The sequence below is a fragment of the Chionomys nivalis genome, chromosome 10 (genome assembly GCF_950005125.1).
Source record: "Chionomys nivalis chromosome 10, mChiNiv1.1, whole genome shotgun sequence".
NCBI lineage: Eukaryota > Metazoa > Chordata > Mammalia > Rodentia > Cricetidae > Chionomys > Chionomys nivalis.
Genome location: NC_080095.1, coordinates 40,164,379 through 40,676,180, shown reverse-complemented (window position 1 = coordinate 40,676,180; position 511,802 = coordinate 40,164,379). Strand labels below are relative to the sequence as shown.

Below are 511,802 nucleotides of genomic sequence, written 5' to 3'. Positions count from 1 at the left end.
TAAAAACCGCAAGGCTGATAAAGTAAATACTAAACCCTGCGCTATTTTAAGCTATCACGTTTCTGATAGTTTGTCACAGTCACTACTGTAGAGTGTGTAGTGCAGGGACATTGATTTTCTCAATGTGACGTTTTCTGGAAAAGGCTTGTACCGTGCATATCAAAAGCCCTTGTTTTCAGGTTAGAACCTGAACAGGAAGCTCTGGGAGGAACAGGTAGAACCCCAGGAAGCCGGGTCATCGGGAGATTTCCAGAGCACCAAGCTGTTAGAAACTCGGTGGCATCAATCCCAAACCACATGAAACGATATTGAAAGTGCAATCGGGACGCAGTCTTCTGGATTTGGCGTGAGCTTCAGGCATCACACGCTATGTCTTCAAGTTTTTCTCAGACTTATTGCTTGTTGTGGATATCAACTATCCCACAAAGACCCATATGTTGAAAGTTTGGTCCCCTGCTCCTATCACTGGGAGACAGTAGAACATTCAGAGATGGGTCTAGATGGAAGGAAGTGGTGTCACTGGAAGCAGGGCTTGGGACACTAGCCACTTCCCGTCTCTCTCCTTGCTCCCGCCGGCCATCATCTTTAGATCCGTGGTTCCACCATGATGGACTGTGCTACCAAAGGCCCAAAGCAACAGGGCTACAGAAGCAGGTACTGAGATCTCTGAAACCGCCAAAATAAAACCTTTCCTTCTTTAAGTCGGTTATCTCAGATGTTTTGACATGATAGAAAGCTGACTAGCATTCATCCGGCAAGCCACAATGTGGAGGCCAAGTACAAGAGCAGTCAATAGGCCTAAGCCAGCAGGATCAACATTCTGTGAGGTTTCTGTGTATTCAGCAACCCCAGGACTCCAGAGAGGCGGCACAACCACGCAGGCTCCATCATTGCGTCTTTCCTTTTCTCAATGAATGGAAAACACAGAGTCAAGAGTCAAGGCATCATGCACAGCATTCCTGGGATCCAGGCTGCCCGGCAATGCGTGATTCTCCTACAGTCGTGCCACTCTCTTCTTCCTGGTTGAGACGGGTGAGTGTTTGCTGGCTGGCCCAGCTCAAAGGTCAGCGCTCATTGCACTGCGGGAAGGAAGTGTTTTCCTAAGTATCCTCCATAAATGCTGGTTGTGGGACATCAACTTTAGCATAATATGGGAGGCGCCTTCTGGGTTCACTGCCAAGAGGGCTGGGCATCTGGAGGTTACGTTAGGGCCTATAGCTTCCTCAGAAAAGAAAGCCTCCTTCCCTGTATATGGTTATATCTGGGTTCCAGCAAGGAACCAGGTCTCTCTAAGCAACTTTTGTGGGGGTGGACCTTTGTGAACAAAATTTCATCGGAGTAGCTTCTAAGAACCATGTGTGGAAACTATAGCTGGAATTCCTGGACAAAGCATAGCTCTACACACCTCCTAATTTATCCCTTCCTACTTCCCAATTCAAATTGAGTTCCCCAGAAGTCAGTGAGGGTCGCATTGTATGACCAGATCTATCTATCTATCTATCTATCTATCTATCTATCTATCTATCTATCTATCTATCTATATCTATATATCACTGCCATGTAGAACATCCTGTCACCTCCACAGGAGGATCGGTAGTCACAATTTTTTTTTTTTTTTGGTTTTTCGAGACAGGGTTTCTCTGTGGTTTTGGAGCCTGTCCTGGAACTAGCTCTGTAGATCAGGCTGGTCTCGAACTCACAGAGATCCGCCTGCCTCTGCCTCCCAAGTGCTGGGATTAAAGGCGTGCGCCACCATCGCCCGGCTTCCACAGGAGGATCGGGATCCCCCATTGCCCCTTTTAGAATCTTAAAAGTTATTTTACTTGAATGGCCTTTGTTCTGTAATGTTGGGCTCTGCCTGCCTTCCTGACACATTTTTTGCCCTTTGCACCCAGTTGAAGGGTGTGGTCACTGACTCATCTTCCAGGACTTAAGGCGGCCTGAGTCCAGTCAATGAGTTACCTCCCACCTGATGTGGTGGCAAAGGGCCTCAGGCTGTTGGGAATCTCTCTGTGAACCAAACCCCAGGTTGTGCTTTGATGCTAGCAGTGTCTTACAGCTATCTCCTCTTCCAGACAGAGGAACATGGCAGCCAAGGTCCTGGAGCCTGGGTCTCAGTTATAGTTATAAAACATCTGCTTTAGAAATGTACACCAATTGGACCTGGAGAGATGGCTCAGCAGTTAAGAGAACTCGTTATCATTGCAGAGGACCCAGGTTCTGTTCCCAGTGCCCGCATGGTGACACACAGCCATCTGTAACTCCAGTTTTAGGGGATCTGATGCCCTCTTCTGACCTCTGCTGCCATCAGGCACACATGAATGCACAGACACACATGCAGTCAAAACATTTGACCAATTTTAAAATCATTTTAATCAATATCAATTTTAAAAATCTTTTTATAAAGAAAGCAGAAAAACATAGTCCATGTTTCAAATAAAGCCCTATGGTCATCTCAACTTGACTTCAGATGGCAGACAAGATCATGTCAGGAATCTTTTCTCTTGCATCCTGGTGACTGGCAAGCCTTGCCATATTTACCTTAGATGTTGATGGAGGTGATGCAAGAGATGAGTTGCACATCCTACAATCAACTGCAATGTGGCAATCACGGATCTTCCCAGCATGCGCGATTTCCAGAAATCAGCTAGCATTTGGAAAGCTACAGTCTTCTCCCATCTGTAGAATTATGGGCTTCTGGGGATTTTTCTTAAAAACACACAAAGCAATGACGTAAAAAATTGTCTAAAGCCAGTGGATACAGTGATCTCAGGGGTTATGGACATTAAATTAAAGTGAGACAAATGTCAAAATCCCTAAACAAGCCTCCAGTTGCTCTTCCCATAAGTGAAACCAATACAAAGCAATATGGGAAGAGGAGAGCAGTCAACATGGGCACCTGCACCCTCTCCTCCATCCCTTGCCCTAGGATGCAGCAGAGGGCTATAGGCTATTTCCCCATGCATACCTAACACTTGCATGCTTGCAAGGCTGGAAAGTAGAGTCAAGGGTTGCCCTTGATTCCAGATTATGTTTTATATAACTCTTTTTTTTTTTTTTTTTTTTTTTTTTTTTGGTTTTTCAAGACAGGGTTTCTCTGTGGCTTTGGAGCCTGTCCTGGAACTAGCTCTTGTAGACCAGGCTGGCCTCGAACTCACAGAGATCCGCCTGCCTCTGCCTCCCGAGTGCTGGGATTAAAGGCTTGCGCCACCACCGCCCGGCAACTCTTTTTTCCAGAGCAAAGTGCAGCCTGCTTAACTGTCCATCACTTAGGATTCCTACTCTCTAAACTTAGGATGTCACCCTGGTGGTGTGCCTTAGTAGGCCATCTTTGCTTCGTGAATCAGGGAACGAGAACAAAGAACTGTCAGTAGTCTAACTAACTACTGCCATAAGGAAAGGTGCTTGTTGGTTGGTTGGTTGGTTGGTTGGTTGGTTGGTTGGTTGGTTGGTTGGTTGGTGTGGCTTGGTTTTTGAGACTGGTTTTCTCTATGTAACCCTGGCTGTTTTGGAACCCACTCTGTAGAGCAGGCTGGCCTCAAACTAACAGAGATCCTCCTGCCTCTGCCTCCCAAGTGCTGGGACTTAAGAACATGCACCACCACTGCCTGTCAAGATGTTCATTTTTTATGTCCCCAGAAGTCCTGCATCCATGAGACTGGCAGGCCCATTTGCTAGCTTACAAGAAGGACAGAACTCTCAGCTCTCCACAGGTGTTGACAACCTCTCCCCCCTTTCTCATATAACATACCCCCCTAGTCCACCGGCTAATTCCCCTCCTACTCATGATCCCGAAAGCCACATTAGCAGTCTGGGCCAAGGGGAAAATGTTCATTCAGAACTGATGACAGATCAAATTAAAGAGCAAGACTGAAAGTAGGGCAGGACCTGGCGGCGGGCTGAGAGATCCGGAAGCTCGCTTTCAGTGCAGACGAGCAGAGGATCACGGTAATTCTGGGCAGCTAGCAGCTGTATTGTCAGCTGCGGGGTCCAGTCAACGAGACGTCTAGATTGGCTATGAAGTAAGTTGTATTTGACACATGATCTACATTTCTCTTTTGACGGGCAGTTCTCAGCATGCTCCAGGGAACAACCACACTGGTTTTCATTTCATGCCTGCAGAGAGGAATGAGTGGGATTAGGCTGTTTCCAAGGTATCCTCTCGCTGTGAAGTTCCTGTTCATACATTTGCAACAAGGCTGCGTGGCATACGCATTAGGCACTTGACCTAATTTAAGATAATGATTGCAGAGACGGCTATGATACAGAGGAGGGAAAAAAAAAAAAAACATTATTAGAAATGAAGACGCCTGAGCGCTGAGCCCATTTGCCACTCCTGGTGACATCGTAGACTAAGTCACCTTACTCAACCTGGAGGATTCAAGGATTGCATGTAAACATAAAATAACCCAGATGCCTTGGGGATATGGCTTTACTGTACATCATGAGGAAGTCATTCTCCTTGGATTTCTCGAATGCTGCCACAGAGGAGTCTCCCAGTCTAGTTCTGCGCATCTTCCAAAAGCCTTTGACACCTGCCTGCCCCCTTTTATTTTTTGTGAAAAAAAGAGCGAAGTCTCAATTTCATATGAACCAAGGGAAACATTGGCCAGAATATATTTTAATAATATCGCCCATCTCTTGTTGTTTCATTTACTTTTGTTTTGCTTTCTATAGATGGCAGACGACACAAGTTTTCCATTCATGAAGATAATACAAGCTTTTCTTTAAAAGCAAGTTAATTATGAAAACTCCTTAAAATGATTAGAAAATGGCTCCAATCTGTGGATAAAAAATTGTTTACCCCAAGTCAGAATTTTACTGTGTAACCCTGGCTGTCCTGGAACTCACTCTGTAAACCAGGCTGGCCTCAAAGTCACAAAGATCTGCCTGCTTCTACCTCCCAAGTGCTGGGATTAAAGGTGTGTTGCCACCACTGCCTGGCTGGGTAAGAAAACAGTTTAATGGTATACTCTCCCACACCCAGACAAGTCTCGCTATTAGCCCTAGCTGTCTTGGAACTCACTATGTAGACCAGCTGTTCTCTGCCTACTCGGTGCTTGGACTAAAGGCACTTACCACAACACCTGACTTCCTCTCTGATTTGAATGATTCAGTTTATATTGGGTGAACTGGATAGCATGTGAATTATATTTCAATAAAGATGCTTAAAGTAAATTAGGGTGTGAGTATCTGGGTCATGAGAGAGCATTTACCTGCCATAAATAAGACCTTGGGTTCAATCCTAGCACTAAAATTCATGAATTATAAAGTGTAAATTATCTTCTGTTGGGCTTTTTCTTCTAATATGGGCTCCCAAGACTGGGAAGACAGCTCGGCTCATAAAGGCACTTGCTGTCCTTCCAGAGGATGGGAGTTCAGTGCTCAGCACCCACGTCTGAAACTCCAGCTCCAGGGTATCTGACACCCTCTTCTCCACTCAAGGGAGCATGTGCTCACATATTGATACACACACAATTAAAAATAAATCTCTACTATCAGCTTCCTGTTTAGATTTTGGCCGATTGTCTGGCACTGAACCAGTGCTGACCCTTGACCCCTAGAGACTTGGAGGGGTGTCTTAGGCCCCACAGTTCTTCTAAGATGGTTAATCCCCTGCAGCAGACTACTTTTCCCTTGTGCTACTGCCAGCCCCAATCCAAGCCACCACCTCTGTTGACTGAATGGCCATGAGAGGCTTTTTGGTATCCAAGGACAGCAGGAAGTCCTTGTCCGAGTCTGGGGAAGTTTTCAGAAGTGAAGTCTGATCGTGGAACCTTCCTGACTATGCTGTTGCATTCTCCACCCTCACCCCGCCCAACTCTGAATAAAGTATTGGCCTCTTAGCCTGGATTTGAGGTATCTGTGACAGAGACCTAATGGGCCATCCAGCCTCTCCTCCGCCAAGCCTTTTCTTCCTCTAAGACAGTGATGTGACATGATTTACAGTCACCGAAGGCTGCTAAGGGTGTGCTTGAGACATCATTGGCTCTCACTAACTAGTAGTCAATGAACCTGCCTCTTCCCTCACCTTTGTTCCCTTGTCCTGGAATGTGTTTTTCTCTCTGTTGTGTGACAAACATTTCTTAGACACAACAATCATGTCTACTCACCTCAGGTGGGGAACCCATGACGGACCAAAGTACGGGTACTACCAAAGTCCAATTTGGTGAACCAATGAGTTTTAGTAGGCTTTCTTACAGGGGCAGAAATGACTCAAAGACAGATATGTCACCAAGGCACACCCCAGCATGGTGACAGCTCACAAAGCTGGGACCCTGGAGCACTCTGCACATAGCCTGCAGGCAGCTCAGCAGGTTGGAGTGTCCTTCCCGGTGCCTCAGTTGATCTAAACCTCTTCCAGGCAACTGGTGTGGTCTCAACCATCTTTGCAGCTCAGTTTTTGTGAGTCTTCTTGGCAGCTACACACTTCTGAGAGGCATCTTTGCAGCCTGGCTCTAATTAATGAATCAGAGGAGTTAATGAATCTGGTCAGATTCAGGGACTTCCTGAGGCTATCTTGTTTACCTTCCTGTTCAAGGAGTTTTCCTGCAGGATCAAATGTTTCAATCTCAGAAGAAGCCGTTATGCAACACTCCCCCTTTATTCTCCTGTTTCTGACAGATTCTTTTGAACTCTGTCCTGTGTTGCCTCTTCATGAAGGACTCCCTTGCCTCCTATGTCAGGTGAAACTCCATATTCTCAGCTTTCCTCTGTCATGAGCCTGAACTGTGGCAGGGCAGTTGCAAGCACAGGATTCTACAGCCAAACTACCTGAATTTTGATTTGGATTTCTTTGGGTTTCTTGTGTGTGTGTGTGTGTGTGTGTGTGTGTGTGTGTGTAAATGTTTTGCCCATATGTATATATGTGCACCGTGTGTATGCCTGGTGCTCTCCAAAGTTAGAAGAGGGCATAGGATCCCCTGGAAATAGAGTTACAGACAGTTGTGAGCCACTATGTCGGTGCTTGGAATTGAACCCAGGTCTTTTCTTTAAGAGCAGCAAGTCCTCTTAACTGCTAAGTCAGCTCTCCAGACAAAAACTACCTAGGTTTAAATGCTAGGTATGCCTCTTGCCTCAGCTGTGTGACCTTAAGCATGTCACTTTATGTCACTGGGCTTCCATTTCCTCCTATGTAAGGAGGAGATAATGATGATACCGTGACGATTACAAGCACCCCAAACAATGTCTGCTCCATGTCTTCAAGCACAGAGTCTGGCATATTGTGAGCACTTAATAAATGTTAGTTGTTATTATTAGACCATGGGTCATTATCTTCTGCAAATACCAGGTCCCTCCGTCTTCCTTGAGGGCAGGGAGTATGTTTCATTCACCATCGAATCCCTGAGAACCTCGCATGTCTCCCAACACCCGTGTTGTTGAATACAGATCTTAGAATGGGGGCTGGGAAGGTGTCTAATTTAGCACAGCTGTCTGGGGGCTGATCCTGGATTCTCAAGACCATTTCTCTCACTTTAGCCTAAGGAGGCCACACTCCAAATCTCTGTGCTGGCATTCAGCTTTCAGATCTGAATATCCAGTCTCAGTACAAGACAGGAATGCCCCCAGATGGTGCGCAAGGAAAACCTCTGCCACACAGTTCATTACCCATATCCTCAGCTCCTCCACCACCCTCTGCTCTAGTTAGTCACGATGAGGTGTGGACCACACCCAAAAGGAACAGGTCACGCATTGCCGCCTCAACAAGGTTTGCTGGGCCAGGTGCCGCTGGGTGCTGAGGAGGCCAGGGAGGGAAGGTTTGGAACCCTGGTACCAGAGAGTTTCCTGTGGAGTAGCAGGGTCAGTTCACATCTGTGTGGCTAGGCCGATAGACAGGCCTAGGTGCACACGGAAGGCAGGATCTGACTGGGAACCAGGATAGGAAGTCAAAGACTAAGGCAAGAGGTGAGCAATACAGACAGGAGGCCAAAGGGGCTGGCAAAGGTCAGAGTCCAGCTGGTGGCAGCTGCCAGCCCGGGGCCCAGCAGACAGAGGCCAGGGTGGGGGCTGTTGTCCTGGCTCGCCATTCTTTCTTTCTCTCTCTAGATAAGAGATAAAAGACAGAGAGGAGGCTGCTCTGGACTCCCCACCCAGCTGGTGAATAGGAAGGCAGGGGCAGCAGTCACCACAGGCCAGCCAAAGGGCTCCTGTCTGGACCTGCCTCGGCAAGGTGGCGCTGGCTGCTGGGTGGACGGCCTGCTTCCTGGCAACCAGCAACAGGGCAATGGTGGACACCGAGGACAACGTGGAGCACTGGGGCACAAGGCCTAGAATTGGCTACTAAACCCGTCCGGTAGCTTCGTATTCCCCTCGTCCTCTGTGCTTAACTCCCCATTAAAAACAAAACAAAAATGAAGCATTGGGATAATTGGGATAATGCCCAGTGCTTGCAAACTTATATATATATATATAAAATGAAAAATATGGCATGGGCATCATGAAATTTCAAAAAAAAAGAAAGCTGGGTGGTGGTGGCACACATTTTTAATCCCAGCACTTGAGAGGCAGAGGCAAGTGGATCTCTGTGAATCTGAGGCCAGCCTGGTCTACAAAGAGAGTTCCAGGATAGCCAGGGCTATACAGAGAAACCCTGTCTCAAAAGAACAAACAAAAAACAAAGAATAAAAGCAAAGCAGGGCTAGGTGTGGTGAGTGACCTTAGTCACAGCACCCACACTTGGGAGGCAGAGGCAGGGAACCTCTGTGGGTTTGAAGCCAGCCTGATCTACACAGCGAGTTCTAGAATGTTCACTGGAATATCTACTGCTGTCCTGTGTAGAAGGACAGCATCTTTCCACGCGCAGAGTCCCAGCCTCCATGCACAGTGCCAGCCTGACTCCAGCCAGCACAGAAGCCAGCTGGTGCGGGAGCTTCTTAAGAAAAGCAAAGCAAAGCCGGGCAGTGGTGGCGCACGCCTTTAATCCCAGCACTCGGGAGGCAGAGGCAGGCGGATCTCTGTGAGTTCGAGACCAGCCTGGTCTACAAGAGCTAGTTCCAGGACAGGCTCCAAAGCTACAGAGAAACCCTGACTTGAAAAACCAAAAACCAAAAACCAAAAAAAAAAAAAAAAAAAAAAGAAAGAAAGAAAGAAAAGCAAAACAAAAGACAACAGCAAAACCAACACTAGAACAAAATAAATGAATAAAAGCAGGGGCCACCTAAACAGTAGGGCAGCCCTTCTCAATAGTGTGCTTCCTGTAAGAACGTCGTATCACTGATCTAGCGGTGATGTTGACATGCGTGGGCAAAGTTTGAGAGCAGGATGACAGGTGACATTTGTCACTCTTTGGCCACTTACCTGTGGGATCCTTCTCAAATTCCACGGAAGAATCCATTTAAGGAGTAACGGCAAACGTTAACCAGCACTCCCATCCCCCACCCCAGCAATTTCATTTCTGCACTCAGTCACCCAGGTGTACTGCCCTGGGACTCCGAATCAGGAGGCCACAACAATCACAGAGCCCAGTGGACACAGGGCTGTGTCAGCCTTGTCCAGATCCCAGAGGAACAGCGACTAGGTCACCGTTCAGGCCCTGCCCTTGGGTTTACTGCAGCTTGTCAGGTCTCTGGAGAGCTTAGATAGCACTGCTTTGACCTCATTCCCACTTATGCCCTGGCCCTGGCCCTGCAGCCTTCCTCGAGCTCCTTTCCATAACCTCTCTTTAAAAAGAACTTGGATCAGCCCGTTGCTGCTGCATGTTCAAGTCAGAGCTCTGCGCAATCTGTGTCAGTCTCTGAATACGAATGGCTCTGAGGAGATTCTGATCTGGATGTCTGTGCTCCGTGATAGAAACCACTGCATAGTTCTCACTGTAGACCAGGCCTGGTTCTCACCCTTGTCATAGGGTAGCTGAAGTCTTTCAAGGTAGATCCATCAGTACCAATCTCCTTTTATAACTGAGATGCAGAGGAGTGAGTGGCTGGCCCATGGTCGAGGGCCTACATCAAGGTAGTCCCACTCTAAGATTGGTGTTCATTTTTTGGGAAGGGAGTGTTTGAGATAGGGTGTTTCTGTGTAGCCCTGGCTGTCCTGGAACTTGCTTTGTAGACCAGGCTGGCCTCAAACTCAGAGATCCACCTGCCTCTGCCTCCGGAGTGCTGGGATTAAAGGTATGCGTCACCACCACCTGGCTAGATTTGTGTTCTTATTTCCTGTTAATGGTTGTTCCCCTATCACACACGCACACACACACACACACTTCCCTACGTCATATATCTATCATTTTGCATTGCTAGGTATTATACCCAGAGCTTCATACATGCTACTTGAGGGCATCCCTAACCCTCTGCTGTCTCTTTTGAGGTTAAAATCCTCTCAAATCAAGCTGGAAACTAAAGAAAAGTAGTGATTTTTTTTTTTATTTTAAAGTTGAATGAGTAACTGTCAAAATATCCACCAACTGCATTTCACCATCATCATAAACACAAGATCGGGCACCAGCATCTAAACCAAGTCCTAAGGAACAAGACAGCTCCTCGTTCAGCTCCTCATTCTTCCTGTCTTCTCACTGCAGTGGCCCGCCTGCTGGATGGAGTTTTCCGGGAATGAAATCAGAAAACTGAGCAACCCACAGCTCTGATCTTCAGAAGGGACGTGTCCAGACAGACCCGCACAGCCCTGCAGCATGCCCTTGACACACCCACTGGGGCCAGACCAAGCTGGCGATGCCACAGAAGCTTGTGGCTCGTGTGAAAGTCTGTACAAAACTTAGCCTAGAAGGGAAAAAAAGGCAGCAAGATGGTTCAGCAGGAAAGGTGTCTGCCGCCCAAAGGTGCAAGCTTGGCGGCATGAGCTCACTCCCTGGAGCCCGCGGAGAGGGAGAGGTGAGAGGAAAGAACAGGCTCTACAAAGTTGACCTCTGACCTCCACCCTTTCCCCCGTCACACACATAATAATTAAACTAAAATTTTAAAAGATAGTTAAGAAGCAAAAAACTACACTGATAGAGATTTGTGAAAGAACACAGAAGTCAATGACAAGAGGCCCAACAGCTGAGGCGGGGACAGGTTCAGCAAAAAAATAATAAAATAAAATGATTTTGGATATAACTCTTAAGTATTAAAAAACACCCCTGAGTCTGTACTTATATAAATATGTGATGGTATTTATTTATGTTCAGTGCTGAGGACTGGACCCAGACCCTTACTAAGCAAAGCACTCTACCACTGAGTCACACCCCCAGCCCATGTACTCACATGAAGGTTTTTATTTAATAAAAGGTTCATTTTGGCTTTTAGTTGGGGGAGTTTGCCTATGAGTAACGTGACTGTGGCGGCCACTGGCATCGGAGGCCCCGGAGTCAAAGCTGCAGGCCGCTGGGAGTCACCCGATGTGGGTGCTGAGAAGAGAACTCGGTCTTTCGCAAGAGAAGTACCCTCTTTTAACCACTAAACCCCTTCTCCTGCTCATATAAAGGTTTGAAAGAATGAAAACAAACAGTTCCTGATCAAGGTCAGCATCGACAAACGTAAATCATGTTGACATTATTATCTTTGATATGAGGTCATGACCCCAAATCCCAAAACTCAAGTCTACCTCATGAGGAAAACAAAACAACAAAAACAGGGCTGGAGAGATGGCTCAGCGGTTCAGAGCATCGCCTGCTCTTCCAGAGGTCCTGAGTTCAATTCCCAGCAACCACATGGTGGCTCACAACCATCTGTAATTAGGTCTGGTGCCCTCTTCTGGCCTTCAGGCATACACACAGAAAGAATATTGTATACATAATAAATAAATAAATATTTAAAAAAAAAAAAAAAAACAGTAGTCAGGTCCCATTAGAAAGCCATCCTGTAGGATAACCCACCAAAGTCGGGCCGCGGTGGCTCACACCTTTAATCCCAGTACTTGGGAGGCACAGGTAGGCAGTCTCTGTGGGTTCGAGGCCAGTCTGGTCCACAAGGCAGTTCCAGGACAGGCACCAAAACCACATAGAGAAACCCTGTCTCAAACCCCAACCACGCCAAAAGATATCCCACCATATTTCCCAAGCCTACAAAGCCATCAAAAGCAAAAGCCTAGGAAACTGTCACAGCCAAGAGGATCATGGAGAACAGGACATCTAATATAAGGCAGCACTGTAAACGAGATTCTGGAACCAAAACAAAGCCATTGGTTAAACATTAAGGAAACTGAAACACCTGTTAATAATCTGTCTGTAAATGCTGGTCCATCCGTCAGGACAGATGTGCCATTCCTGTGTAAGGAGAAAGAAAGATCTGGAAAGGGAGAGGGTGAGAAGAGAACCCTAAACCAGCTGTTGAATTTCTTTGTGTATCTAATCCTTTTTTCTCAAAAAAAAAAAAGAAAACTAATAAAGATAATGCAATTCAAAGAACTGACTTGCCTAACGATACAGTGTAAGCCACTAAGATATCAGCACATTAAAGTAAGTATTTAATTTATTTATAGTGTTAAGGACTAAACACGTGGGGATAGGTAACTTGCTGTATAACCCCTGCTAGTCTGAACTCCTGGGCTCAAGCCATGCCATCTGAGCCTAAGATTGCAGCTGTGTACGACCACAATTATTATTATTATTATTATTATTATTATTATTATTATTATTAATTTTGGGTTTTTTTCGAGACAGGGTTTCTCTGTAGCTTTGGTGCCTGTCCTGGAACTAGCTCTTGTAGACCAGGCTGGCCTCGAACTCACAGAGATCCGCCTGCCTCTGCCTCCCGAGTGCTGGGATTAAAAGCGTGCGCCACCACTGCCTGGCTTTTTTTTGGGGGGGGGGGGCGGATTTTTCGACACAGGGTTTCTCCATAGCTTTTGGTTCCTGTCCTGGAACTAGCTCCTGTAGACCAGGCTGGCCTCGAACTCACAGAGATCCGCCTGCCTCCCACCACAATTATTAAACTAAATATTTTTAAAATGTTCCTTTTGAAATAGTTAAATATGCTGGACGGTGGTGGCACACACCTTTAATCCCAGCACTCAGGAAGCAGAGGTGGGTGAAACTTTGAGTTTGAGGCCAGCCTGGTCTACAGAGTGAGTTCCAGGACAGCCAGGACTATACAGAGAAATCCTGCCTTGAAAAACAGAGAGAGAGAGAGAGAGAGAGAGAGAGAGAGAGAGAGAGAGAGAGAGAGAGAGAGAGAATGAAAGAAAGAGGAAAGAAAAAAGAAAGAGTGAAATACACTTTTATGAAATTCTAATCTCACTGACATTCCCCTGCCCCGCCACCCCAGAGTTCCTGAACACAGTTTGATATTCATTGAGCAGCCTTGATTGGAGAAAAATCAAAGACAGCGTCCTTAATCTCTGCCCCTAAAACTCTCTGGATCTGTGAGATGGAGGGAAAAGTACATACTTTCAGGCAAAGCTCTTAAAATCAACTCGGTAACTTCTCCTCCCCTCCACCACCGCCACCCTAGAGACTCTGGGAACAACTGTTGGAGGCCGGGGCAGCAGTTGTCTCTGTCTCGGATCTGCCTGTCAGATCCAGGACTCCCCAGCAGTGGGGAGGACAGCAGGCTGGCATTAAGTGGGATCAGATGGTTGGGACATGTCCTCTCGATGCTCAGCTGTACTGTCCAGCCTGCCAAGATGCGGACATTTTCAACATTTGAGGTCCAACCAAAAGAGACAAGTAATGATTTTAAATCCCTTGCTGAGACACATGGCTAATACTGAAGTAGCCAGCGGAGAGTGCCGCTTAAATCCAGTGGGGGGCAGCAAGGAGCCCACACGTGCCGCCATCATGGGGGTCAACGTGTGTCCCATTTTCTTGCTTTTGGAAATGCCAGGTGCTTATCTGGGATGAGGATAGAGGGCAAGGCCTGTGAGTAGTTCTGTACCCCAGTCTTTCTTCCTGGTTGAAATGGAAAGGCTGTGTCCTTAAGACCCTGTTTCAGAGGCTTAGGCAGCTCTTCACCATCCTGCAGGTTTTCGGTACGTCTTGTGTGGATTCTGTCATATTTCCAGAGCCGCTTCTCAGCCCAGTCACCAGCACCCCATGACACAGGGCAGCTCCAAAAGTTACTTTCCCGGGTCCCACGTTATTTTTCTGTTCCTGGTTCCAATAATCTCCCCTCCCTGGTTCTCTTCTTCACATCCTGCTCATTTACCTGACCCTACTACTCTCCTAAAGTCTCCACTGCCAAGGCTACTAGAATCTTCTAGCTGCTCAGTCCAATAGGTCCATCTGTCTTCTCACCAAACTTAACCCTCAGTACCACAGAGCGGACTGTATTCTCTCTCTCCCTCTCTCTGTGTGTATATCTCTCTGTCTCTCTCTCTCTCTCTTTCCCTCCCTCCCTCTCTCCCCCTCTCTCTCTGTATATCTCTCTATCTCTCTGTCTCTGTCCTGGTCTCTAACTTTGTCTCTCTATCTCTCCCTGCTCTTTTCTTTCTTGTTTTTAATAATGACCTTCTCTCCTGGTCCCCCTCACCCCCACCACATATCTCTTTCTGATCATCTTCTGGGTCTCCTGAGCAGGGTCCTTGATTTATCAAAGCTATCCATGTTGGGGTACCTAAAGCCTTAGTCCTAAAATAGCATCTAATCTTTGGGGTTCCCAGATAAAGCCCAGAATGTCCAGTTAAATTTGAATGTTAAATAAGTATCACATTTTTAGTGTAAGTATGGTTCAAATATTCTGAGATAGACTAAATAAGTATTCAACACTCATTTCAAATTCAAATCTAAGTGGGAATCCTAGATTTCGATTTACTAATTCAGATAACTCCAGACAGTTAAAACTCCAAATAGTTTGTTCTAAAAAGTCTGACCTAAATCTGCTAAAGCTCCTAAAGTGAACCAAACATGGTACATAGAGGACCACATGGAATGACGCCATGTGAACGGATCAGGTACCTAGAGGACCACGTGAAGTGACGCCGTGACGGATCAGGTACATAGAGGACCACGTGGAATGACACCATGTCAACTGATCAAGTACATAGAGGACCACGTGGAATGATGCTGTGTCAATGGATCAAGTACATAGAGGATCACGTGAAATGATGCTGTGTCAATGGGTCAGGTACATAGAGGACCATGTGGAATGACACCATGTCAACTGATCAAGTACATAGAGGACCATGTGGAATGACGCCGTTTCAATAGATCAAGTATATGCAGGACTAAGTGGAATGACGGGTCAGGAACATAGAGGGTCACATGAAATGACATCGTGTCAACGGATCAGTAGTATTCAGACTAGGGAAAGCTTTGACACCCACCTTTCTCAACAAGTAGTAAATTATATGTTTTCTGTTTTCAATGGCCCCCACAATACTACAGACAGAGTGAAATAAAAGAGATGTTTGTTTATGGTTCTGGTCCAAGATTCAGGAGCACATCTGGAAATGGCTGCCTTAGCGTAGTCTCAGCATCACACAAGAGACAGGGTGTGTGTGCATGTGTGGTGTATGTGTGTGTGTGTATGTGTGTGGGGGAGTATGTATGGTTCATACATGGTGTGTGTGTATGTGTGTGTGTGTGTGGTCACTATGAAAGTCAGCCTGGCTTTTGACTTCTGAGGTACATGGGACTCTAGTCCCAGGCTTCTTCATGCCTCCTGCCCTACACTGTACAGGACAGCAATTCCAAAGCACTGAGCTCTCTACAGACAGTCCTGAGAGAGTCTTCTCTCAGTAGGCCACGTGAGGAGGAGAGAAGCTGACCAGCTACAGGGCGAGATGAGAGCAGAGCTGAGTGACATCAACTGCCATAGTAAAGGGTTCTTCGGAAGAGGAGAAGAAATACTTCAGAAGGCAAGTTTCGGGGTGTCTTAGCTGGGGTTTTTATGCTGTGAGGAAACGCCATGACCAAAAGCAACCTGGGAGGAAAGGGTTTGTTTTGCTTATACTTCATCACAGCCCATCCTCAAGGAAGTCAGGACAGGATCCTGGAGGCAGGAGCTGACGCAGAGGCCCGAAGGGAGCTGCCATTATTTATTCAGGCTGCTTTCTTTTCTTTTTTTTTAAAAATATTTATTTATTTATTATGTATACAATATTCTGTCTGTGTGTCTGCAGGCCAGAAGAGGGCACCAGACCTCTTTACAGATGGTTGTGAGTCACCATGTGGTTGCCGGGAATTGAACTCAGGACCTTTGGAGGACCTTTGGAAGAGCAGGCAATGCTCTTAACCACTGAGCCATCTCTCCAGCCCCCTCAGGCTGCTTTCTTATAGAACCCAGTACCACCAGCCCAGGGATGACATCACCCACAATGGGCTGGGCCCTCCCCATCAATCACTAAATAAGAAGAGGCTCTATGTGGCTGGGAGATGGTTCAGTGGTTAAGAGCACTGGCTGTTCTTCCGCGGTACTGAATTCAATTCCCAGCACCCACATGATGGCTCACAACCGTCTATAATGAGATCTGGCGCCCTCTTTTGTCGTGCAGGTGTTCATGCAGGCAGAACACTGTGTACTTAACAAATAAAATCTTTAAAAAAATAAAAGAAGAACATGCTTCCTACAGTGATCTTATAGAGGCACCTTCTTAGCTGAATTTCCCCCTTCAAAACCACTCTAGCTTGTATCAAGTTGACATAAAACTACTAAGAGGGACAGCGATTGGTATGCAATGCCTTTTCTTGCTCAGAATGCTCTCAAGCAAGCAGACCTGGATGCTGGGATCGATCTCCAAGATATCCCGGGGTGGCAAGCATACTTCAGGTCATGCTCCCACCACAGATTCTTTTCATCTCTGTCACCTTACCATGAACCCACAGGGCAGCGCTTCTCACCCTACCCAACCCTGTGACCTTTTAAAACAATTCCTCATGGTGTGATGACCCCTGAACAACAAAATTATTTTGTTGCTACTTCATAACTGCAATTTCACTACAGTTATGAATCATAATGTAAATATTGGATATGCAAAATATTTAATATGGGATCCCCAAAGGGGCGTAAGACCCGCTGCCGTAGGTTAATGATCGTGGTTCCGGCTAGAGATTTCGCACGGCCTATTAAAGTGCCTGTAACTAGCTGGGCGGTGTTGGCGCACGCCTTTAATCAAAACACGCGGGAGGCAGAGGCAGGCGGATCTCTGTGAGTTCGAGGCCAGCCTGGTCTACAAGAGCTAGTTCCAGGACAGGCACCAAAGCTACAGAGAAACCCTGTCTCGAAAAACCAAAAAAAAAAAAAAAAAAGTGCCTGTAACTACCGGGCAGTGGTGGCGTATTAAATAACTACCGGGCAGTGGTGGCGCGCATGCCTTTAATTCCAACACTCGGGAAGCAGAGGCAAGAGGATTTCTGTGAGTTCAAGGCCAGCCTGGTCTACAGAGAGAGTTCCAGGACAGCCTACACAGATAAACCCTTTCTCAAAAAAACAAAAATAAAAGCGAACAACAACAACAAAAGTGCCTGTAACTTCAAGGATGCACCTGGGGAACAAGTAAGTGGTTGAGTGAATGAGTGGATGGGGCAGCCCTGGTCCTTTGCAGAGATGGTGGGTCCTCTGACACAGCAAATGCAGTTATAAAATGTGTGTGGCACACATTCAGGTGCATGCACACGTGTGTGCGCGCACACACACACACACACACACACACAAAACCCACAACACTGATTTTAGCCTTTGCCAATTTCGCCTATAGGGACGGAAGCCTTCAGACCTAGAACCAAGTTCCCCGAGGCAGCAGCACCAGATTCACTTTCTCAGGTGTAGAGACACTCACTTCCCCCTGTGGAAGAAGCCTGGGCCACTTCCTGTTTTCACTTGCAGCTCTACTCTGTGTAGCGTGTCTGGTGGTGTGCTACAGAAGCTGCCATAAGGCTCACATCTCAGGAAGCAGATCACCTTGGGGGAGACCCTGAAGTCAGGGACAAGAGTGAGGGTGGCCGGGAGCTCTCCAGGGAGGACTGGTTATTTGGGAAGGTCTGGATTCTGTGCCGTTCACGCCAGACAAAGGAGAATGGCGCTGTTGTCCGCAGGGTGTTCTTCTAGAGACGCATAGAAGGAAGGAGATGCAACCGTGAGACCACCGGGCTCAGTGTGGAGGGCATCCTTGGACCACCATGACGCAGAGTGGGTTAGCTCTTCGTGTCTGACATACTGCTATCAGGGTCCCTTCAAAGCCTCACTCATTGGCGTTGACATATCTCATTTGACCTCTTATTGAAATATGTTAGGGACAGGGGAGTGAGAACAAAAATAAAGACTTAATCCCCGCCCGCCTAACCATATATCTTATTCCCCAAACATGGCTCTGATGGTTACTGGATGGTCTAAAAATCATGCTTCTACAGAAACTACAGGTGTGGGGAGGGCAGGGCCCACTGATACACAGCAGATGTGCTGTACCGGGTGTTGAATGGATAAATGAATGAGGGCTGTCACACATATGGGAATGTAAATTCTGTAATGTCTATTAGACTATAGGAATTGGGCTAGTGAGATGGCTCGGCAATTAAAGGCACTCATTGGCAGTTTGATGTCCAAAGTCACATGGCGGCAAGCGGGAACAGACTTAGGAAAGTTGTCCTCTGCGTGTGCTGTGACAGCCATGTACCCACACACATATGTACCCATAAAACAAATAAATAAAAATGCAATTTAAAAAACCCACAGAAGGGCTGGAGAGATGGCTCAGAGGTTAAGAGCACTGACTGTTCTTCCAGAGGTCCTGAGTTCAATTCCCAGCAACCACATGGTGGCTCACAGCCATCTACAATAAGATCTGGCGCCCTCTTCTGGCATGCAAGCATACATGGAAGGAATGTTGTATACATAATAAATAAATCTTTAAAAAAAAAAAAACCCACAGAAACAAAAAGGAGCTCAGTTGTTTCATGCAGGACTAGAAAATGACGTTTCCAATTCAGGGGTTCAGAGCCTCTTTCATATGTCGGAGTCCTTGGGGCAGAGGCTTCGGACTCCACCAGAACAGCCCTGGAGATCCAAGAAATTTGAAAGTCACTTTTTGTTTGTTTATTCGCTTGCATGCTTGCTTACTTGCTTGTTTGCTTGGTCTCTGTATGTAGACCTGGGTGTCCTGGAACTCTCCATGTAGACCAGGCTGGCCTCAAACTCACAGAGATCTGCCTGCCTCTGTCTTCCGGATCCTGGGATTAAAGACGTGCATCATTTTTAATGGAAACAAATGGGGACTTTTCAAATTCAGACTGGAGACGGCATTTCTGTGCAGCAGAGGAAGCTGCAGTACTGGAGGCCGACTCCTTGTTCCGGCTGCAATTCTCTGCAGTTTCACAAACTGGTTAGCACAGCAATGCTACATTTCTTTCACAGTTAGAAGCTAGACATCCGAAACTCGGATGTAGGCATGGCTATCCTCCAAATCCAGTGTAGGCAAGGCCATGTTCCCTCTGCTAGGGACACAGGAGCCCTCCATCCCCCTGCCTTCTCTCCGGTGGTTTGCCTGGGCTTGGGACTGCAGCTCTCTGGTCTCAGCCTCCATTGTCATGTGTGTCTCTCTTCACGTGGTCATATTCCTGTCACTAATGCCACGTTGAATTAAGGATCCCTCTATTCTGATATGACCTCATCTTAATTACTTTGGCAAAGATTGCTTCTAAATAAGGTTACGGTCTAAGGTGATGGGTGTGAGACTTCAACGTATCTCTTTGGGGGTTGGAAAGAGGTGTTACAGTGCAATGACTATATTAAGATTAAAACAGAATTCAGAGCCAGGTGTGGTGGTGCACACCTTTAATCCCAGCACTCAGGAGGCAGAGACAGGTGGATCTCTGAGTTTGAGGCCAGCCTCATCTACAGATGGAGTTCCAAGACAGTCAGGCCTACACACACACACACACACAGAGAGAGAGAGAGAGAGAGAGAGAGAGAGAGAGAGAGAGAGAGAGAGAGAGAGAACAACAAAGGACTCAGAACTGGGTATAGTGGCCCTTGCCTTTAACCCCAGCCCTCAGGAGGCAGAAGAGGCACACATCATCTCTGTGAATTTGAGGCCAACTTGATTTGCACAGAAAATTCCAAGGCAACTAAGGCTATTGAGAGAACCTATCTCAAATAAAATAAAAAAAGGATTCTGTTTACCAGCTGACTCGCAGAATGAGATTGCTATGTGTTGGGTTGCTGCCTCTTGCCTAAGTCTAGGGTCCGGTCTCCTCTGGACCTACCTTCACCTCAGCACCGGTCTTACAGAGACACTTCCTGCCTGTCTTTCTTTTTTCTTTTCTTTTGTTTTTCGAGACAGGGTTTCTCTGTAGCTTTGGAGCCAGTCCTGGAACTAGCTCTTGTAGACCAGGCTGGCCTCGAACTCACAGAGATCCGCCTGCCTCTGCCTGCCGAATGCTGTCTGTCTTTCTTACCAGGTTGCAAGTACAGCCTCGTCCTCTCTTTTTTCATGTCTGGGCCTAATAGAGCAGACACAAGCTTCCTGAGTAAACTGAGTGTCACAAACCACTATGGAAACGGCATTTGTCGTCCCCCGGAAGCCACTGTTGGTGCCTGGTATAGTGCCACACCCCAATACACCGAGAAAGCTAAGGCCAGCCTGGTCTACATAACAAGTTCTACGTCAGCCTGAGCTTTGTAGTGAGATTCTGTCTTTAAAAAATGGGTGTGTGAGGGGAGAGGAGTACTGGTCATGGTACTTCACACCTTTAATCCCAGAACTTGGAAGCCAGAAGCAGGTGCATTTCTGTGAGTCTGAGGCCAGCCTGGTCTACATAGCGAACTCCAAGACAGCCAGGGCTATATATGAGACCTTGTCACCACACACACACACACACATACACACACACATACACACACACACAAGGGTGGGGGTGACAAAAGGAAGAGAATATGAAACTGGGAATGGAACAAGGGAGGGAGGGGAGAGGGAGGAGGGTAACACCATGCTTTCATTTTGGGGCTCTTAAGAGCTCTCCCTGCTCACACTTGGCTGTAGAGAGATCATAAAAGTCACCACTCCCCCCAAAAAACGTTCGAAGCCTTTTTTTTTTTTTTTTAAAGATTTTATTTATTTATTATCTATACAACATTCTTCCTCCATGTATGCCTGCAGGCCAGAAGAGGGCACCAGATCTCATTACAGATGGTTGTGAGCCACCATGTGGTTGCTGGAAATAGAACTCAGGTCCTCTGGAAGAACAGTCAATGCTCTTAACCACTGAGCCACCTCTCCAGCCCCAAGTTCGAAGCCCTTTAACTCAGGAAATCTGTCAACTCCCACCTTCCTGCGCAGCCCTTTTGCTTAATCTTGGTTGCCTCAGTTTCCTGGGTTCCCCTTACCAAGATGTCCCCAGCGAGCAGCGACACCTTCCTGGGTGTTATTTAAACCCCTTGATTGCCCCTTCTTCCTCCCTTGGAACTTGGTCACCTAACCGTGGCTGATCACCCCACCCAGGAAAATGCTCAGGGCATTTGATCTCCCTTCATTCATGTATTTATTTTAGTCTTTCCTGATTTATTTATTTGATTTTGAGGTACAGTCCACATCAGGTAAAACTGATCCTTTTAAAACAGTGGGTTTTTTTTCTTATACAATGGCTTTAGAGCACCAGCAGGCTTGGGGCTGGGGAGGCGGCTCGGTGGGTAAGAGCACTGGCTGCTCTTTCAGAAGACCTGGCTTGGATTCTCAGCACCCGTATGGTGGTTTCCACTCTTCTATAACTCCAGTCCCGGGAGTTACAGACACCTGCCTTCTTTTTTTTTTTTTTTTTTCAGTTTTTCGAGACAGGGTTTCTCTGTGGCTTTGGAGCCTGTCCTGGAACTAGCTCTTGTAGACCAGGCTGATCTCGAACTCACAGAGATTCACCTGCCTCTGCCTCCCAAGTGCTGGGATTAAAGGCGTGCGCCACCACCGCCCGGCTGACACCTGCCTTCTTCTGAGCTCTGGGGAGGGTTTGCACATTTGAGTGTGGGAGCCGGCAGAAGTTAGCAGTCTCGGAGCTGGATTCACAGGCGCTATAAGCTGCCTGACGGGTACTGGGAATCGAACTCTTTAATTCTGAAAATTTTAAATTTACATTCATTCATTTATTTTGTGGCAAAGGGGTACAAAAGTACCACAGTGTATGTGTGTGTATGCGTACGTGCATGCATGCGTGAGTATGTGAGTGCGTATGTGTGTGTGCACATGCGTACATGCATGTGTGAGTATGTACGTGTGTATGTGTGTGCCTGTGCATACATGTGTGCATGTGTGTAGGTCAGAGGACAGCTTGCATTACTTCTCTTCTATGATGTGGGTCCTAGGTATGGAGCTTAGGTCCTCAGCCTTGGTAACAAGCTGAACCATCCCATCCTACCTTTCATTTTTAATTTTGTTGGTGCTGGGCATTAAGCCTAGGGGCTTGCATTCGCTAAGTAAGTGTTGTACCAGGGAGTTACTTTCCCCGGCCCCAAGAGCTGTTCATGCTATTTGTGAAAGACATTCACACAGTCAACAACCTTTGACATCGGTCCTGTCAAAATCAAACACCCAAGCAATAAAATGCACTTCCCCGGCTCCAGCCAGGCTGTGCTGAAACCAAAGACGGGAGGTGCTGCAGGCATTGCCTTTGGAGGTGGTGTGAAGCCTGCCGGTTTCCTCTGACCTCAGTCCTGAGGAAGAAGGAACACAAATGCAGAACCCTCTGCGGGAGGCCCTGCTGCTTGGCAGCTGCACCTCCCCACAGCCTGCCCGCTCTTCTGCGTCTCTGGCCGTCTTCTGTGGTTTTGGTTATTCAGTTCTGCTTCGTCTGACACGATGTTTGAGTCCACCTTTGTAAGTCAACGGCGACATTAGTGTTGGTTTCCGAAGGTCCTGGTTTTGCACGGGGCTACTCTTCAGAGTCCCAACTCTGCATTTATTTGAACCCTTCCCAAAACAGTCAACAAGCTCAGCAGTCAAACTTTTTCTTTTTTTGCATGATTAAGTTTTCTGGGATTTAAATTGAGCACACCCGGAAGAATGGGGCCAAAGAAAGATAATTTAAATTTAATATATCTTTGCAAATAAAGTCATCAGTAATTTTTTTTTAAATGAATCCTTAGGGGCTGGAGAGATGGCTCAGAGGTTAAGAGCATTGCCTGCTCTTCCAAAAGGTTCTGAGTTCAATTCCCAGCAACCACATGGTGGCTCACAACCATCTGCAATGGGGTCTTCTGCCCTCCTCTGGCCTGAAGGCATACACACAGACAGAATATTGTATACATAATAAATAAATAAATAAATATTTTTTAAAAATGAATCTTTAATGTGTCACCCAGGATAGCCTCAAGCATCATTCTTGAACCTGCTGGGATTATGGGCCAGCATTGTGTGCTTCTTGAACCAAACCACCTAACAACGTTGTTAACAAGGGCTAAATTTATAGATTTATTCAATGAGATCATCTATCTCCCTGGGAGAAATGATCTAAAATCTAGCTATCCAAGTCTTCCTCACTTTCTAGCCAATCACGATGAGTACAACTCAAGGTCAGCTCAGTCATTCTTCTGAAAGATTTTTCTTTTCTTTTTCCCTCCCTCCCCTCCCCCATGGAGATGAGGCTGAACTGTCTAGCCCAGACTGGTCTTGAGTTCACTCCACCTGGGTCATATCTGCCTCCCTCAGCCTCCCAGTGCTAGGATTACAGCTGTATACTCCATGCCTGGCCACATTAGTGTTTTCTTAAGGGAATAACACTATTTTTTTCCCCACTGTATGCTTTTAAAAAAAATTGCAGTGAGCATATTATCCTTCAGCGACAAGAAAGTAAGCTAATTCCTCACTTCTTTACTGTGAGTTCAAATGCATGGCAAGCATTTTATAACAGCCAAAAGCACATACTTAAATCTACAGAACAGCTTAGAAAATAAACAGCCCCTAAATGGTGAAGAAGCCGGCAAGTGGTTCAGCCCTAAAATTTCAGGTCAAGGGGCGCCTTGCCAGAGTGAATCATTCATGTTACCTCTGCCCCCTTCTGGAAAACTGGAGAAACTGCAGGCTCTGGCCACGCCGTTCTTCAAGGGTAGGTACCCTGGAGAGATGGTATTTGAGAAGTCAGCGACGACGTCGTTACTAAAAACCGTTCACGCCGCGGAGCAACTAACCCGTTCCCTACCCACTTTTTTTCTTCCTTCTCCTTTTTAAAAATATTCTTTATTTATAATGTTTATTTTTTACTTATTTTTATTTTATGTGCATTGGTGTTTTGCCTGCATATACGTCTGTTTGAGGGTGTTGGATCCTGGAGTTACAGACAGTTGTGAGCTGCCATGTGGGTGCTGGGAATTGACCCCAGGTTCCCTGAAAAAGCAGTCAGTGCTCTTAACCACTGAGTCATCTCTCCAGCCCCTCCCTACCCGCTTTCTAAACACACGTTTTCATATAAAATACGTAGAAAACACAGACTCTTTTATTGCTCTCCTCACATTTCTACATTGTAGTGATTGGCAAGTACTGCTTTTTTTTTTCTAATTGAAAACCTCATAAGACCCCATGAATGGCCTCTTTATACTTGGGGGTCTTTTGTCATTTTTTGCCCGTTTATTTTTTTGTCGTTTACATTTCAAAACAACCTCCTAATTTCCAATGAACAAAACCTCGGGTTTCATTGTCCCTCATGTCATTGCACCTTGTTCACGTCCACCCCGTGACCTGCTCACGTCTCCTGCCACTGGTTCCCGTCCTCTGCCTTCATATCTTACATACACATTCCTTTGTAATATTTTAGATCTATTTTGTGTGTACGAGTGTTTGCAGGCATGTATGTCTATGCACCATGTGCGTGCCTGGTACCCGCGAAGATTGGAAGGTGTCAGAACTGTAGTGACAGACAGTTGTGGGCTGCCATATGGGTGCTGGGAATTGAACCCAGGTCCTCTGAAAGAGCAACCAGTGCTCTTAACCACTGAGCCATCTTCCCAGCTCCCTTACACATTCTTTTTTTTTTTTTTTGGTTTTCCGAGACAGGGTTTCTCTGTGGCTTTGGAGCCTGTCCTGGAACTAGCTCTGTAGACCAGGCTGGTCTCGAACTCACAGAGATCCGCCTGCCTCTGCCTCCCAAGTGCTGGGATTAAAGGCGTGCGCCACCATCGCCCAGCTCCCTTACACATTCTTAAAACTGCAAAACACAAGCCAATCATATTAACAAATTTCTATTTTTTTTTTAAGTGTGGATGGGGTGTGTGTAAATCCAGATGTCAGAGGCAGCCTGGCACAGCTGGCTTTCTCCTTCTGGCTTTATGGGAGGTCTGCAGATAGAACTCCAGCCGATAAGAACTGAGACATCCCAGCCGGTATTCACTTTGTGTGTGGGAATGCCAAGGCACATCACGGAGGCAGAAGACAGTTGTGGGAGTTGGTTCTCTCCTTCTCCCATGCGGGTCCTAGGGATCGAGCTTAGCGGTCAGGCCTGGCAGCAAGCACTTAGCCATGGAACCATCCCACTGGCTCCTTCGTGCTTTCAAAAAGTGTCTGACACAGCACGGTAGAAACGGGACATAATGAACCATTTCCTCCTTGTTGAACCTGTACACTGCTTCTGGATTCCAGCTATTCCAGAAGGCTGTGTTGATGCCCTCGTAGACATACTTTACTATGAAGTCAGTTATAATATTTATTTTATCATTTTTACATTTTATACATTAAAAGGCTTTTCCTCAAGTCAGATGTAGTGACGTGACGCGTTCCTTGAAAGGAGGAAGCAGGAGGATCAGGAGTTCAAGGCCATCTTCAACCACGTACCAAAAAGCTTATCAGCTAGCTGAGACCACAGCCAGAGATGGTCTGTGTAAGGCTGTGGCAGAGGCCGGTTTCTGTACCCACCTTTTTATAGTAGGGGCACCAAGCATAGGTCTGAACAAAGGAATTTTTACATCTCAAGGTAAAACTCAGATACAGATCGCCCTACTTTACAATCTCCATTAACAGAGGTTTTTTTGTTGTTGTTTTTTTTTGTTAAACTAGGGTTTGTACTTAATCTATTGTCTTCCCTGGCACTTCCAGGCGGTGTTTACTGAAGCTGTGCTCTCCCCTTTGGTGCTGCCCATTTCATATAGCAGGGATAATGCACAACCCAGAGGTCATGGATCTATTTCCTAAAAGTTGACTCAGCTCATATCCGTAGGCTAGCTCTCAGTTTGCAGAGAGATGCTTTGGCCTTGTTAATAGAGCTATGGGTTGTAAAGAGGAGTAACCACTGTTAATAGTTAATCCTTAAGCTGCTGAGAAAGCTGCTGACATTCTGTTTTCTTTTTTTTTTAAATATTTATTTATTTATTATGTATACAATATTCTGTCTGTGTGTATGTATGCAGGCCAGAAGAGGGCACCAGACCTCATTACAGATGGTTGTGAGCCACCATGTGGTTGCTGGGAATTGAACTCAGGACCTTTGGAAGAGCGGGCAATGCTCTTAACCACTGAGCCATCTCTCCAGCCCTGACATTCTGTTTTCATTCTCCCAGGCTTAAAACTTTATATTTCTTTATTTCTACATTTTATTTCTGGAACCTACATTTTTATATTCTTATTCTCAGATTCTTCACTACCAACTCTTGAGTTTGACCCCAAGGACCTACGTGGTGGAAGGAGAGAGGTGATTCCTGTAAATTGTCCACAAATAAATAAATAGATATAGAAATAAATATAATTTTAAAAAATTGTCTTTGTTGCTGTTGTTTTCTGTTTTGTTTTCTTTGTCTTTTAAAAAATTTTTCGAGGCAGATTTACACAAATAAATATATTAATAAATATAATTAAAAATCTTCTTTGTTGTTGTTGGGTTTTTTATTTGTTTGGTTTTGGTGGGGTTTTTTTGTTTGTTTGTTTTGGTTGTTGTTTTTTAGTTTTTCAAGACAGGGTTTCTCTGTGTAGCTTTGGATTCTGTCCTGGCCTCGAACTCACAGAGATCTTCCTGCCTCTGCCTCCATAGTGCTGGGATTAACAGCATGCATACCACCGCTTGGCATTGTTGTTGATTTTGAGACAGGGTTTCTCTGTGTAGCCCTGGCTGTCCTGGAACTTACTCTGTAGACCAGGCTGGCCTTGAACTCAGCGATCCACCTGCCTCTGCTTCCCAAGTACTGGAATTAAAGGTATGAGCCATAACACCCAGCCAAAACATTTATTTTATTATGTTTAATTTTGTGTATGTGTACTTTATGGATGGGTACGTGTACATAATGTAGGCACTGGTGGAGGCCAGAAGCCTTGGATCCCCCTGGAGCTGAGTTTTAGGTGGCTGTGAGCCACTTTCTGTGGGTGCTGAGAACAGAGCGTAGATCCTGCAGGAGCAGTATACACTCTTAATCACAGAGCCATCTCTCCAGTCTCTCTTGCTATCTTGACTCTGTCAGTTTTTGAGAAGTTCTGCTGGGGGAAAAAAATCCTAATTTCTGGGCTGAGGATGGCATCCCTGGTCCTTATCCCAAGTACCACATACACACGCACACGCACACACACACACACACATTGTGTGGGAGGAGGGCAGAGTGATACAGGGAAGGAATAAGAAGCAACAAAGACTGTGTCCTGGCAATGGTTGTCACTGTGGACAAGTAGCTAGATCTCCTTGGAGATGTTTTGAAGAACTGCGTAGAAACCACCTAGAACTTTCTGGTCAACACATAGGAGAGCAGGTCATTTATCCAGCAGCCTTGTTCTCCATTGGCACCCTCCCACTACTCTGCCTTCCAACCTCCCCTTTCTTCTTAAAAAAGATTCTCCAAAAGCATCAGTAAGTCCTACCCCAGTCGTTAGCCTAGCCATCGGGTCGGTCGTCTTTCTGTCAATGACAAAATGCCCAAGATAACTCACTTTGGTTTATGGCTACAGAGGCCCCAGGCTGTGACTGGGCAGGCTTATTGCTGTTAGGTCTCTGATGGGAGTGCTGATGGTCATGGTGGGGAACACATGATAAGTCTGGGAAGCCAAAAAGTAACTCCCACAATTCCCTTCAAGGCCCTATGCCAGTGACCTAGAGACCTGTCAAAAGGCCGCCTAAAGTTTCACTGCCTCTCAGTACCATCAATCTGGAGACCAAGCCTTTAATGTGTGGGCCTTGGGAAAACCTTCAGCAGTCAGTCTACAGCATCTGGACTCCGGAAGTGCCCATGCTCAGTTTCAAGTAAAAATAAAAAAGTAAAAGCATGTCTAATGACATTCCAGCACGTACTGAGTGGCAAGGATGGTACAAAATGGGACACAGCCGTTCCTCGTTTTAGTTCTGAAACCAAGTGCTATCACTGAGTCGATTTTACAGAAAGAAGCTGGAGTGTGTGTGTGTGTGTGTGTGTGTGTGTGTGTGTGTGTGTGACAGAATGTGTCATGTGACTGATACAGGTGGGGCTCGCGAGGCAGTGCCTGTCCTGCAAGGGCTTTTTTGTTTTTCCAACTGTTTCATTTCTGTGATAAAATACTTACCAAGAAGCAATGTAAAGGAGGAAGGGTTTATTCGGATGTAATAGCTGGAGGAACCGGAGCCCACCATGACGGGGAAGGCAATGGGGCGGTAAGAGGGAAGGCAGTCACATTGTATTGTCAGTCTGGAAGTGGGGCCTTGTGGTCAAACCTCAAGACTCACCCCCAGACAGTCACTTCCTCCAGCCAGGCCCTGCCTCCCAAAGGTTCCACAGAGTCCCAGTCTGTCAACACCAGCTGGGGACTAACTGTGGAGGACGTGGCCTATTCAAGCCACACGGCAGCACTCCAGCAACTCCATTGGCTGCTACCTGACCCTTGAAGAGGGGACCTCACTCCTTAGGCCGAGTTTGTGACCTTTCAAAGAGAACACAGCCCTTGGCTGACGTGTTGTTTACACGCTTTTGTTTTGTTTTCTTGGTTTGTCTTACCATTATAAGATGTTTTTATTGTCCCCAGCCAGGGTCAGCTTTGGAATCTCTCCCCGAATCAGCCTCCAAATACTTAATCCTACAATTAGCAATCAGTCTACTTGATCTCCTCTCATGTTAAATGGAACAGGATACATATTAATCCTCTTGACCACTTATCCCTTAGCATGGGTGAACTCATGGTCCTCTCCAGAGAGCTAGTTTTGAAAGAGGAGACACAGAAGAAGCATGCATGCACTAAGCCTGGATTAGAGCGAAGTCACACTAGGTCATCGGCCCAGAAAAGAGCACATGTGTCCCGAGACTTATTTGCAAGAATGTTCTTGGCAGCATGCTCATCATGGACTTGAACTAGAAACAATTCTAGTATCAAGGATGGAGTGGAAAAATACACGGTAGGGCTTTCGTCTGTGGAATACAATACAACAGTGAAAATAAATGTGTCACTGTTAGAGCCAGCAAGTCGTTTCAATCTCACAGACACAAAGTTAGTAGAAAAAATCGTGCAGATACTAAATAATGTATATAGTGAGAATTTTTTGTTTTTTTTTTGTTGTTGTTGTTTTTATTTGTTTTGGTTTTTTTTTGTTGTTGTTGTTGTTTTTGTTTTTTGTGTCTCCCTCCCCAGACAGCGTTTCTCTGTAGCTTTGGTTCCTGTCCTGGAACTAGCTCTTGTAGACCAGGCTGGTCTCAAACTCACAGAGATCCACCTGCCTCTGCCTCCTGAGTGTTGGGATTAAAGGCATGCACCACCACCACCCAACTGTTTTTTGTTGTTGTTGTTGTTTCTTTTTTTTTTTTTTTTTTGGTTTTTCGAGACAGGGTTTCTCTGTGGTTTTGGAGCCTGTCCTGGAACTAGCTCTTATAGACCAGGCTGGTCTCGAACTCACAGAGATCCGCCTGCCTCTGCCTCCCGAGTGCTGGGATTAAAGGCGTGCGCCACCATCGCCCGGCTGTTGTTTCTTGAGATAGGGTTTTCCTGAAGTTTTTTTGGTGCCTGTCCTGGAACTTGCTCTGTTAAAGCAAGTACTGGGGTGAGGGACCTTTCTTTCTGCTGTCTGAAGATCTGACCACTGAAGCTGATGAAACATAGAGTATAGAATAAACAGATTGACAGGGGAAAATGCACACACATTTATTTATTGTGTGCATGGACAGATCAGGGGGATGAAACTGAGCACCCAGTATCCCAGTGGGATTCAGCTTCCATTCTCCCCTCGTGGGAGAGGGGAGTGAGCAGTGCTGGTGGTTTCTGAGAAAGAACGAATTATACCTAGGGGTCTAGACAACAGCCTAAGAACAGGTGCCTCTGGACTCTGGGTCCCTGTCAAGTGCAAGCTCCTTTCCCAAGAGCGAATCTTGCTATTTGGTGAAATTACAGAGAGGGCTCAGGACAACTGTGCTTTTTCTAAAAGACTCCCCTAAGTCAGAGAAAGAGAGGTGAGAGATAGGGGTCAGGAGAATGTGAGAGGCATTGAGTTCTGAGACCATTTTAAAGTTTGTATGTTTTCTCCTCAGATTTGAATATCTTTTGAAATATGACATCAAAATTTATTTATTTTTCTTTCTTTCTTTTTTATTTTTTGCGGTTTTCAGGACAGGGTTTTTCTGTGTAGCTCTGGCTGTCCTGGAATTTGTCCTGTAGACCAGGCTGGCCTTGACTTGAGAGATATCTGCCTGCCTCTGCCTCCCAAGTGCTGGAACTAAAGTCATGCACCACCACTGCCATTTTGATGTGCACTGTGACATCAAAATTTCTACTACATGTGAAAAAAAATGTTTCTGCCTCTTTGATACCACTGTGGGATTGTTACTAACAGGCCCCCAGACCTCAGAACAACTGATTCCATGATGGCCGTATCATTCAGGCCGTAAAACTCAGCATGTAGACAACACCACCTGCCAAAATGAAAACAAAGACGTAATCCACCCAAGTCCATAGTTCTGGGAAAGGCTCTAAATGTTCTAGCCTGGCTTTTTGGCTTCTGTAGTTCCACTTCTGACTAACTGTTCCTGCTAACTGAGGTGTGTCAACCCAGGATATGATTTAGTGTTTAAAAGCTCTCCCTGAGAAAGGCTTGGAGCTACACTGGGGTCCCGGACACACTAGTGCACGCATGTGGAGATAAGAGACAACTTTGGGGTCAACTCCCTCCTTTCATCGTGTCGGTTCTGGGGGTGGAGTTCAGGCCTGGTGGCAGGTGTCTCTCCTAAGTGGCTTCTCCAGTTCTGACCCTGCTTTTTGAGAGAGCATCTCTCATTGGCACGGAGCCCACCAGCTAAGCTGACTGGCCAGCAAGCCCTACCTCCCCAGCAGGATCACACAGGTGTCCATGATGTCTGACTTTTTAACTTGAATTCTAGGAATTAAATTTAAGTCCTTGGGTACGGAGCAGGCACCTTGTAAGACAGCCATCTTCAAAGTCTTCATTACTTTGAACCCGTCCTCACTTAAGTTCTCAGGACACTGGCAGAATGAAGTCACGTCCTTTTTCAGAATCTAAGATGAATGGCCCCTAGCCCAGCTCCCAAGAGAGTTTTTGTCACTCTGAAAATGTCTGATCTGGGCTTCCAGCATCCATGTTTCTCCCCAAAGTCTGGTCTTCTAAACTCTCCTGAGTGGACAGTCTAGTTCTGCTCACAGCATCCAACAGTTCCCATAGTCCCCTAGCAAAACGGAGGCCGTGAACCGCACCATGAGTCTTAGAGCAGCAACTGTTCAGTAGCTTCCTCTCAGCCCCACTTCCCTGTGTTGGTTCCTTTGTTGTCGTTGTGCCCAAATACACGACAAAAAGCAACTTAAAGGGCAGAGGGTCTGTCCTGGCTTATCTTCTGAGAGGATACAGGCCATCACGAGGAAAGACTGGTCACACTGCATCCAGGGTCAGAAAGCAGGCAAAGATTAACCTACTTTTTTTATATCATTTTGTTGTTTGTTTTTTTTAAAAGATTTATTTACTTTTTATGTACACAGTATTCAGCCTCCTTGTATGGCTGCAGTCCAGAAGAGGGCACCAGATCCCGTATGGTTGCTGGGAATTGAACTCAGGACCTACTGAAAGAGCAGTCAGTGCTCTTAACCTCTGAGCCATCTCTCCAGCCCTTGTATTTTTTTTTTTTTTTTTTTAAGAAAGGGGTTCACTATGTCACCCTGGCTAGCCCGGGACCTGTTATATATACAGCAGGCTGCCTACAAACTCACAGAGATCCACCGTCTTCGGTCTCCTGAGTGCTGGGATTAAGGGTGTATGGCTATTTCTTTAATCTTAAAACATTTTTGTGTGTGTATGTGTGTGTGTGTGTGTGTGTGTGTGTGTGTTGAATCCAGAACCTGGCACATACATCTCCTACCCTGAGCTTTGTTTTTGTTTTGTTTTTTTAATTTCAAAGTACTCAATATGCCAAAGTACCAGACTTAGGGTATCCTTTTCTAAACCCCAAACGCACACCGTTGTGTGAGAACAACGGCATATGCTGCAAGCAGCCTGCTTTTATTTCCCTCTTCTCTCCCCAGTTAGCGGAGGCGCTCTGGCATTCCTTCAGCCGCATCGACTTTTACTTCACGCGTTGACTCCAGAAAGAACAAGATGGCAAAGGGGCTAGAGGTCAGCCAACTTGAGAAGCCCTGTTTTTACTAGGCTGGATTTTAAGTCTGGACAGCGATCATGATGCGACATAAGAAGAGTGAACACAGCCGTGCCAGGGCAGAGAGAGAAGCAGGGGCCGGTCACACCACCTCCCGCTTGAGAGACCAACATGAAGACTGTCCTAATGGGCTGGAAGGCCTATAGCAGTCCCTCTTAAAGTACCTCCCTCGGTGTGGGACGGGCAGCTGAGCTGAAGATGTGTTCTTCGGCCTCTCTCTGAGAGGACACCTGATTCCTGGGAGAAAGCCGATTTGTTCAATCCATTTCCACCTGTGACAGGGACAAAAGCTTTTGGAATAAATTAGTCAGTCTTCCATTCCCAATCCAATCCCTTCCCCAACTTCTTGAGGAAACTCTTGGTCTGTGAGATGCCACCAGGAGTGAGCCAGAGTAGGGGCAGGGTGGGGACAGTAGTGTACCAAGAGCCCGCAGGGGGTGGAGACTGAAGCTCCGCAGACAGATGTAAGCAAAGCCTTGTGGGTGAAACTACGGGGCCAGAGAACTTTCCGTAGCTTCTTTCCCAGTTGACTCAGTTGAAGAAAAGCCTAGCTGCTTGCAAGACTGCTGGAGACAGGGCCGTGCTGCTTTTGATCACGATACAATAGCCCAGATCTTACGGAAGGAAATGGGGGCTCAGAAGTATTTGGGTCATATTCATGGGCCTCTCTTTATCTTCATCAGCAGCATCTGATACGTAAACATTTGTTCTTCGGGGATGACTGTACGGGACGTACTATTACTGAAGGGGTGGGGGTGTAGCTCAAGGGTGAAGCACTTGCCCCGAATGTGCGAGGAACTGGGACCCATCCCCACCACCAGAAAAGCAGAAATTGAAAGCCTCGAATCCGGGAGACCCCCTCAGGACTTTCTAGCAAACACTGCCAGACGCCTGCTCTGTTCTAGGGCTTACAGCTGCGTGTAGGAGTATTGTCCCTTCCCCCAGATGATGTAACCTAAGGATGTGAGTGCAAGGTCTTCCTTCAGGAAGGACCCTAGCAAGCCTCAGGGGGAGCCTGAGGAATGCAGGTACAGAAGCTGGTCACACCAAAAGAGGGGCGGGGTGGGGGGCACGGAGCAGCAACAAATGTGAGGCCTGCAGGGCAGTCCAGCTGCTGCTTCATGCTGCCTCTCAACATCACTCAGGACCTTCCTGTAGGCAAGCCTCACTCTTGGCGCACTTGTGTGTGCATGTGTGTGTGTGTCTGGTGTGTGTGTCTCTGTGTGTGCGTGTGTGTGTGTGTGTGTGTGTATGTGTCTGTATGTGTGTCTGTGTGGCAGGTGGTGGATGTGTTCAGGGAGATATAGTTCCAATGAAGCCAGATGAAGACAATTGTTCTCTGAACCTCAGAGAGTAAGCTCTGAGCCCACAGTCAGGACTGTTTTCCATACCAGGGACTGCTGCCAGGCCGATAGAGTACTTAACCAGCCATTCTTGGTGCTTCCTACCTGGGAATCTTGGAATCAGGCAAAGATTCCATGATCTTCCTGAGTCCAAGCTGGAGATGTCCTTCTGACACCAATGCTGTTACTGTGATCACGCTGTGACTGCTCAGAAGCTCAGTTCTGGGGACATCTTTGTTCCGGCCTGGAAACCAAGACTGGATGCCATTCTAACTTAACTCCCTTGAGCCCCTTCCCTTTCTGTTCCTTGATCTATATCCTCCCAGGACTTGGTTAATAAGAACCAAAAAGACATTTTGCCTTTCACAACCCTTCTCTAGGGCAATAAAACATAAACCTCCTGCTTGATGGGAAATATAAAATGTTGGCTAGAGGGCCATAAATTAATCATTCGAGTTCCATCCAGGCACCCTGCCTGCAGTGGCTCCTTCCTTTGTCTCATGGGGACCCTAAGTGGTAACAGCAGCTGGGGCTGAAGGACAGCCTCCACCTCAGCTGCCACCTCTCTCTCTCTCTCTCTCTCTCTCTCTCTCTCTCTCTCTCTCTCTCTCTCGGCTTTTCCCTGTTGCACTGAGTCAATGGGCTGGGGAGGATCTGACAATATCAGTGTGAAGCCTCTGTTGCTAGGAGACCCCTTGAGAAAACGATGCTTCTGATTGCACACAGCAATATTGCAGGTGTCCTGAGCCTGGAACGCTTTCCTTCCTCCCTCTGGGACCACATCATCAGAACTGCCAATAAGTCTGCTTAATAGCGCGCGCACGCGTGCGCACACACACACACACACACACATACACTTTCCACCTCTAACAATAACAATACAGCCCCTCAGCCACAAGCTCTAGTAAGAAATATCTGAGCAGCAAAGCCTACTTGGAGATTACAAATAACAGAGGTGATGGGATGTGGGAAACATCACCTCTAGATATGGTCCCTTGGAAGGCCACTGTCCCTGTCCCTCACCTTCCATCCCTAGAGTAGCCTGTAAGATGACTGGCTTCCTTTCCACCCTGCACCCCTCCCCCAGAAGGTTTGCATGTGCTCTCTCTTTCCCTTGTCTCTGAAGACAGAAATACAAGAAAAAACCTGAACAAGTGAACCGTTTGTTGCCCAGTTTGCTATCAAAGATTACTACCTCCCTGGGGGGCTGGAGAGATGGCTCAGTGGTTAAGAGCACTGACTGCTCTTTCAGAGAAACCGGGTTCAATCCCCAATACCCACATGGCAGCTCACAACTGTCTGTAACTCCAGTTCCAAGGGATCCAACACCCTTAGACAGGCAAAACCAATGAACATGAAATAAAAATAAATAAATCATTAAAAAAAATCACCTCCCTGTGTCCTCTAATTATAATCCTGCACAGCTGTCCATAAAAAGTCTCTCAGACGGGTGTGGTGGGTGGCACACGCCTTTAATCCCAGCACAGAGGCAGAGGCAGGCAGATATCTGGATTTGAGGCCAGCAGTCTGTAGATCAAGTTCCAGGACATACAGGGCTACACAGAGAGATCCTGTCTTGAAAAAACAATAGGTAGATAGACAGACAGACAGGTAGATAAATAATAGCTGATATATATCCTTCTGTATATGTGTTGCTTTTATTGGTTGATGAATAACTTGTTTTAGCCAATGGCTTAGCAGAGTAAAGCCAGGCAGAAAATCCAAACAGAGATACAGAGAGTAGGCAGAGTCAAGCAGATGCCATGTAGCTGCCAAAGGAGAAAAATGCCAAAACATGACCGGTAAACCACAGCCTCATGGTGATACACAGGTTAATAGAAATGGGTTAATTTAAGATGTAAGAGCTAGCTAGGAATGTGCCTGAGCCATTGGCCAAACGATAATGTAGTTTCTGTGTGATTATTCGGGTCTGGGCAGCCAGAAACAAAAGCACAGTCCATTTTACAAATAACCTTTCTTGAGTTGGTTGCCCACTTGCTTCCACACCTAATGACCTGAGTTTAATCCCTGGAACCACATGATAGGAGGAGAGAACTGATTCATACAAGTTGTTCTGTGACTTCCACACATGTGCTATGCGTGGCATGTGTGTCTACACACCCAAAAATACAATAAGCAAATACAATTATTTTTATTTTACTCAAAAAACATAGGACTTAGAAAAATCAAGCAGGTACTGACCTGGAACTTCCTCCTTCCTGACTAACTTCATAGTCCTGGAAGATGCTACGCAGGTTGGTGGGGGAGAAAAGTCTTCAACAGTCTGACCCAGCTATGAATCCTGCAAGCTATAATTACAGTCATATGCAAGATATGCCCACTGGTAGAGCTGGGCAGTGGTGGCGCATGCCTTTAATCCCAGCACTCGGGAGGCAGAGGCAGGCGGATCTCTCTGAGTTCAAGGCCAACCTGGTCTACAAGATCTAGTTCCAGGACAGGCTCAAAAGCTACAGAGAAACCCTGTCTTGAAAAACTAAAAAAAAAAAAAAAAATCCCCACTGGTGCAATAGCAACATGAAGATGATAGAGATAACCAACTGCTTTTTTTTCTTTGTTTTTTCGAGACAGGGTTTCTCTGTGTAGCCCCAGCTGTCCTGGAACTCTCTCTGTAGACCAGGCTGGGCTCAGACTCACAGAGATCTGCCTGCCTTTGGCTCCTGAGTGCTGGGATTAAAGGCATGCACCACCACGCCACCACCACCCAGCACCAACTGCTTTCTGATTGGTCTTCAGGCCTGAGGGAGGGAAGCTGTGTCTGGTACTGTAAATCTGTCCAACAGCCTAAGGCTGGAAAGCTCATAGGGTCTCAGGGAGAACCAACTGCTACTGTTCTGATAGACAGACAGAGCACCAAACTGTAGTCTAAACATGATCTCCAGGCCCGTAGATTAGTGCAGCTCTCAGTGCCATCAGAGAAGCATCTTGGTGTAATGGACAGAGGTTAATACAGAGACACCTGGTCAGAGTGCAGAGAACAAGTGTTTGCGGAGTTCTCAGTCGTCAATGCAATATTTATATCACATCTCTCCCCACAAAGCTCAGAAATCATTGCAGAGGGGGAAGAACTTAAAGGTTGAGGAGGGCTGGGGCAAAAGAGTGTCCTCTGGACTAGACAGGATTATTAGACTCATTGAACTTGCAGCAGCTATGGCTGCTTTCCCACGACCGAGCCAGTAAACTCTCCAGCGTGGGTGACAGAGGGGCATATGGGGCCCCACCCCCAGCTGAAGAGATATTGAGAGCTGATGGTTGCTAGGGGAGGGGAGTCAATTATTCTCTAAGAGTGTGATCCCAGCTGGGCGATGGTGGCACACACCTTTAATCACATACCTGTAAGATGTCCTTGTTGACAGCAGTTGTGTCCAAGGGGATGTCCACAGAGGATAACACTGTGGACACGGGATGATTGGAGCTATACACTTTCACAAAGGACTTGATCTTTGATAGCCTGGCGATTTTCTTCTTGCCCGTGGCAGCTGCCACTCTTCAGGAATAGCGGTCCATTTCAGCGACCAGGCCATGACTGTAAGGGTGGTCTGAGATGCCATCACCAATGCTCTTCCTGATGTCAGCACTGCATCCAGTCCGTGTAGCACCCACCAGGACCAGCAGCACTTTCCCAGGCTCCATGGACTTGTCCATCTGGACAGCAAGCAGCTGGCCCCCAGCAGAAAGGCAGAATAAAAACTCTTAGAAACCTACTCAGCACAGGAGGCTCCAGCACACACAGAAAGCAAAGCAAAACAATAAAACGCTCACATCTGTATTCATGCACTGGTCCTCTTTGGTTATGTATCTGTCATTTGGTTTTTCTTCCACAGCATTCAAGAAGTGGCTTCTTGGCAATCCTGTTTCTGAACATAGAGGCTTCAGCGAAAGTTCTTCCTGAGAGTAACCTTCAATCACTGCCAAGGACTTTTGCGCAGGTTGTATTTTAGACGTCGTTCTGGCCATCTTTTTCTGTTTGCTCCATCCCTGTGCTGAATAGTTCTGTCTGCTTGACACAAGTTAAAGTCATCAGGGAAGAAGGAATCTTAAGTCAAGAAAATGACTCTATAGAGTTTAGCCTATGGGCAAGTCTGCAGGGCATTTTCTTTTCTTTCTTTTAAAGATTTATTTATTGTATATACAGTATTCTGCCTGCAGGCATGCCCGCAGGCCAGAAGATGGCACCAGATCTCATTACAGATGGTTGGGAGCCATCATGTGGTTGCTGAGAATTGAACTCAGGACCTTTGGAAGAGCAGGCAGTGCTCTCAACCACTGAGCCATCTCTCCAGCCCTGCAGGGCATTTTCTTGGTTAATGATTGATATGGGAGGGCCCAGCTCCTTGTAGGTGGTGAATTCCTGAACAGGAGGTCCTGGGTGTTCTAAGAAAACAAGCTAAGCAAGTCAAGAGGAGCAAGCCAGGAAGCAGCACCCCTCCATGGCCCCTGCATCACTTCCCACCTCCAGGTTCCTGCACTGACATCCTTGAATGATGGACTACAAGCCATGAAACAAACTCTTTCTTTTCAAAGTTACTTATGGATATGGTTTTGTGGTGTTTTACCACAGCAAAAGAAACCCTAAGATGCTGGGCAGTGGTGGCGCACTCTTTTAATCCCAGCACTCGGGAGGCAGAGGCAGGTGGATCTCTGTGAGTTTTAGGTCAGCCTGGTCTACAGAGCGAGTTCCAGGACAGTCAATGACACACAGAAACATCCTGTCTCAAGAAAACAAAAAACAAAACAAAAACCAAAAACCAGTGAATAACAACTAAACCCCAAAACAAAAAACCAAACAAGTCTTGTTTTGCAAATAAGTGCAAAAGTTCCTCCGAAATTAGTCACAGAGGCCAGACATGTGAGGCTTATGTAATTATCTTCAGCTACAGAAGAAGCAGGAGTCTGGGGCTTCTGGGAGGTGCTGGAGAGAAATTTTGGGAAGCAGCAGGAGAAAATGAACGGCGAGCAAAGGTCACACACTTCATGCCTGCGTAAGGCTCTCAGGTGAAGATGCTGCCTCCGAGTAACTCTCTGTGTTGTGCAGATACCTTAGCTCATAGGAGGTCCATTTCCTCCAGAAAAGGAAAGCAATCCAGTGAGTTAAGCGGGAGGTAATGAGCTTTTCCTAAATTGACTGGTTGGTTCTCAGTTTTCTTGAGCTCAAAATAATCAATATTCCAAAGTAGTTTATTTGTGGGTGGCATATTCTGAATCCCTTCTGGAGCATTTCCTGATTCAGTCATTTTTCCTTGTAAGCAATTATGGGCACCATTCTGAGGAGATATTTAAGTGATAATTTGGGTAGAATCTTCAACTATTTTTAGATATTTTCTTGTTTTCACTATTTTATGTGTATGGGTATTCTGCCTGCTCGTATGATTGTGTACCACGTGAGTGCCTTGTGCCCACAGAGGACAGAAGATGGCATTGGGTTACCTAGAACTGGAGTTACAGACTGTTGTGCGCTGCCATGTGGGTGCTAGGAATCAAACCCAGGCCATGTTTAGGAGCAGCCAGTACTATTAACTGCTGAGCCTCTCGTCAGTCCCAATCTTCGACTGTCTTTGTACCTATGTGTAATCTCTACATCTTTTGTAAAACTATCTCTTGTTGTAATAAACACTGAAACAGAATGTGACATTGTTTTTCGCTCTTCATAAAGTTAAGTATCATTATACATTGTTAAGTCAATTATTTATTAGTTGGTTATTATAAATTCTATAGCATATGGTAAGTCAAAAAATGATTTGCTAATCAGGTTGATTTTAGTTTTTCAAAAAAAATTTGTTGTGTGTTGGTGAATACCTTTAAATTCAGCACTCAGGAGGCAGAGGCAGGTAGATCTCTGTGAGTTCGAGGCCAGCCTAGTTTACATTTTGAATTCCAGCCCAGCCAGACTACGTAGAGAGACTGTCTCCAAAAACAAACAAAAATGATCTGCCTGTTTTTTTAAGGTTTTACTTATTGTTATTATTATTATTATTATTATTATTATTATTAATGTCTCTATGTGCCTGCTTGAGTTTATATGTATATGTATCACGTGTGTTCAGGTGGCCCATTGAGGCTAGATGGTGTTGGATCCCTGGAACTGGGGTTACAGGTGTTTGTGAGCCACCTAGTGTAGGTGCTGGGAACTGAATTCCAGACCCCTGCAAGAAAAGTAAGTGCTCTTTGACCGTTGAGTCATCTCTCCTGCTGCCAAAACTTCACTTTTGAAAGATAAATATCTATGTTTGCACTCTCCCACTGCATATTGAGTTTATTTGGGTTTTATTTTAGAATGGGATTTTGGTTTGTTGCCCTGGCTAGTTCTGGACTTCTGGGCTCAGGTGAGCCTCTTGCCTTAGCCCTCCCAGGAAGTGGGACGGTAGGTAGGTAGGTAGGTAGGTAGGTAGGTAGGTAGGTAGGTAGGTGCTGGTGAGTTCCCCAGAGGGACTAACTTTTCATTACCTAAGCACAGCTGAGTAGACATTGAACATCTTGTGTAACTCAGTCTCTGGTTTCCTCCCGTTCCTGGAGATCATGCTGGTTCAGAGCTCCAAACCCCTAATCACATGGTTGGTAAGGACAACCAGCTCCCCATGGAGAGAGCCCTCATTGTTTTAGCATAAACTCAGGGCTGATTCAAGGGACTAATGACTGCTAATGCCTAGTATCCCCTGCATTCAGGAAGCCGAGGCAGAAGGATCTTTAGGTCAAGGCCAGCTTGGGTTACATAGCTAGACCTTGTCTTACACATATCTCCAGATCGTAATAGCAACAAGAGTAGCAACAAAGATAGCTCCTTTATTGGGAAAGTACAGAGGTTTGTGTGCTTCCTCCTAGAAATCAGATACAAATTCACAATCCTCCTGCCTCAGACACCTGCTATTAGGATTTTACAGGCACCTTATACCCATCCCAATTTCATTATATATACTTTGTTTTCCTTTTTTTTTTCTTTTTTTCTTTTTGGTTTTGTTTTTCTGAAACAGAGTTTCTCTATAGTTTTGGAGCCTGTCCTGTAGTCCTGTAGATCAGGGCTGGCCTCAAATTCACAGAGATCCACCTGCCTCTTATCTCCCGAGTGCGGGGGTTAAAGGTGTGTGCCAACACTGCCCGACTTATTTATGTTTTTTTTGAGACAGGGATTCTCTGTGTAGCCCTGGCTGTCCTGGAACTCGCTCTGTAGACCAGGCTGACCTCGGACTCACAAAGATCCTCCTGCCTCTGCACCACACATTCATTCATTTACTGCAGTATAAAGTTTTATGATTCTTTTACGGTAGATATAGTAGCAAAAATAAAGTATAACCAAAAAAGTAGAAAAACATAATAAGTAAACATGGTAAAATATAATAGTTTTTGAAAAGTAAAATATAATAACTTGAAAGAGTTCTGCAAAATATTTCCTGGCAGAGATGGTGACTGTCTTGGGAATGCACTCTGAAGTACACAGCAGGCAGTTTTTCTCTGTTGTGACGATGACCTGAGATTAAGAGTTTAAGGGAGTAGACTGGTTTAGGCTCAGGTAGTCAGTTTTAGTGGCAGGTGCCTTCATCCATCGAGTCCAAATTCCTTGTTTCGAAGTTTATTTCAGTTTCCAGAACACATTCTGGTTTTTTTTTTTTTTTTTTTTTTTATCTCCAGACTTGCATACGCAATTTTCTCATAGTCTAGGTCAGCTTTTCTTGTTTTTCAGACAGGTTCTCACTGTAGCCTACAATGACTAGAATTCATTGTGTAGACCAGGTTGACCTCAAACTAGCAGCTGTCCTTGATACCCAGCTTTAGCCAACACCCATCTGCAACCCGTTCCTCCTGCTTTCTGTAACTGCTAATCCAATTTGGCCTAATGTCTTTCCTATTTAGTCTGACACCATTTCCTCTGAGAGCTCTTTGTGTCCTCATATCCTCTCTTCCGTCAGTGCTGCCTTGTCAGGGTCAGCTCTCTTCTGACGTGTTCCCATAATACCCTGTGCATGGTAGTGAGCTGCTGAGCTATGGTTATTTCATATTCTGAAAGTATTCCTAAAATACTTTAATTGCTAAAACTATCTTAGGTCAATTGGTCTCTGGTCACTTAGACCAGCCATAAATTCCTAAAGAAGGCCAGAGCCAGAGACCTCTGCAGGTCTGGGCCCAAGCCAGGAACCTCTGCATGTGCAGGCCCAGGCCAGGGACATCTACAGAAATAGGCCTGAGGCAGCAACCTCTGTCAGAGCAGGCCTGAGGGAGCAAACTCCACAGGAGCAGGTCCAAGGGAGTAATTGCTGTGGGAGTAGGCTGAACAATAGACCTCTCCAGGTCCAGGAGAGAGTTTGGGACCTCCGAAGGAGCAGGTCTTAACCAGAGTCCACTGTGGGACCAGGCCCAAGCCAGGGACATCTGTGGGAACAGGCCTGAGCCAGCTACCTCAGCTGGAGCAGGCCCTAGGAGTGAACTCCACAGGAGCAGGCTTGACACAGTGATCCCCACTGGAGAACCAGATTTAATCAATATTTAGCTTCAAACCCAGCCTTACACAAAGTACTAGAAGGAAAACACCAACCCAAGGAAGTTGGCTACACCAACAAAAACACAGACAATTGATGATCGCATTACAGAAAATCCCGAAGAAGGGAAAAACACACACAATGACATCATCACAATAAAAACTAAAATAATAGGAGCTGCAATCACTGATCATTAATATCCCTTAATATAAATGGATTCAGCTCACCTATAAAAAGACGCAGGCTGCCGGGCGGTGGTGGCGCACGCCTTTAATCCCAGCACTCGGGAGGCAGAGGCAGGCGGATCTCTGTGAGTTCGAGACCAGCCTGGTCTACAAGAGCTAGTTCCAGGACAGGCTCCAAAACCACAGAGAAACCCTGTCTCGAAAAACCAAAAAAAAAAAAAAAAAAAAAAAAAAAAAAAAAAGACGCAGGCTAACAGATTGGATATGAAAACAGAATCCATCCTTCTGTTGCATACAAGAAACACACCTCAATCTCAAAGACAGACTTCACCTCAGTGTAAAGGGTTGGGAAAAAAAAAAAAACTTTTCAATCAAATGGACCTAAGACAAGCTGGTACAGCTATCCTAATATCTAACAAAATTAACTTCAAACTAAAATCAATCAAAAGAGACAAAAAAAGACATCTCATATTAGTCACAGGAAAAATCAATCAAGAGGAAATCTCAATACTGAACACCTATGCCCTGAATACAAGGGCACCCTCATATGTTAAAGAAACACTTCTAAAACTTAAATCACACATTAATTCACACACACTAATAGTGGGAGACTTCTCACCATTGGACAGGTCTGTCAGACAGAAAATGAACAGAGAAATAAGGGAACTAACAGATGTTATGACTCAGATGGACTTAGCAGACATCTATAGAATATTCCATCCAAACATAAAAGAATATACCTTCTTCTCAGCACCTCATGGAACCGTCTCTAAAACTGACCACATAATCAGTAACAAAGCAAACCTCAACAGATACAAAAAATTAGAATAACTCCATATATCTTATCGGATCATTGTGGCTTAAAATTAGAATTCAAAAGAAACACTAATTCCAGAAAGCCCACAAACACATGGAAACTAAATAATGTTCACCTGAAGCATCAATGGGTCAAGGAAGAAATTAAAGACTTCCTAAAATTCAATGAAAATGACCACACAACATACCCAAATTTATGAAAACAATGAGAAAAGTTCATTGTTACAGGGAGGGGGCTGCTTGTTCTTCCCGGCCACCCAACTAGCTTACACCTGAAATAATCATACAGAAACTGTATTAATTAAATTACTGCTTGGCTCATTAGCTCTAACTTCTTATTGGCTAACTCTTACATATTAATTTAACCCATCTCCATTAATCTGCGTATGGCCACGAGGTCGTGGCCTACCAGCAAAGTTTCAGCATATCTATCTCTAGTGGCAGATCCATGGCGTCTCTCTCTGACTCTGCCTTCTTCCTCCCAGAATTCTGTTTAGTTTACTTCACCTAGCTCTGTTCCCCTACAGCTCTGTATAGCCCTCCTTTACACAGATGATAAATGGGCCGAGAAAGAAATCAGAGAAACATTACCCTTCACAATAGCCACAAATAGCATAAAATATCTCGGAGTAACTCTAACCAAACAAGTGGAAGACCTGTAAGACCAGAACGTTAAATCTTTGAAGAAAGAAATTGAAGAAGACACCAGAAAATGGAAAGATCTCCCATGCTCTTGGTTAGATAGAATTAACATAGTTAAAATGACAATCTTATCAAAAGCAATCTACAGATTCAATGCAATACTCAATGCAAAACTCTACTACAGAGCTACAGTACTGAAAACAGCCTGGTATTGGCATAAAAACAGACAGGTGGACCAATGGAACTGAATCGAAGACCCAGATATTAATCCACACACTTACAAACACCTGATTTTTGACAAAGAAGCAAAAAATATCAAATGGAAAAAAAGAAAGCATGTTCAACAAATGGTGCTGGCATAACTGGATATCAACATGTAGAAGAATGAAAATAGATCCATATCTACCACCATGCACAAAACTCAAGTTCAAATGGATCAAAGACCTCAACATAAAGACAACCTCATAGAAAAGAAAGTGGGAAGTACACTTGAACACACTGGCACAGAAGACCACTTCCTAAATATAGCCCCAGTAGCACAGATACTGAGAGAAACAATGAATAAATAGGACCTTCTGAAACTGAAAAGCTTCTGTAAAGCAAAGGACGTGGTCAAAAAGACAAAACGACAGCCTACAGAATGGGAAAAGATCTTCACTAACCCCACATCAGACAGAGGTCTGATCTCTAAAATATACAAAGAACTCAAGAAATTGGTCATGAAAAGAACAAATAATTCGATTTAAAAATGGGGTAAAGACCTAAACAGAGAAGTCTCAACAGAGGAATCTAAAATGGCTGAAAGAAACTTAATGAAATGCTCAATATCCTTAGCCATCAGAAAAATGCAAATCAAAACAACTCTGAGATTTTATCTTATACTTGTAAGAGTGGCCAAGATCAAAAACACTGATAACAACTTAAGCTGGAGATGATATTGGGTAAAGGGAACACTTCTGCATTGCTGGTGGGAATGCAAGCTGGTACAACCCCTTTGGATGTCAGTGTGGCGATTTCTCAGAAAATTAGGAAACAACCTTCCTCAAGACCCAGCAATACCACTTTTGGGTATATATCCAAAGGATGCTCAACCTTGCCACAAGGGCATGTGCTCAACTATGTTCATAGCAGCACTCTTTGTCATAGCCAGAACCTGAAAACAACCTAAATGCCCCTTGACTGAAGAAGGGATAAGGAAAATGTGGTATATTTACACAATGGAGTACTACACAACAGAAAATAATAATGACGTCTTGAGATTTGCAGGCAAATGGATGGATCTAGAAAACATCATATTGAGTGAGGTAACCCAGACCCAGAAAGACAAATATTATGTGTGCTCACTCATAAGTGGCTTTTAGACATAAAGCAAAGAAAAACCAGCCTACAATTCACAATCCCAGAGAACATAGACAACAATGAGGACCCTAAGAGAGACATATGTAGGGGCTGGAGAGATGGCTCAGAGGTTAAGAGCACTGACTGCTCTTCCAAAGATCCTGAGTTCAATTCCCGGCAACCACATGGTGGCTCACAACCATCTGTAACGAGGTCTGGTGCCCTCTTCTGACCTGCAGGCATACACACAGACAGAATATTGTATACATAATAAATAAATTTTAAAAAAGAATGCCTTTATTAAAAAAAAAGAGAGAGAGACATATGTATACCTAATCTACATGGGAAGAATAAAAAGACAAGATCTCCTGAGTAAATTGGGAGCATGGGGACCATGGGAGAGGGTTGAAGGGGAGGGGAGAGGAAAGGAGGGGAACAGAGAAAAATGCATAGCTCAACAAAATCAATAAAAATTTCCTAAACAATGTGTCCCTGACCTAAAAGTTCTGAGAGCCACCTGACCACTACTTACCTGTTGTCTCTTTGCTTTTGTAAACAAGGCTTGCTTACGGCAGATGCCCTAAGTAACTTTTCTGTATATGCCTCAATTGCAGTTTTTGCCTTTTTAAAACAAGAACAAGGGCTGGAGAGATGGCTCAGTGGTTAAGAGCACTGGATGCTCTTCTAGAGGTCGTGAGTTCAATTCCCAGCAACCACATGGTGGCTCACAACCACCTGTAATGAGCCCTCTTCTAGCACGTGGGCATACATGGAGGCAGAGTGTTGTATACACAATAAATAAATAAAAAAAAATAAATAAAAACAAGAACAAGGGGGCTGGAGAGACGGCTCAGAGGTTAAGAGCACTGACTGCTCTTCTAGAGGTCCTGAGTTCAATTCCCAGCAACCACATGGTGGCTCACAACCATCTGTAATGAGGTCTGGTGCCCTCTTCTGGCCTGAAGGCATACACGCAGGCAGAACCCGGTATACATAATTAATAAATAAGACTTAAAAAAAAAAGGAACAAGAACAAGAGTAGGATGGAGGACAGGTTGGGGGGGGGGGTCGGGAGAAGGGGAAGGAGGGAGAACTGGGGTTGGTATGGTTGTGAGACACCATGTGGGTGTCGGGAACCAAACCTGGGTCCTCTGCAAGAGTAGCCAGTATACCAGGCAGTGGCGGTGCTTGTCTTTAATCCCAGCAATCGGGAGGCAAAGGCAGGAGGATCTCTCTGAGCTCGAGACCAGCCTGGTCTACAGAGATAGTTCTAGGAGAAACCCTGCCTTGAAAACCCTAAAAAATAAAAAGAAAGAAAGAAAAGAGCAGCCAGTACTCTTAATTATTGAGCCATTTCCCAGCCCCTGTAATCTGCCTTTTCTATTCAACGTTATGCTTTGATATTTTAGATCTGGTGTCATGTTTATTACTAAACAACGGTGAATGAGTAGGAGGTGGGTTGAGGGGCAGAGAGCTTGCCTAGCATGTGCAAGGCCCTAGGTTCATCCCTAGCACCAGGAGGGTGGAAAGAAAGATGACTCAGAATAGTGAATAAGCTCTTTGTTTGCCTTTCTGTGCTGCTGTAATGGTGCACATGAACGTCCTGGCTGATGCTGTCATACTCTCAAGAGCATGAGCAATGCCAAGTAGAAAGGCAAATGTCAGACTTACTGGACCGCGCTCCAAAGTCACATCAGACACTGTGATGATGAGGTACAGTCACGCTGGTGGATCTGAGATCATCGATGCTCACAGAGTTGGGGAAATTGCAGTGAACCTTGCAGCAATGCTAAATAAATGTGGAGTGATTCAGCCCAGATTTAATGCACAGCTCAAACCCTTGGGAAAACGGCAGGAAAAAAAATCCATTCTCATCCATCAATTTGGCTGCATTGGATTGATAACCTCAGCTGACATTATGAAGCACAAAGAAGGGAGACACCAGGGAGGAATCCTGGGATTCATTGTTTAGGAATATAAAATAAACATTCAGATAAACCTCTTCCGTGTAAAGGAAGGGAAGAGGGAAGAGGAGGTAGAGGGGAAGAAAAGAAAGGAGGGATAAGCGTTTGGTTGACAATAAAAATAGGGATCAGTTATATGAGTATGGTCCATTATTAATTATTATAAAAGTCCCAGTTGTCTATCCATAGAAACCACACACACAGTCAAGCTCAGAGGTGATCAACACGTGACGGCAAATTTAATACTTTAGAAAAAACTTCTAAGAAAGGCAATTTTATTTAAGTAAATAGAAGGATCATTTGTGACAATCTACAAAAATGAAGTCATCACCTGTCTTGGGAGTTTAAGGCTAGTCTAAAAGACATTGAGAGTTCCAGGCCAGCCAAGGTGACAGCGATACACTGTCAAACAAGACAAAACAACAGCAACAACAACAACAACAAAAAACCCAACAAACAAACTATCAAAACGTAGGATCTCATTATGTAATCCGGGCTACCCTCAAACTCATATTCTCTTGCCTTAGCCTCCCAAGTGCTTAAGATTATAGGTGAGGCAGAAAAGCATAAGTTTAGCTCTCTGGAACTGTGCTTGGTTGGATTATATACAACATACGTGGCAACCTAGCTCCTTTACCTGCACATACTATACACACACACACACACACACACACACACACACACAAAGTGCATGTCCCTCTCTGAACAATGCACCTAGAATCTCACACCTACCCGAATTAGACTACAGTCTTCCTGACAATAGTCAGCTTCTTTGTCCCTGATGACAACTGTTTCTATTCAGATATATTCCCAGCATATCCTGGTACATGGTATATGTCAGGGGAGTGGTCTAACCTGATCTGGTTTGGGATACACATTCAAGACAAAACTATATCCTCATGTGAACTTTTAGGGAAAATATTCTATTCAATATCTTAAATCTGCATAAAATCTGATGCATTATGGCTAAGGCCATGCACAGTAGAAAAATTATTTTAAGATCTATATACTCTATCAATCAAAACAGAGAACCACACTCACTATACCCATTAGAAACTAAACTCGCCTTCTCTTGGCCTTTATAAAAGGATGCCCTTGAGCATCTGCTGCCCCTTGTGGTGCTTCCTGGTCTTCTTTATTCTGTTGCTTTAGATAAATTTCCCATGCTACTTGGCAATCTGTGTGGGGTTTATTTCAGTTCCTTGAATGAGAGTCCAAGAAACTGGAAACACCCCGCGCTGCCCAGCCTGAGCCACCACATCCAACTTCTCTTTTCCCTTCTTTTCTGTAATGTTGGGGTTGAATTAAGAGACATTTTCTCATTTTTTAAAAAATTTTCTTTTGCAGACATTCTCTTGGGATATACTTTTGTTTGTTTGTTTGTTTTAAGACAGATTCTCATTGTATCACCTTGACTGAACTGGAACTCACTATATAAGCCAGGTTGGCCTCGAGCTCATAGAGATTCATCTGCCTCTACCTCTCAGCAAAATGTGTGCACCATTAAACCCAGCTTGGGTACATCCCGAAATCTCAACTTTTTCTCTAGATTATTTGAGATCCAAAAATAAATGCATTAATCTTGTGATTATGGCTAACTGAAGAGATCAGCAAGTCCAAGCCCTTAAAAAATCAAAACTAGGGGCTGGAGATATGGCTCAGCGGTTAAGAACACTGACTGTTCTTCCCAGAGATCCTGAGTTCAATTCCCAGCAACCACATGGTGGCTCACAACCATCTGTAATGAGATCTGGTGCCCTCTTCTGGGGTGCAGGTATGCACACAGGCTTCTGAACACTGTATACATAATAAATAAATAAATCTTTAAAAAAATCAAAACTATAAAGATGTACAAGTTTCTCCTGAACAGTAATCTGTGCTCTGAAAATGGACCACAGGCATGAATGATCTGAGAAGGCTTTATGCCTGAAAAACTGCTGGACTCCTGGTAAGAATCTGAGAGTGTGAGATGTTCTGGCCTGGGTCTATTTCCATCCTACTTCCCCACAGCTCAGTGTGTAAAGGTTCTGCCAGGGTAGGGCATGCCTAGCATAGGTAACTTGCTGGGCAGTGGTGGCATATGCCTTTAACCCCAGGACTCGGAAAGCAGAGGTAAGTGAATTTCTGAGTTCGAGGTTAGCCTGGTCTACACAATGAGTTCTGGGACAGCCAGGGCTTATAGGCAGCTCTTCTGCAGTTGAAGGAAGTACAACATAGAAGTAAGGGCAATGTCCATACTCGGTAACTGTCAGCCAAAGTGATGTCTCTCAGGCAGGCCAGCAAAAAGGAGGTCAAGGTGCTGGATCTACTGCCCTGAGGCTACAGTGGTAGTAGATCTGCACGCTGCTGAGGGTGCATGCCTGTAAACAAAGCCCAAGCTCTGTTGACACTGGACTACACCTATATGATATTGATCCTAAAAGGTTTTTATTTGAGGTCCAATTTAAGAAATTAAGTGGGGGAAATGGAACATCAAACATTATAAAATTCCTTTAATGTCAGAAGAAAGACTGGCAAAGTAGTTCAGACACAGAGGACATGCGTGGCGCGTGCAATGACTTGGTTCAGTCCTCAGCACACAGGGGTGCTCACACAAGACAGAGGCATCCATCTTGCCCTGTTCTCCCTTCCTCCACCCCCTCCCACTTGATGTGGGGAAACAGCAGGTACAGGCATGGTTTTAGTCAGGGGCTGGCTTGCTCGTGAGCCTAACAGAGTCTTATGGAGAAGGTGCATGTGGAGCTGAGAGAGGATGCTTGTCTCCAGGAAACTGGACCTTCAGTTAATCTAACAGGTCCTGAATAGAAGGCCAGGGAAGAAAGCCTGGGACCAAATCTTTCTGTGTCTTTTCACGAGACCACAGCCTAGTTGGCAGTTTGACTGCAGAGACCTTTAATGGGGGTATCCAGCTAACAGTGAGCCTGGATTCCTGACTCAATTCTGAGTAATAAAAGTTGATTTTTTTTTTTTTGAGATAGGGTTTGGTGTGGGAAGTCCTTCTGTATATGTGTTGCTTTTATTGGTTAATGAATAAAGAAGCTGTGTTGGCCTGTGATAGGACAGAGTAGAGATAAGCAGGGTGTGTGGGGGGGAATAAACTGAATGCTGGGAGAAAGAAGGCAGAGTCGAGAGACACCATGGATCTGCCAGAGAGGAGAGATGCGAGCTGCCAGCTAGAACCTTGCCAGTAGGCCACAAGCCTCATGGCCTCATATATATAAATGAAAATAGGTTAAGTTTTTTTTTTTTTTTTTTTTTTTTGGTTTTTTGATACAGGGTTTCTCTGTGGCTTTGGTTCCTGTCCTGGAACTAGCTCTTGTAGACCAGGCTAGCCTTGAACTCACAGAGATCCGCCTGCCTCTGCCTCCCAAGTACTGGGATTAAAGGTGTGCGCCTCCACTGCCCAGCATATACTTTTATAATAATAATTTATGATAATGTATAAAGCAAATCCATGCAGACAAAAAGGAGATTGGTGGTTGCCAGGAGCTGGAAAAGGTACTTGTTAATAGAGAGTGATAAAAAAATATTATATGATCAGAAAATGTGGATAGTGACACACATTTTGGATATTCTAAAAACTGCTAGATTGTATAATAAGCAAAATTTGGTTTTTTGATTTGCTTTATTTTTCGAGACAGGGTTTCTCTGTGTTGCTTTGGAGCCTTCCTGGATCTCGTTCCATAGATCAGGCTGGCCTCATAGAGATCACTGATCGCCTGCCTCTGCCTCCCAAGTGCTAGGATTAAAGGTGTGTGCTACCATTGCCTGGTTTAGAATTTGTGCTGGAGAGATGCTCAGCAGTAAAAAGCACCTGTTACTCTTGTAGAGGACCTGGGTTTGTTTCCCAGCACCCACATGACAATTGATAATCATTCAGAACTCTATTTTCAGGGAATCCAATGCCCTCTTCTGACATCCAAGGGCATTATGTATGCATTTGGTGTACATACATACAAGCAAGCAAGACATTCAAACATATAAAATAATGTTAGATTTTGATATGTGAATCGATGTGGAATGCCCTTCTGTATATGTGTTGCTTTTATTGGTTGATGAATAAAGCTGTTTTGGCCAATGGCTTAGCAGAGTAAAGTCAGGCAGGAAATCTGAACAGAGATATAGAGAGAGAGCAGGTGGAGTCAGGGAGATGCCATATAGTTGGCAAAGGGGACAGATGCTGGAACTTTACCCGGGCACAGCCTCATAATCATACAAATGTGTTAATTTAAGATGTAAGAGCTAGCTAGGAATATGCATAAGGAGTGTTGTAATTAATATATTTTCCATGTGATTATTTGGGCCTGGGCAGCTGAGAAATGAATGAGCAGTCTCAGTCTACAGTGAATTACATGTCCATTAAAAAAATTAAACATATTATTTTAGTATTCTCTATTCTTAGGGACAGGGTTTCATTTGACAGCTCCCAATTGTCTCAAACTTGCAATCGTCCTGCTTCGGCTTCCAGAAGGTGAGGGCTACAGTGTGTGCCACCGTGCTTAGCTTTCTAGCACACGCACACACACATGCACACACGTATTTCCCCCCTTCTCCTACTTGTCTTTTTTCTTTTGGCGTGGGCACATATGTGTGTTGGTGGCCCAAGGTTGATGCTAGAAATTGTCCTAAAATGCCTTTTAACCTGACTCATTGAGAAAGGGTCTCTCAATCAAACTTAAAAGTTTTCATAGCCACTTTGCTCTGGGGATCCTCTGTCTTTGCCTGCTGGGCCTCCCTGGCATTTCTGTGAGTTCTGGGGATCTGAACGCTGGCCCTTACAGTTACATGCAAAGTACTTTAAGCACTGGACCATTTCTTACCAGCTAGAAGCATATGATTTTTGGACAAGATCTTACGAATATTCTACAACTGACATCTATCAAGCACCTTCTAGACCAGGACTAAACAAAAGGTGCTGGGAGACTGAGATAAGCAAAGCCAGCACAGGCGGATCTCTGTGAGTTCGAGGCCAGCCTGGTCTACAAGAGCTAGTTCCAGGACAGGCTCCAAAACCACAGAGAAACCTGTCTCGAAAAACCAAAAAAAAAAAAAAAAAAAAAAAAAAAAGCCAGCAACAACATAGACCTTCACTGTATTAGAGACCGAGGGAGAGGCAGGTGTGATTGCTTTAGAACATATGTTTGGATTCACATTTGTGTCATTATGAACAATTACCACTTTCCATGAAAGTATATTTATTTAGCATGAAATTATGTCTGATGCATGGAACGCCATGTATTAAGCAGGTTAGGCACACTTGGTTCTTCCTTCGGGTAATTTGCAATCTAAAGGAGATGACTACACAGGAAGTCAAATGAAGTCATTTTAATTTAGTGAATATATAAACACATCAGATTAAATGTTTATGTTTATTAGTAATGTTTGAGGGACACAGTACACACCATAGTTGTTTTTCAGTAGGTTGAGTGAGAAATGCTGATGCCTCCTTTAGCCTGGAAAACGTTTATCTCTGGAACTGGTTAAATGAAGAGAGAGGCAGCACAAAGATCCACGGAGGAGGAAGAAAGGGAATTCCCAACTTTCAGCAAATGTAGAGAAAAGAATTAGGTATTTGGTCTCCTTCAGGAACTTGTTCCTCCACTTTTTAGTTACTTGGTGCTTAACTGATACCCTCCATTTCCGCATTAATAAAATGGGCATGACAGGAACCCAGTTACAATGAAAGTAAAATCAAAGCCAGTGGTGGTGGCTCACACCTTTAATCTCAGCTTTCAGGAGGAAGAGGCAGGGGGATCTCTATGTATTTGAGGCCAGCCTGGTTTATACAATGAGTTCCAGGACAGCCGGGTCTATATAGGGCATCCTGATGCAAAACAAAACAAGCACAAAAATTAAATCTGGTGATGGAGGAGTTACTTTCATTTAATAAAGAAACTGCCTTGGCCCATTTATAGGCCAGCCCTTAGGTGGGTGGAGTAAACAGAGAGAATGCTGGGAGAAAGAAGCCGAGTGAGGAGTCGCCATGATTCTCCCACTCCAGACAGACGCAGGTTAAAATCTTTCCTGGTAAGCCAGCTCGTGGTACTACACAAAATATTAAAAATGGGTTAGATCAATAAGTAAAAACTAGCCAATAAGAGGCTAAAACTAATGGGCCAGACAGTGATCAAAAAAAATACAGTTTCCGTGTAATTATTTCAGGGCATAAGCTAGTCATGCGGGCGGCCGGGTGCCGGGGACGCAGCCCTGCCGCTCCAATTACAACAATCTGGTAAAGAAAAAAGTCATTTAACACATTGTATAATTCACTAAGCATCACACAGATGAAAGCAATCCTTGGTGTTAAGAGACAGGAAGACAGCAAGTGAAAACACACCTGCAGTCCTCCGTTCACCTTTGGAACTTAGGGGACCTGAACTCACTTGAGGGAGAAAGGCGGCCTTCACATGCAGACAGCCCCACCCACGTTTCTTCTCCTGGAGTTTTAGACATAAGCGATAGACTGCCTCTGTTCTCTCCCATCGGTTTTAGTCTATCGGAGCATCTCCCTTTCCTCCGGTTCGCTCATCTGACCACCAAGAGAGCAGCAGTTCCTGCCGGAAGACGTTTTCACAGTGATAACATCCTCCTAGCCCTTTCCTGAGGTTTTTCAAACGAGATGAAAATGTTAGGATGCGCTGCTACCAGGGGCTCTAGTTCGTTTGGTAGCTGCCTAGTTGCTGTCGGCACTCATTTTTCAGCTACTCTTTTTTCCTGTTTTGGTTTTTTTTTTTGTTTTTTGTTTTTTTGTTTTGTTTTTCGAGACAGACTTCTCTGTGTAGCCTTGGCTTTTCTGGAACTCTCTCTGTAGACCAGACTGGCCTCAAGCTCACAGAGATACACCTGCCTTTACTTCCCGAGTGCTGGGATTAAAGGTGTTTGCTACAACTGCCAGGCTTCAGCTACTCTATACCAGAGTTAGTGCTGCGCCATTAGCTCTTGCGGGGATACCGTGTTAACAGCGATTCCTACTGCCACCTCATTCAGAATGGTCTGCTAGGGTCTGCAGCTCCTGGAGATCGGAAGTTATCCTAGAAACAAGCCTTGCTCAAGTCAGCCCAGTTTATGAAGAGGAGCTTAATGATTACACTAAGAAATCAATATACATTCTGTAAACCATTTTTAAGAAATCTGGAGTGGAGGGAGGGAAAGAAAGAGAGGAAGGGAGGGAGGGAGAGAGAATGTGTGTGTGTGTGTGTGTGTGTGTGTGTGTGTGTGTGTGTAAAGACTAAAGGTCTCTGGGCAGCACTGTCCTTAACTGGCTTAAAGGTAGATGATCCAACCACATTCTCTAGGGACTAATCCAATATTTCTCAACCTTATGACTACTTTGGGGTTCAACAACCCTAAGAGTCGCCTAAGACCATCGGAAAACACAGATATTTACACTACAATTCATAACAGTAGTGAAATTACAGTTATGAAGTATCAACGAAATAATTGTATGGTTAGGGGTCCCCACAACATGAGGAACTGCATGAAAGGGTCGCAGCATTAGGAAGGGTGAGAACCACTGCTCCAGTCCTGTAGGCCTCAGTTTCCCCACCCACACAACAAGGGTTAGGCGTGATGGCAGCTGCCTCACTGTAAGTTCCCAACCTAAGACTCAGCGAGTCCACGAGTAAAATTCCTTCTAGAGGCTGGGGCTGTGAGTGTCAGCGCGCCTGTCTAGGAGGTGCCGGGACGTGGGTTCCCGTCCGGGGGAGCCGAGGGGAACACCTGTGACATCGCAGGTCAAGGTCCAGAGCGGCCGCGGAACACACCAGCTATTCCTTCCACCTCTCCCCGACCCTGGGGACCCGGGATTCCGTCTAAACTCCAGGTCCCGCCCCGGGAGGGAGCGCGGAGCCAGTTTAGCCCTGCGCTTGCGTAGGGTGGTTCTAGGGCAAGGGTCGTCCCGCCAGCGGGCGCCTTGCTGGTCACCAAATCTCGCGAGATCTCAAGCGGACAGTCGTGCAGGGGGGGTCACTGCATCCGGACGCCCCGCCGGAAGCCGGATGAAACCCGCAGAGGAGGAGAAAGCTCCGATCCGGGGGTGACCTACGGGCGTCCTCACCGAGCTCCTGGCGACACCGGCGGTATAGCCTGGGACACTAGACTAGGGAATGCCCGATAAGCAGATGTTTAAGAGTTGTCAGGGTTGGGCATGATGGTCTGAGGCGCCTCAGATTTGAGCATCTATTGAGCACCTACTGTGTGCATAGGGATATACTTAAATCGTGTCAAAAGCTCTTGGTGCTGAGGACCTAGGCAGTCGGCTTGAAATTCTGGTCAGTTTCTGTGAAAGTGGTTGGTAGTAGGAGCTACAGAGGAAGGTTGGGTTTTCGAGGGAAGGAAGAACCATGTAGGAATCTAACATGGTGGCAGAGAGGGCAGAGGAAAGGCCCGCCGAATCCTCTGGGGCAGAATGGTCGGACAAGATACGGCTGAACCCATGGCGTCTTTTATTAAAAGGTGTCGGGCCTGGATTCGATTCCGCAGCATCGCGTTAGGACGCTCATGTTGTGAAATGGTGTGTTAGAATGGGTTCAGGTGTGAGTGCCAAGTTGTACGACCTTGGACAGGTCATTCAGCCCCCCCTTATAACTTCTGAGGAGACATTTTTAACTTCATCTAGGTGGTGTTTGAGGAGGAAGTTGAATTTAAGCAAACTAATAATTTTTTTTCTGCTGGGGATTGAATCCAGGACCCCCCCACCCATGCATGCTAAACGTTTTGTTTTGTTTTGTTTTTACTACTGGACTGTATCTCCAGTTTGTTTTTCATTTTTATTTTGAGACAGGTTCTCACGAATCTGCTCAGACTGGCCTTGAACTTGCCATCCCAGTTCTGCCCAATAACCTGGATTACAAATGTACACTATACTATATCATGCCTAGGGGAAGCAAAACTTACTCACACAGTCTTTGGGCACCTGAAAACATTAGGAACTAAACCAAAAGGTCCCACCTGGCTAGAAACATAACATGTTCTCTGCTCAGTGAGCTTTTCCTTACATGGGCACTCAAGAATTTTTTTTTTTTCTACGACTAAGCAGATCTTTCGGTGGTATTATTGTAGAACAGTAACACCAGTTACAAACCCACTTAATTTAACAGGCAAATGGGATTGCTGAGGCTTCTCCCCACCCACCTCCACCGGCTCTGCCATGACTCTTCCCCCACTGCCCTTCAGATCTTGAATTTGGCCTGTCGTATTCTAGGTGGAAGTTTTGTGAGTAAATCGAGGTTTCTTGTGTGATTTGAGTGTATTGACTGTTACGCTGTCGAGAGTTTGGCTGTTCTTCACTAATCAATTATATTTGGTGGGTGAAGATTTCTGATTTAAAACAGAAGGACCCGCAGTGGCCCCTGTCGTGATGTTGAGCCGTGTTTAGGCAGGCCTGTCATATCATAGTCTTTGAATGCTTTGCGTGTGTTCGGGTAGACTTCACCACTGAGCTACACGTGTAGCCAAGCCATAGATTTTTCTTTTGTAGATAGGATCTCTCCTGTAATCTAGGTGGCCTTCAACTTGAGATCCTCAGGCCTCAGCCTCTGGAGTCCTGGTATTGCAGGCATATAGTATCCTGCTAGCTACAGTGTGCTGTTTTTTTGAGACAAAGTCTCTTGTAGCCCAGGCTGGCCTCGAATTTTGTTTTGTAGCTGAGGCTGACTTTGAACTCAGTTCCCTGGCCTCTACCTTCTCGGGATTACAAGTGGTAGGCATCACTGTTGGCTCTATTATTTTAGGGAAATAAAACAAGGCTGAAAGTAAACAAATACAAAACTTCACTGTCTGACGGTTAACACTGATCGTCGGGATCAGAACCACTGAGGAGACAAGCTTCAGGGCACACCTGCGAGGACTTAGCTTGACTTTAGGTTAATTGAGGGAGGTCGACTCACCCTCAGATTGGCACTGTTTCCTCTGGTTGGATCCTGGATTGAATAAAAAGAACAGAGCTAGTTGGACACCAGCATTCACTGTCTCTGGTTCTTGGGGTGTCTTGTGACCCTGCCTCCATCCCCTGCTGTGACGTCTCCACAATGGACTGCACCCTTGAACCGTGAGCCAGAACAAACCTGTTTTCCCTGAAGTTGCCTCTGTCAGGGTATTTCCTCACAGCCACAGGAAAAGAGACTGAGGCAATTGGAACTGCTCCTTAGAAAATTCAGCCATCACAGTACAATTAATAACCACAGGACAGTCTGACCAACTGTATCGGAATAAACTTGCTTTTTAATTTTTATGTGACTTCTATACATGGCAGTTCCATAGGAAATGTGTCCTGCAGGATGTGATGAAATGTACTTGTAGTAGCAGCCAGTTAAGAGAACGAGGCCGGGGAAGCCCTGAACTCCAACTCGGGAATGTGAACACCCAGCAGCCCCATCTCAAAAAGAAAAGTCTCCCACGGACTAAATGACATGGTGAAAATAGATAGACAGCACCGCATAGATTCCTGTCCCAGCACTTGGGAGGAGAGGCAGGTGGATCTCTGTGAGTTCGAGGACAGGCTCCAAAGTTACAGAGAAACCCTGTCTCAAAAAACAAAACAAAACAACAAAAGATTCCTGCCCCCCCCCCCAAAAGAATCTGGCCTCCTGCATGCCAGCATCGGGGGGTGGGGTGAAGAAAGAGAAATTGAATCTCATTATCCTCTAAATCTACCTATCACTCTCAAATAGGAGAAGAAGGTAGAAGAAAAAGTCACAGTGAGGAACAGTCAGGACATTACAGACAAAAGTGATGAAACAAAGCAACGGCATGAAATAGAAAGGAAGGAGAGCCCCGAATGCAGTGTGTGAACCTGAGTCCTGATGCTGGCCATCAGCTGCCAGTGTCTGGGCTGTTTGAGCACTGGATGGTAGGGGCAGAGGCTGCCTGTGCTGCTGATTCTGTCACTAATGGCACAGTATGTTGTACAGAAACTTAACTGAAGGATTTTTGGGTGAAACAGGATGATAATGGGATTTGCTTTAAGGGAAAGCCGGAAAGTATTTTATTCTGATAAAGAGTATCCCAAAGGAAGAATAAGTTTGAGATCAGCTAGCCATTTCTGCCATCACTAGTGAGATTATCAGTATGTACATTAGAGAGTTTAAAGGAGTAGGATGTGTTTCTGCATTCATCCTCCGACCTTACTGAATGTTACCAACACCAGACATTTAGTTTTTTCCCTTTGGGTCCTAGGTTTCAAGCCTAGGACCTCATACATGCCAGGCAAGTGCTCTACCACTAAGCTGTATCTCCAGTCCTAAACATGTCATTTTTTACATGTGTTATGAGTGTTTGCCACATGCATGTGCATCAAGTGCATGTCTAGTTCCCAAGGAGCCAGAAGAGGGTACTGGGTGCTCTAAAACTGGAGTTAGAAATAGTTGTGAGGGACCCATGTCCTGTGCAAGAGCAGCAAGTGCTCTTTACAGCCGAGCCATTTCTCCAGTCCTCACACTCTGGCGGAAGAAGAGAACTGACTCTTGCAGATGGTCATTAACCACCACATACATGTACGCCACAGTATATGTGAACCACCATGTGTACACCACAGTATACGTGCCCCACCACATGTGTACACCACAGTCTACGTGAACCACCACTACATGTACACCACAGTATACGTGAACCACCATGTGTACACCACAGTGTACATGCCCCACCCCCACCAAAACAAGAATGTAAAACACAACAAAATAAGCTCAAACCCCTGAGAAAAAGAAAGCTTGTTAGTAATTCAGTCACTGAGAAGGTGGATCTCTGGGGCACCCTGGCATACACACTCAGAACACAAACACAAAAGAACCTTTGAAAAATTGGTTGTATTACAGTTGAAGAGAGTTTCGTTGTTTTTGGCTTTTTGAGACAGAGTTTCTCTGTGTAGCCTTGGCTGTCTTGTCTACAGAACTCACTCTGTAGACCAGGCTGGTCTTGAATCCAGAGATTCACCTGCCTCTGCCTCCCGAGTACTGGGATTAAAGTTGTGCACCATCATGTCCAGCTAAACAGTTTAAATTTTTTTTTAATATTTATTTATTTATTCATTTATTTATTTATTTATTTATTTATTATGTATACAATATTCTGTCTGTGTGTATGTCTGAAGGCCAGAAGAGGGCACCAGACCTCATTACAGATGGTTGTGAGCCACCATGTGGTTGCTGGGAATTGAACTCAGGACCTTTGGAAGAGCAGGCAATGCTCTTAACCTCTGAGCCATCTCTCCAGCCCAACAGTTTAAATTTTTTAAAATTTATTTTGTGTGGATGTCACGGCACACGTGAAGATCAAAGGGTAACTTCTGGAAGTCGTGTGGGTCCTGGAGATAAACTCAGGTCAGTAAGCTTGGCATCAGGAGCCTTTACCGGTACATGGAGGCATCTTGCTGGCCAAGCGGTTAAGTTTTTAGTCTGTTTTCTGATATTTGGGATCCCATTCTGGTTGTACATGTTGTACAAGTGCTTTACTGCTGAGTTGTTTTTCCAGTCCTCCTGATTCTGGAGGAACGTGAGTTGGGGTTGTTGTTGTATGTTTGTTTTTAATCAAGCCTTAGTAGAATGCTTAATCCTGACGGTGTGAAGACAAATGTCTCAGAATTATCCATGACACAGGATGAACTTGATCCTATTAGCTAAGAATTCTAATTGGACTTAGTTACTATTTTCTCCATATGTTTACATTAGGAAGCAAACTGACAGGAGAGTATTATATGGTTTTTTAGATTCTGCTCTTTTTAGTTCATGGGTGTTGGTTTTGCCTTTGTGTGTGTCTGTACACACATGCATGTAATGCCTGAGAGAAAAGAGGGTGACAGATCCCCAGCACTGGAGCTGTGAGCTGCCCTGTGGGTGCTGGAGACTGAGAGCAGCCAATGCTCTTAACCACTGAGCAATCTCTCTAGCTCTTTTTAGATTCTAAATGTGACTTTTTCTCTCCGTTCAGAAGCACAAATGGAGTTTTAAATTTTTCTTTCCTTGGTTTTCTGAGACAGGGTTTCTCTGTGTAACAGCCCTAGCTATCCTGCAACATGCTTTATGGACTAGGCTGACTTTGAACTCAAGAGTTTAAAATTTTTTTAATTAAATACTTCATATCTTTCTAACGATTTTTTTTTATAATTACAGGATTCATTTCCTACAGAAGTCTTGTGAGGCTCCTGCACAGATAGAGCGATGATTGTACAGAGAGTAGTATTGAACTCCCGACCTGGTATGTATCGTCTGTGACAAATGAGCAGTCCTGGTCTCTGTAATCATTCCTGGAAATAGAAGAATAAAAATTGACATGATATCCATGTGGTAAACTAAGGTAGTAAAGTAAATTAAGATTAGTAAATTTCAGATCTTTAAGTTTGAGGTTAGAGTGAGTTTCAGGACAGCCAGTGCTACACAGAGAAACCCTATCTCAAATAAATAAATAAAAAAGAAAAGAAAGGAAAAGACTAGTAAATGTGTTAGATACAACCTTTTAGACAATGTCATATTCAGTTTTCAGATGTCAACTTTTCTCCTTTTTTAAATACTTATTTAACTTTATTTTATATGCATTTGGTATGAATTTGTCAGATTCCCTGGAACTGGAGTCACAGACAGTGGTCAGCTGCCATATGGGTGCTGGGAATTGAACCTGGGTCCTCTGGAAGAGGAGTCAGCACTCTCAATCTCTGAGCCATCTCTCCAGTCCCAGATGTTAACTTTTCAAGGCCATTTGAATCATGGAAAGTTATATTGAAAGTGTCTAATTTTGGATTTTTCCTTGTGGTTGGTGTGACTGATTATTTACATCGGCTTTTCTGTTTTACGTGACATACACCATCTTCTGTCAATGCTGACATCTCCCTGGGTCATAGGAACTTAGGTGTGGCAGTAATCCAAGTGTGGGCTCACTGTTTTGTGGTCCTGTCTTGTTGCCTGCTCACCATGTTTTCTGCCCTCGGTTTTAGTGTAGTGAATAGTTAGACCTTTACATTGGATCCCACCTTGGAAATCTGATGGTTCTTGAAAAGAAGTTTGCTCTTGTTAAACATAATTCAAGATGAATACACTTCGGTGATGTTAGTGTCTGCTTAAACATTTTATTTATTTGTTTGTTTGGTTTGGTTTGGTTTGGTTTGGTTGGTTAGTGTTTTGAGACAGGGCTTCTCTGTGTAACAGCCCTGGCTGTCTTGGAACTCACTCTGTAGACCAGGCTGGCTTTGAACTCACAGGATTCACCTGCCTCTGCCTCCTGAATGCTGGGATTAAAGGTGTGCGCCACCACTGCCTGACTTTAAGCATTTTTCTTATACCTCAAGTTTTCTAGTTACCTATCTTTAAGATTTTAAAAGCAAAATAGTAAATGTTCATGTAAACCGTTTGTCTTAAAATGAAGATGGAAAGATTACCTAACTTTTTTGGCTTTTCTATTACTTTATAAATTTTTAACTCCATAATTAAAAGTTGAGTTCAATTTTTTTGAGGATTTGGGCCGGGCGGTGGTGGCACATGCCTTTAATCCCAGCACTCGGGAGGCAGAGACAGGCGGATCTTTGTGAGTTCGAGGCCAGCCTGGTCTGTAAGAGCTAGTTCCAGGACAGGGTCCGTAGCTACAGAGAAACCCTGTCTCGAAAAACCAAAAAAAAACAAAAAAAAAAAAAAAAACAATTTTTTTGAGGATTTATTTTTTTTTATGTATGGTTTTGCTCCCATGTGTATCTATGCACCCTGTGCATGCAGTGCCCATGGAGGCCAGAAGAGGGCATTGGATACCCTGGAACTGGAGGTCCAGATGCGTGTTAGCAACTGTGTGGGTATTGGGAATCAGACCCCAGACCTCTGGAAGATCAGCAGATGCTCTTAACCACTGAGCCATCTCTCCAGTCATCCTGTGTCCCACCCTTAGCTCCCAGCGTTCTGTCCTCACTTCCTCCCAATTTTTAAAGAGAAGGTCTCATTGTGTAGCCCTGGATGGCCTGGAACTCACCAGGCTGGCCTCAGATTCAGAATCCACAGCCTCTGCCTTCTGAGTGCTGAGATTAAAAGTGTGCACCACCACCCAGCTACACAAGAGAGTGGGATTTTTCATTTTCAGAGTCTTCCTACTTTGAAACAGTGTGTTATATACCTATAATCATTTTTAAAAAACAAAATTAGTTTACAAGAGTTTTTTTGAACTTAAATTCAAGAGTGATGGGAACTATTTGAAAATTTATGCTGAGTTACCCTTGTTTGAATTAGAAGGGAGCACTTTAAATCCTAGCGTAACTTTAGAAAATGTTATGAGAAAGTAACTTTTCCTAGGCATGGTGCTGTCCACCTTTAGTCCCAGCATGGGATGCAGAGGCAAGTAGATCTCTCTGAGTTGGAGAACTCAGCCAAGGCTACATAGTGAGACTATGGGGGGGGGGCAATGTTTTAACTTCATATTTTTGCTTGAAAATCTAGGGAAAAATGGAAATCCAGTGGCAGAGAACTTCAGGATGGAAGAAGTCAGTTTAGCAGATAATATCAGTGAAGGACAAGTTCAGGTCAGAACTCTCTACCTCTCTGTGGATCCTTACATGGTAAGAAGCGGGGTGTCGTAATTGATGAAAATAATTCTGCTCTTATGTTTTAGTGATGTTGCATCAGAATTTTATTGTGCTTATTTGAGAAATGATGTCTTTTTTCCTCCTGGTCTCTTGAAACAGGGTTTCTCAGTGTAGTCCTCTAGTTCTCTTGAACTCAAGAGATCCACCTGCTTCTGCCTCCCAAGTGTTGGGATTAAAGACGTGTGCCACCATGCCCATCTTAACACTCACTAACACTTATAGACATAATACTTGGCGTGAAGAAGTATCTCATTGTGGGTTGTTTTCCATTTTTCTTAGTGATTAATTCTGAGCATATTTCCATGTAATTATTGGCCACTTGTATGTCTTTGAAGAAATATCTACCTAGAGTACACTTATAGACATGATACTTGGCGTGAAGAAGTATCTCATTGTGGGTTGTTTTCCATTTTTCTTAGTGATTAATTCTGAGCATATTTCCATGTAATTATTGGCCACTTGTATGTCTTTGAAGAAATATCTACCTAGAGTACACGAACATCTTAAACTTGAATTATTTGAGGCTGAAGAGATGGTTCAGAGCAATTACTGTTCTCACAGAGGACCCAGGTTCTATTCCCAGTACCCACATGGTATCTCACAGCTGTCTGTAACTTTAATTATAGGGGTCTAAGTCCCTCTTCTGAACTTTTCGGGCATCAGATATATACTTGGTGCAGGAAAAGCATTAATTCATATTAAAAAATAACAATAAATTTGATTTAAAAAACGGAAAAATGTCTCATTTCATGAAAAATTTTAAAAAATTATCTGTATTATTGAGTTATAGTCTTTGTTTTCTAGATATAAACCCTGGTACCCCATACTGTTCTGTAAGATATATCTCCTAGCCAGGACAAAGAAACCCTGTTCTGAAAAACAAATAAAAAATAATTATCTCCTGTTTTATGGATTCTATTGCAACGACAATATACTTCTTCTATGTTGTTCATTTTGATAAAGTCCAGTTTACTACTTTTTCTTTTTGTCATACGTTTGATCTCATATTTAAGGCTTTGCTTCACCCAACACTAAGAAGATTTAACCCTAACTTTTCTTTTAAGAGGTTTACAGTTTTAGCTGTAAAATTATATGTGTGGCCCATTTTGAGTTAAAATTTGTATGTGTTATGAGAAAGAGGTCTGTATTATAGTTCTCTGAGGAGACAGAAACTGTGGGAGACAGATGCAGTTATAGAGGCATAGAGAGAGGAGAGGGGATTTGTTAAGCAATTAGCAAACACAATTATGGAGACTGAAAAGTCCATTAGAAAACCAGGGAGGCCTTGGCTCAGCCAAGTCTGAAGGAGACTTGAGAACCAGGGAAACATAATGAAAGCCTTACTCCGAGGCCAACGGCCTGTCCATTGGAAATGTGAGTCCCAGAGACCAAAGGCCAAAGGTCTAAGGGCAGAGGAAAGACGTCCACTCCAGAGAAGGAGCGGATCCTTCCATATTCCAGGTGGTCTTGTTTCTTTCACGCAGCCCCTGACACCTGACTAGATGGTGCCTTGTGGGCAGATATGGTCCACTGAGCCCACCAGTTCATATGTAGAGGCCTCAGAAAACACCCTTACAGATATCAGATATGCTCAGAGACATCGCTTAAGTAAGTCAAGTAAGCATCTCAGTCTAGTAAGACAGACATCTAAAATCACTTCTCTTTCTTCCCCTTTCTTCCTTCTTTTCTTTTTTGTAGTATTGGGAGTGAGCCTATGCCTTTGATGTTAGGCAAGCATACTGAACTACAACCCCACTGACACCCCAGAAGAATGAATCATCACAGGGTTCAGCTTCAGTCTTCTGGTGGATACACAGTTATGTAGCATGAACAATAAAAACCCAGAGACAGATATTGGGGTTCAACCTGAAGATCAGAAAGTCAACACAGCCAAGCCACTAGAGAGCTCTTACCGCTATGAAACCCTCAGACTGAAAGAGTTCCTGTCTCATCCTGCCTTATATTCCTCTCTAGTGCTGGGATTAAAGGTGTGAGCCACTACCGCCTGCCCTCCATGGTTGACTAGTTGTGGCTGCTGGGATTGAAGGTGTGGCCACCACTACCTAGCCTGTATTGCTGACTAGTCCGGCTGCTTTGCACTGATCTTCAGGCAGCCTTTATTTATTAAAACACAAATAATAAACTGGGTGGTGGTGGCGCACACCTTTAATCCCAGCACTCGGGAGGCAGAGGCAGGTGGATCTCTGTGAGTTCGAGGCCAGCCTGGTCTACAAGAGCTAGTTCCAGGACAGGAACCAAAAAGCTACGGAGAAACCCTGTCTCGAAAAATCAAAAAACAAAAAAACAAATAATATCACACTATACAGCTGTGTAGGTGCCACTTGTTGAAAAGACTGCACTTTGCTCCTGATACCTTTGTCGAAAATCTGCTGTGAGCTGGGGGGGGTCTCACACGTGCACCCCAGCACTGGGAAAGCTGACTGTGAGCTGGGGGGGGGTCTCACACGTGCACCCCAGCCCTGGGAAGGCTGAGGCAGGAAGGTCACTGCAAGTTTGATGCTAGCCTGAATTACAGTGAGACTAAAAAATAAATAAATTGTAATCAGTTGACCATTAGAGCATTTACTTCTAGATTCAAACCTTATTCCATTAATATGTGTGTTTATTCAAATGTGCCTTGTTACCTTGATTATTATGACTGTAGTGAGTTGGAAAGTAGCAAGCATGAATCTTCCAATTTTGTTTTTGTTTGTTTTTGTTGTAGTTGAAAGGTTGGTTTGTTTGGTACTTTTTTGTCAGTTGGTTTTTGTTGTTGTTGGTTTGGTTTTTCGAGACAGGATTTACTCTTTAGCTCTGGCTGTCCTGGAACTCACTTTGTCGACCAGGCTGACCTCGAACTCACAGTTTCCACCTGCCTCTGCCTCCTGAGTGCTGGGACTAAAGGCGTGTGCCACCACTGCCCGGCTTAAAATGTTTTATTATATTGTGTGTGTGTGAGTGAGTTGGCCAGAGGACAACTTGAAAAAGTCTGTTCTCTCCTTTTACCATTTGAGTCCTGGGGACCAGTGTTAGGTTGCTAGACTTGGTAGCAAGCACCTTCACCTGCTGAGCCATCCCACCAGCCTTATAAAATAAATGGGTCATCTCTCCTTCCATCTTTGAGTCTGTAAACAATCTGTATTAATTATACCCACTGAACCGTCTCTCCAGGCCTACCCTATGTGCTGTTTACATGTGGAGACCAGAGCACAGCTGTGCAGCCAGTTCTCTCCTCCCACCTTCATGTGGGTTCAGGGATCAAACTCGGGGTGACTGGCTGATAAGCAAGCCTCCAGGATCTGCTTGGCTCCACCCCTAGGCCCCCCCCACAAGTGCTGAGGTTGCAGATACACACTTTAATCTTTAAAACTTCCAAAAGGAAAAGATGGGCCCTAGGTGGTTTCCTTAAAGAAGTCCACTCATTTTTTTTTTTTTTTTTTTTTTTTTTTTGGTTTTTCGAGACAGGGTTTCTCTGTGGTTTTGGAGCCTGTCCTGGAACTAGCTCTTGTAGACCAGGCTGGTCTCGAACTCACAGAGATCCGCCTGCCTTGCCTCCCAAGTGCTGGGATTAAAGGCGTGCGCCACCACCGCCCGGCTGAATTCCACTCATTTTTAAATTTTTTTTCTTTTTTTAATTTTTATTTATTTATTATGTATACAACAGTCTCTCTCCATATATACCCACATGCCAGAGGAGGGCGCCAGATCTCATTACAGATGGTTGTGAGCCATCATGTGGTTGCTGGGAATTGAACTCAGGACCTCTGGAAGAGCAGCCAGTGCTCTTAACCTCTGAGCCATCTTTCCAGCCCCAGAATTCCACTCATTTTTAAAATTTTAAAGATGACATAAATTTATGAGTTTGTGTTTTTGTGCATCCTTGCATGTGCACATGCATGACTACCAGGGCTCACAGGTGGAGGATAGAGGACACTGCGACTTGGTTCTTTCCTCCTTCCATCACGTGGGTTCTGGAGACTGCACTCAGGTTGTTAGACAGGCTTGGTGACAAGTGCCTTTACCTGCTAACTGTCTCAAAGGTCTTACTGATGTGCCTTTTTTATGCCAGTACCACACTGTTTTGATTACCATACTCTAATTTAGAACAGATCTAAATTTATTTATTTTCAGTTGTGCTTCTTTACTGGTAAGAGCTAGGTACATGGTTTCCCCAATTTTTGCAGAGTAAAAAAAGGGGGGGAATAGCGCAAGAGAGACTTACCTGCTTTTCTTTCACTGGGTAAATTGAGCATCCCTTAATGAAGGCCTTCTTCTCCCCAGCGCTGTAAGATGAACGAGGACACCGGCACTGATTACTTAGCGCCCTGGCAGCTGTCTCAGGTGGTTGACGGTGGAGGTATTGGAGTTGTAGAAGAGAGCAAGCACATACATTTGGCTAAAGGCGATTTTGTGACTTCTTTTTATTGGCCCTGGCAAACCAAAGCCATTCTAGACGGGAATGGCCTTGAAAAGGTGACATATAATATAAAACTTTCTGAGTTTTCTTCCTTTATTCTGATGTCTACATTCATATTACTTTGTGAGGGAGGGACTTACATTGGATTAGGTCCCCAACTCTCTGACCTCACTTAGTATCACCTTAAAGGTCTTGATGCAGTATACTTACAGGGAGGGGCATAGAGATCTGACAGAGGGAGTTGGGTGTGGACACTAGTCATTCTTTAGCTCTGACTTCTTGGCTTAAAATTGATTTCAGTATTGCTTAACATGGACTTTTTTGGGGGGGGGTTTCGAGATAGGGTTTCTCTGCTTTGAAGCCTGTCCTGTAGACCATGCTGGCCTCAAACTCACAGAGATCCACCTGCTTCTGCCTCCCAAGTGCTGGGATTGAAGGTGTGCGTCACCACCGCCCGGCTGAAATGTGCATCTTCTATTTTAGGTAGACCCACAACTTGTGGGTGGACATCTTTCATATTTTCTTGGAGCTATAGGTATGCCTGGTCTGACTTCCTTGATTGGGGTGCAGGAGAAAGGTCACATATCTGCTGGATCCAATCAGACAATGGTTGTCAGTGGAGCAGCGGGTGCCTGTGGATCTTTGGCTGGGCAGGTAAAGTCTCCAAAAATTACTTGACTTTTCTAAAATAGAAGGCATAAGCAGATCACAGAATCCATGTGTACAATTTAGAATATAAAACTGAGGGCTGGCGGGTGGAGGGGAGAGGAAGGGAGGGGAGCAGAGAAAAATGTAGAGCTCAATAAAAATAAAAAAAAAAACCAAAACAACTGAGGGCTGATGACATAGATCAACTGGTAGAGCGCTTGCCTACCGTGCTTGTAGCTCTGGGTTTGATCACTAGCACCACATAAAACAGGTGTGGTGACACCTGTAATCTCAGCACTCACAAAGCAGAGGAAGAAGATCAGAAGTTCAAGGCTATCATCTGTTACTTAGTGAGTTCAAGCCCAGCCTGGACTACATAAAAGTTTGTCACAAAAAGTAACTAACTTTAGAGTTAGCCATTTTAAGTTCCCATGATATGGCAAATAACCTCATACCTACGCACATGCAAGCAACACTGATTAAACTTAATTAAAGACTGAAAGTGGGAGGGGCCTGTTACCATGGAGGAGGAATTCAGAGGAACAGGAAAGGTGAGAGAGGGAATGTGGCCACTGTAACCAAGCTATAGGATACACATATATGAACTTGTCAAGGCTAAAAAGGATCTTAACTAAAAAGATTTGTTATTTTTGTTTGGTGTGTTTGTGTGAGCACATGCATGTATGTTCGAGTGTCATATCCCTTGGGACTAGAGTTACAAGTGGTTGTGAGCCTCCCGATATTGCTGTTTCAAACCAAACCTAGGTCTTCTATAAGAGTAGTAAGTGCTCTTAGCCACTGAGCCTCTCTCCAGACTTCTTCTTTAAATTTTTTATTATGTCATTATTTTGCACATTGTTGGCAGAAATGGTATTATTACCTGTTTAGATTCTGTTAATAACAATATGAAAAAAACAGGTTTTTGTGTCTCTTTCTCTGTTAAATAAAATAGATGTGGCAAATGTTAGAGTAGTTCTGTCATCTATATAGGGATGGAAATCATAGAGATCTGTCTATAATTCCTTGAAATAAAAGACAAGCAGGGAATAGAGAGATGGCCCAGTGACCAAGAGTACTCACTGTACTTGCAGAAAACCCAGGTCAGTTCTCAGCACCAGAGTGGCTTAGAACTCTCTAACTGCAGGTCAGTGCTGCTTTCTGGCTTATTAGACACTAGACATGCACATAATACACATACATACATGCAGCAAAAACACACAGATAAATACATCTTCACAAAATATGATGAAGAGGGGGTGCTGGGTTGTATGTAGTTCAGTGCTTTGAGCCCTTGCTAAGCATGCATGAAGCTCTATGTTCAGTTGCCTGCACCAAACAACGATATAAAATCAAACTCCTGTTTTAGAGAAATTAATAAGAATTCTTCATCCTCAAAAAGGTTATTTATTAATGTATATTTTGAAATGGAGTCACTTGTCTCCCTGGCTGACCTCAAGCTTACTATGTAGCTTAGACCAGCTTTGAATTCCTATTCCTCCTACCTCCACCTTCCAAGTGCTGATACTGCAGAAAGCTATTGAATTGTAGGCATGTAATAAATGTTTTGAAAGAACTGTATAAAGTTCAATGTTTTGTAAATAGCAGCAATATTAGTTAGTCATCTCTTTGCTGTGATAAAATGCCTGCCCAGGATGGAGGGTTTTATTTGGTGCACAATTCCAGGGTGCACAATTCCAGGCTCTGGGTCATGTTGCATCAGCACTCAAGACACAGAAAGCAGCAAATGCTTGCACACAGCTTGCTCTCTCCTGTGTATTCAGTGAGGTACCCATACATTCGGTGGGTCTTCCCTTTTCAGTTAACCTAATCTGGATTAGTCTTCATAGATGTGCCTAGAGGTCTGCTTTCGTGATGGTGATTCTAGATGTCAAGATGACAGTCGAGATCAGCCATCACAGTAGCTGTGGTGGTTTGAATGAGAAATGCCCCCTTGAACTCTTGTCACCCAGTTGGTGGTGCTGTCTGGGGAGGGTGCAGCCTTGCTGGAGGAAGTATGTCTGTCACTAGGGATGGGCTTTGAGCGTTCAAGGCCTCATCCTACTTCTAGTCTGCACTTTCTTCTTCCTGCTTGTGGCTGAAGATGTGATCTGTTTCCTGCTTCTGCCACCATACCCGTGGCTTGCTGCCTTGCTTCCCTTGGGAAATGTAAACCCAAATAATCTCTCTCTCTTTACTCTCTTTAGTTGCTTTTGGTTATGGTGTTTTATCAAAGCAATAGAAAGTAACTGATACAGTAGCTTATTTATAGTATGGGAAACAATGTATTTTAGCTATTGTTTGTGTTCTCCACAGCCCTGAAAATCATTGAATTTTAAGAGTGATAGCTTGGAGCTGGGCGGTGGTGGCGCATGCCTTTAATCCCAGCACTTGGGAGGCAGAGGCAGGCGGATCTCTGTGAGTTCGATGCCAGCCTGGTCTACAAAGGAAGTTCCAGGACAGGCTCCAAAACCACAGAGAAACCCTGTCTCAAAAAACCAAAAAAAAAAAAAAAAAAAAAAAAAAAAAAAAAAAAAAAAGAGTGATAGCTTGGGTCTGATTTCTTATTTTAAAAATTACATTATTCTGACCTGACAGTGTCACTGAAAAAAAAAATTACGTTAAAGTTGTAAGTTTTAAACTACATTTTGTTTGTTTGTTTGCTTTTAAGGATCACATTATCTGTTCTCAATCTCTTTGGTTTTATTTTTTTTCTCTTTTCATTTCATTCTTTTTTTTGAGTCATAATCTCTTTATGTAGCCTTGGCTATTATGGAATTTGCTATATATAACAGGCTGGCCTTGAATTCATAGAGACTACTTGCCTCTGCTTCTCGAGTCCTGGGATCTAAGGCGTGTGCCACCACATTTTAAATGTTTAGTCTAAAGCACTGTAATCAAACCTAAATTGTGATGAGTGCTGCCTTAGGGTGAATCTGGATGTGATGGAACATCACGACCAAAAGTCACTCGGGGAGGAAAGGTCTATTCTTATACTTCCAGGGAACAGTTCATCAGAGACAGGAGCTGAGGACTGCTATTGACTGTCTGCCTTTTTAATCAGCTCCACCAGCCCAGGGGTAGCACCACCCACAATGGACTGGGCCCTCCCACTTCAAACACTAAAGAAATGCCACTACTAAGGCTCGCCTACAGTCAGATTTTATGGAGGCATTTTCTCAGTTGAAGTTCCCGCCTCTCAGATGATGCTAGCTTGTTTCAAGTTGACATGAAAATTAGCCGGGGCAAATATTTTCTTGTACTTGCAATATCTTGTGTTCTTTGACATTTTTATGTTTGTGTGAATATAAAGTCATTTAATTTTCAAACACTTCCTCCCTAGATTGGCCACCTGCTTGGCTGTTCCAGAGTGGTGGGAATTTGTGGAACGCATGAGAAATGCCTCTTTTTGACTTCAGAACTGGGGTTTGATGCTGCAATTAACTATAAAGAAGGGAATGTGGCGGCACGGCTCCAAGAATCATGCCCAACTGGAGTGGATGTCTACTTTGACAATGTTGGTGGTGACATCAGTGATACGGTGATAAGTCAGGTGATTTGCTGGTTTCATTCCGTTACAAATCTGATACTATATTTTATTCATTGTGATATTTTTGCTTGATACTGAGGGAGGCTATAAAAGTGTAGTGTTCATTTTGACAAATTCCATGATTATTGTGTTTAAGTTATACAGAAGATCTTGATACTTGCTTTCATTTTATTGCACATTTGTGTTCTGAATTTCAGTTCCTGCCTTGTGATATATTTTCACCTTCAGTTTACTTTTGTGAAAAATTAAGAGTTACACTTCTGGAATACTGAGATTCTGTCCTGTATCTCACCAACCACCAATCACCTAACAGCCATAACCCCTGAGTTGAGTAGGGAGATGGTTTTCATAGATTGTCGATGTTATATATTTTTATTGACAATGTGGTAAAATATCAACAGTTGATAATAAAAATAGATCTTGACTATATGTAAAATTACTTGCAGTTGAGATTATATTATTTAAATCTAAAGAAATACATGATCGGGCTGGAGAGATGGTTCAGTGGTTAAGAGTGTGTACTGGTCTTGCAGAGGACCTGAGTTTGAATCTGTGTGAGCATCCATGTCAGGCAGCTCAAACCACCTGTATCTCAAGCTCCAAGGAGAGCTGGCCCCTCTGGCCTCATCAGGGACCTGCACTTATGCGGATGTGTCAGTTGTGGGTGTCCACCAGAGAAGACTACTTGGGCATGGGTTTAAGCCAATAGAAAGTCTTTATTAGACGGCCAGTGTTTGGGTCCCAGTGTAGCCCCAAGCCTTTCTGGGGGTGAGCTTTTAAGCACAAAAACCATATCCTGGGTTGACATACTACAGGTAACAAGAACAGTTAGTCAGAAGCAGAACTACAGAAGCCAAAAAGCAAGGTTAATACATTTAGACTTTCCCAGAACTATGGACTTTGATGGATTGGGCTTTTGTTTTGGCAGGCGGGGCTGTCAAAGTGCTGAGTTTAACAGCCTGAATGTTACTTCCACCATGGAGTCAGCTGTGGTAAAATCTCAGGACCTGCTAAGGTCTGGGGACCTGTTACAATACTTATACATATTTACAAACCCACACATATACATATAAAAAATAAGCTTTAAAAAAATATACATACTAGCCAGGCAGTGGTGGCACACACCTATAATCCAAGCACTCGATAGACAGAGGCAGATGAATCTCTGTGAGTTCGAGGCCAGCCTGATCTACAAGAGCTAGTTTTTACAGGATAGGCACCAAAGCTGCAGAGAAACCCTGTCTCGAAAAACCAAAACCAACCAAACAAATAAATAAATGAACATAGTACAAAAAAGCAGCAAGGTCACTGGCAACTAATGTAATTCTTTTGGTGATGAGCAAACCTTTATTCTACATTCCTTCAGAGTGGACTTAATTAAATCTGTAGGGGCTAGAGAGATGGCTCAGCACTTGGAGTCCTTACAGCTCTTGTGGGTGACTGAGTTTGGAACCTGGCACCTACATCAAGCAGCTGAAAACCATCTGTAACTCCAGATCTAGGGAGATGGAAGGCCCTCTCCTGGCCTCCACAGGCACCTGCATGCATGTGGTGAACATAAAATTTATGGAGGCATGTGCATGCACATACACAATAAATAAAAAGTACTTCTACATAGGTAAATCTCCAAATAAATGAAACTAATTGAAAAAAGTTTAAGTGTGGTGGTTAAATAGCTTTCATTGATGTAGTCCTAAATCCACCAATAGGAAGGTGGCTGGGGATGTAACTGCCAGTGTTTCTCTGTGCAGATGAATCAGAACAGCCACATCATCCTGTGTGGTCAAATCTCTCAGTACAATAAGGATGTGCCTTACCCTCCTCCACTGTCCCCTGCTGCAGAAGCAATCCAGAAGGAAAGAAACATCACAAGGTGTGTGCGCGACCTTTCCCTTACTACCCTGTCACAGGGCTGGGGCTGTGGAGCTGAATTTCATAGGTGGGAAATGTATTCGTTTATAGTTTTTTTTCTTATTAAATATAATTGAAAATTCTTTTATTTTTATTATTATTTTTTGTTGTTGTTGTTTTTTGTTTCGTTTTTGATTTTCGAGACAGGGTTTCACAGCCCTAGTTGTCCTGGAACTCACTCTGTAGATCAGGCTGACCTCAAAGTCACAGAGATCTGCCTGCCTCTGCCTCCCAAGTGCTGGGATTAAAGGCATGCGCCACCACCGCCTGACTGAAAAGTATGTATTTAAAGAGGTTCAATAATTAAATTTTGGTTAACTGTTTCTCAGAAAATAGATACTTGGCTTTGATTGGATGAGATCATGTGAGGCTAGGAAGGAATGTTATCTATAAATGAAAAATCACAATGCTGTTGCCAGGGTTACAGATGATAAGCAGATATAAACAAAGTTTGGTGTACTTACTTATCCCTTCACTACACCTAAAGCTGAATCTGACCGGACTCAGCATGACTATCGGCTAATTTAAAGACAAACAGGGATTACCAATTTGAAAGATTTGATTGTGTTCATTTGTTTGTTTTTTGTTTGTTTCTCTGTTTAACAGCCCTGACTATTCTAGAACACTCTTTATAGACCAGACTGGCCTTGAACTCACAGAGATCTGCCTGCCTCTGCCTCCCACTAAAGGCCTATGCCACTGCCACCACTGCCCTCAGGTTCTCACTCCTGAAATATTCTCTAATCATTATTCTTTCATTCTCTGTTTACAGAGAGAGATTTACCGTGCTAAACTATAAAGATAAGTTTCAGCCTGGACTTCTCCAGTTGAGTCAGTGGTTTAAAGAAGGAAAGCTAAAGGTAAACCCTTTTTTGTTTTTTGAAACCAGGTCTCCTGTGGCCCAGGCTGGGTCTGAACTTGACAATTACCTTGAGCCCTTAATCCCCTATCTCTCTGCCTCATTGGTGCTAGAATTCTAGGCATGCTCTACCGTGCCCAGTTTATGTGGTGCTGGGCTTGAACCCAAACCTAACCAAGTACTCTACCAACTGAGTCACATCCCCAGTCCAAATTTCTTTTTTTTTTTTTTTTCTTGGTTTTTCGAGACAGGGTTTCTCTGTAGCTTTGGTGCCTGTCCTGGAACTAGCTCTTGTAGACCAGGCTGGCCTCGAACTCCCAGAGATCTGCCTGCCTCTGCCTCCCGAGTGCTGGGATTAAAGGCGTGCACCACCACCACCCGGCCCCAGTCCAAATTTCTATTAACTATAAAAGTATATTTCTGCTGCCACTTGGCATACTTTTTTTTTGAATTTACTATAGCGAACATTGGTTTCATTACAAAAGATTCCTACAAAAGATTGGCTAGAGAATTGGCTCAGTGGTTAAGAGCACATTGCTCCTGCAGAGAACCCAAATTTGTTTTCCGACTTGTATGTCAGGCTGCTCATGATTGACTGCAACTGCAGCTCCGGGGCTCTGTGGGCTAGCCTCTGAACCACCTAGTAACTGTGCTCACACGCACATACTGCAGAGACACACACGCAGACACACAGTTTAAAAAGTTAATCTCTGAATAAAATTTCCTCCCAGATGACCATAATCTTCTGATTGAGAAACCTTTTCATTAGCTTTATGCAATATTTTGTTAAGCTCAGGGCTGTAGAGCTGCTGTGATTAAGAACACTTGCTCCTTTTGCAGAGTGTTGCGGCTCTACCTCGTCCCGCAAGGATGACACGCGACACACAGGAGCTCTTCCTGCTGCAGTTTTATTCAGGACCTTGTTCTCTTTCTCTCTCTCCTCTCCCTCTCTCCTCTTCTCTGGGCAAACCTCTCCCAGCCCTTAAGTAGGCATGGGCTACCAATCCCGGATTGCCAGGTGGGCACTGCTCATAGGTCCACGCATATGCAAGCAGCTGACGACCATTGCGCGATAATAGCATAAGTCAGGTCTTAGCCATTATCGCCATCAGGTGTGGCTTCACGCAGCTCGCTACAGCAGAGGACCTGATTTGGCTCTCAGCACTGACATGGCTGCTACAGTTGTCCATAACTCCAGTTCCAGGGGATCCAGTAACCTCTTCTGGCCTCCCAGGGCACACAGTGGTGCATACATGTACATACATCTATGCATGCAGGCAAAACACAGATAAACAATTACTAAGCTTTATTCTCCATAGATTAGTTACAAAGTCAATAGGTATGTCTCCTGAGATCTAAATTAGTAATGTTCATTAACTTAACAAGTATTTGTGGAACTGTCCTTAGGAATTCTTATTTCTTTTTTTTTTTTTTTTTTTTTTTTGGTTTTGGTTTTTCGAGACAGGGTTTCTCTGTGGTTTTGGAGCCTGTCCTGGAACTAGCTCTTGTAGACCAGGCTGGTCTTGAACTCACAGAGATCCGCCTGCCTCTGCCTCCCAAGTGCTGGGATTAAAGGCGTGCGCCAGCACCGCCCGGCTTTCTTATTTATTTCTTTTTTCATGCTATTTCTGGATGTTCTGTCTACAGAAATTTTTGTATAGCACTTGCTTGCCCTGGTTCTCACAGAGGACTGAAGAGAGTGTCAGATATCCTGGAACTGGAGTTACAAGTGGTTGTGAGCTGCCATCTGGGTGCTGGGAATTGAACCTGGGTCCTCTGAAAGGGCAGCCAGTGCTCTTAACTGATGAGCCATCTCTCTAGTCCCAGAAATTGTGCTCTCTTAAAAGTCACATAAGCACATACCAGAATGCTCTGTGGATATTTTTTTAATGAGAATTGGTTAAATTTTATGTAACTAGAATGAGTTAATACTACATTTTAGAAAGTACAGAAAGCAGCTGTAAACTCAGTAGTACAATTACGTTACTTCAGCTTAATATAACCTATTTCCTTATAATTTTTATAGATTTAAGTAAATATCCTTTTAATATTCATTTCCTTTATGGTTATTCTGATTTTAGTTGTTGGGCAAAATTAGAAGTTTTTTGTTTTATTTTGAAGACAGTTCTCTGTGTCACTTTAGCTGTCCTGGAATTCACTCTGTAGACCAGGCTGGTCTTGAACTCAGAGAGATCCACCTGCTTCTGCTACCTGCCCAAGGACCGGGATTAAGAGCATGTGCCACCACCCCGTGAAATTAGAAATTATTTATCTGGTATCCAGATAAGATGTTCTTGAAACCTGAAAATGATAGGCAAACTTGTATATGTGTATATACACTTAGATAATTTTTTTCCTAGAGGGTGTATGTGGACTGAGGGTGTAACTTGGCAGAGTGTTTGCTTAGCCTGCATGAAGACTAGTCCACCCCAGGAGGGGGAAAACAAAACAAAACTGGGTGTAGTAGCAAGGCCTGTCATCCCAGTACTTGGAGGGTGAGGGCAGGAGAGGGTCATAAATTCAAAATCATTTTCAGCTAAATTGCCTGTATAGTTTAAGATTAGTGTGGAGCAGCAATGAGATGGTTCGGTGAATATGGACACTTGCTGCCTAGTCGATGAACTGAGTTTGATGCGCAGAACCCATGTGGTAGAAAAGTAGAAAGAACTGAGCTGGGCATGGTAGTTTATACCTTTAAACCCATTAGTAGGCTAGCCTTGTCTACAGAATGAGTACCAGTTGTCCTCTGACTTCCACATGCATGCTACAACATGTGCATTCACTCACAAAACAAATAAATGTATAATTTTTTAAAGCAATCAGACAACAGGAATATAGGATTAGGATTTTACTGAAAAATGGTGCTACCCATTTTTCTACTGTATGCAAAATCCTAAATTGCATTGTTTCCTTTTATGGAAACCACTGACTCTAAATCTAACTATTTTTGATTACAGATCAAAGAGACTGTGATAAATGGATTGGAAAACATGGGAGGTAAGATGAGTGAAGATTTCTTCTACATATGTGCTCAATGCATGTATTGATTTTTCTTTTAATACTACTTTCAGGTATTTTTTTTCTTTTTATGTTCTAGAGAATGAACCTATGGCCTCTTTCATGCTAAACACACTTTACCACTGTGCTAAACCCTAGCTCCCCACCCCTTTTCTTCTCTGTGGAGACACTGCAGAGCTGCGTTAACAGAAAGACTGTGCTTTTGTTTTTGTTTATGCGGTGATGGAACCTTGTGCATAGCCAAGGCTGAGCTACTGTCTTCTTTCCTTGGCTTTGTTTTGTTTCTCTTTTTTTACAGGGAGAATGGGGATGGAGCAGAGCTTTTCTGAGTCTTGGGTCTTTTGTAGCCCTGGTTGGCTTTGAATTTGATAGGTGGCTGAGGCTGACCTTAAATTCCTGACCTCCCAAGTGTTGGAATTACAAGAATTTGCCACCACACTCATTTATTGCTGAGGCTGAGGATACAGGCTAGTTGGTAGAGAGCTTATCTACCATAAATGATATACAAATCATGCATATTAGCAACTGCTATAACCCCAGAACTCAGATGGTAGAGGCAATACAATCAACTTAAGGGCCTTCTCAGCTAATGAGACTGTTTCAAATATAAATTAAAATAAAAATAAATAAAATAAACTGGGTGGCGGTGGTGGCGCACGCCTTTAATCCCAGCACTCAGGAGGCAGAGGCAGGTGGATCTCTGTGAGTTCGAGGCTAGCCTGGTCTACAAGAGCTAGTGCCAGGACAGGTGCCAAAGCTACACAGAGAAACCCTGTCTTGAGAAACAAAAAACACACCAAAATAAAAAAAAAAAAAAAACCCACAAAAATTATGAAGAGATAACTCATTGGTTAAAAGCATTTGCTGCTCTTTCAGAGGATCGGCGTTCAGATCCTGACACCTACATGGCAGTTCATAACCAGTTCTAGGTGATCCAGAGCCCTCTTTGGGTCTCTATTGGCACCACACACATGTTGTACAATTACATACGTGCAGGCAAAACACTCATACAAATAAAATAAGTCTCTTGTGTGTGTGTCTTGCCTGCATGCATGTTTGTACACCAAATGCATGCCTGGTGTTCATAGGGATATGCGAGCCACCACATGAGTGCTGGGAACTGAGCCTGTTTCCTCTGCAAGAGCAACAAGACTCTTAGCCACTAAGCTGTTTCCCCAGCCCCAGATTTATTTATATATATACTTGGGCCAGTGTTTCTATGTGTTCTGTTCTGGAACTCACCCTGCAGACCACGCTACCTCCAAACTCACAGAGATCCGCCTGCTTCTGCCTCCTGAGTGCTGGGAATAAAGGCGTGCACCACCACCACCTGACCCAGTGATTTTTCTTTTTAGATTTATTTTTTTGCCAGGGTAGTGGTGGCATGTACCTTTAATTTCGGCATTCAGGAGGCAGAGGCAGTGGATCTCTGTGAGGTCGAGGCCATCTGATCTACAGAGAGAAACCCTGTCTCAAAACAACAAAAAAAAACCCAAATAAACAAAAGGCAGAAAAATCACTGAAGAAATTATTCAAACTAATTTTATGTGTTAGACCTCTAACAAACATATAGGAACATTTCTCTTTTCAGATGACCTATTCTTTTTTTTCAGTTGCGTTCCAGTCCATGATGACCGGAGGCAACATCGGGAAGCAGATCGTCTGCATTTCAGAAGATTTTTCTCTGTAGTCTGCGTATCTTCATCAAGGAAGTCCTACATTTCCTACTGTGCACAAAGATTCTTAAGACACATTTAAAAAATAATCTTACAGCCGGGCGGTGGTGGCGCACGCCTTTAATCCCAGCACTCGGGAGGCAGAGGCAGGCGGATCTCTGTGAGTTCGAGACCAGCCTGGTCTACAAGAGCTAGTTCCAGGACAGGCTCCAAAACCACAGAGAAACCCTGTCTCGAAAAACCAAAAAAAAAAAAAAATCTTACAGTACAGAATTAAGTGTAATTGTAATATTTTTTAGTTACATAACCTTATTTTCAATATCATATATTAACTATATATCTAACATGTGATTGTTAACCATAATACAATGGTTCTCAACCTGTGGGTTGTGACCCCCTTTGGAGTCACTACCAGATATCCTGCATAACGGATATTTACATTACAATTCATAACAGTAGCAAAATTAGTTATGAAGTTGCAATGAAATAATTTTATGGTTGTGGTCCTGTGTTAAGGTGAGGAACTGTGTTAAAGGTCGCAGCATCAGGAAGGGTGAGAAGCACTGCCACAATAGATTTGGTATCATCTGTTTTTCTCTATTTTATTTTCGAGACAGGGTCTCAAATACGAAGTCCACACTGGCCTCGTACTTGTGATTCTTGTGGCCTGTCTCCTGAGTGCTGGGATCACAGGCATGTACCACTATACCTGACTTATTTTCCTTGTAATAATAATTATTTTGGAGGTGGGTCTGTTAGTGTAGCTCAGGCTGGACTGATTCCTCAGGTTCCCGGCTGCTAATTATCTCTGGGGTTCCAGGCACGTGTTACTCACTATACTCGGCTGATTTTGTTAAAACTCATGTTACATATATTTGTATCAAATATTTAAAAACTCCTGGATAGTTAATACAACTGTTAATTGATCATATGTAGACATATCTTTAAGTTATTTTAAAAACTAAGTGAAAACTCTAATTCTAAGTCAGAAGCGGTTAACATCTGTTGAACTGGGGAAATTTTTAACATCATTCTTAAAGTGAGAGTATTAGGATTGCGACGGGCTTTCCATATGTCACATGGAAGAGAGACTTAAAGCCTATGTACCTATGTGTCTTGTCTGTCTATACACCACATGCATGCCTGATGCCTGCAGAGGCAAATAGGGCACTGGATCCCTTGGCCCTGGAGAGAGTTTTGAGCCACCATGTAGGTGCTGGGTTCTTGAATGCAGGTCCTCTGGTAGAGCAGCTGCTGAGCTATCTCTCCAGCCTGCCCAAAGAGAGGCTTTTAATGGTAAGCACGGAGGGTTGGGGGCAGCATTGGGAGTATCAGACTGAGGAACAGTTTAGGGGCTGGAGCGGTATGAAAAGATGAACAACGTCATCTGGGTTGGCGAGACGCTCAACAGATCACATTTACACCCAGCAGGCTTGTGTTCTCCCAAATTACTGACTACGTAGCAAGCCTAACAAAAGCTTGTGTTAACTTTAGGAATATTTTTGAGACAGTCTGTAATGTAGCTTGCTATGTGTAATTCAGGCTGCCCTGGAATTTACAGATCTCTAGCTGCCTGTCGACCTCTGGAGTGCTAGTGTTAAAGGCCTGTACTTTGGGAAACTTTGGAGGGCAAGTAGATATAAACATCACTTGGAATTTTATTGATTAAAGTGGGTAGGGGGAGTGATCAGGGCAGAACACTGTTCAGTATTCTGGGGGCCTTAATTCCCAGTAGCAACCCCCACTCCCAACTCGCCCCAAGTAAAAAAGCTTAAGAAAATGGTGGCGATGGTGGCGCACGCCTTTAATCCCAGCACTCGGGGGGCAGAGGCAGGTGGATCTCTGTGAGTTCGAGACCAGCCCGGTCAACAGAGTAGTTCCAGGACAGGCTCCAAAAGCTACAGAGAAACCCTGTCTCAAAAAACCAAAAAAAAAAAAAAAAAAAAAAAAAAAAGAAAAAGAAAAAGAAAAAAAGAAAAGAAAACAAAAGCTTCAGAAAATGATAGGACAAAGTAAACTAACCAATGGTTGTAGACATGAATATTCCACATATATTGATGTTTTTATTAATTGTAACTCAACTTTTAGAAAAGTAAAATTGAAATTGAAGATGTTTTCTAAGTGTGATTTAAGACACTTTTTTACACAGCCAATGTATTTTATAGGTGACACTTGTAATAAATATATTCAAACTGTATTAGTAATCACTCAATCCAGTTTTGCATTGGTCTAATCTTGTTTTATATACTTGCTCTAGACCAGTTTCTTTCTGGAGGATTCTTCATTCTTCATATATTGGTAATTCCCAAATCTACTTTGTTTTTTTGTTTTGTTTGGGGTTGGGTTTTTTGGGATAGGGTTTCTCTGTGTAATAGCCCTAGCTGTCCTGGAACTAGCTTTTGTAGACCAGGCTGGCCTCAGACTCAGAGATCTTCTTGCCTGCCTCTGCTGGGAATAAAGGTGGGTGCCACCACCACTCGGTTTGTTTTTTAATTCTTACTTAAACTTTAGGACTTTAGCTCCTAGTAAACATTTCCTTGCCATCCCAAGGTTTCTTTTCAGATGCTATGTAGCTCAGTTGTCCTTGTCACAGCAATCCTCAACTGGGTTTACAGCCATGCTTCCCAGTGTCCAGCATGGAACTGTGTACCAAGGAATTATTTCCACCCGGATGGCCTGGAATGTTTTGTTTTGTACTCAGTCTACTAATCCCTAGCTTGTTTAGGCTCTTAGTTTATCTCTAAACATGAAAATAAACGCCTTAAGAGAACATTAATTCTAATTTATCCCCCTTTAGTCCCCCACTCTTGCGAACCACATCATGTTTTTTTCTTGTTATTTTGGTTTTGACAGAGTCTCACTGTATAGCCCTAGGTGGCCTGGAACTCCGAGTGCTGGGAGCGCTGGGATTGATTACAGGACTGTGCTACCATGCCAGGTCTTTACATTTCACATAGTCAGTCAAACTCAAAAGTTCCATCAAGTACTATTATTCACCATGGAACTCAGGTATTTTAGCCCTCAGTCAGGACAGCCAAGATTAAACGTTCCCAAAGCTGTCTATGTGCCTAAATTCATACCCAGTCCAATGGACACTGCAGGGCTTGACTGTGCAGGTCCCTCCTTGGGTCCTCTTCATGGAGAGTTTTGGTGTTTCTCGCTGTCATAACTCCGCAGCTGCAGGGAAAGCTGCACAGCCACCTAGCGGGAAGGCGGTGACGTCACGGCTAGAAGGCACTGACCTGGTTTCAGACTTCGGGACCCGGGAGTCCTGGAGGGCAGGGGGCGGGGTGCTGCGGTTCCACTGGCCGGAGCCCAGTGTGGCTCTGAGGGGACGGGGAGGTCGGCCCAAGCAGCTGCCCGAGGGTTAGCACCTCGACCCGAGTAACACCCGCGGGGCGGAGAAGAAAGCCAGTGGGTGTGCTGGTGGGGGGGTGGCCAAACTTCCTGTCCCGCTCTGGAGCTGCTTCCGGCGGGAGCCGGAAGACGCCGTGTGTGGACGGAATTCGGGACTGACTGCCGGACGGCCAGCTGCCCTGGACTGGAAGGTGAGCCCCGGGCTGGGGCTGGCCACAGCGCTTAGCTAGGTGGTCCCGGAGAGAAAGGAACCCACGGCCGGGTTTGGGGGTCTGCAGCCGAGTTCGCCCCTAAGGGTACAAGGAAGCCCCCCCACACACTTTAGCTTCTCCCCCCGGCGTCTGGCGGGCTGAGAGCGACCGGTCCGACACCCCGCGGCTTCGGCCCTACGCCTCCCAGGATCTGGGGCGCGCTGTCTTGGCTCCTCGGCTTGTTTTTGCGGACAAGTGCTTGGAAACCAATTGCACCCAAAAACCCGGAGTCAGCGAGTCCCCTGGGCGGAGGCGCCGGACTGCACCCGCAGCCGGGCCTGTCCGCGGACCTTCGGGCCTTCCTTGCACCGAGGCCTTTGTGCTGGAGGGAAGGCTGGCCAGCGGTGCCCGGCCGGCGTTTCACCCAGAGTGACCGCTTCCTTTTCCGGCGTCCCCTCACTCCCTGGGTCTGGAAGGGGGACGCCTGAGGACCAGGGCTGGACCTCTGGCGTCTCCTCTACCTGACGCTTCAGGCCCGTGTGTGGGCAGCGAGTGCTGGTAGCCAGGCTGTGTTTTGCTCATTGAATTTCGTCCTGTGAAGTTTCTCAGAAGAAGATCCAATTAGTTTATTAAACTTTATCCCCTTTGCGCATGAGGCTCTGAAATGTACTTAGGTACCATTTGGGAGTTAAATATTGAGATGGGATTCAGAGTTCATACTTTTACGTTGGCACAGGGGCCAGTGTAAAATATGCAAAGAGAAGAAAAAATATTTTGAAGACGGACAATTCTTGGTGTTTGGCCCCGAGAAATTACACTTTATGTTATCGTAGTGTATAGCAGAATACAGGGCAACCGAGCATCAGAAGATTTTTATTTAAGTTTAGGTTTTTATTTAAGCCTTGACCTCGTAGGTGTCAAATTTGGGGAAAATTTTGCAATTTCTAGTTTTTTTGAAGGGGGAGTGTATTGTGAAGAGGTTTGACCATTATTCTGCAACACTAAACTTTGAGTATGAGGGATGACAAACATTCTTGTATTTTGGAAAAAATGAGTGTTTGGGTAAAAGATAGATTGCAAAGAGTATTTTATTATATTTTTGGATTTTTGAGACAGGGTTTCTCAATCGTAACCCTGATTCTCTTGGAACTTGCTCTGTAGACCAGCCAAGCCTCAAATGCACAGAGGTCGCCTACCCCTGCTGGGATTAAAGGTGTGTGCCACCTCTGCCCTGAGGAAAGGGAAACTTTTAAAGGCAAGGTGACCATTAGAATTAGAAGCCTATATTAATAGTGTAGTTGAAAGATACCGAGAAATCTAAACAGTATCACAGAAGGAGTAAATGATTTGGGAAATTCATTAATGGCTGGGATTATTTAAATATGAAGAATGAGAGAGGCTGCTAGATAGAATTTGCAGCCAAGTGGGAAGAAGATTGGGCAATAGATAAAAGGGTTAATTCAAGATGAACAGGTTTGGTAGGGAGGTGATACTCTGGGTTTGGATGTGGTTTGGTTTGAAACGCTGATGGATATATATGTGGAATTACTCAGCAAGTAACTGATAGTGAAGGTTTGGAAGTCAGAAGAAAAGTCCAGAGTAGAGGGGCAGGGAATTGGGTGTCATTTGTCATGTTTCCTATCCTCGGAATGTTTAGCCGTTGCTTCTTATGTGCTCACAGGGAAACTTGTATGAGGTCTTTCAAACGCCTAGTGATGAGTACTTTAGAAGTGGCTGGTGACTTCAGGGTTTCTTTTGGGAAAATGTAAAATTAGCCAAGCATGGTGGTACACACCTTTAATCTCAGTACTGGGAGATGTAAGCAGATGGGACCAGAAGTTGAAGGCCAGCCTCAGAAATAGAGAGTTCCAGAACAGCCAGGGCTATGCAAGAGCTTGTCTGAACCCCCCCCCCCAAAAAAAAACCACACTCCCACAAACAAAACTGATTGTGTATGTGATTGCACAACTATGGGTATACTAAAGACAGTTGAATTGTACTTTTCAAAGTGGGTGAGAGTGGGATCTGCAAAGTTCAGAGCAGCAGTTAGGAGCACTGTTGCTCTGTGGAGGGCCTGGATCTAGTTAGTTCCCAATACCCCGCATGGCGATTCACAACCGAGCACCCAGCACCCTCTGCCTCCACGGGTACTACATATGTATGGTGTGCAGACAACATGTGGGCAAACACCCATGCACAATAAATAAAAACTAAAAATCTTATAAAATGGGTAACATATATGTTGACTGAAAGTTTGTAACAAGGGCTCACTGTGTGTGTAGCCTTGCCTTGCCCAGAACTCACTGTGTAGACCAGGCTGGCCTCAGACTCCTAGAGATATGCTTTTCTTTGCTTCCAGAGTGCTGAATTAAAGTGTGTGCCACTGTGTCCGGCCCCAAACTTGTCTTTTGGAAAGATTTGCATTGCAAGAAAAAGTTTCCATTGCAGCTTTTGAAGTGGTTAACTAGGTGATGGACTTGGAACTAGCAGCAGGCCTAGCTTACGCGTTTGCCCTCGTACTGCTGGCCAGTTAGGTGCTTAGTAAGGTCTGTGTTAATGCGGTCCACATGGAACACTTGATGAACTGCTGTGCTCTTGAGCGGACTGTTTTCTTTTCATTCTGAGATATGATCTTGCTGTGTAGCCGAAAGCTCCGTAGTCTCTTGCTTCAGTTTCCCCATTGCTGAGATTACAGATGCCTGCCTCCACCCCTCGCTCTTGCAAAGATTCCTGGGGCTTCAGCCTTTTCTAATGTATTCTACTTTATTTGTTCATTAAGTGCCTATACAAGCCAGAAATTTTAGCACCAGGATTGTATGACTGTATTCAGTTACAATATGCATATTGCAGTTGTTCCAGAACAGCCTTACTTGTTTTCAAAGACTAATAAAACAAAAACAAAACACTAAAGACACAGTAGGTAACCCCTAAGGGTGTGTGATGTCTTAGTGATTCTGCAAGTCAAGAATCTCAAAGTTGGATGCACTTTAGTAATAATCTGGACAAACATCTGGTAATTTCTTGGCTTGTTATGTGAGGTGAAATTGGGGAAGAGGAATTGCTAAGCCCTCGAAATTTAAGATCAGACTTAGATGTAATCACTTCCTATTTGTGCCAACTATTCATGCCAGCTTGCTTATACAGCTTAATAACTTGATCAGCCTTGGCTTCCTCCTCTCATGAAGATACTAAGCTATTGTAGTGCTTGAGAAAGAAAAATGTATGTAGAAAGAAAAGTTGGGCATTTATGATACTTTGCTTTATGTGATAAGTAAAAGTAATATTTCATATATATCTTGTAAACTGGACTGCAGGCTGCTGTTAACATCAACAAACAAAGCTTAATTCCAGTATTCCTTCTAAGAATTAGACGTATTTATGTGTGTGCACATATGTGGGGGTCAGAGGACAACATGTAAGACTTAGTTCTAGCACATGGGTCCTGGGGGTTCAATTGAAGTTGTCAGAATGGTGGCTACCTTCACAAATGAGCCATCTTACAGACCCTAATTCCAGGACTTCTTTCTTTCTTTCTTTCTTTCTTTCTTTCTTTCTTTCTTTCTTTCTTTCTTTCTTTCTTTCTTTCTTTCTTTCTTTTCTTCTTCTTGCTTTTTCGAGACAGGGTTTCTCTGTGGTTTTGAAGCCTGTCCTGGAACTAGCTCTTGTAGACCAGGCTGGTCTCGAACTCACAGAGATCCACCTGCCTCTGCCTCCCAAGTGCTGGGATTAAAGGCGTGCGCCACCACCGCCCGGCTTCTTGTTTTTCAAGACAGGGTTTCTCTGTATAGTTCTGAACTTGCTCTGTAGTCTAGGCTGGCCTCGAACTAAGGCATGTACCACCACCGCCTGGCTTCCAGTATTTCTTAATGTCTGTCTTCGTCTAACTTTCCAGTCTACCCTGGTGTTAATGGAAAGCTTCCATCCTAGGTAAATTTTTTTTCTTTTCTTTTCTTTTCTTTTCTTTTCTTTTCTTTTCTTTTCTTTTCTTTTCTTTTCTTTTTTTTTTTTACCATCTTTATGGACAGCAGTACTCCCACTTTTATCAGCAATTATACCAAACTAAGTGAATTCATGTGCCAAAGCACTGGGGTGGTGGGGACTTAAGCACTGAGAGAGCTTTCAGCTTGGGGTCTGGCAAGGTCTACAGTGGGTGACCAAGGAAGGAGGGGAGCTGAGAGGGAGGGAGAGTGAAAACGGATGTGCTCTGTCTCTGGGAAGTATGGAACTGCCCAGGCCACCCTGTTGTTGTGGCTGTGCTGGAGAGTGTACTCAGGGCACCATCACACACTTTTCTGAGAAAGAGTATCACTGTAGCCCAGCTGGTGGTGAATCCGCTATGGAGCCCAAGTGTGCACCACCATGCCCCCGTAGGCTTGTGTTTTAAATGATCAGCATAATCACCTTGGAGAGCCCAGAAAAGTGAAGCCCATTGACCTGTTACACAACATAACACTGCTGGGTCTGTGTGACTTTCTTTTTACTTTTTCTTATGCATGATGTAATTGGTGTTGAAATGAAAAAGAGATTTGTAATCAATTTTCTTTGTTGTGTGGGCTTCACAATCTGTGTGTATGTGGTGTTGTGACTCAAACCCAGGTATTTGCATGTTAGGCAAATGTTCTACCACCGAACTACATTCCCAACCAAAATTGTATTTTGAAGTACCAGTAGCATATTTAATTAACCATACCCTGTATTGTGTAAATGTGTTCAGATTTTCTAAAAGGTAATCGTGTGTTGCTTTCTGGTTTTTGCTTTTTATTTTTGACAAACATATTTTGGAATATAGCTTTTCCATATTGAAGACCTTTTTATAGCGAGGTGTGGTGATAGCTGTTACCCGAGCGCTCAGGAGGAAGAGGTAGGAGAATCTGTTGACAGTTGGAGTCCAACCTGGTTCATATGTGAATTTTAGACCAGTCACAGCTATATACCAAGATTCTGTCTTTAAAAAAGAAAAAAAAGGAAAAAAAAAAAAACTTTCACTAGAAGGAGAAACTTTGTGGGAACTGAAGATATGGCTCAGTGGTTAGGAACACTTGCCATGCTGCATGGTGGTGCACACCTTTAATCCCAGCATTGGAGGCAGAGGCAGGCGAATCTCTATTGAGTTTGAAGCCAGCCTGGTCTACAGAGCGAGTTCCAGGATAGCTAGGGCTACACAGAGAACCCCTGTCTCAAAAAACAAAACAAACAAAAAAGAACACTTGCTATTCTTGCAGAGAACCAGAGTTTGATTCCTAGCATCCACACAGGGCTGCTTACAACCACTTGGAGCTCCATGGAGCTCTAGGAGACTCTGATACCTCCTATTGGACTCTGTGGACACTTGGAAACACAACGAGATACATAACGAGATACGTGTGCCTGAAATAAAAATAAGAATTTAAAAAGTAGAAAGTTTATCAAAACATAATTTTTTATAGGTTTTGATACTTATTGGACTTGTTCTGTTTTAAAACAAATGTTATAGGCTGAATTCTTTGTGATTTTTTTTTTTTTAGATATAAAGGCATATGTTTATTTAGTTACATGTTCCTGCTGCTCTTAATGCTGTGTCTTTCTCTTTTTTACCCTATTTTAGGTTAAATTGGTTACCAACCTAGCTCAGCATCTTACAGAAAAAACATAATGTTTCTTAAAGGGCTATGAGTATAACAGGAAGGTGTCATTGACTCTGAATTAGATTTGAACCTGTGCCCTGAACAGCCACAGGATTTCAGAAGCTGAATCAATGTTATCAGATGAGTTAGAATCCAAACCAGAGGTGAGCCCACTTAGCTGTTTTCTTTGGTGGGTTTTCAGAGTTTGTGCTTAGTCCATTGCTCAGGAAACAACTTCTCTAGTGGCTTAATAGTAAACATTTTTGACTCTGTGAGCCAAATGATTTCTACTGCGACTCTTAGTTTACAGTTTTCTGTTACTAAATGTTTTCTTCAAGATTTTACTGCTGTTTCTATCTTTTGTGGATTTTTTACATTTGCCATTTAAGTATTTAACAAAATACTAAGGTACTTGCTTATATAATAAAGTATTTTATATCCCTAAAATGAATTTATATTATATAGTTATAGTGTGTATATATATGTGTGTGTGTGTGTATGTATTATATATTTATTTACATAAATTGTTAATCTTACATATACATGAAAATATTTTCTTTCTGAATATTATTGGGAGATTTAAGCATTTTATAATTTCATTCATTTTCCCACCCTAATTTTAGTAAATCTGTGTTCCATAATAGGAAAGTCACCAAATTTGAAATAATTACTTAATTTTGAAGACTAGAACTTCTAACTAATTATGGCTTTTAGACAAGTCAGTGTTTTCAGATTGATTCTCATTTGTAAAATACATGTTTACCTAGGAATTTAATACAAGGATTAAATATACCACTACCCAGGAAAATGCTTTGTAAAATGTAATCAATACAGTGCAGTTGATTTAAAAATTTAAAAAGCTCATTTTAAAATACACTTTCATAATTTGATAACATAATTACATCTATCAACCATTCTGTAGTACACACACCTTGAGGTGTGGTTAGTCTAGTTTTTCTGTGTATATGACTGAGACCAGGAACAAGACTGAATTTTTATCATCATTTGTTTGGTAAATTTGAAAGTTGAGATTCATTCCTAGTATCCTGTTTCTCAGCGCTGCTTCTTTTCCCCTCCAGCTCCTGGTTCAGTTTGTTCAGAATACCTCCATCCCCCTGGGACAAGGGCTAGTAGAATCAGAAGCTAAAGACATTACTTGCCTATCCCTCCTTCCAGTGACCGAGGCCTCAGAATGCAGTCGGCTAATGTTACCAGGTAAAATATGTTCACTACAGAAGGACAAAGAAGTCCTTTTTTTTTTTTGGTTTTTCAAGACAGGGTTTCTCTGTGGTTTTGGAGCCTGTCCTGGAACTAGCTCTTGTAGACCAGGCTGGTCTCGAACTCACAGAGATCCGCCTGCCTCTGCCTCCCGAGTGCTGGAATTAAAGGAGTGCGCCACCACCGCCCGGCTTCAAAGAAGTCTTAAGAGTTTAGCCTACTCGGTGGCAAGAGTAGAATGGATAATTTGATTTTTGAAAGTAAAATTTAAGAGTCATGGGGAAAAGCAGCCATGGAAGTCATACATGCCTGTGAACATAGGATAAGGATGTGTGGGAGACAGAAAGGCCAGTGCAGCACCTCAAAAGCTAACTGTCAGATGTGTCAGCAATTCCACTTGTGTGTATATCTCCAAAGGAGTTGAAATCAAGTAAATCAAATGTTAAATGCATGTACCATGACGCATGCGTGGAGGTCAGAAGACAGCTTGTGGGAGTTGGTTCTCTTCTCCCGCCTTATTGACCCCAGGGATTGAACTCAGGTCATCAGGCTTTGTGACAAGCGGCTTTACCCACACCTGTTCTCAGCCACACTGTTGGCCCTCATGTTTTCTGTTATGATATATGGTGGCTACAGAAAGGTATAAAGCCACATTAGTACAGCTTGAGGGATAAATATAAGGAACTGTCTGTATACGGACCTCCCCAAACAAGAAGATCATCCAAGCTCTCCATAGGCTCGCTCTCTTTGATACAGAAACTTCCCTTCTTTAATGCACCATCACTGTTTGTATTTTTGTGATTATTTCTTTTGTTTTCCAAAATTAACTGCTCTTGTATTTTAATTTTATCTTGTTTGTGACCTTAAATGAATAGAATGATATAATCTCTTTATTAGATGTTTTTGTACCTTGTTTTACTCTGTCATAGTGAGGTTCATTCTTACTATAACTTGGTTTGGTATCAGAGTATCCTTCAATATTTACAGACCACAACTTTTTTGTTAATGTCTCTGTTGATGACTGTTTTTCAATATTGTGCTATGATGAACAGAGCTATTATGAATTTTATGTTTTTCAAATATTTTTGGTGTGTTTGGTAAAATACGAATGGCATTGGATTGCCATTTTAAATTATCATTCAGTGTCTGGTTGTGTGGTATTAGGAAGATTCACATTATTGTACTACTTCATTAGACCAGTAGCTAATGAAAATGGTAGTCTGTCCATTTTTATTATGATCTTGTTTGTCATCTGTTTAAAAGAGAAAAAAGTGTTACCTACCTTTTTAAAAGATGAATGAAAGCCTCTGGAAATAGTGAATACTTCGTCACACAATGTAATTCCTGATTGTATAGAGCCATTATATCCATCTCCTCTCTTCTTTAAATGGTAGTTTTCATTTAAAATGCATTGTTTTTAAGAGTTTAAAAATGGGGTGTTTTCAGCCTGGTCTACAAGAGCTAGTTCCAGGACAGGCTCCAAAGCTACAGAGAAACTCTGTCTCGAAAAAAAAAAGGGTGTGTGTGTTTTATTTATTTATTTTTGAGGCAGAGTCTCATGTGACCCATCCCTTAAAATAAACTTCTTTTTTGGATTTTTGAGATTGGGTAGCTATTTAGCCCTGGCTGTCATAGAACCCTCTTTATAGACCAGGCTGGCCTTGAACTCGCGTTGATCTGCCTGCCTCTGTCTTCCAAGTTCTGAGATTAAAGATGTTCACTACTGTGTCCAGCTTAGAACAAACTTCTTTAGAGCAAGTCTTTAAAATTATTTATGTATATTCAGTATAAACCCCAAACTGTAATGAAACATACTGATTGTTGTACAGAATTTAAGTGGTTTCCCAGGCTGTTTTTCCCCCTGTGAATATTCTAAGGCACTTTTTGTATTTGCAAATATGAGAATTCTGTATACTCTTGTAAGGGTAGTAGAAACTAATTGAAGTTTAGTGTCTTAGGTGCTGTTGATAGAACAGGTGAGCTCCCTGGAGGTGAATGCTACATGAAGCTATGGTGTTTTCTTTCACTAGATGATACTCCACATCATACAAACTCCTCCAAGGAGGTTCCGTCTTCAGCTGTTTTGAGGAGCCTTCAGGTGAACGTGGGCCCAGACGGAGAAGAGACAAGGGCTCAGACTGTACAGAAGTCCCCAGAATTTCTGTCCACTCCAGAGTCGCCTAACTTGTTGCAAGATTTACAGCCAAGTGATAGCACTTCTTTTATTCTTCTTAATCTAACAAGGGCAGGTACGTTTTAATCTTCTCTGGGCTCTACTCAGTTTTTAGGGGAAAAAGTTAGAGGTGAGCCAGTATTTAATATTCATAAGATGCAAAGAATCTTTATTATTTGATTAGAGAGTTGGTATGCCACTACATCCTGCAACAGAAACATTTACCTATTTGGAAAATTAATATGGCGCCCTTGACCTATCAAGATAGTGAGAGCAAAAACAGGCTTGGGGGAGGATGCTTAGTTCCTAATGAGTTGGCTGGTGTTTTGCTATTGGAGGCACACTGAGGAGGGAGATAAAAATAGGAATCCAGAGTTCTGGAGAGGTTTGAGATAAGTAGGCAGCTGGGCTGCTCATCACATTGAGAAAATGTGAAACATGGATCGTGATTCTTTGATTCTAGAGATCTTTGAAGCAGATATAGAAAAAGAGTAAGTCTAGGACCCTGGGAAAGGGAACCTTTAAGAGGACAACAGTAACAAGGCGAACTGGGAGAAATGGTGGATGGGAAACCAAGGGAGGAAAATATTTTAGAAAGAAAGGATACTAAATGATTCCAAATACTATAGGGTGGGCTAGTGAGATTTAATTTCTATCTGGTGACCTTTGCAAAAATAATAATTACTGGAAGATAGATGTGAGGAGAGAATGTGACTGGGTGGAAGTGCACGTTAGAAGGGGGTTGTTTGAAGGTTAGCACTCACGCGTCGCCGCAGCAGGGCAGCATAGTGAGACCTGTCTCAAACAAAACCAATGATACAGTTGTTGGGCAGTGGTAGCACACACCTTTAATCCTAGCACCTGGGAGGCAGGGACAGGCAGACCTCTGTGAGTTCAAGGCCAGCCTAGCCCATATAGTGATAGCCAAGGGTTCTTAACTGCTGAGCCATCTTTCCTGCCCTAATGAGGGAGAATTTAACTGACATACAAGAGAGAAGACTGAGCATGGATTGGAAAATTTCAAATGGCCTAGTTGCAGGAAAGAACATTATGTCTCTGAAACAAGAGGAGGCAGAGTTAACAAAAGTGTGTGGGCTGAATGGAAAAATGATAGCTTTATTATTTATAAGAACAGAAACTTGAAGTGAAAAGGAAGGATCTAGAATGATCTGACTCACGACACGAAGTCCCTGTGCCAGGGCTACTAGCAGGATGCTGGCTAACCTTCCTGTATCATTGTCTGCCTTCCAGGTCTGGGCTCTTCAGCTGAGCACTTCGTGTTTGTACAGGATGAGACAGAGGATTCAGGGAACGACTTCCTCTCTGGTGAGAGCACAGACAGCAGTATCCCGTGGTTCCTGCGGGTCCAGGAGTTGGCCCATGACAGTCTGATTGCTGCTACTCGTGCACAGCTGGCAAAGAATGCAAAAACCAGCAGCAATGGTGAGGCTCCTGTGGCATTTCCTTGCTGCTTTTCCATGCAGAGGTTTGGGTGGTGCAATAGCTAGATTTTGAATTGTGTATAATCAAATTATTTTATTGATAAGAATGGAAGTCTAAAAATAAGTTGTCCTATTTTATAAAATAACTTGGCTTTGTCTGCCAAACCAGCTAAACTTATGTTCTGAGTTTCCAACTTTGAAGGAATGTACAGAGTATTCTTTAGAGAACAGGTAGGGGCCTGGGAATGGTGGCACAGAACCTTAGTCTCAGCATTCATGAGGCTGAAGCAGAAGGATTTTCAAGGCCCACATAGGCATAAACTTTTTATATCTAGAGCTCAAAGAAGTTAAAATAGTTTTATCAGTTAGTAAAAATACAACTATAAAGTTAATGTTGAGTTACTGTTTTGCTAAAACTATATTGCTGGTTCATGGCAGTTTTGTTGATTAGCTGATTGCTTTGTGCTAGTTATATTATCTCTAAAAAATGTTTTTATGTGTGTACACATATATGCATATGGAGGTAAAGTACCTTCCCACTACTAGGATTACACAATATGAGCTTTACAGTTTCTAGGGGTTCTGGCCCCCTTACTTGTGTGACATGCATGCACTTATGCTTCTGTGACAAGCACTTCTCCCACTGAGCTGTTTTCCCAGTCTGTGGTATTTCTTTTCAGCTTGCATGACTGTTGAGCTTCATGTGTGCTGCTGGTCATTTTGGAGTACTGTCTCCAAATCATCAGTATCACCTGGCAGCTTAGCACTGCAATTGTCTTGGGGTTGAGACATGGCTTAGCAATTAAAAGTGATTTCTCCTCTTCCAAAGGAACTGTGTTTGGTTCCTAGCATCCATATCAGGTGGATCATAACCTGTACCTCCAGTTCCAGAGGATCCCACAACACTCTTCTGGGCACTCATGGGCACTGTTCATACATGCAGACATACATGTTACCCTTAAGAATCATGGATGGGTACATTCAGAACTTCCCATTACCAATCGAGCCTTCATTTACATAACATACCATTAATTTTAAGTCTCTTTCGATTAGTTCTCTTTCTGTGTATTCTTTCTGTATATTCATTAGCTTGTGGTAATTAAGTTATTACCACATGTGTCAGCATTATCAAGAACCAAACCAAGATTAAACACAGAATTGTCGGTACACAGCTGTTTGGAGCTTTGCTGATAATCAGGAATATATTTATTACTATTTTAATTGCTGATCATATAGAAACAAAAGCTAAATAATATCTCAGAGAACTTGGGGATTCCACAGATAATTTCAGAATATTACATTTTTAAAAACAATAACTCCTGCACAGAAAATTCTATTTTTTCTTCATCTTCAAATAATTACTTTATTTGTGACTATCATAGTGCATTATAGTGCCCTTTATTTATTCTAATCATTGGGGGGGGGGTTCCTGAGATGTTTCTTCTAATCCTTAGATTCTGAAACCTTCACCATTCTACTCAAGTTTAGAAAATAGTGCCACGTTTGCCGATGAAAAGCAGTGCAGGCCTGGGGTCCAGATGTGACGACATCATTTACTGATTTTTTTTGCCTTGCATGATTTTAATTTTCTCATGTTTAAGAGTATAAAGGTCAATATCTTAACCTGTTTGAGCCATTGCAGAGACTTAATAATTAGGTATAAGCTTTCAATCTAAAGTATTCTATGAATGTTTTTCTTACTCAAAAACCAAAAAGGGGATGGGGTGAGTGTGGCACATATCTTTAATTACAACACTTGGGAGGCAAGGGCAGGCAGATCCCTGTGAGTTCGAGGACAGCCTGGTCTATCTAGTGAGTTCCAGGACAGCCATAGCTTACATAGTGAGACCCCTATCTCAAAAATAAACAATAAATAGATAAATAGTTACCTTACAGCCTTAACAAGTGCCTTATATTTCTGAATACAAAGTAAATACCCATAAGACAAAAATACAGTTCTATTTTGTGTGTGTGCGCGCACGCGTGCACACCCCTTCTAGGGATTAGAGGACAACTTTGTGGAGGTTGGGTCTCTCCTACCATGTGGGTTCTAGAAATAAAATGAAGATTTTTTTTTTGTTTTTTGAGACAAGGTTTCTCTGTAGCTTTTGGAGCCTGTCCTGGAACTAGCTCTTGTAGACCAGGCTGGCCTTGAACTCACAGAGATTCGCCTGCCTCTGCCTCCCGAGTGCTAGGATTAAAGGCATGCGCCACCACCGGCTTAAAACGAAGATCTTAAAGTTTGGCAGCAAGAGCCGTTACCCACTGAGTCATCCTGCTGGCCCTTGTTTTCTTAATGTATATAGAAATTTGAACATACAAAGCTCTAATTGTTTCCTGGTGCCAATCTGTAGGTTAGCACAGGGTTTTAATAAACCTTTCATTAAAAACTGATTAGCTGGTTCTCTGAGGTTAATGGGAAATTTTATGTTATATATACTTTTGTCTTGGTTTAACTTTGGTTATTAAATACATTTTAACAAATGGAGAGCGGTATTATGAAGGGAAATGTTAATGTTAGCCAGCAGGAAGCATCTGAAATGTCCTGATATATGTCCCAGAACACCTAGTTTTATTACTGTTAACTTGGTAAAATATAGCAAGGAGAATATAGCAATAGAAAGAAAGATTGCTTGGTGGGACAGAAACTGCTTTTGATCAGTAGGGACTGTGATGTAATACAGCGCATTGCATCCTGCTGTTTGCTTTTCAGAGGGAAATTTGGAAATGCAAATCTCATTTCTAAGTTGTATGTAATACAGGGAAACTCAGTGTACTCGGGGCAGAATAAATGAGTGTTTTATCTGCTGTTGTGGAACAACATTTTGAAGGAGGGAAGGAAAAGGAGCACCCCCTGCTGATACAGAACTTGCATACATTTTGAATGAACTGACTTTGCAACTTGAATGGAGTCATTGTTTACTCTCCTCTCTGTCTCTACTTACGGAACAGCATGCCTATAGATGTTCTCACTGTCATACAAGTTGGGTTAAAATTTTTAAAACTCATCTGTGGTTTTACGTTTTTAAACATTGGATAACTAAAGATGTGTAAGATAGGAAATTGGAAGGTTGTTCTTACCCTTCAAGTGGTAGGAAATGAATAAGTTGAATCAGAAGATGGAAATGGCATCTGTGACAAAAATCTGCTGTAAACTCAGCAGAACAACAATTTTGTCTTAAAATACAGCATTTTAATTATTTGTTTGTTTTTTGAGACAGGGATTCTCTGTGTAGCAATGGCTGTCCAGAAACTCACTATGTAGACCAGGCTGGCCTCAAACTCACAGAGATCCTCCTGCCTCTGCCTCCTGATGAGAACAAAAGCATGCACCACCATGGCTGACTGAAATACAGGATTTATTATTAGAACTTGAGGTTACCTCTGTAGCTTCCACTCTGGGTGTTACTTCTCTACCAACTATGTTTTACAAAATGGTGGGTGAGGGGATTGTTTGGTGGAGTAGGGTTCTTTTTGGGACTACTCTATCAAGGATGACCTTGAATCCTGATCCTACTAAAAGCTGAGATTACAGGTTGTACTGTCTTGCCTGGCTCCTACAGAATAGTTTTAAATTTGCTTTCTGAAGCCATACTTGATATTTTTACATTTGTCAGAAACTTGGTCTTGTTAAATAAAACATGATAACTGCGGGTAATTCTCTGGATGGGAATACAGAGTACTCTTGTACATGAATATATATAGGTTTAAAGACTACTTGGGATGAAATGTAGGAGTTTTATTGTTTGAATCTAAGTAGAATTTTCGCCTGAATTATAAATATGTTGCTTGTTACAGGAGAAAATGTCCACCTTGCTTCTGGCGACGGGCAGCCCAAAGATTCTGGGCCTCTTCCTCCAGTGGAAAAGAAGCTCAGGTGCACAGTTGAAGGCTGTGACCGGACGTTTGTGTGGCCGGCTCATTTCAAATACCACCTTAAAACTCATCGGTGAGCCAATCATAGAGGAACTTGTCCCTGAACAGACAAACTCCAGGAAAGCAGGGACTCCAGTTGTCCTGGCTAAGATTATTTTTCTTAGTCAGGTGTGATGACAGATATACACCTGTAATCTCGGCCTTTAGAAGGCTGGCAAGTTTGAGACAAGTCTGGGCTATAGAAAAAACCAAGATCTCTGGTTCTTATTTGTTTTTAGATGGAATCTTATGCTGCCCAAGTTGCTGCAAATTCTTTGAGCTTAAATAATCTTTCTATTTCAGCCTCTCAAGTGTTGGGTTTACAGCCATGCCAAGACCTCTTGTTTGGTTTTTGTTGTTCTGAAATCTAAACCAGAGCTTTTTAATTTGCTAAAAATATACTGTCCCCCAAGCTATAGTCCCAGCTCCAAACCCTCTTTTTAAAATCAAGTTCTTACTATTTGCTCAAGCTGGCTTTGAACTCAAGATCCTCCTTCCTTACCCTACCTCATGCTGAGATAAGTGTGCATTAGCACACCTGGTTGAGGGGTCTTGTATGTTAATAGAAAAGAATTGTGTTGTCTGATTTACTTATTTGAGGCATGTGACCTGGGCAGGCCTCAAACAAAAAGGATGGCTTTCCCAGGTGGTGGCGGTGTACCCCTTTAGTCCCAGCACTTGGGAGGGAGAGACAGGCGGATCTCTTTAAGTTTGAGGCCAGCCTGGTATACAGAGTGAGGTCCAGGACATCCAAGGCTGTTACGTGGAGGAACCCTGTTTCAAAACAAATTAACAAACAAAACAAAAAAAGAAAAAGGATGGCTTTGAATTCCTGATTCTCCTGCCTCCATCTCTCATTACCTCATTCTTGATAAATATTTCAATAAGACATTTGGCATCTACCTATCTTAAAGAGCAAAAATTCCAAGTCTCAGGACTAGAGAGATACCTCAGATATTAAGAGTTATTTTAATATACCCAAGTTTGGGGTCTCTTGTGTGCCTTGCGAGTCAGTAGAAATGTTGGCTTGTCACCACCAGCACAGAGTGTTTTCAAGTCTTGTTGCTCATGATGTCTCTACAGAAATGAGCGCCCCTTCATCTGCCCTGCAGAAGGCTGCGGGAAAAGCTTCTATGTGCTGCAGAGGCTGAAGGTGCACATGAGGACACACAACGGGGAGAAACCCTTCATGTGCCATGAGTCTGGGTGTGGTAAGCAGTTCACCACAGCTGGGAACTTGAAGAACCACCGCCGCATCCACACAGGTGTGCAGCTCTCCATCCCTTTATTGGTCTCCGCGGCGGTGCTCTTGCTTGCTGCCGCTTCTACTTAGGAAAGCAATATGGGAGTAGAAATGGAGGTGCAGTGTTGAAGAAAGATTCCCTTCATTTCAGTGTCTCGTGCATTCTGTTCATTGTCAGTACAATGTGTCCAACCTCATCTGTGTGTGAGGAATGGACAGTTTCGATTCTGTCTCCGTAAGCCTGACCTATAGGAAGAAGGGTAAGGCTGTCCTCGATAGCAGTGACACCAGGAGATAATGAACAAGTCAACCTGTTTTCCAGTCTCTCTGAACGTTGTGTGGTTGCATTTATTGAGCCATACAAATGTTGCAGAGCATTAAATATGAACTAAGATACAACCCCTGACCTTGGGGTGCTTGCTTTCTTGTTAGAGTTTGCAATATGAGAAATAGAATAAATGTCAGAATGGGTGGAGCAAAGTAAAGATTCCTTGCTTTTTAGTCTGAGATACTACAGGTGCCTTTGGAGCCTTTGTCAGAAATGTGTTTTGCAGAACTTAAACACTGAACTTAGTACCTCTTCCCCGCTTTTGTGCCACTCTTTGTCCCTGCACAGGTGTCAGGAAGGTATGCTTTAAAGGCATTTACGAAGTACAGTCCAAGCTGCCCTGCTCCCCACTACAGAATGGCGCCCAACGTGGGGCTTGAACCCATGACCCTGAGATTAAGAGTCTCATGCTCTACCGATTGAGCTAGCCAGGCTCAGAACAACAATTGTTCTAGATAAGATTCCCTCCAAATGGCATAACCTTTCAGTATGTTAGGAAATGAATAATTCTCTTTTTAGTGTTCTTGAAATAGTAAATGGTACTTATCCCAAGGAAGAAATTTGAATAAAAAATTGGAAGACTGTCTGGTGGTCTGTATTCCAGAACATTGAGAGACAACATTTGCTGGGTGCCCTGCTGATGTTACATAGCATAAGTTAAAGAAAGCAGAACACAACGATGGTCAGTTCTCAGAAGGCTGAGCCTGTGTCTCACTGTCTGCCTATAGGAGAGAAGCCTTTCCTGTGTGAAGCCCAGGGATGTGGCCGTTCCTTTGCAGAGTATTCCAGCCTCCGGAAGCACCTGGTAGTTCACTCAGGTACTAGAGCCTGTGCTCTTCATAGTCTGCAAACAGCAAGAGACGAGGGTGGGAAGGCGGTGCGCAGTGTTCTAAGATGATAAAGCTCGACACTGAGAGATTAAGACCTTTAATAATTATATTGGAAAGATTTTCTCCTCAGCGCTCCTGTTCTCTTCAGATTTACATTTGCATTAGGCAGACCTTTTTTGGATCTTTTATGTGTCATATTGATGAGGAGTATTGACATCTTCATTCCTGGGGGGGGGTCCAAAATCCTGAGCACAGTGGGAAGGCTGATGTTAGTGGCAGCGAGACCTGTGGTGTTCATGTTTTCTGAGGAGGCATGGCCGCCATGCTCAGTCTCCATTCTAATACACTGCCCAGTAGGACTTCTTGGGAGCTAGCAATGGAGAAGAAAAGACCTACTGATCTGTTTTTTGCTTTGTATTATTAAATTCCCTGTGATTCTGTCAGCTTGCTCATTCTATGCAGATGACTTAATCTCCCCTGATAAAAATGTCATTCAGACTTTGTGAAAATATTCTATAGAGGCCAGACTTTGTAAACTTAATGGAAAAATCTGAAGTGGTATTTGTCTCCCTTCCCTCCTTTCCCATCTTCCCAACCAGAAATCAGCACTGAGGAGATGGAGGCAAGAAGACTTGATTTTGATGACTACAGCAAAGCACTTCAGTGAGTGTTAGGGAGGTGGAGATGTATAGTCAGTCAGGGAAGAGACTGTCATAGTTGAGATAGTGCTGGAGATGTTTGTTTTTTGTTTTGTTGAGACAAGTCTTATGTGGCACACACAGGATGATCTCGAACCTCTGATCATCTTGCCTCCACCTCCCAGGTGTTAGGACTGTTAAGTGTGGGCTTTCTGCATACTAGGCAGATATTTTACCAACTGAGTCTGCAGCTCTTGGGCTGTTTTAATATGATGACAAGTTCCAAGTCAAAGTGGCAGACTGATAGCTTGTGGGCCAGATGTGGACTTCACATGTGTATTGCTAGCACTGTGTTGTACTGGTTATATAAACATGTCGGATGTACAGCCAGATATATACAAGAATATAGCCGGGCGGTGGTGGCGCACGCCTTTAATCCCAGCACTGGGGAGGCAGAGGCAGGCGGATCTCTGTGAGTTCGAGACCAGCCTGGTCTACAAGAGATAGTTCCAGGACAGGCTCCAAAGCCACAGAGAAACCCTGTCTCGAAAAACCAAAAAAAAAAAAAAAAAAAAAAAAAAGAATATAAAAAGATGACTTCTTAATACCTTTTAAATTTAAAAATAACTTCTTGCTTTTATCTTATATTCAATCCATGTTCTGTCCAGTTGTCTCCAAAATTACTTGAATTGATTTATCTTTAAATTTTTATTTTATTTTATTTATTTGTTTTGTTTTGTTTTTTTTTTTTTTGGTTTTTCGAGACAGGGTTTCTCTGTAGCTTTGGTGCCTGTCCTGGAACTAGCTCTTGTAGACCAGGCTGGCCTCGAACTCACAGAGATCCGCCTGCCTCTGCCTCCCGAGTGCTGGGATTAAAGGCGTGCGCCACCACCGCCCGGCTTGTTTTGTTTTTTTGAGACAGGGTTTCTCTGTAGCTTTGGAGCCTGTCCTGGAACTAGCTCTTATATACCAGGCTGGCCTTGAACTCACAGAGATCAGCCTGCTTCTGCCTTCTGCCTCCTGAGTGCTGGGATTAAAGGCGTGCACCACCACTGCCCAGCTCATCTTTAAATTTTTCAAATTTATTTCATGTTGGGCTGGAGAAATGGCTCAGTGGTTAAGAGCATTGCTTGCTCTTCCAAAGGTCCTGAGTTCAATTCCGGCAACCACATGGTGGCTCACAACCATCTGTAATGAGGTCTGGTGCCCTCTTCTGGCCTGCATGCATAAACGCAGACAGAATATTGTATACATAATAAATAAATAGATATTTAAAAAAAATTATTTCATGTTGGAAATTGAACCCAAAGCCTCTTGCATAATGGGCAGGCATTTAACTGTTGAGCTATAGCCTCAACCCAGAAATTGGTTCCTTTAAATAAAGATCCCCTAGGGTCTAATACTGCTTACTCTTGGCTAGTAAATCTTTTTTGAACCTAAATTTTTTTATACTGTTGTTTGTTTGGTAGATTTATGACAGAACTGTGTTACTGGGGTCCTATAGAAGTACCATCTTCTGAATTTGTCAGCTTCCTTTATGTCTTTTCCCCCCAGTGTGGAGATGGACCCTAGAGCTGGGCAGGAACTCTGCCACTGAGTTGTTTCCTAGAACCTGCTTTTGTTTTACAACTTGTTTTCCTGTGGTTTAAAAAATAGAAGTAGGCTCTAAAAGCTTCAAAACTTCAAAATTCGGGGCAAGAATACATTATATATGATACTGTGTGCTTCATTTATGTCACAATAAGATCCACACACAGTCTGGTTGGCAGAATTGATGAGTGGCTTCATAGGGTCCTCTCTCACCCCTTCCCCTGCTAGGTAGCTGTAGTTTCCCTTAGTTCTTTTCTTTCACATTAGCTACTTTTGTTGGAACTCTTCTCCATGAAGTAGAGCAGTTTGATCATTTGCACAAGTAAATGGCAAGTTAAATAAAATGCTTTTCATTATGACCTTGCTCTTGGTTTTTTCTTTGCTCAAGCAGGCCTGGACTGGAATAAGCCATGTATACGAGGCTGGCCTTGAACTTGGAGTATCTTCCTGCCTCAGCTTCCCAAGTTCTGAGATTATTGACTTGCTTTCCTATGCCTGGTCCTTATTCTGAAAGCTCACAATATATATATTTGGAGGTTATTTATAGCTAGTACACAACATGGAACAGAGGGCTGGAGAGGTGTCTTGCATCCTCCTGTAACTCCAGTTCTAGGAGACCTCATACCCTTCGCTGGCACCTGCATCTAAGTGATTCATAAACCCACAGAGAAGCACACACATTCTCATATGAATAAACCTGAAAAAATAGTACAGCCAGGAAACGTAATACAGCTGGGCTGTAGAGGCACACACCTTTAATCCCAGAACTCATGAGGCAGAGGCCGGCAGATTTCTGAGTTTGAGGCCAGCCTGGTCTACAGAGCTAGTTCTAGGACAGCTAGAGCTATCCCTGTTGAAACCCTGTCTTTAAAAATAATAATAATAATAATAATAATAATAATTTTTTGTTTGTTGCTAGTTGAGTTTTTTTTGTTTGTTTTTTTTGTTTTTTTAGTTTAGTTTTGTCTTTTTTCCTTTTGAGACAGAATCTCACTATATAGACCTGGCAGGTCTGGAATTCACCAAAATCTCCCACTCAAGTTCTAGGATTAAAGGCATGTACCGTCACACCAGCTGTTTGGTTTTCTAAAAATAAGACTTTGGGGCCGGGCAGTGGTGGTACATGCCTTTCTTTAATCCCAGCACTCACCACTCAGGAGGCAGAGGCAGGCAGATCTCTGTGAGTTCAAGGCCAGCCTGGTCTACAAGAGCTAGTTCCAGGACAGGCTCCAAAACCACAGAGAAACCCTGTCTCGAAAAACAAAACAAAAACAAAAGAAAAGAAAGAAACAATAAGGCTTTGGAAACTGTTTGCAAATGTTAAAGATCTTGAGTCTTGACAGGAACTAGAATGTGGATATTACGAACCCAGGGTTGTAATGAGCCCTCAAGGCAGATACAAATTCTGATCGTCGATGGAAGACGATTGGAAAGGAGATAAATACTTTCTGCAAGTGTCAGGCTGCCACACTGAGGGGCCTTTTTGGAAGGCCAGGGGGACTTTAGTCCAAAGAGAAGTGCTGAAGCCAGTGTGTGTGCTAGCCCTCCCTTTCAGTCTTCTGTCTACTGAATTGCCATCAGCACTCTATACTGTCTTCTGGGCTATCCTATCTTAACATAGTACTTTTTGCAGGAGAGAAACCTCATCAATGCCAAGTCTGTGGGAAGACCTTTTCTCAGAGTGGGAGCAGAAATGTCCACATGAGAAAGCATCACTTGCAGCTAGGAACAACTGGGAGTCAAGAACAGGAACAAACTGGTAAGGAGAAGGGTCTTGTGGAGAACTGTTCAGCAGCCATTGGTCTGCTTGGCTAATTGGAAATCTAGCTAGGTAGAGAGATTTGGTTTCATTTGATGGACTTACAGTTTGTAACAGCTGTACAGTATAATCATCTGTAAGCTTTTTTTTTTTTTTTTTTTGGTTTTTCGAGACAGGGTTTCTCTGTAGCTTTGGAGCCTATCCTGAAACTAGGTCTTGTAGACCAAGCTGGCCTTGAACTCCGAGAGATCCGCCTGCCTCTTCCTCCCGAGTGCTGGGATTAAAGGTGTGCGCCACCACCGCCCGGCTATCTGTAAACTTTCAAAACATATATTTTCTTGTTCCTCCCTTAACAATAAAGGAACTTGAAAAATGAGATGAGTTGTAAATCCCAGAACACATACTATTAAAAGTTCCACTAAGGACTTTGCATGCAGCTCAGTAGTAGAATGCTTGCTTAACATGTGTAAGACCCTGAGTTTAAGCACACAAAAAGGTGTGTGAACATATGTATATGCGTGTGCACAGACACACACACAGAAATAACAATTTCTCCAATGGTTCATAGCTGTAGATCCACTTGGAAGGCTGATGTGGGAGGACAACCTGGGCAAGATAGTGAGATCCTGTTTTAGGAAACCAACAAAAAAGCCAGGCATGGTATCACTTGCCTGTAATCCTGGCACGTGAAAGGTAGAGGTGGGAGATCAGCTGTTCAAGGCCAACCTCAACAAGTTTGAGGCCAGCCTGTACTACTTGAGACCCTGTTTTCAGAAAACAAAAAGATAGTATTAAATGTCCCCTACCGAGGTTGAGGTCAGCCAGACGGTCTGTGATCCAGCTTTTAAAGAGCACAGGCATAAAAGATTTCTATTATAACTAAAGATTTAACATTTTTTATTTAATAGTTTGGCAGCCTTTACCCTACTTTAAAATTAATAGAGTTCCTTTTTCTTTTCCATGTCTTTCTTTAAAAAATTCCAAACACTCGCACTTGGGAGGCAGAGGCAGAAGGATCTTTGTGAGTTCAAAGCCAGCCTGGTCTAGAAGAGCTAGTTCCAGGACAAGTTCCAAAGCTACAGAGAAACCCTGTCTCGAAAAAAAAAAAAAATCCAAGTGCTTCTTTCAAAGGATGTCCTTATTTCTCTCTCTATTATATGATGATCTTCAGATGGTGGTCACATGAACAGATAATTATCCCTAAGGATTGGCTTCCTCAGTAGGTTTATTCTTGTTATCTGAAAGTGATTGAAATGGGAGAAGCATCCAAGACAAAAGCTTACAGTTCTGAAAGAGGTAGCCAGCTTTCTTGTGAAGAGAGATGAGGACCAGGCACAGCCTTGACTGCTGTATGTCTCTCACATCCTGTTCTCTGTACAGCTGAGCCACTAATGGGCAGTAGTTTGCTTGAAGAAGCTTCAGTACCCAGTAAAAACCTGGTGTCTATGAATTCCCAGTCCAGCCTTGGTGGAGAGTCCTTGAGTCTACCAAATACCAATTCTATTCTTGGAGTTGATGATGGTAAGGCTTCTAGTTCTTTATGTGGGGAAACAAGTTGTAGCTCGGGGCTAAGGAGTGGAGTATCTCCAAAACAGAGGAGATTATTATTAATATTATCATTTCTTGTATGATGGTGTCATTGAATAGTATTTGAATTTATTCTCTGGGGTGGATAAATGAACCTTTTCTCTTTTAATGATTAAACATGATGTTAACAGAAGAATAAAGAAAAACATTTTAAAAATTATCTGTAATCCTTAGCATTCTAGCCCAACTGTGTCTGTCTTTCCTGTTGCAGTTATGGAAGAGCTTAACTTTTAAAACATTTAAACAGAGCATAACCAGGTTTTACAGAGGAGATACAAAGCAATTTCTCCATACCTTCAAAAGCCATATCTTCTGGAGAAAAGAAAGGGCTCTCTAGGAAACAGTTGCTCCTCTGGTATAGAAATTTCACCCAGCTTACACAGGCCAGGCCCTCTTCTCTGAAAAACTTACCAGGTGAGGTCAGCATGCATTTATTAAGTGCCTACTGTGTGCCTGGCACCATGGGAAAGACAAAGTAGGAGGTAGCGACCATAAGCTGTAGTTGAAGTTGAAACATTATTGAGAAATAGATGAAATTACATCAGCAAACATTCATTATACAGTATAGTCTGGAAGGAAGAGCAGACCAGGCTACAAAACCTCCAGAAGAAGAAAACAAACAAACAAACAAACAAACAAACAAACAAACAAAACCCTTGCAGTCTGCTTGAGGGCTAAGTGGTTTATCTGTAATACTATTTTCAAAATTTTCATGGTGACCCCTGATGGATGTCTACTAAGTATGAGACCCTGTGTTTTAGTCACTTCTTCCTTCACAGTCGGAGTTTTTGTAACTTCTGTGTGGAGCTTACAAGGCCCCAAATATGCTCCCCCAGGCCACCCGGTCCCTGTGCAGCACTAGTGCAGACCACATCAGAAGACAGAGTGGCATGGAAAGTTTTGCTGGGCTTGAAGAGCGAATTCAAGGGAGGAAGGGACAGAGTGTGAATTCTGAAGCCAGGATTAGCTCATGTTCTTGATGTGGACATACTGCTCAGAACATCAGTACTGACGGCCGCAAGGGCTGGTTCTCGTGCTTGCCTGTGCAGTGTTTGCCCTATTTCATATAGTTTAGTCCAGGTAACATATTATTCTAAATAGTTACATTGAAAAATTGTCATTCTTATATCCAAGTTTAACTTCCCACCCTCCTTTTGTAACTTTCTGAATCCACACTAACAATGAAACTGAAAACTTGGGGTTGAGTTTTCCAGGGAGCAGAGTTAGCATGTGCAGTGGTTGGCTTGCTGAAGCAGTGCGTGCACGTGGGTCACTATTGGCTGACCGCAATTTCCTCTTGTTTCACAGCGGTGCTTACTGAAGGATCCTCACGTCCCCTGTCCTCAGTGACTGACGTGACACATCACTTGGTGGCCATGCAGTCGGGGAGGCAGTCCTATGAAGTCTCTGTCTTAACTGCGGTAAATCCACAGGAGGTAAAGCCATCTCTCTCCTGCCCTTACTTTGTTTCTGTGGTGACTTAAATGGACAGTGATTGAGAATCTAGTTTAGTGGATCTAAAATTTGCTAACCCCCACTTCCTGTAACTTTGGCTTATTTTCCTTTAAGCATTAGTCCAGTGTTACTGCAGTCTGTTGTTAGTCTGTTGTTTTGTAAGTTGGGAGATTGAGCTGACACTCTTGAGGTCTAAGCACTCTCATACATATTTTTTTAAAGTTTATTTTTAACTCTTTGTACTCTGTGTCACACATGCACATGATTGCAGGTATTCATGAAGGTCAATAAAGTGGGTATCAAGGCAGTGGTGACACATACTTTAATTCCAGTGTTCAGTAGGCAGAGGCAGGCAGATCTCTGGAAGTTCAAGGCCACAGAGCAAGTCCCAAAACAAAATACCACAAGTGTCTAGGGAGATGGCTCAGTTGATAAAGTACCTGTGATGCGAGCATGAGGACTTGAATTCAGATCCCTAGTACCCGTGTTAAAGCCAGATGTGGGCGGTATAGATCTGTAACACTGTGCTAGGGAGTAGCCAGTCTAGGAAATTAATTTTTGCGTCCAGATTCAATGAGAGACCATGTCTCAAGAAATGGGGAGAAGGACCAGCAAGAAAACTGAATCTGTAAAGATGCTTGCCACCAAGCTTAATGATCTGAATTGAATTCCTGAAACCCATATAATGGAGAGAGCTGACTCCCGTGTCATATTTGTGTGGTTTTACAAGGCCGTGCATACAAAATAGTGTAGAAAAGGTGTTTCAAAAGTTGAAAACATTAGCAAAGGTATGGGTGAGCCAGCCCCTTTGTTGTGAGCATGAGAGAGCTATCCCCATTACTCATCTGTCATGTGACAGCATAGGTAGCAGAGAGATGCCCTACCACCCCCACTCACATCAATGCCTGAGACAGGTGGGAGAGCTGGCCCTAAGGGCATAAGAGTAGGAGGGCTGTCCCTGACCCTCATTAGCTGCAGCATTTGGGAGAGTGGCCCCTATGCCAGAGAGCTGGAAGGCTAACCAAACCTGCAACTATCCAGACCCACCCCAACATCCATCCTCCTAGAGCACGTGAAGGGACTGGTCCTGCAGACCCAAAGCTGCAGGATCCCCATGATACAGGGCAACAGCAGGATACCCAAGAGGAGTTCCAGTGAGGGCCCAGCATCAATAGTGTAGCAGAACCCAGAGGCCTAAAAACAGACCAGTAACTCTGCAATGAACACTTCCAAGTAAAGATATGTGGATAAAATGGTTTACTGTGTGACTCACTGTGTCACACTGTAGCTTCCATGACGAGATTGATTTTTCCTTTCTTTTTTCTTTTATCTTTTCTTTCTCTTAAATCTTATTTTGTTGGGGGAGGTTGCAAGGGCAGATATGAAGGAACGGGGAAATGAATGGGATGCAGATGCATGATGTGAAAAACACAAAGAATAAATTAAAAAGAAAGATTTTTTAAAAGATGAAAAAATAAAATGGTGGAGAAACAATAGAAAAAGACAACAATAACTTGTAATCTCCACACTTGTACATACATGTGCACACAGACATAACAAAATACACACTCACATACACTATACACACCACACAAGAGAAAAAAAAATATGGAGAGGTGGCTCAGTGGATAAAGCTTTTGCCAGACAAACCTAAAGCCCCATTCAGATCCCAAGCACCAAAGGCAACACTGGGTAGTTGTGTCAGGCACTTCAGTCCCAGTATTTGCTGGGACAGGTGGCTAACTAACTAGAATGGGCAAGCTCTGGGTTCACTAAGAGTCCCTGACTGATAAATAAAATGGAGAGTGATCAAGGAAGATACCGGACATCAACCTTAGGCCTCCACACTCATGTGTTCCTGCATATATGCAAACACGAGTACACATTCCACCTTAAAAATGCAATAGGTGGTGACAGACACTCTAAAAATGGGGAAATTCAGCTGGTATCATGAAAAGAAGAGAGGGTTAGAGTATGATCAGAATATATTACTTACACGATAATAATCCATGCAAATATTTTTTGTTTTCGGTATAGGGTTTCTCTGTAACAGCTCTGGCTGTCCTGGAACTCGATTTGTAGACCAAGGCTGGCCTTGAACTCACAGAGCTCCGCTTGCCTCTGCCTCCCCAAGTGCTGGGATTAAAGGCGTGCGCCACTATCATAAAACAGTTCTTTATACCAGGCATGTTGACATGTGTGTATAATCTCACCACTGAGAAATCAGAAGAATTATGTGTTAGAAGGCAATCTAGACTACTGAGTGAGTTCCAGGATATCCTCCTGGGCTACAGAGTGAGCTCTTTGATACCTCAGGTTGTGGTGACCCCAGTCATAAGATTATTGTCATTGCTACTTCATAACTGTAAATTTGCTACTGTTATGAATCGTAATGGAAATATCTGATACCTAAGATGTCTGATATTTGACCCCGAGGGGTTGAGACCCATAGGTTGAGAATCACTGTCCTAGAGCCTTCTTGCTTGCTTGCTTGGCCAACATGGCTCCAGAGAAAACAGGCTATGCAAGAGGTAAGAAAACGTGCATGCTCCAAGTTAGTATGGTGCCCATACCACAGGCCATGACAGGTACCTCCTTTGAACATCTTTTGTGGTATGTTTGTTCTTGTCTTTTCTTGTTGTTATTGTTGTTGGGTGGCCTGGCCTGGTCTTGCCGGGCGGTGGTGGCGCACGCCTTTAATCCCAGCACTTGGGAGGCAGAGGCAGGTGGATCTCTGTGAGTTCGAGACCAGCCTGGTCTACAAGAGCTAGTTCCAGGACAGGCTCCAAAACCACAGAGAAACCCTGTCTCGAAAAACAAAACAAAACAAAACAGAGTGAGCTCTTCTCTCAAAAGGGGAGAGGAGCAAAATTAGGCCAGTGTGGTACAACACACCTTTAATACAAGCATTTCGGAGGCAGAGACAGGCAGATTGCTATGAGTTTGAGGCCAGCCTGGTCGACATGATGAATGCTAGGCCAACCAAGGCTACATGATGAGACCCTGCCACAAACAACTACAACAAAACACCTAAGCAAAAAAGAAAAGGCCAAAAATCTTTATCCAAAACTTTCCCTGTTCAAAAAAAAGGTGTCGTTTTTCCCGCTATAGTCATGAGTCTGAGAGCTAACAGGACAAACCATCTGAGCTAAAAGGATCTTGTTCAGTTGATTGTTTGCTGAGACCTATCATCCCAGTTGAGGAGATTTAGATTGATTCTGAGCTCTTCCAACTGTATCGTCTTGGCTGATCCAGAAAACAGAATGAAAACCAATCAGGCCTTGACCTTGTGTCTTGAGACTGTGTGACTATCACACGTTCATGGCATACAGATAGGCTTTCTGCAGAGATCGCCAGTGTTTTTTGTTTTACAACCTTTCCTTTTCCCTCTTTCCTTTCAGTATAGCCTTTATGCCCTAGTATCCAAATGACTCTAAATATTCTAAATATATTAACTCTTGGGTTATCTAGAATGACAGGTTTCTGGGCATTCATGTCAGCATACTCTGTCAGGACTTTATGTTTGTTGTTGTGACTTGTTACTTTGTGTTGAACATTCTACTGTTGGTATTATTGGTTCTAAGTTACCTTTTGTAGGTTGCTGTTTTGGAACCATTCATCTCTGTCTCACGCCACTGTTCCCTGTATTTTTGCCTCTCTTCCTTTTTCTTCTTTGAAATTTATTTTATAGAAACAGCTTTAGGAGGGTCTATTGAGAGAGGTGTGGGTATAAAAATCCATGTACCATTCACCCAACCTGAACAATTATTTTTATTCTACGTGTTTGTTTTGACTACATGTATGTATGTGTATCCCATGCATGCCTGGTTCCCTGAGGGGCCAAAGAAGGCATCAGATCCTTTTGATCTGGAGTTACAGGTGGTTGTGAGCCGCCGAGTAGTCTCTGGGAACCAAGTTCACGTTTTCTGCAAGAGCAGCAAATGCTCTTAATTACTGAGCCATTTTCCAATCCCTCCACACTTATACTGCTTTTTTATCTCTTACTGTTTGTGCCAGAATATTTTGAAGCATTATAGACGTATCTGTAATTTTTTAAAGTATGCGTCTTAAAAGATAAGGATTTAAAATAACTGTCTTTCCATACTCAACAAGTTTAGTAATAATTTGTTGTCTTCTAATATTTAGTTTCTGTTTTTTATCTCCTCAAAACTGTCTTTGGTTGTGTAACTTGAAACAGAGTCCATGTTTTCATTTGGTTAACACATTACCTTGTTTCTCCATTGCTGTGATTTTTTTTTTTTTTTTTTTTTTTTTTTTTTTTTTTTTTTTTTTTTTTGGTTTTTCGAGACAGGGTTTCTCTGTGGTTTTGGAGCCTGTCCTGGAACTAGCTCTTGTAGACCAGGCTGGTCTCGATCCATTACTGTGATTTAAACACTGTGACCAAAAGCAAATTAGGAAGAAAAGGTTTATTACAGCTTATGGATTGGAGTCCATCATGGAGGAAAGCCAGGGCAGGAACCTAGAATCAGGAACTGAAGCAGAGACCAGGGAGGAATATTGCTTCCTGGCATGCTCTGCCTGTTTTCTGGTGGGACTGGGGATGTAGCTCATTTTTGTCAAGTGCTTGCCATATAAGCATGAGTACCTGAGTTGGCTCCCAAGAACCCTTGTAAAAAAGTCTGGCATGGTGATACATGCCTATAATCTAACATTGGGGAGTTAAAAAAAAATTCTAGGTTTGTCAGCATGTGCCTTGTAATCCTACACTGGGAAGATAGAGATGGACAATATGTGAATGCATCATCAAAACTCATGAGCTTCAGGTAGCAAGAGCCCTTGTCTCAAAAAAACAAGGTAACATGGCATATGAACCTCCTTCATGCACATATGTACATACACGCACAGGTGGAAACTGGTTTCATCAGTTAATATTCAAAAACTGAAGAGCACAGAGTGGAATATCAGTGAAGGAGTCCTTCAGGCCTGTCTCCCTTCACCACAGAAAAGGGTTTAAGCCTACTGAAACCCTGAATCTCTAATGGGCAAGTTCCTGCTTCAGGACTTGTAATAGAAACAGCTCCCTTCCCTGCTTGTCAGTATTTTGGATTGACTGACTTTACAACAGTTTTGGTTCCACCATTATTGATCTCCCTGTGGTGACTGTTCCATTACTGACTGGTGGGTATGAACACAATTGTTGAACTTGTAGATTCAGGTTATTTTATTGCCACAGTTAATGTGGCAGCCAGACATGGTGGCACACGCCTTTAATCCTATTACTCAGGAGGCAGGGGTAGGTAGATCTCTGAGTTCGAGACTGGTCTGGTTTGTATAGAAAGTTCCAGGACAGCCAGGGCTACACAGAGAAACCCTGTCTCACAAAATAACAACAAAAGCAAGCTTTTGGGAGCTGGAAAGATGTCTCGGTGGTTAAGAGCACTGGCCACTCTTCCAAAGAACCCAGGTTTATTCCCAGTACCACATTACAGCTCACAACTGTAACTCCAGGGGAGTTCAGCACCCTCATAGAAACATAATTGCAGGCAAAATACCAATAAATCTTTTTAAAAAAATTAAAAACGGGCTGGAGAGATAACTCAGAGGTTAAGAGCACTGGCTGCTCTTCCTGAGGTCCTAAGTTCAATTCCCAGCAACCACATGGTGGCTCACAACCATCTGTAATGAGATCTGGTGCCCTCTCTGGCATGAAGGTGTACAGGCAGTAGGAACATTGTATACACAATAAATAAATCTTTTAAAAAAAATTAGAAACAGATTATAAGTAAGTTCTGCCCATCATCCTTTACTGGATTTATCAGTCCATTCCCCAGATTCCACTCTTAACCCTTTCATTTAGTCTAAGGTATTTTTTTTTTTTTTTTGCTTCTGTAATTCATCTGTAACCTAGTCTATATTTGTTTTCAATTTTATAGTTACTAAATCAAGGAGATTTAACCGAAAGACAGACATGAGTGTGCTGACCTCTGGAGAAGCAGCTCTCTCTGACCCCAGAGTGCATGATGGGAACAGATCCAGAAGACTCACATTCTGCCAGAACTAAAATGAATCTGTGAAGGCCAAAGATCTCGCCTTGCTTCTGTCCATCGTCCCTGGCTGAGAAGAGGGATTCCTCCTGAGGGCTTCTCTTCAACCTCCATCTGATCCTGACAGAGGGAGGCTGTGACTATGGGCTGGATACTGTAGCTGCCTCTCTTCCTACTGCAGTGTAATGATATGCTGGGTGAATATTTGCATTGTGACTGTGCGGGCTTTCCTTCGGAGAGTTTTCATCCTAGACCCAGCTATCTTTATATGGTTAAATGATGGCCTGCTTCCAACTCTAGAACTTCACCAGGACATTGAGTTTTCAAGATGCCTTGTTGCTTTGAAGAAGGGAGTGATGCCAGTTATGTTGTGACATTCTTCCTTTAGCAACCTGCGTAAAAGACTCTCAGCCATTGGGCTGTAAAACATAAATTACTTGAATCTCCCCTTGGCCCAGGCTGAGGTGCCTGTACACCTCTACTTGGTCATTTTGTTTTGTTTATGGGACTTAAAGTAGCATGTTATGAGGGTTTTTTTTTTTTTTTAAGTTAAAAACCACATGATCTAGAGTTTCAGTTTTCCTTTTAAATAAACAAAACAACCAGTCTGCTCTTTGGCTCTTGTTTTAGAGCAGTGGTTCTGAACCGTCCTAATGCTGCGACCCTTTAATACAGCTCCTCATGCTGTGCTGACCCCAACCAGAAAATTATCTCTGTTGCTACTTCATAACTGTAATTTTGCTAGTGTTATGAATTGTAATGCAAATATCTGATGGGACTGCGACCCATAGGTTGAGAACTGCTGTTTTAGAGAAGGGGTCAAGAAAATAATCTAGTTTTCCTCTTTAAGATAGGGCACTGTAAAGAAAAGAGAAAGGGGGCTAGGGATAGGAGTCATTCCTTTAAGGCAGTCAGATCCCTTATGAGTTTGAGACCAGCCTTGTCACGTAAGTTCCAGGCAGCCAAGTCTAGACAGTGAGGCACTTTCTTTTTTTTTTGTTTGTTTTTTTTTGTTTTTCGAGACAGGGTTTCTCTGTGGTTTTGGAACCTGTCCTGGAACTAGCTCTTGTAGACCGGGTTGGTCTCGAACTCACAGAGATCCGCCTGCCTCTGCCTCCCGAGTGCTGGGATTAAAGGTGTGCGCCACCACCGCCCGGTTTTTTTTTGTTTTTTTTTTTTTTTTTAGTGAGGCACTTTCTTAAGAAAATAAAAAGAACACTGATAAGCCAGGTATGGTGGTACCCCAGCATTCAGAGGACAGATTTCTTAAGTTTGAGGCAAGTCTGATTTACATAGGGAATTCCAGGAACTACATAGTAAGAACTTGTCTCCGAAAAGAAAAAGAAGGTAAAAACCACACTTTTATCTTGAGGGATGGCTTAGCAGTTAAGAGTACTTGCTGCTCTTCCAGAGGATGCCAGTTCAGTTCCTAGCACCCACATCAAACAGCTCTCAACACCCTCTGACTCTTGCTCTAAGGGATCTGATGCCCTCTGCTGGTGTCTGTGGGGACCTCCTGCACTCATGCACATTACCCTCCCCCCCCCCAATACACACGCACCATAATTTTAAAAAGGAAAAACACTACTACCATAAGATAGGGTGCTAGCTTTTAGGATACTATATAGGTAAAACTGAACTGAGGAGCCTTAGGAAACCAGACAAGGTGGTGGTGGTGCACACCTTTAATCCCAGCACTGGGCAGGCAGAGACATTAGCTCTGAGTTTGAGGCCAGCTGGTCTATGCAGAGAAACCCTATCTTGAAAAAGAAAACCTGACAGCACTGTTTAGAACTGGCAAACCTAAGCTGGTGGTGGTGGTGTACCCCTTTAATGTTAGCACACAGGAGGCAGAGGCAGCTGGATCTCTTGAGTTCAAGGCCAGCCTGGAACAGAGAGTTCCAGGACAATGGGAGCTACCTCAACTTAAAAAAACAAAACAAAAAAACAAGCAAACAGAACTGGCAAACCTAAATTGCTATTGTCAGAGTATCAATCTAAAATATGACGTCTAAGGGGGCTGGAGGGATGGCTCAGTGGTTAAGAGCACTGGCTGCTCTTCCAGAGGTCCTGAGTTCAATTCCCAGCAACCACATGGTGGCTCACAACCATCTGTAATGAGATCTGGCACCCTCCTCTGGCGTGCGGGCATACATGGAGGCAGAATGTTGTATACATAATAAGTAAGTAAATAAATAAATAAATAAATTTTTTAAAAAATATGACTTCTAAGTCTTGGAAAATGGCAGTAATAAATGGTAATTTTCCCAGAAATGGTTAAATATGAGAAATGGGCTTCTATTAGCCTGTTATCTGCCTACAGCACAGCTAATTGACAAAAACATCCCGAAGATTACTTATTAGTACAAAATCACAGTGTTCAGAAGTTTTATGTAAAATGAATTTTATGCTGTTACAAACATTCACATAGTGCTATGTTCTCAGGAATGGCAGAACAGAACTGCTGTTCTGAGTTTGTTATTGGCATGCATAATTATCCTTTAGTATGGAGACTAAGTTCATAGCAATTACTTGTTTTTCCAAAATTATCAGTCTTTCTTTGCTTTCTACAACAGTGATGTTCAATCCAGGACTTTTTTGCCCTCTAGAGGCCATTTGGCAATGGGTGCTACAGGGCATACAGTAGGTAGAGGCAAGGGGTGCGAAGACATCCTACAAACAACAACTGACCTGTTCCTGTGTATCAGATGCTAGTGATAGGGCCTGTGTGTCAGGTTGCAGATGTAGACCGAGACCTACGTTTTATTACACACACAGTATTCCTAAAGGTTTGGTTGCCAGGACACCAGGTTTCTGGCTGCTGATGAGAATGTGTATGGTCTGGCGGCCCTGGATCTCTAGTTCCTTATTGCTACCCGTTTTTCTACCTGCATTCCTCTTGTACCTACTCCATAGGTGTGGGCTTCTACCTTGTTTTCTGTGCCCACTCCTTAAGTGTCAAGCGCAAAGCAAGAACCTTGGACCCCTCCACTTCCAACTCTACTTCGATCTCTTCAAGCCATTTCTGTTGTTATTTTCTCCCATTCTCTAACAGTAGCCATGGCTCTAAACTCAAGCTCCTCACCTAGTTGGCTGCTTGATGATCAGATGTGGTAATGATGAACGGACTGCTTCAATAAGCAGTTTGGTTAGCTGTTCAAGCCATTGCTCTTCAGTTCCTCCATGGGTCAGCAGATTGGTCCAGAGTCATCTAAATCCTGCCATGAATCTTGGATGCTGAGTTTTATAGTATTATGGATGCTGGGAAAACAATATTGTAAATTGAAAGGATGTATAAGGCTTAAGAATGGTCTCAGCATTTTCATTATTTGGTAGAAATATAATTTTAAAGATAAAAACAGCAATTACTTGGGATTAAAACAATAAAACTGGAAATAACAGTAATATTCTGCTTTTATGACGTATCAGTTATGAAAGAGGTGACACCAGGGAGTCAGCTATAAGGAGAAGTCTGCCAGCCAAGCAGTTTGGTCATCTCACAAGTAGAGATGTGTGGACAAGCTGCAGTGGAAGTACAGGACTGTAAACTCAAAATGAGTAACGTCTCTAAATTTCCCTTAGTGGTGTCATTGGGGATGACAAGTTAGAGCCACAGATGATACCAGGGTCTCAGTACCTAGGAGAATCCTTGGCTTTGGCTTTCTTGCCTTGCACAGCATGTGTGCCTTGACTCTTGGTTCTCACAAACTCTTCCTCCAGGCCAGCCTGCCTCAGGGTGTCCCGATACCGCTCTTCTGCTTCTTTCCTGGCGAGGGCCTGTGGAGTGGGAATTGGCTGACTGTAGAAGTCTCGTGAATTATGACAATCAGTCTTCATAATATTGCCCCTTCCACCACCCCCACCTTTAGTGCTAGACAAAAGTTGGTACAACAATCACATTGAGGCTTATTTTGTAGCCATAGCTGGTAAAAAGGAGTCCCATGGGGATATTGTTCAAATGCAGGTTTCCATTTAGTAGGTCTCAGATGAGGTCTACAATTCTGTATTCTAACACTTCGGGGAGGTGTCAACTGTTAATTAATTTGAGAGCCACATCTTTGAAAAGCACCCAAACCATCATCATCAGGAAGACTAACATATTAAAATCCTTAGCAGAATGACAATGGTCCTTATATAGCCAGAAGAAGCCTATCTTGTTTTACCGATTCAAGAACAAAACCATAGGCTAGCTTTGTATTTTGTTCCAGTATGTTGAAAGATCTGTTGTGAAAAGAAGAATGAGCTTACTTGACAAAAATGGACATAAGGAGGTCAGCCTAAGTAAATTCTAGGGGGAGGGCATCAGGAGATCCACCATTACCTAGGAATAGCACACACTCGTATGATGGAGCGCTCACCCACACTGAACCAGAGTCAGACACAGCACCTAACTGCCTGAGGTGAGCTTCCTTAGGGAGATCTCTGGAAAGAGATTTCTGGGGTACTTAAAAGCAAGCACCCTGACCCTTAAGGACCTACGTTTGGAGTAAAATGGCATTAATAAAACAAATAGCCTTTGTCATTAACTAACTGCCTGACATAAGCAATGTAAAAGCTGGGCGTGGTGGTACATTTCTTTAGTCCCAGCAAAGGGGAGATTAAGGCATTCAAGTCCAGCCTGCCACTCAATGAGTTATAGGTCAGCTTGTACCACATAAAAAGAAACCCTGTCTCAAATTTTTTTTTTTTTTTTTTTGGTTTTTCGAGACAGGGTTTCTCTGTGGCTTTGGAGCCTTTCCTGGAACTAGCTCTTGTAGACCAGGCTGGTCTCGAACTCACAAAGATCCGCCTGTCTCTGCCTCCTGAGTGCTGGGATTAAAGGCGTGCGTTAAAAAGTGAAAAGAAATACTTGTTTTGGCTCATAGTTTCAGAAGTCTGAGACCATAGTCCCTTGGCCCTGTCACTTTAACGTCTGGCAAGGCTGAACATTATGGAGGTAAAAGCATATGGCAGGGGCTCTGCAGATCATCATGGCCAATCAAAGAGAATGTGTGCCCGCGCCTTATCACCTGGCCCCCAGCTACTGAGTTCGTGCTGTCCATAGTCAGGGTGGGTCTTCCTTCCTTCCTTAGTTCTTTCTGGAAACACCCTCAAAGACACACCCAGACGTGTACTGCTTTAATTTCCTAGGTCATTCAGTACAACCAAATTGATGGAGTTCAATTTAGAATATCTGATTCCTAGGAAACTCTGATACTCACACAATAAAATCTTTTCACAGTTTCTAAGAAGCCTTGATTCAAGGCAGAGAAGAGTTGAGACTCTCGGTTTACCTTGGTAACTTGTTCGAAGAGATAGGGCCTTGTTTGTATTCTTCTCTTCATTTCTTCCAATTCTTTCTTATATTCCTTTGTTCTTTTACGGTCATTGTTCCTGGAATTAACAAAGTTTCTAGAAGCAACCAATCTTTTTTAATCAGAAAACCCTTCATTCAGATTAAGCAGAGTCATTCCCACATACACTGAATTCCTACTGCCTGCCAAAATCCTTGACTGACTTTGATGACTCATTTTACCCTGACTCCATCTTGCTATTTCAAAGCCTGCGATGTGCTGGAACTTAACCCAGGTGCTCCTCTAGCACGGGGGATACTGACCGGTTCTCTTTCAGCTTCGCTTTGAACACCTCTTCCAGGCTTTTATGGGGATCCATGGCTTTAGCCCGCAGGGTCACTGATTTAGACATGGCTTGACAGTTCTTTTTGTGCATCTCCAGCCACTGAATGCTCTTGTCTGATTTGTCCTTTTTTTCAAGTGACATTCTAAAGGAGAAAGCAAAAGTGAGAGATAACATGGGTACATTTATAAGCAATCTTAGTGACTTCTCTGGAAAGTCAAAGTCAGTTAAGTGGTTTTTTGTTTTGTTTTGTTTTTTTGTTTTGGGTAAGATTTTTTTGTTTGTTTGAAGGGGTGTGTGCTCATGTGAGTGCAGGTGCCCACAGGGTCCAGAGAGGGCATCAAGTCTGCTGAAGTGACAGGTGGGTTGTCAGCTGCCCAGTGTGGGTGCTAGGACCCATATTCAAGTCCTCCACAGTACATGTTCTTAACCACTGAGCCATCTTCAGCCCCTAGCTGGTGTTTCTACGAATAAGGTTATATTTTCTATAAATTTGCCACAAGTACACTTCCAGAAACAATGATTCTGGGTATGGGCATGGTGGTAAAAAATCCTACACTTGAGAGCAGGATTGGATGCTCAGGATGTCCCTGGCCTACATGGGACCCCATCTCGACAAACAAACATGTATTCTGGAGTGGAAAACAGTGGTAGATGATGCCGTTCCAGCCCTTTGGGTCCTGTGATTTCCCACCAAGAGGTACCCATCTTCTTTCTCTCTGTCTTCAGAAGACACGAGTTAAAATGGCCTTACAGCTAAAATTCAGTAGGTCTGCTAGGCTTTCCCCTATCTGGAGCAGTACTATGGCTACTGTTTACCAAGCCGCCTACCAGGAGCCAAAGACCATTCCATTTCATGTGATTCTCACAAGGCCTTGATGAGGTAGACACGTGAGGCCCCTTCTGACATGGGACTGAGTGGCAGAAAGTCTCTTGTTCAGAGCTACTCGGAATACAAAGGGAAACCAAAACCAGAACCAGGATGGTGGATTCCCGAGTTTGCCCTTTACCACTGTGCAGGCAGTGACTTAGGCTCCCAGATCTCTGAGAGGTCTGGAAACAGGCCTCCAATGTAGGTAATGTGGGTTCAACTTGGAGCACTCAGTTCATGTAATTACTCTAGAGTTCTGTGGTGGGTTCCCCCAAAAGACTCTGCACGTAGAAATAAAAACGGCAGGAAGAAAGGCACAGAAGCTTAATCTGCTAAAGTGCCTACCCCGCCATTGGGCAGCATATATGGTCGCTTCCTAGGCCTTGGGATACTGGTGCGCTTGGTCTGGGGTTAGTTGCCATGAAATCTGAGGCAGGAGGGGTATCACTACATCCTAAGTATATTCTTACAAGGTGTGACAGGAACATAGGGTCCTGTTATGCCCTGGGAGCCTCTCGGGAGGAACTGGGGTGTCAGCCCGGGCTCAGCTAGATCATCGCTCCCTGGCTCACTCCAGAGCCCTGGCATAGGACTCCCTGTAGCGAGCTGCGTGAAGCCACACCTGATGGCAATGTAGAGAGCTGCGTGGAGTCGCACATGATGGTGCTGGCTCCCACCCTCCGCAATCCCGAAAGCGAGTGCTCTCTGTGATAATCAACTCCTATGGCTAAGGCCTGACTTATGCTATTATCACACAATGATTGTCAGCTGCTTGCATATGCACGGACCTATGGGCAGTGCCCACCTGGCAATCCGGGGTTGGTTGCCCATGCCTACTTAAGGGCTGGGAGAGGTTTGCCCAGGGAGAGAGAGAAAGAAATTTTACAATTGTCAAAAGGTCCTGAAATAAAACTGCAGTGAGAAGAGCTCCGGTGGTCGCGTCATCCTTGCTGGACTAAATGAGAACAGCACCACAGAGGCAGGTCAGCTTGACTGCTAGAAAGTCCACAGACTTGGACTTTTTTTTTCTTATGGAAAGAAAAGGTCGTCGAGCACACTGCAAGGGACAGCAGGCTGGACAAAAACAACACTACAGTACTACTAACAGTCTCATAGGCAGGCTTTACACATTCTCTTTCTCTGGAAACTTCTGTCTCTCTAGCCTTTGTCTGACTCATTCCTCCTTATTCCTCAGAGAGGCAGTTTTCATAGTATGCATGTGGAAGTCAGGGAGAGCTTGCAAGAGTCAATTCTCACATTCTACCACGGGGGTCTGGTCCAGGGATTGAACGGAGGTCGGCAGGCTCACCAGCAAGTGCATTCATCTACTCTGCCGTCTAGTTGGCCTCACCTTATGTTGAGACAGCAGCTGCTCACTGAATATGGAACTCCCATTTTGGCTAGAATGGATGTCCAACAAGCTGGAGGATTTTCTCTCTCCATCCACTACTGACCCAAAAGAGCAAGCGCTGTGGGCACAGCTGTAGGCACAGACTGTAGGGTGCCAAGGATCTGAACTCGGGTCCTCGGGTTTGCACAGCAAATGCTTTACCAACTGAGTCATCTCCCAGTCCCTTCCTCCTTATTCTTATCCTTGATGTTTTACCTTAGACATGTGAGAGCACTACCCTAGGTGCCCTGTGTCGTCATAGTCCTCTATACTGACTGCTTATAAGACAGGGCAATCACCTGAAAAACCCCACATTTCGGACTTCATATTACACTCTAAGTTCCCCAGGGTATCTCTAGCTTGACGTCGTGTCTTGCACAGACTAAGACCTCAAAGGGATTTGCTGGATGGGAGCACATATTCCCGCCCCATCAGAGAATTCCTCCAGCCCCTTGAGATGTCCCTGATAATGGCAGAAGAGACCCAGCAGCAGGACCAGCTCTAGTTCTGCCATGGGTCTGCTGTGACCTCCTTACTCACCTGACTGCAGACTCCCTCTTCCTGGTAGCATCTGTGATGTGCACAGGGAGGGTGTTGGCAGAAAAGGAAGCAAGACCACTCAGAGAATGACTCCTTGGCAAGGTGGTAGTGGCTGGCTGAGGGGACTTCTACAAGAAAGGAGAGCTGGCATTGGTGACAACATGAAATTAGTTTTTCTTTTTGCTTTTTTTTAAACAAATCGTTTTTTCTTTCTTTCTTTCTTTCTTTTTTTTTTTTCAAGACAGGGTTTTGCTGTAGTTTTAGAGCCTGTCCTGGAACTAGCTCTTGTAGACCAGGCTGGTCTCGAACTCACAGAGATCCGCCTGCCTCTGCCTCCTGAGTGCTGGGATTAAAGGCATGCGCCACCACCACCCGGCTTCTTCTTCTTCTTTTTTTTTTTAAAGATTTATTTATTCATTATGTATACAGTGTTCTGTCTCATGTATGCCCGAAGGCCAGAAGAGGGCACCAGATCTCAGTACAGATGGTTGTGAACCACCCTGTGGTTGCTGGGAATTGAACTCTGAAAGAGCAGCCAGTGCTCTTATCCGCTGAGCCATCTCTCCAGCCCATGCAATTAGTTTCTATCCTAATTAGGATTCAGTTTCAGTGAAGGACTAGAAATGAGAATATTTATTTCCTCCACCCCTGGGGAAAAGGAGAACAAGATCTTATTTAGTTACAAGGCCCAAACTTGCATACCAATCCTAATGTTTTTGTTTGTTTGTTTTTTTGATATGGTTTTTTTTTTTTTTTTTTTTTTTCTGAGACAGGGTTTCTCTGTAGCTTTGGAGCCTATCCTGGAACTAGCTCTTGTAGACCAGGCTAGTTTCAAACTCACAGAGATTCACCTGCCTCTGCCTCCCGAGTGCTAGGATTAAAGGCGTGCGCCACTACCACCCGGCCCCCAATCCTAATGTTTTTAATAATTGTGTGATTAGCTTTGTCCATCTAATCCACTCTAGAATCACTGGGAAGAGAATCTCACTATGGTGCTGTCTGGATCAGGTAGTCTGGGGGTGTGTCCACGGGGTTGTCTTAATTATGTTAATTAAGGTGGGGAGAGCCACCAGCTGTGTGTGTGGATAAAGAGCGAGCACAAGGGTGTGTGCACTCGCTCTTTGCTCTTGACTATAAATAAGATGAGTGGAAGTCCCGCCACTGTGACTTCCCGGCTGTACCAGACTGCAACCTGGGACTATGAGCTAGAATGAGCTGCCTGGTCAATGTATTCTATCACAGTGACAGGACACAAAGCCAAGACAGACTGGACTCTCAGGCTTGCTTGGACTTACATCTGCAGAAATCCCTCTAGGGAGGTGGGAAAGGTGTGTTCTTGTTTTCAGTTTACAGATCTGCTAGGGGCTGAAGAGACAGCCCAGACTTTTAGAGCACTAACCGCTCTTCTGGTAGTCCTGAGTTCAATTCCCAGCAACCACATGGGATCACACCCATCTCTAATGAGATCTGTTGCCCTCTTCTTTCGTGCAGGCGGAACACTGTATTCATAATAAATAAATCTTTTTAAAAAATGTGGATCTGAGTGCAACTGAGCAGGTGGTCAAAACAGAAAAAGAAAAATGTCAAGACAACTGTCTTCCTTTGAGACCTGGGTCTATCTACTGCATGTCAGGCCTCAGACCCTGGCCCTCCCTGCCACCTGCCTGGCTTCTCTTTCTCCCGCCTTCAGCAGTAGCGACATCACAGGGCCGTGGAGTGTGGCACAGGCTGGCCGTCCGTAGCAGGAAGGGCTTGTTTCGCGTTGTCTCCCGGGTCTCCCGTCTCTTGGCAGCTCTTCTCTGGAAAGCCTTGTAAAGGCCCTCATAGTCAGGGACCACAGGGTTCACCCGAGGCTGGAATCCAAATTCTGTCTGTAGAAAGCTCAGTTTTTCCTCCTGGGTGCGGGTAGCTGTGCGAGGAGTCTGGCTACTGGACGTGCTGATGGGGGACGAAGCCATCTTGAGCATGTCCATGGCTCGCATCTGGATTCGAATTTTCCTGAGGAGCTCTGCTTCTGTGAGAGGGCAGTGAAGGAAGAGAGAGGTGACAAGTCTGGAGGGCACTCTCCCCTTTTTTGGAGACAGACTCTCACTGTGCAGCCCAGATTGGTCTCCAATTTATCTAAACCCTGCTGCCTTGACCTCCTGAGAAGGTGGGATTAGAGGCACAGGCAACCACGGGCCAAACTTACCCTCATTTAAACACTAAAGTCCGTGGTAGATAATAGGGGAATGCTAACAACCATCCCCCAATGGTTAGTCCCTCTCCAGGGTGAGGGAGGGACAGGTGGCCCTCCCACAGGCAGCAGGCTGGAGTGGTACTGGCTGGTGGAGGTCCTTTGCTTCCATAGCTGTGCTGCTCCAGAGGTTTCCACGTGTACTTACAGAAACAGGTCGGGGGGGGGGGTGCTGTAGGAGCACTCTACAAACCAGTGTGTCTCAACCGGTGGGTGGATATAGCCTTTATATCAGATTTTATATTACGATCCATGACAGTAGCAAAATGACAGTTATGAAGTAACAATGAAATACTTTTCTGGTTGGGGTCAGCACAGCACACACAGCATGAGGAACTGCCAGTAAAGGGTCACAGCATTAGGAAGGGGGAGAGCCACTGTGGACAGACCCAGTCCTCTCTGCTGGCCTACATCGACTGTGCATGGGGTAATCCCCACACCAGTGGAGTCCCTGAACCTTCATGTACATCTCTGTAGCGCCTTGTATCCTTACCCTGGAGTTTGTCCCCAAGGGCTGGTTCCAGAATGGCCTTGGGGATCCTTCTAGTGGCCTTCTTTGGGGGGACCTTGGCCTGAGCTACTGCAGCCGAGTCTGTCTGTGGAGCAGCTTCCTTTTTCTGTTCTTTCCTTTCATGGAAGCTGAAGGGCTTCAAGGAGGAGAGAAGCAGCTCCTTCCTCTTCTGGATCCCTGCACGCCTCCGTGCCTCGCTGCGCTCCATGATCTCCTGGTATAGTGGGAGGTAGACATGCGCCGGCACAGGCTGGGCCCGGAACTGCCGGAAGCACTCAGACTCCTCTTGCCCCTGTTTCTGGGCCTGCAGCCTCTCCTGCTCAAAGGAAGCAGGTGAGGCCAGCCACCGGGCCTTCTTCTGGGCCTCCCGCAGCGTCATGCGGAAGGGCTGAGGGACAGTAATGGAGGATGCCCAGGAGCAGACACTTCTGTGCTGGGAGGGAGGTCCAGAGTCTGAGGCTGGCAGGTTCTGTGTCTTGGCAAAGTCACAGGGAAGGCTGGTCATAGAGCTGCAGCGCCTCATGGAGCCACACCTGAGGAGAAAACTGCACTGTGAGACCCTGCAGTCAGGAGGCGAGTGCCTCTCTGAGTGTGTTCCCCTTCACCCCACCATCCTCCCTACCCAGCAGATCATAACCAAGAGACTTCTTAGCCTTGGCCCCAAAGCCCCAAAGGCTTCCCTTCTTGCCACAGGCAGTCTCAGAGGCCCAATGGAAACTATCCCCTAAGAATTCATGCAGGAATTGCCACTTGGCATTCTGATAACTGCCTAAGATAAACAGTGCAGTGGGGTAGCACAGGGCTGCAGAGTCAAGGGATCCAATTCAAACCTTGAGGTGTTTGGATTTCCCATGTAGAGTGACAAAAATAATATCCACTCATGAGCTTATTGGAAAGAGAGTACATATTAAAAGAGATAAAGGCTAGTGTGGTGGCGGAAGCCTGTAATCCAAGCCCTTGAGAGGTGTAACTGGAAAGGAAGCTCAGGAGTTTAAGGTCAGCCTGCAGTATATGAGACTCTGTCTCAAAAAGACAGGAAACAAACAAAAGATAGAGCATATATGCATTGGCAGACTTGGCCACAGGCAATGAACCTTGTCACTCTTGGAGGAAAGGCTGTCTGGGAAAGGAATCCTGTGGGTCATTCCTGTGCTTCAACTAAGTAAGTGCTGCCCAGAGTTATTTAGGATGGATGGCCAGGTAAGACTCAAAACACACGGGCTGGAGAGATGGTTCAGCAGTTAAGAGTGTTTGCTCAGAGCTGTCTGTACCTTCAGTTCCAGGGAACCCAACGTTCTTCTGTTCTCCACGGTCACTAGGCAAATACATGGTACACAGTACATGCAGGCAGAACACCCATAGATAGAAAATAGCATTATTCAAAAGAATTGCAGCGGGTGGCTGGATCCCAGAGCTAACTCTGGGCTGGGTCTTAGATGAATGACAACTTCCAGAGGTGGTCTGACAGGGAAGGCAAGGGTCCTGAGCTATGGCACGACTGGCCTGCAGTGCCGGAATGTGCCGTCACTGAGTGCAGTTTCTTACCGAAGAAATGGAGGGTCCCGGACCTGTGGCTTCCCCCTGCTCTTGTCTTGGAAGAAAGTCTCTAAGTCTTCCTCATCGTCAGAGCTGTCCTGACCACTGTCTGGGTCAGACTGACACGGAGACTCTAGCCGACTCCACCTGCCTTTCTGCTTTCCAACCTGTAAGGTCCTAGAAAAGCTCCCAGTGGAGTCAGAAGCAGAATCTGTTTCCTCCTCTGGGCTGAGGAACTCATGAAGTTTTCCAGCTCTGGGCAAAACCAGCCCTTCTCCAGACAGCTCATCTTCTGGCTCAGTGTCTGAAGAAGATTTGGGGGGAAATATCTAAAACAAAAGAGAAATCAATAGTTAAGTTAAACTGTAATTTCAGAGCGACTCAAAAAATGACTTTAACCTTGCTTTGGATAAGGCCCGGAACTAAGAAGGGGCAAAGAAAAGTAAGATGTGTTCTTCACTCAAAAGCCATTTCCCAATACAATGTATTATATGCCTGTCTATGGGCAGGGACCGTGCAGAAGAGCTAATGCCAGTTCCCTGCTCCGCTCAGCATGAAGAGCATCCTGAGTATAGAGGGAAGCACACATTCTGTTCTCAGTGCTCCAGGACGCCTGCCCGTGACCTTGGCTACCCTCTGTTCCCAGGGTGATTTGGGATTAACCTAATTGTTCCCCATCTTCCTCTTATTTCCCCAGACACCCTTACTTTCCTCACATCCTAGCCAACTTCCACATCGTCACCAGGAAAGGATGACTGACATCAGGAATGGTGTGTCTAGGTGAAAGAGCGACCTGAGAGTAGAACACCCAACTCAGCGGCTGAGCCCTTGCCTAGCACTGTGAAGCACCAGCACCAAAACCACGTTCGTCCATGTGTACATAAGAACATTTGGGCCGGGTGCCTACTATGTCGTGAAGCTTGTATTCTCGTTAGAACAGGATAACACAAATGTGCCCTGGGAAAGCTTTTCTGCCGATACGCGTCCGAGGTCATCAGGGTACCAATAATCAGGATTAAATTCATCAACTTGTAGCATAGCCTCCAGGAAAACTATAGCAAATGTGTGGGGACAGAGTTGTAGCATTGGCATGCTCAGACTGTTTTGAGAAGAGGGTCAGGGGAAGAGGGGCCAATTCTGGACAGTGCTGGGATGGATCGAGAATGGTCTAGTAAGGTGGGTAACAGAGCAGGACAAAGGGCAACAACGGATAAGTAAGCATTATCACTTCTTTGGCTGTACCTGTTAGTCTGAGTGACACAGAGGTCTTTCACTTACGATGGGGCTGTGGATAGTAAACCCATTCGCAGACAGTACTTTAAGTAGAAGGGCACTAATACATAATACACTAATACCTGGCGAGCATTTAGCTTACCAACACAGAGCACTTAGAGGCTAGCCATCGCTCACTCTCCTGATTGTGCGACTCACTAAGAACTGCAAGTCACAGCAACTGCCCAACACAGGGATCCTACGGCTACTCAGAGAAAGACTGAAAATCTGGGGCTGGACTTTGGTTCCACAGCAGAACACTTACGTATGCACAGGGCTAGTCCCATAGGCTCAGTCCCCAGTACCACACGAGTAGAAAATAAAAGTTTAAAGTCTTGTTCCTGCTGAATGCATACTGCTTTGCCGCCATTATAAAGTTGAGAGCAGAAATGGACCACTGAGGTCAGGAATGTCTGATTCTCAGTTTTAGGCTGATTTTTATTTCCTCAAGTGAATCTTGAAGTGACAGGAAGAAGCTGGTGTGGCTGGAGGACTGGCCTGACATGCCCTTAGGTTGGCAGGAACTAGGCCAGGAGGGGAAGATAGACGCTTAGTTGCAATTGGAGCCGTCCATCTGGGTTAAAGATCTGTGTGTGCCCCTAGCTCCGTTGCTGAAGAGCATGTGATCCAGGGCTCAATTCTCTCTCTCCCTTTCCTTCTCTCCCTCGCTCCATCATCGTGACAGGGTCAAAGGGTGACCTTGAATTCTTTTTTTTTTAATATTTATTTATTTATTTATTTATTTATTTATTTATTTATTATGTATACAATATTCTGTCTGTATGACTGAAGGCCAGAAGAGGACACCAGACCTCTTTACAGATGGTTGTGAGCCACCATGTGGTTGCTGGGAATTGAACTCAGGACCTTTGGAAGAGCAGGCAATGCTCTTAACCACTGAGCCATCTCTCCAGCCCCCTGAATTCTTGATCTTTAGTCTCTTGAGTTGTTGGGATTACAGGTCTGAACCATAACGCTGGCTCTTTCTTTTTTTTTTTTTTTAAAGATTTATTTATTTATTATGTACACAACATTCTGCCTCGATGTATGCCCACACGCCAGAGGAGGGCGCCAGATCTCATTACAGATGGTTGTGAGCCACCATGTGGTTGCTGGGAATTGAACTCAGGACCTCTGGAAAAGCAGCCAGTGCTCTTAACCTCTGAGCCATCTCTCCAGCCCTGGCTCTTTCTTTTTAAAAATGTTACTGAAACACAATGCCCATGGTATACAACTCAACTTTTTTTTCTTTTAAATATTTATTTATTATGCATACAATATTCTGTCTGTGTGTATGTCTGCAGGCCAGAAGAGGGCACGCACCAGACCTCATTACAGATGGTTGTGAGCCACCATGTGGTTGCCGGGAATTGAACTCAGGTCCTTTGGAAGAGCAAACAATGCTCTTAACCTCTGAGCCATCTCTCCAGCCCCTACAACTCAACTCTTTAAGGCACTGGCTCTAATATAAGCATAATTGCTTAATTCTCACAGTGTAATTCAGAACATTTTCTTCCTTCCCCTAAAGCAGTAAAGCGGTGGTTCAACCTTCCTAATGCTACAACCCCTTAATATGGTTCCCCATGTTGGGCTGACCCCCAATCAGTTAATTTTTTAAAGATTTATTTATTTATTATGTATATAGTTTTCTGTCTGTCTGTATGCTTGCTGGCCAGAAGAGGGCACCAGGTCTCATTACAGATGGCTATGAGCCACCATGTGGTTGCTGGGAATTGAACTCAGGATGTCTCAGTGCTCTTAACCTCTGAGCTGTCTCTCCAGCCCCATAAAGTTATTTGTAGTGCTTCTTCACAGCTGTAATTTTGCTACTGTTATGAATCCTGATGTAAATATCTGATATCCCATCGCTAGGAAAGGGTCATATGCCTCCCAAAGGGGCCAGGACTCTCAGGTTGAGAACAATGGTCCTAAAGAAACACTACAGCCTTTAGTAGCTATTTTTTAATTTCCCTTAACCATCGCACATCGTTTCTCACTCTGTTAGCCCTAAGCAACCACCAGCCTACCTTCGGTCTTTATAGATTTGGGGAAAATTGTTTAATCTGTCTTGTTTTCTAGAAAATGAGGTTGAGAGTAGACACACATACAGTTGAATGAACCTTAGTATATCCGCAAAGCTGCGCATTCATCACTACAGTATATTTCCTTACTCTAAAACAACAAACCTTGGCAGCCTTTGGAAGCCTCTCCCTGTTTCTCCCCTCTTCCTCAGTCGCACGCAACGACTTGCCCCTTAGGTTTGCCTTTTCTGGATAATTATATGTAGCTGGAGATCACTTTAATATTTTCAAGGTTAATTCGTGGTTTGTTATTGCTACGCTCCCCGATGCCAGAGCCTGGTACATGAAGCAAGTGGTTCAAGTCCCCAAGACAGAGTCCCTCAACATCTAAGCACACGTTAATTGTAATTCCACGCCCTTCGGTGACACTCCCCTGACTCTGTCTCCACGGCAACGCCAGTTTCCCCTCTTGGGGATTCCTTTCTGAGGCATCCTGCTACCTCCTTTCTCCGCTCACCTCACGGCTCCACTCGGCGCATTCGGGGGCCCCGGCAGATCTCCCCACAGTCATCTTCCTAACCAGAAGCAGAAGCGGCGGCGACAGCGGCGGTGACAGCAGCGCGGCCGGCGAGGCACTGGTAGCCACGCCCCTTTGTAGCGCTAGCCTCGGATTGGCTTCCAGTGTTCAGTCTGTTCCGCCGAAGGAGTCAGGAGCCACTTTCTAATTGGCTTAATCTCTCCGCCCATTTGACTTCCGGTCCTGAAGACAGGCCTGAAGCCGTACAGGGTTGAAAGACTCTGCCCCGGAAGTGCTACCCAGGCGGGTGCTTGGAGTGTCGAGGGCGCAGGCGCAGGCGCGAGTCATTATGGCGGCCCGCACTGGCTCGATGACCGGTTTGCTGTGTGTCCGCTGGTGGAGTAGCGCGCCGCTTGCGGCCGTACGACGCCCTCTAGCTGCCTGTCGGCGATGGGCCGGCTCCTCGGCAGACACCGTGTACGATGTGGTGGTGTCAGGAGGAGGCCTGGTGGGCGCTGCCATGGCTTGTGCCTTGGGTAGGTTCACCCCGGCAGTGGCTGGCGGGGGACTGGGCTGCGGAGGGACGGACATGCTCACTGCTGGACCTGGTGGTTTGCTCGCTTCCCTCCGAGGCGGGGAACTGGGCTGCGGAGAGACATGCTCACAGCTGGACCTGGTGGTTTGCTCGCTTCCCTCCCAGGGGAGCCCTCGGACCCACAGGAGTGAGCACGATGCTTCAGTCCTGTGGGATCAAAAGTGGGCGGGCCTTATAAGTCAGTCCGACCCGTGGGAACTGCCCAGAATTTATGAGCCTTGTAGTATTGGATACTAGACCAAACTGGACTCAGAGATCCGCCTGCTTCTTTCTCCCGAGTGCTGGGATTAAAGGCGCCCGGCCCTAAAGCTGCTTATGGTACAGTTCACATAGTTGTGTAAGTCCTTCCACTTAAAACAGCATGCAGTCCAATCTCTTTTTAATACATTCGCAGAGTTATGTAGCCGGGCGGTGGTGGCGCACGCCTTTAATCCCAGCACTCAGGAGGCAGAGGCAGGCGGATCTCTGTGAGTTCCAGGCCAACCTGGTCTACAAGGACAGGCTCCAAAGCTACAGAGAAACCCTGTCTCGCCCCCCCCCCCCCCGCCAAACAAAAATCAATACAGTAAGTTTTAGTACACTTTCCTTATTCTTAGAAACAAAACAAAAAAAAAATCTTGGAGCTCATTAGAAGTTACTCCATTTCTTCTTATCCTCTCAGCCCTAAAGAGCTAGTCTCCAGCCTCCTGTCTGTAGATTTGCCTTTTCTGCAGTTATATGTTGATTCAGGTCAGCATCAGGTGTATAAAACTCTGTCCAAAAAAAAAAAAAAAACCAAAAACAACAAAAAAAAACAAACACTATATAAGACATTTTCATTAGGCTTTTGTTTGTTTATTCTTTTGAAATGAGGTCCTATTCTGTAGTCCTGGCTGGCCTGGAACTTGAAGTGGCACCCCTCCCCCCATCTACCTCCCTAAAGCTGAGGTTCCAAACACACTCCTAATTCATGTAGGCTTTTATTAATTTTCCCTTTAAGTCCACTCTGTCTTCCTTTATTCCTCTTCAGACATGCAACTAACTTATGTTTCATGTGTGTAGTTCCCTCTCACATCTGAGTTTGGGAACAGTTCCCTGCATAATTCCCTAGTACACTTAAATCCATTCTTTTTTGGTTTTTCGAGACAGGGTTTCTCTGTGGTTTTGGAGCCTGTCCTGGAACTAGCTCTTGAGACCAGGTGGGTCTTGAACCCACAGAGATCCGCTTGCCTCTGCCTCCCGAGTGCTGGGATTAAAGGCATATGCCACCACTGTCTGTGTCCCCAGCCTAGAAACTTCACATCCAAGGTTAAGAGACTAGTTCGTCTCTTTTGTTTTTGTTGGGGTTTTGTGTTTTGTTTGTTTTTGAAACATGTTCTTATTCTGTAGCCTAGGCTGACTGGAAAATCATGGTAACCTGAAGCGTAAATCTAATTACTCTTATCAGTAAAAACCAAGAGTGAGATTTCAGGGTAAAAAACTTGAACTATCAGGAAGCAGAGAGAGCGCCACAGTCCCTTCCTACCTCTTCGGTTTCTCCAACCAAAAAGGGTCCTGTTTCCGTCCACCTTATCACGTTCTGACTCCAAGCAAGCTTTACTTGTCAGAACACAATGAAATATCACACAACAGCAACCATCCCACCTTAGCCTCTAGGTGCTAGGATTACAGGTGTGAGCTACCATAGCTGGTTTATATTTGTTTCTGATTGAAAACTTAAAGCATAAAAAGTACAATTATTAATGGTGTGCCTTGTAATGTTTGATACACACATACATAATTTTAAGTCTGCTTAAACATTTCCTTAAGCATTTATTATTTCTTTATGATGAAAACTTTGAAAATTCTGCTCTCTTTAGAAGTGTGCAGCATTGTTATTAGTTGTGGTTGCCCTACTGTGTAATTAAGTCCTTGTAATTAAATTCCTAAAATGAATTAAAATGTTAATTCTTCTTCTTTTTTAGGACATGACATTCATTTTCGTGACAAGAAAATCCTGTTGCTAGAGGCAGGTCCAAAGAAAGTACTGGAGAGACTGTCAGACACTTACAGCAACAGAGTCAGCTCCATCTCCCCTGGCTCTGCAACCCTGCTCAGTAGTAAGTAGATGGGCCCGACTCATGGTCCTGCCTCCTCTCCTCTCGGCTTTCCCACAGGCACAGAGCAGGCCCTTAGGTCAGTCACCAGAGCAGGGGAGAGGAAGCTCACAGTGGGGAGTGCGCAGGCAGGCTTGGCGGTGTCATAACTGAAGATGAGGGCTGCTGAAGTGGACAGTGTCCAGTCCTGGTCTGGAAAGGACATCTCGAGACACGTGGATCCATCATGTCACCTCATTTATGATGCTAGACCATTATTATTTAGTCCCCTACATTCACTCTATTCCAAGTCAGGCCTCAGGCGGGCTGGGGAGTCTGCATTTTAATGATCTTTTTTTGGGATATAGATGAATTGTCTGTCTGTGCTATGTGGTACTCCTTCAAGCCATCCTACCTGAAACCGTTCTATCTAGAATTAAACTTTTCAGTCACTTTAGCTTGATAGCTTGCTTGTGCTTTCTTTCTTTCTTCTTTCTCCTGAAACTTGCTTTGGATACCAGGGTGGCCTTGAACTCAGAAATCTGCCTGGCCCTGCCTCTTGAGTGCTGGGACTAGAGGCTGGCTTCTTTTCTTTTTTCAAAGATAGAATCTGGCCTTGAACTTAATCTTGAATGTTGGTCCCTCTGCTTCCACCTCCCAACTGCTGGGATGATATAAGGCATAACCACTACATGTATGGAGTTACCTCCTTAGTTCCTATAGATCCTTCTTTTCTTTTCTTTCCCTTTCTTTCTTTATAGTTTCTCGGGACAGCGTTTCTCTGTGCAACTGCCCTGGTTGTCCTGACATTATATTATGTGCATGTTCATGTTGTCTGTCTCTTCAGCTAAAATATCAGCTGCACATGGGAATTGGTTTTGTCTACTCTGGATCTAAAATTATAATTGGCCCTTGTTAGATGCTCAGTAAATATTGCTTCAAAGCACAAATGTACTTGGTGCATGAAGAAATGAAGAAAACAGTCTTTAGAATGTTCATAGCTAATAACAGCTAGTAAGGAAAAAGACTGATGCTGCTTACTTTCCCTTTTTTATTCTCACTGCTTTACTGTGCTCTGGCCTTTTGGCATCTTCGTGCTGTGTAATCTGGAGCAGAGAGCTGAAGGGCTTGACCCCGACAGCTTGAAGAGCTTTTCCCTTCTGCTTTTGGAAAACACTGAAAACAACCTCCTGCTTAGTAGTTGGAAAGACACAAGGGAGCCCAGGAGCAGAGGTCACTGTGTGTTTTTTTTTTTAGGTTTTGGTGCATGGGACCACATCTGCAATATGCGGTGCAAAGCCTTCCGGCGGATGCAGGTACCTCCTTTCCCTTAATTTTATCAGGATGTCTTGGTCTGTCTTTTTTTTTTTGTTTTTGTTTTTGTTTTTGTTTTTTCGAGACAGGGTTTCTCTGTGGTTTTGGAGCCTGTCCTGGAACTAGCTCTTGTAGACCACGCTGGTCTCGAACTCACAGAGATTCGCCTGCCTCCGCCTCCCAAGTGCTGGGATTAAAGGCATGCGCCACCACCACCTGGCTTCTTGGTCTGTCTTATGTTACCTTGTTAGAGTCTGCTTTCTCTGGACATTTTTTTTTAATTTTTTTTTATGATTTATTTATCTTTATTTTATGTGCATGGTGTGAAGGTGTCAGATCCCCTGGAACTGGATTTTTCAGACAGGTGTGAGCTGCCATGTGGGTGCTGGGAATTGAACCCGGGTCCTCTGGAAGAGCAGTCAGTGCTCTTAACCGCTGAGCCATTTCTCCAGCCCCTTCTCTGGACGTTTTATGAATCAATTTGTTTTTGTTTTTGTTTTTGAGATAGGGTTTCTCTGTAGCTATGGAGCCAGTCCTGGAACTTGCTCTGTAGACAAGGCTGACCTCGAATTCACAGAGATCTGCCTGCCTCTGCCTCCTGAGGGCTGAGATTCAAGGCGTGCACCACCACCGCCTGGCAGGAATTAAAATTTAAATTCAGTGTGGGAAGGCATTCTTGCGAATTGACTTAGTTTTTTTTTTTGTTGTTGTTGTTGCTTATTTTCTTCGAGACAGTATTTCTCTGTAGCTTTGGATCCTGGCCTAGAACTCTCTCTATAGACCAAGCTGGCCTCGAACTCAGTGAGATCCGCCACCTGCCTCTGCCTCCTGAGTACTGGGATTAAAGGCATGTGCCATCACTGCCCGGCTAATAATCTACTTTCTTTTAAATTAATTAGCTTGGTCTTTTTGTGGTAATGACTCAGGTAGCTCAGACTTGCCTTGAACTTCTTTTGTAGCTTGGTCTTGCCTGATCAGTCGTCACCTGTGACAAGTGCCCAAGCGTTGGGCTCACAGGTGTGCCCACCATTCCTGATTCTGAGGCTTCTCACCTTGTATCCTGCCAAAGAGGCCGATAGCCGACAAACTGGGATGTGCTACCTCATTCTGGAAAGCCACATCTGGCTTGGGGTTGGAATTGTGTTCCATTTTCTTTAGGGTTAATGCACTTTTCTTTGTGTTTGCAGGTGTGGGACTCCTGCTCAGAGGCCTTGGTCATGTTCGATAGGGACAACTTAGATGACATGGGCTACATAGTGGAAAATGACGTCATCATGTGTGCTCTCACCAAGCAGCTGGAGGCTGTGGCAGGTGAGCTGCCATCTCCATTCCTCTCTGGGAAATGATTGCCTCTGTACTTGTCAGAAGAAAAGACCCTCTTGTAGCTCTTTATAAAAGGCCCTTTTACAGATACTGAATAGCCCCTGATGGCCAGATGTGGTGGCACACCTCTAATGCCAGCACTCGGGAGACAGAGGCAGGCAGGTCTGGCATTTGAAGCCAGCCAGGACTGAATAGTGAATTCCAGGCCAACCAGGGATACATAGTGAGGTCTTTTCAAGAAAAAAAAAAAAGGGGGGGGGTTCTTTTAGGATTTACCTTTCTTTTTACCAGCTTTATTTGAATAAACTTGAATACCATAAAATTCTCCCATTTTACCTGTGTAACTCGGTGACTTTCAGTGTATCTATAGAGTTGTGCGTCTATTGCCTCAGGATCCTTTAGAACATCTCAATCACTCAGAAGGAAACCTCACACCTTATTGTCATTCCTCATTCTTACTGAACCTTTGCTTTTCTCTTTCTAGAGCTGTCTGTTCTCAGCAGCTCAGAAGTGAGCCACACTGGATTAGGGGTTAGAGTCAGTCACATTGCAGCGTGAACTAGTAATACTGTTGGTGAATAGTGTTGTGACTGGTTTGTGTGATGGCTGTTTCGTTGTTTTATGTGTTATCCAGGACGCAGGATTGAATGCAGGGTCTTAAAAGCTAGGCAATCTCTCTACTCTCAGCTATTTTCCCAGCTCTCTGTTTTGTTTTGTTTTGTTTTTTTGGTTTCTCCTGGAACTAGCTCTTGTAGACCAGGCTGGTCTCGAACTCACAGAGATCCGTCAGCTCTCTGTTTTGGACAGGGTCTCAGCAGGTTGCGCAGGCTGGCCTTAAACTCACTCTAGTCTAGGCAGGTTCTAAGTTGTAACTGCTTGTCTCGGCCTCACAAGTAGCTTGCAGAAGCAGGCCCAGCAACATGTGTTTTCCTCACTTGGAAGTGGAGTTGCATAGTCACATCATAATTCTGTATTTAACATTCTCAGGCATCGCCAGACCGTTTCTAGAGGATGCATCATTCACCTTCCTCTGGTTTAAGTGGTCACTTTCTCCACATCCTTCTCAGTGCTGGCTTTTAACTTACAGCGTCCTAGTGTGGCCCATTATACTTTTAACTTACAGCGTCCTAGTGTGGCCCATTATACTTTTAACTTACAGCGTCCTAGTGTGGCCCATTATACTTTTAACTCACAGAGGTCCTAGTGTGGCCCATTATACTTTTAACTCACAGAGGTCCTAGTGTGGCCCATTATACTTTTAACTCACAGAGGTCCTAGTGTGGCCCATTATACTTTTAACTTACAGAGGTCCTAGTGTGGCCCATTATACTTTTAACTCACAGAGGTCCTAGTGTGGCCCATTATACTTTTAACTTACAGAGGTCCTAGTGTGGCCCATTATACTTTTTTTTTTTTTTTTTTTTTTTTTTTTTTTTTTTTTTTTTTTTTGGTTTTTCGAGACAGGGTTTCTCTGTGGTTTTGGAGCCTGTCCTGGAACTAGCTCTTGTAGACCAGGCTGGTCTCGAACTCACAGCGATCCGCCTGCCTCTGCCTCCCGAGTGCTAGGATTAAAGGCGTGCGCCACCACCGCCCGGCTCCCATTATACTTTTGCACATTGAATCTGTTTACTTAGTAATAATGTTAATAACGTCCTGTGATTATTTGTATGTTTGCTTTAGAGAAATGTCTGTTGAAAATCTTTTGCACATTTAAAAATGAGTCATTTTTTTGTTTTTTAGTTAGAAGAGTTCTATGCATGTTCTGGATATAAACTACTTAGGAGATATATGAATTCCTCTATGTATAATATCTTGGGATTCAAGTGAGAGAAAAACTGGAAGCAATTTATATGAGTTTTGCTTTTTTTCTTTGAGTCTTGTGAGACAGGATCTCATGTAGCTCAGACCGACTTTAAACTCACTCTGCACCTCCAGCCTTTAACTCCTGCTCTTCTGCCACTACTCCCCAAGTACGAGAGTCAGAGGCATGTGCCGCCATGCCCAGCTTGTTAATTTTTTTTTATATGGGATATTGTTCATTCATTTATGTAATGGGCCACCGTCTAGCTTTTAAAAATAGTTTAGGGTTGGGCAGCAGTGGTAGTATACACCTTTAATTCCAGCATTTAAGAAGCAGAGGCAGGTGTATGTCTGAGTTCGAGGCCAGCCTGGTCTACAGAGTGAGTTTCCAGGACAGCCAGAGTTACACAAAGAAACCCTGTCTTGAGAAACAACAAAACGAAATTTTGGATTGCTGGTATATTCAATGGTAGATCAGTTGTCTAGTGTGTAAGGCCTTCGGCCCCATCACCAGAATCACTCTGTGTGTGTGTGTCTGTCTGTCTGGTGTCTGTCTGTCTGTCTGTGTCTATATCTTGGGACTGAACCTAGGATTTACATCATGCTAGGCATGTGCTTTTCCACTGACCTACCTACATCACTGTCATCTGTTACCATTGTCCCCTGAGATTGTGCACCAGAGTTTATTTCTTCATTTAACTATAATTTAGCACCCAAGAAGAAAATCTTTTGAGGTATAACACATATTTCAGCCTGTGGTGTGTGTGTGTGCTGTGTCATCATGCCCTCCCCCCTTGTTCAGACACAGTAAAATTAGGAGGAGAGCCTTATGCTAGAATTTTCTCTCTCTTTTTCTCATTTGTGTTGGGGATGGGGATGTTGAGTCAGGATTTCACAGTGTAGCTCTGGCTAGCCTAGAACTCCCTCTTGTAGACCAGGTTAGCCTCAAACTCAAAAAGATGTGTCTAGCCGGGCGATGGTGGCGCACGCCTTTAATCCCAGCACTCGGGAGGCAGAGGCAGGCGGATCTCTGTGAGTTCGAGACCAGCCTGGTCTACAAGAGCTAGTTCCAGAACAGGCTCCAAAACCACAGAGAAACTCTGTCTCGAAAAACCAAAAAAAAAAAAAAAAAAAGATGTGTCTACATCTGCTAGAATTAAAGGTATGCTCCACTGTGCCCAGCTAGTACTTTTATCTCTCTGACATTGAATGGTTCTCTGGCTTCTGCTCTTTACCAGCAGTTCCAGGGCCAGAGTGTTAATGATTTGACTTACTTTTAGTTCTTGCTTTTCTTCCTTGCCAGTAAATGACAGGACAGGGCTATCCAGGGGCCTTGCTTTTAGGCACTTACAGTTTGTGCTCAGTCCTTACCCACCTTTCTGATGTTTTGCTTCTTTTTCTTTTGCCTTCTGCAGACCGTGTGAGGGTTCTCTACAGGAGCAAAGCTGTTGACTATGCCTGGCCTGCCCCGTTTTCCATGACAGACTCCAGCCCTTGGGTCCATATTACCCTAGGTGATGGCAGCACCCTCCAGACCAAACTGTTGGTAGTTGAAGATTCTTGCTTTGTCAGGGGTCTTGCATGTCCATACCTTACATTCTAGAGTCTGTATTGTCAGATGGACACCATGGGGTGACTTTAAGTTATTCTTTATAGAACGACTACCTCCTATTCAAGGCATTCTGAGCTAGATGGTTGCTTTATGTGAAGCAACCTCATGGGCCTCCTGAGGATAGGACAACCAGGCCTCCGCGGAGTGTTGGAAACTTGGGCCTTGTTCTTTTTCTGTCCCTGACGTCCCAGTGCCATTCATCTCCTTGAGGCTCTCTCATTTTCTTGTTTCTCTTTCTGCTCACCAACTTTTTCTTTTTTCAACTGCAGTGCCCACTCTGTGCCTGTCTTTTCTAGTTCACATATCAAAAGATTCTGGTTGAATATGGCCGTTGCTGGCACCTCTTGGTTCAGATAGCCACATTTGGTCCCAGGCTGAGGTCCCATTTTGTAGGCTGTCCTTGTAGGGCTGTGAGTGAGACAAGCCTTATGGTTTCCCGTTCCACCTGGACTAGACAGGAGGGCACAGACACTGGAGCAGTTTGATTTTGAAGTGGTTGTAAGACTTAGTAGGCCCTTGTGTCCACGCAGATTGGTGCTGATGGGCACAACTCAGGAGTCAGACGAGCTGCTGGGATTCAGAATGTTAGCTGGACCTATGACCAGTCTGCTGTGGTGGCCACTCTGCATTTATCAGAGGTAAGCTCTGGAGCTGCCATCTGGGGACCTTGTCCTTAGCACTCAGTACCCCTTATAAGAACTTTCTTTCCATTCTAGGCCACAGAAAACAACGTAGCCTGGCAAAGATTTCTCCCCTCAGGGCCTATTGCTCTGCTCCCGGTAAGAGAGTCTCCGGCCAGTTAGCTCAAAGGTAGCCAGCCTCAGTCTTTGGAACTTCACTTTCCTTCAGCCTGGTTTAAAGGGACTATGTCCCATGCGTGCATGACTTCCTTTTCTTGGTTTCCTTTATGATTGAAAACACCCAAGTTCAGAAGAGGCAGGTTTTTGTTGTTGTTTTGAGGACTATACCCCAGGTAGGCTTGACACTCATCCTGCTGTATGCTGTGCTCACAGGCATGCACCACCACACCAGGCTGATGCTCTTCTTTTGATACAGCTCTCAGATACCTTGAGTTCCTTGGTTTGGTCCACATCCCATGATCATGCCGCAGAGCTGGTCAGCATGGATGAGGAAGAGTTTGTGGATGCCATCAACTCTGCCTTTGTGAGTATCACCTGTCCAGCTACTGGGGGGACGGGGAAAAGGAGTAATCATGTAGGTTCCCCTTAGCCAGTGCAGTCCTTGGTTTAGATTCTGTGAGGGCATACAGGAAATGCAAAACAAGGGAAGCTGTGGCTGCTGTGCTGGTGAAGGCTCATGCACTGTATATTGCTGTGCTGCACGGCACCTTTGGGGTAGAGCCTTCTATGTATCAGGCTCCAGGACGCAAAGTCAAGTGAGAGAAAATGACAGGTGTACGCATGCAGAGCATAGCATGCGGACAGAGAGGAGGGTTTAAAGGTGTTCCCGGGAGATAGAGGTGGGAGGGCATTCTACGCTTTACCTAAGCTTAGAGACATAAGGTGAGCTTCACTGTAGCTAATTTGTGGCTATTGCTGGGGACTAGTGAAAGGTAAAGTTCAATTCTATTCAGGGGCCAACCCAGAGATAAAACCCGTGGGGAATACTGGGAAATTGAGTTTTGCATATGCTTTAAGGGGCTTGTCACTCAGGAACAAGACCCGTTTAGGCATGTTAAGCAGCATTACCTTTAGCGCTGGTTATATAGAGGGGTTGAGGCCTTAGCTGTTTACTAGTCACTAACCAATTTCACCATTTGGGGGCTGGTGGCATGCAGTGGAGTGATGCTAACCACACAGACTTCGTCGACTCGGCCAGCACCATGTTGCACTATGTCGTCAGCCTCCTGAAGCCCACTAGGGTCTCAGCTCGTCAGTTGCCCCCAAGTATAGCCAAGGTGGATGCTAAAAGCAGAGCCCTCTTTCCTCTGGGACTGGGACATGCTGCTGAGTACGTCCGGCCTCGGGTGGCACTCATTGGGTAAGACCATAATGGAGCAGGCCACTCCTTTCTCTGTTGCTGGAGGCCACATCTGAATGCTGCTTTATTCTTAGTGATGCAGCCCACAGAGTTCATCCACTTGCAGGACAAGGTGTCAACATGGGCTTCGGGGATATTTCCAGCTTGGTTCGTCATCTCAGTACAGCGGCCTTCAATGGGAAGGACTTAGGTAAGGATTCGGGTTCCCTGACATCATGTAAAGGTCAGGGCTGCCAAATTGCCCTAGGCAGCAAGATGTGGTAGTGTCTACTGGGAGGAGGAAGAGATCTTTTACTGCTGAGTAGGGTTTGACCTTTCTTCCTGCTTTTTAACTCCAGGTTCCATGAGCCACCTCACAGGCTATGAAACAGATAGGCAGCGTCACAATACTGCTCTTCTGGCTGCCACTGACCTGTTGAAAAGGCTCTATTCAACCAGTGCCATTCCACTGGTGCTGCTCAGGACATGGGGCTTGCAGGCAACTAACGCAGTGTCTCCTCTCAAAGTAAGTGGCCCCTGCAGCTCTCCCAGATTTTTCTTTACTGAGAAAGGATTGCAGACATTTTAAATTTCTTTGAATTAATTTTCTTGCCTATAACATTTTTTATTGTTTTTTTTTAAAGATGTATTTATTTATTATGTATACAACTTTCTGCCTCCATGTATACCCACGCCAGAGGAGGGCGCCAGATCTCATTACAGATGGTTTGGAGCCACCATGTGGTTGCTGGGAATTGAACTCAGGACCTCTGGAAGAGCAGACAGTTTTACCACTGAGCCATCTCTCCAGCCCCTATTGTAGTTATTTTTGAGATAGAAACTTTGTATGTAGTCCTGGCTAGCCTGAAACTGGCTAGGTATACCAGACTCTCTCTCTCTCTCTCTCTCTCTCTCTCTCTCTCCATATATATATATATAATCTTAAGAATACAGGGCTGAGGGTTGGAGAAATGAATCAGCAGCGAAAAACACTTGCTATTCTTCCAGAGGGACCGTGGTTCAATCCCCAGCACTCACATGGTAGCTCACGACCATCCATTACGCCAGTCCTAGGGGAGCCCTGCCGGCCCTGTTCTTAGAGCTGAAAGAAAGCAGGGCCTCCTAGAAGGAGTCTGTATGGAACCTCTGCCGTGTTTCTCCCTTCGTCACCTTGGTTATTTCATGATGAAGTCACCTGTCCTCACCTTTCCTCTTTCTCCAGGAACAGATAATGGCCTTTGCCAGCAAGTGAGTGCTCCTCTCCTGGGGATGACGTTGATGACAGACCATCTAGCCCTGTGACCATCAGAGTGCGATTCCAGGATGGCTTCAAATTTACACTAGAACTTGTGTCTGTTTCCCTCTTCTGCTTAATGGGCCTGTGTAGCCAACAAAAAACAAAAAACCGAGTGATATTTAAGGAAAAAACCCAAAGGAAAAGTATTTGATTGAAAGGAGCTTTTTATTACTAAACAAACGAATTACTGAGCTGGTGTCACCCTCATTTCACTTAGTAGAATACTTTCTAAACAGAATACTTTAATACAGGTCATAAATTTATACAATTATCTTGACAAAGAATCAGAAATACTTGATACATTTTTGTTAGATTGTTTTAAAATTAACACTGGCATGCCAATTAAATACACATTGCTTTGACAAAGTACACTGGACTTTAAGGGGGAAGTGAAGATAAGAAACAGCCAGATCTTATTAATGCTTTAGACTTCCTTATACATTTCAGTTTTTTTTACGCTCCTCTCTGTGATGTCATTTTCTGTTGATTCTGTTATTAAAAACAATAAATAACCTTACTGCACACACAGCTACAGAGGCCTCAGGGACAGCCTGTCCATGTGTGCGGCAGGTGGCTAATGGAGTGGTTTCTGACTTGGGGTTTTGACGTACTGACTGCACAGCACCAGAGAGGCCTCCAGAAGAGAACCTCCCTGTGCTAGATAAGAACATTGGACAGAATGGCTTGTCCATAAGTCTGCTTTGAAAAGATGAAATAAGAAAGTCTCCTTTCAATCAAGCTGAACTGTTGGAATAACTTTTGGAGGGATAAGATAGCTATTGCAATAGGACGGCTTTTTAAACAATGTAGAAAACTTAGTACAAAGTAATATGATGTCAGTAAATCCAGAAAATGTCCCCAGAATAAAAGATGGCAGCTGTTGGGAAAAACTGATGGCCAGAGACTATCAGGACAAGGTCACCTTTTCCAAAAAGGTAGCCCAGATAAAAATACAGACTAATATACAGAAAAATGAAAAAGTTAAAGAGATGACAACTTTAAGGCTCACTTTGTAAGGACATCTGTGACTCAGATGTTCTTCATATAATAGTGATAATACACACAGCATCCACCACACACCAGACCACATCGCAGGCATTTAAATTATATTTACACTTTCACAGAGATGGAACTTGTCAGCAACATCAGAACACACAGGACCCACTTAGTAAAAAAGGTTCATGCTGCCTGGCAGTGGTGGCACATGCCTTTAATTCCAGTACTTAGAGAGGCAGAGGCAGGCTGATCTCTGTCAGTTCAAGGCCAGCCTGGTCTTCAGGGGAGTTCCAGGACAGCCAGGGCTAACAGAGAAACTCTTGTTTCAAACAAACAAAAAAATGCCCTTGTCGTTTATTTTTCCTAAGAAAATGTTAAGACTCCAAATTGTATTTAAAAGAACAAAGAGGTAAATCTACAAGCTCTCTGGTCAAGATGGATGTATGCAGATAAATTTGAGTTGAGAGTCCATCTATTTAAGAGTTCTGGCAGTTTCCAAGGTAACCGAAGGTGTCTACAGGACAATACACAGCTAGGGTGACTATTCTGAGGCTTCATGCGCCACCTGTGGTACAAAGACCAGGAACTCACTTGTCAGCTGGAGCTGTTCACTTCGTTTATTTAGTGCTGGGCTTGAATCTAGGACCGGACATGCTAAATATGCTTTGCCACTGAAATCTTTTTAAATCTGTGTATGCAGTATTCTGCCTGCATATATGCCTGCATTCCACAAGAGGGCACCAGATCTCATTATAGATGGCTGTGAGCCACCATGTGGTTGCTGGGAATTGAACTCAGGACCTCTGGAAGAACAGCCAGTGCTCTTAACCTCTGAGCCATCTCTCCAGCTCCACTGAAATCTTCTAACCCCTCTCCCTTCTAAAACTTCTTGAGTGCCTTATTGAGTTACCCAGCGGCCTCAAACTGGCTACATAGAAAGCCTATGACTTTAATCCTCCTGCCTCAGCTCCAAGGTAGCTAGGATTACAGGCATGTGCCGTAAAGCCTGCTGTAGAGTTTACTCTTGGGGAAGCAAATTGGCTTCTCTCAACTGTGACAACATTTAGTGGACTATGGCTGGTCTAATACTTTTAAGTCTTAAAGTATGCCGTGTCGGGCCGGGCGGTGGTGGCGCACGCCTTTAATCCCAGCACTCGGGAGGCAGAGACAGGCGGATCTCTGTGAGTTCGAGACCAGCCTGGTCTACAAGAGCTAGTTCCAGGACAGGCTCCAAAACCACAGAGAAACCCTGTCTCAAAAAAAAAAAAAAAAAAAAAAAAAAAAAGTATGCCGTGTCTTTTTAAAAGTCATAAAAATGTAGTTATCTTCAAAGAGTCTGGAAAGGCTTTGGACTAGGAGAAAGCAGAGGATGACTGAAGGGAAGGAGGTAGCTCCAAAGCTGTAAACAGTGACATCCGAGATGGAGAGGCAAACACTTAAGCTGGATGGAGAAGCCTGCGAGAGACACTGAGTATGCATTCCATAGGAAACTGGATTTTACCTTCAGGCTATTTCCAGTGTGGGAAATCTATTTCATTATGTATGAGCATTATGGGGTTTGTTGTTTATTTGTTCTTTTGAGACAGGGTTTCTCTGTGTCGTCCTGGCTGTCCCAGAACTTGCTCTGGAGAACAGGCTGGCCTCAAACTCAAGAGATTTGCTTGCCTCTGCCTCCCAAGTGTTGAGATTAATGGCGTGCACCACCACTGCCTGGTGAGCGTTGTTTTGAAGAAGGCAATAAGTGAAAGTGAACTTAGTAATGGAAGTTTGAGCCAGGCTCAGCACTTCTTCCTATAGTCTCCCTACTCGGGAGTCCAAGGTGAAAGGATCACTTGTGTCCAAGAAGCTCATGGCTGACTTAAGCGACAATGAAATCTAGTCTCAAGACACACACTCTTAGTATCAGAGTCTGGAGAAATCCCACATTTAATCAAAACAAACCCCTAAAATTGGGAAGAATATACAAATTTGCCTACTATTCATACACAGCAGATGGTAATACTTATTGACTCAATGTAATGGCTTCAAAAAGACGGTTCCCTGGGGACTGCCATGGAGCCAGGCATAGTCACATCCTTTATGAAGAGTGGAAGGAAGAGGGGGTGACCGAAAATTTCAAGTTAGGGGAGCTGAAAACTGGAAAGCAAAGAGGAAGGGGAAATGCTATGACAGAGCTGCTGAGCAGCAGGCAATGTTTCACGTCCAGAACCGAGTAGGAGGCAAGCCAATGACAGTCACACAAGAAACAACATGACTTTTTTTCCTCCCTTCAAGACAGGGTTTCTCTCTGTAGCCCTGGCTGTCTTGGAACTTGCTCTATAGACCAGGCTGGCCTTGAACTCAGAGATTCACCTGCTTTTGCCTCCCAAGTGCTAGAATTCAAGGTGTGTGCCACCACTGCCTGGCAGAAAACCTTAAGATAATGACTTTATAATGTAGTAGAGCACCCATGCCTAGCACACATGATGATCTGTATCTGTGTTCAACCTCAAAACAGTGGCCTGAGAGAAAAAACATGGTTTTCTAGAAATGGTAGTCCTTGTTCTGACATGGGCCGAAAGAATCAATCAAATCAAATGTTGGGTATCAGTGGTAAGGGGATATGAAATCCTGAGGGAGACAATAAATTCAGAAAATAGTGGCTAAAATCAGCAAGGGCCCAGGCAAGAAAGCACTACTATAAAGCATAGTGGTAGCACATTGTGCCTAACATGCAAGAAGTCCTGGGTTCAATCTCCAGCACTTTCCACACCCCAACCCCCAAAAGGACAAACTGAAAGCGTTAGTTATCTTTAGACTCAACAGCACACACACTTCTAACCACAGACCAAAACTAGGGTGCAGTTGTATTTCAGAGAAATAGAAAGATGCTAAGTTTAGGACCATGAGACTAAGGTGGTAACTGAGCAGCAGTCATGGTCTGCGACAGCGGCCCTCTCGGCGGGACAGCCCTCCTCAGCTCTAGTCGGCACAGGTGAGAGGTGCACGCTCATTTTGTGAGATTTAAAATGACATGAGCATGACGGCTCACACCTGTAACCCAAGACTCAGGAGGCCGAGGCAGGAGAATTGACAATTCAAGGCAACCTGGGTTACACAGTACCAGGCTAGCCAGAGCAACGTAACATGGCCTCTGTCTAAAAATACCCAGGGCCACTCTAAGCTCTAAATTGTGCCATAGGGTCACACAAATTCTAATATAGTGTCTTTTTCCCTTCTCTTTGAATTAGAGATGGAAATGCAAAGCCAGATAGTTCTCACTTTGGGTTCTAGGGTAGGGAATGTATAAGGGTGGGAAGAAGAAAAAGTATCAGTACTGATAGGTTATGGGACTTCAGTAGGTCAGCTTAGTTTAGCTTATAAGCAAAAGACTGAAACACTCAAAGGAATGAGGCACTCCAAGGGTTGAAGTGAGATTTTCTTTGGTTCCCAGGGACTTGTCTCTGAACTCTCAATCTAACATGGAGTTCTAAGCCTATTCTTTTTTCTTCACAGGACTCTGACATACAAAAAAATCTCAAAAGATTTATACTCTTGTGCCAGCTGTGCACCTGACAAGTGGTTAGGGAGCTGTTCACAGTAGATGTGCAAAATTAATTAAGCCCAAATCACGAGGCTCAAAGGCAAGACTCATCTATAAAACCCCTTCCCTCCCAATAAAGCCAGTTAATGGGTTTCAGTTCAGGCTTTCCCCAGAATTGTTCAGAAAATGCCTGAGTCCTCTCCTTCTTGTAAAACAAAGTTTTTGAGAAATCCAGGCTTCAGAGGACACGGTAGCCTCAGCTGGAGATGCCCAAAGACTGCAGCAGGTGAAAGGTGGCCCCCAGGGCCCAGCCCGTCTCTATGTTGTTCACTTTCTTTGTGAGCTGTTAAAGAAGAAGAAAAAGTCTTCACATTTTCATCCAGTTTTCAACATTAGCAAGGATGGCCTTTGAACAGCTAACACCTATGACGAGCACTCCTGTGGCCCAGCCCTCATTGCCCTACACCCAGCATGCTCATGCCTGACAACTTCAGGCCCAGGAAGCCGTACAATCCAGAAATTTTCTGACACAATCCAGAGGTTGTGTCAGAAAAGGCTCTGGATGCTCCCTAATCTGACAAGGCAGTCAGAATGTAATGTTCATGGATGTGGTAGGAAGGGAACTGGCAAGAGCTGGGACTGTATTTAGGACAGAAAAGCACATTCTCAGCTTTTGGAGTCCATGTAAGCAACTGTGCCTTAAGCATTAATAAAAACCAGCTGAGTCATTCGACACCAGACTGTCTTGATAGCTCAATGCCTTTATTGCTTTGGACAAAATTTTAGATCTGGTCCCTCAATTACAGAAAGGGGCAATTTTCTGTACAAAAGTTTATCAAATTGTTTTCGTAAAACTCCTTCCTCTCCTTCCTCATTGATTTCAGCACGTTGCAGACTTGCTTCATCAGTAATAAACTATTTGTTGTACAATAGATCCTTTTTTAAAAAAAATTTTTCAGGGGCTGGAGAAGTGGTTCAGTGGTTAAGGAGAGTACTGGCTGCTCTTCCAGAGGACCCAGGTTCAATTCCCAGCACTCACATGACAACTTAAATTGTCTGGAACTCCAGTTCCAGGGAATCTGACACCCTCTTCTGCATCCATGGGCACCAGATATGAGAGGTCGGTGCACAGACCACACAGGCAAGACACTCATACACATAAAATAATAAATAATAATATAATTATAAAAAAGATTGTTCAGTTTTATTATTTTTTAAAATTATGTGTAAATGTGTCTGCCTGTGGGTATGTGTCCATGAGTGCAGGTACCTGTGCAGGCCAGGCGTGTTGGATCTCTTGGAGCTGGAGTTACAGGTAGTTGTGAGCCACCTTACTAGATACTAGGAAGTAGTTCTCTGGAAGACTAGTTTGAATGTAACTGGCCTTCGTAAGCTCAGAGGGAGGGGCACTATTAGGAGGTATGGCTTTGTTGGAGGAAGTGTGTCACTGTGGAGGTGGACTCTGAGGTCTCATACATGCTCACTTCATGTTGCCTGTGGTCAAGATATGAGAACTCTGAGCTCTTTCTGTAGCACCAGGTCTGCCTCCATGCTGCTTTGCCTCCCTCCATGATAATGGACTAAACCTCTGAAATGTAAGCAAGCCAACCAATTAAATGGTTTTGGTTATGAGTTGCAGTGGTCATGTCTCCTCACAGCAACAGAAACCCTAATTAAGGCAAGCAGCAATGTTTGTAACTTCTGAGACAAACGGCAAACTAACTTTTCTCCAACCCTCTAAAACATAAACTTTAAGGGCTTGAGAATGGCTCAGTGGTGAAGAGCACTGGCTGCTCTTCCAGAGAACCTGAGTTCAATTCCCAGCACCGACATGGTGGCTCACAACCATCTATAATGAGATGTGCTGCCCTCTTCTGGCATGCAAGCAAGCACACATGCAGACAGAATACCATATATATATATAATAAATAAATCTTTAAAAAAAATAAAAAACTTGAAAAAAAATTGTAGCTGGGCAGTGGTAGCACACACCTTTAATCCCAGCACTTGGGAAGGAGAGGCAGGTGAATTTTTGTGTGTTCAAGGCCAGCCTGGTCTACAAAGCTAGGTCTAGATCAGCTAGGGCTACACAAAGAAACCCTCTGCCGAAAAAAACTAACTAACTAACTAAATAAATAAAAAGAATAAAAGTGTAGCCAGGCGGTGGTGGCACACACCTTTAATCCCAGCACTGAGGAGGCAGAGGCGGGCAGATCTATATGAATTTGAGGCCAGCTTGGTCTACAGAGCAAGTTCCAGAACAGGCTCCAAAGCTACACAGAGAAACCCTGTCTTGAAAAACAAAAATAAAACAAACAAACAAATAAAAGTTGTATATTTTATGTGTATCAGTGTTTCAGCTACAAGTATGTATGTGTACCATGTGTGTACCTAGTACCCACAGAGATCAGAAGGCAGCGTCAGATCCCCTGGAATTGTAGTCACAGGTGGTTGTGAGCTACCATGTGGGTCCTGGAACCAAACCTGGGTCCTCTGCAAGAGCAGCAAGTGCTCTTAACCACTAAGCCATCTCTCCAACCCCTCTAAAATTTATCTTATGAATTTCATATCATTTATCTTCTTTTTTTATCGAGACAGGGTTTCTCTGTAGCTTTTTGGTGCCCGTCCCGGAACTAGCTCTTGTAGACCAGGCTGGCCTCGAACTCCCAGAGATACACCTGCCTCTGCCTCCCGAGTGCTGGGATTAAAGGCGTGCGCCCGGCTATCATTTATCTTCTTACTTTCTATACCACTATTGATTGCAAATTACAAAGATGGTTAAAATGTTATCCTTGTCCTCAAGCTGCATACAGCTGTTAGAAGAGATTCGACTCAGTGTCCAGCAGACATAGAATAGACAGGACACACTACATATGCTTGAGACATTGAAGTCAGCCATATGTCTTAACATCATTGTGCAAGATGAGGCAAGGTTCATCTGCCTCACAGCCTCTGAAGACAAGCGTGTGTGATGATGACCCCAGCTGCTTTTTATCTTGTGCTCTCTTGATCAAACTTCAGCTTAAGTTCTAACAACCATAAATCAGTGGCAGGTGAGGGCACACAAAGTCAAGATGAGGAACTGGGATTCAGGAAGCACAGCCCTTCCAACTGGCTTGTACTGTATTCTGGATATTTATTTCCCCATCTCTTTCTCAATGCTTCTTCTCACTGAGTTCTAAATTGGCTTCATGAACAATGGGACTTGAATATATTTAAGTCTTTCTGTCTTGTGTCCACAGGACACCATGCCTCAGAGACTATAACTGCATCCAAGTGTTTCATGTATTTGTGGTATCTAGCAGGGTGCCCTGGCTTCAGCCCAAACAAGAATACCTGCCACTCTGACCACCAGACAAGTTCTTTCCCAAAGCAACAAGACAGACAACTGTAAGATCCAGTGCTCTTTCTTACCTTTAAGAGGGTATCATCTGCAAAGCCAAAGCCATCTTTTAATAAAGCTGTGATGTAACTGAGATCCATGCATAGGAAAGGACTGCCTGAGGTGAAGCTTTCCAAGTTATCACACACTGAAAGTGGGAGAGAAAACAGCATTCAAGTTTGCAACAAAGAGATGTAGGGTCTTCTCGAGCTGTAGGTAGGGTTGAGTAAGCAAAAATGTCTCCATTTAGTTGGTACCTGGACTTCCTGTAGACTAGCCTGTCTACTGTCTACTGTGTACTGTATACATCTGTGTACCGGTTACTTCTACAAGACTACAGCTTCTTTAGAACCGGCACATTTCCAGTATGAAATCATCTATTCTCTGGGTGTGGTGACAGTACACGCCTTTAATCCCTGCACTCAGGAGGCAGAGGCAGGCAGATCTTGTGAGTTCAAGCCAAGCCGAGTCTACAGAATGAGTTCCAGGACAGACATGGTTGTTACACAGAGAAACCCTGTCTTGGAAAACAAAACAAAACAAAACAAACAAAAAAAAATTACGTGCATCTTAGCTTATTTACCAGTTATGGGTGTGGGGTAAGCGGGGGGGCAAGGCTCTGCTGGAAATCACACCCAGGGCCTTGCACATACGAAGCAAGTTCTCAACACCTGAACTATACTTTCAGCAACCTGCTTTTCAAATTTCTATGACATACTGTAGTCACTCAACTGAGGCCCAGCGGACAGGAAACTATAATGTAACTCTCTCTTGTGGCCACAGGAAAAGATCATTTGTATTTTAGATTTGTGCTCTCAAGGTGCTCAGTTCTTTATTACTGCTGATAAACCTATTCTAACACACACACACACACACAGAGAGAGAGAGAGAGAGAGAGAGAGAGAGAGAGAGAGAGAGAGAGAGAGAGAGAGAGAATATGCCAGGCTGAGTACGAGCCTGGGTTCCATCCCTGTTATCACATAAGTCAGTCACAGCGACTCATGCCTATAATCCTAGCACTTGAGAGGTGGATCAAAATTCAGGGTGCAGTGGTAGTGCATGCCTTTAATCCCAGCACTTGGGATTCAGAGGCAGGTGGATCACAGTGAGTTTGAAGACAGCCTGGTCTACAGAGCGAGTTCCAGGACAGGCTCCAAAGCTACAGAGAAACCCTGTCTTAAAAAACCAAACCAAATGAAACCAAAACAGAATCCAAGGTTATCCTCAGCTACACCGCAAATGTGGGGCCATCCTGGGCTATGTAAGACTTTGTCTCAGAAAAACAGTTTGTTTTTCTATTTCCCTGAAGTATCTTAGATCCCCATATTCTTCTGACAGTGCCTGAAGCATCTTCCAGCAGACTGGAAGGCTCAGAAGTCCCAGGAGGCCCTGCACTGGCAGCCACACTTAACAGCCCAACTTCAAGAATTTCCTAACACTTACCTTCCCTGGCTTTTCTTTCAAAATCTTCAACTTTTAAAACACCGCCCTTTTCATAATCTAAAATTAAGCAGAATAGCTAGTGTCAAAACGTCAAGGAAACAAGGACATTTATCCCAGCGACATATAGTAATAAAAACTATAAATATACACTTCCCAACATAAAAGACTGATACAGCTGGGCGGTGGTGGCGCACGCCTTTAATCCCAGCACTCGGGAGGCAGAGGCAGGCGGATCTCTGTGAGTTCGAGGCCAACCTGGTCTACAAGAGCTAGTTCCAGGACATAAACATGATATCTGTACAATACAAATCCACATTGTCTATTTTGTTTATTGATGATTAATGCATGTTACCCATTTTGTATTATATATTTAACCACAATAAAAATCTAGGTTCATTTGAAAGTTTAGTGGGCTGGCGAGATGGCTCAGTGGTTAAGAGAACTTACTGCTCTTGCAGAGGGCTCAGGTTCAATTCCAGAACTCACACCAGGTGGCTCATAAGCACCTGAAACTCTAGTCCCACAGGATTCAATGCCCTCTGGCCTCTGTAGACACCTACACACATGGTACTTAGAAAGTCATGTAGGCACATACACATGAATTAGCAACTATAGTAAGCAGGGTAGCAAATCATCTCTCTTGAGTCATGACAGATCATGTGTGTACTCACACCTAAAAAAAGCACAACTTCTATGAAAAGGAAAAAAACCCTAAAAGATCAGGAAATTGGGGTGATGGCTATAATATCTTGCATGTGGGGAGGTTTCACAGGTACATACATGGCAAGGTTTGGCAAACCATGAAAGCAATACGTTCATTTACTGTATTTCAATTTGTTATGATTTGGATAGGAAATGTCTCCTATAGGCTCATGTGTTGAAGGCTTGGTCTCCAGACAGTGGAGTTCCCAATCACTGAGAGGTGACTGAACCATGGGGATGTCCTTCATCAATTAAGGTATAGATGTATTCATAACTTGGTAATACAATTGGGAGGTAATGGGAACTTTTGGAGGTGGGGCTTAGGTGGGGCACATGGGTCAAGAGGAAGGTGTAGCTAGGGGCTCTAGCTAGGCCCCGCCCTCTGCTTCTCCCTCCTGGCAGGTGGTCAGAGGTAAGCAACTCTGCTCCTCTAAGTCCTTCCACCATTATTTTCTGCCTTACTGTGGCAGAAACAAGGAAGTTGATCATGGACTGAAACTTCTGAAAGCGTGATCCAAAAGAAACGCTCTAATGTCTCTCTCGTTTAGCGTTTAGTCATAATTACAAAACAGCTACCATACAGTTTTGTAATAAAGATATAAAGCAAGCTGGTCCTGGTAGCACAGCCACTCAAGAGGCTGAGGCAGGGAATCACAATTACAAGGCCTACACAGGGTACATAATCCGTCTCAAAGCCATCTTGGGCAACTTAGATCTATCTCAAAATGAAAAGTTCAAAAGGGGGACTTGAGATATAATTTAGTGGTAGAACACTTGCCTAGCGTGTGCAGAGGTTCTAGATTCAACCCCATTACTGAAAAAAAAAATGCAAAAAGACTCCAGATACAAAGTCAGGCATGGAAGCACATCTGTGTAGCCCTGTTACTCAGAAGGCTGGGAAAGACGGATGGCTACTAATTCCAGGCCAGCCTGGGCTACATAGTAAAACCCTGCCTCAAACAGACAGACTTTATGAACATTAGGTCATTTTCCACTTCCCAAAGACCGCAAGTGTATTCACCTTTCCATTCTAGTGGCTAGTATAACACTACTGGAAAAGTTGGTAAATCTCTCCAATCAGCACAGCCTTTAATGCCCTTGACCTTCCCCAGCATAGTCCCATTCGCTGCCTTTGTGGCCTGAACGAGGCATGTACTCACCAATCAAGTGTGTGTCGGCAGCCCGATCATAATAGTAGGAGAAGGCGTAAAAGGAGCTTCCCCGAATCTCTTCCGGCTGGTGAAGTTTTCCTCGCACTACCCTCAGCACTTCTGCATAGCAGGGCTCAAAGCCCACCTCCCCTGTCAGGGCGAAAGTTTATCACTTGAGAAAAATGATGTGGGGAGTCACCTTCTGTAGCAAGTTGATGGGTCAACGAGAGAAGAACAAGAACTCAAGGAGGCTGCACCTTAGCCTGTGAGCAGCAGCAGTGGAAGCAGCATAGCTTTGGCTGAGGTTTAGGCTTAAACCTTCACAGCAAGGACGAGGAGGAGCTCTGGAAACAGCTGGACAATCTGAGGGTGGAGTGAAGGTATTGTAGGGCCCATGTTATTCAAGATATGAGTTGTCCACAAAGGCACTGACTAGACCCTCTTAATTATTAGATTCAGGGAGAAAAGGGCACTCCAGGAAGACGAGAGCAGGGACGGCTGGTTCTCTAAGTCTAAAAAACTGAAGAAAAGAAGCAGCAGCAGAAACAGCTGCACCTGCTGAACAAGCTAACCCAGGAATTTCCTCCACAACAAAATAATAGCTGGAGGCTGAAGACATGACTTAATGAAGAACATTGGCTGCTCATTTAAAATGTCATTATTTTATGTGTGTGTTTGCCTGCATGTATATCTGTGCACCACACATTATCTGGTGCCTTCAGAGTCCAGAAGAGGCATTAGATCCTCTGGAACTGGAGTTTCAGACAGTTGAATCATCATGAGGGTGCTGGGAATCGAACCCAGGTCTCTGAAAGAGCAGCAAGTGTTCTTAACCACTGAGCCATCTCTCCAGCCCCACTCCCTGCACATATAGAGAGGACCCGGGTTCAGATCACAGCAACCATGGGAAGGCTCACAACTAACTGCACCTCCAGTCCCAGCGGACCTGACTTCCTCTTCTGACCTCCATGGGTACTAGGCACACACACAGTGCTCATACAAACATGCAGGCTAAACACGTAAAATACACTCATACACATAAAAATAAATCTTTTATTTATTTATTTTGGTTTTTTGAGATAGGGTTTCCCTGTGTAACAGTCCTAGCTGTCCTGGAACTAGCTCTTGTAGACCAGGCTGGCCTCAAACTCACAGGGATTCATCTGCCTCTGCCTCCCAAGTGCTGGGATTAAAGGCGTGCCCACCACCGCCCGGCCAAAATAATAAATCTTAAAAATGACAAAAACATAAAATTAACTGAAGAAACCAAAAAAGGTGGCTGAGTTTTAGAAGTCCTAAAAAAGATGTATGACCTTCCTCAACCTCACTGTTCGTGTCCACGGCAGCTCCTCCCCTTAACCTGTGATCACCAAAAACAGCCACAGCCACCGTGGTACTTACTGCCGTCATTATGTTTCACGGTCTTTGTGAGCAATTATTCAGAAACACAATTTCCCCTTTACTTTAATGTCTGTGCATTTTATAGTATCTGAAATGAATGATTCTTATCTCAATTGAGTTTTACTATAACTGAAGCTGTTAAACATACACTGGATCTGAAAGAGGAACTCACCCTGCTGCACCAGACAGGTGACAGCAGGTTTCTAGCTCCTCCACGGGGCAGAACAGGATGCAGAGTAGCTGCTGCCTTGCTTGCTGGCCTCTGAACATACCAACAGTGAGTGCTTCCAATATGGTAAGTCTCTTTGGGCTCTAGAACAGGTTCCTATAGGACTCTTCCAGACCATGAATGATGAAGGGAATTTTAACCAGTGAAGAAACACCACTCACCTTCTTGGTTGCCACCATACTGATATTTCACACCCCCAAAGATCCACTCCGCTTCCAACCATCTTGGTAAACAGGCACTTCGAAATGTATGTCCATCAGTTCCTGGAAGAACCACAACACAAGAAAGCAAGCGTGTGAGAGAGGGAGTGTAGAAGCACACAGGCTGCAAGGGATCATCAAGGGATCTGGGCCTCACAATCTTATGAAACTGGTTCCTTGGCTGCACCCTGTGACATGGATTCTTCACAGGCTCTGTGGTAGTGGTGAACTCTCTAAATCAGAGGCAAATTTTCATGCATATGCACATTTGGCAGGATTTATAACTTTTATCACATCCCAAAGAAATAAAAAAAACAGTAATGTAAGTTTCTTTCTTTAGTAGAGGAACATCCCTCCACTGGCAGCTGAGATTAGAGACACTTGGTAAACTGAATAGTGCGTGCTCCTCTCCCAGTACTACTTCACTGTGAGCAAGGCGCTGCAGTGCACCAGATGCGAAATCATGTTTAAGGTGAAGACTAGGGCACAGAAAGGTCAACGATTTGTTCCCAATCACAAAGCTGGGACTGCAGCCAGTTCTGCCTGTGCCCAGCTGTGAAGACAGAGAGGAAACTGCTCAGTCATTCCACTTGGCAAACACAACAGACCTTGTTTCCTGACAAAGGCTTGTACAAGTTCCTACTCCACACTGTCGAGCTTCAGGCTTGCAGACACAGGCTCTTACCCTATATGAGCAGCCCTCACTCTCAAGGTGACGGACACATCACAGCACCAGCCGTTTTTGTGTCTATTATGCAACACAACCCTTTGCTCCACAGAATGAGTGCCAAGGAAGGGAAGAGGCGAGCTGCGATTGGCACCACTCCCACTGTCTCCCGCCACGAACTGGTACTCAGACAAACCTTTTGTTTCCAGGGCTCCCAGCGTTGCCAGTCTTGCAGCTTTCAATCCAAATCCCAGGTAACTGTAAAATAGAGGATTGACCGATTTCAGGCTGTCCTGGATGTTTTCAGCCCTCTGCTGTCTTTTTCAAATGTGACGTGGTTCTCTGACTCCCTTTGGAACATGGAAACTTTGCCCTATGTCTCTGTGCCACATTATCCACGTGACCAGTAAAAGAAGACTCTGGAATCTGGATCAAGGATATGCAGTAAATGGCTCAGGTGTGATGCCGAAGAATAGATCATTCCTGGTGGTCCAGCCTGAGAACCAGCCCCAGAAAAAGCTCTCATTGGTTTAGCTCTGATCAGTTCCACACTGCTCTCTCAACACTGGAGCCCAGATCACAGGAGTTGGTATGGAGCTCTGGCTGAGTTCTGGGCCTTCTCCACAGGCTCCCATCTAAAGAAAAACTGACTCTTACATCACATACTTTTGAGGCCAAAAATGAGGATGCCTCTTACGTTTCTCAGGTTTGGTGTATGACTTAGGTTTCAGTAGACAGGGAGGAGACTGGCAGAGACTTTCAGAAGCTGATAAGATACAATAACAAAAAGTTATGAAAAGTAACACAATGTGAACTATTATTCCTCCCTACCCCCTCCTCACCTGTGTGTATAGAGCTTAAAAGTGCTGTTAAACATCTCAAAGGAAGTGAGGTAGCCCCTAGGCGTTTGTTCCAGGGTTTTCTGCAAATCAGAAAAAGCAAAAAGACTTCAGCATCTGCAATTATATTAAGATTTTAGTATCACTATGCACAACCCTCTCCCCCAAAATCAGAGATGGGGAAGATTCACTTTCTTCAGTCATTGAGCACGTAGCCTATTCACGGTAGAGCTGATGTCTCCAAACAGGGCGCCACTTTCTGAGCACCATGATACTGTTTAGGTGTGTTGCCAACAGGGCCTTAATAAAGTGACTCACCGCAAACTGGGGTAGAAACGTGATTTGGGTGGAGGCACCCCCCAGGTCAAGGGTCCCCATAGTCTCCTGGCCATGACCATGCAGTTGACCTGTTAATGAGAGGAAGGTATGTGTACCCAGGCCATCCAGATACTCTGTCTGGAGGTTCTCCTCTGCTTTTGCGCACCAAAGGTATTTGTCACGATTGACTGCTCTCTGAGCCCAGAGGCTGCAGGCTAACGTAAACTCAGAGGGCTGGCTGAAGCTGAGGCCTTGAAAGCAGATTATAAAATTAGCTTATCTCCCTAACCTCTTCTTTTTAAAAAAAAAATATTTTTTTTTCAATTTAATTATGTGAGTTGTAGTTATATACACATGAGTGTAGCTGTCTAGAAGTTAGAGGCCTGGAGCTGAAATTACAGGTACCCAAGGGTCTATGGAAAGAACAGTAAGTGATTTTAACTCCTAAGCCATTTCTCCAGCCCAGCCCCTTCTTTTAAAGAAAGTGCAGCTGGGTAGAGGTGCACACCTTTAATCCCAGTACTAGGGAGGCAGAGGCAGGTGAATCTCTTGAGTTCAAGGCCAGCCTGGTCTACAAGAGCTAGTTCCAGAGAAACCCTGCCTCAAAAAACCAAACAATAACAAATACAAAACAAAAAACAAAATCCCCAAACAAAGAAAGAACAGTATAGGAAGAAAGACGTAGACTTTACCCTCGCGGTAAAAATAAATAAACAAAAACTGTAAAAGCCAGTTAAAGCTAAAAGGTAAATTTCAAGATGTATTTAATTTACCTGTTAGAAAGTTCACAGTAACCCAAGCTAATATGCCTAAAAGGAGAGAAAAACAAAAGATTACATTCTAGAGCATTTTCCTCTCTGTTCTATTTCTAATTTTCATGTCTAGAGCATTGCCTCCTGGCCCTATCCCTCCCTATTTACTTAGCTCCTCTTTCTCTCATGCTGGATCCTTATTCCCAGTCCCTTTAACTGGGTCTTCCATTGACTCCACCCACTTTCCCCACAGTATGAATTTCAGCTTCTGTCCCACCTTCATCAGACCCATCCATGATGCTAACGCTGTCATCTGGGACCAGGAAAGGGGACTTCTTGAAGATCTCCTCTACCTAGGGAAAAGTGCAAAAAACCTAGGTTCCGTGAGGTGATAATCATCAACAGTGATCCCATTGGCTGAGTCCTCTGCGTCTTAGAAAACAGCTCTCTCACGTTCTTTCCCAGATGAAACGACAGCAGCACTTACTCCTTTTCCCCGGGAAGCCAGAGGAGGGACCAGGCAAGGATGTAATTTTCTTGAAAAAACATAAGCACATGGCATGGATTTCTTAAGAAACCATCTAGCTGGGCGGTGGTTACAAAGCTACAGAGAAACCCTGACTCCAAAAACAAAAGAAAAAAAGAAACCCATCTAAATTTATTATCAATTGAACCTAGGGAAGAACATATATTTAACCCTTCCAACTGAATCAAGAGCCTGTAATTTTTGTTAGGACCCTGACTAACTCCACCTGGTCAAGCGGTGAATGCTGACAAGCCTAGGAGCTGAGGCACTCTGCCTCTGCTGGGGTTTGGTGCACAGCTAGGGCCTATAGAGACTTAGGGAGTCCTCACACCTAGCCTCATGAAGTCTTACTGAAGACGTGTGAATGAAGGCCTTACACAAATGTTCCTGATTCTTCATAAGTATAGGCCACTGAGACATGCATTATGGCCTTCAAATGTTTTTAAGGACATTTATGGATTTTTGTGTGAGTGTGCACATATGTGTGCATTGATGTGAGCCTGTGCACGGCACAGCACATGTCTGGAGGTTAAGAGAACTGGTTGCTCTCGCAGAGACCAGGTTCCATTCCATCACTCACATAGTGGTTCACATCATCTATTACTTCAGTTTCAAGGGATCTAACCCCCTCTTCTCACCTCCACAGGAACCAGGCATGCGTTTGGTACACAGAAATGCATGAAAGCAAAATACTTATAAAATAAAAAGTAAATCTAAAGAAAAAACTTTTCGGGATGGAGCGATGGCTCAGAGGTTAAGAAAACTGACTGCTGTTCTGGAGGTCCTGAGTTCAATTCCCAGCAACCACATGATGACTCACATCCATCTATAACGAGATCTGGTGCTCAGAACACTATATACATAATAAATAAACTAAAAAAATAACAAAAAATATAATAATTTAAAAAAAAAGAAAAATCTTTTCAATAAAAATTGGAATTTGAATTTCCACTGACATGCTTGGACCAGAACTTAAACCCTATGGGCTGAGAGTCAAGAAAACCTGCTCCCAGTAAGACCTTGTTAACGACTCGCCTTAAACTAGGACACGATTCAGGTGGAGGCACTTTGAAGGGCTGAATCCCACTCTGCTGTGATTAATTTTAATTATAATGAGATTCTGCCTATATAAATGTTCTTTACAACATGAAATCTAATGTTTACTATATCTTGTAATATCTTTATTATTTAAATACATACAATATAATATAAAGTTTAATAAAATTGCATTTAAATTTTTATTTGAAGAACAATATTTTAAAAATATTCCCAACATTTTATGCTGAGAGAAAAAAACAAACTTAGAAAGCCAGAGACTATAAACTGTACAATGTTTCATTTTATGAAACATAAGAAGAAACAAAACTTATCTACAGTGAGAGAATGCAAATCTGTGGTTGCCTGGTTTCAAGAGTAGTGAAAACGGACTGAAAAAGGGTACAAGACCTCTATATTTGTCAAAACACCTTTATCTGAGTACTTTAAATGTACATTTACATTTTAATTTGTGTGTGCATATTTGCAGATGTGTGTACACATTTGTGTGCACAGATGTATGCAGGACAGAGGTCAACTTTGAGCTTTCTTTTTCAAGGTCTGTCACCTTCATTTATGAGACAGGATTTCTCACTGGGGCCTGGATGGTTAGGTTATGCTGGTTAGCCAACAATTCCCAGGGATGCCCTGTCTTCATTTCCGCAGCACTGAGATCTCAGATGTGTGCCACCATGCCTGGTATTTTTATGGATGTGCTGGGGATCCAATGCTCAGACCCTGATAAGTAGACAGATTTCATTTTATGTAATATTTTTAAGTAGAGTTTATTTAAAACCATTTCTATATTATACCTTTGGAAAATTCAAATAAATGGTACCTTGGAGGGCAGGTGAGCTGGCTTAGTGGGTAAGGGCACTCGTCACCAAGCCTGATTATCTGGGTGGAAGGTGTGACTGAACTCTACGTTTACCTCTGACCTCCATGCTGCACCCTGGCACATGCTGAGTTCACACACACACACACACACACACACACACACACAAACACATTCAAAATAAACAAATAAATAAATGCAATAAAAATATCATGGAAGGAGTACTTTGAACTTTTTAAGGAAAACCTCTTTAAGTTGAAGGGTGGTAATTTAAAATGTAATGACCAGCTGACTACCCAGTCACCACAATAACTGAGCGATGATGGGATACTAAAAGCAGCAGTCACTCCCAAGTACTTCTTTTTTTTTTTTTTTTTGGTTTTTCGAGACAGGGTTTCTCTGTGGTTTTGGAGCCTGTCCTGGAACTAGCTCTTGTAGACCACGCTGGTCTCAAACTCACAGAGATCCACCTGCCTCTGCCTCCCAAGTGCTGGGATTAAAGGCGTGCGCCACCACCGCCCGGCCCCAAGTACTTCTTAAAAGGAAAAAACAGAAACAAAACCCAGCATTATCCAAGATTCAGATTCAAAAATCACCTCCCAGAGCAGAGCTTGGGCTTTCTGTTCTGGCAGTAAACGCAGCCCAGCTGTTGCTTTCAGAACCACTGGGGTCCTTTTCCAGTGACTTTTGGGGATTGAGTCTTTGGCCAAATCCAAGAGTTCTTGAACAGTCTCAGCGCCCTTTAAAAGAGAATGGCATTAGTATTGGTGGTTAAAAGCATTAGTTTTCTTATAAGAACCCAGGTTTGATTCCCAGCACCCACATGGCAGTTAACGACTGTCTGTAACTCCAGTCCTGGAAGTGTCTGATGCCCTCTTCTGTCCACCACAGGCAATGGTGAAGATAGGAAAAACACCCGTACACAAAATAAACAAAAACAAAAACAAAAACCAACTCTCTGTTTTATTTACTTATTTATTTAAAAAAGATTTTATTTATTATGTATACAATACAGTGTGCTGCCTCCATGTAAGGCTGCAGGCCAGAAGAGGGCACCAGATCTCATTGTAGATGGTTGTGAGCCACCATGTGGTTGCTGGGAATTGAACTCAGGACCTCTAGAAGAACAGTCAGCATCCTTAACCTCTGAGCCATCTCTCCAGCCCCAACCCTCTGTTTTATTAAGTGAAAATTTACTGTGATAACAAGCTACCCATTGAGACAAAATGTCTTTACTCCTCTTGCTTCAGTCTCCCACATGCTGGCTGAGATGACAGGTATGAGCCAGCACACTCCTCCTCTTAGCAAACATAATACAATCTTCCTTTCTAAATGTCAAATCCTCTTCTGCTAATGAAGCTGCTTTCAATAGTTCAGACCCTAGCACATTTGCCAATTACCTGCTCAACTAGAAAACACATTTCAGTTCTTTAAGCTCACACTGTTTTATTTATTTGTTTAAGACAAGGTCTCTCTGTGGCCTAGGCTGTCAAAACAAAACAAATACATTTCACTATATAGCCTAAATTGGCCTCAAACTCTTGGTAATCTTCCTGCCTCAGACTACCAAATGCTGGGGATTACAGGTATGAGCCACCACACCCGGCCAGGTTGGCAGCTAGCTAGCAAGCCCTATCAATCCTCCTGTCTCTGATCTCCATAGTGCTGTGGTGACAGGCAGTCAAGCAATGACATGTCAACTTTTTCCATGGGTGATGGGGTCTGAGCTCTCCTAATCACTGAGGCACCTGTCCCACTCCCCAAATCTATTTCTAGCCTTCTTTCTACTCCTTGTGAGTCTGGGATATACTATTACTACTGAACAGCACGAAACTTACAACATGGGTTTAATGACAGGGTGTTGTAGAGCTATCAAGAGACTGAAACCATATGGGCACAATTTTAAGGCCTTCTAATGCCACTGAGTGTGTTCAAGGTCAGCTGTGTTAACTTAGTGAGATGCTGACCCAAATACAAAGTAAAAGGTTTCTTGGACAGAGCTCAGCCACAGAGCACTCACTCTGGGCTTTCTCCTTAGCATATACAACACAGAAACAAAAGAATCAATCATAACACTCACCTGCTTGGGTTGATCTGCAAAAGCAGAAAGTCCTGGCTTCACAGACTCAAAAATCTCACCTTCCAGAAAGGGAAGCTGTCCTATTTTGTCCATGAAACAGAGAGGGTGTAGGGGTTACCAAATGTTAGACTACTTCAAATGTTAATCTCTAGACATTGCTGTATGATTTAGTAAATTAAAAGTCTCCAGCTGAGCTGTGAGGAATGCTTTGCAGAATTGTTAGGAAGGGGACCACAGGGTGTTATGCAACCCTGATGGTCCCTCTGCTCTCTCTCTGGTGAAACTCCAGCTCTTATTCCTTCCCCCAACTCTCTCTTTCTTTTTCAAACTGTTAATAGACTTTGGAGACAGTTTCACTATGTAACCCAGGCTGGCCTTGAGCTCCCTACACAACTTGAATTGTGGTCCTCCCACCTGAGTTCCTGGGCTCTTTAGATAACCCAAGGAAAGAAAACTGACATTTCAGAGAAAGTCTTCAAGGTCCCCTCGGTTCCCTTTCCAAGGATGGTAGGGAAAACTTACTGGGACACTTTCCCCCAGAATCACTGCCAACATTCTCAATATTCTGGACCTCTGGGGTATTAACCTTTAGAGAAGATGGATAAGTTACAGCTATACTTGGACAAAACTATCTATCTATCTATCTATCTATCTATCTATCTATCTATCTATCTATCTATCTACCTACCTACCTACCTACCTACCTACCTACCTATGAGACAATGCCTGTTGTGAGGCCGAGGATGACCCCATTCTCCTGCTTTCCCCTTCATGCACTAGCATGCACAGTTTATGTGCTGTTGTGGATCAAACTCAGGACTTCATGAAAGTTAGGCAAATGCTCCCCGAACTGAGCTACGCCCCTAGTCTATCCCACAAGTCTCTCTTGATTCCACATTAAACTATGTGTTCAATAATATCTCTGAAGATTGATATCCAACAGCTGGAAGGTTCTCTAATACACACCACACCTGGCACATCTGTTTCTGGAAGAAGATGCTAAGGCATAGATACATGCAGACTGCAAAGGGTCCCAGCTGCACTTACCTGCTGTTTTCTGCACAAAAGTGTAAACATGAATTCGAGTTCCAGTGCTGCCTGCATCAAACATAATTCCATAAAAGGTGCTGGCACTGACATTAATGGGGCACATGGAAGACAAGAAGACACCCTCAAACCAAGTCTGCTGTTCTCTGTAGAAGACAGTGCTGCCAACACAGGCTATCATCAGCATGAAAAAGACAGCGTCCCAAGAAGTGGCCATATTCTTCCCAAGATGTGGACCTGAGGCTTTGTTGCTGAAATAGGGCTGTTCACACTCCTGTAGGGGCTTAGGGAACAAAGAGATACAGGTTAGTCAATTGGCTTTTATGGTTAAACTATTTTAATAAATAAATAAATAACTCACTATGGAAATCCTACAGATCTCCAAGGTGTTCCTTCTCTATTTCTCATAACCAGTACAACAAGCTAAACCAGGGCAACACAGGCTCTTAGGCCTTTCTACCAAAGAGTATCTGGTTCCAAGAGGAAACTGGGATTTAAAATATACTTTCCCACACTTTGTCTTGAATTGTAGGCTGATTTTCACATACTCAAAGGCTGTCTTCTTCCCTGCTTCTATGGTTCGACTTAATTTTTTTCTTTCCATTTTGACAAATTTGCCTTTGTATCATACACTAACATGCCTTCCTCCTCTTGGTTTTGGCTGGCACTTAGGAAGCTCTTTGGGGGCTGGAGAGAGGACTCAGAGGTTAAGAGCACTGCACTGCCTGCTTGTCCAGAGGTCCTGAGATCAATTCCTAGCAACCACATGGTGGCTCACAGCCATCTATCATGAGATCTGGTGCCCTCTTCTGGGATGCAGGCATACATGATCTATAAATAAATCTTTAAAAAAGAAGTTTCTTTCAACTGGGCCTGATGATATAGACCTGTAATCCCAGCTATTCATGAGGCTAAGGTTGGAAGGATCACAAGTTTGAGACCTACCTGGGCTGCAAAGTAAGTTTAAGGTCAGCCTGTTCAACTTAAGAAAGCTATTTCAAAATGGAACATTTTAAAGGGGGATGTACGTCAATTAGAATGCTTGACTAGCATGCATAAATCCCCGAATTTGATACTCAGCACCACATGAACCAAGCATGGAAGTAAAAGTTTGTCATCTCAGTGCTCAGGAAAGTAGAGGCAAAGGGTCAGAATTTCAAATCATCCTTGCCTACTGCAGTAGTTTAAACAGGCATGGCCCCCGTAGACTCAAGTGTTTGATTGCTTGTCTGTAGGGAGTGGCACTATTCAGAGGTGTGGTCTTGTTGGAATAGGTGTAATCTTTTTGGAGGAAATGTGGACTTGGGCTTTGAGGTTTCCTATGCTCGAGCTACCCACAGTGACACAGTTTACTTCCTGCTGACTTAGGATCAAGATGTAGAACTCTCATCTTCTCCAGACCATGTCTGCCTGCACGCTGCCATGTCCCACCAGAATGGTAATGGACTAAACCTCTGAAACTGTAAGCATCCTCAATTAAATGTTGTCATTTAAAAGAGTTGCTGTGGTCATGGTGTTTCTTCACAGCAACAGAAACCCTAGCTAAGTCACCTATACTCTAGTTTGAGGCCAGCCTAGGATATATGAGACCCTGTCTCAAAACAAGGCCACAGCAGTGGTGTGGGATTGCTGGGGATATAACTGAGTAGAGTGTTTTCCCACTAAGAGGCCCTATATTTAATGTTAGTGCTGAAGAAAAAATGCTGAACTTCTAAATTAAAGTTGTAAAGACGGTATAAACTCAGGACTGAAGGGTGGCTGGGTTGGCAAAGAACTTGCACAGCATGCATGAAGCACTAGGTTAGGGTTAAACCAGGTGTCAGTGCGTTCCTGTAACTTTACCAAATTCAGGAGCTGGAAGTAGGAAGGTTAGGAGTTCAAGGTCATCCTCAGATAAGTAGTACCTTTGAAACCAGCAGGTAGGTCAAAACTGAAGTCAGGGAGGCTGAGGCAGGCATACTGCTGTGAGCTCGAGGCTAGCCTGGTCTATACAGTGAGCTTCAGGCCAGCTAGAGCTACATGGTAAGTTGTCTCAGAAAAAAAAGAGTAATTCAAGGTCATCCTTAGCTACTTACACATTGGATTTAAGTCTCACCAACAATCAAGTTATAAAACATCTCTCCTTGTGTTTATGGACTTCCAAAAGCAGGCCACCAAACTGTATCTGCGGTCAATACTGGCAGTGGCTTTCATGCACAACATTTTAAGGAAATAAATCAACTTAAGTACAAACTCCTAACAAGACCACCACACTTTACATTTCAGATCATGTGACTGTCATGAGAACTTAGAATAAATGGGCAAATTTCTCGTGCATCGATCTCTTTTGCCTGTATACAAGGTCTGTGTATCATGTTTTTGCTCCGTGGCTAGGGAGGCCTGAATGGGAGTCATATATCCTGGAACTGGAGTTACATAACACTTGTTCCCAGCCATATGGGTACTGAACATTGAACCTGGGTCCTCTGCAAGAGTAGCCTGTGCTCTTAACTGCTGAGCAGCCTATGAACGGACAAATTATTGCAGAGACATTCCATGTCTTGCTGGAAGTCAGAAAGCAAGTCAGTGGTGAAATCCTGACCAGAAATCAGATGTTTTATCTATCTTTCATTGTCTCTGATTTCAAACACCCCCTTATGGCAAATGTCTATGTGTTCATGTGTTGTGCCAGGGTCTATGTAGCCCTAGCTGTCCTGGAACTATGTAGACCAGGCTGTCCAAAAACCTACAGAGAGACCCACATGCCTCTGCCTCCCAAATACTGAGATCAAAGGTTTTGCACCACCACACCTGGCCCTAGCAACTGTATTTTTCGTTCTTTTTTTAAAAAATTTATTTTATTATGTATATAACACTCTGCCTCCATGTATGCTTGCAGGCCAGAAGAAGGCGCCAGATCTCATTACAGATGGTTGTGAGCCACCATGTGGGAATTGAACTCAGGACCTCTGGAAGAGCAGCCAGACTTGAAGTGCGTAGTACTCACTTTTTCTTCTTCTTCTTTTTTTTTTTTTTTGCTTTTCTGAGACAGGGTTTCTCTGTAGCTTTGGAGCCTGTCCTGGAACTAGCTCTTGTAGACCAGGCTGGCCTCGAACTCACAGAGATCCGCCTGCCTCTGCCTCCTGAGTGCTGGGATTACTGGGATATAAGGCATGTACTACCACTACCCGGCCGACTTGTACTCACTTCTTAAAGCACTGCCTTTGCTGGTTCTTCTTTTACAGCAAGTGGGCAGCTCATGAAGGTCAACTTAAAATAGCTGAAAGCAGAAATACTATTTTAGATATTCTTGTGTTTTGAGACAAGGTTTTTTTTTTTTTTTAAAAATGTAGTCTTGGCTGGGCTTGAACTCTGAGATCAGCCTGCTTCTGCCTCTCAGAGCTATAATTAGCAGAACGCATCACCATGCCCAGCTGCTTTAGACTTTGTTCATCGGCTTTCTCAATCTGTCACTAAACTCCTTCTGGGGTCACTCAGATTTTCTGCATTACTGTAGTTTCCATAAACCTCTCCAGCAAACATTTGTTGAGCAGACATCTGTTTTCTTCCAGAAGAGATTAAAAAGGGGGGAAACACACACTAAGTATCTGTTTTCATGGAGCTAGAAACTGCAGAGTCATACCTATGTGAGGAGAAGGTCAAGCAAAGGGTTTACAAGAAAGCAAGCCCACACGAGATTCCTTTGCCCTCAGCACATTGACATGGTATTAGAAGAGCTTTCGCTGTGGAGTTGACAGAGGCGCTGCATCTCACAAGACCTGCTTGCACGACTTGCTCATTTTTTACAGTCTTTACTCACATGCCATTTTCTCAGTGAAATCCTCCCTGCCTTCCTTTTTGAAAATTGCAACTTAGCTGGCTCCATGCTCATTCTCTACTTTTCTTCTCCTTTACTTTCTCCTCCCAACCCCCAGTCTGCTCTATTTCCATGTTCCTCCTTTCTCCACTTTTATCCTCAATGATCCTCCACCTACAGGGATTTTTGAGTTTTGCTTCTGATGTGTTTATGGCTAGAACAGTGATAATACACCGTAGGTGCTGGATAAACACCCTGAAGGGATCAAAGTAGACCTAATAGTTCAGACATAGGTCCAGATCATTTAGCACAGCATAGGAGCTTGACTTCTTTCCAAAGAATTAATCTCCCCACACCAGAGAACTTGATCCCAAGCTGCCAAGGACAGACTATTTTTCCAAATGTGTAGATTACACAGAGGTTTCATTTTGTCCAAATGAGTTAAGTTTTGTGCTACTCAAAATAATTTAGACAGTTGTTTCCTTTTTAAAGACTGGGAAGAATACAATATTTTAAATCCACTCTTTTCAGAATTGCTTTCTCAGGAATCTCTTGCTCATTCTCTTCTCCCCAACATAGCCCCTTCAACTGCTCTATGTCTTTGGTACAGGTAATGTGTGCCCATCTCCTGTTACTGTCTTTTCAAAAGTAGTTTTTGGTTTGTTCGTTTCTTATGTCTCCCTGTGTGGCTCAGGTGGCTCAGGCTGGCTTCTAACTCAGATCCTGCTTCCTTCACCTCCTGAGCTTATCACTGCTTCTTTATAACCAGAGTAAACACTGGCCCTCCTCCCAGCCTCCCGAGAGCTTCAGTTTGCTTCTTCCTCATCTTCCATGCCCTCTAGACTATGGGAGACCACCACACAAGAGGCTCCGGGCCCCATGAGGTACTCACCAGATCCTGTCTGCCTGTTTGCTAGGAGTGCTTGCGCTCACTGTGGATTGCCTTTGCTCTTTGCTCCTTGTCCAGCCCATCTGAAACAAGCCTTGCTTCACACATGAGTCACCCTGTGCTAGTTTGCAACTGTGTAGATTTTTGCCAACTCATTCTCTTTTATCTTTTATCATTTATCATCCATTCTTCCCTTCTCCACCTTTTGTGTGCACTTACTTCTATAATTGCTAAATGCCAACCATGTTGTTCCTAGGGCAGGGGTGGGGTGGATGATGGGTTTATTATGTATACAATATTCTGTCTGTATGTCTGCAGGCCAGAAGAAGGCACCAGACCCCATTACAGATGGTTGTGAGCCACCATGTGGTTGCCAGGAATTGAACTCAGGACCTTTGGAAGAGCAGGCAATGCTCTTAACCTCTGAGCCATCTCTCCAGCCCTCCGTGGATGATGTTTTGAGACAGAGTTTCTCTGTGTAGCCCTGGTGATCCTGGAAGTCACTTTGTAGACCAGGCTGGTCTCAAACTCAGAGATCTACTCTGTCTCTGCCTCTTGAATGCTGGGATTAAAGGTATGAATTACCACTTCCCGACAGGGCAGAAGTTTCTTAAGAACTGAATTCTAGCTGGGCAGTAGTGCCGCAGGCCTTTAATCCCAGCACTTGGGAGGCAGAAGCAGGTGGTTCAAGGCCAGCCTGGTCTACAGAGCTAGTTCCAGGACAACTAGGGCTATTATACAGAGAAACCCTGTCTTGAAACACAAAAACAAAATAAAAAACTGAATTCTAGTGGGGTTTGGTAGCACAGGGCTGTAACCCAAGCACCTGAGAGGTGAGATATGAACATTGCAAGTCTGAAATCACCTGGGGATAAAAAGAGTTCAAGGCTAGCTGGGCAGCAGTGGCCTTTAATCCCAGCACTAGGGAGGCAGAGGTAAGTGGATCTCTGTGAGTTCGAGGCCAGCCTGGTCTACAAGAGCTAGTTCCAGGACAGGCTCCAAAGCAACACAGAGGAACCCTGTCTTGAAAAACAAAAAAAAAAAGGAAAGAGAAAAAAGAAAAAAGAAAGAGTTCAAGGCCACCATGAGCTAAGTAATGAGATCTTGTCTCTAAAAAGAAAATAAATCTCCTTGAATTTTATTTTTTTACTTGCATGGCCTTGCTGGGTCTGCGCTGTGTTTGTGAGTGCCCAGAAAGACCAGAAGATGGCGTTGTGTGCCCTGAAACTGGAGTTCCAGATAGTCACGAGCTACCAAATGGGTGCTGGGATCCAAACCTGGGTTCTCTACAAGAGCAACAAGTGCTCTTAGCCTCTGAATTACGCCATCTCTCCAGCCCTTGAGTTGTTTTTACATTAGATAATCGGTGGACAAGCTAATGATAATTTCCGTTCGTGGGGTGGTCTCTAGAAAGCTGGGCAGTGGTTTTCCAACTAAGTGTCTAACATATCAGCGTCAGGCTAGAGTCTAGATCCATAAAGGACAGTGGTTTTAGTGGGGAAGCTTACTAAAAAAAATCAGACGGGTAAACTAATGGCTACAATGTGTTGGGATAAGTACTCTGGGAGAAATGTGTTCAGGGTGTTAACTGCTTAGGAGGGGGAGAAGAGAGGTAGGTGATGGATGGGAGGCTAAGAATGAGGCCGAGGTAGATTCTGAGTCAGAGGAAGGCATTAACTTGAAGAGAATTTCTGAGAAGCCGGGCGGTGGTGGCCATACCTTTAATCCCAGCACTTGGGAGGCAGAGGCAGGCGGATCTCTGTGAGTTCGAGACCAGCCTGGTCTACAAGAGCTAGTTCCAGGACAGGCTCCAAAACCACAGAGAGGCCGGGCGGTGGTGGCGCACGCCTTTAATCCCAGCACTCGGGAGGCAGAGGCAGGCGGATCTCTGTGAGTTCGAGACCAGCCTGGTCTACAAGAGCTAGTTCCAGGGCAGGCTCCAAAACCACAGAGAAACCTTGTCTCAAAAAAACAAAAACAAAAACAAAACAAACAAACAAACAAAAAAAAAAACAAAACCACAGAGAAACCCTGTCTCGAAAAAAAAAAAGAGAGAGAGAGAGAGAGAATTTCTGAGAATCTCAAGTATGCCTAGAAAATACAGGTGTTCCAGAAGAGAGGCCAAATGTCAGGAAGGATAGTTCTGGAGGCCGTAACTCAGGGTTTTAAAGCAGTAGGCTTATTTATCTTGTATGGTTCCATGGTAACACCCTGAGGTAATTATTTAGGTCTTTCTACTCCCTCCCTAAGCAAACAGCAATATAGATCAGCTTGGATAAAATGGCAGCATTTAGCAACAATTGAAAATTTCAACAGGATAAGAGACTAGAGAAGTTCATCTGAAGTCCTGAAAACAGTGACATGTAAACCAGCTTACTGCCAATTCATCTGTGTCCACAGCAAAGCTGTCTTTAACAAGGTTAAACATTAAGCATAGGGCAAGTTTAAAATGTAACTCAGATAACAGTTTTGAATAGTGAACTTAACTGCAGGACTAGAAATGGCCAAAGCCACACCAAGCAAAGGAAGGCAGGTCTCAAAGGTGAGTGTGGAAGAGTTCAGCAGTGAGCATGATTCATCTGGGCCCTTGATATCTGAAGACGATGGGCATACATAACACCTTTTAGGTTTTCAAAGTCAAATGTAGGGCCTTAGACACCCACGAATGCACCTGAAATGCACTAAGGGAACATGCAGTGGGGAAGGGAGCACCCGATCTGGCCATCTAACTAACGAGTCCCAAATTTAGATGGTGAGAGCCTGTCTCAAAAAGTGATAGGAGAAAATTAGTAAAAATTTAATACTGTTTTTAAAAAACCCTTAAATCTATTTAATATAAGTAAAAGAATAAAATTTTAAAAATTACACTTCACACAATATTCTGCTCATTTCTATAAGCAAAATCTAATTAAAATTTGAAATAAAAATGAGATACATTTCTGAAAGAGAAAGAGGAAAATAAGCCACAATTTCTACTAGTAAGTAATTGAACAACCTACTAAAATTAAATACTCAGAGTAAAAACACAAACATAGGGCTGGAGAGAAGGCTCAGTGGTTAAGAGCATTGCCTGCTCCTCAAAAGGTGCTGAGTTCAATTCCCAGCAACCACATGGTGGCTCACAACCATCTGTAATGAGATCTGGTGGCCTCTTCAGGCATACATATAGACAGAATATTGTATACATAATAAATAAATTAAAAAAACCACAAACATAAAAGGAACTACTTTACACTTCATACATTAAAATGTCTTAGCAGTAGACTGATAAGGTATTCAAGAGGTACTGGTAGAAACTGGTACTACTGACCACCAGCACAGCTTCGAAAATCACAGAAAGACCTAGTCACATGTCATTTGAAACATCAAGAAAACTAATAAAGGCTTAATGAAAAATCAATTTTTATTAAAGTCCCCTAAAAGTGTGTGCATGGAAACAGAGCATGCTCAAACAGTAAAACTCTCCCAGTGAGATGATTCAGCTCACACTGGGGGTGGGGGGGAAGGGAGGGAAGGCTCTTTGCCTCAAAGTCTCTCGGCCAAAATCTCACCATGCTAGTCAGGGTGGATTCCCATCAGGAGGGTAGTGAGTCATAAATTCTTTAAGGTCCTACAGTCTTCAAATCAAATACCATAACTCCCATTAAAGGATTAGAACTGATGCACTGGTAGTGACAACAGATATAAAACTCTTTCTTATATGCAGATTCCTTCCTTCTGTAGTTTGTTTCCGTCAGAACAGCGTTAGATTTTCAGACCACTCGTGTCTATAAGGGTCATTCTGTACAATGAAACCATGCAGGTGCTATTTCAAAGTGAGTCTGGCAGTGCAAGCCTTCATTCTCCATTGCTTTAAGCTGATTGAGTGGGCTACAATAATTACCTTCCAGAGGGGACAGCTGTTGCTATTGCTCCCTTCTTCTTCACAATCACAAGGTGTTTTCTTAGCCATGCGTGAAGAATCAGTCTTTTAGATAAGAATGCATCATTAATCGGAGAGGGGTTTATACTGCCCAATAAACAAATATAGTAAAAATATGAGGTGATAAGCTATCTCTGCCTCATAAACAAGTACTGACTGTGGGAGGCATTTACAGCAACCCCTTTATCCAGTTTTGTTTAGCAAAGTTTCAGTTATCCACAGCTGACTGTGGTTGGAAAACATTTAAATGGAAAATTCTGAAAATGAACAATTTATAAGTTTCAAATATCTTTTTATCAAAGCATAGTTATCCTATTTTATCATTTATTATTGTATTTCACCTATAAATTAAACTGTCTCACAAACAGAAGCATATGGGAAGACATTATATATAGGACTCAGTAACTTTTTTGGAGATAGGGTCTCACTATGCAGCCCTGCAAAAGAGTAATTACTAAAGATCAGTAAAGCCCCAGTTCTAAACTTGACTGTGGGAACATATGCCGCACAGTGCACATGTGCCTGTGTACTACGTGTGTGCAGGTGGAAACCAGAGGGTGATTCTTTCCACTTTACTGAGACAAGCTCTTTCACTAGAATGACTGCCAGATTTTTTTTTTTTTTTTTTTTTTTTTTGGTTTTTCAAGATAGGGTTTCTCTGTGTAGCCCTAGCTGTCCTGGAACTAGCTCTGTAGACCAGGCTGGCCTTGAACTCACAGATATTCACCTGCCTCTGTCTCCCAAGTGCTGGGATTAAAGGCAAGCACCACCACTGACTGGCAGGCCCCATATTTCCAGCCCATCCAATTGTGAAGATAAACCAGGCCTACAGTGATGGCTCACTTATGTGCACGCTGCCAAGTCCAACAACCTGAGTCCCACCTGGCCCCGTGTGGTAGAATGCGAGAACTGACTCCACAGGTAATTTCCTGATTCCCACACCCATGTAGTGGCACACCAACCCTCACACCCACGACCACCACCCCTCCTAAATAAACAAATGTGATTTTTTTTAAAGGATAGGCTAAAAGCGCAGATTTATAAAACTTGCTGGTTTAAGCTGGGTGGTGGTGGCGCACGCCTTTAATCCCAGCACTCGGGGGCAGAGGCAGGCGGATCTCTGTGAGTTCAAGGCCGGCCTGGTCTGGAAAAGCTAGTTCCAGGACAGGAACCAAAAAGCAACAGAGAAACCCTGTCTCGAAAATCAAAAACAAAAAACAAACAAACAAACAAACAAACAAAAAACAACTTGCTGGTTTATAAATGGTGACAGCTAATTAATTCCCCTTAAAATCTAAAAATATCACTCTTCCCCAACCAACCAACCAACCAACCAGATAATATAAGATGAAGCAAACATATTTATAGACAGTCTAGCCCTCAAATCACAAGGATCAAAGACAATCTTCTGCATTCTAAGTTCTTTTGTTTCCTTTTTTCATCAATTTTTATATTTATTTACTTGAGACAAGGTCTCTCTATATAGACCAGGTTGGCCTTGAGTTCATAGAGATTCACCCTCCTCTACCTCCTAAACGCTGGGATTACAGGTGTGTGCACCTGCTTTATTTTGTGTACCCACGTGGAGGGGGATATATGTGCATATCACTGTCTGAGTATGGAGGTAGGCCTCTAACAACATGGATTTTTTCCCAGAGTCTCAAGTAACCTAGGCTGTCTTCAATTTTCACTTTAACACGTAACTGAAGATAACCCTGAACTGTCTCCTCCTACCTCTACCTCCTCCTCCTAAATGCTAGGACTGCGAGGGTGTGACAGCTAAACTTCTGCGTCCTTCACTTTGAGTTCCCAGGCTACCTTTCCTGGTTGCTTTGCCTGCTTCCTGACAAGAACCCACTGCTGCCCTCCAGTGCTTCTCAAACTCTCAGGTCATTTTAACAACCGGGTAACTGGGTGTGGCAGCACTTGGCTGTAACCTTAGCTCTTGGGAGGCTGAAACAGGAGAACCAAAACTTCAAGGTTGCCTGGGCTACAAACTGACTTTGAGGCAAATTGGGCATAGCAAGACCTTGTCTCAAATACATACACACACACACACACACACACACACCCAAACATCCAAACCCTGACGCTCCTTAGTTATATTTTTTAATTTTATTTATTTTTTATTTTATGTGTATTGCTGTTTTGCCTGTATGTATGTCTGTGTGAGGGTGGCAGGTCCCCTGGAACTGTAGTTACAGACAGTTGTGAGCTGCCTTGTGGATGCTGGAAATTGAACCCAGGTCCTCTGGAAGAGCAGTCAGTGCTCTTAACTGCTGAGTCATCTCTCCAGTCCCTCTTAGTTATGTGGTATTATTTACTTATTTGTGGTGTGTGTTTGTGTTTGTACACCTTTATAGTAAGAGCTCTCTCTTGTTCTCAAGTGCCCCTCGGTCTAATAGGAGCTTGGGATGTACTGTGTCCTCATTAGACACTTGAGAGTTTGTTGTTGTTTTTGAAGCAAGGTCTCATGGAACCTTCCTGTTCAGCCTCCCCAGCACTAGTATTACAAGTATGAGCACTATGTCAGGCGATTTTTCCTAAATGAATGAAAATTTGAAGTATCTGTCACATGTTACCCTAAAACTTGGGTCTTTTCCTTCTTCCTCCCTAACCTCTACCCCCTCACTATGTGGCCCTGGTTAGATTGAACTCACTGTATTGACCAGGCTGGACTTGAATTCACAAAGATCCACCTGTCTCCGCCTTCCTAGTATTGAGATTAAAGATGCACTACCACACCTATCCAGGGATACTTTTCTTAAAGAATTGACTTTTAGTTTAAGCTAAAGGTTGTGTTGGGAGAAATAATTAATAAAAACACAATATTTTGGAAAGAACCAACAATTAATTAGTTAATAATCATCTATAAGAATACAATATGTTGGGCTGGAGAAATGGTTCAGAGGTTAAGAGCATTGCCTGATCTTCCAAAGGTCCTGAGTTCAATTCCCAGCAACCACATGATGGCTCACAACCATCTGTAAGGGGGTTTGGTGCCCTCTGCTGGCCTGCAGGCATATACACAGACAGAATATTGCATACGTAATAAATAAATAAATATTTTTTTTAAAAAAAGAATACAATATGTTTCGCTGGGCGGTGGTGGCGCATGCCTTTAATAGCAGCGCTCCGGGAGGCAGAGGCAGGAGGATCTCTGTGAGTTCAAGGCCAGCCTGGTCTATAAGAGCTAGTTCCAGGATAGGCTCCAAAGCAACAGAGAAACCCTGTCTCGAAAAACAAAAAGAATACAATATGTTTGAGACAAGGTCTCATGTAGCTTAGGTTGGCCTTTATCCTTGTAGCTAAGGATGACCCTGAATTTCTGATTTCCTGCTTCTACTTTCTAAATTCTGCGACTATAAGCATGTGTTGCTACACCCACTATGTGCAGTGCTGGAGACCCAGGGATTAAAGCATCGTAGGAAAGTACTCTGCCAACTAAATTACATCCCAGCTCCAATACATCGTATATACAATTTAAACAGTAAATTTAAATCAATCTAATTGGAAAAATAAATCTTGACCCTCCAGGATTCCTTATAGTGCTCCTGTAGGAATTTGAACTAATCACACACAAAATAATGTCCATTTAATAGACCTGAGTTCCATTCTCAGAACCCACAATAAAAGGAGAAAACCAATTCTATGTGGTTAAAAAAGTAGGATAAAGGTAACTCATTTCTACAGTATTCAGAAACACTGATCAGCCCCTTTAGATAGGGTTTGTATAATGAAATATTTACTTGTAGGGCTCAGCCAGCCATGAAAAGCTTAACAAAAACAGAACACCCAAAGGAAGTTCTTACCTTCCAACTATTATCACCTGCCAGAGTAGGACTCAGCCATCGATAAGTTTAATGGAGGCCTGAGTCTCAGTAGTTTACCCTGAAGCAATACCTGGTTTCCAGAAGGACCACAAACTGAGATTACCCAAGCACTACCCAAGAACAGACCGTCCAAAGGAAATGCCTAATGTTCCAACTATTGCAGATAGGACCACCTTCCAGCACATACTCACCAGGACACCCCTAGACAAATGTCAGCCAATCAGGGGTCCTGAACCCCAGCAACCCCTCACCCCCACCTTTACTACTATAAAAACCCAACTCTAACAGAGCTCAGGGCTCTCCGATTATTCCAATACGTTGGACACATGGAGAGACCGAGTTTGCAAACTTAATTAAAATAAAGGCTCTTTGGTTTTATATATGGGACTCAGTCTCCTTGTCGGTTTTGGGTGACTTGGCAGATCTGGGTATAACATACCCAGGATTCTACAAGCTGCATGAAAACAAAATTAATGGCTGTTTTTCAGTACAAAACTTTATCCCTGCAGTAAACAAAACTCAGTAAAGTGACAGTTAACTAATGATTAAACAGTTTTGAAAACACCTGGAGAAAAGATTAGGCATATTAATTTTGCTACAAAATAGTCCTGAATTGAACTCACACCCGATAATATAATCAACGAGTAAGAAAAAAAAATCTACCTTTGGCAAAAGGTGGTCAAATTCAAGAATGACATAAAAGCAAAAAACTCCTACCCGGAGGCAGAAGCTTCTGAGATGCACATTCAGCTTCAAGCTAGCAGAGATGCTCTACTTACCAGGGTCATAATGGTCCCCTCTGCTGGAACATTCAGCCAAGGCACTCTTCATTTCTGTGTCAACCAAGAACTGTGCAAACTGAGCATAAAACATCAACAAGTCCAAGTCAACAAAATACTAAATGACTATGTCTTAAAAGCATTCAATGGTCCCAACAATGAAACAAAGCAAATTCATGAAACTTAACAGTGAAGCTACTAGCCAGCAATTGCGGAAGGAAATGGAAACAGGTAAGCTTCTGAACAGGAACTCTCCCCCCGCACACACACACTCTTTACTCTCAGTTACTTCCTGTTGATAGATGACTGAATAACAGTATCCAGTTCTTTGGTGGAGAATGCAGAGGCTCAGAACACTGTAGTCTCTAAAACTACTTCCACCAGAATAGAGTAGCATGGCATTTCTCTTATGATTAGTGTCAAAGTGCTGGCAAGATGGCTCAGTGAATAATTAGAGTACTTGCCGTGCAAACCTTATGACCTGAACTCAACTTTTAGGACTCAGGAAGAGAACAGATTCCATGCACACATCATATCCATATACACACTCATCTGCCCCCACACATCATATTTACACAATACACACACAGAGAAAAAATTTAAAAGTTTCTTTTTGAGACAGGGTTTCTTTGTGTAGCTCTGGCTATCCTGGAACTCACTCTGTAGACCAGGCTGGCCTTGAATTCACAGAGATCCTCCTGCCTCTGCCTCCTGAGTGTTGGGAATAAAGATGTGTGCCACCACTGGCCAGCTCTAAACTTTTTTTTTAATATACATTCATAGTGGACCATCTGGTACTAAAAAACCAATTGGGAGTGAGGCTCTTCCCTGGGGAAGACTGTGTCTCCCACTCTCAGCATTTCTTGGTTGCCGTAGCTCTTTGTGTAGGGTTGGGGCCTTGGAAGGTTTCCCCTGCCATGCAAGTCTATTGGTGTCATCTCACTCAGGTCTTGCTTAGATAGCCCTGAAACCATATACATACAAATAACATAATATGTACTGAGCAGGTTGTATTTATTTATTTAGGAATATATATGCACACACACATATAAATAAAACTATATATGTACCAGCAGTTAAAAGAAAAAGAAGCTGTGAAAGAAAGAAGGAGGGAGAGAGTGTAAGTATAAGGGGGGATACATGGCACTGATTGCAGCTGGATGGAAGAAAGGAAAGGGGAAAATGGATACTATATTTTAATTTTTTTAAAAGTAGTCTTTGAATAGAGTTGTGAAATATCAATAACTTTAGGTAGGTCTTAAAATGATATATATTTATGTCATATATTTTAATCTATAAAAATAAATTCATAAAACAGGTATAAAAGGGTGAAATGTTGTAATTTTATTTTAATCTCAAAATAGACTATTTTATGCTTGATAAAATACAATAAAATAAAAAAAATACAATAAAATATATTGTATTTTAAAGCACAATGCATAGCCAGCCAGCACCCTGGAGACAGAGGCAGGAAGATCTCTGTGAGTTCAAGGCTAGCCTGGTCTACATGGTAAGTTCCAGGTCAGTCAGAGCTAAAAAAGTACTATGCATATAATTAAGAGGCAATCTTGCCAGGTATCGTGGTACACATCATTAATTCCAGCACTTGGAGACAAAGGAATGCAGATCTTTGTGAGTTCTAGGCCAGGCAAATACATATACTGGGATCCTATATAAAAAGGGGTGGGGTGGGTCTGGAGAGATAGTTCTGAGATTAAGAGTACTGGATGCTCTTCCAGAGGACCCAAGTTTGAGTCCCAGCATCCACATGTTAGCTCACAAGCATCTGTAATTCCAATTCCAATTTTCTCTTCTGGCCCTCAGGGGCACTGTAAGCACCTGGCACACAGACATACAATGGCAAGCAGTGCACTCATATACATAAAATAAAGATAAAGGTTTAAAAAAACCAACGAAGAAGCTATCTTACTGAAGTCAAAATTTTTTGAGTATGCATTTATCGGTAGGCCTATGTTCAAATGGTAAATTTGGGACTGGCTTTTATTTACAATCGATTTTTGTAATGAAGTTTAAATATACACTATATGACAGAAGACGCCCTACTCCCTTTCTGCTTGCTATCAATAGGGTGCTTTATACATTGTTTCTCAGAAGTAATGAGATTCTGCTCGTGGGTCTATTGGCGTGTCACACACAGAGGAGAGAACGCACCAGAAACAGTCAAAACATTCCATAACTATGTTAGGAATAGTTCAAAACGGTTTTTAAGGTCCTTTACCGAATCAACCACATTGCAAAATTTACAACTACATAAGCCACGCCCCCAGGGATGAGGCAGGGCGGGACTTCACCTTACTATGTTAAGAGCATAGTAATCAAGTTCTCCCTAAAGAACTGTGTGTGTTGGGGGGGGGGGGTGTCTAACAATTATGTTTCAAATAACTGCTAACTGTAATTTGAAACGGAGGATAATGCAAAACAGGGCTTTCACTCACAAGTCTAACTATTGACTTGGCAGCCACAATACCTGTCTTCCGTAATGACTCACTCGCTCTCACTGAATGAAGGCATAATCACAGGGCGGCTCCTCTGGGAACAAACTAGAACACTGGAGTACTCCTTTTCCCGGGATAAGAGGCAAGCGCTTGACACTTTATGCAACTTGCAGCAAAGGGACTAGACTGTGGTCACTAGAGGATGCGGACGATATTAGCTAACAGGAACCGGGGAGTCGGTTGGAGCCAAGCACCTGCCACCGCAGACACAGGGGCGGACGACCCTCGTCACGCAGCTCCGGGTAGGCAGCCGGCTTCAGAGCGGCCGAGCGCGCTGACCCGCGAAGGCTGCCAGCCTCGCCCCAGCCACCGCCCTGGGAAAAGTCAACTGCCTCCCTGAAAGCGTTTGGCCTGGGGCGTCCCCGGGTGCGCAGTCCTCTCCGGAGCCCGCGAGACCGTAGCAGGGATGGAGGGGAGGTAAGCATGAGCCGGGCAGCGCGGGAACAGCGGGGGCAGCAGCAGGGACGCGGGCAGGACCGCCGCGCTGACCGCGCCGGGAACGTAGAGGAGCTGCCGGCCCGACCTGAAGTGCTACGAGCCCCACCGGCACCGCTCGGATGCGCGCGTGGCGGTCGGAGAGCCGCTGGGAAGTGAGCCTCGTGAGGTGTGAGGCCCGGCTCTCGGGGCTAGGACGCCGCGACCCCGCGTCCCGCTGCCCCGCTCCCGCCCTTCCCAGTCTCGCGGCCTCCCGCCCGGCCCTAACCCCCGGTACGCCGCCGGGGCTCGTGCACACTCACCGCGCGCGCCGCCCAGGCGCGGACGCCAGCCTCCTCGGAGCGCTCCCCGCCCCGCCCCTCGGAGCGCTCACGTCACGCGCGTGCGCCCTCCGCGTGCCCCAACGGCACGGAGGACGTTAGCCCTTCGGCGTGGTGGTTTCCTTAGAGACCGAGTCTGCCCAGGTGGCGGCCACCAGGAGACAACGGCGGTGATACTCCTGGAAAAGTCAAAATGCCGGCAAAGGACAAGAGGAAAGGCAAGAACAAAGGCAAAGAAAAAGACAAGTAAGCGCGGCGGCGACGCAGAGCCCCCCTTTTCCTCGGGGCTGTTTGAATCTAGGGCCGCGGCTTTTGAGGACAGCTCTTGCGCTGTCCAACTCCAACTTGGCCCTAGCATCTTGAGAGCGCTCCATTATGAGACTGATGTGAACTGGTGTACTCCATTCTGGCTCTGGTCTGAGTTGTTAAAGTTGTTCCTTGGGCCTTTCAGGAATTCTTTTGGATCAAAGGGAGAACGCAAAAGAATTTGACCAGATTGGTCAGATCCCCCACCTCTAGGTGCCACGAGTTGCCGCTAGAATGTCAACTAAATAGACCTAGTGATCTACCCCCGTAGTTCCTAAAGACTTTGGAGGCACACATGGAATTCAACACCACTGTATGTGGGAACCGCAAAGGAATCCCTTAAACTTGTAATTATGAAGTGAATTCATTGGAGATAGGTTCAGTAAACGCACACCTGCCATCATGTTGCTCTGGAAGCTGAGGGAGAAAGGCCACAAATTCTAGGGCAGCTAGGGCTACATAGGAAGCTCTTGTCTCAAAAAAAAAAAAAAGAAAGAAAGAAAGAAAGAGGAAAAAACCAAAAAGGTAACTTGTTTGGTGTGTGAGTGTAGCTGAGTGATAGAGTACTTGTGCAGGGTCCTAGGTTCCGTCTCCAGCAGAGTAACTTAGAGCAAGTTATACTCAGTACAGAAAGCTTGGGAGATATGGGAAATACTAAAGGAGAAAGAGAAAATCACCTGTCATCCCACCATCCACAGTTAAACCACTACCATCGTGTTTTCTATTTTATTCCTGTGTAAAATGATAGGCTAATGATTTGTAGACTCCCTACCCCTACTCTGAGGATCAAACTCAGGCCTTCTCCTGATAGGCAAGTGGTCTACTACAGAGCCACATCCCTGACATCCTAACATATATATTCTACAAGGTGACTGAGAAAAAAAATATAACTTCTCAGTCTAGAACATTCTAAAAATTGCAGAGAGCTTATCGCCTTCTTGCTACTCACAGCCATGTTTTATATTTTTGGCTTTTCATCTTCAGAACACATGAGAACAAGGAGGAACAATAACATACTTTGTATTCCTTGAATATTTCATGGCTCTCCTTTGTTTCTCCAGTAACTTGGTGGTCTTTTTCCTAGAGACAGCTAAGTGCTTGCATCAATTCTTGATACTGTCTGGTCCCAGCTGGAGGTTGTGGAAAGACATTCTATTGCGAGTGTCTAAGTCACAGTGGAAAGGGATAGACTGGAGAATTAGAGTGGAGCTGGCCTGAATTGGAAGAGAACAAAAGGTAGATGTACAAAGGAGTAAAGAATCAGGAGTTGAGAGGACATGGCAGGCGACAGTGTAAGGAGGAAGGATCTTACATGCTTTCGGGAGACTATTTAGAATTCTATTATAGGTGAAACTTTTTCTGCATTATTTATGTAACTAGTGCCTATCATAGGGTAGTGTTTTGTTAATGCTAGTGCAATATTTATTTTGAAGAACCTCACCTTTTATCACTTAAAGCTTTGAATCCACTCTTATGGTTTTTCATGGTTCTGGGGATCAGACCTAATATATGGTATTTGTTCTGCTGCTACCAGTCTTCATCCCTAGGGCCTTACTTAAATTTCTTTTTCCTCTCAGCATAGATGATTATGGTGTGTGTTTTCCCTTAAAACCTGGTTTACTGTGGTACCAGCAAGTAGAATATTTAAAATACTTGTTCAAATAATTTGATCATTTGTGCGTGAACTAGCCAAAACAAAACAACAATAACGAAAAGTGGGGATGAAGTGGGTGTGGAGACTACAGACATATAAACAAATGTATCCTCATGTAGAAATGTACCATAGTGAGAGGAGTGAGCCAAGGTTCACAACTGAGTGAACTAGTAGAAAAGATTAGGATCTAGAACTGTAGAGTATTTCCCTAGCATGCTTGAGATCAGGTCTGATACCCAGCACAGCAAAAATAAATAAATAAAAAAAATAAATAAAGAATATGGAAGAATGAAGTAAATGAGAAGGTATAGAGCTTTATGAAATGCATTTGGTCTCTTATTGCCTCTTTGCTGTTCTAGTCCTCTAAAGTCACACCCCAAAGATTCCTCTTCTCTTACGTGAACACAAATGGATGTGTATTTCTCATTAATGCATTCACCCGACAGGAATGCTTTTATGTGCCAGGCAGTGCCAAGCACAACAGAAGAGAAATGGTGCTGAAAAGGTAAAGAAAGTCATATATTCTCACTATCATCTTCTGTAGGAAAGTAGTGAAAGCAGAGGACCAAGTGGTTGAGCAAGCCAAGGCCAATGCCTCTCTTTGGGAGGCCAGATTGGAAGTCACAGAACTCTCTAGGATTGAGTATCGTGATACTTCCCGAAGACTGGCAAAAAATAATGAAGACTTAAAGAAACAGCAGTATAAATTGGAAAAAGACACTATGTCTGTATTAAGCTACTTGAAGAAGCAGGATCAGGAGAAAGATAATATGGTAGGTAGGTAGAAAACTGTGAACCCCTTAACCTCCCTCTGTGTTTATGTGACATGGTTATATTTTTTAAAGTTTTGTTTTCTATTTGTTTGTTTGAGACAGAGTCTTTGTATGTAGCCCTGGCTGTCCTCAAGCTTACAGACATCTGTCTGCCTCTGCCTTCAAATGCTGGGCTGTTTTATGTTTTTTGTTTTTTTGTTTTGTTTTGTTTTGTTTTGTTTTTTTAGATGGTAAGTCCTTGAAATCTCATCACATGGTTAGGGTACTGTAGTTAGCCCTTAAGTGCTATGGAATAATCATTTTGTACACTGTAAAGATTCGTCACTCAGATTGATTTAATAAAAAGCTGACTGGCTAGTAGCCAGGCAGGAGTATAGGTGGGACAACCAAACTAAGGATGCAGGGATGAAGAAGGGTGACGTCAAAGGAAATGCCAGAAGACACAGAAGAAGCAGGATATGTAGAAAATGAGGTAATAAGCCATGAGTCATGTGGCAGAGGGTAGATAAGAAATATGGGTTAATTTATGTATGAGTTAGTAACAAGCCTGAACTGTTGACTGAGCATTTATAATTCATATTAAGCCTCTGTGTGATTAACTTGGGAGTGGCTTGCAGGACAACTTCCATCTATACTTAACTCCACTTGAAGCAAGCTGTTATTTCAGAATAGCTTTGCTATCATTAGCTTTTTCTTTCTTTCTTATAGCATTATCTACATCAACAGAGATGAAAGCAGTTTAAAAATACCACTGGAGTGATGGCTTAGCAGGTAAGAGTGTGTGCTATTCTTTCAGAGGACCTAAATTTGATTTCCAGCACCCACATCAGGCAGCTCACAACTGCTTAACTCCAGCTTCAGGGATATCTGATGCCTCTTGACCACCAGTGACACCCATACAAAGGTGGCCATATTCAGACACAACACATAATTTTTAAAAAATTTGAAAAAACAACTGACAACTAAAAATCTATTAAAAATAGATGGATAGAAAAAATAAAGTGAGGCTGGGCATGGCTGCACACATTTTAATCAGCATTCCTGGGAGACAAGTAGATCTCTGTGTTTGCGGCTAGCCTAGTCTACATAACCAGTTCCAGGTCAGTCATGTATACATAGCAGAACCCTGTCTCTACCCTCATCACTCCTCCCCAAAGAGCAAAAGATAATAATGTTTACATATTTATAGACAATTGGATAGCCTTAAGGAAACCATGTAACATGCTACAGTATAGTAACCCTCAGGGACATTATGTTACATGATATAAACCAGTAACATGTGGTCAAATGCTGTATGATTCAAGTCATTTGAAATACATAAGGGATTCAGATTTAAGAAACAAAGTGAAATGTGATTGCCAGAGGCAAAGAGGAGAGGAAAAGGAGAATTACAAAATGAAAAATTCTAAAGACCTTTTAGGTAACAAGAACAAGAACCATTTACCTAGCCGGGCGGTGGTGGCACACGCCTTTAATCCCAGCACTCGGGAGGCAGAGGTAGGTGGATCTCTGGGAGTTCGAGGCCAGCCTGGTCTACAAGAGCTAGTTCCAGGACAGGCACCAAAGCTACAGAGAAACCCTATCTCGAAAAACCAAAAAAAAAAAAAAAAAAAAAAAAAAAAGAACCATTTACCTGAGAGCACTTAAAAATGGTTGACAGAGCCTGGTGGTGGTGGCACATGCATTTACTCCCAATACTCACGAGACAGAGGCAGGTGAATCTCTGAATCTGAGGGCAGCCTGGTCTACACAGTGAGATCCAGGACAGCCAGCACTATACAGTGAAATCCTATCTCGAAAAACCGTATTTAAAAAGAAGAGGTTGCCAGAGTAAACTCAATGTTGTGGTTTTTATGTGTATCTGTGTGTGCCTGAGCATCATATCCATGCAGGAGTCTATACGGAGGCCAGAAGATATCAGATCCTGATACTGGAGTTATAAGCAGTTGTGAGATGCCATATGGGTGATAGGAATTAGGCTTGGGTCCTCTGCAAGAGCAGTAAACACTCGGAGTCACTGAGTCATTTCTCCAGCCCAATGTTGTGTATTTTACAACAACAAAAAAATTATCCACGTAATTCTGATGGTATCTAGATCTCGGAAATGTCAATAACAGATTAAGCATATGAGAAAATCCCTGTCCCTTCCTTCTTCACTGTCTTTCCTGGCTTACTGTCTTTACTATTACATAAATTAATAAAGCTTATGAATAGAAATAGGACACAAAGCAATTCTGTGTCACATTACTCTTGCATTTTGTCTTCTACAGATAGAAAAACTGAAACAGCAATTAGTTGAAACAAAGGAAAAAGCCAAAGAAGAGAAGGAAAAATTGGTAAGTATCTACATATACTAATAGTTTACTTATTAGGGAACCAGATTTCTAGTGAGTTTGGTTATTTTAGGCCCAATAAGTGAAGCTGGAAGGAAGTAGTGTATGCCTTTAATCCTAGCACAGTCAAGACTGTTACACAGAGAAACCCTGACTCAAAAAAAACAAATAAATAAATAAATAAAAAATGAAAACGGGGGTTCAGAAGCATTGATCCCCAGATCAATCAAAAATAAAACAAAATAAGAAATGAACAAATATAAAACTCATGTACTTGTTTATACGAATGTCCAAAAGTAGCATCTTATAGGGTGTGTGGCACACACCAGCTACTTCAAAGGCTGAAGTAGGAGTTCTACTTGAGTCTAGGAGTTCAGATGTTCTCAAGGTCAGTGTCGTGGGCAACATAGCAAAGTCTTGTCTCAAAAAACATGGATACCGAGTTCCAAAATGAATAATAATACTTGGAGTACAGATGCAAGAATATTGGGCTGGGTTGTGTGCTAAAGATCGAACCCAGAGGCGGCTTCATGCTGGCAGATGTTATACCTTATGTTACACACCCAGACTCACACACAGGATTTTTATTTTGATGTATGATACACCTTTGTCCCTTACAGAGACTTCTAAATGATATCAGTATAATTACCTTATTACTTAGGGCTTACTACAGTAACAATCTCAGAACACTAATATCACCACCTGTAGATTGCTAGAAGAGTTCAAAATAATGTAAAACTTTTTGAGGGCAGGTGGTTTCTCTCTTAATACATATCAATAAAGCTCTCTGATCAAAACTGCAAAAATATTTCCTCCGTGTGGTGTTGAGGATTGAACCCAGGATTTCATGCATGACACTTCTTTAATTCAACACTACTGCTTTTTTTAAAACTAGGTGAAAACCAGGTGTGGTGGCTCATTCTGCAATTCTAGCATTCAGGAGGCTGAGGCAGGAGGATTGCTGAGAGTTCAAAACTAGCCTAGGCTACATAGTTCAAAGGCACAGTAGTGGGAGGCTAAGGGAGTTGAAGGGAAGCAAGTGGGAAGACCCTGTCTTAAATATAATATGAAATTCCTTTCTGTAAGATTGTGTTGCCAACCAAACACAGAAGCTTTGAATTTTAGAGGTGTCTTATTTGATTTGGGTTTTATTTTCTTCTGGGGTCTGAACCAAGGTTTCACATACTAACCACACATTCTACTTTCTGAGCTACATAGACAGACAAAAAACAAAAAATGCCTGGCCTGGCATGGTGGCGCACACCTTTAATTCCAGTACTTGGGAGGCAGAGGCAGGTGGATCTTTGTGAGTTCAAGGCCAGCCTGGTCTACAAGAACTAGTTCCAGGATATAGGCTTCAAAGCTACAGAGAAACCCTGTCTCAAAAATCAAAAAACAAAAACAAAAACAAATTCCTGAATTTTTTCTTATTTAAGGCCCACTGGCATTATTTTAAAGAAATTAAAATTTTATGCAAAAATTAGCTTTATGCAAAATAGAGGTGGAACAGTTCTTTCAAGAAGATACATAATGGCTCAGGCCTCAGATAAAACATGGTTCTGTGGAACATTTGTTTTTCTTAACTCATTTACTTTTTTTTTGAATACAGGAACAAAAGTATACTATGCAAATAAATGAGTTGGAGGGACAGTTTTATCAAAAAGCCAAAGAAATTGGCATGATTCAGACAGAGTTAAAGACAATAAAACAATTCCAGAAGAGAAAAATCCAAGTGGAAAAAGAATTAGATGAGGTAAATTTCTTTGTTTCTTCTTCTTTTTAAAAAAGGATTTATGTATGTGCATATTTGCCTGTATGAATTCAAGTATGCTGCATGTATTCCTGGGGCTGGTGGAGGCCAGAGAAGGATGCTGGGTACCCTGGAACTAGACTGACTGAAGGTTGGGAGCCACCACGTTGGTGCTGGGAACTAAACCCGTCACTGAAAAAGCAGTAAGTATTCTTGACCACTGAACTGTCTCTCATTAAGGAGATTGGATTAACAACTTAATGCCCACCAGAAAAGTCCTCACATTTATTTCTGAGAAAAATCATGATATTTTAGAGAAAAGAAAGGGAAATATTTCATCTGTTGTATATATTTTTATGTTATCTGTATGTCTATTTTTTATATGTGTGTTTGTGTGTGGAGTGTATCGGTGTGGGGGTCAGAGGAGGTCATCTTGTAGTCAGTCCTTTCCTCTACCACGTAGGTTTCAGAGGTCAACTCAGATGGTCAGGCTTGGTGGCAAACACCTTATCTGCTGAGTCCGTTCACCTGCCTGACATTTTTTTCTTTCTAGGCATTGATTTGTGAACTTGGCAAATCTCAGCTAAGACACCTATCATATTAGTAGTTAAACTACATATATGTCCTTAGGAATTGTCAGTAGGAGAGTTCTACAGGAAAATGTGTTTAGGATGAAAGACATTTTAGGAAAAATTAGAAGGCTGTATGGGTAGGGCTGAATGAGGTGAGGAACACTGAAGTTTCCTGAAAGGCCTGTTCTATGCTATTTTCTGATTTCCATGGTATAGCTAGGGGTAGAATCATCTGAATGCTTGATTAAAGCTTAAGAATTTGCTTCCAAATTGGCACATTCATATGGCTGTGCAGGTGTTGTCAGTGACAGACGGTAGGCCTCAGCATCGTTCACCTGGACACTCAGTATGCTGCTTGAGTGTCCTAGTTATATGTTAGTGGGTAACATTGAGAGTGAATAATTCAAGAGCTGTGCAGAAGCTATCTTCGTGTGTGTGTGTGTGTGTTGATAGGGATGGAATCCAGGACTTTGCATATGCTATGAAAGCACTCTACTATTGACCTGGATCCCCAGCCCTAGCAGCTTTTCTCATGACATATCGTTTCAAGTGGCATAGCAACATTTCTGGCATAGTCTCTAAATCAGGTTCACATTTTAGGGGTGGAAATCAGGTTCCATCATTTGAAGACAGTGTCAAAGAATTGTAACCACCATACACCCTTATAACTCTAAGTAAACACAGCAGCAGCAGGACTGTTTAGGTTGCTTGAGACACAATCTTGTTATATAAAGGCTGTCCTGGAACTTTCTGTATACCCAGACTGACTGGCCTCATGCTTGTTACAACATCCCTGCCTCAACCTTTCAGGTGCTAGGATTACAGACATAAGACTCCCGAATTATTTTGTTTTCACTTTGATAGGGATGGAATCCAGGACTTTGCATATGCTATGAAAGCACTCTACTATTGACCTGGATCCCCAGCCCTAGCAGCTTTTCTCATGACATATCGTTTCAAGTGGCATAGCAACATTTCTGGCATAGTCTCTAAATCAGGTTCACATTTTAGGGGTGGAAATCAGGTTCCATCATTTGAAGACAGTGTCAAAGAATTGTAACCACCATACACCCTTATAACTCTAAGTAAACACAGCAGCAGCAGGACTGTTTAGGTTGCTTGAGACACAATCTTGTTATATAAAGGCTGTCCTGGAACTTTCTGTATACCCAGACTGACTGGCCTCATGCTTGTTACAACATCCCTGCCTCAACCTTTCAGGTGCTAGGATTACAGGCATAAGCCTCCCGAATTATTTTGTTTTCACTTTTTTTCTCAGATTTTATTTTTAGTTATGTGTATAGGTGTTGGGGTGTGTGCACATGTGTGCATGTACTCAAAGATGCCAGAAGAGTTTTGGAGCCTTTGGAGCTGGAGTTATAGGCAGTTGTTAGCCAACTGATGTTGGTATTGGGAACTGAACTCGGATCTTCTGCAAGAGCAATAGATGCTATTAATTGCTGATATTAATCTCTATAAGCCCCACCTTAATTTTATTTTGAGAAGGGTCTCATGTAGCCCAGGGTGGCTCTGAGCTCATCTTCTGCCTCTGCCTCCTATGTGTTGGGATTACAGGAATGCCTCAATTCCATTAGGAATCTTTAAAATATCAGTTCTGATGATCTGATCACTTCCCTCAAGAATCTATATTTCTCAGCTGTAAAGAGCATATTGTCTAAGCAGCCTAATATGTAAGTTAAAAGACTGTACACCTAATTTTAATTTTTTATTTCTATTTTTCTTTCTTTCTTTTTTGTTTGTTTGTTTGTTTTTCGAAACAAGGTTTCTCTGTATCTTTGGAGTCTGTCCTGGAACTAGCCTGGTAAACCAGGCTGGCCTCGAACTCACAGAGCTCCACCTGCTTCTGCCTCCCAAGTGCTAGGATTAAAGGCGTGTGCCACCACTGCCCTGCCTGTTTTTGTTTTTTGAGACAGGGTTTCTCTTTGTAACAGCTCTGACTGTCCTGGAAATAATTTTGTAGACCAGGCCAGACTGGAACTCACAGAGGTCTACTGACCTCTGTCTTGCAAGTGCTGAGATCAAAAGTGTGCACCACTATGCCCAGCTTAAATTAAATTTTAATCTTTTATAATAATACACTTACACCAACACATGGTCTTTTATCCATTAATTTACCCAAATTGGATATTCACATAACTTTTAAGTCTTCTCCTTTATTTGTGCTTGAAGTCAGAGCCTTGGGCATGCTTGACAAGCAGTCTATCAGCTACGCTCCAGTTCTGTCTTTCTTGCTTTGTTCAGAATATTTTATTTTAATAGATTGCTGATAGATCTCTATCCATTAAAATTACTCCTAGCCTTCAAAGGCTTATCTTAAATGCACTTTCTCCCCAGGCCTTCCCCTAGAGTCCTGTTTAAGATTCCGTCCATCTTCCCATGGGATTTGATACAGAACACATCTTGATTTACTTTATTTTCCCTACTAGATTGTAAATTCTTTGAGCCGGAAATTTTGTATTCATTGCAAAAACAATAAGCACAACAGCATTTAACTAAAGACTGAGGGCATCTTTTTCTTAAACCTTTGCTGACTGGTGCATGCGCTCTGACGTTCTCGGCCCCAGCGACCGACAGAGTGCAGCTCTGTAGTGACGTAGCTGCGAATGACGTAGTATCCCGCGCCACCCAGCATCCCGTAGATACTGCTAGCCGTTTCAGCGCTCCGAAGTCGAAGATGGCAGAGCAAGTTTCTCAGGGAAAGTCGGCGGACCAGGTGTGCTCTTTCCTCTTCAAAAAGCCCGGGCGGAAAGGGAGTGCTGGCCGCCGGAAGCGGCCAGTGTGCGACCCCGACTCTGGGGAAAGCGGAAGCAGTAGCGACGAGAGCAGCGCAGTGGTGAGACCAGAGAAAAAGCGGGCCACCCACAATCCAATGATTCAAAAGACGAGTGGCAGTGGTAAACAGAAGGCGGCCTACTGTGATCTGAGCAGCGAAGAAGAGGAGAAGACCGAGAATGAGAGTCTGGGCGTAGTCTATAAGTCCACGCGCTCGGCGAAACCGGTGGGGCCGGAAGATATGGGGGCGACAGCTGTCTACGAGTTGGACACAGAAAAGGAGAAAGACGCACAGGCCATCTTTGAGCGCAGCCAAAAAATCCAGGAGGAGTTGAGAGGCAAGGAGGATGACAAGATCTATCGTGGAATTAATAATTATCAGAAATACATGAAGCCCAAGGATACGTCCATGGGCAATGCCTCCTCCGGCATGGTGAGAAAGGGCCCCATCCGAGCCCCTGAACATCTACGTGCCACCGTGCGCTGGGATTACCAGCCTGACATCTGTAAGGACTACAAGGAAACCGGCTTCTGTGGCTTTGGAGACAGCTGCAAATTCCTCCATGACCGTTCAGATTACAAGCACGGGTGGCAGATAGAACGTGAGCTTGATGAGGGCCGTTATGGTGTGTATGAAGATGAAAACTACGAAGTAGAAAGTGATGATGACGAAATACCATTCAAATGTTTCATCTGTCGCCAAACCTTCCGAAATCCAGTTGTCACTAAGTGTAAGCATTATTTCTGCGAGGCCTGTGCGCTGCAGCATTACCGTACCACTCCACGCTGCTATGTTTGTGAGCAGCAGACTTATGGGGTCTTCAATCCCGCGAAAGAATTGATTGCTAAACTGGAGAAGTGTCAAACAGCAGAGCGTGGTGCTTCCAACACCCCAGAAGACCCTGATGGAGTCTAATTGCCGTCACTTAGGTTTTCCATACTTGTCAGATCTCAAAGTACTTTTTGTTTTGGTCACCTCAAAAACCAACCATAATTGAAGGAATATTAAATTTTCTAGGAAGAGTATCCAAGTTTTGTTTTATGTAACAATGCTGCAGATTAAATAAGTACGGTTGACTTGTGGAACTCTCAGACTACCATCCTGTGTATAGCTATACATTCTAAGTTAAAATAAATTAATAACTAGTTCATACTCTAGTGCCCTGATGTGGTTTTTCTTTTTAAAAGAACAATGTCGCCACCTATTGGAGAAGTAGGTTTTAGACATTCTCAGAGGGCTGTTAGGAACACTTAAAATTAAAGGGCAAAGTTACTGCCTTACTGGAAAAAAAAACCAGGGCAGTTCTGTGGAATCTCAAATGTGAAAGAAGTGAAGCAGAGGTGAGGGGCCCACATACTTAAAATTGTAATGTCTATGTTAGGTAAGAGATTTTTATTTGTATAGACTTGTAAGAGTCTGAAGACATTTATGAAAAGGAATTCAAGTCTGTATTTTAAAGAAGACACTGAAAGAGAAATGAGTGTTTTGTTGTGTGTGTATGTATGGTGTGTGTATTAATGCGTGTGTGTATATACTGCCTTTGTGCAATAAGGGAGGTCAGAGACAACTTTGTGGAGTCACCTCTAGCCACTTTTACTTATAAAACTTAGGAAGTTGCCACCCTGTGTGACAGACACCCTTACCCTTTTCCTCCTGTGTCATCTCAGTTGCTCTTTGTTTGGGGTTTTGAGACAGTCTTTCTGTGTCTCAGACTGATCTACAACTCATTACATATTCCAGGCAGGTCTTGAATTTGGGGTTTTTGCCTCAGACTTACAACTGCTGGGCTTACAAGTGTGAGTCACTATGCTCGGCCACTAATTTTCACCATAACTTTTGTTTATTTATGTGTGTGTAGAAGTCAGAATAGAACTGGGAGTCAGTTTCTTCCACTGTGTGACTCCTTGGTACCTTTACCCATTAAGCCATTTTGTTGACCCCACTAATTATCTTTTGAAAGATTTTTATTGATATATGGATTTTGGGGAGTCTTATGATGTATCAGAGCTCCATCTCTAGACACCTGAGTGGGGAATATTTGAACCATACATTAACTGGCATGTTGACATTAATTTTGAAAGTGTGACAAAATAAGCCATTTCAAAACTTAAATACAAACAGTAAGAAAGAACATCTGAAAGAAATAATAAAATAGAGATTTAGTATATTAGGGCAGATTATAATAGGTGAAGATAACATTATGCCATTAAATGTTTATTGTGCTAAATGCTTTACTTGTATTGTTTAAATCTTACCTGTATTGGTTACTTTTCTCCTTGTGAAGAATACTTGTGACAAAAGCAACATTTGGCTTATAATTTGAGTGCAGTTCATCATGCTGGGGATGTAATGGCCTCAAAAATATGAAGCAGCTGGTCACACCCACAGTTAGAAGCAAAGAATGATAAATGCTGGTACTCCATTTGCTTTCTTCTCATATTCAATCCTGGATCCAAAACTATTGAATAGTGCTGCCCACATTTGGGGTGGTTCTTCCCTTGAGGTGAACCTTTCTATTTTTAAAAGATTTTGTGTGTGCATGTGTGTGTATTAAGTATATCTGTGTTTGTATGCCCATAGAGGCCAAAAGAAGACGTCAGATTGCTAATAGCTGGAATTATAGGCAATTGTAAGTCACCAAACATGGGTGTTAGAAACCAAACCTCTGGAAAAATATTAAATGCTCATAATCACTTAGATATCTCACCAGTCAGTGAACCTTCCTAAAAACACCTTCATAGACACATCCAGAAGAATATTTTTATGGGAATTTTTTTTTTTTTGGTTTTTCGAGACAGGGTTTCTCTGTGGCTTTGGAGCCTATCCTGGAACTAGCTCTGTAGACCAGGGTGGTCTCGAACTCACAGAGATCCGCCTGCCTCTGCCTCCCGAGTGCTGGGATTAAAGGCATGTGCCACCATTGCCCGGCTGTTTTGTTTTTGTTGAGACAGGGTTTCTCTGTGTAGCCCCAGCTGTCCTGGAACTTGCTCTGTAGACCAGACTGGTCTATAATTTACAGAGATCCACCTGCCTCTGCTTCCCAAGTGCTGAAATTAAAGGTATGTGCCACCACCTGGGACTGAGATAATTGTATTCTTTTTTCCCCCTTTTTCTTATGCATGTGTGTATTATGTTAATATGTATCCATGTATGTGGAGGGAATCTTCCTCAATCATTCTTTCACCGTATTCTTTGAGGCAGTCTCTCAAACCCAGAGTTCCTGATAAAACCAGTCTTCCCTCGCTAGCTTCCACTGAGGATTCCTTGCCTTTCATCTTCCAGCTGGAATTATAGGTGGGTGGCACAGCACCTGCCATGCACAGGAATTCTAGGGCTCTGAGCTGCTTCTCTTGCTTGGAAGTGCTTTAACTGCTGAGCCATCTCCCCTGTCCACTGTCATCATCTTTATAGTTGCAGACTATGTATTTTGTGACTCCGTATTTCGTATATCTTTTTTTTTTTTTTTTGGTTTTTCGAGACAGGGTTTCTCTATGGTTTTGGAGCCTATCCTGGAACTAGCTCTTGTAGACCAGGCTGGTCTCGAACTCACAGAGATCCGCCTACCTCTGCCTCCCGAGTGCTGGGATTAAAGGCGTGCGCCACCACCGCCCGGCTTCGTATATCTTAAGAGAAAATATCTGAATGCCCTGGGAATGGTTACTCATGGAAAGTCTTTAAGAAACTCAATCCAATCTGGAATCTATAAATGGTTAAGGAAAATGTGCTCAGAGGAGAGGACATTTGATTTTGTGTTTATGTTTCAAGAATATATGATATACAATGTATCTTCATGATTTTCTATGAATATGTCCCACTCAATCTTTGAGCCATTTTTTTTCTCTCTTTTTAGCTGAAAGAAAATTTAAGAAACTCAGAGAAAAAACATCAGGAGACTCTTAGAAGACTAGAAAGCAGATTTTTTGAAGAAAAGGTATAGAATATTAGTGTTAAGAAATGTTTTGTTTACTAGAACAAAGTATGTTTATATGCATTCTGAGCATTCCAACATTCCATTGGTATTATCTAGAAAATGTTATCAAGTAGCAGAAAATAAGTGTAGTGGTATCACTTAAGATGTTGAGGCAGGAGGATCTTGAGTCCAAAGCTAGCTCTGAGCTAAGACTTGTATCAAAAAGAAAAAGAAAAAGAAAAGAAATAGAATATAAATGAGGAAAAACAAATCTTTACAATCTTTAAATCTCAGTGTCTAATTTTTTTCCAGTTTTTTTGTTTGTTTGTTTGTTTTTGTTTTATTTTTCAACACAGGGTTTCTCTGTAGCTTTGGAGCCTGTCCTGGAACTAGCTCTTGTAGAGCAGACTGGCCTCGAACTCACAGAGATCCACCTGCCTCTGCCTCCAGAGTACTGGGATTAAAGGTGTGGGCCACCACTGCCCAGCTCCTTTAATTTTTAATTCATACATAAAAACCAAAATTTGACTTGGTAGTAGTAGTGTTGCACACCTTTAATCCCAGCAGTCAGAAGGCAGAGACAGGAAAATCTGAGTTCAAGGCCATCCTGCTCTACAAAGCAAGTTCCAGGACCGCTAGAGCTGTTACACATAGAAACCCTGTCTTGAAAAAACAATAAACAAATAAGAAAATAAATAAAATTTGTACATACTAATATAATAGTGTACCATGAAGTTTCTCAATATATTTATGCAATTTTTTTGTTTTTGATTTTCAAGACAGGGTTTCTTTGTGTAGCCCTGGCTGTCCAGAAACACCCTTTATATTCAGCCTCCTGCCCGTACTTATACAATATTTAAGTAAGGTTAAATATATCTTTTAAATTTATTTCTTACCTTTTTTGGGGGGTGGTTGTTTTTGTTTTGTTTTGGTTTTGAGACAAGGTTTCTCTGTAGCTTTGGAGCCTGTCCTGGAACTAGCTCTTGTAGACCAGGCTGGCTCAAACAGATAGAGATCTGCCTGCCTCTGCCTCCAGAGTACTGGGATTAAAGGCATGCACCACTACCACCTGGCTTGTTTCTTTCTTTTAAGATAAGGTGTTAGGTAGCCACAGACTGACCTTAAACTTTCTATTAGTGAGGCTCTGCCTTGAACTTCTGATTTTCCCAGTTCCTCTTTCCAAGTGATGGGATTACAGGTATGCACATCATGCTCCATTAATAAGGATATGTATCTCCTCATGTAAGTACTATTTATGATGGAACTTTCAAAAGATTTTCTTCTAGGTTTTTGAAACGTATTGCATGTTGTTATCAACTTTCAAGTTGCTTGGGCTGGAAAGATGTCTCAGTGGTTGAGAGCATTGCCTGCTCTGCCAGAGGTCCTGAGTTCAATTCCCAGCAACCACATGGTGCCTCACAACCATCTGTGATGAGGTCTGATGCCCTCTTCTGGCCTGCAGGTATACACACAGATAGACTACTGTATACATAACAAATAAATAAATAAATATTTAAAAAAACTTTCAAGTTGCTTGTGCATAGCACATCAGAAATTCGTGCTTATGTGTAACTATAACTTAGCACCCAAATCTACATTTCTCCATCCTCTCCCCTCTGTGGGTAATTTTATGTCAACTTGACATAAGCTTAGAGTCTAAGAGGAAGGAATTTCAGTTGAGCAAATGCCTCCCTAAGATTATACTGTAAGGAAGCCTGTTTGCCATTTCTTAAATAGTAATGGATGCGGTAAGGCCCAGCCCATCTTTACGATACCATTCCTGGGCTGGTGGTCGTGAATGCTGTAAGAAAGGCTGAGTGTGCCTTGGACAGCAAGCCAGTAACCAGCAGTCTTCCATGACCTCTGTATGAGCTCTTGCCTCCAGGTTCCTACCCTAAATTTTCTCAGTGATGAACTGTGATATGAAGGTATAAGCAAAATAAACCCTTTCCTTCCCCAGTTGTTTTGGTCATGGTGCTTCATCACAGCAACAGAAACCCTAAGACACCCTCTTCACTTTCCCTGGCCTCCATAACTACCATTCCTATCTCAACTCCCATGAGTTTAGCTATCTTCCATTTACCTATTTTGTGGTGCTGTGGTTAAACACAGGACATTACACATGGTAGGCAAGCACTCTACCACTGAGTTATACTTCCAGCCAGACGCCAACCTTTGTGTGTGTTTGTTTTTTGAGACGGTTTCTCCGTGTAGCCCTGGCTGTCCTGGAACTCACTTTGTAGACCAGGCTGGCCTCGAACTCACAGAAATCGGCCTGTCTCTGCCTCCCGAGTGCTGGGATTAAAAGTTTCCTCCACTGCCTGGTGGAGACCAAGCTTTTTAGAGTATACTTCTGAGGGAAATCACACAGTCTTTCTGTGCCTTACTTATTTCACTTAGCACAGTGAAGCTGTCATAAATGACCAGATTTCACTCTTTTATGACAACAGCATTTCAACATTCATATATATATACCACATCTATTCATCAGTTAGTGGGTAGGCACTTAGGTTGTTTCTGTCAGAGTCTTGAAATATCCTCAAGAGGGACTGCCAAGCTGGGTGGTGGTGGCGCATGCCTTTAATCCCAGCACTTGGGAGGCAGAGGCAGGTGGATCTCTGTGAGTTCGAGACCAGCCTGGTCTACAAGAGCTAGTTCCAGGACAGGCTCCAAAACCACAGAGAAACCCTGTCTTGTAAAACCAAAAAAAAAAAAAAAAAAAAAAAGAGTGACTTATCATGTTTCATTTAGCAAAACATCTTCCAGCTCTGCGTTCTAAGTCTTTCCCTGCTTTATGGATATGCCATTATGCTAGCTTGCTTTTCTGTTGCTCTGTTAATCATCATGAGAAAACAACTAGGGTCCGGGTGGTGGTGGCGCACGCCTTTGATCCCAGCACTTGGGAGGCGGAGGCAGGCGGATCTCTGTGAGTTCGAGACCAGCCTGGTCTACAAGAGCTAGTTCCAGGACAGGCTCCAAAACCACAGAGAAACCCTGTCTCGAAAAACAAAAAAAGAAAAAAAAAAAAAAAGAAAAAAAAAAAAACAACTAGGGAAGGAAAGAGTTTATTTCATCTTACAGCCCCCCAAGTCACAGAACAACCTTGAGAGAAGTGAGGGCAGAAACCGAAGCCGAGACCATGGAAGACTGCTTATTGGCCTGCTCCCAGGCTCAGTCTGCTAGCTATCTTTCATTTTCAGCCCAGACTCATAGCAGACTCAGCCCTCTTACATGAATTAGCAATCCAGAAAATGCCCCACAGACATGACCACAGGTCTGTCTGAGAGAGGCAGTTCTTTAATTGAGGCTCCTTTGTTCCAGGGGTGCCAAGTTGACAACCAAGATTAGCCATCATAATTACATTGTTGCCTCAGTGAGAAATTTTTAAATTATTTATAGTTATATATATGGGTGTTTTGCCTGCATCTATGTTTGTGTACTTGTGTGCCTTGTACCAAGGCCAGAAGAGGGCATTGATTCCCCTAAACTGGAGTTATAGACAACCGTGAACTGCCATATTGTGTGCTGGGAATTGAACCCCAGGCCTCCAGAAGAGCAGCCAGTGCTCTCAACCACTGAGTCTTCCCTCCAGCACCATATTATCCTCTAGCTGCCTCTTTTATCCAACAGTAATTAAGAGTTCTTTATATCAGGTCACATGAGCAGGAGTATTTTTTTAAATCTATTTAATTTTATGTGTATGTGCTGAGTGTATGCATGTTTAGGGGTCTATGGATGTTGGAAGAGGTGTCAGATCCTAGAATTGGAGTCATAGATTGTTGTGAGCCACCACGTAGGTGCTGGGAACTGAACCCAGTCCAGCGCAAGAGCAGTAAGGGTTTTTAAGCACTGAAGAATCTCTCCAGCTCCCAAGGACTCTGTTTGATGCTGAAGAAATTAATTTGTGATATGAAATATTTGTTTTAGAAGAATGGTTTTGCATCCTTAGTCATTAGAGAAATGCAAATCAAAACAACTCTGAGATTCCATCTTACACCTGTAAAAATGGCCAAGATCAAAAATACTGATGACAACTTATGCTGGAGAGGTTGTGGGGAAAAGGGAACACTCCTGCAATCCTGGTGGGAGTGCAAGCTGGTACAGCCCTTTTGGATGTCAGTGTGGCGATTTCTCAGAAAATTGGGAAACAACCTTCCTCAAGACCCAGTAATACCACTTTTGGGTATATATCCAAAGGATGTTCAGTCGTGCCACAAGGACATGTGCTCAACTATGTTCATAGCAGCTTTGTTTGTCATAGCCAGAACCTGGAAACAACCTAAATGCCCCTCAACCGAAGAATGGATAAGAAAAATGTGGTACATTTACACAATGGAGTACTACACAGCAGAAAAAAATAACGACAGCTTGAATTTTGCAGGAAAATGGATGGAACTAGAAAACATTATTTTGAGTGAGGTAACCCAGACACAGAAAGACAATTATCACATGTACTCATAGGTGGTTTTTTAAACAGAAAGCAAAGAAAGCCAGCCTACAAACCACAATCCCAGAGAACTTAGACAACAATGCAGACCCTAAGAGAGACTTACATAGATCTAATCTACATGGGAAGTAGAAAGTAGAAAAAGACAAGATCTCCTGAGTAAATTGGGAATATGGGGACCTTGGGGGAGGATTGAAGGGGAGAGGGGAAAGACCCGGAGGGGAGCAGAGAGAAAAATGTAGAGCTCAATAAACATCAATAATATATATATATATGGTTTTGTATTTAAGCCTCTCATATTGTGTTTTTTAGCACCGTCTGGAACAAGAGGCTGAGAAGAGGATAATAATGCTGGCCGAGAGAGCCCACCATGAAGCTGTGGTGTAAGAGCCGGTTGCTTCCTCTATTTTATTCTTACCTTCCTTTGTCTCTTGGCAAACTTGCTTTAAATATTTTTGTCTACCTGTATCCTCTTCATATCCCCTACCCTTTACGCTCCATCCTTTCCATAACATGATATGGTAGCAATAACCTAGTCTTTGAAGTTATATCCTGACTACCTACATGCATGCTGATTAACTACTGGAAAATTTATTTTAAAAATTATTTTATTTTATTTATTTAGGTAGGTCGGCATATTTGAGGGCATAGTAGTGCCGTAATTTGAGTGTGGAAGTCAGATAATTTGTAGGTAGTTGGTTCTCTCTTCCATCACGTTTCTAGGGATAGAACTCGGGTCATTTTGGATTGCTGGCAAGTGCCTCTACCAACATGGAGCTATCTCACTGGCTTCATTGGAATAATTTTTTTTTGAGACAGGGTATCTTTGTGTAGCTTTGGCTGTCATGAAACTACTCTGTAGACCAGGCTGGCATCACACTCACAGAGATCCACCTGCCACTGCCTCCCAAGTGCTAGGAATACCTGGCTTGTTGGAAGAATTCTTAAGAAAATAAATTTCATGAAAAAAAATAGGCCATCCAGATATGATGGCACACACTTAAAATAATCCCAGTACTCAGGAGGCTGAGAGAGGGGCGTCACCTATTTTAAGCCAGCCTAGACTGCTCAGTGAGGCCATTACAAACACACCTAAAGTAGGACCATTGAGCAACTTTGTGGGATTGTCAGATTATATATATATTTATGTAATAACGCTAGAGTGTGTTTATGTTAACAATGAACCCCAGGTCTCGATGGTTTATTTCTTGTTAATGTAATGATGAGTCTGGCAGCTTTCTTCAGGTGGTGATGCAGGAACTTGGGCTGCTTCCATCTTGTACCTCTGTGACCGTGGAGTTCTATAGGTCATCATATGACATGGATTGAGGAGGGCATGGGAAACTGGTGCCACATCACTGCGTGTGAGGTGCTGGAGATTGAAAACCCAGGCGTGCACATCCATTCTACCACTGCACTACACCCCAAAGCTCCCTTCACTTTTTGAAACAGTCTTGCTTAATTGCTAAGGCCAGCCTTGTACAGGATAGGTGGCCCAAGCAGGCATGGACTTGTCAGCCTCCTGCTCAGCTTCCTGAATACCTAGGATTAAAGATATGCCACTATTCCTAGGGTTTTGTTTTTTTTTAAAAGACAGGTTCTTGCTATAGCTCAAGTTGTCAAACAACTTGTACAATCGTGGCCAGCTAACACATAGATTTTTCCTTATTGCTGAGGAAGAACTTAGTCACAAAGTCACCATCTACCTATTGAGTAGTTACTCATAGGCTAAATTGTGGTAGTGTCATATGTGTCCAGTGTTCTGCTCTCCCCCAAACTCTGGTGCTCTCGAAGTTAATTCCAGGGACTCTCACATGCTAAGCAAGTATTCTCTCACTCACCTACCCGGCCTAGTGGTGGTCAGTATAATGTTTGGAGGATAAAGCTGACCTTGTTCTCTAGTACTTAAAATTTAGGCATGAGCCAGGTGTGGTGATGCCTACTTTTAATTCCAGCACTCCAGAGGCAGCGACAGATGGATCTCTGTGATTTTGTGGCCAGCCTGGTCTACATAGAATAACCCTGACTCACCCTCCTGCCCCCCACCACATACAAGAATCTTGGGCCTATATTTTGGGTTCTTAAATCTATATCTCTTTCAGGCAGTTGAACAGTGCTGGGAGAAATGTTTTCAAAGAGAACGTGTATCTTCACAAGGCGCTTACATACCACTTGAAGGAAGCTGAAGTGCGACAGAAAAACTCCAAGAAGTTACAAGAAAGTCATTCCTGCCTTTTACATCAAAAGGTTCCCACTCTCATTTAGATTTTCATTCTTTTTTTTTTAAAGAATTATGTTGGTAAATACCAAGAATTGAGCATAATAATGATAGATAAGGTAGCAGTGCTGTTTTCCTTCTGTCTTGATAATTTTTTTTTTTTTTTGGTTTTTCGAGACAGGGTTTCTCTGTGGTTTTGGAGCCTGTCTGTCTTGATAATTGTATTATTTGAAAAGATTAATTACTAAATGACTTTATAGACGTGTTAGGCATTATTTTGGAAATACATCAGAAATAAAAACATAATTCTTATCCTCTCCTCCTCTAATACCTTAGAATACTCATTTGGTTTTGTTTATTGTTGGATCCTAAATCATTTAAGAATTAATTTGGGGCCGGGCGGTGGTGGCGCACGTCTTTAATCCCAGCACTCGGGAGGCAGAGGCAGGCGGATCTCTGTGAGTTCCAGACCAGCCTGGTCTACAAGAGCTAGTTCCAGGACAGGCTCCAAAGCCACAGAGAAACCCTGTCTCGAAAAACCAAAAAAAAAAAAAAAAAAAAAAAAAAAAAGAATTAATTTGTCTGTAACTGACCTCACATTAGTGGTATCACAACATAAAGCATCCTAAAGGAAGCTTGAAGGGAAGCAATTCAGATCAGGATTGTCTTCTTTAATTCTCTGTAACATATTGGAAAAAGTTGTATTTTTATTTTGTGTGTATGGTTGTTTTGCCTGTTGTATGCATGTCTGTGCACCATGTGCATGCAGTGTCTGTGGAGGCCAAAAGAAAATTTCAGATCCTATGGGACTAGAGTTACAGACAGTGGTGAGCTGCCATGTGAGTGCTGGGATCCAAACCTGGTTCCTCTACAAGAATAGCAAGTGCTCTTCTTTACTGCCAAGACATCTTTCCAACTCGTAAACATTTTTTCATTTTAGTGTTTGTGTATGTTGAGTACCCTGTAGCCAGGGTGGCTCACAACCATCTCTAATGAGATCTGGTGCCCTCTTCTGGCACGAAAAAAAAGGGAATTATAGAGGAAGTTTGTAAGTTTCCTAATTAATAAAATCAGCTGATTGCTTTCACAAGCCTAAGCAAGAATCTAAAGATGTTTTTCTGCCCACAGAGATATCAAAATAATTGTCTCAGCCTAACATGAAGCTCAGATCCCTGTAGGTAACAGAACATATTAAGGGAGGCTGGAGAGGTGGCTCAGCAGTTAAGAGCACTGGCTCCTCTTCCAGAGGTCCTGAGTTCAATTCCCAGCAACCACATGGTTCCTCGCAACCACATGGTTCCTCGCAACCACATGTAATAGGAATCGATGCCCTCTTCTTGTGTGCAGGTATACATGCAGAGTAATCATACATAAAATATGAATAAATAAAATTTTAAAAAATTATTGAGGGACTTTTAAGTTCTAGAATATTTAAAGAAAAAATCTTACTTTCTGTTTTTTAGGAAATCAACGAGCTATTGGTTAAGGAAAAGATTATGCAACTTACCCAGCAGAAATCACAAATCCAAACTCTTCAGAAGAAGGTGGTGAGCTTGGAGAATGCTCTGACCTATATGACCACGGAGTTTGAGGCTGAAGTTTTGAAACTGCAGCAAAAGGCAATTATAGAGAACCAAGCAGGTCAGGTAGAAATTGACAAGCTGCAGCAGCTTCTTGAGATGAAGGACAGGGAAATGAATCGAGTGAAGAAGCTGGCTAAGAACATCCTGGACGAGAGGACAGAAGTTGAACAGTTCTTTCTCGATGCTCTATACCAAGTGAAGGAGCAGATTCTCATCAACAGGAAGCAATACAAGCAGATAGCACAAGCTGCTTTCAATTTAAAAATGAGATCAGCATGTGAGGGAAGGACGGAGTATCCCAAAATCAGGACCTTTGATGGCAAAGAGCACAGTACCAATAGTGTGAATCAGGATCTCATGGAGGCTGAAAAATGGTACTAATGACACTGTATTGTCTTTTTGTGTCCTTGTTTTCTTATCCTTTAAAAAAGGGGAGAACTCAGCAGGTCCTAGCACAGGACAGACAGAAATTCCTGGAAATTTCTAGAAAAGAGCAGATTCAGTCTGTTGGACAGATTTTGTAGTAAACTACTTGAGGACAGGAACTGACTTATCTTCAATAGCCCCTGTGCTTGGCACAGTGTGTAGGCTGTGTACATTTTTCTCATGTAATGTCTTTTATTATTTTTTATTTTTATTATTTCATTGTAATGTCTTTTACTTTCTTTATCTTAGTTTTTATAAATTGGAAATTTGTTGAAAAGTCTTTATTAGATTAGGTTAAACTTTTTTTTTTCTTTCTTTCTTTTCTTTTTTTCTTTCTTTTTTTTTTTTTTTTTTTTTTTTGGTTTTTTGAGACAGGGTTTCTCTGTGGCTTTGGAGCCTGTCCTGGAACTAGCTCTGTAGACCAGGCTCTGGTCTCAAACTCACAGAGATCCGCCTGCCTCTGCCTCCCAGCCTGGGATTAAAGGCGTGCACCACCATCGCCCGGCTTTTTTTTTTTAAATATTTATTTATTATGTATACAATATTCTGTCTGTGTGTATGCCTGCAGGCCAGAAGAGGGCACCAGATCTCATTACAGATGGTTGTGAGCAACCAGGCCAGGAATTGAACTCAGGACCTTTGGAAGAGCAGGCAATGCTCTTAACCACCGAGCCATTTCTCCAGCCCTTTTTTTTCTTTCTTGAAACAGGGTCTCTCTATGCAGCCCTGGCTGCCCTGGAACTATCTCTGTAGACCAGGCTGGCCTCAAACTCACAAAGGTCACCTGCTTCTGCCTCCCAAGTCCTGGGACTACAGGCATGCACCACCACATCAGGCTAGTTTAAACATTTTTAATAAGCATACTTTTTCGATTCCTTTTATGCTATTCCTTTACTATTTTGAGATAAAATTAATAGGTAACAACAATTATATAATTTTTAAGAAATAAATATAATTCTTTGTAGTTAACTACTGTCATGCAGAAATGTTCCATGGATTGGAGGGCATTCAGTAGTGCCCCTACATCACTATTAACCAAAAGTCTCAAAAATTCCAAATATATAAAGATTTACTCCTACCATAGAAAGTGGGATGTTTGAGGCAGCTTAGACTGCATCAGAGGTACATCCAGTTTCTCTTCAGCACTGCAGTCTGCCCACTGTCACCCGCCAGTTCAGATCACAGTACATGTGTGTTTCTTACTTCACTTCATGACAACAGAACATTTTGCATTGGCTAGCATGCTGATGATCCTTTTCAATTTATAATTTTGTAATGTGCACAGTTGGCTTTGAAATCATTATATATTATCTGGTCAGTTTGCTTTGCAATCATTATATACTATCTGGTCAGTTTACTTTGGTCACATATTTCACCTTTTTTTTTTAATTCTTCAGGCCAAGTACTCAAAAAAATGTGGATATTAGAGATTTGACCTGGGAGCAAAAGGAGAAAGTCTTAAGATTGCTCTTTGCAAAAATGAATGGTTTTGCTGCGAGGTAATTTCCCATTCTTGTAATGAAATGTCAGGTTATCAAACCTAGAAGCCACATGGGAACAATGACTGTATTGCTATTGAGAATTACAGAAATACATTAAAGAACCAGAAAGGCCTTAGCTACTTGCTCAGCTGTTGCAACTCTTATAGACAAAGACTGGGAGATGAACGAATAAACACAAAAACTAAAGGAGATGTGGAAATGGGAGAGAGAAAATAAATCTCAGACATTTAAGGTGATGCTTCCTAAGGATCACTGATGGGCTGAATGGCTGGCACCTTCAGGGAAACTTTTTTTTTCCAAAGACTTATTATGTACAGTGTTCTGCTTGCATGTACATCTGCAGGTCAGAAGAGGGCACGAGATCTCATTACGGGCGGTTGTGAAAAACCTTGTAGTTGGTGGGAATTGAACTCAGGACCTCTGGGAGAGCAGCCTGTGCTCCCAACTACTGAGCCATCTCTCCAGCCCAACCTTCAGGAAAACTTAACTGTTGAGCCTACATTGGTTTGCAGAGATGAACAAATTATTTTAGGCTGATGTTTTTTTGTTTTGTAGCAGAGTGTCATGTAGTTCAGATTGCTTCTGTCTCACTTTGTCACCAAGGCTAGTCTTGAACTCCTGATCTGCCTCCACCTCAAGTTAGAATAGTAATAATTAGGAACTTAGTAAAAGTTCACAATTGACTATGTATAACTGTGAATTCAACAATAGTCTTTTGTAATTGACCTACATAGAGTATAAACAGTAAACAGCTAAAATAAATGACTTAGCAATCACTTAGGCACTATTAGTGTTTTACTAAGGATTTCTTTCATGTTTAACTACTAGAGTATTTATTGTTGCCACCATTTGAATAAGTATATGCTATTTTCTTCACACTTGCTTAAGTCAAGTTTAGGAGTGGCGTTTGTGACTTTCTTGAGAAGTCAACATATGATATTCTTTATTGTAGGGGGAGTTTTCCTGTATCCTGGCAGGTGCCCCCAAATAACCACAAGAGACTTAATATAAATTATGAATGCTTGGCCGATAGCTCAGGCTTATTATTAACTAGTTCTTACAACTTAAATTAACCCATTTCTATTAATCTATGTATTTCCATGTGGCTTGTGGCTTTACCTGTCCTCAGCATGTCTTGCTCTCTCTGTGTCTCCTGGTGACTCCACTGACTCTACCCTTCTTTCTCCCAGCATTCTCAATTTGGCTGTCCCACCTATACTTCCTGTGTGGCTGCTGGCCAGTAAGTTTTTTATTAACCAATGAGAGTAATATATCTTCATAGTGTACCGGAGGATTATTCCATAGCACTTGATCTCTATAAGCTCACTCATTCAGAATAATGAATCAATTACATTCCTACACTTTCTGAAGTATATTGCACCTGTTACCACTGGCTAACTTCTGTGTCCTGAGGGTCTGTGTGTGTCTGTGTTTATATGTCACCTGAAGTCGCTCTTTACCTTTTCTGTATGTTAACTTGGGTATTATTGGCTCAAGCTTTTCCTTTGTCAGAACTTTCTTGATTTTCACAATGAAGACAGATTCCCCAATCTATATAATTCCTCTTATCTCCAGAGGTGTTAGAAGGAGGATCAGGAGTTCAGTTCATCCTTAGTTTCATGTTGAGCTGGAAGCCAACTCTCCCTATCTCAGAACAATTGAAAACCATTCACTTGACATAAATTCCTTTTTGTTGTTTAGTTCCCAGGATCCACCTGTATCCTCCTCCAAATGCTAGATTTGAACTCATGTCTTCTTGCTTTTGCAGCAAGTACTTTTACCCATGGATCCACTGTGGGAAGGGAACGTCCTGGGTGTTTGATCAGTTAGTTCTCTCATTCAGCCTCGCCGTTAGTCATTACTCACTGTCCATGACATGACATGAGGACCTTCATTATGGTTCTCTCCATAGATATTTGTTTCTGGAATTCAACATGTCTTAACTCTAAGCTATTATATTCCATTACTAATATATCACATTTTAGCCAGGCAATGGTGGCACATGCCTTTAATTCCAGCACTCGGGAAGCAGAGGCAGGTAGATCTCTGAGTTCAAGGCCAGCTTGGTTTACAGAGTTCTAGGACAGCCAGAGCTGTTACACAGAGAAACCCTGTCTTAAAAAAACAAAAACAAACAAAAAACCAAAACCAAAATAAACTGTATGTTTGCTTATATATATTAATTTATATGTATTTTTATATATTTGTTTTATATGTGTGCATATATATATATATATCGTGTGTATAAAACGCATTCTTAAAATGGAAACCTTATCTAACTGAAATTTGACTCATTTTAAGGGTATTGAGATAGGAAGGCACAAGAAGACATGGCCTTATTTGTTTATTGATGTTTATCCATCACAGGAAATACAAGCAGAGCTCTAAGCCTCCTGTTCCAGACCATATTATTCCTGACAGTGAAGAAATGAAAGAAACTGGGTAAGTGTTCTCCTGGCAGCGTTACGAACAAAAGCCTGATCGCAGTGTCCCTTGTGGGTATTTTATAGCTGGAGTTAAGTGAGAATGACCAGCAAGTCTGTTGTTCTGAACCAAATCCCATGTAGACTGCTGACAGCACTATTTTGCCATTATAGGGATGAAATTAACCTTCCAGATCAAACCTTCATCACCCAGCAAGCTCCAGTATCAGACTCCAATACAATGATGTCACCTGGTGTTATTTCTAAAGGATTACAGGACTTTGACAGAGTAAGGAATCTGCTATCTTACACACCATTGTTACCTTTCACTATATGATGTCTGGCTAGTTCACAGTTCTCTACTACCCAAGCAGCTCTTAAGGAAGAGACCATAGAAAATTTTATAACAATGTCCATACTAATAAGGCATATTATATGTACCTGAAGAACCTATAGATTTCTTTCTGAAATAGGCGGCTTAGTCAAAATGTGTATTGCATTACTGTTTTCAGTGCTGGTAAATGAAGCTTTGTGCCTCCCTGTGGAGCTAACCCTCAGCCCTCCTGTCTTTATAGGAGCACAGACAGAATATCCTTGCACTTCTTGGCTTTGAGCATATATCAGACACAGAAATCACTGTAACCTGGAGAACAAAGGAAGAAAAAGACCATTTTTTTCCAAGGGCTTTTTTTTCTTAAGGACTTTTTATTTGTACTTGGTTATTCATAATCAGTACATAATCTGACAAAACTCAAATGAGATCATAAAAGAATAAAAAGGAAAATGCTGGTTCTCTGTTTTAGTGATACTAACCTGAATAGAACTGTAGATTTCATCTAAGAAACAAACTCTTTGAGCATAAGTAGCTGCCCAAATCAGTTGATTCTAATTAAAGTAACACAATTTTGATTAGTCGGCAGTTTTTAAAAGTACTGTCCTTTATATCTAATGAAAATATTAGATTTTTTTTGTAATTAAATTGTTTGGAATTTATATAATAACCACTTTTCAACCCAGTCCAAAGTTGTTGGATTGAATTAGGTATGAACTATGTTTTATAAGAAAACACAGGATGTTTTTTCACAAACTACAAGTTAATACTTGACTTTAGGATGGAAAACAAAAAAATCAGAGTTGTATTTTGTTAAAATGATTGAAGGCTCTGAATTCTACCAGATGAGGATACCCTAATAATCTTATGCCCACAGAGTAGGAATTTTCAAGGTTTTTAACCACCTTTATTTTAACTCACCAAATAACCTGATGGGCCAGAGCAGCACTGTCCATGTGACTGTACAGAATAGAGGAAAATAAATGATCGGTACCAGGGCTCACTCAGCACTGAGGATTAAGCTAGCAGAGCAAGCGGCCGTCTAGTTCAGAAAGCTGGGCTTCAGACAGGTCAGACAGCCAGAAACTACTCTACTCAGCACAGAAGCCTTCTGACTTAAGGTTTAGATTATCAGAGAGGCAAGTTGAAAGACAGTTGAAGAAGTGATGGCCAAATACTGTCAAAGCATGGAAACTTGTTTCTTGTGGCCCAATCAGTTATTCTATATGAAAAGATCTTTCATTAAAAAGTATCAATTAATGAGAAATGCTGGCAAAAGAAAGAATAACACAAAATTTGGCAAATAAAAAATAGGTTAGGCTTTTTTAAGGCAAAGAATCTTATCCACTTTCATGATTGGAACATTCTTTGATTTCTGGGTAAAAAATAACTTGAGATATAATTTTTCTAAGGATTTATTTGCATCTGTATTAATGGCTAGAGTATTGATAATGATTGCTGAAGTGAACCATGAAACATGGCACACATAACAAAAAGCTAACATATTGTTTGCGTCCTGAGGTATCTTTGAGAAGTATTTTAAGAAAAGAATATGGATTGGGAGGCAGAGGCAGGTGAATCTCTGTGAGTTCGAGACCAGCCTGGTCTACAAGAGCTAGTTCCAGGACAGGCTCCAAAGCCACAGAGAAACCCTGTCTCGAAAAACCAAAAAAAAAAAAAAAAAAAAAAAAAAAAAGAATATGGACAATGATAGAATTAAGTGGTCATGAATCAAAACAAGAAGAAAGTGGCATTGAGCAGAGAAGCAGCAGTTGACACAATGTTGGGATGAGAGAAAACATAAAGTGTGAGAATCGATGGAGGGCTGTGTTTGAAGCTCAACCTGAGGGTGAACTGTTACTTCCTATTTCCCTATCCAAGAGTTCTTCCAATTATTGGGAACTCTGTCCCTACACTGGCATTCCTTTCCAAGTCATCAGAAGAACTGTTAGAAGGCAGTTCTCATCTCTCACTCCAATTAAGAATTTCACAATTACAAGTTACTCCAGAACAGAAGTACAGAGAGCAAGTGCAGACAGCACTAGGGTTTCCCTGCTGTCTCCCTATTACTTTGAAGGGACTAGCAGTTCTAAGAAAGAGTTTAGTTCCATCATATTCCATTATCATGGATCTGATTTGAGCAAAGATGGCAAGTGAAGGTGGCCAAGAATGATGGGAAATGACTCAGATTGTATTGAGTCTTGAAGAACTTGCTTCTAACGCCCCATGGTAGGCATGACTACAGCAGGTGAGGAAAGAGTAGCATCCTCTTCTTTCCACTGAGATGTGATAGTCTTTAGCTGAGTGTAAAACTGGATGCCCTAAAATGGACAAAAAAAGTCAGTGTATACTTCTAAGAGTATATAACTTCAAATTAATTTTGAAGGTGATGCTAACATACTCAGGTTTTCCTATTTGAGTGATTGGTGCAACAAGATCCAATGTTCATGAGATAGTCTACTTAAAACAGTTATGGGGGAGTAGAGAGATGGCTCAGCTATTAATAGCAACTCCACTCTTGCAAAGGACCCAGGTTTCATTCCCAGTACCCACTTGGTAGCTCACAATCACCTGTAACTCCAGTTCCAGGGGAATCCAACACCCTCTTCTGGCCTCTGAGAGAATCAGTTACACACATAGTATACAGACATGTATGTGGGCAAAGTACACATATATATAAAATTAAAACAACCCTCTCCAAAATAAAACCACATTTATGGGGCTGGGATATAGCTCAATTGGTAGAATGCTTGTTTAATATGCGTGAAGCCCTGGATTCAATCTCCAACATGGAATAAACCAGGCATGGTATTACATGACTATAATTCTAAGGTCCAAGAGGTAGAGGCAGGAGGATCAGAAGTTCAAGGTCATCCTTAACTACAACAGTGAGTTGGAGAGCATCTTAGGATATATAAGACCATGTCTCCAAAAAAATAAATCTGGGGAGATGTCTTTGTGGGTAAAGCAGTTGCCACATTAGGACCTGAGTTCAGATTCTCAGAACCCTTAAATGTCAGGTGCAGTAGCAAGCTTCAGTAATTCTGTGTGATGAGATGGGAGGCTCTCTGCAAGCTCAAGGGCCAGCTAGTCTGGCAAACAACAAGGAGTCAAGATGGCAAGGGTCGACATCCAAGGTTGTCTTCTGACCTCCGAATGGATAGCCCTTCCCATCTCTCACACAAAGAATTAAATAATAAAAACACTTGACATAATATCTGCCACATACTAAACAGTCAAACCTTAGACATCATTAATATACTAAAGTTAGAATTTTAAGCATAAGGGTATCAAAGCAGAAAAACTGAGTGATGTAATCTTGTTAGCTTTTCAGGCCACTCTATTTCCAAGCTAAGAAGCAAGGTCAACAGACTTTGCTCAAATCCTGCTTCTACCCTTTACTATGGCTAACTCTTTTTTTTTTTTTTTTGGTTTTTTTTTGAGACAGGGTTTCTCTGTGGTTTTGGAGTCTGTCCTGGAACTAGCTCTTGTAGACCAGGCTGGTCTCGAACTCACAGAGATCCGCCTGTCTCTGCCTCCCGAGTGCTGGGATTAACTATGGCTAACTCTTGAGCCCTGTCTGTGATAATGTTTATATCATGAACACCTTTTATTGATGTTATGAGGAGAAACTGAAGTAACATGGCAAAGTTACTGGTATTAAGCAATTTCTATTTCTAGTAGTCAGTGATAATGTACTATATTATGTAAAGTGACAAACCTAAAATAGTGTACAGATTCAAGACCTATGTTCAATCCCACCCCACTTAATATATGGATAATTTATTGTATAAGAATAAGCTTGAGGATCTTTAAGCCAAGACATGCTAAATGGTCAGATGTCATTCAGATGACAGAGGGTCACAGAAAAAGGAGATGATCTATACAGAGGTTTGGATTTCCTTATACACTTTTCTCTAAACGTACTGCCTTGAGTTATTCATGAAGAGGGTTGGCAAAATTTTGTTAACTTTTAAATCTTTTTTTAGGGGCCTATGAAACAGAGCAGAAAAGATGATGCCACAGCAGCTGCCAGCCGGTCCTTCCTTATGTAATCTTGCTCTGAAGATGTTCAAGAAAGTTTCTCAAAGGAAAAGAAAGTTCGAACTCAAAAGTTACCTGTTTGCCATAGAAATTGGTGTCTCCCCTGAAGGAAGATCGAGAGCCGGTGAAGGAAAACATTGGCAAAGGCACTGGAATGGGGACATTCACGCCCACCTAAAGAGAACAAACAAACGCACATCAAGTACTGATCACAGCTCAATCCACAGAGAGTCCATGTAGAAGCACCAAGACTACAGAGACCAATTTTATTTTTCTCTTTGGATTTTAGATTTTGCTTGGTTTGGTTTTTTTAGAGGTAGCAATTTTTGAGTAGTCATCTTTGCACCCTGTGCTTCACCCTAAGAATTTTTATAACCGAGGAAAGGATGGGGAATTATGGGCAATTAAAGGTGCAGTCTTCAAACAAGTTGCAGCTGACTGATCACTGTGTACTGTTTTGTCCTCTTAGTTATAAGAATCTTCAAAGATTCCATTCACAAACCTGTCCGACATCCACCATGTGAGAATATTTCCGTGCAGTGGCTCCATTGGTTGTGAAGATGGCAGTTCCATTTCCATATGGGTTGTCATTTACAATCTTGATGGCTTCATCCAATGTGTCGGTCTCCAAAACCACAAGAACTGGGCCAAAAATCTCCTCTTTGTAACAGGTCATACTTGGCTGTCGGGAAAGATGGATCCAGAAAGAAGTCAGCCTTTTAAATTGAGTACTTTTGCATTTTGTCACCGACTCCACAAGCAGATTGCGTGCTAGTAATCGTCCATCTTCTCTTACTTCTGTTCAAAAGGTGCAAACCTTTGGCACTCCTATCATATAAATATCTTGGAATTCTTGCATTCTTTGCTGTTCAGTGCCCTATTTCAAGTTCAAGACCCATTACTAGCTTCCTTTTTAATACTTGGACCACTTTTTTCATACGTTGTTAATGAAAGTTACATGAAAAGTCATTTTTATGAACAAACATATGTTAAGTACACCAGAACTTTTCTAGAAACTCCTTGCTGAGGTGCTCTGTAACCAAACACCCATTCTCACTCATTCCTTTGCTTTCAAATAAGTCTCCAATTTTGATCCTGGGTTTCTAGTTAAACATTCAAAACATCCTTCACCATTATATCTAGCCAACTGTGTGTGTTGCCAATAAGTTTTTCCTCTGCTGTTCTGTGGCAAGGAACTTCAACCTGTGATCTTTCAGGATTAGTGAGAATATACAACAAAAAGCCTGCCTCAATTTCATCATAAATGTTAGCTGAGAGACTTTCAAACCTTGACATATAAAATTGATTGATGATCTCTTTTTTTTCATTTTAGTAAAGATGAAATTAACTTTTGGGCATGGGAAAGATAGTCTATAAATCCTGGGTAGTTAATATATTGAATGGGGCACTACAGTAGCTCTGAGCAAGTAGGGAAGGGAAGTGTAACACAAAGGCCAAATGTGGCAGCTGCTTGTTCTTATACATCCCACAAGCTAAGAATAGTTTTTACCTTTTCTTTAATGGTTAGGAAAAAATTCAGAAGACTATTTCATGACATAAAATTATAAAGTCCAAGTGTATGTCCATAAATAAAATTTTACTGGAACACAGCCACAAACTTGTGGTTAATTTGTACTGTGCACCAGAATAACTGTGACAGACTCCTTTTTGCAAGGCTGAGGATATTTCGTCTTCCAGGGAGAGTCTGCCATACTGATTGGTTTTGTGTCATCTTGACTATTCCAGTCAGCTGGGATGAGGGAACCCTAATTGAGGAATTACCTCCATCAGATTGGCATGTGATTGGAACAAAAAGAGATACACCCTTTCTTCCCCTATGTGGTTTTTAGTCATGTTTTATCACAGCAATAGAAAGCAAACCAGGACATGTGCCATCCATTGTAAAGAGCTCTGGTTGGGAGTCAGGGAGACTTATTTAGCTTTCAGACAGAATAACTGAGCAATCCTTCACTTATAAATTAGAGATTCCAGAGCCTCTACGGTGTCCTCAGCTTTGGCATTTGAGAAATAATCCAGAGTTGTTTACCTTGACATTGGAGATGATGGTTGGTCCAACAAAGTTACCATTTTCATAGCCTTTGACTTTAATTTTTCGCCCATCCAGAAGGATGGAAGCCCCCTCTTTTGTTCCACTGTCAATCAGACGGCAGACTCGCTCTTTGGCCTCGGGGGTGATGAGAGGGCCAAGATCAGCTCCGGGCTGGTCTCCTATAGAACAAGCAGAAGGGTCCAAGGTTGATATTAACAAAAAATTTGCTGAAATAGCTCTGAATGACAAGTAGAGTTCAAGAGAGGCAGCAGTAGAAGTGTGCAGAATGGCTCCCCTGGGCAAAGCCAATGCCAGACAGATCTAAGAAGTTAGTGCTAGGGAAGCAAAATCTAGTTACCTGGCAGGTGACTGGTTACCTGCATTGACTCGCAGATTTTTGGCACGCTCCACCAGCTCTGGCAGCCACTTCTTAGCTTCTCCTACAAGGATGGCTGTTGAAAGAGCCATGCAGCGTTGGCCAGCAGCTCCAAATGCGGCACCAACCAACTGGTTGAGGGTGTTTTCCTTATTGGCATCTGGCATGACTACCCCATGGTTTTTGGCACCCTAAAGAAATGCAAAAAGTGGACAGGTCTTCTTAGCTAAATTAATTAAGTTAAGCCAGAACTTAGGCAAAGAATCTGATATATAAAATGAGAATTTAAGGAAAGACTGTATCTTTTGTTATTTTGAACAAAGATTAAAATGGCTTTTTTTTTTTTTTTTAAATTTTGCAGTATTGGGAATTGAACCTAGGTCTCATACATGCCAAGGAAATGTTAGCCACTGAGGTATATCTCTTTTTTAAAACATTTTGCTTTGAGACAGAGTCTCACTGGGTTGCCAAAGCTAGTATTAAGCTCACTCTGTAGCACAGGCCAGAGACTATTTTTCATACTGCTGAAGTCTAAGCAATATTAAACAGGGCTCCATTTATTGTAATATCCTTGAGAAACTGGTATGTATTTATTTAGGTCAAAGCCATTTTCAAGATGGTGGTGGGAATGGGGAAGATGTTACTTTCAAATTGACAGGTTAAGAGACTAGTAGAAGCTGGGCAGTGGTGGCGCACACCTTTAATCCTGGCACTCAGGAGGCAGAGGCAGGAGATTATCTGAGTTTGAGGCCATCCTGGTCTACAGAGTGAGTTTCAGGACAGCCAGGACTCACAGAGAAACCCTGTCTCAAAAAACCAAAACCAAACCAAACCAAACAATAGTAAACTACAAAAGTAAACTATGTATTCTATGAGGACACGAACCTTATGTGACCCAGTCCCTTCCCAGCCCCTTAGCAAACTGGTTGTTGTAATGATAAATAACAACAATAATAAAGATAACTGTATCTTTATCATATTTTTAAGCCATATCAATAATAGTTAGGGTATACTTTTAAAAGAATCAAGAAATAAGGTCTAGAAAGAAAAATTTGGCTGTTACTGCTGAAGACTAAAGAATTTGAGTAACATTTTTGAGGAAGAATATGTCCTTTGTTACCAAGATTAATTGTATATGATAAAAGATGGTCACCACAACAGAATTAAACTTCACAAGGTTCGGGGACTAAGGGGAAGACAGTCAGGATGAAGTGACGAATGCTGGCTTCACGGGACATGGAATGAGTGGCCTGACTACTGAGGACAATCCCTAGCTCTTCCATATACGCACAGCCAAGCTTGAGGAGTGAGGGGAGTGAGAAATTACCATGTTGGCTTGAACCCTCTTGCCATTTCTTGACCCTCTTTCAAAGATGTACTCTCCTGCCTGGTTGGAGCCCACAAAGCTGATTGCTTTGATGTCTGGATGGTCGCAAATAAAATTTACAGCTTTAAAAAGAAAATAAATTATTACCATAAAGAAGCCTGTAGGCTTATCAACACAGCAAATAACCCCTTTCCCAGACTGTGAATTAACATTCAAACATATCTACATGGAAATCCCACTGTGATGTGCTCTTATTTCGTGCAGAGATCCATTGGCTTCTGTCTCCCAAGTCCTGGGTTGACAGTCATGTGCCTCCACACCTGTCTTTAAGTTACAAATTCTATTTGTTATTTATTCTCATTAGTATTTTAGAAACACTTCTAAATGGAAACATTTCTAATCTCTGATTGTGTGCATGTGTGTGATGGTGATGATGACGTGTATGTCTCTCTGTGCATGTAGACATCGGAGGACAGTTCTGTGGAATTGGTTTCTCCTCCCACCTTTACATGGTTTCCAGGAATCTTGCTTATTTGCCAAGTGCCTTTACATGTTGATCCATTTTGACAGCCCATAAAGACTACAACTTCTATTTTTCTCAAATAAAATAATGTTCTTTCAAAACTTAATTCTTTCATTTTATCCTTTAAGAATATGTTATGTCTAAGATTCTCAGATACTTAGACCTTCATGCAAGAGGTTCTGATAGGTACACTATTTAAAAGTAAGAACCAGAGCCAGCCTTCCTGAATAGACATATCCTAATTTTCCTGGTTTCTGGTAGTATTACTTAGAGCAAATGACTTAATTGCATTCTGCCTTCATTTTCTCATCTGTAAGATTAAAAATAATACCTCCTCTAAAGGGCTGTTGAGATAGTAAACAAGAAAATGAACTTTCTCTTTAATCTTATCTTTGTCTGGTCCTAGTCCATTTTTCAGGCATCCTAACATGTAGTATAGAGTAAGGAACACTGCTACTACCTAGTTACTTTAACCCATCCTAATGGCAAGACGGTTAAGACACATGACCTTAAAACATGGAAGTTACTATTAGTAAATCCTCCCTTGCTAATTTCCTCATCCTAGAATCCCCAATCACAGAGCTGGAGAGATGGCTCAGTGGTTGAGAATGCATCTCACTCTTCCAGAGGATATGAATTCAGTTTTCAGCACACATACTGGGCACCTCACAGACACCTGAAAATCCAGCTTCAGGAGATCCAATGCCCTGATCTGGCCTCTTCGGGTACCCAATATACGTGACAGACACACAGAGAGCCACATGTACATAAATAAACATTAAAATTATCAATCAATACTGAACACCTTAATTCCTTAGGGAGTCAGACAAGTAGCCACATAAAAAAGCTACCTTCGTGCTGTCCGTGGATGATGTTCAATGCTCCATCGGGGGCACCAGAATCCTGAAGCAACTTAGCAAGAAGCATAGTTGCTCCAGGTACTCGCTCTGATGGTTTCATTAGGAAAGTATTTCCACAAACCATAGCCATAGGAAACATCCAAAGGGGGATCATGGCAGGAAAATTAAATGGTGCAATGCCTGCACACACACCCAGAGGCAGACGGTAGGAATAAAGGTCCATGTCTTTGGTGATAGATGGCATGGTCTCTCCCAGCATGAGGGATGTCACACTACAGGCATGCTCGACCACCTCTAGAAGAGAAAAGACACAGACTGAATACTACTTAGCTTTGTTATATTCTATCCAATTCTGAGAACACGGGGTGGGTCAGACCAGTGATTTGGCCTTCCATGTGGGGAGATTAGATAAACAGATTCTCTGAATGTGTAAGAAAGACAGTGCATATGTTATGAAACATCATTTGAGCTTTAAAAACAAAACCCAAGGGGCTGGAGAGATGACTCAGTAGTTAAGAGCACTGACTCTTCCAGAGGTCCTGAGTTCAATTCCTAGCAACCACATGGTGGCTCACTACCATCTCTAATGGGATCTGATGCCCTCTTCTGCCAAAAATGTGCACATGCAGATAGAGTACTCTCGCATTCATAAAATAAATTAATTAATTAAAGCCCTCCGAAACCCAGTATATTAGTCTCAAAGGTACCTAACAAGTATCGCCTTTAAAAATGTTTTAAAAGGTATTGCTTAGTGTGGTAGTACATACCTTATAATTATAGCACATTGCAGGATGAGGTAGGAAGACCATGGGTTAGAGCCAGCCTTGGCTACCTAGTAAGTTCCAAGGCAGCCAGAGAGATACACAGTGAGCCTCTGCCTCAAAAGACAAAAAACTCTTGTGGAATAGTACTTAAACTATGTAAAAATGTATTACATTTGTTTATGCTGCAGAATATTTAACTATGTAAAGGGGTGTTATATTTCTTTATGCTGCATTTATTTAATGATGTAAAGATGTATTACTTTGCCTGCCTAAGGCACCTGATTGGTTTAATAAAAAGCTAAATGGCCAATAGCTAGGCAAAGGAGGGAGAGGCAGGGTTGACAGACAGAATAAGTAGGAGGAAGACTCTAGGCTAGGGTGGGGGAAGAGAGAGAGAGAGAGAGAGAGAGAGAGAGAGAGAGAGAGAGAGAGAGAGAAAGAGAAGAGAATATAGGAGAAAGAAAGACAGACACCTGGGATCAGCCAGCCAGGCAGCTGCCAGTCAGCCAGACATGGAATAGGACATACAGAAGGAAAGAAAGGTAAAAAGCCCCAAGGCAAAATGTAGATGAAGAAAAACAGTTTAAATTAAGTTATAAGAGCTAGTAAGAGCTTAAGATAAGGTTAAACATTGATAACTAATAATAACTCTCCATGTCATAATTTTGGAGTCGGCAAACAAACAAAAACAAAAAAACAAATCAAACCAAAGGAAAAAAGTTACCACAGGATATCAAGATCTACATAAAGAAAGAATCAACCTCCCTACTCTGGGGTAAATCGCCCACTGTCTTTTGACCTCTCCCACGAGTCCTAGTAGGGGCTCCCAGCTTACGAAGGCCTCGGAACACATCTCCTTCAGCATCAGCTAGAGTCTTCCCTTGTTCCAGTGTGATTAACTTGGCAATTTCTTTCTAGAGAGAAAACATACACATAAAAACCAATCCAAGGCTGTTCCTTTATTTACTCATTTTCTTGATAGTGGGAATATACATCATGATTTTGTTGTTGATGATGCAGATTTTTTTTTGAGACAAGGTCTCATGTAGCCCAGGCTAGCTTCAAACTCACTTTGTAGTTGAGGCTAGCCTTCAACTCATGATTTTCATGCCTCCACCTCCCAAGTGCTAGAGTTACAGGTATGACCCACCTTGCCAGACTCAATCCAGGGTCTTGTTCATGCTCACTAAGCACAAACTCTACCACTGAGCTCTGTCCCTATTTTCCTCCAATGACAGACAAAACTGAGAGAGAACTCATGAGGTCATGAGGGAAGGGGCCATGATCAATGTCCTCCTGTATTGCAGAGTTACAGGACAGCTCAACAAGTCTTTGAAGAGGTGACCAATGTATCCTAGGAGACAGGCTAGAAAACCACTCAAGTCCTTACCAGGTTTTCTTTAATAAGTTGTTGATAGCGGAGCAGGACCTGCTGACGGCTTAAAATGGACGTGTCTGCCCATGCAGGGAAAGCACGTTTGCAGGCCGCAACAGCTGCATCCATTTCCGCTCTGGTGGATTGAGGGACCCGACCGATGACCTCATTGGTAGCCTGAAAAGAAGCCATCACATATTGCCAGTGCCTCACCTTCCCCACATTGATCTACTCACAGGGGCAACATTGTGCTTTATGGGAGAGTCCCAAAGCCACCCCCCACCGCCCCTTGCTCCCAAAATTCTGGGCTAGTAGGTTTAAGTGCCCCCAAAAGTTTGCTTACTGGGTTGTGGATGTCAATCCATTTATCACTTTTGGATTCAACAAATTTCCCATCAATGAAGAGTTTTACAGTTGGCTAGAGAAAAAAAAACACCAAAAAAAAAACCTTTATATTAATTCTTTTGCTTCTTTTTCTATGAAGAAGGAATTCTGGTGGATAAGTGCATCTAGCTGCTGAGCCACCTCTCTAGCCCTTTCCCCACCAAAACGTTAACCTTCCAGTCACAATGGAAATGTTTACACCTTGTGAGAGTAAAGAGTAAAATAATCAAAAAATTTAAATTTTCATTATTTATGTATACAAGTGCTTTATCTGCTTGTATCTCTTTAGTTTTAAAAAGGGTATCAGATCCCACTGTAGATGGTTATGAGCCACCATGTGGTTGCTGGGAATTAAACTCAGGACCTCTGGAAGATCAGTCAGTGCTCCTAATTGCTGATCCATCTCTCCAGTCCAAGAATTTTTCAAAACTATATAAGAATGATTATTTTAAGCCGGGCGGTGGTGGCGCACGCCTTTAATCCCAGCACTTGGGAGGCAGAGGCAGGCGGATCTCTGTGAGTTCAAGACCATCCTGGTCTACAAGAGCTAGTTCCAGGACAGGCTCCAAAACCACAGAGAAACCCTGTCTCGAAAAACCAAAAATTTGTAAAAAAAAATAAAAAAAAAAATTTTAAAAAAGAAAGAAAAATAAAAAAAAAAAAAAGAATGATTATTTTACAATATTGAAAAACTGAAGCATACTAAATGTTATATGAAGATAATCAAGTTACATACACTGGATGGACTATTATATAGTCATTAAAAATTGTAATGATCAAGATCATCTCACAACACTGAAACTGTTTAAAACAGAATAGATACAGTAACAGATAAGAAAACCAAGGCAGAAAAATTTTCTGGGCATGGTGGCACACATCTGTAACCTCAACACTTTGGAGGAGTGGTGTCAGAAGCTGAAAGTCAGCTGGTCTAGTGAGTTCCAGTCAAGCTAGGTCTACATAATGAGATCTGGTTTTGTATTGCTTTGTTTTGTTTCAGAGACAGGGTTTCTCTGTGTAACCCTGGCCATCCTGAAGCTCACTCTGTAGATCAGGCTAGACTTGAGCTCAGAGATCCACCTGCCTCTGCCTCCCTAAAGCCGAGAGACCTGTTTTTAAAAACACAAAACAAGGGGCTGGAAGATGGCTCAGCAGTTAAGAGGTTCCAGGTCCTTCCCAGTACCCACCCACAACCATCTGTAACCAGCTCCTATCTCTACAGGCAGGAGGCCCACATGGTACACAGCATACACGCAGGCAAAACATACATACAAATTTCAACAAAAAAGCTCAAGGCAAATTAAGAGTTTTTTGATCACAGTCATATGGACAGAAAATGCCTGAAAATTACATGGATTCCTTCTCAGAAGTCCATTTTAGAGCTCAAAAACACTCACCACTGACGACGAAGAGAAGGAGGACGCTGGGTACCATGTGGAGCTTACTTTAGAAGAAACCTATGGGATTAAAAAGTATCTGGTAAATTCCAGGTGCAGTGGCACATTAATCCCAGCACTCAGGAGGCAGACAGGCGGTCTCTGTGATTTGGAGACAATCTTGGTCTACAGAGTAAATTTCAGGCCAGCCATGGCTACACAGTAAAACCCTATTTTCAACAAAACAAAAATCTGATAAATGTCAGGCCTTGGTGGTGCATGACTTTAATCCCAGCATTCAGGAGGTAAAGGTAGGAGGATCTCTGTGAGTTGCTGGCTTGGTCTACAGTGTGAGTTCCAGGACAGCCAGGGCTACGCAGAGAAACCCTGTCTCAAAAAACAAAAACAAACAAACAAACAAACAAAAAGAACCCCAAGAACAATGGCAATGGGTTTTTGATCCTACTGCACGTACTGGCTTTGTGGGAGCCTAGGCAGTTTGGATGCTCACCTTACTAGACCTGGATGGAGGTGGGTGGTCCTTTGACTTCCCACAGGGCAGGGAACCCGGATTAGTCTTAGGGATGATGAGGGAGGGGAACTTGTTGGGGGAGGGGGAGGGAAATGGGAGGTGGTGGCAGGGAGAAGGCAGAAATCTTTAATAAATAAATAAAAAAAAGTGATAAAAATAAAATGTCAAAAAAAAAAAAGAACCCCAACAATTAACCAAATAAAAATCCTGAGAATAAACTAGAAGACACAGAAAGTTATGGAAACAATAAATCATAAAGATCATGTTCTGGAGCTGGGTTGTGGTGGCACACATCTTTAATCTCAGCACTCAGGAGGCAGAGGCAGGCGGATCTCTATGAGTTCGAGACCAGCCTGGTCTACAAGAGTTAGTTCTAGGACAGGTTCCAAAAGAAAAAAAACAAAAACAAAAACAAAAACAAAAGGAATGTCCTGCATTTCCAGGGAACTCTTGATTTAAAGAATCTTTTTAGTCATTATATTATATTTTGCAAAATACAGTCACCACAAATCTAACAAAAGTACTTAATATTTCTAAAGTAAGTGTTGAAGACAGAATAAATCAATGTTAATGTAATAAACCATAAATAATATTGTCTATAGTCAATGTGGATACAGATTAAATAGTAATAAAATGTAAATATATATTCACACATACTTGAAACAAATGTTCATCACACCTTACTTTCATTAGCCCCAAATTTGGTAATTACTCAAACGTCCACTATTAGATAATATGATCAAAGTGCATATATATGAAAGTATTGTAGTGGAACCCATTTTTTATAGAATATATGTTAATAGTAAAATTTTAAAATGCAATTGTTGAGTATGGAGATGTTCTTTAGGAAGCCGAAGGATCATACATATATTCAGTGTCAGTCTGGACCCTGTTCCATGAGGAAAAAAAATGAGATGAAACATTAGATGATTTCACTTATATAAAACTTGGTGCTAAACCAGGCGGTGGTGGCGCACGCCTTTAATCCCAGCACTCGGGAGGCAAAGGCAGGCGCATCTTTGTGAGTTCGAGGCTAGCCTGGTCTACAAGAGCTAGTTCCAGGACAAGCTCCAAAGCTACAGAGAAACCCTGTCTCGAAAAACAAAACAAAACACAAACAAAACAAAAAAACTTGGTGCTAGCACCATCAGATCCATAGTTATCCCGGGGTGAGAGGAACAGCAGTCAGGAGAGCTAAAGGGACAGTTTTGGGATAATAATTATTTTTATTATTTTGTGATACTTTCACAGGCATTAAGGCTTACCAAATGGTATATGTAAAATATGTACAGATTATTATTATTTTTTTTTTTTTTGGTTTTTCGAGACAGGGTTTCTCTGTGGTTTTGGAGCCTGTCCTGGAACTAGCTCTTGTAAACCAGGCTGGTCTCGAACTCACAGAGATCCGCCTGCCTCTGCCTCCCAAGTGCTGGGATTAAAGGCGTGTACAGATTATTTTGTGTCCACTTCACTTTTTTTTTTTTTCTTTTTCGAGACAGGGTTTCTCTGTGGTTTTGGAGCCTGTCCTGGAACTAGCTCTGTAGACCAGGCTGGTCTCGAACTCACAGAGATCCGCCTGCCTCTGCCTCCCAAGTGCTGGGATTAAAGGCGTGCGCCGCCACCACCGCCCGGCCTCCACTTCACTTTAATGAAGCTATTTTTTAAAATGGTACAGGTACCTCATGGCAGGATTATATGTTGCTATTTGGTAGGGTAAAAAATCAGGGAACTAAGGAGAGAGATTCAACTATAATGTTAAGTCTCATACTGTCCCTCTAAACATATTCAACATATGGTACAAAAGTTGGTCTAGAAGAGCTAGTTCCGAGACAGGAACCAAAAAGCTACAGAGAAACCCTGTCTCGAAAATCCAAAAAAAAAAAGTTGACTTAAGAAACATTCAAGCAATAGGAAGCTGGGATGGTGGTTTCTTTGTCCACTGCTCACTCTTGCCTCTTGACAGCGTGCTTTATGACAATGGTCCCCTCGGCCACTGCACACTTGCACCAATAGAGCGCTTCACTTCCGTACTACACTGTGTGTGTCTCCCTTGCATTCTTTTGATGAAGATCACGAGGACCAGGGAGTTGGGGAGAGCAAAGCATGTGAGATCTTGGATATTCTTCTCTTAATTATCTTTACACAACTCTCATCAACTCTTCAATCTGCTCCAACCTTCATGACTAAACATCAGTGACTTTTTATAGCCTTCTAAGTCCTCCTTAGACTTGGCCTCACAGCAGAAGTGACATGGTTCATTACTCTCATCTCTTGAAGTTTTTTCACTTGTCTCTATGCCGCCCTGGTGTCTTATCCACCCCCCACCCCAACCCCCCACTTTTCCCTTTGTATCCACTCCCAGTCTCTTTTACTGGGTTATTCTCATCTTCCTGGACAGTACATCAGTTGCCCAAGGCTTAGCCCTGGGCTTGCTTTCTTCTAGTTCAGTACACACTCTCCCTGAGAGACTCCAACGGCCTCATTAGGCTCTGATCATCCCCATGGCTGCAGCTCCCAGCCAGACTTTTCTCCTTCAGGTAAGACCATGAAACTATTTTCATAGCTGAACTCCTCCCTTCCCTCCCACCAGTCTGCTCTACTTCCTACAGCCCACCTGTCTGAGCAAAGAAAGGGTCCTTAGTTACCTGGCTGACCGTGTCACCTCATCTCCTCCCTTTCTCTTCTCAGTGAACTAACCCGTCCTGGCAATCTATCTTCCTAGAAATCTTTGAACACTGCCATCTCTTCTCTTCACCCTGTCATTTTTCCAAGTCATTACCATGGCTGTCTCTCAGATTTCAATAGTGGTTTTCCAATAAGTCTCATAGTTTCCAATCTTACATGTTCTGAATCCAGTTGTTCCTTCCCCTCCCTCCCTCCCTCCCACCCTCCCTCCCTCCCTCCCTCCCTCCCTCCCTCCCTCCCTCCCTCCCTCCCTCCCTCCCTCCCTCTTTGTTTTTGAAACAGCATTTCTCTGTGTAGTCCTGGCTGTCCTGTAACTCATTCTGAAGACCAGGCTGGCCTCGAACTCAGAGAGATACAGCTGCCTGCCTCTGCCTCCTGAGTGCTGTGATTAAAGGCATGCACCACTATTCCCAGTTCTGAATATAGTTTCTATTCCATAATCAGACTCTCTCTCTCTCTCTCTCTCTCTCTCTCTCTCTCTCTCTCTCTCTCTTTTTGGTTTTCCAAGACAGGGTTTCTCTGTAGCTTATGAGGCTGTCCTGGAACTAGCTCTTTTTTTTTTTTTTTTTTTTTTTTTTTTTTTTTGGTTTTTCGAGACAGAGTTTCTCTGTGGTTTTGGAGCCTGTCCTGGAACTAGCTCTTGTAGACCAGGCTGGTCTCGAACTCACAGAGATCCGCCTGCCTCTGCCTCCCAAGTGCTGGGATTAAAGGCGTGCGCCACCACCGCCCGGCTCGGAACTAGCTCTTATGGACCAGGCTGGCCTCGAACTCAAAGAGATCCGCCTGCCTCTGTCTCTGAGTGCTGGGATTAAAGGCGTGCGCCACCACAGCCCGGCCAGAGGGTCTTTCTAAGAGGAATTAGGTTAGACTACCAGCTTATGCTGAACTCCACTGGGAGTGTACCTCAGAGGTAAAGTAACAAGCATGTACAAGTTCCTGGGTTCTTCTCTCAGCAATGCAAAACAAAACAGCAAAACAAACAAATGAACAAAAAACAAAACAAAACCTCCAGTGGCTTTCTGCTGTCCTTACAATCAAGATCAGCACCCGGCTGTTCAGAAGACTGCGTAGGTAGTACTTCTGCTTCCCCAGTCTCATAGTGCGAGCACTACTTCCTCCTTGCGCTCTAGTCCAGCCTTTCTGGAGTCGGACATTATCCTGCTTCGCCTTCTGGACAAGTTCTGTCTTCTTTGCTTTTGTCCATCTTGTCTGACTCTGTTTCATTCCACTTGCCTGGCTCATTCTTTACTCCCTCAGGTTTCTAGTTGACCATCATCTCTTCTAGGAAGTCTCAACCTCAGGCATGGGGTAAGCACCTAATCGTGGAGTTCATAAGGCACCCAAATTCTTCCATTTTTCATTCCACATTACAGGATAGCAGCTTGTTTAGTTACTAAGTGTCTCTCTCTTTAGATCACTAGACCATTGTGTCCTCTGCCCCTAGCCTAATCCCTCTACCAGACTGAGGATTTGTTACTATTTCACAGACTCAAAGGATGAATCCTCACCAACCAATAATTCGTTGGTAATATTGTTTCATGCATTCTCCCTTAAGCATAAAAAGTGTACGCATCAGCTAATTTAAGCATTTTAGGCCAGTTTTATGTTTTAACCTACACAGTCTTCCTCATGTAAAGATAAAGCAGAAAGTGCACCCACTATCATGAAATATCACCATGTAGTTTTTACAGGGTCAGACCTCATATCTGTTTCACATTTCCTATGAAATACTCATTAGCACCATTCCTGAAGAAACTAGCCTCTGACTTTCACTCTCTAGAGCAACGGTTCTCAACCTTCCTAACATTGCAACCCTTTAATACAGTCCCTCATGTTGTGAACTCCAACAACAAAATTATTTTCATTAGTACTTCCTTACTGTAATTTTGCTACTTTTAGGAATCATAATGTAAATATCTGATAGGCAGGATGTCTGATGCATGACCCCTGCGAAAGGACCGGTCAACGCCAAGGGGTCATGACCCACAGGCTGGGAACCACTGCTCTAGACACTGTTTCCTTTGTCTTCTCCCCTAGCTTGTGCTGAATTAGACCGGTTGAGTTTGGGGCTCTTTTCCCTACGTCCCTTCAGTGCCCTGGAGACCTCCAATTGTCTAGCGCTTTCCTTGCATTACAGTTGGGAGTACGTTCAAAGTCTAGGGCAGTGTGAAGGAAGAAAGGCCTGCCGAGGTCTAAGTCCTAAATTCTCAGCGCCATCAGTTACTAACCGGGTGAGCGTGGGTCAGTGACCTGAAGTGTCGGTCAATTCACTTCACCGCGTTTTCAATTCTTTTTTTTTTTTTTTTTTGGTTTTTCGAGACAGGGTTTCTCTGTAGCTTTGGAGCCTGTCCTGGAACTAGCTCTTGTAGACCAGGCTGGCCTCGAACTCCCAGAGATCAGCCTGCCTCTGCCTCCCGAGTGCTGGGATTAAAGGCGTGCACCACCACCGTCCGGCCGCGTTTTCAATTCTAATCCTCATGCAGATTCTAGAAAGTAGTGGAGTTAGGGTTAAATTTGCAGATTGGAATGGCATCAACAAGGCAGGTCACTGGGTTTCATTAAGACTGGTTTTGTTTAATCTCTGAATAGGAAAGATAATATCACACAAAGCAGAGCGTTTAGGCTAAGTTCTACTAGTCCCCACCAGAAAAGATAGGCCGGATATTTAAATTCACTGAAAACTCACTCATTACTTTGTACGCTAGCCTAAAAAAATTTAAAAGCCCCTCTGAAAACATGAGTCTGATCCTTCCTAGTTTCTTCTGACAGTGCTCTGATAGTCATGGCTGTCAAATTTAGACAATTTTTTTTTCTGTTTATTTTTCTTTCTTTTCCCCTTTTCTAGTGTTAGGGACTTAGTATGTTACCCAGGTGTTTTTTGTTATTGTTTTTGTTAAGTATCTTAAAAATTTTTGTGTATATGCGAGGGTATGTAACATGGATGGGTACAGAAGGCAGCAGATCCCCCTAAAGCTAGGATTAAGAAACAGTTGTGAGCTACCCAGCATGGGTGCCGGGAACTGAACACAGGGTCTCTGACAAGCAGCAGGTGCTCTTACTTATCCTTCGAGCTTTCGCCAGCTTCCAGTTTTACTTTAGTTTAGAAATTACTTTTTCTTGTTTTTTTTTAAGTAACCATTTACAAAGTAATAGGTTTCATTACAGCATTTTCAGGTATACCATTAGACCATGCTGTTTGTCACTTTCGCCTTCAATTGACCTCATCTCCCCTCTTGCTCTCTGGCTGATTCCCTTCCCAGGCTGGTTTTGAAGCGGTCTCATGAAATTTTCCTGTGTACATGAGCCACCATGGCCATTCAGATGAGCCTCTATCAGAGTGTCACGTTACAGTAACTCCTAGTTGTCTAAGAACTACTTCTGGCCTTTCCCCAAGTCAGTTCAGAGGTTTCTTCAAATTGGTTTTTAAAAAGAAAAAATCTTTATCTGTTTGAAAAATAACATGCGTGGGAAGAGAGATTCTGCTCCTCTGGTGATGGGCTAACAATGAATGGGGGTGGGAGCAATTTCTATAAAGGATTTTAAGAGGTTCGCCGGGCGGTGGTGGCGCACGCCTTTAATCCCAGCACTTGGGAGGCAGAGGCAGGTGGATCTCTGTGAGTTCGAGACCAGCCTGGTCTACAGGAGCTAGTTCCAGGACAGGCTCCAAAACCACAGAGAAACCCTGTCTCGAAAAACCAAAAAAAAAAAAAAAAAAAAAAAAGAGGTTGGTAATGGTAAATGTAGACTGGAAATGCTGTCTCTCTTATTAGAAAAAGATACCAGAATAGAACTAGGGAGTGGAGTCATGTCAGCCCTCTATGGCCTCCAACCCATCCTCCACACTGTCCCATTAAACAGCGCATTCAATACTGAAGTTCTGGTGACTCCACCGATAATCTAACAAACACACACATTTCTGCAGTAGAACTCATAGAAACCTGATGAACAGACATAAGTGCAACAGCTTAGCTGGATGCGTAAGAAGGAGACAATGTTGCTAATGCAGGATATTATGAATCTTGCCAGGAACATAGTAAATCTTGCTTCATATCCTAAGTCCTTGCTAAGTTGCAAACACAGAAGAGGTTATACATAAACCTGGGATCACAGGCTTGAAGCTTCCATAGTAGCTCTATAGCTGCCCTTAGGCTGGCTTCTGCGGGGTTCCCATCCCAGTCTGGCAGAGGGGAGGGTGTGCTGGCACCTGAGGAGCTGGCTTTGGGAACGTGTTTTCCTAGGCTTTCATTTTCTACCACCTGTTTGGGAAATGTTTAGTCTTTTGAACGAAGCAGTATTAACAACTTATTTAACTCTAAAAATTAACTCCGTTTAACTTTGCAGAGAAAGTTTAACTTTGCCCCAGAACTTGTGAAAAACTAGGAGCCATAATAGTTTGTGAAAACAGCTAGCAAATGGCTGCCTTTAATTCGAAAACCTAGGGTACATTTATTTCTAGGCGATGCAAAGTTCCTTCGCTGACCCTCGTTGCAGGTCTCTAGTGAGCTCCCCCGCCCCCTTACCTCAGATTATTAACAGAGGTCGGGTGGGGGAAGGGACGCTCCTGGCAAAGAAAAGTACTCTAAGAAAGGTGACCCAAACAAGGGGTTCCTGGGGAACAGAGGTGGCTGGTGTAGAGGTGAAAGAGAGACCTTAGCAGGAACCAGAGAGAGAGAAAGCGACCAGCTAGTGACAGCAGGGACTGAGCTTAACGGGAGGTGGGTGGGTCAGAGCCAGAAAAGGAAAGACTCAGGAGTAAAAGGACGGAGCACCAGGCGTGAGGCTCCGGGGCTGGATCCAAGACCAGAGACGGTACAGAGTGACAACCCGGACCCACGGGTTTGGTGGAACGAGGGTCTGCAAAGGAGCTGGGCCACTAAGTTTGTCCGGCAGGAGCATGGTTTAGAGTCGGGGCGGTAAGGACTCATTCCTAACATCACGGTCCCTCGTCGCCACCCTCACTCGCCTGCAGGATCCGGGTCCGCACTGCTGCCGCTGCCGCCACCGCCGACGCCATGGCTCACCGGTGAGCTTTGCGGCCCAGTTCTCCGAGTCTGGGGCTGCCAGTGCCTCCGAGAAGTCACGCCGCTAGGCAACGCCCACCACAGGTCGGGCCTGTCCATTGGAGGAGAGGGTCACTTCTCCTAACCAATCACTTGTCAGAACTCTTGACTCCCTCCCGTCACTCCCAGCCCTGGAGATACGTGATTGGTCAGAAGCGGAAGCGTTCTCGCCCCCTTTCACCTCAGCCGATTTTTGTTGGCGGAGGCAGGGAGACGCCCCCCACCCCGACTTGGTGCTGCAGATAAAGCACCGGGCGGAGGACGAGGGAAGACGCCCCCTAACCGGGAACTCCGATTGGCTACAGGTAGGCCCCCCCCCGAGGTCCCGCCCCCTTGCTATGGAAAGTAAATAAGGCCCTCGGGGAATTTTGTCTGCGTTCCACCTTAACTACCACGGGCGGGGCTGCCGTGTGGGGTGGGATTAGGCAAATATTACCCTATGGGCTAGGGTAACCAGCCTGGGCCGCGAACTGAGGATAGGGTGTCTCCGTAGGGGCGTGGCTTGCGGGGCCTCGCTTTCCCGCCGACGGTTGGCCACGTCACGTGACATGGGCTGGAAGATGGCGTCTCCCACAGATGGTAAGAGCCGGCTTGGAGATTGTTGCCCTGTAGTCTCTTTATTTGGTGCTCTGGGAACTTCCGCTGTCTTCACGCTTACTCTTCTTACTTGAGCCCTTCTCCTTTCTCTCCCACTTCTTTCCTTTGGCGTATGTTGGTTTTCAGCTAGCAGGGTTTTCACAGCGTCTCCGGAGGTGCTAAGTATCAGGTCTCCCCGCTGTGTATGAGTTGGGTGAAGGAGGCCACCAACCAGACCCTTTCCCGGAAAAAGAACAGAGGTCGCCCTGGCCCATCGGTGATGCTCAGGGTTCAAAAAGGGCTACCGAGGTGAAAGGGAGCTTGCTTTTCGGACCGGCCCATTGGAGTGTTGGTTCTGTTCTCATCTCAGTAGAGGTAGAACGAGTTTCTGAAGCCCTCGCTGTGACTGGTGACTGAGCCCAGAGAGAAACATGCTGTCTCTTTCTCAGTTTAGGACCGTTGTTGACCTGGTTTCCTAGCCTTGAGCCCTATGGGAAATGGAAATTATTTTTGTTAATGTAGTTCAAACGCGTCTCAACTCTTAACCCGCACTCCTCTACTTTATATTTTGTTTCCTTAGACTGAGGGCGGGAACAATTCTGCTTATATGTCATCTAAGATGCAAATGACCTCAGATGGCCTTTAGGTATTTTCGTTAGACCCCTATGCTTTTGCTGGCGGTTCTGTTTTAGTATTTGGAATTGCCCTTATGTCATTTTTCAGTAGCTCAGTCTGTTCACTGTCAGCATAGTTATTCTGGTAACTTTGCCCGGGCCACACCCAGACATAAGTTCCAAGTCTGTCTTATTTCATAGTTTAATCCTAGCTTTTAGCATACTGCCTGCAAAGCGTTTGGCCTTAAATTAGCATTTGTCAAAAAATGAAACTGCCCTTGGTGTGTAACCTCTAATCCTAGCTGCTTGGGAGATCGAAGCAGGAAGATTGTTGCTTCAGGCTTGCCTAGACTACAGAGGGAATTGTGGGCAGAGTATGTCTCAAAAAGTTGGGGTTCTTTGTTTTTTCTTTTATTTTTATTGAGACAGGGTTTCTCTTTAGCTTTGGAGCCTGTCCTGAAACTCCCTTTGTAGATCAGGCTGGCCTCAAACTCACAGAGATCTGCCTGTCTGTCTCCTGAGTGCTGGGATTAAAGGTGTGAGCCACCACCACCCGGCTTGTTTTTTCTAGACAGGATTTCTGTGTGTAACTTGCTGTCCTGGAACTCATTCTGTAGCCCAGGCTGGCCTAGAACACCTGTCTCTGCCTCCTCAGTGCTGGGGTTAAAGGCAGGCATCACCATCTGGCTTTAAATGGAAAGTTTTATTTTTAAAAGTTAGCATACAGGAGGGTGGAGAGATGGCTCCACGATCAAGAGCTCCTGCTGCTGGCTTCAGTTTCCAGCACCCACACGGTGTCTCACAGTCGCTGGTTCCAGTGGGTTTGACCTCCTTGGGCATCAGGCATGCATGTGGTGTACATAACATTCAGACTACAATAATATACATAAATAAATCTAAAAACAAAAAATGAAAAGTGAGGGTATAGGTGGAGACTTGCCTATCATGAACTAAGCCCTAGGTTCAGTCTCCAGCACTGAAAAGAGTATTTAGGTTATATGCAAAAACAGTGTTAGCAGATTTCCCCCCTTTCTTCTTCTTCTTTTTTGAGATAGGGTCTCACTCTGTAGGCCAGACTGCAAATTCACCATCCTCCTGCTTCCCTGTGTGCCTCCAGTGTGCTGGGATTAAAGGTCTGCACCACTACGCCTGGCCTCTTACTTTTTTTTTTTTTTTTGGTTTTTCGAGACAGGGTTTCTCTGTGGTTTTGGAGCCTGTCCTGGAACTAGCTCTTGTAGACCAGGCTGGTCTCGAACTCACAGAGATCCGCCTGCCTCTGCCTCCCAAGTGCTGGGATTAAAGGCGTGTGCCACCAACGCCCGGCCTGGCCTCTTACTTGATTTTAATGTTTTAGGTAAAATGCATCTTAAGTTTTGAACTCATTCACATACCTTAAGAAAGGGTGGATGTTCACAGCAAAACAGATTTTCCAGTCTGTGTTTTTTTTCATTGTTGTTAAAAATGTACTTACCAACAAAAAGCAAAGGGCAAGGAACATGAAGGAAGACAGTATTTTTGTTCTTGTTGTTTAAGACTTGGGGTTCTTCATTTTGGTGCCTGTAGAGGTTTCCTGGGAACAAGACTTCTAAAAGACCATGTCTGGAAGACTGTGGCACAAGGCTGTTTTTGCTAGATAAGCAGGGTCTCTAGAACCAAAGTGAGTACAAAACTCTTCAAATGGAAGGTGTTTTTGCCTGAGGTGGAAGTGAGTTCTGTAAGGCAAGAGATGTGCTTGTGTGTACAAAGCAAAAATTCACACAGGGACTCGTGGAGGCAAACCAAGCAAAATCAGAGTACTCTGGGAAAAGATGAATTGGACCCATAGAAATGGTGGCAACCATCCTGTAAAGGCCAATGGATGCAGGATTCATATAATGCTGCACCCCACACAAATCTAAACTAGTGAAAAGTAAAGAAAGTAAAAAAAAAAAAGTAAGGTCTTTTATTGGCCCAAAAGTAGTAGGCTAGAATGGCTAGCCAGCAAGCTCTAAGAATCCCTCAGTGCTGGGATTACAAACAGCGTGTTATGTAGACAGAAGTTTCTGTCCCGCCTTGTCCTGCAGCTGTTCAATCCCAGAGAAACACACAGAGACTTATATTACTGTCCTATTAGCTCTCTCTTTTATTATTAGCTAGCTCTTACAACTTAAATTAACCCATAATTCTCATTTATATCTAGCCACGTGTCTTGGTACCTTTGCTCAGTTAAGGCATTCTCATCTTACTTCCTCTGCGTCTGGCTGGTGACTGTCTCCGCCTTTTCTTTACCCAGAATTCTCCTAGTCAGGTTTCCCTGCCTATACTTCCTGCCTGGCTACTGACCAGTCAGCATTTTATTAAACCAATACAAGTGACAAATCTTTACAGAATACAAGAGCATTCACCCACAGCAGTGATAACTCATGGTTTTTTTTTTTTCATGGAAGTTCTGGAGATCAAACTCAGGACCTCATGCTTGATCAACAAACAGTTTACTGACTGAGATCTCTCAGCACTCCCCCCCTTTTTTTTTTCAAGGGAGAAAAATTCTGGGCCATGGAGATGGCATATTGGGTAAAAGAACTTGTCTAAGACTGCTAATCTAGTTTGAGCCTGGAACCCACATGGTGAAGAAGAGAACCAACTTCTTACATTGTTATGTCATGAACACAAACCCAATAAAAAAAAATTCACTTTTTTTAAAATAACTGTTTTTTTACCTTTTTGAGGCAGAGTTCTGTATAGATCAGGCTGTCCTGGAACTCACTGTGTAGACCAGGTGGCCTCAAACTCACAGAGATCCACCTGCCTCTGTCTCTCAAGTGCTGGGAATAAAGGTGTGCACCATCACTGTCTGGTAATATATGTTCTTTTCAAAAGTCAAAAAGAAAACTTGTGCCGGGCAATGGTGGCGCACGCCTTTAATCCCAGCACTCGGGAGGCAGAGGCAGGCGGATCTCTGTGAGTTTGAGACCAGCCTGGTCTACAAGAGCTAGTTTCAGGACAGGCTCCAAAACCACAGAGAAACCCTGTCTCGAAAAACCAAAAAAAAAAAAAAAAAAAAAAAACTTGTTGCCGGGCGGTGGTGGCGCACGCCTTTAATCCCAGCACTTGGGAGGCAGAGGCAGGTGGATCTCTGTGAGTTTGAGACCAGCCTGGTCTACAAGAGCTAGTTCCAGGACAGGCTCCAAAACCACAGAGAAACCCTGTCTTGAAAAACCAAAAAAAGGAAATCTTTAATAATTAAATAAATTAATTAATATAAAATAAAAAAAAAAGAAAAGAAAAGAAAACTTGTAGAGCAGGCTTGACTGTTGAGTATGAGACACTGATGGTACCAGAAGACTGAGGTCCCTGCCAAAGCAGAAGACAGTGGTCAACAGTCTTAGTAGAGATTGTCTTCCATGAGAGTAGCGACTGTAACTGGAGGAAAGTTGAAGAGTAAAGTAAAGACATAGGTAGATTTGCTACACCTTTTTTACACAGGGTTTTGCTGTATACTTCGGTCTGGCCTGAAACTCTCAATGTTCTTGCCTCCTAAGTGCTGGGATTACCGATGTGGCTCAACATGTCTAGCCAATGCTCATTTTTCTAAGCAGCTCTTTCCTTCCTTCCTTCCTTCCTTCCTTCCTTCCTTCCTTCCTTCCTTCCTTCCTTCCTTCCTTCCTTCCTTCCTTCCCTCCCTCCCTCCCTCCCTCCCTCCCTCCCTCCCTCCCTCCCTCCCTCCCTCCCTCCCTCCCTTCTGTCTTTCTTCTTTTTTTGGTTTTTTCGAGACAGGGTTTCTCTGTGTCTTTGGAGCCTGTCCTAGAACTAGCTCTTGTAGACCTTGAACTCACAGGGATCCACCTGCCTCTGCCTCAATTGTGCTGGGATTGAAGGCGTGTGCCACCACCACTTGGCTCAAATTTTCTTTTCTTTCCTTTTTTTTTTTTTTAATTTTATGTGTATGGGTATTTTGCTTGCTCTATGTCTCTGTTCTACATGTGTACTAACTGGAACCATAGACAGTTGTGTGCTGCCATATAGTGCTGGGAATTGAACCCCGATCCTCTGGAAGAGCATTCAATACTCTTAACCACTGAACCATCTCTCCAGCCCTAACTTTCTTATTGGTTAGAGTGGAAGACTGAGTTTTGATCAGAGAGAATCCAATTTATTTGTATTATCATGCCCAGTAGCAATTCAGATCTTTGAAATTTCAATTAAGTTCTCTATTTTTTTTTAGGGGGGGGGTTTGGGAACAGGGTTTCTCCGTAGCTTTGGAACCTGTCCTAGAACTAGCTCTTGTAGACCGGGCTGGCCTTGAACTCACAGAGATCCACCTGCCTGGGATTAAAGGCGTGCGCCACCACCACCTGGCTCAGTTTAAGTTCTTTAAGATTGAAATGTAATAAAATATAAATGAATGTGTATCTCAACCCATCCTGGTGTTTGGTTCCAGGGACGGATTTGGAAACATCTTTGCTAAGTTTTGAGAAACTTGACCGTGCCTCGCCAGATCTTTGGCCTGAACAATGTAAGTTTTTTCTTTTCTCATATCAGAATCGATGCAGGAGAGTCTGTTGCCATGGGAGAATTTCAAAGGGTTATCATGTATCTATGATGATTTAAGTTTTCATTTCACTTCAAAGAGAAGAAATTGATGTTCAGTAAAAATAGAGACTCGTGAGACAAGCAATGAGGAACTTTTAAACAGTAATTATAGTTCTAAAACTACATCTGTAATTTCAGATAATTCTGAGATGCACAAAGCTTTTCATCTCCTTTAGTCACTCTTATTAAGTTAAATACTATTAATAATTTTGTACAAATCGGTTTGGACTTTTTTTATGCTTATACAGATAATCACATGCATATACACACGGCGGAGGTGGGGTGTTGTTTTTTATAATAATGAAGTCATATGTATGGAGCCTTCAGCTTAATTTAAATAAATTTGTAATGTGATGCATCTTTTCATGTTCTTTGTAGGTCTACTTCATTCTTTTAAATATAATGGATATTCTAGTTTCTATACATTCTGTTTGAAAACCTAAATCATCTGATTTTTATTTCACAAGCAGCATTTTAATGATTATTATTATATTAATGATACACATTGCATATGTGTTCTGTATGTAGAAGAGGATGACTGACCATTTTCTCATTAGCCAGTATTGGATGTTACTGGTCATTATGTTAATTTGTGTTTCTATTTTCATTTTTTTTAATTAAGTGACATTCATTTATTTATTGGGCTGGGGGAGGCACCCATGTGCCATGATGCACATGAAGTCAGAGGACAACTCGTAAGGGTCAGTTTTATCCTGATACCTGGGAATCCACAACTTAGGTTGTTGGGCTCGGTGGCAAGTGCCGTTTCCTACCGAGCCATCTCACCAGCCCTAGCTTGTATTTCTTAGTAGAATTGAACATTATTTCACTTAAAATATGTAATTTTTTTCTTTTGATTTTTAATGTGATACTGTCTGAGACAATTGAGTCAATAATTTGATTAACAGAAAGGACAACTAAAAAAGAAAGTTTACATTCCTCATTTTTGTTATTTATTTATTTATTTGCATCCCTGGGGCTCAACCCCAGGGTCTTGTGCATGCTAGACAAGAACTCTTTCATTGTCTATACCTCTAGTCTTGGGAAGGAAACTTAAACTTTCTGACAAGAGATAGTTTACTATTCTCCAAGCCAAATCCTGGTTATTTAAAAGCTGAGGCATTGGCTTCTCAGAGAAGTTTTTCCTGCCCCATCATTCCGATTAGAGTTCTATTTTATGTCTGCCTATAGCACCTAACATCTTTCTGAAATGCTTAAGCAGTATTAGTGATTTCTGACCTGTCCTCTTCTACATTGTAAGCTCTTTGAAGGTGGCAAGACTTTGGTTTTTTGGATTGTTTGTTTGCTTGAGACAAGATTTCTTTCTGTGTAGCCCTGGCTGTCCTGGAACTCACTCTGTAGATCAGGCTGGCCTCAAACTCAGAGATCCACCTGCCTCTGCCTCCTGAGTACTAGGATTAAGGTGTGTGTCAACACAGCTACCACCACCTGGGAAAACTTCGTTTTTTTATTTAAATCCTCTGTGCCTGAACACACAAATGTTTCTTGCATGAATAACATTTGTTGTTTTTCGTTTTTCTTCTCTAGTACCAGGTGTTGCTGAATTTGCTGCTTCTTTCAAAAGTGTAAGTAATAGCTTATGTTTATGGAGGTTTACTCAAAGCTTGCCCTTGGGTAAAAAGCTCAAATCTATTTTAAAGAATAGTGCCATAGTCTTCTAATCATTTTTTTGACTGTAGATCTTTAAATATGTTTATATTCTCATAGTTAACTGTTGTAATCCCTTCCTGTTCAAATGCTTTGACACTCTGACCCTTGTCTATTAGCCTTTTCCTCAGCTTAGAAACTTCAAGGTTAAGCAGTTGAAATACTTGGTGTAACATTGGTATTCTGTTTGCCTCAACTATATTTAATTTTGAAGCTTTTTTCCCCCTTATTTATGTGGGAGGGTTTTTTGTTGTTGTTGTTGTTGTTTTGTTTTCAAATGTGGTTACTGGGGTTTGAATTCAGATCGTTAGAAATAACAGCAAGCTCACTTACCTGCTGAGCCATCACTCTGGTCCAGGGTTATGTTTCTTAACCTTTGTCTGCATGGCAGAATTGTCAGTGTACAGCTGCAAAGCTTTTAAAATTTTTTGTCTTGTTTAATTCCTTATCTCTATTCTTTCTAGTAGTCCCTCTTAATGGCCTTTGATATTCTGAATCAGTATATCTGGGACTATCCAGGATTTGGTTTTTGCACAGGGTGAGGGGGAAAGATGATCTCACAGTGTAACTGTCTTAGTCACTGTCCTTTTGAAGTGACATAAAGAGACACCATGACCAAGGCAACTTTAAAAGAAAGCATTTAATTGGGGGCTTACTTACAGTTTCAGAGGTCATGATGGTAGGGGTGGGAACATGGCAACAGGCAGACAGGCATGGTGCTGGAGCAGTAGCTGAGAGCTTACATCTTATCCACCAACAGCAGGCGGAGAGACTGGGTGTGGGCTTTTGCAACTTTAAAACTCACCCCTAGTGACACATCTCCTTCAACAAGGCCGCACTCCTAAACCTTCCCAAACAGTTCCACCAACTAGAGACTATTCAAATATCTGTTCTTATAGGGGCACCACAGTAACCCAAGCTGACCTTGAACTAACCTTCCTTATGCCTCAGCCTCTGCTCGGGTTGCAGTTGTTCCCCACTTATGTCCATTAACATTTTTTTTTTAATTTATTTATTTATTTATTGTGTATACAATATTCTGTCTGTGTGTATGCCTGCAGGCCAGAAGAGGGCACCAGACACCATTACAGATGGTTGTGAGCCACCATGTGGTTGCTGGGAATTGAACTCAGGACCTTTGGAAAAGCAGGCAATGCTCTTAACCTCTGAGCCATCTCTCCAGCCCCCATTAACATTTTTACATGCTGAAAATTTCTAAAAACTTCTACAGTACAATTATGAACTCGGTAAACACATTTGCTATCAAGCCTGATGACCTGAGTTCAGTCCCTGGACCTGCATGGTTGAAGGAGAGCACTGACTCCCACAGGTTGTCTTCGGACCTCCACACACCTGCTTATGGCATGTACATGCTCTATTCCCTCCCCAGAGACGGCACACAAATAAATAGATGGAAAAAATTTAATGACGAAATCTAGTCGAGTGGTGTTGGCGTACATCTTTAATCCCGGCATACGGGAGGCAGAGGCAGGCAGAGTTCTGTGAGTCCGAGCCTGGTCTACAGAGAGAGTCCTAGGACAGCCAGGCTACACAGAGAAACCCTGTCTCCAAAAAAACAAAAAGAAGTTAGTGATGAAATGTCAAGTGATGACCATTATTCTCTCTCCACTTGAACTGGGGGTTTTCTCATCTCTGATTCTTATTTCTGTTAGAGACTGTTACTCATACTGTCTTAAACTTTCAATTGGAGGGCTGGAGAGATGGCTCAGAGGTTAAGAGCACTGGCTGCTCTTACAGAGGTCCTGAGTTCAATTCCCAGCAACCACATGGTGGCTCATAACCATCTGTACTGAGATCTGGCGCCCTCCTCTGGCGTGCGGGCATACATCGAGGCAGAATGGTGTGCACATATTAAATAAATCTTTAAAAAAAAAAACTTTCAATTGGAGTCTTTCATAAGAATGGAATTTTAAATAATGTTATCGATGAACTAACTTATTCTTGAATTAGTAATAGTAGCCACATCGAAATTCATCCAAAACTACCTTTCTGAGACCAAGTTTAAAATTGAGTAGCAGGATTTTATAAAATGAATTTTTGAAGTAAAAGCTGAACCTAAAAACCTGCTTTTAAAATTTATTTATTTTATGTATATGGATATTTTGTCTGCATGTATGTATGTCTGTGTACCATATATATGCTTGGTGCCTGAGAAGGCCAGAAGAGGGCATCAGATCCCTTGTGACTGAGGATACAGGTAGTTGTGGGTACTGGGAATCAAACCTGGGTCCCCTGGAAAAACAGTCTGTGCTCTTGCCTGCTGAGTCATCTATTCACATACAAAACCTGGATTTTTTTTTTTTTTTTTTTTTTTGATTTTTCGAGACAGGGTTTCTCCGTAGCTTTTGGTTCCTGTCCTGGAACTAGCTCTTCTAGACCAGGCTGGCCTCGAACTCACAAGAGATCCGCCTGCCTCTGCCTCCCAAGTGCTGGGATTACAGGCGTGCGCCACCACCGCCCGGCTAAAACCTGGATTTTTGAGATTGTAGTTTTCCAGGATTTTCAGACAATCTGAAGGCTGTGTGATGAACTACATTCTCATAAGAAGGATGCACCTGAATGGATATATTTTTTTTTTTCTGACAGCCCATCACTAGCTCTCCACCCAAATGGATGGCTGAAATAGAACGTGATGACATCGATATGTTGAAAGGTATGTGATGCTGGTGTCTACTATCTTTTTTTTTTTTTTTTTAATATTCTGTGCATTTGTTTCCTATTTCAGGTGAGATTTTATTTATTATTTTTAAGATTTTATTTATTATGTATACAATACATTGTGCTGCCTCCATGTAAGACTGCAGGCCAGAAGAGGGCACCAGATCTCATTGTAGATGGTTGTGAGCCACCACGTGGTTGCTGGGAATTGAACTCAGGACCTCTGGAAGAACAGTCAGCGTCCTTAACCTCTGAGCCACCTCTCCAGCCCCGTGGTGTCTACTATCTTTGGTTTGTTTTTTTTGTTTGTTTGTTTGTTTGTTTTTTGAGACAGGGTTTCTCTGTGTAGCCCTGACTGTCCTAGAACTCACTCTGTAGATCAGGCTGGCCTAGAACTCAGAAATCCATCCTCTTGCCTCTGCCTCCTAAGTACTGGGATTAAAGGCATGTGTCACCACTACCTGGCTTGTTTTTGTTTTAGTGGGGTCCCACCCCATTGCTCAATTTGGCCTCTGAGTGCATGAGCCCAACTGATGCTTCTGTCTCAGCTGCCTAAGTATCTGGGACTATGGGTAGCCACCAAGCCTGGCTTGTCCTTTACTGTCACATTCACATCTGTCCACAAACCACTGTGCAGCCTTTCTGTCCCTACGTCCTTACGATGTTCTTGGCTTCACACTGCCTACTTTGCTATCTATCTTCATAGTTCTTCATGTCTGGCGGGAATGCTTTTCTCTACTTTTTATAGGTGTAGAAATTCAGCCAGTTCAAGAATGTGTCACAGTGAACTCTTTCATGTTTATTTTTTCATATTAACTTACTTTTGTATAATGCTTATAGTGGATTAAAAAAAAACCTTACATAAATTTCTCACTGAATTATAAAGGCCCTGTTAGGTATGATAATAACAAAGATTTAGAGATAAAATGGCTAGTGTTTATAAATTTATAAAGTTTAAACTCTGATCTTTTAAAGTTTAATCTTCACTATAATAGAAGAGCCTTATTTATAAAATTTAAAGCCACATATTGTCCTTAGTACTATAAAATGACAATCCTTGAGTGTAGCAGTTCTCAGCCTGTGGGGTGTGCCCCTTTGAGGGGCTGAACCACCTCTTCACAGGGGTCCCATACCAAATATTCTGCCTACCAATATTTACATTATGATTCATGATAGCAGCAACATTACAGTTATGAAGTAGCAATGAAATGATTTTATGGTTGGGATCACCACAACATGAGGTTAAAGGGTCGCAGTATTAGGAAGGGTGAGAACCACTCTCCTAGTGAGTTAAGATAAATCTTTTCTTTCTTTCTGTCCTTTCAGTTCTTCTGTCAAGAATTCTATGAGCAGTGAATACTGTTGTTTGATGAATGATTTGGAGTTCAATCAGAATGGAAATTTAAATTAAAAAAACTTTAATTTTATGGTTTTGGTCTTTTTTTTTTTTTTTTTTTTTTTTTTGGTTTTTCAAGACAGGGTTTCTCTGTGGTTTTGGAGCCTGTCCTGGAACTAGCCCTTGTAGACCAGGCTGGTCTCAAACTCACAGAGATCCGCCTGCCTCTGCCTCCCAAGTGCTGGGATTAAAGGCGTGCGCCACCACCGCCCGGCTGGTTTTGGTCTTTTTTTAAAAAAATCATTCTTATAGTGTTCAGATTCATGATGGTTGTGAAGTAATAGATTGAAATTAAGGTAAAAATCAGGAATTCTTGAGCTATTTAAAACTAGTCAAGAAAGTGGCATATGCTCATTGCAGGAAAGACTGCAGAATGATAAATGGAAGAGCAGAACTCCTTTGTATGATTTCAGAAGTTAACTCAGTGCGTGGTTAGATGCTGATTCCCTCACCCACCCATGGAAAACTATGTCTCGAAGGATCTTAGATTCATTGTCCTAATATTCCAAAACTATTTATGTAATAAATGATGAACTTACATTTTCTAAGAAAACTAATTTTTTTAAAAAAAAATTCTTTTATTTATTATGTATACAATATTCTGTCTGTGTGTATGTCTGCAGGCCAGAAGAGGGCATCAGACCTCATTACAGACAGATGGTTGTGAGCCACCATGTGGTTGCCAGGAATTGAACTCAGGACCTTTGGAAGAGCAGGCAATGCTCTTAACCACTGAGCCATCTCTCCAGCCCAAGAAAACTAAATTTTTAGTGAGAGTTCACAGCGCATTATGTTTCATGAAAACTGATTTCTATTTTAAACAAGGATTTAGATGTTATTTAAATGAAAATCTAGGTTGTAACCTTTATTTTAAGTAAGTAAAATCTGGGAAGTAAGTAAAATTAATTGTAAATAAAATAAGCAAAATTTGGATTTGAAGGGAAAGTTTGGATTTATATTTAAGTTTATGTTTTCTATAGTTGGGGACATGGTGAACAGTATTTTGTTGCTATTATTGCTACTATATATAGTTGAAATCCTGGGACTTGTAAATGGAGACAACATCTGATTTACATGACCAAGATGTGTCTGCAAGGTTTTCTCTGTGATATGTCACATCATAAGGCTTCATATTTTAATGGTATATTCATTTTGTGTGATAGGCAAAAATGAATGTTATAAACAGATGCTTGGAATAACACACTTGGGCAGGCGAGCTGACTCAGCTGTGAAGACACATGCCACCAAGCCTGACAACCAGAGTATGCTCTCTAGAACCCACATGCTAGAAGGAAAGAATTGACTCCTTTCAAATTGTCCTCTGATACCCATGCAATATTGTGCACAAACACACACTAAATACATTTTTTAAATGTAAAAATAAATAATTTAAAGCCCACTTAATGTGTTAAGTATAATGCTGAGGTGTTTTTGCAGTAGTAGAAAACTTCACAGTTTTTGCTGAAGAGTATGTAAAATTGGAGGAAAGGAAATAAAGGGCCTGTTTTGTACTTATTCATGAGGGAAATTAAGCTTGAAGTCTTCCTCACTCTTTCATTGTTCTGGTGATCAAATCCCCGGCTTCCTGCTTGCTAGGACAGTGTTCTGACATTCAGCTGTACCCCCAACCCAACTAGACATCTTTTGTTATTAGGACTATCAACCCAAATCAATTATTACTGCAGACCAGTGAGAAGTGATACTGAAATAAAGTCTTCTATTTCAGAGCTGGGGAGCCTCACCACAGCTAATTTGATGGAGAAGGTACGAGGGCTCCAGAACCTGGCCTATCAGCTGGGACTGGATGAGTGTGAGTACCCAATTAGTTTTATACAAGGTTACATGTTGTATATTCCACAATGAGTTCTAGTTATAACTCATGAAAATACACCTTTCCTTTTACCAAGGCAAAGACAAGCCATCTGAAGGTAGGAACTTGGTGTAACTTTGTACCTTTCATGACAGAATGTGCTAAATTATTGACTTAAAGGTAAAAATTTTTGTGCAATATATATCTTTTGGAACCTTTTTGTTTTAAGTGCTAGGACATCAATTAAAACTAGTTCAGTCTAAAGAGAGACTTTGTTAGTTCACATTCGTTTATTAAAAATCCAGGGGTAGAAATGGCTTTGAGGTTATCTAGATCTGTTCCCTTAATTATGTCACTGGGGTGTATCCAGGCTCCACTTTACTCGAGCCATTAGTCCTCGAGTGTTTGCTGCTGTCCATAGTCTTTTCTGGGCACTAAGGAAAGTGAGCAAAAAGAGATCCAGTTTGTGTTTTTGAATATCAGGATTCTCCAGGAAGGAAGAGTGTCTTTCTGGGAGAGACTTCAGCTGTTCTTCACTAGAGCACAGACGTGCATGGCAGTGGTCAGCCAACAAGGAACCGAGCTCAGTTTATTAGGTTTAGCAGTGTGGTGCCTTACCCACTGAGCCGTCTGTACTGCCAAGTATTTCTATTTCTAAGAACTGACGACATTGGGATTTTGGTTAGTTGTAGTCAACTAATTCAGCCATCTTAATCACTAAACTTAAGCTGAACAAGGAAGACTGTTTTCCTGCCAGCATGGTTGGATGAATACAGTAGAAACATAAATTATATTATACTTCATAACTCAGCCTGTTTTAGTTTCTGTAACAGTACTTTGTAACTTCCTGCCATCTTCCTTGGCCATCGGGAATTTATTTATTAGAAAATAAGTTAGAAATTGAAATGCTTACATCGATGTGTGTAGGATTTCTTGGATATAGTCTCTTTGTTTTAGCGTGTATAGTGTATTTGCATAAAAACATCTTTTTTGTCCTCTTAGATTATTCATCTACTCCAGGGATTGTCTTTCACTTGACACCTTAATCTGGTGTTTCGATGTCTTGGTATTTTTTTTCTACATTAATTGAAAGGATGACATGGGTGAAAAATAAGCAGTAGGAACTGATGAATCCCAGAGGACCAATGATACTGTTTTCATGCAAATATCTGCCCTGATAAAGATGATGAGATGAAAAAAATGCAGAAATATTTAGCCTCAAAACATGGTTGTCATTTCACAGTATTGTTAAATGAGAGTACAGGAATAACAAGACTCTTGTAGTACTGGTAGTAACTAGATTCTGTCTTTTGGGAGGAAAGCCTTATGTTATGTTACCCTTTGGTTTTGTTCATGGCTGTATGTCATATAACCCTTGTGGTGTACAGATTTTAAAATGCAATAGCTTTTATAGATTTGTTTCATTTTTAAGGCACTTTCACCATTCTTGGAAATTTGTTATGTTTGTTTTAGCCCTGGGATTAAATGTAACTTTTCAAAATTAAGGTCATTTTTTTTTTGAGACTCCTTTTGTAGTCTTATGGATCAACGGGCAGTCAATTAAAGATGCCTCTAGATGGAATGACACATGATATCTAACGAGGCCCATTGACTTAAAACGGAAAGGATGAAAGCTTTTGAAAATTGCTCTAGTTTTAGGTAATTGGTGTTTAGTGATGAGAAGTAATGTTTGAAGGTCTTGGGATATTTACTTCTCTGATAGCAGTAGATAATTATTTAGTACATACAACATGGATGTGCTAATTGTTTGGTTCTATGTGCTTGAGCCTTCCTCATTACCGTTATGGTGTGGGTGGGATACTGACTTAGCCCTGTGAATTACAACAGTAGGCTGTTGCCTTTATTCCTGAGACCCATTTAATTGCTGTGCATCTTACTAATTCTCTGCAATTTTTACCCTTTTCTGATTTTTTTCTTGGTTCTGAAGGTGACAGGTTTTTCAGTAGTTATGTAAATGACCCACTCGTTTATCGTCACTAACTTGGAAATAACTGAAAATAAGTTGTAAAAGTTTGGAAAACTGTTAATCATCTCTTTGTAGCTAGAGCTAAACCTTGGAACTCTGGAGCATTTGTGTTTGTGTTTCTTTTTTTTTTTTTTCTTAACAGCTTTATTGAGCTGCAGTTCATGTTCCTGTAATTCACCTATTTATACTGAACGGCTCAGTCTGCAACATAGTCAAATCTAGGATATTTTCATTACCACCTCAAATCCCTGGCCCCATTTGCCCTACTCCTCATTTCCTTTCAAGCTTCTAGGGGCTCAGTTATCACTAATCTGTTTTATGCCAGTATAGATTTGTCTAGTTTGGAATCATGTTTCTGTGACTGGAGTCTCATTTTTCTCTTTTTCTCTTTCTCTTTCATTGTCTCTTAATCAAAGTGCTGGGTATCAGACCCAGAGCCTGTACATTGCTAGCTCCCTCCAGCCCTGATTTCTTTTACTGAAATAGCATTTTCAGTGTTCAGCTGTGTTTGAGAATATATCAGTGCTCTCTTTTGTATGGTCAGATCATATTCCTTTGGGTAGGTATAACATTGTATTTATCGCCAATTGAGAGACATTTGATTGTTGCTACTATTAGATTTGTTGAACAATGCTGCTCTGACAAGTCATGTGTACACATGAATTTCCGTTCTCTTGTGTTTATAACTGGGGTCTTATGGTAGCACTATATCTGACTCCTTTGGGTTTTGGAGACAGGGTTTCTCTGCATAGCTCTGGCTGTCCTAGAACTCAACTTTATAGACCAGGCTGGACTTGATTGACCAGAGATCTGCCTGCCTCTGCCTCCCAAGTGCTGGATTAAAGGTGCGCTCTTTGTTTGTATCTGACTTCTTGAAGAGTTCTTAGGCTGTTTTCCAAGCTGACTGAACCATTGTATACTTCTACCAGCAGTAGAGGAATTTTTGCTAATACTTATTATTGTCCTTTAAAAAGTTGTTACTTCTATCCTAGGAGTATAAGGTTCATTGTGGTTTGGATTTTCTTTTGCCCATTGATGCTGAATACTTAACCTGCTTTCATGAGCTATCAGTCAGTTCTACATGCCCAGCCGTACGAAAAGTTGTGTGTGTGCAGATTCCTTGTTGCAAGTAGGAACGATTTTGTTCCTTCCTTTCTCATATTTTCTGCTGTGAGCCTAGCCTTTAAGGGCTGAGCCATTTCTCCAGCCCGTGTTTCTTCCTTTCTAATTTAGATATATTTTGATTTCATTTTCTTACCTTAGTTAAATTTCACTACAGTGGTGAACAGAAGTGGTAAGAGTAGATGTCCTTCATTTCCTTTCTGATCTTGGCAGAAAGCATGTAGTATGGTGTTAAAGACTGTGGTGTTTTCATAGGTAATTTTTAATGAAAATAAAATTACATTGAATTTGCCTAGATTCTTTGAGCTTTTAAAAACATTTGTGTAAAAGACATTTGAGACTTCCCTATTTAGACTTTGCAAAGGATTTTTTTCTTCCTTTCTTTTTTTGTGGGGGAAGGGCTTGAGACAGGGTTTCTCTATGTAAACAGTCCTGGCCGGCCTCAAACTCACTCTGTAGACCAGGCTGGCCTCAAACTCACAGAAATCCACCTGCCTTAGCCTCCCACGTGCTGGGATTAAAGGCGTGTGCCACCACTGTGTGACAAATTTATTTCCTTTTTAATTGCATATGTATGTGCATACATGCTTGTGAGTGCCCAAGTAGGCCAAAGGCACCTGATCCCCCAGAACAGTGTTATAGTCATTGTGAGCCACCTGCTATTGTTACTGGGAACCAAACTCAGATCCTTCCCAGGAACTTTATGACTTCTTTACTACTGAGCTCTCTTTCCAGCCCTCATTTAAACTTGATACTCCACTCAGTTAATTACATTGTTGAGTCTGTGCTAATATATGGTATAAGTTTTAGTGATTGTACCAAAGAAAAACCAATGAAACCAACGCTTCTAAACACTTCTGTTAGGACCTTCTAGGCATATGCTTTTGAAATTACTCTCCATCTACATTTTTTGCTTATGGGACAGAATGTTGTTGTATAGCCCAGGCTGGCTTTGAACTACGGTGATCTTCCTACTTCAACTTTCCAAGTGTTGGAATTTACAGGCATGGACTACCACATCTAACTCTAAATACATCTAAAGGAGAGTTAGCTCCGTTGAGTTCTAATTTTAGTCTGTGACTGAAGGAAAGAATAATTATGGCTCTACACTCTAGGTGTTCTTTGTGGCCTGGTATCAAGGTTCTTTGGCTCTTAGAATAAGGCCCGTTTGGTGACCTCTGGGTAACAGATTAGTAGCTCTTGATGAAGAAAAGTATTCATCTCATATGAGCCTCTAGATGGCAGCATAAGTCTTAAAGGACTTCTGCTTGAACCTGGTTTCTGATTTGGGTAAAAGCAGTTTTTGTGGTTTTACCAAACTGTTTGACTAACTTCCTCCCTTCCTCCCTCTTTTCTTTCAAGCAGCCTCTCTGTATTGTGGCTGTCCTGGAACTCATTATTAGACCATACTGACCTCAAATTCACAGGCCTGCCTCTGCCTTCTGAGTGCAGGGATTAAAGTTCTGTGCCACTACAATTTGCCTTTCAGCTTTTTTACCCCACTCTTTGTTTTTTTTTTTGTTTGTTTTTGTTTTTGTTTTTTTGGTTTATTGAGATAGGATTTCTCTATGTAGCCCTGGACGTTCTGAACTCACTTTAGTAGGCCTAGATGCCCTCAAACTCACTGAGATTCGCCTACCTCTGCCTCCAGAGTGCCGGGATTAAAGATGTGTGGCACCCTTTTCATCGCTCCATCTTGTCTTTTAAATATTTATTTATTTATGGGTTGATTGATTGAGTTTTTGAGACAGGGTTTCTTTGTGTAACAGTCCTAGCTATCTTGGAACTCACTCTGTAGACCAGGCTGACCTCAAACTCGTAGGGATCTGCCTGTGTCTGCCTCCCGAGTGCTGGGATTAAAGGCGTGCGCCACCATCACTCAATGCTCCATCTTATTTTTTAAAGCTCTTTTCCTTTTTGAAGCTCAGAGTCCTTCAGTTTATTTATTATCCTAAGTAGCATTTTGCATTTCATCATGGAGGTTGGATTTTTTTTTTTTTCTGAGACAGGTTTTCTGTATATAACAGCTCTGGCTGCCCTGGAACTTGCACTGTAGACCAGGCTAGCCTCACAGAGATCCACCTACCTCTGTCTCCCACGTGCTAGACTGAAGGCGTGCGCCGCCACCACAGAGCATGAAGGTTGGATTTATTTATTTATTTTTTATTTTTTGAGGTTTATTTATTTACTATATATAGTGTTCTGTCTGCATATATGCCTACTCACCAGAAGAGGGCATCAGACCTCATTATGGATGATTGTGAGTCAGCATGTGGTTGCTGGTAATTGAACTCAGGACCTCTGGAAGAACAGCCAGAAGCCAGTGCTCTTAATCTCTGAGCCATCTCTCCAGTCCGAAGGTTGGATTTTTAACATTCCAAAAGTGTGATTGTTTAATAAGTTGCTCCCACACTTGGATATAAGACTCTCAGAACGGGTTCAGTTCTCTGACCTGTATTATCTCTCTTCCTAGTTTGGTTTTTTTTTTTTTTTCATCCTTGGACTCTATTATGTTACTATGCAATATGAGGCATTGCCATATTAAATGAAAATAGGAATTTTATCTAAAATTGATAGAATAAGTTTGGGCTAGTGATCCTTTAAGAAAAGTTAAATTATTTTAAAATAAAGCTTCCAGCCATTAAGTCATTTTGAACAATCAGATAAGAAGAAAAAGAAAGAAATGTGTCCCATTCAGCAGCTATTTATCTGCTTCACACAGGGCTGTCTCTGTATGGTATATGAAGCTGAGTAAATATATGACTTCACTATGCACATTAAAATCTATGAGGAAAGGGAAAGATGATAAGTAACTCTTAGTGGACCATAGAGAAATAAATTCTTTAAGAATACAAAGAGTGCTGGGCGGTGGTGGCGCTTGCATTTAATCCCAGCACTCGGGAGGCAGAGGCAAGGCAGGTGAATCTCTGTGAGTTCAAGGCCAGCCTGGTCAACAGAGTGAGTTTCAGGACAGGCTCCAAAGCTACACAGAGAAACCGTCTCAAAAAACCAGAAAAAAAAAAATACAAAGTAGTAATTGTTTCAGAGAGAAGAGGGCATTGTGGAAGTTACTATAGGAGGCTTCACTGAATGAAGAAGGAAAGTGATTTTCATTTTCCTATATATTGATCGTATCTACTTTTAAGGTGCAGAGTCAAGAAAATATAAATTTAGATCTGGACATGATAGTGCACATCTCTTAAGACTCAAAAGGTGGAAGCAGGAAGATCAGGAGTTCAAGGGCAGATTCTACTCTATTGAGTTTCAGGTCAGCCTGGGCTGTATGTGACCCTGTCTTAGGGGGAAAAAAGGATAAATTATTATAACCTAAAAATAGAAATTCAGGAAACTTGATTTAAAAGCACTGTAAAAACTACTGCTATTTGCTCTTTCAAATACCATTCAAAACTTAGCCTTATGTCTTGTTTTATGCATTCCATAACATCTCGCAGGATTCATTATCAGAGTATCCTATTTAGATAAATAAATACAGCATAAAATCTAGAATCCGCAGTTTGAAAGGATCAAGGTTATTTCTCATAATTAGAAATTGTCAATTTAGCTTTTAAGTATTTTGTTTAAAAATGTATTATGGTAATGGGAAATAAAACATGTTGGTATTTCTCATTTTTCCCTTGGCTAACAAATTAGGATATACAAATCCTTAAATTACCTTTAAGGCTTATAAGCATTCATATCTTTTATCCATTAGTCAAGTTATTTCATAAACCCAACATTGCCTCTGAAATGGTTTTACTCACAAAGAGGATTTTGCCATAAAATGCTTTTGGTATTTTACTCTCTTGTGATTTGGGAAGGAGGAACAGGATAGAGGAGAGAAGACAGGACATAAATCAATTAGGATAAAGTATCATTTTGTTTAATTCTACAGAGTATATGCTAGATAAGATGTATATTTAGAGGAACTAGTGTATGTGCATGTGATTTATCTCACTGATAGAATATCAGGCCCTGAGTTCAGTCCCCAGAGCTGTAATCACAGAAAGACCAAATAGGTCCATGACAACCAGAGGGATAACCAAGTAAACATTAAAAATAGTCACATGTAAGGACAGTACCGAGGTTAAAATATTAGAGTATCGGTCAATGAGGGGCTCAGTGGGTAGCTGTGCTTGCTGCCTGACAACCTGAAGTTGATCCCTGGATATGCACATTGGCATGTGCACACACACAACAGAATGTGTGTGTGTGTGTGTGTGTGTGTGTAAAATTTTAGGCAGGGCCTTCCTATGTAGCCCTAACTGGCCAGGAACTCCCTATGTAGATCATGAGCTGGCCATTAACTCACAGAGATTCTCCTACTTCTGTCCCAAGTGCTGAGATTAAGATGTGTGATACCATAGCTTGCCTAATAAGTAAAATTTTTTTTTTTTTTTTGGTTTTTCGAGACAGGGTTTCTCTGTGGTTTTGGAGCCTGTTTTGGAGCCTGTCCTGGAACTAGCTCTTGTAGACCAGGCTGGTCTCGAACTCATAGAGATCCGCCTGCCTCTGCCTCCCGAGTGCTGGGATTAAAGGCGTGCGCCACCACCGCCTGGCTAGTAAAATTATTTTTTAAAAAGGAGATCATGCTGGGCGGTGGTGGCGCACGCCTTTAATCCCAGCACTCGGGAGGCAGAGGCAGGCGGATCTCTGTGAGTTCGAGACCAGCCTGGTCTACAAGAGCTAGTTCCAGGACAGGCTCCAAAACCACAGAGAAACCCTGTCTCGAAAAACAAAAAATAAATAAATAAATAAATAAATAAATAAATAAATAAATAAATAAAGCATCTTTTATTAAACAAACATTGGGCAATTTTGTCAAACTTCATTTCAGGCTGTATTGCCTGTAGTTGGAAAATTAAACACTTAATATTAACTATAGAGGAAGCAAAGATCCACTTAGAATGCCTGCAGTCTGAAGTGAAACTGCAGCCGTTTGTTTGAAAGGTACAACAGGTAAGATTTATCAGAGTTTTATTTTTTTTTACACTAATTCCAATAGGGTTCATGGAAGTCGCATCCTTCCTAGGCTTTGAATCTAGGAATGACTGTGTTCATGGGGAAATAAATTAACACATTCTGTTTTGCTTATCTTTTATAAGTTTTGTTATTGATGCTCTAGAGAGTTCAATTTAACAGTATTTACTGTTTCAGATTAAAGAGCAGTAGCTTTGTTTTATCTACTGTTTTGTGTTGAAAATGTAATTTGGAAAGGAGTGACACTGCATGAGAATTTATACATGAATACAAAGTACTTCACTGCGGTACTAGGGAAGTACTGGCTTTAACATATATAAATGAAAATGTCTCCAACCATTAAATCTGCGTTAATAGTAAAAGGATACTTTTTCATATAACTAGAGAAATCTCTTGATTAGAAAAATAAAGCATTTGGTTGCCTGTTGTGAGAGGTTAAATTTAAGACTGGGTGTTGGTAGGATGTCCTTCAATAGGACAGTTTCAAATCTGTTTCGGATATTGAATGAGAAAACAGAGCTAAAGTGATATTTCTGATATAAAAATATTCTACTATTCTCCAATTTTTTTTTGTTCTTTAATCAAGTCTTAGAGTGGAGAAATAGCTTAGTTAGTGAAGTTCTTAAATGAGGCATGAATGAGGACCAGAGTTCAGTTCTCAGAATGCGTATTTTACAAAAGCCAGTGCTGAGGAGGTAAGAACAGGAGGATCCCTGGACTTGCTGACCGGTCAGCCCACCGTACTTGACAAATTCCAGTAGGATGGAGTAAAAGACCCTATCTCAAAAACAGGCTTGATAGCTCCTGAGGAACAACACCTAAAGTTGACCTCTGGACTCCATACAAAAACTCTAGAGGGGTGGGCTGAGGCTCAGTTGATAGAATGCATTGGCAAACATACTTGAGGCCCTAGGTTTGATCCCCAGCTCCATATAAAACTGGACACAGCCGGGCGGTGGTGGCGCATGCCTTTAATCCCAGCACTCGGGAGGCAGAGGCAGGCGGATCTCTGTGAGTTCGAGACCAGCCTGGTCTACAAGAGCTAGTTCCAGGACAGGCTCCAAAATCACAGAGAAACCCTGTCTCGAAAAACCAAAAAAAAAAAAAAAAACTGGACACAATGGCACACACCTGTGTTCTCAGCAGTTAGGAAGTAGAGGCAGGAGGGAGTTCAAGGTTATTCTTGCCTACATAGTCTGAGGCCAGCCTAGGCTACATGAGGCCCTGTCTCATTTTTTTAATAAAATTGAATATAATGTATATAAATAGAGATAAACATTGTAGTATATATCCCAGTTCTTATAATATAAACAACCTCATATAACTGTTGCCCAGAACAGAGTTAAGATATAGAAGTTTCACAACACGCAAAGCCTTCTTCATGCCTGTCCCAGTACTTGTCTGGCCCCTCCCCAGAGCTAAGCAGTACTTGTGACTCATACAGTCTCAGAAGAATTTTGATACATTTTGAACTTTATGATGGAATGATGTCTTTTTTATGTGTCTGGCTTCTTAAGCTTTTTGTTTTGTTTTAAGACAAGGTTTCTCCTTATAACCCTAACTGCCCTGGAATTCCTATGTAGATCAGGCTGGCCTCAAACTCAGAGACCCACCTGCCTCTTCCTCCTGAGTGCTGGACTCTGAAAATGAATGTGTTCAACCCTAAAACCAACTAGTAAGAAAAGCAGCATGAAGAAGGAAATGCACGGGTTGTGTGGATGCTTTCAGCCTGTCTTTGTGGGAGGTTTTGGAAGTCATCTCCTCAGTATCATGGTCGCAGAGTCCTGCAGTTGTTCTTTTCCACTTCCAGGACCTTTTGCAGAAATGAAGACATTGTAACTAATTAGAAATGGGAGCAGCTTGATGTAGTGGTGCAGGCCTTTAATCTCAGCACTTAGGATGCAAATCCCTGTGAATTTGAGTCCAGCCTGCTCTACAAAGTGAGTTCTGGGATATCCAGAACCACATAGTGAAACTGTCTCAGGAAAAAAAAAAGGAAGTGATGAATTTTAAGTCCCTGCTTCATGAATGTAGGGCATGTCTGTTAGGAGATTAACATAACAGCTGATATCCTTGTGGACATTTTGTTGTTTGCTCACAGTACTGGGGCTGGATGGAACCCAGAACCTCGTATTTTCTGTAGGCAAGCACTACGCTAAGATACCTCTACAACCTGAGATTCTTTCTTGGGGAGAGGAAATAAGAGGTGAGTGAAATAGTGAGATAGGCTCTTGGATTGTAGACCAGGCTGACCTGGAGCTTGAACTCATTCAACAGTCCTGCCTCAGTCTCCTGGGTACTAATTTACCATACCCAGCCGAAGAAGAGATTCTTGAGAGGTCAATTGCAAGGAATTTCCTATATTAAAAAGAATGAAGGGCTTAAAACATATAAGTTAAAGAAAGCTTTGAGAAGGTGAACTATCTTACTATAATGAACATCTTCTAAAAATTGCTTCTTTAAAGTATAGTTTAAGAAATGCCTCTTGGGAGCTGGCAGACTGACCAACCCTGTAACTACTCAGGTCCAGAACCAGGATGATGGGTTGGCTCACTCCAACATCCACCCCATCTGTGATCTGCTGGAGCACATGAAGAGACTGGTCCTGTAGACCCAAAGTACAGGATCTCCACAACAGGACAACAGCAGATAACCAAGAGGAATCCCAGTGAGGGCCCTAGAATTGATAGTGTAGCAGAAACCAGAGGCCTCAAACTAGACCAGTGACTCTTTGTAATGAATACTTGCAAGTAAAGATATATGGATAAAAGAGTTTACTTACTATGTCACACTACAGATTCAATGATGAGATCCACCCCCGCCCCATTTTTCTTTTCTTTTTTCTTTTTTCTCTTAAATTTTATGGGGTGGGGGTGCTGCAAGGGCAGAGGGCGGATACACAGGAATAGGAAATGAATGGAATGGAAATGCATGATGTGAAAGACACAGAGAATAATTTTTTTAAATAAATGCCCTTTAGGACTAGAGAGATGGTTCAGCAGTAAAGAGCACTGGCTGCTCTTGTAGAGGACCTAGGTTTAGTTCTTAGCACCCATGTCAGGTGATACAAAACTGCCTGTAATCTCAAGTCTGGAGGGTCTGATGTCATCTGACCTCTGAGGGCATCTGTGTGTATGTGGCATACATGCAGACAAGCATATACACGCATATACAACAAATAAATAAGTAAATGTGGCTGGAAAGATGGCTTAGTTGTAAAGAGTACTCATTACTCTTGCAGAGTGCCTGGATTCAGTGCCTAACACCCACTTTCCAGCTCATAACTGTCTAGAACTCAAGTTCCAGGGGATTAGTACTCCCTTTTGACTTCCTCAGGCACCACGCATGCCTGTGCTACACATACATACATACATACATACATACATACATACATACATACATACATACATACTCAAAGGCAAGCATTCATGCACTTTTTAAAATAAATAAATAAATAAACAAACAAACAAACAAATAAATAAATAGAAGTGCTTCTGAAGAAACTAGGGTTAGTGAGAGAGGTGATGTCCTGAATATGATATAAGGGAGAAAACTCACTTGGAAATAGTGTCAGCCAGGTGAAGTACAGCCCACAGGAAGGACTATAGAGTGGGTGAGACTGCAGTCTCTGGCGTCTGAACAACTTCATTATGAGAATCTCAGTATACATGGGCATGGCTGTATGTGCCAGCACTCGGGAGACAGAGACAGGCAGATCTCTGAATTCTAGCACAGCCTGGACTACATGGTGAGATTCCATCTCAAAAAAAAAAAAAAAAAAAGATATAGCAATAAAAATCCAAACCATACTTAATATTTTATAGTGGTAAATTTGTAAGCAGCAGAATAGGAGGGCGTGATAATGGAAATAGAATTTGAAAATCAGGGATGAGGTCTAGAAATCTGGGTGGTGGAATGCAAAGTCTTGGTGGCTGGTTATATGAATTGGGGCTGGAGAGTTCTAGGAAGAATGAATAATAACTCTTAGGTACTTATAATTGCAGTACTTGGGAAGTGGATGGAGAATCAAGTTCAGGGTCATTCTTGACTACTTTGTGAGTTCAAGGCCAGCCTGGGCTATGTGAGACATTTCTGTCTCAAGAAAAAGAACTTCTGTGTTTAAAGTTTGAGTAAATATTAGGAAAGAACAATCTCTGAGAAAGGTGGGGTAGCTTAGTTATAACTACAAATGTGTGCAGAGGCTATCTAGGAGAATATAGAATACATGGACATAGAACCCAGAAAACAAATATAAATTCCGTCTACTCATGGGCTCTAAATAAAGCCACATGTGAGGAGACACCTCAGGAAGCCTGTTGCCCATTAAAATTGACTCTTGCTGTGGCAAGCCCAGATTTGCTGTGTAGAAATGTTTAAGAGGAGGGCAGGAAAGTGGGTGATACGGCTCAGTGGATAAAGATGCTTGCTTCACGAGCCTGTTGACCTGAGTCCAATCCCTGGAACCTGCCTAAAGGGAGAGGAGAATCAACCTATACATGTGCCGTGCCATTACTCACATATACATCATATGTAAACATACCACTACTACTACTATTATTTCAGAATTTTTAAAGAGGAAGATCAGAGAGAAACTGGGCTAACTAATGTCGTTGCAGAAGCCAAGACCTGAACTAGGGTGCTGTTGATGGACATGGAGAGAGGTAATTAAGTTGAGAAAGTTGTAGGGCAAGGACAAGTCTTGATGGATTTTCTTTGAGAGATGGGGGAGAAAACTGTCAAGCATGGCTTCTGGATTTCTCTGCTGGGCATGTTAGCCAGTGGCAGAAAGACCAAATGATCTCTAAGGGACTAGAGTCATCTTCTTGACAGAGGTGAATTTTTAATGACGAAATATACAAGAAAAAATGTGTTCATAACGCTGGACATAAGGCAACAAACGACTGTCCCTTTGGTTGCTGCAGCGTTCTGCTCTGAGAGTTTCCAGTCAGTGGTGTCAGGAGAACTGCAGGCAGAGACCAGCTGTCTCCCTGTCTTGAGAAACAGCTGATTGCAGAGCAGCTGAGGAGCTAGAGTTCCAGGAACAGAATGCCAGACTGGTGGAATCGCTTGTGGAGGCCATCACAGACTGCTCTCCACACTCATGTGGGGAGCTGTGTGTAAGGGCTGGTGGGACTAGTACCTGACACCTTAGGACCAGGGGTAGTGCCTACTGGAGAAATGGAAGGATTCAGAGGATACTGGAGAGAGGAGAGAGAGAGAATATTAGAAAATAGAAAGAAAACTAAAATTAGACCATACTGAAACAATCACTATTAACATTTTGGTAAACATCTTGCCAAACCCTCTAAACATATCTTGTAAGTGATATCATATTGAAAGATGCATCTGTGTGCACACATACTCACTCATACATGCTATCATGCAGATATATATGGTTTTCATATGTCCGCAGCTCTCTAACATGTTTTCTTGATGCGAGGTGCTGTGAAAAGACTCCAGAATAGCAGTTTATTGCAGTGATTGTTTCAGTGCCCATTTAGGCCATTTTTAGCATCTCACTAATATAAATCATGCTGCAGCAATCATCCTTTCTTAGATCAAATTAAATGTACATTTAAAATTTGTAGACATAGCGGCTGGGGGTGCAGCTGTGGTAAGAGTGCTTGCCCAGTGTGCACAAAGCCCTGAATTTGATCCCTTGCACAAATGGTAAACCAATGGTGCTGGGACAATGCTTGTAGTCCCAGCACTTTGGGGTAGAGTTAGGAGGATCAGAAGTTCGAGATCTTCCTATGTTACACAGTGAATTTGAAGTCAACTTGGGGATACATGAGAGCCTATTTCTAAATAAGCAAGCAAATCAATAAGGAGGTTTAACTGATTTGCCCAGACTCAAGTAGTTACCTGTAAATCTAGGATTAGACTCCAGCTCTTCTGATTCTGATTCTGGGGAGCCTTCCCTGTCAGCAGAGGAACAGAGCTTATGTTTCTTGGCTTCACTCTAATACTCATTTGATAAAATATGATTTGCTTCTTGGAGCTTGTAAATAAAACTGCTTCTATTTAACAGTTGCTGTTGATCCTAGATACTGATTGATGCTTATGACACTTAGAAGCTTAAGGTACTTTTCATTAAAAGCAGAACAGCTCAGAGATCATGCCTTGTACTTACTGAATAAATAGAATTAGGGTCCATCTACTAGATAGGACCTAAGTTTTTCTGGTAATGATTGTGTGGGTTGAAACTAGTAACAGTTTCTTAGAACTATTTTTACTCTAGAGAATAAAATCTTAATATATAAAATGAAAATGACATTTGGGTTCTCTGAAGTGTAAAATGAACTTGAAATCATCAGGGGGTCACATTAGAACAAAATCGAAGCCATGTCGATTGCATCCTCCAAATCTTTTTTGAAAAAGCCTTTATTGATAGAGCTCATAATTTTAAATCATATTAGAGCTAATTTGGCTGGGAGCTTTGTCCTGTACAGATGCATAGTGCTTAGTATTGACTTGCATCTGACCTCATTGACAGTCTTGTTTTTGTTTGGTTATATAGAAGTTAGCTGGCAAAAATTTATGTTCTTATTTCTGCTTTTAAGAGAGATCCTAGTGTTTTTAAAGGCCACTGTTGCATGTAAGTAAGTTGGGGAAGGTGAAGAGAAAGTACGTGTGATAGAATTCTCCTTTTCCCCTCATTCAGGATTTTATAAAAGGCCTTTGAGAATAACAGGACCACAATGTCAGCTCTTGTGGTCTTCAGTGGTAGGGGTCTCTTTAAGCCTCATTGTTGAAGGAATAGGCATTACTTCTTTGGACATTTTTTGATTTACTATTGAAATAAGAGTTGCATATCAATCAGCATGTGCAAAGATGGTTGTATAACTGAACCATTAACTCATCCACTGTTGAAAAACAAGTATCACCAAAAGTGATTCTTATTCTAGTATCTAACATAACAGTCCTTTAAAATCCCCTTTGGAGTGTTGAAAAGAGATAAAATGAAAACTTCAGAGTGATTATTTATTGAGGAAGAAGAAACCTCCAATTTTATTCACTCATTGTAGCTCCACTTTCTCATTTTAATGCTCAGTCCATGGTCATGGTGGTAAAAGATGTCCTGTACCTACAGAGATGGCAGTAGGAGAGGGGACATCACCTTTCCATTTATTGCTTCTTGCAATTTGGCCTGTTTACAGACAGAATTGCTCTGTGGGTGCTTCTAGTGGAGAGAAGAGGAAATCAGAAGAGCAGCAAGAAATCTGTGTTTACGCATGACCTATGAATTAGCTAATTTTTAACATGCAGTTAGTTAAGAAATGATTGCAGCTTGAGGAGTCATGACCTCAACTTTTCATCAGCTCCATTGGATTGTGCCTCAGTTTGGAAATGAAGAGGTATATGGGAAGTTTTAATTGTACCTGTGTGATTTATCCCTAGTCAGCTCTTTAATTTCTTCTGGCTGTCTGAGGTTTCCGACATGCTGTAAATTTCCCCAACTTTTTCATTATCTGCAATTTCTTTATGACTCGTGAATCGGAGTGGAGAGAGAGTGTGGATTTACAGCGGAGATAAACATGTCCATAAAGTCTGTATCTGTGTCAGTAATTGTACTGCTGTCAGTGACTGTCCTGTTTTACAGGCCTCTCCTGGGAAAGGTACAGGCTTCACTACCAGCAGCACTGAAGTGTTTGTTTGATTTGCATTAGCTTGCTAGATTAGGTGGGGATGCTTGGATAGGAATTGATGCTGGACCTTGGCCTCTCATTTGCTTGCTTGTTGTAGTCAAATGACTCCCTAGGATAAGGCTGTGCTGAAAATGGAACATGGACAAGTAATGTTCATTCCCTTAATGAAGACACAATTTCTTAGATCGGTATGAATTTCACATTAAATGTGAAGAAGCCTTTCTAACTTAATTTTATACAACACCTTCCTTTCCTATCACTGTTGATAAGGAAGCTTCCCTGTCCCCATTTTCCTCTTCTTAGCCTCTAAGGTGCAGTTTCCTTTTCAGATCATTCATTTCTAGCTAAAAGTAAGATGAAGACTGTCTCTGCCATGTCTTCTCAACTCTTCCCCAGTTGCTTAAAGCGGTTTGCCCGTCAGGCTTAGAGAAAATTTCTCAATACACCTGCCTTTAAGGAGGCATTTTTAGAGTTTGGCAGGGTGTGATGATACACACCTTCGATTCAAGCTCTTCGGAGGCAGAGGTGGGCAGATCTCTGCGTTTTAGAGCTAGCCTGGTCTAAATAGCAAATTCCAGACAAACTAAGGCTGCATGATGAGACTGTCTCTTAAAGGCTGGGTGTTGAGGGTGAGTTTTAGAATTTCTTTAATGTTTTCTTTTTTTAATCACAGTTGGGAAAGAAACTGAAAATTAAGAGAACTTTCGTTTTAATAGGTGGAAACACAGACCAAATGTTTTCTTCCAATAGACTTGATATTTAAGCAGACCCTCAAGGTAGAACTCCGTGCATACACTGAGCCTTCTGTGAGGTACTTTACACAGCCAGTGAGTGGAAGTACAAGCAGATGTGTGGTGAGTCTCACCTTCTAGTCAGCCACAAGTCCACATGGAATGGGAGGCTGATTTCTCCACACCTCTGAGTTCTTCGTTCTGCTTGTATTCTGTTTTTGACCACAGCTGATCACAGTCATCTACCAGTGGATGGGAGTGGGAAAATTCATGGAGATACAGAATTGAGTTCTTCCCAGAAACCATGATGAAAAATATGCTTTTTAAATGCCTAAATGGGATTTGAAATCATCTGGGGGCTAGGTGGCTCACAGCTATAATCCCAGTACCCAGGAGAGCATGAGTTCAAGGCCAGCTTGGGCTATGAAGCAGATGCCAGGTCAGCTTGAACTATAAATAAAGTAAGACTCCGTTTCCAAAAAATTATCTGAAAGTTTTGATTTTCACCTCTGCTTTGGCCTTAGTGAGGGGTTTCTTCTAAATCATCAATGGGCCCCTGTCTTTAGTCTGTCTTTACCTGCTGTAGAACAGGAGACCCCCCTCTTAGTTTTTAACCCTTTTCTTTCCTGTCACGTCAGCACTTTCCTCATGATATAAACTGTGAGATTACACTGTCCCCCAATTCTAGAGTTTGGAAAAGTTACTGTAGGGCTACTATATCCTGTGTAACACAGTAATCTAAAAATAACTAAACAGTTTCTTCGCTATTCATTTAACTTGTTGCTACCCACATCTCATTTTATGAACTTAAACTGTTTTCCTTAGTGAACATCTGTGGTTGATATCCATTTAGATACAAACTGTCTGTTTTCTTTTGTCAGCCTTTATGCAGTCTAAGTACAGAGGATAGGACCAAGTTAGTTTCACCTATATATCTGATCAAATCAAAAGAAGATGCGATTTCTAGATATGTCTGATGGAAATAGGCTTTGCAATTGCGTTAGGTTAAGAAGCTTGTTATTAGTAAGAAAATTTCTTACCATAAAACGGTTTGATGTTAGGAAAGTAGATAGCTATACAGGGAAGCAGAGGAAGTTGTCTGCTCTTTGCTGCCGTCAGCTGTCAAATTCAGGAAAACAGGGACTTAATTAGATACGGACTCATGAGCTGAAGAAGGTGTCTTTTAAAAGACAACACACTTTAAGGTATTTCAGTGCTAGTGTGAGTGCTTCTGTTCTGAATGGGCTCTTCCCTTAGCCTTGTATTGAGTAACAAGTACAGATGTTAAGAAGTGTTCAGTCATGTGTCTCCAGCTTGGGAGTGGACAGGCAGCCTCCTCAGTCAGGTGGAGAATAGCATCCAAGAGTAGCCAGGCTTGACACTAAAGCTACAGCTATGGTATTGATCTACAGACTACTTGTAGAAAGAGATAGTTCTTGAGTGAATCTTCATGCGTTTTGTTTGTTTGTTTGTTTGGTTGGTTGGTTGGTTGGTTGGGTTTTCAAGACAGGGTTTCTCTGTGTAGCCCTGACTGTCCTGGAACTTGCTCTATAGACTAAACTGACCTCCAACTCCAAGATTTGCCTCTGCCTCTACCAGGCATGGGCTACTACCACCTGGCTGGTGTTTTTTTAAGATCCTAGAATTCTTGGATTTAAAGAGCAATTTAAAAAATTATTTTTACTGGGAGGTGGTGGCGCATGCCTTTAATCCCAGCACAAGGCCAGCTTGGTCTATAGACCGAGTTCCAGTACTGGCTCCATAGCTACTGAGAAACCCTGTCTTGAAATTTTTTTTTTTTTTTTTTTTTTTTTGGTTTTTCGAGACAGGGTTTCTCTGTGGCTTTGGAGCCTGTCCTGGAACTAGCTCTGTAGACCAGGCTGATCTGGTCTCGAACTCACAGAGATCCGCCTGCCTCTGCCTCCTGAGTTTTGGGATTTTGAAAAAAAAAATTTTCAATTATCAAATAAATGAGTTAATGTCATTATCACAAATAAGTCAAGAGAGAAGCCCTGAAGAAATGCTATTAAGATCTATTTTCCTTCAGTTATGTTATAAGAAAACATAAACACCTAGTGAAACACCTCTATGCACATGCCAGTGTATTCTCCCCCTCCTCAACCATTTGGAAATAAATTTTAAACACCATGACATTTTACCCTTAAATATAAAAAATAAGCATGGTTCTAAAAATATTAAAAAATGGATCTTCACAGTCATCGTATCTCAGAAAAGTTATCTTTCCGCGTTGACTTTTTGATTGATCCTAAAAATCTTGGATGTTTTTTCCATTTAAAAAATTTGATTAAAATATAATTATATCATTCCCCCTCCCTCAAACCCTTTACATCCTCCTCCCTCTCAGGTTCATGGCCTCTTTCTTTATTATTGTTTTGTGTGTTTCTTTATTGTTGTGCATGTAAAAACAACCTGCTGAGTACGTTCATTGTTGTTTTTATGGATGTTTTTAGGGCTGATCACTTGGTATTGAATAACCATTTAGGGGCTCACCCCTGGGGGAGACTGATTCTCCCACCCTCAGTGGTGGTTATTTCCTGAAGCTCTTCATCTAGGTGTGGGAGTATCTTAGGGGTTGTGTAACGTCAGTTTTCTCCTGTTAAACCCACTATCCATTGCATAATGCCATTTCATCTTGATAAAACATTAGCACTAAATTCAGAACACCAGCTTTCTTAACACTCTGCTGTTTTTTCCCTACAACAAACATATATTTACCCTAGTAACCATCATTTTCCTCCAGAATATTGAGTTTCAACTTGTTCCTTGACAACAAGTTTTACCATGGTCTCTTTATTTTGGATATTCTTTCCTTCTTCCAGCCAAATTAGCTATAGAATTGATCTTTTCTCCAATATCTGCCACATTCTACAGTTAGAATATTTCTGAAACACAAATCGTCAGGTGACCCCATTCCTTTTGCATAGCCCCGGGTGGTTCTCTGTTCTTAGAAACAACAAAAATCTTTAGCTTGACCTTCTAGCTCTGTTTCCCCTGGCCTCTCTCACACCCTGGTTATCTTATACCCATGCTCTCTTTCTGAGAATGTGTTTTGCAGGTTCCAAAGGAGGAAACAGGGAGGTAAAGAAGTCAGGAACAACTCCTGAGAGAGAGACGAGACTTGAAGTAGTACTGATGGCATTTTCATGTAGGTGGAGTGAGTGTACTTCAGACAGGGAAGGACTAGAAAGTGTGTCGAGAAAAGCAACGAGGAGCCAGACTGTGAAAGCGTAAATGACCACATGGAAAATTGTTCCCTAAAACCTGATAGCAGCCCCCAGAAAACACTGAGGGGTGCGATGATGGGCCTCAGAGATGGCAAGGAAGCTGCTCAGGAAGGGGCCATTGGGATCTGGGAAAAAATAGTTAAGCATTTTGAAAAAAAAAAATTGACTCAAAAGAGCCAAAGAATATCAGACTTATAAGCCCTTGTTACTAACAAAATACAATTTAGGATGGAGCCAAGAGATGAGGTATAAAACTTCAGTTTTCTTTGCCTGGAGTATTGTACAATCTCAAATCGTAGACAACCTAAATTTCTTGTGTGTTACTTTGTCTTGTTTTGTTTTTAAACAAGAGGGAAGACTGGAAGACGATAAACCAAGGCAGGTTGTTGAGCTTCATGGTGTCATTAAAAAACCAAGGTTTTTATCTTTTCTGCTGTACTTTCTTAGTGTGTGGCTTTATCTTAAAGGGACTCTAGCTATCACATCTGAAAGAGAGCAAAACAGGAATCCCACGTAGTTGACTCTTTCATTTGCCCTCTTGGAAGTCCCACAGACTGAGTCAGCTGCTGTGACTATAAAATAATACAATCTGGGTCATGGTTTGGCTGGGCAAAAATCTAGGGTTAAATGAATGGAGGAGGAGGAGAGATGGTATTGGGAAATACAGCCAACATAATTTAATTTAAAATTTTTATTTAGCATATTTGCTTTGTTTGGTACTCTGGAATTCTGTAAATGAGTGAGTATATGTCCAGTACCCCTCCCCCACTTGTGCCTTAGGCAAACATCGTACACTGTGCTTATGTGTCCTGTCCCTGGCTGTGTAGTCCCCCCCCATATGCCTTTTCAAGGAATTTTTTTAGGTTTCTTGTTGTTGTTTAGTTTTGCTAATTTTTTCAATGAAAGTAAACACACACACACCACATACACAAAAACAAAACAAAACAACTCTTTAGTTTCTGGGGAGCAATCAGCTATTCCAGAAATATTCAATACTTTAAATTGCTGGGGGAAAGCCTATGATAGATATTTCTACTGTGTAAAAGAAGTATTTGCCAAAGGAGATTCTGAGATATCAGGGAGAAGGGGTTAGTAATGTCTTGTTTACACAACTAGCAAGGATTAGTGAACCAGGGGCTAGATTTTATATTTATTGCGTTAGACATACATAGCCTTGCTTACAATGGACTTTTAGTTTTATTGAATGATTGATTAAATGATTGTAGAAGCTCTGTGTGAAATTTAAAAGTTAGAGGCAGACTTCACCATTTAACAATAAAATGTGATTTGTAAATGGTACACTTTAAAATGCTATCATGGTTTTTAAAACATATTACATAATATATAACATTTACTATAATACTATTTTATATTGTAATATAAAGCTATTTTATAATAGACTTTTTAATTGGCAATAAAGCTAGCAAGAATAGTTTTCAGCCAAACACATAAAAGTAGGTAGCTTCACTGAGAAATATTTTTAAAAAAATGAAATAAAATAAAAAACTTAGTTTAAAATCCCAAATGAGTTTATGTTGCTGACAGTGGGGGAAACAGCATCTTCCTCCTGGTTTCTAAAGGCAACTCCTTGCCTCTTAGCAGCATTCTGCTGGCTGCACACTGTGCACGATTTTGTCCTGCTTACGGTGAGTGGTTCTCACCCTCTCAATAGGATCAATAGTAAACCAGCTGTCTTCACCTCCTCGACCCATATTAAACCTGTCTTGGAGAGAGTCTGTTTATTGGATAATATAGCTACACCGGGACTCGATGACGATATCTTTTGCTGCCTCATTAACTCTTGAGCTTTAGAACAAGATAAAAATGCCTTAAAGCCTCTTATCTGATGTCCAGTGTAACCTGCTGAAAGAGGGAGTGCTATTAGTTTATGTTAGAAATCAAATGGCCCTCTGCAGTGCAGGAAGTACTGATTAAACCTGAAGTGTCCCTGGAGAACTCTACAGCTGTCAGAGGGGTGGTAGCTGTCCCTCATGAAAAGGGAAATCGGGGCCAGAGATCCCAGTGGGGCGGTTCTTTGAGAGCTCGCACGTGGCTGCCCCAGCTGTTCTGCTTTGCCTAATGAATTGTTTTACAAGCAGAGACTGGGTATTATCATCACAAGCTGCCTTCCTGGGGGACTGGAGCAGGCCACATAATAAGTAATGTTAGTGATGGTAATTGAAATGTGATGGCTCTCCTGAGACCTTCCCAGCCCTGGAACTGGTTGGCACTTGTGGATTGTCTTGTCCTACCAAGTCCTATTTAAAGTGTGCTCTCCCTCCCTCCGGTTTCACGGTACTGTTGTGTCTCCTGTCTGCTATGGAAATTCTTGAACAAAGGCAGTCTTTAGAATGCTGTAATGATTTCAAGTACAAAAAGAATAACTTTGACTTTTTATTTAAATTATGGACACTGCAACAACAAAGAGGAGCCACTTACTCCTTTTGAAGGAACCACTTTGGAGATCTCTGTGGGCTCTAAAGGGAATATCATAAACTTATCTAAGTAATATAAGCTCATCATATGAGAAAATTTAGATAGCATGGAAGAATATAAAGTCAAAAGAAAAACTCCTGTACTGAATTTTTCATAGGTCACGGATTACTGCTACCAGTTTCTCTATCAACACTTACAGACATGTTCTATACTTAGGTTTATTTGTTGTTACACAGCTATAAGATCATAATTTATGTACACGTGACTTTTCACCTACACTGTATCTCAGATAGCTTTGTTCTGGTGTGTTCTTAGTTGCTGCATAGAACTGCACTGTGCTGATATACCAGTTGAAGACTTTGGCTAGGTAATTTGGCTTGACATCATAAGTGAATACTTATTGTCACGTTTGGTCGCATTCATGATGTGGGCTCTGGTTCAAACTCTGATGTCTCAGTGATTTTGCTTTCAGCAGGACTATTTAAGCTTGTTTTAAAGTAGGAAATGCTTTTAGAGGGTTAGCAAGAATCTTGTCGTGTGTCATCAGCGAGGTATTTGTCGACTCTTTTTTTTTTTTTTAAATATTTATTTATTTATTATGTATACAATAATCTGTCTCCATGTATGTCTGCAGGCCAGAAGAGGGCACCAGACCTCATTACAGATGGTTGTGAGCCACCATGTGGTTGCCGGGAATTGAACTCAGGACCTTTGGAAGAGCAGGCAATGCTCTTAACCACTGAGCCATCTCTCCAGCCCTATTTGTCGACTCTTAATGTTCCTCACTGATGTTTTCTTTGGTAGATGAAAAGAGTTCAGTACCAGATAGGAGAAACAACTTTGACTGTAATCCAAGGCATCTACTAGAGACATCCTTTAAAATTCAATCAGTGGTTTTCTCCCTTTACTTTCTGCTTCAGAAGTCCCATGAATCAAGTTTTTAGGGACATCAATGAACTCGGGGAATTGTTAACACATGGAAATGAGGAGTTGGGCTCCTAACAGCTTGACTAACAAAGTTCAGTTGTGTCTCATGAGCTTTAAGGGTCTTGCAGGGAGTGGTGGTGTAATGAATAAATCGAAGCAAAACAATTTCCTGGGAATCCTTCACATCAGTGATAGGAGAAATCAGTTGTTTTCTTGGTCTAACAAACCTAATTTTAGCTGCATCTGACTTCAGTAGCAGAATCCATTTACAAGTTGAAGAGTACAAAAGTTCACATCCTTTTAAACTAAAAGCTTTTTAAACCCATTCTCAACACCACAAAGTTCTGTTTTGTCTAAACGGGACTGATTGTTTTTCCCATCCTTGATATGTTAAGCATTTGAATAGTGTATATCCCTTAGCTTAATAATAATAATTACTATTTATTCTTGTCTAAGCCTTCAGTCAACTCATGAGTAACAGGTATAGAGATTTCTGAGGCTCTTCTGGGTGTTGGAGGTCTTCCAAACCTGTGCTGTTGTTCAGAATAGTCACCACCAGCCACATATGTCTGTTCAAAGTAATTAATTAAATAAAGTTTAAAATCCCTCAGCCGCTGGGCGGTGGTGGCGCACGCCTTTAATCCCAGTACTTGGGAGGCAGAGGCAGGCGGATCTCTGTGAGTTCGAGACCAGCCTGGTCTACAAGCGCTAGTTCCAGGACAGGCTCCAAAGCTACAGAGAAACCCTGTCTCAAAAAACCAAAAAATAAATAAATAAAATAAAATAAAATCCCTCAGCCACACTAGTAGATGCTCAGTAGTGATATGTAACTAACTGGTCAGCCACTGTATTGGACAGCATCACTTTTAACTGAAGCTTAGCAAACTGGTCTACAACTAATTTTTTTTTATATGAGTTAAGAATGGCTTTTACATTTTTGTAAGGGGCTGGGGGACATGTGAGACAGAGAATGTTATAAAACAAAAAATGAATATGGCCTGCAAAGCTTAACATACTTAATGTCTTTTTCTTTTTTTAGAAAGATTTATTTATTGTATATACAGTGTACTACCTGCACATATGCCTGCACACCAGAAGAAGGCACCAGATCTCATTATAGATGGTTGTGAGCCACCATGTGGTTGCTGGGAATTGAACTCAAGACTTCTGGAAGAGCAGCCAGTGCTCTTCTCCTCTGAGCCATCTCTCCAGTCCCCATATCTTATTCTTCATAGGAAAATTTACTGGCTCTTGCACCTCTGTGACCTTTGCTACCCTCTGGCCCTGAAGTAAGCTTTCTGATTAAGTTAGGATCAGAGTTTTCCTACACTAACAGGAAGTTGTGAATCTATTAATTATGTCTAGAGACAGAATTCAGAGCTGAGTTCTTTTGATGAAGAATGGGAGTGAACCAGATCATACAAGTGTTCATTCCCTGGAGCTAGCAACTTGAAGGAGCATTTAAAATAGGTAAAATGTAATTCTCAACTTGCTCTGGTTTAGCAGAACCCATTTGATTCTGTGCACTGTTTTGTGTCTTTTAATTATTAAATTGCTCTGTCTACTCTGAAAAAAATCTAATAACTGCACTTCAGCAGATGTATTTGGCTTACCTTAGGAAATCACTTACAATGAATATTTTTTATTTACTTTTTTAAAATCTTTTTTTCACTGCAGGGGGTCAGTACTGTAGCATTGCTCTCAACTTATTCTGTTCTTCTAGGAAGAACAAAGCAAAAAGAATTGTCTCACATCTGAGAAATATTCTTTGACAAATGTATAACCAACAATTCTTCATTAAATGTAAGGCTCACAAACTCTCCCTTTAAGATGGGCACCTGGAACTTTTGGGACAAATTAGAGAATTGACTTGTTGCTTTCCACAAATGATTTCCAAAGTCTGTGATAACCCTGAACATAATTTTTTTTTTTTTTTTTTTTTTTTTTTTTGGTTTTTCAAGACAGGGTTTCTCTGTGGTTTTGGAGCCTGTCCTGGAACTAGCTCTTGTAGACCAGGCTGGTCTCGAACTCACAGAGATCCGCCTGCCTCTGCCTCCAAGTGCTGTGATTAAAGGCGTGCGCCACCACCGCCTGGCAAAACTCTATAAAGTATCTTACACGAGGAAACTAGCCTTGTCCTTTTTTTTTTTTTTTTTTTTTTTTTGCATTTATGTATGTGTGTGTGAAGAGAGATACGGTATGCTTGTGGAGGTCAGGGACTAAAGACTATTCTTTCCATTATGTGGCTTCCAGGGATTGAACTCAAGTCGTTAGACTTGACACAGCAAGGGCTTTTACCCCCTGAGCTATCTGTCTCATTGGTGTTTCTGTTTTTATTTTTTGTCTGTCCTCTAATTTTAAGAATGAAACTGGTTTTACAGAAATTTGTGAGTTCTAGGGTTACATTCTATTACAACACACCCTGACTGGTTAAATAGTCTTATAAAAGAACAAACTGGAGGTCTCATAGTTTCTAGTTTCACAGCTTACTTCAAAGCTGTCGTCAGCAATGACAAGGACAGAGGCACAGGGGCAGAGCACTGTAGGTCAACTTGCATCAGACTAAAGAATTCTCTTAGACTTTTAGGGGTTCTCAACTCAGGTAAAACTGAATCCTTGGCTTTTAAAGAATTTCAGGTTGAGTCAATGAAGTAGAGTTGAAGTTTATTAAAAATAGAAAGGTAAGGTACTCAAGGAGGAGTAAGGCACATTTAAGAGCATGGGTGTGGATTTTTAAAGAAGAGTTGCCAGTAAGTGTCCTAGGTATGCACAGATACTTTTTGGTAGTTTTCAAGTTACATCTCAAAGGGCTGCTAGGACCCCTACACACACACACACACACACACACTTTTGATAAATTAGATTATAGGCTGTCTCTGGAGATGTCTTCAGTGGGGTTGCAATTTTGGGGGTGTTTTGCTTTCAGTTTTTTTGTTTCAGTTTTTGTTTTTTAAGACAGGTTTCTCAGGTAGCCCTGGCTGTCCTGGAACTCACTCTGTAGACCAGGTTGGCCTCAAACTCACCTGCCACTGCCTTTCAAGTGCTGAGACTAAAAGTGTGTGCTGCCACCACCTGGCAATGGGTTACAATTTGATAAGCTAAGACCATGAATCCTCTAAGGTTGCACAAGGGCTCATTGCATGTTCTTTCAGTAAATGGTTTTCATGAGATTTCTAGAAAATTGTAAGTTTACAGTTTGGTAGGGAGAAAGATCATACACACTTGGGCTTTAAGTATGGTTCATTTCTGTTAAAACTTTTTGTTGTTGTTTTTCAAGACAGGGCTTCTCTGTAGCTTTGGTGCCTGTCTTGGAACTAGCTCTTATAGACCATGCTGGCCTCGAACTCACAGAGATCCGCCTGCCTCTGCCTCTGGAGTGCTGGGATTAAAGGCGTGCGCCACCACCGCCCAGCTTGTTAAAACATTCTTAAATGAACTCTTACAATATGAAAGGAATGTTGTCTCTATTTTAGTACTCTTGACAGAAATATTCTATATAATTATGTTGCAGTGTACTCTTAGCTTGTAAGAGGCTCCAGGATAAAGTATTCATTTCTCTTCCCATGGTCCCATAATTTTCCTTCTCTTTTTCCTGCTATGGCTATAGCAATCAATGCATGAGAATGGGGTGGGAGTAGAAACAGGAAAGTAACCTGCATGTCCAGCAGCAGATGGGTAAATAGCGAGCGCAGTGACCGCATGCAGTTGACTGTTACTGCAGTCTGACCTGCAGCTTTGATGGTATTACACTCAGTGAGAAAAAAATAGTCTGGGAAGACAAACCCCGTATGACTCCCACTCACATGAGGTACCTAACACAGTCAAACCCATAGGTACAAAATGCGGACTAGTGGTTGCCAGCTGACAGGAGAGGGGGATGAGAAGTTACTGGTTACTGCTTACGGAGTTTCAGTTGTGAAGGATAAAAAGTTCTTGAGATTGGTTATTTGATATTAATGATACCCAGTGAATTGTACATTTGAAAACGATTAAGATGGTGAATCTTAATGTGTGGTCTTTATACTGGTTTTATTATTCTTCAAGTCATGAATGAGTCTCGTTCACTTCTCCTTTTCCTTGTAGCTTTCAAGATGGATGTGAAATTATCTCCTGATCTTCCCTGCTGTTGTTTTAATATTTGGGATCCTACCAAGGGTTAACGTCTATTTCTTAGAGTTTGTATATTATAATAAGGATAGTAAGTAGAATATTTATTATGGGCTGTTTTGAAAAGCAGTGTGCTAGACCTTGGATGTCAAATACATAAGCATCTCTCAAAGCACTGAGGATCTTGTTAGGGAAGCAAGGCATTTATAAACTGAAGACAGTGTGCTAAGTGTGAGGTGCTTAACTAGCATAGCTTGCAGGCGTGAGAGATAGAGTAGGCCATGGGGAAAGTGAAATAAAAGAAAACAGTTACTTTTCAGTGGTAAATTGGTTCCCTCCCCAGTGTCAGATTCTGACATTCCATATACCATTCCATATAGCAGTTGCTATTATATTGACCAACTCAATTTATTTTTCATTCATAACTATTCCTCTTGTTGGCAGTTCAGTAAAACCCATTGCTTGTTTGTTTGTTCTTACACATACAAACCAGTAATTAAACAGAGAGGCAGATCGTAGGCCTCTCTCTCTTCGTTCTATTAAGCCTGAGAGTGGAAAGTCACCAACCACTGTTTTGTATCTCTAACTTAGTGAGTATGACCTGTTCCTTGACAATGACTGGTTATTTTCGCTTTCTGTTTTGAATGTATTACTCATCGGAATCTCAAAGACCCTTCTTTTTTTTTTTTTGTTTTTGTTTTTGTTTTTGTTTTTCGAGACAGGGTTTCTCTGTGGTTTTGGAGCCTGTCCTGGAACTAGCTCTTGTAGACCAGGCTGGTCTCGAACTCACAGAGATCCGCTTGCCTCTGCCTCCCAAGTGCTGGGATTAAAGGCGTGCGCCACCACCGCCCGGCAGACCCTTCTTTTAAAATAAATATTCTTCTCTTTTTAAAATGCCTTTTCCATGTCAAATGTTTACTTCTCTATGACATGCAATGTTGGTTTTAAATATTCATTGTGCGCAGCTCATTGGTAAAGCCCTGAAGCAGTTAGCTGCTATTGCAGCTAATTTTTTTAAAAACTATTCAAGAATCCTTTTAAAAGATTAGCAAGAACAGTATTAAAAATTCACAGCATCCCTGATATATATCAGTTGTGGCTTGGCAGGCTTTGACCCAGGACTGCACGATGTTTTATTACCCTAGCTATATAAGGACATATACCCATAGCACCACTTTGTAGCAGATATTTTTATAACTCTACAGAATGATTAGACTGACATAAAGCAATTCTCTAAGTTCATAGGTATTAAAATATTCTGGCAGCTGTCTCCTTTTTGCCCTTAAGTTGAGACATCATGATGAGATAAGACTGCACCAGGCCTGATCGCTACGTGAATGAGGTTAGGCACAGTATTTTCACGTTATTGACAAGGGTCTTTGTCACTACAAATAGGAGAAGTCTTGGGGGAGAGGTTCCAATTATAGTAATTCCATTCAATTCTAGTAATATTCTTGATTTTAAGAAAGTACTTCAAACACATTCCATATAATCATTTAAGAAGGAAGGGTATAAAAATGTCTTGAATTCTAACTAAAATAACTTACTTGTAGATGTACATGTCATCTACACTAGATATGATACTTTACACACACATAAACAGCTCCAGGGAGGTAGAAACAGGAGGATTGTTAGTTTGAGGCCAGGCTGGGCTATATAATGCATTTGTGGCCAGGCTAAACTGTATAATGTGACTCTGTCTCAAAAAGCCTAAGGCTAAGGTGGTATGGTGACTGTCACCTGTAATTCCAGCAGGTAATGTTCTATGGTGGGAAACTAGGGCCAGGAGTTTCAGGCCAGTCTGGGCTACAAGGTGAAAGACGCTGTCTGAAAAACACAAAAGGATAGTCACGGGCATGAGTGTGTCTCAGTTGGTCTAGCATGTGCAAAGTCCTGAATTCCATCCCCAGAAGCACAAGTAAAACAGACAAAAAGCACAATCTCTTTAGGAGCCAGAGGTTCTGGTTAGGGTTAAGAGAGTGTTGGAGAGAGTTGGAATGGAGCTCCAGGTATTGACACAGGGTTTTCCGTCCTCAAACTGGGCTTCTAGTAATCCCTGGGCTCCAGATGTAGGTGGGGCCTCTGAGTCTGGAAAGGTGTAGTCATCTCAAATGCTCCCTGCTCTTTCCCTAAGCACTTCCGGCCTGCTTCATACTGCTTCAGATGCTTTTAACTTCAAACAATTTACAGTTTGAAATTCTGTTCCTGAATTAGTAAGGCTTGGTTACTGTTACAAAACACCGGAAGCCCCATAATTTATAAATAAAGGTTATGTTGCCCTCAGTTCTGAAGAGTTGAAGTTACAGTTGAATATGTTGTGCATTTGGTAAGACCTTCATGCTGCATGTTAATCCATCAGGAAAGTAGAACAGCAAGGGAGATGAAGGTGGGAGTGGCCTTCCTCTGTAACACACCCCCTTTGCCTTTGCTGAGAAATATGAACATTCATGCAACCTTTTCAGAAAACTGGTAGGTAATGTCTGCTAAGGCTTTTCAGATACACCCTGTGACTCAGTGATTCTAATGCTAGTTAGATATCCTAAAAATAGAAAGGCATAGATTTGTATATCAAAAGATGCATACAAGGTTAGGGAGCTGGCTGGTGACAATCTTCAGTGCCTTGACAGTAGCCTGAGTAATGTAATCATTTGTTGGCAAGAATATAATAGAGGATTGAGAGGTGGCTCAGCAGTTGAGAGCACTTGAAGGAGACCCAGGTTTGGTTCCTAACACCCATATACAGCTTACAACCACTACAACTCAGTTTTCAGAGATCCAGAGACCTCTTCTGATCTTTCTGGGCTCCTGAATACACAAAGTCCACATACATATACTCTCACACACATACACATTAAATAAATAACAAGCATTTAAAAAGAATATAATAGATTATATACCTATGAAAATACATGAACTGTTGACAAGCCATTATAGGAACATTGAGTGACACACAGATACAGAAGAACATGAGTTATGGTTTCATTCATATCATGTTCCTAAGTTACCCAGTCAAGTCAAAATAAGGGTTGCCTTGGGATTGTGATGGCTGGGAGGACCCCCAAACAGGGAGATTTCTGGGCAACTGTGGTCATTTTATATTTCTTTGTTTCATGAATATGTGATTTTGTAAAGTTTCTTATACTTAACAGTTTCCTGTTTATGTGTTATACTTCTAAAATTAAAAACATTGTAAAGACAAGAAGTAAAAATTGAAATAAATTGACAGGAGTCCAATAACCAGTTTTTCCTTAACTTGAAATGTAGCTCTTATAGCTGGGTTTGGTTTTTGAAGCTTGTGAAAGAAGGGTATTAAACAGCAGTGTTTTTCTAGCCAGATAGGAAGAGAGCTTGAAGATGAAGGGAACCCACTCTCCAGACTTAGCCAATGGAGTGAGAATCATTGAAATGGTTTCTGGGTGTTTTTGTCACTGGCAGCTATCACTGTACACAATGTCTTTGTCCCTTAAAGTTTCGGTTTGGTTTTATTTGGTTTTTGTTTCTTTGTTTTGTCTTTTGAGATAGAGTCTCACTTTATATCTTGACTGACCTGGATCTCACCTTGTAGACTAGGTTGGCCTTGAACTAATAGAGAGCCTGTCCCTGCCTCCCAAGTGCAGGGATTAAAGGTGTGTGTCAACTAGCCTGACTGGTGGTTGGGTTTTTTTTCTTGTTGTTAGTTTTTTTATGTTTTTGTTTTCGTTTTTTTGTTTGTTTGTTTGTTTTGTTTTGTTTTGTTTTTCGAGGCAGGGTTTCTCTGTAGCTTTGGAGCCTGTCCTGGAACTAGCTCTTGTAGACCAAGCTGGCCCTGAACACACAGAGATCCGCCTGCCTCTGCCTTCCGAATTCTGGGACTAAAGGTGTGCACTACAACCTCCCGGCATTGTTTTTGTTTTTTTTTTTAACACAAACATCCTTACTAATAAAATTTGCTCACATTGCATCAAAAAATGAAGTATCGTTGGCTTTAAGAAAGGATGATAATGAATATGACTCAGTAGATGGCAGCATTTCCTTTAGAGTTTTTAGTTAAAAGGTAGGCAGGCACTTGGAGGTGAATCTTAGCAACTTTTTCATTAGGAATTAAAAGGATCCCATAAGTGGGACAAGTAGACAAGAATGTTTTTCATTTGCTATATTACCAACAAGATTTAAAGTCCAAAAACAACTAGAAGATACAGTTTTCTACTTAAAATCTAGACTATCCTTAAGAAGTTTGTTTGCTCTGGTAATTCCTTCAGGGAGCATTAATATTTAGGAATATCTATTTATATTCCAAGATTGAGATTATTACTGTCTGCTTTGGGCAAAGATGTTGGTGACATTTTCTGACAGGAGTGCAGTTGAACAGAAATTAAAAGAAAAAATAAAGTTGATCTGTTTTGCTGTCCATTTTTTAAATTTTTTATTTTCTTTATATGGGCATTTTGCATGCATGTACATAGGTGTGTCACTTGCATTCCTGGTTCCCACAAAGACTAGAAAAGGGATCAGATCTCTTGAAACTGGAGTAGCAAATGATTATGAGCTTTCTTGTGGGTGCCAAGAATCAAACCTGGGTCCTCTGGAGGCATCTCTCTAACCTTGCTATATATTTTAATACAAATTTAAGGTTACTAGAATAGTTTCTCCTTTTATGTTAATTTTTCCTTAAATGATGGTGCTGGAGGAAAGCATTAGATTTAAGAACTCTGATATTTAGGAGCTTTCATTGTAAGGAATTTGCCTTAGATTAAAGTGAGATGAGAAAGATGTCAAAAATTATCAGCTAGAGAGGTAGAGAAATGGCTCAGTAGTTAAGTGCTCTTACTATTCTTGCGTAGGAAGAACAACTTGGGTCAGTTCCCAGCACCACGTGGTGGCTCACAACCAGCCATAGCTACAGTTCAGGGGTTCTGACATCCTCTTCTGACCGCCATGGCCAACAGGCACACATGTGATGCACATACATACTTTCAGGCAAACCCTTACACACAAAATAGAAACAAGTAATTGTTTTAAATATATTTCTATTTTTATGTGTATGCATGTTTCGCCTGCATGTGTGTATGTGTACCACACATGTGCCTGGTACCCACAGAGCTCAGAAGGCTTTTGAGCCCCTGGAACTGTAGTTACAGATGGTTGTGAACTGCCGTATGGACAGTGGGGCCCTCAACAAGAGCGGAAAGTGCTCTTAGCCACTAAGGCATCTCTCCAGGTCCTCAAAAGAAAAAAATCTTTTAAAAAATTACCAGTCAAAAGAAAAACATGCCTAAAAAACTAAAAATTTGGAGCCAGAAGAATTATACTCATCTTGACTTTGCACTACCAGCTAGTGACTGATAGTGACTGGTAACCTCAATTTCCCTTTTCTTGTCTGTGCAATACAGATGGTGAATAATAACTTCTCAGCATTCCTTATGTGCGCGAAAAGGATGAGTTGTCTTCAGGACGAGTGGATGGATGCTACAATTTTTTTTTATACTATTCAGATGTTTTCTGGAATTTTCCTATAGTGGAAAACTTGTATCATGGTTTTAGCAGCCTCATTATTTGCGTCTGTACGAATAGTCATTGCAGAAAGTGAACTCACATGTTTTCTGTCTAAAGACTGCTGACCCCATTTTACAGAGGACGAAGGTCTAGACCAGTTCAAGAGCCGTGAATCAAGTCTAAGCCATCTGACTCCACAGCCATTACTTTTAGCATATAAAGCATCATGGTTACCATGATGTACTTGGGATTTTTAAATTATGTGTGTGTGTGTGTGTGCGCGCGCGCGTGGATGTGTGTAGAGAGAATGAGATCAGAGGACAGCTTGAAGGATCTAATGCAGGTTGTCAGGCTTGGTTGTAGGTAACTACCTGCTGACTTATCTTCTGGCCCCCATGGCACACTTGAGTCTTGACTTTCCCATATGTTGTACTTAGAAGCCAAGACCATATGTAGTAATTGTAAATGAAGAAGTTGGGCCTTAAAGGAAAAATATGTTTCACTTGGGTGTTATTAATAGACTCCTAATGCTTGCAATGACTAATTTGAGAGGATACGAAGTTTATGCTTCTGACTTAAGCCTGTATTTTGTCTTTAGCACACAGACAAATAATTTCTAGAAGATTTAGCTTAAGGAGAGGAATAAAGAGGGATATACAATGTAGAGTGTTAGCCATGTGCTATCTTTTTGTTTACAGACACCTCTTCTAATTATATTTTAATGTTAGAGCTGACTTAACTTTCCCTTTCTTCCTATATAATGTGCACATGCCTTTTTAATTCTGTTCTTTGCCTACTGTAATTTATATGTTAATAATACCTTTTGGAGAATACATTCAAAATTGATAGGTAATTATGTTAGCAACTTCGTGTACTTTTGCTATTCTTTTTAGGCAAAAATAAGTTTATGATTTTTAATTTATAAATGTGTTATTTTTAATATTTCAAAGATAATCTTTAGTGGAAAGTGATTTTTTCCTTGTTCTGTAAATACATAAAATTATTTTTCATGTTTTGGCTACTTTGAGCTAGTCTGTAAACTCACTTTTTTAAAATAAACATTTGGGGGGCTGGAGAGATGGCTCAGAGGGTAAGAGCACTGGTTGCTCTTCCAGAGGTCCGGAGTTCAATTCCCAGCAACCACATGGTGGCTCACAACCATCTGTAATGAGATCTGGTGCCTTTCTTGCCAGCAGTACATTGTATGCTTAATAAATAAATCTTTAAAAAAAAATAAAAACTAAAATAAAATAAAATAAACATTTGATTTTATTATAGTTTTATATGTAAAAATGAGTTCTTATATCACCTATATCCATTTTCCCCTATTACTATTAGGCGGCACATTTGTTGATGAAATGGCTCATTGGGTTAAGCCTTGGTGTGTTAGCATGATGACTGAGTTCAATCCCTGGAACTCACATAAAAAATGGAATTGAGGGGGGGTTGGAGAGATGGTGCAGTGGTTAAGAGGACTGGTTGTTCTTCCTGAGGACCCGGGTTCACTTCCCAGTACCCGTAGCAGTTCAAAACTATAACTCCAGTTCCAGGGTACGCAATACCCTCATGCATGCAGGCAAAACACTAAAAAAAAAAAAAAAAAAAAAAAGGTGAGAACCACCTACACAAAAGGTGTCCTTTATGGCACATACGTGTCTACACATACAATAATAAATAAACAATTCTGAATTTAAAGATTAACGACTAAGGGCTGAAGAGATAGCTCAGAGGTTAAGAACACTTGCTGTTCGTCCAGAGGTCTTGAGTTCAATTCCCAGCCACCCCATGGAGGCTCACAGCCATCTGTAATGAGATCTGGTGCCCTCTTCTGGCGTGCAGGCATTCATGCATGTGGAATACCATATATATAATTAGTAAAAATTTTAAAAAATTAATGACTAAGTCAGGCAGTGGTGGCACACACCTTTAAATCCCAGCACTTGCAGATAGAGACAGGTGGATCTCTGCATTTGGTCCAGCCTGGTCTATAGAATAAGTTCTAGGACAACCAGGATTACACAGAGAAGAAACCCTGTCAACAATAATAATAATGATGATGTCCATAAATTTAGGTTTTCTTAGTTTATTCTTAAAGTCACTTTTCTATTCCAAGGTACCAAATTACCTATTAGCAGTCAAACTTCCTTAGCTCTTCTTAGCCAAGACAGTTTCTCATGTTTCCCTTGTGTTTGAAGACTTGATTTTTTAGAGGTGCTGGAGGGATGCTGTAGAATGTCCCTCAGCTGGAAGTCAGCTGAATGTGTGTCTCAGAGTTATGGTTTGTCTTCCACTGTACACATTGTGGTATGTGAGGAGGGCAGATGAGAACTTAAATATTAATGGTGGACATTTTTATCATTTTTAATAAGAAGTTGGTCTAATTCTGCTGGAAGCAGGAGTCTTGGTGCTAGGCTCATTCCCTAAAACACTTTTTTCTCTAATTTCACCTAGTGGGGGACATCTTGGATGTATTTTAATGTTACTCCTAAGAGCTTTATTTAATCTGTATTGGCCTTTTAATCCATAATGGGCAATTTTGGGTGAATTGTTAATTGATTAGAATTGTGGAAATTATATGCAAAGCTATTTTGTCAGTGTAGTAGCCTAGAGTGGTGTAAGATTAAAACAGGATCTGGTTTAGTTACTATTCTAAAATGAATGCGTCAAGAGTATTATGTTAGTGGTTTTGGTTTGTATTCCAGCCTGGTTTAAACTCTGCTAAGAATTATTGTCTTTTAAATCACTGAGGTCCTCAATTCTACTCCATTAAGGGCCACTTTTCTGCCAATCAAAAAGCAGCATCCCAGAGATTGATTTTTGTTGCACTGAATAGTTCTAGCTGCCTAGTGACAGCATTTCTAACTCTTTTATGTAAACAGAAAGCAATCAGATAAGCACTAATCCAAGGATTATGGGGACCCAAATCCGGGGACCAGAAGAATCTCCACAGTGTGTGTCACTGGCTCTTTGCCTGCTGGTGTCAGGCAATGTCTCTTTCCTGGAAAGCCTGCTTGCTTGTGCTGCCTGTTAGATGTTTGTATGCTAAACCTAAACACCTCGCAAGTCCTGAATGGAATTCAAAAAGACACTCACATTTCCATAAATAAATTAGGAATTCAGCAGTTTCTTCGGGCTAATCAGGGCAGGCTGATAAACCTTGCTAGCTGTTTAATAAATGAATTGTGACTGATTACCTATTAATATGGACGCCTCAGGAATTCACCCTGGGGGAAGCAGAGCAGTGAAATAGAGAGGGGCATGGCCCCTTGGGAAATCAGGGCTTCATGTTTGCAGCTTAAATATCTCTGTGAAGTATCAATAAGGAGGTAATTGAATTTTGAACACAAACATGAGTGCAGGATGGATGAAAGGGGGAGGGGGACCAGATAGGCTCTTCTCTGCCCCTGCATTCTCCCCTCCCCTTTTCCTTAGAGACCACTCTAGTAAAGATAGATGCTAAATCCATTAAATAAAGATTAGACTCTGTCGTTGTAGAAAATGGCAGCTTAGCTGGATCCCTGGGCAAATTGGGGCTTTTTGCAATACAGAAAATTAAAATATACATTTTTAACAAGTATGCTATCCAGCTATCAACAATGCCAGGCTAGCGTGTGCTCTTCCTTTGGATTGGCTTTTGTTTGGACACATCACTTTCTCTTGTATTAGTGCCAATCTTTTCTGTATTCTGGCAGCAGAAGGGGCTGCGTTTATTTATTTATTTTTAAAGCTTCTGGTGAGGCCTTCTCTAGCATCCTGCTTGTTCGTAATCAGAGCAGTGGGAAGGAGATTACTGTCCCATGAATTGACGGTAGATAAATGTCCCCTCCCTTTAACTGGTGGGCCCAGAAGAGCCCAATCACTTGTATTTCAGGGTTGATTGGAGACTGTACAGCTGAACAAGAAAGGGCTGAAGACTGACATAAACATTGATGTTTTGGGTGCAATTTTACTTGGCTTTATTTCCTCTAGATAAGGTTATTGATTTGTTTTGTCCTGCTAGTTTAAGCCAGATAAAGTCATATTAACATAGAGAAAGAATTGGCATCATTTGGTTACAAATCATACTTACTCCTTTGTTAACATGATAAAAACCAAGCCATAAGTGCTTTTCTTTTTCGTGTGATTGGGTTTTATATTTATCTATTTATTAAACATGGCTGTGTGTGTGCCTGAGTGTATGTCTATGTGCCCTGTGGGTGCAGAAGTCTGTGATGCCAGATCCTTGAAACTGCAGACACAGACAACTAGCTGTAAGCCACCATGTGGATGTTGGAAACTGAATCTTGGGTCTACTGCAAAAGCAGTACCTACCGCTCTGAGCCCCAGCACCATCTTTCCAACCCAAGAATGAAAAAATATATATATTACTCATTTGTTTATTTTGTGGGTGTGGTTAGAAGTCAGAAAAAACTTTTGGGAGTAATAGCTCTTCTTCCACCTTGTAGGTCCCAGGGATTGAACTCAGATTGTAAGACTTGGTGGCAAGCACCTTTTCCCACCAGGCCATGTTTCCAGCCCTGAATACTTTTCTTTATGTGAATATTCAATACTGGCATTTTAGGCTAAGTTGACCATCATTATTAGCAGATATTAATTGATTAAGTGGTATGGGCAGTGGTGAAAACATCTAACTTCATCCCAGATGTTTCATATTGTTGTTCATAAAATTCCTTCTGCCCTTTGGATTCCGTCTAGAAGATAAAATTTAAATTCCTTAGGCATCAGGAAAGGCAAGAGGCTTCTACTTCAAATAAATTCACTGTAGCTCCTACATTTGAGTCTTTGCCATGAAAGAAAAAAACACACAGCTCCTTAGTTCTAGTAATCAAGGAAGGACATCACTTGCCAGAATGTGTTTTTGTTGTTTTGTGGGACTTTTTGTTTGTGTTTGTTTTTAAGAGAGAGCCTAGCCTGTATGGCCTTGGCTAGCCTGGAACTTGCTTTGTAGAGAAAGCTAGACTCAAATCACGGAGATCTTCCTGCCTTTGCCTCTATATCCAGAATGCTGAGACTAAGGGGGTGCACCACTATGCTGTTCCTTTACTTTGTAATTATCTTTTTCTTAAGCTTTCTGGGAATTTTAACACAGCTCTCATTCAATAGGTATTTCTTGGCTTTGTGTAGTCATAACCAAAAAATTATTTGCAGTATAACATTGCTTCTTTTTTCCCTTTTATAGAAAAGTTTTTCCTCCACATAATTTATCCTGTTTGCAGTCCCCTTCCCACTCCTCCCAGATCCACCCCCTTTCTGTCTCAATAGAAAACAAACAAGCTTCTAAGGGTTAATAATAAAATATAAGATAAAATAAAATTAATACATCAGAATAGGACAAAACAAGCAAACAGAAGGAAAAGAGCCCAAGGAAAGACACATGAAACCAATAGAGAAGCAGAGACACATGAAACAAGTAAGTATTCTTTTGCACAGTCTGGAATCCCATAAAAGCACTACACTGGAAGCAATAAGATATAAGAAAAGGACACACTTCCCAGTACTTCTTATGCAGAGTTCCCTGCGCCCTGAGAGAAGGGATTTGGTAGAGACAATCTGTTTAGGACTGAGTGTTCAGGTCTCTCATTCTCTGCCTAATGTCTGGCTGTGTGTCTCTGTATTTGTTCCCAGCTGCTGCTGCAGGAAGCTTATAGCAGAATGTCATTAGGAGTCATTTTATTGCTATATGTTTTTGTTTGTTAATTTGCTTTATAACAGTTGTATTTGGTTTTATACTAGGTCCCTGGACTATGTGGTCTGGGGTTCGTGGTCACCCCAGCAGTGTCGGGTCTGGGTTCCGTCTCCTGGAGTGGGCCCTGAGTCAGATCAGATAGTGGTTGGTTACTCCATAGACTTCCACCACTGCACTAGCATATATTGCAGGCAGGACAGCATTTAGATCAAAGGCTTATAGCATAGCTTCTTAAAGTTACTGATTTAAGTGGGGCCGTGTGGGTGGTGCTCAAGAGAGTCTTGATTACGTTATTTCAAGAATGGTTTAATCTATAGAGTTAATGAATTTCCTAAATTACACATTTGTGTTTGTGGAGTATTCATAGCTGTCATCAGATTCTTGAAAAGAATTGTGTTCCCCACCACAACCTGGTACCTCAGATTATGACCTTATTTGGAAATACAGAGGTAATCAAATTAAAGCAAGTTTTTTTTTTTTTTTTTTTTTTTTTTTTTTTGTGAGACCTAATCCAACATAAGGTTTACAAAAGGGAAGTGACCACAGAGCAAAGGCAGTGTAAGGAATCTACAAGCCAGGGAGAGACGTAGAACAGATGCTTTCTTCACATCTCTCAGAAGAAACCAACCCTGCCCGTCCCTTGATCATGCCTCTTGATCTTGGATGTCTAACGCCAAAAACTATGAAAAAAATAGAAGTCTCATATTTAATCCACTCACTTAGTTGTTTGTTTTGGTAGCTGTAGCTAACTAATAGAGTCTCTTTGCTTATATCTGCAAATTAGAGAACCCCAGCTGCTGTGGACTGGAGGCTGAGATGCTCCACCTAACAAGCGGTCCAGAGATGCTTCATTTTCAAGACTGGTTTTCAGCAACTCAGCATTGGAGACCCGTATTAGTTCCCCTTCAGTGTGTTCATTTCCTTCTTAGATTGACCTCTCATATTTTCAAGATGGCCAATACAGGTTTTATATCATATACTGTCAGTAGTATCTAAGAAGAAATATTGTTCCCTCTGAATTCTTTTATCAGTGAGAAAATATGAGAAGCTTTAAGGTGGATTCCCCTCTTGTGCTATTGAATGATGTTGGTCACATTCCTGTACCCAAATCTTTCCCTGTCAGGGAAATGAGATGGCCATTATTGACTTAGACAGATTAGTGCAAGAGTTTATCCTTTGAGATTGGAAGGACCCTAGCCTCCCCTGAGCATCCCATAAACACTCTGTATTTGAATAAGACCACAGTTTTGACTAGAGATGTAGCTCAGGTGGTGTAGTGCTTGCTTAGCATAGATAAAAGCCTGGGTTTAGTTTCCTAGGCAAATGGATCAGAAGTTCAAAGTCATCTTTCACTATATAGCAAGACTGAAGCCAGACTGGGATACATGAGACCCTGTCTCAAAAAAAAAAAAAAAAAAAAAAAAGAAGAAGAAGAAGGAAGGAAGGAAATGGTAGCTAAACCAGATGTGGTGGTGACAAAGTTCTAAAAGTCAGACATAAGAAGAGCATGAATTACAGACCAACCTAGGCTACATAGAAAAACTTGGTCTCACATCTTTCTGTGAGTTTTAAATTTCTGTAATTTATAATTATTGATTAAGAGGCGTTAGGTCTCCTAGGGTGGCTGCTGTTTTTGTCCATCTGCTTTACATAATCCTATATCTATAGGACTTGGTGAAAATTCATTTTATATTATTTATAATGAAAGGAAACAATTCAGCTTTTTAAAGGTTTTTTCCATATCTTTCACGCTTTTAAAAATCCTCTATTACTGTAGGTAATACTCGTTTTCACAGATATCTTCTAGTTAATGTGTACTCAACATTAATTAACTTACTCTTTACTTTCCCAAACACTAATGGAAATACTAGATTATAACCAATCTAATACTCTGAACATTCTTCCAGACACTTTGCTTAATGTGATTTAAGGCAGTGTATAATCACTCCTTGCAGTCTTAAGGCCAGTTTTCAACTCACGAGACTCATATATCCTGTCTAGTTTTAATTAATTTTGCAAGGAAGATGCCAGGAGAAGCAGTATTAAGTGCTTTCATATAATCGGGTTATTTCATCTATTGGGTTCTTGTCAGCCACTAATCTTATAACTTTATCATAACAAAATATAAAGGGGTTTCTGATGTAGTTTGTAGTCTTGTTCTTCAGCTTACACGCATGATTTGAGTAACCTTATACTTAGACTTGTCTTACTCAGAATAGATATTAGGGAATTTCTTTTAATAATTGCTAATTGTATTTGTTTGATTGATTCTTTGCACTTGGGGTTTTGGTTGTTACTTGTTTGGCTTTTTAACTAGGATTTGGGAATGGGCTTTAATTGGCATCAAGTATTCCACAGTGGAATTTTTTGTTTGTTTTTCAAGACAGGGTTTCTCTGTAGCTTTGGTGCCTGTCCTAGAACTTGCTCTGTAGACCAGGCTGGCCTCGAACTCACAGAGATTCACCTATCTCTTCCTCCCAAGTGCTGGAATTAAAGGCCTGCACCACCACTGCCCGGCCCACAGAGGAATTGGTAAGAAAAGTAATGGAAGAACACTTATGTGGCTATAAACTGGAAGAAGATAGAGCAGCAGAGTCCACTGTGGTGGGGGAAAGAAAGGGAAGAGAACAACACTTAAAGAAAAATGAAGCAGAATAGAAAACTGTTCACAAAAGAAGTTAAGAGAATTTAACGTGACTAAGGGATTAGGAGAGTCATCTTTTCATAACATCATGTGTTGATGTCTTCCAGTTACTACTGGATTATATTTTTATTTTGAATTTTTTTTAACAGACTTAATTCACTTTTATTTTCCTTGTATAAAAACCCTTATGTGGTGGCCACAGCTGGAGCCTGGGTCCTCTGAACAGAGACTCTGGTGTGGGTTTTCACAAGATGGTCAGTGAATTCCTGATAAGGAGACTTGGTGAACACAGTCTCTTTCCAGAGGTCGGGGGTCAGGTAGCTGTAGGTCTTAGAGATGGCATCAGCCGGGCGGTGGTGGCGCACGCCTTTAATCCCAGCACTTGGGAGGCAGAGGCAGGCGGATCTCTGTGAGTTCGAGACCAGCCTGGTCTACAGAGCTAGTTCCAGGACAGGCTCCAAAACCACAGAGAAACCCTGTCTCGAAAAACCAAAAAGAAAAAAGAGAGAGAGAGAGATGGCATCAAGGGTGGCCTTGGCAAAGTTGCCGAGGGTGGCAGTGCAGCCCCTGGCTGATGTGTAGCAGTCATCAATGCCAGCCATCATCAGTAGCTTCTTGGGCACAGGAGTGGAGACTATGCCAGTGCCTCTGGGGGCAGGGATGAGACGCACCAGCACAGGACCACAGCGGCCTGTCACTTTGCAGGGAACAGTGTGGGACTTGCCAATCTTGTTCCCCCAGTAGCCTCTCCGCACAGAGACAATGGAAAGCTTGACCAAGATGATGGCCCCTCGGATGGCAGTGGCTACCTCCTTGGAGCACTTGACACCGAGACCTACGTGACCATTGTAGTCCCCAATAGCGACGAAAGACTTGAACCTGGTCCGCTGGCCTGCCCTAGTCTGCTTCTGCACGATAGGGCATGATCTTCAGAACCTCATCCTTTAGGGAAGCTCCCAGGAAAAAGTCAATAATCTCAGACTCCTTAATGAGCAGGGAGAACAGGTAGATCTCCTCTAGGGACTTGATTTTCATGTCCTTAACCAGGCGGCCCAGCTTGGTGACGGGAATCCACTCCTTGTCTTCAGCTTTACCTCTGCGAGCTCCGAAGGCCGCGGCCCCTCAGACCGCTGCGAATCCTCCACGAATCCTCCACGGCCTCCTAATCCTGGGCCCCCGGGTCCTCCCGCTGCACCGGCGTCATCCGCCATTTGGTGTTTCCAGAAGAAGAAGAAGCTATTTTGAAAATTTTAAAACCTATTCTTGAAGTGTGGGAGATAGTTCTTTTGGTCAGGTACTTGTCTTCAAGCCCCAGAACCCCCCCCCCACACACACACACACACATGCAACGTGTTTTTTTCCCCCACCTCTGGGGAAAAGGAGAATGCGTGCCATAAATAGAATTTACTGGTCAATCACTCTAGCTGAATTAGTCAGCTTCAGGTTCAGTGAACACCCCTGCCTCAAAATTTAAAGTGCTTGAGTCAATGTGATGGGTCAGTACATGCATGTTGTGCAATTACATACATGCAGACAAGACATTCACACGTAAAATTATTTAGTTAATTAATTTTAAAAAACACTTCTTACAAAAAACACACTTCTATGGGAACTTGATTACCCAAGTTTGATCTTTAGAACCCTCATGAAGGTGGGAAGAGCTAAGAAAGGTAGCCCCACAAAGTTGTCCTTTGACCTCCTCCACAGGCATGCCTTGGCATGCATGTGTCTACACATATCACATAAACCAGGTGATGATGATGATGAAGAAAAATTTTTTAAAGTTGGGAAGTCACTGAGGAAGACAACCTGACATCAACCCCTAGCCTGCCCATACACAGACGTGAATGCATACATGCATAAAGATTGGGGTGTGTACTGGAATGTTGTAGATTATGCATACTGCATGGTAAGTCTTCCCTTCCCTGCTTAGAAGAGACTTCTCCAGACAGTCCGACAAGCCCAAGGACAGTAGTGAGTGATGTTAGAAGTTCTCCAACCCAACAGTGTAGCCACAGTCAGCAAGCCCAAATCGTATTCGTAGAGTTTGCAGGCAATGTCTTGGCTGTTTTGTTTATTTGTTTTAGATTACCAGTATTTGAGGGTTTTTTTTTCTTTTTTGGTTTTTTGAGACAGGGTTTCTTTGTGTAGCCCTGGCTGTCCTGGAACTCGCTCTGTAGACCAGGCTGACCTAGAACTCAGAGATTCATCTGCATCTACCTCCTGAGTGCTGGGTTACAGGCATGTGCCACCACCACCTGGCAAGAAAATTCTTAATATGAAAACTAAAGAAGAAAGCAACAACAATAACCGAAATGTTTTTAGGAAGGCAAATTTAAATTCTATGATACATCTTGATATTTTTTTAAAGATTTAGACAAAGACATAGATTCCATGGTTGAATTAAAAGTAAATAGAAACACAACAGAGAAAAACAAGCAAAATCCCAGAGAAACATAGAAATATGCCAGGAAAGAAAAGAAATTATAGCTTATTTCACTATGTGGCAAGGCTATCGTAGCATTTATATAATAAAGTTCTACCATATAACAATTCTTTAGGTCAGTAATGGACAATATATTCAACTGACTGAACTGAACTGAAAAATTCCTATTCCCTAGTTACATAATAGCTATCATAACACTATAATAATATATGTTGTTCCTGTGCTTGTGTTTATGCTGCTAAAACAAATCTGCATGGCCAATAGTGAAAATACAGCGGGCGAGCAGCCAGCTTAGCAGCTCTTTCACTTGCAGAGCTACTGTGCAAGTCTGACTGCCTGAGTTCAATCTCCAAGACCCAGATAAGATGGGGGGAACTGACTCCCAGAGTTGTTCTCTCTGTCCTCCTTACATGCACCATGGCATACATTCACACCCCCACAGAACAATAGTGATAATAGTGATTAATATTAAATATATATATAGCAGATATGATGAAGTATGGAACATAGTGCTTGATAACTACAATACATGATTGTGCTATGTATGTATTCACTACACTAAATTGATGATGGCTTAAGAATATATATAGGGGCTGGAGAGATGACTCAGGGACTAAGAACACTGTTCTTCCAGAACTCCTGAGTTCAATTCCCAGAAACCACATGGTGGCTCACAGTCATCTGTAATGAGATCTGGTGCCCTTTTGTATACACAATAAATAAAATCTTTTTTAAAAAGAATATATATATATATATATATATATATGTATATTTAAAAAGTCCTATAAGGTGTGCCATGGTGTACCAACAGTACCCGCATATATCTGGTTTTTTTTTTTTTTTTTTTTTTTGGTTTTTTGAGACAGGGTCTCTCTGTAGCTTTGGTGCCTGTCCCGGAACTAGCTCTTGTAGACCAGGCTGGCCTCGAACTCCCAGAGATCCACCTGCCTCTGCCTCCCGAGTGCTGGGATTAAAGGCGTGCACCACCACCGCCCGGCCTCCCGCATATATCTTGTGTTTAATTTGTCTCTGGTTATATTGTTCTTGGTTTATTTGTATTATTTCATTCATCATGGCCCTAGAGCGATAAGATGCACCATTTAACCCTGGTATATGGTAGACTGGAACAGCTAGGTTTGTATAACTATACTCTGTTTACACAAAAACAAAAATCACCCTAGTGAAGCATTTCTTTGAATATGTCACTGCCACTAAGTGACACAAGGCTATAGAACTCTGAGAAGATGAAGTACTTGCATATATAATATTGGAATTAAAAGTAGGGGAATATGTGGAAACAGCTAAATCATCACTGTCCTTACTAGGGCAAGTCAATAGATAAGGTGTCCAATTGAAAGAAAAAAACAGTAAATAATAGACATTGAGGTTATAAAAAATAATGCACTGGCTCCAAAACTACAGAGAAACCCTGTCTCAGAAAAACCAAAAAAGAAAGAAAGAAAGAAAGAAAGAAAGAAAGAAAGAAAGAAAGAAAGAAAGAAAGAAAGAAAAGAAATAGCATTGAACAGGGTGAGAGTGGTTGCCATTGGGAGCTGTTTCTTTTTTTTTTTCTTTTAAAAAATCATTTAGAATTATTTGACTTTTGAAATATGCAAATATATAACTATGGTTAAAAATAGGTGAAATTAACCAGGAGGTGGTGGCACATAACCTTTAATCCAGCACTCGGGAGGCAGAGTCAGATGGATCTCTGTGAGTCTGTGGCTAGCCTGGTCTACAAAGTGAGTTCAAAAGGTGAAATCGCCAGGTGTGGTGGTCCAGGTACCAAGGAGGCAGAGGCAGGCAGATCTCTGTTACTTGAAAGCCAGCCTGGTCTACATAGCAAGCTCCAGGCCAGCCAGAACTATACAGTAAGACACTGTCTTAAAAATAAACAAAGAATAGGTGAAATAGGTAATAGGGAGGACAGAGGCCAGCTATTAATAGCATTTAGATATATAGGCTAAGTAGCATTTAATAGCAAAATAAGCAAAGAGCATAGAAATATGCCGCCTCTATTTGTTTATGAAAAAGAAGGCTAATTAATTACTTTGAATTAAAATGTGGTTGTTTATGAATTTTTGGTTTCTGTAACAAATTATTACTATAAACCCAAATAAATAATTCACAGTTTCAGGATGAGAATCAACTATTTCCATTTAGTGATATAGAAATGAAACTCAAAATTTAAGACATTGGCAAGATGTTGGAAACAGATTTGAGTAAGAAATTTAATTCCTTTCTGTCTTTCCAGCCTTGGTATAAGTGATATTGTGCCCATGTTTGGTCGACTTGTAACTCATTTGGAAAAATAAAATAAAATTGTATAATTCCAATTAGTATACTATCTTAAATATTGACCTCTGATTGCTGATAGATGTTGATGGGTAGGGTTTTTTTGTTTTTCGCATGGCATTGAATTAATTATGGCTTCTGGGTGATCTCTCTGGGGAGCTGAAATTGATAGATCCTTCTTCAGTCCCAGGTGGCTGGAGAGCAGGTGGTGTTGGGGTGGCGCGTGTATTCAGCAGTCATAGTGCAAGTCTGATCAAGGCATGTATTCCTCAAACCACTCAGGCTAGTGTGTCTCCTGGGGAAGAGACCAACATTGGCCTCCTATGCTCTTTGTTTCGTTTTTAAGGAAGAAAGAAAAACTAATTATCAACCTACAGCACATGTAATTCACTCAAATCCCTGAAGGATGAGAGCATAGGTGTCAAGTGTTCTTGGAGAGAGGGTTGAGCCGTCACTCGTCTTTCTAGGGATCAACCATATTTGGATATAACATTGCATCCCATTTCTCTTAATTGTATGTTTCAGCTAAAGAAACACTTAGTGTCTAATTGTAAATGACATGTACAATTTCTAGGAACCTTTTTGGACTTGAGCAGCATCTTCGCTTCGAATGGTGAAGAGCTGGTTTCATTGCTCTAAAGTGTTTAGGGTTTGCCCATTGACTTAGCTGTTGCTAAGATTTCACCTACTTCCCTTTTCTTTGACTAGACTCCTTATATCCCAGTTTTCCTCCCTTCACTACTTGAGCTTTGATCCTTGCTCTGTCCCAGAGGACAATATTAGGTACAATGAGAAGTTTGAGAGCAGCTGGCTGTTTACTTACGCATTTGCTGCACCATTAAAGAACTTTGAAGCCAGGAGTAGTGGTGGATATCTTAACTCCCAGTACTTGGGAAACTGAGGCGAATGGGTTACTACAAACGTGAGGCTAGCCTAAACTGCAGCAAGTCCAGACCAGCTAGGGCTGCATAGCAAAACCTATCTCAAAAAGAAAAAAAAATTAACTCAGTAAATAGTAGGTAGATACACAAACCTAGGTAAGCAAGCCATTCTAAATGTCCAAAAACTAACTGGGCTTGGGAAGGTGCTCAGTGCCTCCTGAGTAGAGTGCTCAGGCAGAAGTCTGTGAGCAGCTGGGAGGGTTAGATTCGCAAGGATGGGCTGATCTCAAATACAGTTTGATCTCAAATTACGGAAGAATCCATAAAATCCATAAAACCTCTTTGCTTTCAAAGGTCTTCATAGTAACTATCTGTTGCACTGCCTCATTTTACAATGTTTCTGTGTTTGTTTGCTTGCTTGCTTGCTTTCTTTCTTTTGGTTTTCCAAGACAGGGTTTCTCTGGAGCTAGCTCTTGTAAACCAGGCTGGTCTCGAACTCACAGAGATCCGCCTGCCTCGCTTCCAGAGTGCTGGGATTAAAGGCGTGCGCCACCACCGCCCAGATGCAATGTTTCTGTTTATTTCTAATCTTCCAGTTCTCTGTAGTACAGTTACTAATTTGTTAATGGGGCTAGCAATGTTATTAATTCTTGGCTTAAATTAGCAATGGTCTGATTCAAATGAGTTTTAAAGCATTATTTAGAGTAAAAGGAAACATTTTGTCTGAAACCTGAATGACTTAAACAGTAGTAAAATTTTCTGGATACAAAGGGCTGTTGTGATTTGGATGAAACTATGAAATTGCTGATTTTATAAGTTTTTTTTAAGTTGCTTTAATTGGCTTTTGGTGGTGGTGATGGTGGTTTGGTTTTAGTTTTTTGTGTATATGGGTATTTTGCTTGTACGTGTGTCTGTGTACCATGATCAAACATAATACCTTCAGGCCAGTTGAGGGTACAAGATACTCTAGAACTGGAATTATATACAGTTGTGAGTAACAATGTTGTTGCTAGGAATCAAACCCAGGTCCTTTAGAAGAGCAGCCAGTGCTCTTAACCACTCTGTAGGCTAGGCTGGCCTCGAACTCACAAAGATCCACCTGTCTCTGCCTCCTGAGTGCTGGGATTAAAGGCGTGCACCACCACCACTTGGCATAATGTCTTTTTAAAATAATGCATCATAACCATAACTATAAATTTGATGTTACTTGAATTTAGACAAAATTAAATCAAGTGTTTTTTTTTTTTTGTTGTTGTTGTTGTTTTAATGTGTAAGGGTATTTTGTCTGTGTGTAAATAATGTAGCACGAACAATAAAAACCCAGAGACAGATCTTGGGGTTCAACCTGAAGATCAGAAAAGGAAAGAAGCCAACCGCTAGAGAGACCCGTTTACCTCTACCAAATCTTCAGACCAAAGGGGCGAGATCCTGTCTCCACAAACAGTCCTGAGTTCCTGTCTCTTCCCCTTTACAGTTCTCTCTCTGCCCAGCCATATTGTTCCTGTTTCCACCTCCCTAATACTGGGATTAAAAGTGTGACTCCCAAACACTGGTATTAAAGATGTGAACCACCACCACCTGTATCTGTTTCTGGATTGGTCTTGTGTAGCCCAGGGTAGTCTTGAACTCACAGAGATCTGTCTGCCTCTGTCTCTTGAAACCTGGAATTAAAGGTATGGCTACCTCTCCCTGGTCTGTATGGCTGACTAGTGTGACTGCTTTGCCCTCTGATCTTTAGGCAAGCTTTATTTATTAAAACACAAATAGTATACCACCATGTGTGTGCGTGTGTGTGTGCATGCTTGTGTGTGCAGCATGTGCATGCCAGGTGCCTGTGGAAGTCAGAAGAAGGCACTGGATTCCCTTGCAACTAGAGTTACGGACCATTGGCAGCCACCATATGGGTACTGGAAACTGAACCTTGGTACTGAAATAGCAGCAAGTACTGTTAATTTAACAGATAAATCACCTCTCCAGCATCATAAATTTATTAGACATATTCTCTTTAAAAAATTTAAATATTATTTATTTTTATATATATTATATGTGAGTGTTTTACTTGTTTGTGTGTCTGTACCACATGTGTGCCTGGTGTCTGCAGAAGTCAGAAGAGGGCCTTGAATTCCCTTGAACTGCACTCACCAGTGGTTGTGAACAGTTGGTTGAGACCTGGGAACTAAACCTGGGTTCTTTGAAAAAGCAACAAGTACTCTTAACCACTAAGACATTTCTCCAACCTCCAACCCTCAAATATATTTTTTATTGTAGTATATGGCAGTACTGTTACAGCACCCTAATTTTTAAAAAGTTTAAAGATTTATTGTGTGTATGAGTGTTTTGCCTGCATGTGTGTATATGTGTATGCGTGCCTAATATCCTCAGAGGGCAGAAGAAAGTGTCAGATCCCAGGAACTGGAATTTAGAATGGTGGTGAGCCACTATCTGGATGCTGAGACCAACCTGTGTCTTCTGCAAGAGCAACAAATAGTCTTTTTGTTTGTTTGTTGTTTTGTTTGTATTTTTTTGTTTTTCAAGACGGGGTTTCTTTATAGCTTTAGAGCCTGTCCTGGAACTAGCTCCTGTAGACCAGGCTGGCCACGAACTTACAGAGATTCGCCTGCCTTTGCCGAAATTAAAGGTATGCGTCACCACTGCTCGGCTAACAACAAATATTCTTAATGGTTGAGCCTACTCTCCAGTTCCCCAATTTTTTTAAAATAAAGAACATTGATTAGGGGGGCTAGGAAAATGACTTAGAAAATAAGAGTACTTTTAATATAGGCTTGAGGACCTGAGTTCAAATACCTGGCACCCACATATTATATTACCATATAGCATTGTAGATAATACCACATTTTTTTTCATTCACTCATTCATTCATCAGTTGATGGACATTTGAGTAGTTTCCAAATTTTGGCTACAGTGTATTAATGCTACTATGAACATTTATATCTAAAAATTTTGGTATCACCATTTTTAGCCTTTTTATATGAATGTGATGGTTAGTTTTGATTGTTGGTTTAACATATTCTAGAATCTTCTGGCTTGAGTCAGAAATTGTCTACATTAGGTTAACCTATGGGCATGTCTGTGAGAGGTTGCCTCCATTGCACTCATTGATGTGGGAAGACCTACTCTGAATCATGGTGGAGTGGGAGATAGGAGTATCACTGTAGCTTTCTAGCCCCAGGTTCAGTGAGAGACTCTGCCCCAAGGGAGTAAGGCGGGTAGTGATAGTGCAGGACTCCTCTGGTTTCTTTGTGCTTTACAGAATTCCTATCTATCTGTAACTCAACCCTGGGAGAACCTAGCACCTTTTTTCTGGCCATCATGGACAACCAGGCATGTGCAGGGTACACAGATATACGTGTAGGCAAAGCATCCATACACACAGTAATTTCTTTAGATTAAAAGTAAAAAGAAAGTCATTCAAACAATGTGATTAATGAAGTTGTATTCACAGTATTTTTGGCTCTTAATTTGGGATTTGGGGTATTGAGATTTATTAAAAATCAGCTAGATCAGCTATTTACTTGATAAATAGTCTATTAAATAAATCTTTGAGCAAATTCTGAAACTAGATTTTGTAGTTTCTGTATCTTCAAAAAAATAGTTTAGCCGGGAACTAGCAGGATAGTGTGTATCGTATATTTATTTATGGGAGTCAGCATGAATATAGACACAAAATTGATTTTAAGATTTGGCTATTTAGGAGCTAGAAAGATGACTTTGCCCATAAAGATGCCTCCTGTGCAAGCCTGTTGACCTGAGTTAAAAAGTGGAAGAAGCAGCAGGCCCAGGGTAATGGTGGTAGTGATAGAGGTGATGGCAGCAGCAAAGGTACACCTTGAATTCAAAGGTACACCTTGAATCCCAGCACTTTGGAGGCAGACTGATCTCTGAGTTTGAGGACAGCCTGGGTTACAGAGAGAAACTGTGTCTTGGAAAAGTGGAAGTAGAATGTGGTGGCGCAAATGAATGTAGACAGATTATATAGATATATACAGCTTTAATAAGGAAATAGACTTACAGGACCACAGGTTCCCGCAGAGCACTGGAAAAGAAAAAGGGCTGCTGGGCTCACGCCCGGCAGATTTATCCGTAAACATTAGCCCGAGGCAAACACGCCCCCAATGGGTGGGGCTATGTCCCTACAGTAGAAAACCTGCTCAATAAAGTTGTCCTCTGACCTCCACATGTGTGTCATGGCATGTGCTCCTACACACCAATTGTGTGCAAACATACAGTAATAATCAATAAAAAAGTTTTTAAAGGTGTGACTATATCACAGAATTTGGTTAAACACAATATTTTAACTTTTAGGATAGCATCTCCAGCCTGGATTTTATTTGTTTATTTATTTGTCTGTTTTATTGTAGTTTTTCAAGACAGGGTTTCTCTGTGTAACATGTTGTCCTGGCTGTCCTGGAACTCGCTTTGTAGACCAGGCTGGCCTCAAACTCACTGAGATCCGCCTGCCTCTGTCTTCATTTATTTATTTTAAATGATGAAAAGACATGCACGTGGAGGTCAGAGGTCAACCTTAGGTATAGTTCCTCGGAGAGATGGCTCAGTGGTTAAGATCTTGGCTGCTCATCCAGAGGACCCAGCACCCACATGGCAGCTCTCAACTGTCTGTAACTCCAGTTCCCCAGGATCTGACACCTTCACACCAATGCACATAAAATAAAGTTAAAATAAATTTTAAGGAAAAGTTATATGCCTGCATAAAATCTGATTAACAACACTTCCCTTATATTCTGTTTGTTGTATTGATTACCCACAAGCAACTTTTTTTTTTTAAATATTTATTTATGTATTTATTATGCATACAATATTTTGTCTGTGTGTATGCCTGCAGGCCAGAAGAGTGCACCTCATTACAAATGGTTGTGAGCCACCACGTGGTTGCTGGGAATTGAACTCAGGACCTTTGGAAGAGCAGGCAATGCTCTTAACCTCTGAGCCATCTCTCCAGCCCCCCCCCCACAAGCAACTTTTAAGATCCTAAATTATTGAAAAAATGCCTAATTGCTGGTCTGCACTATCGTAAGAGATTATTTTCTCGCTCCACAGTGTCTATTAGCAAGGTGCAGACTAAGCTCCGGAGCTAAGTGATGCAGACTGTTTACAGGGTTTGATTTTTTTTTTTTCCTGGCTAAGGATTTTTGTTTCTGTTCTTAATATTTTAAACTTATAATTTATGAATATTACAAATAAGATTACTTAGAAACATCAAAACAGTATATTCTGGGGTAAACACAGTTTACCTAGCTTATTTATTTCTAATATTTCTAATCACAGGAAAAATAAACTTATCTGATTATAATCCAGCTTTAAGTGAAATTCATAAGTGCTGAAGATGAAAGTGTTATGCCTTTATACTGTGACATAATTTTTCTATGATGCATAGTTTTATGAATAAAAATTTTTAAATTAAAACTTAGTAGGTAACTACTGTACAGTTTGCATCTTTTCAAGTTCAATTAACTAAAAAAATCTCTTCCATCAATGAATTTATTTTCCAGTCAGTTTGGACAAATGGAACATACATATGTGAGTAACAAGTAATCTGTTTTAAATTGAATAAATCAGGGAGTTGGAGAGATGACTCTGCAGTTAAAGAGCTCTTGTTGCTCTTGCAGGGAACCTGGAGTTTGTTCCCAGCACCCACATGGAGCAGCTAATTGTAACTCCAGTTCCAGGGAATCTAATGACCTCTTCTGGCCTCTATAGGCACATGCACCTGTATAGTACACATATGTCCTGGTTAGTTTTTTGTCAATGTGACATAAGCTAAAATCATTGAAGAAGAGGGAACCTCAGTTGAGAATACCCCCACACTAGATGGACTTGTGGGCAAACCTGGGGTGCATTTTCTTGATTAATGATTAATATGAAAGTGCCCAGCCTTCTGGGAGCAATGACACTCCTGGGCAGGTGGTCCTGGGTGGTGGCGGCACACGCCTTTAATCCCAGCACTCAGGAGGCAGAGGTAGGCGGATCTCTTGTTAGTTTGAGAATAGCTGGGGCTACACAGACAAACCCATCTCAAAATAACAAGGGGAGAAAAAGAGAGAAAGAAAACAGGCTGAGCAAGCTATGAGGGGCAAGCAGTACTCCTCCCTGTTTCTGCTTCAGTCCCTGCCTCCAATTTCCTTCCCTGCTTGAGTTCTTGCCCTGACTGCCCTCAGTGATGGGGAGCTGTAAGCGGGAGTAAACCCTTTCCTCCCCAAGTTGCTTTTGATCATGGTGTTTTATCACAGCAATAGAAACCCTTAAACAACATACACATACACTCATGGCATGCACCTAAACACGTAAAGTAAAATAAATAAATCTTTTTTCATTGGTTAAGTCTATGAAGTAAAAGAATAATCAAATAAAGTAAAGTGTATAGCTATCGATAGTGTGAGGATGAAGTTGTTGAACTGCAGTTTGGCTAGTGGAAGCTTAAGTTACGCTAGTTTCTTTTGTGTCTTGCTAAGTTAGTCTTATCTGCTATAGCCTCTTCTGAGAGAGTCAATAAATAACTAGCCAAGGACTCATTCTTTCCACCTCCGAAGAGTCTTGTAGAGACATATTGACCCAGTGAGCTTCTCTTATGGCCGTGTTATGGACAGAATGAAATATTATGCTATTTATCTGTGTGATTTCTTAAGTAATTAAGAGAGAGGTGGGCTGGAAGTAGCATTTCTTTATTACTAGACCTAACCTGTGTTCAGTGTGTATTTAAAAAAAATAATTAATCTGCTTTTGACCATTGATCTTATCTAATTTATTTCTCATCCAAATATTTTAATGATGAAAATAAATATTTGTGACATGAAAAATTATCCCTTTTCTAACAGTTTTTCTGTCTAGCCATTTCCAAGCTCTTTGCAGAATTAATTATCCCTGTCTCTTTTCTTGGTCTGCTCATCTGAGTGCTCATCTGTTGGGAGCAGTGAGACCCCAGATCCTGAATTTCTTGTAATCCCCTGATCTGAGTGCCTACAGCTGCTCTGAGCACAAGATCTTCAGTAGTTCCTGGTGGCAGGAAAGTGGTTTCTGGTGGGTTTGGCTGGGGCGTGGCTATCTCTATATAATCTGCCCCTGAACACAATAAAGGGAGCATTCTTGGGGAATTCAAGGATGACCCGTGTTGCTGTCTCTCTGTCTGTGTGTGTCTGTGTATTTTAACCTCCAGCCCCTTGCCCGAAGCTCAGGAACTGGGTGCCAGTGCACAGAGCGCAGACACGGAGGCACGGTGCGTGGCATTTGGAGGTCTCCACCGAGATAGCGAGAGATCTGGGGTCTCACTCCTCCTGACACTCATCATGAGCTTCTAGAATTAGTATGATTGAAGTATACTGTGATATAGTGATAAGTGTTAAGTGACGTTTTCTTTTAAAGCATGTCCTAACTAAGGCGAATGGTATAATGGACCCCACACTTATCCCCACATCCCATAATGGTCAGCCTCTGATGTTGTTAGAGCTGCACCCACTTATGTCACACTTTTTGCTGTGCGTATGTTCACTGACACTTTTAAAAACAAATCCTAGATATCATACCATTTCCTCTAGTATGCTTTCATATGTATTTCGAACATTTTAAATGATGTAATTATCACATCTACTAAGTTCTAGATTTAGAACCAGGCTTTTTTGTTTCTGTTTTTTGTTTGTTTGGTTGTTTTTTTTAAAGATTTTGTTTATTTATTATATATTCTGTGTTCTGTTTGCTTGTATGTCTGCAGGCCAGAAGAGGGCACCAGATCTCATTACAGTTAGTTGTGAGCCAACCAACTGTAAGGTGTGATGTGGTTGCTGGGAATTGAACTCAGGACCTCTGGAAGAGCATCCAGTGCTCTCAACTGCTGAGCCATCTCTCCAGCCCTTTGTTTGTTTGTTTTAACTTTTTATTTATTCTTTGTGTCTTTCACATCATGCATTTTCATCCCATTCATTTCCCCATCCCTTTGTATCCATGCTCTGTCCTTGAAACCTCCCCCAAAAATAAAATAAAATTTAAGAGGAAAAAAAAGAAAGGAAAAATCAATCTCATCATGGAAGCTGTGGTGTGACACAGTGAGTCATGTAGTAAACCATTTTATCCATATATCTTTACTTGCAAGTGTTCATTGCAGAGCCATTGGTCTGATTTGAGGCCTCTGGTTTCTGCTACACCGTTGATGCTGGGCCCTCACTGGAACTCCTCTTGGTTATCCTGCTGTTGCGCTGTGTTGTGGAGATTCTGCAGCTTTGGATCTGCGAGATTGATCCCGTCACACGCTCTAGCAGATCGCAGATGGGGTGGATGTTGGGGTGGGCCAACCCATAACCCTGATTGAACCAGGTTTCAAATCTTGTGCAGTCAAAGGTTTTCTGTCATAAGTGTTAAAAGCTCCTATCAGGGCCGGGCAGTGGTGGCGCATGCCTTTAATCCCAGCACTCGGGAGGCAGAGGCAGGCGGATCTCTGTGAGTTCAAGGCCAGCCTGGTCTACAAGAGCTAGTTCCAGGACAGGCTCCAAAACCACAGAGAAACCCTGTCTCGAAAAACTACAAAAAAAAAAAAAAAAAAAAAAAAAGCTCCTACCAGGCTTTTATAGGAAAATAGTATTATATTCTTCCCTGCTAGTGTTTTAAATAAACTCCATAATATTGTCCAGCAACCATATGTAAGATCATAGACATCTATTTTCTTTGACATCTTAAACTAGAGCTGTTAAAACTCAGGTTATAAATTTACAAACAAGACCACTTCTAACAACATTAAAATAAAATTCTGTTTTCTGTGTAAAGAAGAATTCTCCAGAATTCTCCAGTAGCTATGGGAATCCTTGTGGTGTGAAGGAAGACAATGTTTTACATCTCCACAGGTCATGTACATAATGATCCTGCAGAGCAAGTGGTGTGGTGACGCCTGCTCACAGTTCCACACACTTGATAGATCTTGGGTCTTGGGGTTTGCTGGATTTTGCAATTTCGTGAGCAGGATTTTTATTTTTTTAAAGTTACATATTTCTGTGCTTTGCTTTCAATATCAAATCTGTATTCTTAGGTTGTAGGGTTCCATCAAAATAAATAAAAAATCTCAGCCCCTCCTTCCTCCACCCCCCCATGCTCATTTTGTATAATATGGTAATGATATCACCGTAGCTGTAATTACGGGTCATCTTCATTTCTTTCATCTCTGCCTGTTCTGATGGTTTCATTCCTTTGACGGAAAAGATTTGGCCCTGGATGCTATGATTATTTTGTTAAGCGTTATTCGAATAGACAGGAGTGAGAGAAATTAATCAATCCAAATGCAATTAGCATCATGTTTAACCCAGTGATGGACGTCTCAAGGTGAAACAGCCAGGGGAGTTTCAGACATTATTATTCAATCTAGTGGTTCTTATCTAAATTATAATCAAGAGAGGTTCTATGGCTTCTCAGTGTGAGGATGTAACTCTTTCCCTGCCCTGGGGGTCAAGAAGGCTAGTCCTTTCGTTTCAGACTTAAGCAGCACTTAGAAGTGGCATGGACCGAGAAGGGAAGTTGTCCAAATATCCAAGTTGAGTGGAGTGTTCTGTACTGTGAGCTTGGCCTGTTTTCTCTGAGAGTAGTATACAACATATAAATAAGTTACTCTGACTTGGGGCCAGAGTGTTTTGTTTACTGATAAGGCTCGTTGACCAGTTGTGCTATCTTAACCTTGGATGATGGGTTATTACTGCTCGCACTTTATGAGTAAGGATATTAACCTTGTGAAGACTTGGGTCATCATGTTTCCCCAGGATGTATTACTATGTAAAGTCCTGAAGCATGAGTATTCTGCACAAATTTATGAGTATTTATTAAAAGTTCTAACCCCCAGACTATTGATTGATTGCTTTGATCTCCTTGCTTTTCTCACAGTTGAGCTTTACACTCGAGAGGAACAAAGTAGAGTTTGGTGGCACCCCCTCCAGTTCCACCAGCCCACAGGAGGAAGAGGCAGACAGGACGATCAGCAGTTTGACATTCTTGGCAACACAGAAAAGTTGGAAATTAGCTCGGCCTACATGAACCCCATCTGAAAAAAAGGGGTGCTGGGGAATCTAGCTTAGTTGGTGTAGTGCTTGCTTGTCACACTCTCAGCCCCGGCTTCAGTCCCCAGCACTGCACCAGCCAGGCCTGCTGCTCGAATTTGTAATCCCATCGCTGGAGGTAGAGGCAAGATCATCAGGAGTTCCTCAGCTACGGAACAAATTTGAGGCCAGCCTGGGCTATGTGTACCCAGTCTCATGTGCATAATAAGAAATAGCTTTCCTTTCTAGAATACAAATCTTTAAGATTTTTTGTTTGGGCTTTTCAGTAGGGAAAAGGATGGTAAGATTGCATATTTGAAATCTAGTCTTGTTTTGCTCTTAAAAGGATTCTTTCTGTGCAAACAGAGTTGATGAAGAAACAGGCTTCCTCTCACCAGAAGACAGCATTTTTCAAGTAGCTGACAATTAAGATTCGTCTGCTTCTGCCTTCAATCGTCAAGCATTATGGCTGACACTTCTCATATTTTATGTTCCTGCTTGATGTTTTATATTCTGGATATAAATCTGTTGGCTAGATATTTCTGTTCTTTTCCCTTTCTTTTATGAAACACTATTAAAATTGTTTTCCATTGGAACTGTCCAGATTTGTTTACCAGTTCATCAAGTCCTAACTTTGCTTTCTGCTTTTACTTCTTGAATTAAACTTGGGTTATTGACCACTTGGTGTTCCTCTCTGTCCAGTGGAAGTCTGACACTGACCTAGAGCTTGGTGAAGAATCTCAGGCTGGTGAGCAGGAACTGCTCTGCTGACTACCATTGCAGCGGGAAAGCATTCCAGTTCCCACAAAACTGAAATCAGCGTTAGGAACCACCTTGGCATCTGTTTGTTCTCCTCCTGCACCAAAATATCCGTTAACACCTGGCTTCACCTCTAAGGCAGCAGGCTTTCCAGAATAGTCTCTCTCAGAACGTATGTGGCACATAGTAGGCACTCTGACTGACTTTATTGATGAGCCATGCCCTTCATGCTTTCTGCATAGTACACAGTGATGGCCAACGAGCGGGTCTCTTTCCTGTCATAGCTGTTAGAGAACATTCAAGGTTTCAGAGTCAAAACAATAATAGTAAGCTGAACCATATCTATAAGACATCTTTGCAAAGCTAATTAAACAAACAGCCCTTTGACACGTTAAGTTAAACTAAATTAGTCAGGCTTTTATATGTTCCTTTCTGTTCTAAGTAAATCTTCATGTAGGTAACTGCCTCTAATACCCAACATGATTCCAGTAGCAGCTGTAGGATTTGGGTTTTGTATTTGTTTTTTGTTTGTTTTTTCTGTTCCTGTCATGTTTGCTTATGACAGAAGAGATGGAATCAAGTATAGCAGACAGCTAAGAATGTTTTTCAAGGAAGCGCCTCAACACCCTGATATTCTAACCCTTCTTTGACTTTGGGGGAGTTGTAAAGTGGACACTGGAATGTAACTGGAACCTTCTCTTCAGAATTACTGAAGTCATCCATAAGGTCATGGGAGGTCATCAGCAGACCTTCTCCCAGCACAGTTCAGACCTCTAGAGTCTGTGCCATCCGTGATTATTTCACAGCTGAAGAGCTTCTAAGAAGAATAGATAGGGGTGGAGAGACAGTTCAGCAGTTAAAAGAACTTGCTGCTCTTACAGAGGACCAAGCTTTGGTTACTACACCCACGTGGTGATCCATAACCATCCATAAGTCCAGTTCCAGGGGATCTGATGCCCTCTTCTGACCTCTGAGGACACCAAGCATGCACATGGTGAACAGAAAATATGCAAGCAAAACTCACACATAAAATGAAAAATTAATTTTAAAATAAAATTTTATTTTTAAAAGATGATTAATAAGCTTCCGTTAGCTAGTCATCATGCTGTATGTTTATTTAGTACAGACATGGTACTCCTTGTTTGTGGACATCTAAGAAAATACCAATGCTTGCCAGGGCTAACCAGAAACCTAGGGAAGACGTTCCTCCTGAGAACAGTGGTCACATGAGTTTGAAGGTGGTAGAGCAATGTGTTTCCATGGTGCAGCTGAAGACTGAGGTGCAAGAAAGATACGATGGCAGGAGGTAGCACTTGCGAATGCCTGTGTGATCTTTGTATTAATCCCACCTTGCACAGGTGAGGAATCTGAAGCTCCAAGAGATAGACTAGGATCGCCCGCAGGGGTCCAGGTATAGGTAGGAACTGAGTTTCCAGTCTAAATCTGTTGAATACAGAAGAGACCTGTTTGTCCTGTCACGTATTCTGTTGTCTCCTGTGTTTTCTTGGCTGCTCATAGCAGAAGCTCCTGAAAGCTGCTGGTTGTTACTCTTCTAGATGAGGGGAAAGCAAGAGAGATAGGGAATAACTCTTCTCCACCTTGCAAATGTTTTTAATTACATTGCAGCACCCAGAGATTGAAATTGAAGCCCAAACATTTTATGAGTTTCTTCTATTTCATTAAAAAGTTACTTAATCTTTACATTGTTCCCTACATAAAAGTCGAGCAGAATTTTAGCAGGCAATTGCCTCAAAGTTATAATCTGAAAAATCTTTCTGTAATGAAACCCATATGTCATGGACAAAAGGTACAAAGCTCTGGCAGAGAGGGCTGGTCTCGAGAGAGACTGTGCACCCAATCTCGTTAACCAGGGGCCTTTGGTAATCCCTCATCCCCTCACTTGTAAGAAATCAATCTGTACTACTGAATCTTTTCACCCAGCCACCAGAAAATTTACTGCAGAGAAGGCAGTTTGGGGCTAGTCATCGTGGAATGGGAACTAGAGGCAAGGCTAAATGGTAGATGGGGAAACGAAGGGGCTAAGGAAGAGATGCTATTAGCTCCACACCTCTTAGAGTAAGCAGGGTAGTGTCCTCCCTTCCGCCATGACCTCTTTGAGTGTCCCCAGGTCTTTACAGCTGCGGTGACCATGACAACCGGGAGAAGCTACAAAGGGGGGTAGAAGCAATGTAACCTGGGAGCTGACTGCAGTCCAGCCAGTGGCCTCCTCCCCACGTTAACCTTGCAGTGACAGTCTTTGTTGTGCTCTGTCTAGGAGGGCCTGTAAATCATGTGACATGTGTCATGCTTCTCATCAGCTTGTCACATATTCTGGTAGCTAATGACCAATGGGCCTCTTGCATAGTTATTAGAGAGGTAGTAATATTGCCTTCCCTTTCAAGCTGGTAGTTGTAGACAGCAGACCCCAAAGCAAAAGTACAAATTTCACCAACTAGATAAAACTCCGTCTGGCTACTTCTTTTTTTCTAGGCCTTTTCTCCTCTCCCTCTCCCCTTTTTCTTATATACTTGTGCTGCCGGGTGTCAAACCTGCTAGGCAAGCAGGCTACCATTGAGCTACATCCCTAGCTCGTAGGATTGTTCTTTAGTGTGCTGAGGATCCATGTGTGAGGGTGCATACACATATGTGCATGTGGAAGCTAGAGGGGAGCCTCAGGCGTTCTTTCTCAGGCACTGTCTCCCTTCTTTCCTGAGACAGTCTGACTAGCCTGCAACTCTCCAGATAAGACTAGCAAGCCCCAGGGCTCCACCTGGCCCCACCCCTTGCACTGGGCTAACAAGCATGCACTACCACACCCAGCTTTTTTTAAGTGGGTTCTGGGGACCAAACTCAGGTCCTGGAGCTCCATGGCAGGCACTTCATGACTGTGCACCTTCCAGCCCTGCCGCTGCTTCCTGTTATCACACAGTGTAGGCGCTGGGAAGAACCAGGAGAACATGGAGGAACTAGAAGTGCCAAGCTCAAGGACATACAATCTTACCTTGGCCATTTATCCAGAAAAAAAAAAATTTATAACTACTGGGAAGAAGGAAGGGAGGGGTGGAGCTGGGCAGGAGATGATAGCTTCCTTTCCCCTGCCAGTAAGCAGCAGCTCTGAAGGCTCTTCCCAAGAGAGTTGAAATCCTTCGGTGAGAATACATTAGCAAAATATATTTACATGTGTAATCCTCCTAGAAGAAAGTGTGTGTGCGTGTATTTGTGCCTGTGTGTGTCCGTGTCCGTGTGTGTGTGTGTGTGTGTGTAAGGAATACGAAACAGTAGCAGAAGGCTGTCTCTTTACTCCTAATGGGATTTTGTAACAGCATGTGCGAGTTTGTTTCAGAAGTCAAAAATGAACAGATGTTAGTATAAATTACCTCTGTGTCTGATGTCTTGCAAATTAAAAGCGCGGTTGGCATCGCTAAACAATTTCACTAGGTTTAGGGGGTGCGGTGTGCGGGTGGTGATTACAGTAGAAGGCTGAGTAAAAATCTTCACCCTGCAACAGATCAAGAGAGCGAGAATAAAGAAATGGGGAATAAAATAAGGGCTGTGTGAATTAATCAGAAATGTTAACTCTCCTGATGACAAGTGAACAGGAGGGCACTTGCTCTGGCGCAGCCCCTGACCCGTAGCAATTTCCCTGTGTACAAAAAGGGGTTGGTGCTTAGGATCTGATTTATAGGACACAGCCCTCTTTTAGGGAGCGGCTGTGTCATGCATTCGTATATCTCCTATATGGGACTGGCAAGAGGGCAAACTTCCTCCCCTCCCATGTAGAAGATGATGTCTTTTGAATTACTTTCACTTTTACGGTGGTTTCCTGCAACTCTGTATACTTGGATTAGGTCAAAAGGGGAGAAATGATTGAGTGGAAAGGGAGTTGTTAAAAAAGGATTGGTTAAGTTCAAGGAAAATTGACCACTAAGAGACTTCAGAAACTCCACTTATTTTTCCTTTGAAACCCTTCGCCCTCAATTATTTGAGACTTTAAAATTCTAAGTCTCAGCATGTTCAGGTTGTTCTTTCACTTTGGGTTGGGGCAGCAGTAAGAGGCGAAGAGATGGCTCGGGAGTTAAGAAAACTTGCTGCTCTTCCACTGCATCTGGGTTCAGTTCCCAGCACCCATGTGGCGGCTCACAACTATAGCACCAGCCCCAGGAAATCTGACTCCCTCTTCTGTCTTCTGCAGGCACCACTCTTGCATACATACAGGCGAAACACTCACGTAAATAAAGTCCCTAATTTAAATAACAGTAAGGAATTGGGAGACCTGAAATCAGGGTGCATCAGGGTTCTGTGTTACCCACGTCTGGTTTCCACACTGGCTTCCAGCCATGCTTTGATGCTGTTTGGGTTTAAAGTTCTTACAATTTCATCTCAAGTGTAGGCAGCTAACCCTTGTAGGCACTCTGCCTGAAAGTGTAAGTAATGTGTGAAGATTGGGCTAAGGGTGGATGCTCCAGTCAGTCCAGTTTCTGAGGTTTCTGACCTCCCTTCTCATCACTCACCTGCTCGTGTACTCAGAAAATGTGTGTGGGCTAACAAAACTAGTTTCTTGCCAATCTCTAAAAACGATTGTTAGTGATACTGACAGTATCCAGGAGAAGGTAGAGAGGTGGGCCCTGCCTACTTCTGCTGTGCAGAGGAAGATGAGACTTGAAGGCCATCCAGCCCAAGGCTCCTAAATGCTTGAGCTAGAAGGTACTCAAATTCTTTGTTCTCTTTGAACAACAACAACAACAAAAAAAAAAAAATCCGTATAGTCACTCTGGCCTCTCTCAGTTACTCTGCAACTAAGTACAGCCTTGAAGTTCTGGCCCTCCTGCCTGTCTCCTGAGTGCTGGGATTTCAGACATGCACCCCTATGCTCAGTTTATGTGGTACTAGGCCAAAAGTGTCCCAACTGAACTGTACCTCAGCCCCAAATCCTGAATTCTCTATAAAACATCTTTGCTGTCTCTCCTTGGCTAAGTAACTGATTGGATTTCCTTGACCCCTGATCTCCATTAATTTGATATTCCTTCAAATGACTCAGCCAGTAAGGGTTCTTGTTGCCAAGCCTACCATCTGAATTCAGTCCCTTAAACCCAGGATGGAAAGAGAGAACTAACCCCACAAACTGTCCTCTGACTTCTATATGGGCACTGTGACATGCACACACACAATCTAAATTTTTTGTTGTTTTTATTGGGCATGGTAGGTAGTACTGCCTTTAATCTCAGCACTTGGGAGACAGGCAGGTATATCTCTGTGAGTTTGAGACCAGCCTTTTCTACATAGTAAGTTCCAGGCCAGCCTAGGCTACATAGAGACTTTGTCTCAAGGGGAAAAAAATTAAATAATTTTTCTTGAGAAATAAACAAAAAATAAAAACCTACCATATAGAGAGTAGTTTACCAAAAGCCACTGTCTAGTTTTTTTTTTTTTTTCCTTTTTTCTTTTTTTGGATTTTCAAGACAGGGTTTCTCTGTAGTTTTTGGTGCCTGTCCTGGAACTAGCTCTTGTAGACCAGGCTGGCCTCGAACTCACAGAGATCCACCTGCCTCTGCCTCCAAGTGCTGGGATTAAAGGTGTGCGCCACCACTGCCCGGCTCCACTGTATAGTCTTAACTGACTCTAAAGGAAGCATTAGCGTTTGTTGTGTTCCTATTTCTTTATTCTTTTGTATATTGTTTATGTGACCAGCATGTATTCAATAGGCCTGCCCTCAACTCTGACATTTTAGTAAAGGAAACGTGTGCAAAACCTTGTGTAAATCCACCAAGGAAGGATCAGATTTGGGCTTGGGTAGGATTGGCAGCACTGAGACGTCTCCCCCTGTCTTTTGTTGGAGCTTGGGAGCTAGTGAACACTGGGAAGGATAGACTCCTGTGCTGACAGATCGTACATACAAGGAACTAGGGTGCAGGCAGGGAGAATGGGGGAGCCGGTCTGCAGTACTACTGATTGAATGACCCTAGAGCCAGCTAAAACGTAGGCAAGCACTCTGCCAACTGAGCTCTGTCCCCAGGCCTTATTTTAGTCTCCTTTATTCTATGACTGGGTTTGAGCAAGTTATCCAGCCCTGGCCAGGATTACAGGCCTTTACCGCTAGGCCTGACAAACAAGCAGCTGTTAGGCTTAGGATGATTGGAGTGGAGGACCTGCCTGAAGTCATTTGTTCTGTCCTAGATGAAGGCAGCAGAAGGTGGGGGAAACATTCCTTTCGTTACTGCAGATACCTCCCTAGCCTTTTTCTTTCTTGAACCAAGATGGACCTGTTCTTGTAAGACCGTGAGACACCACTTGCCCTGTGTCCACAGCATAGTTCTAAAAGACTTCTGGCTTTCCAGCCTAGCCATCAGAAATTTTCAGAACTGTTAAATCCATTGAAGAGATCTAAAAAGATGCCGTTGTGGAATGAAGATGGGGCTGCGGTGGGGTTGGGGAGTTACATTGCTCATGCTTATTGAAAATTTGCTTGACAGAACTATAATGGGGGGCTTCTAGAGTGGTGCCCCTTTTTAATTGAGAAGTGTTTTACTTTTACTTTGGAGCCTTACATGCAGGCAAGTAGCTGAATAAACCTAGCAGTAACTAGGTTTCAGAGATTGATGGTGCTGAAAGTCAGAGAAAGACACATAAACCTTGCCTGGCTATATTAAATGCCTGCAGCCTGACAATGCCAAGAGAGAAGACCAAAGCTCTATAAACCCTGCTTTATTACACCGTCCCAGATGAACTGCACTGAGGGAATACAAACCCTGCTGCATTCCAGTACACGGGGCCCCCACTGCTCAGAGCTGGGGTGCGTGATCACTGGTTTTGATTTGAGCTTATAAATGTACAGAGACCAACCGTCCAGATAAGATTCTAATCTTGACTGGATTTTAACCTCCCAGAACAAACTCTATAAGATAGTGAACCTGAGTGTTTAGAGTTGAGAAACAGAGAGACTTACTGGGAATTCCTTGGTGATTTTTTTATAAGAATAGCTGATACTCTCCCTGCCCCCCACCCCAGTCATCTGCACTTTAGACATTTGCCAACTTCAGATTTGCTGTCCAGTTTTGTCAGTATTAGTTTGTTTTCATCTTTTAGAACACTAGAGATGATTGAATTTGTTGTATACAATTGATTTAACTATTATCAATTGATTTAATTACCAATATACTTTTTATATTAACATATATTTATAAGTGCAGATGCACAGGACAAGGGTGTGGAAGTCAGACAATACCTTTGGGGAAGTTGGGTCTCTTGTTCCAGTCTACATTTTTATCTTAAATCTTCCTGTAATCCCTTTTTTCCATTTTAGATTTTCACTGATATTTTGTTGACTTTGTGATTGCAGCCAGAGAAATGACAAGAGGAAAATTCCTGAACATCCTAGAGAAGCCCAAGAAGTAGCAACTGCTTGTGCACAGTGTCCTGAAGACCATAACCGAGCCCCCTTCCCAGTGTAGCTCTGGCAATGCACACCATATGCTTCCGTGGAAGTCTGGCTTCTCCCTGCTCCTGGCACTCTGCACCTCTGAGACATCTGGTAGCAAGAAAGAATCTGTTCTACCCAAGGATCATTGCCATTCACTGAGCTGGTTTCGTAGCTCTGGGTACGAGCGGTAACACGGCGGTCCTATCATTCTGAGAGGTCCTTTCCAAAGGTGATTCAGGAGGCTCGGGATCTTTTAATTACTTTGATTCTGTAATGGCAAAGTCAGTAGTGACAAGTAGATTAATGGGTTCTGTTGAGTTGTACTTGATCATTTAAAGAGTGTTCATGATGAAGACGTCAGAGATCAACTACTTGCTGGACCAGACTACGCATCTTGACCTGTGAACTGTCAGATCTAATGGATTCTATGACTTCCATTCTGAAGGAAACAGAGTCTTCTTGAGATGTACATCTGCTTTTTTTAGGCTATACCTCCAATGACACTCTCACCCTTAAGCACTGTCCATCCCCCACCTCCCAGGCCACCTTGCAGTTCTGACTCCAGACTAGTGGAGCCCTTGTAGTGACTCTCTAGAGTGAAAGGCTCACGCTGTGTCACCCTGAGTTCTAGACTTCCAGACTCGTATGAAGGCATCGAAAGGAGCTCTGGTCAGTCTGTTACGTTTGTAAGTGAAAGAGGAGTGTGAGCCGGTGGTGGGAGGGCACGGTTGTGAGAGCTCCCGTTTGACTGAAAACAAAGCCTGATGACTTAGTGCTGTGGGGTGGTGACAGCGCTTTGTCCCTTCTCCTCTCAGCCACGTGTCAGATACTCGCTTATATGATAAACACACCCATGTGAAAATGTTCTGGCTTAAATGCAGCTCTCGCAGATTTTTTTGCTAGTTGTATGTATCTGCTAAAATCTGAAAAACTTGTCCATGGGTAAAATGGATTAGACCTAGCCTCATGTTTTTGAAAAACGCAGAGAATTCCCTCAATATTATGGAATAAAAGCTCTGTGACCATCGTCCAGTGGGAGTTTGGACACAGGAGAAGCTGTGGCCGTGTATTGTTAGGGCACAGTTCTCCTGAGGTTCACCGAGGGTGAACCTTGACCATTCGTGACACTTGTGCCTAATGCTGGAGTTGATGTTGAATTTCCCTTCATTTGTGCTATGTGATCGACACAGTTTTACTTTTTGAAAGGAAAAGGAATGAAATATGTCCCATGAAAGATAAGTATGAGAAGAGAAACATTCTGCTGGAGTACTCCCTTGAAGGGCCAGTTGATTTTAAGCTTAAGTCTGTGATTGACATTTTTTATCTCACTAAATGCGGTTAAAGTGAGTGTATATGAGTGGTCAGAAAATAATGCCATGTGTCAGAGTTTTTTCTTCACTCTGTTTTTGAGAGTTGATGGCATCAGGCACTTTTCAGAGTTTGGGGACATTGGAAAGTATGTGGAGAATACTGGGTTAGCTCCCCAAACCAACTCGTCTGTAATGGGAAGCCAGTAGTTGGTGTTTTGATCTGCTATGGCCTCCTTCTTTTTCTGTCATCCTATTCACCAGCACTTAAATTAATATAAGTAGATGTTTTAGAATTGTGATATTTATTGTTTTTGTATTTGTCATCCTTAGAAATGTTAATGATGTATTTTTATATTGATAATATAAATATATGTAAGTATGTATATGTATTTTAGAATGTTAGAGGGTTATTCTTTACATATGTGTCTTTATAATAAATATGTCCCTTGTATAGGAGGTCGAATTTTTCCCTTAAATGGCCAAGCTGCGTGTTTAAAACCTGGGCTCATCAGATGTACAACTCGAGTGACAAGTCCGCTGACACCCCCCCCCCCCCCCGCCCTGCCCTCACTGCTAGAGTTCCGGTCCCAGTAGGAACCTTTAGAAACCTTTGCTACCACCTTGCGTGTATTGTCAAAGAGCCATCTCTGTCCTCCAGACAGTTTGAAGGAACATCCTAGTTGATTCATCAGCTTGGGTTCCTTCTTCTCCCGCAGAAAGTCTCTCTTCCAGTAAGAACTCTTCTTACCCTCAACAGTTCCTAGTGCCTTGCTTGCCCACACCACTGGAGTCTCAGAAAGCCTCCCTTTCACTTCGCACATGTCTTACCTCTTCTTCCGGTAAGCCCTTGGCAAGCCACTGGAGCTGACCTTCCCCATTATTTCTTCAATATGTAAATGTGCCATTCCAGTGACCCTGATCGCGGGCTCCCGCCTGATCACGGAATCACACCTGATCGCGGGCTCACACCTGATCATACCTCAGATTACTTAGGTAATCTGAGTCCAGCTCTTAATGCCCTTCACTATCACAAGCTCCTCTTATGTATCTAGTTCTTAGTGCCTTCATGGAAGACATCTGCATCTGCTTTACTATGAGTTCTTTGTGTGAGACCTAGAGAAGAGGAGCCCCTCTGTCACCTGTTGCCAGTGGTTTGTCTTCACCACCACATCTGGCCTGGCCTTTGCTAGCTGCCCCTTGGTGTTGGTCTTGTTATTGTATCAGGACAGTGAAGATGCAGCTGGTGGAATTACTCCTCTGACTCTGCAGCCTCAGAACAGCATGTGGGCTGCCCATGAATGCTTCTCAGTGAGGTCCCTATCACCCCAGCGTTAAGGCATCGCAGGAAGATGGACTGCAGGTCAGGAAGGGGGCTGGTAGGCTAAAGTAACTGGCTCCCAGGAGGTCAAATAAGTGGTTTCTTAGCAGCTTGAACTTGGCCTATCTTTATCTCCAAGCCTAAAGACATGGTCTCCGTCTTATGTCTTCTTCCTTTAAGAGATCCAAGTCCACCCTATTCCAGCAGCCCATTCCAAGTTCAGTTCCTAAATTCTGATTAGCCTGTAACTGGCTCTTTGTATCTATTTAGAATTGTTGCCACTTAGGATGTTTGTCCCAGCATCTAAAAAGGTCATCAACCTTCCCACCTTTGGTCTGGCACTTTTTCATTTAGACCAAGGACAGTTGGAGGCTTCAGGTGACACCAGGTGCAAGCGTGAGGCCCTTGGTTGGGGAGTGCTGGCAGAGCCTGTTCATTTGCACAGGAACACCCCATGCTCCATTAGCCAGGCCAAGCTCTCGGAACTCCCCTCCTGGGGTCCTCTTCCTCCTAATGAGAGCAGGAGAAGGGCTCTTACAAAACATTGCCTCAGAATAATATTCAGCTTTGTCCCCACCAGTAACCGGGGCTGACAGGATCGCTCTGGCCATTTCTCTTCTAATTAGCACAATTCCAGCATGACCTGAGCCAGCAAATGGAGGAAAACGACCAGAAGCGATCAGACAACCGTACAGAATCACAAACACAAAGAGAGCCATTCCTTGTAATTAGGTAAGACAATTCCTCAGTCCGTCCTCGGCTGGAGTTTGCTGCTAAGACTCTTGCTGTTTGGGTCCCAGCAGCACAAGTTACATGTCTCCCTGGGACACTAATAAGCCCCAAATTGTCTTCCGCTTCACACAACTCTAACCAGAGGACAGATGCAGGGAGGAGGAGGGAACAGTACCTCAAGGGAGGGGGGACAGTCTCTAAACAAAGCAACTCCAGAAGGCACAGGCTATGGTCAGAGGAGAGCTGCACTGGGCACAGCCTGGGTTCTCTGGAGCCAGGGTCTGAAGCACTTAGCACTCCAACCTTCCAGGAAGTCCACTCTGCTCCCTGACCTCGCTCAGTTTATGCATCCTCTGCCCTTATCCCTTTTCCCGTTTGTCTACTCTAATGAAGTCTCATGCAGTCTGGTTGTGGTACCATTGCTGGACCTTCCCTGAGCTGCTTCCAGCCGTGTCAGGGAGAATTTCCTCACAGCCTACATGTAGATTCTGTTCTCACAGAGCGCATGGCCTGCTGGGGGCCACCACTCCTCGGCCTGCCCCTGCCGGGGCCACCTGTGTTTCTACCCACCATCACCTTCGCATCTCCAGCTCTTCCCCTGCCGACTGTTGCTGTGCTCTCTTGGATGATCTCTTTAAAAAACAGAAAAGAAGCCTATTTGCCAACCCAAGCCATCAGGATTAGCTGCACTCTCTGTGACACAGGGGTTGGCAGGTTGCTGAGAAAGCCAGTCCTGTGATTGTGACCCATGTCAGAAGTACTTGTGGTGACACAGTGCTCAACTTGATCTTCACTAGGGACAAGGGTGTATGGGGAGTTTCCGTGGGAATCTGAAGCTTGGCTCGCATTTTTTTTTATCTCTATTTTGATCTATACCTGATATTTTTGGAAGTGACCTCCAATAACCAAAATGCTCTATTATATCAGATTATATCAAAAGAGCCAAAAAAAAAAAAACAAAAAAAAATCTCACAGTGGCCGTTTCCCATCCTTCCTGTTCCAGAGACAGTGGTAACAATACCTGACTTTTAAATGACTTTTGGGAGATGTCAAGGTAAGTTGCAATGGGTGGTGTCACACTGTCTCCTTGGTAAACAGAATGTGAAACAGTACATGGCAACTCACACTTAGGAATTCACTGGAGCTGGTGAGGGGGCCCAGCAGGTGCTTGCCATCAAGACTGAAGAGATGAGTCTGAACCCGGGACCTACGTGGTAGAAAGCAAGCACTGACTCCTGAGAACTGTGTTCATCGCCAGGTGGGCAGTGTGGCACACACCTTTAGTTCAAGCACTCAAGAGGCAGAGGCAGGTGGATCTCTGTGAGTTCAAAAGGCCAGCCTGGTCTACAGAGTGAGTTCCAGGATAGCCATGGCTATGCCAGGGAACCCTGTCTCCAAAAAGAACCAAAAGAATAGAATTTGTTTTAGCTGGGTAGGATCACAAGTTCAAGGACAGCATAACAAGACCCCATACCCTGCCCCCCAAAAAATTGCTTAAATTTCTAGACAAGTGGGGATGGTTTAGTCAAGTTCTACTCTGCCTGTTTCCTTAGAACCTTTCCCACTTCAAAGAAACAGCCCGATGATGTGGTGCAGCTTCAAATCAGTGCCAAGGTTCAACTCCTCCAGCCAAATAGTAGGAGTGTGACTTTGTGTAGAATAGTTGACCTTTGTGCCTTGGTCTGCCAGTGACATGGGTCCAGGGGTGTCCCCCAACTCCTGGAGCAGCTGCAGCAGCTAGGTGAGTCCCTGGGAGAGGCGGGAAGCAGGGCAGGCCTACGCTGCCCATTGTGGGACTACTTGGCAGGGCTATTAAAGTTGGACCCAGCAGCTTTAATTTTTTCCTGTTCACATTTGTTATTATTGATACTTTGAGGGGAAATATGGTAGCCCTGGAGTAAATGCAGAGTAGCCTCTCTCTCCCCTTCCCTCTAGCCCTCCACTTTCAGGAGCAACCCCAGGCTAGAATGTGCACTTGGTAAATTCAGTTGTTGACTGCAGAAAGTGTCACAAAAGACCATTCGTGGCTGAAAAGGACTTGGAGGGGAGTATGCTCCACGACCTCGGAAGGTTTCTGAGCTGACCTTGGTCTTGCTGTGTCAAATCACTTCATCTCTGGTCTCCACCCTGGACATCACTCCTGTCACTCCCCAGGAATGCATCCCCCTGCCTCATTCTGTCCTGCCTCTGTCCCTTGTTCCCTACCCTTCCACATTCCTCCAGGTTCTCATTCCCTTCCCAGGTCCACTGGGGCCGCAGCTCCCCACCCCCCTCCCCCAGCTTCCTCCTCAACCATCGAGGGCAGCCTAGCCTGAGGAGCCTTGAGGTCTCAGGTCACATCCTGGTGCCTTCCTGGATGCAGCCAAGCTTCAGGAGCCAAGGTGACCTGTGCCCTCAGCGCCACACAAAGGAGCAGCAGGGGAGAATCAAGTTAGAAAAGTCAGTGACTTAAGGCAGAATGGAGATGAGAGGCGCTGGCTGGCGTCAGGACTACAGGCCTCTGGGGCCTAGAACCAGAAATAGTCTACGAATACAAGGGCTGCTCAGAAGCAAACTCAAGAGCCCTCCATTCATACAGGCCTCCTTCCCCTATCTCCCCCCCGCCCCCCGCCGTCTGTCACTGCTGCTCTGCCTCCGTCTTCCTGTGTGTGTGTGTGTGTGTGTGTGTGTGTGTGTGTGTGTGTGTGTGTACAGGACCGTGTATGCCTGTGCATACAGAGGGCATTGTTAGGTGCCTCTCCATTGCTCCTCCACCTTATTGTTTGAGCTAGTTCTCACTGACCCTAGAGATAACCAATTCAACTAGGTTGCCTGGCCAGCCAGGCTGAGGAATCCTCCTGTCTCCACCTCCCAGTGCTGAGATTGCGAGCATTCCCTGCTATGCCTGGGTTTTACATGGGTACTGGAAAGCAAACTCGGGTCCTCCTGCAAGATGAGATGTCTGGTGGAGAAGACAAAAGCACGAGGGCCAGAGATAGGAGAAAATAGCAGGAAGACGAGCCTTGTCCTAAGAAGTGATTGAGCCACTGCAGCCCCATGCCTGGAGCATCAAGCCCAGAGACCTGCATGGGCCCTGGAGGATCCTAAGGAGTACTGCCCTATATGTCTGTAGAAATAGGTGAGAAATGCAAATCCCTCACTGGCCGCATCAGCTCCTTCCTCTGCCAGGATGTGCCGCTCATTTAGTTTACCAAAAAAAAAAAAAAAAAAGAAAAAGAAAAAAAAAAAAGTCTATCCAGCTCAAGACGCAAAGACAGACACATGCGACCCTAGTCCTGCCTGGCCATTGCTGTAGCTCTGAGGCTTTCTGCCAGCTAAGAGGGGTGGCTGGACCTGATCATCCCTCCAAAGGAGGTGGCGGGAGCACTCCAGAGCAGCTGAAACAGTCTGCTGCAAGAGGACCATAGCGCGGATGGCACTTCCCAAAGCACCAAAGATTGATGCAAATTGGTTTGGTTCTGACCCTGCCACACAAGGAAGGATAATGATTCCAGCACAGGCGAGGGAGGGGCACCTGGTGGGGGCCGTGAGGATTGGTGGCTCACTTCCCATCTTCATTAGTGATCTGAAAGACTGGTGTAAACAGCGTGCTAATGAAACCTGCAGATGATTGGTGTTAGAAAACCCAGAGAGGACAGGAAAACCGGCACAGCAAGACCCACTGCGCTTAGAAATATGGGCAGGCGGTTGTCAAAGGATTCGTCCTAGGAAAATGAAAGTAGACACGTCAAGGGGAAATGATGAAGGGGCCTTGGGTGTGCGTGTGGGGAGGGCAGAGAGCCTGTAAAGCGGAGGAGTGTGGCCAGGTTTGGGAGGTTAAATAAGGGGATAGATAAGCAGGAAAGCACTGAGGAGCTGGCCTTGACCCAGGAACAAACACAGTGGGCATTCCTGACCAGGACTGTGAGGGCCCAGCTGTGCACCTGAGGGCCACGCAGGTTCCACTGCCCCCAGATCCTTCTACAAGGGTGGGCTCTGACCAAGCCACGAGCTGACCTTATTTACAAGTAAGTCATCAACGGGTTTGGGGACTGAGGGGCCATTTTGACCCATTAGGGGAAAGAAATCACTTTCCATCTTCACTGGCTTTCAGCCATATCTAGTAAGCACTCGTGTGGGGTTTCTTGTTACTGTTCTCTAATTCTATTTCCTAAGCTTTGATACTCACTTCCCCCCCTCCCCAGACAGAGTTCCACTGTAGACCTGGCTGTTCTAGAATTCACAGAGATGTTTCTGCCTTTGCTTCCTGAGTGCACCATTAGGGCTGGAGAAAGGGCTCCGCATTTAAGACCCCTGTTGCTCTTCCAGAGGACCTGAGTTCGGTTCCCTGCACCCATACCAGCTGGCAACACTGCCTGTACGTAACTGCAGCTCCGAGTGATCTGATGCCCCCTCCTAGCCTCCACGAGTACCCACATACATGTGGCATTCATTTACACAGACACACATCCACATAAAGTAATAAATCTTGAAAGGTGTGCATCACCACACCTGATCTCTCAACCACTTTTTTTTTTTCCAGAGAAACAAAATCCCGGTGTCAGAGACTTGGGGAAATTAGCCATTCTGCATGGCACTGTGCTAACAGTGACTGCACTGTGCGTTTAAGGAGACCTCAGGCCAAAGGAATTCCCAGCCCAAGGACTGAGAAGCCAACTTTCCAGCAGGGCGATGGTGGTTAATGCCTCTAATCCCAGCACTCGGGAGGCAGAGGCAGGTGGATCTCTGTGATTTTGAGGCCACTACAAAAACTAGTTCCAGAACAGCTAGGACTGTTACACAGAGAAACCCTGTCTTGAAAAACCAAAAAAAAAAAAAAAAAAAAAAAACCAAAAAAGAAAAACCTCAACTTTCCATTGCAGTTTATTTGTGAAAGAAGGTGTTTCTTTTCTTTCCTGTCTTCTTTTTTCTTCTTTTCCTTCTCCTCCTCCACTTTCTCCTCTGTGTGTGGCCTCAAACACACAGAGATCCGCCCACTTCTGCCTCTTGAGTGCTGGGATTAAAGGTGTGCGCCATCTTTAATCTCCTTCCTTTTTTGAGACACATCTTGGAGGCAAGGCTGTAGCCTGATGTCTGGGAGCCTCTGGTCCTCTTTCCTCCTGGGTGCTGAAGTTGCAGACATGCAGCGCCCTGCCTCAAGCTTCCTGTATGCCTGGTAATCACTCTAAACTGAGCCTGAATTAGAGCCACTAACTGTCTAGTTTGCTATAACAAGATGGGAGACAATCCTGCAAATGGACCTACTGACTATTATTTTGAACCCACAGTCTCCCCCCACCGTGAGACAGGGTCTTAACTATGTAACTCTGAGTGTCCTAGAACTTGCTATACTTGTAGACCAGGCTGGCCTCGAGCTCACAGAGATCCGCCTGCCTCTGCCTCCTGAGTGCTGGGATTAAAGGCGTGCACCACCACTGCCCGGCTCAAAAGAAAAACTTTAGTTCAACCTTGGTTGATTCTGCTTCTAGGCATATGCCCAATAGAAATGTGCCCACCAGTAGACACTGGCAAGAACACTGGTGGCTGCCTCATTCATGTAAATAAAAAATGACAAAAATTTTCAAGCAAATTAATAAATTTTTAAATATTTCATTAATAAATGTGTGTATGTATATATATATGTGTGTATATATGTGTGTGAGTATATGTGTGTACCCGTGATGCACAAATGCCATGTAGAAGTTAGATGACAAGGACAGGATGACAGCAGACAGAAAGAATGCATACACCATGACTCTGAAGTTCTGCAGCAGTCTGGAGTGGTAGACTTCAGTTGTCACTTGGGAGTTTTGTCAAGAGAGGACACAGGGTGTGGGCTTGAGTCAGCGTGACAGTGATGCAGGCATTCGTGTCTGGAAACCTTCCCTGAGCGGGGGAAAACCTCATTGAGCCTTTGTGCGCCTAACTACCAAGGGCTTCTGGGGATTCTCCTGTCTCCACCTCCTAGGGGTGCAGGGAGTACAAGTGCACACAGCCGTGTCCAGCCTTACACAAGTGCTGGGAGTACAACCACACACAGCCATGTCCAGCCTTACATGGGAACTTGGGCTGGAACTCAGATCCTCCCTCATGCCAAAAGCACTTTACCTACTGGGTCATCTCAACCTGAAAAGTACTTTTTAATGCCTAAGCCAGTAAAGGGAGTCACATATCAGATATCCTGCATATCAGATATTTACATTATGATTCATAACAGCAGCAAAGTTACAGTTATGAAGTAGCAACAAAAATAATTTTATGGTTTGGGGTCACCACAACACGAGGAACTGTTTTAGGGGTTCGTAGCATTAGGAAGGTTGAGGACCACCGCTCCATTCCATCAAGATGCCTTCCTAAGAAAACTGGACATTCCAGTGAAGCCGCCAGTGCCTCTGACGCGCCCCATCCGTACAGGCTGACTACGCTGCCCAGAAGCCACAGGTCTGCTTGCAACCCTGACTGCGGAGACTTCTACTCTGGGCTGGGAACTCCCCAGATGTAAGGGAAGACCACTGTGCTATACATGCTGGGGCAGCCATTGGCCTCGTGTAGCTGTTATATCTAAATTAAAAGTAAGCACAAATTAAAAATTCAGTTCCAGCAAAAATACATGTGACTGCCTACCATGATGTACCAAAGGGCAGTTCTGTATGATCCTGTACCACGCTGTTTGGACTTAAACCTTCCAAAACTATGCTCTGATAAAAAACCTTTTCTTGGGCTAGAGAGATGGCTCAGGGGTTAAGAACACTGACTGCTCTTTCAGAGGACCCGAGTTCAATTCCCAGAACCCACATGGCAGTTCTGTCTGTGACTCCACTTTCAGGGGACCTGACACCCATGGCAAAACACCAATGCATATAAAAATTTTAAAACATTAAATATTTTCTTCCTTCCTCCCTCCCTCCCTCCCTTCTTCCTTCTTCTTTCCTTTCTATTTTTGGTTTTTCAAGACAGGGTTTCTCCGTGTCCTAGCTATTCTGGAACTTGCTCTGTAGACCAGGCTGGCCTCAAACTCACAGAGATCTGCCTGTCTCTGCCTCTCAAGTGCTGGGATCAAAGGTGTGTGCCACCATTGTCCAGATTTCTTTTTTTAATTTAATGATGTCCAGATGTCTGTATCTGGATGACGGTGGTGTATGTGGGTATAAACCTTGTGTTGGCCAGAAGAGGGCATCAGATTCTTAGGAGCTGGAGTTACAGGCAGTCGTGGGGGGCTGATGTGGGTGCTGGGAACCGAATTCATCTTCTGCAAGCGCAGCACACACTCTTAACCAACCCTCTGTTCTTTATTTATTAAAACAACAACAAAAAAAAAAAAACTACATTTCAAGGGATCATAGCCACACCTGGGTTTTGGCCACCGTTCTTGTCAGTGTGGAACCACATATTGCTCCGTCATCATAAAACAGCAGTGGATTCTAAATGGTCCTCACGCCCTCTTAGAGCCTTGAAAAGACAAGAGGAAGGAACTAGGTGGAGAGGACTGAGCCACACGTCCTTCTCATTGAGTTACTCTGCCTCTATGGGTAGATGTTAAGTTAGGGTTTATTCGGGGGTAGCTTTTTAATTGTAAACTGATTTTTGAAAAGGTAATAAATACAAACCATATTTCAAAGGAACAGATTATAAAAAAAAATATGTCCTCCCATCTCCTGGACTTCAGGCCACTGACCTACCCCCACCCCCTATTTAATGCATTTTGGATCTTGTTATATTGATATGTGTAGGTTCAAACGCAATACACTATTCTGCTTTGGGAAATATCTATTTAGTCACTGATAGATTTTTGACTTTTAGACTATTTCCCGTCTTCTTCCCACTGGGATATGCAGGGAGTGTCTGCAGACTGTGTTATATGTGTAAGTCCTTGTGCCTGTATATAAACCCTCAGGGCACACTAATAGCGGGGGGGGGGGGGGGACTCGGGTCAAAAGCCATGTATATGTCTGAATCTTAATACATAGCTCTAAATCTCCCCCTAAAGAGGTTGCAACAAGAAGGCCTTTTACCCACACTCTCAAAACTGTTGTGGTGAGGAATGCAGATTTCCACAAGGTAACACTGGCTCTCCGTGGGAGGGGTCATTGTCTCCCATGACCCCAGGCCCATCTGCCGTCTTAGACTGTCCTGTCACTTCTTCCTGCTCTCAAGGGTAGCTAACATATTTTTTAGTTTTACTTAGTGTGTGTGTGTGCATGCACACACGTGTGTGTAATGTGTATGTGAGCACCTGCAGGTGTTTGCCACAACGCATGTGTGGAGGTGGGAGGGACCTTCCAGAGTCAGTTCCCCCCCCCAAACTCGGGTCCTTGTGTTGGCACAGCAGGTGTTTTTACGCACTGAGCTATCTCACTAGCCCAATAGTTAACATTTAGTTGAACACTTACTAGGCTCCCATGTATTGATCTGAATTCTTTGCGTCAGTGTCCCATGAACTCACAATAACCTCATGAGATAAGCAGACGTTTTTATTCCTATCTTACAAATGAGTCTAAGGCTTAGAGATGAATTAGCTCAGGGGTAGTCACCTGGGTTTAGTGGCAGAGCTGGGATTCATCTATAGGTCGGTCTTTCTTCACAGCCTCCACCTGTTACCACTGGGCTCCCCACTCACCTGCGCCCCCAGCCCCTCCCCACTGTGTGAACTCCAGGACCCCGCACTCTTGGGTGATTTTGCCCCAAATAATACGCCCTCCATTCCTGTCCTCTCTCCCTCCTACAGTCAGGCAGGCATCTCCATTTGGGACTCTTTATCCTTCCCTTCCACAGTCTCCTTTCCTGTTGACCTTGGGACCGCCCTACCTTAGACCTGGGCTCTGCCCAGCCCCTGTCTAGGTGATGCCTCATTGGGGCTGGAAGAGCTGGGGGTGGGGGAAGCAACGGCCACCATCACCTAGCCATCCTCAGCCAATTCACAAAGACAAGATGTCAAGTTAATGAGCCTGTAGGCCTCTAATTAGCTGTCAATTACCTCAAATTAATCAACTCCTCGCCTAATTAAGCATTATCGGCAGGTGGGCACAAAGCAGACCATTATGCGGGAGCCATGAGAAAAGCTGGGCTGGCAAACTTGGTTAGGATCAGTGCTGTGCACTGCCCCGGCATCCCTCAAGCTCTGAGCTACCAGCCCAGCTAAGAGGCACCAGGGCCCTGTGTCCCCAACACTGGGGTCTCCAGGACCTCCCCGGAAGCTGGGTGAATGCTGAGAGGGAGATGGAGAGCCTAGAGGCAGGTGGGAGCTTAGGGAAGTGGGGTGGGAGGAGCAAAAGCCATGGAGAACCCCTCCTGAGCAGCACCTGATACTTGAGGTCCTGGGCAGAAGTGGAGCCCAGAGTGGACTGGGAGGATGTTGGGGGTTCAGGCTTCTGACTGATGTGAGCTCTGTGACACAGGAGATGGCTTTATGCTACTTTTCTATTCTAAAAATCGAGAATAAGTTTTTTTTTAAGGACTTCCTGGCTCTCTGTGAGGTTCTGTAGCTGCGGTGCCTGGCACACTCTGGTCTGCGTATTTGGGAGTGCTGGCAGTGGAGCAGAGTGGATTGAGACTGCCTTAGGGCTGCTCAGTCATAGAGACTCCTCCAAGTCTGAGCCTCCAGGCTCCTGACGGTCCCCAGCTTTCAGTGCACGCCCGAAAAATGTGGGCTGGCTGGGGTTCTAGTCACCACATCTGCATCCCATCTCCCTGCACCTGTCAGTACCCAGGGCTCAGGCTTCCTCCGCTTACAAAGAGCCCTGGGTGTTATACACCGATCACCTGATGAGGAACCATTGAAAGAGAAGGGCAGATAAGTGCCCTCTCCAGTTGGGTGTTAGGGGTGCAAGGCCTAAGGTAAGGGCACCACAGGACAGACTGCCCCTTAGGTAGTGAGATCGCAGTCCTGATGTGGTCCTGGCAGCTGACTAGCTCCTGCTCTCCAGTACAGCACAGGGTGAGATTGGCAGCTATGGTTCCAGTAATGCTCAAACTCCAGCACACCCCTGCAGATTCCCCCCATCGCCTCACCTCAGCCACCTCCAACCACCCCGCTGTAGCACAGCTTCCTCCCTCCTTGTCTTCACTTCTGGGAAAGCTTGGAGACATTCTCCCATCCCCAGTATAAATCAATCACTTAGAAAACATTTATTGTGCCTGCTGATCCAAGCTCACAGTGGAAAGGAGAAGGCTGGGTAAACACAATTGTTGTTGTGTGATCTCGAGATGCAAGAAACATTCGGCTCTTACTAAGTGCCTACTGCGTGCTGGCAGGAATGGCAAATAAAGTCAATGAATATATTATTTGTGTATACCAAATAGGCCAAAGCAGCTTTATTCATTAACCAATAAATCAACACATATACAGAAGGACTTCCTATACCATTTCCCCTTTTCTGTCCAAATAAAAAGGAAGGTTTTAACTTTAACATAGTATAACTACATAATTTTAAAAAGGTATCAAGCAAGAATTACAGTTATAATATTTATGTCTATTTTATCTTTTATCATAACTAAGGAAAACTATAATTATAACTATCTTTTCTTCAACCCCATCAAAGACCCCAGAAGGATATAATATTACCCAAGTTAACAGGAAATGCATTGTAAGCAACTGCCAAAACTCTAGAATTGACAGAGACATCTTGCTGCCTGGACAGTCACCCAAAGATGGATTGGGGCATCCATCTTCAGCCTGTAAACCTATAGTATTTGCAGACTTTTCCATGAAGCAGGAAATTTCAAAGACAATTCTACTATATTGGCAGTTTGTCAGTCACTTTCTTCTGTGTCTTGCAGAATGTCTGGCAGACTTTTTATGAAGCAGGAACCCTGAAGGACCGTCTCACCTTCTTTAGGCAACTTCAGCAGTCATTTTTTTTGTGGGTCTTGCATGTCGGGTTCATACAGCTTACTATCAAGAAGTCCAGGCAGGAGTAGTTTCTTGCCCAAATGGCTAGCCTTGTCACATTGACGGCAAATTTAATAACAAGTTTCTTTAATGTCCATCAACCTCTCTAAAGTAATTGGTGCTGCCAGAAGCAGATGTGTCTCACTGTCAAGAAAAATCTAAGTTCTTAAAACATTTTAAATGCCATATTTGAAAGATTTGAAGAATTCCTACCCATCTGAAACATACCTCTGTACATCTAAAAACCTAACTAACATGACTACAGTTTGACTGTTATAAAGGACTATCTATTAATCTGTATTTTTAACTATACATCACATTTTTAAATGAGCTGCACAAACACAATACCTTAATCAAGATAGAAATATACAGATAACAAAATTGAGGGGCTGGAGAGAGGCTCAGCGGTTAAGAGCATTGCCTGCTCTTCCAAAAGTCCTGAGTTCAATTCCTAGCAACCACATGGTGGCTCACAACCATCTGTAATGCGGTCTGGTGCCCTCTTCTGGCCTGCAGGCACAGACACAGACAGAATATTGTATACATAATAAATAAATAAAAAGTTTTTAAAAATTAAAAAAAATTGACCCTAAATTTGTATCAATAAACCAAGATCCATAACATGCAAAGTATTCATCTCTATAGCATAGCTCCCTTTAAATTTATAAACAGTCATTTAGAGAATTTGGATGTTTTTCTCTAGACTACTTCCTGCTGATTGGGGGCACTGTTAATCAGGTGTTTCATGGGGTATCCTGCTATAGATATGAATACTTTGCATTAGTATGGATCTTGGTCTATTTATACAAATTTAAGGTCAGTTTTGTTATACTGTATATATGTATTTCTGCTCTTGATTAAGGTATTGTATTTGTACAGCTCATTTAAAAATGTAATATATAATTAAGAAATACAAGTTAATAGATAATCATCTATAATAGTCAAGCTTGTAGTCATGTTAGGCTTTCTAGATATACAGAGATATATTTCAGTTAGGTAGGTATTCTTCAAATTTTTCAGATTAACAGAATATGGCTTTTTTTTTTTTTTTTTTTTTTGGTTTTTCGAGACAGGGTTTCTCTAGCTTTGGAGCCTGTCCTGGACCTCCCTTTGTAGCCCAGGCTGGCCTTGAACTCCCAGAGATCCGCCTGCCTCTGCCTCCCGAGTGCTGGGATTAAAGGCATGTGCCACCACCGCCCGGCTTGGAACAAGCTCTTGTAGACAAGGTTGGCCTCGAACTCACAGAGATCTGTCTGCTTCTGCCTCCCAAGTGCTGGGATTAAAGACTTGTGCCACTACCACCCTGCCAGAATATGGCATTTAAATGTTTTAATAATTTAGGGCTTTTCATGACATAAGACACATCTAATCCTGGCAGCACCAATATACTTCAAAAGGATGATGGGCATCGAAAAGGCTCCTTATGGAATTTGCTAGACATTTGAACAAGAGACTGCTCTTAATGTGTGAGCTGGACATGCGGGACCCACAGAGAGATGACTGCTGAACTTGCCTAAAGAAGGTGAGATGATCCTTCAGGTTCCTTCTTCATGAAAGAGTCTGTCAGACATTCTGCAGGATACAGAAGAAAGTGACTGACAAACTGCCAATATAGATGGAACTGTCTTCAAAATTTTCTGCTTCATGGAAAAGTCTGGCAGATACTATGGGCCTGTAGGCTGAAGATGGATGCCCCAATGATGCATAAGAACTTTGGGTGACTGTCCAGGCAGTGAGATCTCTCTGTAAATTCTAGAGTTTTGGAAGTTGCTTACAATGTACTTTCGGTTAACTTAGGTAATATTATATCTTTCTGGAGTCTTTGATGGATTTGAAGAATAGATAGTTAAAATTATAGTTTTCCTTAGTTATGATTAAAAGGTAGATATAAATACTGTAACTGTAATTCTTGCTTGATACCTGTTTTGTTATATGTAATTTTACTATGTTAAAGTTAAAACCTTCCTTTTTATTTAGACAGACAAGGGGAGGTAGTGTGAAATTCCCGTCTATATGCTGTGAATACCATTGATTAATTTTATTTGTGTGTGTGTATTGTTCTATTTTCTTCATTAGTCACAAATGTTAAATGATCACAGGAAAACTTGGTGTAAGGTATAGCAGCATGCTGTATTCTTTTCACTATTTTTAATTTTCTTTTTAAAAGTGTTCTTGAGGGCTATAGAGACGACTCAGTGGTCAAGAGCACTGGGTGCTCTTCCAGAAGACCTGAGTTCAATTCCCAGCACCCACATGGTGGATCACTGCTGTCCCTAGTGGGATCTGATGCCCTTCTGGTAAAGGTGTCCGTGTGGATAGAGCATTCACATCTGTAAGATAAATAAATAAATCTTTTTTTTTAAGCGTTCTTAAGTCAGTCGGTGGTAGCTTTAATCCCAGCATTCAGGAGGCAGAGGCAGGCAGATCTCTGTGAGTTCGAGGCCAGCCTGGTCTATAAGAGCTAGTTCCAGGACAGGCTCCAAAACTACAGAGAAATTCTGCACCAAACAAACAACAACAACAGTGTTCTTGAATAATATTAAAATGTACAGATACTGAGATTAATAAGGCCTCAATTCATGTAAAAGCACAACGAGTTTGGGGGCCATTACATAGGCTCCTGAATCCAATATGAGCGGTGATTATGAGAAATCTTTGTGTTCTCACTGAATATGGTTCTTTGGACTGAAAAGCTGAACTGCTGGTCTGGTCCTGCCTGTGGGTAGACGACGAGGAAATGAGCTAGTTCCAGAGGGACTGACTTACCTTGGTTCTCGACTTCTAGTTCAGGTTCTTCCAGGTGCCTGAAGCTCTCAGCAGACTGGCATCAGCGGTCCACACCCTAGGTCAAAGCCCTCCTTCCTCCTGGGCGGGGCTTGGAGCTGTGCACACCGCAGGCAAGATGTTCTGATGTGTGGCCCCTGCTTGGAGGTTCTTTTTTTCAACCTTTAACTGACAGATAAATGCAGGAAAGATGGCCTTCTGATGGATGTCAGCATTGGTTAAGAGGGGAAGTCTTTTTGGTACCCCTACCAGCTCTTCCCTCTGAGTCGTGAAGAACGGTCCGGCCCAAGCCGAGGTGCCCGAGCCCGTGCTATCCGCTCCATCACCACTAGAGGGAGCCACGAGGGGCTCTCCGCAGCTTCTTCCCAGTGCTCAGCCCATAGTAATGGTCCCTCCACGTCAAAGTGTGAGGAGGGCTAATTGGGAAGAAGGTGATCAGCGGGAGTGCATAGGGGACAAGTAAGGTAATGAGTGGGTGGATATGATAAAACATATATTATATATATAATATATATGAGAATACCATAATAAAAGTCGTTATTATATATAATTAACATGCACTAATAAAGAACATTTAAAAATAAAAAATGTTAGCCCCAAGCCTGTGACTTTGACCTTGGAGAGTGCCTGGCACTAAAGGCCCCACACTGCCCTCTCCTGTGAAAACCATGTTATGCTGTTGCTCCCACTATGTCAATTAGAACAGAGGGGTTAACAAACCTCTCCGGGGTCACACAGCTGTCAAGCCCAGGGGCCTGGCTCCCAGTCTCCCTGCCTCAGAAGGTCTCTCTTTAGAAGGTCTGAAGCATCCTTACCATCGCCTTCTGTCCCAGGAAACCAAGCACAGGGCAGAACCGGAGCACAGTGTGGATGGCCCATCTGTCAAGGGTGGACAGCAGACTAAGCTTCAAAGGCCAGACCCTTGGCAGATGACCCCAGCAGGAATGCAGGGGGTAGAGAGAGACAGAGGGTGCCAGCCTGCCCCCAGGACAGTAGGGAACTCGTAGTAACTCTCTCCCAGGCGTGGGTGACAGCTGCGGTCTAGGGCAGGACAGAGGCCCCACATGGTAGTAACTTTCACTCACACTGTCTGGGGCCTAATCTCATTACTCTACAGCGCCCTCGGGGACCACCCTCCTTGGTCCCTTTTAATCCCCTGATCCCTCTGGGAATAGTCCAAAGTCCTCCTCTTGCCAGCCCCTGCCAGTCCAGGCACATGCAGATCCCATCCTTCAATCTTTGTCAGACCACCTGTGCCCCATTTCTGGGGTCCCCGCAGGAGGCCAGGAAGGTGGAAGGTCTCCCCTGCCTGCCAGCTCCACACATTCCTAAAATGGCCTTCTTCCGGGCTCGCTGTTTTAGGAAACTCTTGTGGGTTTTGTTGCTGTTGTTTTGTTTATTCCCCCTGGGCTGGAACTGGAACCCAGAGCCTTGAACGCGCTAGACAAGTGCTCTATGTCCTGTTCCTTTGTAAGTGACTTCCGGGGCTTCAGTTTGGGTTTCTGTTTCAGGACCGATGGGAAGACAACCGGTGTCTGCAGTGAAGCTGTCAGCCGCTCCCTCTTCAAACAGCTGCTCTGAAGAAGACCCTGCACAATCAGGTGCTCAGCCCTCAAGGTGTCGGTACCCACGTGACTATTATCAGTGATATACCGCGTCAGCGTCACAAATGCCAAAGAAGCTTCCTGGCTGCAAGCAAGTGTGGGAGGAGGATTTGAACTCAGTGTTGACAGTCACTTTTGGGTGTCCCTGGCTTTGTACTGAGCTCCTTATGACCAGGGACTTGGGCTCCACAACACTCTTACAAAGACAGGTCCTGTATTAGTCCCATTTTGCAGATGTAAATACTAAGGTTAATGAACAGCTTGAGTGGCGATACAGCTGTGAATTACTCTACTCTAGAATTCTCCAAGGCATTCTATTGCCTCTAAGGACACACTGAAGAGCAGAATTGATCCCCAAATAACTGATCCCCATAGTAGTATGCTTCCCTTTCTCCAGAAACATTCAGTGTGGTGCAGTCCAACGGGCTTCCAACCTCCATCACTACCAGACGGGGTGCAGCACTGTCCCCTCCTCACTCTGGGCATTCAAGGGGTCCTCTTGGCTCTGGGTCTTTCTCTCCTCCAACCTTCTGCTGCTGCTCCTCATTTACATAAATTATCTCTCCCCAATTATCCATCCAGCTGTCCCAACGGTGATCTGTGAATGAATTAAAAACAGAATATAATTTAATAATGACTGATTAGAAGATTAGTTGTTATATAAAAAGGAAAAGCCAAGAGCCAGCTAGTTGCCCTTAATCTGAGCCAATACCATCGTTATTCAGGAAAGCTGCCCCAGCCATCACCAGGCAGGGCAGACATGGGGGGCCAGGGCAGGAGGAACTCAGGGGTGGGTGGCAGACCACCCAGAGATAAGGACCTGAGTCCCATACAGCATAGGGACTGGGTGGCTGCTGCTACTTCTAAGTGGTTTGAGTGGTATCTGGGCATCTGTTCATGCCCTGAATCCCAAGCGCCCTGGAACCAAACCACTGGATTCTCCTAAGGCAACCACTGTGCCCATAAGAGGCTCTAACAGATTCTGCTCAGCCTAGGATACAGGACTGCCAGAGCACACAGGAGTGTGGGCATACAGATTGTCCTACAAAGAAATCTGCTTCTCTGGGGTGGGTGCTCAGAGAAAGAACTGGATGAGGGGCTGGAGAAATGGCTCAGCAGTTAACAGCACTGGCTACTCTTCCAGAGGACCTGGGGTTCAATTTCCAGCACCCACTCAGCAGCTCACAACTGTCTGTCACTCCAAGATCAGACAACTTCACATAGAAATATGGGCAGGCAAAACACCAATGCACATTTAAAAAAAGAAAGAAAGAAAGAAAAAAAGAAAGGAAGGAAGGAAGGAAGAAAGGAAGGAAGGAAGGAAGGAAGGAAGGAAGGAAGAAAGAAAGAAAGAAAGAAAGAAAGAAAGAAAGAAAGAAAGAAAGAAAGAAAGAAAGAAAGAAAGAATCGGATGGGTTAGCAGAGAAAGGAAGGCTCCCTGGAGGAACTTGGTCCAGCGAAGGGAACTGGAGTTTCCCTTTTAGCTTTTCAATCTCAGCTCCAGTGTGCCATCTCCGGGAAGCCTGGCTGATGCCCCCAACCCCCCGTATGATTCACTTCACCATCTATACTTGTTGCCACATCTGTCTGGGGGGCTTCGGTCCCTACATTGAGAGCTGCTTGAGGGAAAGGACCGTGGCTCTTTCGCCTGTGCATCAGCAGTGCTCTGTGCACCAATCAACAAAGACGCAAATCCTCTGTGATTGCCTCCATGCAGGCTGGATCCTCCTTTCTGCTCTCCCAAAATGATACCCTCAAAAATAAAGCAGGTTGGGCCGACAAGATGACTCAGCAGCTAAAAACACTTGCCACCAATCGTGATAACCTGAGTCCGATGCCAAAGACCCCCACATGGTGGAAGGAGAGAACCAATTTTCAAAACTTGTCTCCTGGCTGAATGGTGGTGGCGCGTGCCTTTAATCCCAGCACTCGGGAGGCAGAGGCAGGCGGATCTCTGTGAGTTCGAGGCCAGCCTGGTCTACAGAGCTAGTTCCAGGACAGCTAGGGCTACACAGAGAAACCCTGTCTCAAACACGCACGCACACACACACACACACACACACACACACACACACAATTTATCTTCTGAACTCCATACATGACCATGGCTATGCCCCACTTTCCACACGTGATAGTTAAAAATGTTTAAATACTTTTAAAAATATAGCAAGTTGGTGTTGTTCAGGATGTCTGTCCACCACTCTGTCCATCTGTCTGTCTAGTTTTAATAAAGATGGGTGGGTAGTGTCATGGTTAACAGGACAGGTTGGAGTCTGACTACATGGGATAAACCTCCAGTCCTCAGCCTCCTCTGTGGCCTTTGGCGTGTTGATGATCAGTGCCTCAGTTTACTCTTCTTTAAAGTGGGTGTTCGTCATAGCAGTCCCCACCTCCAAGGGTTCCATGAGGGTTAAATCAAGAACGGAAGAAAAGTGCTCAGTACTATTGAGTGCAGAGAGGGCACTAAGTCAACACGTCATACTTGCTGCTCAGTGTCTGTCTGTCTGTCTGTCTGCTTCCAGACAAGAGTGTCTAAGCTCAGGGACTGACTTCTCCCCTGCCCAGGCTGGCCTTGAACTCACAGAAACCCTCCCGTCTCTGCCTCCTGAGTGCTGGGATTAAAGGTGTGTGCCACCACCCCTGGCTGGCTTCTCCTCTTGGTATTGAGTGGACAGACAGGCCTGCATAGGACTCTCTCAGCTCTAGTCGCCACACCGAAGGGCCCCAAAGACAGGACTAGTATAGCTTATCTAAAACTCGCCATCCCTGGAGAGATCCATGGCCCACAGCAGGCGCATGTGAGGGGTGTGACTGCGGCAGTCCGGTCTGGGCAGTGCACCCATGCGGTGGGCACGAGTGGACATTCTTCCAGTCCAGCGGACACACCTGGATCAAGAGGCAGGTTGTCAGAGGAAACAGGCACACTGACAAGGAAGTCAGAACAGGTGTGCGGCTGATGTGGGTGACCAGGGCCACCACAGGTAGGACTATGAAGGGCGTGGTCTGTGGTACAGAGGATGGGATCCTCCCCAAATGTGGAGAGAGACAAAGAATGTGTGCAGTGTTTCTTGATTAGCCCGCTGAGATTCCCCCAAACTTTCCTAGTTATCAAAACTTCTTTTGAGACAGGGTCTTGCGTATCCTAGGCTGGCCTGAGACTCAAAACAGAACCAGGGTGACCTTGAACTTCTGATTATCCTGTCTTGACCTCCTGCTTGGCCGACAGGCGTGAATCACCTACCCAGTGCTTCTTACGTGGTAGGCTAATACTCTACCAACTGAACTGCATCATCAGCCTTCTCTGGTCATGGAGAGAAATCAGTCCAAGCACCTGTGGGCTGTCCTTCAGTACGGAGGATTAGTTCCAGGACACCCATAGCACAAGCTGCACAAGCCCCTTATATTTGATGGCAGAATAGTCGCACGTAACTCAAGAGTGCCCTTCAAGACACCTCAACTCCTCTCTCTATTACTTAACTATACAATACGAGTGCTGTGTAAACTGCATGGTTGTGTTATTATTATGTTATGCTGTATTATTAAAGGACAAGAAAGATATGTCCATGTTCCCTGAAGGTGCATTGTCCATCCACGCTTTCTTGAATTCATGACTGTAGAACTCATGGATAAGGAAGGCCAGTGTATTTGACAGGGGCCCTAGGTCAGACTCCTAAACAGGAAGTTTCTGAATCACTCTGTCCTCCCACTCAGGTCTGGGCCTGGAGTTGCAGTGATCTATAGGAATGGGCTGACTGGTGACTCCCATCTTCCCAGCACCCCTGACACCCAGCAGCATCCTCTGACCCAGTCTGGTCTCTCCATTGCCCCCATAGAGCCCAGAACACATCCGTCCATATTGCAATGGGGGGTAGGGCTCAGAGAAGCTCCCAGGCCAGCCCAGGCTGTGGGATAATTTGATATTCAAATCCTGGCAAAGACCTGCTTCAAATTGCTACAAATTAAGCTGATTTTGGCCCTCTGGATGAGGGATTTGCTCCTGTGGATCAGCCTTCCCAGGACTTGATGAGGTCAGATGACAGAAGAAGGGACAAGAGAGAGAGCCCGGAGGGCTGGGAAATTGCGGGGCGTGGGCGGCCAAGACCCTGTAGTTAGGGGAGATTCCCAAAGGCTCAAAAAACAGCTCTACTGGGGTGGCAGAGCATCTGGTCCCAAATGGGTCAGTGCTGTCCCCCAGATTTCCAGGAAAGCCCAGCCCCTTGCTCTACACTAGGCAGTCGGTGTAAGGCCACTGTCCAAGCCGTCCAAGGCAGAGCTGATCACTCATTTCTCTGGGGAGGAAACAGGGGCTCTGAGGGTTGAAACGGGGGTGACTCTGCAGGCCAGACTTGCAGGCCAACTTGCAGTGTGACCTTGAGCCATTAACCCCTCTTCTAAGGTGTATTAGCCATGCACACACGGTAAAAGGCACACAGCCTGTAAACACGGGCCAGGGTTCTAGGCAAAGCCTGAGGTTCAAAGTGGCTGAACAGGGGGACCAGAGCTGGGGGTACTCTGGCTCTCTCTCAGTTGCTCAGGGAAGCATCAATCCCCCCGCCTTCTCCTCGCTCTGCCTCCCTCCTGAGCAGACACCCCCTCATCCGTACAGCACCTCATCTCCATCTGCTTGATCAGGGCCTGGACGGTATATTGCAGCAATTTCAAATTGCACCATTAAAGATTTTATGCTGGAGACGTTAAAATTAAAAAGATCTATGTGCAAAGAGTCACAACGAATTTAATCAACTTGATTTAATAGAAAACAGCAAATGGAATTTATGATGCTCCAAAAGACAACGGATTTTTTCCCCCACAAAAAAAAATTATAATAAAAAGCACTTTGTAGAAAACAGAAAGTGGAGAATGGGGGGGGACTCCCCATCTGAGAGTTTACCAGAACCTAATCTGGGGAGAACAACATTGGCTGGGGCGGTTTGTCTGCTAATCCCAGCTGCCATTAAAATATTAAAGCTAAATCTAATCGTCTCTTTATCCAAAATAAGCGACTTTTGTGTGGAGAGAAAACGTCTAACCCCTTAGGAGGAGAATTAGTCCTAATGCATCAAATGGAATTCGGTCCAGGCTGAGGCAAAATAGGGTTTAGAGGCAAATGAGACGGTAATAGAACTAAAACCCAGAATGACAAATTAAAAACCCTCATTTACACGAATTAAAACGGCTCACAAAAGGGATAGAAACCCAGCCCTGCCCTCCTCAACCCCTAGGCTGCTTCACCACCTATGCTGCCCCCATCTCATCACCTAGTTCATTGTCACCCACCTGCAGGTCCCACAGCGTGGCCTCATCCTGCCCACCTCTGCCATCCTAGATACTTCCAGGCTGAAGTACACAGCATTCCCCATGCAAACCCAAGCCCAGACCCCGGAGTCTGCCATAGCTTCACCCATGTCCTAGTGTGACCCTCACCACGGATCCCCCTGCCTCAGCCCCCTGAGTGCTGGGATCTACAGGCATGCTCCACCATCTCCCGTTAGCTTTGGGAAGTAGGGATTACAACCCCTGTCCTCACGCGGCTTCCATCCCCAGCCTTGGTCCCTCAGGGTTACCGCCTGGCCTAGTTCCCGTGGACTTCATGAGGAAATGCCATATGGAAAGCTCCAGAACAGGCCTGATACGTGGCGGCCACTTGCAGGTTCTCATTTATGGCACCTTTCAAGACCTCACAGCTGCTCAGACACTGAGACACCTGGGGAATTAGGCCTCTGTGCCTGGGGAAGAGAGAACATTTAGCAAGGATCCCACGGAGAAGCATAGTGGGTGACCAGCAGCCAAATCGGAATACCAGGGAGGATCACCTCCCCGGGTTACCACTCACAGGGGCCAACCCATATGTTCTGGCCTCTCATCAAGCAGCCCCCTGTCTCAGCGTTAGCATTGTAGCTCCTCCTTCATGCCCAGTCCCCATGGGAGCTCCACGCCCAACTTGCCGGTCAAACTCTGAGTCCCCTCTCATTAAAACAAAATCCTGCTTATGTGTATCTCAGGGGAGAGACTGTGCCCGCAGAAGTCTCAAGGACCTCTCCATACATACCCCGTCACGGATTTGTGGAACCTGGGTACACATGACCTGACAGCTTTCCTCTTCTAAGCCTGTTTGGACTGCAGAGAGGAGAGGGTGAGGGCCTTTGTGAGCACTTCAATTGCATGGCATCCTTAAATCCTCCCCACCCCTTCTTCTTGTTTTTATTTCTGTTTTTGTTTTTTTCAAGACAGGTTGCTCTGTGTAGCCCTGGCTGACCTTGAACTCAGAGATCTGCTGCCTCTGCCTCTGGAGTGCTGGTGTTAAAGGTGTGCACCACCATGCCAGGCTTCTCAGGATGGTTTTTAGCATATTTTGTTTTTCTCGCTAGTTTTTGTTTTCTTGCTCTTTTACCTAGACTGGCCATACCCTCACTCCAGTCCTGTCAGGTCTTGAGCTAGAAATCTTCCTGTCTCAGTTCTCCAGGTAGCTAAGATTACAGACTTGGCAATAGTTTTCTTTGCATCTGTAATGTCTTACTTTTCTTTTCTTTCTTTCTCTTCTTTTGCTTGTGCTTTTTTATTGTTGTTGTTGTTGTTTTTGTTTTGTTTTCTAGATAGGGTTTCTCTGTGTAGCCCTGGCTATCCTGAAACCTGCTCTGCAGACCAGGCTGGCCTCAAACTCAGAGATCTTTCTAGGGAGCTGGAGAGATGGCTCAGTGGTTAAGAGCACTGGCTGCTCTTCCAGAGGACCTGGGTTCAATTCCCAGTGTCCATATGACAGTTCATAACTTTCATAACGGCAATTCCAGTGATCTGTCACCCTCACACAGACACAGATGAAGGCAAAACATCAATGCACATGAAATAAAAATAAATAAATCAGAGATCCTACTGCCTCTGCCTCCCGAGTGCCTAGATTAAGGGTGGGCGTCTCTGCCACCTGGCAATGTCTTACTTTTCACCACAAACATGTATGGTAGTAACAATAAACCTGTGCTTTGCGTGAGATTTCCTGGCATTGAACCATTCAGATTCCTGTGACTCATCTAACTCACAGGCAGGGAACCTGCTATACCAGCAACAGCAGACTCAGCAGAGCTGGAATCCCATGATCCCCTACAGGAGGAAGGCAAGAAAGAAGTGATCATGACTGCTCAGCGAGTGGGCAGTCGAGCAGCCTGCAAGGCTCTGCCCCCCATGAGAAGACTGGGGTGACTGACATTCCTAGTTGTCAACATCTGGAACAGACATTTCTACTTGTCAACATCTGGAACAGACCAAAGCCCAAGGGCCGGCTGCACCCATGTGGGATTTTTCTTGACCGGACTATTTGAAGTGAGAAGACCCACCTTTAATCTGGCCTACAACTTCTGCTGACAGCCTGAAGGAAAGACACAGAAGAAGGAAGCTTGCTTTCCTGGCCTGTTTGCTCTCGCCCTTGCTGGCAAGTTCATTCCTTCCCCAGCATTAGAGTCTGTTTCGTCAGGAATCCGTCATATACTGAAGGTCAACTGAGACATCCAGCCTTGTAGACTGAACAATTACAGGATTCTTGGACTTTCTTTTGGTAGACAGCCATTGTTGAACTAGCCGGACCACAGCCTATAAACCACTCTAATTATTTCCTTTTATATGTGTGTGTGTGATATGGTAGAATGTATATATGTATATATTATTATATCATTACTATATATATTTTCTACCCTGACTAATACAGTGGAGGAGGTGAAGGGGTTCTACAGTCACACAGCAATGATAGAAGGAGAAGACAGAAGGAGGTCCTGGGGCTCAACCATGCATATGTGTGCTGTATTAGGGTTCTCGAGAGTAACAGAACTTATAGAATGAATATCCCTAATAAATCCTAGTAAATTGATAAATTCTAATAAATCATTTCTATAAAGGGGATCTATTAGAATGACTTGCAGGTTGTCATCAGCTAATCCAATAGTGACTGCATATAAACGGAAGGTCCAAGACTCCGGTAGTTGTTCAGGCCATGAGGCTGGATGTCTCATCTAGTCTTCAGCATGCCTCGGAATTCCGAAGATTTAAGCTCTAATGCCACCAGTGGAGGAATGGGCTTGCTAGGGTGGGCTGCCAGCAGAAGGTGAGGTACAGAATAAAGGTGGGTCTTCCCACCTCGAAGATCACCGTTAGAAGTGGGTCTTTCCACTTCAAATGATGTAGTTAAGAAAAAAAAATCCCTCACAGATGTGCCCAGTCTTTTGAGTTGTAGTTAATTCCAGATGTAGTCAAGCTGACAACCAAGAATGGCCACCACTGGTGCCTTCTTAGAGGAGGCAGAAATGAGCCCATAGGCAGGTACCCAGGGTTCTTTGCGCGCTGGATTGAGGCACTGGAAAGGAAGGGAGTGACTCTGAGGTACCTGAAGGTCAGGGCCCAGAGCAGATAACCAATGGCCCTGAAGAGACGATTTTGTGGAGCTAACTTACCCTCAGCCAGATGGGTTTAGTGAGAGGAGACTCACACAGCTGGGGGGCGGGGCTTCGTGGTGGGCGGGACTTCGTGGTGGGCTCCTGCCTAGCATCCCTGCGCTTCATCTCCAGCATAAGCAAAAGAGGGCAAGAGAGAGCTGCAAAGATCCTGTTAGCCAGGGGTTCTTCTCACGACTATTCTGAGTTGGGTTTATTCCATATCACCATCTTTTTAACTTTCATCTTTATTCTCCTAGAGCATACGCATTGTCCTCATTCTTCTGTGTCTTTATGCCAGCCTGGGGACAGAGTGGGGCTGTCGAGGTGACCAGATTGGCTGAAGAAACTGGACTTTTGGAGTCTCCTATGACCCAATTCAAAACCCATCTCTGCCTCTCACTTCCCTGTGTCCCTGGACAAGCCTCTGTCTGAGGCTTCTCTCCAATGGAAGTTATGACAGACAACACGCAGAATGTCTTAACAAAGCTCTCCTTTAGCTGCAGGTGACAGAACCCAACTGAGAGAGCACGCTGGAGCGTGGAATGATCTCCAGTAGGGTGCAAAAGACCCTTGAGCCTCCGCAGCAACAGGACGAAGGACTCGTAGTGTCCGGCTTCCCCCAGCTGGGGGTGGGGTTGGGAACCTACCCCTCAATGACCACAGAACTGCCTTTATCCAGGAAACACAAGCTGACCCAGCTCAACCCAAAGACCTCATGCGATCATGATGGTTTGGCTCAGTCTCCAGTCACCTTGACCTCTGCCAGGAGAAGGGCATGCTTTGTTCATTATCAGTCTCAGAATGAGCTATGCGAAGTGAATCTTGAACCAAACCATAGTTTAGGCAAGGCCAGAGTCTTAGGGTTTATTGCTGTGAAGAAGAGACACCATGGCCATGGCAGCTCTTATAAAGGAAGACATTTAATTGGGGCTGGCTTACAGTTCAGAGGTTTAGTCCATTGTCATGGCAGAAAGCATGGCAGCGTGCAGGCAGCCATGGTGCTGGAGAGGTAGCTGAGAGTTCTACATCCGGATCCACAGGCATCAGGAAGAGACAATGAGCCACGAGGCCACGAAACCTCAAAACCCACGCTGTAATAACATACTTCCTTCAACAAAACCACATCTACTCCAACAAGGTCACACTTCCTAATAGTGCTGCTTCTTATGGACCAAACATTTAAACATGAGTCTGTGGGAGCCATTCCTACTCAAACCTCCACAGCCAGGTGCCAGGGTCGATTCAGCGACCCTGAGGGAGAGAGAAAGTCCCTAAGGTGTAGAAATCATTTGCTACATAGTATTGTAGGAGTTGTGGATTGCTAAGCAGTTTCAGCCTTCTGCTGTCCAACCCTACTCATTGTGCCCAAACACCCGTGACACAGCTCCTTAGCTGCCCAGCTGTGGCCACACTGCGGCTCAGTTTCCTCATCTGTGACAGGAAGAAGAATCAGCATCTGCACCCCTTCAGTTTCTCTGTGACTGTTAAATGAGATAATCCATGTATTAATGCCCCACATAATGGCTGGCACCTAGTAAGTGCTCAATAAATATTAATTGAGATTGAGAAGCGACTATAAATCTCAACAGAAAAGTGCAAACGCTATGTAAATACCAGATAGTAAAATACCAAGTCAACAGGAATAAATCTCAGGTGGGTCTTCACAAGACTGAAGTGGAGAAAGGCAGGCATAGGAGCTATAACTGTGGACGAGAATGAGGCAGAAAAATAACTAACACTTGTGGGTAAGGGGCTGGGAGCATCTGGATCACCATCTGTAGTCAAGAAGCAGATGAAGGGATTTCTAAGTGATCCTTTTCCATCTCCTGGGCTCTTTCGTGAGTGTTTGTCTCCCAGAGCCTGCAAAGAAAGCCAGGGCTGGCATCACTGTCCCCATTTTACAGATAAGGGAACTGAGGCACAGAGGAGTTTAATGACCAGCTGGAAGGACACCTGCTGTGGGATAGTGCTCTGGTACCCTGTAAAGATTTATCACTCGTCTTGGTTTAATAAAACGCTGATTGGCCAGTATCCAGGCAGGAAGTATAGGTGTGGCAACCAAACTAGGAGAATTCTGGGAAAATGAAAGGCAAAGACATAGTCACCAGCCAGATGCAGAGGAAGCAAGATGAGAATGACTCACCGAGAAAAAGTACCAAGTCATGTGGCCAAACAGAGACAAGAATTATGGGTTAATTTAAGTTGTAAGAAATACTTATTAATAAGCCTGAGCTAAAAGGCCAAACAGTTTATAATTAATAGAAGCCTCTGTGTGTTTCTTTGGAACTGATTGGCTGCAGGACTGGGCAGGACAGAAACTTCCGTCTACAGACACCGCAAATCAATTGGGATCAGAATCATATCCATACTCTAATTGGGCAAAGGGTGCTTGGCATCAAGGGAAAGATTCTCCCGAAAAAGCAGGAGGCCAAGGTTGGTGAGGACTAAGCCATGGCTCCCACAATAATGAAATCCATCACAGGACTTTACAACAGTGTTATGTGAAATCCACTCAGTGACCCCATAATGGAGGTTTTGTCGCTCTCGTTTAGCTGGTTATGATAGTGCATGCCTAGCGAGGTGCCCTCTGTCCCCAGACTGACCCTGTCCCCTGCTAGACCCTCAGTACCCACGACCCTGCAGTGCTCCTTTCAAAGACTAGCCTGCTCTCAACCCTCCTCTCTGGCCACTTTGCCTTCTGGGTCATCCTAAGGAGAACCCATGTGGCCTCTCCCTAAAGCCTGTACACTTGCTACTAAGGTCTGGATAGCATGCGCTCATGTTTTGGTTGCAAGCTTGGCCCCTAGCATGGCAATATTGGGATGCAGCAGAACCTCTCAGAGATGGCCCTGGCCATAGGGTAAATCATGTCACTGGAGCACTGCCCTCAGAAGAAAAGATGGCAGACTTGCCATCAAAAGAAACTGTGGGGCCCTGTCTCTATCTTTCTTCCTCTCACTTCCTGACGATGGTGAGGGAAGCAAATCATTCTCTCTCTCTCTCTCTCTCTCTCTCTCTCTCTCTCTCTCTCTCTCTCTCTCTCTCTCTCTCTCTCTCTCTCTCGTATTCTCCCCAGGGGGTACTGCCCAACCATCAGTCCAAAATAAACAGGCCAGCAATGAAGCATCTAAAACTTGCACCAAAGTGATCCCTTTCTCATCCAAGTTCATGAGCTCAGGTTTTCTTTGCTCTTTAGTTTGTTTTATTTATTCATTTGATTTTTTGTTTGTTTGTTTGGTTTTGGTTTTTGAAACAGGATCTCGCTATATAGTCCTGTCTGTCCTGGAAACTCACTCTGGAGACCAGGCTGACTTTGAACTCACAGAGATCCACCTGCCTCTACCTCCTGTGCTGGAATTAATGGTGTGTACCACCATACCAAGCTTCAAGAATTTTGTTACAGTAATGGAAAGTTAATTAACAACAGGAGTTCTGCTTTCTTTTCTACTATATTATTGTCTTTTTGTGAAACAGGGTCTTGCCTAGATTACATTTCTCTTGCTAACAAAACTAGTATCTTGGGGAGAAGAGATGGCTCAGTGGTTAAGAGAACTGGTTGTTTTCCAGAGGACCCACAATGTCCCCTTACAACCATCTGTAACTCCACTCCCAGGGCCTTGAAGCCCTCTTCAGGCCTCCATAGGCATGGTTCACATACACATAAAATAAAAATAAAGCCTTGCCAGGAGGTGGTGGCACACACCTTTAATCCCAGTACTCAGGAGGCAGAGGCAGATGAATCACTGAGTTCGAGGCCAGCCTGGTCTACAGAGTGAGTTCCAGGACAGCCAGGGCTACACAGAGAAACCCTGTCTTGGCGGATGAAAAAAAAAAAGAAAAACTGTTAAAAATCTTTCAAGGAGCCAGGCGGTGGTGGCGCACGCCTTTAATCCCAGCACATGGGAGGCAGAGGCAGGTGGATCTCTATGAGTTCGAGGCCAGCCTGGTCTACAAGAGCTAGTTCCAGGACAGGCTACAAAGCTACAGAGAAACCCTGTCTCAAAAAACAAACAAAAAACAAAAATAACAAATAAACAAAAATCAAGGTACTTGGGAAGATTCATTGAGATGGTATGAATAAAGCCAGCAGGCTGGAAAGGTGACCCCGTGGTTGGGGACACTCAGTGTTCTTCCGGGGGAACTGAGTTCACTTCCCACAGCATCTCCAGTTTCAGTTCCAGAAGATCCAGCGCCCTCTTCTGGCTCCTGTGGGCACTGCATGCACATGGTGCACAGACATACAGGCAGGCAAAACACCCAAACCCACTAGGTAAATATAAATAAGTCTAAAAATCATTTTTAAAAACTCCAAAACTTAACAGATGCTCGTTGTATGTTAATTAAACATGAGTCAAAACCCCTCTTGAAAGGACTGAGAGTTAGTTTACAGATAGAGCATGTGCCTGAAACCCACGAGGTCCTGCATTTGACTGTCCATGTGGAAAAAAGAAAAACTCTCTCCTGTCATCAGGCTCTTGACTGAACAAAGAGAGCAGATCAGGCCCAGCATCTGAGGACAGAAGGAAAGAGCAGGCAGCTTGGGTGTGGGCCCATCCTCACGCTCGCTCTCCGGGGAGAACTGTCCAGCGCGAGAAAGATGAAGTTCATCTCCCAGGAGCAAGCCCCCAATACACGAGAGCGTTTCAGAAAGCACAACACAGTCCCGGGTGGCAGATTTATAATGGGATTAATGGTTCAAACCTTCTCCTTTGCTTCCTCGCAGTGTCCGGCCCCTCCCCAAAATGTGTTGCTCGCTGAGTGCTCGGCATTGACTCCAGGACACAGCAGCTGGGGCGAAGGATTTGGCTTAGGGCAGGAGCCTGGGAAGACAGACAGTGGGGCCACCCCGACACAGGAAACTCCCTCCTCCCTGATCTCAACCTCTGAAGTTGGTGTTTTATTCACACAGACCTCCTGAACTCCCAGCAGGGCTCAGTGGATTAAATGTGTTAAGAGGCCCGGCAGCCATGAATAATAGCTGGAAGGACTATAATGAATTGAGTCCTCAAAGCCAGGCGCCATGCTCCATGCTGTAGGACTGCCCACTCTGGGCCTGGAGAGATTGCTCAGCAGTTAAGAGCACTTGTGGCTGTCCAGGAGGCTCACACTTGGTTCCCAGCACTGCCATGGCAGCCCTCAACTGTCTGTCACTTCAGTTCCACGAGGTTCAATACCCTCTTCCAACTTCTCAGGCACCAAGCATGTAGGTGGTACGCACACATACACGCAGGTAAATATTCATGTGTAGATTCTGAAGGGCTGGTTTTACTGTGATCCCTGTTTTGCAGGTGAAGAAACTAAAGGTGCAGAGAGTTTGGATGGCTTTCCCAAAATTACTAAGCAAATTCTAGAGCAAAAGTCAAAACCCCAGCAGCCTAACTCTAAAACCCATGACCTTTACCTCTGTGTGGACCCAGGGTCAGGGGATACAGACCACTCTGGGGTTATCAGATTAGGTGGTTGGTTGGTTTTGTTGTTAAATTGTTTTGATTGGTTGTGGCAGATTCCCAGATTGCCCTTGAAACTTGTGGCAATCCTCCTGTATCAGCTTCTCGAGTACTGAGGCTACAAGCCTGTCCCCATGCCTCTGCTTTATAGGTAAATCAAAGGAGGCTGAGGAAGAAGTTAAAATGACTTGATGCAAGCAGAGCCAGGATTTGAATCCACTCTGATCAGATTAAACGTCTCTGATAGGGCACAGTTTACTTCTCCCAAGACCTAGCCCAAGCTTTCGGAAACAATTTTTCTCTGTAGACATCCTTCATACCTCGCAACTGACTTTTTACGTGCGGGAGTTGAAACAGGGTCTCATTTGACACAGACTGGCAAAACTTGCTGTGTAGCTAGAAATAACTTTGAATTTGTAATCTTCCTACCTCTGCCTCCTAAAGTCTCGGATTACAGACCTGAACAACCACACCCAGTGGGCAGCTGTGGGCTGCCGATCATCAAAGCAGAATGTGGCAGCCCCCCTTGCCCTGTACCTTAAAATCAATCGAGGGTCCCAGTTCTCAGGGTCTCTTGGGCTTCTGGCTGATGCAGGTCCCTCCCTCCACCTGAAGCCTCTGGCAAAGGTGTTTCTGGGACAGTCAAAGGCCACTCCTGTTTGTAACCTCCTGGGACAGAGTGGTCACTCTTGCCTTGAGATTGGGGACTTGCAGCTTCGGAAATAAGGACTGGTCAAGAGATTTCTCATCCTTGTCTCCTGGCAAGAGCCACCGTCATCACTCACTCCCTTATTCTCCATCACTCATGCCCTTGCCCATCGGCTGGCATCTGGCTCAGTGCAGCGGCCTCACAATAAGTCAGAGATGTGACAGATGCCATTAGCATAACCTTTCCATCTCTCCTCCCAGAGCAGGCTGGCATGGAGCATGGAGAGGAGGCCCAGAGAGGTACAGGGTCAAGAGAGAATAGATTTTTGGTTTGTTTTGTTGTTGTTTTTGGTTTTTGAAGACAGGATTTCTCTGTGCAGCAGCTCTAACTGTCCTGGGAACTCACTCAGTAGACCAGGCTGGCCTTGAACTCACAGAGATTCACCTGCCTCTGCTTGCCGGATGATTGGATTACAGGTGCGGCACCACTGCCTGCTAGAGAGAATAGTTTCTGACTATGGATGTTGGGGGCTGTCTGGCCTTTATAGCTCACTCGCTGAAGTCTTGGGGAACCCAAGTTTCTGTCTCCACAGAAAGGAGGTGGAAATTCCACCTGCACACACCCCCAAGCCAGCACAACTCAACATGGCTGGGAGCTCTGCTGACAGCGTTGTTATGTGAGCGGTTCTGAATTCCATGAATACAGGTGAAAGATACTTTGAAATTGCAGACCCCCTGCTAAGCCAACTTCCACATGTGGTAAGCCAGGTGTTTTGGGAAATACACCTGACCCCAGAACTCAGGAGTTGGAGGCAGGAGGGTCAGGAGTTCAAGGCCAATTTGGGTATGTAGAGGAATTGGAGGCTGTGAGGATACAGGAGCCCCATCTCACAAAAGCCTCAAAAACAGTAATAAAGCCTTCCACAAAATCAAAATCCAAACCAAAACACATTCCCTAATAGGATGTAGTAAGGACCAAAGACTGGACTAAGGGGCCGGAAAGATGTTTATGCACAGGGACAATGACAACATCACGGCTGTAATATGGTGTTCTTGGAGTGACTGGCATTCATCTCCTGATGCTTCTGCTCAGCGAGGCGCCCCTGCCTAATCCCAGCTCTTGTGCACCACAGCCGTGGGGTGGGAAGGAGACGCCTCACAACAATACTGTTAGCAAGGCCTAGTTGTACTTGGTTTTGTTTCTTTTTCATGAGTTCATGAATTCACCTGTGCATTTTTCACATCTGTGCAAATGTGCATGTATGTGAATGCACGCACACTTAGAGAACAGAGGGTTAACCTAGGATGGTTTTGTTTTATTTTTTGGGTTTTTTTTTTTTTTGTTGTTGTTGTTGTTGTTTTGGGTTAGGATTTTTTTATTTTTTATTTTTATTTTTTGGCTTTTCAAGACTGGGTTTCTCTGTGTTACAGCCCTAGCTATCCTGGAACTCACTCTGTAGACAAGGCTGGTCTCAAACTCACAGAGATCTGCCTCTGTCCCCCAAGTGCTGGGGCTAAAGGTGTGCACTACCACCTCCTGGCTGTGAATGTTCTTTCTCTAGACACCCTGTTTTTTTTTGCTTTTTGTTTTTTTGTTGTTGGTTTTTTTTTTTTTTTTTTGACAGGATCTCTCCCTAAGACCCAGGGGTGGCTGATTAGACTAGACTGGAAATTTAGTTTCTTTTCCTATTGTTGTGGTAAACATTCTGACAGAAGCAACTTAATACAGAAAGAGTGGATTCTGGCTCAAGTGCAAAGACACTTCCCTTTTTGCTGGGGAATTGGAGGCAGCAGAAGCTTGAAGCCTCTGGTCCTATTGAATCCGAAATCAGGACGAAATCAGGACGGAGGAGCCTGATGAGTGTGCGGGGCTGCTTAGCTCCTCCCCTTGTTACTTTACTTTCTGTATGTATAGGTTTTGCCTACATGTGTGTCAGTAGCCAAGGGGGCCAGAAGAGGGTGTTGGATCCTCTGGAACTGGAGTTATGGACAGTTGTTAGCCACCATGTGGGTGCTGGGAATCAACTCAGATTCTCTAGAAGAGCGGTCAGTGCTCTTTTAACTGCTCAGCCATCTCCCCAACCTCCTGACTGAGAGTCCAGGACCTCAACCAGGACAACATACGGCTCAAAGTGGGAGGGTCTTTCCGTCTCAATTAATGCAATCAAGATATATAAATATATATATATATATTTAAAATTTTAAATTAGCTGGGTTGTGGTGGCACACATTTTTAATCCCAGCAGTCAGGAGGCAGAGGCAGTCGGATCTCTGTGAGTTCGAGGCCAGCCTGGTCTATGAGAGCTAGTTCCAGGATAGGCTCCAAAGCTACAGAGAAACCCTGTCTACAAAAACAAAAACAAATCACATGTTATGCCCAGTGGGTAGGAGAGTCCCAGAAGAAATAAGACAGTCTCCAGTTCTGGAAGGTGATAGAGGCACTAACACTAACTGGAGGGACGGTAGCATGTATGGACACATGTTCACCTTGGCTAGTGACTCTCGGAACAGGCTCTGATCTGAGACCTGAAGCGACAACATAGGAGAAACCAGTAGCACCGCCTCCAACTCAGGAATCCATCATGCCTACTCTCCAGGTAAAAGCCCCAGGCCGCCTGGAGCGGTGTCCCCACACGTCTCATTACGTTTCAGCTGGCACCACTGACCGCCCTTCTGCAGCCAATGGAGAAGGAGGGCGTCAAAGGCACCCCACCAACTGGGGCAGGTGGCTCACTTTTCGTTACCCTTCTACACAGGCAATCCAATTTCCGTGAACTCCGAGGCCCCCTTGCCTTACCTCTGGTTTGGGGCAGAACTCCAAGCTTTTGGCTCAAAGCTGCTAACTGAATGACTGGACGACAGAATAAATAAAGACCATCTATGAGTGAGGTTGGCCACACTTCGTGCTTATTCTATGGAGATCTTCAGAAACACGTAGTTGATCGGTCAAGTTGGCCCCAGATAAAATCCCGGCACTTAGGAGGATAATGCGGGAGAATAATGAGTTTGAAAATAACCTGGACTGTAGAGACAGATTCTGTCCTTTAAAAACCAGCAAAAGAAAGAAAGGGCAAGGAGAAAGGGCTAGGGAGAAAAGGGGAGGGGAGGAAGCTCCCATACTTGTTGTCGAAGAAAATTCTAGCTGTTCCCCTTTCCCACCAGGGCCTGATCCCCTTCCTGATCCTTCTAAGGTGGCCCAGTATTTATTGAGCAGCTCTTCTGAACTGGGGAGACAAGCCACATAGCTCCCTCTCCACAGGCTTAATCCAATTCCTGTACCTCCGTTCCCACCATACAGTTCAGAGCCCTCCAGACTTTCTTGTCCCGTATTTGAGTCTATTTGAGGCTGCTGAGTTAAGGGAGGGAGGAGGTCTCCTAGCCTCTAGTCTCAGTCTGCAGCCTTTCCCAACGCGCCCCCCACCAGGGATCTGTCTCAGTTAACCTTGGGACTGATCCCAGGCAGGTTATACAACTCATACTCCCTAGCCACTGTACCTCCTGGAACAACATCAAACCTAGCGGTTTCACCTCGCCCCGCCCCCCGCGGGATCCCTGCCCAAAGGGTACCCTTCAGAGCCCACCACTCTTGGGCCTGCAGCGCCCTGGCCCCTAGGTGCCGGTGGCGGCGGGAGCTGCCAGCTTTTTGGAATTCCTAATCGCTCCTGGCCCCGGTGATTGGCTGTTCAGCTCTGACCCCACTTGGGCAGCCGCCTGGTTGGATAAAAAGGGAATCTCCTTGGGGCTCCAGAGCATTAGACACCGGAGGGGGCACCTGGGACCAACTTCGCGGAGCGGGGAGCCCGGCGGGGGCGGGGTTGGGGGAGCAAAAGACCCGCGGCCTCAGCCCCTCCAAAGAACCGGGAGATGACGGGGAAAGCGGGGGAAGCGCTGAGCAAGCCCAAATCTGAGACAGTGGCCAAGAGTACCTCGGGGGGCGCCCCGGCCAGGTGCACAGGTTTCGGCATCCAGGAGATCCTAGGCTTGAACAAGGAGTCTCCTAGCTCCCACCCGCGGGCTGCCCTCGACGGCCTGGCCCCGGGGCACTTGCTGGCTGCGCGCTCCGTGCTCAGTCCGGCAGGAGTGGGCAGCATGGGGCTGCTGGGGCCCGGGGGGCTTCCCGGCTTCTACGCACAGCCCACCTTCCTGGAAGTGCTGTCCGATCCGCAGAGCGTCCACTTGCAGCCACTAGGCAGAGCGTCGGGGCCGCTGGATACCAGCCAGACGGCCAGCTCGGGTAGGTGAGGGCGAGGCTGCTCGCCTGCCACTCTGCTTGGGAGAGCAGCAGCCCAGCGCTGTTGGCTCTTGCCTGCGGGCCGCGACCTCCCCCGGGAGGAAAAGTTCGTGTAGGCCAACAGATCTCAGCCCAGGCCTGGTGTCAGAGGGCCCCGGCCAGCGATCTGGAACTCAGGGTTTTCAAATTCAGCTTGTCCGACCCCTGCTCAGTTCTTGTGAACTAGTGTCTGGCCCTGCTCGATCGCATCTGTGGCTTGGGGCCCCTCTGGATGCTGAGCTCCGGGTGGCCCAGTCCTTGTCGCATCATCTCCCGGGGAGCTTAGCTGGAGGGCCCCAGCTCTGCTGCTCCGCCCGCCCGTGGCCTGGGCCTATGCTCCTGAAGCGTGATGCTACTCCTTGGGCTGGCGGGACATGAAAGAGGGGCTGGCCCTGGCCCTTGCCCCTGTGTCCAAAGTTGTCTCCTTTTCCTCCCCTCTTCTCCGTTCCAACCCCATGTATTGCTCAGCTGATTTCCTTCCTCTACGAACTGGGAAAATAAAGCCAGCACGGCAGCCAAGGGGCATCCCTCAGATCCAACCTAAGCGGCACTCTGTATTGGATCCCAATTTTTCTCTGGATTAGGGACCCTGGATGAGCTCCCCTTCTCCCTTTTAGGGCCACTTTCCCGGCGGTGTGTTCTAGCTCACCGGCTCTTAGTCATTCAGATTTTTCGTGCCTTTGTTTATTATGTATTAAATGTAGAAGGGACAACGAAAAGTGGTTCATCGCAGGCTCTCCGTACTCGAAAAGAAAAATATTTCGTGGATGCCACGAAAGAGACAGCGAACCCGCAGTCTCCAGACCTTTCCAGAGCCCGATCTCCCCTCCAACAGGCCCCCATTCTTTGGGTCAACTTTTCGACCTGGGACTTGGACTTGGTTGTTGCCGCAGGGCAGAGCTCCAACCGGGGTCCCTGAGACCTCAGAGCCTGCCTCCTTCTCCCACGACCGGGCCAGCCACCGCGCCTGGGCCTTAGCCTTTCTTGCAAAAAAAATTTGTTCAAAATTTCTGGATTCAGAAGCAGACCCGGGGAGGGTCAGCCTGGGCTTAGGGATGGGAATGGTCGCCCAGGCCCAGAAGGTCTTAGTAGAGACCACAGGCCTGCGCCACTCTCCTAGGCTGTGGAAGGTGGGGTCCTCACCGTTTTTTGCGGCTCTGCGGAGCGCACTCCCCATTCCGCCTCCTGCCTCTCCGCCCGCTTTTCAGATTCCGAAGATGTTTCCTCCAGCGACCGAAAAATGTCCAAATCGGCTTTAAACCAGACCAAGAAACGCAAGAAGCGGCGACACAGGTAAGGGCCCTACGGTTCTTTCTTGCCCTCATCTCTAGCTTCCTTCTTCCGGACCGGGTCACCCAGATTTTGTTCTCTGCGGAGGACAGATGTGAGGGCCCCCCGCTGCACCAGGGCAAAGACACCTGCGTGGTTTGCCGGAGCCTGTCTGGGGGCCCTGGCACCCGGTGAGGTTGACTGAGTGTCAGCCGGAGCAGCCGCACCATTTTGGCTTTCTTTTTGTGCTGGAGAACGGAAAGACAAGTTGGGGGCCAGACCTGAGCTGGAAGGGCGTCTGGGCGACTCCAGATCCCTGCACTGATCAGAAAGTCACAGACCCGGTGGGGAGCAGATAAATAAACTCCCACCTCCCGCTGGAGCCAAATTCGTGCAACCTCGGCCCTGGATGCCCCGTTCCTCCTAAACCACCCCACGTCTTGTCAACACTTCAGTTTTCTGTTGCAATCGCCCCCCCTCCCCCCGCAAAACAACAACAACAACAAAAACTCCCGGGACAGCTGCACTGCCGGACCTTTGCTAGTTCTACCTCTGCTCCTTTATGTTACCGAGCAGACTGCTACCCTTCCGTGAGCCTCAATTTCCTAGTCTGGCAGATGGGGAAGAAAGTGGACTGTCTGGTTCCTCCTGCGGAGACCGGAGTTGGGTAGAATACACTGGTGGACAAACCAAGGAGAGTTGGTCAGCTCTAGGGGATTCGTGCATGCTTCTGGCCTTCTGGGGCACCATGTGCAGGACTAATAAGCAAACACACACACTTATTTTTAATATGAAAAAATGTCTTTAAATAGACGTTGAGTGTCCAAAGTTAAAGTTCAATGGTTCTGTCCTACGAAGTATGCTCCCTCCCTTCACTCTGGGAGGGGGGCAGACTCATTCACTTTAGCGTCACACTAATTCGTTCCTAGTGGAAATCTTGAGGCGATTTTTTTTTTTTTTTTTTTTTTTTTTTTTTTTTTAGCAAAGGAAGGCGAGAGAGATGAGCGACTAAGTTTCTGGAAGCGGTTCGCAGGTCCTGTCCCTGCACTCCCCAGCTGGCCAGTATCTTCACTTTTCTATCTGTCCTGACCAAAGTCGGGGCGGCCACAGGGACAGTTCTCTGGTTTGTGGTCCCTTCGCATCCTCTTCTCTCCCGAATTTGGTCTTAGTCTCTACATTTTCGCTCTCCCACCCGTGGCTTGAATTTCCCTGGCTTCCCCACCCTCAGAGGTCATTACTGACTTTCTTTCCTGACCTCAGAACAGATTGTGGTTTAAGGGAACGTGAACTTCAGTTTGGGTCTCTCTTTCCTGCAGGCAGCTGCTGGCTTTAGCTCAGTTTGTTTTATTCTTTTTTCATTCCTATTCGATACTATCCTGTGCATGTGATAGCTGGGGTGTGTGGGTGAGGGTGAGGGACATTCTGGAAACGGATCTCATGGTCCAAGATAACTTTGTGGCATGGATTCTCTCCACCTTTTTGTGGGTTCCAGGGAATCTTCTAAGACTCTAAGGCTGCCCTGCAAGTGCCTTTACCTTAATGTTTAGCCAGCTTGCCAGACCAGTTTATTTTAAACAGAATTTTTAAAAATTAGTCCAGTCACTGATCTTTAAAAAAAATCCAACATCTATTAATTGAAACATTACCTATGCATCTGTGTCCGACAGGTCCTAAAGGAATCTTTTCCTGCAGGGACAAGATTAATGTGGTAGGAGCACTCTGCTCCTGCCCTGGGAGCATTGAGAGCCCTGGAGTGAGCACTCCCCAAATTCTGGGAGTGCTGGGAAGTGCCAGAAAGGCATTAGGGCATCTCACTCACTGCCCACTTAAAAACAAGCGAGGTGTTTTTGAGCTCAAGTCCATACCTAAAGTCTTTCATTTCCTTCACCTACCACCCTTATTAGCAGAGAACCATTCTGGGTATTGGTGGGTTGGGAGCCAGATAAAACAGCTCACCAAAATAAGAGAACTAGCTACCCTGGGTTTCTGTCTATTTCTGGTGCATGAAGGTAGCAGATAATTGGCTATGGATTTTGAGGTGGGGGGGGATAGAAAAACAAAACACACTTTCCTGAGCTTCTGTGGGAGCCCCTGGAATCCTGTGGTGAGAGATGGGCTTAAGGGAAACAAAGCAACAGTACCTGGAGGTAGACTGGGGATGCAGCAGGCCACCCAACTCTGGGATTTTGTTCTTGGGAAAAATGCAGATCCTTTTGCAAGAGATCCTGGGCTCTGCTGATGCCAGGAGCAGTTTAGGGTCACTGGGTGGGAGACAGAACCCTGCTGAAGAGTTTGTGGTCAGCAATAGGAAGGAGTTCTTAGGTCTGAGGTGGGAATGAGGGAAAGTTGGGGGATTTAAGGTTTGCTTCTTCCTTCTCTCCCCGCCCCCCCTTTCTCTCTCTCTTTCATAGTCCTGACTGGCCTGAACTGTGTTGATCAAACTGGCCTTGAACTTGCTGTGTTTTTCCTACCCCATTCTCCAGAGCCAGTAGCACAGAGTAAGCAGTCCCCACTGTGCCTGCATTTTGTTTCTTGAATGGGACTCTTCAAAGTACAGCAAGGCCCTTACTGACCCTAAATGATCCACAGTCAGCTTTCTTCTTAGGCTTTGGACAGGCCACACCAGTTGTGTTCCTCAGTTTGCCTGGTTTTAAAAGGAACTTGCATTTGGTTGTTTAGTTTGATGATCTGCTCAGGGATCTCCAGCAGAGACAAACAGAGAGCTGCGGATCTTCAAAATCCTGAAGAGTTAACTTTTTTCTTTCTTTTTGTTTTGTTTTGAGACAGAGTTCCGGCTAGCCTGGTGTACACCAGACTGGCCTCTAACTCACAGAAATCTGCTTGCTTCTGTCTCTGTAGTTGGATTAAAGGCATTACTACCACACCCAGACTACGAATTAACTTTCTGTGAATATAAGCATTCCACATATTGCCATCAAGAAAATAGACAAAATAGCTTAAAGCCAAACTAGTCATTTTCTATAAGGAACACAACTCTCCCACGTGACCTGGTTATATCCCTGGTGACACTGAAGACCTTTCCATATTAACTCGAGAAATGAGGGTTATATGTGCACCTTTTCTATGCACTAGGGAAAGGGAGGGCTTAGCAGGGAGACTGTACATATAAACCCTGTGCTGGTCCCAGGATCCAAATCTCAGAGGATCAGGAAGGGACATGCCACCTTTTACAAGTTCTGTTCATAGAAACTGGACCTGTGGACTTGATGATGAGGGTGTAAGACAAAGGCCAGGCAAAAACAGTGGGTGTAAAGTCCGTGGAGTTTGCATCTGTAGTTGGGGAGTTCCTAGTTTACTCTAAAAGGGGGTTGTGAACCCCATAATATCTGAGGCTTGTTCTTTGCACCTTTTCCTGGGGTGAGAGACTGCAGCTTTCCTCAGTTTCTTGTCATTGGTTTTTTTGTTTTGGTTTGGTTTGGGTTTGGGTTTTTTGTTTGTTTGTTTTTTGAGACAGGATCTCTCTCTGCATAGGCTGTCCTGAAACTCACTATTGTAGATCAGGCTGGCCTTGAACTCATAAAGATCTGCCTGCCTCTGTCTCCTAAGCGCTGGGATTAACGGTTTATCATCTTTAAATGGATCAGTGTGGACCATTCTGGGGGAGATCAGAGAGGGGACCGGTAGGTGTATCCTCACACTTACCTGTGAGCAGTTGAATCTGTGTGATGGAAAGTTGGAGGGGATGAGAGGGAGTGACTCCATTCTCACTGGACAAACGCTGAAAATGAAGCTGCATTTGGTCTTTAAGGAGAATCTTTACATCTGTCTGATGGGGAGGAGCTCAGGATGCAGGTCCACTGCGCCAAGGCTTCATTCATTTGGCTTGTGGGAGAGGAAGACTGGCTTTCTTTCTTTTTTTTTCTTTTTTTTTTTTTTTTGGTTTTTTGAGACAGGGTTTCTCTGCCTCTGCCTCCCGAGTGCTGGGATTAAAGGCGTGCGCCACCATCGCCCCGCTTGTTTTGTTTTTTGAGACAGGGTTTCTCTCTGTAGCTTTGAAGCCTGTCCTGGTACTAGCTCTTGTAGACCAGGCTGACCATGAACTCACAGAGATCCACCTGCCTCTGCCTCCCAAGTATGTTGTAATACGAGCGGCGGGGCTGCTTCCCCGGCACCCGGCCGCCCACATGGCTAGCTTATGCCCCCAAATAATTACACGGAAACTGTATTCTTTTGATCACTGCCTGGCCCATTAGTTCCAGCCTCTTATTGGCTAGCTCTTACATATTGATCTAACCCATTTCTAATATTCTGTGTAGTACCATGAGCTGGCTTACCAGGAAAGATCTTAACCTGTGTCTGTCTGGAGTGGGAGAATCATGGCGACTCCTTACTCGGCTTCTTTCTCCCAGCATTCTATCTGTTTACTCCACCCACCTAATTTTCTGTCCTATTAAAGGGGCCAAGGCAGTTTCTTTATTACTTAACCAATAAAACAACAGATAAAAAGATGACCCACCTCCATCACAAGTACTGGAATTAAAGGCGTGCGCCGCCACCACCGGGCTGGAAGACTGACTTTCAGTCTTCTAGAATTTTCTTCTTACACTTTCCTTCCAGCGTGTTTCCAGAAAGATTCTGAGTAAAATGTGGCTTAAGCTAAAGTAATGTCCATCACCAGGGTAATGTGGGTCCTCTTCCCTGGATAATAAGAAGTGGACTATGTGTTCCTGGTGTATGTGCGTGTGTGTGTGTGTGTGTGTGTGTGACAGAGAGAGAGAGAGAGAGAGAGAGAGAGAGAGAGAGAGAGAGAGAGGAGTTGACTGTGACTGAGGCCTGCTTTCTCCAAGGTAGGCTCCTCCAAGTTTCCAAAGTTCTGAGTTCTGATCTTGCTCCCCGCAGGACAATCTTTACTTCCTATCAGCTAGAGGAGCTGGAGAAGGCATTCAATGAAGCCCACTACCCAGATGTCTACGCCCGGGAGATGCTGGCCATGAAAACGGAACTGCCAGAAGACAGAATACAGGTACCAGCTGCTAGCCTCTCCAGTCGCCTGGAGACATGTACGTCCCCAGAGGCGGGTACCTATCCTCTCACCATCTATGTCCTTCCCTGGGGTAAAATCATTTGCCAGTGATCAGTAAAAGATAGTTCATCTAAGTCTATTAAGCTGACAGGAACTTGTTGAATACCTACCATGTAAGTGGACACCAGGTGGACGAGAGTCTTGGTAGATACTTGATACATCTGCCTGCTCTTCTAAACTGTAGGCTTCCTGAGCTGGGGATGGGGCTAGTTCAGTGGAGCCGTGCTTTGCCTAGCATGAGGGAGGACTCAAGTTCTTTTCCCAGTCACCGCAAAAACCAAATCAAACCCCAAACCAAAGCGAACAAAATACAGATGGCAGACTTCCTGAGAGCACATTGTAGTGGGCCATGAGGAGGCCTGGTGATAAGAGACAGAGCTGATTGGAGTGTGTGTGTGTGGGGGGGTGTCCTGAGCAAGCCTGTCATAGCACATGGCTGTTTTAAGACCAGAGTGAGGGCCAGGTGGTCATGGTGGCTGAGACTTTTGCCTCTAACCCTAGTCGAGCCTCGCCCCCTCTCTTCTTATCCCTGGTCACTGTACCCAGCTGCAGCTCAGTGCTCTGCTCATGACCAGGACCAGGCAGCCATTGTCCCTGCTCACACCTCCTGTTCAATACTTCTTCCTGGACTGACTCAGAAAGTGACTGGCACACATGCCCTCTAGTGGGACTCGCCAAGCCCCTCCTCCTCTCCTGGGCGGTTGTGTGGTCGGTGTAACCAGCCACTTTTCTGGATTGTTGTGCCCTCCTGTGGTAGGGGTGGAGGGGGGCCTCCCAGGCATAGCATCTTCCCCAACCCAGAAACCCCAGGATACAGGAACATCATGAGGCCAGAGAATTGAGTGGGAAGAATTGCTTCCAATTAGATCTTAGCCTCAAGTGCAAACTGCTCCAGGAAGACGAGGAGGGTGGATTCCTGCAGCTCCAGAACTGGTCCTGGTGAGGGGATATTGGCGGGGTGGAGATCAGGTCCTGACTTCCTGCTGCTGTTGCCTGCCCAGCATCTTCTGCCAGCCGGTGCTTGGTGGAGGAGAGTGTCCCAGGCACGTTCTAGAGATGGAAGCAAAGGTTATGGGTTGTTCGGATTCTCCAACTAGAGCACCAGGGAATGGGAATGAGGCCAGGAGCTGTTTTTCCAAAAGAGATTTCCTTTTACGAGACATCAGCTCAGAATTTCAGCTCCAGGCTTTAAACATCGACACTAACAATAAACTCAATTATTCATAGGCAGCTTATGCTTATGGCGGAGACCTGGGACTGTTCTCACCCAGCTGAGTTTTAGTGGGGGAGACCTGGGTGTTGACTCTGAACTGTTTGTGTGTGCACACACGTGCATGGGGCCGGGGGGTGCCCTGTAAACCTGGTTTATCCGGTCATCTCCACCCGGCCTTCATTAGCGTCAAGTTGGCCATTACTTGCGGCTTCAAGACCTAGGCTGTTGTTGACAGGCCCGTGAGCGCACAGCCTCTGTCTCTCTAGTACGCTATCTAGTCTCTGATTGGCTGTGGTGTGGTGGGCAGGTCTGTTGGAAGCCGGGACCTCCCTGTAACTGCGCTACACACGCTCCCAACAGGCCCAGGTTAGCTTTACTAAGTCACCTATAGGGAGAGGTTTGAAGTCACCATAACCAGCACAGGGAGGAGAGGACATGCATTGCTCTGGGACTGGGACTGCCAACTGTGGATGGGCGGATATCGCAGAGATGAGGTCAGAGTCTTGCCAGTCTCCTGGGCGCCACATAGCTAAGTGCTGCCCCCTGCAGGAATTTATGAGCGATTAAGTGGTTTTGCCCCCAGCAATTTAACCAAGCGGCTTAGGAAATGTCTTGATGTGTACTGGTAACAATTCCAGGTATCTCAGAGAAGTTTTCATGTGCCAAGGGTGTATACAGGCAACGCAGGGTGACTTCGGGGGGGTGGTGCCACCGATCCCAGAACCAGGTTCCTGGGTTCACAGCCAGGCATCGCCTCCCAGAGCCTCCTAGTACTCACGAGATTAGAGCGGACAGACACCGCCCCTTGTGCAGATGCAACTGGCTGCACGTGAGAGTGGACCCCGCCCCTTGAACTCCGTGAACGGAGTTCAGAGCAGTGAAGGACACGTGTCCACGCTCGCTCAGACTCGGCTCTGCTGTCATTAAATCTCGGTGACAGGGGTCAGGGTAGAGACCAATAGCCCTCCTTTAGAACTAGAGAAAGGGAGGCTGGCAGCTTCCTGCGCTCAGTAGCTAGAAAGTGGAGGTAACCAGAACGAGGTCTGAAAACCCACCCTCTGCCGTGGGCTCCTTGTGTTTGAGGACGCTGAACCCACATCTGGGAGAACAAAGGTGGTTTGAGGTCAGGAGTAGGGTCTGGGTACGTTGACGTGAGGAACTAACGTATCTGAAGACGGATGGCTACCACGGCTACCACTTCAGCACCGGCACTTGCTTGCTCCAACACTGGGCCAGCAGGGGGCGATGTGCGTGTGCAAGTGTGTGCATGCACGTGTGTGCCTGTGTGTGTAAGAGACGGGGAGTCTTTAGAGTCAGGAGTTTACAAGTAGAATGGAGCAATGATTGCTTTTTGGTTTTTTTTGTTTGTTTGTTTTTGTTTTTGTTTTTTCGAGACAGGGTTTCTCTGTGGTTTTTGTTTTGTTTTGTTTTTGTGGCGGTGTCCGCACGGGGTAGAATTTACAACCTTGGCCTGGAGGTGGTGGCACACGCCTTTAATCCTGGCACGGGGGGGGGGCGGGGGGGAGGCAGAGGCGGGCAGATCTCTGTAAATTCAAGGCCAGCCTGGTCTACAGAGTGAGTTCTAGACAGCCAAGGCTACACAGAGAAACCCTGTCTCGAAACAACAACCACAACAAAAGAACTCACACCCTCTTGCATTGCTTGCCCAGCGCCCTATCCCTGAACTACCTGAGCAGGAGGCATTATCAGGATCACCTGCCCCACCGAGCTGTAAGCTGCCCTTGATGGGATGGGAGTGCGGGCCAACTAGAGTTCAGCAGTCCTAAGTAGACAGTTGGGAAGCTTCACCCTTGCTCATCCAAGCCAAGTAAAACCTCGATATATCTGAGACCTCCTGTCCCAGGCTGCGCCTCACACAACTCGTTTGTAAAAATAATGATAGTAGCATTTCCCCAAATTCTCACCTAGCTGACGGCATTGTGATCTGATCGAGGCCTCTGCTGAAAACTTGGCACCGCCCTCGGCGTTCAGTGCCTGGCATGCCTTGTGGCGTTTCGTCACTCAACACCAGATGAGTCTGGTAGTGATTTCATACCCATTTTCCAGATGAAGAAAATGAGGGGCTGAAAGGTAAAGTTGATAAGAGATTGATAAGAGACTGGGATTCAGAGCCCAGTTTGCCTGCTATCCCATGAGATGAAATGATACTATGTATACCAACTGTAATTAGGACAAAGGGCAGCAACAGCGGTCCAGGCCTCCTTGGGCAGCTCCGGGCTGGGAGTGTAGTGATGTGGTACATGCTGGGGAAAGAAACATTCTATGTCACTACAGTAGAGTTGGCCGCATGGTTCTCTTTATGAAACAAATTTAGAATACACGTTCTGGAAGCTGCTTCAAGATGTCGGTCCTCGAGAACAGGAAATGGATTTCCAGACTAATTTTATTTTCTCTGAGGTCACACATTACTAGAATTGTAAGAGAGGGCTATATACACGGTGTTTGGGTTTTGGTTTTTCTTTTTGGAGCTAATGGTGGAACCTAGGCCCGTGCCAGCGTTTGGCAAGCATCCTGCCACTGCGTGTTTTTTTTTTTTTTTTTTTAGATTTGTCTTTAATTTTTTTTATGTGTTTAACTGTGTGCACAGTTTCTGTGGAGGCCAAGAGAGGGTGCTGGAGCCCCTGGAACTGGAGTTTCAGACAGTTGCAGGGCACCACGTGGGTGTTGGGAAACTGAGCCTGGGGCCTCTGCAGGAGCAGCTGGTGCCCTTAGTTACTGAGCCATCTCTCCAGCCCTCTTGGCCCTCTTTTAAAACATATAATTTTTTTCTTCTTTAAAATTTGATTTTTGTTTTCAGTTTTTGTGTGTGTTTGCATGTGCTTGTGATATAAATGCATGGGGGTGTGGTGCGTGCATTCGGGCGTGTTCTCAGAGACCAGAGAGGAGGTCACGTGTCCCATCTTGTCACTCCATGTCTTATTTCCTCCAGACAGGGTCTTTCCCTGAATTTGGGCTAGACTGGCACCCAGTCAGCCTCAGCAATCCTCCTGCCTCAACCTCCCAGGTTCTACAATTATAGGCAAGTGCTGTACCAGGTCTGGCTCTGTTCTCTTAACCGGTTATTATGTTATTGCTCTTCCTTCCTTCCTTTCTTCCTTCCTTCCTTCCTTCCTTCCTTCCTTCCTTCCTTCCTCTCTCTTTCTTTCTTGCCTTCCTTCTTTCCTTCCTTCTTTCTTTCTTTTTTTGAGGCAGGGTTTCTCTGTAGCTTTGGAGCCTGTCCTGGAACTTGATCTGTAGACCAGGCTGGCCTCGAACTCACAGAGATCCTCTGTCTCTGCCTCCTGAGTACTGGGATTAAAGGCGTGCACCACCACCGCCCAGCTCTATTATTTTTAACGAAAGAAAGATATCCTAGTATAGAAAAGCATCCGTGCAAAGTGGATGGATATAGTAACACTGCTTGTAGCAATTTATTGTGTGGGAAAAGGTGAGTATGGGTTATCTGGCGAGCATTATTCTACTCTGGCTTTTTTTGTTTGTTTGTTTTTCGAGACAGGGTTTCTCTGTGGCTTTAGAGCCTGTCCTGGAACTAGCTCTTGTAGACCAGGCTGGTCTCAAACTCACAGAGATCTGCCTGCCTCTGCCTCCCGAGTGCTGGGATTAAAGGCGTGCGCCACCATCGCCCGGCTGGCTTTTAACTTTTGAGTTTATTTTTATTTTTAGACCTGGTCTTGCTATGTAGCCCAACCTGGCCTGGAACTTGAAATCTTTTTTGCCTTACCTCCTAAGAGCTGGGATATAAGGGATGTATCACCGTACCCAGCTACCACCTAACACTTCTAACATTCCCTTACCTGGAGACCACTTTATAACAGGCACGGCTGGAGCTAAGCATGGTGGCCCATCTCTGATCCCAGCATTTGAGAGGCTAAGCCAGGAGGAACTAGAGTTCCACCATAGCCTAGGTTCCATCGTCAAGGCCAGACTTGGAAACACAGTGAGACTGTTCATCCCATCGACAAAGTTCTATCCGAGAAGTTCACGGTAGCTGTCGTGGTGGGGAAGGGTTTGTAGGATCCTGGTTTAGAATGCTTACCAATATCTATTTTATGTATACAAGTATTTTACCTGCATGTAGATCTGTGCACCATGTGCATGCCTGGTGCCCTCAGAGGTCATAGAGGGTGTTGGATCCCCTGGAACGGGAGCCACCACGCGGATGCTGGGAACTGAACCCAGATCTTCTATAAGAAAAACAAAAGCTCTTAACTGCTGGACCAGGCCTCCATTTCCTCATTTATTATTTTTGCAGTGCTGGGGATTGAACTCAGGGCCTTGTGCACTCACAGATAACTTTGTAGAATACCCCTGTGGCATCCCTATACCCACTGATCCAGATTTGATTGGTCTGGAGGAGAGCTTTGGTGTCTGCATTTCAAACCTTCCCAGGTCATTGCGTCTGTAAAAACACCATGTCTCAGGCTTAGGGTAGAGTTGTAAGTGGGCTAACAGAAGTGGGAGATAATGTAGTTTGGGGTGACAGAGGTGAGGAAGGAAGTAACTTGTCATGGGGAATAGATGCTCTGTGCAGATTCCCAGAAATGTGGGAAGAGCTGCCCCCTTGTGGGCATCAGAGACCATGACAGGTTTGATGTTTGAGCCTTAACTGGATGGGAAGGAAGAAGTTGGCTGAAATAGGGCAGGCAGGCGTAGGAAGCTTTAGGTGCACTGAGGAGCCTGAAGTAGAAAAATTGCTGTAAGGTAGAATGGCAACATGAGTTAGAGGCCCTCCGTGGCTACCTGCCATTTCTCGAAAAGCCCCTCAAAATCAAGGTATGGTGCTACATATCTTAATTCCAGGGCTCAGGAGAGGCAGGTGGATCTCTGGGAGTTCCAGGTTTGCCTGGTCTACAGAGGAAGTTTCAGATCAGTCAGGGCTTTGTACTGAGACTCTGTTTCAAAGGAAAAACAAGTCGGGCATTATGGCATACCCCTTTAATCCCAGCACTCAGAAGGCAGAGTAGCAGATCTCTGAGTTCAAGGCCATCTTGGTCTATAGCCAAGGCTACGTAGAGATACCCTGTTTCAAAATAAACAATTAAACAAATAAATAAAATAAAATAAAAGAGTTAAAGTTTAGTTTGAGCTAACCTGAGGCCTTATCTCAAAGAAACTCCTTACACACACACACACACACAGGCACATGCACACACACACTCACACACACGATGCTGAGTGGCTGTGAAATGTTAGGATCATGTTAGCAATAATTCCAAATTCATCAGCTCCCAATCAGAGAAGAGACTGGGTGAATATGACGGATGCCACATGGCCATTAAGCCAGACACAAAGGCACCTAAGGAGCCTGGAAGGCAAACAACTGGGTGTGGCGGTCCCTGGCTACAAGGCAGGCACCAGAAGACAGAGTTTAAAGACTTGGGTTAGAAATGCTGTTCAGTCGACAGACGACAGAGTGCTTGCCTGGGTACAGGCCTGGGTCCAATTCCCAGCATCACATAAACCAGGCCTGCGGGTTTGTGACCGTAATCCCGGCACTGGGTAGGTAGAGGCAGGATGGTCAGAAGTCCAAGGTCATCCTTGGCTACAGCAAGAGTTTGAGGTCATCCAGGGATGACGTGATACCTGCTCTCAAACAACAGCAGTGAAAACAAACCAGGGGCTGGAGAGTTGGCTCAGCAGGTAAGAGCACTTGCTGCTCTTTCAGAGGACCCAGGTTCAGTTTCCAGTACATATAGGGTGGCTCATAATTGCCTGTTACTCTAGTTTCAGGGGATCCAACCTCCTGGTATCTTCTGACCTTGAGGGACATCCTGCATACATACCTGCAGACACTCACAAGTACACATAAAAAGAAGAATTAAACTTAAAAAACATAGCAGGGCCAGGCAGTGGAGGTGCATGCTTTTGATACCAACACTCAGGAGGCAGAGGCAGGCAGATCTCTGTGAGTTCAAGGCCAGCCTTGTTTACAGAGCAAGTGCCAGGACAGCCAGGACTGTTGCACAGAGAAAGCCTTGTCTTGGAAAAAGAAAAAAGAAACAAAGAAAGCAAAAACAAAGCAGGGTTGTTTAAAGCCAATGTGGGCTACAGAGCAAGAACTTGTCTCAAATAAAAGCAAACCTTGCAGGGTGTGGTAGCTCAGGCCTATAATGGCAGCATTCGGTATGCAGAGACAGAAGGATTGGTGTTCGAGGTTACCCTTAGCTGCCTGGGGAGTTCAAGGCCAACCAGAGTTTCCAGAGTCTTATCAAAATAAGCAAAAGGTAAAGGCTGGGTCACAAGGTGACAAATACTCAAACCGCATCTGTTCCGCAAAATGTCACCTTTAGGGGGGTGATCCAGGAAGGAGCCCTGGGCATGTTGTCCTGTGGGGGTACTAGGGTGGGGCTACAGGGTGGGGCCTATGTGAGGAACAGGAACAAGAGGGGTCAAGGGGCACAGCTATAGCTGCTGGTACTGGTCTCTTACAAAGCGGGAGGAAGGCTTCATAGAGCTGCCTGGCTGGCCTGCTTGCTGTTTGCCTGGAAGCAGAAAACAGGCATCCATGTGGTAAGGAGTCCTTCCTTGACCCGGTCACCTGGGAGCTCTGCCAGCTGGAGCGACGACCACACCAACTGCTGACAGATAGCTAGAGATCGCCTGAACGCTGGGCTTCCTGAGTGCTGCCGGGCTCCACCTTTGAGGGAGTTTGTATCTGGAAACTCAGGCTCCTTCCCAAAGCCCCAAAGCCTCCCAGTGAGCCTCTGCTGGGGACTCCAAACTTGGTGGCCATTTGTGTCACTTTGGGACCTTTGTCAGGCGCTCTGGAAGGCAGGACGCTGGTCCTCCCAGGGACCAGAGTTCCATGACAGAGGGGCTATCTGCTTTAGAAAGTAGACCATCAGGAAACTTCAGGGATTCTTGGGGACTTCTCAGAACCAAGACTCAAATAGAAAAGGAGCTGCTATGAACAATGCAGGGTGGGAGGCAGGGGGAAGCCCCTTTCTCTGACCCTAATGCTGGTGCTAGAAAGAGACTTAGTGATATAGCATTGTGGTGCACAGAATCCACCAAGCGTCAGGTTGGTTCCTTCTAATTCTTGCTACACGCCAGGCATCCCCCACATGCTATTTTATCCCCCGCCCCAACAAACACACAAGCTTGCCAGAAGAGAAGCAGGGAACTCTTGGAGGTGCGTGGATGTGTGTCCAAAGACACAGCATCAACCTCCAGTGTAGACTCATTGAGATGGAGACACACTGAGATGGAGACACTGAGATGATGGAGACACACTGAGATGATGGAGACACACTGAGATGATGGAGACACTGAGATGATGGGGACACTGAGATGATGGAGACACACTGAGATGATGGAGACACACTGAGATGATGGGGACACTGAGATGATGGAGACACACTGAGATGATGGGGACACTGAGATGATGGAGACACACTGAGATGGAGACACACTGAGATGATGGAGACACACTGAGATGATGGGGACACTGAGATGATGGAGACACACTGAGATGATGGAGACGCATCTGAACCGGCTCTGGGCAGGTCAGGTTTGCAGATCTGCTGCCATTTGAGCCTGGACTATACTGGAAACCTAGAGTTTCAGCATGATCTGCCACAAGAGAGGCTGTCTGTATGAAAAGATGAAAGCCCAGCCTGGGGATGGCTCAGCAGCTGAGAGCATGTACTTCTGCAGGAAGGCCTGGATTCAGTTCCAACACCCACATCAGATGACTCGCAACCCCCTACAACTCCAGGTCCAGGGAATCTGATGTTTTCTGGTCTCTATGGGCACCTACACACACATGTGCGTATGCAGACGAGCAGGCGTGCACACACATACACATACATTTAAAACGGAAGGAAAGCCTCAGGTTTGGAAAGCAGCTTGGCGATAGAACGTGTGTAAGACCCAGGTGCTTGGAGGTTATAGCCTGGAAGTTAGCTAACTCCCCCCTTTCTGCCTTCGATAGTACCCCCCGTCCTCTGTAAGTCCAGCTTTGCTAACGGACAAGTGTGGGAGGACAGAGGGACAGGTAATGCCATTGATTAATCTGCCCTTCGGGCAAACTCCCATTGATTTTCTGTGTCTCCTTTGAAGTAATAATAACTAGCAATTATTGAGCACCATCTGTATGATGAGCACTGATGGAGGAGGGTCATCTTTCTATCTGTTGTTTCATTGGTTAATTAATAAAGAAAACTGCTTGACCTTTGATAGGACAAAAAATTAGGTAGGCGGAGAAAACAGAACAGAATGCTGGGAGAAAGAAGCCGAGTCAGGCAGTCGCCATGATTCTCCGACCCCAGACGGATGTAGGCTAAAATCCTTCCTGGTAAGCCACCTTGTGGTGTTACACAGATTATTAAAAATGGGTTAATTGGGGGCTGGAGAAATGGCTCAGCGGTTAAGAGCATCGCCTGCTCTTCCAAAGGTCCTGAGTTCAATTCCCAGCAACCACATGGTGGCTCACAACCATTTGTAATGAGGTCCGGTGCCCTCTTCTGGCCTGCAGGCATACATACAGACAGAACATTGTATACATAGTAAATAAATAAATTAAAAAAAATGGGTTAATCGATATGTAAGAGCTAGCCAATAAGAAGTTATAACCAATGGGCCAGGCAATGTTTAAAAGAATACAGTTTCTGTGTAGTTATTTCGAGTAAAGCTGGCCAGGTGGTGGGATGCAGCCCGCCGTTTACTACAGAGCACTGACGTTAGGCCCTTTCACTTCTTTCATTTAATCTTCAAATAATCCCAAAATGTAGCACATGTCCTTCATTACCCAAGGAGGGTTAGTTCTAGCCTTTCTCCCTTATCTAAAGAGACAGAGATGGTGATGTAGTTCAGTGGCTTCTATGATAACCATGGCAAAAGGAGAACATAGAATTTGTACATAATGTATGTACATTCTCATGTATGCTTTAAATCATCTGTTAATTATAATATATAATTGACGTAATCCTATGTAAATAGGTGTTACACCATGTTGTTTTGGGGAAAACAGCACACACACAAAAAACATCTGTAGGACTAGAGAGATGGCTCAGTGGGTAAATGGTTGCTATGCAAGCAAATCTGAGTTCTGATCTCCAGAACCGTGGGGAAAGACTGGTGTGGGGCATGCACCTGTGATCCTAGTGGGGCATGCACCTGTGATCCTAGTGGGGCATGCATGCACCTGCAATCCTAGTGGGGCATGCACCTGTGATCCTAGCGGGGCATGCATGCACCTGCAATCCTAACGGGGCATGCACTTGTGATCCTAGTGGGGCATGCATGCTCCTGCAATCCTAGTGGGGCATGCACCTGTGATCCTAGCGGGGCATGCATGCACCTGTAATCCTAGCGAGGCATGCACCTGTGATCCTAGAGGGGAATGCACCTGCAATCCTAGTGGGGCATGCATGTACCTGTGATCCTAGTGGGGCATGCACCTGTGATCCTAGCAGGGCATGCACCTGTCATCCTAGTTTTTCAAGGTAGAGACAGGATTGTGTAGAGTTCACTGGGCAGCCAGTCTATCAGTCAGTGAGCTCCAGGTTCAATGACAGACCCTGCCTCAAAAAAATAAGGTGGAGTGCAATCGAGGAAGGCAGATGACACCAACTTCTTGACCTCTCACATGTACATATACGAGTTCTTGCACACGCAACACACTCATAGACCACACACACACATCTATACTTGTTTATTTTTCAAACATATTTGCCCACAGTTGTTGAGTGCACTCACATGGACACAGAAGGCCAATTGCATTTTTTGTCTGAAGAATCTACGATCACCCAGCACCTTTCGGTTTTGATTGCTTTTGGCTAAGATCAAGTGTGGTGATTTTTTTTTAAAGATTTTAAATTAGTTTAATTTATGTGGATGGATGTTTTGCTTCCATGTATGTCTGTGAACCACATGTGGTCCTGGTGCCCACAGAAGAGGGTTATGGATCTCCTGAAGTTATAGACAGTTGTGAACCACCATGTGGGTGCTGGAAATGGAACCTGGGTCCCCTGGAAGAGCAGGCAATGCTCTTAGCCTCTGAGCCATGTCTCCAGCCCCAAGTGTAGTGACTTTTATGCTCTGAGCACTTGCTGGTTGCTCCCATCAAGACAAGAGACAGGGAGCTATGAAAATGGCTCACTCATCCCTCAGCCGCTTCCCTCCAAGACAGTTACCATTTTGATGCCAACTGCCCTGAAACAAAATCGTTTTGGCCAGTCCAGGTTTCCTCCATAAATTGGAGCCACATCTGGTCTTCACAGAGAGCCAGGCATTCCAGGAACTCATAATTGAGGGTCCGGGTTCGAGCCACCAGCTGGCAGCGTGTTCCCCTGGGAGAGAGTCATGGGCAAAAGCTGATCTCCACAGTAGTGATTCATTTGCCAGAGAAAAACCAGGAAAGGGGTTCTGTTTATGAGCCCAGAACGTATCTGTAAGCCTGTACACCCCCTCTTTAGTATCTAAAATGTTCTTCCCACCCGATAGCCCTGCCTCTCCCCCAGCACTCCCTGGACCATCCAGGGGTCACACCTTCCATGGAGGGCAGCCAGGAGGGCTTTGTCATCTGCACAGTCCACAATGCCTTCTCCACAATCCCGCAGTCCAAACTGTGCTGCCGCTGGGGAGGTCTGTAATGATTTTAGCATCAAAGCTCACTTGGTGGTGAAAGCAGACCTTGTACAGTGTATGGGTATCTCTCTGTGGGTGTGGGTGTGTTTGGCTGCAGAAACCGGTGGATATGGTTATGCGGTGCTCAGGGAGGAGTGGCATCGATGTCTGGTATATATTTCCTTCCTTCCAAGGTCTTATTTGACCCAAGCTGGTCTTGAACTCCTCCTCCATCTGCCTCCACCTCCCAAGTGCTGGGGTCACAGACCTATGCTTCCTTGACTGGCTACATATACTTTCTTCAAAGATTCGTTTTTGTTTCTGTGTGTGCCGGTGCCTGGGTAGACCATAAAAGAGCATTGGACACCTCTGCAGCCTGAGTTACAGGAGGTTGTGAGCTGTAATGTCTAATGTGGATGCTGAGAACTGAACTCAGGTCCTCGGAAGGAGCAGCTCAGCTTGTAGACTAACTACTAGCCATCTCTCCAGTCCGGGCTACGTATAGTTTCTAAAATCCCAGATAGCCTCTGACTGTAGGGGTTCTGTTTAAAGAATTATGCCCTCCTTGACTTCCAAAGCACTGTGCTCCCAAGGAACCGGCTGTCTCCTGGCCTGCGGGCATATGGCTTGTTTCCGTTCCTAGTTTTGATGGGTGGAACCTGTCCCTATCTATTCTACACTGTCTCAACTGAGGGATGGCAGACACGAAGTCATTTATATATACTTGTATACAGATTGGTCCTTTTAGAGTTTGCCTCTGTTGCGAGAAGGGAGTTTGGAACAAGTGGATACTTTGTAGACCGGGACCAAGGGCAAACAGATGGGAGATGAGACGAGTCCTCTACTCTGATAGGGCAGCCAGACATCCTGGAGAACAGGCAGGCAGCCTTGGACCTAAACACAGAGTGAGGCCAGGGCAGTTCAAGCAGGCCGTCTTCATGGCTCGGGACTCTGACGCACACAGGACAGTCAACTTGCGGTCATCACTTGTTTTTAAGATTTATTTATTCTGTACACAGTGCTCTACCTGTAGGCCAGAAGAAGGCACCAGATCTCACTGTAGGTGGTTATGAGACAGCATGTGGTTGCTGGGAATTGAACCCAGGACCTCTGGATGAGCAACTAGTGCTCTATACCGCTGAGCGATCACTTCATATGAACTCTTTCCCCCTGAGTTTCCCAAGCGTTGGGGTACCAGGAGGAGGTTTTCTGTTTTTGCTCCCCAGATCTAAACAGGAGCAGCAGATTCTAAAGGCATGTGGCGAAAGTGTGTCTCTCTGGCAAGTGCCACCACCCAGGGAGAGTCCAGCAATGGCTTTCTAAAGCTTTTGGTCATTGGGAGGGTGGAAGAATCACAGCTTCTGAGGCAGTGATGTTCCCATTTTGATTTTTTTTTTTTTTGAGACAGTCACACTATGTAGTCGTTGCTGGCCTAGAACTCACTCTGTAGACCAGAATGGCCGAGATCCACCTCTCTCTTTCTCCCCAGGGCTTGGATTAAAGGCATGTATCACTGTATCTGGCCCTTTCCTGTTTTTAGAGGCTCCTGGTTATTGCAAAAGAAGAGGTCCCCAGACATGGCTTTGTGCGTTGTGAAAGCTGAGGTCTTTCGCAGGCAGGGACAAGAAAATCCCTGTACCTAACTGGATGGGCAGCGTCAGGAGCGCCCCCTGCTGGGTGTGGCCGGCCCAACTCCAGACTGTACTGCTAAGGGACGATCAGCGCTCACTGTGCCACCTGGCGGCGATGGCGGGAAGCGCCTGTGAGTGCGGCCACCTAAACCCCGCGTCCGAGCCTTGACTGCCTGCTGCCCAGGCAGCAAAGGGTTAAGCTGTCAGCGGTGCGAAGTTAAACAGGTGTCAAAGGCGCCCCATATATCTGCAGATTGAAATCAAATTCTTTGCCGTATAAAAAGATAAATTACCCAGGCGCTGCCGCGCGTCCCACTCATCACGCCAGCGCCAGACGGCAAGCAATTTTTTTTTTTTTTAATGTGCTAACGACCTAATCAAGCAATCAAGTCGGAGAAGATTGCAGAGTGACCGGGGCAGCCATCTGCCGGCGAGCCCCGCATTCATTTCCGCGCCCCCGCACCGGGCGGGGGCCGGGGAGGGAGCTGCCGGGGAGGAAGAGGGGGAAAAATCCTAAACAAATTAACACCCAATTTTCCCCGTCTAATTAGTTAAATGAGAAGTGTTTGGGGTCCCCCGGGGAAGGGGAACAGCTCACGGTGAGGCGATCACTGCCTCCCCAGCATTAATTAGTGCGGGTCAATGCCGTGGCTCCCGGGAGAGAAGCCGCTTTAATTTCCCGTGATATTTCAGTGCCTGAGGCCCATCGATTCAAACTGAAATTAACTTATTTTTCAATCAGCCCAGGGCTGCCCCTGGGGGTGACTCTTCTTTTGCCGCCTCCTGAATAGAGCAGGAGCAATTTTTCATCAAAAGCTGATACCTTGGCCGCCCAGGGCGGGGGAGGGGCCCACAGGGAAGGGCGGGGGCGCCAGAGGCGAGTAGATGGAAAGCCCCCAGGAAACTGGTTTTCTTTTCCTAGTTTCCTACCCTGCGATCAAGATGGGACCAGAAACGCCAGGGGGCTTCCAGGCCCACCGGTTTCCCAAAGAGTATCAAAGACAAGGCTGGGAAACTCTAGGCTCTGTCGGCAGCTGGTCTCAGGAAGGCTGCTCGGGGGAGAGGCCTCCTGATCCTCTGAATAGGGCTGGATTCCTGGATCTCCCCCTGGAAGGAAGCTGCAGTGGAATGGGGGATGTAGCTCAGTGATAGAATGCTTGCCTAGCATGGGCAAGCCCTGGGTTCCATCCCCGGCCCTGCAGGTGTTGATGATGAAGCTGCAGCTGTAGACACCCCCAAGGGACCCCAGCGTAATGCTTCTTCAGCCCATGCCAATCAACTCTGGGCCAGATATTCAGTCTTTGGGATGTCACCTATCAAGTCCTCTGCTAGGTCCCTATCTTCTCGGGCCTAGGGCACTAGAAAACATCACCACGTTCCTTTTCTGACCCAGGAATGTCACCCACCTTTCTAAAATTCCATTCGAAGTTAGGCCTGAAATGAGGGCAGCAAAGTGTGTGTGGCAGACGATGGTGGCACAGATGGGAGAAGTCAGGAAAACGTGGCAGACCGGTACCCAAGAAGTCTACCACCTGCTGCCAGACCCCCAGACACCAGCATGGCCCTGCCTCCAAGTATACGAGTATACCCACATTTCTGGGCTCCACAGACATACCCTTGCACTCTTCCCTGAGTGTGGCAGGTAACAGGGCCAGGGAATTTGCTCTAAAAAAAAAATCTGCCAGAACTGTCATACACAAAAACCCTGTCTCAAACAAAAACAAACAAACAAACAAAAAACAACAAAAAAATTCCTTGTTTCATTTAATACATATGTGTGTTTTGTCTCCTTGTGTGTGCCTGATACCTTCACAGCCCAGAAGAGTGTGTCAGACCCCTGGAACTGAAGTTACGGGATGTTATGATCTCATGTGGGTCCTGGGAATCAAACCCGGGTCCTCTGGAAGAGCAGCTAGTATTCCTAACCACTGAGCCATCTCTCCAGTCCCTGGAATTTGTCATTTTGCAAACCAGAGGGTCTGTTACAGGCATGGCCTGTGGGTTGGACAGCTATGAAAGCGGCCCAATACAAAATTGTAAACTTAATTAAAACATGATGGGGGGGGGCTGGAGAGATGGCTCAGTGGTTAAGAGCATTGCCTGCTCTTCCAAAGGTCCTGAGTTCAATTCCCAGCAACCACATGGTGGCTCACAACCATCTGTAATGAGGTCTGGTGCCCTCTTCTGGCCTGCAAACATACATGCAGACAGATTATTGTATACATAATAAATATTTTTTAAAAAACATGATAGGGTTTAGGCTTTTGGGGGGACAGGGGGTGTTGAGACAGGGTTTCTCAGTGTATGTAGCCTTGGCTGTCCTGGAACTCATTCTGTAGACCAGTCTGGCCTCGGACTCTCACAGATCCGCCTGTCTCTGCCTCCGGAATGCTGGGATTAAAGATGTGCGTCACCACTGTCTAACTGGCTTTTATATTTTTATTTAAATTTGATTGTGTGATAGTCAAGCCAGAACTTCATAGATAATAGCACCCTGTTGCAACACCAAGAGGCACACCCGTACACTGAAGTGTGAGCACCTGCAAGGTCCCTTGCACATGTGTGGGCATTCTACCTGCACACTATGAGCCATACCGGCTGCTGCCCACCTGCAGAGCCTCGTTTGGAAACGCCCTTAGCCAATCTTCCTAGACAGGCTTTGATTTAAAACAAGGAATGGATCCATGTTGCCCACGGTCGGCTCATCTTGATGCCTGCCATCCTCCCTGAGACTCCGCGGCCTGCCATCCTCCCTGAGACTCCGCGACTCCGAGGAATAGGAGAGCTGGGTCAAGAACCCCTTCTGAGGCAGAGCGGGGTGAAGGCCTCGGGCCTAGGGTTTCTCAGAGCCCAGCTCTGCCCGTTTCTCTGCACTGCCAGGTTTGGTTCCAGAACCGCAGAGCCAAGTGGAGGAAGAGAGAAAAGTGCTGGGGCAGGAGCAGCGTCATGGCTGAGTACGGGCTCTACGGGGCCATGGTCCGGCACTCCATCCCCCTGCCTGAGTCCATCCTCAAGTCTGCCAAGGACGGCATCATGGACTCCTGTGCCCCGTGGCTACTGGGTAAGAGCCCGCACCCTCCCTGGGGCCCTGCCCCTGTGGTGAGGAGAGCAAGCGGGCTCCAGGGAGAGGGAACTGAACACTGGGTAGGGAGGCCTCGGTCCCAGTGACCCAATGGGAAAGAGGTCTTCCAAGCAGGCCACCCCATCTTCTGGGCCATCCTTCGTACCTACCTACTGGGTGTCAAGACTCCCATTCTGGAGTCACTGGCTTCTTTTGTCCTGTGAGGAGGGATGTGACCCTCCCCCTAGGCTTTGTCCTCCTTCCTCTGTGACTAAAAGTGAACTTATAGTGAATGAAATATCTCCCTGTGTGGGTTAAGCGAACTCCTGTGTCCCTTTGGCCGCCTCTAGTTTTGCCCAAGAACTTCTTTGCCCCAAACCTCCCCATCTTCCATCTATCAACTGTCATCCGGGCATCAACTTATCTTGGGGTCTTAAGACCTGAGATCCTGTGACAAAAGGCTAGGGGAGATGCCCTGAAGGAACAGGACAGGTTGGGGGCGGGGGGGGGTGCTCAAGCCCAAGGTTTGGTGTAGAGAACTTCGCTGAAGACCTGGTTCCCCGCCAGCCACCCTCCCACCCCCTGACCCTGGTCCGGCTGTGGGACTTGACTGTGGTATGTGAAGAAAGGCTTTCTGCTCCTCCTTAATTCTGGCCTCTCTCTATCTTTGCCGTTTTCAGTTCAAGATGGCTTTCCCAGGCGCTTTTCTAAACCCGAATACCAACAATTCTTTTTAGGGATGCACAAAAAGTCGCTGGAGGCAGCAGCTGAGTCGGGAAGGAAGCCTGAGGTGGAACGGCAGACCCTGCCCAAGCTCAACAAGATGGAGCAGGAGGACCGGGCCCCAGACGCCCAGGCAGCCATCTCCCAGGAGGAACTGAGGGAGAACAGCATTGCGGCCCTCAGAGCCAAAGCTCAGGAGCACAGCACCAAGGTTCTGGGGACTGTGTCAGGGCCGGACAGCCTGGCCAGGAACGCTGAGAAGCCAGCAGAGGAGGAAGCCATGGATGAAGATAGGCCAGCAGAGAAGCTCAGCCCACCGCAGCTGGAGGACATGGCTTAGGTCAAGAAGAGCTGGCTCTGGAACCCCGAGACTCTCTCCTCTCAGGGCCAGTGGTGTAGGGAATTCTCTCTGAGGCGAGGCCAGGTCTGGCTTCTATCTCCTCCCTACACCACAGGCCCTTGATTACCCCAGCAGCTCTAGGCACAGGCCAGTTCTGGCCATAGTTTTTGACTATGATGAGACATTCCGGACCTACTCCTGACTTCCAAACTTCCTCATCCTAACAGCCTGCCTCTGGAGCCTTGTTGCCACCCCCGCGTCAAGGTCCTACCACTCCATCCCTTGGTGACGCTTGCTTGTCCAAGCCTACCCCTTACTCTCTGCTGTCTAGTCTTTTACAGCTTGTGGACTCCACCCGCCCATCCCTAAAGCCTGCCGCTGTGAGCCCACAGCCTGGCACAGCTGTGACTGGACCTGCACACCGGCTCAGGTGTCCTGGGCACCCCAGCACTAAGCAGGTTCCTCCCTCTCCATCGGTTCCTTCTAGCAGGCCTGGACCTTGGCTCCTGCTGTGTGAATATATCGCTCTGCTGGCCCACACATAACCTCTGCATCTTCCGCCCTACCCGCCAATGGCCAGAACCAAGACTAAACAGAGCAAGTCTCAGACTGGGTTTCCCCCACCCCACCCTGTCCCATGCCATGCTGTGATCACCCTCAGGTGCTTTCTCATATCCAGCTTGCCCTAGGTTCCTACTTTGCAGAGGTAGCAATACCATAGGTTTCGGTGTACAGGCCCTGCTCCCTGAGGGAGGGAAAACTCACCAATGCTGCGGCTCACTGTTCTGCTGCAGAATTGTGCCCCAGGGCTTGTGTTTCTGAAGCATCCTGGCTCTTCCGCCTAAGACTTTGACCTGCTAGTTAAGGCTTCCTTCCGCTAGAGCCCCTGAGATACCGGTAGTCTCAACCTTCCTAAATGCTACGACCCTTTAATACAGTTCCTCAGGTGGTGGTGACCCCCAACCATAAAATTGTTTCGTTGCTACTTCATAACTGTAATTTTGCTACTGTTATGAGCTGTAAATTTCTGATATGCAGGACATCTGTATGGGACCCCTGCGGGGGTTCGCGACCCACGGGTTGAGAACCTCTACCGTAGCCTATTGGCTCACACGTGCCAGCTTTGGAGAAACATGGTGCAGCTTGAAAGCCACAGACCTGGCTTTACCTTGACCTAGGCATTCCTAAAAAGTCTAAAAACCTAAAGCAGGCCTGTGCTACACATATGTGTCACGGATGTACGACAGGGAAGACACAGAGCGAAGCTCATAGGCAAACAAGGCAGGTGGCCAGCGAAAAACCTACAGGAAGCTGCAGGCCCTCATAGCTTCGTGCCGGCTGCATGCCCGGAAAAGCTGCAGGCCCTCATAGCTTCGTGCCAGCTGCATGCCCGGAAGCGTGCCGTGGAGGAGGGGCCGTGCTGGACATCCCACCCACCTCTGCTGGGGCTGCTTCACAAGAAAGGCCCAAGACAGGAAGTTGTGACTTTTTAATCTGTTTTGACGGTTGCTTTCTTCCTTGTTCCACTCATAGAATGCTCCCACTTGCAAGTTTTTGTCTCCTTCTGGGTTGAGATGTTAGACCCTCGCCCTGGCGTGTAAATAATGTACATAACGTGAGAAGGAAGAAACTGGATACTGGGATGTTTGAAACACTGAACGGTCAGAACTTTTAGGTATTCAGAGCATAATTTCTGTGTTGTTTTCTGTAAAGACACAAGCAAGAATAAAATTCATGCAAAGACTGCTGGAAATGGAACCAGGTGTCTTCTCTAGGCGGGGCAATAGCTTCCATGTGTTGGCAGGTGGCATAAAAGGTAAATCCACAAAGATTTTTGGGCCCAAACTAGGTTCTCCCTTACAAAATTACTCCAGACTCCAACCAGGCATAGTAGCACATGTCTTTAATACCAGCACTTGGGAGGCAGAGGCATGTGAATCTCTGTGAGTTCCAGATCAGTCAGGCCTACATAGCGAGTTTCAGGACAGCCATGACTACATTAAAGAAAAAAAAAAAAAGGCAAAACAAATACTCCAGACTTTAAGGAATAATGGAGTAACTGGCTTGTCTCTAAATGTTCATTTTATACCATATCTGAGTAGCACTAAGTCATTGCAAGCCTAATTTCCTGAGTCATTACCCATAGGCCCCTGCTCATCCCCACACAGAAAGGAGACATTATTTTTTCTCTCTGTGTTTCTTTCTACCCAAGGCTCTTTCTCTGGAGATTCCCTCAGTTCAGAGCCTCCTCCCTCCTTGAGTTCACACCTATGTGTTTATGTGTCTCGCCTTCAACCTTCACATAGCAAGTAGAAAAGGTGTGTGCATCCGGTGATGCTAAGCTTCTGCCAAAGAGGAGGGGGACCCAGAGAGATGACCCAGCCATTGAAAGTCCCTGCAGTCAGGCGGTGGTGGTGCACACCTTTAATCCCAGCATTCGGGAGGCAGAGGCAGGCGGATCTCTATGAGTTCGAGGCCAGCTTGATCTACAAGAGCTAGTTCCAGGACAAGCTCCAAGGCTACAGAGAAGTCCTGTTTTGAAAAACCAAAAAAAAAAAAAAAAAAAAAAAAAAGAAAAGAAAAGAAAAAAAGAAAGTCCCTGCTTTTCAGTTCTAAGTACCAGAGCTCAGATGTCAGCACCCATATAACCAGCCAGATGCCTTGCAAAATGCCTGAAATCCCAGTTCTGAGGGATTTGACACTCTCTTCTGGCCTCTGCGCCCAAAGGTTTGAGCACTCACTCCCACAGACACACAGAAACACATATACAGACACATACCACACAAACACACAGAGACACACAGAGACACACACCACACAAACACACAGAGACACACACCACACAAACATACACACAGAGACACACACCACACATACACACACACCACACAAACACATACACACAGACACACACCACACAAACACACATAGACACAGACACACCCATATACCACACAGACAGACACACAGACACACATCTTTAATAAAAGAGGATGGAAGTGAAGAATTGCGTCCAGAAGGTGCAGAGATTGCCTGCGCACAGCTGTGCCCCACGACATGATGATTCTTGGGTGGAATTATGAGATGACAGAGAGAGAAAGAGAGAGAATGAGCAGACTAGAGAGGTGGTATTTGCGCTCATGAAATCTCATAAGATTGTTTCAAATTGGCTCAAGTCGTGGAACTCCCTGGCAGAAGAGATTGCTGGCAGCCAGTCAGGCTGAATGACAGGAGAGGAAGGTCTTCAGACGATCCCGATTAGACCCAAATGTGGTCCTCCTCATCCCGAGGCTGAGGGTGCTCATGGGAACCGGCTGTCTCCTACGTGGTGAAGGGACGAAACGTGTCCTGCCTGCGTGGGCTCCCTGTGCACCCCTCAGTCTAGGAAGACCTTCCCTCTTCCCACCCACCCCTACCCTTCAGAAAAGCATGCTGCCACTCCCCAGACCTGTCCTTCAGTCAGGACTTGCGACCTCCACTCCGTCACAGCACCGGCGTTTTCCCGTTTTTTCCTGTCATGGTGTAAGTTTTAATTTGCAACTCTATCTTCCTCTCCAGATTGATTTCCTAGGTAGAGTCTACATCTAATTTATCCTTTTGTCCCAGGACCCATCAAAGGGCCTGCTACTCCAGCATTGTTAGGTGAATGGATGGATGGATGAGTGAATCTATAACTTACTCATCGATAACTTAACGAGACTTACTGAGCATCTAATGTGTGTGAGCTCTGCTACACACCAGCATCGCATGTGTCTCACTGGGCAAGGCACTGGGCGGCAGTGGCAGGCAGGGCAGTCCTGAGTGCCTGTTCTCCTGGAGGTGACAGTCAGGGGAGAGACACTGAGTCCAGTGACCACCTGAGTGAGTGTAAAATAACAACGGCCTAAGGTCTCAGACACATAAGGGGCCATGAAACCAAAAAAATACGGTGACGCGACCATCTCGGGAACCTGGGTCAAGGAGCTCACCTTTGAACTTCTTGCCTTTTAGCATCTGCTCTCATAGCTCTGGAAGGACACTGGGAAAAGCCCCACAAAGCCACCATGCCAAGGTCTGAGCCTTGGCGCTGCTCCACCCCTAGGCAGATCTGGGGAACAGACAACTGGGACAATCGAGATGATTGGGAGATGCTAGCAATCCTCTTGGACAGTCACCCTGGACCTGGGAAGAGATAGGAGCCGGCTACCAACAATCAGCAGGAGGCAGGGGACCGGCTACTGGTCTGCAGATCATCAATGACAGAGAAGCTGGGCCGGAAGGGCAGATGGCCAGGCACAATCGGGGCAGAGCAAAGAGTACCATTGCTCAGGTGCACACCCGTTAACTCCATCCCTGGAAGGGCTGAGGCCCTGGGGTCACAGGCCCACTGGCTGACCATAGAAAGCCGCGTGCTTCAGGAAGCATGAGACAGTGATGGAAAGGGCTGGAGGGACTGATTGATGAGGGCTGTCTGAGATGCTGCACGGCCTAGGCAGGGATAGATGAGGAGGAGGCCAGCTGGGGGCAGGGAGAGTGGTGCGTTGGGAGGGGGTGGAGTGGGACCTCCTGAGGGCAGGGGCTATGGCTTGGAGCAAACACTACCAGGAGAGATCTGGTCTTTGTAACCACCGGAATCTGGTTTCCAGTCCATGCTGGCCTCTCCAGCCTATGTCACCTACACCCCCACCCCACTGGGGCCTTAGGGTCTTTCCCTTGCTCCATGAGAGGCACAGACCTGGGGTGCTGTACCTAGCCCATCGGTTATGACTAAGGGGACATAAAAATGCCAGATGTGAATAATGGGAAACTTGGGGAGAGGTGCTGGGAACGCTGGACCCCAGCTCTCAGTTCTTCTGGAGAGCCCGGTGTGGAAAGCATCTGTAACACAGCCCTCAGCAGGTGGCATCTCTGGGTTAGAACAAGCGCCAGACCTGCCCCTTACCCTGTCTCTCTAATCCCTAGGTCTCTGGTTACCAAGTTAGTCCCCTGGCACCCTCTGGTCAAAAGCCAGTGGCTTCCTTTGTCCTTGGGCCTCCCTGGGGTCCTCTCCCCCACCTCTGCCCCTCCCAGGCTGTCCCTCATCCCGGGCGTCAGCAGTCCTGCTTAGTCACAGCTGAGTGGAACCAACAGCGTCTCCTTCTATTAACTCCCCGCTACGGATCAGTCCCGCGGGTGCTAATGGTTCTGGGATTGGCAGCCTCACCCCCCATCCCTACTCCTCTCCGATGTGCCTGAGACCCCTCCATTCATCTCCATGGCTTTGCCCCCAGTGTGGCTGAGCTAGGCTGTGTGGACCTCAGGGAGTCTCTGCTGCAGCAAAGGGGTCAGGACCGGTGAGATGGGTGGCCTTGGTTTAAGCTGGAAAGACACAAGCTGTCCTCTAGTACAACAGGTGGACACTACCCTCCGTGGTATTTTGAATGAGAATGACCCCCATAGGGCTCCCATATTTGGATGCTTGGTCCCTAGTTGGTCAAATTGTTTTGGATTAAGGGGTGTGGCCGTGTTGGAGGAGGTGTTCCACTGTGGGTAGGCTATGAGATTTCAAAAGTTCAGGCCCAGTCTGTGTGTGTGTGTGTTTGTGTGTCTTTCTGTCTCTCTGCCTCCTGCTTGTGGCTCAGATGTAAAAGTGCAGCTACTGGTTCAGCGCCATGTCTGCCAGCTACCATGCTCCTTGCCATGAGACTCACCCTCTGAAACTGTAGGCAAGCCTCCAATTAAATGCTTTCCTTTAGAAGTTGCTTTGGTTGTGGTGTCTCTTCGCAGAAGCAGAAAGGTCACTCAGATACTCTCCTATTCTTGCTTGGGGTCTCTTGACCTGGGAGGGGGTGGCTGAGGAAAGTAATCATGGTGGCCTCCAAGGAGAAAGGGAAGCTTACCTTCAGTTCTGATAGGTGAAGCAGAGGAGGTTTATATGTGGTACTGGGGATCAAATTCAGGGCTGGAACCTGATCAGAAGCATGAAAAGTCACTCAGTGGCCTGGAGAGGTGGCTCATTGGTCAAGAGCACTTGGTGTTCTTCCAGAAGACCAGAGTTCAATTCCTAGTACACATTGGACAGTTCCTAACCATCTGTAAGTCCAGCCCTATCTGGAATCCTCTTCTGGCTTCCAACAGCATCACACACACACACACACACACACACACACACACACACACAAAACCTTTAAAACAAAGTGGCTCAGCTAATTACAAGGACGCAGGAATTAGATGGACAAAACAAGAAATTGCCAGTTGCCAGGACAGGTGCAATAGACACAGAGTGTGCTCAGATCAGTCTCCAAAGGGTCTCTTCCCCATTTCCCATGTCTTTGTACCTCATAATGTGCTAAGTATGGCTCAGCAGTAAGTCTGCCCATGGTTTCCATGTGTGCAAAAGGAGCAAGTGTCTGGGAAGTGGGGCGGGGAGGGGCAGAGTAGCATGAAGGACACGGTAGGAAACAGACTTTGGAGCCAGGCACAGAGCCCTACCCCATCTGGGGATTTCTATGCCTATGCCCAGGTGTAACAGTTTCCCATGAGGACAGTGTTGCCTGGAGGTGGGAAGAATGTCAGGCTGGATCCAAAAAATTGAGTTTAACAACTGCAAACTCTTCCCGGCAATGTCTCTGAGGTTGGCAGACTCACCTACCATGACACCCACCGCCTCACAGGGGTCTGGCCACGGTCCAAGGGCATGGTGAGAAATGATCTGACAAACTATTTGGCCTGGAGGGTGCTTGTTATTCTGCTGATTGAATTCTTTTTTTTCTTTTTTTTTTTCTTTTTGGTTCTTTGAGACAGGGTTTCTCTGTAGCTTTGGAGCCTACAGAATTAGTTCTTGTAGGCCAGGCTGGCCTCGAACTCACAGCGATCTGCCTGCCTCTGACTCCCGAGTGCTGGGATTAAAGGTGTGCGCCACCACTGCCTGGCTTTGATTGCGACTTTGATTGAATTCTTTAGTTATCATTTTAGTTTTGTGTTCTGGAGACCAGATCTCAGATGACCCAAGTTGGCTGCAAACTAGTCCTGCGGTGAGAGGCCGGATGCTCCAGCCCCATTCTCCCGGGTGCTGGGGTTACAGGCACAGCCTCCACACCCAGTCTGGTTTTTGTTTCCTTCCAGTAGCTGCAGCTACAGTCCGTAGAATGGCCACGCCACACCCCACCACTCCCCAGACGACAGGCTTAGGCTCCTGGGACTTTTTTCTTCAGTCTCTCTTCTTCTTATTGTTTTTCTGGCTCCTTTATGAGATACCAGCAGAGGAAGAGAGATGGAAGACTTGTTGACAGAGTAAAACTGACAGAACCTAGGCGTGGGCTGGACCAGGGGGTGTCATAAGAATGGGCTGTTTTGGGGAGCTGGAGAGATGGCTCAGAGGGTAAGAGCATTGCCTGCTCTTCCAAAGGTCCTGAGTTCAATTCCCAGCAACCACATGGTGGATCACATCCATCTGTACTAAGGCCTGGTGCCCCTTTCTGTCATCCAGGCAGAACACTGTACACAAAATAAAAAGAATGGGCTGTTCTGTTGGATGTGGCACATGCCTTTAATCCCAGTACTTGGGAAGCAGAGGTAAGTGGACTTTCTGAGTTTGAGACCAGCCTGAGTGAGTTCCAGGATAGCCAGGGCTACACATAGAAACTCCGTATCGAAAAATGAAAGCAAAATAAAACAAAAGAATGGATTGCCTTGGGGCTGGAAATACGCTCAGAGATGAAGAGTACTTGTTCCCAGCCTGCATACATGCACTCAAGCACGCACACAAACGTGCGTGCACACATACACACAGTGGCTCACAACTATTCAGTTCAAGGGGATCCAACCCCCTCTTCTGACCTCCACAGTCACCAGACACACATGTGGTATAGACTTAGGTACAGGGACAACACTCAATCACATAAAAATAAAATGAATTTATCTTTTCAAAAATTTAAAAAAAAAAAAAAATGACTTGTCCTGGGCCGGGTGTGAGAGTACACATCTTTAATCTTCACAACAGGAGGAAAAGGCAGGCAGATTGAGTTCCAGGTCATCCAGAACTGCATAGTGAAGCCCTTGAAAACAGGGGTGGGGGTAGGAGTAGGCGGGGCCTTTTCCAGTGCTGGCAGCTGATAGGACAGTGGTGTCGCTTAGCCTCACAGGGGAAAGGCCATCAATTTGCTTTGGTGTGTGAGTTTATTTTCTGTTGCTCTGAGGCAGTGGTTCACAGCCTGAGGGTCCCAACCCCTTCGAGGGTCAAAGGCCCTTCACATAAGGGTCGCATAAGACTATTAGAAAACACAGATATTTGCGTGATTCATAACTGTAGCAAAATTAGTTATTAAGTAGCAACAAAAATAATTTTATGGTTGGGGTCCCCACCACATGAGGGACTGTATTAAAGGGTTTGCAGCAGTGATTGAGAAACACTGCTCTAAGAGAATACCACAGGAAACAGAAGTTTATTTTTATAAAATATATTATAATAAAATATAAATTATAAAACAGAAGTTTATGCAGGGACTGGCAAGCTGGGCAAGCTATGACTGAAGAGGTGCACAAATAAAAGCAGATATTTTAAAATTTTGTTTAAAGGTCCCATCCAAGTTGGGCATGGTGGCATAATCCTTTAATCCCAGCACTCAGGAGACAGACATATCTCTGAACTCAAGTCCACAACTGGTCTAAACATTGGACTATTCTGGTCTAAATAGTGAATTCCAGCCTAGCCAAGGCTACATAGTGAGACCCTGTCTCAAAACAAAAGCAAAAGCTGGGCTGTGGTGGCACATGCCTTTAATCCCAGCACTTGGAAGGCAGAGGCTGGAGAATCTGAGGTTGAAGCCAGCCTGGTCTACAGAGTGAGTTCCAAGACAGCCAAGGCTGTTGCACAGAGAAATCCTGCCTCAAAAAACAAAAACACGGAGAGGATCTGGAAGGAGATCAAAACATACTGAATGAAAAAATTTAATAAATTTTTAGAAGTTTTTAAAAATGTCCTATCTCCTAGCACTGGGGCAATACATATGTATATAAACACACATTCTTACAATAGAATACAAAAATCTGGCAACAACAACAAAAAAGGGACTTTGGGCTCAATGACTTTATTTTATGCTTTTGAAGTTTGCCTATTTAACTTGTAGGGGGTCTTATTATTTAGCCCAGACAAGTCTCAAACTCATGATCTGCCTGCCTCTGCCACCATCCTTTTGGATTACAGGTATACACCACCACATTTGGCTTAAATTTTTTTCTTGTTCTGTAATACAGATTTTGTGTGTGTGGGGGGGGAGAAGAAACAAAAATAAGACAAAACCCATCAACCTTATTTTAGCTGATAAGGAAAAGGGGATTATTTTCTTCTGAGTTAGATAATACAGACAGCTGGGAATGTAGCTCCACGGTAAAGCACTTGCCTAGGAGTCATAGGTTGCAGGTTCAATTCCCAGTAATGAAACAAACGAACGAAAATTAACAAAGACAGAGGGTCCCCAGGGCCAGTGGTCCAGGCACCGGCCACATGTGTCCTCTCCAGGCTCTGGTGGAAGGCGAGGGACATAGGCTGAGTGGAAGCAACCGGCAGGTAGGAGAGTATACCTCCACACCGTGAAGGACAAGTCTGGAGACTCAATCAAAGAGACCACTCTATGGTAGAGAAAAACCACGTTTTTATTGTTTATTCTTTTTTTTAAAAAAAAAACTTATAAAGTTTAAGTGGTTAATTAGAGTTTAAAAAATCTATCACTGAAATTTAGTCAGCGTACTTGAGTCCCACAGCCGTCTCATTCTGATCTTGCACTTTTTAGTGCATTCGGTTTATTCTTCAGCAACCATCATCTGAAGTCATTCGTAAAAAATCACAGGAGCAGCGCTGGTGAGACCTCAGTGTTCCCTGCAGGGACATGCCTGGCAGGGCCTGCGGCTACTAGGGTTCCTACACAGAACCTGAGGTGAATCAGAGGCTCCTTGCCTCACCAGTCTCCACTGTCTGCCCTGGGCACTGCAGGCCTACCCAGGGCTTGGCTGTCCTGGCGCATCCATGTCTGGCTTCACTCCATTTTGATTCTGGTCAGTTCCCACCGTCCTCCTCCATAGAGTTTCAGAACCCAGGAGTGAAACTGCGAGAGACCATTGCCCCAAGGAGGTAAGACAGCTGCCAGGGCAGTCACCCACCCCTCTGCCTCCCAGCGCCTTGTTTGAGGAGCCTCTGGCCTGGCCAGGCCTGACCTCTGTGTTCTTCCTCTTCCTCGGGCCTTCCCTGAGACATGGGTACCTTCTCAAGGCTGGGCCGATGTCCCACGCTGATAAATGTCATCCCCAGTTGCTGGCCAAGGCGATAGAGCTCACTCTCCACCTCCTCCGTCAGGGCACTGGTGGCTTCATCAAGCACTGATGGCACACGTGGTGGCAAAGGATCACAGCCCTGCCCTTGCCCTCTCTGTCACTCCTCCAACCCGTATTCACCCTGGGGTGTGGAGGACAGACAGCTGCCCTGGCTTAGAGGATCCCTGCCTCAAAGAGACAACTGTCCAAGAGAGCCACACCAGGATAGAGAACATACCTGTGGGCACTGCCCAGCTCTCTCAGTTGCCTAGAGATAAATAACACTGTGCCCCGGGACTGTAGAATCCAGGACATCCATACCCGCCACACATATATGCCCCTGCCAGACACAGCTTGGGGGATGCCTACTCATCTAGGGCAGAACCCAAAGAGCTCTAATCACAACCCCTCTAACTGAGGAAGTTTAATAATGGGTAATTACATTCTCAGGCCTATGCCAAAGGGCCAAGCTCATCACAGACAGGGGACACAGGGATGCTTCGTCATGGACAGGTACGCACAGGTGCATGTGACCACACGCTGTGAGCATCTGTGAGCACACACAGCACCTGGCGCCTGCACCCATGGTGTGCTCCTCACCTGCGTACTTTGGCTGCAGGTAGAAGAGGCGAGCGAAGGACAGTCTTTGCATCTCCCCTGGTGACAGGACATCATACCTAGGCAAAGTAACCAGAAGGGAGCCCTTACAGGAGGTGGCGACTTGACTTTTGCCAAGAACAGGTCTTGAGAGAAGCAAGCTCACTGCAGACACTGGTTGCAGGACAGAGGCCTCCTGCTTAGCCACCTGACAGGTGAGGCCCAAACCACACCCTAGATACAGACCCTGAACGGGTGAACCAGCCCAACATCTGGCTGTTGGTGACAAGAGTCATTCTGTCCCTTTGCAGGGCTGCTAGGACCCACTGTCTTCATGGAGGAGCTGCCTGAAATAGCTCATCCTTACCAGTTCCAATCCACCTGCTGGTCCAGACCTCCAGTCCTTGCCACCAAGCTGGACTGTAATAGAGGACACAAAGTTCACACAAGGTCTACCCGTTTTCTGCAGTCCCAGATCCCCACCTCAAATGCCAACACAGCAGCGCTTTACCACAGTGGGCATTGTCACCTGTACTCCAGGCCAGCTGGAGGACGGACACAAGAAGCAGACACACTCCGTCAACTCTGTTATTGTTTCTTTTAAAAGATTTATTTATTTATTATGTATACAGTGTTCTCTCTGCATGTATGCTTGTACACCAGAAGAGGGCACCAGATCTCACCGTAGATGGTTGTGAGCCACCATGTGGTTGCTGGGAATTGAACTCAGGTCCTCTGGAAGAGCAGCCAGTGCTCTTAACCTCTGAGCCATCTCTCCAGCCCTTTGTTATTGTTTTAAAATTTTCCACAGAGGTGAGATAGCTGAGTGGGTTGAGTGCTTGCCATACCAGCCTGCCTGGCAACCTGAGCCCTATCCCTGGAACCCAAAACACACAAACACACCCCAAAAATGAAAATAATATCTCTACAGAGAGCAAGAGCACAGCATCTTACTGCCTGTCCCCTGTCTGCCGTTCCTACTGCCAACTTGTAACTCCCCCCATTTGCCCCAGTCTCGGGTCCAGAAATGGCAATAGCTCTGCTGGCCAGCAGCTACCTGTGGCCAGTACGCTCAGATGAGCCCGAGTCCCCAGCGCCCGTCCCACTCACCAGGCCTGCCAACTCCAAGAACCTCATGATCCTTTCATCATCAGCAGAACCTGCAAAACAGGGGCTTCTTCAGTACACTGGGGCCTCAGGTGGGCAGGATGGAGGGCACACATCCTGGCAGGGGCAGACGCCCCGGGACAAACCTCAGAGCAGAACGGCCTGTGAAAGGAATACTTGCTTACCTTCTCCAGTGGGTGTCTCTCCTCAGGAAAGGAAGACAGGACAAGAGGACCCCAAAATAGTGAGCAGATAAAGGATAACCAATAGCTTGGCTAGAGAGTCTCCCAGGGGTAGCGGGGCTACCCAGGCAGAGCAGGGACAACTGGGGTGAGAAGACAGAAGCTGAGGCGGGACAGCTCACCTGAGTCAGGGTAGATCTCCTTTAGGGGATAGATCACCTGAAAACAAGAACAGCTCTGACTAGGACAGGTGACAAGAGCCAGCTGCACTCAGTCCCACCCCTTAGCATCCCTAGGAACCACCCACAGAAGCAGACTCCTCCCCCTTGAAGCAGAGGGGTAACACCAGCCTGAGGGCCTAGTAGGAGAGACACAGACTAAACCAGTGGGGCAGCTGTAGCCTTCAGACATGTCTGTGAGGCAAGAGTCTTGGAACCTTCTGAGCGCAAACTCTAATACCCAACAAACAAACGGGGTAACTGGCTAGACACCATTGAACTGGGTTCAATCCATAAATACTGCACAGTATGTTCTCAGAGGCTGGGAACTCCCAGGCAGGAGCACTTTACTGGCCCTAACCTCCTAGGGCCTTAGGGCAGTCACACTGTTAGAAGTCCTGGATGTAAGTGGATGGAATGAGGTTGGAGGAATAGACCCCTGACCCTGCTGACCTGCTCCCGAAGTGTCCCATCAGTGAAGAATGGCTTCTGTGGCAGGAACAGCACCCCGTGGGGCCCAAAGTCAGTCAGCATCTGCACTGAGCCTGCAGAGCCCACAGGAGCCGCCATTGGGAGACCTCGCAGAGTAGGTACCTGCCTTTCCTCTTACCCGCTTCCCACCACGCTGCCCACCGGGGCCAAGGCTGCATCGGGGGCAGGGAGGGCTGGCTCACCCTTCATACTTTCCCACAGGCCGCCCAGCACCCGCAGCAGGGAGGTCTTGCCGGTGCCCGTGTTGCCTGTGATGAGCAGACTCTGCCCCTCACAGATCTTCAAGCTCAGGTCCTTGATCAGGGGCTTGTCAGAGGAGGGGGAAAGGATGGAAACCCGGTCAAGCAGAAAAGCTGTGTCTGATGGCTCTGTGACTGGCCACCCTGGGGCCCTGGGACAGAGAAGGGAGATGGAGAGAAGTACAAGTGCTTGGCTTAGAAGCATCACCTTTGTCCCATCAAACTCAGACACTGACGTTTCAATCCTCGTACCTCAGGGTGTAAAGCACGAGATGGGGTGAGGTTAAAACAGGCTGTCAGAGTGGACCCCAGGGACAGGGCTTGCAGGGAGGTCAAGTGACCACAACGCAGAAGTAACCATCTGGGAACCCAGGTGACTCGGGAGAAACCAAACTCACCCAGTCAAACCTAGACCTTGAATTCCTAGTCTGCAGAACTGTGAGAAAGGTCCTGTCATTTAAGATGGCCTGAGGTAGAATGTCATGGCAACCTACGGATTAGCATGAAGCTGGAGCTGGGGCACTGACCTGTGACCCAGTGTGACCAGCCCTACGTGACTCATCTTAATCAGTGTTGGCAGCCATGAACGGTGAAGGTTGCCCTGCTTGGCTGATAAAAACCCAGCTCAGATGGCTAAGTGACTTGTCCAGGACTACACGACTTCATGCTAGTATTAGTGGGGGTTTGTTCGTCTTTTCTGTTGTTTGCATAGCACAAGCCACCCTGAACCGGCTCTGTAGATCAGGCTGGCCTCCAACTCTGAGATCCTCTGCTTCCTGTGGTCTAGGATTAAAGGCATGGGTCACACCCGTGTCACACCCAGTCAGATTTCCATTTTGAAAGGTGGCCACTGTCCAAGCACTTTTCAAGGATGACAACTGATTTTTACTTCTGAGGAGGAGGATTTCATTACTATCCTTTACAGAGATAAAGGAAATGATATTCAGGACGGTTAAGTAATTTGCCCTTGAGATGAAACACTGTGGGACCCCAGGGATGTATGAATAAAGATATCTCTGGGCCTGAGGGAGGCACGGAAACAAGGGGCACCCTGGGAAAGGGGCAGTAGCAGGCTCAGCGGCATCATTCAGACTTTTGTTCTTTTTTTTAAAAAACAAAAGATTATTTTTTTTCTGTGTGGTGCATGCAAGTGTGTGCACATGTGTGCATTCTCGTGTGATACCAGAAGTCATGTCATGTGTGTTCCTTCTTAGGTCTAAACCTGGAGCTCACTGTTTGCCAAGGCTGACCAGATTCTGAACCCTTGAGAGCTGTCTGTTGCCACCACCCTGCAGTAGTATTAAAGACACACACTGGCTTCTGTGCGATCGCTAGAGACTTGAACCTAAATCCTCAAGCACTTTACCCACTGAGCCATCTCCCCAACCCCTCTTTTGTTATTCACTTATTTTCTATATTTTTATTGATTCATTCATAAAATATAATATTTATTTTATTTAACAAGGGTCTCACCATGCAGTTCAGGGTGGTCTTAAACAATCCTTCTGCCTCAGCCTCCTAAGTACAGGGATTAAAAGTCTACGCCACCGCGCCTGGCTTTTTGTTTTGTTATGGTGCCAGGCAGAAGGTGTGCACATTTGCTGGAGACTAATGTAAATCTATACGACGAAGGTGTCAGCCAACAGTGCACACTTGCACACTTATAATGCACTTGGTACAGCATGAAGATTGCTTCCACCCACTCCTTATCTCTACTGCCTGGCTGGGAGGGGGCTCCAAGTTCACGTGAGCTGGTGATAATCGTGTTTTTCCACCCGCACTACAGCTCGGTACTCACTTGCTCAAATCCCACTCACTCTCGCTCAGGCTCTCACAGTCTTGGGATTTTCGGGACATGTCCAGCAGGGCCTCCTGAAGCTCTCCAATCCTGGGCAAGAAGGAAGAACTAAGGTGGGATCTCGACGCCCGGTGAAGGGGAAATGCCTTCCTGTCTCCAGCCCACTAACACACAGTGGGATTCTGTCCTTTCCTGCTCAGTGTTTTCTAGTGGTACACCCTGCTCACCTGTGCGTATAACCAGCGACGTCTGAGAATGTGGTGGACAGGTCAATGAGCTGGGTGAAGCAGTTGATGAGGTAGATACACACAAAGGCATTCTGGTCAGGACAGAGAGCAGTGAGTGCAGGCCCCGGGCACTGGGCCACAGGGTAAGGGTTTATCAGGAGCTACCTCACCTTGCTGACCAGGGTGCTGAGCTCTGTGGGGCTCAGGTCTCCATAGATCCCACTGAAAATGGGGATCGCGATAACAACGTAGCTCAGAATGCTGCCCAGATAATCAAAGGTGTTGATACCAACTGTAGGAAACAGATTTCGTGAGACCCAGGAGACACCCATGTGTTCTGCAGGGGAACCCTTAGGATGTGGAACAGGAAGCCAAGCAAGGCCACACTCCCCTAGGATACCCACAGCAAAGGCAATGGCTCCCCTGGCTAATCCTTTCAGCAAATGAATCCCTAACCAGGGCAGGCAGACAGTAGGGTGGTGTGTGGATGAAGTGTTAATCGGACCACCACCATCCTTTGGTCCCACTTCCCAGGGCCCCTCTGCCTACTGTACAGCCAGAGCTCCCTGGACATCAGCTCTCTCTGGGTTTGAAGGAGTCTCTGCAGCCTGCGGTCCGTTCTCATGTGTTCTACGAGCCCAGCTCTGATGGAAAAGAATGAGATGTCTCAGGACCTGCAGGAGTGCAGCAAGGCTGGGGCACCTTCACCCCCACCACAGCCTCCTTTAGAGACCAAGCCCATGCTTGATCCTAGCCTGAGACACTCTCTTCCGTGAACATCCACAGCTTTCTTTTTTGAGACACAGTCTCATACATCCAGGCCAGCTCTTACTTGCTATGTAGCCAGAATGATCTTGAATTACTGTCTGCCTCCACCTCCTAAATGGTAAGACTTGAGGAATGTGCTACCACACCTGGTTTATGTGGTGCTGGGGATTGAACCCAGGGACTCAGGTATGCCAGGCATGCATTCTGCCAGCTGAACTACATCTCTAGCCCCAGCTTTTCTGAATATAAAGTACCAAGCACATGAGGGACCCCGAGTAAATAAGAGTTGTTATTATTGCTGCTGTTATTACTATAATTAATTATTATTATTATTATTACTATTATAGTGCTGGGGCTAGAACTCAGGACAGTGGCCTACCACTGAGCTACACCCCCAACCTCAAGAGCTACACCCCCAACCTCAAGAGCTACACCCCCAACCTCAAGAGCTACTACTATTAAGCAAATGAAACGGAGCAGTCACTTTGCACCAGACATCCATGCAATGAAGTAGATCAACAGTTCCTGTCTTTAAGAAACTTGCAGTAGAGCCGGTGGTGGTGGTGCACGCCTTTCATCCCAGCACTTGGGAAGCAGAGGTAGGCAGATCTTTGGGAGTTCGAGGCCAGCCTGATCTAAAGAGCAAGTTCCAGGGCAGCCAGGGCTGCCCTGAGAAACCCTATCTCAAAAAAAGAAAAGAAACTCACAGTAGACGGCAGGTGGCCTTGCCTCTAGGAATACAGAGTGTCAAATGTGTCCTCAGCACTATGGCAACAAACAGGTGTGTCCACTAAGGGAGTCTTGGACAGCTCCCCAGGGGAGGTAACTTAAAAGGCTTCAAGCCTTGGCAGAAATTCTCCACAAGAAAAACTGGGGAGAAGAAGGGGGTATTTTAAGTTGGCAGAGTCAGCAGGAGAAGCAGTCTGCCGCTGTAAGAGCTAACCTGTTGGGAATCTCACAGCAGAAGCTGCTGAATCCAGAACATGGGCATCACTGGACTCATCCCACCTCCAGAATCCAGCTCAGGTCCTTTATTTATTTTTTTCTTTTAGACAGAGTCTCACTATGTAGCCCTGGCTGGCCTTCAACTCACGGAGATCTGCCTGCTTCTGTCTCCTGAGTCTGGATTGAAGGTGTGTGCCACCATGCCCTCCTGGCTCATCTCAGATTCTGTGTTCCTGGTGTACCATGTGGAGGGGACTGCCCACTGCAGTAGAGATTGACTGAGCACAGAGGATCTATTAGATTTCCCACGAACAGGGGAGCCAGGGAATAATTCAGCTTCTTAAATACAGCCTATGCTACCAGCCCAGACACCAGGACCTGCCCTGGTCCAGGAAGGAAGCAACTCCACAACACCCAGCAAGACACCAGGCCCTTGGCTCCAAGAGGTGTAGATGTGACCTTCTGTGAGGAGCCCACCCCCACCCCCACGCTGCAGAGACAGAGAAAGTCACTCCACAGACAGCAAGAGAGACAAAGGCAAGGCCTCGATCAGGATGAAGCCACCCACTCATTTTTTCCCTTGGTCATTTTAGAACCCATATTAGGCCATTGAGACTAACGAAGCCACCAGCTTCACAAACAGTCCCTGTACCTGAGGACAGAGAGAAGGCTGGGGAGATGGTCACAGTTAAGCCAGGAGGATTGTGGTCTTTATCTTTCCCTTCCTAATACTAACGTGGGGAGAAGGGGAACTTGCTCTGCTAGACTCACCTGTAGAAAGCGGCGGGCTCGGCATTCACTCGAATCTGCATGTGCTTGAACCTAGGTAAATAGAAGGCAAAGGTGCTGGTGCTGGGAGCCCTGGATGGAGAGCAAGTCCACGCCCATACAACGTAGGGTCCAGCAGCTCTCTGTGGACTGTGGCTGCCTTTCCCTGGGCTGCCACAAGGGTGAAACCCCCAGGGCTTGGGTGGGGCAGCAGGAACTGTACAAACAGTGCTGACTTCAGCTTGCTGGAATGAGTCGGGTGTATTCTTGTCTACGGGACCTCCTTCCCTATGCCTAGCTTAACCAAGGCAAGAAGCAGGGGCAGGATGTTGCTGGCCCAACAGACTGGGCAGCTGGACCATGAGCTTGTGAAAAGGCCCCCAGAAGATGCTGTTGCTGGCCAAGCCACACCTTTCTCACTGTGTCACATGCACGATGTCCCTAATTCTCACAGTTCTCTCAATAGACAAGTACATCATTCACTTCAGAGATGACAGAACGGAAATCTCAAGATGCATATCACACCCATTTCCTCCAGGAGATTACACATGGCTAGTAGCTGGAACAGCAGTTACCTTGTCCCTTACTCTTACCCAAGAAGACACACCTAAAATCCCCCTCCAGCTTCTCCTGCTGCACCAGCTTTGTCACAATGGGCCCCATCAAAGTCTTGTTCACCATGGTTCCCAGGATGAAATATCCAAAAATGCACACAGGCCCGAGCCAGCCTGTGCTGGAAGACAGAAACAGAGGGTGAGAGGGGTTGTGGGATGCCACACACTTAGCTTGGTGAACCCCCTTCCTGCCTTGTCCCTCTCAGGTAGCCCCTGTTGGAGCTCTGCATCCGTGTGACACCTGATACCTGGCTAAATACCACGTGACCGAAGAGGGGTGGGGAGCCTCTCTGGGGTGCGGGTGGGAAAGAAGAGCCTCTCTTGGACCCTGCCCTGCCCTGGGTGTGGGAGGCTCAGGCTGGGGAGGGCCCCTGGAGGGAGAGGCTGCACCTTTGGAAGCACTGGTACGTGTAGTAGGCCAGGGTGAAGGGGGAGACGATCAGCCGGCTGGTCATACTGCTGAGCTGCCTGCAGAACCGCTCCACGTCCTGGCTGATGCGCTGGTCCCTACAGCCGCCAACACAGAAGAGGAGCTGAGCCCAGCGAGCTGGGGACCTCCACTTCCAACCCTGACTGACCCAGACACACAGTCCTTAGACCCTCACCAGGATTCTAGACTACTGTCTCGATTTACCATACAGAGGAGAAAAACAAAACCAAACCATCAGAAGACGCACGGAAATCTGAGGATAGAGCTTTCTTTTTTGCATGGTAAAGAACACGCTCTCCTTAATCTCAGTCCTCCCTTATCTCTACAGACGGGGGCGACTCCAGGTCAGGCTCTGGCTGTGACAGCTTCACCAGGGCTGAGTCACCATGAAGAGCTCATCTTCTCAGGACCTTCCCTGGGAAGCTCAGCCTGAGCTGAGGAAAGGTCACCCCAGGCGGGCAGCACGGGCTATGGCTGGTGAGTGAAGGGGAGATCCCACAGGTCCCATCTCACCACCAGGGCCACCCTGACCCCTATTCCCACGAGCCCTTCTGCAATCCCTCACCTCTAAAATTTCAGCTTACGCTGCCACACTTGACGTCAGGTACGACACTGGCCCCACCTGACCACATCCTCTGAGACAGGACTATCGTCGTCGTCATTACAGGAAGACGAAGACTTACTGAACATAAGCGCTAGAGGCAGGGCGGTGACAGAAGAGGGATCTAAAACCCAGGCAGCAATAGCAATTTTCTTTTCCTTCTGCTCTCCTGCCCCGCTGCACATCCAAGAGTTGCCTAGCAAGGATGCCTCCTTCATTTACTTCATTTCAACTCAATTATTTGAAATGGGCTAAAAGGAACTGCTCCTAATTGCTTCCTTTTAGCTCCCCATTCTCAGCCCCAGCATCTCTCTACAGAACATCCTCCCTACACAGCTCTGGGCAGCAGCACTGGCCTCCTGCAGACGAGCGTGGCCAGGAGTCTGCAGGACTAAGCTGGCCGCACAGAGCCTTCGGGGGCAGCAAGGATGGAGAGGGATGCCTACGGATTATCGATGTCATCCCGCAGCACGTTGAGGGTGTAGTACACTCGGGCCCGGAAGTACAGGTTGTGCAGATGCTCGGTGAGGTCCTTCCTCCAATTCACATACAGCAGGTTGCAGGTGAACTGGTCAAAGCTCTTCAGCTGTGCACAGGGTGGGGGTGGGGGGGAAGGGGGAAGGGAGAGGAGGAAAAGATGGCTTCCTGCGATTCTAGGTTCAAAGCTCAGAGCTGGCAGGAGCTTCTGCTGATGAGGCAGAAGCCACTCGGCTCACTTCAGGGATAGTTAGTTCCCTTCTAAGGTTTCAAATCACGAGATTTCCCTTCCCCATTCGCTCACGTGCCTACTCCTTCAACAAATCCCAACAGGCAAGCCCCATAAGCCCCTTTCTGCAGTGTAGTCTCAATCGAGAGCAGAGCTGCAGCTGAAGACCAGGGAGCCACATGTCTGCTCCATGTACGATCTACTCCTCTGCCTCCAAGTATGGAAGAGGCCTCCACATATCTGAGGTCTTACTGGCTGAAAGCACACCCAAGTGGTCACCTAAGGACAAGAAAGGGCAGCCCCAGAAACTGCTGCTAGTCCAGCCTGATGGAGGCTGGGTCTTGGAGAGCCTTGCTCCATCACCTGCCCTTCCTGAAGAGCCTCACGCTGAGCCCTAGGGAAATGACAAGGCGTTCACAAGCCAGTAAGGAGTGTGGCAGCAGCTGTCAACTGAGAGAGCAAGCACACATGGGTACTGGGTTGAATTTGACGGAGAAAACAAAAGGAAGTTGAGGAAGATGTGAAAGAAGTGCCAATAAAGGTATCTTGATAAACAAGTAGGGTGGAAGGACAAGAAAGAAGCAGAGAAGGCTGGGGGTGTGACACCACTGGGCTGAGCCACAGCCTCAGCTGCCAGAGAAGCAGCAGCTCCCTGGCTGCAGATGCGGGTTTTAAAGTGTGCTGAGTTCCCTGAAACGAGAGTTCTGAGATGGGAAGGGACACACTATTTCTCCTGAGTGTTAAACCAGAAAGTCCACCCCAAGTAGGCCAATAGCAAGATCAAGGCCCTGCCTCAGGTTCTGTCCTTCAGGGAAACTGTCACTTCCCAGAAAGCGGCAGAAAGACACCCTGAGCTTGGTTCCTGCTTCCTGAACATTAGGTGCCACCAAGCATTTCCCTAGACAGGAGAAGGGGACCACAGGGCCAAGGGGAGTCCTTACGCTGGAGTTGAGAACAATGAGCGCCACGGCCAGGAAGGTCAGGGCCTTAAATCCATCCAGGTCTTTGTTTCCCAGGACCCCATAATACTGACTGGGGATCAAGCCAACTTGGTAGATCACCAATTGCTCTGTGGGGAGGGAGAGGAGCCAGAAATCAAAGGGGGAAGGAAAGACACTTCCTCCTGCCAGAGACAAGGAAAGGACTCCTAAACCCAGGCTCTGTCCCATCCCCCACAGCCCACTCACTCACCCAGGAGGGTCACACACAAGAGCGTCATGAACATTAAGACATTCTGTGATGACCAAGAAGGAAAGAAAACCTTCTGTATCCTCAGGAACCGCTGGACAAGTTGCAGATCTATCCTGGGCCTGCAGATGTCAGACATGGAGAGAAGGCTCAGAGGACAGAACCTTATGGGAGGTACCTAGCTTAGCCTCATTCTTTACAGAGGGTCCAGGCTTTGCACAGAGAATGGGTACGGATGCTGAAGATGGTAGGGCTAGAGGACATCAAAGCAAAAAGTGGCACTACTAACCTAACAGAAGCAAATAGAAAAAAAAAAAGTATTTTAGTATTTTAGTGGCAATACCTTAATAATGATACAGTGGGAAGACATTTCTCAGAAAAGACCCCAAACCTACAAACTATATAGGCTTAATTACACTGAAGTATTTTTATTCAACACAGTACCACAGATTTTGATTAAACGAGAAAAGGCATTTACAGAACGAAATTAGTAAGGAATGACAATCTGGAGCATGCAAGGAATTTCTGCAAGTCAGCTATTTCCTAGGAAAGTGGGGAAAGGAGATAAACAGTCTGTGAAAGAGGCACTCTACATGCCTAGTACGTGTATTAAGTCAGCACAGTGTGGTTGACAAGATGCCACAGCTGGTAAAGTTTGTCAAGACCTGAATTCCAGGGCTGGAGAGATGGCTCAGAGGTTAAGAGCACTGGCTGCTCTTCCAAAGGTCCTGAGTTCAATTCCCAGCAACCACATGGTGGCTCACAACCATCTGTACTGGGATCTGGAGCCCTCCTTTGGCGTGCAGACATACATCGAGGCAGAATGTTGTATACATAATAAATAAATAAATCTTTTAAAAAAAAAAAAAAGACCTGAATTCCATCCCCAGGTCCCAGTGTGGAAAGAACCAACTCCTTAAAGTTGTTCCCTGACTCCATACATGTGTCATGGCACACACACACACACACAAAATAAAAATAAAGTTAGCACAATAGAACACTATCTTACACACATCAAATTGATACATATTGGCAGGGGGAACCTAAACAATACCAAATACTGGGGATGGAAATAAAGGGAACCAGAACCTTTAAATACTGCTGTCAGAAAGGATAAACTAGTTGTGACCACTCCAAAGAGAAACCTTGTAGAACTAAGTACAGCTCAGTATCTTATCTCCGGAGTGGAGAGCCCAGATCAAAATCAGCAACATCTACCAAGAGATAACTGCAGAAATACCCATCACAGAATAGTTCACGGTGCTTGGTATTGGAATCTAGGTGCCCAATGCTAGGGAAATGAGAGGAATAGTTTAAGTAATAAGGGTGATACCAGGCCACATTCAGGAGTGAAAACTCATATAGCATGGATGACCTCAAAACCCAAAGCTTGGTTTTAAGTTTTTGATATTTTCTTTCTTTCTTCCTTTCTTCCTTTCTTTCTTTCTTTTCTTTCTTTTTCTGTTTTAAAAATCACAACATATAAACTGGACGGTAGTGGAGCATGCCTTTAATCACAGCATTCGGGAGGCAGAGGCAGGAGGATCTATGTGAGTTAGGGGCCAGCCTGGTCTAAAGATCGAGTTCCAGGACAGCTAGTGCTACACAGAGAAACCCTGTCTTGAAAAACAAAACAAACAAACAAACAAAAACCAAAAGCACACCACAAAAAAAATCACAACATATTGTTTACATGAACTCAAAATCTATCTACTTTTTTTTTAAGATAACATGACAATTTAAGTGAAGGTGTCTGAAAAAATTAATACACAGGGTGGGGGTGGGGGGTCCGAGGAGCGGACTGGGATTGAGAATGCGAATCAAGGGAGAAATCTACCAACAGAAGAGTGTCCTCAGTTCCAAGAATGAAGCAGAGTCAGCACCACTCTGTGAAGCCGGGGTTCCAAAGAGCGCGGAGAACTGAAAGGAGAGTTGCGAGAAAGGACCCGACCGGGACAGCAACACCTTCCCCACTGCCCAGACAGGGCGTCCTCGTCTACCGGCTGTCCTCACTAGCCCTGCTCACCTGGCGCCAGCTCGGGCTGCGGGCCCTGGGACCGCCATCACCCGGGATGCGACCGATGAGCCAGCCGAGCCAGCCCCCTGCCCACCCCGGGCAGAGTCCGCAGAGCTCGGGGCCCCGCCCCGGGAGGAAAGGGGGACGGGCGCCAGCGACCACAGAGACGCGGGGGATAGAGAGGACGGCTCGGGTGCCGCGGCCGCTCCCGGAAGCGCAGGCTTTCCGGAAAAAGCAAGAGAATAGCCAGAATTTATGGAGCTGGCCCGGCGGCTAGAGCGTCCCCTCTGGGTCTGGGAGGTTTCTTTTGACAACAGGTAATTAGGAATGTAAACATCTCCCAGAGAAGTCAGCGTGATCTTAAAAGAAATATATATGTGAATATGTGTATGTATATATACACACACATTTATATGTGTGTGTGCGTTTGTGTGTGCTCACACGAGCCATGGCTCAAGTGTGGAAGTCAGGACAACTACAAAGAGTCAGTTTTCTCCTTCCATCCTGAGGGTTCCTAGGAGCAAACTCAAGTTGTCAGGACTGGTGGCAAGAGCCTTCGCCGGGTGATCTCGTTAGTCCCAGAACGATTTACACGTGGTTTTTTTAAAATATATATATATATTATTTTATGTATATGGATGTATATGCATATATGTCTGAGTACCACGTGCGTGCCTGGTGCTTGCAGAGGCCAGAAGAGGGCATCGGAGTGTGTCTGTATTCAAGTTACAGATCCTGAGCCTCTGAAAGAGCAGGCAGTGCTTACAACCGCTGAGCCTTCTCTCTAGGACGTTCCCGAAAGTGAACTTTTTTTTTTGTTTGTTTGTTTTTTGTTTTTTTGGTGGGAGAGGTGGAGCAAGGGTCGAGACAGGGTTTCTCTGTGTAGCCCTAGCTGTTCTGGAAATCACTTTGTAGACCAGACCGGCCTCGAACTCTCAGAGATTCATCTGCCTCTGCCCTCGCCTCCCCCACCCCCCACTCCCCCACCCCCCACCCCCCCACCCCCCCACCCCCCGCCAAAAGTGCTGGGATTAAAGGCGTGCGCCACCACTGCCTGGCCAGAAAGTGAACTTTTAAGTCAGGAAGATGTAGCACAGTGGTAAAGGGCTTGCCTGGAATACATAAGGCCCTCGGTTCAGTCTCCAGCACTCAAAAATAAACATATAAGTCGGTTTTCCAGCCAAATATGGCTGTGCAAGCCTGTAATTCTAGAACGAGGCGGTATAATCAGGAAGATCAGGAATTCAAGATATGCCTCAGTTACACAGAAAGTGTAGAGTTCATGACCAGCCTGGACTGCAGTAGACCTGCCTCAAGAAAAAAATTGGGAAGGAGATTCTGACTTATTCATTGCTGTTTTCAATAATGCTAAGAATTAGTGGGGTTTTGTTTGTTTGTTTGTTTGTTTGTTTGAATGGTTTGGGTTTTGTTGTTGTTTTTTCGGGTTTTTTTTTTTTTCAAAACAGGGTTTCTCTGTACAGCCCTGGTTGTCCTGGAACTCGAACTGTCCAGGCTGGCCTCTAACTAAGAGATCCGCCTGCCTCTGCCTCCTGAGTGTTGGGGGTGGGGGTGCCACCACTGCCTGGCTGATGTAGTGCTAAAAGATGAATGGATGGAATTCACTATCAACTGACTGTCTAACGTGCACAAAGAGAGATTCAAGAAAACAATAAAATCATCTCCCAGAGCCCCAAATTTGAATCTAGATGTGTCTCCTTACTGTTCCTCAATCCTTACGGTTGTTATGCCCAGATCATGGAGTCCCCCCAAAACACATTAGGAGACCGAGCACTGTATATAAAAGCAAAGAACTTTATTCTTACACAAGTTTGCAAACTTGGACTTCGTGTATCCTACATATCGGAGTGATCAATCAGAGAGCCCCAATCAGTGGAGTTGGGTTTTTATAGTAGCAAAAGTAAGGGATTTCTAAGGTTCAGGGCTCCTGATTGGCTGACATTTGTCTAGGGATGTCCTGGTGAAAAGCGATGGGTGTGTGCTGGCAGGCGCAGTGTAGCCTGTCCACAGGTGGGGCCCAGGCTGCACAGCTGCCATAGCAGGCAGCACCGCGTTCCAGGAAAAGCCATAAGCTGGCACCGCCCAGGAGCAGACTATCCAAAGGAAATTCCTAACATTCCAACCGCTGTAGATAGGCTCACCTGCCAGCACACATAAATTTAAAAAAAAAAAAAAAACTATTCTCAGGGGCTGGAGCAATGGCTCAGTGGTTGTGAGCACTTGCTACTCTTGCTGAGGACCCAGGTTTGGTTCCCAGCACTCATGTCAGGGGGCTCCCAACTTCATGTAACTTCAGTTCTAGGGAACCTGATGCCCTCTTCCAGCCTCTGCAGGCAGTTCCATACACGTAGTACACATATTTTGAATGATGACTCTTTAATAATTTTTTCTCTACTTTCATAATGCATTTGTCCTTAAGCCCATACAAACAATAAATAAATGAAATGATATACAGATAAGATCTTGCTAGGAAAAACAGCCAGCTGTCAAAGGTCGGGTGCATGGTCCATGCTCCATGGTGCACGGTCCATGCTCCATGGTGCACGGTCCATGCTCCATGGTGCACGGTCCATGCTCCATGGTCCACGGTCCATGCTCCATGGTCCACGGTCCATGCTCCATGGTCCACACACTGAGATTGTTTTTAGTCCCTGTGACATTTTGTTTTGTTTCGTTTTTGAAGATAGGGTTTCTCTGTGTAGCCCTGGCTGTTTTGGAACTCGATCTGTAGACCAGACTGGTCTCGAACTCACAGAGATCCCCCTGCCTCCCAAGTGCTGGGATTAAAAATCTATGTTACTTCAAGAAGTCCATGACCTCAGGTAAGTCTGCTCCAAAGAAGCATGTGTGAGGCCTTAGATCCAATTCCAGTACCACAGAGAGAAGGGGGGGTGGGGAGCAAGGCCAACCAGCTGTAAAATCCTGTTGGAAAGCTCCAGATGAAGACTGAACCGCCCACTGACATTGCCTTGAGGAGCTTATCAGTGTCCATAGAGGCTGAACGAGGGTACAGACAGTTAAGAATTGTGCCATAAAAAAGGGACAGATAAAGTGCCAGTAGCTAAGTGGAGAATATAGAGTGAGATATTACACATGCACAAAGAGATTCTGGATGGAAATGAGTGGTTGTCACTCTCCTCTGATCACTTACTAAGCCATGGGAGCTATGTTGGGCTTTTTTTCTTTCTTTCTTATTTCTTTCCTTTTTCCTCTTTGAGACAGGGTCTCTTTATGTAGCCTTGGCTGTCCTGGAACTCACTTTATAAGCCAGGCTGACCTCTAACAGATCCACCTCCTGAGTGGATTAATGGCATGTGCCACCACCGCCTACAAGGTGTTGGGCATTTTATTGGAAACATTGACTTTAATCTGTAAAACTGGTTATTTGGTTACCCCCATTTCACATGGAGGAACCAGTTCCAGAACCTCAATCATTGGCTTCTTAGGTGAGGGAGGGGCTGAGGATATAACCAAGATGGGCCTTGGAGCCCATCACACTGTTACTTCCGTTTTCACCTGGACTATTTCTTACTCCAAACTTTAACTCCTGGCTAATATTTATGTCTGTTACCATTTATTTCCCCCATTGATAGGAAAATGTAAGAACTGGTCTTTCAAGATTCAGCTGAAAGCCAGGTGTGATGGTGCATGCCTTTTGAGAGGCAGAGGCAAGAGGATTTCTGTGAGTTTGAGGCCAGAATGGTCTGCTTAGTGAGTTCCAGACAACCAGGACTGCATAATAGTGAGATTCTGTCTCAATACAAACAAACAAAACCAACACACAGTAGAAGGGACTTGAGTTTACACAAATATTACATGCACAGTTGGTGTTCTGGGGAAAAGAGGACCCTGGAAGCAATCCCTGACAGATACCAAGGGACAACTGTGTGAGACAATATAACAAGCTGGAAATGATTAATACTGAGAGTGCAATAGCCAGGCATGGTGGTGAGTGCCTGTAATTTCAGTATCTGGGAGGCTGAGCAGGCAAAAATTCTACTGGATATGGTATACACATTTCTAATACCTAGCATTTGAGAAGTAAAGGCAGAAAGAGTTCAAGGCAAGCTTTAGCCTCTTACTGAGTTTGAGGTCAGTCTGAGCATTATATAAAACCCTGTGTTTAAAAAAAAAAGAAAGAAAGAAAACAGGAGGGTGGGTGCTGGGGTTGAAGCACAGTGGTAGAGAGCTGGTCTAGCATGTGTGAGGTCATAGAGTCTTTTTCTAGTATAGTCGGGGGAAAAGTACAAATTCCTGAGTGTTGTGTGTGCTGACAGAGTATATGCTGTGGAGCGTGTGCTGTGAACCATGTGCTGTGGAGCATGCGCCATAGAGCATGTGCTGTGAACCATGTGCCGTGGAGCATGTGCCGTGAAGGGTGTGCCGTGGAGTGTGTGTCATGAAGGGTGTGCTGTGAGGGTATGCTGTGAACCATGTTCTGTGGAGCATGTGCCGTGGAGCATTTGCTGTGGAGTGTGTGCCATAGAGTGTGTGCCATGGAGCATTTGCTGTGTAGAGAAGAGGGCCCAGGGGGCTGGAGAGATGGCTCAGAGGTTAAGAGCTCTTCCAGAGGTCCTGAATTCAATTCCCAACAACCACATGGTGGCTCACAGCCATCTATAATGAGATCTGGTGCCCTCTTTTTTTTTTTTTCAATCTTCTATGGTTTATTTAACTTTATTTTATGTGCATAGGTATAAGGGTGTCAGATCGCTGGAACTGGATTTTCAGACAGTTGTGAACTGCCATGTGGGTGCTGGGAATTGAACCCGGATCCTCGGGAAGAGCAGTCAGTGTTCTTAACCGCTGAGCCATCTCTACAGCCCCCTGGTGCCCTCTTCTGGCATACAAGCATACATGGAAGGAATGTTGTACATATAATAAATAAATAAATCTTTAAAAAAAAAAAAAAGAAGAGGGGACAGCAAACAAGCGAGTCTTAAGTTAATTTCCCCAAGCAGTTTTCAGTATATATGAGGTGGGGTTTTGCATTAGTGCAAATAGGTTTCCTGTTTTGCAAAGAACTGCATATTTCCAGCACTTGGGAAGCCATGGCAGGAAAATCACGACAGTTAAGAGGCCAGCCTGGGCTACATGGTGAGTTCCTGGTAGGTAGGACCATGTAGTTAGGTCCTTTCTCAAAATCCAAAGTGTGGCAGGGGAGACGGCTCTGCAAGTGAAGCTGTCAAGCCTGGCAGCCTGGGATTGATTTATGATACCCATTTACAACTCTTGCAAGTTGCCCTCTGACCTTCACATCTGCATAATGGCATGTTCATATCCACACACATCACAGGGATACACGCACACATACATACATACATAATGTAATTTAAAAATTAAAAATTAAAAGCCAACAATCTAATGCAAGAACTCCACGGCTCTAATATTGGGAAATCAAGGAACTGGAGACTCGGAATCCCCTCGTATTCCATCACTGACCAGTTGGGTCAGGGTCCCAAGAAAATGTGCACAATGTTTGAGACACGCTACCCTAAACATTATGAATTGTTTATGTTCAGTTCAAAGTGCAGTGGGCATCCTGCATCTGTCTAGCTCTGGGAACCTTCCAGCTGGGTGATCTTGGCCAGGCTGCAGAGCTTCTTTGAACTTCTTATCTACAAAGTGGAGAAGTTGGGACATTCCTCACTGTAGTGAGAGTTAAGTAAGATCTTCGTGTAAAGGTGTTTAACACAGCAAATGGCACATGGCGAAAGCCCCATAATGAGCTATTAGAATTCATAACTTTCATTTTCATTTCTGTTTCTCCTAGAGCAGTTAAGTATAACCTAACACATTAGATTTCCATCAGTTTCTCAGAAATGCATCAGCAAACTGTGAGTTAAGAGGAGTTTGGCCTGTCTGGCAGCTGTCTGGGAGTTGGAGTCGGCCCTGGGTCCCAAAGAGAAGATTAGCGACACTAATTTATCAATCAGATGGCATTTCCTCAAGGGGGCAAACCAGGAAATAAAAATAACAGTGTGCTTCTTGAAGAAACCACTAGGGGGAGCGTGTGCATTTGGAACCAGACCTGGGATACAATGCAAGATGCAGCCTTTCCGTATTTTGAGAACAAAGCAAGGCAAAAGAAAACCCTGAGCACTGCGGGTTTCCAGAGGGAATGTGGAGCCCCCAAAATGCCAAGAAAATCAGTCTAGATAAGACCGTTGCCTGCGGTGCATCGGTGAGAAGATGGTGAGTACCATTGCAGTGGGTCAAGAAAGGAAAAAGATGGGTACGCTGAAAGACTTCTTAAAAAATTAAATTGTATTGCAAATTCCAGAGTTCCAGAATATATAACGATCCCATCACCAGTCAAGTGGGTGATACATGCCTTTAATCCCCACCGCCCCCGCCCCTGCAAATAGGGCTGGGAATATAGCTTGCTAGAAAAGCACTTGCTTCCAATGTGTGAGGCCCTGGGCTTGCTCTCCAGCTCTGCAAAAGAGAATAAATTAAACTAATGGCCTTAATTTGGGGGAAGGAGAGGCAGAAGGTCAGGAGTTCAAACCTGAGTTGTTCTATTTATATGACAGTACTCTGGAGGGAAAAAAAAGATAGCAGAGATGTAGTTCGGTAGTACAGTCCTTGCTCAGACTGTGAGAGGCCCTGCGACCATGTAATTAAAGGATTTCTGAAGTTTTCGAAATGACGTTGTTCAATGGGGTCTTAAGGGACCCTCTTCTACTCTGCTCCCCTTTTCAGTAATTGAGATTCTAGGGTGGTTCTAGACGTGCCTTAGATGGAATTACAATCTGATAGGAACCTGAAGGCTGCCCACAGGGTTTAGGACAGGTCCTTAAATGGGGTTTCTGGTGAGCCCTAGAAAATTGCAAGTTACAGCCGGGAAAGCAGAAAGGCAAATATTATTATTATTTTTTTTTTTGTCATGGGAAAAATGTTTATTTTGAAATTATTTTAGTTTAGAAATACAAAACCTCTTGGGGAGGGAAAAAGGAAAGGAAAACACAAAGTATACAGGCAACTTTTTACTTCATAAGCTTCTCACACCCTTATTTGCTCCTAGTTCCCGCGAAGAGAAAGCATTCAGCCACCCACAATAGTGTTATTAATAGGGATATGGATCAGTTTCACAAAGAATCCAATGAATCCCATGATAGCAAATCCTATGGCTGTGGCCATGGCAATCTTCTGGAATTCTTTTCTGTCGGGCTTGGTGCATCTTTTAACCAGCCGAATTGAGTCCTTTACGAACTGCCGACTTGGCTCAACAAACTGCATTACCTGATCCATGACTGATTGCGGGACGGCGGCTTGAGAAGGCAAAGACACGTAGCTTAGGAGACAAGGCAAATATTATTAACTGTGTGGTAATTCTTGCTTCTCAGCTGGTGAGAGGCATCCATCAAACTCTGGGATGAGGGGCTCCTTCCCTCATCTCAACACAGCTCCCCATCTTTACGTCCTGCCTTGTTAGCACCGCAAGACTGCAGGAGAATCAGGAGTTCAAGGTCAGCCTGGAAAAGAAGAGCTGGGGATGAACTCAGCAGGAGGGGCCTTGCCAGGCATGCACAAAGACCTGAGCTCGATGCTCAGCATGGCGAACAAAGCAAAAGCAAGTAAATAAAATGAACTGTGTGGAGAGGAACACAAATTAAAGTACTCAGAAGGTGGAGGCAGGAGGATCCTTTGCTACATGGGAGTTCAAGGACAGCCTGAGCAGCTTGAGATCCTAGCTCAGAAAACCAAACCAGGGCAGAAGCTGTGTCTCGGTGGCTCAGAGTGTTTGCTGCTCTTGCAGAGAATCACAGTGTGGGTTCTGGCACTCACAATGGGTGGCTCACCACCGTTCCTGGGGTTCTGACACCCTCTTTTGAACTCTGGGCAGTGGACGCACGGGGTGCACAGACACACAAGCAGGCAAAACACTCAGACACATAAAATTAAAAATAAAAATGAGGGCCGGGCAGTGGTGGCACACTGGGTAGACAGAGGCAGGCAGATCTCTGTGAGTTCAAGGCCAGTCTGGTCTACAAAGCTAGTTCCAGGACAAGCTCCAAAGCTACACAGAGAAACCCTGCCTTGAAAAAATAACAATAATAAATTAATTAAAAATGAAAGGGGGCTGGAGAGATGGCTCAGAGGTTAAGAGCACTGCCTGTTCTTCCAGGGGTCCTGAGTTCAGCAACCACATGGTGGCTCTTAGCCATTGGTGATGAAATCTGGTATCCGTTTGAGATCTGACATGCCAGGGATATATGTAATCAAAACACTGTATACATAATAAATAAATTTTTATTTTATTTATTTATTTATTTTTTGGTTTTTCGAGACAGAGTTTCTCTGTGGTTTTAGAGCCTGTCCTGGAACTAGCTCTGTAGACCAGGCTGGTCTCGAACTCACAGAGATCCGCCTGCCTCTGCCTCCCGAGTGCTGGGATTAAAGGCGTGCGCCACCAACGCCCGGCATAAATAAATTTTTAAAAAATAAAAACAAAAAAGGCCGCCTTTCTGGCAGGGACAATCTCCCTAAAAGAACACACCATTGCAAAGGATCCCCCTCATCCCTCTACAGAGAAGAGAAAATACGAGGAAAAATGCCCGTCCACAGCCCCGTTTCTCTTCATGGATGTGAAATGCCCAGGATGCTCTAAATCTTCAGTCTGTAGCCATGCACAAGCTATGTATGCAGGCTGCTCCACTACCCTGTTAGCCCGTAAGGGGGAAAGCTACGGGGAGGGGAGGGGGAGGGGAGGGGAGGGGAGGGGAGGGGAGGGGAGGGGAGGGGAGGGGAGGGGAGGGGAGGGGAGGGCAAAGGGAGGACAGGACCGATGGAACCTGGAGGATAGATGGCCAGCCAGTCTAGTCCAAACAGCAAGCTCCAGATTCCGTGAGAGAAAATCACTGTATTTCTGTCTCGGAAAACGTGGCACAGGGGCTACTGGGGTGTTTCAGCTGGTAAAGACACCCCTCAAAGCTTGAAAGTCAGATTTCAATTTCCAGGACCCATAAAGAGGCAGAAGGGGAACTGTATCCACAAAGCTGACCTTTCACACTTCCTTCCACGCGCGTGCTGCTGGGCATCCTATGCATGTCATATGCATGCTCTCTCGCGCTTGCTCACACATACACTTTTTTTTTTAAATGGTAGAGAGATGGGCTTGGTTGCACATGCCTTTAATCTAGCTGCCGAGGCTGATCTGTATAGAGAGTTTCAGACCAGCCAGGGCTCATAATGAGACTCTTATCTCAAACAAAATAAAATAAAACTAAAAGCCATATAAATAAAAAAAACAATTAAAACACAAATAAAAATGGTAGAGAGCAATTGAAGAAGACACCCCAGATGGACATCCAGCCTCCAAATGAGAATGAGGGGTGTGCACACTTACAAGTAGGTGTGCATATAATGTACACACACTGTATATATAGTTATATGTAATATAACACAAATATATATAGTAATATTTGTGTTATATATATAGTTATATGTAATATATAGTTATATGTGTTGTATATATAGTTATATGTAATATAACACAAATATATATAGTAATATGAATATATATGTATGTTTTTTAATATTTTAAATATACACATACATTTTAAAGCCCAGGATTGCTGGAGTTCATGCCTTATGCCCCCATGATTATTAAAGGAAGTGCCAGTCAGCAACCACTGAGTTGCACCAAGAGCTTTACAAACATTGACTCCTGCCTATAACCTTAACACTCAAGAGGCTGAAGTAGAAGGGCTATCTATATTGAGTTTGATGCTAGCTTGGGATACACAATGAGTTCTAGGCCAATCTGAGCTACAGAGTGAGACCTTGTTCCAGGAAACAAAAGCCAAGACATTAACCCAGCAGTTATTCTGTGCAGTAACTCCGAAAAGCAGGAAAGATGATGCCGGGTTTACCAGCGGAATTCTGAATGGCTCCTGATCCGGGCTCCCGAACCCACTTCCCTCTAGGGAGTGCTGCCCTCGTCTTTCATAGCTATCTCTATTTCTATCGCTGGAATAAATAATTATAAAAGGAAGGGAGAAACGAGGGGAAGAAGGTGGAAAAGGAAGGAAGACAGATGGAAAGAAGGAAGAAATGCTTCCTTCACCAGACTGGAAAGGGGATGTAGATTTGAACCCAGGTCTAAGTTCATTGGCTCCCGACACTGGTTTGTCTTGGACCTTTGTTGATGTGTCCAGTCCGTCTCCGGTGCCTGAAGTTTTGAGTCCCAAGCAAGTGAATCATGGAAAAATAAAAACATCTCCCGAATTTCAGAAAAATCCAGCAGCCTTAGTTATGGGACCCAGATTTGGAGACTGGAGAGAAGGGGGCTTGAAGGGTAGGGGGTTCAGTTTGTGATCAAATTCTAAAAAGCAGGATGGAGTCTGGCTGGCCTGGAAGTTCACAGGCTGGGAGGCGAGAAGCTGTGGAGTCTGTTTGTCCGGTCCAGGGCGTGCTGAGACTCAGTCCTCATTTCTGGACCTCACAGGCCTCTGTCTGCAGGGCCCTCCCCCACTGTCGCACCTGCTGGCAGCGGGGGCTCCAGTGAATGGACAAGTTCCAAGAATTCTTGCCCCTTCCCCCACCTTTTACATAGCCAAGTCCTGAGACAAAAGGCGCCCAGAGTCTAGAGCTTCTTCCTCGGCCTCTGCCAGCTCCGGGGAGTGCCAGACAGCTGGAGCCGAGCCCCCACCACACCGTTTACACTTCTTACCGCCTTGTCTCCACCCAGGGCCTGGAGACCCTAGGATCCTCTTCCTTTGTGCATTCATAGCTTAGACTGCAGGTGCTGAGCTTTTGTGTGGGGCAACACAGGACAGGAGGGGTAACATTGAGCTCTACCTTTCCCACTGATTCCTCTAACCGCTGATAAATATAACCTATTCATTGAGCTCTTGCTGTTCTGTCAGGGTAAGAGCTTTGGAATTTGTTCCTTCATCTCCTTCTCATATCAGCCCAAGCTGGAAAAAGTATGGCCCCGTCGAGGAAGTGGCTCAATTCTGGTCTCTTTGCTGTCCATAGGTCAGCAGCACCACCAAGACGGAAATGCAGGTCTTCCACATCTGGAATGCAAGACTGAGGACAGATGTCTGGTCCAAATCCCTCCAGCCAGTGCTGGTTGCCTGTTCTGTGATGTTCCCAGATCTGTGGTCAACATCGTCCCACCTCTGCTTGGTCCTCAAGGCTGGCCTAGTCTGGCCCTTCCTAACCTCTGAAATATGCTCACCACCAGTCCCAGGGCAGGCTGGGAAAAGGACAGTTACCCTACAGTTCTGGGAGATGCCCTGGGAGTTCCCCGTCTGGCTTGGATCTGCTGCCTCACTTCTGCCTCCCTCTCCTGCAAGTTCTGGCCCATTGGGCTAGCTCCACCTTAAGAGAAAAAGAGACCTAGTTAACTCTGTCTTTTAAGGTCCTCCCAGAGCACTTTTGACTCTGAAGTTGTGGGCCAATGTATAAAAGTAGTCTTGAAGGGATAGGAGGGGCAGCCCTGTACCAAAGGCTTAAGGCAGCAATTCTCATGTTTGCACATCACTAACCCTTGGAACTGAAAAAGGGAAGTCATCTCTTGGACCCCCTCCTGGGAGTTCTTTTTTTTACTGTCCTTTAATAAAGTTGTTGGTTCTGCTAACATACACACAAACACACACACTGATAAAAAATAAAAATTTAAAACCAACAGTCCAGGGCTGGAGAGGTGGCTCAGCGGTTAAGAGAACTGACTGTTCTTCCCGAGGACCCGAGTTCAATTCCCAGCACCCACATGGCAGCTCACAACTGTCTGAAGATCCAGTTCCAGGGGATCTGACACCTTCACACCAATGCACATAAAATAAAGTTAAAAAGAAAAGATTCCTTTAAAAAAAAAAAAAAAAAACCAACAGTCCACAATAAACCAACTGCTTGGGAGAAATGCAACTTCTTATGAACGTGAACCCGAAAAAAGTTTGCAAAAACACTACTTTCCAAACCTGCAAGGGTGACACACTCCGGTGGCCAAAGTGGCTAAATGTTCCAACAGAGCCATGCTTGCTCATAAGCAATAGGGATGCTTTGCTGACCATGTAATTTAAACACACACACACAACAACAGAAAGAGAGATGGGAGAAATACAGTCGGCTCAGGTGTGCCCGGCATACCTCTCAGGCCACCCAGCCCTTGCCTCCTCAATCTCCCACCTTGGAAGAGTGTGCAGTACTATGGACTGGATTGTGACAGTAGACAGCGGTGTCACCTTGCCATTCTCATAGCCGCCCTCACTGGAGGTCCGAAACATGACCCAGGAAAAGGTTCCTGGTGGCAGACACACATCTCTGTGAGTTCCTCGTATTTATTTGTGAAGTTTTTGAGACAAGTCTTGCTATTAACCCTGACTGACCGGGAACCCCTAGTGATGTTTTGCCTGCTGCCTCTGCCTTATTTGGAGTGCTGGAATGGGAGGTGTGCCCCACCAGTCACGGCAAGCTTGTTTGATTTAAGAATAACTAGTTCGGCCTGAGTGGTGGCGGTGCACGCCTTTAATCCCAGCACTCGGGAGGCAGATGGCAGGCGGATCTCTGAGTTTGGGGCCAGCCTGGTCTAGAGAGCGAGTTCCAGGACAGGCTCCAAAGCTATACAGAGAAACCCTGTCTCAAACAAACAAACAAACAAACAAACAAACAAACAAACAAACAGAATAACTATTTCGCAAACTCAGCCTTTTCTCTGTGACAGTCACTGTATAAATGCTTTTTTTATTTTATTATTTAATCTAAAAGTTATTTTCTTTACATTTTTTTCTTAATTTGTATGTGTTGGGAGGAGGAATACAACACAGCCCACTCCTCCTCAAGGACAGAGGACAACTTGAGAGTCTTCTGTCCCTCCCTCCACTCCCTTTCCACCTCCTCCCACTTCCTGGGCAAGCCCATTTGCCCTCTGCCCAGTCCCACCTGTCCTTCCATATCTAATCTTTATCAGAATCCAAGGAAGTGATTATTTGCACAGCTACAGTGACCATTTTCCCAGATGAGGCAATTAAAGCTCCAAGAGTTTAATTTGTTCCTGATATACGTGTAGCCTGAGGCTGGCTTTGAATCCCTAGTCCTTCAGCCTCCCCGTTCCCCAGGGTGACAGAGAAGCCCACCACACCTAGTTTAAAGCAGAGATTTAAGTTTGTGTTCAAACCGAATGTGGTTACTTGGCCTTTAATCCCAGCACTCTGGAGGCAGTGGTAGGTGGATATCTCTGAGGCCAACCTGGTCTACATGGCAAGTTCTAGAAAAAACAGGGCCACAAAGAGATTGTCTAAGATAGCGAAACAAACAAACACCCCATGGTTTTTCAATTCTAAATCTAGTACTCTGCTATCTTGATTTTTTGTGGATTTTTTTTTTCTTATTTGTTTGTTGCTTGTTTTTTGGTTTTGAGATAGGGTTTCTATGTGTAGCCCAGTCCTAGAATCCACTCTGTAGACCAGGCTGGCCTCAAATGCTCTGCTTCCTGAGTGCTGGGATTAAAGGCATGCAGCACTACCGTGAGGTGAAAAGCTATCTTCAATTGTATTTATTCCTGAACCTAAGACCCAGAGAGGTTGGAAGAGGGAATGGAAAGGTGGCAAGAGCCAGAGGACTGGCAAGCCTGCTGTAGGCTGTGACAGGGAAGCTACAACTATGGCCGCCTAAGCAGGACCTGAACAGTGATGCCAAGAGCCGTGCTATTACAGGAGAGGGAATGTCACAGTGCTCCACCCTTAGACAAAGAGCTGCCTATAGCTGAGGACTTATGAGAAAGAGAAAGTTAGTGGGTTATCCCCAGGGTGAGACCCTTAATAGGTTACCCAAGGCCAAGTGGTCAGCTCTGAAACCACACGAATCCTAAGCAGATTCAGCAGGTTGTATTGATTACAGAACAGGCCATGAATGTGAGAAGGGGTGTAGGGAGGAACAAATGGAACGGGTGGCAAAGAAAAACGAACAGAGCAAAATGCTGTAATTATATTTTAATTCTTAGAAATTATATATTAATAAAAGATTTATTTGTTTATTATGGATACAGTGTTCTGCCTGCATATGTCCCTGCAGGCCAGAAGAGGGCCCCAGATCTCATTACAGATGGTTGTGAGCTACCATGTGGTTGTTGGGAATTGAACTTAATACCTCTGGAAGAGCAGCCAGTGTTCTTAAACCTCTGAGCCATCTCTTGAGCCCACCTTTGTCATTCTTTATCTTTTTGGTACTAACCGCTCAGATTCATGTGGGCTGGGTTGGAGAGCTGACTCAGAGAAGAAGAGCATTGAGCATCTACATGGGGGCTCATGCACCTCCAATCCCAGGGTATCTGACAACTTCCTCCAACTTCCAAAGGCACCAAACAAGCATGTGGGGGCATATACACACATGCAGGCAAAAGACTCACATACATAAAATAATAAAATTTAAAGAAATCAGTGGAGATGATTCAATTCTAAATACATGCATGACTGTGATGTAGGGCATTTTCTTATGTAGCCAACAAACTGTTATTACTATTAATACATTTATCATTAGTTCTTTAGGCTATGTTAAGATACTTTAAAGACCAAAGATTGGGGCAGGAGGGAGGGCTCAGCAGTTTAGAGCATGCAGGGCCTTAGCAGAGGACCTGGGTTTAGCTCCCAGCAGTCATCTGGCAGCTAACCATGTGTAACTCCAGTCCCCAAAGGATCAGACACCTTCCTTTACCTCCCACAGACACTGCACACACGTGGTGAGCAGATACATGCAGGCAAAACACCCATAAAATAAAAGAAAACAATTTTTAAAAAAATACTTTAAAGATCTATATTCAGCTGGGTGGTGGTGGCACACATCTTTAATCCCAGAACTCGGGAGGCAGAGACAGACAGATCTCTGAGAGTTCAAGGCCAGCCTGGTTTGTGAAGCAAGTTCCAGGATAGCCAGAGCTGTTGCCCAGAGAAACACTATTTCAAAAAACATAACAAAACAAAAAACTCTATATTAAAATTTTTCACAAAATCAAATGGCTTTAGAGGTATTCATGATGCCAGACTGGAGCGGTGAAGAGCTCCAGAGATGCCGACTCCGACATTCTCCACACTATGTCTAGGAAAGACTAGAGGTCGGGGTGGATGCAGAACCGTTTGTTCTTTTCCTGGGAATAGAAAATAACAGGCCAGGTGGTAGTGGCACACACCTTTAATCCCAGCACTCGAGAGGCAGAGGCAGGCGGATTTCTCTAAGTTCGAGGCCAGCCTGGTCTACAAAGGGAGTTCCAGGACAGGCTCCAAAGCTACAGAGAAACCCTGTCTCAAAAAACCAAAAAAAAAAAAAAAAAAAAAAAAAAAAAAGAAAATAACAGTAGTTCTTATGTAGTTATATGTATACTTTCCTGTGCTGGCTACTAGAAATTACATTAACTCTTTAAAATGGTTTGAATTAGCACATATTAATTATATACAACACTGGATTTCATTATGATGCTTTCATCCATGTATACAATATATTTCCATCATATTTATTGGGCATCTTCAGCTTGGGGCCGTATTCTAAACCCAGCCTTCAGCGGACCAAGCAGCAACTCTCCAGACCCCTCCCAAAGAAAGCCCACCAAGCAGTAGCTACAGCCCGAGACTTCCCCTCATGGTTCCCCTCTTGGTTTCTCCTCTTCCCATGGGAGCACCCTGGAATGCTTTGCTCCGATTAAAACCTAGCATTTAATGAGTTTGATTGGCTTAGTATATTGGCAGAGTTATTCACTACTGGGGGATATTTTTACTTATCAATACTCATCCCCTCTCTTAGTCACCATCTCTGTCCCTCTCCCACTCCTGCTAATTACTTTCTTCTGCCCAACTAGCCACTTCGTGCTTATGTGTGTGTGCATATGTGTGCGGGTGTGTGTGTGTGTGTGTATGTGTGCACATGTGTGTGTGTATGTCCCACTGAGTTTCTTTAGGGTTATTTCCAGGAGTGTAGACAAGAGTTTGTTTATAGGAGCATGGGCCTCTTACCAGTGGCTATACCACTGAAGAAAAATATCCTTCCTTTTCCCATCATCCTTTACTGGGCATAAATCCTCTCTCTGCCTGGAAGTCCCACCTATACCTCCTGCTTAGCTATTGGCCATCAGTTCTTTATTAAGCCAATCACAGCAACGTATCTTCACACAGTGTACAAATATCCTATAACAACCCCATGACTCCGTTTTCCCTGTTTGTGACAGGGTGTTGACAGGCCCAATCTTGGCGAAGGTAATCACAGTTGCTGTGAGTTCAAGAACAAAACAGTGGCCTGGCCTGGTGGTACCTGCATTGTAGGTGGAGCTCTGTGAATTCCAGGCCAGCCTGGTCTACATAGAGACCCTGTCTCAGAAGAAAGTAAGAAAGAACAAAGAGAGGGAGGGGAGGAGGAAGGAAGGAAGGAAGGAAGGAAGAAGGAGAAAAAAGTTACATCATGCCCAGGACACAGGCTTCCTCCACCCTTCACCCTGATTCCTCTGATCCCTTTCAACTCCTTCTTCCATGATGTTTCCAAAGCTTTGGAAGGAATGGCATAGACATCCCATTTATATTTGGGCACCCAACAGTACTTCCATCAGCTGAGTCTCAGCAGTCACCTCAGATCACTACAAAAAGCAACCTTCTCTGACAAGTCAGCGGCAGGACAGTTCTGTGAGCATAAACACAATCATTTGGAAGGCAAATTGACGGGCATATGTCGGTGTTTTGAGTCACAAAACGATCAAAGGAAGACAGTCGCTCCACAATGCAATCAGGCTCTGAGGCAGCAGGGAGGAACGGTTTCTGACGGGCTGAACCCCGACAGCCGTGCAGAAGCACATTTATTGATTGTTACACAAGAGTTGCTTTTTGAATAAAACAAGTTCCTCATATCAAAGCCCCTGATCCAATCTATATGTTTCGTGAAAGAAAACAACACACCCCTGCAATTTTAGTGTGCACTGTTTGCAGTACTCAATAATGCAAGACGGTCCAGGTTTGCCGGGACAGTCTTACGACTAAAGTCACGCAAAAGCGGCAACATTCTTTAAATGACAGAGAGCGAGCACTGTTTTCTCCAATGGTTTCTTCAAGGTCTAAGTACTCCCGGACAACAGCTACCTCATCCTAATGTTTACCCTGAATACACATACTCTCCTAGGTTCCCTACTATACATAGCGTGCCCATCTAGAGAAGCAACAGCAGGCACTGCCTCACTAGAGTTGTGCCCTTCTCAGCCATGGGCTTCTGGCTTTAGAGTCAGACATAAATTTTCCTTCATGGAGCTGAGATCAGTTGCAACCAGAAAGCATTTGGTTGCTCCAGTATAGACTTGCCATCATTGTACCGGTGAGCCCATCTGGTTGGGCTGGTCAGCACCATAGCAGGAAAAGGCCGCAGGTGAGTAAGAGTTCTGATGACCTTCTCCTCTACAGCCTGCACATCACTATCAGGGCTAGCCAGCAGGGAGGAAGCTGTCAGCTCAGTTTGGTTTAATCTCTCTGTTTCCTCTAACCAAGGCATTATGTGGTATCTTTTTGATAATAAAAAGTCTTACCATCCAATTCTTATGTGTCACCAGCAGTAATAGCAATTACCTATGTTGTTTTGGGGGCCTGAGGGATTTTCCTGCAGTAGCCTACCCCCTGAAACTGGGGTTTTCATTTAATTATCAATGGCTTCTGAGAGCAGCTTTATCCACTCACACAGGCTATTTTTTCATTCTAATTATGATTTTTTTAAATTTTATTTTTGACTAGTTTATCAAGTATCAGATTTCCCTATGGCTTGTCCAAACACTGTCAGTTGATCCTTCTGCCTGCTCCCTCCTTCTCCCCATCTCTTCCCCACACCCTGCTTAAAACCTATTTGCCCTGAGAGGACGTTACTCTGTGCATCTTCCACACTATTCAGTAGACTGTCTATCTGCCTTGGGTTGAGATTTCCTGGTAGTCAGAGCTTCTTTAGAGCCAAAGAATAATATAGGTTGCAGCAGATAGTTTCATTGGCTTTGTAAACAGGATATAATTGTCCTAGTTTAGTAAATGACAGAGTAACAGACTTGCCTGAGGTCTCATAATAGGGAACTGAGGAAGCCAAGACCCCATCAAATTTGGCTGACTCTCTCAAGTGTGGACTAATGGATCATCCACCTCTTAGTAGTCTTTTATTTTGAGTTTGATATCTATTTTTACTTTATGTGCATGAGTGTTTTGTTTGCATGTATGATCGTGTATTGCATGCCTGGTTCCTGAGGGAGCCAGAAGAGGGCACTAGGTCCCTGGAACTAGAATTACAGATGGCTGTGAGCCAACATGTGGGTGCTGGGAACTGACCACCGGTCCACTGGAAGAGCAGTAAGCCCTCTTAACAGCTGAACCATCCCTCCAAGCTTCTCGGTGATTCTGAAGGTCTCTGATCGGGCAGTGAAGCCTCAAATCCTGGGTGGAAGAAAAGAGGGGTAAAAGGGAAGGGGGAGTGGGAGAGAAAGAAGGAAGCAGAATCAGGAATAAAGAAAAGGAAACCAGGAGTTTCCCAGTGCCATAGAAGCAAAAATAAGCAGCTGCCCGAATGGCACCAAGGAAGACAGTGTTGTCTGGGGAGCCATCTGGTATTGCGGAATGATGTAACCATCGACAATTCTTTCTTACAATTAAGAACCTCTCAATTAAAAAAAGAAAGAAAAAAGAAAGAGAGAAAGAAGAAAGAGAGAGAGAGAGAGAGAGAGAGAAAGAGAGAGAGAACCTCTCAATTAAAAAAAAAAAAGAAGGAAAGAAAGAAAGACCCTCTCAATTGAATTATAAAAAACTTGCCTGGTGGTGGTGGCACACACCTTTAATTCCAGCACTCAGGAGGCTGAGACAGGTGGATCTCTGTAAGTTCGAGGCCAGCGTGGTCAACAGAGAGAGTTCTAGGACAGACTCCAAAGTTACAGAGAAACCCTGTCTCGAAAAAACCAAAATCAAAACAAACAAACAAAAAGCAAACAAACAAAATCTTAGTCACCAAGGGGCTGGAGAGGCTGCTCAGTATGCAGTTTTGGTGCATACTGCTCTCGCAGAGGACCCAAGTTTGACTCTGAGCACACTTGAGTCAGTTCTATCTACCTCTAACTCCAGCTCCAGGGGTTCTGATACACTTTTCCGGCCTTTGTGGGCACCTATGCTCATGTACACACACTCATACACATACACATAATTTTAAAAATTGAAAAATAAAATTTAAAGTATTGTAAAAAATATTCTCCTAGAGAACTTGAATTTGGTTCTCAGTAACCATATCAAATGGCTCACAAACATCTGTAATTCCAGTTCTAGGGGATCTAATCCCCTTTTCTAGACTCTGAAGGCGTCTGCACAAACACACACGTGCAAGGTATTTTATAATGCCTTAAGCAAGTTTACAGTTTTGTGTTGGGTTGCATTCATAGCTATTCTTGGCTACGTGGCCTGCGGGCTAAGGCCTAGAGTCATGTCTACATATGATCACACATACATCATTGTGGAGCTGTCTAGCCTGGGACCATACACATATCAGGTGTAACAGGCCCCAGACCTTAGCACAACTGATGAAATGTTAGGGGCTCAGTCCTGACCTTCAATTCCAGCACATAGGCCCCAACGTCTGCCAAAATAGAAGCAAAGACCTAATCCATCAGAGACCTAGTTCATAGTCCCAGAAAAGTCTCTAAACGTACTAGCCTTGCTTTTTGGTTTCTGTAGTTATGTTTCTTGCTAACCGAAGCATGACAACTAGGATGTGTGTTTTTGCACATAAAAAACAAAGGGCTGGCTGGGCGGTGGTGGCACACGCCTTTAATCCCAGCACTCGGGAGGCAGAGGCAGGCAGATCTCTGTGAGTTCGAGGCCAGCCTGGTCTACAAGAGCTAGTTCCAGGACAGGAACCAAAAAGCTACGGAGAAACCCTGTCTCAAAAATCCAAAAAAAAAAAAAGACAAAGGGCTGTAAGGCCCAGGGTTTCGTGATTTGGATCGAGTTCCCGGTACAGCAGCCTGCTAGAAATAAAGACTTTTTTCTGCTTTAAGAGTGTTGGTGTGGTGGTCTCAGACTTACTTACCTTTGCAATATTAGGTTCCTCAAATGCCTACCCTGTCAATATCTAGAAAGAAATGAGTGAATGGTTATCTTAATAAATCAGTGGTGAAAAGAAAGATGGGTTACATTACATAATACAGATTTTTTAGTAAATCACTGAGTGGCTGAAGTAATGCAAAGGAAAAATGGAAAAATTTTTCATTTTCCTTTTCTTCTTTTCTTTTTTTTTTCCTTTCTTTTATTTTTCAGACAGTTCCTTATCATCATGTCCAGTAACAAAGGGATGAAGTCTTTAAATCTGTATGGGGCCAGATTTAGCAGCAATCACCTGTAATCCCACACTCAGGAGACAAACAAAGGCAGGGGGATCAATACAAGTTTGAGGCCAGTCTAGTCTGTAAAGCCAGTTCTAGGCTAGTGAGGGATACATAGTGAGAACGTGTCTTAAGAAAACAAAAAACAAAACAAAAAACCAAAAAACTGGGGGCCCAAGAGACTGCTCAGTGGTTAAGAATACTTCTTGTTCTTGCAGAGGACCCGGGTTCAGTTCCCAACACTCATATTCCAATCGGGTAGCTCACAACCACCTCTAACTTCAGCTCCAGGGGATCCAGCATCCTTTCCTGCCTCCTCAGTCCCCCCCCACACTCACGTGCATGTATCCACACACAGGTACACATACATATACATACATAAACAAAGAAAAGGCAGTGAGCAGGGAAGAGGATTAGCTCATCAGCAGGACACACTGGACATCTTGGTGCCAGGCTTGGCCTACACACATCACTAGCGGCCTGGTCCTCACTCCCAGCGGCCGAGTGGAACTGACTCCTGTGGGTGTGAGAGCTTGCTCAGGGCGAAGCAGGGCCCAATGCTGTCCTACTCTGCACTGGGGCTGCGTAACGCTTGTTGGTGCACGGTAAGTCCTTCACTCAGCACACCTGTGGTTTTGGTAGCTACGGTAAGAACAGGTGCACTGTGACCTCCCTCCCAGCGGCCCCCGGGAAGCTGTGGCTACAGACAGCTCATTCCCTAGTTTTGCTCAATATTTAAAGAAAGTTTTCTTCCGTATGTCCCTTTATGAGTGATAGAGTAGAGGTGGTTTCTCTACCACCTCAGTCTGGATTTTGTTCAACGCCAGGCATGTATTTACTAAAGATGTCTGCTTATAGACACCGGTTTAATTACTGCTGGGAACCTGGGAGTTTTTCATGTTTAATAACTTTATGACCAGAGCCTCAGGTCCTGCTTTATTTTTGTGATACCTCACTGTTTTTGTATGTGTTTGAGAGAAGGTGTTGTTATGTAACTCAGGCTGGCCTAGAACTCATGGAAATCCTGCCTTCCAAGTGCTCAGACTTACAGGTGTGCACCACCACACCTGGCCTCTTTTTTTGGGAGGAGGGGGAGGGTTGTTTAGGGAGTTGAACATAGTCTACTGTTGAGCTCTTTGTGTGTGTGTTTGTGTATGTGTGTGTATATGGTTTTATTTTATTTTTTTTGAGGAAGAGTCTGTTCCATGTAACCCAAGATGTCTTTGATCTGAGGGACAAAGAAACAAATTTTCTGCCTATTGGATTGACAAAAAATGTAAAACATTTTTGTTGGGCATGATTTTAATGTACGCCTACCATCCCAGAACTCAGGAGGCTGAGGCAGAAATATGGCCGTGAATGTGAGGCCAGTCTGAGTTAAGCAATGAAGTTCTGGGATAGCCTGGGCTATAGAGTTAGACTGTCTCAAAACAACAACAACAAAAGCCATTGGGTGGTGGTGTTGTACACCTTTAATTCCAGCACTTGGGAGGCAGAGACAAGTGCATCTCTGTTAATTCAAAGCTAACCTGGTCTACAAAAGGAGTTCCAGAATAGCCTGGGCTGTTACACAGAGAAACTTGTCTGAAAAACTGAAAATCAAACCAAACCAAACTAAAACAAAAACACACAAATAAAACCCAAATAGAGCTATTTTCCTGTAATTCACTTTAGCATAGTTTAATAGCAAAATATGAACACAATTTGTTGTTGTTGTTGTTTGTTTGTTTTAGACATAGAGTTTGTGTGACCCTGCTTGTCCTGGAACTCTGTAGACCAGGCTGGCCTTGAACTCAGAGATCAGCTACCTCTGTTTCCCAAGTGCTGGAATTAAAGGCTGTGCCACCACCGCCTGGCTTGAAAAACAATCTTAACCTTGATCAATAATACTTCAAGAGTCAGACTGATTTATGCCCAGTTCGTACTGTGTGTGCATCTGTGATAACAGATGCCATTAGCTTATGAACTGTGACTGCCTAGTCAGACACAGAGGTACAGGTCTATAATCTTTGAACTCTGGGGGTAGAGGCAGAGGATCTTGGGTTTCAGACCAGCCAGAGCTAGGAGTCTTTGTCTCAAACACAAAAACAAAAACAAAATGGAGCAAAAACACACCAGATTTTGAAGACTAGGAGCAGGAACGTAGGAAGCTGGGCATGGTAACATAAACCTGTATCCCAAACTTGGAAGGTGGAGGGAGACCTCATTGGGAGTTCAAGACTGCCATCAACCTCATAGTGAGTTCAAGGACAGCCATGGCTACACGAAATTTTATTTTAAAGAAAAAAAAAAGTAGATCCATTATGAAGATGTCAATGTTAATAAGCAGTTGTGAGAAAAAAAGAAATGTTAAGTTTGGGGATGTGGTTTCATTCGTAGAGTTCTTGCCTAACATGAGTACAGTCTCATTTTGATCATTAGCAGCTCATACATCTCTGTGATGCTCACCTGTAATCTAAGCTCTTGCAGGTAAATTTGGGGGCATCAGAAGGGAAGGGTCTTCCCCAGCTCTATCAGTCTCAAAACAGAAGCAAATCTAAAATAAGAAAATTAATCTCTCTCTTTCCCTGTCTCCCTGTCTGTCTCCCTGTCTGTCTGTCTCTGTTTTTTGAGGTAGGGTTTAGGAGTTTAGGTACCACCTCCCTTGTTAGTAAACTTAATATTAATAATTAATTAATAATTAACATTTCTAAAAAATAAGCTGTTTTGTTCATTTGTTTGCCTGTTTTTGTAATTTTTGTTTGTTTCATTGTTTTCAGACCTAGGGTCTCTAACCTCATACTTCTGGTATTCCTGCTGCTACCTTCCTATGCTGGGGTTACAGCCATGGCCACCATACCTGGTTGATGTGGTGCTGGGGATTGAACTCATGGACTAGTGCATGCTAGACAAGCAATCAACCAACTGAGAAATATCCTTAACTCAGAATGATTGTGTTTTAGATACAACGTTTTGGATAACACTTCTGTCTTCTCTCCTCACTTTGTCTCAACATGAGCTAACAGACTCTTGCTCCTGCCACGCAAGCCAAAAGAATATACAATACGTGCGTGTGCGTGACGTGCTTATGTTTGTGAGCATGCTATGACAAGCACGGAGAGCTCAGAATACAACTTTGTGGAGTTGCTTCTCTCCTTGTATTGTTGGTTAAGAGGCTGCAGTTCAGGTTCCCAGGCTTGCACAGGAAATCTCTTTACCAGTTGAGCTGGTATGCTTTTGTTGTTCTTGTTTTGAGATGGGATCTCTTCCTATATAGTCCTGGCTGTCCTGGAACTTGTTATGTAGATCAAACTAGCTTCAAAGTCAGAGTTCGACCCCTTCTCTGCCTCTGGAGTGCTGGGATTTATGGCATGCGCAACCATGCCCTGCTATCCCTCCTTTAAAAAGCAGTCACAGCTGGGCAGTGGTGGTGTGGACCTTTAATCCCAGCACTCCCAGCACTCGGGGTGGGGTGGTGGGTAGAGAGGGGCAGATCTCTGTGAGTTCAAGGCCAGCCTGGTCTACTGAGCTAGTTCCAGGACAGGCTCCAAAGCTGCAGATAAGTTTATAAAAGCAAGGTACATCGGGCTTTAAAGAAATGAGAAAGCCCTCTCTATCTACCCTCCTTCCTGCTCCCCCTCTGTCCCCCGACTCTATCTGCCTCCCTCTAGCTGCCCTCCTCTTTCTGACATGGTTTTTGTTTTCTGAGACAGTATCTAAGGAACATTTTGTTCTCCAACGCATACTTGCACCTCCCAGGCCTGGTGCATACGATGCAAGCGCTCTACTAATTGAGCTACACCTCCCCAGCCACTGCTTTGCTTTTTAAGTCTGTATCTGGAAGGATACAGTAACAGTATTGGGAGGTGTCTTAATTAGGGCTTCTATTGTTGTGATAAAAGCCACGTTAAAAAAAAAAAAAAAAAAAGACCAAAAGCAATTTGGGGAAGAAAAGGGTTTGTTTTATATTTTATCTTACACTTCTAGGTAACAGTCCATCACAGAGAGAAGCAGGCAGGAAATCATGCCAGAACCTGGAAGCAAGAACTGATGCAGAGGCCATGGAGGGTGCTGCTTACTGGCTTGCTACTCATTGCTTGCTCAGCCTGCTTTCTTATAGCACCCAGGATCACCAGTGCAGGGTCACCACCTACCGTGAACTGGACCTGCCCACATCAGTCATCGGTTAAGAAAATACAGCACAGGCTTGCCCACAGGCCAGTCTATTGCTGCATTTTCTCAACTGAGGTTCCCTCTTCCTAAAGGGCTCTAGCTTGTGTCAAATTGACTAAAAGCTAGTTGGGACAGGTGGTATTTCTTTAGAAAGAAGCTATTGTCAGAGGACTGGGTTAACCTTTGAATTCTAAATCTTTTCATAAAGTTTTGAGACAGCCCGTATCAGTATTTTAAATATTATATGTATTTAAAATTGTCTGTGTGAGTACCCACCACTTATGTACTTGAGGGGGCCAGAGAGAGTGTCAGAGCCCTGAGTTGGACTACGGGTGATTGTGAACCATCTGATAATTCAGGTACTGGGAACTGAACCCAGGTCCTCTGAAAGAATAGGAAGCATTCAATTTTGTTGTTGTTTTGAGAGAGGGTTCACTGTGTAGCCTTGGCTGTCCCAAACTGGCCCTGTAGATCAGGCTTCAAACTCAGAGATCCACCTGCCTCTGCCTCCCAAGTGCTGGGATGAAAGGTGTGCGCCACGGCCGCTGGGCTAGCAGGGAACATTCTGGATCACTGAGCCATTTCTCAGCTTCTATATGTCCGTTATTTATTTATCGTATGTGTGTGTCCACACATGTGGAGGTCAGAGGACAACTTTCTGCCATCACTTCTGCCTTCCACTTTGTTATAGTCTGCTCACAATAGACTAGGCAGGGCCTCTATTTTTTTTTTTAAATATTCATTTATTATGTATACAATATTCTGTCTGTATGCCTGAAGGCCAGAAGAGGGCGCCAGACCTCTTTACAGATGGTTGTGAGCCACCATGTGGTTGCTGGGAATTGAACTCAGGACCTTTGGAAGAGCAGGCAAAGCTCTTAACCACTGAGCCATCTCTCCAGCCCCCGGGCCTCTATTGTTTCTGTTCTTGCAAGGCCTATTCCGGGATCATTGGCCACCACACCAGTGTTTTACATAGGTTCTGGGATCAGGTTGGGAGGATTTATAGGGCTAGAGCTTGTAAGTGTTGTGCTACCTCCCTGCCTCTATTATGTAAATTTTATACGTATCATGATATATTATTTATATATTATACATGTATATAGCGCATTTGATCCTAACAGTAAAATCTTAGCCACACCTGATGGTGTCAGTGTGTGATCCCAGCTACTTGGGAGGTTGAAGCAGAAAGAATGAAAAGTTTAAGGTCTTGCCTGGGTTATGGAGTGAGTTCAAGATCAGTTTGGGCAATGTAGTGAGATCCTGTCTCAAAAAGTGAAGAGAGGCTGGGGCTACAGCCTTGCCCAGAGCTCTTGCCTACCATAAGGGAATCCCTAGGTTGAATTACCAATATTGAAAAAAAAATTAAATCCTTAACAAAGAATAAAAATATCCAACTAGAGAAATCTTTCTCAGATGGGAATACAGTGGTGATCTAAGTGTCAGAAAAGAATCTGGGGCCTGGAGAGATGGCTCAGTGGTTAAGAGCATTGCCTGCTCTTCCAAAGGTCCTGAGTTCAATTCCCGGCAACCACATGATGGCTCACAACCATCTGTAATGAGGTTTGGTGCCCTCTTCTGGCCTGCAGACATACACACAGACAGAATATTGTATACATAATAAATAAATAAATATTAAAAAAGAATCTGTTCAACTTCTTCTATTTTTAAAAATTGATTTTATTTATTACACGTGTGTGTGTTTTGTGTAGCACACGTGTGGAGGTTAGAAGACAATTTGTTGTTGTGATCTGTAATCTTTCTCTCCTTTCACCACGTGGCTCTCAGGGACTGAACTCATATCTATAGGTCTGATGCCCTTTTCTGGCTAAGTCATCCTGATGGGCTCTTATTCCATTTTTTTACTCTGTGCCACTTGAATCTTTTTTCAAAAAAGAATGTTTAAGTTGCATAATCATACGGGAAAAAAACTAGATTAAGAACAAAATATACCAAGATGTTCACAATAGCTGCCTTTAGACAATGAAATTACATGTAGTTTTTTTTTCTTTCTTTTAGAAGTAACATTTTTGTAATGGAACAGCCCCCAAGCTCTTTTTTTCTACCACATCTTAAAAAAAAAAAAACCACTTTAAAAGATTCCATTATCCTTTTAAAGATTTTTCAATTATCCTCATTGCTTCAGGAAAAAAAAAAGATAGCAACACTAATACAGCCCCTTATAAAATGTCAAACAGCACAGGAAGATATGTGAAAAAAAAGTTTTCTATCTCCTCCTAAGAGACTCCCACTATTATCTCAAACTTTAAAAATACTGCAAACTTAAATTAAGAACATAAAAAGCAATTTCAAATCACCAGAGGGCTTCAGAGTTCAAATATACTCTGTTGGTGCCATGTAGAATCCGAAATACTTTCAGTTGATCAAGACATCAAATACTATGCCCCAGTGACCAATAAGTCAGCGTTCTAAGGGTTAACAATTTGCCCCCAAGGCTGGCATTCAAATCCAAGATGGAGAGACGAGGCTAATCCATTGCCTCAGGCCATTACCATCACAGTGGGTAGCGCTGGTAACAACCAGCAGACAGCCCTTCAGCGGAATGGAAGTCTAGAGAGGGATTTTCAGTGATAAGAGAGCCCATAATTGGGACCGGGAGAAGTGATAACAATGACTTGGGTATAATGGACCCTGACGGACAAGAGCATACTGAAGGGAGAGAGGTAGACACGGGAGCTTGGGAAAGAAGTCGGCCACTCACAGCACTCCAAAGGGTTAAAACCAGGCAGGAAAAACTCCTGGAGGGGAGCCACTTCCAAAGACAGCCATTGGAGCCTTTCACCTCCCCCACTGCCAAAAACTAGACAGGCGTTTGGGACTGGATCCTTTGGGATTATTTAAAAATCCCCTAGGGCCCTAGGTGCACCGCAGGGAGGGATTAAAGCCCCATGGTACAGTACAGTTCCTCCTTCCTGTGGGCCCAGAGTTTAGGTGTGCAGGGATAGCCCCCCTCACCGCCACCCCCGCCCCCAGCCCTTGCCAGATGCAGTTCAAGCCCAGGCAAACTTTGGGAAGAAGAGGTGTTGAGCCCCAAGCATGAGGGATGAGCCGAGTGGAGAAGACCTGTGAGATCCAGGCCTACAACAACATGGGGGCAGGGAGCTGTTTCCCTGCCTGCCTGTTCTAGATCGTAGGGCCTACTTAGGCAAGCTGGCTCTGGCAGAAACGCATTTCAGGGGTTCGGAAAACACCGAAGTCTTTCTCAATTGCCCATGGCTCTTTTGGGGTGACACCAAGGTGTCACACCCCCCCAACCCAAACTTAACTGCAAACTTTTCCCTTCCCTCTATCTAAATCTAAGTCACCTTTTCCTTCCCTCCGCTCCCCCCCCCCCCCCCGCCCCAAACTCTTTGGAAATCTTTCTTATTTTCTTTTAAGTTTTCCCTGGGCTGAGAAGGGTCTGTTACAGAGCTAGGTCAGGGCATTTTAACACTCCCAGCGGGGGACAGTGGATAAGACAATAGCTACTATCACTTTACCATTGGAAGTGACCCCCGAATTTGCACTTCTTTCATCTTAGGACCAGAGCCCTGGAGGTGGGCGATTTCCTGGGGGGGAGTGGCTTAAACCACTTCCCCACCAGCCAGTTGGCTGTAGGCCGTCCACGCTCAATGGTCCACTACAGATATGGGACTGAGGTGAGAGAGTGCAGCTCAGAGAGCCACGCTCTCCAGGAAGTCCGGGAGGGTGGCCTAAATGACCCAGGCCAGAAGATGGAGAGAAGAGTGGATGCTCCCCAGGGCTCTGGACCACCCTCGAGGTCAGTAAAATAGGATCCCCCCCAAAAAAAAAACTAAGAAGGCGCCGTTTCCTCATTCAACTTGGTGTCCTAGGCACCTAGGAGTTGCCTTCAGGATACTAAAGGGTTCCGATCTAAGATCCGCCGGTGAAGATGCTACGGAAGTGTGGTGGACAGGGACGCTTAGGCATTGTTTAAATTCTCCCTACCCCCACGCCTCCAGCCCCTTCCCCACCCCCCACCGACTAGTCTATCTTCCCTCCCCACTGGCAGGCACAATGGTATGGCCTCAGCCCCTCCCCGGACTGCAGAGCTTCTCAGGTTAGGTCCCTGGTTTCTGCAGCCCCAGGTGGGCCAGCTCTCTACTCTACTACCCCAAAGGGTGCCTGGTGACCAGTGTCACTTCACTGTGCAGACTGCCCTCGCTCTTCTTCACTTCCAGACACAGGGTCCAGGAAAGCAACTGAACTTGGTAGCTAGCCCGTGAGGCTCCGCACTCAGTTGGCCTCAGGTGCATCCGTTAGCTACTCTTGGTGGTGGCTGACTTTCTTTGGTAAGTCAGTATCTAAAGGACCCACCAGCGAGTCCCAGGAAACCTGCGATTGTCTAGTTTGGTCTCCAAGACACAGGAAAAGAACCAAGATGGCTGAGTCCCTTGGTCACACAGCCTGGACATTGAAGCCAGGCTGGCTGGGATCAAACTCCAGGGCCTTATTGAGTCTTAAAGTCTGTGGGCCCACATGCTTGGGGGTTTAGTGGACTACAGATTGCAGGGCGTGCTTTTGAGAGGGACAGGGAGCAAAGGGGAGGTCTTCCAGAGAGCTCTGGATTCCCAGTTGGGCTCCTTGGAGCTCAGGATACAGTTGGTCGGGAAGGAGTTAGTTTTCCCTTCCTGGTCCTTCACAGAGCCCTGATTTACCTCTCCTAAAATACAGGGGAATCGGAGCCGGAACCTGGTTCTGCGGCTCCCATCTGCTTGCAGATAGGGAGCCGAGGCGACAGGGAAGCCGGCCCTGGTAAAGGTGAGGAATCGAGTGTGCAGCCCCCGTCCACGTATTCCGTCTGTGGCTCCAGGTCCGCTCCAGGCATTAAGATGTTGCGGAGAAACCTTCCTACCTCCTTCCAACTCGAAGCCTGTATCACGGAGGCAGGGGTGGCCTCTCTGGCTTAGTACTTTCTCGGACCCTCTCTAGGAGCTATGTGGGGATTCAGGGAGGCCAGCCGTGGGCTGGAGTCATTCCTTCAGTGCCCCTGGCAGCAGTTATGTTGTTGGCCCTGCCTACCCTCCAGGAAGGGCGCCATTGCCAGAGGGCCGCACCTGAACCCCATCACCAGTTAGCTACTTAAGGGCTTCCTCCTGCATCTCCCGCCCTTCCCACTCGACTGTCTTCTGGTGGTCCAGTCCTGTTTCGTATGAAGCTGCTTGTAAAAATTTTCATTTTAGAAGCAGGGTCTCCCTACGTAGACCAGACTGGACTTGAACTCGAGCCTTAAGAGTGCTGGAATTCCAGGCTTGTGCCACTAGACCCAGCTCTCGGCACGCCTTTGAGGAAGCCAGAAGCGGGTTATTGCCTGCTTACCTCTTCCTCTCTGGGAGAGGGGGAACGGAGGAAAGAGATAGGGTGGTGCCAGGTGTGAACAGGCCTGGGAAGATGCTGTTGGATAGGAGCCGGTAGGGTGGGGAGGGGTGGGTCTGTGCAGAGGAAGTGTGCCTCTCTGGACGCTGGGCTGGACACCACTGGAGGAATTCAGGCAAGTCGGCTTTGCTCTCTTCGTTTCCTTGTCTACAAAGTGACTAGGCGCATCTCCAAGTGCCAAGTTCTCTGGATCATTTATAGGAATGCTTTAAGAGACTTTTGTGTGATAGAATTGCAGCAGTTAGGAGAGCAGTCGAGTCAGCTTTTGATAGCTGTATGTTCTTTCTTAATTTAACCCCCGCTGAGCCTCCCCTTCTCCAGGTGTGAGCTAGGAATATTGATGCCCGTGGTCTGGGTAGGTATGATGTAGAGTTGTAGCTGCATGGAGGAAGATGAGACTCACAGAGCAATAAAATTACCTCTGAAAACCTGGAATCAAATGTTCACCCCCAGAAAAGCCCACAGGGACTTGTGATCACCCAGGGGAACCTCACGATCCACTTCCACGGAGTGGGAGCAGGAAGAATCAGCGACAAGCATAAATTGTTCTTTTCGAGACTTGGGTTGAATTACCTAAGTTAAATGCATTTAGTGCCGAGTCAGTAAGTGGCAGCTATTTTCCTAATTTTGTTTGCAAAGTTTCTCAAAGCACTCATTTGCATGCAGCTGTATAACACCACTTGAGAAGTGACATCATGTAAAAAAAAAAAAAACAACAGGGAACATTATCCTGTTTCTTGGGATGATTTTTCTGACAGTGAAAAAAGCTTTGTCTTTCAAACTCATTTTGGGAGTTCAGTTTCTTTTTATTGCACGCGTTATGTCTTTTTCTACTAAGGATTGGTATATAATTTTATCTCCCAAGTCCAAAGAAAAGTAATATTTTTTTCGGAGGGGAGGGTTCTTTTGGTCTTTGCCCTCTGTACTGAGTGCTGGGATTAAAGCCGTGTGCCACCGGCATAAATTTAAATTTTTGTTTTTGTGTTTCAAGACAGGGTTTCTCTGTGCAGTTTTTGGTAAGATTTAAGTTTTTTGAATTTATTCTTACGTATGTATTATGTGCGTTGTGTCTGATATGTATTTATGGGCATGTGTGTCACGGTGGCAGCTAAAAAGCAACTCTCCCACCCTGATGTGGGTTCCAGGAATAAAACCGGAGTTGCCAGACCTGTGCAGAAAACGCTATCAGCTGAGCCATCTCAACAGCCTTGTAATAAGAGTTTCCAGAAATGTAAAATGCATAAAAGATAAAATGATTCAAAAGGCCAATTTCTGTCGAGGTTTTGGGGGGACAAGGAGTTTGAAGGTGTGCTTCTATAATCCCGCATTTAGGAGGCAAAACTATCTCACATTCAAGACCAGCCTGAGACCCTGTCATTTAAACAGCAGCAATTAAAACCTACTCTGCCTTCCCCCCAAGGAAAAAGGCAAGAAAGAATCTAAATCTAGATTAAATAACACCGTATAGGTAGAAATTGGTGAGTTTATGCCAGATTATTCCTAATATACACGTGTGTCCTTTCCCTAGACAGGTTTTCTCTGTGTATACCTGGCTGTCCTGGAACTCACTTTGTAGACCAGGCTGGCCTCGAACTCAAAGATCTGCCTCCCGAGTGCTGGCATTAAAGGTGAGTGCCTCTACCACTCAGTGGGGCTATAATTCTTATGAAATTTTTCTTAATATGCACATTTTGAAGACTTTCTCCCTATAATGTTAACTAAGGGTGATTTTCATCGTCACCACGTGGAAGGTTCTTTCTTGCCATCAAGTAAAATTCCGGCAATCTCTTTGGTGCTTTTCTCCTCACCTTTACCCAATTACAATTTACCTTCCGGTGCACCTCTTAAGCTTACAGTTTGACGAGCTGAAGCAAGTGCTTTGTAGGTGGGGACTAATTAAAGCGATTGTGTTAGACTCTGAGAATCAGATCTGCGAAGCCAGAGAAGAAAACATCTCTTTTCTAATTTAAAAGCTGTCCACTGGGCTGGAGAGATGGCTCAGCAGTTAAGAGCATTGCCTGCTCTTCCAAAGGTCCTGAGTTCAATTCCCAGCAACCACATGGTGGCTCACAATCATTTGTAATGAGGTCTGGTGCCCTCTTCTGGCCTTCAGGCATACTCACAGACAAAATATTGTATACATAATAAATAAAAAAATAAATAAATATTAAAAAAAAAAAAAAGCTGTCCACAACGGAATGCCTCCGCTTGGCGATTTCCTGAAGTTAGGGTGATCGACCTGTATTGGAAGGGAGACTGTCTGGTTAAACGGGAGAGTACAGCACCTGGCTAACGAACTCATTCACTTGTGACATTTTTAGACTAATTAGGCTGCTGCCAATTGCCTCAGTTTCTCCGCCTGTGAATTGGGGCTAACGATACTACCAACCCTTTTCTTTCTTTTTGAGATAGTGTCTGAAATATTCTATACCAACGTCAAGCTGGATACGTAGCCAAGGAAAACCTTGGGAGTTGATCCTTCTGCCTCCTCCACCTCCCTCGTGCTGGAAGTATAGGTGAGCGCTGTATAGGGGTTGCTGATTAGGAATTGGAGGCCAGCGCCAGCACACACGTTTATGCTATATGGTGGTAGGCATGGAATCCAGGGCTTCTTGCATGCTGGGTAAGCTCTCTCGGCTGAATTCTAGCCCCCGAAGTCCCTTGCACACCCTTTTTAAAATGAGGGACCTGTGCAGTGTGGTGGCAGTGCACACTTTTAATCCCAGGCAGAGGTAGATGGATCTCTGTGAGTTTGTAGCCAGCCTGGTCTACAGAGTGAGTTCCAGGACAGCCCTGGCTACACAGAGAAACCCTGTCTCAAAACAGAAGAGCAAAAATCAAGGACTTATTTTTGTTGTTGTTGTTGTTGTTGTTGTTGTTTTGGTTTTCCAAGTATATGTATGAGTGTTTTGCTTGAACGTATGTCTGTACCACCACACGCGTGCCTGGTGCCTGTGGAAGTCAGAAGAGGGTGTTGGATTCCCTGGACCTGTTATGGAGTTATAGTGGTTGTGGACTGCCATGTGGATGCTAAGAATTGAACCTGAGTCATTGGCGAGAACAACAAATGTTCCCACTGTTGATCCCAGAATTAGCCATTCATTTTTTTTTTTTTTTTTTTTTGGTTTTTCGAGACAGGGTTTCTCTGTAGCTTTGGAGCCTGTCCTGGAACTACCTCTTGTAGACCAGGCTGGTCTCGAACTCCCAGAGATTCGCCTGTCTCTGCCTCCCGAGTGCTGGGATTAAAGGCGTGCGCCACCACCGCCCGGCTCATTCATTTATTCATTCATTCCATGCCAATCCCAGTTCCCTCTCCCTCCTCTCCTCCTGCTCACCTTCCCCCATCCCACCCCCATCCACTCCTCAGAGAGGGTAAGACCTCCTCTGGGAAGTCAATTAAGTCTATCTCATCCCTACCTTGAGGCAGGGTCATCACCCCCACACCCCCAGGCTGAGTAAGGTATCGCTCCATAGAAATGAAGCCCTGGATTACTTTTCTTTTTAATTTTTTTTATGGTTTATTTAACTTTATTTTGTGTTCATTGGTGTGAAGGTGTCAGATCCCCTGCAACTGGATCTTCAGACAGTTGTGAGCTGCCATGTGGGTGCTGGGAATTGAACCCGGGTCCTCTGGAAGAGCAGTTAGTGCTCTTAACCACTGAGCCATCCCTCCAGCCCTCCTGGATTACTTTTTAAAAATTATTATTACATTAATTTATTTTGTATATAGTGGGCCTATATGCTATAGCACACATGTGGAGGTCAGAAGACAGTTCCCAGAGTCTTTTCTATCATGTGGGTTGCGGGAATTAAACCCAGATCTCATATAATCAGGCTTGGCTGTATGTTTGCGTGTGTGTCTATCTGTGTATGTGTGTGAGAGTGTGTTTGAGTGTGTCTGTGTGTGTGTGTGCACACGTGTCTGTTGCTCTGTGTGTTGTATGTTTAATGATACGGGGTGTCTTTCCTGCATTGCTCTTCATCTTCCTTGTGGGGATTGGTTCTCTTGAGCCTGGAGCCCCCTGATTCAGCTAGCTTGGCTGGCCAGCAAGCCTCAGGGATTGTTCTGACTGTAAGGGTATGTGCCACTTCCCCTGACTTTTTAACATGGAGTCTTATACTCTGAGCTCAGGCCCAGGTTTCTGGGCCAACACTGTACCAACTAAGCTATCATCCATGTCCGCCCGCCTACCATCTGTTTTCTTTTCTCGCAATTCTGGGGATTGAGCATGAGGTCTCCCTCATGCTAGACAAGTGCCCCGAGCTATCCCAGTCATTCCTACTCTGCTGCGCTTCTCTCAGGTTTAGAATGCAAGCAGTCCCCATCCAACAATCCTCCACACCATGGGGTCCTCCTTGTTGCCCCTGTGTAAGACCATATATTCCAGGACCGCAGTTCCCAACTTTTTTTTTTTTTAAGATTTATTTATTCATTAAATATACAGTGTTCTGCAGGTGAGAGGGCACCAGATCTCATTACAAATGGTTGTGAACCACCATGTGGTTGCTCGGAATTGAACTCAGGACCTCTGGAACAGCAGGCAGTACTCTTAGCCGCTGAGCCATCTCACCAGCCCCTAACTTTTTTTAAGTTTCGAGATCTCCCTTAGCTCTTTAAATGAGGAACTTGGAGAGTTTGTTTATATAGCTAATATCTCAACGTATACTATATTCAAACTTAAAACCAAGGAGTTGAGGACTCCAGTCTTGCATGTTCAAGGAAGGTCCTGGGTTCAACTCTTAATATTGAATAAAAACAAAGTAAAAATTAAATAGTAACAGATAACCACTGATATGAAAAGTAGCTTTTCCAAGGCTGGACAAGGCTCAGTGGTAGAATTCACCACTGGTACGTTCAAGGCCCTAGGTTTGAGCCTTAGCACTAATTTAAAACAGATTTCTGCAGTCAAAAGAAAAAGGAAGAATCATTTAATTTTTTTTCCTGGACATCTGCAATACCAGTTTGGTAGATCCTCATCAGTCTGTCTTCATACGCTGTTTGGTTGGGGGAGAAATTAGGAAAATCAGACTTTAATTCCTTTATTTATATTATTATTTTTTTTTAAATATTTATTTATTTATTATGTATACAATATTCTGTCTGCATATATGCCTGAAGGCCAGAAGAGGGCGCCAGATCTCTTTACAGATGGTTGTGAGCCACCATGTGGTTGCTGGGAATTGAACTCAGGACCTTTGGAAGAGCAGGCAATGCTCTTAACCACTGAGCCATCTCTCCAGCCCCCTATTTTATTGTTTTTGAGACAGGGTTTCTCCGTTTAACAGTTCTGGCTGTCCTGGAATTCACTTGGTCTCTGTAGACCAAGCTGGCCGCAAACTCAGAGGTCTACCTGCCCTTGCCTCCTGAGTGCTGGGATTAGAGTTGACCTTGAATCTAAACCCCCGTGTTTCAGCTTTACAGAGCCGGGGTTACAGACCTGTGCTGCCACGCCTTACTGTGCTGTTCGGCAGTTCCGTGTATCCTTGGGCCTTGCCGGCCAGCAGTCACTTCCTAGCCATGGAGAGCATGTTCTTGTTATTGCCAAGGTTGTCACCATTTAACTGGTTTCAGATTCTGACTTGAACAAGGAACATCTGAGTCTGTGTGGTGCCAGGAAATTGGATATATTCTAAACTACTCTTGAATGTATGTTTCTAGGTAACCTGAATTCATTGCTGTTGGGTGATGGAAGACACGCTAAGGTATTGTTTAAAGCAAAGTAATAGTGGCTGAGATCTTCCAGGCACCTTACAAGGGGTCTTCACATTTCAATCTTGGAAATGAGTATTGTTAATTATAATACGGCACTCTTTTCAATGAAGTCCAATTTCATATAAATTTTTGTTTTGTTTTGTTTTGTTTTTGTTTTTTCGAATCAGGGTTTCTCTGTGGTTTTGGAGCCTGTCCTGGAACTAGCTCTTGTAGACCAGGCTGGCCTTGAACTCACAGAGATCCGCCAGCCTCTGCCTCCCGAGTGCTGGGATTAAAGGCATGCGCCACCACCGTCCGACTTCATATAAAATTTTTATAGTTGGGTGGAGCATGCCTTTAATCTCAGCACTCGGGAGGCAGAGACAGGCAGATCTCTGTGAGTCTGAGGCCAGCCTGGTCTATGAGAGCTAGTTCCAGGACAGGTGCCAAAGCTATAGGAAAACCCTGTCTTGAAAAACCACTAAATAATAAATAAATAAATAAAATTTTCATAAACCAAAATAAAGCTTGGTTGGTGAGTAATTTAAAAAAAATGTCCGTAAGTCTCTTGCTAACAGTAGTATTCTGGCCAGCCCTCTTGGGCAGGCCATTTTCCCAAGCCTTTCTCTGATTTGTCTTTAAATCTATAGTAAAACTCTTTTAGTTTTTCAAACCAGGATTTCTCTGTGTAACAGTTCTAGTTGTCCTGGAACTCACTTTGTAGACCAGGTTGGCCTTAAATTTACAGAGATCCACCTGCCTCTACCTCCCAAGTGATGGGATTAAAGGTGTGTGACACCACCACCCAGTCAAAACTCTTCCTTTTCTTCCTTCCTTCCTTCCTTCCTTCCTTCCTTCCTTCCTTCCTTCCTTCCTTCCTTCCTTCCTTCCTTCCTCCCTCCCTCCCTCCCTTCCTTCCTTTTTCTTTTTTTCCCCCAAGATCATAGGGTTTCTCTGTAGTCATGGCTGTCCTGGAACTCACTCTGAAGACCAGATTGGCCTTTAACTCACAGAGATCCACCTGCCTCTACCTCCCAAGAGCTGAGATTAAAACCTTGTGCCACAACTCATCGCATGAAACCTTAATAAACTCCCAACTATGCTTTTAAAAAATTGCTCTATAGGGCGTGGTGCACACTTCCAATCCCCGCCCTGAGAGGCAGAGGCAAGAGGCCGACTGAGTCTGAGGCAAGCCTTGTCTACATAAGAATGTCCCACGCTGAAAGCAGCTAATTCATCATAGACCTCTGAACTATAATAGTCTAGAGGAGACATTCTTCCTGCTCAGTGTGACAAAAGGCCCTACCTCCAAGGGCATTCTTGGGATGTCAGGGGGAAGAATGGGACTTCTGGTATAATTAGATGCTGTTCTCTTTATAGAAAAGATTGGTTTCCACACTGTTAGCCCAAACTGGCTTGGAATTCACTTTGTAGTCTGCGATGGCTTCAACCTCATGGTACTCATTCTGCGTTAGTTTCCAGCGTGCTGGGAATATAGGAGGAAGCTCTCTACGAATCATACAATAACATGGTTTTATTCAAATCAGATAAGAAGGCAAACTCTGCTGGGTGGTGGTGCCACTCGTCTTTAATCCCAGCACACAGGGAGGCAGAGGCAGCCGATCTCTGTGAGTTCGAGGCCAGCCTGGCCTACAGAGTGAGTTCCAGGACAGCCAGTGCTGTTACACAGAGAAACCCTGCCTCGAAAAAGAAGGCAAATTATGTCCTTGTGTAAAGTAATTATGGTATGTCTAAGTATTATTCTCAAAATAATTTACGAGGAACCTGGGACTATAGTTTGGGATCATTGTTTTAGATTTGTCTCTCATGTGATCATAAGTCTTGAACCCCTACAAAGATAATTTGTTTCTATATTTATTTATTTTGAGACAGGATTTCACTCTGTAGCCCTGACTGACCTGGAACTTGCAGAGATTTGTCTGCCTCTACCTCCCAGATGAGTGCTAGGATTAAGGGCATTCACAACCATGCCCGGTCGAGGTGAAGTTTATGCATCTGCTGTATATGATGCACGTATTAAAAGACGATGCATGGGAACCAACATCCTCTACAGCTTTGCTGTGTGTCTGCTGCTGTGCTGAGGGATAAGTGTCTGTGCCTGTCTATTTTTACATAGAATCTGGCTAGGTAGCCCAGGCTGGCCTTGAATTCATGATCCTCCTGCCTTTCCCAGTCCATTATATTAGTTGAGCTCATAGGTTTTCTAAGGTAGGAACTCCCATGTTACATGGGGGAGGGGGAGGCAGAAGCCAGAAGCTTAAGTGCTTTGCCAAACTCACATCAGTACCAGGATTCAAAGCCAAGTTCCAGAGACTGTGCTTTTCCTCAGAACCACTGAGTGACTAGACAAAGCCAAGGCAGAATTAGCTGCTATCTCTTCTGGGAGACTGGGGGACACTGTGTCTAGGAGAGTGGTTCTCAGCCTTCCCAGTGCTGCAACCTTTAATGTCGTGGTGACCTCCAACTGTGAAATTATTTTCATTGATACTTCACTAATTTTGCTACTGTTTTGAGTCATAATGGAAATCTTTGTGTTTTCCCACGGTCATAGGCGACCCCTGTGAAAGAATTATTTGACTCCCAAAAGGGTCACAACCCACAGGTTAAGAACCATTGCTCTAGGGAGAAGGTACAGGAGCTCACAGGGTACCCGCTATTGTTGGGTATCACAGTCATCTTGTTTTGACCTCTGCCCCCTCTCCTTTGCCCTGTCAGGATGCCCTCTCGGGATCAGCTGGTGCAGCAGGTGTTGCGGGATCTGCAGGAGGCAGTGGAGTCCGAGGGCCTGGAAGGTCTCATCAGTGCTGCCCTGGAGGCCAAGCAGGTCTTATCTTCCTTCACCCTCCCGGTCTGTCAGAAGGGTGGCCTTGAGCCCCAGGTGCTGGAGGTGGACTCTGTGGCCCTGAGCCTGTATCCAGAGGATGCTCCGCAGAACATGCTGCCCTTGGTGTGCAAGGGGGAGGGGAGCCTGTTGTTCGAAGCAGCCAGCATGTTGTTGTGGGGGCACACGGGCCTCAGCCTGGAGCTGCGGGCCCGCACCGTGGTGGAGATGCTGTTGCACCGGCACTATTACCTCCAGGGCATGATCGACTCCAAGGTGATGCTGCAGGCTGTGCGCTACTCCCTGTGCTCCGAGGAGTCCCCTGAGATGACCAACCTGTCCTCTGCCACACTGGAAGCCATCTTTGATGCCGACGTCAAGGCCACGTGCTTCCCCACCAGCTTCTCCAACGTGTGGCACCTGTATGCCCTCGCGTCCATCCTTCAGCGCAATATCTACTCCATCTACCCCATGCGCAATGTCAAGATTCGACCCTATTTTAACCGCGTTATCAGGCCGCGCCCCTGCACCCAGGTGACCTCCATGTTGCACATCATGTGGGCTGGCCAGCCCCTTACTAACCACCTCTTCCGTCATCAGTATTTTGCCCCGGTGGTTGGGCTGGAAGAGGTGGAGGCTGACGGTGCCGCTACCCTGGACCCCACTCCTCCGATCCTAGGTCCTCTGCTACCACCAGCCAAAACCCTGGAACTGCTCAACCATGAACCTGGCCTTAGCTACTCCCACCTCTGTGACCGCTCCAGCATCACGAAGAGCACCTTCTACCGCTGGCGGCGGCAGACCCAGGAGCACCGGCAGAAGGTGGCCACCCGCTTCTCTGCCAAGCACTTCCTGCAGGACAGCTTCTACCGTGGGGGCCTTGTGCCATTGCAGCAGTTCCTGCAGAGATTCCCTGAGATCTCCCGTTCTACCTACTATGCCTGGAAGCACGAGTTGCTGGGCTCTGGTGCCTATTCAGCTCTGGTCCCGGCTGCTCCCCCCACGGAGGCCCTGGCTGTGCCAGAGCTGGAGAGTCTGCCAGGGAAGAAGGCTGCCGAGGGTCTGGGGTGTTCCCCAGCGGCAGCAGCTATGTCAAGCCCTAGCATGGTCTTAATGCAGCGCGCCAAGTCGTACCTGGAACATTGCATCTCTCTGAACAAACTGGTACCCTATCGCTGCTTCAAATGCAGGTTCCCTGGCATCTCGAGGTCCACCTACTATAACTGGAGGCGGAAGGCCCTCAGGAGGAGCCCCAGTTTCAAGCTGGCTCCAGTTCTTGAAACCACTGAGTCTCTACCCCCAATAGATGTTGGGGACGAGGCCCTGCTCTCTTCGAAGGGTGAGGTGGGAGAAGAGGGGACCGGGAAAGCAGCAGCTGGAGGCCCTCCAACTTCCCAGCGGCTCATACCCGCAAGGATGCCCCTGTCTCGTTGGCAGAGGCGACTACGCAGGGCTGCCCGCAAACAGGTACTTAGTGGGCACCTGCCTTTCTGTCGCTTCCGCCTCCGCTACCCTAGCCTGCTACCCTCCACTTTTTGGGTATGGAAAAGTCTTTCCCGGGGATGGCCCAGGATGCAGGCCTCCTCTCTGGGTCGAAGGAGGCAGAAGCCAAAGGATTGGCAGAAGCCAGATGAATGGCAGATAGAAGCTGTTGAGAATGTAACATCTGTGATTGGTCATCAGGTGGAGACACTGCCAGTGGTCGCTTCTTCAGAAACCTCCCCAGAAGATGCCCAGAGAGAGCCTTCTAGAGAGGGGGCCATTCAGGAGACAGCTATGACCCAGGGCCAACCCCACAGTGGGTCCCTGTCAGGCCAGACTGTGGCAGCGGCGGCAGCGGCAGGTGGCAGAGATGGCCAGGTGCTGGTGATGGACATGCTGACCACCACAAGGTTCAAGGCCCAAGCCAAGCTGTTCCTGCAGAAGCGCTTCCAGTCCAAGACTTTCCCCTCCTACAAGGAGTTCCAAGCTCGCTTCCCCCTCACTGCCCGCTCCACTTACTATATGTGGAAGCGGGCACTCTTTGAAGGCCTCACGCTTGTTGACGGCTGACAGAGAGGTGACACAGAGCCTGAGAAAGGGAGACTTGAGGTGTCTCCTGGCTTGGCCAGGATGCCCTTCGCTTTGTCTTCCATAATTTCCTGGCTTGGGTGGAGAGGAGGAAATGGACCACCTATTCTAATGAAAGCTACAGAAGTATCAATTGACTCTTTGGTTGTTGGCTGGTCATATATTTTTATTGCGTTGAGTTTTTTTTTTTCCATTAAGGTGGGTTGGGCAGGACCCCCTTGCCAGTGGTTGTGGAAGTTACGGTTGTGCCACGGCTGCCTGTAGCTCTTCCTGGTCCCACAAAGAGTATCACAGCATGGCCATTATCTCCAATGAGGCACAATATATCTTTACTTTTTTTTTTTTTTTAGGGTGATATCCCTTTTTCTCAAGATGTCTTCCAAAGGAACAAGGGATTTGAATGTGAGGCTGGTTTGTGGCTTTGTCTCATGCCGCCAGTGGAGAAGGTGCCAGGCTCTTCATGATCATCAGCTGGACTTCATAGAGTAAACCACGGTGGCCTCGAAGCCAGGGAAGACCCCTAGGCACTGGAAACCCTAGAGAAGGGCCTGCTCTGCTCTCTCTGCTGGGGGTCTCAGCTGGTTGCTGCCAGCCTGGCTCACTGTTGGGGACCTGTCCTGGAGCCAAGCCTTCTCAAACACTGAGTCACGTCTTGGGCCAGGAGACACAGGGTTACAAAGCTGATGGGAGACTGAATTTTCTTTGTCCAACGGCAAAGTTGGAAAACCAAAAAAATAAAGTGATGTCTTGCTCTCACACTGCCTGAGGTCTCCGGGATTTGTTCGGCTAAGATGTGACTGCCTATTCCCAGGTTCCCCTTCAGTTTAAGGGGTTTCTATCTTCTGAGAGTGCATGCTTGGGACCACGGCTGGTGGGACTCTTAGGAACTGGATCTAGAAGTGACAATTTGGCCTGGCTGAATAAAACGTGTCCCTCTCCACATACTAGGTGTGCCAGGCAGGCTGGGCCTAAGGCGGATGAGGGCTTTTGTCTCTTGGGCATGAGGGAGAGATTTTCTTTGGGCCTCTCAGTTTCTTGCAGCTGCTGTCACTCATGTGAACCTGACTTGATTTTCCAATCCATCATGAAGTCCTGCCAGCTGTGGTGCTGGGAATGGAATCCAGGGCCTTGTGCATTACTGAGTTACATCCTCAGACCCTTTCTTAAAATCCAAATTCTGCTGGGCAGTGTTGGCGCACACCTTTAATCCCAGCACTCGGGAGGCAGAGGCAGATGGATCACTGTGAGTTCAAGACCAGCCTGGTCTACAGAGCTAGTTCCAGGACAGGCTCCAAAACCACAGAGAAACCCTGTACCCCCCCCCCCAAATCCAAATTCCATTCTGAATCTTCCCTTTTTGTTCAACACAACTTTCCTCCTTCCCCTCCCATATGACCTGATCTTCAGAGGGATTTTGATGAAATTAGATCTTCCCGCTGTCCCGTGCCTATGACTTCCTTTTCTTCACAAAGTTCCTCCCTTGAGAAAGGCTTTATAAAGTGGCCCCCACCTCCTCCCCCCTTCACTATGCTTGTGCTCCCCTGCTGTGTTCCTGTCGCACTGGCTGCCTCTGATGTGAACACGGCTTCTCTGTTTTGCTCTGGTACTTCCCACGCTTGCTCCTTTGGTCTAAAATTCTCTTCCCCCTCCCTCTTCCTCCTTGCTCCTTCCTCTCCTCATCTTCCCTATCTTCCCCCCTTTAAAGTCAGTTTTAGACACAGTCTTACTGTGTAACCACAGTTCCGTAGACCAGGCTGGCTTTGAACTCAACAGAGATCTGCCTGCTTTTGCCTCCCGAGTGCTGGATTAAAGCTATTCATCCCCAGGCCCCTTCTGACCATGACCTCAGCATCCAGAACGCTGGGATTACAGGCGTCCACCACCACGGTAAATTCCAATTCCAAAGCTTTCCCTGTCAGCTACACAGCATCTCTCAGTCACTATAACATATAACATCACCTTTTGCATTCTCTGGTAGGTTCTTATTTCTGCTGTTGCTTTCATGTTTGGATACCCCCATTAGATTGAAAAACCTTTTTTTTTTCTTTTGCTAACAGCACTGAGTTCTATAGATGATAGATTAATTCTAGGCACATAGTAGGTGCTAATATTTGAAAAGAGAAAGAATGGAATGGGGTTTTTCTTTTCTTACTGTTAATCCTGTGAGATCTGGTTTTTGCAAACCTAATCAGAAATATTTAATACTTCTCATAGGCTAGTTTTTTCCCCCTCCATCTTTACATCCGCCCTGTTAATCTGTGCCGGCAACAGCTTGCCTTTACATTGTTTTGTTTTCCAAATCGACTACCTCCACTCAAATTCCAAACTAGTAAGGGCCCCCAGAGTTCAGCCCCTGTCTACCACTGAGCTTATTCCTCACCCGAATGACTCTTCTTTCTCCCGTATGCTTCTCTCTCTTCCCACAGACTCACCCAAGAATCCTGTTATTTCTCGATTTTACGCTCTTGATTGAGCTCTGGGCTGTCCACTGAAGCCCTGCCACGGCTGAGGATTTGGTGAAAGGACTGGATCAGGGGGAAAATTTAATCTAACTTGCAGTGGCAACCTTTAGCCAGCAGGTGGCAGTCCAGTGCAATTCATTTTGATCATGAAGTAGCCTTCATGAGATGGCCGAAACTCTACATTTTCTTGCTTACACTAGGCACCAGAGCAGGCCCTTTGAGGTTGGGAGTAAAGTATCCTCGTGAAATCTAAAAACATGGAATTTTGGATGCAGCTCAATGGATAACCATTTACCCAGTGTGGGCGATGCAAAACATACCCGGGGATTGCTACCCGGAGGAAAGGGGGAGGGGCTTGTCAGGAATGTGGATTCCAGATTTCCACTCAGATCTACTCACGGTATAGTAGGCATCATCCAGCTCCCCATACTAAGAGATGAATTAGGAGCCGCTCCCAGTCTGAGTTCTCGAGGCGTGGAGGGTGGGCAAATGCCTGAGGCGCTTGCTCGGGGCTACTCTCCAGTAAGACACACTAGGGTCCTGAGATAGGAAGACAATTTTATCCAAATCCAGCATGGGTCCCTAAACTTACAGCAGAAATTTTAACTTCTGTTGGGGGGAAAAATGCAAATAAGGTGTCGGCATCATTGGGAAATGACTGTGCCTGCAGAACTCCGTTTATTAAGGTGCTGAAGAACCTGTTCCCCTTCGAATCTGCCTAGTAAGGCAAAGGGACCTAAGCCACATTCACGCTCAGTCTCACTGTACAGCCCTGCTTGTCCTGGAACTTAACTACGCAGACCAGCTGGCCTTGAACTCGGGGATCCCTGACTGCCTTTGCTCCCAAGTGCTGGGACTAAAGCCGTGCACCACCACACCAACCAGGCTTCATGCTGGTGTGAGGATGAACATTTGTTGAAATTACTTGTGGTTTATTGGTGCCACTTTCCACCCTGACTGAATACCGATGGAGGAAAATAAAACCTAGTGCAACATTCTATGTGGCTCTAAGGGAAAGTTTTATTTTGTTTATTTAAATTTATTATTTTACGTATTTGGGTGTTTTGTCTGCATGTACGTCTATGTACCACATGTCCACCTGATCCCCACAGAGACCAGAAGAGGCTGTCAGGTCCCTTTGGACTAGAGTTATAGACAGTTGTGAACCACCACATTGGTGCTGGGAATTGGAGCCCCATCCTTTGGAAAAGCAGCCAGTGCTCCTAACTGCTGGACCATCTCTCCAGTCACCCAGAAAGAATATTTTAAATATGAAAGTTTCCCCATCCCTCCCAAGGCAGAGGCAGGTGGATCTGAGTTTGAGGCCCACCTTCAAGGGGATCTCTGTAGGTTGCATGCCGGCAGGGCTGTGTAGTGAGACTCTGTCTGAGAAACTTTGACCCTACGTCAGGTGAGATGGCTCCGTCAGGGCACTTGCTATTGAGGCTGAGGGTCTGAGTCTGGTCCCTGGGACCCACGTGATGGAGAGAACCGACCCCGACAAGTTGTCTTCTGGTCTCCACACGAATGATGTGACACACGCTTACAACCACACCAATAAACAAACAAATGTAATTTAAAAATCAGCCTAAAGATTAACGGGATTAATTTCCCTTTTATTTCCGCATTTCCCTCTGAGGAAATCAGTCTTTTCACGGAGATTATCTTGTCTGTCATGGCACACGATTTGCGGCTCAAATAGTTCTCTTTGAGAACGAGCCAGGTGTGGTGGTATATGCCTGTAATCTCAGCCTATGCGAAGCAGAGGAGGAGGCAAGCCTGGGCTACATAGATAAGGATACTCCATCTCAAAAGAAAATCAGAGGCTGAGAAAGCCTTCCTTGGGATTAATGGTGGCTCTCAGGCCCTGAGTGACCGCTAACTTCCCTTCCTGGAAGGCTCAGTTGTGCCTTGACCTCACCAGCTGCCACTCAACTGTTCATGCTCTCAGTCCCCGCTAAATCGCTCTTCTCTGGGTAATCTGCTCTATAGCATCCAGATATCGGTTGAGCTGGCCAGGGGCTAGCCTAGTCTATTCTCTTCTACTTCTCCATTCCATGTCTGTGGGAGCAGCACAGGCTTTGCCAGATACCCAGAGAATCCTTTCTTTTGTCTATCCCTGCCCTTTCCACTGAGCAAAGGTCTTATATCACTGGCCAGCCTGTCCTGGCAGATATAATCCATCCAGGGATCTCTGGAGAGGTCACTTAGCTTTAATTTCTCCAAAGCTGTTGGCAGGCAAGCCTCTGTGGTTGGCAGGTCACATAGGTTTCTTTCCTTTCTTGCATTGGTGTTTTACCTGCATATATGTCTGTATAAGGGAACCATATCCCCAGAAGTAGAGTTACAGATACTTGTGAACTGCCATGTGAGTACTGGGAATCGAACCCAGGTCCTCTGGAAGAGGAGGCGGTGTTCTTAACCACTGAGCCATTTCCCCAGCCCATAGGTTTCTATATGAAATGTGCAAACTGAGTGAGTTCACCAGGAAGCAGGTGTGGGTTTTGCCTGGCTTCTGGGTTCATCCTGATCATCCCAACCTATAGCTGCTCAGGAGGCTGGGGCGGGGGAGGTGGGACACTGCAGTGTAGCTTAGTGGTAGAGTGCTTGTTTAGTATGTGCAAAACACTGACTTTGACGCCTGCTCAAGCCTGACTTCAGTGTGCTGAGTATATATGAAGGCTGCTAATCCGAGGGACAGCTCTGGCACAGCGGTCCTTGGGAAGGATCAGGAAGCTAAGAAGCCAGGCTTAGTGCATGCAGAGAGAGGAGCCCACCGCAGCACTGCGTGCTGTCTGCCCCACTTCTCCCAGCAAGTCACCTGATCTACTGATGCCAGGGTTACCTGTAGGGTGTCCAAGCAGGTTCCTAAGTGTTCCGATTGCTATTTACCTCATGGACGAGGAGGAGTGGAGCTTTTAGGGAAATAAAGAGCAGCAGAGAGTAGGTTTAATGGTGTAAAAAAAATTTTCCACAGAAGATGACTTTGAAAATAGCATGGAATCCGCTTAACTCTGGCTCAGAGCTGAGCAGAGTGCTGGGGGCATCGAAGGCTGCTAGGAGGAGACTCAGGAGATGCTCAGAAAGTCGTCACTCTGCCTGGGGTGACCACGGGGGTGGCTGAAGGTAGAAAGGCCACACACCAAGGTCTTCCCCAGTGCTTCCACCATGGTTCCAGATATCAGCCGCCATCAGTATTGGGACGGGGGCTGGGAGGAGGAAAAGCCAGGTTGTGGGAGTTGGGAGTGATGGAGATCCTGGACAGAAATGAATGATTTTGGGTTCCCTTCCCAAATTCCCCAGGCCAGCCTGGATCAGAGATGAGCCTCTGCCTTCTGTGACTTGTGAGTTTTGATCATTTCTACGTTCCCTGATTTTGGCGGAAGTCAGAATTGGGGACACGACTATGTTGTATGATTGTATCCATGTCAGATGCCGTGGGTTTGCACTGATCTTCAGAGCTCAGCTTTGTGAAGACAGAAAGGATGCTGGTGTCTGTGGGCTTTTAGGTGCCTCATTTGTTCCATCCGTGGTTACCAAGTAGGGGTAGGACCCTGGATGTGGCTCGGTTGGTGGGCTGCTGGCTGAGCATGTGCAAGGCCCTAGGTTTGCTCTTCAGGTCCGTAAGAACTAACTGGGTGTGGTGGTGAACACCTACACTCCAGGACTCAGGGAGTAGGGGCTAGAGGGTCAGGAGGTCAAGGTCATCTTCAGCCACACAGCAATTTGAAGCCAGCCTAGGATATACGAGACCCTGTCTTAAAAACAGGGCCAGTGAAATGACTCAGTGGTTTTTTTGCTCGTTTGTTTGTGTTTGTTTTTCATACAAGGTTTCACTGTGTAGACCTGGAACTTCCTATATAGACCAGACTGGCCTGAAATTCAGAGAGATCCGTCTGCCTCTGCCTCCCAAACATAGAGATGAAAGGAATAAACCTCCACACCCACACCCAGCTGGAACAGCTCAGTGGGTAAAGACACTTGACCTACAAACCTGAGTTTGATCCTCAGAACCCACAAAAAGGTGTAAGAAGAGAATAGATCCTATAAAATTGTTCTCCGCCTACCACATGTGTGCCCCCTATTAGTAATAAAAAAATAATAATTAGTTCCAGAAAAGAATGAATACAAAAGAGTCCTGATCGGAGGTCGCTGCATAAAGACAGAAGAAAGAGGGGCTGGAGAGATGGCTCAGAGGTTAAGAGCATCGGTTGCTCTTCCAGAGGCCCTGAGTTCAATTCCAAGCAACCACATATTTGGCTCACAACCATCTATAATGAGATCAGGGCTCTTGACTGGTATAGAAACAAGCCTGCTGGGCTGGAGAGATGGCTCACTGGTTAAGAGCACTGCCTGCTCTTTCTAAAGGTCCTGAGTTCAATTCCCAGCAACCACATGGTGGCTCACAACTGTCTGTAGTGAGATCTGGTGCCCTCTTCTGGCCTGCAGACAGAATACTGAGAATACTGTATACATAATAAAAAATAAATTAAAAAAAAAAAAGAAAGAAACAAGCCTGCTTCTGCTGGGAGTTGGGTAAGGTTTCCAAAGACTTAGCAGGGGGTGGGAGGTAGAGAGGCCCATGGTTAAGAGCATTGTCTGCTTCCAGAAGTCCTGGGTTTGATTCCCAGCATCCGCATGGCAGCTCACAACCATTTGTGACTCCAATGCCTCGGCCGTCATATAGTAGCACACAGACATACAAGAAGACAAAACATCCATAACCAGAAAATAAAAACTAAAACTCAGGGCAAAGGCTGCTGTAGAGTGCTTGTCCAGCACAAGGCTCACAGTTTGGTCCCCAGCACTAAAAATAAAACCCACAAGCAATGTGCTGATTGGGGGAACTGAGGAAGGAAGGAACTGAGAATGTAAGGCCTGGTGGAAAACCCCATGAGGGTGAGACTGTTGTATAGAGATTTGTCTCCAGTACTTACAGGCTGCAAACAATTCAAAATGTCAGCTTTCTAAAGATTTATTTATTTATTATGTATACAATATTCCTTCCATGTATGCTTGTATGCCAGAAGAGAACACCAGATCTCATTATAGATGGCTGTGAGCCACCATGTGGTTGCTGGGAATTGAACTCAGGATCTCTGGAAGAGCAGTCAATGCTCTTAACCTCTGAGCCGTCTCTCCAGCCCCTTGTTCTTTGTATCATGTTAAAGCAATCTTTTGCCTTCTTGCCCCCTGCTTTTGGATTGGGGTGTTCACTGACTGATCACACTGACTTCTCCCTGTGGGAGCTGTGGTTGAGAGCTGGGAGGAAGGCCTGAGAGACACTGGGCACTTTCCCTGAGGATGGTGTAGAACAAGTGATGGGCTGTCCTGCCCCTCACCTGTAGACAAACATAATCACCAGGGTGCTTTCAAACCTGGCGCTGTCCAGGCCGACTGCACACCAATTAAAATCACAATCTGCAGGGTCTAATTAACGTGGCTATGATTCTTACCTTCTAAATATAGACTCCATCCTTTCGTTTCATCGTCGCATTAGACCGGGATGAACTCCCAACTAATCTCCCCCGCATACACACTAGACAGGTCCTTCTCTCCTCCCTCCCTGCCTCCTTCTCTTCTCCCTCCTTCCCCCCACCCCTCATTTTTCCTTTAATAACTAGGCCTTCAGTCCTGGGTGGTGTACATTAGGCAAGAACTTTATCACTGAGCGGAGCTATGCACCGCCCACCCCCAGTTTAGCCCCTTTTAATAAAAAACTATTTTAATTTTTAAAATTTATTTATTTTTATGTTTGGCCTGCATGTGTGTCTGTGCACTATGTGTGTGCAGTGCTTTCCGAGGCCAGAAAGAAGCTGTCAGAGCCTCTGAAATGGACTTACAGATGGTCGTGTACTACCACGTAGGTGCTAGGAATTGAAGCCAGGTTCTCTGTCAGACCAACAAGTGTTCTTAACAGCTCAGCCATGTCTCCAGCCCCTAATTGTTTTTTTAAAATTATTTGCATATGTGTGAGTATATATGAGTGCATGTAACCACTGAATGATCCCTCCAATTTATTTAAAGGTTATTATTTTATTGTATTATTTTATACGTAAGTGTGTTTTGCCTGCCATGTATGTCCATGTACCACATGAGTGCAGTGCCCATAGAGGCCAGAAGAGGGCGTTGGATCCCCTGGAACCAGAGCTACAGATGATTGTGGGCTGCCCTGTGGGTGCTGGGAATCAAATCCCAGTCCTCTGGAAGAACAGCCAGTGAACCATCTCTTCAGCCTGCTGTGTAGAATTCTTGCCAGAGATTTGTGTTCTCAATTTAATCCTGAGAAAACACCAGCCAAGCTGGGCATGGTGGTGCACACCTTTAGTCCTAGCACCAGGAAGACAGAGGCAAGTGGATCTCTGTGAGTTCGAGGCCAGCCTGGTCTACAGAGTGAGTTCCCGGAAGCCAAGGCTACATAGTGAGACTTTGTCTCAAAAACAAAATGGAAATATCAAGATCATGTAGAACAAAACTGAGAAACTTTCTCAGATTAAAGGGGACTATAGACACTAGACAGCTTGGTAGGGTGTGGACCCTGGATTCGATGCACAAAGGAAAAAGGACATTAGGAGAACCTTGGTGAAATATGGGTAAGTCCCACAGGCTGGCCGACAAGATTCTGCTGTTTTTACCTCACCTCAATGATTCATTAACAGCAGAGGAAACTAGGCAAAGGGCATTCTGTGTACTTTTTAAAATTTTTTTTTTTTTTTTTTTTTGGTTTTTTTTGAGACAGGGTTTCTCTGTAGTTTTGGTGCCTGTCCCGGAACTAGCTCTTGAAGACCAGGCTGGCCTCGAACTCCCAGAGATCCACCTGCCTCTGCCTCCCGAGTGCTGGGATTAAAGGCGTGCGCCACCACCGCCCGGCTTTAAAATTTTTTTAAAAAATTATTTATTTTATTTCATGTGCATTGGTGTTTTTCCTGCATGAATGTCTGTGTGAGGGCATCAGATCTTGGAGTTATAGACAGTTGTGAGCTGCCATGTGAGTGCTAGGAATTGAACCTAGGTCCCCTACAAGAGCAGTCAGTACTCTTAACTGCTGAGCCATCTCTCCAGCCCCTACAATTATTTTTTGTAGGTTTAACAGTACTTAAAAATAAAAAGCTAGGGGCTGGAGAGATGGCTCAGAGGTTAAGAAAGAACATTGCCTGCTCTTCCAAAGGTCCTGAGTTCAATTCCCAGCAACCACATGGTGGCTCACAACCATCTGTAAAGGGGTCTGGTGCCCTCTTTTGGCCTGTAGGCACACACACAGACAGAATATTGTATACATAATAAATAAATAAATATTTTAAAAAAAATAAAAGCTAAAAAGAAAGTGGTGGGGGGGGGCAGCACTGGAGAGATGGTTCAGGTCTCGCAGAGGACCTGGATCTGATTCGCAGAATCCACAGAGGATAGGTGACAACCAACTGTAGCTCCTATGGTAGGGAATCTGACACCCTCTTCTGCCCTCTAAGGGCACCAGGCATATACCTGGCACACATTCATGCATGTAGATAGGCAAACTCTTACACACATAAAATACAAATAAGTAAATTCCTTAAAAGGACAAAGAAACATTTTTAGGGCTAAGGCTGGTGTTTAGCAGTGCAATGTTTGCCAAGAATGCCAAGGCCCTAGGGACAGACATCAGCGTGGAAAAATAAGTGTGGGATTAGCAATCTCTTAGCAGTGCTGGTGGCACAGTCCTGTAATCCCAGCACTTGGGAGGTGGAGGGAGGAGAATCAGAAATTCATGGGCAGCCTGGGCTGCATGGTGAATTAAAGACCAACCTGGGTTATAAGACATCTTCTCTCAAAGTCAAAATAAATAAATAAATAAATAAAACAATTAAAACAAACAAATGAACCAGGCAGTGGTGGGCCGTGGTGGCAACACTGTTAGTCCCAGCACTTGGGAGGCAGAGGCAGGAGGATCTCTGAGTTCAAGGCCAAGCTGGTCTACAGAGTGAGTTCCGGGACAGTCAGGGCTACACAGGGAAACCCTGCCTCAAAAACAAAACAAAACAAACAAACAAACAAACAAACAAGCAAGCAAAAACCCCCGAAAATCAACAGCCAAAAATCAAACAAATTAAACTTCCCTCCCCAAAATGTTTTGCTCGGGTATTTCCATCACAACAGAAAATAAAAGCCCAAACTGACACAAAGACCAATACCCATGTAATTGTGTTTCCAGACCAGCACGGAGCAATCTGAAGAGAGAATTTAAAAACCAATCCAAGTAAGACAACAGTCAAAAGATAAACTACCCGGAAGTCGGTTTCTGCAGGTGGTTAAGGATTTACCCACCAAAGAGCGCATAGTGATGAGGGACGGAAAATCACCAGGTGAGCCGCCACACACCAGGAATCCCAGCACTCAGAAGAGGGAGGGAGGGGCAGGAGTTCCTTGGGTTATCCTTGGCTACATAGTTAGAGGTCAGCTTAGTCTAAGTAAGCCTGGAAAATTGGAAGTTTTCCCATTTGATGCTATGAAGGAGTCTGTGTGTGGTGGGACTCACCTGTTGTCCCAGCACTTGGAGGCCCGGCAGGGTGACTGTGAGTCCCAGATCCACAGGGAGACCTGACCTCAAGGAAACAAACACACAAACGAGGGAACAACTTAAAAATAACTTTTAAAAAAATCCTAGGTAAGTGGAAGAGAATCCAGATTCCAAAAATAGGTGCTGGGGAGATGGCTTAGTGGTCAGGAGCACTAACTGCTCTTCCAGAGGTCCCGGGTTCAGTCCTCACTATCCACAGGGTGAGTCACAACCATCTGAAACTCTAGTTCCAGGGATCCAATGCCTGATTCTGGCCTTGGAGGGTACCAAGACTGCCTGTGATTCACCCCTACACATAAATAACAATGATAATGCATTTAAATAAAAGGAGATTCTAAAAGCAAACCGTGAGTATCTCTCCAACCAGTAGGCTTTTTTACAAGGGTCATGAGAGTATTCCAAGAGGAAGAATAGAATTTGGTTCTTTTGTTGTTGTTGTTTTGCTTTGTTTGTTTGTTTTGATAAATGATGCTTTTTAAAAAAAACCTGGACAGTTACTTGCAAAGACTCGACTGGGACTCCTACCACAATCCCTATATATATTAACTCAAAATGGATCAATAACCTTACTGTAAAAGCTAAGATTATAAAGCTATAACCACAGATGTGGTGATACATTCTCAGATTTGACACTTAAAATGTGAACAACAAAAGAAAAACCAGACTGATTATACTTTATACAAACAACAACAAAAAACCCAAGGGGAGATGGCAGTGTCTGCCTGTAACCCTAACTGAGGTTGGCCTCAGCTTCACAGAAATTTGAAGCCAGCCTGGGCTACATGAGACTTTGTGTCTCCTAAACCAATATCAAAATAAAAAACCTGAACACTTTTATGTATCAACTGACAACAATAAATAAGTCAATAAATAAAATGCAGAAGAGGGACTGGAGAGATGGCTCAGCAGTTAAGAGCACTGGCTGCTCTTCCAGAGGATCCGGGTTCAATTTTCAGCACCCACATGGCCGCTCACAACTGTCTGTAACTCCAAGATCTGACACCCTCACACAGACATACATGCAGGCAAAACACCAAGGCAAATAAAATAAAAATAAATTATTTTTTTAAAGAAATGCAGAAGAACAGGATGTGGTGGCAAAAGTCCTTAGTTCCAGCACTTGGGAGGCACAGGCAGGAGGATCTCTGAGTTCAAGGCCAGCCTGATCTACAACACAAGTTCCAGGGCAGCCAGGGCTACACAGAAAAACCCTTTCTCGAAAAACAAAAACCAGAACCCCCCAAAAAACCCCAACCAACTAATCAAACAAACAAAACAACAACAAAACAAACAAGAAACCCACAAACACACAGACACAATTAAAAATAAAATCTTCATAATTTGTCTATTTTTAGATGGTCTATGTCAACTATATGTTACATTTCAACTCAATTTCAAATACATCTGTTGGGGCTGGAGATGGAGCACACACACACACACACACACACACACACACACACACACACACACACACAGCATCTGCACTCCTAAGGCCCCTACCCAGGCCCATGCCTCATTCTCCCTGGTCTGAGACTTCTATCCCGAAACTAAAGAACATGAGCACATGTTTAGTGTTCCTACTAGGTGTTTGTAACTTCTCTCTTTACACCGTCAAAATCCCTGACAGAAGCCACTCAAGGAGGAAGGACGTATTTTGGCTCGCAGTTGGAGGTACTGCCAGTCCATCACGGGGGGGGGGGGGGGGGGTGGGGGTGGGGGTTGGGGTGGGGGGGTGTCAGCGGCAGAGCTGAGGCGGCGCTCACATTGTGTCAGCAGCTGATTGGCTGAGACAGATGAAGGCTGGTGCCCAGCTTGATTTAGCCTTTTTATCTAGTCCGGACCTCAGCCCACGGAATGAAGCTGCCCACAGCCAGGGTGGGTTTCCCATCTCAGTTAACCTAATTGGGAAAATCGCTCACTGCCACGCCTAGGGGTTTTGTCTCCCAGTGACATAGTTCCTTCAAGCTGACAGTTGGCATCCACCCTGATACTCACTCCCTAAAAGCTCTGTCTGGATATTTGGGGGGATACCGGGAAACGGAAGCTCCCCAGGCTTCTTCCCTAACTAGCTGCCACTTGGATTCTTTTAATGACCAGGGACCAGCTATGTGTCGGTCCACTGGTCCTCTGGCGCTGTCGTGTCTGGGGACCGGCTGAGTGGTTCAGACACACCAACTGTGATGGTGGATGACAGCATTTACCTTAGAAGTCTGTGTCAGGTGGAAGACTTAATTAAAATTAAATTAAATGTGTTTAATAGAATTAAAGATTCCCAGGGGAGGGAGGTAGATTTTAGATGGCGAAGAGGAAGGGCATTATGGGTTCAAAACCACCCAGAACATAGGGAAGATGATATTTGGCTTTGGAAAAATGTGGGTTAGAGGGCAGGGAATGTGGCCAGCGCAGGTAAGGAGTCTGGACCCTGTCCATAAGCCACAGTGCACTGTGGCTGCAGGGTTTATAACCTGGGGTGACTCTCAGGCTGTGAGCCTGTCGGGAAGCTGTGTAGAAAATCACGTAGGCAGAGCTGGGCATGGCGGTTCAACCCGGCAGTGCCGGCACCTGGAGAGTGGAGGCAGGAGAATCAGGGGTTCAGACGTAGCCTTGGCTACATAGTGAGTCTGAGGTCAGTCTGGCTCAAATGAGACCCTGTCTCAAAAGTGGAAATAAAAATCATTAAAGAAATATTCTTTTGCGGCTTTCTCCCAAACTCCTGGGTTCTAGCTGCAGGGGGCGTGCGTTCGTGTGTGCGTGTGTGCTTGCGTGGGTGAGTTTCCTGCTAGCTATTTCCTGCCCCCACTATCACACCCTGCCCACCCAGGGCATTTGACCCTAGCGGCTCTTTCCCCTTGGGCCTCTGTCAGTGCCTGGAATCCGCCCCATCCTGCCTGGAAGTCCCACCTACTGCCTCCCCCTCCAACAGCTAAGATCTTCACCCTTTCCCTCTCCTGAAGCAACTCTCAAATGTCATTGATGAGTGATGAGCAAAGTCCCAGGTGCCAAATCTGAAGTCACCTCAGGGCACCTCCTCCTCCTTCTCACTTTATGCAAAACTCCCCCTCTCAACCACCCCCACATCCGGGATCTCCTCCTTTACCCCTGTCCTCTGCTGTCTTTCTGACTTTGACAGCCTGTTAAAAAAAAAAAAAAAAAAAAACAGCCAATGCAGCCGGGGTAGGGTCTCCCTGAGTAGCAGCAATCCTCCTGTCTCAGCCTTCCAGTACTCCATACCCATGCCTTCTGGATGTTTTTCAGTTAGTCCTGATCATATGTTGATCTTGTATCCTGCAGTTTTGCTGAGTTTATCTGTTCTAACAGCTTGCTGGTGTTCTTCAGTTTTCCTGCAAAAATTGATAGTTTGACCTCTTCCTTTCTAGTTTGAATGCCTGTCATTTCTTTCTCTTCCTGATTGCTCTGGTGAGAACTTCCAGGAAGTGTGGTTTTTTTTATCTAAGAGAAATGGGCACCCTTGGAGAGCCTCACTCAGGGAAAGCTGACTACTGTGGTTGCCTTAGGAGAAGTTTGTTGCGGGCCTGAGAGATAACTCAGCAGTTATCTCTCTGGCTGCTCTTCCAGAGAACCTGGGTTCAATTTCCAGCACCCACATGGCAGCACACAGCTGTCTGTAACTCCAGTTCCAGGGCATCCAACACCTTCACACAGATATACATGCAGGCAAAACACCAATGCACATTTTAAAAAAGAAAAAGAAAAAAGAAACGTTTGTTTAAACTAAATGGAGGCCAGGGAGAGAAGCAGGAGAGTTTCCCTTTCGCAACCACTCATTAATTAAAATGATCTTTGAGGCCAGGCAAGATGACACACACCTTTAATCCCAGCAGTCCCGAGGCAGAGGCATTCTGATCTCTGTGAGATCTCTGGCTCTCTGGAAAAATAATAATAAAAAATAAATAAATAAGAAAATAAATAAATAAATAAATAAATAAATAAATAAATAAAGACAGACAGAAAGAAGGAAAATCAGACAATGGAGGCACATGCCTATAATTCTAGCACCTCTGAGTTAGAGGTAAGAGGAGAAGCTCAAAGCCGTCCTTGACTACACAGTGAATTCAGGCTAGCCTGGAAGATCCTGTCTTTAAAAAGTTAAAACCGCCCTGTGGTGGTGGCACACACCTTTAATCCTAGCACTTGGGAGGCAGAGGCAGGCAGATCTCTGTAAGTTCGAGGCCAGCCTGGTCTTCAGAGCTAGTTCCAGGACAGCCAGAGCTGTTATACAGAGAAATCTTGTCTCAAAAAGCTAAAAAAAAAAAAAAAGTTAAAACCACACAAGGGGGCTAGGCAGATGGCTCAACTGGCAAAGTGCTTGTTGTTCAGACATGAGGATCTGAGTTCTATCCACATACTATCCACATAAATCCACTAATAGGGGTTGGGGATTTAGCTCAGTGGTAGAGTGCTTGCCTAGCAAGCACAATGCCCTGGGTTCGATCCTCAGCTTCGAAGAAAAAAAAAATCCACTAATACCCACATAAAAGCTGGGTGTGTTAGCACACCTGCCTGTAATCCCTGCTCTGGGAAAGCTGAGCCCTTAGGGTTCCTGGGCCATGTTGATCAGTCACTGTAGTCAAATTGGTAAGCTCCTGGTTCAGGTTCAGTGAGATATCCTGTCTTAGGAAATGATTGAGAAAGACAAGCATTAATTTCTGGTACACATGCAAGTATACACACACACACATACACAAACATGCACACCAAACACCACACAAATTTTACAATCTTTCTTTCTTTCTTTTTTTTTTTTACTATACTGGGCATGGAGCCAGCCTTGTTTGTATTAGGTACTCTGACCCACTGAGCTGTATCTAGGGCCCTTTGCTTTTTATTTTGAGAAATGCCCTTAATAAGCTGTCCAAGCTAACTTTGAACTTTCCAGTTTCTTGCTTCAGGGGTTATGGGCCTGTGCTTACGGGGTCAGTGCTTTTCTGACCTTGTCCATGTAAACAAACCTTTCTTTTTTTTATTTTTATTTTATGTGCATTAGTGTTTTGCCTGCACATATGTCTGTGTGAGGGTGTCAGATCCCGTAGAACTGTAGTTATAGACAGGTGTGAGCTGCCATAAGGGTGCTGAGAATTGAACCAAGTCCTTGGGAAGAGCAGTCAGTGCTCTTAATTGCTGAGTCATCTCTCCAGCCCCACAAACACCTTTCCTTAAAGAAATATTTTATGCCAATTGGTGGTGTCTTATGCCTTCAATCCCAGCAGTCTGAGTTTGAGGTCAGTTTGAGCTACAGACCGAGTTCCAGGACAGCCAGGATGACACAGAGAAACCCTGTCTCCTAAAAAACAAAAAACAAAAAAAATTACAGCAGAGCTCCCTAGAGCTGGAGTTACACTTGGGAGATGCCTGGATTTGAGTGCTGGGAACTGAGCTCTGTTTCTCTACAGGAGCAGCTAATTGCTCTTAACTGTCGAACCATCTCTCCAACCCTGATTTATCCTTTTCTCTTTCTCTGTCTCTCTCTTATGAGAGGGGGTCTCTCTATATAGTCCTGACTGTCCTGGAACTATGTAGACTAGGCTGGTCTCGAACTCACAGAGTTTACAGAATTCAGAGTTCACAGCGGTGCTGCCTGCCTTCCGCTCCCAAGCGCTGGGAATAAAGGTGTGCGCCACCACTCCCAGCTATTACCCATTTTTTTTAAGTGCAAAAGTTCAGCAATATTAAATATATTCATGTTGCAATACAACTGATCCACACAGCTTTTCATCTTGCAAACTGAGCTGTCCTCATTAAACATGAGTTCTCTGCCGTCTCTCCACGGCTCCGGCAGCCACCAGTCCACATTCTTTCCCTATGAGTCCAGCACTCCAGAAACCTCACACAAGTAAGCATACAGATGTCTTTTTGAGATGTCCGATTTTCCTAGCTCAGTGTTCTTGGGGTTCATCCATGTTGTAGCACGTGGCGGGACATGTTAGGGTGCTTCTTCAGGAATCTGAGTAGATGGAAAGCAATGGCGCTTGGGAGAAGTTCAAGTCAGACGCTGAGGTAAGATGTCGTTGGAGGCAGTAAGCTCCTGCTTTGGCCTTGGTTTCCGAAAAGAATGTGGAGCAGCGGTGGCAACCACACTTGTTGACTCCTTTGGAGAAGGGGGCCTAGAAGGACCCAGGGGCGGAGCTGTGAGTAGAGAACCGCCTTATCCCGGATCATCCAGGAGACCAAAGAGAGGCCAGCAGTCACTCTAACTCCTTTGTCTCTGTTTGTGTCCTGCAGGGTGCAGACTTCACAGCACCAGGGGGTGGCCTTTGTGGCATCCAGATGAAAGTCAGGAGTGCAGATTCCCAGGCTGGGCATTCCGGGGGTCCACATTGTTGTCTCTGGTCTCTTTATCCTTCTGGGAACTGTAAAAACCCTTCCCATCCAGACGCCCCTTTCCAGATCTCACGCGGCGTGGAAAGAGCCTGATCCGGAGGGTTCACACGGCCGTGGGTGAGACTGCAGTCGGTGTCTACCGAAGGCAGGCTGGAGCTAGACCTGACTGATGCTGAGTTCAGAGACAAGCCCCACCTTCAGGAGAACCGCGCTGTGGGGTAGCCGGGGTAGCCGGCAGCCGCGCCGGTTTGAACAGACGTGGTGGTGGCTTGGCGTGGGGGAAGGGCGAGTTTTCAGAAAGTGCTGCCGAAGAGATTTTTGCACCATGTCTAGGAAGTATGGAGGCAGATAAGGGCATTCTAGGCTCAGGGAGAGACAGGAGAAGGTCCGGAAGATGAGAACCAGGCGGTTGCTCTTCAGTTTGCTGCTAGTGGGATCAGCAGGAATCTGGGCAGCTGGAGTTTGCGTTGAGTTTCTCTGGCTATGGGAGGGAAGGGATGGGAAAGGAGAGAGCTAGCATGGAGGCCATTTGGGGAAATGTCTGCTGGCGGTGGGAGGGGTGAAATATATATATATTTGAGATAAGGTCTCATGTAGCTCAGGTTATCCTCAAACTTGCTAGCTGTGTAGCTAAGGAGAATCTTGAACTTCAGATCCTCCTGTCTCCATCTTCTGAGCTCTGGGACTACAGGCATATGCCTCTTCCAACCCCACACAGTTCATGTGGTGCAGGGATGGAGCCCAGGGCTACACAAGCACTCTGCCAACTGAGCTACACCCCCAGTGCCTAAAGAAAAAGTTAAAATGAAATGCCAGACAGTGGTGGCGTATGTCTTTAGTCCCAGCACTCAGGAGGCAGAGGCAGGTGAATCTCTGAGTTCGAGGCCAGCTTGATCTACAGAGTGAGTTTCAGGACAGCCAGGGCTACATAGAGAAATCCTGTCTTGAAAAACCAGAACAAACAAACAAAAACTTAAGAAATTCCATATAGGTTGGTCAATGGTGGCACACACCTTTAATCCCAGCACTGGGGAAGTAGAGGCAGGCAGATCTTCATGAGTTTGAGGCCAGCCTGGTCTACAGAGTGAGTTCCAGGACAGGCTCCAAAGTTACACAGAGAAACCCTGTCTCAAATAAACAAAAACAAACAAAACAAAAATAAGCAAAGAAATTCCATACAGCATGTACTTATTTCTTTTTCCTTTATTTTAGTTTGGAGTCTAGATTGCCCTGGAACTCATCATGTAGACAGCTTGGCCTCCAACTTGTAGCCATCCTCCTGTCTTAGCTTCCAGTGTACTGGGATTGATTACAGTGTGTATCCCATCCAGCACAACACTGGATGCTGCTGTAGGGGCCATATAGATGTTCATTCATGTACAACACACAGCCTTCCTTGTACTCACAAACACTACCAGAAACCGTGCTCCCATCCCCCCCCACCAGACAGGGTTTCTCTGTATAGCTCTGTCTTGGATCTCGCTCTGTAGACCAGAATTCTCAGAGATCCACCTGTCTCTGCCTCCCGGGTGCTGGAATTAAGGGTGCGCGCCACCACTGCCCCGCAGGACCCCTAATTTTGCAGATGGGAAAGCACGGAGGAACAGCTTGCCCAAGGTTGCACAGAAGGACAAATGTGACTAGAGCTGGGAGTCTTGTCTCCGAGAAGCTGTGCTTTCAGCTTTCCATTATTCTGTGGTCCTGCCCACCTCAGAGCAGAAGCGCTGCAGACAGGGCTGGGGGATGGCAGCCAGACAGGATGTGGGCAGTGGGTGATGGCTGCCATAGGTTCCCAGAGGCTGTGCCTCAGTCTCCCTGTCTGTATGGGGATAGGAACAGCTCCCTCTGTGAAATAGAGTTTGTTGGGAGGTCCTTTGTGTACTCAGAATACCATCAGCCCCCATTTCACTGTGGTACAAACAGGACCACGCTCCCTTTGTTTCCTTCTGGAATGTTCCTGGGGAGACCCTGCTCTCTGGGAATTCCTGCCATTTCCCTGCAGAGCTGGAACTAGCTTTGAAGCCAGCCTTGCTCTTCAGAGAGAGAGAGGGAGAGAGAGAGAGAGTTTTCAGGGACAGAGGCTGGGATGTTGGAAATTCAAATGAGCCGCATGAACTCCTTTTATTTTTGTTCGGAACATCTGAGTCTCCCTGTGGGGACTCCTCTGCCCAGAGTAGTCTCTCCCCTTGTGCAAGAGGGGATGTGAGAACCCCTGGGAGCAGGCTGAAGCAAGGTTGTCGCCTCTCACCCACCCTGGGCCTTCACCCACCAGAAATAGAAAGGGCCAGGCTGTCAGCCCTAGGGAGGGGTTGTCTGGGGGAAGCCTTTGAACCGGGAGAAACCGGTAGCTCAGGCAGGTGGCAGCAGGTGGCCCTGGCTTTTCTTTGCCTCCAGGAAGGCTAATATCAGCAGCTCAGGTCAGCAGCACGCGGGCCTGGAAAGTGAGGCCAGGGCTTAGTTCATAGCCCGTCCTGCGACACTGGGTAACTCATCTCCTTGCTGGAGTTCTGTTGTTTCTTCCACAGCCCGGTCATCTGCCGCAGGGTCACTTATGATTCCTTCCTTCTAGGACCTTTTTAGACTCACGCCCTCGAAGACTTGGTTGGTGTCTTGTTGCAGCACTTCCCTTCACCCCACCTTGGATTGGGATTCAGGCCTGGCCAGTCTGTGAGCCGGGCTGAGAACTTTAAAAACAGCAAGAATATTTGGTCTGTGGAGGTGGTGGCTTTCCTATAGCTCCTCCTGGGGGAGCCGCTGCTGTAGGGAGGGAGAGACTGTGAGAAACAGACAGACCCATGGGGCCCCTGCGGCCAGGGACAGGTAGATGACTAACCATCAGGGCACCCAGACAGGGCCCTATGCATTTGGAGCAGAGGCTATTGTGCTACCTGCTAACTCCTGATCTCCAGGGTAGGGAGAGAATTAGGGTCCCGGGTCTATAGCCAGGGAAACATTTGAAAGGACAGAGCCAGTATTAGCTGGTACAGAAATATGTCGCCCTTTTGACAGTCTGTGTGACTGCGTGAAGACCTGGTGTCCGCCAGCGTGCTCACAGAAAGGGCAGGTTAGAGAAAGCTGCTGGGGTCCTGGGAACTGGTTCCTAGTCTTCAGAAAAAATGTCTTTTTGTAGAATGGGGATGGGTGCTAATCTTGCTTGGCCCTGTCCCCTGCTCTCCTGCCTGGTCTGGGGCAGTGGGGATGGCAAATGGCTTTCTCAGCTGGGCTGGGGTACAATAAAAAGATACTTCCCTCACTCTTTCCCACATGGAACCCGTGGCTCTGTGGCTCACTTAGGGCAGGAGGTTGCTTGGCAGCCGCCAACCACAGGCCAGGTGGCTTTAGCCCCTGGATCCTCATTGCTTCTTTGTTCAGTCTCCCCCTGCAGCACAAGTAACCCCCACCCCCCAGCCTCCGCCAGATACCTCATTCACTAAGCAAGGGCTTTCTTGTCTTCGTCCTTCCTGGCCCTCAGAAAACCCTGAGATGGAATTAGAAAGTTGAGGTGCAGTAAATTCTTGGTATGGGGGGCCCCTGCTCTGCCAGCTGCCCTGACTTCCCTGTGCAGCTATTTCTGTTTCTATTTTGAACAGTTTGGGTTGGTTGCTTCCCTGCCTTCCTGCTGGGTGTTTATAGTGAGGAAAATAATTGGTAATATTTGCACAGATGTGCTGGTACCGCAGCTCATCACAGGCACCTTTACCCAGGGGACTGCCCCAACCCCCCTCCCCCACCCCCAAGTCTCTGCCAGCCAGAGGAACCAGCCTGAAGGGGAGGAACCGACAGCCCTGGGGCTCAGGCAGGAGGCACAGGCAGAGCCAGGAAGCAGGAGGACTAAAGTGCCCCAGGCATGCCAGAGGCAGACCTCTTCCAGAACAGGGAATGTGGTGCCTATGCTCCAAGGACTTGAGGACAAGGGCAGGTTCCACGGAACAGACCCTTCCTAGCAGGGGGAGTGGAAAGCCCCCAGGGCCCTCCTCTCTTCCCATTATCTCTGGTAGAGCCTAAATTTGTATCTAAGGGTAGGGATGGGAGTGAAAAGGATGTGTGTGTGTGGGGGAAACCACAGACTAGGGTTGAAAATCCTAAAACCGGGTAAGGGTGCCGTGTGCCTACATGAGGCAGCTTGAGAGACATATTGAGACTCTGTCTTTAGGAAGAAGGGAAGAGAGAAAGGAAAGAAGGGGGGGGGAGAAAAGGAGAGAGGAAGGACCCAGGAAGTCATGTGGTTCCTTTCCCTTCTTCTCAAGGCCTAGAACAGCATGCTGGAAGACTGGGAAGGAAGTGAGTGTAGTCTGGGCTGTGGGGCAGACCGCCTAGTTAGGCTTGGGGCCTTGTGCCAGCCTGGAGAAGGAACGATGCCTCAGGGTGGGCGGATATAGATGAGAGTTTTCAGGCCTCCATCTTCGCCTCTTGAGGGTTCACGTGAGACATGCAGACATGTTGCACGACTGGGCCTATGTGGAGGTGCGTGTACATGCAAATGTGTGCACATATGGTGCACATACATATGTATGTGAATGTGGTGTGTGTGGCTGGGTTTGGGTTCCCTCAGAGCTAACATTGACAAACATCCAATGAGAGCCATTTCAGGCGATGCAGTAGAGCAATGGAAGGAAAGGGAGGAAGGGAGCCACTGAGGGTCAAGCTACCAATGGATTGCTGCAATGAAAAAGAGAAGAGGTCCTGCTGGGGGCCACCGGGAGCTAGCAGACAGTATGCCTCATCTCCCATCCAGGGGGCAAGACATCAAAACTACGTATACACCCATTCCTACCAGGCTCTGAGTGAAGCAGCATCACCTCCAGTTCTCAGCTTGACTTGTCTCTGGCCAGTTGTCACCAAGTGATAGACGCAGAGGGAGCAGAGGGAGCAGAGGGAGCAGAGGGGTTTGGGCGGATGCTCGCACATCTGCTTAGTATGGTGGGTATGATGACGTGACACCCCAGGGACCTTCAGATGGCCCACGTAGGGGCTGGCCTCAGCTGAAGAAAGCTGGCTTATTCAAGGTCACATTTCTGAGTGGCCCCCAACCAGTGACTGACAGATGAGAGGACAGCATGACCTGGCTCTGCAGTCTCTTGTGTCGACCCTGGGTTGGTCTAGACTGACGTTCTGGACTACATGGCAGCCCGGCCTCTCGCTATTCCCAGACCCCCTGCCTTCCACAAACATACCCTACATGCTAATTTCTCTTCTAAGGTCTCTCGTTCATGCAGGACACGAGGCTGTGTATACAGACACAGAGTTGTGTCTTATATGTGGATATCCATAGGATGTGGGGCACGCGTGAGTATTTCCTCAGGGCCTTCTAGACACGGTGACTTTGATACCAGGCCAACTCCTCTGCCAGGGGCCCAGAACTGAGAGGCTATTGGGAATTTGGTGCCGAGGCTAGAACCTGAGGCACGGATAACTTCCTCTCCACATTTCCCAGCAGCCGCTTTGGGGACCGGAGATGTGGGGAAGCCAAAAATGGATAGCAGGGGAATGGGACCATTGGCACGCTGTACTGTTTCTACCTTTGTAGCTCCAGGCAGCTGTGTAGCACGTAGTCACGCTGGTTCCCTTCCTTACCTCCAAGGCTCTTGCACCTAGGAGAGCTTTTTCTGCAGGCCTGCATCTTATCTTACCTTGCCTTGCATCAATCAAATGCAATCCATCAACCTACAGCCCAGGCACTCCAGGCTGAGCAGTGTTAGGGTATCTTTGACCTCGGGTCTCTTTTCTTGAGGCCCGCGTGGAGATCCAGAACAACAGACATGGGTTGGTGAAGGTCAGCACTGGAGAAGCATGGGGTACAGGCACAGGACAGCCAGAGGCCCAGATGGCACCAGGTGTTACAGAAAAGTTTATTGTCAGGATAAATAGAGACAGTACGGGGGACGTTTCAACTGCCAGTGCTGGGAGTGGAGCGTGGGCAACACCTGGAGTGAGGGGGATGGGGAGGGCGTGGGACGAGAGCACAGACTGCCAGGTTCCCCGGATTGTGCACAGTAGTCCTGCAGGCTGAATCCCAGCGGGCCTGCCTTCCCAGTGGTCCAGGTCTTTTGCTCTCAATGTCACTGAAACTGTCATTCCTTAGTGCCTTGGGGTGGAGGGGCTTGAAATATCCTGAGTGGCAGTTATCAGCGAAGGTTATCAGGGGCCATTACCACCATTGCCCCATCATTCAAAGATGGGAAAATATCATGGATGGAGAGAAAGGCTTGGCCTTCCTGCCTTTGATGGATGGTTTAGAAATGGCTGCAAAAAATTATTCCAGACTGGATAGTCCAGGCCGAATCGGAACAGCCTGGGAACCTCCATGGGAGGCTCTAACACGCCCTTGTCCACCAGCATGTAGAGTTACATAGAAACAAATCTTAGGTAGATTCTGGTGGCCCTTCTAGACTTTGCTCAAGAGACGCCTCCTCCTGAGCACTGCTGACTGCTGCACAGCCCGCATCTGTGTGTTCCTCCTCTGTCTACATTACTCACCCTTTCCCCATAAACCTGAGTCCAGGGTCTTGCACTCAGTAGCTGGGGATTTGCAATATCCTTTCCCAGTCTCCCTTGCTGGGGGGCACCAACTCAGAGTCCTCCCAGCAGAGCCTAGAAGGGATGGTAGAGAAGAACCGGGGTACAGTAGGGGGCTATGTGGTCTTGCAGGATTCTAGGCCTCCACCCTCTCTGGCACCACACTTGATTTTATCTGGCACAGAAAAGCCTAGCAACCTGCCCTCAGGACAGAGTTCTCCCGTGTCATCTCCACCCTGGGAGACACTACAGACTATCTTCTGCACCAACAAGAGAGATATGTAATACCCAGAGACAGAAGGAGCAGGGAATGGCTGGGGTCCATGTATTTCTTTCCTGGTTGGAGGATCCTGGGCGTCATGGTGGGGGCCTGGGTAGCTGCTCAAGATGTACACAGGGGAGAGCCCTATGGGTTACAAACACTGACCACACCCTTCGCTCCTTGGGTATTCCTTTTCCTCCCTCGAGCCTCCTGCTCTTTCTCTGTGGGAAAGATGGCAAGTGGGGTCTGAGCTGCCTGTGGAACAGAGGCCCTGTGGGAAGTGGGCAGAGTAGGCAGGGTGAGGCCTGTTGGACAACCCTGCCTCTCCTGCTTCCGGTTCACAACCTGCCTACTCTGGGACGGCGAGCAGTGAGCAAGAGGGCTGTGTGGACTGCAGAATGGGAGGCCTCCCCTTAACAGGCTGCTTTCACAGGTTCTCTTCAGGGTCAAGGCTCTCCATAGAGTACACAGTTCCAAGCCTTACACCTTCCTCTGGTAGGCCAGGAGCGCCAGGATGAGGGTCTTACTAGCCACTAGCCATGGCCATTCTGGGACATGTAAGCGGCCAGAGCCACCACCACAGCCACATAGAGACCGGCCCCCACAGCGATGGAGAGTGTGGCCAGGAAGAGTGCCCGGCGGGAGGTGGTGCTAGCCAGGCGGAAGTCTCCTTTGGAGATGGCCTTGCTGGTCTAGGGAGACAAAAGGCTGGTATAAGGCAACATTCCCCACGTCCAACCAAACAGCCCAGTCCCCCAGGCCCTTCCCATCCTGCAGGTGAGTGTTAAGTCCTCCAGCTGAGAGAGGTGGCCAGAGAGGCACCACCCAGACCCCTCTACACTTACCCCCTGGGAGAAGTAGAAGGCAGCGATGCCCAGGGGCCAGAAACAACAGAGCATGGAGAAGAGGGTGAGCCCCAAGTGGTCCCTGGGAGGCAGGGTGACAAAGGTGTCTTCGCTTTCGCTCTCTGTTGAGGTCGCGTCACTCTGCAAGAGAGCGGGGTTTGGTGGCAAAAGCCAGGGTCTTGCAAACCCCATCAGACTGATAAGAGTTGAAACGCAGGGTTCTTTGGCCCGCCACTAGTCCCTGGGTCCCCGTGGAGGAAGGAGATAACTGACTCCCACATCTATGCTGTGACCATACATACAGCAAATACATAGATAGATAAGTAAATAAATAATGCAGCTTTAAAAATGCAACAACCAAACAGGCAATATCCAGTGGGCACACACAGCGTAAACTTCTCTGCTGTTGAGAGTGGAGGCTGCTCTTTTTTTGTTTTGGTTTTACCACCATCGCCCAGCTTCAAGAGCCTGTGCAGTGACCTGGGGAAGAGTACTTTAGGAATTATTTCTCACCACGAAAGAATGTAAGTCTCTGAATCCAGAGATGTTTATCACAAGAGAGAGCCCAGCGAAGACGGAAGGTGAGAGGCCTTCTCAGTGCCCAAAGACCAGGTGATCAAGTTAACAAATGATGGAAGGGCTCACAGCGAAAGACCCTGTCACTTTATAAATCATCTTGTAAAACATATTAAATTGCACAGAGCGATATCAGAAAATCAGGCTATAATACTTTGTGGGAGAAAGGCAGAGAGGAAGCTTGACCAGCCACCCAAATAAAATATTTTCAAGTGATTAATCGTTGCTGTTTGCAATGGTTGCTATTTATCACTTGGGTGGATAAATAGTTAACCCAAGCTTGTACTTTCCCCTTCCTCCTCCTTCTCCTCCTCCTCCTTCTTCTGCTATAGAGTACCTTGTAGTCCATGCTAGCCTTGAACTCGTCAAGTAGCCAGAGCTGACCTTGAACTCCTGAACCTTCTGTCTGTACCTCTCAAGAGCTATGAATACAAATGTGCTTTCTTTTTTGAGCCGGGTCTTACTATGTGTGCAGGATGTCTTTGAACTCTCGATAGACCACGTTGGCATCAGATCCCTCATCTTCCTGCCTCTGCCTCCTGAGCACTGGAATTAAAGGCATGTGCCATCATGCCCAGCTTAGAATCTACATTTTATTTTTTGTTTTTTTGAGACAGGATTTCTTTGTGTAGCCTTGGAGTCTGTCTTTGAAACTCCCATACAGACCAGGCTGACCTCTGCCTCCCAAGTGCTGCAATTAAAGGCGTGCACCACCACCACCACTCAGCTAGAATTTACAGTTTAAAAACTCTACTTACCTCTTCCTCCTGGCTTTCCTCCTGGCCCTGCAGCTCCTCTTGGACCCCATAGGACACAGTGTGGATGGTGACATCCTCCTCCGTTTGGCCAGGTTCTGATCCCTGCTCCGTGGGACCCAGTGGGGGCTCCCTGGCCTCGGTGAAGCTGGTCTCACAGCTACCTGCTTTGGGCTCTTTGACCTTGTCCTTTCCCAGGAGGCAGCGAGGCCGATACCATGCCTCCACGGCCAGCTTCAGCGACCCTGGGTCTAGGAGCTGGTGGGTGCGAGCAGGACCAGCACCTCCTAGGAGGTAGGAATAAAGCTTTTCTTGGCAGGACCAGCTAGACGGGGCCTCCGTGTAGGGGTAGGAACTGTGGAGGTGGGCGGGGCTCCTTGGCAGCAGTGGGTTCTGTAATTCACTCAGTCTCTCCATGGTTCTGTCTGCCCTTGCCAGGGAGGGGAGTCCCGGTCTGCCACTCAGTCCTCACAGAGCCTGTCAGGGTAAGCAAGACAGGTAGTCACGGAGGCCAGGCTAATGGATACACGGCCTGGTGTGGTTAAACACGTGAACTTTGTGTACTAAGTTGGTCCTAGCCTTGCTTTGCCATCTGTCACCTGAGGGACCTGGAGCTGGCTATTGCTCGGCGCCTCAGTTTCTCGGTCTGTGAAGTGGGGGTGGTAGTGGCATTTCCTTCAGAAAGCTGATCCTCTCATTTCCTAACTTGGCCTATGATTAATAAGTACTCGCTATATGCCAGGCGCTGTACCGGATGCTGAGAATACAGCCGAGAGAGAGAGGCAAAAGTCAAGGGACAGGGAGGCGTGTGTCTGCTCGTCTTTAGGAGTTTATCCAGATGCAGAAGACAGCTAGAGCGCAGCGTGTCTATCCTGGAGAAGCGCATGGCAGCACTCAGACTTGACTGCAGTGCACAGACCTGACTGGGAGGCAGGAAAGGTTTTGTGTTGAGATATGGAGAAGCCAGTTTACAAGGTGGGGGAAACCGTAACCCATAGGCTGGATCTGAATGCCCTGCAAAGGTCTGGGTGTTAAAGCGGTGGCTCCCAACCTGTGGGTCACGACCCCTGTGATAACGTATTGGATATCTTGTACCAGATATTTACATAACGAATCATACCAGTAGCAAAATTATAGTTACAAAGTAAGAACAAAGTAATTTTATGGTTGGGGGTCACCACAACAGGAGGAACTGTATTAAAGGTCGCAGCATTAGGAAGGCTGTGTTATAGGCTTAGTAGTCCTCTGGTGTATGGGAAGATGGTGGAAACCTTTAAGAGATGGAGGCTGGTGGGAGGTTTTAGGTCCCGGGGTGTGGCCTTGAAGCAGATTGCTGGGATGCTGGTCTCTTGGGTCCACTCAGGCTCCTGACCTCTACAAGGGGAGCAGCTCTCTCCAATGCAGGCTGTTTGCCATGCTGGCAGCCTCGCCACAGGCGCAAAGCGTGAGGGCCTGTAGATCTTAGGCTGAAGCCTCTGAAGAGTCAAAACAAGCCTCTATTCCTCTTAAACCGACTGGGCATCTTGTCGCAGCACCGGAGAGTTTATTTCACACCGAGGGAGGTCTCTCTGCAAAGGTCCTGTGGCTGGACAAAGGACGGCGGGGATGAGAGCCTGGGCGGGGGCTGGTGTGACTCCAGGTGCAGCCAGAGGAGCCAGGGCCAAATGTGTAGTCCCGCTGAGGTCTAAGAGACCACAGACATCAGCATGAATGGTGCTCACATGCAGAGTGGACTGGACAGGGTCTAGTCTGTTCCATTTACAAAAGCAGTACAATGTCTTTTTTTTTTCCGAGCCAGGGCTTCTCAGTAGCTTTGGAGTGTATCCTGGAACTAGCTCTGTAGACCAGGCTGGCATCGAACTCACAGAGATCCACCTGCCTCTGCCACCCGAGTGCTGAGATTAAAGACGTACATCACCACTGCCTGGCTTGCTTTTTTATATGAAAAAATTAAGTACTTATTTATTTTGAGACAGGATTCCTCTGTGTAGCCCTGGCTGTCCTGAAACTGGCTCGGTAGACCAGTATCTGGTAAACTGAGGATTCTGGGAACTTCCTGATGATACAGGCCTGTAATCCCAGCTGTTTGGGTGGCTGAGGCAGGAGGACTAGAAAGTGCACGGTCCGCCTGAACTACAGAGATACTGGGAACTCAGTGGTAGAGCTGGAGATAAGGGGACGGCTAATGTTACCAGGTCTTGGTGGAAGATGGGACTAGGGGTTTATTCTCAAGTCAAGCAGGACTGTGCTCAGCTTGGCACAGAGGCTATGTTTAAGACTACAGCTTTTGCCAGGGGAGGGTACTTTCTCTCCCTCACCCTCCCCTTCCAATGTAGTTTTAGGAAGTGTGCTTTAGGTTAATCTGCCCTCAAGGGAAACTGGAAAGTTCCTGCAAGACCTAAGGCACCTAAGGGTGCTGAGGCCTGCATCTGTGCACCCCAGCTGGAGGTACATTCACCCTTCAGGCACGGATTAGGGATGCACTGGAGGGCTGCCTTCCTGCCTTCAGCCAGCTGTCTACCCACTGCCTGGGAGGCTGGCTGAAGGAAGAAGAAAAGCCACGGAGTTTGTCTCCAACAGATCCACACACTCTAGCAGGGAGGGACAGATATGGGGGCGGGGATTTTAGTCTGCAGATTTGGATCCCACCTTGATTTGATAACTCCAGTGAACTTCATGACACTGAGTTTCACTATTCAGTAAAGATCAGATGTTGCTGCTGGTGGCACATGCCTTGATCCCAGTTCTTGGGAGGCAGAGGCAGGTGGCTCTTTGTGAGTTCGAGGCCAGCCTGGTTGATCGAGTGAGTTCTAGGACAGCTAAGGCTATGCATAGAAACTGTCATCAAAAACCAAAAACAAAAGCAGATGATAATCCTTGCCCATCCCATGAGGGTCCAAAGAAGAGGCTGAGGTGACAGGGTCCCGTAGATGATACATGAGTAGAGGCTGCTGACCTTTTTAAAATCTTTTTTGACTTATGTATGTGTATGGTACATATATGCATGTACAACATATGCCTTCCTGGTACCCACAGAGACCAAAAGAATGTGTCAGATGCCCTGGAACTGGAGTTATGATGGCTCTGAGTCACCGTGTGGATGATGGGTTCTCTGGAAGAACAGCAAGTCCTCTTAACCACTATGCCGTCTCTCTAGCCAGGCAGACTGCAATCCTTATTTCTGGGTTGCAGAACTTGTCCTCACCCACTAGGGCCATTTCTGACCTCCCAGCTGCCACTCTGCTAAAGACGGGTGGAAAGTAAGTGTAGGGAGAGATTTCTGCTCCCAGGACTGAGTTTACGGGACCCCAGGACCAGGCTCTATCAAGCATTCTCAGTCAATGCCTAGGAAAGAGCCATTTCTACTCTGCCCCCAAGGGACCTAGGTGGACTCTACAAAGATAGTTCTGGAGTCACCTGAGATGAAATAGCTCCAGGAACAATGCCTGGTTAGAGGACAGAAAGGAAGTACATGGAAGAGAGGGGCATCAGGATGGGAACAGGGCACTGCGGGTGTATCTAAAGGATGCTTGGCTGCCCCGACTGACTCATCACTGGGGAGGACATGGGCCAATGCCTACGTGAGGACAAAGGAAAGAGGAGAGGCTGCCAGGGTGCTGAGCCCCTGAGAGTGGCTGCGTTGGACCCGAAGCTAGAGGAATGTCTAGTAAAGAACCACAAAGTACAACAGACGGGAGCATGTGGTCCAGTGGTCTAACTCCTGATGCACAGAGAGCACATGTGGACTGGGCTGCAGGGCTGCCACGTGCCCAGGGGCCCTGCTTAAATGTCACTCTGCTATGACTTCCATGTGGCTGTCACCCAGCTGTGACAGAATCTTCCTAGTGGAGTGATGGGACATGGAGCTTGGGCTGGGAGGCAGGTTCCAATCACAAGACAGGGCCTCATCCTTCCTCCCTGGGAGTCCATCCTGGTCTACGGACCTCTTCTGGCCTCTCCGTTTTCCTGAGTTCACCCACGAGGGGTTGCAGGAAGTGGCCACAGAGGGCCACATTTTATGATTCTATAGCCCCATGGAGCCTCAGGAGGGAGCCCCTCTTTGAACACACTGTCAAAGTAGGGGATAGGTGAATATTCTCAGAGGTCAGTGAGGTAACCATCATCATTCCCTGACATTGCCCACTGGGCAGGTTGAGAGAGGCGAGGGAAAGGCAAGATCTGTTTGGGGCAAGCAGGCAGCAGAGCCATGAAGTTAGCGTGGACTTCACGGGTTCGGCTGTGCCTTATCCCTACCCATCTCTCTGGGAACTGAGGAGGGAGCTCCCAGAGGACCTTCAGTCTCCCCTCTAGTTGGTCTTAATGGATAGCTCCTGGACCTAGGGCCTCTAGGGTGTCACTATCCATGCAGCTGAAGTGCTCAGGGGCCTTAAGGAGGAGTGGCAGCCCAGGGCATTTAGGGCAGCTACAAGCATCAAACTCACCCCTGCCCTAACCTCTACCTTACCAGGAGGCCTTGGCAAGTCTCTCCCCTTCCCTTTCATGCCCTCCCCTCCCCCCAAAGGGGATGGAGAGAAGCCTGGAGACCGGAAGGACATTTGCAAGCCCGAAGCAGGCAGGGGCAACTGACCTCAGCTCATTCCCCCGTTCCGGTCAGGCTGACACCAGCTGAGCCTCTGCAGTCTGGGCCACAGCTGGCCTTTTCTGGACTCCCTCCTTCCTAGTGCTCTGAGGGCTTTCCTCCCAGCCCCCCAGCCCCAAGCAAGGCTTTACAACCCTTCACACACAAAGATTTGTGATTTTTCCACAGTGGGAAAACGAGAAGTCATTTGAATGTCCAAGAGTCGGAAACGAGCTCAGTAAATGATGGCACACAATCCAGCGGTACAAGGGCCTTCGAACAGGCTCACAAAGAATAATGACTCGAGAAAATGCTCATTGCCATTCCAATGAGAAGGAAGAAAAGCAATCGGTGCGTGCAGCCATCTCCACTCCACCGAAATGTCAGCCGTGATTAGCCCCTGGAGTGGAAGCCCAGGAGCTCTTGTTGTCTTATTTTTGTGTTTCCCACATTTGTTTATTTACTTACTTACAATGAGCATATACTATTTTTCAATCAGGAAAAAAAATTATGGGCTTGTATTTCTTCTGAGTCAGATTACCTAAAATCCATTGAAGGTTATGAGTTCCTGCCGGATTTGGTGGCTGAGCGCACCATTAAAGCCTTTCCCTGCCCATATCCCTATCTATATTTCAACTTTTGAAAAGTCCCTGGTGGGTGGTTGCGGCCCAGAGTCCTGGATCTTTGCACAGCTGTGTCTGTTCCTCTACCCACCTCCCCAACTAGCAGAGTTTATGGCCTCATCCCAGGGACCCTATTCTGACTGGGAGAAAGGCTAGCAGGTCACCAAGTCTTCTGTGCCATTGGCCTGGCTGGGACTTTGGGCCTGATGCTTAGGTCTGCATCCCGGTGTTCTTGTCCTCAGGGTGGGAGATCAAGCCACTTCTCGCAGTCATCTCAGCTACCTGGTCTTACATGGGCTGCATGTGCCTCCTAGACTCTGGGGTGGTTGCTAGTGTACCTGCATATCTGCATATGAGTCTGTGTGTATGCATATGTGCACACACGTGCTGACGTGTATGATCTGCTCCAGAGGACAGGCACAAGAAGGCCTGGGATTCTAAAGTCCCTATAAATTACACAGGTGGAGTTGTGAGTCTGGATCCTCCGAAAGAAGAGTTTTAGGGAGAAGGCGGTGTCTCTGAGAATGCCAAGCCCTTGGTGTTGTCTCCTGACTGAGGACTAGCTGAGCCCTGAGGCTGGGGCTTTGCAAACACAGACCAAGGATGGGAAACTCTCCAGGGATCCCCCAGAGTCCAGTTGCAGCCTCCTGTGATCATGCAGAGTAACAAACAGTAGACGCCCTCACCCAGAAAATGTATGGGAGAGCTAGGAGGGGCTGACTGTAACATCTCAGCTCCCTCGCTCCCCTGAATTCTACTGGGAGAAGAACAATAACTCATACTTACTGAGCTTTTTAACCACGTGCCAGGAACCAAACTGCTCTGAGTGCTCATTTGACTCTGTAATTCTGATGGGAGTATAACAATAGGGGGTGGTGTCAGCGGAGGGCTTCTCTTCCAGCTGTGACAGTCTGTGAATGTCACATCAAACTGCCAGCAATAGCTAGGAAAGCTGGGGTGGAGGGGCACGAAGGCCCTGAAGAACCACCGAGGGTCAATGCCAGGGTCCCAGGGGAAGGGGACACTCAGAGAAGTGAGCCCAAGCTTCAGGGGCCTTTCCTGATGCGTGAGGGGCTGGTTCATTGCCAGCTGTTCACAGCTGCTTCAGGGTGTGACAAGGAAGGGGCCTCAGTAAGCACCTCACTTTTTCATCTTGGCTCCTCCTCGGTAGGAAAACACTCCAGAGGTAAGCGCAAACCAGAGACAGATCAGACCTCAGGAGAGCTGAGGACAAGCTTGGAATCCACCAACCCATGGATGTTGGTGACCTGCACGAGGTATTGCTGTTTGTCTGAGCCACAGATCCTTGGGCAGAGGATCTCAGCCTTCACAGTGTGAGACAGAGGATTCTACCTCTGTTCTAGGATAGGGTACAGCCAATTTATGGAGTGCTGGACATCAAACATGGGGCCTTGAGCATGCTAGGCAAATCACCAACTAAGCTAGTCTTAGCCCTAACTTTTTTCCCCCATGTAACTGGAGCGTGAACCTTAAGTATAGTGGGCAAGTGCTCTACCACTGAGCTGCGCCCCCAGCTCTGTATTCTTATTTATTTATTTTTTTAAATTTGAGGTAGGATTTTTCTATGTAGTCTGGCTGTCATGGAACTCACTCTGTAGTCCAGACTAGCCTCAAACTCAGAGGTCCACCTGCCTCTGCCTCCCCTGTGCTGAGATCAAAGGTGTGCACTATCACCACCTAGCACTCTTTTGAGAGTGGGCTGTCCAGGTTTACCCCTGAACTTTCAGTTCCTCCCTCCTCAGAATTCTGGGCATAGTGGCACACACCTGTAACACTAGTAATTGGGAGCCGGGGACAGGAAGTTCAGAAGTTCCTAGGGTCCTCATTGTTCTTAGGGTTCTCATTGTTGTTCATGTTCTCTGGGATTGTGATTTGTAGGCTGGTTTTCTTTGCTTTGTGTTGAAAAACCACTTATGAGTGAGTATGTATGATATTTGTCTTTCTGGGTCTGGGTTACCTCACTCAATATAATGTTTTCTAGAGCCCAACTTTTACTGGAACAATGTAAGATGGTGACAGCTATAGTTGACTTATCTTAATCTGAGCAGATGTTTTGTGTGTTTAATTTTGTTGTTTTAAGATTTATTTCTGTTTTTGGTGTGTGTGTCCGTGTCCATGTGTGTGTGGTGACATGCTGAGCTTGGGTGCCAGTCCTCGCTCTCACCCTGTTCACAAACCGTCATTTTGTTTGCGGTTATACGCATCACACTAGCTGACCCTGGAGTTCCCTGGACTCTCCTGTGTCTACCGCCCACGACCTTGTAGGAATACTGCAGTTATAGACATGTGCCACAGCATCCAGCCGTACATAACAGTTCTGAGTTCTGGGGATTTGAACTCAGGTCCACACCTGTGCCGCAAGTTTTCCCCACTGATCTACCTCCCAGCCCCCTGCTTGTTCTTGAGACAGGCCTGGATATGTTGCCAAATCTGGCACGAAGCTTGCTGTCCTCCTGCCTTTATCTCCCAAGTTCTACCAGGGCCAGCTCTTTGAACTTTATCTTAAAACTTATTTTGGAGCCAGATGTGGTGACACACACCTGCACTTCCTACACTCAGGCAAGAGATTTGAGGGGGAACTGGTTTTTAATGGGTTAAAACCAGTGAAGAAGAGAAATGGGAGCCTTAAGAAAAGATAAGGAGCATGCTAAAGATGGCACATTCCTTTAATTCTAGCATTTGGGAGGCAAAGGCAGGTGGGTCTCTGAACTTGAGGCCAGCCTGGTCTACAGAGCGAGTTCCAAGACAGCAAGGACTAAACAGAAAAATCCTGTTTCAAAAACCACACACACACACACACACACACACACACACACACACAAAGACAGAAAGAAAAAGAAAAGATGAAGAGATTTGGAGTGTCTTGGCAGCCCAGGCCCTTCAAAGGCCTGGATTCCAATAAGGACAGAGCCACTGCGAGGGTCCTGAACTATCAACCACCATCTCTCAGTGCAACAGGAGAAACACTCTGGCTCTCCTGGAATTTGTTTTGTGGACCTGGCTGGCCTCGAACCCACAGAGATCCTCCACCGCTCGGCCGGGAGACACTTTAAAACGAGAAATAAAAGCCAGGACTTCCTAGTCAGGCAGAAGATTAAACCGGAGCAAGTACACTCCAGGGAAAAGGTAAAATCTTTCGTAGGCACCAACCGCACCATCTTCCAAACAGCAACACTTAAACCAACTGTCAAGGGCTGTGACTATGGCCGCTGTTGTACAAGGTTTAGGCTGCATTGATGAATCCTGGCCTGTAAGCCAGAGAGCCGCTAAGTGAGCTTGTTCTCATTAGCTGCAGCTCACTACATCTGCCAGAGAGGGGAGAAAGCCAGGTGTGGGAACAAGGGCAAGGTGGACTGAGTAGCGGAAAATCGAACATAGCTTTTTGCTTGTTTCACCTCGGCGCCTGACACAATTGATCATCGCCATCAGGATTGTCTCCATCTGCGCCCCACGCTTCACGACAGCCTTTTGTTCTCGCTGTTGGTTTCTGGAGCATCTCTCATGGTTCGAGCTGACCTTACACTCACTGTGTAGCTGAAGCTGGCCTTACCCTCCTAGCCTTGGGCTGCTCCCTCCTGAGCATGGGGAATACGAGAATGTACCATCACACCTGCCTCGCACAACTCTCAAACATACTGTAGTCTTCTCCACTTGAAAATGAAACTGTAGGATGTCAATCAAGATGGCTCAGTGGGTAAAGGCACTTACTGCCAAGTCTGATAAACTCCGTCCAATCCCTGGGACCTACATAGTAGGAGAGAAACAACTCCTAAAAGTTGTCAGCTGACCTCCATACATGAGTTACGGCATGGGCATCCCTGCCTTCCACCCCCAATAAACTTAATATCGTAAAAACTTCAGAGTCAATCAAATCAAGGGGCTGCTGATGTGCTTTAGTACACAGGGCACTTGCCTGGGATGCGTGAAGCTCTGGGTTTGACACTTCAGAGCTGCAGGAACCCGGTGTGCTAATGTTGTAATCCAAGCTCTGCAGAGGTGGTGGAGTCAGGAGGATCAGAAGTTCAAGAAGATCCTTGGCTCATCTGGGATACATGAGACCCTGTTGCTCGGTGACAGAGTGCTGGTCTAGTGGGCACAGGACCTGAGGCGCAGGACCTGAGTTTAATCCCCAATATCACAAAGAGAGGAGAACAAATCAGTTGCCCAATTTAGCAGCAAGTACTCTCCTACTTGCCACAGTAAGCTTCCATCCATGACCCTCCTCTCTGATCTGAGGGCTGAGGCTGCTTCAAGCATAGGACACGGCGGTCGTGGGTGTGTGACTTTCAAGACTAGGTTCGAGAAGGCTGCACATCCCTCACCTTCGTTTTACTCACTGGTACCTTGAGCTGTCCTCTAGTAGCTGAACTGCTTGTGGCCACCGTGCCAGAGAGGCCATGTGTGATGTGAGCAAGGGGCTCCAGGTCACAGAACCCAAGGCCATCCTCTCAGTCATCAGTAAGATGCCAGGTGTGTGAACGGAGCATCTCGGGCTTTCTAGGTTTGCCCATCTGCTGCCAGGTGAGCCCTGTCGGGTACCACACAGAGTGGATGAGCACACAAGCCAGTGCTGCCGAAGTGTCTGACCCCGCAAAGTCATGCGTATGATGAGGTGACGGTTGCCTGAGCCATTGTGTTTTGGGGATAATTTAGGTGACGGTTGTCTAAGCCACTGTGCTTTGGGGGTGGTTTAGGCAGCAGCAGATATCAAGGACATCTTTCTTGGGGCTTTTATGCCTTCCAGCTCCTGTTCTCATCACTCCTCCACTTCCCAGCCACGTTCCTGGGAAGCGCCGCTCTCATGCTTTAGATCACAGCTTAAAGGCCACTTCCTCAGGGAGGCTGTCCCTACATCCTCAGCTTAGACTTCGGTTCCCTGGTTATCTGCACTCCGCTGCTCCACGCTCTTCCTCTCGGAGTGCTTATCACAGTCTCTATTTATATATGTGTGATTCCTTGATTAGTGTCTTTCTCCCTTACCAGATTGTGAGCTCCAGAGGGGTGGGGACTATGTATGTCTTGCTCATTCACATATCCCCTTGCTTGGTATATAGTAGGTACTCAATAGATAACCTTATGAATGAATGACAGAAGTCACGAGCAAGGGAACATGTTGTACTGTACTGTATGGAAGCTCCCTGCCAAGAAAAGACTTTCTAGGGCCATAGAAATGTCTCAGTGATTAAAAGAACTGGATGCAGCTGGGCATGGTGGTGCACACCTTTAATCCCAGCACTCAGGAGGCAGAGGCAGGCAAATGTTAGAGTTCAAGGCTAGCCTGGTTTTCAGAGCTAGTTTCAGGATAGCCAAGGCTACACAGAGGAATCCTCAAAATGCACACACACACATACATGCGCACACACGCACGTGCGCGTGCACACAGAGAGAGAGAGAACTAGATGCTTTTCTGGAGGACCAGGGTTAGATCCCAGCACCCACATGGTAACTCACAACCGTCTGTAACTCCGGTTCTAGACGATCAAACGCCCTCTTCTGGCCTTTTTGGGTTCCAGGCACACAAGTGTGCATAAGCATACATGTAGGCAAAACTTAAAAGAAAATACTTTCTAGAATCTGGGATGGAGGATGCACCTGCTGGAGACGCACTCAGCCCTCCACAACAAACGTGTCTTGGGCAGTTACTTCAGGCCATTTCTCAGGATGCAAAAATAGACAGGAAGTAGCACCTGCTGCGAGGAGGAGTGTACAGTACAGACAAGCAAACACGAGGTTTATATAGAATGGAGGATGCTGTACAGCTGTGCACCAAGGGCAAGGAACCTCTACCCCAAGGTGATGGGAACTAGGAAAGTCTCTTGTAGGAGGTGACGCGGGCGATGGGTCTCCAGGTTAGATGGGGGTCACTTAGGTGAGACAGGGAGAAGTGTTCATTCCTCGCAGAGGAAAGAAGGCTGTGGCGTGTATGGTGGTAGGGAGAGGAAGCCAGCAGGTTCAGTGGCTGGAAAAGAGCAGGTGTGGTGAGAAGGCCTCCTACACCTACAGGCTGGCAGTGATGAGCCAAAAACCGGCATATCAGGGTTTACCATGGCCTTGCCTGTGTTTTAGAGCACTCCGGATGGCAGCAGAGAGTAGAAAGGGAGGAGTGAGAGCTGGGTCAGAGTGAAGAAGAGGAGCCCTGTTGAGAGATGATTGGTGAGGGCTGGAGAGAGGGCTCGGTAGCTAAAGAGCACTTGCTACTCTTCCAGAAGACTGGGGTCTGGTTCCCAGGACCCACAGCAGGCAACTCACAGCAGTCGCATGACTTCCTGTAACTCCAGCCCCAGGGGAAATGACGCCCTCTTCAGGCCTCTGGAGAAATGTTGCACATACAGACCCGTAAACAAAACCAAACTTTGGAGGGGAGAAGACTGAGACTACTGGGCTGGAAATAACTCATATCGTTAAGTTCAGTCCTAGAGAGGCAGAGACTAGTGGACTGCTGGTGAGTTCAAGGCCAGCCCCATCTAGATAACAAACCCCAGGCAGCCAGAGCTACAGAGTGGGACCTTGTCTAGAGAAAAGGTGGAGGGGTTGACTATTGTGGCTTTGGTTTTAGTTAAAATAAATTAGGTAAGAAATCAACCAAAGATGAATACATGAAGAGAATATATTATATAGCTATGTGTGGAGGCTCATGCCTATAACTGTGCAAATAAAATAATTCAGACAAGATAAATCAGAAAACCAAATATTGTATGCTCTATCTCATATATGGGAGCACAAAAATGGCTGATCTGAATGTAGAATATTGTGGTTAATAGAAGCTGGGAAGGGTTGATAGGGTGAGCTGAAGAATGGGATCCACACGTAGTCAGGTAAGAGGGAAAAGACAGTGTGCTGAGAATTCGTAATAACCCACTACCCACTGTATAAAGATCTAGAAGAGAGGGCCTCCCAGGCTCCGGACAGGGAATGATAAGGGGACACACACTGAAGCCATAGCATGTTAATGGGGAGGGAGGGAGAGGGCGAGGCAAGGATGTGGAGTGGCAGAAAGGATGGAGAGGAAGTCAGATCTGAGGAGGGGCAGCTGTGAGTGAGGCTAAGGATGCAAGAGTTCGTGGCTAACTAGAAGAGACAGAACAATTCCAGGTTTCTGGCCAGGGAAAGAGCGATGTGATCAATTGAGACTATGGAAAGCTATGGGAACGCTCCTGGCTCAAAAGGGCAGCCAGGGCAAAGGCCACGTCTAGTTCTTCTTTAGCGTTGGGGCTGGAGAGAGAGCTCAGAAAAGTGCTTGCTGTGCTTGCATAAGGGCGGAGTTCAGGTCCCTGCTACCCACATCGAGAACAGGGCCTAGTGACAGACACATCTGTAGCTCTAGTGCTAAAGTAGAGGCAGACAGGTCCCGAGAGCTCCCAGACAAACAGCCTAGCCTAGCCACTCGGCAGTGAGACAACTTGCCTCAAAAACAACATAGAGATAACCTGAGCATGAGACCTGACGTCACCTCATCAACTTCTGACCTTCTAGCCTCCACATGCTTTTGTGCATACCCTAGCACACTTGCAAGCACACGCATACCACGCCATGCACATACAAAGGCTTATTTAGATAGCAAGATGTGTGATCTTAGAATGATAAAAGAAAAGAAAATATTAGTGGAATTCCCCCAAGACAGAACAAAAAGACAAAAGCAGGGCACATATGTAAGCAAGTCAAGATGTGGAGGAGAGCATTGGGACTGATGCCCACATAACACAACTTTGAGAAAGACGCAGGAAGACCTAGAGGAAAAAAATAGCTGAAGAGATCTCACACTGTAGTAGTAACACCATGATCTCGTCATTAACCCAATCAAAAATAAGGATGCAGAAGAAGAGAGTGTTCCCTGAGATTAAAACAGAAGACTGTATGGACTGTGAAGACCTGTGTCCTAAGCTGGAAAAAGTGAATGGGGAGAATTTGGGTGAGCCTGTTTTGAAAGTATCTTGGGAAACAAAGATAGAATTCTACCTGTTATCTGATGGATGCAATGGAAGCCCTGGATAATGGCCTCGCCTAGAGAGGTTTAAGACCTATCCAAGGACTTTTGGAGAGAAAGGGTAGCCGAGGAAGGGACAGGAAAGGAGAGGACAGAAGAGGAGCAAATCAAACAGCTGGTGTGTGTGTGTGTGTGTGTGTGCGCGCGCGCGTTTTCTTCTGTGTAAAGTGTCTTCGCTGTTGTCTTCCAGGGAGAATCAATCTAGCACCCAGGGTTCCTATGGGTAAGACTGTTCTTGTCTCAAAGCCTAACTCACCTGTGGCTAACATGGGAAACATTGCTGGGAAGACTGGATGGTGGTTCTACTACTGAAATGAGTCCCTTTTCAGGAGGAAATCAGATCTCGTTCTCAATGACACAAGCCGTCTCTCCACTTCTGAACCACTTAGAGACAAGTGGCATGTCTAACGACAGGAGATGACACACCTAACAGTCTCACTTCCTGCTGGATTTGCTGGGGGTGGGTGGGAGTAGGGACCTGGAGTGAGGGAGGCAGTAGAGGAGAAAGAGAGAGAGGGGAATGAAACAAATACAGAATGGGGGCATGGCCCAGTCTTTATTGCTCTCAGCTTGCATGGCAGGGGGGCTCCCATGTAGGATGCCAAGTGAGCATCTGAGAGAGGGCAAAGACTAGGAAGATGCAAGTTTTATGAATTAGGATGTTACTGCTTCCATGAACGAAGCCTGCTCCTCCTGTTTCTATCTTACCTGAGACCCAGGGCTGAATTGGCCTTTGGATCAGAAGGTAATTAATAATGTGCGCGTCTGCAGACATTCTTTGACTCTGCCATTATTGAATGTCATAGAGAGGAGACTTGCATGTACGTCTGTCAGTGCTTCAGCTTCTCTTACACACACACACACACACACACACACACACACACACACACACACACACTTTCTCCCCCCTCCTGCCTTGAGACAGAGCCTTGTTATGTAGCCCCCAAGACTGGCCTGGAATTCACTATGTGATCCAGATTGGCCTCAAGTTTCTGATCCTCCTGTCTCAGTCCTCAAAGTGCTAGCATTACATATGTGTGCCACCTAATTTCACCCTGTATACCCTATTTATTTTATTTTAAAATGTTTTAATTTTTTTATTTGCTGTGTATATGCGTTACCTGTGTTTATGTGTGTGCATTGGATACCCTGGAACTGGAGTTAGAGACAGGTATGATTTGTTGTATGGATGCTGGGAATTGAGCTGGGTCCTCTGGAAGACCAGGCAGTGAGTGCTTTTAACCACTGACCCATCTCTTCAGCCTTGTATGCCCTATTTCTTAACAACCAATTTTAATTTATTCTTCCTCCTCCCCAATTCTCTTCACCTAAATAACTAAGATCACACAAAACATATACTATTGCTGACTCCTGTATTTCCTCTGGGGACCTGCAGAAGAGCCAGGGGGTTAGCACAAGAATTAGCTGAGGGGGGGCTGGAGAGATGGCTCAGTGGTTAAGAGCACTGTCTGCTCTTCCAGAAGTCCTGAGTTCAATTCCCAGCAACCACATGGTGGTTCCAAACCATCTGTAATGAGATCTGGCGCCCTCCTCTGGCGTGTGGGTATACATGGAGGCAGAAAGTTGTATACATAATAAATAAATAAATCTTTAAAAAAAAAAAAAAAAGCTTCTTCCTTTAAAAAAAAAAAAAAAAAAAAGAATTAGCTGAGGGATAGATTTCCCTGGCTGGAAGAAACAAGGTATTATCTACTCTGATGACTAGAGAAACCTGGAGCCCTGGTGGCTCTGGGGTAGGTGTGGACACCCACACACCTTCAGATGGAGGGACACAGTATTTCCTTCTGCTTAGGAGCAAGGCCAATCCCCCCACAAACCAACCCTGTAGGATGTTGCCCCTGCCACTGTCACTTTGTTTTGGGGGTTAGTGACTGACCATTAACTCCAGAGAGCTGATTTTTGCCAGTGCCGCACCAGCAGCTGAGAGCCAGGAAGCGCTGATGTGGGGAAGGGGGGCTGGTCCCCCATCCTGGCTGGGCACTCAGGGGAAGTCAGGGAGGTCACTGGGATGGCTTACTCAGCTCTACCCGAGTGCCAATTAGCTAAGGTTTTTCTGAGCATGGCTGTGCCTGCCACAGTTGAGGGGAAATGATTCTAAGAGCAGCTCTTTTTTTCTTTTTCTTCTTCTTTTCTTTTCTTTTTATTTTATAAAATAGAATCCTTTCCACAAGGAAGGATTTTTCCCAACTGTTTCCTCTTGCAGTCTTCCTAGGAGGGAGATCCCAGCCAGCCAAGGTCTCTGGGGAAGGAGGATGAAAACCCTAGTCCCCTAATCCTGGATGGGGCAGTTTCTGGCCTCTAAGCTTGGAGGCTAAGGTCTTATCACCTTGTCAAGGTCTATATACCGTGACTTTTCTTGAGGAATGAGGGAAATAGGAATGTCAAATGTGTAAGTGGCCTTTTCTGCTTCTTCTAGCTTTCTTCACTCCATTCATAAAATCCACTTCATCACAGAAAGGCAATTTAACTTGTCCCAGCAGGATATTGAAAGCAGGACCCTGTATCCAAGAAGAACTAAGAAGGTGGCCGGGTGGTGGTGGCGCACGCCTTTAATCCCAGCACTCAGGAGGCAGAGGCAGGCAGATCTCTGTGAGTTCGAGGCCAGCCTGGTCTACAAGAACTAGTTCCAGGACAGGAACCAAAAAGCTATGGAGAAACCTTGTCTTGAAAATCAAAAAAAAAAAAAAAAGAAGGTGGTGGTTTGGGACAGTCTCAGGGAACTCCATAGAACACCAGACCCTTGGTGTCTTCAATCTCATCTGTTTCCAGTCTCTCCTATTATGGATAAGAGAACTGAAGGGAAGGTACCTGCCGAAGACAGTCAGAAGCAGACTTGGAACCAAACACCAGGCCCGATTTCCAGTCAAACACTTTGACTCTGATACATTTTCACAGATCATTCTTGTGTTTTTACACCCAATTATTGAGTCCTTACTACCGTCCAGGTGCTGTGGGGGAAGGAGTGTGGAGGGAAGCGGAGACATGAAAACAACACAATCCTTGCCTTCAAGGAGCTATTTTCCCTAGATCTGTGACTCCTGGGGACATAGAAAAACAAAAACTATGAGTCAGACTCTCGCCCTATATTATCTTCTATAGGTGTGGATGGGGGAAGGGAGCAGGAAGTCCTTTTATTTCCTGAAGATTTTTAAGTTTTCCCTCCTTGTTTCTGGGACCCTCTGGAGGCTGCAGGCAGAAGGAGGCCCGGCCAGACTGCAGAGGGGATGAAGATGGCAATGGCCAGAGCATCCTCAGCAGGCCTGACTAGGGACGTGAACACTGAGAGCAGCTCCCTGTGGGGAGATGTGCCTCTGACAAATTTCGTTACTTCATGGACTCTCAAGACAGGTCCCTGAGGTGGGCAGATGCCCAGAGTTCTTATCCTCACTGTAGGAATGAGGAAACTGAGGTTTAGAAGCGTGGGTAACTGATGCCAGCGATTGGAAGCTGCCAACCGGGGCTTTTTGTACCCTCAAGGGGTGGAAACTGAGCTAGGGTGGAGGGTGGTAATGAGTTGGTGTGAAGCCAGTGGTCAGCCACAGGAGTAAGCTACTCTTCCTGGATGCAGTTTTCCCCGCATCGGTCCATTCTGCCACTCACAGAACTCTGTGTTCAAGAACTGGAAGCACTTTGCAGGCCTGAATGAGCTCATTCAACACACTCTTGCCAGAAGGAGAGAGAACTCCAAATGGAGGTTCTGTCCAGGGGCATCAGCATTCAGGCATATAATAGAAAGCCAGACCCAGCAGGCTTTCTACTTTGTCCTCCTGAACCAAGCAAAACTGCCCCCCTTTCATGAGGACAAGGGCCACAGGATAAAGCCGAGGTACCTTCTGGCATCAATTCTTTCCTCAGAGAGATGGCTTAAACAGTCCAGAGGAGATAGACACCCCCCGCTCTGCATACATACACTTCCTTGTCCCAAGGGCTATTTCCAGGGCAAAAAAAAATCTAAAAGCAAGGAGATCACAGTTTCTCCAGTCCCCCCGGTGCCAGGTTTGGATAGGAGAGAGGAGCTGAGTGAAGCCCACTCAGATTTTACCAATGTCATGGAATCTTGGAGACCGGGGTACAAGGGAGTCCGGGAGACTCGCATCAGTGTTCCCGCAACCAGTAAGCAAGGTGTCTCAGAGCTGTCCCAGGTCGGGGTCAAGGCCTGGTGGGTGGTAGAGGGTCAAGGTGCCTAGGTGCCTACCACAGTCCAGGTCCCTCAAGTCCCTCCTAGCGTCACCCTGCAAGGAGGTGAGGAGCGGGGAGAGACCTGGCCAGAGCTCTAAAGGAGCTCAAGGACCTGTAGGGGGGTCGGAGCTTCATTACTGCGAGGGCTCCCCCAGCTCTTTCCAGGTCACTGGGTGCCTAGTTCTGCGCTCCCGCTGCGCCCCCAGACGGCTCCTTACCTGTCGCGCTGCGGACCGTCCCGCCTCCTCGCGGGGCTCGGGGACCGGGCATGGGCCGGCGAGCGACGGTGTCCCCCGCCTCGCAGCCGCGATGGAGCTTCCAGGAGAGCTCCCTGCTCCCGGCCGCGTCCCTGTCGCTGTCGCCGCCGCAGTTTCAGCACCGTGGACAGCTCCCACCCGCCCGCCACCGCCCCGCGCGCCGGGCACGGTCCCGGGAGCCCCGCATCCCGGCCCCGCCGCGGCTCTGCGCTCAGCCCCAGCCCGAGGCGGCTCCGCGCTGACTTCAGGGAGCGGCGAGGAGGGTCCCCGCCTCCCCGCCTCCCACCGCCACTGCCTCTCTCTCTCCTCCGTGCTCCCTTCCACGCTCCAGAATCAGCCCACCAGGCACTCCGGACCCAGCTCCCGGGAGGGGCGGGGAGGGGCGGGGCGGGGCGGGAAGTCGGGGAGCCCGGAGGAGGCGGCGGTGGCGCGAGGGGCGCGCAGCTGGAACCGGCTTTTCTGCTTCCTGGGGCCAAACCCACTACCCCAGCCCTTCTCCCTTGCCTCCTTCCGCGCCCCAGAAGCGATGCAGGCGGCCTTTGGGCTTCTTAGAGCATTTTGGAGCTCCTATACTCCCAAGCTCTGAGTTCTAATTATTGATCAGTCCTAAAAGGAGAAACAAACAAAAATCATTTATTGAATGCCTACTAAAATCCAGACACCATGCCAGGTTATTTATTTATTTATTTAACCAATGTAATCTCATTTATTTTCTTAACAATTTACTAGGCACCCTCTGACTCCCAAATGTGGGTGAGAATGCTGAGCTCAACACAGCTTAAATCTCTGGATTTGGTGATGTCGGTTCTGTGTTGGGAAGCACACAGGGTTCAAAGACCATGGGTCCAAGTTTTGGTGACAGCTTGTCCCACTCACTGTATGACCCGGAGGAAGTTACCAAACCCATCAAATCCTGCAGACAGAATCCACATATGAGGGGTCATGTAAGGACATACGTGACACACTGGCAGCCAATAGGCCCAGTGGGTGAGCCATCTCGGCAGCTCTCCCAGGGGGAGGCCTGAAATCTGACCATAGGGTTCTGGCTTCTACGTGTTCGCCTCTGTGCAACTCTTTTTCTGTGCCCCGTTTTCGGCTTCTTTTTTATTTAGAGCGGGGATAGCTCTCCCATGGGTGCTGTGTATGGATAAAGATACTTCTCACACCCTCCCCTCTATTCACGGCACGTCTTGAGATTCTTTGCCGTACCCAGAGGTCAGGAGAAAAGCATATTCTCATCAAAGAAAGGTAAGTAGGGTCAAGCAAATGACACTCCAGAGTGGGGGTGGCTGAAGGACCCTGGGAACCAAAGTCTGCAGTGATCCCCTTATGGCCCATTCGAGGATGCCACAGAAGACTGAATGGTGAGATGTAGGTCATCTAAGGCGGTTCCCTTTAGCGCCTAGCACGCAGAGAAAGGGCCAGGACCTGGATCCCATGGTTAATGAGGAGACTGGGTCTCATCCCCTTCAAACTGGGCAGAGAGCTCTGGTGGCCAGGGCTCTGTCTCAAGTCTGGTATTAGAGGCCGGCTTTCTCTTCCTGACATTGCCCACTAGAGTTATGGCAGGCAGGCTGTGGGGCCACCATGCCTCATGCCCCCACCCCACCCACGGCCTTATGTCCTGTGTCACTTGGTTTTGCTGAATGCCTGGGCAGTTTACTGAGTTACTAATCGGAAGGGTAATAATAATAAATAAAGCCGGTAAAGCAAAAGTAGCATATAAACTTCAAACACTGACGTTGGTAATTATGAGCTGTTGTCTGGAGGGAAGGCTCTGAGAGAGGCCTTTAGTTGGCAGTGTGCCAAGGGCCACAGCCTGGGCTCCAGGGAACCTTAGGTGCTAGGCTTGCTTTGCCACATACTGTAAGTACAGGCAGTCACCTAATCTTCCTGGCCTTTGCCTCCTTAGAATTCTCTTTTTTATACTATTATTATTATTATTATTATTATTATTATTGTTTGTTTTTTTTTCGAGACAGGGTTTCTCGGTGTAGGTTTGGTGCCTGTTCTGGAACTAGCTCTTATAGACCAGGCTGGTCTCGAACTCACAGAGATCCGCCTTCCTCTGCCTCCTGAGTGCTAGGATTAAAGGTATGTGCCACCACTGCCCAGCTTGCTTCCTTAAAATTCTAAACCCCTCTGTAGCTCTGAAGTAATTTTAAGGAAAATCAGCATTGTATGAAATATGTAGCGAGGAACAGTTGGCTAATGCAGCAATAAAAACTTCTAGGGAAATTTCCTTTTACTGCCTACAAATTATAGGCAGGACTGAGTTTGTATTTCTGTAAGTCTCCATTGAATTTTTCTTTTCCTTTTTTCTCTTTCTTCTTTTCTTTCTTTCCTTTTTTTTTTCTTTCTTTCTTTCTGTTTTATATTTGTTTATTTATTATGTATACAATATTCTGTCTGTGTGTATGTCTGCAGTCCAGAAGAGGGCACCAGACCTCATTACAGATGTTTGCGAGCCACCATGTGGTTGCTAGGAATTGAACTCAGGATCTTTGGAAGAGCAGGCAATGCTCTTAACCACTGAGCCATCTCTCCAGCCCCTCTTTCTTTCTTTTTTAAAGGCAGTGTTTCTCTGTAGCTTTAGAGCCTATTCTGGAACTAGCTCTTCTAGACCAGGCTGGCCTTGAACTCACAGAGATCCACTACCTCTGCCTTCTGAGTGCTGGGATTAATGATGTGCGCCACCACCACCTGGCCTCCATTGGATTTTTCTATTTCTTCTCTATTTCCTTCCTTCCTTTTGCCATCACATGAAGTGATGAAATTCAGCACCTGAGAATGTAAAATGTAAGCGCAAGTCCAGGTCTTCAAAGGAGCTACATACACTAAAGGGCTTTAGAAAGGTAGACAGGTTGGCCACTAATTCGACACATGGAGACAAATGCTACTACCGTGAAGTCTATGAAAAGTGCTCTCTGCTTGGGGAAGTCCTGGGAGGCTTGCCAGAGGTAGAGACATCTGAGGTGAGGTTTTTGTTTGTTTGTTTGTTTGTTCTTTGATTTTTCGAGACAGGGTTTCTCTGTAGCTTTTTGGTTCCTGTCCTGGAACTAGCTCTTGTAGACCAAGCTGGCCTCGAACTCACAGAGATCCACCTGCCTCTGCCTCCCGAGTGTTGGGATTAAAGGCGTGCGCCACCACCGCCCGGCTCTGAGGTGAGTTTTATTAAAGAATGAGACATTCTCAGGGCTAGGCTAGGGAGGCTGGAGTCATGAGGGGAGGGATGAGTCAGATGGGAAAATGACAATCCACCAAAGAGATAGATGGTGAGGATTTGAACACGGCTAAGTCAGCGGGATGGGGAACAAGGAATGGGCTTGTGACACACGGCAGAAAGAAGCAGCTACTTTTGTGGAAGGACACAGAAGTCAGGAAATAACAGTGGGGTTTCTTGCTTCTTTGAAGTTGATGCATTCTGCTGAGAACCTCAGATTGAGGGTAGCAAACTCTACACATGCTTTGGTGTGCTAGAATTTAGAAAATTCTAGAAAACCCAGAATTTCTAGGTTTTCACTATCATTTTTCATTAACTCTTTTATTATTTGTTTATTTACTTGTTTGTTTGTTTATGCCTTTTTGGGACAGGGTTTCTCTTTGTCACTTTGGCTGTCCTGGAACTCACTCTATAAACCAGGCTGGCTTTGAACTCACAGAGATCCACTTGTCTCTCTCTCTCCCGAGTGTTGGGGTCAAAGCCATGCACTACTATGCCTGGCAATTCACTCTCTCTTGAGTTCCAAGGAAATTTCTTTAAGCTAAAAATGGTTTTTTTTTGGGCTGGGGAGAAAGTTCAGTGGGTTAAATGCTTGCTGTGTAAGCACTGGAACTTCAATTTGGATTCTCGGAACCTGAATAGAAAGCCAGTTATCGTGGCCTATATCTCTAATCCCAGAGCTGGGAGCTAGAGGCTGGAGCATCCTGGCAGAAATGAAGGTGGGACTCATTGACCAGTCAGTCCAGCCAGGCCCAGTGAGATACTCTGGAAAAAAAGAAAGAAAGAAAGAAAGAAAGAAAGAAAGAAAGAAAGAAAGAGGAAAGAAAGAAGGAAGGAAGGAAGGAAGGAAGGAAGGAAGGAAGGAAGAAGGAGGGAGGGAGAGAGGGAGAGAGGGAGGGAGGAAGGAAGGAAGGAAGGAAGGAAGGAAGGAAGGAAGGAAGGAAGGAAGGTAACAGAGAAAGATATCCAACATCTTGTGGTCTCTTTGGGCATACATGCTTGCACGCGTGTGTACACACATGCTACCACCACCACCTCTTTCAAACTTACCTTGTCTCTATGGAAAGGTAAATGCCCGGAGAGGTGAGTGAAGTGGCACAGTTCTAAGGGTCTGGGAGGTGAGAGCAGGTGTCCTCACCAGGATGGGAGCAAGGTCCATAGGAGCCAGAGTAGTCATAGAGTGAGCATCTGGGAGGAGATGGCCCTGTGCCCTGTTCTCCTCCCACCCCTAACAGTCCCCAGGAGAAATGCCGTACTGTTGGGCTCTGATTCTGTTGGAGTCAGCTAATCTCTTTCCACCTGGGGACTGCCTTTCATAAGTGCTTTCGTGCATAAACGCGAAGTTCTTTTTACAAGGGGGTGATTTCTTCTCACCGGTTCCCTGGGGAATGTAAATCAGTACCAAATGTAAGGAAACCTGCATCACTTGCTCTCCTATAAACCACACATTCAAGGAGTTGCTCCCCTAAGGGGAAAGGCAAGCCCTGCCCCTGCCCAGTGAGCTTAGTTTCTCCTGAAGAGCTCATGGTCAAGGCCGTATATGTCCTACAGGCCTGGGGTGATGAGAAGGACCAACTGGAAGAGGACAAGAACAATGGGCATTTGGGCTGTCCATTGATTGGCCAAGTCCTGTGCCCAGGGCATGGCTCCAGAAGGACAGGTCTCCTAGGAGGTACATTTGTAGGTGCAAGCAGGTAGTTGGAACTAATTCTTGGCTCTGGCCTCAGTAGAGAAAACTGGCAGCCCCACCACTTCAGAGCCAGGCCCTGGGGTTAGAAGCAGACACCCAAGCCATTGTGTCTGAAGCTTGTCACTTAAACCTCTCATTTGGGGGCTTTGGAAGTCTGATACCAGCTGCTCACTTCCTCTCTCCATGGGAGATCATAAAACTGAAGATGAAATCACTTCCTCTAGAAACACACAGATTCGTTAGAGGGAAAGAAGATGGGTGGTGTGGAGTGTCTCAGTCCCAGGTCTGCCCAGTCCCCCGCAGTCCAGCCAAAAAGTGCTCACTCTAGCCCAGGGAAGGGGGTGCATGAGGCAGTGCAACCTTGCAAGGTAGGAGAGGAGCACAGCACGCAGTAACAGAGCCAGGGCAGCCTGTGGAGCTCAGACCTCCAGCGCGCTCTCTGCCGGTCCACAGAGCTGCCTCGGGCTATGGAAGCGGTTGTTCGCTGGCGGAGAAGCTGTACTGTTGGCACTCTCGCGCTTTTGCAGAGCAGAGATGCCTGTGTGAGGGCTTAGGGTGTTCACTGGGTGGAATGATCAGCCACCAGCTGACCAGAAGACCTGGCAGGGTGACATGGTAAGGGGGGACAGGGATGCTTCTGATTTGCCTTGCACTCTGCAGTTTGAGACACATCTGTCCGGTCTCTATCTCATTTGATTTTCATCGACACACAGCACTGACTTGTCTACATGAGGCCCACAAGTTCTAGAAGTTACTGCAAACTTGGAAAAATAGTCGAGATCAATACCAAGCTAAAGGAGATGAAAGGAGATGGGTGTGTGGCTGCCCTCCCCTATGCTGAAGCCGGAGCCTTTCAGAAGCCTTTGACTTGACTGACAGCCTTCTTGGCCTCCGACTTGAGCAGTGCTGAGTGGGCCTCAAACTCCTATCCTAAAAGACCCTGACTGAAACCCTCTGTGAAGGCTGACACTTGGAGGAGCCAGGGCTACTCCTGTGTGAATGTGTGCGTACGTACATGCGTACGTACGTGTGTGTGTGTGTGTATGTACATGTGTGTGTATGTATGTGTGCGTACGTGTGTGTACATCTGTGTGCATGTGTGTATGTATGTGTACATATGTGTGTGTGTATGTGTGTATGTGTGCATGTGTAGCCTTTATCTTGCCATGATCCTCCTGCCTCTGCCTCCTACTTACTGAGATTACAGGTATGTGCCATCAAGCCTGGCTTAGGCAGTTTTCAGACAAGGCTCACACGCATCAAATCAATACTCCAGCACTAATACTTAGAGTGAATGGTAAGCAAAGTTTGGAGTCAGTCTGTCTGATGTCAGACAGAGCTGATGATCTCTTCCTCATAATTCCTCTCACCCTCATCATTGTTGAGGGACTGGGACATTTAATAGTGGAGCAGGAGGAGAAACAAGAGGAAACAACCTTGAAGTGTAGACGGGGTCTCTGGCCACACAGCCAGTGAATAAGATGGCACAGACCTCATACTTTCTACAAGGTCAGGAGCCTGTAGTGGTCGGTTCAAAGGCTGGGGTTTCCTCTTTTTTCTCCCTTCCTTCCTTCCTTCCTTCCTTCCTTCCTTCCTTCCTTCCTTCCTTTCTTTTTTTTTGAGATAGCGTTTCTCTGTATAGCCTATCCTGGAACTCACGCTGTAGACCAGGCTGGCCTCAGATTCACAAAAATCTGCCTGCCTCTACCTCCTGAGTGCTGGGATTAAAGACGTGAGTCAGCACCACCTGGCCTTTTTCTTAAGATGAGGTCTTACTATATAGCCCAGACTAGCCTTGCCTCAAATCTGTAATCCTCCTGCCTTAGCCTCTGAGAGCTAAGTGTGCCACTACATACAATAAGGCTGAGGACTGCGTGTGTAAATAATACATATGTTTGTACGTTGCACACATGTGCATGTTCATGTACATGTGGAGGCCAGAGACCAACCTGAATGTTGTTTCTCAGGCATCACCCAACCGGCCCTTTTATTTTTGAGGCAGAGTCTCTCAGCGGCCTGAAGCTCAGAGCCTAGGCTAGGCTGTCTGGCCGGCAACCTTCCTGTCTCTGCCTCCTCAGCTCTGAGATTACAAACCCACGCTACTACAGTCAGCCTTTTTAGGTGCATTCTGAGAATTGAATCAGGTCCTCATGGCCAGTACTTCACCGACTGAGCCAATTCCCCAAAACAAGGCTGTGCGTTTTCATGTACTTTCTTTGGGCCTTTCTTTATGATTTTTCCCACACTTTTTGAATTTTCCTTTTGTGGGTTCCAGCCTTACTCTCCCAAGAGTGAAAGGAGAAGTCCAGGAGGAACTGTGGGGATCCATCTTAGGGCATGCCAATGCCAGCTCTGAGTGGGTGACTGGCATGTACCAGGAACTGTTCTGGCTGCTTGAGGTCAACCAGTTTATGGAGTTCTGACTGCCCTGGGAGGCAGATCTTCTCATTTATCCCCATTGTGCAGAAGTGAGAGCAGAAACATCCCTTCTCCAAGGTTGTCTGGTACGTGAGGGCAGAGCCCAGACTTCAGCTCTACGGCTCCAATCTTCCACTCTACACTGTCCTGACTATGTAGATAGATAGTGTGTGAAAGACCGACCTCCATCTTTGTGTGGTGGCCCACACCTCTCTAGCCCTGGGACTCAGTGCGCAGAGGAATGAGGATCTCTATGAGTCTGAGGCCAGCCTGGTCTACATAGTGAGTAGGACTTCATAGAGAGACACCCTGTCTCCAAATAACAACCCCCCCCAAAAAAAGAAAAACTCTATCAAATAGTAACTCTTTTTTTTGTGTGTTTTTTTAACTTTATTTTATGTGCATTGGTGTGAAGGTGCCAGATTTCCTGGAACTGGAATTACAGACAGGTGTGAGCTGCCATGTGGGTGCTGGGAATTGAACCCCGCTCCTCTGGAAAAGCAGTCAGCGCTCTTAACCACTGAGCCATCTCTCCAGCCCCCAAGTAGTAACTCTTACAACAGAAAATTTGAACCATATGTAGATGTACAAGGGCAAGGGGCTCACATAGCTGGTTTGTTGCTGTTACTAATGTTTTGAGGTAGTATCTCACTACGAAGTCCAGGCTAGCCACAAACTTGAAATCCTCCTGCTTTTCAGTTTCCTGAGTATTGATTGGGATTGTAGATGTGTGCAACCTCACACAGCCATATGATTTTCAATTTTTATGAGACAAGGTCTTAAATGTAACCTGAGCTGTCCTGGAACCTGCAGCGATCCTCCCGCTGTGGTCTGAGTGTTGGGAGGAGAATCCAGGCCTGAGCCAGCACAGCTGCCGCCCAGTGACCTTTTACAAGTGAACAATGCCAGAGCCAGGTGTGGTGGGGCACACTTGCAATCCCAAAACTCAGGAGGAGAAGACAAGGTGCAATACCCAAGAAACAAGGGGAGCAGGGGAAGGGTAGACCCAGAGAATTTAAAATACCCTGAAGGAGCTGTTCATGAAGACGGTGAGTTTACCAAACTGAGCTTACAGTGTTACTGTAAGTATGCAAATAACACCCCTCCCAAAAAAAAAAAAAAAAACTTGGAGTAATGAAAACAATATCCCAGTTAGAGGTTGTCCCTAATGGAAGCATTTATAGTTCATCTAAAATTTCCTTTTGATTCCTTTTCGCATTTTCTCCCTTCTCCGCAATAAGCCTGCGCTACTTTAAAACTATCTTAAAGCTGAAATAAAAAATAAATATTCAGCGAGTGGATGGTTGCTACACTAGGTACTCTTTTTTTTTTTTTTTTTTTTTTTTTTTTTTTGGTTTTTTGGTTTTTTCGAGACAGGGTTTCTCTGTAGCTTTGGAGCCTGTCCTGGAACTCCCTTTGTAGACCAGGCTGGCCTCGAACTCACAGAGATCCGCCTGCCTCTGCCTCCCGAGTGCTGGGATTAAAGGCGTGCGCCACCAACGCCCGGCCACTAGGTACTCTTGAAGGACTCATCTCTTCTCTCAATATCTTCGCTACCAGCAGGAACAACGATGGGGCTGGGAGGTGACCTCTACCTCTGGCCTGCCTCCGTGGGAGAATTATATTAATGAGGTCATATTTCTAAAGGCTAATGCTCTCCTTACGGCCCTAGTGATCCTCATTGGAAAAAAATAAGGAAGGCGAAGAAGAAAGCAGTGGGGAGGAAGCAGAGTGGGAAATGTAATGGCAGGGGAAAGGAGGAAACAGAGGAGCTGGTGGGGAGGGGTGGGGAGGAAAGGCAGCAGCCTCCAGAAGGGTCAGGGAGCTGGCAGAACAGAAAGTGAAGGAGTGATGAGGCAAGATGAAGGGGGGCGGGGGAGAGTGGGAGAGGAGAGAGAGATCATAGCAGACTGGTAAGAGATTTAATTTTTTTCATCTGCCACGGTTCCTGCTAAGCCGCAGTGCATTGCCCCAATATTACAGAAATCGCTTTTTTCTGCAGTTAAATGTTGTTTCCATTTAGGGGAAGCCTTTCCCAGGACTTGTGCCTCCAGTCCCTTTCCCAGCAGCCTGGCGTCATTCCCCAGCCTTCCCTGTTCCAGCCAAGGTCCTTTCTGGACCACGGCCACTGCGGTTTGCCAGGACAACTAGATCTGTGCTCGTCGCAGTCCCACCAGCCCAGACTGAGAGCTTGGTACCGACGGAGGGATGGAGGGATGGAGGGAGATAAACACTGCCGTTGATGTGCAGCTGTCCCAGACCACAGTACATACAGGAGGCCTAAAGCTCCCATGTTTGAAACAAAAACATTGAAAAGATGTCATGGAATAATGTGGGACCTTTGAGGGTCATTTTTTGTTTGTTTTCTTTTGAGACAGGTTTCTCTCTGTAGCTATCCTGGAACTCACTCTGTAGCCCAGGCTGGCCTTGAACTCAGAGATGTGCCTGCCTCTACCTCCTGAGTTCTGGGATTAAAAGTGTGCACCATTACTGTCTGGCTTCCCTTTTTGAAGTCAATTGTAAAGTGAAAAAGGAGGATCAGAGGCAAGAGACTTGGTCACGGCCAGTTGTATAGTGGTCGGTCAGTTGGCAAGTGCGTCTAGCTTTCGGAGGCCTTACTAAGCTCTCTAGAAGGATCCCTTAGGAATGCTGTTAGGGCTTGTGTGATGGTACTTACCCTGCTTCCCTGCTTACGGTGCACAGGCAGAGGTAAGCCACGAATAAGCTCTGTGTTTAGTTAGAACATTTATTTGTCTTCATGTGGGTGTACAAGGTGTTTGTGCATGCTCACACCACATTGCGTGTGTTTCTGTATGTGTGTAGAGATCAGAGGGCAACTTTGGGGAGTTGGTTCTCTCTTTCTATTTTGAATTTTGAGGATCAAACTCATGTCATTAGGTTTTCATGAAAAGAGTTTTCACCCGCTGAGCCATCTCGGGGGGCCTCTGTTTTAGAGGTTGCAAAGCGGCACCTCACCCAAGCACCCCTGGGCTGACATCGGCTGGTTCTGGGGCTCAGACTGTATCTTCTCAAGAACACGACAGACATAGGCCTTTCTTTTTTTTATTTTAAATAAGTCTTTTTTTTTAATTTATTTAACTTTATTTCATGTGTGTGAAGACATCAGATCCCCCTAAAACTGGAGCTGCCATGTGGGTGCTGGGAATTGAACCCAGGTCCTCTGGAAGAGCAGCCAGTGCTCTTAAACATTGAGCCATCTCTCCAGCCCAGACACAGGCCCTTCTTGCTCAGCCATATTCTTTGTGGAAAATTCCAGCCACAGGAACACAGGAGCAATGTCAACAGTCTGCATTTTGTTGGAGCTTTCAGGCCAAGTGCCCTTGGGGAAAGGCAGCAAATATTTGAGGCAGGCAGAGTGAGCAGAGTGAGCAGAGTGAACAGAGTGAGCACGCCCCAGTGTCCACTCTCGCGTGTTGCTTTTCGCCATGAAGTCGTCTGCACTGTAGAGCCCTCAGCCCAGTGGGTAGTCACTGATTGGCCACACTGGGCAAGAGACCCAGGTAGGGTCCTGGTCATCAGAGAAAGGAGTATTTTAGCTGTGGGTCAAAGCTCAGTGCATACACATAGAAGACTGTGACGAATCTGGCTCTCCTCACAGTGTTCTGCCTTTGGATTGCTGATGCTTTTCTCTGAAGGCCCTGCTCCAGCCATGTGCCTGTCCTCGAATCTTAGCTCGGGCTTCTTCTCAGCCTGAAAAGGCTGTGTTTTGTCCGGCATCCTTTGGCCTGCATTTTCATGCCATAGCCCTCAGTGCACAGAACTTTTACATCTGCCTTCTCCCAATTGACTGGGCATTTAGTAGAAGAACGGGGCTATATCTCCAGCACCTGGCTGAGGTCTAATGTAAGCTGACACTTCACAGACGCTTGTTGAGTAGGGAAAAACCATGTGCTATGCTTTTACTGTCTAAAATATATATGCTCTAAGTCATCTTGCAGCATCCATTCATTTCTTTTTCTTATTTTAGACAGGATCTCATTTACCCTAGGTTAGCCTAAAACCAGGTATGGTGGTGGATGTCTTTAATCCAAGTACTCGGGAGGCAGAGGCATGTAGGTCTCCATGGGTTCAAGGGAAGCCTGGTCTACAGAGCAAGTTCCAAGGACAACCAGGGCTACAAAGATAGACCTGGTTTCACCCTTCCATACACACAATTCCCACAGGTGTCTCTGGAACTTAATAAATAGACAAAGATGACCTTGAACTTCCAATTCTCCTGCCTCCACCATATCTGGCTTACACTAGCCCAGGAATTGAGCCCAGAGCTTCGTGCATGCTAGGTAAGAAGTGTTCTGCTAATGGAGATACAGTATAGCCCAAGTACTAGGACTTCACACTCAACATTGAGGAATGTATTTTGGTGTCAAAAGGCTCAATCTCAATGGCTGTGGGGGTGCACACCTTTAATCCTAGCATTTGGGAAGCAGAGGCAGGTGGATCTCTGTGAGTTCGAGGTCAGCCTGATCTACAAAGCAGGTTCCAGGACAGTCAGTGCTATACAGAGAATCCCTGTCTTGAAAAAAAAAAGGCTCAATCTTCTTTCTTCTTTTTTATTTTGTTTTATTGTCCCTACCAATCCCTTGGAAGGCTCAATCTTATAGAAGGCAGGCATGAATTCACTTAACATCGGAGGAACTGTCTTGCTGGACCTCTCTCTTCTCCTCCAGGACCCACTCATGGCTTGAGCATGCCTCTTTTTAAAATGACTAGAGCAGACAGGAGTCCTTTGGGAATGTCCTGCCCACTCGTAATATATCTTATCCATTTACCTGGTTGCTGGGCAGGTGAGGCTGGGGAAATTTAGTGACTAGGCAACATACAACACTCAGAAAGGAAATTAGCCAGGAGTATTTGCAGATTCAAGTGGCAAGGAAACTTGACGGAAACAAACATTCAGAGTACCTGCCAGGCGTTTAATAATGTCAAAGGAGAAGAGCCGGGAACCAGCTGGTGGAAAAAGATAAGAAACACATTTATTTCCTCTACCCAGACCACATTTAACTGTCCCTCCACCCCCACTATAAACCTTGTGTTTTACCATCAGAAAACAATCGGATGCATTTCCCAGGCAAGCTCCCTAGTGTAAGCATTTCTTTAGGTAGGGAAAACAGTCCAATGTATTAGCAAATGTCTTCGGCATCTTCCCACGGGGATGTGTTGCTGTCCGTGGTGCTGATGTCCTGATAGGGCTTCCAGGCCTCCCTGAGTCTTAGGCTCATCTGTGCCCCACACAGGACATTGTCAGAAAAGATAGGAAAAAGCTGAGCCAGGACAACGGAAGCCTGAACTCCTCTGGTTTCTTAACCGAAACCCCTGGGGTCGGATACTTTGCAGAATTTCTCAAATTTTAATAAGGTGTTATGGCTTATTGCATAAAATCCTTAGTGAGGTCTGGGGAAGTACCACACAACCAAGCAAGTCAATAATTCTCCAGGAAAAAGTATGAGTAGCCTCTCCGGTGTAATCAATAAATATGTTAAATATCCTTATGGCTGCTTAGGTCAAGGTCTTCTTCCAAGTGAACTCACTTTAGACTTGGTAAACCCATCCACCTAGATCTCTCTCCTCTCCCCTCCCCCTCCCTTCCCCTCTTCCTCCCTCTCCCATTACTTATTCCCTCCTCCTCTCCCTCTCTCTCCTCCTTCCTCTCCCCCTCTTCCTCCCTTTTCCCCCTCCCACTCATGCTAATAATAACTAAACTGAAGACTTCAAGCATTCCAGTCAAGCATACTCCAACACCGAGATACATCCTAAACTCTGCATTCCAGAATTCTGTTTAAGAGTCTGCAGGTCCATAGTAGTTCTAACCTTAAGTAGGGTCGAGCTGACCTGTAAAACTTCCCATAACTGATTGAACTTTTTAAGTCTGTATGAGGCAAAGCAAACCCTTCCGTAAAAGCAAAAGCAACATTTATTTATTTATTTATTGTTTTGTTTTTTGAGATAGGGTGTTCAGCCCAAACTGGTCTCAAATTCCCTGTGCAGCTTGAGGAGGACACTGATCAGATGATCTTGAGTTTCTGATCCTCCTGAATCCTGGGATTATAGGTTTGTGCGGCACATCTTGTTTGTACGGTGCTGGGGATAAAACCCGGGACTTCGTGCATTTCAGGCAAGCGCTCTGCCATTCAAGCTATAGTCCTGTCTCATTGCTTTCTTTCTTCTTCCTTTTTTTCCTTTCTTTTTTTTGGGGGGTTGAGGGTGGGGGTTTCAAGACAGGATTTCTCTGTATAGCCCTGGCTGTCTTGGAATTCACTCTGTAGATCAGGCTAGTCTCAAACTCACAGAGACCTGCCTAACTCTGCCTCCCATGGGCTGGGACTAAAGGTGTTGGCCACCACAAGTTGGCCCAAACAACAACTTTCTAAGCTTGTAAATACCCTGACTAGGAGTTGGAGGCAGAGGATGGGTGAGATGAACTAAACAAAGCAAAAACAGCTTGGACATCTAGTCCTCATGCTGCCCCACCCCCAACACTTCAAGAGCCACAGAATAATTTCTCATAAGACAAATAGCAGCTGGAGATCCTGGAAGCTTTGCAAGTGGCACACAGATTAAAAAAGAAAAGACCATTAATCCTTCCTTCTACCTACAAGCCTAACAGCCCCTTGTCTCTGGGTGAACTCGAGTCTCTCATCACGCACGCGTGAGCACAGCTGGAACTACCGTGATGGGGAAGGAAGGCTTTCTTCTGAGTGCACAGAATCAGACTGACTGGACAGACCTGCTCTGTAGGAATTGGATGGCCTGAGCTCTCCTTAGATTACCCTGCTAGGCAGTGTGGCCATTTCATACCTGAGAGACCGAGGGTCAGAGAGGAAAAGGAAGTTGGTACGTGGCGGAAGCAGGAAGTGGAAGCCTGATTAAACTGCCTCACCCTCCCTTTGCATTGCCTTTGTCAGCAAGGGCACTGACTTGAACATGGGTGGGGATTGAGTCACTACTTAATTTTGAGCAATCAATTTTGCTCACAGTGACTTTTGAGTTGGTGACACTATAAAGTCATAACGTTTTTACACTAAATATATGGGGATGGGAGTGTGGCTTGGCATTTAGGAACAGTTAGCAATCCAGCATTAAAGAAATGAAACAGGGGGCTGGAGAGATGGCTCAGAGGTTAAGAGCATTGCCTGCTCTTCCAAAGGTCCTGAGTTCAATTCTCAGCAACCACATGGTGGCTCACAACCATCTGTAATGGGGTCTGGTGCCCTCTTCTGGCCTGTAGGCATACACACAGACAGAATGTTGTATACATAATAAATAAATAAATAAATATTTAAAAAAAAAAAAAAGAAATGAAACAGTGGCCATCTCAACAGCAGTTTCTATTATTTTGGATACATTCATCTATACACAGTCATTGAATATTCAGAGTACACAGAGCCAGGCACTGTGCTGGGCGCTTGGAAGCATCATGGAGGAAACTGACGAGCAACAGAGAAAAATGGCTGAATCGAATAATCATACTAACAAACGAAGACGTTGTTGACAAGAGCTACTAATAATGACAGTAAGGTGTCATCGGAACCAGAACCTGCAATAGAAGAGGTTCCAAGGCAGTTACAGGTCACACATGGAAGACTAAAAGGGGTGGGGGAAATGGCTCAGCAAATGAGGGCATCAGGCATCAAGTCTGAGGACCTGAGTTCAATCCCTGGAACCCATATGGTGGAAGTAGAGAACAGATTCCTTCTGCAAGTTGTCCTCTGAGCTCCACTTGTGTACTAAGGCCTGTATGCACACCCACATGCATGCACACACGCATACACGTGTACACACACATACACGCGCACACAAAAAGATGAAAAGAATAAAGATGGCAAACCAAGACTCATGGTGTGTGTCTTTAGTCTCAACACATGGGAGACCGAGGCTGGAGGGCCCGAAGTTTAAGACAAGCTTGCTCTATGTTCAGAATATGTCTTAACCAAGAAACAAAACAAGGAAGTGTGAAGAGACCTAACTAACTAAACCAGAAGTGCAAAAGTCCCGTAGTGGAAAAGAAACCCAGTGGGCAGATGGAAAGAAAACCAAGGCAAGCAAGGAGCCGAGCGCTTGCAGCAAAATTTGTTGATTGTGCTGGGATGCTTAGCTGGTGAGAGATTCTACCCAGACTCAGGGCAAGGGTCTTGTCTTTCTCATACCCGCTTGGTTCTCCTTGTCTCTCTAGCCCACCTCAGGCTGAGTAAATGGGTGGCAGTGCCAATTTGTGAAGCGGACTCCCAGGAAACCAGTAGGAGTGGGGGGAGGAGCCAGAGTGACTCTGGGCCTGTTGGCATGTGGTGACTTTGAGCTGTACAAGTCGCTTGTGTAACAGGCAGCTGGGTGTGTGGGTCTTACATAGGAATACAACCCTGGGGGAAATTGGCAGAGACAGGATGCAAAGCTATGCATATGGATGCAAGGTCTGGGAGTAGGTCTAGTTAGAGGAGAGGTCCCAGCCGCAGGGACCCCAGCCTGCAACTGTTGGGTAAAAGAATGGGAAGGAAGTAGAGGCAAAATCCAACTAAAGATCAAATTGTGGGCGCAGACGGAAAGAGAAGAGAGATTCATGGAGCGGGAATGCTCAGATGTGGAAATGGGAGGCAAGGTTAAGGACTAAGAAAGGACCAGGCGCGGAGAGATGGCTCAGAGGTTAAAGACACTGACTGATCTTGTGGATGATCTGCGTTCAATCCTCATGGTTTCCTGCACTCATGAGCACTTGTGTGTGCACACACCTATATCCATGCGACCAAAAGGTGCACATTGCATTTAACAACACAGAAATCCCTGGTGAGTGCAGGGAGAGCGGCATCTGCGGAGTGATGGAAAGAGAGGAAGGTTTTCATTCAGTCCCTGTCCCTGCGTGGAGGCGAGGACCGGGCAGTCAGCAGAGAGATATGGATGACATGGTATAGATGTAGAATGTGCAGGGTAGGAGGGGAAGGGGTTTAGCTTAGCAGCAGAGTGCTTGCTGAGCTTGAATGAGGCCTTGGATTTAATATCCAGTACTGCAAAAAACAAACAAACAAACAAAGCTTAGGACAACATGTCCCCCAACAAACAAACAAAAAGCTTAGGACAACACATCCCCCAGAATAAGCTGGACTGAAGGTGTTTTGCAAAGACCCAGTTACTCTCCTAGACTCCATTCAGATAAGAACTTGCAAGCAGAAAGTTTTACTTCGCAGTTGGAGATGACCGTCTTGTTATTTGTATCTCTAGGTAGTGTGTCTGTGGGAGTCAGAGGACAACCTGTGGGAACTGCTTCTCTGCTTTCACCATGTGAGCCCTGAGGATTGAACTCAGGCTTGGCTGCCAGTGCCTTGACCTACTGAGCCGCCTAGGTTGCCCAGGGTACTTTTTCTTTAATGTGAAAGAAATTGGAGGCTCGGAGGGATTAGGTAGACCTCTATTTTTGGAAACATGAACGTCTGGTGTGAAAGTTGACAGAATCAAATTGGTGTCACTTGTGTCGAATCTGAAACAAAAACAAAAACCAAGCTTAGCCTGGGGGTTAAGGAGGCCCCGCATGCACGTGCCTGTGAGAAGAGCTATTAGAAAGACTCTCGGAAGGTCTCGGGCCCACTTCTCTGGAACTGGAACTTTCGTCAAGGACTTTCCAAATTGCAGTTTGCTGTGTGAGTCACAAGGATGGCTATCTGGAGGCAGGAGAATGCACGTGCCTGACACACTGTCTTCACTAATGAACTGATGTCACTCGCAAGATAATTTGGGACTAATTTTCTCTTGTTGCTAAGGTTTTCTCTTTTGCCTCTATTTACTCTTTTTTTTTTTTTTTTTATCACTGGCCTCATGTGCTCGGCACATGCTTGGCCACAGAGCAGTTGGCCTTCTGGGAGAATCTCTCTGTTATTTAGGCTGGTGCTAAGATGCTGAATAACCCTTCACTGTATTTTCATTGAGAAAGCTGGCTTAGGCATGGTGTTGCGCGTCTGTGATCTCAGCATTTGGGAGGGTGAGGAGGGTTGCTATCCTGAGTTCAAGTCCAGACTGAGCTACAGAGTGAGTTTGAGATCACCTTGTCTCAAACACCAAAAACAAATAAACAAATAAATGAAAAGGAAGAGAGAGAGACTTAGTCAATGAAAAACAGAACAGGAAAAAGATGAGAAAGGGGCTGGAGAGATGGCCCCGTGGTTAAGGGTGAGTTCTGCTTTTTCAGAGGACCGGAGTTTGATCCCCATCCCCACACCAGCAGCTCACAACCTCTGTCATTCCAGTTCCAAGGGCATTCAGTGCCTCTGGCCTCATGGGACACGCATAAAACCACACTCAGACACATACATGCAGATCATTCTTAAAAAAAAAAAAATCGAGCTGTGCAGTGGTGACACACGCCTTTAATCCCAGCACTCGGGAGGCAGAGACAGACGGATCTCTGTGAGTTTGAGGTCAGCCTGGTCTACAGGAGCTAATTCCAGGACAGGTTTGAGAGCTACAGAGAAACCCTGTCTCAAAAAAACAAAAAAACAAACAAAAAAATCTTTAAAATGGGATGTGGAATGTGCCAGGCACAAGGCAGAAATGATTCCATGTGTTATTGATTGCAATTATATTCAGTGTAACTAGATGACTACACTGAAAGATTCTCAAGTTACATTAAGGAAATAAGAAATGTAGTTCACTTGGTAGAATGCATACGTGAGGCCCCATGCAGGTGTGACTGCGCATGCCTGCAATCCTAGCACCCTGGAAAGGTGGAACCACAAATTCAGCCTTCTCCTCAGACAGGAGGTCGGGGCCAGCCTGGACCAGAGAGCCTGTTTTGTTTTTTTTAAAAAAAAAAAAAAAAAGAGAGAGAGAGAGAGAAAGAAAAAAGTCTAATTAAATAAGCAGCAAAAATTTTACCCACTTCTTAATACCATAGCCTCAGAGTAACAGTTATAAGATTAAAAGGGAAAGCCCACACAAGTCCACTGTTGTAGCGGCAGATTTGAACCCTTCCTTCAGTGACTGCCAAAGTAGGCAAAAAAAAAAAAAAAAAAAGGAAGAAAGAGAAAAAGTGGGAATGCATAGAAGATTGCATAGAAGATTTGGAAAACACAAGTAACAAGTTTGGTCTAAATTTAGAACGCTCCATCTAAAAGTAGTGTCCTGGTGAGTTCGTACTAACTTGGTCCAACCTAGAGTTCCCTGGGAAGAGAAAGCTCGACTGTAGAACTGCCTGTATCAGACTGGCCTGTGGACATGTCTGTGGGCGTTGTCTCGATCAGTAACTGATGTGAGGAGCTCAGCCCAGCCTAGCCCACTGGAGAGATGTTTCGGCAGTTGCTAGCACTCGAGGCTCTTGTGGAGACCCTTGTTCAATTCCCAGCACCCACATGGTGGCTCAAGCCACCTGTAACTAGCTCCAGGGGATATGATACATTCTTTTTTAATTTATATTTACTCTACAAGCATTGGTGTTTTTCCTGCATGCATATCTGGGTGAGGGGGTCAGATCCCTAGAACTGGAGTCACAGACATCTTTGAGCTGCCATGTGGGTGCTGGGAATTGAATCCGGGTCCTTTGGAAGAACAGTCAGTGCTCTTGACTTCGGAGCCATCTCTCCAGCCTCCTGACACCTTCTTCTGATTTCTGCAGGCACCAGGCATGAATGTGGTACACATTATAAATTCTAATAAAAAAATCCTAAACCTAATCACATAAATAATCATATTAAAGATAAATATTCTAAATGTTCCTAATAAAGACACAGATTATCAGATTAGATTTATAACAAAATCCAAGACCCAAATATATACTGTAGACAAGAAATAAACTCTAGCCGGTTAGTGGTGGCGCACGCCTTTAATCCCAGTCCTCGGGTGGCAGAGGCAGGCGGATCTCTGACTTTGAGGCCAGCCTGACCTACAGAGTGAGTTCCAGGGTAGCCACGACTACACAGAGAAACCCTGTCTCAAAAATACCCCAAACCCAAACCAAAACAACAAAAACCAAACTAGCAAACAAAAAAGAAATATACTCTGAGCTGGACCAGGTGACACAGACCTGTAATATCACAGATTCTTCGGAGTCTGAGGCAGGAGGATTGCAATTTAATGCAAGGCCCGGGTCAGCCAAGACCACATCATGAGACTCTGCTCTAAAAGGAGAGGACGGTTGCAGGAGTCTCTCTGGGGAAACGTTCTGTCGCCAGTGAGAGTGGAATGGAGGAGCTGTCCCTGGTGGGCTGAACCCAGAACAGCCCCTGAAAGGCCTCAGTATCAGGTCCAGTTTGTATTCTCATTGTATATTCTAAAACCACAAGGTTGACGAGAAAGCAAGCGAGATCAGTCAGGTTGTTAAGGGCAACGGGCTGTTGTTTCAGCCATATCTCTGGGTCATCTGTTCCAGGAAGCCAGTGAAGCTGTGCTTAGAAATAAGCACCACAGGCGGGGCTTTAAGTAGATCACTAAATAAATTAACAAATCCGTTCCTAATAATTGGTCTAATTATTCTACTTGAAGGAAGAGGAGAAGGAGGAAGAAGAAGAAGAGGTTGTTACCATCCAACATGAGCAATTTAGTGAGAGAGAACCTGTCTCAAAATAAGAAGTAGGAAGAGGACTGGAGCTTAAAGTACTTGTGTAGTATGTGTGAGATCCTAGGTGCAGTTTCCAATCCTGCAAGAAAAGAAAGGAAGGAAGGGGGATAAAGGGGGACACAGAATGTAAATGTGCCCGTAGGGTAAAATTAAAAGATGAACACTGGAGACGCAGGAGGATCATGAGTTTGAGGGTAACCTGGGCAACATTGCAAGTTTAAGATCAACCTCTGATGCACAGGGGAGAGCTTGTCTCAGAATAACATTGTCAAGCATGGTAGCTTAGGCTTGTAATCTCAGTTGAGGCATCTTGATAAGAAACTTTTTTAAAATCTCATTTTATTTTTATTATGTTTATTTATCTGTGTGTTTATCATGTGTATCTCTGTGTGTAGATGCCTGTGGTTGTATGTGCTGTGGAGGACATATGGAAGCCAGAGAACAATCTGTGGGACATTCTCTCCTGCTATGTGGTTCCCGGGGCCAGAACTTAAATCGTCAGGTTTGGTGACAGATGTTTTTACCCACTGAACCATCTTACTAGTGCCCCAAATTTTAAAATTTCTATTTTGAAACAGGGTCTTGCTAAGTTACCCAGGGTGACTTTGAACTCACTCTGTAGTGAACTGCAGGCCCTGAACTTTCCATCGGTCTGTGTCATTCTCTTGAGTAGTTGGGATTGCAGGCCCACTGCCTTGCCCTGTTAGAGAGAATATATGTGTAAAAGTTTCAATCCAAGAGCCGGGAGTAATGCCTTTCCTTATTTGTTTGGTTCATAGTTCAAGGGAATGTAGCCCATCAGGGCTAGGCAAAAGGAATGGTCCATGAAGCCAAACAGAAACGAGAAAGATGGAATACCAATTCAAGATTTTTTTTCCTGTTTCTCTTTTTGTTCAGTCCAGGACTCCAGCCCACATTCAGGAAGGGTCTTTCCATCCCAGTTAAATCTTACTGAAGAAACTCTCACAGATTCACCCAAAGCCATGCCTCATCAATGATCTAATCAAGCTGGCACAGCTAATCATCACAATTGGGGAAACCAAGACAGGAGGATTAAAGATTCAAAGTCTAGGGATATTTAGTGAGACTTCTTTCTTTCTTTCTTTCTTTCTTTCTTTCTTTCTTTCTTTCTTTCTTTCTTTTTTGGTTTTTCAAGACAGGGTTTCTCTGTGTCTTTGGTGCCTGTCCTGGAACTAGCTCTTGTAGACCAGGCTGGCCTTGAACTCACAGAGATCCGCCTGCCTCTGCCTCCCGAATGCTGGGATTAAAGGCGTGTGCTACCACCGCCCGGCTGAGACTCTTTCTTAATGAAGTCTCTTTCTTTCTTTTTTTTTTTTTTAAATATTTATTTATTTATTATGTATACAATATTCTGTCTGTGTTATGCCTGAAGGCCAGAAGAGGGCACCAGACCTCATTACAGATGGTTGTGAGCCACCATGTGGTTGCTGGGAATTGAACTCAGGACCTTTGGAAGAGCAGGCAGTGCTCTTAACCTCTGAGCCATCTCTCCAGCCCCCTCTTTCTTTCTTAAAAGAAGCCAATAAGCAAACTAGCAAACAAAATTAATTAATTGTGGAAAGTAATTTAACATAATTTGAAGTGCTCAAGCTATCTGAATACAGTGGTTAAAGCATGGTCAAGCTGGTGTACCGGCTGGTTTTGTGCTAGAGTGGTCAGAGAGGAAGGAGCCTCAGCTGAGGAAATGCCTCCATGACATCCAGCTGTAAGGCGTTTTCTCATTTAGTGGTCAACGGGGGAGCGCCCAGTTCACGGTGGGTGGTGCCATCCCTGGGCTGCTGGTCCTGGGTTCTAAAAGAAGAAGGTGAATTGAGCAAGCCATGGGAAGCAATCCAGTAAGCAGCTCCCCTCCATGGCCTCTGCATCAGCTCATGCTTCTGGGATCCTGCCCTGTTTGAGTTCCTGTCCTGACTTCTTTCAGTGATGAACAGCAATGCTGAAGTGTAAGTCAAATAAACCCTTTTCTCCACCACTTGCTTTTGGTCATGGTGTTTCTTCACAGCAATTGAAACCAACCCTAATTAAGATGGTTGGATTTTACTTTTTCTTCAAGATAAAAGGATAATTTACTTTCAGTCCATACCTTGCAACTAACAGAAAAATCCCCTCAAAATGGGTAGGTAACATAAGGGTTTGGAGAGATGGCTCAGCAGTTAAAAACATGTGCTGCTCTTGAAAAGGACCCAAGTTTGGTTTCTAGCACCAGGTAAGGTGTCACCACACATCAGTCTGTAACTCCAGCTCCAAGGGGACCCAACACCCTCTTCTGGCCTCTGAGGGCACCTCTGAGGGCACTGCGTGTAAGTGGTGCACACGCATGTACGCAGGCAAAACACATATGAATGAAATAGAAATAAACAAATCTAAAAATAAAACAAAAAAAGAAAAAGAGTGGCTAGAAATTTATAAAGGTTGAGCTTACAAAGATTGACCGTGAATGGATTGGCTGGGACGCCATACACTGCAGAGCAGAAAGCGACACACTCACTGTGGCTGGGAATGCAGCTTGGTTGGTGGAATGCTCCCCTGGCAGCTGTGAACTCCTGAGTTTGATCACTGGCATAAACTGACCATGGTGGTGCACATTTGTAATTCCAGCACTGGGGGTAGCTCAAGATCAACCTCCTGTCCACAGGGAGTTCAGTGCTAGGCTGGGCTCCAGGAGACCTTGTCTCAAAACAAACAAAATACCAAGCCAAACAAAAAGAACAAAACCCAGGAAATTTGCCTTTTCTTTTCTTCTTTCTTTTTTCTCTTTTGTATGTATGTATCTGTGTATCTCTACATTTATTTATTTACTGAGACAAGGTTTCACTATGTAGCTAAGGGTGTCGGAACTTACTATATGGTACAGACTAGCCTCAAACTCACAGAGCTCCACCTGTTTCTGCCTCCCAGCGGCTGGGATTAAAGGCGTGTGCCACAGTTACAATGACTATTTCTTCAAAGTTAAATATGTACCTGCAAACGACCTAGACTTACACTTTTAGATATTTGTGTGTGTGTGTGTGTGTGTGTGTGAGAGAGAGAGAGAGAGAGAGAGAGAGAGAGAGAGAGAGAAGTCGATCCAAAGGCTAGCTCTAACCTCAACACACCCTAGACGTCTATCAACCAATGAGCAGATAGAGAAGTCATGGTTCATCCGCACGAGGAACTGCTAGCTAACACTAACGTGGAATGAAGTACGAGTTACATAATATGGGTGAACTTAAAAATGCACAGGTGGAAGAGATAGAAGCCCTTCCCCTAAAGACCACACATACCATCACTCCACCCCCTAAAGACCACACATACCATCACTCCATCCCCCTAAAGACCACACATACCATCACTCCACCCCCCTAAAGACCACACATACCATCACTCCACCCCCCTAAAGACCACACATACATACCATCACTCCATATTCAAAACGCTAGAGACTGCCAGCTCATCTACAGTGACAGAAAGCAGATCGTCATCTGGGTAGACACTGGCATGGAGAGGAACAGGAAGGGGATATGACAAAGGAATATGAACTCATTTTTGGGAGCGATGGGTATGTTCATTGCCGAGATGAGATTTTCATGATTGTGCAGATTGACATACGCCACATCACTCAATTTACATGCACGAAACATATGGGGTGGCAGCTGGGGCAGAATAAAGTCATTTTAGAGAAAAGTTAGGGACTGGGAGATATATCAGCAGGTAAAGTGTTTGCCGTACAAGGGTAAAGACTGGGATTTGGGTCCCTGGAATCCATGTGGAAGCTGGTTGGACACAGCAGCCCACCTGTAACCTCCGCTCAAGGAGAGTGGAAATGGAATCCCCAGAGCAGCCTGGAGAGCCAGACTAGATGAACCTGAGAGCGCTGAGTTCAGTGAGAGGTCCCACTTCAGACAGTGATGGAGGAAACGCCCAGTGCACATGCATGTGTGCTCACACACACGCAAACACACATAGACCCAGTGTACATACATGTGCGCTCAAACACATACAAACATGCATATACTTACATGCAACACATCCAATACCAAGAAGAAGAAAAGTCAAAAGAATAACTGAATAGAAACACAAACAAAGAAAGAAAGGTAAGCTGCAGAAGTCAATAAAGTAAGTAAAGACTGTCCAGGGTCACAGAGTTACCGAATAGCAGAGCTGCCCTGCACCCTAAGCTGTCTGGCTCTCATACCTGTAGTCTCTTCTTAAAGTGAAGCACCATAACTTTCTCAGTTCTAGGAACAGTGTGCCACCTTCATGATTTTTGTAAGGCCTACTATTGTTTGTTTATTTTGGTTTTCTTTTTGTTTGTTTGTTTTTGGCTTTATATTTTTCAGGGAAGGGGGATAGGTTCATGCTATGCATGTAGTACTGACCAGGCAGGCTTCAAACTTGCAGTAATCCCCTGCCTCAGCCTCCTGAGTGCTGGAATTACAGGCGTGAGCTATTAAGCCTGCCTTTGATGGTTAATTTTATATATCAGTTTGGCCAGGTTACAGTACTCAGTCATTCATTGGGGAGTTAACATGATGCTATTTTAAAGAGGACACTAACATCTATATTCCCTTGAGTTGAAGTAAAAGAGATTGGCCTTGGTAGTATGGGTGGGTTTCAAACAGCAAATTGGAAAATCTCAGAGAAACAAATCGTGCCTCAAGACTGCAACATGGGTTCCTGCCTGAGGGATCCCAGCCTGCTGGGTGTGTTCTACAGACTGCCAGTTCCTGCAGCTGTGTGAGCCAGCTCCGTGGAGCCAATCTTTTAACACGTTCATATTTTATGGCTCTGCTCCTTGGGCGAACCCTGACTGGCATACCTACGCGTTGTCGACTTCTTCCGTTCTTTTTGAAGTAGGGTAAGAAGGAGTGTTATCTCCGTGATTGAGCACTTCCCTAGCATGGGGGAGGCCCTGGAGTCCATCTTCAGCACCAACACACACACACACACACACACACACACACACACACACACGGTGGAAATTAATAGGAGGTAAGAGGAGGCCCAAAGGCCCTTCCCTCTCTGACATCAGCAATGGAAATCAAGACGCAGCAAAGCAGGCCTCTCCCCTCTGAAATGAGCCCATCAGCTTGGAGGTGGAAACAAGAGAGAGGAGTAAAGCAGTCCCCAGAAGGTAGATAGTCCCAGCACCACAATCCAAGAGCCAATGGTTTGAGATCATGTCCCATGACACCACCTCCTTACACAGAGGAACCCTCAGTGGGAAAACACTCACCTCAGAACCCACAAGCAAGCAGGGGGCAGAGCTGAGTCAGGGAGTCTCCCACGGTGGTGGTGCATCCCAGGGAGGCACATAGAATCTGCAGGATGGAACCCGATTCACTATTATTTATTTATGGTATGTGTGTGTGTGTGTGAGTGCGTGCGTGCGTGTGTGTGTGTGTGTGTGTGTGTGTAGGTCAGAGGACAACCTGCAGGACTTAATTCTGTCCGTCCACCTCGTGGATCCTGGAGAGAGGAAACTCAGGTCATCAAACTCGGCAGCAGGTGCCTTTCCTCTCAGAGCCATCTCACAGGCCCAAATGTCAGTACCTTTGAGACTCTTCTCAGTGGCTTCCCCTGTGGTTGTCAGAGTGACAGAGTGGCCTGGGGTTGCATTTCATATCCCTCACAGCCTCCTTCCACCTTACTCTCATACACTCTTCATTTTCCTTCTTCCCAGCCTGTGCCTCAGCAGGGCCGAAAAGCCCAGCAAGAAGGCAGCCTGGTTAAGAACACTTATCTCCCGGCACTGCCCAGGAATCTGGTGCCTCACCATCCCCCTAGAGATGGTGGGATACTTCCCAGTGGGACGCGATGATGCCAGGACCTGGGCCTAGAGAGATAGCTCAGTTGATAAAATGCTTGCCAGGCAAGCATGAGCCCTTGAGCTCCATCCCTAGATCCCACATAAAAATCCAAGGGCTTATAAACCTAGCACTGGGAAGGCAGAGACGGGATAATCCCTAGACCTCAACAGATGAGGCCCAGGTCCCAGGGAGAGACCTTGTCTTAAAAGTCAAGGTGGGGGCTGGAGAGATGGCTCAGTGGTTTAGAGCACCGTCTGCTCTTCCAGAGGTCCTGAGTTCAATTCCCAGCAACCACATGGTGGCTCACAACCATCTGTAATGAGATCTGGTGCCCTCCTCTGGCGTGTGGGCATACATGGAGGCAGAATGTTGTATACATAATAAATAAATAAATCTTAAAAAAAAGAAGACAGCTGATTTAAAAAAAAAAAAAAAAGTCAAGGTGAATGGCACCCGAGAAACAACAGCTGAGGTGGACCGCTGGCCTCTATACTCATGGGGGCACACACATGCGTGCACACACACACACACAGATCCGAGGACCCCTCTTCCTTCTCAACCCGGCCAGATTCTCTCCCTTCTCCCCCCCCCCCCAGGGCTTTAGTGGAAGCTCTGAGCTCCCTCCCAGATAGCCTTTCCTCCGGCTCTGCTAATTTCCCTTCGGTCTGTGGCTAAATGGAGCCCTCTGTGGACCTGTTCTCTCTGAAAAACATTATGACAATGGGACTCCTCTCAGCAGAGCCTCAGGGACAGCTCCCCAGGAGTGCATCTCCTGCTGGGGCTCTGTCCATCATGTAGTGCCACGGCCTCCAGACTGTAACCCGGGTACAGCCTCGTGCCCTACAGTATAGGTGATGCTCCCTTCTTTCCTTCTGCACTGTGGGAAAATCCCGCATGAGCAGACAGCAGCAACAGCCATGGGGACAGAGAATTGCTTAGTGATGTTTTCCTAGTACTTCGGAATTTCCTATTAAAAGGCTCACCATGTGCCTGCAAAGTAGCTGAGAAGGGAAGACAACGGTGGAATGAGGGAAGTCCCCCTCATATTGCTAGCACCCACAATGTGCCAGGTCAAGATGCCATCTTCCCAAAGATGACTTGAGATGAAGATCAAACTCCACGTGAAAAGTACTATTCCCCACCCACTGTTATGCAGATGAAAATGAGACAAACAAGATTTAATCACTTGCTGAAGATCCTACAATGGAGGAGTGAGAAACCCAGGATTTGCCGGGAAGTGGTGGTGCATGCCTTTAAACCCAGAAGTTAGGAGGCAGAGGCAGGAGGATGGATCTCTCTGAGTTTGATGTTAGCCTGGTCTACAGAGTGAGTTCCAGGACAGCTAGGGTAGTTACACAGAGAAACCCTGCCTCAAAAAAAAATTAAGAAAGAAAGACGAAAAAACAAAAGAAAAAGAGAGAGAGAGAGAGAGAGAGAGAGAGAGAAAGAGAGAGAGAAAGAAAGAGAGGAACGAAGGAACGAAGGGAGAAACAAACCAACCAGGACTTGAGGCTAGGTTGTCTTAGGCTTTCTATTGCTGCGATAAAACACCATGACCAAAAGCAAGTTGGGGAGGAAAGGGTTTATTAGGCTTACACTTCAGCATTGCTATTCATTACTGAAGGCTATCAGGACAGGAACTCAAACAGGGCAGGATCCTGGAGGCAGGAGCTGATGCAGAGGCCATGGGTGGGGGTGCTGCTTTCTGGCTTGCTCCTCATGGCTTGTTCAGCCTGCTTTCTCATAGACCCCAGGACCAGTAGCCCAAGGATGGCACCACCCACCATGTGCTGGGCCCTTTCCTATTGTTCACTAACCGAGAAAATGCCTTCCAGCTGGCTCTCAAGGAGGCATTTTCTCAGCTGAGGCTTCTTGCTTGCTCTGGTGACTTTAGCCTGTGTCAAGCTGACACACAAAACCACCCAGCACACAGGTCTCTGGTTTCTTTACAATTCCAGTTTCTTCACAGGAGTCTGATACGCCATCTCATCTAGCTCAGGCTGGTCTTGAACTCACTACATAGTGGAGGATAGCCTTGGACTCTCAATCCTCCTGCCTCCATACCCCAAGTTCTAGGATTTCTGTGCAGCACATACCTAGAACGATTTTGTTTTAGGATTTATTTATTATGTGTACAACATTCTGCCCGCACGCCAGAGGAGGGCGCTGGGTCTCAGTACAGATGGTCGTGAGCCACCATATGGTTGCTGGGAATTGAACTCAGGACCTCTGGAAGAGCAGCCAGTGCTCTTAACCTCTGAGCCATCTCTCCAGCCCCCCTAGAACGATTTTTAGAAACTCCATTTTCCCCATCAGTTATATCCCCCTCCCCCTGTCAATCTTATAAGAAGGGCCCCGGAGCTTAGAGGAAGGGGTCACGAAGGTCATTTCCTGCCAAGTGGGAGCTGGAGCCTACAGTCCTGCAGCCTGGCACATTGGAGCTCCTGGCACATCAATCAGGGCTGACTGAGAGTAACAGGTTACTGTGGTCTGGACAATAGGATTCCGGGAAGCAGAGCTGTGCCCCTGCAGGCGGCCCTTGAGAGAAACCACTCGGTCTGTGCCATGAGAGACAGACTGAAGGAGAGGACATCCCAGAACCACTCACCGTGAAGCCTCCCGCAGTGGTTCGCAGTTGTGAAAATGGCCCTGAGAGAGATGCTATCAGGAGGCGTATTTAATGGGTTTGGAAATTGCCTAATTTTGTCGCAACTGTCTGAGTGTTGTCCAATGCATGTTAAGTATCTAGCTAGGGCTTGAGCAGTCTTGTGAGTAAGGCCAGGATGCCCAGGGCCTTTCAGACATTAGGAGGGCAGGACAGAGTGCCAAAGAGACTCTCGGTACCCTCAGGCAGGTAGGTCAGGGGCTGGGTCAGTGCCCTGACCTGTTTTTCAAAGAGCCACCCCTCGCTATCTTTCCACCTGCTTCCTTAGCATCCATCCTGCCTTGGCTATGTGAGTCCTTCTACCCACTCTGAACCACAGCTCTTCCTCCAGCTCTCAGCTGAGGTCCCTGTGCCAAGTTCCCACGTTTCTGGTCAATAAAGCACCAATATCCTGCCCTGAGAAGCGACCAAGGCTCCTTGCATGCCCGACTCCCCAAGAGCTGCTCTCCCACCCTCCCTGGGCTGCCTGTGAGCTCTCTCCATTCCCCCCAGCCGCCTTTCCTCCTCCAGAGACACCGCCATCCATCAGCTCTCTGCCTCGCTGCTCACACCCGCTCTCCCTGGCTGTCTCCTTCGCCTTGGTTGTTTATTTTCTCCCTGCTTCCTATCGCCTTTCTCCACTTGCTCTGGGACTCGAGTTCTTGCAGTCTGTTTACCAAGGCTGTCCTGCAGAAGAAAGCAGGAAAGCTCCCCCAAGCAGAATAACCACCACCCCACTATAGTTTCTCTCAGGAGCAGCTGAGGTCATTTCAAGGGTCCATGGTGTTGTAACTGATTCTGTGGGAACCTTGAAAAGGCCCATTAATCTCTCTATGTCACATGTTTCTCACTTATAAGATTGAGCTGTGGCTGGGCGGTGGGCATGCCTTTAGTACCACACTCGGAAGGCAGAGACAGGCGGATCTCTGTGAGTTCGAGGCCAGCCTCGTCTACTGACCAAGTTTCAGTACAGACTCCATTGCTACAGAGAAACCCTGTCTTGAAAAACCAAAATAAAATAAATAAGATAAAATGGAGCTGGCAAGACTGAGGGAGGAAGAACCGGCCACGTTTACTGAGGATTGGCTGTATATCAGGGTTCTTCCCTAGCGCTTTCAGATATGATTCCATTTAAGCAAGTTAATGTGCTCTGTGCTGGGCAGATGGTAGCGGTACAGACAAGCCCAGACAACTATGACTCCTTGCCTTCTTCCAAGCTCAGAAAAATAATTAAACGGTCACTTCTGAACTGTTTTGTCAACAAACGTTTTCCACGTATGTTTTTGCTTGCCTTTTGAGGTAGAGTCCTCTTACTGAGAAGCTCCAGCTGGCCTAGCACCCTCAATTCTCCTGCCTCAGCTTCTCAAGTGCCGAGATTACTGGTGTGCACCATACCTGGGTGTATTTTATTGTTTTTAAAGATTTTATTTTAGATTATGTGTACACGTGTGTGTCTGTGTATATAGAGACCAGCAGAGGGCGCCAGGTCTCCTGGAGTTGCAGCTATGGGTGGGTTCATCCACCAATTATGCTGCTGGGTACCAAACTCAGGTCCTCCGCAAAGGCCATAAGCATGCTTCCTGCTGAGTTGTCTTTCCAGCCCACTGACTGATCTGCTGTTGTTGGAGACAGGATCCAATATGTAACTCAGGTCAGCCTTGAACTTGTTATGTGGCCCACACTGACCTCAGCATCACAATCCCCCTGTCTATGCCTCCAGAGTGCTAGGATTACAGTATCACCCACCAAGCCCAACTTCATCTCATTGATCTACGCGGTTTTCTAGGAAGCAAGCCAGGCTCAGGGGAGCTCTGCCTACTTTGCGCACCATTCAGTCTTCTGCCATGTACTGGATAGTGTGCCTGTCCTGATGGTCAGCAGGGCGCGGACAGCATGTGTGATTGCTGTTGGGTGGCATGCATGGTCCGTGTCTTAAGGACAGAATGGAGTCAGGTGGAGAAGTTACCTGCAGCCTCAGGTGGTTCTCAGGTGGCCCGTGGGACTGTAGAATTAGTCCTTCTTAGAGGGAAGAGGACGACATGGTAGGGATAGCTTCAGGCTCTCTGCTTGCCAAATCAAAGTCATCCTGTGTGAGCTGGGTGTGGTGTTGCAAGCCTGTGATCCTGGAACTGGGGAAATGGAGTCAGATAATCCGGAGTCGCTGGGATCACAGGTGTGTGTATGTCACCACGGCCAGCTACACTGAGCTTCTAAATACGAGGCTCTGAGCTAAAAGACTCATGACTGGCCACCGACCTCAGACCAAATAAATCACCTGTCAGGCCACGTTTCCTACTTCATTCAGGACATAGTGACACCCTGCAGTCCAGGAGCCTGAGCAGGCTCCTTCAACCTCTTCCAGGAGTTACAGTTTAGGCCTCAGGAAACTCTTCACACTGTCTCTTCTTGGAAAAGAATATTCTTGATGTTACTCAAAGAAACAACCAAACGAAGTAAAAAAGACCAGCAAGGCAATTTCTTTTTGTAAAAGGAGTGTGTCCTGACTTAAACCGGGCTAGTAAGTACGCCTGGGAAGGAAGTTCACTTGGTTTTTATTCTTGAGCAGGTGGTGACTGTGTCTCCCATTGGCTGCAACTTTATCTCATAATCTGACGTCATTGGCTAATTCATAACCAGCACCATGAAGAAAGAAAGGGAGAGGTCATCGGGTTCCAGGGAATACAGCAGAATTTTCCATATACAAATGTTATACCAGGTGGGGGAGATTAAAAGATTTGCATCAGAGTTTTACAAGGTTGGGGCAGCTTTACAGCACATCTACCATTGACAGAAAAAAAAAATTAAAGTGTTTCCCACGCTCTTTTCACCCCTGCTCTGGTTCCGCCAACCCCATGGCATTTGCCTTGTCCCTGTTGCCATGAACTAAGGTCAGTCCTTGAGGCTCTTTCTCTGGCTTTGTGTCCCTCAACTAAAGATGGGGGAGCTGAGCATGGAGGTACATACTTGGTAATTATAGCTCTTGGGAGGCTGAGGCAGGAGGATTGCAGAGAGTTCAAAGCCTGCCTGGGCTTCAGAGTGAGTTCCAGGCTGGTCTGGATTACAGTGTGAGACCATGTCTCAAAAAACCCAGTCAAATAACACAGAGGAGAAATGAAAAGGCTCTAAGAGGAAGAGGGCTGAGGTGGTGTGGTGAGTTAATTGGGGAAACTCAGATTTACCAGCCTCAGAGAGAGAAGCTGAGGGTTTTCGGATCCCACATTTCAAGTTTAAGAAACCTCTTGTTGGCCGGGCGATGGTGGCGCACGCCTTTAATCCCAGCACTCGGGAGGCCGAGGCAGGCGGATCTCTGTGAGTTCGAGACCAGCCTGGTCTACGGAGCTAGTTCCAGGACAGGCTCCAAAGCCACAGAGAAACCCTGTCTCGAAAAAAACCAAAAAAAAAAAAAACAAACTAATTTTTTGGAAAACTAATTCCAAAAAACTGATTCCTCCAAAGACCAAGAAGAGGGTTCAATTTAGCAGTGACAGATCCAGGTTAAACAGAGAAGCGTTAAATGCCAGTAATTAGCTACAGCAACATGAACATGATCAGCACATTTTAAAAGTAGGATAGCTTGGTGTACACAGGAGAAGGTTCCTGGATGGAAAGAGTAACCGTGCTCTAGGGTCTCCATGGGCCATTGCTTGTTAGAACAAATCCATGGTGATCTGGACTCAGAACCTCACCTCTTATACACACCCAGCAGTGGGATCTGGCTCTGGAGGCCCCTGGAATGTGTTTGTTCTGGCTACTGCTCCCTGATTGCTCCAGACCCGAAAGAACCCAGAACAGGGTGATGTTAGGAGAGGGGCATTGAAGGGCACAGGTGGGTGCTGGAGAGAGGCACAGAGTCAGGGAGAACCATCTTGGTAAAGGACCTTCCAGTGCACTCCCTCCTTCTGGAAGTCCCCTCTGCTGTCCCAGGCTTGCTCAGGGCTTCCCTCTGTGTTTCCATGACAGCCTGTGCTATCTTACTCCCTAAGCGAATTTAAGATGATCTAAGGGTTTCCCATCTGTCTTCACTGTGAGTCCTCCGATGGTGGGAGATGTTCTACGGCACATCTTTGGTCTTAGCTGCTACTCAGGGGCTGAGGCAGAGGGACTGTTTGAGCACTAGAGTTTGAGGTCAGCCTGAGCAACAGTCCCCTTCTCTCCCCTCCCCTCCCATCCTCTCCTTCCCCTCTCTTCCCCTCCCTTCCCCTCCTCCTCTTCTTTCCTCTCTTCCTCCTCTCCTTCCCATGTTCCCTGCCCCCCCCCCATGAGTACATGTGTGTGTATGTGCTAGAGATTGAACCCAAGGCACTCTGCCACTGAGTTACATCCCCAGTCACTGTTTTTCTGAGACATTTGCTTAACCCTCCTGCCTCTGCTTCCTTTGTGCTGGTCTTACTGACACATACCACCATGCCGTCTCTGCTGGTGGCCGCCTTTGGGCCCTGGTATAGTGTGTGAATCACGGGATAGTGCTGTACAAATGGGACTTTGCCATCTTATCTAGGGGACGAATGCACTGCTTTGGGGGACTTTGTGCTTCCATCATCCCCAGAAGTGACTTCAGAATAGCCTAACAAAGCCTTGACTTTTTGGACCCACTTTTCAGCAAGACAGCTGGAGCGATGACCCAAGGAAGCCTCGGCCTGGCTCTACTCAGCCATGGATTAGCAGTGTGATTGGCAGGGATAGTGCCTAACAACCCTCTCCCCGTGCCTCAGTTTCCACATCTACCAAATGGGGGCGATGATCCTAGAAATGCACAGGGTTGTCTTGGAAAAATCAATTGAGCTCTTGGGTGTGCAGGCGGTGAAAACATCTTGAGAAAGGTCTCTGAGACTTATACAGAGGTAAGACGTTATTAATAGCCTCATTATTATTCTTACCCAGAATGCCCAGGGAAAAGCAGCATGTGGCAGCCCCGGCCCCCGCACCCCACCCTACCATACTATTTATGTACCTGGAAAGCAGGTTCTTGGAGTGTTCTTCCATGTTGAGCCAGTGTGGGGGCAAGAGAGTGAGCTATGGGTAGACAGACCTTCTCTGGCTCTCCGAGCCCGCGACTCTTTGGGGGCTCTCACCAAACCCTTTGATTAGAAAGCTTATCTGGCAGAGGGACTTCAGCTATCTGCAGGGTTGTAGGTGGTGTCCTGTCAGCCACACCATTTGGTGCTGTCGAAGTACAGAGGTGGCCTCTCCCTCAGGAAGGCCTGGACAAGTATGTGTTACTCATGTAAACCCCAGGGGGAACCTGAGCTGACTTCCCTGGGAATCTCTGACCTACTGTAACCTTCTTTAGATCAGCCGGATTCAGATTACAATCCAACCCAGGGATACACGGAAGCTGCTCTTTTAATCCTGTGCATTTCTGAGGTAAAGTGAGTGGTTTGAGGCAGCTCATCTCCTTCCTCCCATTTCTGCCAAAGCCTTGCAGCTCCGTGATCACCTGAAGCCCCACACACCTGGAGTTGGAGAGCCCCAGCGCCAAGGGGGCACAGCTAGCAGGAGCCCTCACACCACTCACGTCTTTGCCCTTAAACTCTGAACATGCTGGTATCAGCTGGCCCGTCCAAGGGGCAGGGAAGAGAGGCAAGTAGCTCAGAGATGGGCAAGGAATCCAGACGGTGACCCCAGGCTGCCTCAAGGGCTACAGGCAACATCCGGATTCTATTAACCACCCTCCCTCCCCGCCCCACTCCCAAGTCAGAGAGCATTGCAGGCTGCCAGCCAAGAGCCTGAGCCCTCCAGCTCTGGGTCTCAGCTTCCAGCTTTCCCTGACCTAGAGGGAGCCTGAGGGTACACGTGGGCTTTTCATTGTCTGTGGGAAGAACCAAAGTCTCGGGTCAGGGAAGCTGTGGCACAGAGGATTCAAAGCCAGAAGAAAAATCTCTGCGGTCAGGGAAGACTAGAATGTGGAATGAGATGTCACAGTGATGCGCTCCCAGGCCCACGCAAGTCTCCCCCCTGCGCCCCCTCAGGAGGAAAAGTAGCCGTGGCTCTTGCCTGTCTCGGGGGAATGGCCCGTTACAGAGAAATATGGTGGCTGCTCTGAGGAGGTCTTCCGAGTCCCCAGCCCCGTGCTCTGCCACTTTGGCTCAGTTCCCCATCCCCACTTGGCCAGACAGGTCTGCTGCTGCTGCTGCTGCTGCTGCTGCTGCTGCTGCTGCTGCTGCTGCTGCTGCTGCTGCTGCTGACTTAAAACGCTGCCCTCAATTCTATCTTTAGCGCTGGCTGCTGGGAGCCTGAGTGACAGGAAGGGTGGGGGCTTGTGCTGGGGTGGGGAAATTTTGCGGTTCCCAGGTTTGTTGAGAAGGTTCAAGGCCTATGTAATATCCGTTGATACGTCTGTGGTCCATACAATGGCCGGCCCAGTTCTCCACGGATGCTGGTGAACAGGGATGAAGGCAAGGCCAACTAGTCCAGAGACCAAGCTATGAATTCTGAGCAACACTGCGCGATCTTGGGCAAGTGATGCCCCTCCCAGCCTCAGTTTCTTCGTTTGTAAAGAGACTGATGTAGTGTCTGTGGGTCTACCTCCGCCGACTGCACCGATACTTCCACTCTCGCCTCGTGTCCTTACACACTACCCCCACAAACAGGCGGTGCTGCTTGGTTTGAAGGGGGGAGAAAGAAAAGTATTGGCCTTGCGGGGATCACTTACCCCTTCCTTCATTGCTGAGCTGTAACCCACTCTGGATTTTTAATTTGACTTATTGATTTTTGAGACAGAATCTCTAGCCCAGACTGGTTTCAGATTTACATATCGCTATCGCTGGCCTTGAACTTGTGATGTTTAGATTCAGCCACTACACCCAAGTCCAATCCTGAATGTTGAACTTTTCACAGAGAATGCCACTAGACAAGGGTCTTGTGGTGACGGAGGGGGAAGCTACCGGACTAAACCCATCTGTAAAGGGTTCCTTGCCATCTCTGGAGTCATGTGGCTTTCTCTGGGGGCAACTACAGAATCACTGTATTTTTGTTTGTTTGTTTGTTTGTTTGTTTTCCAAGACAGGGTTTCTCTGTAGCTTTGGAGCCTGTCCTGGAACTCCCTTTGTAGACCAGGCTGGCCTCGAACTCACCGAGATCCACCTGCCTCTGCCTCCCGAGTGCTGGGATTAAAGGCATGCGCCACCACCGCCCAGCCCAGAATCACTGTAACTTTTAATGGAAGACAGGAGGAGCAGAGATCTCTGGATTATCTCTTTCTCTCCATCCAGAGTCTCCTCAAAGCAGGGAGAATGCTTTGAACCATGTAGTCAGAAGAACACTTCCAATGATCAGCTTTGGGCATAGAGGCCCGGTACAGTCAGCTATCTTTTCTCATAAATGCTATCTCCTTTTGGAGACTTGAGTGTCTCCCACTCTGCATCCTCCAGTCTAAGAGTGTTGGCTTTCAGGGAGATGGGATCTGGTCCTATAACAAAGGCTCAGCAGGCCTGGGGCCCATGTTGGCCACTTTCCCCACTTGCTTATCACAGAAGCCCAGGATTTGGGGGTTGGAGGGGTGGCTCAGTGCATCAGGACATTTTCCCAGCACTCATGTTGGGGGTTCACAACCTCCTGTAACCCCAACTCCAGGGAATCTGATGTTCTCTTCTGGATTCTATGAGCATTCACGCTTACAAGTAGCTACCTCCAGTTCCCCATATACAAATAATTAAAAATAAAATAAATCTTAAAACAGACAAACAAAAATTTGCTGAACAACTAAAGAATCCAGGACCTTCTCCTTCCTGCATGAGGGACAGACAGCTCAGTTCATAAAGCTGTTAGCCAAATGCATTTCCCCAAGCGTATTCAGATGAGGCAGACAAAACTGCCTCTCCCAGCAGGTGTCAAGAACAGCCATCAACTGTCTTCACTAGGACTGATAGGAAAATCCTTCCTCCGAACAATGGGACACAGCAAGCTCCCATCCAGCCAATTGCTTTTTTCAATATGAGAAAGGCTCCCAAGGAGGGTTGAGAAAGGGCTGAGGGGGTTTCACTGCCGGGCAGGGCAGTTGGGAGGGAGACACACAGGGGCTGACTCTGATGGAACCTCCAGCCAGACCTACTGAGGCACCTGTGTGGAGCCACGAGGAGACTTGAGGCAAGACTTGAGGTTCAGAGAAAGAGTCGGGAGAAGGAAGGAAGTCACAGTCCATGCCTCTCCTGCCAGCTTTGAAGTGAGAGGATTGGAGCCTCTGTCTCAGGTTCCGAGGGGGGAGGACCTCATGGGTGAGCCTGCTGGGAAGCTGTAGGCCTCCTTGGTGGACATCCAAGGAACAAGGTCACTGGCAAGTCAGGAAGGCTGTGACAGGAAACCTGGCCCACCAAGCCATCCTCCTCCCTCAGTGCTATCCAGGGAGAGGGTGACTTGTACTGGGAGTTTGGACCAGCTACTTTATCTCCTCCATACCTCCGTTTCCTGTCTCCTTTCTCCCTGCTCACTTCGCTAGGATGTTCTGATCAGAATGGAGGCAGATGGAAAGGTATCTCTTTTTCTTTTTTTAGAGAAAATTTAATTACATTGGCATAATGGTTTGGGGTATGTTTTTTTTTTTTGCATAGAAAACATTTATTTACTTATTTATTGAACTTCGTTTTGAGTCAGGGTCTCCTGGAGTACAGGCTGGCCTGGAACTCAGAGTGCAGCTGAGAGTGACTGAGTGACCCCGATTGCCTGCTTCAGCCTCTCGAGTGCTAGGGTTATAGAGCTGTGCCACCACGCCGGGCGTCAATTTGCTTGCTTGCTGGTTTGTTTATAGACTGGCCTTGAACTCCTGTTGTTCCTGCCTCCCGCTTGCTGGGGTTACAGGCATATCTAGTAAGGTATTTTCAACACTGAATCATCTTCCTGAGACAGGAGTGCTGATATTCACCTGTAAATCCCAACACCAGGGGTCTCCAGGGGGAGGGTCAGGAGTCCCAGGACAGCCTAGGCTATATAGCAAGATCCTGTGACCAAACAAAGTCCACAGGCATATTCGACAACAGGGAGCTCCACAGGGCAGCCATCTGCTTCTTCCGGGCTCCTCTTCCTTCAGCTGTTATCAACTCTGTCCCTCATGGCCAGGGCCACACCTCTCCTTTCCCTGTGGCCCTCCCTGCTTCCTCCTGGAGAAGACAAGGACATTGTCACCTTATCCTCCTTTTCTGCCTTGTGCAGCCTGTGCTTTGTTTGATGCTGGGCTCCCGGTGAGGTAGCAGTTCCTGTGTGTCCCCTGTGCTCCAGCTCCTTCTCTAAGTTATCTGGAATGATCACCAGTGTGTGGAAACCGTTGGATGTTTAGGTGGACACCCACATTAGGCCTGACTTACTCATCCAGCACATGCCATGGCTCACTCTGCTCGTCACGCCCCCCTCTGGAGGCAACGCGCTCTGCTTCCTCTTGTCTGCAATCCATCCCAGGCCCAACACCTGCAATGCCCTCCCTTTCTCTTTGCTAAATCAAGTAAATGCCCTTTGAACAATGTGTTAACTGTCTCCCCTACTCCGGGAAACCTTCCCCAAATAACCTGTCTGCCGTCTTCTCCCTTCACTCTCAACACCTTGCAGACTATAACAGGACTGGCCTCTCTATTGCACGTGCATGTGTGAGTTAGATGTCTGTGGGTTTAAATAATAATAAAAGCAGTGTGTGTGTGTGTGTGTGTGTTTGCCAGACAGCACACACAGAGGCCAGAGGTCAATTTATGGGAGTCCTCTCCTTCCACTCTGTGCAACTCAGGTTGTCAGGCATGGCAGCAAGCGTCTTTACCTGCTGAACCACCCTGCCTGTCAGACAACGGCTGTTAAAGATCATCCCTTCCAGTGGGACCATGACACCGGTTCCCAATGGTGAGTTTGGCACAGGCTGCTAACCAACTGGCAGTCCTATTGTGAGGAAGATG

At 45.0% G+C, this 511,802-nt stretch overlaps 14 protein-coding genes and 1 non-coding gene across 31 annotated transcripts; 9 read left to right on the top strand and 6 right to left on the bottom strand.

Moving 5' to 3' along the window:
• The first annotated feature begins 55,113 nt into the window (after nt 1-55,113).
• Ptgr2 (prostaglandin reductase 2) lies at nt 55,114-80,972 on the top strand. Of its 2 annotated transcripts, none has more exons than XM_057782966.1 (10): nt 55,114-55,215; nt 60,241-60,325; nt 62,539-62,657; nt 66,966-67,157; nt 67,585-67,755; nt 71,090-71,299; nt 73,048-73,169; nt 73,980-74,067; nt 77,024-77,063; nt 78,698-80,972. In XM_057782966.1, exons 2-10 carry the CDS (start codon nt 60,289-60,291, stop codon nt 78,772-78,774), a joined length of 1,056 nt encoding a protein of 351 aa, XP_057638949.1. In that variant the 5' UTR covers nt 55,114-55,215; nt 60,241-60,288; the 3' UTR covers nt 78,775-80,972. The 2 variants fall into 2 exon arrangements, with proteins under 2 accessions (XP_057638949.1, XP_057638948.1); XM_057782965.1 differs by lacking the exon at nt 55,114-55,215 and adding an exon at nt 55,229-55,407.
• Nucleotides 80,973-82,171: 1,199 nt separating this feature from the next.
• On the top strand, nt 82,172-112,705 carry Znf410 (zinc finger protein 410). Of its 3 annotated transcripts, none has more exons than XR_009057829.1 (12): nt 82,172-82,308; nt 87,893-88,075; nt 88,991-89,126; nt 91,160-91,378; nt 92,554-92,745; nt 96,543-96,693; nt 97,743-97,924; nt 98,959-99,048; nt 102,922-103,047; nt 104,428-104,568; nt 104,846-105,048; nt 105,943-106,073. XR_009057829.1 is itself a non-coding variant. In XM_057782365.1 (12 exons), the coding sequence occupies exons 2-12, from the start codon at nt 88,043-88,045 to the stop codon at nt 112,020-112,022; spliced, it is 1,437 nt and encodes a 478-aa protein (XP_057638348.1). In that variant the 5' UTR covers nt 82,181-82,308; nt 87,893-88,042; the 3' UTR covers nt 112,023-112,705. The 3 variants fall into 3 exon arrangements, 2 of the variants coding, with proteins under 2 accessions (XP_057638349.1, XP_057638348.1); XM_057782365.1 differs by lacking the exon at nt 104,846-105,048 and adding an exon at nt 111,984-112,705 and having other exon boundaries at nt 82,181-82,308; nt 105,943-106,070; XM_057782366.1 differs by lacking the exons at nt 104,428-104,568; nt 104,846-105,048 and adding an exon at nt 111,984-112,705 and having other exon boundaries at nt 82,173-82,308; nt 105,943-106,070.
• A 1,181-nt stretch (nt 112,706-113,886) lies between these two features.
• Fam161b (FAM161 centrosomal protein B) lies at nt 113,887-128,757 on the bottom strand. The gene is made up of 9 exons (XM_057782363.1): nt 128,605-128,757; nt 124,804-125,123; nt 123,241-123,791; nt 122,176-122,525; nt 120,512-120,639; nt 117,691-117,855; nt 117,368-117,467; nt 115,732-115,871; nt 113,887-115,355 (listed from the first exon to the last, which is right to left on the bottom strand). Exons 1-9 carry the CDS (start codon nt 128,656-128,658, stop codon nt 115,283-115,285), a joined length of 1,881 nt encoding a protein of 626 aa, XP_057638346.1. The 5' UTR covers nt 128,659-128,757; the 3' UTR covers nt 113,887-115,282.
• A 187-nt stretch (nt 128,758-128,944) lies between these two features.
• Nucleotides 128,945-141,107, top strand: Coq6 (coenzyme Q6, monooxygenase). The gene is made up of 12 exons (XM_057782256.1): nt 128,945-129,140; nt 131,143-131,277; nt 132,511-132,569; nt 133,755-133,878; nt 137,106-137,236; nt 137,833-137,940; nt 138,019-138,081; nt 138,359-138,466; nt 139,101-139,303; nt 139,378-139,493; nt 139,642-139,808; nt 140,505-141,107. Exons 1-12 carry the CDS (start codon nt 128,954-128,956, stop codon nt 140,532-140,534), a joined length of 1,431 nt encoding a protein of 476 aa, XP_057638239.1. The 5' UTR covers nt 128,945-128,953; the 3' UTR covers nt 140,535-141,107.
• A 2,370-nt stretch (nt 141,108-143,477) lies between these two features.
• Entpd5 (ectonucleoside triphosphate diphosphohydrolase 5 (inactive)) lies at nt 143,478-177,758 on the bottom strand. Its single transcript, XM_057782257.1, has 15 exons — nt 177,413-177,758; nt 174,925-175,003; nt 161,706-161,988; nt 160,659-160,738; nt 159,175-159,318; nt 156,460-156,535; nt 156,204-156,239; nt 155,431-155,519; nt 155,116-155,195; nt 154,470-154,531; nt 153,568-153,669; nt 151,786-151,926; nt 149,924-149,980; nt 148,513-148,628; nt 143,478-145,441 (listed from the first exon to the last, which is right to left on the bottom strand). The coding sequence occupies exons 2-15, from the start codon at nt 174,931-174,933 to the stop codon at nt 145,355-145,357; spliced, it is 1,362 nt and encodes a 453-aa protein (XP_057638240.1). The 5' UTR covers nt 174,934-175,003; nt 177,413-177,758; the 3' UTR covers nt 143,478-145,354.
• Nucleotides 177,759-178,323: 565 nt separating this feature from the next.
• Nucleotides 178,324-209,682, top strand: Bbof1 (basal body orientation factor 1). Its single transcript, XM_057782506.1, has 12 exons — nt 178,324-178,441; nt 180,700-180,928; nt 183,199-183,264; nt 184,871-185,014; nt 192,228-192,308; nt 197,047-197,117; nt 198,837-198,981; nt 200,416-200,909; nt 202,359-202,460; nt 204,831-204,905; nt 205,061-205,175; nt 209,207-209,682. The coding sequence occupies exons 1-12, from the start codon at nt 178,389-178,391 to the stop codon at nt 209,270-209,272; spliced, it is 1,641 nt and encodes a 546-aa protein (XP_057638489.1). The 5' UTR covers nt 178,324-178,388; the 3' UTR covers nt 209,273-209,682.
• Nucleotides 187,861-189,529, top strand: LOC130882451 (E3 ubiquitin-protein ligase RNF113A). Its single transcript, XM_057782508.1, has one exon. The coding sequence runs from the start codon at nt 188,279-188,281 to the stop codon at nt 189,290-189,292; it is 1,014 nt and encodes a 337-aa protein (XP_057638491.1). The 5' UTR covers nt 187,861-188,278; the 3' UTR covers nt 189,293-189,529.
• Aldh6a1 (aldehyde dehydrogenase 6 family member A1) lies at nt 205,573-226,589 on the bottom strand. Its single transcript, XM_057782507.1, has 12 exons — nt 226,477-226,589; nt 218,318-218,377; nt 216,880-216,954; nt 216,552-216,713; nt 215,997-216,075; nt 214,389-214,691; nt 213,015-213,136; nt 211,689-211,878; nt 211,309-211,490; nt 209,764-209,943; nt 209,337-209,435; nt 205,573-207,538 (listed from the first exon to the last, which is right to left on the bottom strand). The coding sequence occupies exons 1-12, from the start codon at nt 226,525-226,527 to the stop codon at nt 207,434-207,436; spliced, it is 1,608 nt and encodes a 535-aa protein (XP_057638490.1). The 5' UTR covers nt 226,528-226,589; the 3' UTR covers nt 205,573-207,433.
• Nucleotides 226,590-226,815: 226 nt separating this feature from the next.
• Lin52 (lin-52 DREAM MuvB core complex component) lies at nt 226,816-306,466 on the top strand. Of its 6 annotated transcripts, none has more exons than XM_057782708.1 (7): nt 226,816-226,878; nt 227,067-227,152; nt 232,184-232,258; nt 233,884-233,921; nt 236,611-236,677; nt 239,805-239,888; nt 304,629-306,466. In XM_057782708.1, exons 2-7 carry the CDS (start codon nt 227,122-227,124, stop codon nt 304,682-304,684), a joined length of 351 nt encoding a protein of 116 aa, XP_057638691.1. In that variant the 5' UTR covers nt 226,816-226,878; nt 227,067-227,121; the 3' UTR covers nt 304,685-306,466. The 6 variants fall into 6 exon arrangements, with proteins under 6 accessions (XP_057638691.1, XP_057638694.1, XP_057638689.1 ...); XM_057782711.1 differs by lacking the exon at nt 304,629-306,466 and adding an exon at nt 296,900-296,981; XM_057782706.1 differs by lacking the exon at nt 304,629-306,466 and adding an exon at nt 296,382-296,747.
• A 35,234-nt stretch (nt 306,467-341,700) lies between these two features.
• Nucleotides 341,701-365,977, top strand: Vsx2 (visual system homeobox 2). Of its 2 annotated transcripts, none has more exons than XM_057783290.1 (5): nt 341,701-342,070; nt 343,315-343,399; nt 348,236-348,359; nt 364,734-364,914; nt 365,652-365,977. In XM_057783290.1, the coding sequence occupies exons 1-5, from the start codon at nt 341,701-341,703 to the stop codon at nt 365,975-365,977; spliced, it is 1,086 nt and encodes a 361-aa protein (XP_057639273.1). The 2 variants fall into 2 exon arrangements, with proteins under 2 accessions (XP_057639273.1, XP_057639272.1); XM_057783289.1 differs by having other exon boundaries at nt 365,595-365,977.
• Nucleotides 365,978-375,568: 9,591 nt separating this feature from the next.
• Abcd4 (ATP binding cassette subfamily D member 4) lies at nt 375,569-389,276 on the bottom strand. 8 transcript variants are annotated; one of them, XM_057782770.1, is made up of 20 exons: nt 389,150-389,275; nt 388,961-389,043; nt 387,127-387,245; nt 386,877-387,004; nt 385,676-385,815; nt 384,589-384,705; nt 384,192-384,317; nt 383,588-383,638; nt 381,653-381,747; nt 381,274-381,395; nt 381,104-381,195; nt 380,877-380,966; nt 379,022-379,230; nt 378,801-378,892; nt 378,312-378,348; nt 377,951-378,000; nt 377,208-377,260; nt 376,844-376,920; nt 376,194-376,309; nt 375,569-376,038 (listed from the first exon to the last, which is right to left on the bottom strand). In XM_057782770.1, the coding sequence occupies exons 3-20, from the start codon at nt 387,158-387,160 to the stop codon at nt 375,970-375,972; spliced, it is 1,698 nt and encodes a 565-aa protein (XP_057638753.1). In that variant the 5' UTR covers nt 387,161-387,245; nt 388,961-389,043; nt 389,150-389,275; the 3' UTR covers nt 375,569-375,969. The 8 variants fall into 8 exon arrangements, 6 of the variants coding, with proteins under 6 accessions (XP_057638753.1, XP_057638752.1, XP_057638751.1 ...); XM_057782769.1 differs by having other exon boundaries at nt 388,965-389,276; XM_057782768.1 differs by lacking the exon at nt 388,961-389,043.
• A 6,771-nt stretch (nt 389,277-396,047) lies between these two features.
• Nucleotides 396,048-396,456, bottom strand: LOC130882971 (protein transport protein Sec61 subunit gamma-like). Its single transcript, XM_057783116.1, has one exon. The coding sequence runs from the start codon at nt 396,410-396,412 to the stop codon at nt 396,206-396,208; it is 207 nt and encodes a 68-aa protein (XP_057639099.1). The 5' UTR covers nt 396,413-396,456; the 3' UTR covers nt 396,048-396,205.
• Nucleotides 396,457-424,490: 28,034 nt separating this feature from the next.
• LOC130883227 (small nucleolar RNA SNORA24) lies at nt 424,491-424,615 on the top strand. The gene has a single exon (XR_009057923.1). It is a non-coding gene; the product is annotated as a small nucleolar RNA SNORA24 (small nucleolar RNA).
• A 2,832-nt stretch (nt 424,616-427,447) lies between these two features.
• Nucleotides 427,448-429,604, top strand: Vrtn (vertebrae development associated). The gene has a single exon (XM_057783409.1). It carries the CDS (start codon nt 427,448-427,450, stop codon nt 429,602-429,604), a length of 2,157 nt encoding a protein of 718 aa, XP_057639392.1.
• Nucleotides 429,605-452,804: 23,200 nt separating this feature from the next.
• Syndig1l (synapse differentiation inducing 1 like) lies at nt 452,805-473,774 on the bottom strand. Its single transcript, XM_057782874.1, has 4 exons — nt 473,557-473,774; nt 455,935-456,408; nt 454,601-454,741; nt 452,805-454,447 (listed from the first exon to the last, which is right to left on the bottom strand). Exons 2-4 carry the CDS (start codon nt 456,346-456,348, stop codon nt 454,289-454,291), a joined length of 714 nt encoding a protein of 237 aa, XP_057638857.1. The 5' UTR covers nt 456,349-456,408; nt 473,557-473,774; the 3' UTR covers nt 452,805-454,288.
• Between the last annotated feature and the right edge of the window lie 38,028 nt (nt 473,775-511,802).

Bases quoted from the DNA above. Each gene is read 5' to 3' on its own strand.
- Entpd5 (XM_057782257.1), bottom strand. The intron at 156,536-159,174 runs GTGATTTTTGAA...ACTTTTCCCTAG, and splicing joins CCCAAGCTCTGCTCTGGGAG to GTAGAGGAGATCTTCAAGAA. The intron at 148,629-149,923 runs GTAAGTGTTAGG...TCCCACTTTCAG, and splicing joins TGAAAGAAAAGCCAGGGAAG to TGTGTGATAACTTGGAAAGC.
- LOC130882451 (XM_057782508.1), top strand. From the start codon at position 188,279: ATGGCAGAGCAAGTTTCTCAGGGAAAGTCGGCGGACCAGGTGTGCTCT.
- Ptgr2 (XM_057782966.1), top strand. From the start codon at position 60,289: ATGATTGTACAGAGAGTAGTATTGAACTCCCGACCTG. The intron at 73,170-73,979 runs GTGTGTGCGCGA...CTCTGTTTACAG, and splicing joins AAGGAAAGAAACATCACAAG to AGAGAGATTTACCGTGCTAA. The intron at 77,064-78,697 runs GTAAGATGAGTG...CTTTTTTTTCAG, and splicing joins TGGATTGGAAAACATGGGAG to TTGCGTTCCAGTCCATGATG.
- Coq6 (XM_057782256.1), top strand. From the start codon at position 128,954: ATGGCGGCCCGCACTGGCTCGATGACCGGTTTGCTGTGTGTCCGCTGG. The intron at 139,304-139,377 runs GTAAGACCATAA...CTTTATTCTTAG, and splicing joins CCTCGGGTGGCACTCATTGG to TGATGCAGCCCACAGAGTTC. The intron at 139,494-139,641 runs GTAAGGATTCGG...TTTTAACTCCAG, and splicing joins CTTCAATGGGAAGGACTTAG to GTTCCATGAGCCACCTCACA.
- Syndig1l (XM_057782874.1), bottom strand. From the start codon at position 456,348: ATGGAGAGACTGAGTGAATTACAGAACCCACTGCTGCCAAGGAGCCCC. The intron at 454,742-455,934 runs GTAAGTAGAGTT...GCTCTCTTGCAG, and splicing joins AGGAAAGCCAGGAGGAAGAG to AGTGACGCGACCTCAACAGA. The intron at 454,448-454,600 runs GTAAGTGTAGAG...TTGTCTCCCTAG, and splicing joins CCTTCTACTTCTCCCAGGGG to ACCAGCAAGGCCATCTCCAA.
- Fam161b (XM_057782363.1), bottom strand. From the start codon at position 128,658: ATGACTGTGGGGAGATCTGCCGGGGCCCCCGAATGCGCCGAGTGGAGC. The intron at 122,526-123,240 runs GTAAGGATACAA...GCCCTCTCACAG, and splicing joins CCTTGGGGACAAACTCCAGG to AAGCAGAGCTCCTCAGGAAA. The intron at 120,640-122,175 runs GCAGGTGGCAGG...CCTTTCTTGTAG, and splicing joins GCGGGAGAAAGAGAAGCCAG to AAGTCCCCTCAGCCAGCCAC.
- LOC130882971 (XM_057783116.1), bottom strand. From the start codon at position 396,412: ATGGATCAGGTAATGCAGTTTGTTGAGCCAAGTCGGCAGTTCGTAAAG.
- Znf410 (XM_057782365.1), top strand. From the start codon at position 88,043: ATGTTATCAGATGAGTTAGAATCCAAACCAGAG. The intron at 99,049-102,921 runs GTACTAGAGCCT...TACTTTTTGCAG, and splicing joins GCACCTGGTAGTTCACTCAG to GAGAGAAACCTCATCAATGC. The intron at 103,048-104,427 runs GTAAGGAGAAGG...TTCTCTGTACAG, and splicing joins TCAAGAACAGGAACAAACTG to CTGAGCCACTAATGGGCAGT.
- Vrtn (XM_057783409.1), top strand. From the start codon at position 427,448: ATGCCCTCTCGGGATCAGCTGGTGCAGCAGGTGTTGCGGGATCTGCAG.
- Lin52 (XM_057782706.1), top strand. From the start codon at position 227,122: ATGGGCTGGAAGATGGCGTCTCCCACAGATG. The intron at 236,678-239,804 runs GTATGTGATGCT...CTTCTATTTCAG, and splicing joins TGACATCGATATGTTGAAAG to AGCTGGGGAGCCTCACCACA. The intron at 239,889-296,381 runs GTGAGTACCCAA...CTTTTCTCACAG, and splicing joins TCAGCTGGGACTGGATGAGT to TTGAGCTTTACACTCGAGAG.
- Aldh6a1 (XM_057782507.1), bottom strand. From the start codon at position 226,527: ATGGCGTCGGCGGTGGCGGCAGCGGCAGCAGTGCGGACCCGGATCCTG. The intron at 216,714-216,879 runs GTAAGCAAACTT...GCTTCTTTTCAG, and splicing joins GGATTGACATCCACAACCCA to GCTACCAATGAGGTCATCGG. The intron at 214,692-215,996 runs GTAAGCTGGGAG...TTTCTCTTCTAG, and splicing joins AGATGTGTTCCGAGGCCTTC to AGGTGGTCGAGCATGCCTGT.
- Bbof1 (XM_057782506.1), top strand. From the start codon at position 178,389: ATGCCGGCAAAGGACAAGAGGAAAGGCAAGAACAAAGGCAAAGAAAAA. The intron at 183,265-184,870 runs GTAAGTATCTAC...TTTTGAATACAG, and splicing joins AAGAAGAGAAGGAAAAATTG to GAACAAAAGTATACTATGCA. The intron at 205,176-209,206 runs GTAAGGAATCTG...ATCTTTTTTTAG, and splicing joins GATTACAGGACTTTGACAGA to GGGCCTATGAAACAGAGCAG.
- Vsx2 (XM_057783289.1), top strand. From the start codon at position 341,701: ATGACGGGGAAAGCGGGGGAAGCGCTGAGCAAGCCCAAATCTGAGACA. The intron at 342,071-343,314 runs GTAGGTGAGGGC...CCCGCTTTTCAG, and splicing joins CAGCCAGACGGCCAGCTCGG to ATTCCGAAGATGTTTCCTCC. The intron at 364,915-365,594 runs GTAAGAGCCCGC...TGCCGTTTTCAG, and splicing joins CTGTGCCCCGTGGCTACTGG to TTCAAGATGGCTTTCCCAGG.
- Abcd4 (XM_057782768.1), bottom strand. From the start codon at position 389,187: ATGGCGGTCCCAGGGCCCGCAGCCCGAGCTGGCGCCAG. The intron at 387,005-387,126 runs GTGAGTGAGTGG...CCCTCCCCACAG, and splicing joins CTTGTGTGTGACCCTCCTGG to AGCAATTGGTGATCTACCAA. The intron at 381,748-383,587 runs GTGAGTCTAGCA...CTTTTCCATCAG, and splicing joins GAGCCCGCCGCTTTCTACAG to AGCTGGGCTCGTAGAACACA.